This window comes from Hermetia illucens, chromosome 4, assembly GCF_905115235.1.
Source record: "Hermetia illucens chromosome 4, iHerIll2.2.curated.20191125, whole genome shotgun sequence".
In the NCBI taxonomy this organism is placed as follows: Eukaryota; Metazoa; Arthropoda; class Insecta; order Diptera; family Stratiomyidae; genus Hermetia; species Hermetia illucens.
This window is the reverse complement of record NC_051852.1, coordinates 85,064,377-85,641,092: the sequence shown is the minus strand read 5'-3', so window position 1 is coordinate 85,641,092 and position 576,716 is coordinate 85,064,377. Positions and strand designations below refer to the sequence as shown.

Genomic DNA, 576,716 nt, shown 5'->3' with positions numbered 1-576,716 from the left:
AATGTGCAGTCCAAAATCCCGCGCCACGCGCTTAATATGGATAGAGGTAGATTATACATCTTGAATTGTTCTTCCCATAATGTAAATATCTTCAGCATAGGCCAATATTTCGGTGGACTTGACCAGAGAGATAGAGGATCCCCTGGCCTTAGAACGTCTTTGGAGGTGGATGGTCTCGAGAGTTATCCCGCTGCTTTTATCTGACCTCGTACTTTGATCAGGGTCAGCCTAGTCAATCTTATCAATTCGGTAGAGATACCGAGTTTTCTTATGGTCATGTACAGTTTCACCTTGGCTATGGTATCATAAACGGCAAGTGATGGTCATATTGCAACACTTACCGCAGAAAGAAAAACTAATCTATTGTTGATTTTCCCGTCGTGTGGTCAATGATTTTCTGGCGGATTGAGCTACTCAGCCTAGCGAGACAGCGAAGAATATCTTACAGATGAAACTCAGCAACGGGATACCTCTATAATTGCCGCACTGCATGATACTTCCCTCGATTCGATGTACCACACCTTAGCATCAATTGATGAATCACTTGATGTAGTTGGTTGCCTCCATATTTAACCAATTCAGCTGTAATTCTATCGATTCTTGGTGACTTATGATTTTTAAACCGATGAGGATTACACGAACTTTTTCTTCCATGCTTGTTGGTGACAGCATTTGTTCATCATTTTCAATTGGCGGGACCTCCCAACTCACTGATATTTTGGTTGTTGAGCAGTTCATCAAAGTTCTCAACCCATAGTTCCAATATGCCTATACTGTCGGAAATCAGATTATTCCCCTAGTCTCGGCAGAATGAGCATCAAAGCTTCATTCTGCTGACTTGTTGGTAAATTTCCCCGCCTGGTGCGGTTGATCCCTGTACTTTCCTAGTTGCTTTTTGTCTGTGAAATCACTTCTCCACTTGATGAAGTTCGTTATGAGTACATACTGCTTGACTCGACTATTGCTAGTGAGGCTTTCCGCTCTCTAATCTTCGTTTTAGTGTCGAACCGCTTCAGGTATGTTTTAAAAAATACCAGCTAACAACAGATGAATCAAATGGTATCTACTGTTTCTTTTGTTAAAACTTAACAACAAATTGGGAAACCAAAGCGACTATTTTAAAACAGGGAGCATATCTGGAGTGCTTTACTCAGAAGGGGCATTCCAAAAAACTGGTAGCTACAATCTGACAGACCTCGCCGACGGTGGTATCGAAGCTGATGTCGCTCAATGCATTAATAGTACTAAATTCACCTTCATTGTTTTCTCCAAAATCTGGAAATGTAGCTATCTCAACAAAACCATCGAGTTGAGGTAGTTCCACACCAATGTTCTCTTTGTGTTACTATATTGGAACAACACATGGAAAGGTACCACTGTTGTTACTCAAAAGTTCCAACCTTTTATCAACTCATGTCTACGTAATCACTTTGGAACACTTTGGACTAAGACAATATCAAATGAAAAGCTTTGCGGGCGGACGGGCGAAAAATTCGTAGACGTATTGATTAGAGAGCAGAAATGGTAATATTCAGAATGGATGAAAATTCCATTACGAATCAATCTCTCCTTACGATACGAATTACCTACCGCTGTCCAACAGTTCTTCTGAAGAGCTAAGAGAGAGCTCGTAACTTTGCTGATTAAGAACCAAGGGGAGGAACACGAGAGGACTTGCAAATCAATTCTCTCGTACAAAAAGAGCGTTGATCCTATGTTAACAAGTTTCGAGCGAAACAGTTTTTGTAAGCTGAAATAGATACTGTTGCCTACAAATAACCATACGTAAATTTCTTTATTATACCTGTTATCGATTGCAATTTTAAACCCTAGATACTTGAGGTTTTGAACGATTCCGAATTATCAGAAGTGCTCCCATCTGAACCTACATTTGCTGTGAACCTTTTTTCCGCGCAAACAATTATTGGTGCACTCAAGGAAGCTATTGATATCGGCGTATACCGTGAGTATAGCCTCGCTTCCTATCTTCTATTGAAATCTAATGGTATGGGTTTTATGTCATAGCTGGGGTCTGTTCCGGAGGTTTATTCTGCTGCCTGGTAGAAGATGTTGTTTCCCGACTGTGCAGCCTCTTCTATAGCGGCATAATCGTTTATGAGCCTGATTTACTAGATGTAGTTATAATGTATGTTATAGTCGTTGGTCATTCCGGAAACCGGTTTCTGTGTTGCGCGTATCTTTTGCCGCGGTTACACACAGGACAGGGTTACAGTTGCAGGATCAGTTGGCAAAACTATTCTTGATTTTAGCCAAAGAAGAATCGTCGTCGTCTTTCGCCGTCTACAGTTTTCCATTAAGAAAAAACTCCCAGTTAAAGTCAAGGTATCTCAGCTGGTGTTTCCCCAAATTTTGTGCTCCTTCTTAGATGTAATTCGATTCCTCCATGGAAAGTATACTACTTTTTTTCCCCGGGGCAATGCGGTGTGGGAAAAAATACATCGTGTATAATAGTTTACTTTTTTAATAATGGTACGATTTTCACCAAACTTACCACCATTTTAATATATACTATGGCCTGTAATATTGTAGTTCTAGGATAAAGTTAGAAGGAGGCTTTGGAGGAAATTTACAGAATATAGTAATGTATATTGATTAACTTTATTTGAGAAGATATCAGGATGAAGAATATTTGAGCGCCTAGATGGCGTATACAAGCACAACGGCTACATAGTTTCTGAGAATGAATTTTCGGATTAAGTAATTCCTTTCTAACCCCATCAATCCCCCTTTAGAGCTTATGTCAGAACTAAAACTTATTTCATAAAGTACCAACCCAGACCATCGGGATATTTTTATATAAATTGATTTGTAAGTCGAAACATGAAAACTATAAAGATAACGCAGTGCTATTAGTGAATTTAAATCGCAATCCGCTCAGTTATTAACACTTCTCACCGTAACTTGTGGCATTATATATATGGATGCACTTTTCAGCACGAAATCGGAGTTAAATTTAGAATGCTCATATATACAGTAGAATCCGTTTATTACGACTTCGTTTACAAGGTGCAACCACGACGTAAATGCAAACTCAAGTTAAATTCCATATAAACGTACTATGAAAACGTATTCGCATAGTACGACTCCGGTTTAAGCGCCCAACTGCTTTTAGCGAGCTATTTTTTTAATAATCGTCCGGTTAGAACGACGAACATCGTTCGTTTGTTAACTTTTACGTATGCACAAACAATACCTTGCCACCCGCATTTCGGTTTGCACCCTCTAAACCACGTAAATTAGGTGTGCCCCATTCTCTATCGGCGATGGAGAAAAATAAAGATAAGATAGAACCCTTGTTTAATGCTAATATTTTAAAAGTTAAACGTGTAAAGACATTCACTAAAGAACAAGTAGATCAAGCACTATTACAGTCGTCTAAGCTTCAGGGTAACCGGGGAATACCCAGAAATTGACCCCTGCTTCAAGAAAAAGCTAACTTTTTTGAATATCCCTAAATTCAATTGCTCAATGCGTTGGATAACCCATTTAAGGTAAGATACAACAACGTCATCGGTAAGATTGTCGGAGAATCTTTAGCAGTTCAACAGAGTGATGTAAGCGATTGGTTTGAAAAAGTTTGGCCTAATTTACGTGCGTAATTTAGGGATGAAGAAATTTTTAATGCGAATGAGTCTTGGGTTGTTTTATAAATTAACCTCAGACAAGCCGTTGAAATTTAAAGGCGAAACATGCACGGGAGGAAGTTACCAAAAGCAAGAGTAACTGTGATGGTGGCAGCCAACATGAGTGGTACAGGTAAAAAAAGCTTCTTGTAATCGAGAAATTTCAACATCCTAGATGTTTTAAAAATGTACGCCAGTTACCAGTGGATTATGAGAGTAACCACAAGGCCTGCATAACCGCCGACGTTTTCATCAAATGGGTAGCTGCTTGGGATCGCGAATTAACGAATAAAAAAACACTCCGTACTTTTCCTAGCGGCTGTAATATATACCATGACCAGAAACGCAGATAACTTTGACAAGATAGTGATTTTGAAGATGACGAAACCGAGAAGAGTGGTTGGACTCCCTCCGCGTCTGAAGCTTACCTATTGCGCACTATATTAAATAAAAACAAGCTTAATTTATGGGGTCGCTTTGTGCATCGTTCAGTTAAAGCGACCAAATTTGGCCAGTCCCTTCGAAGTCGTTCTGTCCGGATTCTACTCTATGTTGAAAATGATAGTTATTTTTAAAAAAATCTTCATTTAAGTTAATAAAGTGGTCTACAGGAATAATTTCCAACAAGACCGAAAATAAGTCACAGGATCCGTTTTCTTTCAAAGCACTTGGCAAAGAATTGATGGTAAATGGAGAAAGTAAATAAACTCTGACTCTTTCCTAAATTCTATTCGCGGCGGTCAGTATTGAAAACCTGCAGCGTTGAACTAGAAACCAATAGCATAAAATAAATATTTCCGGACAACTTTTAAGCAATTAAAATCGTTTATTTCACAGATAATTGAGCACTGTGCAATGGTCCTACTGAATTTGAATGACTGGAATGCTCTTATGTTCCTCGATAAACGCTTAGCATCATTAGAACTTCCAATAGCATTTGCAGCAACATTCCTTGAAATGGAGAAGCTAAAAACAAGCAAGAAAATGCCGCGCGATGCATGGGATATTGTTTTAGCAATGTTTAGCACGTCACAACAAAAACGAGGTGGGGGTAATTCCAGGAATTCACCGAGTTTAGTCGTCTCATCAAGTTTATATCCGTTTTTGAAGAAAATTCGAGAACCAAAAGTTTTCTCGCTTGCCATTTCATTGTTGGCAAAAATTCACAATATATTAAAAGACGATCCAAATTTAGATCTGAATGGTGACTACGTTAATTTATGGCCGGCCAATATCAGCAAGTAAGTAACAGCAAAGTGGAAATAAGTAACGAAGATATAATGATTCTGAATTGAAGCTTCGAAATTGTTAATTGATTCTTTACGACCCATCTATAATAATAACTATAACATTTGTATTAAGTTTACCTTCTCGAGGTTTCATCCCGGAAAGAAGTGTTAAATTTTTCGGAAATATTAACATATATTTCAGTATGCAGCTCTGCCCTTCGTTAGTGCGACTTCTTCTGAAAGGCAACAAATGGTTCCTGACATGTCGTATTTATCGCATAAGATGCATTTTGCCGAACAAGGGATTGTCTCCAATTGTTTATACTTAATTTTGATCAAGGACTTTCCAAACATGTAGTCTTTTTGTTCTAAAATCTCATATTCTGTCCTATACATTTTTCACGACACTATTAAAAGATTCTGTGTTTTTTTAAAGCGTATTAATGAGGTTTCTAGATACGGTGGACATGTTTTCTTATTCTCACATCATTGGCAATAATTTCGTCCCATATATATTTTCGACTTCTTTAGAAACGATTCATTGTAATGCAAGCAAGTCCTGATGATTATTTTCCACCGTTATTTTCGGACAAGCCGATTATCTTTACTTTCTTATTGTATAAATCATATCTGTGAAGCTCAATATTGCAATATTTTTTTATTTCCAGTCCCGTTGGATATAACATTCGTCCAGTAGCAGAAACGCTAAACTGGCTACTTACCCAAGCTTTGCAATTCTATCCACAGAACACAAACTGGCTTAAAATCAAAGGAGATCTTGAACTCGGTAAGTAACCCTTGAAGACAACCTTATGTCTTCAATAATTTCTAATTTTATCCTTAATATTTTACCCCAAATTTAGCAATTGGCAATAACGAAACAGCAATGAAATGTTATGTTAACGCCTTAGTAACAGGAACTGAGTATTTTTCTCTGCCTTTGCAACGTCCAATAATTGATGATTATATTATTCGTAAAATGATAAAATGTTCATCAAATTTGGATTGCTATATGCAAGCAGCAGTATTGTGTCAGGTAATAAATTATCAACTTCTGTGCGCTAGATGGCGTCAATTGAAAAATATTTGTGCTTATATTTTTAGTTCCTGGATGATATTGACTACGGCCTGGCGTTCAAAAACATATCAGAAAAATCGACTAGCTTCTCTGATGCAATGGATGCATACTACGGTTGTATCTGGGATCCCACATTACTTGAATTCATAGTGCATTTGCACAACAAAAAAGGAGAACATAATCGGAAGTTGGAGGCGGTAAGCTTTGATTAAAATAGTTATAATAATGTAAAAGTGAGAAGTTAGGGTACGTAAGATTTCTGGACATCAATCCACTGATATTTTTTCTTCCCATGCGCGATCGATATTTTATTTTTGAAAAATTATGTAAATGTGAATAAACTAAACGAATTTCTTATACAAGTATGCATTCTAACATCACTGATTTTGTGAAAATTACGTTTTTTTTCTGGATATCACAATAGGAAGTAAAATTCAGGCTATTTGGTTTATTTGTTGTCAAATTAGTTTTGTATCCCAATTGACCAAATTCGATCATGCATTGCTTCTGCTCATCGCGCTGATTTTAAAATCTTAAATTGCTTTGAGGTTCTTTTCTTATTCAGTTTTATGGTAGTGTTCAACAGCTAATACAACCACGTTAACCGTAGGTTCAATTATCATTTGGATGTTCTTCAAAGACAGTATCATCTCACTATTTGGCATCCTTCACTTATTGGCTGTGGATAGTTTGTATTTTTCTATTTCTCTAACAAATGCTAATTCAGTTAGAAGAGAATTTATCTGTGAAAAATATTCTTTAGACGACTCGTCTAGGTCCGATCTGCCGGACATAGGTTTGGCTCGGATGAGTTCGATAGACTCTCAAATCACCAAATAGACTATTAATCCATTGGTGTTTCGGTTAGCCTTTGGGTCGTTTCGCATCGACTTGGATGTTCAGAACAATTCGACTCTTCAGAGCGTGATGTAGTAAACCCAGTGCACAAGCTCCCCTGACACTAAATGTTGTCGCAGTGCATATCAGATGAGCTTCTTTATCACCAGGACAAGCTCCTTTCTTACTGTGTTTCTCCGTGGTTAACTGAACAATGTATTTTGTTTTGATAGTTTCACTGTTCTCGATGCGAATGCTACTGTCAAAAATGCGCTCAAAAAAATATTCCTAGAGTGCAATCAATTCATGTGAAATGAAACATTTTGACCGTCTATAACTTTGTTAATAGAAGTTGGATTGCCTTGAAACTTTTCAGAATTATATCTAATGTTATCATTTATACTGTTGCCAAATTGTACACTTCTAACATGAACTAAAGTGGGGGGGGGGGGGGGGGGGGAGTTCTCGAGTAAATTATAATTATATATATATTAATTATAATTCTTGTTTTTAATTTATTTTAAAATACATATGGATCTTGTCATCTATTTTTCTATTTCAGATATCTGTTATGAGCAACCTAGAGTTGAATGCAAACAATAACGAAGAAATTAAGCGTGAAGCTGCTTCAATCCGAAAACTAAAATTTCTTAAAGCGCTAGCTAACCAATACTTGATGTAAATAAGTATAAGAATGTGATTCTAGTTCTAATCAAAAATAAAATTTTATATCAATCGAAAATTAAACAAACGTTGCCCAAAAGACTACCTACCATTTAGATACTAACGCAATAGCTTAACTGGGAAGCTCACTTTTTTATTAAGGTTTTGTGTAAAACAAAACCTTATTAAAATCGATTCACAGTCTGTCCGTCACACGCACTTTTCTCCAAAATGGCTAAGCTGATCCGAGTGAAATTTGGTGGACAAATGGGACTATGAAATCCCACGCATACAGCGAGTGACATAAATTTAGGTGGAGTTTAAAGGGGAGCTCCCCATAGATGCAAAGGGGGCATTTAAACAAAATTTCACCGGATATAGTCGTGTAGGATATCAAATGAAAGGTCTCGATTAGAACTTCCCAAAACTGACATTAGTTTTGGCCTGAATTGCAAAGTGCGTGATTAAGGAGTTAAAATGTACGCATTTAAAGTTAGACAGGACTCATTTTCGGAAATCCCAACCCAGAAATTAGGAAAGTGCACTTAGATGAAATCTAGGTCTTAAAATATGTCCCATTCCGATATCTCCTCAAATAAATTTACTAATAGTATATTACCAACTTTCAGAAATTGACTAAAAATTCATCCTAGGACTTCAAAATTTCGCACCAGCATAGAGGACAATATTTCGTATGCATGTGCCAAATTTAATTTCAAAATAATATTAAATTTTAATGCGTGAAGCAAATTCATTACTCAGCATTAGAATTGATCCCAGATATTTAATGCGTTCAGTTCTGGGCAGGTTATTGAAACTGACAGCACTGAGCAATTTAAATATCTCGAATCAATGCTGTCAGCCAATGGAGAACTGCGTTATACTCCTCACATAGGGAAACAGAAAATCTTTTATACCTGAAGCGTCAAGCTTCCGGTATCCCGACTTGTATAATTATGATATTTGCCAGATAAAAAGTGACTTGTATCAAATTTTATGTTAACATTTAACCTATAAACGACCCCATTCTAGTTAAAAAACCAAAAAATTAAATTCCATCATTGTATCGTCTCGAAGATGTTTATTCGTGCGTTCTTGTTGTGACTAATGGTTGAAGTTAGGATAAAAATCAGATCCTTGCAAAATTGTGCACCGTGTAATGCCCATTGTAATATGATATAGAAGTTGCCATTAGCTAAACTCATCCCACGTTAAGTTCCTTGCGACATTTCATTATGCGCATCGTAAATGGGGCCTTACATTATGTTTCTTATACGCATGCCAATGTGACCTTAGTACCTTTCTGTCACAGTTTTTATACTATAATTATTTTCCTTCCGACAACACTAGTGAGAGGTTAAAAGTTTAATTTGACTATACAGTGTGCCACTTTAGATTTACTGTTGAAGAGCAACAACATATATCTTTGGTAAACGCAACTGTTATTACTAGTAGTTGGTGAACACAGTTAACGTCACATTACAATTACTTAAAGTTGTATGAACATCGTATAAATAAATCATCTTTTTGGGGGACCAAATGAAATGATCGAAATTTTGAACATTTGGTTAAAAGGCCTAATTAAAATTTTAATTTTAAATTGTTTTAACATTTTATAGGTTTCTGTTTCTTCTACACATGTGAATAATTGGAAAATATAGTTTTTTGTGTCAGATCCATCGATAAAATATAACAAATTCACAACTTTTGGATGTCTCGCAAAAGATGCCATGTAATACCCTGTAATTCAGTAATTTCATTTTATTAAAAAAAAAGAAAAAATTTCAACACCTGAAATTAGTAAATAATTAGTTTATCATATTTAAAAAAAAAGATTAAGTATAATATAAACTCGATTACTTTTACGTGTGGTGGCCGAAAGTGATTACTTTTTTCACGGACCCATTCTGAGAAACTACTCAACCGGAAAATCAGGAGGCTGCCACTTTATGCTGCCTAGGCTCCGAAATACCCTACATAACAATATCTGGTAAAATAATAATAATAGTATATTATCATAATTTCTAGTAATTGGTTGGAAAACCCCCTTAAATCCATCCTAGCATCTCGAATTTTGCAGCAATGTAGGCCTGACATAAAGCATGATCCTGCCAAGCTTGGTAGAAATCGCACTATTACTAACAAAGTTATAATAGGTCAAATTTGTCGCTTCTGTGCTAATCCGAGACTTTGAATGTCAGTATCACGTGAAAGTGGGTATTCTCACATAATATATGCATACATTACGTGCCAGATTCTAATGGGACAAATGTCCATTCAAATATTTTTATATAAGAAATACACAAAACCTTTCATTCCTGAAGAGTCCAGCTTCCGGTTTCCCGACTTGTTTAAGGTTTTATTTGTAAGAAAACCTACTACTAAAGTCAATTCAATGGCTGTCTTTCACACGCACTTTTCCCCGAAACGGCTACAAGTTACATCCTCTACGTTGAGTTTAAGCGGGGGCGGAGAAAGGGTCCTCATACACGAAAAGTGGGTTGGCAACACTTTTTTCACCGTAAATTAGCATAATAATGGCCGTTCACTGTAATCCCTTTAGGCAGGTAATGAACTCGTAAAATTCCGTTGCTATCTCAGAAAATGGTGCCAATAAGCTTCACTCGAGTGATACGAACATTCATTGTACTCAACGGGCATTAATTTTTTCTAAGCCCCAATGTTCATTTAAAATCTTTCCACTTCATTGTTCTCCTGCTATCTACCACAATTTAAATATGCAGGCCACTACTAATTTTGCGACTCTCGGAACTTTGCCTTCAGCGTCGATGGGTGGCACGGCAGAATGGCAGGCTTCAACTTTCCAATTGGGAAAGATAGAATTGATTCTGAGGAATCGATTCGGAATTATTTACTAAGAGTCAATTATTTCCACTTTGATCCATGGTAGTCTAAGAAAGAATGCATTCATTCGACTTCAAGTTCTTTGGAATGCAAAGAGGAATCAAATTTACAAACTTCGAATACTTTACAACCATATGTATACAATATTTTCAGTAGACCGTTGTTCATAGAATTTTGCTATGCCTTTCAAATTTTTCAGCACATTTCTTTTTGACAAATGTTTGTCCTTTTTCGTACAAGTGATTGATGTCACTATTGAAAGTGGAAGTGAAGTGAATTCAATTTATTAAAAGTAATAGTATCAATTAAAGTAAAAGAAAAAAGTTTCCTGGAAAAGAGTCACATATATATATACTAACCATCCAGTAAACCATGTGCTCGGAGCAGGTTTCTTAGTCAGCCAAAAGATGAAACCTGAAGTTAGCGGCTTTAAAAACATAAGCAAAACGGCTATGCACTCTGTGCTTGCGAGGTAAATTTAGAAATATAAACCTCATTAACGTTCATGCCCCTACAGAGGAGACTGCAGAGTCGGAGAAGGATACCTTCTACGAGGCAGTAGAGTGAACCCTCGAAGCCTGTCTCAGATGTGATATCAAAATCATACTTGAGGATTTTAACAGCCAAGTAGCCCGTATTCAGGCGGTACGTTGGCTCCCATAGCTTACATTAAAATAAAAATGATAACGGTCTGTGGATTATTCAATTAGCAGTCTCACACGATTGGAAGTACATGGTTTACGCGGAAAGCGGCCCACAGTTAAACGTGGGCCTCTCCAGATGGGACCACTTTGAACCAAATTGACCATGTGCTGATCGAACGCCGCCACCTCTCAGCCTTAATAAATGTCAGAACATATAGGGGGGCCAATATAGGCTCGGATCACTATCTCGTTGGCATGGTACTCCGAGCTCGAATAACAATACCACCCAGAATCCCCTACTGACAATCAGGTGAGAGTGAATATTCAAATCAATCACAACACAGCCCCCGTAACACCTATAAGGGGGAAATGGATGCCGCAATAACCGCAGCTAACAGATGTCCTGGAGATGAAGCATGAACAAATGATCTTCACAATCACCTGAAGAACGCTACTATAAATACGACCGCAAACATACTTGGTCCCCGTCTTCAGAAAAGTCGGAACGGCTGGTTTGACGATGAATGTTAGCTAACAACGGAACGGAAGAATGCTGCATACATACAAATACGGGCACTATCAAGTATAGAAGAAACGACTTAAATATCAGTCGCCAGGAACCGATGAAATTACAGCCGAATTGGTTAAATATGGAGGCGATCAACTACACCAAACGGTTCATTAACGTATGCTCAAGGTATGGGACAGCGAATCAACACCTAATGACTGGCAACGAGGCATTATCTGTCCCATATATAAAAAGGGAGATATCACGCAGTGCAGCAATTATAGAGGTATCACGTTGCTGAGTACCATCCTATAAGATATAGAGATAGATCAGATTTTCTCTCTGCTGCAAGCGATGGAAAAACTTGGAATATGGACATCAGTTGCACCATCTTTTCATCGACTTTAAAGCCGCCTATGATAGCATAGCCAGGGTAAAACTGTACACGGCCATGAGAGAATTCAGTATCCAGACAAAATTAAATAAGGCCGACCCTGACCAATGCACGAGGCCAGATAAAAGCAGCAGGATCACTCTCGAAACCATTTGACATCAATAACGGTCTAAGACAAGAAAATGCCCTATCATGCCTCCTCTTTAACCTAGCACTGGAAAAGGTGATCCGTGATGCTGAGGTAAATGCAAGGGTATAATTCTCTTTAAATTCACCCAACTACTGGCTTATGCTGACGATACCAACATCATGGGAAGAACGGCCCAAGACGTACAAACTACCTTCATCCAGATCGAACAGGGGGCGAGCAATCTTGGGCTGGGCAGCAAAGAACACAAGACAAAATATATGGTGGCAACGTCAGCACAAAAAATCAACCAACCAACAAAATCAAACCGCATTGGTCAGATGGGAAGAATAAATATAGGAGGCTACAACTTCGAAACCGTTGATAATTTCTCTTATCTAGGGTCGAAAATCACAACCGATAACAGCTACGATGACGAAATCCGCGCACGGTTGTTGGCAGCCAACAGGGCCTACTTCAGCTTATAAAAATTCTGCTCCGTCTCACCATAGGGTCAAAGCTCTTACTGTATAAGCAATGATCTTGCCAGTCTTCATGGATTCCTCGGATATTTGGGTTCTTAGCAAGAAAAATTGCGAACTCTTGGCCGCGTTCGAGAGAAGAATTCTACGAAGAATTTTTGACCCCCTACATGAGGATAGACGATTCCGTAGCCTATATAACGACGAAATCTATGATATGAGCGATATCATGACCGTCAGGTTGTGGATAAAATCCGGCTCAATATGGAGGGGGTCACTTAATCTGTATGGATGAGGATGATCCAGCCCGGAAAGTTTATGAAGGCAATATCTATGGTAGAAAAAGAAGACGAGGCAGACCCTGCCTGAAATGGAACGACGGTGTAAGCCAAGACACCTGGCAGCTTTTAGGGATATTGAATTGGTGGATCTCGGCACAAATCCGGGATGTCTGGAGTTTCCTTATTAAGGCAGGCCTAGACCGGATACCGGTTGTTGCGCCGTTCATGATGATTAAAGTAATGATATCGGAGCAATTGATTTCATTGGTTCCGTTTATATGAAAATAATTCCACAGAAAACCATTAAGTCCAGAAAAAATCAAAAACTGGAAAGCAGTAGAATATCGACAATTCCTTTTGTACACCGAGATATATGTTTTAACAGATAAAGCTCATGATATATATACTATGTACTCCCCCTTTTGCATTACGCGCATCGAATATTATCATGCTCTAGAAATTTCAATGCAAATATTTCCACAACTCAAAATCCTAGAATCCGTCGTTGAAAATTTCCCGACATCATCGGTTACATTTTAACTAGTTTTACTGGTTACAGGTTTGAAAATGAAATGCAACGTTTAAAAAAGCCACCCAAAATTCTACAACAACTGTTCAATAAAAGAAGTTTCGCGATCTTCTTCGGCCAATTAAGCCTTCTGGATTTATTATTTTTTCAAATAAAATTTTAAACTACACATCCATAATAATTACTGCTGCATTCCTGTATGCTCATTCAAATAACGAATTTCCAGCAAGTGGAAAGTGGAAAGAAATTTGTGATCGGGAAAACATTTAATAATTCGAAAGATTTTATCACGGATCCCCTTCCATCAAAATCGCCTTTGGGAATTTGTATTGAAAACACATGAATCAGAAGAAATTTTTAATATAGGGAGCATATGTTCCAAGTCGGAGGAAAATCATTATTCATACCAATTTTACAATTAATTAAAATTAAAATTGTCAATTGCAAATACATTATGTCATATATGAACCCAGTAGGTAATATAATCAACTCAACATCAAATTATTAAACAAAATTGAAGCTGAATAAATTTCTCCCAAATTATGAACTAACAGTAATTGCCGATTTTATGTTATTGGAAAAACCTGATATTGTAGAAATGTCAGAAAAAAACACGCCATAATTCTGAAAAAACTTTGGCGAAAAACATATTCCCGAAGAACTACGAAAGTACAACGCCGTTTTGTGGGAAAGCATTCACTAGTCGGCAGCAAGTATTGATTCAAATTTTCCTTTTTCTCCAGTTACTAAATTTAATCATATTTTTCATTCACGTCCAATGAAGACGTCATGAAATATATCGACCAAAAATTTCCCGAAATAAATGGTATGCCTTTGATTTAATCATTAGGGGCAGTTTTGCCAGGAGGCTCAAAGAGCAAATGCTGCTCTAATAAAAAAATTATTAGTACTAGAAAAGAAGAAGAAAATTCTCAGTTTCCGATCAAAACGAAAGAGCAACTGGAAAATTTAGGAAAAAAGATAACTGTCGAAAATCTCTATATATATGTAAAAGCTAAATACTATTAAAATGTACCTGTGTTTTCTAAAAATTATACTTATTTCTTCAGATAAAATTTATCATCTGGCATGGCCGCGAGAAAAACTACACACACTCACACGCACACCGATTTTGATTAATTCAGTCCAAGCATTTTCTGATAGAACTGCGACTTTTCCAGGAAACATGCAAAATCAGAACAGAAAAAGTCTGCGTATACTTATCGAAGCGAATTCCCCGAAATATGATTTTTATTTGTGATTAAAAAGTCCGTGTTAAGTTTATATTGTGGAATAAGTGGTTTTATTGCAATGGCAAATAAAGGAAAAGAAATTTCCGTCAACAGGCTATTAACAACTTCAAACCAACAAATGAATTCCATTCAAAAAACCGTTCTGTCCGTCCATCAATGTTGTCCTAGAGACAAAGGCATAGTGTTCTAACAATTGTGAAAAGAACTCGAACAGTTGAAATCAAGCAAACATTCAATAAGCAGATTCGTCCGGATACCATTAGAAAAATATTTAAGAAGCCTTGGACGAGTTGTGCGGCGAAACGTTTAATTTCGCCGATTGATCGAAAAAAGCGCCTTGTCTTTACTAAACAGTACGTAAGTGAGCCCAAATTGTTTTGGAAAGTTGTTTTGTTTTCATATGAAAGCCAATTTTGCATTTTCGAAATAAAAGGGTGAAAAATAGTATTAAGTAAATAAGGGACAACATTCCAAAAAGAAAATTTACTTCCTACAGGGGAACGCGGTGGTGGTGAAATCATGATTTGGGGTGTATGTCGGCGTGGGTAACCTTGGGTTTATTGAGTCAACCGAGGTACTTGGCTTTGGAATGACGATGTTGAAATTAAAGTCCATGAAAAGAAACGCCTATACCACAAATTTCTCGACGATAAAACACTGGCCAATTTGCAAATTTATAAGACTGCCAACCGAGATGCAAAGAAAGCAGTCGCTGTCACCCAAGCTTACCATTTAAAAAATCTTTACGATAAAAACTGGACACTTGGGATGGCGAGAGAAATCTGTATCGACTTGCCAAAAGCCGAAACGAACGCACACAGGATATCGAACACTTCTGTTGCGTTAATAACAAGAACGGTACTTTGCTTACCAACCGTCGCGCCGCAACGGATAGATGGTGAGAATAATTCGAGCAGGTTTTAACTGAAGAATTTGCTCATCCTCCACTTCCACAATCATTTCCGACATTTGAAGAAGTTCCACCTATCAGCGCAACTGACATCGAGGAGGTAATAAAACGAATGAAATCAGGGAAAGCCACAGGATCTGACGACATCGCATCTGAGCTTTGGAAAGCGAAGAGCTGGGACTCAACACTGTGGCTCAGTGAATTCTTTAATCGGGTTATTCAGGAAGGAACAACACCATCTGACTGACAAGAAAGTACCACAGTTCCAATATGGAAAAAGAAAGGTAGCCCAGCAGAATGTTCAAATTACCGTCCGATCCGGTTACTTTCCCATACCATGAAGATTTTTGAACGCATTCTTGACAACCGTATTCTTGAAATCGTTGAATAACCGTGAATCAAGCTGGATTTATCGAAAACTGCAGAGCTACTGACGCAATAAACGCTGCACGGTTATTCATGGAGAAACACCGTGAAAAACACCGTGAGAAACATCGCCCTCTTTACATTGCCTTTCTGGATCTAGAGAAAGTGTTTGACCATGTACCACACGAACTCATCTGGTATGCTGTACGACAACACTTAGTGCCAGAAGCACTCGTGCGCTGGGTTCAATTGCTTTACCACGATCCGAAAAGTAAAGTTCGAAGTATGGCGGGTGTATAAAAACCGCTTCGTGTCTCTGTTGGTTTTCATCAAGGAAGCGCCCTCTCACCACTCCTCTTTGTTCTTGTTATGGACACGGTCACATCAGACATCCAACGTCCAGCGCCCTATACACTGCTTTATGCAGATGATGTTTTCCTAGCATTTAATAGCAAAAATGATCTCGAGAAACTTGTCCAAAAATGGAATGATCGCCTCATGCAACACGGTCTTAGATTGAATTTAGACAAAACTGCATTTTTGACGACCGATCCGAAATGAGGATATCCGCGGTCGTTATGGAGTTGCATCGATCGTAGAAAAATTGCGAGAAAGTCGTCTTCGATGGTATGGTCACGCAATTCGCGGTAACGAGAATTTCTGCCTGCAGTTAGTGTTTTAAGTAAATATTAATTGTATTCAACGCAATCTGGAAGTACCAGTTTATTGAAAGCTCGTGTACGCCGACTCGAAGTGTATGTGTTATGCGGAAGTTTGCTACGACACCGAAGACTATGTCACAACAATCAAAAGTGCATTTCTTCGTGCCAAAGTAAGATTTAATAAACGGGCGTTTATAGAGCGTGAATCTCTAAGAAATGCTCTTTAGTATTTTTGAGTTTTACTTTGTTAATTTCCTTTGTTTTAGATTTTGATAATGAATTTAAAAAATATATAAATGAAGAAATGTTTCTTTTGTGTAATATCAAACCTAGTCTCAATAAGTATTTCCTTAGAACCATTTCTCCATTCCCTTGAATATACACATTCAGATGTAAAATATTTACCATCAGATATAAATACAATAATAAACGACTTTTCCCCAAGTGCCCGGCTAGCTCAGTCGGTAGAGCATGAGACTCTTAATCTCAGGGTCGTGGGTTCGAGCCCCACGTTGGGCGAATATACTTTTTCCAGATATTTCGTAAAATTATAAGTAAACCAACATTTCGCGATGAATCCCCGCGACCTGTGTTCCTCACTCTATTTTTTTTCCTCAATTTGTCATATATAAATGGATATACACTGTCAACACTAAGTTATCTTTTTGCCACAAGTTGCCTGGTTATTGTCATATGAATTTATCATAAACACATTTCGGACATAATTTGTATCTATGCTTAGTATTCCTTTTTAAACAGAAGTATTTGTATGTAAAACTGTTAAAAGGAAAAGTTGCCAGTTTAACTATAGATTTTATTTATTTAAAAATGGCAAACACGTGTTTCGTCCGACACAATATGTGTCCTTCTTCATTGCTGGTTTGTAATCTAAATCTAAAATTTGTATGCATGAATTTTTGACAGAATACAGGACTAACTTGTCGTAAATATATGTAATCAGAAGGGACTATAACATGGAGATAGATGGCTGTTCACTTGTAACACATGCAAAAAATTTCCAGAAATTATGCGGGCAAAATGTTTTTTTTTGCTTGAAATAAAGTCTACATCTTAATATAATGAGTAAGAAAAAGGAATCAGCAGAGTAAGAAACGAAGAGCTGGAAATTTTTTTCAATGAATTATGGCGGTGCGAAATTTTCTGACGATTGACACCAAATTTGGTGGACAGGTAGGAACTGCGAACGCTCACGCATACGTCGAATTCAAGTAAGGGGGTGTACATTTTTTTCTACAATTGTAGCCATGTGGGGTACCAAATGAAAAGTTGGATACCCTACAATACTTTCCGAAGCCAGTCTTAGGTTTGATGTTTGTTGGAAAGGTGGAGAGTGCGGGGAGCCAAACGTGATCATTTCTTTAACGGGCCTCCTACAGCCCCGAAAAATCTGAAAAACAAGACGGAATACCGGATGCTGGCGCTTCAGGTATAAAGGTTTTGTTTTCATCTTATAACATATATACAAATCCAACATAATCCTTCATATTTTTTCAAACTACAAGCCATACGTACATATTACAACCATAGATATTATCCTCACCCTAAACAAACAAACTGCATATTTCCGAAAACTGTACACATATATGCACGTATATAAATTGATCGTACCCGTATTTTCGATTTACTTCGTGCACAAAAGCATACATATGTACATATGTAGATTAAACGGGCGTTGGCTGACATAGGTGTCCCCGGATACTTAGTGAATTTGGTGGAAAACTACCTCTCAGAGAGGACTCTCTGGTACGGGACGGATGAGGGCCCCAAAGAGTACATTGTCACAGCCGGGGTACCACAGGGATCGGTACTTGGTCCCCTGTTGTGGAATATCATGTATAATGGGGTGCTTGCTCTTCCCGTCCCAGAGGGACTACGATTGTCGGCTTTGCTGATGACCTAGCTGTGGTTGTTGCAGCAAAACACCCAGAAGATGTGGAGGTTTACGCAACGGAACAGTGAGAGCGGTAAAGTCCTGGCTAGAAAAGGCCGGGCTGACCTTGGCGGACGCGAAAACGGAAGCGGTCTTAATAACGAAACGCAGGAAAAATAACACTGTAAAAGTGGAGGTCGGTGGACATACGGTCGTATCAAAGCCGGCTATCAAATATCTGGAGGTAATAATTGACACCAAATTGAGTTTTAGGGAGCACCTAGAGTATGCATGCCAAAAGGCAGCCAGTGCCACCACGGCACTTGCAAAAATGTTGCCAAATATTGGTGGGCCGAAACATTGCCGGAGGTTGGTGCTAGCCGGAGTGGTGCGCTCCATCCTGCTCTACTCGTCGCCTGTGTGGGCAGAGGCGCTTGCAAACTCTCAGAGACGGAAGCAGGTGAACTCGGTTTACCGGCGGATGGCTTTGAGGGTTTGCAGTGCTTTTAGAACCACATCAGATGAGGCAGTATTGGTGGTGGCAGGCATGATCCCGGTTGACATTCTGGCCAAAGAAATGAGTGCCCTGTACAATGCAAGACATATGAAGGGGCATGCACAGCGTAGAAATGCGGCAAGGTCAGAGTCGCTTGATCTCTGGCAACGCAGATGGGACGAGTCTGCGAAAGGTCGGTGGACGCACAGGCTCATTCCCAACATTAGGGTGTGGCTTGAGCGAAAACATGGGGATACCAACTACCACATTACCCAGTTCCTGACGGGACACGGTGGTTGCTACAGGCAGTATCTGCACCACTTTGGGTTGGAACCGAACTGTCCCAGATGCGATGGCATACCGGAGGATCCAGAGCATGTGATGTTTCACTGCCCACGATTTGCGATGGAGAGAAGGAGCTTAAACCAGGTACTGGGCAGGAGCGGGACCCCGGAGAGCTTGGTTACTGAGATGCTGGAGTCCGAGGAGAAGTGGCTTGCGGTTGGCTCCGCAATCATCCAAATGCAGGAGTTGCAGAAGGAACAAAGAAGGAGGAAAGCTGCAAATAGGAGAGGGATGAGTGCCTAAGAGCAAACCTACCCCGCGAAGTAATACCTCAATGGTGGTCCCGCGGGACTGGGGCTGGAGAGACCGGGGGTGGTTTTTAGCGGGTGTGAAGCCCACACGCGCCCGCTGTTGTTCCGCCGTTCGGGCGGCGAACGTGTCTTTCTAAGATTTTCCACCTCCGTGTACGCACAAAAAAAAAAAAAATGTATATATGTAGTACGTATATTAAATACGGGTTTAATGTACAAATATAACTATCTGAATTAGACACTAGCCGCAAACTATATATGTTTTTTTTTTTTTTTTAATGGATGGAGGTGGAAATCTTAGAAAGACGCTGCTGCGCCAGGTTGCAGCAGTGTGTGGGATTCACACCCACTAAAACCACCTTCACTCTTCCGCCGCTCCCCGCGGGACCACCGTGAAGTATTACTTCGCGGGGGAGGCTCTGGTTCGCTATACCAGCTCGTCCATGTCACGTCTCCGTCGCGCCGCCTTCCGAGCTCGATCCAACTCCAGGAGTTTTGTCTGCACCACGGCTACTGCCTCATTTACCGCCATCCAGTTTTCCTCCGACTTCAACATCTCTTCCACCAGGTTGGAGGGCTCGATGTCCGCCCCTAGGATGCTGTTCAACCTCCTTTTCTGCTGCAGAAATCTGGGACAATGGAACATAACGTGCTCCGGGCCCTCGGGTGTAGCACCGCATTCAGGACAGTTGGGAGACTCGTCCAACTCGAAGCGATGCAAGTCCTTCCTATAGCCACTGTGTCCCGTAAGGAACTGTCAGGTGGTAATTCAATTCTCCGTGCTTTCGGTTGACCCATTTCTCGATACACGGGATCAATGTATGGGTCCACCTGCCCTTGTCGGAGTTATCCCACCGTTGTTGCCACTTGCCACACAACTCTCTCCTGATGGCTTTTCGGAAATCCGCATTCACCTCGGCTGGATTTGCCTTCCGTTTTTCGTAGAGCCAGTGTGCCTCGCTCGCTAGAAGATCTATAGGGATCATTCCTGCGATAACACACAGTGCCTCCGTCGACGCCGTCCTAAATGCGCTGCACACCCTTAGCGCAATTGGCCGGTATGCCGAACATATCTTCCTCCGGTTGACAGCGTGGTTCAACGCTCCCGCCCAGACAGGGGCCGCGTATAGCAGGATCGACCTCACCACTCCCACGATGAGTAGCCTGCGACTATACTTCGGCCTTCCCACGTTAGGCATCCTTCTTGCAAGGGATGAACTGGCATTTGCTGCCTTCTCTCGCGCATAATCCAAGTGTCCCTTGAAACTCAGCTTGGCATCGATCATCACCCCCAGGTATTTGACAACCGATTTTGAGACGACCTCACGATTACCAACCTGGATGGTAACCGTGCTGTTCTTCCTACTGTTGGTAATGAGGACCGCCTCCGTCTTTTCGTCCGCCAGATCCAGCTTGACCATTCGTAACCATGACTTGATGGTATGAATGGCTTCATTTGCATAAAGCTCCACGTCCTCGGGATGCTTTGCAATTGCAACTACCGCCAAGTCGTCCGCAAAACCAATCAGCGTTGTCTCCTCCGGCACGCGAAGGCCAAGCACTCCGTCGTACATTATGTTCCACAGCAGCGGTCCCAATACAGAACCTTGAGGCACACCTGCTGTCACAATGTACTCCTTCGGCCCGTCGTCCGTCTCGTACCAGAGAAGTCTGTCCGAAAAGTAACTCTCGATGAGCCGAGCCAAGTAGCTAGGAACACCCAGTTTGGCCAAAGCGCCCTTAATCCAGCCCCAGTTGGCTGAGTTAAAAGCATTTTTGACGTCCAGCGTCACCAGAGCACAGCATTTGTCCATGGCCATTGCGTTTCGAGCCAATTCCACGACCTTTGCTACTGCATCGACCGTAGAACGGGCTCGCCGAAACCCATATTGCCGCTCTGAAAGACCACCCGCAAGCTCGATGAACGGGAGCAGCCTGTTGTATATCACCCTCTCCAACATCTTCCCCATGGTGTCTAAGAGACAAATAGGGCGATATGAAGAGGGCACGCCGGGTGGTTTTCGGGGCTTCGGTAGCAAGACCAGCTTCTGCCTCTTCCACTGGGCGGGAAACATTCCTTCCGCCATGCACGATTCGAATGTGCTTGCGAACCACCTTGGTCTGGCCTTGACCACCACCTTCAGAGCCTTGTTCGGAATTCCGTCCAATCCCGGAGCCTTGCTGTCCCCAATACGTCTGCAGATTTCCCAAAGTTCCTCTTCGGTAATATCAGGGATCGAGAAGACGTCCTGCTGAGCTGCCAGTTGGGGTTCTCTTTCGTCCTGCTTCTGCTGCGGGAAAAGAGTTGTAATTATTTGCAACAAGAGCCGTGGGCATGTCACCTGAGGTGATTTTCGCCCGCGGATCTTCTTCATTACAACTTGGTAGGCTGTACCCCATGGATTCGTATTAGCCTCCATGCAGAGCTTCTGGTAGCATTCCCGCTTGCTTCTCCGAATGGCCTTCTTAAGGTTGCTTCGCAGATCCCTGTATTCCTCCTCGGAGGAAGATGGCCTGGTGGTCACTGTGGGTGTAGTGCTCACTCACTTGCCAAGCCATCTCCCTCACCAGTGAAGTGCTAACAAATGTCAGGTCAACAATCGAACCCGACCCTCTTCCTCGAAAGGTGGGCACGCATCCAACGTTGGCCAGCACGATGTCCAGCTCCGCAAATGACTCCAACAGAATCTGACCTCTGGTGTTCGTCAATCGGCTTCCCCACACCAGGGCCCACGCGTTGAAATCGCCCGCAATGATTTTAGGGCTGCGATCTCTAGCGTCCAACACCAGACTGTCTAACATCTCCTCATATTGTGCTAAGGTTGCACTAGGAGGAGCGTAGCAGCTGTAAATATGGACACCGTTGACCTTTGCCCTTATAAAACCGGCTGCCGAGGGGGCCATGACTTCCTGAATGGCCTGTCTTCCGCACGCCCAGATTGCTGCGTTGCCAGACGCATCCACCGCCCAAGTCGCCGTAGTTTCTGTACGGCTCGCAAATAACCGCGACATCGACATTCGACTTTCGAATGGTTTGCGAGAGCAGGTCCTGAGCTGCCTCACAGTGATTGAGATTGATTTGTATCAATCCCAGCTCCCTCCTATATACCGGACATTTGCTGCTTCCCGCAATATGCCGGCCGTCGACGCCCTCTTTCCCACTACATAACATACACCGTGGATCTCCGGTGCAATCTTTGATGAGTTGGCCCTCTTCCCCACACTTCCTGCAACTCCTCGACCTATCATGCTGGCTAGTGCATGCCGCCGCAAAATGGCCGAAATCGAGGCATCTGAAGCATCTCTTTAGAGATATTTGCTCCCTGAGCCTGCACACGACCCAACCTATTCTTTCCCTTGTGACCTTACCAATTGATGCTTGGGAATTCTTTTCTTCGAGTGCCTTGATATAAGACAATTTAATGCCTCTTATCAAAGCTCGAATATTTTGGTGGATATTCCGCCTCTCCTTGATGAACTCGCACAGTTCATTTATTCGTTCCCCGAGTGTAACGAACGCCATTCCGGTATGTTCCCGTTTGCTTTCGCGCCTTGCGCCACAAGGAATGATCTCGATTAAGGGACTATTCGTATTTCTTTCAGAGTCCCGCGACGAATCTCGACTACCAAAAAGAACCATTGTTCTCGGTGGTGATCTCCCAAGCTTCGAACTCCTCCTAAAAGGATCCGGTGTGGACCTAATTTCCATTAGATGCCACAGTAGCCAAGTTTCTCACTACTGAGGCACTGCGGTCGTTGGATATCGACGGCCGGGAGCCCGCTTGCTCACTCCCAAAAACCGCCGGCACTGGGTTTCCGAAGCCCTGCACCGTAAAAAAACTACTTTTCTCCTCTTCCATATTTGGTTTAATTTCTGGGTGTCCTTCCCATAGCCAATTTTTATCCACAGGTGGGCGTTTACTTCCCACCTACCCGGCCTGCGCATGAGCATGCCCATACACGCACACCTCCGGATGCGTGCATGTGCATGCCCATGACACATTCGCCGAGCATTCCCTTATCCGCACGAAGGGACGCGCCTGATGGGAGATTTGGCAACTCCACACAGGAAACTATATCTGTGTGCTAATGACATATACTATAGACTTACGTACACACATGTCGGTTTGGAGTAACTGATATTCGTATACAAATGACTGAAAAACTAAAACAAAATAGTTCTTTGCGACCCCATTCATACGAACTCACTTCGGTGTGGTATTGATGAATTGATGTGATGATGACGTCATGCACGTTTTAGATGGACGAAATTCACGAAAAATGACAGTTTCACCCCCTATAACTTTGTTAATAATAGTTGGATTTTCTTTAAACCAAGTTGTGCATTATGTTATCCCTTATCCCCACGAACATAAAGGGGGCTGCCGGGTAAATTTCTAAAATGTGGAAATATGCTATTATTAACTCTATTTGTGCAGATATCGGAACCGGATATATTTTGGGGCCTAGATTTCGTAGAGTTGCACTACTGCGATTTTTTTTTCAGATTTTTGGGTTGGATAAGTTCTGAGAATGAGACCTGTTACACTTTTTGGGGGTCATATTTTGAGCCACCCCTCTCCTACATTTCACCCGATATCAAATATGGAACCAGTTTAGAAAAGTACTAATTGAGCCCTTTTATTTGTGACCCTTGACATGGTCACATTTTATAAAAAAAAATTTTGCACCCACCATTCACATGTATGGAGAGCCCCCTTCAACTTAACACAAAATGGCTCCACTTGCCGTATGTAAAAGGAACAACAGATCACAAGCACTCACGAATTTTCGTGACAATCGGTCCAGCCGTTTCCGAACAAATCGGGTGTGACAGACAGACAGACAGATATCGGCTCGATTCTAATAAGGTTTTGTTTCACACAAAACCTAACAAAAAGGGGCTGTCGGAATGTTCTTTGATGCATTCCAAGATTATTTTAGCTACTACTATGTTTGTGAAGGCAGGGAGTACGCAGATACTCTTCCAAATGTCACACTCAAAACGGATATCCTTCTTTGGAATGTTAACGATCATCCCCTTCATTGTGTACGAGTGGAAGAAGCAGATCTGCAGTAACTGCAAGTGCAGCGATAAATGAATCTCCGAGGAGACCGTCAAGCTCAGTGGCTTTATTTCCTTTGAGATAATTGGTTGCCGAAATGATTTCTCATCTGTTTGGAGAAGCAGTCCGTATCCGCATGTTATGGGGACTAACCATTTCATCTACCAGAGGAAGAACCTCACCGGATGTGATACGGTTAAGAACCGCGTTGAAGTGTTGTTACCATGTATTCAGTTGCTCGTCACCGCAGACCGTTAGCGTTGCGCCATACAAGGTACTCGCCTGGAAATAATAGTCTTTATCGTTAGACGTTAGCCCGAAGTGCGAAGCATTATCAAAAGACACGGCGTAATCGATACAGCAACTAAATAGATTTCTTTCGTCTTTAGTTGCCTATTGGTTATCCACAAATCCACCCAATGCATGCCAAAAACTGCACTATTGGAATTCGTTGGAACTTGACCACATTTGAAATGACCTTCACCGTCACAACCGACCGTACATGACAATGTTTCTGCGTGTCTAGAATTTGAACTACAAATATTTCATTGGAAATGACACAATTCCAGTACATCCTCTGCACTTTATTCTTCACCCGACTAATATCATTGCCAGTGTGAGTCAGCCTAGCAATGTCCTGTGCCGACGTTCCAGGTAAATTTTTCATGGTGGATCTCTTCGGCCACTCAAACTAATAAAACCAACTTATGACTGTCCAACCTGACAACCGCAACTGCAACGGCTGCACACAAGTGGCTGCAATTGCAGTAGCGACATATCAACTCACAGTCAAGATGCAATCTCATTATTGATTTGTGATAGAATCATCTCGGTCTTCGTCCCAATCCTCAATGGAGGTTTCAGCCAGGCGGTGAAGAGTGCTTCAGTGAATATTAAAACTGATCACAGTGCGGCTTGATATTGATGCCGCCGCTTCTGCCCTAATCGGCTCTTAGATTACCAGTTTCCAAGTAGTATACAGTCACGTGCAGCAAGCGAAGCCATGTTTCTGGTCATAGTGGCGATTTGAGCCCCGCCCCGCCCCGCGATCAGCGGTTTCACTCCATTACGGGGGCCAACCCAATCAACAACTCAGACGAATCCCGCCGGTTATCCGTACCGGACATTAGATTTTATCTTCTCATTTTTGAGTAAGGGAATAGGGGATAATGCAAACCACAAATAAATAGATTTACAGCGCTGGCACACTAATTAGTACACTTTCGTTAATATTTAATATGCTGAATTTTTTGCAAATGTAGCATATTCTAATATTTTTTTTGTTATGTAGTATAGAAGACACATATTTAAGCATGTAAACCATTCAAACATTTTTCATTTTCGGCTTTCATTTGTTTAATAAAAAATAATAGCGGCATGGGTTCATTTTTGCCTGGCATTTTAATTAGCGCAACCTGTTGTTTGTGAAAATTTTGCCGAATGTGAAAGCTTTAAAAGTGTTTTGTTTTTATTAAAAGTTAGAAAAACATAATTTGAAGCCGTTGGGACGAAAGGAGAGTTCTGCGGAGGATGAACAGCGAATGATATGGAACGTCTCTCGGTCCATAAGGTTGTCGCGCAAAAAAGTTAAACATGCGATTAAACACATCCAGAAAATTAAAAGTTTCGCCAATTCAAGATGTTGTTGGCCAAGAAACACCACAGAAAGCGAATATTCTCCAATTTTTCGACAATCATTGTATGACCCTCTCGCTACTTCCACGCAAATAAGAGCTGTAATGCCAGTTATGATGTAAATCATCAAAAGTTACACATGATAACGGAAAAAAAACGGCTAGCCTTCGTCAGGAGTCATATTGACAATTCTCTTTCCTTTTGGGATTCAGTGATTTGCAGTGACGAACCAAAGTTCAACTTATGCGATCTTGATAACAGAACTTATGTGCGACATCCTCCCAATACGGTGTTGGATCCTTGGTGGCGCTAGTGTTATGATATGGAGCTGTTTCAGCAAACATGGAGCCGGGCTTATTGTCAAAATCAAGAGGAAACTTAAAGGTTTAACCTACCGAAATTTGCTGTCAGCGCACATTCTACTATTCCTGGAAAACCTCCCGTTGTCAGTTTATTCAAAGGCAATTTTTCAGCAAGGTAACGCGCCATATCATAAATCGCGATTTGTACAGCAAGGGTTCAAGGATTCATTTCAACTATGGACTGTCCTGCGTAAAGCCCAGGTTTAAATCTAACAGTAAATTTATGGGCAATAATTGAGCGGTGAGTTATGACACTGAAATCAACCACTGTGCAACAATTTTGGGCCGTCGTCGAGTAGCGGTGAAAGCATATTCCGACAAATGTATGCAAAAAACTTGTGGTCTCCATATAACGATCATGTTTTGTGGTAAATTCACAAAAATCATATCCAATCAAATATCAAGTAAACAATTTAATTTTCATTTCCATGATTTTTTAAAGTTTATTAACTATTTGTCTCTTTTTTTTCAGGTACGTTGATAGCTTGATGCAGCTTTTTCTACCTTTATTTTTAATAAGAATATTTCCAAGCGTATACTTCCGAATTAAAAGCAATTTGCTTTTCCAAAATAAAGTTAGAATATTAATAAAACAAGTCGGAATACCGGAAGCTCGTGCTTCGGGTATAAAGGTTTTGTGTTCATCTTATCTAAGCAATTTCAACGCACATTTTTCTACCCGTATACAGCTACAAAACTACGAGACATACGTACATATTACAGCCGTAGATGTTACGCTCACCCTAAACAAACAAACTGCCTATTTTCGAATACTGTACACATATATGCATAAATTGATCGTACCCATATTTCCGATTTACTTTTTATATCTATCTGAATTAGGCTCTACCCACCAAGTTCGTTAGCACGCATATACTATATACCTACATACACACATGTCTCGTTGGAATAATTGATACTCATATACAAATGATTAAAGAACTAAAACAAAATAATTCTTTGCGACCCCATTCATAAGAACTCATTTCGTTGTGGTATTGACGAATTGATATGTGATGATGACGTCATCAGGTTTTAGAGTGCACGAAATTCACAAAAAATTGTAAAGTTTCACCCCCTATAACTTTGTTAATAATAATTGGATTTTCTTCAAACTTGACCGAATTGTGCATTATATCCTTTATTATACCCATGCCAAATTTTGTACTTCTGTTATGAACATAAGGGGGGTGCCGGGTAAATTTCTAAAATGTGGAAATATACTATTATTAACTTTATTTGTGCAGATATCGGAACCGGATATATTTTGAGGCCTAGATTTCGTAGAGATGTACTATTGAGATTTTTTTCTGATTTTTCGGTTGGATAGGTTCTGAGAACGAGACCTGTTACACTTTTTGGGGGTCATATTTTGAGCCCTCACTCTCCTATGTTTCACCCAATATCAAATATTGAACCAGTTTCGAAAAGTACTAATGGAGACCTTTCATTTGATACCCCACATGGCCACATTTTATGAAAAAAAATTTTGCACCATCCTTTTACATGTATGGGGAGCCCCCCTTAAACTTAACACAAGATGGCGCCAGTCGCTACATGTAAAGGGAACGGCAGATCACATACTCCTACCAATTTTCGTGACAATCGGTTCAGCCGTTTCCGAATAAATCGGCTGTGACAGACAGACAGACAGACAGACAGACAGACAGAGAGAATGAGAAAATGAGGTTTATCCAAATAAACCTCAATCATTGCAGGGTCGCTCAGGATTTACTTGAGCAGGCCACGTTCGAATCTGAGATGGAACTCGCCATCATAAGCGAACCGTATAGACACCGTCACGGTGGCATATGGGTCAAAGATTCGACTGGGGGAGCGGCGATATGGGCTTGCGGTCGACAGGCCATACAATGTACTGCAAGTCAAGCAGGCAGTGGCTTCGTGTGGGCGAAAATAAGTGGTGTATATGTATACAGCTGCTACGCCCCGCCAAGTTTGACACTGTCTGAATTCGAGCAAATGCTTGATAATCTTGTTCTCGACGCGAGGGGACGTAGTCCAAAGGTGATTGCTGGTGATTTCAATGCTTAGGCCCTAGAGTGGGGTAGTAGGGAATCAAATGCTAGGGGGCGCAGTTTATTAGAAGCTTTTGCGCAGATGGACATAGTTTTGGCCAACGAAGGTGCTGTAAACACCTTCCAGAAAGGGGGGTCAGGCTCGGTTGTAGACCTGACCTTTGTCAGCCCTTCGCTGGCGCGTGGTATGTCCTGGTGCGTCAGTGAACGCTATACCCACAGCGATCACCAGGCAATCTTCTTTGAGACATGTGTCGAGCCACAGGCCAAAGAGCTATCATGCCCGAAACCGAGAAAGATTTCAGGCTGGTCTGCAAAATCTTTGGATGAGGAGACCTTCATAGAGGTGTGGTTAGATCAGCCTGATAAAGCAGGCACCTCTACGGAAAGAGCCGTCCATCTGGCTCAATGCATTGCCAAAGCGTGTGACGCGTCCATGCCTAGAAGGTGTTCATTCCCCAGTAGAAGACCAAACTACTGGTGGAATGATGAACTGACCGGCCTTCGATCAGCCTGCCACCGAGCCAGAAGAGTGGCTCAGAGGGCGGTAGGTAGAGTCGAACAGGGACAAAAGGAGCGCGCCTATAAGGCAGCCCGCAAAAACCTCAAGCTCGCCATCCAGCGAAGCAAGAGGGAGTGCTTTAAGGAGCTCTGCTCAGAAGCGAACATAAACCCGTGGGGGAATGCCTACAGAATCGTGATGGGACGATTCAGAGGCCGTTCATCTCCGCAGATCACGTGCCCCACCCTCTTGCTAAAAATCATCCAGGGGTTATTCCCCCAGCAAGAGGAGAGCACCGACACATTCCAACCACCTCTGAATGTGGCGGCAATTCCGCCAGTCACCAGAGACGAGCTGTTGGATATCTGCGGTAGAATTGGAGACAACAAAGCGCCGGGCCTGGACGGAGTACCGAATAAGGCCCTTAAGCTTGCCGTGAAATCCAGACCGGACATGTTCGCTGAGTTGTTCGAAGCGTGCATGTCCGAGGGGATATTTCCAGTGGCATGGAAGCGGCAGAAGTTGGTACTTCTGCCTAAACCAGGTAAACCTCCAGGTGAACCATCGTCATATCGACCCATATGTCTCCTGGACACGGTGGGGAAAATGTTAGAGCGGGTAATCTACAATAGATTATTCCCGGTTGTTGAGAGCCAAAGCGGCCTTTCGGATCGGCAGTATGGGTTCCGTAAAGCCAGATCAACCATTGATGCCATCAAATTGGTTACTGGCTTGGCCGAAGATGCAATTCACGGAAAGGGTAGTACCAGCAAATATTGCGTGGTAGTAACCCTGGATGTGAAAAATGCATTCAATTCGGCCAATTGGAATCTAATACGGAAATCTTTAGCGAAGGTTGGTATTCCCGCCTATCTCGCTGCTATCGTCGATAGTTATTTAACTGAAAGGAGGCTCTGGTATGACACCGATGACGGACCCCAGGAGTACGTTGTTTCCGCGGGTGTCCCGCAGGGCTCCGTATTGGGCCCACTACTGTAGAACATCATGTACAACGATGTATTTAATCTTCCCCTTCCGGGGGAAGCCACAGTGGTGGGTTACGCTGACGACATAGCGCTGGTTGTTGTCGCAAAGCATCTCGAAGATGCTGAGTTATACTCAAGTGAGGCAATCGATGCTGTTAAAAGTTGGCTAAAGAGCTCTGGTCTGACACTTGCGGAGGAAAAAACGGAAGCGGTCCTCATCACTAAGCGCCGGAAGAGAGATTACGCCTGTATTAGAATCGGGAATCATATCGTCACTTCCAAGCTGACCATCAAATACTTGGGAGTGGTGATAGACAGGAAGCTTAGCTATAAGCAACATGTGCGGTATGTTTGCGACAAATCATCCACTGCAAGTATGGCCCTGGCAAGGATGATGCCGAACATTGGAGGGCCACGGCATACCTCTAGGTTGCTTATAGCCAGGGTGGTGACCTCGATCATGCTCTATGCAACCCCAGTTTGGAGGGAGGCGTTGTGGATGTCAGGGAACGCTACCAAACTGAGTTCAGTCTACAGGAGGACAGCCCTGAGGGTATGCTCTGCCTTCAGGACTGTCTCAGATGATGCAGCATTCGTCATCTCTGGAATGATGCCGATTGACATCTTGGCAGATGAGATGGCGAACATATACAATGCAAAGCCAACCTCTTCCTCATCGCGGACGAGGAAGACTGAAAGGGAGAGATCCATAAATAGATGGCAAGAGCGGTGGGAACGCTCGGGAAAGGGCCGGTGGACGCACAGGCTCATTCCTGCCATCAAGGAGTGGTTGGAGAGACGACACGGTGAGATTAATTATAATCTCACCCAGTTTCTCACGGGGCACGGAGGATATCTCCAATACCTTCACAGGTTTAAATTGGAGACCTCACCCGATTGTCCAAATTGCAATGGAGTCCCAGAGGACCCAGAGCATGTATTCTTCCACTGTCCGAGATTTGTGGAAGAAAGGAGGAATCTAGAGGAGACTCTAGGGGAGGTGCTGGTACCAGAAAATCTGGTGCCGAAAATGCTAGCATATCAAGAGAATTGGGATGCGGTAAACTCCATGATCGCATCTATCCAAAATAAACTGCGAAAAGCAGAGGAGAGGAGGAAAACGCGGTCACGTGCGCCGCGTATAGAAGAAAGGTGACAAAGCTAGAGTAAGCTGACTCCGCCCCGTGATGTAATACCTTATGGTGGTTCCGCGGGGCAGGGAGGGAGTCGGGGGTGGTTTTAGTGGGTAAAAATCCCACACGCTGGTGTGTCCAGACCAGTGTCTTTTTGAAGATTTCCACCTCCTCAACAAAAAAAAAAAAAAAAAAAAAAAGACAGACAGACAGACAAACAGACAGACAGACAGACAGACAGACAGACAGACAGATTCCCGACTCTGTGTTAGAGTCGGGAATCATATCATCACTTCCAAGCCGGCCATCAAATACTTGGGGGTGGTGATAGACAGGAAGCTCAGCTATAAGCAACACGTACAGTATGTTTGTGATAAATCATCCACTGCCAGTATGGCCCTGGCCAGGATGATGCCGAACGTGGGAGGGCCACGGCATACCTCTAGGTTGCTTATAGCCAGAGTGGTGACCTCAATCATGCTCTATGCGACCCCAGTTTGGAGCGAGGCGTTGCGAATGTCAGTTAACACTAGCAAACTGAATACAGTCTACAGGAGGACAGCTCTGAGGGTATGCTCTGCCTTCAGGACTGTCTCAGATGATGCAGCATTCGTCATCTCTGGAATGATGCCCATTGACATCTTGGCAGATGAAATGGCGAATATATACCATGCGAAGCCAATCTCTCCCTTATTGCAGACGAAGAAAGCTGAGAGGGAGAGATCCATAAATAGATGGCAAGAGCGGTGGGAACGCTCGGGAAAGGGTCGGTGGACTCACAGGCTCATTCCTGCCATCAAGGAGTGGTTGGAGAGACGACACGGTGAGGTTAATTATAATCTCACCCAGTTTCTCACGGGACATGGAGGATATCTCCAATACCTTCACAGGTTTAAATTGGAGACCTCACCCGACTGTCCAAATTGCGATGGAGTCCCAGAGGACCCAGAGCATGTATTCTTCCACTGTCCGAGATTTGTGGAAGAAAGGAGGAACCTAGAGGAGACTCTAGGAGAGGTGCTGGTACCAGAAAATCTGGTACCGAAAATGCTAGCACATCAAGAGAATTGGGATGCGGTCAACTCCATGATCGCATCAATTCAAGATAAATTGCGAAAGGAAGAGGAAAGGAGAAAAACGCGGTCACGTGCGCCGCGTATAGAAGAAATGGGATTAAGCTAGAGTGAGCTGACTCCGCCCCGTGATGTAATACCTTATGGTGGTTCCGCGGGGCAGGGAGGGAGTCGGGGGTGGTTTTAGTGGGTAAAAATCCCACACGCTGGTGTGTCCAGACCAGTGTCTTTTGAAGATTTCCACCTCCTCAAAAAAAAAAAAAAAAAAAAAAAGACAGACAGACAGACAAACAGACAGACAGACAGACAGACAGACAGACGGACAGACATCGAATCGATTCTAATAAGGTTTTGTTTCACACAAAACCTTAAAAATGTGCAAATTTTCAACAAAATCAATAAATATTTGCTATATGTATTTATTCTGTTTTGTACATCTTTAGACGCACGTACCAGGGTGTGTTAATTAGCCTGCCACCCCTGTATTATAACCATGTAAATGAGACCCCCTTATTGTTTTATTATAACTGCACAAATAAAGCATATTAATTGCTCCAAAAGTAACTTTGGACAGTTGAGAGTGGAATTTCTAGCAATCAAATTCTTTACGCTTGAACGATTGGCTGGGAGAAAAAGTTAAGAAATGGAGTTGGCATGACCACCGAAGTTGGTTAAACGGTTTCGCGATTCGATTGTCACCAACTGACGGATTTATGAAAATTTCGTGCTAACTGATCCCAGTTACCCTTTAGTCTAATTGACGAATGTTATTAGCTAAATATGAAGTAATTTCAATGCTGAAACTCTTTCGCATCAATGTTTTCTCTAGACTAGTATGCGGTCGACGGCGAAACGGTAAAGTTTCTCTAACACGCGTCTGGAATATACCACCGAATGAAGAACTACATTGTCATGTGGGCCAAATACCCACTACATCAGCCAGGCCAACGTCAACGAAACAATCGGAAAATCCTGTGAAGGGCACAAGACATGTTTGCTACGCTATACTACTCACCTCACAGCAAGCATACAAACTTAGGAACCTAGTCTATAAAGGATAGAGTAAATTAGATTACATATCCTTTTGAATCCACTCTCCGTTATTATAGTAGAATATCCTTTCGATTCAATTATAATGTAAATTGTTTATTCATGAAAAAAATGAAAATAAAAGAATTTCTTATGAACTAGTATACATCAGAATGAAATGAAAAAAACACCCGAATTTCTTATTAACTCAAGAAGGAATAACACGAAAAATGTGAATTTCATTGCATTGAATTCTTTTCAATCAAACGTGATGAAATAAAATTTTGAAAAATAATACCGAATGAATAACAAAGAAATAAATCGATTTATAAACACTAACCCTGCATTGAACTCTAAGCAGCTTTCTTTTCTCAAATTGGATTGGATTGGAAAATAAAGTAATAAAGTCATTTTAGACTACAAATACTACTTCAAGAAGTTTTTCTTTATTTCAAATTAATGGTATGTATGTATGCAAAATTACAGGAAACAAATACATGTAGTTGTATTTTTTTTCATTCTTTTCTGTTATTACCTCTATTGCTCTACGTATGTATGTCGGATTTGATTTCAAGTGAAATGCATCATAGTAGGTTTCAGTAGTAGAAGTTTATGTGTGTGAGAAATAGAAAGATAATCACTATTGCAACGCAAACAACATCTAATCTACACAAATTAGAATTATTTTTTATTTATTTATTTTAATTTTCTCATCTGTTCTCTTATTTCAGTGCAGCACGAATTATGCAGAATGCTGCTCTCTCAATATGTGATCTCATTTAACAGTTTTGTACATTATCATACAATTCGCACACGTCAAAAATATATATATTATATAACCACCCATCTGTTTTTACAAGTATTAGACTTAAAAGCTGATAATATATAATTAGAATTAATTATATATAATATTTTAAAAGGATATATCTTTCGCATTATGGTCAAAACTAAACGACTTTAATAAAGATGTTTAAAAAGACTTTATTTCATCTAACCCTTAACCGAGTGGTTACTCGGTGACTCCGCTGTTCGGTTTGAAGAAATCGCTAATATGTTTAACATATTTTTTGAAATTGACAAAACGCACGCATATTCTTCGATGCCGATCAAATGCAGTAAGAATATGCTTCCTCCACAGTAGAGCAAACAAGATTTAATATTTTGAGAACTCGCATAAAAACAAGCATACCTAAAATTGTCAACATTTCCACGTGCAACAGAAAATTAGCGAGTTCCAAAATCCGACCAGTAGCCCTCCGAAGCTGAGCCGTCGATAAGAACTCTACTTGGGACCGCGAACTATCTGTGCAGTATGTAAATAAAACCCTATCTGATCTGTATTTTATCATTGCATTGTCAAATCGGAATTTCGTTTCATTTTCACGTTTAAATTAGAATAGAATCTCTAAAATAAAATTTTGTACTGACCAGAGACCGTTATCAAATTCGGAAAAACGTCAAGGAGTTTTATTTACAACTTTTTGTTTTGATTTTATACAATTCTTTCTTCTTTTGCTTTATCTAACGTATAATTAACACTTATATAAAAAAGAAGTAATAAAATGACATCATTTTGACTGTAATGCTGATTCCAAATATCACGCGTATATGATAAATTGGGACATAGAAAAAACGGATGATGTGCTTTATGCAGCTATGAGCTGTAAAGGGGAAACAAAAAATTACCTTCAGAAAAACTCTATTTCATGAAAATACTTGTTACGAATCAGACTAATGTTTTAGACTTAGTAAATTCAACCAAAACCTCACCAACCAGGAATCATTAAATAAATTGTCTATTTTGATGAAAGCAACAAACATTATTTTGAAATTTCACTTACCGACTTTACAGTTGCCTTTATAAAGTCTTTTTTATCTGTTAGATCAAAATCTGGATATTTTGCGTAGACTTGCTTACAAACTGTTTTCATTGTAATCTCTTCTAAATTGGCCTCATCAAGAATTTCTTTCACATATACCTTAATTTCTTCATCCTGGAGGCAGAAAATAAAATAACAGTTATTTATTAAATAAGGGGTTTAGAATATAAGTAAATGAATATTGCGACTTACCGTTGGTGGCATATTTTTCGACCTTTTCGATAAGGGTTCATCTTCCGATTCATCTTTATCATTTTCATCTGCTGATGAATTAGCTTTCCTGGGCCTACCGGGTTTTTTGCCACGAGCCGCTGGACGACAGAAAAAAGAAATGATATGACAACAGAAAGCAACAATGATTCATTGGAAAGTACCTTTTGCGGGTGTACCTCTTGCTTTATTATTTGCTTTCGCTGGCGTCCTAGATTTCTTCTTTTTCATATCCTGCATTAAAAAGCATTAAACTATTTTTCTTCTAATGCGTAACTTTCATCATACCTCACTATTATCACTTTCAAGATCTGACTCCTCTTCTTCTGATTCAGTTTCGTTCCTCCTTCTTCCCCTCTTATTTCTCGCTTGCGGGCGTGCAGCAGGTCTTCCGCGCTTCTTCTTCGGTTCCTAAATTTAACGATATTTTAATTGGAGCTTTGTCCACAGCAAATACATTAAGCGTCTTACGTCACTATCTTCATCAAACGACGCGGATTCTTCTTCCGACTCTGAATCTCTTCGTCGGCCTCTTCTACCGGCTGGCCTACCCCTTCCTCGACCTGCACCTGACGCTCGTTTGCGTGCACCATCAGAATCCGATCCACCGGCAGACGGATTGTACTGTATTAAACAATGAAACAAATTCAAAAATGATAGAATAGTACTCTACGATATTTTTTCATAATGGCATTACATCCGATCCACTGTCCGAATCATTCTTTCTTCTTCGTCGTTTGGCTGGTTGGAATTTGCGACCAGCACTTTCATCTGAACTTGAATAATCCACGTATGCAGAAAGATCTATGAAAATCAAACGAAATTATGTTTCTCTATGCACTTGGATTTAAATGTATTGAACCTCTATTACTTTTACCAGCTGTTGATCGCCTCGGACGACCCGAACTTTTTGTAGTACGTTCTGGAACACGTTTTCGTTTACGTTTGTCCTCCTCACTAGAAATTGCTTCTTCGGCAGCATCCTCTTCCTCCTGCTCCTCTTCAACTTCTTCCTCCTCTTCTTCCTCTTTCTCAGGCTCGCCTTCGGGACAAAGTAGGAATTCCATTACTCTGCTGGATACTTCATCCTTCGATCCTAGAAAAAGACATACAATCTATAGTTCAAATTTGTATGATGATCAAACAAGTCTTACCTGTATTTTCTAAATCAAGGATATCGCAAACGCCTTGTAATAATTTGATATCAAACTTATCTATCGCTTCCATTTTGGATTTATATTGATCTGATGTTTTATTGAAGTTAAATCCGGTAAACTTCCTTAAATTCTTCTTAGCCACATTTGCTTTTCCCGGAACGTCGTATAGGATCTACAAAATTTGAGGAGATGCAATAGATGCCCAGTCAAAAAGTCCAATCTTACCGTGTGTAATGTTTGAAGGCCTTCAACTTTTGTTTTAGTGATATTATCATTGATTTTCGCGATTTCACCTAAAGGCATCGGTGCCTTTAAATCCTCTTCGTCTTCTTCTTCCTTTTTCTCGTTTCCATCATCAGCATCATCCTCCATTTTCTCGTCCGCTGTTCCATTCTTCTCTTTATCTTCCGTTTTTTCTGCAGATTTCTTTTCTACTTTTGCATCAACTTTACTGTCGCCTTGACCATCAGTTTTGCTTTCACCATCCTGACTTTTATTCTCCGATTCAGATTTCTTAACTTCTTTGGGGTCGTCTTTTTTATCTTCTGATTTTTCTATTAAATCAACACAAAATTTAAAATAATATAAGTAAGAATATTTAACAAATTATTAAATAATATTTAATCTAATAAACGATCGAAAACGTGTGCTATCCAAGAAAATTATTATCAAAGAAATCCAAGATCGATCCATGAACCATGAGTAGACATATAAAGCCGCCTTTTTACTCAATATGTAACCTGCTTTTTTCGTCTTTTGAACAACACTTCCGTGGGTATTTGGCACGTATGCCGATGATATTCTCATTTGTTTTTGTCTCAGCCCAAGTACCCCGATGACATGACACAGGCATGAGTTGATGAAAGCTGGAAGCGTTACTTTCCATATGCTACTCTCATATAGATGCACAAAGTGAACCTCGGCGGGAGCAACTTCAACTAGATGTTGGTTGACATTTGAAGATTTTAGGCAAAAGAGCGAAGGCGGATTAAAGCAGATTGTCTCGTCCAAATCCCAACGCACTCCGCTAAGGACTGTGACTCGTAGAGAGAACAAGTAGATGTTGACAACGTAATCGAGGTGTTTGAAGAAAGATAACCCCTCGACGTCACTGATGAAGACAAAAAAATATATGGATGATAAAACGAAATCTCAGAATTTCGTGTGAAATTCAAGTTCTTTTGAGATTTTGCCTCGATGCAAATTCTGCGCTGTTAGGTTTCGTCCTGTTGTTCGGTTTTCCTGATTAGCGCAATGATAGAATTCGTTTTATTGGGGTGCATGCTACGTTGCATTTCTAGTACTTTGACACGATAACACAGTAAAACGTTTTTAGGAACTAAAATGATGAATTCTATCATAAATACATTTGCAAAAAGCGTGAAATTATGGTGCTGAATTTTCAAAGAAGAACTGTTCAGTGTAAAGCCAAATAACATAGTCCACATAGGAGCGAATATGCACAGGAATGCAACTGACTCATGAGCTGACGGTATCAACAAACTGAATTGTTTACTCTACAGTGAGTAGTATCGTGACAAGATTTCAACATCAGGATATTCAAATACATCTATTATCTGGGTTTGGGGTACAAGGTCAGTGGGATTTTGACTGACCGGTAACGAGCATGTAATAAAATTGGCCATATCACAATCAGCAATAAGTTTAGGTTTTGTCTTCTGAATGTGCATAACAAACGAGGAGCTAAGAGGGGCCATTATATAATGATCGCTTACCTTCGTTCGACGCCGGCCCCCAAATTCGATATTAGCCGCCCGCGATCCTGTCGCCCAGGAGTGGTGTTCTGAAGTGATACTCTGTACTTACTATAGTTTGCTGACCGTGATGCAATAGAGGAATGCTCCAAAAGCCTTATTGAAGCGATCAGACACGAGTCTGTACGGGGACTGATCTGAAGTGGCATAAGGTGACGAAACCTCCAGGGGTATACTGGTATCATGGGAACCGGGATAGTGCCTGAATTCATATGTGTCAAAATTCCTGTCTCATGTGCGATCAGCTCGGTTATAATGGTTGGTAACCTAGTGGGAATTTCATGCGGGTTGTGGTTTCGTTCAAGCGAACAGAGACCTTCGGATATGGAACGTGGTGTTGCTTATCAACACGGGTGCCGGGTCTTGCATCAAGCATGAATAAACTGAGTCATGCATTTAGTATAGACTGCTACCGTTGTGCTTTTCCCAGCGGGGCTCTGATTCTGATCACAAAATCAATCGGCGTCTTAAGAAGACCATGGGACCGGATTAAGTCAACTCGACATGTACTCACGTTAAACCGCAGACGTAACTGTCGTCCAGGAGTGGAAAAACTTTCTTATTGCGCAAGCGGCACAACCTTTAAAACAGCAGAAGTGCTTTTGTCTCTGGTGCGAGTGAGTTGTCGGCCGCGTACCAAAAGGATATTGCAAGACCTGGTAGACTGCAGACTGTAGAGGTGAAGGCGACGAACTGGAGCAATGATTTCTCATTCTGAATAATGAGTGGCTGAGGAGGTATGCACTATGATTCTGAATAACATCTCTTGAAGTTCCATCTCTCTAGGATAACATGACAAACTATCGTAACATGTGGAAAGGAAATAAGGAAAATTATCACTGCCATCAATGCACTCCAACGGAGTAAAGCTGTCTATTTTGATAATTTACCTGCAGACCTACCATATGTTAATCATCGATGCTCCTGCAGTCTCTGCAAAATTGTCATTTCCACTCATTTGTACATGTTGGAAATTTGAAATGTTTCCCAATCAATAGAAGAAGGCGATGATTGTTAGGCTTCCGAAAGAAGGTAACCGCTTTGAGTGCGACGACAGGAGGGATACTATATTTGCCTTATCGTATTCAAATCCTGTCAACACCTTGAAAATTTGATCGACAGACAGCAGGTTGGTGTCCAATCTGAAACCTCCTGTACCGACCTCATTAATACCCTCCTTTCCTTATCATTGGCGGACAAAGGGCAGTACAGGTCCCAATTCGAGAACGTGGATTGGTACCCACGCTGGAGCATAGGACCTAGGAAACGTCTGTTGAACGAACACCACCAGCTCTACTACCAAACCCTAATTCCACCTCCACACGATGATCGCTGGAAGCTGCAGACGTATAAAGATGAAGGCTACTCTCCCCCCCTGAAAATGGGACAAATTATACCAAATGATCCTCCAGGCCCGAGGTTGGATAGAGCAGACAAGGAAGGAAGGAAAACAACTTGTTACAAAGCCAGAAAAGGAGCCTCGGACTGAATCGATATTACAACGACGAACCCGGCGACGAAAATGAACTCCCTACCAGCTAGCCGATATCCTGCCCAAATATAAGGTTGATGTGGTTTCCTGGAGAAGAGGAACTGCAACAAATATTACAGTGACCATTCAGTAAATCATGTGCTCGGAATAGGTTTCTTAATCATCTAAAAAATGAAACCGGCTTTTATCGACTTTAAAACCATAAGCGAAAGGGTATGCACTATTTATTTGTATAAAAAATGTACAAAAAGGTTAGTACTACATCTTTTCATGGAGGAACTTTTGAGCAATGGGATGAGAAAAGCACCGACATGCTAATCAGCGCAGCCTTATTTAAAAACTATTTTTGGAAACTTATACAAAAACTGAAGACAATGTTGGTTGTTCATCGAAGAAGAATCGTAACGTATTGAAATATAAATCGTAGCTTAAAATACGTGGACTGCGTCCTAAAATGACTACTAAATTCATTGAGAGTGTAATTAGATACTCGAAGAATCCTTTTGTACCTGTAACTAAAATTAAAAGGAAACCGGAAAAGGAGGCAAACATAGAAACTATTGGTAGGCATTTGTGGGAACACGATTTAGTAGCTTATAATCCAAGAAGGGAGCCCATTACTAACAAAAAGGCATATGAGCCTAAGGCGCGAATGGCGCCTCAGTACTTAAGCTACCCCTTAAGCTTAAGTACTGAGGAAGAGAGTAAGTAGCTCTCGAAATACGTATTTACTAACTATTAAAATATATTGTAATAGGAGAAAGCTACCAAGCAATATTATTTTTTAGATGAAACTACAAGCACCGGAAAGAAACTATTTTAAATCAAAGCAATTCTAATAAGGTTTTGATTCACACAAAATCTTAAAAAGGGCTCTTCTAATAGAAGTAAAGGGCAAAAGAGCGTCAAATATGACTTCAGCATCTTATTTGCATGGCTTATGTAGTAAATTCGCGCGAAATTGATAACTTTGAAACAAATAGCCGAATTCTCCCGAAACTTTAATAGTATTGTGCGCGATACTGTCCTCTATTCTGCCGCAAAACCTAGGATTAACTTAAGGGGGTCATCCCGTGTGAAGGCTGTTTTTTTTTTTGGCTTTTTTAAAGAATTTTTTTTGTGAAGAACTGGATAAAGATACAAATACGAATTTTTCACCATAGATTTATTAATATCTTGGGCGTGCATAGTAACTTTTCTAGCCCGATCGCATAGTTCGTTATTGAAATACAGAGCAATTTATACATCCCTCTCCAAAAATAGGTGTTTTTCTGCTACCACGCTAGCGGGCGCTGCGATCATCTTAAAGAAAAAAAGTAAACGGCATTTTACCGTGTGGGCTAAACTACAGTTCGCAAACTAGGATTATTAAAAAATTTTAAAAGCTAAATTTTTGCTGCCTTGTTAAACTTTTTTTTGTGAATTTTGATGTTTTTTTATGGCTTCTTCAATGAATAACAAAAAAAACTACTGAATGCATCGCAATTATCCTAGTTTGCGGACCGTAGAAATATATTTTGAATAAGTCTTGAAAATTTCAAAGAATTTCGTTTGATAGATTTTGAGCTATGGTGGCAGCCGATTCTCAACATGCAATTTCGGGAAAAACGCATTTGAAAAGTAGAATGCGATTTTTAAGCATAAAACCTTAATTGACCATTAATCTGCTATGCCTAGTCCATAAACCTTAGGTTTCTTCAAGAAACACATGTACAGGCTTGACTTCAATCCTTGTCCTTTAAGCGAAATCATTCGAACATCATTCGGATCGATAAATGCGCGTTTTTTTACGGCGGTCGACATAAATCTGACATGTGACTTATCACGTGTTTAACACTATGATTTCCGAACGACTACGAATATCAAAAAATCACTTTGCCCATATATTCTACACTATATCTAAATACAATTGATGCCAAAAAAAATTCGATTCCGCGGATCCGACACACGGGACGAATCCCTTAAGGGGTTTTCCGATTAACTTCTAAAAGTTGGTAGTACACTATTAAGTTTATTTGAGCAGACATCGGAATGGGACATATTTCGACGCCTTGATTTCATATAAGCGCATGATCCTAGATTTTTCCAGATTTTTGGGATGAGTACCCTACAAAATGAGTACTTTCACTTTAAATGTTCACATCTTGGCTCCTTACTCGCGCATTTTGCAATTTACGTCAACACTGAAAGCTGGTTGTCAAATTACTATTCAAGGAGGAGCCCCCTTTTAAACTCCATCTAAATTTATATCACTCACTGTATCCGTGGGATTTCATAGTTTTCATATGTCCACGAAATTAGGAATGGAATTAGATGACTTGCTGTCTCCAGATCTGAACCCTTAATTGGAGTCATCGGGTCAAAATATTTATATTTAACTTATGAGCACGCTCATCTAAGTAACCTCATTACATCACGTGCTGCGGTCGTTGCCGAACGTAGGACGGTTACTCTTTGCTAGGAGCAGAACTACAAATGACTTGGGGTACAAATGGACCTACGACACCAGTTACATATATTTAATTTGAATTTATAAATTTTTTTTTTTCATTAATTTGACACAAAAACATCACGAAATCCACAATTTGATCACGAAAAACATATCAAATGCTCGATGTTTTACTAATTTAAAAAAAAAATCGAAAGATTTTTATTTTCAACGAGGTTCAAAATGTTTCAAATATATTTGTAAGAATATTTTAAGGAGCTCGCTTTGTCTTAACTAATATTAAGGAGATACAATTCTGTTTTATTTATCTTCAGAGCCTAATTAAACTTAATAAGGTCTTCGCTTTTGTTTTTTCGTTATTTTTTATATTTTTCAACTATCTAAACACTTAAAAAAGATACTCAAAATCGAAGACTGCAAGTAATAAATAAATACGTGATTATGGGTTTATGATAAAGTTAACAAAATTGTGATTTGTATTTAAAAAAGGGATTATTTTTTTAAAATACACCGACTTTTCCCTACAATTTTTATATATACTACTACTTATTTGCTTGCTCATTTTGGACCCACGATAGCAATTACGTAGCTAACAATAAACAATTTATGGTGCGATGTGAAGGAGATAGTTGCTAATGTTAATCCAACGAATAATAATCACTTTTGGGTAGCCGTAGAGCAAGCGTGGGAATTAATACGTAAGGGCAGATGAATCCCTTGAAGACTCTAACTTGATCATAAAGGAACTGAAAGAAATAACTTGTCTATGAAAGTCAAACAAGTGTAGTATGTCCAACTGCAACGACATAGCACTTTTGCTTTTGCTTTTTGTTTGAATTGTGAGAATCTTGCTGATAAGCAAAAGTAAAGGTGGCCCTGCTTTGCCATCGACGTACAGTGCTCTCAGTATGATATGTTAGACACAAGGGGGAAGCTATTTGATAAGTTCATCACGGTAGGACTAGCATGTACGATGCAAGTTATGCGAGATCTGTAGCAAAAACAATTGAAGTTGCCGAAGCTACCGGACGAACGTGAACAGCTATCATTGTCGACGAATGTTGGTCTTCGTAAGGCTGAATGTAAGAAACGAATTCAATTGGGTGGTGGACCAACACGATTGAAGCGTTAGAAAATGGTTTTCACATTGCTGGGTGTCCGACTGTGGACATTGAGGATTCAGAAAATTGAGAGAAAAAAGAAAGACACATTGAAATCGACTGTTAATGGTATTGTGGATGATAAACCTAAGGATTGAATCCTTAGTCGAACCTTTAAAAGATATCACCACCACCTATAAATTCAAAAATCATGTTTAGCTGGAATCCTTCCGCGACGAGCACGGTAATTCCCAATTTATCATGCTAGCCCAGGCTCGTACCCAATCAAGCTTTATAATTGAATCGAATGTAGATGTCAAGCCGAAGTATTTTAAGGTATGTTCCTGCTAATTAGCCCATAACACTATTATTCTAAATTTCGGCTTTGGCTCTTCCACAATAACAAGTTGTCATGTCTTTAGCAAATTTCGTTGCAGATAGTTTCATTTCTTAATAATATTCAGATATTTTATGCCCACAGGACTCTCTAAATCTTGCAATTTTATGATATTGGTGGGGAAACGATTTTGATATCTTTTAGAATTTACATTAATTATATTTTTGTATTTAATATTTGTTGCAATGACATATCCTCCAAAAAACCAAGTAAATTTTGCCTATTGATCGCAAGGCACTGTGTAAACCTTCGTGTCGTAGTAAACAAATGACACGAAATTAATTAAACAACACAAATAAACTAAAAGTCTGTACTCCGCCTTGGAAAGGTTTGGAGGGCGGTTCACCCAGCCTACCTATGGAAATGTCGGAGACTTCACTTTCCCTTGGACATTACTACACTAAAACCATATTGTTCAGGGTTCCGTATGAACAACCCAAGGGTGACGTTCGCCGGCGGCTGTATTCGAACCGCCGACCTACTGCACGCCAGTAACACTTCATACATGATGCGTTAGCCGATTGCACTAGAGATGCCGGCCTCCCGCGTCTCGCTCTCAACCAACACACTGACAGTGCGAGCTGTCGGACATTCAAGCAAACTCGGAAGCGCACATTGCACGAATCTGCACCGGCCCAACTAGTCCACCGAAAACTTACCATCTTTAGATTTCTCCTCAGCAGGCACCGCCGTCGCCGCCGGATTCAAATCTTTATCACCATCAGCTTCTTCGACCTGTTTGTCATCGGCGCTCGAGGCTGCAGCGCCCTCCTGACTTTCTTTTGCCACCGCCGCCGTTGTCGCCGCATCCGTCTCACATTTATCTTTCGCCTAAAACGAAGAAAAAAAACAAAACATGTTCATGTTAATGTCCAATTCCTCTCGACAGGCATATTATGAAACGACACGCTAGTGCCAGGCTAATCCCGGCAAGACGATAAAATTTCAAAATGTTATTGGAAACACTTGACAGTCGTCAACACCTTTCCGAGCATTTACTTGCGCGCACGATAAAATTTACCGCGAAATTTCTTCAAACAACACTCATACGGACGCCATGTTTACGTGACGCGCTTAACTTCTCCACAGTTTTCACATGACTTTCCGCAATTTGCACACAGTTGATGATTATTTTCCAAATCAGTGGGGAATCTACTTACAATTGGATTAGGTGGTACGATTTTACTTACCATATCTTCAGTAGATTTCTCCTTTTCACCGTCGGACGACATGTTTGTGAAAATTATTAGTTGAGTTACGCGCGGGTTGCCAACGTTATACTTGTTGTTTATATTGAGGGTGGGATGTTTTGTTATGATGTTTTTGCAAGCCAGATTTTGGGAAATTAGTCGTTATCAAATGTGTAAAAGGTTTATGCATGGGATGGAAAGGGCGGGAAACTGTTTAAATATGTAATTTTTGTTTGAAAATGTCGGAGACCAAAATAGCTCTAAACAATTGAAAAAACCAAAAATATGCAGGTTATGTTGGTATATAAATGAAATCTGAACAAACTGAATCACTTTGAAGACAATCCATTCTTATATCTTCTTAGATTTTCGTATGTAAAAAACGAGAATTTCGAAGCAGTTTAACAAGTAATTGTTTGGACTAAATTCATGTCAAAACTAATCAGAGTATCATCAGGATAGATTAAATCTAATATAGATGAAGTGTTGAAACTATCATATTTTTTTAAAAAATATGTTTCAGAACAATATGTGAAACTCGTTCGTTCTGTTCGCTTTGCAATCATTAGAACAAAGCTAAAAAGCCAATATAAATGTATTCGAAATAAAATAAAAATAATCCAGTTTTGTCGGTATGCATTTGTTTAGTTATTTATTCATATAATTGACTATTAACAACTAAATATAAATTTTTAGTTAGTTAACGACAAGTACATAATCGTGTCATTTCTACTTCCACATGAGAACATTAAAAATTTCCCTCAAATGGTGTTTGATGTCAGCCAATTGCGCGCGTTATTTGTTGACATTTGTGTACTGACCCGGCGTTACGGCACTCGATTGAAATTTGTTAATTATTTATTTATTGTTAAAATTGGTGTACCATGGGAATTCTAGGATTATCGAAATTGATTGCCGATATTGCACCATTTGCAATTAAAGAAGGAGATATTAAAAATTTCTTTGGTTGGTGTTGAATCTTTGGACATTTGAATCACATTCACGTAAAATGTTTTTTTTTTTTAATTTTAGGTAGGAAAGTAGCTATCGACGCTTCTATGTGCTTGTACCAGTTCCTGATAGCAGTGCGAAGTGATGGTAAGTACTCCTCATGAATTTAATAAAAAAAATAGTGTTATGTATAAAAGTGCGCAGTCTTATAAATTCTGTGCCCTCGTAAGAATCAACTACTGATGACCCTGAAACGGTTTCAATCGTTTGAAATGATATCTATAAAGTCAGGAGCTTGTTCCCAATGGATGCATTCAAGCCAGTACGTTAAAAAATGCCGTGAAGCCAATCAGACTCCTCTTGATGTCGGTCACATCAAATCAAATGAGACGTCGGGATGGGGGTGTATCGGGATGCTTAAATATATTCTCTTTTACTTTGTGACGCAGTAGTACTACAGTTTCCTCTCGAAGCGAACCGCTTCCGGTAGCTCGACTTTTTTTATCTTGGTATTGAAATAGTTGGATGGCCAGATTCGGATATAACCTTGTGGATGTGTCGAATTCGTTGCTACAGTTAGCAGGAACAACACGATTTAGACATGAAATATTCGACGTCCCAGTTTTTCTGTCCATTAATTAGATAGAGAGCGACAAACTACCCATTGCACTGACAAGTTTTCAGTCCTAGCTTGAAGGAGACAATCTCCAAATCCAGAGCCATTTGGCTAAGGTTGGTGCCTTCGTGATAAGAGTAAGCAGATGCCACCGCCACAGTCAGGGTGTTGAGAAAGTCATCAATTGAACTCTTCTACTTTTTCTGATAGATTCTGAGGATGGCGCGGAGAACGCCACCGGATAAAGTAGAAGACTTCGCTTTGATCTTCAAATTCCGTCAAGATATTACCTCAAAACTCATATGTTGCTCTGGTTACAGCTGTTAGCTTCTGCAGAATGCCCTTCCATAGAAAATCCTTACAGATTCTGTTGAAAGCTTTCTCGAAATCAATGACAAACATGTAAAGCGGTGATGTTCTCTTCTTTGCCGATTACACTTCTGAATATCGTTGACATCTTGGCAATCATCCACTTCCAGGGAATGGTCTTAATCTAACTTAAATGGGAGTTACAGCTGTGCGGAAATGGTAGTGATTCAAAAGGACAATTTCACACAAAGGTCGATCAGCGTGGTGGCTTTAATTCACTTGAGTGCAATGATGACCGAAATGAGTTCACTTTCTGTTCAAGGGCCAGCCCATATTTACATGCACATTTACCAAGCCACTCCTTTCGTGGGATAGAAATTTTCCGCTAAGAAAGCGCTGCTTCTTTCGGTCAGTACAATGGAAAATTCGCTTTTGTCTCATCTCCTTAAGTTTATCGATCCGCTTATACGTTTATTGAAGTAAGCCAGATCTTATCGTTTCCTTTTGGAATGTGGCCGGCAATTTGCCTTGTGTGTGTGTATGTATAAGCTGGGGGAGAGGCACGGCTTCTGGACAATCAAACTCTAGTGGTCCATTGTACTCGATTTCCTCGTCTAACGGAATATCCCAAATTCGTTTATGTATCGCAGGAGTGGATCTGATTCTACCCGCTGCAGTTTGAGCACCAAAAAGCTGGTGCGAAAGATGATGTTCTGTGGATCCCGCTTCCTCATTACAGGATGGGTACGTATCATCCCCCTCATGTTCATTATTTCCCCGTAGATCTGATCGAATTAGTCTATGAGCCGCTCTCAATGCTGTGGTTTCAATAAACCCTTTTCTTTTTTTTCTTTTTCTTCAGCCGTTGTCCCTATCAAATGCCTGATCTGGATGGAATCTCGAGTTTTTAAATCCCCATACAGCGTATCAAATCACCGTTGTTTTGGCCGGCCTTTTGGTCGTTTACCATCGACTTCGATGTTCAGACCAATCTTGGCAAGTGAATTCTCTTTAGCGCGAATTACCAACCATCGAAGATCCCTTTCTCGCAGTTTTTCCACGATCGGTGCAACTCCATATCGATCGCGGATCTCCCTATTTCGAATGTGGTCAAAATGTGCCACGTCACTAGTCCAACGCAACATCCTCGTTTCCATTACCGCAAGACGCCGTTCATTGCCTCCTATGGTCGGCCAACACTCACAACCATAGAGAGCGACAGGATGAACGACATTGCGGTAAATTTTAGATTTGAGGCGTTCGTTAATACGTTGATCACAAAGGACACCAGTTGTGGAACGCCACTTCAACCAGGTTGTGTTTAATGCGTGAAGCAACTTCATAGCACAGTTCGCATTGGCTGATAGCGTTGACTCGAGGTTTTTAAATCGTTCAGTTCTGGCCAGGTCACTGCCGCTGACAGTGATTGTTTCCGTTTCATGGGGAGCGGTCGTCAAAAATTCAGTTTTATTCCGATTCAATCTGAGACCGTGTTGCATGAGGCGATCATTCCATTTTTGGACAAGTTGCTCGAGATCTTTTTTACTATTAGATGCTAGGAAAACATCTGCATAAAGCAGTGTATAAGGCGCTGGACGTTGGATGTCTGGTGTGACGGTGTCCATAACAAGAACAAGAGGAGTGGAGAGAGGCCGCTTCCTTGATGAACACCAACTGAGACACGAAGCCGTTTGGATACACCGGCCACACTTCGAACTTTATTTTTTGTATTGTACTTGAGCAATTGAACCCCGTGCACAAGTTCTTTTGGAACTAGGTGTTGTCGTAGAGCATATCAGATGAGTTCATGTGGCACACGGTTAAACACCCTCTCCAGATCCAGAAATGCAATGTAAAGAGGGCGATGCTTCACAGTGTTCCTCTATAACGGTGTTTCTTTATGAGTAACAGCGCAGCGTGTATTGCGTCAGCAGTTCCACAGTTCTTGACAAATCCGGCTTGATTCACAGTTATTTCAACGATTTCGCGAATACGGTTGTCAAGAATACATTCAAAAATCTTCATGGTATGGGATAGCTACCGGATCGGTCGGTAATTCGAACATCCTACTGGACTACCTTTCTGGAGGATTCTTAGTTGGAATCTGCTCGAAGTATTCTCCATCGCGGCTCGACGGTTAGTAAGCAAAGTACCATTCTTGTTATTAACGCAACAGAAGTGTTCGATATCCTGTGTGCGTTCGTTTCGGCTTTTGACAAGTTAATACAGATCTCTCTCGCCATCCCGAATGTCCAGTTTATTGTAAAGAATTTTGTAATGATCCGCTTTCTTTGTTGGTATTCTTATAAATTTGCCAATTGGCCAGTATTTTATCGTCGAGAAACTTGTGGTAGAGGCGTTTCTTTTCACGGACTTCATTTCAATATCGTCATTCCAAAGTTAAGCATCTCGGTTGATGGCTTGGTGATCCCGAGGGTAGCAGAGGCCGCTTTGTGGATCGTGTCCTTCATTTGATTCCAAGATTCTTCCACATTCGTAATGGTTGGTAATCGCGAAAGTGAGATCATTTCTTCTTTCTTCGCACGAAATCGCCACCATTTAATGCGCGGCGAGCTAGTGCATTTCTCACGCTATTTTATCGGTGGCTTAATTCGCAGGACGGCTGTTTTGGCTCTGTTTTATGAGACGAAGATGCTTATCGTTTCTTACCAGGGCAGAGGCAAATCGCTAGACGCTGCCTCATCTCTGCCCTGGGAGCAGCGTGACCGAAACGGCTCACAGATGTTAAGTGCTCTTTTAATAATTCGCAGAACACGATATGACTGAATTATATTGAGAGTAAATCCGCCTATACTGCGGGGTCCTAAGTCCATGTCTATTTGATGTCGGACCGTACCAAATGGGGAGCAACTTACTCTCTCTTTTTTTTGGTTCACGGGCCCCTCGTTTAGGGCTTAGCGCCGAAGCTTGCCCAGGGCAAAGGTGAGGAAGTGTCTGACTATTTGCCTCTAGCCTGGTAAAAAACCGTCTTCACCTAACATTTTTCAAGTTTCATATAAAAGTATTTGTTTCCGTTTGTGTGGTGAGGTGATGGTATTAATTCACGTGGTTGCATTTGCTATAAAAATTCACCTAAGTGCCAGAAAAAGAAGGCGGTGATCAGAATAACATCACAATGCTACTTTATCAGTTTCCACTCGCAACTTGTTTCCTAGTTACATGGATTCACGCATACACACACGTGCAAATTTGCTACAGAAATATGACACAATACAAGTCGGAGGGTTCACTTTTTGTCCCGCTTTTACTTTTGAGTATCATCCCCTGTGTATGGTCTTCTTCCATAACGCTTTACGCTAATTCATCTATAAACTTGATAACTCAGCCTTTTTTGTAAGAAAAACTAGAATTTCCATTGTACGGTATTTTTTTTTTGAGCAATTCTCGTACCAAAAGTAAAATGAAAATATGCCTTCACATATTTTGATCGCCAATATCTTCCCTGTCAGAAAATATTTTTGATTGGACATGACGGTGACATATAACAAGTGTCTCTCATGATACATTATAACTATAAGAAGTCCATTGCCGTGAATGAGAGACAAGAAATCGCCAAATTATTCTATCAACATTCAATTTGCAGTGTGGACTTGAATTGTTAACATATGTATTGAGAAATTTTTGAAAATTGTCAGGGGGTACCACTAAAAGCTTTTCATTTCACTTGATTTTTAGGGGCTCAATTAACAACAGTTGACGGTGAAACTACTTCTCATCTTATGGGTATATTTTACCGAACAATCCGTCTTTTGGAGAACGGCATCAAACCAGTTTACGTTTTCGATGGCAAACCACCAGATCTCAAATCTGGCGAGTTGGCAAAACGTGCTGAACGCCGTGATGAAGCCAAAAAGGCGCTTGAAAAAGCAACCGAAGCTGGTGACGAGGCTGAAATGGAGAAGTTTAATAGACGATTGGTCCGTGTTACCAAGGAACATGCAGCGGAAGCTAAAGAATTATTGAAATTGATGGGAGTTCCTTTTATAGAATCACCCTGCGAAGCTGAAGCACAATGTGCAGCCATGGTTAAATCAGGAAAGGTTTATGCCACTGCGACAGAGGATATGGATGCATTGACGTTTGGATCAAGCATTATGCTCCGACATTTGACTTTTAGTGAAGCGAGGAAGATGCCAGTGAAGGAGTATTTTTACGAAAAGGTGTTGAAGGGATTTGAGTTGAATGAGAAAGAGGTAAGTGTAAATTTTGTTTGAGGAAAATTCCAAGCATTCAAAAGGTATTATACCTATAGCATTCCCCTAGCACGCTTTTTAGAACGTTTTATGCCTGACCCGCTGGCAGACTTTTCTCTTAAATAACGAGATGGTGCTTCTTTGTTGAAAAAGATGGTCTTCAGCTATCTTTGACTCACATGTGAGAAAAATTGACAATTGCATTCGAAATGCTTGGTCATCTCCTTTTTTCTGGCATTGCTATTCCCATCAGCATGATTTTTTTAAAGTGATACTTTAGCAGTTAGGTTGAGACAATTCTGGGTAGAACATTCCTCGTGCTCAAAGGTGTAAAGAAAATAAGATTTTATTACTTTTTTTTAATTACTTTTTAGAAGTATCCTAAATCGAAATTTGGTTGCACAAAAATGCACCAGGAAGGCTTCTCGTTTGAACTTTTTAATTTTAAATTAAAAATGAAAATATGAACTGGTGTAGCTCTGTCAACAATTCTGTAATTTTTACCACATAGTCTTTTCTCCAACTCCTACCAAAAAAGCTTTACTGAATTCAAATCAGATGATCGCTTTGGGCTTTTTTTAAGAGTGAGGCTTTCCAATCCTCATCCAGCGTTTCAATCTATCGTTGTTTGTACCGCCTTTTTGGCCGCTTACCGTTGACTTCGATGGCCAGACCAATATTGGCAAATGAATTCTCGTTAGCACAAAATACGTGCGCATCCGGAGCGCACTCTCATAATACCATTGAAGACGCCTGTCTCGCAATTTTTCCACGATCGGTACAATCCCATATCGATCGCGGATATCCTTATTTCGTATGTGATCAACTGCTGTTACGCTACTAGTTCAACGCAACATCTTCGTCTCCGTTACCGCGAGACGCTGTTCATTGTCTTTCATAGTCTGTCAACACTCAAAAGCATAGAATACGGCTGGGCGGACTACACTGCGGTAAAGAACATCAGTTGTGGAACCTCACTTCATTCAGGTTACGCTAATGCGTGAAGGAATTTAATAACGCAATTCTGCATTGATTGATAGCATTGTCCCGAAATATTTAAATTGCTCAGTACTGGGTAGGTCACTACCACTGGCAGTGATAGTGCCTGTTTCATAGGTCGACAAAAAATCAGTTTCAATTCAGATTCAGTGTGAGATCGTCTTGCATGAGTTGATCATTCCATTTTTGGACAAATTGCTCGAGATCATTTTGCTATTAGACGCTAGGAAAATGTTATTTGCATAAAGCAGGGAATAGGGCGCTGGATGTGGGATGTCTGCCCCGTGTGACAGTGTCCGTAACAAGAACAACGTGGAAGGGCGAGTAAGCACTTCCTTGATGAATACCAACAGAGACACGAAGGGGTTTTGATACACCCGCCACAATTCGAACTTTACATTTCGGATCGTGATAGAGAAATTTAATCCAGCGCACAGCACTAGATGTCTTAGAGCATACGAGATGAGTTCGTGTGGTATATGGTCAAATGCTTTCTCTAGAGATAGATCTGCAAGAGTAATCACGCAAAGTGTATTGCTTTAATCCGCATTTTTTGATAACTCCGGTTTGATTCACGGTTATAGGAACGAGTTCGCGAATACGGATGTCAAGAATGCGTGTAAAAATCATGATGGTATGGCACAGCAACCGGGTCGGACGCTAATTTGAACATACTGCTAGGTTACCTTATTGCAACTGTGGTGCTTTCTTGCCAGTCAAGGTACCATTCTTGTCATTAACGCAACAGAAATGTTCGATACCCTGTGTGCGTTGGTGTTGATTTTTGACAAGTTGAAACGGATCTCTCTATTCACCTCGAGTGTCCATTTTATCGTAGAGCCATTGGCATTATTGTAAATTTGTCAATTGATCAGCGTTTTAAGGTCGAGAAAACTGTGGTAGAGGCTTTTCTTTTCACGGACCTTCAGTTGAGCATTATCGTCCTAAAGCTAAGCATATCGGTTGATGAACCGCTTACTTGGTTTGGTGACCCCAAGGTATATATAGGCCGCTTTGTGGATTGTGTTTTTAACTTGATTCCACGATTCTTCCACATTCGTTATGGTTGGTAATCCCGTAAATGAACCATCAGTGAAATCAATGCGCGGCGGGCTAGGGCGTTCCTCACGTTGTTTTCTCCGCGGCTTGATTCTCATAGGGAACGACTTTACAGTCAGTGGCGGTGGTAAAATGTCGGCGCCTTGCGTTTTACTGTTCTCACTATAAAATGTAGGAAGATGAGACAATCGTTTGATGAATCATGTATTCACAAATATCCCATGGCACCTGTTGCTGTCTGTCTTTTAACCCACTTGACCATTGAGGCCGCTGGCAATGATTATATAATCATCAGCAGGCATCTAATTGGTCTTCACATCGAGAAGTGGCCAGAATCTCTCAACATCAAGTCGAGTGCATACGCGGTGAAGAAGTGAATAGTGCGATCAGCTAATATAATTGTGAATTTCATCAGCCGGTCATCAGATCGTTCGACTTCTTTAATAGCATCACGGAAACCCTCAGAGATGTCTGAGTGAAATTATGCGGTGTTTCCAACGATTAATTAATTGAAATAATAAAAACTTGTTGTTTCTTTTTCGATTTAGCACAGTGGAGTAACTCCAACCATAGTTTATTTATCGATTTGTTTGATCTCAGCATTTTAATTTTGTTTTACTGAGGATAGCACAAAGTACGTTGACTAAAACCATCCTCCTTTATCAAGGGCAGAATTCAATGAAGAGAGTAATAACGCTGTCTTAGAGATTACCGTACGTATTTGAAACCATTGAACAACACAAAATTTAACTTGCCTTGCTCTTAAGGAATTCGAATTAGTAGTCTCTGTTCATTTTTGTTACGACACTGTATAATGTTAGGTGGGAATATATCTTGGTTACCAGATTCTTTCATAATGACTGGCAGTGACGGATTTGTTGAATCCAAAATATTAGATTTCATTCATTTCACGCCTTTCTTGCAAACCATGCAGTGTGAGTTTTAAGAGGTATATTGCCTTAAATAACTGATGAATATAGATGGATATAATATTTTTAAGACAAGCTTTTATTTATATGTATTTAATATTTGCGGTTGGAGATAAATCGTACACTAGGTCTATATATCTACATAAGTTTGATGACGCTTTGCCACTATGCGTCCATATGTTTGCCAATCAGTAGAGTAAGGAGTTAAACTGTTTTTGGGATTTGTCGAAAATAATACTTTATTAAATTGGTTTATGCTTTGTCTGGCAATCTGTCACACGGGCTCTGCTTGGAAACTGTTATATCTACTGATATGAAACTTGATGGAGCTGCGAATCTCCAAGTTGAATTTAAGGGAGTCTCATATTTGCGCCCTGCAGTATAGATGCACTTAACTAAATTCATCCTTATAATTTCTATGAAGTTTACATTCGGATTTATGGCTGGTCATTCCAACATTGCGATATTTTCCATTTACAATTTTCACAATTCACAATGGTGCATTCTTACGAAATCTAGGCCTTAAAATACATCCCATTCCAATATCTGCTTGAATAAAGTTAATAATAGGATATTACCATATTTTGGAAGTCTAGCTATTACTAACAAAATTATAGAAGATCAGAATTGTGTATTTTAAGTGAATTTATAAAGTGAATAGGAAATTTCTCAAACCAAAAAATTATCACTGACCGATATAATTATTTCACACGCTGTACACTACGAGCTATATACAAATAAAATCGTCATTAACCCAAATACCCTTTCATAAGAAATACAGAAAATTTTCCATATCTGGGATGGCGAGTTTTTAATTTCCAGTAAAATCAGGGTAATAATCTCGGACGAGCGCAATGCTGACCATATTGCCTCCTATTTATTAAGTGTGTGAATTTATTTATACATAAGACTCAATTTTTTGTTTATTTATTTTTTTTTTGTGTAAACATAAAAAAACAATCGGTTCACTGTCTGTCTGTCTGTCGCTCCGTCTACGCATTTTTCTCGGAGACGGTTATAGCGATTGGCACCAAATTTGGTGGGAAGGTGGGAACTGTGAACGCTCACGTGGATAGTGAATTACATCCTTTTACATCGAATCTAAGGTGGAGGAGGGGGGCCTATACATCAAAGGGGAGAAGGGGTGTACATTTTTTTTTATCAAATATAGCCATGTGGGGTATCAAATTAAAGGTCTTGAGTAGGACTTTTCGAACCCGGCCCTAGTTTTGACATCTGTTGGAAAGGTGGGGAGTGTGGGGGTTAAAAGTGACAGTTTCTTTAACGGACCCATTCTCAAAAACTACCTAACCGAAAAATGTAAAAAAAAATTAAGAGGCTGCCACTATATGGTGCCTAGGTTCCAAAAGACCCTTCATACCGATACCTGTTCAGGTAAAGTTAATAATAGTACATTACTATTAGTTTTAGTAATTGGCAGGAAAACCCCCCTTAGGTTCATCCTAAAATCACGAAATTTTGCGGCAATATAGGCTACAGCATAGAGCATGATCCTACCAAATCGCACTATTCCTAACAAAGTTATAATAGGTCAAAACTGTCACTTCTGTGCAAATTCAAGACTTTGAATGTCAATATCACTGGAATGTGGATATTTTCACAAAAATATATGCATATATTACGTGTACATACTAATGGGACAAATGCACACTCAAATCTCTTTACAAAAGAAATACACAAAACCTTTCGCACCTGAAGCGTCTAGCTTCCGGTTTTCCGACTTGTTTTTCTTCAAACTGTCGCATGCTCTTGTATCGGCTTTAACAATAAAATTTGATCAAAGTCATGCTCCCTTTCCTCGCACCAACGCATCAAAATGTTTATAGCTGATACAGCATCATTACAGTTTAGGTGAAAGTTTTTTCCTCCCCGGTCTCCTGGATCAGGTCTTCATCGGTTCCAATAACTTCTTTCATTACTTCTTCGTCTGCGAAATCAGCATTGTATCATTCATTGACGTATACATTTAATTGATTCTGGTGCCATTTTGACGTCGTTGGAAATTTCAAGAGCAGCATCGAAAACGTAAAAATTCATTGCTGAATGAAAAAAATCACTACTAGCGACGTAGACGGTTTTGAGTTTTAATTTCTAAAAATTTTTTGCTAGAAATACCGCGGATACGCATCATTATCATCAACGGCGCAATAACCGGTATCCGGTCTAGGCCTGCCTTAATAAGGAACTCCAGACATCCCGGTTTTGCGCCGAGGTCCACCAATTCAATATCCCTAAAAGCTGTCTGGCGTTCTGACCTACGCCATCGTTCCATCTTAGGCAGGGTCTGCCTCGTCTTCTTTTTCTACCATAATTATTGCCCTTATAGACTTTCCGGGTGGGATCATCCTCATCCATACGGATTAAGTGACCCGCCCACCGTAACCTATTGAGCCGGATTTTATCCACAACCGGACGGTCATGGTATCGCTCATAGATTTCGTCATTGTGTAGGCTACGGAATCGTCCATTCTCATGTAGGGGGCCAGAAATTCTTCGGAGGATTCTTCTCTCGAACGCGGCCAAGAGTTCGCAATTTTTCTTGCTAAGAACCCAAGTTTCCGAGGAATATATGAGGACTGGCAAGATCATAGTCTTGTACAGTAAGAGCTTTGACCCTATGGTGAGACGTTTCGAGCGGAACAGTCTTTGTAGCTGAAATAAGCTCTGTTGTCTGACAACAACCGTGCGCGGATTTCATCATCGTAGCTGTTATCGGTTGTGATTTTCGACCCTAGATAGGAGAAATTGTCAACGGTCTCAAAGTTGTATTCTCCTATCCTTATTCTTCTTCGTGTTTGAACAGTGCGGTTTGATGTTGTTGGTTGATTCGTCCTCGGTGCTGACGTTGCCACCATATATTTTGTCTTGCCTTCATTGATGTGCAGCCCAAGATCTCGCACCGCCTGCTCGATCTGGATGAAGGCAGTTTGTACGTCTCGGGTGGTTCTTCCCATGATGTCGATATCGTCAGCATAGGCCAGTAGTTGGGTGGACTTGAAGAGGATCGTACCTCTTACATTTACCTCAGCATCACGGATCACTTTCTCGAGGGCCAGGTTAAAGAGAACGCATGATAGGGCATCCCCTTGTCGTAGACCGTTTTTGATGTCGAATATTCTTGAGAGTGATCCTTCTGCTTTAATCTAGCCTCGCGCATTGGTCAGGGTCAGCCTAGTCAGTCTTATTAATTTCGTCGGGATACCGAATTCTCTCATGGCCGCGTACAGTTTACCCTGGCTATGCTATCATAGGCGGCCTTAAAGTCGATGAAAAGATGGTGTAACTGTTGTTCATATTCCAACAGTTTTTCCATCGCTTGCCGCAGAGAGAAAATCTGATCTGTTGCTGATTTGCCTGGAGTGAAGCCTCTTTGGTATTGGCCAATGATGTTGCTGCACTGTCTGATATCTCCCTTTTTGTGTATGAGAGAGATAATGCCTCGTAATGCCAGTCGTCAGTCATTCATTCGCTCTCCCACACCTTGAGCATCGGTTGAAGAACTGCTTGGTGTAATTGGTCGCCTCCATATTTAACAAATTCGACTGTAATTCCATCGGCTCCTGGCGACTTATGAGTTTTTAGCCGATGAATTGCACGGACTGTTTCTCCTAGTATGTGTCCGTCGTCTTCAGTTGGCGGGACCTCCAACTCGCCGATGTTCTGGTTGTTCAGTAGCTCATCAAAGTACTCAACCCATCGCTCTAATATGCCCATTCTGTCGGAAATCAGATTTCCCTCTTTGTCTCGGCAGGATGAACATCGAGGTGTATAAGGCTTCATCCTGCTGACTTGTTGGTAAAACTTGGTGCGGTTGCTCCCTGTACGTTTCTAGTTCACAGAGTTGTTGGTTCTCCCAGGCTTCCTTTTTTCGTCTGTGAAGTCGCTTCTCCGCTCGACGGAGTTCGTGATAAGTCTCCGCGCGTGCCCGCGTTCTTTGAGAATGCAACATTACTCGGTATGCGGCATTCTTCCGTTCCGTTGCTAGCTTACATTCATCGTCAAACCAGCCGTTCCGACTCTTTTTGCGGCTGGGGCCAAGTATGCTTGTGGCCGTATCCATGATAACGTTCTTCAGGTGATTGTGAAGATCATTTGTTGATGCTTCATTTCCAGGTCCTCTGTTGACTGCGGTTATTGCGGCATCGATTTCCCTCTTATAGGTGTCGCGGAGGGTTGTGTTGTGGATGGCTTCAGTGTTCACTCTCACCTGATTGCCAGAGGGGATTCTAGGTGGTATTGTTATTCGAGCTCGGAGCACCATGCCAACGAGATAGTGATCCGAGTCTATATTGGCCCCCCTATATGTTCTGACATTCATCAAGGCTGAGAGGTGGCGGCGTTCGATCAACACGTGGTCAATTTGGTTGAAAGTGGTCCCATCTGGAGAGGCCCACGTATGTTTGTGGACCGCTTTCCGCGAAAACCAGATACTTCCAACAACCATTTCATGTGATCCTGCTAATTTATCATTTGTTTTTTCGTGTAAGCTATGGGAGCCAACGTATCGCCTGAATACGGACTCCTTCCCTACTTGGCTGTTAAAATCCCCAAGTATGATTTTGATATCATATCTGGGACAGGCTTCGAGGGTTCGTTCTACTGCCTCGTAGAAGGTATCCTTCTCCGACTCTGCAGTCTCCTCTGTAGGGGCGTGAACGTTTATGAGGCTTACATTTCTAAACTTGCCTCGCAAGCGCAGAGTGCATAGCCGTTCGCTTGTGTTTTCAAAGCCGATAACAGCAGGTTTCATTTGTTAGCTGACTAAGAAACCCACTCCGAGCACATGGTTTACTAGATGACCGCTATAATATATGGTGTAGTGGCTCTTCTCCAGGAAACCGGTCCCTGTCCGAGGCTCCTGTTGTGGCTTCGTAACAAGTTGTTTTCCGTGCAGGGTTGTCAGTCCTACCCAACCCCCAACCTGGAGGACCAGTTGGTACCATTTGTCCCGTTTTTAGGTACGGAAGACTCGCCTTCATCCTTCTCCGTCTGCAGCTTTTCGTTAAGAAAGAGCTCCCAGCGGTCACCACGTGGAGGTGGAGATAGGGTTTGGTAGTAGAGCTGTTGGTGTTGGTTCAGCAGGCATTTCCCAGGTTTTATGCTCCATCGTGGGTACCAATCCACGGTTCGCCCTGGGACCTATACTACCCTTTGACCACCATTGGATACGCATTGATTATAAAAATTCGTTGTTGGATTCTTCGCTATTTTTTGAAAACAGTCGGTTAACAGGCCAAATATATTTCCAAGATTTTATTACTGTGGTAGGTTTTACTTGTTGCCAGACAAATGGAGCATTGATAATTGCATCTTCGATACTGAAGTTTCTCAAAAGTGATGAAATGTCGATATTAGGTTGACTGACAATATCCATAAGGAAACGTTTTTTATACTGTGTCTTAAGAGTTTTAATAACGTTTTTATCGATAGGCTGAATCAAAGCGGTGGTATTTTTCGGCAGATACATTACCTCGATATATCCATCACGTGTTCCAATTTTCAATCCATTCATATCAGAATGCCCTGGAGCATTATCTAACAAGAGAAGAACTTTCATTGACAACTTTTTTTTCTTCAGCTCTTTGACCCGTGGGACGAAGTTGTTTTTGTACCAGTCCAGGAAAATTTCTTTTGGTACACAAGCATGGCGTTGATTCATGTAATTGGCAGCGTCTCAAATTTTACATTTTTAAAGGTGCGGGCTTTTTGGGTTTACCCATAATAAGCAACTTTAATTTATGAGTCCCAGATGCATTCGCGCTATGAGTCCCTTCTTTTCTACCATTTTTTTTCGTCTTGCCTAACGATTTTGTTGGGACTTGCCGCCAGTTTAGATCGGTTTCGTCGACGTTGTATAGTTGTTCAGGTGTTAGATCTAATTGGCTGCTGTTTCGTGCTTAAATGTTGAATGAAATCAGATATCTCTGACTGATCTGCGCTCAACTTCTCTCCACTCGTGTGTAAAAATTGTATTCCATACAGCTTTTTAAAGTTCTTGAACCAGCAATCACTTGCACGAAAGTCCTTTTTTTCTGTCATACACTGATAAAAAATTAAGCCTTGTTTTTCAAAACGTCATCTGAAATCGGACCGTGACTGCTTCTTTGTTGTTTCAACCAGATGTAAAGGGAATCTTTAACCTCAGGGAACTCCCTTGTTTTCAGGGGTTTTCTGTTCATGGCTTCTTCCACAGTCTTCACTAAATTTTTCAATTTTATTCTTATCTTTTAAAATGTTATAAACTGTTGCTCTTCCGATATCATAGCATTTTGAAATTGTAGTCTCGTTCCTCTTAATGATGTCCCATTTATCTTTTACGGTGTGTTTACGTTTCGAACTTGTGCTTGCCAGTTCACACCAAATATACCCTGTTTACAAAAAACACCCGAATAGCGCGGCGAGAATTACGATTAGGTGTACGGAGGGAAATTCATGCACAAACCAGCTCCGGGACAATGTACGTTATGGACACAGAACTGTTTACAGAACAATCCGAACCGGCGCGCGAGTGGCGGGAGAATGGAGGAGATTCACGCAGCGAAAAAACTCCAGAACGTATGTAAAGAATTTGGCAGTGATCTTCAAGGGAGGGTGCGTCGGACCACCAAGCGTGTCGGATTATTGAGAGTTTAATATACTTTGCACCCTTAAATATTTCCAAGTATTTTCTTATCAGATAAATCAAAAACTGAATTCCATATAATTATGAAAATATGTGCGTTTGAGATTTTCAACTATTTTTTAAATTTTCTATCAGTTTGCCCCGACTGTCTTCGAACGTGTGCAGGTTCCGTGTGATGATGATTGAATAAGAGAAAACCTAAATTCAATATAAAAAAATCACAACAAATAACTGTGTGGATGCCTTATGTTCCCTGAAAGAGACATATTATACATCAGATAATGGCAAGCAAGAACTGTCCATCTACTGGAATTCTATTCGATTGGGAGCTAACTTCTAAATACGTTTTGCGAATAAATACAATGCGGGGTTTGCTAGTGATCAATCCCATCGCCCAAATAATAATTTGTATCGTGTACTATATCATTAGAATCATCTATCAATACGGGAGGGTAACCCAATGAACTTCTTCAAATCTGCATTATGTGAACAATCCTAGTTTCTTAGTTCTAAAATCAAATAAAATTGTTACATTTAAACTGTATATGGAAAGCGTAAATTATATTAATTTTTGTTCCAGTTTATCGATCTCTGCATTTTACTTGGCTGCGATTATTGTGATAGTATCAAAGGCATTGGTCCAAAACGAGCAGTCGAATTAATCAATCAATATCGAAATATTGAAACGATCATTGACAACATTGACAAATCAAAGTATCCGATTCCCGAAGACTGGAACTACCAAGTTGCCAGAGAGCTGTTCGTATCGCCTGAAATCACGGACCCAAACGAAATTGAGGTAAGAATTTATTGTCAATATTCTTATTTAATCATTATACTGTCCTTTTTTCTTTTTAATATATTTTTACCAGTTAAAGTGGGTAGAACCCGACGAGGAAGGAATTGTCAAATATTTATGTGGTGACCGACAATTCAATGAGGAACGTATACGCAATGGTGTTAAAAAAATAATGAAATCAAGATCAACGTCGACACAAGGAAGGCTGGATTCTTTCTTCAAGGTCTGTGTCCTTTCTCCTGTTTTTCATTCCACATATTGTTCATGCCAACTTCTCATTGCAGGTACTTTCAACAACACCTAAACGCAAGCCAGAAGATGATAAGAAGAATGTAAATAAGAAAATCAAATTGAATAATTCATCGGCTAAGAAGGGTCGAAAGCCCAAGTAAAAACTATTAATTACATCATACCTAAGAAACATCTCATATTTAAGTTTGCAATGGAAGGATAGCTTGAAATTCAGTTAATTTGGAAAATTCCATTAATTTTAACTATCGCTCAGTGAATGTATTTGCTCTTGACTTGTTTTTTGCATTTGTCTCATTTGAAAAGTGGCATATTGTCATTGATTTTGCTTTTCTCATAAGCTTTTCGTAGGTTATGTGACTTTTTTAAATAAAATCGGCGTAACACCTAAAGTTTTCTTTATCTGGTGTTCTGTAATATAAAAGTGAAGTTCTTTTGGTGGAACAACCACCAATTCATTGTCAAAGTAGTTTGTTTATCGTTGTGTCAGTTGTATTTGGATGGGTATACAAAAAGATTATTCACGGCGACTTAATTATCGTCTTTTGGTAAGTGCTACTGAAAAGCGCTTTTGCTCTTAATCAATTCGTATGCAGTTGTTCGAGCTCCTCCTTCAAAATTAAACCAAGACCGATTTTCCGAACATTGGCGAAGCTATTGAGCTTTCTAACGGTAATGGAGATTTTATAGGGGCACATATGGAACTCAACATGTTCCGCCATCAACAATCGACGTTACCTATATATATAATTCGATTTCTTTGCTGATCTCTAAGTGTGTACACCAACCATGACTATGTGGCACCATTGTTGGTTCCTGCTCTTCTCTTGTGTGCCATGTGTTTCTAGGGGCAGTCGTCGTTAACTTTGGAATAGTAGTTTGCATTGCATTTCATAGCCAACAATGGACCTATGGCCTTTCCTTAAAGCGTGGCATTTAGCAGGCGACGTCTCCTGATGAGTTCAACGCAGTCTGTCCTGCTCTACGCCACAGAGGTATGGGCTGGCGCCCTTAACAAGGAGGTATATCGTAAACGTCTCGCGCAAGTACAGAGACGAGGAGCTTTGCGGGTGGCGTCTGCGTACCGCACTGTCCCTGAACCGGCCGTGATGGTGATCGCGGGAGTAATCCCCGTTGCCCTTCTTGCTAAGGAGCGTCAGGCCATATACAAGCGCAAAGGAGATAAGCCAAGGGAGGTGGTTGCTCGCGAAGAACGGTAACGCGTTCTAGACGAGTGGCAGCTGTCGTGGCAAAATGGAACTAGAGGCAGATGGACTGCGCGGCTCATCGGCAACTTAGGTGCGTGGCTGAATCGGAAGCATTGTGAGACTGACTATTTCCTTACCCAATTTTTAAGTGGGCATGGAAGTTTTCAGTCTTACCTGCACAAGGGCACCGGGAAACGCTGTATCGCATTGGCTTGCCGGCTGTGATGCAGTAGGCGAATGCTCCAAGGCTTAATTAGGGCGATCAGACCCGAGTCTGCACGGGGACTCATCTGAAGTGGCTCCGGCTACGAAACCTTACCAGGGTATACTGGTACCATGGAAACTGGGGTAGCCCCTGGACTCATATACTTCGGGAGAATTCCTGTCGTATATGAGTAGAGCTCGGTTGTTTGCGGTTGGCCCCTAGTGGGAGCTTCATGGAGGTTGTTGGTGACGCCCAAGCGAGAAGAGACCTTCGGGCCTCGACGTGGGGTTGCGTTTCAACACGGGTGCCGTACTCCTTAGTTCGGTAGAGATTTAGGTAGGTCTTGCATCCACCAGTATGAATGCTAAGCCATGCAATTACATAGACTGGTACCATTGTTGCTTGTCACAGCGGGTCTCTGATTGTGGTCCCAAAATCAATCCGTGTCTTAAAAAGACCATAGGATTAACTTTCCACGACAGGTACCTACGTTAAAACCCCAAGGACTTATCTTACCTGCACAAGATTGGAAAGGCGCGTTATCCGGATTGTGTGTTTTGCAATGGAGCTGTGGACGACGCCCACCACACTTTTTTTTCTTCTGGAAGGTGGGATGGGGTTCGTCAGCAGCTCTATTTAAACACAGGGGATTTCTCTCCAGACAACATTGTCGAAGAGATGCTGAGGACTGTTGACAGGTGGAACTGTGTTGCCCATTACGTTCGGGCCCTTCTCGTTGATAAGAAGATAGAACTCGACCGGTGGAGGAGTCGGATGGCAGGGGGTTCCTTGAACTGACAGTTCTCTCCCTCCTCTCCTCTCCCGTTGGTGAAAGGAATTCCCTGATTTGAAGGTTCTGCAAGGCGGGAGAGTTCGGGGACTAGCCCGAAGTAATGTGACAAACGGTTCCAGGCTAGCTTTCTGACGATGGGGAGGTGTTTAGTTGGTAGTCCGACGACGTACCAAATCGGGAGTCCAACACTGTGTGCGTAAATGCATTCACCTAATATAATAATAATCATTGGCGCAACAATCCATATTGGATCAGGGCCTTGAAGTGTGTTAGAGCACTTCATTCAAGACCGGAACGGTACACTAGGAGGCAATGTGGTCAGCATTGCGCTCGCCCGAGATTATTACCCTGATTTGACTCAGGTACTCATTCACAGCTGAGTCGACTGGTATCCGACGTCAAATCACGATGCAAATTCCACTGCCACCAGTGAGATTTGAACCGCGATGCATTCACCTACCCTACCCCAAAAAAAAAAGCGGGGCCTTTGTTTCTACGGGTAGCAGTAGTCCAAGTGTTCGAAGAAAGATATGATCCGTTGAAATCCTCCGGAACACCAAGGGCAACAAGAAGAAATAGCATCGACGACAGAATGCAACCTTATTGAACCTCGCTTTGTACCTCAAGTTCTTCAGAAATTTTACCTCGACACAGTATGTGACATTTTAAGTCGCCATATGTATATCGCTCTGATACAAAGGCTATCAGTTACTCCGAGAAGCCTCCCTGCATAGATTATTCCAGATACGCTGGAAACCCTTCTTGAAGTCGATAAAGAACAAGAAACTGGAAATCTCAATTCCTTACATTGATCCCAAGGGTAGCCAAGGCAATAGAATTCAGAGCAGAAACCAGCCTGTCCTCTGTCGATCCCGTTCCTGGATAATTTTAGCCTTTATCTTTGTAACGGCAGAGGGCATGAAAATACCCCAACAATTGGCGCACTCAAAACGAATACCCCCACTTTCTGGAAAAGGTCTTAAATTCTCAGGATTTACCGATAAGGGGAGGTAGCAACCCTGCAGGAGCAACAAAGGTATGTTTTTCAATATGCTCTTTGAGCTGGCAATAGTTAGCATTTGCTATAATAGTGCCTCCTATTTCGAACCGAAAAAAAATCGTAATTATTCTTCTAAATGGACGTTAGTGATATTCAGTGTTATCTTTTTTTTTAAAAAACAGTTTCGAATTTAGTACCTTTTGAAGTTCATCAGTACTTATTCTTATTTTTCAGCACCTTTGTAGGTTAAATAGGCATAAGATAACCCACTAAGTTGGACATGACCTGGAATAGTACAACAGTAAAGTGTATTGAACACTGATATTGGAGGAAGATGTCGCGATATGCACGGGTGGATAGGTTCACTTTTAAAACATACGCAGAGTATTATGGATAAGGAAGTTTCATAGTCGCTCGGCGAGGTCAAAGCCGTTTATTTCCGAAAATAATCGAGAAAACAGCTTGCCTTCGCGAAAGAGCGCGTTAGACAAATCTTAAGTTAGGTTTAAAAGAAAGCAGTATCACTGTGAATAAGCTAGTACAGAGCTTAGAACTCGCGTCATACATGGTGGTGGGAATCAGTTAAATTGCACTTCAAAGCGACCAGCGTGAATAGATTGATATTTATTGACTAGAACATGAAAAGCAAATATACTTTAATGGGTTGAGCTGATCAACCGTTTGTATTCCAGCAGGACAACAACCCCAAGTACACTTCCTTCTCGGCACGATATGAACCAAGTTTGTAATGTCCCACACCGACACTATGTACAGTATATGCCTCCCACATGGTAGGCCAGGGCCGATATGGTTCAATACTTTTCCAATATGACGTATGGTTGTTTTACATCTGGAACTGCATTTTTATATAACAATTAATATTGTTGTATTCGGTTATGTTGATTTTATTTGTCTTCCTTATATGATCTGTATTACCTGGAAATTAATACTTTGGTCTTTTCATTGTATCGTCTCATACGTGCTTGGATGATCGTTCTACAGCCTCCTCTTTCCAACAACAATTTTTCGCAGGGTAGTGTGCCTCCGTTAGCACCCTTCTTAGATATATAAATTGATCAACGATTTTGATGCTCTGCATATTTATCCAGATAGGGAGAGCACGATGATCCGTTAGACGATGAATCTTAGTTTTGTCGGATTGTTTATCTTTAATTCTACGTGGCTCTCTTTCCTAACCCATTTGGCCAACGCCTATGACCCAGTGAGAGAGCAAACACTTGTCACATGGCGTATTGTGGTGATTGGAGGTGTCAACACGTGACATTTTGCGCCATCATATGTCGCTCTGATAATAGCTATTAGATTCTCCGGAATACCCTCTCGCGTAGAGCACGCCAGATATACTCCCTGGTCACTCTATCGAAGATATAAACTCCACATACTGTTCCAGAATGATCCGTAGGCTGTTAATGTGGTGAATGCAAGAGAATCCTGGTGCGGGAATCAGGTAACTGCAGGTGCAGTGAAAGATAACTCCGCGGGAGACCGTGAAACCCGTTTTGAGTGAATTGATGGTCGAAATGATTTGTCTTCTGCTTGGAGGGACAGTCCGTCTCCGCATACTAAGGTGACTAGCCATTTAATACTCAAGAGGGGGAACTCCACCGGATTTGATACGGCTGAGAACCGTGGTGAAGCGTTCTTTCTACTCTTCAGTTGCTCGTAATCGTGGATGAGGAGTTGACTGTTAACGTCCTGCACAGGACTATCGAAAGATTTGCGACCACATGCAGAGTTTTTCGTGATGCAGTATACACTTCTGAAATCATTGCATTCTCCCACATCTTCTGATTCCCTCTTCTTCTTTTTCTTCAGCCTTTGCCCCGTTCACAAGCAGGGTCGGCTCGTCGAGATCGGTTTCGCCATTTGGCTCTATCGAATGCCTGATCTGAGTGCAATCTCGAGGCTTTTAAATCCTCATCCAGCGTATCAAGCCACCGTTGTTTAGGCCTGTCTTTTGGTCGTTTGCCATCGATTTCGATGTTCAGACCAATCTTGGAAAGTGAATTCTCGTTACCACGAATTGTGTGACCGTACCATCGAAGACGCCTCTCTCGCAACTTTTCCACGATCGCAGATATCCTCATTTCGGATGTGATCAAAACATGTCACGCCACTAGCCTAACGTTTTATAGTTGGCCAACACTCAGAACAATAGAGAGCGACAGGACGGACAACATTGCGGTAAATTTTAGATTTGAGACATTCGTTGATACGTCCATCACAAAGAACACCAGTTGTGGAACACGACTTCATCCAGGTTGCGTTAATGGGTGAAGCAATTTCATAATGCAGTTTTCCATTGGCGCACTAACAATTTTTTTTTTCACGGTGCACATTATGATGAACTCCTCGGAATTTTGCTCGGTATCGGAATTCGAACGTATCATGCCCGTCATCGCTTGCCAATATCAATAGAGCATTGAACTCCTTCCGTTCATCGACCCGCTTCCACGGTTCTGCAGGCAGCCAAATCTTAAGCCACCCGCTCGGTACAGGTTCGACGACCTGTGTAGCACCCGAGAAAAGAGCATTTTTAAGGGCGGCCCAATGCTCATCGACGGCAGGTTACTCAATGTATCTACTGTTCGATTAGCGAGATAGCTTCCTACTGTTAAGTGATAACTGAATCATACAAACTGCTGACATTGAACTCGGGAAGTCGCAGCTCTCCAACTAAGTGAGAAGTGGCGGGCGCAACACACAAGTGAACGTAAGCGGATATGAAATGGTGACCCCTTTCGTGGCGAATGTCAACGCTTTTCATCTTACCCACATCCTAAATCTACAGTTAATCGCGAAATGGTTGATCTTTTCGCTCGTACGGAGTCGACTAGTTGAAATCCCCTCCTTAATAGGTCAAGAGAGCAGGCCTTATGGTAGCTGTCAGAAACAATCCAATAACGGATTCGCGTGTGCTGCCATTTGGGTTTCCAGAGTACAAGAGGGCATTGTCATAAATGTGGCAAGAGGGAGAGCAGTAATCTCCATAGTCCCACGTTTTACTTCTTTTAGGGCCAGGATTTCCAGCTTACATCGTTGGAATTTTGGATCGGTTTGGAGAAAGCAAATATTCTGAGGACCGTCGCTATCGTTGTTTTCAATAGCTAAAATTTCAGTGTGAGTTGGGTCCCTATCCGAGGCGTTATTAACGTTTCGGTTGGAATACCGTTTCAAAATTTTGGTGTTTTTGCTAACCCACAAATTTCTATCCCTTTTAGTCGTTTCTTATGCGACAATTAGGGAAGACTTTGATAGTATTCTTAAGCCCCAACTCTTATCACTCTTAAGTAAACTCTTCCAGAAAGACGTATAAGCGATATTTTAAAACAAAATCGGTAATCACTTTTTCAAATTTTGGTTGATGAAGAAAAATACCCCTGCTTGTCGAAAAACGACACTTCCTGTCTTGGAATACAGTTGAATTGTACAATAAATTCTCTGGACTATCGCAACGGAAGATCATGGTCCAGGTCTCACTGGTAGAGACATTCGCATCGCGACCGAATGTCGGATACCAGCCGAATCAACAGTAAATGAGTACCTAATTAAATCAGGGTAATAATCACGGGCGAGCCCTACACGTTACCCCCTACAGTATACTGTAGCCCTATATTGTACCGTTGTGGCCTGGGATGAAGTGCTCTAACACGCTTCAAGGTCTAGATCCAATTTAATGGTTATGCCAACGATTATTATTATTATAAATCTACTTAGAAAATTGAAATTCTGTTGCTATTTTTCCCACTGACCGTATTTTCTTTTTATTCCAGGTTCTCAAACTTTGAGATAATCCATAAATTTAAAAAGAAAATAATCCAAGAGAATTCTGAAATCCGTCACTCTCCTTTTTGGTGGATGACGGTGTGATAAGGTAGAATGCAGTATCGTGGAGTTATCCCAATTGAGCTAGGCGTCCATCCCTATTTTTTCTCACTTTTCCCGATCGCAGGTTTTTTTTTTTTTAAAAAAAAGGCATAGTTTCGCAATATTCTATAGCTTCACATTACGATGGTTCCAAATTTTAAAAACACCTTTAATAAAAAACACAATTTACAATTGTTGGGCCTTTTTAAAGCGAAATACCAAACGCACCCAGGTTCGTTACTCATCTTGACATTTCTTATCTGGCACTACGCACGCTCACTGTCAGCTTGTGCGCTGAATTGTGTATGATAGATGAGCTTGTGAGCAGTAGGCATTTTCGGTGAATTTTTTTCTTTCAATCACGTCGCCATATTATAACTCGTGTCGTAGATTCGTAGCTTTCACTTTGTTGTAAGTGTAAAATGGGCGATTATTCCTCAGTGGCTCCACCTCAATCGCAACAGAACTTTAGTCAATCATCTGCATTCGCAGCGGCGCTCCAACGAGCAAAACAGGTAAAGTAAAATTTCCGCACCGCCGACATCTCGCCTCCATTGCCGCGAAAATTTTCCGCCGAAGGAAATCAATCAATTTTCGCTCATTCTTCATCATTTGTTTAGATTGCTGCTAAAATACATCCAGGAAGTCAACAAACGACAGGTACCAAGCGCCCTATGGAAGACGACTCCGGTCCAGACGCAAAGAAATTCAGTAGCCCAGACTCAACTTCGTCAGGTGGAGGCGTTCCACCCGCAAATATGTCTCAGGCAATGGCCCAAGCGGCGGCTGTAGCTGCCAGAATTGCAGCAACGGCGGGTAATACAGTCGAAGAGCAGATTCGATACCCGGACAATATGATCGGAATGATGATGGCGCGCGGCGTCAACGATAAGGTGTCGCAGATTCAGGCGGAGACGGGTTGCAAAGTGCAGATGTCGAACGAATCAGGTCTGTATGCTCAGCGTTATCCTTTTTTTATAAATTTCTCCTTGAGCAAATTGTTTCGGGAATGTCTTAAAAAATATAATAGACCGGATGTGTATCTTGCGCGGTTCTCGGGAAGCAGTCACGAAGGCTCGGGAGATGGTGCAGCAAATGGCCAACCAGAGCGGCGGGGGATCGGTGGATGTGCTGTCAACGGTGACTATTCCACCACCAGGAGCGAATGGCTACCCTCCGTACCAGGAAATCATGGTGCCCGGACCGAAAGTAGGACTTGTGATCGGGAAAGGTGGCGAGACGATAAAGATGTTGCAGGAGAAGACGGGAGCTAAGATGGTGATAATTCAGGACGGACCGAACCAGGAATTAATTGTAAGTTGAATTGCAATGCTAAAGTTTCCTTCACAACATTCAATTAGATACTACAGTAAGCAGAGCATAATTATTTGAATGCCATTTTCTGCCTTGTTAAATTTCAATTCTTTTCCATTTTCTCCTTGCACCAACAGAAACCGCTCCGGATATCTGGTGACCCGCAAAAAGTCGAACATGCTAAGAGTCTTGTGTTTGAACTAATTCAGGACAAAGAGCAGTTCCGCGGTGGCGGGGCATCGGGCGGCGAACAGGCAGAAGTGTTCGTCCCAAAAATAGCGGTCGGGGTCGTTATTGGCAAGGGCGGCGATATGATTAAGAAGATCCAAGGAGAAACGGGTTGCAAGTTGCAATTTATCCAGGGCAAAAACGACGGCCCGGGAGATCGGCGATGCATCATTCAGGGCACGCGACAACAGGTCGACGAAGCGAAGCGTATGATTGAAGAGTTAATTGATAGTGTAATGGTAACATATTGTATTGGTTTAGAAAATTCTATTATTCACTTTTCTATTCACAGAGAAATAATCCCGGGCAGAGGCAACAAAATCAACAAGGCGGTGGCCCAATGGACAATGGCAATTCTGCCTACGGTTATGGTTACGGCGTAAATCATACACAGCAACCTCAGCGGGAAGAGGTTACATTTGCAGTGCCAGCGTCAAAGTGTGGTGTGAGTATGGCCGTTTTAAGATTTAGATGTGTTTCTTGTTCTCCTTATCAGATATGTTTAATTCTCCTGTTATGCTGTTTTTGGTCATTACCATTCCTACTTTTGTTCTATCACCACAGATTGTTATTGGTCGAGGCGGCGAAACTATTAAACTTATCAACCAGCAATCCGGAGCTTACTGCGAAATGGATCGTAGCGCTGTGAATCCACCGTCCGAGAAAATGTTCAAAGCTAAAGGCACTCCGGAACAGATCGAGCATGCACGACAAATGATCTCAGAGAAAATCAACGTTGACATCACGATTCTTACCCGGAAACCCATCGGAAACGCTCCGAATCATGGCGGTCCAGGCGGCGGTCAAGGGGGCTACGGTAACATGCAGAACGATCCATCTGCGCAGCAATATCAGCAGCAATGGGGCTACGCTCAGGGCTGGGATCAAAGCCAACAACAACAGTCTGTTCAGATGAATTCGTCTGCAGGACAACCAGATTATTCACAGCAATGGATTGAGTATTACAAGTGAGTTTAAAACTATATAATGTCTTGCGTAGATGGTACGATTCGAATGCATTTACTCATTTAGGTCGATGGGAATGCATCGTGAAGCGGAAATGATCGAGCAGCAATTGAAAGCAAAACAAGCCGGACAACCAGGGGCAATGCCAGGTGAGTGCTCACAATTGTTCCTTTATTTTGTGGAAATCTTGTGACGAAGACGATTATGTTTTCGGCAAAATTTCAAAGCTATATTTACTAGTCTCTACTTTCGTAGAGTGAACGTTTGATTATATAAAGATATATAAATGTTGAAAATTTAAAAAAACAGCATGGTAGCCTTGTTAAAACCATGCTGAAAGCATTTATGCAGTTTTATGTAGATGAGCTCCAAAGAGCGGTGCGAGTATTATTTGGGCTTTGCATTAGTCTACGAAAAGTTTCCATCTTTTTGTAAACACAATTAATGCATTGTACACGTTGAACAGAATTGATTTTCTTTAAAATAGACTGAACTGGGAAAATATATTGGGGGATAAATTTGTGGAGATCGGCCTAACGATATGAGGAATATTCCTCTAATTTGACAAGTATCAATAACATTGCTCTGATATATCTTGATCTTTCAATTGTATATTCAAACCAAAGTTTCACAGTATCAGAAAGCCTATCTCGTCTGGTTTCTAGAGCAATAGACTCCCCGTGTTATATATATATATATATCCGTTGAAAAAAAAAATTCGGAACGCTCATTTAGTAATTATAATGGTTTAAGAATTGAATTCCCACAAAGCGTGACGTGATCGAGCGAGCAATTTGAACTTTATCTTATTATATCCGTTAAGGCATTTCCATACCAGTTTGGAATTCACTTGGTTGGACCTAAGAGTCTTTTTAGCTGCTTGGCTGTCGGTTAGAACACCAATGTCCTGCCCCCTACAGCTCTTTTCAAGGTTGAATAAGGTGCATCTATCTATGACGCATATTTCCGTCTGGATAATACTAGTGTGTTTACTCATTGGTTCAAAGCAAGGAGTCTGTATACGGGACGAATCTAGTGACGAAAAGACGCAGAATATCATTGTGTTTCTTGGGGTACGGATGAGGTAGCTAGCTGGCCCGTGACTATTGTGGTAAATGTATTGGTGTGTCGAGGCCACCTAGATGGTTTTCTTGTGTGTGTTTGACGATCCCATCTGGTAGGCCCTAAACAGCTTTACAGTGCCATATGCTCGCAACCACATGGCCGCATCCCGGGCCACTGCATCACATATATGGCACTAATATCAGACCTTATGCGCGAAATTTTTCTCGCGGGTTTTCCCTAGACGGTCGGACATGCGTAGTTTTTCCATCATAAAATTTCGAACTCTGGGAGTTGAGTTTCATGTATAGCCTTTTTAGTTCAAAATATGTATGTGGTTTTTTTAAGTAGGGTAGGTGAATACGTTTATGCACAGAATGTTGGATTCCCGCAACATCACGCTGTCGGAACACCAACTAAACACGTTACTTCGGGGTAGCCCTCCCGGATTTGGGAGCCTTCATGTCAGGGAATTTCTTTCACCAACGGGAGGGGAGGGGAGGGGAGGAAGGGAGTTGTCAGTTTAGGGAACCCCTTACCGTCCGATTCCTGCGCCGGTCGAGTTCAATCTTCTTCGCAATAAGAAGAGCCCGAACATACTGCGCAATACGATTCCAGCTGCCAGCGCTCTTCAGCATCTCTCCCACAATGTTGTCTGGAGAGAGCTCTCCTGTGTTTGCATAAAGCTGTTGACGAAAGCCGTTCCACCTCTCGCAAGAGAAAAGGGTTTGCTCAGCGTCGTCCGGGTCAGTTCATAGCAGAACACACAATCAGGAGATCGCGCCTTCCCAATCCTGTGCAGGTAAAACTGAAAACCTCCATGCCCACTTAGGAGTTGGATAAGGAAGTAATCAATCTCACCGTGCGTTCTGTTCAACCACGGGTCTAATTTGTCGATGAGCCGCGCAGTCCATCTGCCCTTGGCTCATTTTGCCAAGAAAGTTGCCACTCGGTGAGGGTGTGTTGATGTTCTTCACGGGCTACCACCTCTCTTAAGTTTTCGCCCTTATGGCGATAGATAGTTATGCGCTCCTTGGCAAGGAGGGCAACGGTACTCCAGCTGCAGCCCTCTCCGCTGCTGCTTTGATTTGCTCGAAGAAGCTCATCTTCGAGTCGAGCATTAAACCAAGGTATTTAACCGCTGGTTTTGACTCTATAGTCAACTCGCCGATCTTCATGAGACGCAGGGTCGGGATTCTCCTTCTGGCCAAGATGACTACTTCGGTTTTTTCCAGCGCAAGGCTGAAACCGTGAGCAGTCATCCATCCGCTTACCCGTCGCATCAATATGCCAAGTCTGCTTTGCGCCTGTTCAATAGTGCATCCGGCAAAAACTGCCGTAGCGTCGTTTGCATAACCGACCAGGCGCGACCCTTCAGGAATATCGAGTCTCAGCAGACTATCATAAGAAGTGTTCCAGGGGTCCGGCCCTGTGGTACTCTCGACGTGATTTCCATCCTCCTTTGGCCCTCTAGCGTCTCATAGAGCAGGAAGCGGTCTTTCAGAGAATCCCTCAATATTCGTAAGAGATAGCTTGGCACGTGAAATGAGTTTTCTAGTGTGCCTAGCATATCTGCCCATCTTACGGAATTGAAGGCATTTCTGACATAAAACGTTATGAGGAATACTATCCGTCGAGATCGTGTGTGCCTCAACTTGATAAACCGCATCTATGACCTCCATAACAGCATCCACTGTAGATCTCCCTGTTCTGAACCCGAACTGCCTTGCGAATAATTCCCCGGCAGCGTAAATCTATTCAGCGAGTCTACTCCTGATGAACTTCTCGAGCACTTTTCCGGCCGTGTCAAGCATACACAGCGGTCGGTATGCAGACGGGAGCTCCGGGTCTCCTTAACCTTTACTGATCAATGCGAGTCTGACCACTTTCCAGCCACAAGGAAAAATGTCCTCCTTCAAGCAAGCCTTGAACACTTTAAGCAACAATTCTGGCCGTTGGCGGAACACCAGTTTGTAAATTTCCGCCGGGATAGCATCAGGGCCTGGCGTCTTCTTATTCTTCGTAGTAAGAATCGTTTTTTCGAGCTCTCTTATTGTAAAAAGGGGGCAATCCTCGATGCTTTCCGCGCTATTTACATCAACCCGTACTGGGTGTCTGTCCATCTGGTCGGTACTTAGTATGCAGCCCTCCAGCGCGGCCCTGCCTGCTCCAAGAGCTTCGATGAACTTCCCGATGTTCACCCTCGCGACATTCCACAGACAGGGAGAGCGTCGCATTGGTGCTCGCCGGCAAGTACCGTCAACCACTTTGAGCGCGATGTACTGGTGATCACTTGCCGAGAAGGCTTTTAGGACTTTCTACCCGTCCGCTGATGATACCAGGGATTCCGACGCAAAAGTGATGTCAGGAATGCTTCCTTCACAGCCTGGGCGCCGAAACGTTGGCGTGGAACTACGAGTCCGGTTCTCGTCGCCGTTTCCAGAATCCGTTTCCCTCTGGAGTCTGACTGAGGCATGCCCCATTCAAGAGCTCTGGCATTAAAATCACTTACCAGGATTCGTCCCTCCGTGCCCAAAACCGCGTCCTCCAGAGCATCAAGCCGGCGCCGAAAGTTCGGCATCCTCTCGTCCGGCGTGAGGTAAACGCTAAAAACATCCCTAAACACCGGATCTAGACAAACTCGTTCCCCCGCTTTCGGCAAGAACACGAAGTCGAACGTCGTCCCGAACCCAGATGGCAGCGGTGCTCGGCAAGTCGAGATGAGGACGGGCCCTTATTTCGGTATTGCTCGCTTATCCGCACGAAATATGTATGTGCTTGGATTAATGGCCCCGGCACCCGCTCCTTCTGCTGTGAAGGATGCGTCAGTGTACCAGGTAGTCACTTGCTGATTTAAGTTGTAGCTTACTGTTTCGTTTATCGAAATGAAAAAGCTCGTTTTTATGTTATCCCTTCTTATCAGTAATTGGGGATATTATCTAGAAGGAATATCAATCTTCCTTCGATTTAGGCATACATACATTTTGGAAGTGACATTTTTGATCGACACTCAGAACCATATTATTTTGCTTAGAATTCGAAGTAGTTTTTCGGAGAAACTGCTGAGGATAGCTTAATCAATGAAAATGGGAAATCGTTGTAAGGAGAATGAAGAGGGACTTTTGAAAGATATTAATAATTGAAGGAGAACACTTTTTGCAGTCGTCAAACTAAAGAGTGAGAGAAGCTTGACTTTTGTTAAGGGACGTGCCGTCGGAAAGTCGAGTGCGAAGCTGAAGCACATTTCGGGAACCGAAAATGATGGTGCGTAGATATGGTTAACGCACCATGTCCTACTTAGAAATTTATGGCAAATAGATTTTGTGTTCACCACGATTCGAAAAGTAAAGTTGGAAGTGTGGCGGTCATATCAAAACTGCTTCGGGTCTATTCTGCTGTTCATCAAGGAAGGAAAGTTCCATCTCATCACTTCTCTTCGTTCTTGTTATGGACATTGTTACCCGGGACAAACAAGGATCAGCACCCTATACACGGTTTTATGCAGATGATCTTTTCCTGGCATCTCATTGCAAAGCTAATCTCGAACAATTTGTTCAAAAATGGAATGATCGCCTCATGAACATGGTCTCAACAGAACTTTTGGCGATCGATTCTAATGAAACAGGCACTATTATTGTTGGTGACAATGAACTGTCGAGAACTGAGAGATTTAAGTATCGCGGATCAATGCTATCAGCCATTGCTGAAGTGCATTCTGAAGTTACTTCACGCATTAGCGTAAACATATCAACGAAGTCCCAAATTGAAAATTTACCGCAGTGTGGTCTGCCCTGTCGCCCTCTACGGACTTTGGACCAGTGGCGTAACATTTCGTGATCACGTTCGAAATGAGGATATGCGCGGTCGATATGGGGAATAGAAATATTATGATAGACGTTTTCGATGGTAACGTAACTCGCGTTAACGAGAATTCACTTGCCAAGGTTAGTCTTAACATCGAATTCAATGGGAAAGACCAGGCCGAAGCAACGTTTGCTTGATATGCTAAATTGTGATTTGAAAGTCGCGACTGCATCTGAATCAGGCCTTTGGCAAAGCAAAATGACGCAACCGGTCAAGATCAGCCGGATCAGACTGAACAAGAGTAGAAAGATTATATATGTATAACAAAAGAGTTTTCGTAAATACGAGATATTTGGGCAGTAAGTCTTCTTTTGTCGAATTTTCATTTTCCAAACAGTTTTTCTTAAAGTTGTCTGCCTTTTTATGGCTCCGAAGGCATAAACGGATTCAGGGTGCCAAAGCTTAATCTAAGACGGATAAGGTGTAGAATAATAATTAAAACCGATTCAATGTTTGTTCGCCTGTCCATTGAACGGAGGGTATTACTTGGAAAAAGGACGGTCCAGTCTGTAGTTATGAATATCTTTCGATAATAATTTATATATTTTCGAGGAATTTGTGTTTTTGAGTCCAACTGATTCAATTTTGAGTCTTGGGACACGGATTATAAATCAAAATTCTTTATTTTCACAGGAGCAGCAACGAATGGAGCATCGGCACCGCATGCACAACAAATGGCCGGAGCCCATATGCAGCAGGCTCAGGGCGGACAATCGCAAGACTATAGTGCCCAATGGGCTGAATATTACAGAAGTATAGGCAAAAATGAGGAAGCAGAGGCAATAGAAAAACAAATTCAAGCTCAAAAGGTATGTTCAATCGCTACAAGGAGTATACTGACGATAGTGTAATAAATGATTTTTAAATATGTCCCGCTAGGCTGCAACAGGTTCCAATCCACAAGGGCAGCCACAAAGCGCAGCAGCACCACAACCTCCTCAGCCGGGTTATCCTCAGCCAACTATGCAACCGGCTGCTGCCTACGCACAATATTCACAATATTATGCAGCGGCAGCAGCCGCTGGTCAAGGAGGCTACCCACAAGCTTATGGAGCTTATGGTGCTTATCCAGGTGCAGCGCCTCAACAGGCTCCACAACCTCCTCAACCAGCACCGGGTGGACCTGGAGGCAACCAGCAGCAATCGCAACAACAGCAAAATGATAAGAACTGGTAAGATAGTGTAAAAAACTGTAAGATTTTCATTTCGCTTCATATACATATATTGAAAAAAACATGACAAAAATAACCAATTTTGTGAAAACTTTCTACCTTTTCTAAATATGAATTTCCAAAATATGCCCTAATTATATTCATTTCATTCTTCCCTAAAAGTGTATTGCGTTAGATTTTTGTTGGATTATTTTCTTAACGCTTGAATTTCATTATTTATTTTATTGTAAAAAATGCAAAAACAAACAAGAAATGATTCTTTACAGAAGTCGTATTTTCAATCCAAGGTGTGGTTGATGTGGAGAGAGAAATTATATGTAGCATAGCGTCCTTACAACTGCAACTGGGAGTTGTTTACATACAATAATTATGAGAAAATGAAACAGAAAGAAAGAAAGAGTAAAAGCAAAACAAAACATATTTCTTTCCGTACAAAATTGCTATATATACATATATTTATAGAAGTACGTATATATACTAAATGCAGCGTAATTAGTATAAGTTTTAGTCAATAGTGATAAACGATAGTTTATAATATTAATGGTATAAAAGTAATATGAATAGTTATGTTCCAATTCAATATCTAACACATTATAAAAACCACATTTACACATTCTATCCGAATCATCAAAAACAAATTTGTTCTTCATCTTTAATTTCGTTTTCTTTTTGTTTGTCAATGGAAAATGCAAATGTGACAACGTGTATGCTCTGTTGTCAGTCTTATATTGAACACTTGTTTTTTGATTTTAATTTTTGTTCGTTACTTTTGAAAATTCTTCGGAATTCGAACGGATCCGTTCTGTTCGTTTTAATCGATTGTATTGACTATTTTAGTAAATGTTGAGAAAAACGGGTTTTTGCTATACTTACCATGGTATGTTCAAAGTCTTGTAGAGTAGTGTGTTGATGTGACAGGGCCAATAATTGACAGGTATTATCAAATTGAGCTCAGTCAGATGAAGAACTGAGATGAAGGTGTGTTTGGAAAGTAAACATGCGAACTTGACTTCTTGATTGATTCTTCACTCGATTCAGTGCTCACTCTTCAGTTTTTTGTTTTTGTTTAATTTTGTAATGACGGATCTCAGAATCTTATCGTATTAAGTCGAACATTTAGGCGAAATATATGTGTGACAAAATAATAACATTCCTCTCATTTACCATTCATTCATGTGTCGAATTTCTCTTCCATATATACTTATGCAAGAGTTAAATCTGATATTGATAAAAACCTTCTTCCATAATGATCTTTTCATTGCCTGGGAAAAATCATGTTTAAGCTAACGTAATTCGAAATTCTGTTGCTTCTGGTAGCATATAGCAAATACCTAATTGAAGAAGTCAAAAAAGCGCGTTCAAATTTGCTTCAAGTAGTGCACAAAAATTCGCATTTTTACTTTCATTGTTGTTTTGTAAATTACTTTGATGAGAAATTAAATTGTTAGCACTCTAAGAGATTCTGATCTAAATCATTTATTTATGAATCATGAATATTTACTAAATGCTTGCATTCAAATATTATATGAAATTTGATCACTAAACTCAATATACTGGTAAATTTTTCATTTCAAACAATATTTCTAGAAGCCAATTTGAGAGAGCGTAAATATGGTGGACGGTGTGTCTAGAGCACTGCGATGGCTTCACATATTCAAATTGATATCATTTGAGAGATGAAGTGCATCGGAGGGCACTGTAGTGTTCGCTTGGCTTATCCTCTGCAAGGTACATTTATTACATATATTTTTTTTTAAAACGAGTTAAAATATTTGTGCATTTTTAAACTATTGAGTTAGCATTCATAAATCCAGAGCCTTTTACTTAACTTCATAAAAACTTGTAATTAATTTACTACAATAATAGTGTGTAACTTGTGGATAGAAAGTTTAATGGCGTATTATCACAGCATTTTGATGCCCCTCCTTGATTATTGCATCGTCTTAAAAGAAGAAAAATTGAAATATTTTCTAGGCATGGTTGTATTTTCATTGAGTTTGTCTAACCAGGTTAAAATTCAACGTAAATTGATTTCACAAACTTATTTTCACAACCTTTATACGTACACACGTGGATCAAGTTATATACGTGTTGTACTCATGGGACAGCATTACTTTGGCAAGTTTTTCTGATTTCATGCTACACTTGCGTCGGTATACGGCGTCTTAATTGTTGAACTTTTGAATTTTGGGTGATTGATATATTTTTAAATTATACATGAAGTGGAATTGTCATATATTTGCAAACTTCCAAGGAAGCTTGAAAGCATATTCAGAATCAGAGTTAAGTCTCAAATCGAATATTTTCCGCTTGACCGTAGCATTTATAGATCTGAATATGGAAGAAAAGCAGTGAAACAACTCTCTTTGCCGAAGATTTCAGTTAGGGTATTGCATCTTTCTTTGTGTTTGTCATGAGAGATGGATGGATGGAGAATGAGAAATTTTGTAGTTTTCTGGTATGCCATCGCGCCTACTTTATCATAATATTTCTGATGTGTTTTTCGGAGTGAAGTCATCTCGTTTTGGAACCACTTTTCCGAACTGCTGCAACTTGGGTATTTGAAAGTATGATCTGTAAGGCGTCATCGACAAAAAGTTTGAGTATCTAGCCAAAAATGATGCATGCCATTTCAATTGCGACAAGGACGAGATCTCTTACATTCTTGCACAATATTGTTCGATGCAATTCAGTCACATAAATTCCTTCGAAGGAAATAGAAACTGAAACATAGCGTGAAGCGAAGTTTGATGTTTGGAAACATTCGTGTGAATTTCAAGAATACCATAATGCTGCTAATATATTTGTTTTTTGTTACCTTCATTGAATAATTGAGAAATTTTCTACTGTAGAAGTTCGGTCGAGTGTTCATTGTAAACTTGTCAAAAATTTGGCAACGTCAATTCCACTGTTATCTATGTTGTTTTGCCCGATTGGTTATAATTAGAAAAAGACGAATCTTTCCATTATTGCCGAAAGTATTTTTTATTTTCAAATATGAATATTTTGAAGATTAGTTGATTCAGTCGTCTCTATGTCACTCGTAAATAGCTGAGGTTTTGAAGTGTGTGTGACCATTTTGAAATACAACCCTACCGGCGAACATTTCTCACACTGTACGTGGTGCGGATGGTAAAATTACCGACGCAAGGCTCGAATTTGTGTGGCAAAAAAACAGAGTTAAATAGGGCGGGATTAATTCAATCAGATGCGTTCTGTACATCCTCCCATAGAAGGATTAGTTGATATGAGTCCATGTGATTGTAAACACATTGCTGCATGTATTATAATGAATCTCTTTTCAAGCCGACTGTTAAATCGGATGGGTAGTTGTGAAAACTGTACATTTTTGCTGCTTAAATAATTGTAACAATATATCGGAGAACTGTGATAATGAATTGCAATTCAAATGATATCAGAACTGTCAACTGCTATACGATACACCATGCATGTAAGGGATGCGCAAAACGCATCTACGCATTTGATTGTGCCAGAAGTTACCTCTTAGCATGGAAAACTTTTTGCCCATTGTTAGTTTCGAGTGTACTCTCCTGTGTATAGTTTTCTTGCTCCGGATCTAATTTACCAATTACGATGAAGTTTTTTCGCTGTTGTCAGCAAAGTGTGCATATTTGCCGACGTTGTAGTTTTATTTTATCAAAATGATATTAAAGGAGATGACAAAAAACTATGGAAAGGATTTTTCGTGAAAATGGGAACTATGTTTTTTGACATCATCATGTGCCTCATTTACTTCTCAAGAAGAAGGAGGCGGTTGAAATGAGAAAAGCAGGGATCAAGCGCAGTTGATTGGATGGACGGCGGAAGAAGTATAACCGTCTTGTCCAAAATTTCTGCCTAGCAGCATTTATTCAGCTGGAAAATTCGGCGGCATCGCCCAGATGATCTCCAATTTCGATTTCGTCGTTTGGAATAGTTTATATTCATTGTACATTTTTTGAAGTAAACAATTCTATATACAATGACTGCTTGAGTATAAACTGACACATTTCTACACACCGAATTAAATATCTCCCAGCGTTTTCATTATATTTTACCTTCAGGTAAAGTTCACATGATTGGTATTGTATTATCTTTCATTCACCTGAAGAAAGTTCACCGGATATATTTTTGAAAGCTAAATATATTTTCATTTCCATCACCTCTCGCATTTCGAGAACATAATTTCGAACTGCACGAAGGAACCAGATAAAACCGATCAAATTGTTGTGAATACTATTTTATCTTAAATGATATTTCAGCACACAACCAACTTGCGAAGTAGCAAATTGTTCAGCTGTCTGATTGCAGGCCAGGCGTTCAATAGCATGGTAAGGTAAATCTAGATCAGTAAAAATACGTTGAGTGTATAATCAAATCTGCAAATATAACAATTTTCAAATAAATAACATGAGTATATGGAATCAAATGCTTATATTATATTCGTTCATATTAAATTGATACTATAAATAGTCAATTAACATAAAAAAACGTGGAGTGCATCCATGAGTTGTTTCAATTTCTGTTTGTACTTATTTATGAGAAATGTAGAAATGATTTGAGTGTAAAATGGAAAATTTAAATGAAACTCTTTTGGATGTTTTAGTGTAAATTATCGATAAACGACAGGATAATCAACTGAAGTATATTATTATATTCATTTATTGATATTTTTATTTTCCCTAATACAAGCCCAATATAACCACTTTCTATATTGTATGACAAAATATTTTATGATAAGTAAACATTTAACTGGAAGAAAAAGAAAACATTGTGAAATGGAAAACAAAGAAATTCTGTTTATCATTCTTTAGCTCCGTGGTCTTGGGAACTTGTATCTGAGACTGTGTGAGACAGAGAGGGGCCTGAACCATAGTTGCGTAGCGATCCATACATCAGTCCTCTTTTTCAAAATGTTGGCGGGCTCATTATCTGCACTAGCACTCATTCACACCCAATTTCTGTTGTGCCGGATTAGAAACTTTTCAAATTCCGTATGTGTTTTTATTATATATATATTATTATTGCAAATTTTATTGAAATATATTTAGCCAATATATATTACTATATATATGTATACCCATACCTTTAAATTACATAAAAATTTGAGAATCAGCAGTAAAATTTCTATGATGACCAATTTAATAGTTTCCTTTTGAAAAAAAATGAATAAAATATGGGAACTTCTAACAATGTCCATTGTTAAAACTTTAATATTTTTAATGAAATATGTTTCTAAATAAAATGCACTAGGTTTCGTCTCCTCCGCACATTCCAGAAACGAAAAAGGTATATTTTCCAATATATTGAAAATATTTACCATATTGATATATTTTTTATTATATTATTTAAATCATTTTAAAATTTTACACATATGGAATTTTATAATGCTAACCTGAAAATTTTATATGTCAAATATCTTGTTAAATATGAAATTTTGTGCGAAATTGAATAGTGCTTTCGCACAGAATGTATGTCCCATTTCCCTTACACTGTTGTTCAGGCTCAAAATAAAAAGAAATCATGTACAGCTCTTTCTTTTGATGGCTCTTCCGGTCTACTTATATTGTAGTTAAGATCTTCGGCATCCCTTGTAAGTTTGGCTTACAAGCTGGATTAGAAATAATAAACGGAAAATAGGATAAATTAGACTCATAGTTGTTTCAATTTTTAGTAAAATTCTTCATTGCTAAACACATTCTCGTGATTTACGTGGTTCTCACGAGTGATTCCAAAGTATCCATTCTCCGCACTCGGGTCCTTGCTAATGAAATTCATGCCTTCCTTATAAGCAAACGGTTCTTCCCGGCGAACTGTTTTATTTGAGTAATATTAAATCGACTTTTTTATCGGTGGGCACAACAAAATATCAGCCTGATTTTTTCCATAAATACAACCTAAATTTCGATAAAAATAAGGGTTGTCTTTCCGCCTGTGTCGTTGCAGTGTCCATCTATTAATTGAAACTTCCATAATTACTTGTATTGAAGGTATTTCTTGTGGGTTTTATACGACTTGTGTCCGGGTAGCTCAGTGGTTAGAGCACTAGGCTGTCATACGGAAGGTCGCGGTTCAAATCTCACTGGTGGCAGTGGAATTTGCATCGTGATTTAACGTCGGATACCAGTCGACTCAGCTGTGAATGAGTACCTGAGTCAAATCAGGGTAATAATCTCGGGCGAGCGCAATGCTGACCACATTGTCTCCTAGTGTACCGTTACGGTCTTGAATGAAGTGCTCTAACACACTTCAAGGCCCTGATCCAATATGGATTGTTGCGCCAACGATTATTATTATTATTTATACGATTTATTTTGAACTTTGAATAATCATAATAGAGAAATTTATAAAATTTGTTCCGAATGCCTCCAATTCATTCGCCTTCGATTTGGGAATGTTATATCTGCTGAATTATTTTCCTGATATTACTGAACTTTCGTATTTTCAAAATATTTGTTTTGTGTATAATCTGCAAATTGGAAGCAGAAGAATGATTGATAAAAATTAACACCTCGTTCAAAAAATTATGTATAGATATGAGGCTTTGAGCAAATATTTGGTTTTGGTTTTTTTTTGACAATTCGAATGGCTCTTAAATATATTCCTTCTAGAACGAATCATTTTCAATGTGTGGACAGTGTAGTCAGATTTCACGAAAAGCTTATGGGCTTTGTTGTTCAGCTCGAACAGTAAGTAAAATGAGGTAAGATGATATTGGTTTTAATAATTATTTTTATTCTAATGTCTTACACATTGACAAGGGCTATTAAGTTGGTCACGTAGAAATTTTTACTGTACTTTGTGCTATGATGAAACATTTTCCATATTATTATATGCCTCACTTAGTAAAAACTATATTTTAAATTATATTTTTTCTTTTTTAAATTGTAACTATATTATTTATTGTCGTAAATGTAATGAAACCAAATATTTGTTATTGCAGGCATTTTTCATAACACATTGTATACCAAAAGAAAATATCAATTATGTTCATTTCAGGAAGGTGGTAGACTCTATTCTCTCCTGTATCTCAAATTACCAATGCATAGTATACTTTCCACCATATTTCCCATACGTTTTCTCATAACATATTCACAGATTTATACGTATATATGATTCAAAATTTGTATTGGGGTTGAGTTAATTTTTTATATATAATTTCTCATGTATTTTTTAGTTGAATGAGTGTCTGAGCTTATGCGAAAATCTATGTCGATATGTCGACGTTCTTGTTCTGTTGTTCTTTTAGCAGGTAATTGAAATCATTCAATTCTGTGTTTTTCCTTTGATTAAATTGCTATAAATTTTATATATACATAACCAAAATATTTTACATGTTATTTTGAAATATGCCTTTGAATATTTCTCCTCTTTCTTCAAAAATCGCATAGTTGATTGCAAACTGTATTATCTAAATGTTAACATTTATTTATGAGAGATTCCAATAAAAGCGTATTTGAGTTTATTCAATCGTCTATTGCCTTATAGTTATCAATATTCCGTTTTAAGATTCATTTTTTATTCCTTTCCTGTAGTAAACGTAAACTTAAATTCCAGAATGAGAGTCAACTGAAGATTTGCTTTGTATTTACCTATATAAAATAACGCATATATTTCCTCTACGGGTGAATATTTTATATAAATATCTTAGCGTGTGCATAGTGAATGAAATTATATAAATTATCTTAACGTAGTATGCCAAAAGTCTGATATTTTATATGGTTACCATGAACTTCAATGTAGGGCATGTAACTCGTCAATCACACCTTCGCGTCATCACGGTCGGTTCCTGGCGGTGTGCTCTCTAGGGGAGCTTTGCACCCATTCTCCACTATTTTGCACCACCTAGTTTTAGGGTAACTAGTTCTCGTCCATCATGGGATAGTACTATTTATTGCACAGTATAACCGGCCGCGGAACGACAGTCTGGGGGAATAACATAATATGGGTTTATGATGTAGGGTTTGTGGGATTCTAAGACCCAACCTTATGCGGCCAGTGAGGCTGATAAAGTTATTGTAATCTGATTCTACCCGGCAATGGCTAATGGAATGTCAAACCAGACCGATGAATATTAAAAACAAAAAAAATTAAATAAAATGTGTCAGTTAGGATATCTAATTTGAATCGTTGCGTGGGGTTTATTCTACAATTATGTTCTAGATTGATTATGGCCACAGGTTTCTCATCAGTAATTTTGATGGGAAATTAATCGTGTACGGTTGCTCCACGGAAAACCAAAACAGTTAAACTTGTAGTGTTAATTCGTGCAAAATAAGGCACGGTTTTATGAATTTCTTTTTGACGACACAGTTGAAATCTATTAAAATCACTGGTACATTAAGGAATGGTATTTGAAGAATATTGTGTAAAATTTTTATGAACAAATATTAAAAAATAAGGCAATGGTAGCAATTACTCGGAAGCGTCTCGGAAAAAAATAGAATTGTAATGTCATTCATAACTGAACTGTGCTGAATCATCTGAAATAAAAAAATTAAAATTCTTTCAATAGATGATCGATTTCCCTATGTAACGCTGGGAGGGCTCATCGAAATTTCAATTTTCCATCGGTTGGGAACACTTTGAAGTGAAAAATGTGATTTTTACAGAAAACAATCGGCTAATTTATTATTGCAAAATGAACTAGACCTAAACCGGATACCGGTTGTTGCGCCGTTGATGGTAATGACGAAAATAAAAAATATTAACAAATTTAAAAAAAAAACTCTCCAGCATTACCTTGCAAACTGTGAATAGAAATAGTGTTCAAAATTGCAAAAGGATCGGTGCTGTAATTTTAGAGTTATCATGGGCGTCGACTTTGGAAACGTGAGTTGTGGGAAAACACTTTGAATTTGGAATGAAATGCCCATAAGCGGTGAATCATCGGTGCTAGATCCATATAGGATGCTTTTATCAGTTATGATATTTAAAGTACCTTTTTGCTTCGGTCTACGATGAATCCTACCTTCTTTAGTTTATTTTCCACTTCCCGGCGCCACTCGGTTTATCGTGCCCATTCGAGGACGCTTGGTCCACTAATGATTCTCATGCCTTGCATAAAGATTAGCAAAGCAAAGAACCTTCATTGAAGACACAGGTTGCTACATAAGCTGCAATGTCAATGATAACAGAGGTTCCACTCAAGATAGGTTTGACGGCATCCAAAACATTCTTGGGAAGAATACTATACGTGTGTTTGAACAAATCCAATGCATTAGCAGCTATAGCTTTTTGACATGCGAACCACGAGTCCGTGTTGAGTTGTGAGGTGCTTGCTTAAACCGCTATATCTTCCTTAGTTTTGCTCCGATTCATCTCAAATTTTCTCACAAAATTTTTCAGAAAATAAAAAAATGTTTCGACTGCGATTTATTGACTTGGAGTGAATTTCTGAATCTGTGAGGCGTCTGTTCCGCCTGCTGGTAGCAAGTTTAAGTTTATCCTCATTAGAAGTAACTTCTAGCCTCCTTATTCTTGAGACGACATCTGTAGAAACCACAAATTTATACGAAGTAGACTTCGTGAATAATTGCATAAATGTAGGGTGACGACAGCAATAATAAATGTCCTACAAGATAATAACAAATTCTGAAAATGTTACGCAAATTAAACACCCAACTACCTACCCTCTTTCGACATTCGTTGAGGTTTTAAAACAATGTTTCTTTATTGCACACTTCTGTGAAAAATGTACCAAAGATTGACTCTTCACGCATATATTAAATCCAATAGAACATACAACATTCCTAGGTATGTTTTTTACCAGCAGTTTTTGCCTATTGAAGGATAAAAAATTTTTTTTGGTGATTTCACATTTTTGGCCGGCAGTGTAGCTCTTTTTAGACATTTTTCCATTAGAATTATCAATTTCTAGTTCCGTTCTATGGCGGTAATTGTGTTAAGGATATTTATTTGTCTGTGTGTACGCCTGGTCGGTTGGGAACAACAAACAGAATCATGTGTCATTTGACGACTAAATTATCTTAGGAAGATAGCTAATTTTCAAATTAATTGTTCCTCAAACTATTTGTGATTTATTTTGATTCAATGATGGAAATTGAAATAGAAGTTGCTAACTTTTTTAAGAAGGGGAACGAGTTGCAAACACGAAAATTGCCAGACACTTGGATGGAAACCTACCTTTAAGTGGCAATAAAAGTTCGACCGACAAGTAGTGTATGATACCTAGGTCTGAAAAAATATATCATCCCAATATCTCAGACAAAATTCATAATAGAATGTAACCAGATTTGGATAAAACTAAAACAGCAACGACATTTAATAGCACTGATCTGTTTGAGTTCAACTTGAAAATGTTAAAAATTTCTCTTATCTAGAATTGTTGTTGTTGTCGATTTTAGTTGTCCCACGACGTCTCACATGCTAGCAGTGAGAGCTAAGTTCTTTGGTCTGGCTCTCGAAGATCGTACGTGGGGACGAGAATTTGCCAGACCCGTCACTCCGTTTTTGGGCACTGGGCTCTGTACGTTTCAATACTTTTTGTGACGAAACTTGTTGCAAGCTTACACACAGACACGGTTTTCAAATGTTTGTTCACCTCAAGTGAGATGAACTTTAACGGTATTTAAGACCAGAGGTCGTTATTTAAAAAAAAATTAGGTTAGAATATGTCTTTAAACCACGCTCCTTAAAACTATTATGGCACAGATAGACCGAAAACTACCCATTTTAATGAGCAATAGTCTGAGACATTGCTCTAAGAAAAGAGTCGGTAGTATATGCGCTGATATTCCACTAATGGCTGTGTCCGAAGAGCTTACAGGACAGCGAACCGGTCTAACCGTAGTTAGCGTTGCATGGCATGACAACTATGATAATAAAATCTCCACATGATAGTTGACAACCAACTTAGCTTATTTTAGCTTACAAGAAATGTTTCGCTCGAAAGTCTTCCGGTTAAAACTTCTGCTGTACAAAACAATTATTTTGTTAGTTTCCGTGTATTGCTCGGAGAATTGAGTTATCAGCAAGAAAAGTTTCTAGTTCTTAGCCGCTAAGAGGTGAATTTTCTAAAGAATTCTTGGCCCCTTACATGAGGATGGATGATTACGTAAGCTATATAATGAAGAAACTTATCGGCGGTATCATGACCGTTTTGTTTGTGGATAAAATGTACAATAGGTGCGCGGGCCGCATAATCCGAATATGTAAGGATGAATCAGTCGTTGATGATTTTTGTGGTAGAAAAAGAACATGAGGCAGAGCCTGCCTTGAATGTACAGGATGGCCAGGACCCTAGGTAGCTATTAGGGATATCGAATTGGTCGATCTCGGGACAAAACCAGGCAGAACATCGCATGCTTGCCGGTGATGATGATTATGATATGCATGATATGCAATAAGGATTCCACATACACACATGACAACATTAACAGACACTGAAAAAAATTTTAATTAGCGTATCCTGAAGAATGACTGAAAGAAAATACCGCTTCTCGTCCAAACATCGAAATTAAGGATTTTTTGGAATAGTTAGTATCTAGTGCTCTTTGGGCGACGCATTCGTTGGCGATCTCGGGAGATCGGGAAAGTGGCGTAACCAGCAATGTAATTGTCATCTACCATCTGCCGCTTTTGCCTTAGGGTCACATCGTGTATTCGTGGCAGGACTATGCGTCGACCATGTTCTTCATTTGAAATAGTATCAGGTGTTGACGAAGGCTTGGAGCTTTCGAGCGACAGTGATGGTCAATTTCCGTGTGTTACTCCCATATAGTAACACAGAAAGGACACTAGCAGGGAACAGTCTCAGCTTGATCTTGGTGTTGATATAACTGCGTTTCCAGATTACAATGCAGTGAAAGCAATTTTACCGCTCTTAATGCATCGTATGACATCCAATTCGGTGAAACCCGTCAGATTGAGAATCTTGGTTTTGTTGATGTTTATCTTCAGTTCAATTCTATTTGCCTCTCTTTACGATTTCAGAGCAATTTGGCCAAGATCCATGACCCGGTGAGAGGGCAAACCCATCATTCCGGTGGTCGAGGAGTTTGAGGAAAGATGACATCGTCCACTGAACTGCTCCACGTCCTCCGAATTATTTTAACTATTACCTTTGCGATGGCAGGGAGCACGCAGATATCCCCCCCAATTGCCAGAATGGGTGCCCTTCTGTGGGATCTTAACAATCATCCTTGTTCTATTCTCTGGGCAAGGTGTCATATTCCCAGCATTTCCATACGAGTAAAAGTAGCAGATCTGCAGACGGGGAGATTATCAAGCCCAGGGGATTTATTCCGTTTGAGTGCTTGAAGGAACAGTCCGTATCCGCATGTTACGGTGAATAACGATTTTATCCACAAGATGTGGACGCTGCTCGTTGAGAACCAAACGAGACAAATACATAGAACTAAGACCGCTGCCAGAATCTGTAAAAAGAAGAAACGGAAATAATAAAATTAACGAGGTCTACAGATTGAACGATAACCTTAAAGAGACTTAATTTAAGATCCCTGACAACTCGATGAAAACAAGTACCAGCGGGATTCTAGTCTAAAATTATATTTCGCAGGGGCATAGCCCACCCCATTGGAGACATGAAGCAGGTAAAAACTTGATGGACCCAATATTTCAATGAGCTACTTTATGTCATAACATATTCTCGACAAGTCAAAGGAGCAAACGCTATACAGCCATCTGTCCCTGCTACCTACACTCGAAGAGGACAAGGAGGCATTTACAACATTTAGGGACAAAGAAGTGCCGGCTGTGGATGGAATATTTGCAGTTTTTAAAAAGAAGGAGTCTGGATGACGGGCGAGTTTCTAACTCCTAAGCATTTTGATTTGACCTATTTATGAAAAGGTAACCAAACTCTACTGCGAGGAATATACAGGGATACCATTGTTGTGTGTATGTAACAAACTGCTGTTAAAAAATAATGGAAAGAAGGAGGATTTCAATGTGGGAAGTCTACGATTGACCAGTGAAGCAGATGTTGCAGGCACGTTGATGCCTATCAAATTTTCGTTGATTACTAACAGGGGTACACATCCATTGAAAACCGCACATAACGCGTTTATCCATTTGAACGTTAATTACAGCTTACGTGAATTTAACCTTAATAATCAGGTCTTGGGCAGCATATAGAAAGCTACATGACAGTCCAGTCTTCTGCGTTTAGCCCTTCAAGGAAGCGCTTTCAATTCAGAGGCCTGGCATCATTGGTGTGCTACGAATTAACCAAAAAAAGGCAAGTCCAAAGCCTGGCATATCGTCTCAGGTCCGGTCGATAACTAGGAATGTCTGAACCCCTAAGGAGTGTGACGCTAGTGCTTAAAGTAATGCAGAATTCTACAGGAAATAGTATGTAGTAATGGTTTTAAGTAATAAAGAAACATCTTTCATTCATATCCAAACTTGGGAGCACAGATATCAAATATGATGTTAAAACTTCCCAGTTAAGCGAAATTGAATTGTAGTAGCAGATTTGACGTCTCTTAAAATGCAAAGCATCTACATGCCAACAAGGGAATTTCCTGCTTGTAGCAATATTTATGTTTCACCTTCCTCCCTAAAATTTCAAGGTAATCATTAGCCTTTCTTTAGAAGCAGATCTCCAATAGAGAAAGGAGTTAGGCAGAACGATTCTTAGATAGGTTCTTCCCCTGAAAATATAACCAAACATTCCTCTTGCTCAAGCAGTATTTTTATTAATAAATATTGACGTCGCAACTTGAAAGACAAACTATTAAAAGTGCCACCTCCCAGTTTAACGCTAAAACTTAAAATAGCAGTAATTGTTATCGTCTAATTATTTGTAGGGATTAGGAAGGAGATAAAAGGATTGGCGATTTGAAGGTGTTTCGTGTTTGAGTGGAGGAAAGCGGCGGTCTGTGTAGAGGACTGCTTCAATTTCCTTGTTGCTTCTATAATATGCGGAATGAGTCCGATCGGGAATTGTCTTCGTTTATCTCAATATGCAGAAACTCTGTTTCTTTCCAAGGAATTCCACGAGCGATGCGTGATGTTTTGAAGTTTTCGAAGAGACTCTAATTGGATATGTACTCCGTTTCATTATAATTTTTGAATACCCTGGTACGGTGTGCATCGCGTAATGGATCCAAGAAATCCCAAGCTGCACCTCGCCCTTCCTCTCCACACAGTTTCGTGAGGCTTGCTCAATTAGTTTTAGTATCAATCCAGTGAAAGACCTGAAAAAAAAGAAAGTCAATAAGCACAAAATTGAAATCAGTTGTTTCACCACCTGAGCTAACAAACCTCCTCGCGGGCTAAAGCGTGGGACATCAAACCACGGGGATATCAGGGTCGGATTCCAGGGTTATTCCTTCCTGTGAGGACAACCTTTACGAAAAGTAACGTCTTATTTGCTTATAACAAGTTGTGCGTTCAGCTGCTGAATGCATCCAAAAAATTCAATTGTGAATTGTATCTCTTTGACGTTTTGCTGATGGGGTTATATTTGCCGGCGATCGGCGGATAAATTTAAGTGTTTAACCCCGTCCTATTGTAGTTTGCGCAGAAAACGTATCTTAGAGTTTCGACGCGGTTGTGAATGCGGCTTTCCGTGAGATTCCGGTAATCTGTATCAAGTGCCTTTAGCGTCACAATGGTAAGTCAGTTTTCAATAGATGGGGTTTGTGGTTGCAATCAAATTTCGATATGTCAATGGGGGAATTATGAGCTGAAGATGTTGGAGGATCAAAATAAATTTCGAAGACAGACATTAACGAAATCCAAACAGTCACTTAACCTCGAAACCAAGTTTGTTTTCAAAACAAACCGGTCAGTGACGTACCCGTACATTCTCACTACCGGTAAGTCAGTCCATTTTCATGAGTTGTCACTTTACATAGTGTAGTGCGGTTCTCCTAACTAACGAAAACATTTCTAGAAAATTAGTACCTTTCTTAACTGAAACGTTTCCTTGGGGACCTAGTGCAACATGGCTTTAGATGTTCTGGGTTATATCTATGCTGCTACAGTTGCAGCAGGCGGAGTTATGGGTTATGTAAAGGCCGGTGAGTATGGAATGGAGAATGGAAGCTCTGAAGACAATTGTTAGTAGAATTTCGCTATCTCATGCTTATCGTCATTTAATCAGGGTCAATTCCGTCACTGGGCGCTGGCTTGGCTTTTGGTGCTATCCTGGGCGTCGGAGCTCATTTCAATTCGCAGAACCCTCCGAAGCCATTACTACAGTTTGGAACGTCCTTAGTATTGGCTGGGATCATGGGCTCGCGTTGGTCAAAGTCTGGCAAGATGATGCCAGCGGGACTTATCTGCGTGCTTTCCTGCGCTGCTCTTATCAGAAATGTTTTCGTTTACAATAAGTACTTACCAATACCCGGCAGGCAGTAGATTAAGCAAGATTGGTTGTTGTTTTTATACGAATAAATCGTTGGGGTCTAGAAATGCGTATCTAATGATTTTTATTGATTGATAGTGGAATCAGTGTTGAGGTGAAGTATTTTGCGAAGACTTTAAGGCGGAGATATTCTCATGCAAAATTTATTGTGGTGCTACATGGCCGCCCGCACGTCTCAGGCGCGCACGAGCGGCTATGCTTTTCAAGAGTGATAGTCGGCGGTGAAATGATAGCATGGCCCAGGTTGTCATAATTTTCCTACAGATTAATGAAGAAAATTATGCTTGCTTAATTATATTATGTAAAAAAGATTCGTCAACATGAATGTAAATAGCGTTATCGTTTCTTTTGAGAATTTTTTCGAAACATTGATGAGCAGAGTAATGCCGTATATCATTTACGGTTGTTGTAAGTTTATAGAATGTTATGTCGCATTTACGATGCGCATAATGACGTCTCACATCGTAAGATACTTAGCGTAAGACGCTGTCACGTACTATTTTAGGTACCATTTAGGATTGGCGTAAGAACAGAGTGGCAGTATTTCGTTGATCCCTAATTCGTGACTGGTAGTGAAAAATATAGATGGGGAAGGACATCGAATTTGCCTATCTACTATACTTGTCTGCATACTTTACGGGGACGCGGCGAAAGAGAATGATGAAACAGTATTGCAATAGAAATATTCTATTTTAAAAGTACTTTTTCAATTATCCTTTACAGAGGATTCGGGGTGTAATAGAAACTGCATTTGGTATTTTATTTGTTCGGTGAAGAGTCTATTGGCGCCTTTTTGCTGCGATCGTTGAACATTTCTGAGAATACAGTTCGCTCCCACAACTTTATAAAAAAATATATGAAAAACCACAAGGTCAACGTTATGATGAACATTGTCTCAAAAAATGTGTATGATGAACTTGAAACAGGAGGTAGATAAAGATAAATTTGTGCAAACGTTAATTCGTTATAAGATTCCAGTAAATGAATTCAGAAATTCATCTAAAACACAGCTCAACGTATCGTTCATTCATTCATGAAACAATTTGAATTGCTGATTGAGTATGCGCATCGTAAATTAACCCGAAGATACTTAACGTCAGACGGTATCACGTAATACTTTACATATATATAACATTTACAGGCTGATGTAACAGCGTTACAAGAGATGCGATGGACAGGGACCGGTTTCCTGGAGAAGAGCCGCTACATCATATATTATAGCGGCCATCCAGTAAACCATGAGCTCGGAGTAGGTTTCTTAGTCAGCCAAAAAATAAAACCTGCTGTTATCGGCTTTGAAAACTTTGAACATATAAGCGTTTGCGAGGCAAGTTTAGAAATATAAGCCTCGTAAACGTTCACCCCCCTACAGAGGAGACTGCAGAGTCGGAGAAGGATACCTTCTACGAGGCAGTTGAGCGGACCCTCGAAGCCTGTCCCAAGTATGATATTAAAATCATACTTCGAGATTTCAACAGTCAAGTAGGGACGGAGCCCGTATTCAGGCGATACGTCGGCTCCCATAGCTTACATAGGGATACCAATGATAACGGATTGCACATTATCCAGTTAGCAGTATCACACGAAATGGTTGTTGGAAGTACCTGGTTTGCGCCGAAAGCGATTCACAAACATAAGTGGGCTTCTCCAGACGGGACCACTTTTATCCAAATTGACCACGTGCTGATTGAACGCCGCCACCTCTCAGCCTTGATAAATGTCATATATATATATATATAGGGCGGCCAATGTAGACTCGGACCACTATCTCGTTGGCATGGTGTTCCGACTTCGAATTACAACACCACCTACAATCCCCTCTGACAATCAGGTGAGAGTGAATACTGAACTGACACCTATAAGAGGCAAATGAATGCCGCAATAACCGCGGTCAACAGAAGTCCTGGAGATGAAGCATCAACAAATGATCTTCACAACCACCTGAAGAACGTTATTGATACGGCCACAAAGATACTTGGCCCCAGCCGCAAAAAAAGTCTGGAACGGCTGGTTTGACGATGAATGTAAGCTAGCAATGGAACGGAAGAATGCTGCATACCGGGTAATGTTGCATTCTCAAAAAACGCGCAGAGACTTATCAACAACTTCGTCGAGCGGAGAAGCGACTTCACAGACGGAAAAAGGAAGCCTGAGAGAACCAACAAGTCTGTGAACTAGAAAAGTACAGGGAGCAACCGCACCAGGCGCGGAAGTTTTACCAACAAGTCAGCAGGATGAAGCCTTATACACCACGATGCTCATCCTGCCGAGACAAAGAGGGAAATCTGATTTCCGACAGAATGAGCATATTGGAGCGATGGGTTGAATACTTTGATGAGCTAGTGAACAACCAGAACATCGGCGAGTTGGAGGTCCTGCCTGGCGACGGACAAATACTGCCACCACCAAGTATAGGAGAAACAGTCCGTGCAATTCATCGGTTTAAAAATCATAAGTCGCCAGGAGCCGATGGAATTACAGCCGAATTAGTTAAATATGGAGGCAACCAGTTACACCAAGTGGTTTATCAACTTGTGCTCAAGGTATGGGACAGCAAATCAATCCCTGGCGATTGGCAACGAGGCATTATCTGTCTCATATATAAAAAGGGAGATATCACACAGTGCAGCAATTATAGAGGTATCACTTTGTGAGTACTATCTATAAGATATTCTGCTCTATCTTGCTGGGCCGGATCAGTAATACAATTGTCGCCCCTCCTTAATGTGTGACCTATCCATTTCCGCTTTCTGGTCACATTGCGTACGGGAAGCAGGCCTGTGCGCCGATCAAGTTCTTCGGTATAGTGTCAGGCCAGTGTATTCTGTTGATACGTCGCAGTCAGGTGTTGGCGAAGGTTTGGTACCTTCGAGTAATAATGTGGGTTACTTTCCATGTACTACTCCCGTATAGCAACACAGAAAAAACGCTAGCACAGAACAGTCTCCTCTTGACCTTGGTGTTGAGATAACTGCAGATTTTAGACAAGGCAACGAAAGCGTACCTAGCGCTGTTAATGTGTCGCTCAACATCCAGTTCGATGCCTCCATTGGCAGAAACCACGCTTCTTAGATATATAAATTGATCAACGCTTTTGATGCTCTGTCCTTTAACTTGTGCTCAAGGTGTGGGACAGCGAATCAATATCTGACGACTGGCAAAGAGGCATTATCTATCTCATTCAAAAAAAGGGAGATATCACAGTGCAGCAATTATAGAGGTATCACGTTGCTGAGTACCATCTATAAGATATTCTCCTCTATCTTGCTAGGCCGGATAGCCCTATATGCCCAGAACATCATAGGCCGATACCAAAGAGGCTTCATTCCAGGCAAATCAGCAACAGATCAGATTTTCTCTCTGCGGTAAGCGATAGAAAAACTGTTGGAATATGAAAATCAGTTGCACCATCTATTCATCAACTTTAAAGCCGCCTATGATAGCATAGCCAGGGTAAAACTGTACACGGCCATGAGAGAATTCGGTATCCCGACGAAATTGATAAGACTGACGAATGTGCGAGGCCAGATGAAAGCAGCAGGATCACACTCAAGACCATTCGGTATCAACAACGGTCTACGACAAGGGTTCTCTTCAACCTGGCCCTCGAGAAAGTGATCCGTAATGCCGAGGTAAATGCAAGAGGTACGATCCTCTTTAAGTCCACCAAACTACTGGCCTATGCTGACGATATCGACATCATGGGAAGAATCACCCGCGATGTATAAACTGCCTTCATCCAGATCGAGCAGGTGGCGCGAGATCTTGGGCTGCATATCAATGAAGGCAAGACCAAATATATGGTGGCAACGTCAGCACCGGAAACCAACCAACCAACAACATCAAACCGCACTGGTCAAACAGAAAGAATAAGGATAGGAGAATACAACTTTGAGACCGTTGATAATTTCTCCTATCTAGGGTCGAAAATTACAACCGATATCAGCTATGATGATGGAATCCGCGCATGGTTGTTGTCAGCCAACAGAGCCTATTTCAGCTTACAAAAGCTGTTCCGCCCGAAACGTCTCACCATAGGGTCAAAGCTCTTACTATACAAGACAATGAGCTTGCCGGTCCTCATGTATTGCTCGGAGACTTGGGTTCTTAGCAAGAAAAATTGCGAACTCTTGGCTGCGATCGAGAGAAGAATCTTCCGAAGAATTTTTGGCTCCCTACATGAGGATGGACGATTCCGTAGCCTACACAATGACGAAATCTATGAATCCCGCCCGGAAAGTCTATAAGGGCAATACCTATGGTAGAAAAAGAAGACGAGGCAGACCCTGCCTAAGATGGAGCGATGGCGTAGGTTAGGACGCCAGACAGTTTTTAAGGATATCGAATTGGTGGACCTCAGCGCACAACCGGGATGTCTGGAGTTCCTTATTAAGGCAGTCCTAGACCGGATACTGGTTGTTGCGCCGTTGTTGATGATGATGATAACATTTACGATAACGAAGAAATCTACGAGGATAAAATCCGGCTCAATAGGTTGTGGTGGGCGGGTCACTTCATCTGTTTGGATCAGGATCTACAAGGGCAATATCTATGGTAGAAAGGCAGACCCTGAGATGGAGCGATGGCGTAGGCCAGGACACCAGGCAGCCTTTAGGGATATCGAGTTGGTGGCATAGTGCCGCATTTACGATGGGGATAATGAAATATCGCTTACTGTAAGACACTTAACGTAAGATGTCATCACGTAAAGTTTTGCATATATAATTTACGATTGTCAGAATATAGACAGTTAGTGTTTCTTTGGTTCAAGTCATAATTTATGAAAAGTAGTGAAACATAGAGACAGGAAACGATCGAGCAGGCGGCGCGAGATCTTGGGCTGCACATTATTGAAGCCAAGACAAAATATATGGTGGCAACGTTAGCACCAAGAACCAACCAACTATCAACATCAAACCGCACTGGTCAAACAGGAAGAATAAAGATAGGAGACTATAATTTTGGGACCCTGTCTAGGGTGGAAAATCACAACAGCTAAGATGATGAAATCTGCACACGGTTGTTGTCAGCCAACAGACCCTATTTCAGCTTACAAAAACTGTTCCGCTCGAAACGTCTCACCATAGAGTCAAAGCTCTTATTGTACAAGACGATGATCTTGCCAGCCCTCATGTATTGCTCGGAGACTTGGGTTCTTAGCAAGAAAAATTGCGACCTCTTGACTGCGTTCGAGAGAAGAATCCTCCGAAGAATTTTTGGCTCCCTACATGAGGATGGACGATTCCGCAGTCTACATAACGACGAAGGGCAATATCTATGGTAGAAAGGCAGACCCTGAGATGGAGCGATGGCGACACAATGAGCTTGCCGGTCCTCATGTATTGCTCGAAGACTTGGGTTCTTAGCAAGAAAAATTGCGAACTCTTGGCTGCGATCAAGAGAAGAATCCTCCGAAGAATTTTTGGCTCCCTACATGAGGATGGACGATTCCGTAGCCTACACAATGACGAAATCTATGAGCGATACCATGACTGTCCGGTTGTGGATAAAATCAGGCTCAATAGGTTACGGTGGGCGGGTCACTTAATCCGTATGGATGAGCATGATCCCGCCCGGAAAGTCTATAAGGGCAATATTTATGGTAGAAAAAGAAGACGAGGCAGACCTTGCCAGAGATAGAGCGATGGCGTAGGTCAGGACGCCATACAGCTTTTAGGGATATCGAATTGGTGGACCTCGGCGCAAAACCGGAATGTCTGGAGTTCCTTATTCAGACAGGCCTAGATTGGATACCGGTTGTTGCGCCGTTGATGTTGATGATGAGGGAGAATATAATGACTCGACAGGCTGAGTACCTTGGTTTTGCTGGTATTAACCTTGAGTTTAACTCTACTTGCCTCTCTTTCAAATCCAGAGCCATTTGTCAAGGTCTGTGAGCTGATGAGGGAGCAAACAAATGTCATCAGCGTGATCGAGGTGTTTGAGGAAAGATGTTGTAGTCCATTGCATTCCTCCACGTCCTCCGGACGCTGCTATGCTCCTTCTGCGTAGGGCACACCAGATACACTTCCTGCTCAAACTATCGAAAGCTCTCTCGAAATTGATTAAGAGTAAGTGAAGTGATGATCTAAACTCCGCGCTCTGTTCCAAAATGATTAGTAGAGTGTTGATGTGGGCAATGCAGGAGTTTGCGGAGCGGAAACTAGAATAATCTCTGTTGATCAAGCTTTCGAGATGCTTGGAGGAACAGTCCGTATCCGAATGTTACGGTGGCTAGCTATTTCAGCCATCCAGGAACCGCACCGGATGTGATGCAGTTAAGAACCATGGTGAAATGTTCTTTTCAGTTGCTCGACATCATAGATGGCCACGTGGCCGCTAAAGTTCTTCTCTTTTAGGAAACCTGCGCTGAACTGCGTAATTAATCGTAGAAAGCATCCTTCTACACTATATCGGAAGTCTCCATTGCTGCATAGTATTATACAATTGTGATGCCTTTTAACCCGGATCGGAATCTCGTAGTATAGAAATCTGTTAGAAACCAGCTCTCAAGTCAAGAGAGCGCGCCTTGGGGTAACCGTCAGAATCAGCCCGACAGCAGATTCGCGGCATCCTTAAGCCCAAACTCATAGGGCCACATGCAGAATGATTATAATAAATGGTTTGTCAAAAAATATTTTCTTACGGTATTTTATTACAAAATATTTTCCATTTTTACATATTTGTAGACTTGATTTTTTAAAATTTCACCATATAATATAGAATGTGAAACAATAAAAAATGAAATATCGCTAGACATTATTTCATACTCTACATATATTTCTACCAGTATCTTTCATTTTATTTAGAATATATCTCCATTCTATTGAGAATATACTTAATAGTTTCTCATTTCACTTTCGTGCATTCTTGCATTACTTTCTGAACAATTGCAGATAAATTTACACATGTTAGTATTTTTTGTTTCACATAAAACTCTCTGACATGAATAATACTGCACTAGGGTCAATCAATTTGATTTTGTTCGTAAACGGTTGTCATCATAATGTTTGGTTGGTATTGGTATGTAGTATAAAAATAATTTATGAATATGCACTATCTAAAAGAGTATTTTTATGATACAGTTGTTTATTCGTAGATTTTGATCGTTCTCATTCCAAGTCTTATATGCGTTTTTTTTACAAGTTTTTTGGAATATCTGCAATTATCCTTTTTGTCTATCGCTATGCAATTCACAATAGTTATTGCAGTTTGTATATAGATAATAATAGTACTCCTACATTTTAGTTTTCCTTCGTACTTAATTAGAACATATATGGTATATATAGCGTAAACTTTTCTAATTTTTCAATAATTTTAGCACACGATTGGAGATTTCCTTATATTAATAGTTCCCATAAATCTGATTTGAGTTTTCATTTTACATACTTTGTTGATTTTTTATATTTCCTAATGCATTCTCAATGCAATTTTTGTTTATATCCCTTGTTTGAACCAAAAAAATATAGGATTCATCGTGAAGAAAAAATTATCACATATGCACGTATACATAATAAAATTATGTATGTATTAAAAATTCTAAAATAATTAATTTCACCTATATATTTGCAGTCAACGTAACTCAAATTTAGTCCTAAACTAGAATATCGTTAAACTATTCATTTACTCAGTTATTAATAGTAGTATTCTAGCTATTATTTTTAAAATAATGGCAATATCTCGTTGGTTTCCGCAGACGTCGCTTCTTATTTCTTTTTCCCGCTGAAAGTAGTAAAAAAAGTTGGCGTTAGTAAAATTGAGGCTTGAAAGGATGCGTTCACAACACTTTTTTTGGGGAGCGTATTTTGTTTGGTGATGATCGGACAATTGGTATGGCGTTAATAAAAAGTTGTTAGGCGCTGAGCGAAAATTACAAATGTTCGAATGTTGGTTTTAGACCTTGATGATAGATACGAGTATATTGATATTGGCGTAGTAAAATGTCGCGTAACGTTTCAGCTTTGTTCATTTACTTGCGTTGAAAGCGTTTGCGTTAGCCAGAATCTGAATGTGGGTAAGTGGTAGGTAGTGAAGTCAATAAAGTACAGAGGTCAAGTGTTTGAAAGTAGGAGTCCAAAGGTAGTATTTTGTTAAAGATTTGATAAGCAGATTGGAAGGCAAAAGTTGGCATCTTGAAATAATAATAAATTCAAGTTTCCTTCGAGGAACATTATTGACAAAAATATGCAGCAAAAGTAAAATCGTCTAGAACTATTAGCAAACTTGCTCTTCTTATGTTAAAATCAATTTTGTTTTTGTTGTGCGCATAGAGTTAAGCTTCCTGGGAATACATTGATACTTTCATGCAGAGGTCTGCTAGGCAACAATTCAAACAGTTTTCAGGTTTTTTTTTCTTCTAAATTTTTGCACTTAATTTTCCAAGAGTATAATAAAGGAGACAAGTGAGTATTTGCATGATTTGTTCAGGTTAAGCATATACGAGTATGTAGGGAAATATGGACCTACGAAAATCCAAAAAATATTTTGCATTCAAAAAAATGATTGAAGATCTTTGCGCTGTTAGTTTAAATTGTATAAAAGAAGAGAGATGCAAAGATAGAACGATAGAAAAGATTTGGTTTACCGAAAGAATTATTAAAATTTGAAATTTATTTACAATATTATATGATGCAATGACTTAAGGGATGGATAGTTTTATTTTCCCTATTTTTAAAAGATCAGACAATGAATTTATTGATCAGAAGTCGAACCCTAATCATTCACTATCCATCGAGAGAGGTAGAAATAATAATCACATTATGTTGGCATTGTACGATAAAAAGATAGTAGTGTAGTGGATCAATGTTTCATACAAAAAATATTTATTTAATTAATCTTAACCTTTCGCAAAGTTGCCGTGACATCATAAGTTAAGATACTCTGCGTTATTATTGAAAATGAAGAAGTTTCCATTGACTTCGCAGCGAGCGAAAATAAACTTTTAATTAATAGAAAATTCAACGGACAAAGAGAAAAGTTCGAATTCCCAAGTTCGAATTATCAAGTTGTGTGCGTGTATTTTCTGAATCTTTCAAGAATATTGTGTGAAAATTTGAGATGAATCGGAGCAAAAATAAGGAAGATATAGCGGTTTAAGCAACCATGACTCATACATGACTCAGCGCATGACAAAATACCTCCCTTTGGAAAACCTCACTAGAGCTCTTGAGTGGAACCTCTGTCATCGTTGATATTGTAGCTTATATGGAGCAGGAAGCTAAAAAACGAACTAAAGAAGGCACGGTTCGTCGTAGGAGCAAACACATTGATAACAACATTCTTTATGGATCTGGCATCAATGATAAATGATCGCTTGTGAACATTTTATTTCAAATTTTTTAGTCCTCAAAGTTTAATTGTTTTTCCCATAATTCACGTTTTCAAAGTCGGTACCCCTCATAACTCCACAATTACTGTTCCAATCCTTTTCAAATTTTGAACACTATTTCTGCATATAATTTACGAGGTAATGCTGCAGAGTTTTTTTTTTTCAAATTCGTTGATATTTTTTATTTTGCAATAACAATTTAGCCAAACTTTTTTTCGTAAAAATCGCGTTTTTCACTTCAAAGTGTTCCCAAAAGGGGAAATTTGAAATTTCGAAAACTCCCCCGAGAATTACCTAGTATCTAATGAAAGAACTTTGATTTTTCGATTCCAAATAATGCAGTACCGAGTTATGAGGGGTACCGCAATTCTACTTTTTTCCGTAACGCTGCCGAATAATTGCTGCCATTGCCTTATTTTTAAATATTTCTTTATGAAAATTTTACACAATATTCTTTGAATGTCATATATAAATATATCTTGATGGCTTTAATAAATAGATTCGAAAATTCACATGTGCTTTTTTTCGCACGAATTAACGTGTCATGGACAACAAAGATTTTCATGTGTTAATTAAACCTTCTTTTTTAATGATCGTGCCTTCGGAATGAAATTCAAACATCCCGGTTTTGCGCTAAAGTCCATCAATTTGGGATCTCTAAAAGCTGCCTGTTGCCCTGACCAACGCTGTCGCCCTGACCAACGCTGTCGCCCCATCTGAGAAAGGGTTTTCCACGTCTTTTTTCCTACCATAGGTTTTGCCATCATAGACTTTCAAGGCTAGATCATCTTCACTCATACGGGTTAAGTGCTCCGCTCATCGCAGTCTGTTGAGCTTGGTTTTGTCCATTGTCAAACGATCGTGGTATCAATCATAAATTCCGTGGGTATAGAGGCCATGGAATTGTCCAAACGCCTGTAGGGACGAAAAATTCTTTAGGGATTTCTTCTCTCGAATGTGTTTAAGAGTCCGCACTTTTTCCTGGTTTCCGAGTAATATATGAGAACTGGCAAGATGAGATGTTTCAAGCGGAACAGTTTTCTTTAAGCTGAAGTTTTTGTCTTCAATGTTTTCAGTTGACTAGTGCTATTTGATGTTGTGGTTGCCTTTGGTGCTGACGTTGCCATCATATATTTCGTGTTGTTTTCAAGCCGCCCAAGATCTCGCACCGCCTGCTCGCTATGCATGAAAGCAGTTATCGCCAGCATAGGCTGGCAGTTAAGTAGACTTGAAGGAGATGGCAATTACATCAACATCACGGCTCAATTTTTCCAAGCCAGGTTAAGAAGAATGGATGATAGAACATCCCTTTGTACAGTTTTACCTATTTGCGATGTTGCAGTTAAAAATCCCACTAACTCTGAAAAATTCCTTGTTTTATTCGTCATTGGAGATGCAAGACTTTTCTAAAAACAATCTTTTGTAGGTCTCGCAGAATGTAGACAGTAGTGGAATCAACTTAGCAAGTTGGTATTTCTTCGAGGTATTTCCTGTGGCTAAAATTTCAGGATATCTGATGTTACGTTTTTAGAAGCTTTTCATGCATTCAGACGTCAACTGATTTTCACAAGATTTGTACTTTTTGATATCACGATTAGTTGCGTATTAGATCGATAGATTATTTTGCGTTTTTAATGTACTCTCTAATAGATGTGATTTTATTCGGGCGTATGATAATAGATTCCTTTTTCTCCTGCTCCCCTTTAAATTTTTGGGTACTATATGTGTAGCTCTTTGCTTTTTACTTGACTTATTTGGTTATATGGATGGTCATATTTTTTAAACTTATGTGCTTCAAGGAATATTCCACATTGCGTTTAAGGTTTAGCTCTGGCAATTTGCGGCTATTGAGAAGTAAGTTTTGCCAGAATCAAGGTTGCTATTTCGTACCATTCTCATTGTATGTTCGATTTCGCTTAGAACTGGAATATCGAATTCACAAAATAGAACAGGCACAATATTTGTCGTTTTCCCAAGTAGTTGCAAAGAATAGTATGAGGATAGCATGTAATAAGTATGTAGATGAAAATAGTTTGAGATACGCAATAACATACTGTAATAGGGTATAGGCATGTATGTATGGACGTAGGAAATCCCTGTTATATTTGATGAAGAAGGACAGCATTACAAAAGGTAGATATACCTTGACTTTCCAATCGGTATATTAACAGGCGAAAGTGTCCCTAGAAAGGTCATACATTAGGAAAGAGCTGCGCTTCCTTTATAAGTTTTGCGATGGCATTTATGAAGTTATTTTCTCAGGCTTCTTGTTCTAATTTTCCTGACAGTGCCAGACCTGATAAAATCAAATTTTATATTTCTATTGCTGCGTACAGCTCACTGCTTGCACTGCATTAAGTATGGTGATAATAAAACACAGTTTCATGGAAAATTAAATGAAGGGAAACAAACAACTAGAACTTTTTTGGATGCCCTATGAACCACAGAGGAATAAAAAGAAACGTGCTAAATAAAAGTCTTGAAAGTTTCCAAACTAATTTCAGACTTTTTCAAGTTAACTTCAGAATTTTTTATTTCCAAACTAGATTCTTAATTTCCAATTCATTTTTGATTTCATATTCAGAATTTTTTAAATATTTTATTACATATAAGTTTTATATAAACTTTTCAGAATCCTTTGAAAGAATTGAGAACGGCCTTACTTTAATGAATCCCCTTTCAACCGAAACGATCCTCCCCCTAAAAGTTGCTGGAAAAGTTAATCTAAAGATTAATCTAACAATTAAGTCACTTTTAGGAGGAAGTAGGAACTCATTTTTTTATTCTAGGTTTTGAATCTAGACGTGAGGAAAAAAAACGACAAAATTTTAGGGGAATCATTTTTCCTCAGATCGAATCATAACAATTAACTCAATTCATGTTTTCAAAGAATCACTCAGTGGTAAAAAGTTCATATAAAGCTTTATAATAAAATATTTAAAAATTCTGAAATTGGCTGGTTAAACTATGAAATCGCTTTGGAAAGTTCTGAAATTAGTTTAAAAAATTCTGAATTTGATTGGGGAAATTTTAAATTTGTCTTGCAAATTCACAAGGGTAGATAATATTTGCTACTATTGGTTGAAGTTCAAAACGGTGCAAACTTAGTGTGCATTGGTATTAATTTTTACCGCTTTCACAAACCAATAGTCAAACTGTGTATGGTGTTGTCGTTTTAGGAAATTTCTCCTCCTTGAACTTCTTAGAAATCAGATTAAAGTATTCACAAAAGAAAAACCAATTCATTGCATCCATAGAAGATTTTCAAGTGAAAATATAAAGTACAATGATACACCCATTTTACATTTTCCCCATAAGAGAAAGTATACAGATAGAGAACCAATTACGAAACACAATTTGAAGCTTGAGGAAGAAGTAGTTTGTGCACAAATGAGTGGAAAGTGAAATATATCACATTCATACATATTTTGAACTTTGTCTTACCCAGTGCTAACCAACAATTGTGTCAAATTTTCATAAAATTCTACTTTTCTACATCATTGAGTGTTTTCAACGAAACGTAATTCTCAATGATTAATCAAGCGTACAGAATGCCTGGTGGGGCATTCTTGCTATTTGCTCCAAGGAAATTCCATGAATATACTACAAGCGGTGCACTAGTTGGCGTCGTTTTATAGTATTCTGCTAAATTATCGAAATTATAAGGATTTCGTGTTGTCGTCTTCAGTTTCTTCAAGTACGAATTGAAAAACAGTTCTTCAGGTGTGGGCGTACCAAATTTTTGTTTGCTCAAGTTGTATTTTGATGTCGTGGTGATACTGGTAGTAGGTCTGAACGTTGTACTAGTCAATTTCGTTGTTGGTATGTTGTTGAAATTGCTATTCACTGTATTTGTGTTCATCTGAGTGTTACTTCTATTATTATTGTTGTTTGAATATGATAAACTAATTGATGGGATCATTGTTGAACCAATTGATGATTGTTGGGATCTATTGTTAATATGTTGTGTCTGTGGTTGTGGCTTATTGGTATTGGTAGTAAATTTTGAAAAACCAAAATAGAAAGGATTAATACTAGTTGGAGGTTTTGCTGTTGTTGTAGTTATAGCTGTTGTTGCTGTGGTAGTTGTTGTGTAACGAGGTTTTTTGCTATCTAGAGAATTTTCTGGTTTAGGAGGATCTGAAGGGATATCCGTTGCCATGGGGAAACTATTTAAGTATTCATCAAAAGACCTATCAGACGTTGATGACGATGGTGTCTGTTGTGTAGTTGATCTATAATAGATCCGCTTTTTATACTTTAGTGGTGCAGCTGTTGATGGCGGCGCTACTATTGTCGTATCTTCAATATCATCATATTCATCGCTGTTGGTATAAATATATCGCTTTTAGTATATAAGCTTCTTTTAATAACTTAGATACTAATATTTCGAACAGCTTAACTCAAATTAACGCACTCTGGAAAAATTCGAAAAAATAATTGACTTACTTGAAAACCGGACGATACAGATTCGAGAAACCTCCATCTTGTGTGTAGTTTGGAATGGCGTTCTGTTGTTGCGGTTGGGCTACACATCGACCATCTAAGCAATGCTGTGGGTGAATAAAGTTTATTAGAAATGTATTATTAATAGGGAGAGAAATATGTTGTTTCTCCTGTAAAAAAATTGGAGTTAGTCATAGAAATATGTATCGGCAACTATCTTCTTGTGGTTTAGAACAATTGGGACCAACAAAACTTACCAATCCATTACCACAAGAAGAACCTTCAGCGGCCGGCCTATATGCTACGCAATATCCTGTTAGCGAATCGAAACAGAATAGCTGTGCACACACTCGATCATCTTTAAAGCATGCATATGTTCCTCGATCTCGTCGACATTGTGCATCTAATGAAAGTAGTGTTCCTGGCATTGCTCTTCCTAGCGCTTCATCTTCATGTGGGGCATTATGGAGGCAGCTGGCGGTATCACCACTAAAAAAACGAATAGTGTAAATTGCGAAGTAATCAATTAAACTAATGTTTGGAATTATAATGTCGAACATAAAAGAATAAGTGGTTCAAAACATAGCTTCAAGGAGTAAAATAAGTAAGTTCGCTGAATTCGAGCAATAGCCATGAGAGATATTGGTCAGTTTGGTATAAAATCCATAAGGTTTTCGTAACTTCTACATGATTGCCAGTGAACGTATGTAAGCAAATAACATAAGATATATTACTGCCTTGTTTTAGTTTATATTGATATCGAGAAAAATACCAATCAGCAAATTTTGCATCGTTTTCCATCCTGCTCTTGGATAAGTTACTGCATTGCGATATGCAAGTTGTTTTAACTAACTCAAAGAAAACGGAATCATCTCCATGATTATATCATTCTTTTTTTATCATTTTTCCAAAAACGATTGAAGTATGCCGGGGTAGATAGGTTTCTTTCTAAATGTAACCTATCTATAAATAGTTAATATCCTTAATCGCTCGCGTAGAACTGGATAGTCTTTTTTTCATTGCGTGTCGGAGAAAAGGACGCATACCAATAGACCAAAAATAATATGAAAGCAACTAATGACCATGGAGTAAATAATTTTTTCCTTATTGTGGAAGAATTTAAAAAGTTTAACTCAAATGATAGCCGTTAGATAGTGGCCCCTTAATATTGTATTGGTTCTCCTCAATATATACTTACTTTAAAAAATGATGAAAACTTTGTACCGTACAAGGTGACCATCTAAAACCTCGTTCAGTATGTCTTAAATCTGACATAATGTAACCATCTTCCCATCGACATTTTTCAGCACCAGGACCTCCTAAATAACTTGGTGGCGGTGACCCATCATGAACAGCGCCCAATCTATCAAAAATATGTTTTAAAGTTGAATCAAACAATGTCAATCAAACATTAGTTAAACTTACAAGTGTCCAACTTCGTGAGCAGCAACAATAATTCCACTGAATCCACCAGTATCTTCGATAATTGCAACACTGTTAACCTTTTCTAATCGCTTATTTACAACACAAGCACCACCAACGTATGCAAATCCTGCAGGTTTGGTTTTAGGGAAGAGTAGAGTCTTAGAATTTTCTTTTTCTTGCAGTGGATAAAATTTTAGCTATTATGATGGGGAGAGCGTGTCAATGATTTACAATAGACAAATGGAGGTGAGATAACCGCTTCCATGATGTTAGAACTAAAAGTGAAAATACCTGTGAACCCATGAACGTTAGTAGAACTCACCTTGCACATTGAGTTTTGAATATCCTTTTGACAGACTTGAAAGGAAAAAGGCATATCAAAACGAAAACTCAACAGAGAGATGAAACAGAGAACAAAATGAATTACACACATTAGCACAGTGAAAGTATTCAAGCTTGAGCTTGGAATATCATTTAATCGCTTTGAACAAAAGCAACATTGCCAATTTGCAAGTTCTTCACTTTTCCTGTATGCACATTTGAAGGAGGACAGGAATTAGAGTCAAGTAGATTTCGATAGTGAGAAAATTCTGATAAAATTACACACAAAGCAGTATGAAAGTAGATTGTGAGAAGAGACGAAACGCATACATTTTCTTGAAATTTTCGAAATTTATGCAGATTAGAACAAGAAAAGGTGCTGACAATTTCAGAATTAGAATGCCCCTTCAAAGAAGGGGCCAGTTTGGGGAAAAAGATATCAAGTACTAAATTTCGTTATCATGAGAGACATTTCACAGAAACATTTTCTACTTTTCCATGCTTCCTGCGCTGGGTATGATTTACCTGCTGTACCACGTTTACATTCACCATATTGCTGTAGTCGTCTGCACATATCTAATCTGTAATATGATGACATGAAAGGTATGTTTTACTCCAATTTCTAATGAGAATGATGATTGGAATGTTGTTGATTGTAATGCTAAATACAAAAGTATTGGCTGAAATGAAATTATGTATAACCAAGTAATCAACTCTAGGGGCCGACTTTAGTAGAAGAAAAACTACATTTGTAAGGGCGGGTCGTTGACATCATGACGGAATTTCCATTTTTGGTTAGTTTTCCTGTTAGATTTACTTACTTATGAGTGCGTATGTATAATATTATAGTTTACATGACTTCGAGAGTATAGAAGAATCCTTGCAAGAATAGGAGATAAACAAATTTACAATTAATCAGAACTTTTTATCGCTTAAGGGGGTCATCCCGTGTGAAGACCGTTTTTTTTCGCTTTTTTTAGAAATGTTTTGTGACCAATTGGATAAAGATACAAATACGAATTTTTCATTATATATTTATTATTATCTTGAGGATGCGTAATATTTTTTTCAGTCCGACAGCATTGTTCGTTATTAAAATACAGAACAATTTATACACCCATCTCCAAAAAAAGGTGTTGCTGCAATGCTAGAGGGCGCTGCGATCATCTTAAAGAAAAAAAGTTAACCGCATTTTAACGTCCGCAATCTAGGATTATTAAAAAATATTAAAAGCTAAATTTGTGGTGCCTTGTTAAACTTTTTTTTGTGAATTTTGGTGTTTTTTTAAGGCTTCTTAATTAATGAAAAAAAGCTACCGAATGAATCGCAATTACTCTAGTTTGCGGACTGTACAAATATTGATTATTATTGATTATTATTAATTTCGTTGGATAGATTTTGAGCTATGGTGGCAGCAGATTTTCAATATGCAGTTTCGAGAAAAACGCATTTAAAAAGTTGAATGTGATTTTTAGCCATAAAATCTTAACTGAACATTAATCTGTTACACCGAGCTCATAAACCTTAGGTTTCTTCAAGAAACATATGAACAGCCTTGACTTCAATTTTTGTCCTTTGAGTGAAGTCATTAGAACGCCATTCGGACCGATAAATACGCGCTTTATTACGGCAATCGACATAAATCTGGCATGTGACTTATTACGTGTTTAATACTATAATTTCCGAACGGCTTCGAATATCAAAAAATCACTTTGCCTATATATCCTACACTATATCTAGATATAATTGATGACCCCCTTAAGGACTGTTAAGATTGTATTGTACGCAGAATATTCGATTTGCAAAGAGAATAAGATACAATAACGAATTTGCCATAATCATCAAAGACCGATATTCCGTTTAGGCCTCCCCCTCCAAACATCATGGTTTTGGGCCGAGATCCACCGATTTTGAATTTGTGGAAATGGTAAAATATCACAGTTCATGAAGGCCTAACGAATTCGTTGGTACCGATACAGGCATTAAGGGGCAATCTTGCTTTACGAGGACGGAAAAAATTGATTACACATAAAGATATAGAGTCTAATAGTCAATATTTGCGTAGATACAAAGTAAAAAGCAAACGAGTTACGGTGCGACTGAATAGCTAGCCTATCGCACGCTCGCCTTCTTTTAAGTGTCTAGCTGGAATTCTTTATTTGAAAAGGTAACGGACGTTCAACATAATAGATAAAGTTTGTGCTAGATGCCATTTGAGACTTCCTAAAATAGGCTCCTCCCTTAAATGGAATAACATGACATCGTAACAAAAATACAGAGACAAAAGTAGGAAATGTTGGGAAGACGTGGTCGAGAAAGTTTTACGAATTAAAACTACCGGATAAAAAAATTACTAGGACTGCTCCCTAAATGAGATATAGCACGTAAACGGTTGTTGCTTTCCGGAAATCTGCATAAATTCCTTCCAGGATTTCCCAAGAAGCCTGCACTCATCATATACTCCTCACATTCCTTCACTACTATTCAGCTTCCCTTTTGTCGCCCATTCTAGCATAGTGGATTCTATTACATGGCATAGCCAGTAATGGAATGCCACGTGATTTTTTCCATCCTTCGAATCAGCACGCCTACATGTACTTGGCCCATATGGTTACGTTAGTTCATCGTTAAGAGTGTGGGATGACGCGAGGAACGCAGGTGTTATCAGAGATATGAAAATATTTGCGGGCCATGAACTGCTCTTATATGAGAAAAAACATTGCCGGGGAATCTCACTTGATCACTTAACTTGATGTTGGTGTTGAGGAGTTTGCATTTTAAAATTTTGGGCAAAACAGCGAGGTCTTGAGAAATATAGAGTTCGGCGCCAGCGTTGGCAGAAGCAACGCTATCAAAATCGACGCTACCAAAATGGACACATTCAATGCTTTGGCCAATAGTGCAAATAGGAAGAGCGCAATGACCTGTCACACTGAGAACCTTGATTTTGTTGGTATTTATGTTCAGTTCGATTCTACCTCTTACCTTCTTCAAATCTAAACCATTTTAGCCAAGCTCCATGACTCATTGAGAGAGCAGTCGAGGGTTTACTACGTACACTGCTATACAATGATCCAAAGTCTGTTAACATGTCTGTAGGGAAGAATCCAAAGCGGAAAGCAGCCTTTTTTGTGTCGATCAAACTTTCGACGTGCAGGGGAATAACATTATTGGAAAGGCAAAGGCCAAAAAATAGCTCTGATGCTAGAGAAGAAATATTTACTATTTTCATTTAATTTGAAAGCTTAAAATATTGCATGAGTTGGACATGGAGAAAACTTAGAAGGATCTATTCAAATGCATAATGTGGTATCCGAGGTCGTTGAGTGTTAGGCTTTCAATCGCGTACTTCGGGTTCGAATCTTAATGGTCAAGAAGGTTCACGTCGGGTTTCTATAGGCTTATTATTAGCATAGCATTAAGTTTGATAAAATCTATGATCCATAAAGAAATGATCAAAATTGCACAAATATGTATGCATATTTGCTGGAAAATTGTATACCTTCTGCGACAAGAAAAAATAAATGGAAAGCAATCTATTGCAACATCAAGAGTAACATAAGTGATGAATGGAATCCTCCTTTTTCTTGCCTGTTACTTCTTATATAGAAGAAGAAAAACGAAGAACTTTTGACAACCTCTTCTAAAAGTGGGAATATTCCACGTTTGTGATTCAATTTTGGTTGATATTTTTAGCCTGAAATCCGTCCCCATTGTCTCATGAGTCTAGATTTTGCTTCTTTAAACTCTTGAGATACATTGAATCGCGCCAATTCATAAGGCATAAGTGGACAAGTTTGACATACGAGAAAATTTAGAACCATCAGAACGAAGGACCAGCCGAAGGTTTGGTGCATTATGAGTTGGGTTCAGAGGGACGTATTGTCAATAAAGGCTACTATTGAACCGTTTTGAAGTGTTTGCTCGAAAAATCGATCAAAGAAGGATTTGTAGATTTTCCGTTAAGATATACACAATTGGGAGTGGTGGGTGTGCTGAAAGACTATTGTCATTGTGTTTTTACTTGGACTTGAAAACCTTTGAAAATGAGGGAGTTATATCGTTATGTGTGCATAGTCTATGAAAATCAAAAATGTTTGTAAGTGGCATGTGGAATTTTCATTCCTCCAAAATGAGATTCACGATGAAGAAAGCAGCGTAAGATCCAGAGTCAGTTGGATATATCACACCTGAAGATCAGTAATGTGACTGATCTTTGCATTTTGGTATCCCCGATTTAAGGAAGCATTATTCATAGAATTTCAATATTGGAGGGTTATCGTGAATGTTGATTAAAAACCCCAAACAGCAACGAGTTCTCTTTTTCTGACCAAGCTATGGGAGAGACGATGTGTTCCGAGTTGTTTTCATAAATTGATTAGCATGTCCTCGGTTAAGCTTATCTTCTGGAATGAATTTACAAAAGAGTTTGGGAAGAAAGGAGAATGTGTAAACTGACAACAGATGCAGTCTGGAATAATGGTCAGATTATATTGAAATCAGGATGTACAAGATCAGATCAGAGCATTATCGTAATAAAAGGCAACCACAGTCCTTCAAGTGGATATGGGTATAACTATCCTGATTTTTTTCATGTAGGTCACCAAGTTGCTGAGCCGCCCGCTTTACGAAAACTGTTATCTTCTTTCTATGGAGACAGGAGAGGCAAGCTGTAAGATATTGTCCGTCTAGTTGGCGTTCCCTTTTGGAAGCTCCTTGTAAATTTCTGACCGTCTGTTATGCAGTATATACTTTAAATCGCACAACACACAAGCTCTTATTTGATTATTTTGACTCGACATGTTCTACAAATCGAGTCTGTAGGATACTATAATTTTCTGGATTTATTATATAGTATAATATTTATAGCTAAAAATTGCATCTGCTAGATCCGGCTAGTTATCTGGTGCAGATATTTCCTTTTGAGCAAACTGTAGAATTGGTTATGAAACCACGCATGCAGCGAGTTATATAATCCCATGTGGAACCTACGAGGGGTGTCTATATATGCAGAACGGGGGTGTACCACTTTTTTTCACCAAATATAGTCACCCTACATGCCAAACGAAAGGTCTCGATTAGTACTTTCTGATGCCAATTCTGTGTCTGGATGGCTGAAATGGTTAGAGCGCTGGGCTGTCGTAGCGGAAGTTCGTAGTTCAAATCTCAGAGGTAGAGGTAGAGGGATTTGTCATTGTGACTGGATGTTGGATACCAGTTGACTCAGCTGTGAATGAGTACCTGAGTCAAATCAGGGTAATAATCTCGGGCAAGCGCAATGCTGACCACATTGCCACTTTCAGTGTACTGCAGTCTACCGTCCCGGTCTTGAATCACTTCCACACTTTCACTGCCACACTTCAGTCGTGTGGCACTAACGCAAATGCCAATTCTGACAACGACCGTTTCTTTCACGGAGTTTCAAGCAAAATATCAGAAGTTTTGTATTATCCTTATATGGAGGTTCTGAGGTGAACCGAAATATCACGAACAGTGAATAGACATTTTCATCGTTTATCTAGAATTTTTTTTGTTGCTGCAGTCATTGTAGTAAACAGATCAGATATTTTTCTGGCGCCGCTTTGAATTGTTTGAACACCTACACGGGAGATACCATTGATTTAATTTTTTTTCATGATGCTCTAATAAATGATAGAGCAAACCGGAAGTTCTACTTAACATAAAGCATGTATTGTAAAGTCTCTTATCAAGTCATGTTCGATGGATTTCTCACGTAAGCCACGTAGTAAAGACAATATAATCCCAGCAAAATAAATTTTTGATATTATTCTATACTCTCAGAAGTCAGTCAATTTCAACATTTCTAATCAACGGCACTGATATTCTGGCAAAGCGCAAAAAATATTGTTAATGCCAATTTAAAACCAAGCAGTAAAAATTATCTAAGTAATCTATAACTGAATTATATGAAATTTTTAAGCATTTACAATATGAATATCTACTAAATATGAATATGTATAAATATCTAATAATGGAAACTAATTTACAAAAACTAGGAAGGATCAATCACTGAATTATGTTACAATAATATTTCTTTTATTATTTTTACCAGCTGTGCCTTTTGTGCAACGGCCACCTTTACGTCTTCGACACATATCGTATCTGCGAAATATTATTTTTATAGAGAAGGTATCGAAACAAAAAAGAAAAATGAAGTGAAGGAATAAATACATAAAATATTTAAAAATAGCAGATAAAATAATAGTTTATTATAATTACTAAAACATTATTGGATAAGAACTGAAGGAGAAGGCGAAGATAAAGTAAAATGAAGGAATCCGTTGGTTGAGGTTCAGTTAGATAAAACACTCAAATTGATAAAGTGAGTGATCTTCTGTTATGACATTTGAAGTCATGATTTTCTTTCATCCATTTCTCCTCGAAATATCAATAAGGAAACAAGCGCAGTACATCAAACGTTAGATTCAATAACATTCAATTCATGTATTGTACACATATTATTTTTATTACTATCATAATACTCACTTTGTGATTGCAACTGCTATATCATACACTGGTAGCCGTCTTTCGCGAAACAGATATTTACCCATATCTGTTAGAGCTGCAGCCGAATCGATTGCATCTCGTCCGACACGATTTCGTTCTAGATATGGTGTTGCATCTCTTCCCTTTAAAAAATGAGATTAAAACATTAAAACTTAAAATAAATGTATTATTCACTTAACAGCTATTATAAAGCTGGTGAAATGTGCAATATTTTATAGTCGCTTCTAGATAAGATCACCATGAATTGCCGCAACGGTTTAAGTGTAAAGTCACGAATTTGTTACATCAGAGGCAGAAGATTCAGATTTCAAATTATTTTCAAGATTTTGATTATGTGAACAGGTACTTTCATACGACGTTTAAACTTAACGACGAAAATATATAAAAACTACATTTCTGGTACACGATGTCTCAATAAGTTTATCAATGTATCAACCTAGTTAGCAATTCCAGAAAGGTTTTGGCTTGTATCAGAATCAATTTATCGACCGTTGAACCTTCCACACATTAGTATTATGATAGCCAATTTCATATGAAAGGAGTAGACTTAGCTTCTGAACTAGAACTATGGTTATCCATAAGTTTAGCATTTTTGCATGTTGAAACAGTTCGTCATTATAAAAGTAATGTTGAATGCAAATAATGATCCCAGCGAGAATTTGTTTCACATACGCAACATCTAATTTTCTTGAAAAAATCTTATATCCACATATGAATCTTTTTACCTTACATGAGCAACTATTTTCCTGTTGATTTGCATATGCTTTGCTGCAAGGCAACTATATTAATTCTTCTAAAATAATTTCACAAAGCGCCAAACTATGAACTATGTCGCAGTACCTGAATGATGTGAATTTGTGTAATGTATGGTTTATGACCTCAAGAAAAGTTGTGTAATGAGAATATTAGATTGCCTAACTAGCAAATTACGTATTGGACTTCACTTGATTGATAGCTAACCAATTAAATTAAATTCCCTTCATTAAATTCTCGTTTAAGTTGTTATCGAATCACATTTATACTCCTCTACTGGTAAAGAACATCGATGCCATCCGCAATGCCATAGTATCTTTTGCATCACTTTATAATTTTACATTTGCAAAATATTGTGACAGTGATTGATTTATGCGGAAAATTTCTCAAATATATATATGTTTTATTTATGTTTTGTAAAAAATATGTAGTTTGATGTATGAAAACATATGGAAGAAACTTTTGTTAATTTTATTGTTTCTAGGAAATTATTATTCATTTTAATGATCTTCAGGGGCAATTGAAGAAGATGCCATATCAATATGTACATATAGTATATTATTGCCAGAAGCCTGGTTTAAAATGTTAGAAAAATTAATCAATAATTTAATAAATTAAAGATTTCCATAACGAAGCAGGCCTTAGGTTTGCCATCGGTTGTAAAGTGGGGGAGTGAGGCATTAAAAAGCATAAATTTGAAATGAGATTGGAGGCGAAACTACCCAAGCGAAAAGTCTGGAAAGAATTATAATGGTTTCCTTATGACAAATTTAGACTTCAAGATACACCCAATTGCGATATCTATTCAAACTGCCGAAATAACTTCTAAGGTGCTTTACAGAAAAATAATCCTGTAACAAAAGACGCTTTGCCTGTTTCATTAGTACAATATGCAGGTTTTAGTGTTAATGTTTCGAAATGTCGGGGAGAAAAAAAGTTCCCAAATAACATTTTCTGTTATAATAGCTTTTGAATTAATATTTTATAAATATTTTTTTAAATATGAAATAATTGTGCGGAATTTAGTAACTTGGTGGCATGACGCTCTGTAGCCTGGATTATATTTTGCGGAAACGCAAGGCGTGATATTTTAATTGAGTGGGAGGGCTATTACTAACAAAGTTACAGTAGATCAAATTTGCCTATTTCATGTGAATTTACTGTACCTCAAGACAGTATAGAACACCAGTGTCACATTAAAATTAGAGTGTGGCCTATTTACTATGTAAAAATGAAATTTTTCTATAATGAAATATTCAGGCATTTAGAATACACAAAATCATTCATAATTGAAACGCCGAGCTTCCGCTTCCAAATTTGTCTTCAGTTACGAATGACAACATTATGTTTTCCAATATTTTAATAAAGCGCATTAGTTAGTTAGTTAGTTTTTAACCTTATTAAAATCGGTATACCGTCTGTCTGTCTGTCTGTCTGTCCGTCTGTCTGTCTGTATGTCTGTCTGTCCGTCACACGCATTTTTCTCGGAGACGGTTATAGCGATTGACACCAAATTTGGTAGAAAGGTGGGAACTGTGAACGCTCACACATGCAGTGAGTTACATCCTTTTACGTTGAATTTAAGGGGGGTCCCCATACATGCAAAAGGGGGGTGTAAAATTTTTTTTCATCAAATATAGTCATGTGGGGTATCAAATAAAAGGTCTCGATTAGTACTTTTCGAAGCCGGTCTTAGTTTTGACATTTCTAGGAAACGTGGGGAGTGCGAGGGGTTGAAAGTGATCATTTCTTTAAGGGGGCCATTCTCAGAAAGTACCAAACCGAAAAATCTGAAAAAAATCAGGAGGCTGTCACTATATGGTGCCTTCTCTCCGAAATACCTTTCATACCGATATCTGTTCAAAGAAAGTTAATAATAGTATATTACTATAATTTTTTGTAATTGGCTGGAAATCCCCCTTAAATTCATCCTAGCGGCACGAAATTCTGCAGTGATGTAGGCTATAATGTAGAGCATGATCATACTAAGTTTGATGGAAATCGCACTATTACTAACAAATTTATAATACGTCGAAGTTGTTGCTTCTTTGAAAATTGAAGACTATCAATGTCAACATCACCCGAAAGTGGACATATGCATATATTACGTGCTACGTATTAAGAAATACACAAAACCTTTCGTACCTGAAGCGTCCAGCTTCCGGTTTCCCGACTTGTTCTTGGCTTTTTTTTTAGGAATTTTTTGTGAAAGCCCGGTTGAAGATACAAATACGAATTTTTTTCAACAGATTTATTAATATCTTTGACGTTCATAGTAATTTTTCCAGCCCGATCGCATAGTTCGTTATTAAAATACAGAGCAATTTATACACCCATCTCAAAAAAAGGTGTTTTTCTGCTGCCATGCTAAAGCGCATTTGAACGTACAGACTTAACTGTCGTCCGTAAACTAGGATTATTAAAAAATATTATATTAAAAACTAAATTTTTGGTGCCCTGTTAAATCTTTTTTTGTGGATTTTGGTGTTTTTTCACGGCTTCTTCAATGAATAAAAAAAAACTACTAAATGAATCGCAATTATCCTAGTTTGCGGACCGTAGAAATATGTTCTGAATAAGTCGTGAAAATTTCAAAGAATTTCGTTTGGTAGATTTTGGGCTATGGTTGCAGCCGATTTTCAATATGCAGTTTCGGGAAAAACGCAGTTAAAAAGTACAATGTGATTTTTAGCCATAAAACCTTAACTGACCACTAATCTGCTATACCTAGTCCTTAAACCTTAGTTTCTTCAAGAAACACATGTATAGCCTTGGCTTCAATTCTTGTCCTTTTAGCGAGGCCATTCGAACCGATAAATACGAGCTTCATTACGGCGATCAACATAAATCTGGCATGTGACTTATCACGTGTTTAACACAACAATGTCCGAACGGCTCTGAGTATCAAAAAATCACTTTGCCCATATATTCTACACTATGTCTGGCTACAATTGATTCCAAAAAAAACAAGTCGGGAAACCGGAAGCTAAACGCTTCAGGTACGAAAGGTTTTGTGTATTTCTTAGTACGTAGCACGTAATATATCCATATATTATGTGATAGTATCCACTTTCGGGTGATATTGACATTCATAGTCTTCAATTTTCAAAGAAGCAACAAATTTGAGGTATTATAACTTTGTTAGTAATAGTGGGACTTCCACCAAATTTGGTAAGATCATGCTCTATATTATAGCCTATATCACTGCAAAATTTCATGGTACTAGGATGAACTTAAGGGGGGTTTTTAGCCAATTACAAAAAATTGTATTAATATACTATTATTAACTTTATTTAAGCAGATATCGGCATGGAAGGTATTTCGGAGCCCAGGCACCATATAGTGGCAACCTCCTGATTTTTTTCAGATTTTTCGGTTTGGTAGTTTCTGAGAATGGCCCCCTTAAAGAAGTGATCACTTTCAACCCCCCGCGCTCCCCACCCTTCCAACGAATGTCAAAACTAAGATCGGCTTTGAAAAGTACTAATCGAGACCTTTAATTTGATACCCCACATGACTATATTTAATGAAAAAAAATTTTACACCCTCCTTTTGCATGTATGGGGACCCCCCCTTAAATTCGACGTAAAAGGAAGTAATTAACTGTATGCGTGAGCGTTCACAGTTCCCACCTGTCTACCAAATTTGGTGTCAATCACTATAACCGTCTCCGAGAAAAATGCGTGTGACGGACAGACAGACAGACAGACAGACAGACAGACAGACAGACGGACAGACAGACAGACAGACAGACAGACAGACAGTAAACCGATTTTAATAAGGTTTTGTGTTTACACAAAACCTTAAAAATCGATTCCTCGGATCCGACACACGGGATGAACTCTTTAATGTCAATCGAGCTGTTAAAGTGTTCTTTGATGCGTTCTTGGAATATTTTAGCTGCAAACAGGACAGTTATTGTCGCTTTGTATATCACACTTGGGATACCGTGTGGTTCATGGAAATATTTATCATTTGAAGGAGTTTATGAAGACCTCCTGTATATCAATTTTAATTTACCAGCCATTTTGTAACATTTTTTAGTGGGAATGTCTGGTCACTTGCGGTCACTTGTTTCTAAAGCCCCCTTGTTATTCATTGATTATACCATCTGGGAGTGGTTTTAGTTGCTTTTTTATCGACACATACATAATAAAGTAGGATCTACACAACAATGAAATTACTCTGTGATTATTGTACCATGTTTTTGCATCAAGTGTCAAGTGGATATTGTTTCTTGAACCCATCTTTTACTAGCTAAATTCCGCGATTTTTTTGGCATTTAGCAGCGCAGGTCCATCTGAACTTCATCCATGGGTGACGATAATTTCTTCTACTCGGTTATATCCGGAATGATTGCCACCTTGGAGATCAGATGTCAGTAAATTAAGGTTCAAAAGGTTTTAACATTATAGCAGATTATGTTTTCACTTTTATTCTTATAGAGTTTAGTTTTAGATTTGTAATCTTCTCTTAGATGTTTTATTGCTGTATATGGTCGGTTCATGTCTGTTGATGTTTTTGTCGATTTTTTCAATGCATGGTAGTTGCCCGCTTTTCGAATTTTCTTTGCAAATTTTGTAAGGAATGTGGCCACATCTGGGGTTTTTTATTCGAATTTGTCATCCAATGTATTTTTTGTAAATTTCGACTTTCTTGTTTATTGCCCTGATGTATTCTTGGCCATCTGGTCATTTCAACGGCCTGCAGTCCTGTTGTTTGAGCACCACTTTTAATCGAGTCCACAGTTATTCCACTGTTTCCTGTGGGTCTCTTTCAGAATAGTTTTCGAGGCAATTGCGGGATAGCCCTAATCTAGACGCTCCCGCTGTTGAGTTGTTTTCAGATTGCCAACGTAGAGTTCCTTTCTGAGTCTGATGGAATACCAGTGGTACGTCACTCTAATGATGAATGATAGGATTCTAATGAATTGGCGTTGGTTATTGCTAGCGAGATCGAGGCGAGCATTTTAAACATTGATAACTCTACGAATATTGCCTCAGCCTTGTGAAGCCGTTTCACATCTTATAAAAGAGGTCCAGATTGAAAATAGTGAAACAACTGAGGTAAGCGCAGCTCCTACATCATAAACGGAGGCCCTTCTTCAATCATGGCCGTTCTCCCAATTGACAAGTATTAGGTTGTTGGATATGAAATGTCCGTTTTGGCAGTCAAACGAAGTTAGTTGCGATTTTGGTGTATCAAACCACCACCAGTTGGCGCTGTTGGTGTTGAATATTGAAGTATAAATACTCCTAGATTTAATCAAGGAGTCATTTCAGTTTTGACCATCGTTGGGATAACAGGGAATAGAAAGGAAAAAAAGGATGGAAAAGAGCCAAGAACGTATACTTTTTCTGTATGAGTTTAAACTCGGTCATAAAGCGGCGGAGGCGACGAAGAACATTAACAGCGCATTTGGAGCTGATACGGTAACCGAACGAACCACACGGCGGTGGTTCGAAAAATTCTGGTCGGGCGACGTAAACCTTCAAAGTGAGCCACGTGGACATCCAGGACCATCGACTGACAACGACGACTGCGTTTGCTAGCCGAATCCGACACACGTCAATCTGTGGGAGACATTGCAACTGGGCGTACACTATTCGACAGATTCCCGGCACTTGCAACAACTTGGAAAGGTGAAAAAACTCGACAAATGGGTTTCGCATGCCCTTACGGAGCAAAACATGGCCTTTCGAAAGGAAATTTGCAGTTCTTTACTCTCCTACAACAGAAGCGATCCCTTTTTGCACAGAATAGTGACATGTAATGAAAAGTGGATATTATACGACAATCGTCGCCGATCAGTACAATGGCTAGATGCTGATGAGCCATCGAAGCATATGCCGAAACCGAGCCTCCATCCGAAGAAGGTAATGGTGAGTGTTTAGTCGTCTAGAGCTGGAGTTACACTATTCTTTCTTGGCACCTGGAGAAACGATAAATGCACAGAATTTATCAACACCCGACAGTTGGACTTCTACGAAACTGTCATCAATGCTCTTGAATCTCGCTGGGACAAGTGTTTTGAATTGATTGGCACCTATTTTGATTAAATAAATAAATTTTTGTAAGCTTTACAGTCGTTTCAAATTTTAGTACAAAAACGGTCATTTCATTTGCAACAACCTAATATTTCTATTTTCATCAGGGAGCCAAAATAGGGCTAATTCATGTAATGTCTCAACGAAGTGAGTGTAAATAAAAGAGTTATCTCTGTTTTTGATTAAAAGTTGTATTTTTTTTTAAGTTTCCAAAAACAAAAATTTCTTCCAGGACTAGTTGCTTTATTTTTAAGTGCGAAAGAAAAGATAGCCAATCCTCAAAATATGTTGTTTGCTAAAAGAAAAATACTTTTTTAACCAAAAAGAAAAACCTTTCATTTATTTTATTTACAGAATAAAACCTGCGCTTCAACTATTGTCGCCTCGAATGATATGTCGTTTCGCTGACATTGAATCTATATAATTCCAGAAGATTGAGAAAAAGTAGTATACAATCTTTTACGTACACTACTTGTTCATATTTTGTCATAATCGAGTTGCAATTGACTAGAAAGTGGAATGACTTTACTGGACTACGGTGTGAAAATAACCTAATTTTGCAGCAAATCCTCCAGAGGTATTTAGTTCACTTAATGAGAATAAAAACAGAATAAAAAATCCGTGGCTATGATGCGTAGCGGGGTTGAATTTACAATTAATCATACAAACATACACAAATAGAAATATAATATTCCAAACATTTAAACGTATATATGATTTGGGAAGTTTTCATCTCTTTCAACAGCGACAAGGCGTTGCTAGTATTCATCCGGTGAACGTCAGCATCTATAAGTAGTATGTCTGTAGTTTGCTGAAGAGTCAATTCCTGATTTAATGGTAGCTCACTTATGCCCAGTTATACAATCGCTAATGGTTCCTTCGCCTCCGTGCATTGGAATTGCGCAGTTTTTCATAAGTTCCAAAGATATTTTAATCTTTTGGCTGCATAGTTGTTAAAGTGTTATGAATACCGTGACATAATATTATCCTGTACTTTAAAGGAACTTAATGCATTCTATCAGTTCTCTCTTTGAGGTATCATGAGTGATGGAGATGGCCGGAGCTTCAAGGGCTTAGGCAATAAGCGTCGCTCGTTGGCTTAAGGGTCTAGAGACAATTTTGAAGGTAGAGAACATGCAGAATCTTTGTGCAGGAAGAGCTTATCAAGGTATATTCGCTTTAAATGCCTCATAATGGCCGCACATGACTGCCGCCTCACCTAGCTCTTTGGAATTCTTTCGTGGGGTTATAGGAAATATATTGTCAACAAATGGTTGTATTTTAACACACCTCCTAAGGTTGGTACGCTCATCAGGAAGTATTGGAGTTCCCAAAAAAATCGCTCGAATTTCTCCAGATGATCGTTAATATTTGAAAGCAATGTGGAGAGAGATCCGAATGGAATTTACTTGAGTTGTAACTATTTCGGCTAGTGCCGCTATATCGCATTTACTGCCCTTCATACGCAACATCGTTTTAAAAAATTCTCTATTCATTTCTGCAAAGAAAGCTTATAGGATGTTACAAGCTCCTAGTATTATAATACTGTTGAAATTTTATTTTCAATTGTAGTGATTAGGCTGACATTAAAGTCTGTATCAAACTCTAATAGAACAGAAATAAGGATACACTTTCGTATTTTTAAAATATTATCTGAGCACAGATATGGAAATGGAGCCCCTATCTTTGATTTCTAGGGATATGTAAGTATTTTCATAATGCAGAAAAATAGCATCAATTTACTGAAGATAACGGCTACATAACAAATGGTTCATTGCAAATTTTGATTAAGAATGTTAGGTAACCAAAAGAATGACCCCAGATTCGATGTTTTGTTAAAATGTTCGAGAAAGATAATAGCATTTCGTTTAGCTTAAGGGTAAGATTGACTGTGATGAAAATTTATTTCGTTTTCTCGAATTTCAAACATATTCTCATTTGTTTTCGTTTCAGACAACATCCAAAAAACAGTTGCAGGATATGTTGCTGAAATTTCTACATGACAACATGCGACCCTTCTCTTTCAATGATATCCATGAGAGGTGCGCGAAATCTGAAAGCAGGAGTGCAGTTCAGAAGTAAGTCTACAATAAATCGACACTTGTCCATATATTATAATTGTAGGGTTTCCCCAATGTGCACCGGTATGTAAAAGAGGAAGTAGCTTTTGGAGAGAGATATGCTAAGAACATTTGTGCAAACGAGTATTTAGATCCTGTTCTTGTAATATTTTTTTTCTAAATAGAAATTCTATGTTTTTATAATCATGGGAAATTGGTATGATATAATATAAAATAAGTTGAAAATTATATTCTAGGGCTATAGATTCATTGGTATCACGTGAAAAAGTAATCGAAAAGCAAATTGGTAAACAGAAGATATATTTTCTTAACCAGGGTGTCGATAATGATGATCAAGAGGCACGTCTCCTATTATTATTGAAATATCCAAACATGACTAACATTTCTGTTCGCAGGTTGCCGAAATTTCACAACTTGAGCAAAAGGTGGATAATCTTCAGAAGTCTTTGAAAGAGAAAGAGGAACGTATTAAAAAGTATGAAATTGAATTAAAACAGCTTTCTTCAAAACCATCACAAATTGATTTGGAAATTCAACAAGACGATCTTAAAATTAAAGTTCTTACCCTTACCGAGAAATTGGATCTGAGGAGGGCATCACAAGGGAATATATCTGTATGTTTTGTCAGCACTTGGAAACTAGAAATTTACGTTGTCTTTATTAAATTTTCAGGAGAGTGACCACGATATCAAGAACATACAAGATAAATATTCGAAAATGCTTGCAGAATTCCGTAAAAGAAAACGTATTTGTAATAATATGATTGATTCTATATTAGAGGGATATCCAAAAACGAAAAAACAACTTCTGGAAGATATCGGTGTGGAAACAGATGAAATGGTCAATTTTTCATTGAATGTCTAATTTCAAAAAAGCTCAAAACCTGCATTGATTTTGTGATCGAAATATATATGGATAATTGAAACTGATTTTTCTACTACGTGGTAGGAGGAGAAGCCGAGAATGTGTAAAACTTTAATGAACTGGCTATTCAGCGTTTCGTTCAATTGATATTTAACGGATTAATTTTATTGTGCTAATCTAACTGACTTATGTGTAGTCAGATTTTTAGTCAAGAAAATAGATAAAATGGTTGCTAGGTAAAAATTATCCCTCTTATTTGTATTAACGGTAATCATACTGAGATATCCCTTGCATGTCGTGGACATAAAGAATCGGAATATATGTATAATTTTAATACTGATTAGATAATTCAGTTGAGTAGGCTATTTAGATATTTATAGAAACCTTGAAAGCACCAAATCATGAATCAAAGGCTGCTGCTAGTGAATACAAGTAGATAAAGCTGATAAACTTTTCACCCTCCTCCATGTATACCACTGTTTATATTAATGACTTTCACGCAGTACCATAGAGAGAAAATCTTGGCGCAGGTAGTGCTGTCAACTCTTTATTTCATTAAAATTTTTATTCCGGGCCTCCAAAAAAAAACCCGGCTCAAATAGAATCACCCCTTCCCTCTCTTTTCGGACCTGATTCATGTCCCTTCCCCTATAGCCTGTAATTTTCATTACCATTTGAAATGATCAATATAATCTGATCTGATGTGAAATATGTTAGTTTAATATTAACCCTTTCGGTTACGTTCAATTTTAGTTATATAAATTGATTCAAATAGCATTGGAAGTTCCGATTGTGTGAAGGATAGCTTTGAATGCATGTTCATTTGAATATTTTGAACGTTAAAATGGATGGTGCTTCTAAACAACAGGGCCTAAAGATAACTATTATATATATAATGTATTTCAGATCACTATGTTATGGAATTAGAGTTATACCTTTTATCACTAGGTAGAGGTAGAGGGTTAAATCAATCTAGCTGAAGACATATTATTTATGAACTAACAATGTCGCGACATCTTGAACCAGTTGTCTCTGTGAATTGGTAAAGTGGAATTCGTGATCAAAGCTTACAGGTGAGTACATTATTAAAGATGCGAATGATGATGTCTGTTATACTGATACTCATCAGAAATGATGCGAACTTCTTTTTGAAGATAGATGTTATGTAAGAAATTAAATTGAAAATTGCGGTCATCGTGCGATCGTATAAAATCTGCAAAATTTAATATGCTGGCATTTTATTTAATATAATGATACATCATTTTATCTTCGTTACTTCGGTTTTCAAGTATGTGAAGATGTATTGCAGTTTCATGTTTAATTAACCTCGTTTCTTTGCATAAGATGGTGCGAATACGAAGTGGATAAGAGGTTGGCGCCAGAAATGGGAATGATGAATGTTAAATTGAAAATGCAGTTTATGTATTCCGGGTATTTTATCCGATATCTTGAATGACTAATTTCTTAAATGACAGAGAATCTAATCATATTTCGTGACTATAAATCGTTTCTTATGAAGAGGAATATAAATTTAGTAAAATATGTGGAAAATTAAGGCATCGATTATTAAAATATTGAAACATATCCACCCTTTAATAGTTTAATGAAATACCATATATTGTATCACAGGAATGTTTGGTATCTGAGGATGACGCTAGATGAAACCTGTCTAATTTTGTTTTAAAAGTTCCGCACCTTTATGAAACCGTTTTGAGTATAATATGTTGGTGTTTTAATATCTTTTTGTTATGCTTTGATTTCTTTCATTTGTAAATTGATTGAATGGGTGTTCAAAGTATGTGTATTTAAAATCAGTCCAGTCGAACAAAGGGAAGGACAGCCATCGATTTTTCATAGATATTGATGTTCATTCATAACGTGATTGGTTTGAGATGGCTTGGCAAGAATAATTGATAAAAGAATACAGCTTGCGGTGGAATTTCGGTGGATGATTCCATAGCTTACACAAACACGAAATCTATGAACGGTAGCACGACTCTCTAGTTGTGGATAGAATTCAGCTCACTAGGTTGCGGTGGGCGGGTCAGTTAGTCTGTTGTAGTCAAAAAACTCTTGCCTTACGGTTGGCCCCATAATTAAGGCCAGTCGTCGTTTATTTCTGAGGTAGTGGGGACCAGGAAAAGGAGAATATGGGCCGAGAACAATTGTTGTGGTCGATAACAAATACAAAGTTTTCGTTCACAATTTTGCGATAGTCCGATAGAGTGGGTTAAACTGGGAACTAACTTGATGACCTTTCTATCTGGGACCAATATTTAATGGGTGTTATTACCGTAAATGCAAGTTGAAAATTTATTATAATGACTTACAGGGCAGGATCATCAAGGACCTTGCTTATGTGGGGGCATGATATTTGAGATCCGATTCATATCTCTAATCACGCCGAGCAAATAGCGCGTCCAACGGACACGCTAACAATTAAGACTGTGTGCGCGGTACCCGTTGTACGCGCCGACAACTGGAAAAGCGCGAACGATCATGAGGTCGTAAAGAAGGGCAACTCGGCCTAGTTTAGCAGACGCTCGCAAGTAGGACTCTTTTCCAGGGTTTTGCCGACCATTAAAAAAAAATAATAATTGTATTATACAACAAATAAATGGTTGATAAAGTGAATAGTTACCATTTTTTTTTTTTTGTGCGTACACTGAGGTGGAAAATCTTAGAAAGACACGTTCGCCGCCGGAACGGCGGAACAACAGCGGGCGCGTGTGGGATTCACACCCACTAAAAACCACCCCCGGTCTCTCCAGCCCCAACCCCGCGGGACCACCATTGAGGTATTACTTCGCGGGGTAGGTTTGCTCTTAGGCACTCATCCTTCTCCTATTTGCAGCTTTCCTCCTTCTTTGTTCTTTCAGCAACTCCTCCTGCATTTGGATGATTGCGGAGCTAACCGCAAGCCACTTCTCCTCGGACTCCAGCATCTCAGTAACCAAGCTCTCCGGGGTCCCGCTCCTGCCCAGCACCTGGTTTAAGCTCCTTCTCTCCATCGCAAATCGTGGGCAGTGAAACATCACATGCTCTGGATCCTCCGGTATGCCATCGCATCTGGGACAGTTCGGAAAATCATCCAACCCAAAACGGTGCAGATACTGCCTGTAGCAACCACCGTGTCCCGTGAGGAACTGGGTAATGTGGCAGTTGGTATCCTCATGTTTTCGCTCAAGCCACACCCTAATGTTGGGAATGAGCCTGTGCGTCCACCGACCTTTCGCAGACTCGCCCCATCTGCGTTGCCAGAGATCAAGCGACTCTGACCTTGCCGCATTTCAACCGGGATCATGCCTGCCACCACCAATACTGCCTCATCTGATGTGGTTCTAAAAGCACTGCAAACCCTCAAAGCCATCCGCCGGTAAACCGAGTTCACCTGCTTCCGTCTCTGAGAGTTTGCAAGCGCCTCTGCCCACACAGGCGACGAGTAGAGCAGGATGGAGCGCACCACTCCGGCTAGCACCAACCTCCGGCAATGTTTCGGCCCACCAATATTTGGCAACATTTTTGCAAGTGCCGTGGTGGCGCTGGCTGCCTTTTGGCATGCATACTCTAGGTGGTCCCTAAAACTCAATTTGGTATGAATTATCACCGCTAGGTATTTGATAGCCGGCTTTGATACGACCGTATGTCCACCGACCTCCACGCAGGAAAAATAATACTGTATATTTTTCCTGCGTTTTGTTATCAAAACCGCTTCCGTTTTCGCGTCCGCCAAGGTCAGCCCGGCCTTTTCTAGCCAGGACTTTACCGCTCTCACTGTTTCCGTTGCGTAAATCTCTACATCTTCTGGGTGTTTTGCTGCAACAACCACAGCTAGGTCATCAGCAAAGCCGACAATCGTAGTCCCCTCTGGGACGGGAAGAGCAAGCACCCCATTATACATGATATTCCACAACAGGGGACCAAGTACCGATCCCTGTGGTACCCCGGCTGTGACAATGTACTCTTTGGGGCCCTCATCCGTCCCGTACCAGAGAGTCCTCTCTGAGAGGTAGTTTTCCACCAAATTCGCTAAGTATCCGGGGACACCTATGTCAGCCAACGCCCGTTTAATTCTATTCCAGTTGGCCGAGTTGAATGCGTTTTTGACATCCAACGCCACCACGGCACAGCAGCCGCCAGAAATCAGTGCACCTTTTGCCAGGTTTACCACCATGCCAATTGCGTCCACCGTAGAATGGGCGCGTCGGAAACCAAACTGGCGTTCCGACAAACCATTGCTGGCTTCGACGATGGGCAGGAGTCTGTTGTAGATGACTCTCTCCATCATCTTCCCCATTGTATCCAACAGGCAGATAGGACGATACGACCCTGGGTTTCCAGGTTGCTTGCCAGGCTTCGGAAGCAGCACCAACTTTTGCTTTTTCCACTGGGCAGGGAATATTCCTTCTTTTAGGCACGCCTCGAAGGTGTTGGCGAAAAGGTCGGGCCTAGTCTTCACTGCCAGTTTCAAAGCTCGGTTGGAGATGCCATCCAAACCTAGGGCCTTGTTATCACCGAACCTACCACATATTTCCCGCAGCTCCTCCACAGTTACAGGCGGTATTATGCCGTCATTTGGCTGGACAAAAACTTGCCTTCCCCTCTTTTCGTGGTGAGGGAACAGAGTGGTAACAATCTGTTTCAGGAGGCGCGGACAGGTCACCTGGGGTGATTTCCGCAGCCTTTTCATCACCACTCTGTAAGCCTCGCTCCAAGGGTTTATGTCGGCATAGTCGCATAGCTGTTTGAAGCAGTTCTTTTTGCTCCTCCGAATGGCTTCTTTTAGGCGGCCACGCAATTGCTTGTGTGCCTCCTCTCGACCGTCGCCACAGGGGTTTCCCCTGAGCCTCTGGCAAAGCCTCCTTGCCCGAAAACATGCGGCTCGCAAACTTGCGATTTCATTGTTCCACCAGTAGTTGGGTTGCCTACTGGGGAGCAATCGCTTTCTGGGCATAGTAGCATCGCATGCTTCCGTCACCCATCGAGTGATCTGGGTGGCTTTCTCTCCAGCCGTACCATTCAGGGATATGTCGGATTTGAACACCGCGGAAAACGTGTCCCCCTCGAACGCTTTCACTGTCCAGCCAAGCATACCACCCGGCATTTTGCGAAAACTCTTTTTCGAGCTCGATCCGCCCTTGATCTCTATGCAGATTGTCTGGTGGTCGCTGTGAGTATAGTCCTCACTGACATGCCAAGCGATTCTACTGGCTAAAGTGGCACTCACGTATGTCAGGTCCACTATAGACCCCAGGCCCCTTCCCCGGAAAGTGTACGAACACCCAACATTCGCCAGTACCACGTCCAGCTCCGCGAATGCTTTGAGGAGAACACGTCCCCTCACATTAGTTATCCAGCTGCCCCATTCAAGAGCCCACGCATTAAAATCGCCTCCTATTATGATCGGCCAACGTCCTCTTGCATCCAAAACAAGAGCAGCAAGCATCCGCTCATACTCGACGAGTGTAGCGCTGGGTGGAGCATAGCAGCTATAGATGTGGATGCCCTTTACCTTCGCTCTGATGAAGCCCTCCTCCGGGTGCTCCATTCTTTCCTGGAAGGCTTGTTCTCCACAAGTCCACAGCGCTGCTTGGCCCGTTTGGTCTTTGACCCAAACGCTACCACCGCGGTTTCGGTATGGTTCACTTAGTATGGCCACATCGACGTTTTTCTCGCGGATGGTTTGCGCGAGTAGATCCTGCGCCGCCTCGCAGTGGTTGAGGTTGATTTGTATTAACCTCATCTGCGATTTGTGCTAAGGGCTCTCCTGTATTCCGGGCACCTGCTGCTGCCTGCAATGTGCCGATGGCCCACACCCTCCTTTCCTTTGCACAGTAGACAATTTAGGTCAGCTCCGCAGTCCTTGCTGATGTGGCCTTCCACTCCGCATCTCCTGCATTGCTTTGACCTATCATTTGGGTTAGTGCATGACTTCGCAATGTGACCAAAGCCAAGGCATCTAAAGCACCGTTTTAACGCCACCTGTTCCCTAAGGCGACACATTACCATAGTTACCATCTAAAATATACATTTAAAATATACCTGATAATTAGCTATTGTCTTAGAATAAAAAAATTTAAAATATATAAGATGAAAAATTGAGACTACGGTTTCGTCGTGAGTAAAGGTAAGTCACCAGACGCTGACTCTGGCTCTGCCCTGACAACAGCCTGGCCGTAGTAGTTCAAGGGTGTTGTTTGCTCGTTTATATTAATTCTCAAATACGCAATGGGTGCGAATTATATTCAACATAAGAAACCGCATACACAACACATAAAACCTTAAAAATAATAAGAAGGAAGAGACTGGGTATGCCTAACACGCTTCAAAAGAATGAACAGAAGACATCCGTATGTATAAAGTAATACCTCTGTCAAAAATAGCTTCATTGCTTTACTCGCTTATGAAATGAGTGCCAATTATTGTAAATTCTATCCTGTTTTGTAGAGCTTTCTGTCTTTTTCGAATCGTTTGACTTCAAAGTTTTGTCATTTTTGTATTTGAGGTTTTATGCTCTCTATGAAGTTCTTTTTAGGATATCCTGGAAGGATGGCTTTTGTGGTTGAACGATAAAATGTTTCCTCGCGAGTTTCATGAATGTATTTTTCTAGGTTTTTTTATAATCTTCCAAACAGATAAATATTGAATTTAGAATTTCCACTTGTGATTTTTGCATCAGTCATTCCCCTTTAATTATTTAATGGAATTATGTTTCAATTCCACTATCAGTATACTTAATGCTTTGGAAGGGACAAGCCAACAGTAGTGAGACAGACAAGCACAAGATAATTTCTTTCTTGCGCAAATCAACGAAATAATCTTTTCCGGATTAGGTCGTTACTCGTGATGAAAATTAATAATACTTTTTGGGGAGAATCAAGAATAAAAAGGTTATATTATCATTACCTTGAGACTCGCACATTATTAACTATTCTTAATGACTCTTGCATGTGTATAAAGTGCTTAATCGTTTGAGCCTATGCAATTCAAGTTCATCGAGTTTTCATAGCCACAATACATAAGAGAATTCTAAAAAAGCTAACACCGTGAAATTTCTCTAAGACGAATTCTCACTTGCCTGTTCGAGTTTCGGAGAAAGTAAACAACGCCTTTATTAATAATAAAAAAATGTAATTTTATAAGAAAATCTCTCAGCTTTTAAGATAACCTATTATTTTTGTTTGACCGGCTTGTTTCTGTTCTGTCTTTTAGGAAAAAACAAGTTCGGTATTCATCCGGTACATTCGCCACAAATTTTCTCCTCGCAAATTAACGATCGATTGATTCTTCTCCATCGGGCACTTTTATTGTGGCGTTATTATCATCACCGTTATTTTCATCGTCGTCCTCGTCTTCTAGAATTGGATGTTCATCAAGAATATCAGCTATCAGGCATCGTCGTCAATCTTGACAGAGCCCAGTAACAAAGTTAGTAGAGTGCGAAATTTCTTCTGCTTCATTCAATTATAAATAGTCATTGTTATCCCACTCGAATGTCTCGTAACTTTTAATACATTTTTTGTCTGAATGAGTTAATTGCAAAGAGACTTTCTCCCACTTTTTTTTATCCATGGACCCCTTTTTTGGCTAACACTCAGAGTTCAAAAAACACTGACGACTATGGTTTCTACGGACTGGCTCTGAAGATTCGAGCCGGTTGGACTCTGCCTCCCTGCTCCCATAACAACAGTCACGGTCTTAGGAGTTTGTGGCATCAAAACGGCGCACCAAAGCGCTAATTGGGCTCCGCGGAGCGGCCACTGATACCTACCTACCTACCCCATGGTTTCGTCCAACTCATCAGAGCTGCCCCATCTTTGCTGCTCCCAAGATAGAGGTAAGAATCTGATGAGTTGCCTCTGCTTTGATTGAAATCGTAGTCGAATGTGTCCTTTAAAACAATTTCTAATTATGGTAGGCGTGACATCTTGAGTACGGGCTAAAACCTTTTTGATTCTTCAAAAGCTCCAGAACTTCCTTTGGACTACGTTTCTGGTAATGCATTTTGAATGATTTCCATGTCCCTTGGATTAACTTTACCCATCACATTCTTGTTCCCTCCTATCAACCAACTTATAGATATATCCCCTGTCATCCATCATAATGGGTTTGCCCTAGAATTGACGGATAGGTAATCTATTTTTTGGAAGAAATGAGATTTGTTGCTTCTCTGCATTATTGAAATATTCTGCAACAAAGCATTTCTTTATTATGCTTCTGTTCGAAACATTTATCACTTTTTAGCATTGAAGTTTTTGTTTGGTTAGCATTTGTGAAAAGCAATTTTTCATTTATATTTTCAGCAGTTGAATTATAGCGCTATTTGAAGAAAGACCTTTAAGCCTGTCGTCCATCCCTTCTTGATTGCTGCACTTTCTCCGGGTACATTTTTTGTAGTTCTCATGTCTATGAGCTGTCTTAAATGTGGCTAACCATTACGGCTTTGTAAGCAGGACAAGTCAAGCTTTTTGCCAAATCTAGGACCTAGTCCTCCGATACTCGTCGGCCTATGGTCGGCCTTCCTCTCACTAAACTGAATCATTTGAAAACAGCTTTATCAACTCTGTGTTATATGCATGCTCCACTCCCTTTAACACTTTCACTAGAACTAGCATTTCCAGAATTCCTGCCTTATCTGCCCAAAATAAGAGATAAAGTATGTACTAAGAGATTTTGAAACGGCAGACTTGCCAGTTTTGGTCCTTTTTGTACAAATTTGTAGGCATATTGGATAAAATCATTCTAGAGACACTTTATATCCATTAGTTTGTGAATATATGTGCACCTACAAAGATTTGTGATTTGCAAAGTGGAATTCGATTTCAACTTAAAGGAGTTGTAATCTGGTTTGCATTTAGAGTTTTCGATTATCCCCATGTAAATAAACTTGTAATCAGAACGTCTAGATTCTACACCTGGCGACGCATGTAAAAATGTTGGATGAAATGTCTGATTAAGGTTTTTATTGTCTAGTTGAAACAAAACTATATTAAATCATTTTTAGAATTGAGAGAGTTCTAGTTCAATTCCGGACAGTCTCTTCCTAATTATTATGGTCCGTTTTTAAGTGGTTGCTGACTCAAATTCCAAAGCAAATTAATTCTGATTTGACCAGCTTTGGTTTAATCCAGAAAGCATTTCTCCTGAATATAATTTACCCTTGTGAGTTGCTTTTGCACTGGCCGAAATGGTCAGCCTTTATTTTTCAAAAATGGTGCTTATTGTCAATGTTCTCCGGACAAACCGAGATAATATTTCCTTGCAAAATTATATAAAGAATAATTTCCTAATTTCATCCATTGTTCTTCCCTGCCATGTAATTCATATGCTGTCAAGCCCAAATAAAGGTGGAGAGTTTGTACTTAGTACTATCCTTAGTAAAATAAAAGTAAAATGCTGGGATCAGGGGAAGAGACAAATAAAGTACTTTTACTTTACTTTACTCTGCTAAATCCTGCCTCATTTTCTTTTGATGGCAGGTCTCGCGAGAGGCCGACTAAGAAAACGAATTCAATGTCCTTATAAAAAAAAATATCGCGTTGAATAAAAATCCCAAGACTGTCCAATTTGATATCAGAACTACATTTCTGAGGATTTCCATTGAAAAAGTTAATGACTTGATGACCGATTAATGAAGTTCACTATTATCTCAGCTGACGATTGATTAATTATTTCACCACATCCGTATCATAGACAGGTCGACGGCGTGCTGAGAAAAATATCTTCTGACAACTATTCGACATAAAGACTGTAATGCGCCTGCTGACGATTACAACGTCAATGCAGGTGATTTTAATGGCCACGAGGCAAAGGCAAGAGAACACGTAAAGGGAGTGGCGAGCTTATTATCGATTTTGCAGATACTCATGATCCTGTACTGGCCAACACATGGTTTATTAAACGATTATCTCGTCTTTCGGCTATATTCTCAAAAAACGTCACTGACTGCCTGCCCTGTGACTAATCCTACCCTGTGAAACCTTAGCACCTTGAAATTGGATTTTGATTGCCACCGGTGCTGCGAATTAATGGAATGACCATGGAAGGCATAAGTTTTTCGTCGATAAAATGCTGGCCAATTGGTAAATCGCTATTACCGGTGCGACCCATTAAAAAGATCTTTATGATAAATATGATGCAAAAAATATCTGTATCGACAAGCCGACGGCAACGCACAAAGGATATCGAACATTTTCGTTTTGTTAATAACAAGAATGGTACTTTGCATACTGACCGAATAGTTGCCACAAATTGCGGCATTATTTTGTGCAGAACAATGGTTCGTTCATTTGAATGAATATCTCCCATATTCAAACAGTTTACCTTGGATTTCCACCTGTCATCAGGACAGGTTGTGAATAAAAGGAACAATGCAGGTTGTCAATGATTTCAAGACTTTCAACAGAACGGGTTCATGGAATAAATCGGGACCCTGTAGGAACTTTGGGTGAAGCTGGTAAAATTCCAAAAGAATTGGAAATAACATGTTTAAACTCCATAAGCGCCGGTGTTGGTATCATTTTTCAGGAAAAATTAACTATTTTCGCTAATGTCAATTCTATCATCGCTTATAATTATAATCTCAATTGAGAAATTTGTGTTTGCTTTTGGGGATTCTTCGAAAAAGATTGAAAATTAGAAAAGTATTCATTTGAAGGCTATGAGATTTTTGTATGAGCCACACGCAGTACGGGTTCTCTAATATATTAAATTTCAATTAATTTGTCCTTTCATACCATCGAGCACCTAAAAACATATCATCATCATTATACTTAAATATATTATCATACTTAGATAATGAACGTTGAATAATCGCCGTTAGGAAGCTCTGGTAGAAGTTTATTTTAATTTATATATATCTAATTTATTTGCACATTTTCATTTCAAATTTTTTTATCACTAATTTGTATGCAGTTTTCCTTAACTTTCATTGTCGTTCAAGACCGCTGAATGATATTCTATTTAATGCTTCCGTTTTGAAAGGTGTGCCAAAATGTGGAACGAATTGTATAAATTATCCTCATTGTCAAATGAACAACGTAAAATTAACAGGTAATAGGAAAAAACCCCTACAATTGTTGCACTTGCACTTCATTGCGTTGTTCAATTTTATAGAACGAATCTTATTAGCCGCTCAGTCATTGTTGCTAGTTGGCTTGAATTTGAATTAGTCATCCTGTTATTATTGGCAATATGTGTATTGCAATTATTTTGATGTAAGATATTGTTGATAGCAGTCATACTGAAGTCATGACAAATGGCTAGTAGCAATCGTGACATTCTCTTCTATTCTTTTAGGTATAATCGTGTAACACTTCCGTGTGATACTAAGCACCTTTATGATTGTAGGTGAGAAACGGGTCACCATAGAAATTTCATGAAATATTTAGGAAATTATAACATATGATTGTTATGTCTATTAGAATGTATACATTTCTTCAAAATTTGCAGTTAGTGCGAATTCAATCTATAAAATTTCCGGAGTTTTCGTACAAGTAGTCTGGGGTATCTAATGAAAGATCACGATTAGTACTTCCCGAAGTAGGTCATCATCATCATCATCAACGGCGCAACAACCGGTATCCGGTTTAGGCCTGCCTCCACCAATTCGATATCCCTAAAAGCTGTCTGGCGTCCTGGCCTACGCCATCGCTTCATCTCAGGCAGAGTCGTCTTCTTTTTCTACTATAGATATTGCCCTTATAGACTTTCCGGGCTTGATCTTCTTGATACTTACGGATTAATATTATATTATATTATACGCGGCAGCATAACTTCCTTTTTTCAAAACTCAATAAAAACTATTGTATGCATCGGAAAATATTTATTTATTTTTTATAATGTGGGTACATGTCTAAAGTTTTTATTTACATTGTTTTGAAGATCAAATCTGTTAGGTGACGTCCTTCATTCTCCATACATTGCGTAAACCGATTTCTGGCGTTTGTCATGACTCTTGTTAGCATAGCAGGTGTTATGTTGGCAATTTCTTCTTGGATGTTGGTCTTCAAATCTTGTAGGGTTCTTGAACGGTTCACATAAACACGGGATTTCAAAAAACCCCATAGAAAAAAATCACAAGGGGACAGATCGGGAGAGCGTGCCGGCCATTCCAAATCGCCTCTAATTGAGATAAGGGGCTCTGGAAAGTGTTCCCTCAAAACAGCCATCGATGCTCTTGAAGTGTGTGCTGTTGCACCGTCTTGTTGGAACCAAGTGTCCTCCAAATTCAAATTTTCTAGCCGTGGGAAAAAAAATTCTGTAGCATGTTTACATACCGGTCCGAATTCACTGTCACTGTAACATCATTTTCCTCAACAAACCAGGGACCAATAATTCCAGCTGAGGAAATTGCACACCACACTGTGACTTTGCGTGAATGCAAAGGCTTCTGATGCAATTCTCGAGGGTTGGTGTCAGCCCAGTAGCGCATGTTTTGTTTGTTAACCGACCCACACAAATGAAAATGGGCTTCATCGATAAAAAAAACAAAAGCACCCCCTGGAACGACATCAAGAAGAAGCTCACACGCGTTCATCCGAGAATTGAAGTCACGTTCTGAAAGTTCCTGCACTATGGCCATCTTATAGGGATGAAAATGAAAATCATCACGAAGAATTCTTCTCACAGAACGATCGGATAGTCCAAGGGCAGATGGTGTTTGCGGGCAGAACGCCGTGGCGATCGCAACATTGACGCTCACACTGCTTCAATGTTCCCAGGTGATCTAACGGGCCCAGGGACTCCAGTTCTCCCTTTTGTCGCACTTGCAGTTTGTCTGAATGTAGTGACCCATGTAACAATTGATTTGCGGTCTGGGACGGGAGCCAACGGGGCTAAATTAAAGCGATTCCGAAATGCACCGAACATCCGCTTGAAAAGTAAACCTCAACGGCAAAGGCACGTTCCTCACTATTCTAACGCATGATGGCCACTGAACTGTGTCGGGACAAAACTTTACAGTATCCCCTCTTGAACGAGAGCACTAGCGCTCCGCTATGACATCAACTAACTGAGTGGCGCGCATTTTAAAAAAGGAAGTTATGCTGTATATGAAATTGAAGAATGGTGTTTCAAAATTCCTCCGTTGACCCATGGCAAAGATCTGAAAATTTGCAAAATGTCTAAATTTAATTGATAGCTCGGATCGCGCGTTTACTAACGTCTGTGTGCTTCTTCGATATACATATGTATATTTATAAGCAGGAGGACAAAAAATTGCAATTATTTGATCATGTATGCTTGAAAGGCTTTGCTCCAGGCAAATTAGCAACAGATCAGATTTTCTCTCTGTAGCAAATGATGGAAAAACTGTTGGAATATGGCTACTATCTACTATGTACTATGACTAGGTATTACGTTGCTGAGCACCATCTATAAGATATTCTCCGCTATTTTAGTAGAACATCATTGGCCCATACCAAAGAGGCCTCATTCCAGGTAAATAGCAGCAATAAATCAGCGATGGAAAAACTGCTGGAATATGGGCGTCAGTTGCACCATATTTTCACCGATTTCAGGGCCGCCTATGATAGCATAGCCAGGGTAAAACTGTACACGGCCACGATAGAAATTGGCAAAATTGACTAGGCTGACCCTGACAATGTGCGAGACCAGATAAAAGCAGCAGAATTAATCTCGAGACAATTCGACATCAAGAACGGTCTAAGAAAAGAGGATGCTCTTTAACCTGGCCCTTCCTCCTATGTCCTATGTCAGCTATGCTGACGATATTGAGATTATGGGAAGAACAACCTACAACTGCCTTCATCCAGATCGAGCAGATGGCGTTTGGCGCAAGATCGAGACGAAGTATTACGTTGTTCCACATGTTGCGATTAGTTGCGATTTTTCTGTATCAAACCACCACCAGTTGAGTTTGTTGGTGTCGGATAATGAAGTATAAATACTCCTACATTTGATCAAGGAGTAATTTCAGTTTTGACCACCGTTGTGATAACAGTGAATAAAAAGGAAAAAAGGATTGATAAGAGCCAAGAACGTATGCTTTTTCTGCATGAGTTCAAATTCGGTCATAAAGCAGCGCAGGCGACCAGGAACATTAACAGCGCATTTGGAGCTGATACGGTAAGCGAACGAAACACACGGCGGTGGTGAGCTGCGTTTGCTAGTCGAATCCGACACACGCCAGTCTGTGAGAGACATTGCAGAGAAACTGGGCGTACACTATTCAACAGTTTTCCGGCACTTGTAACAACTTGGAAAGGTGAATAGCTCGACAAATAGGTTCCGCATGCCCTTACGGAGCCAAATATGGCGCTTCGAATGGAATTTTGCAGTTCTTAACTCTGCCGCAACAGAAGCCACCCCATTTTGCACAAAATAGCGACATTTGATGATATTATACGAGTATCGTCGCCGATCAACGCAATGGCTAAATGCTGATGAACCACCGAAGCATACACCGAAACCGAACCTCCATCCGAAGAAGGTAATGGTGACTGTTTGGTGGTCTACAGCTGGAGTTATCCACTATTTTTTTTGGCACCTGGAGAAACGATAACTGCACAGAAATACTGTGTTCAATTCGAGGAAATGCACCAAAAATTGAGTAGTCAACGGCCGAGACTGGTCAACAGAGATGGTGTGATACTCCTTCACGACAATGCACGACCTCATGTATCCAGAACAACGGTTCAAAAGTTGAACGAATTGCAATATGAGACTCTGCCTCGTCCACCATATTCACCGGACCTTTCGCCAATCCACTACCACTTTTTTAAGCATTTGGATCATTTTTTGGGCGAAAAATAATTTTCGAATGAAGAGACCATCAAAATTGCCTTCGACAAGTTTATCAACACCCGAAAATTGGACTATGAAATTGGCATACATGCCCTTGTATCTCGCTGGAAGAAGTTTTTTGAATCGATTGGCACCTATTTAATTAACCTTAACCTATTTAATTAAATAAATTTTTGTAAGCTTTACAGTCGATTCAAATTTTAGTACCAAATCGGCCATTTCATGTGCAACAACCGAATACATGAACAAAGAAACGACACATCGAAGAACAATAAAGATAGGAGACTACAACCTTGAGATCGTTGATAATCTCTCCTATCTCGAAAATCACAGTCGATAACAGCTATGATGATGAAATCCGCGCACGATTGTTGGCTGCCAACAGAGCCTAATGCTAGATAATTCGGAATTCGATAGATTCGGAATCATTCATTACACTAAGCAGATACCCGAGCATAACTTAAGAATATTTGCGAACATAACCATTACCACTAGATGAGTGGGCTATTACATGTGCATGCGTTAATCTAGGTTGAACAGTAGCTCGATGTTTCCATAAACACCGGTTTATTAAAAATTTCCATATATCAGTTCTAAATGAAAAAGTGAGAACTCCCAAGAGTTCTTGACACAACTTAATTTTTCTCCTCCATGACAATATAAAATAATGATTTTCAATCCCGGACTCCACTATTCAAATCATTCTATCAAAATAACTATTAGGTAATTCATTAAACAATGAAAATCATGCTTTCCAGCTGTGAAAAGCCAATCTTTGTGTTTGAAATGGTTCCGTTCACGTGAAGAAAAAAGTGCGACAAGGCGTTCATGAAAACTGACCCGCAAAAAAGGCAAGTAAGGTAGTCTAATGGACACAGGTAACAAAGAATGTATTATTGCTGCACTCGTTGTTGCTATTTTGCTACTGTTTTCTAAAGATTATTACATTTTACAATTATAATTGCTACCTTAACAATTGAGCGGTGTTTTTACACGACATGTCATGCTCATATACATATTACATATTATAAAGATCGTGTAACTTGATGTTATCCATTGCATGAGCCGTCAGACCGTATGTAGTAAACTAGCTCTTCATTCATGTTGCATAAGCCAGTCTAATTTTGAACAGAAAGGGAAACTGAATTAAGCCTTGCAGTTGAAAAGTGCTCTGTTTGCTGTTTGTACGCGTTGAAAAGGAAAGTTTTGATGCAACCAATTAGCTCCGAAATCGTAATTTGTTACGTTTTACATGAGCAAAATTGTATGTTTACGTACTTAATTCAAAATTTATTGTGCTATGTAAATAAATGTAAATTTGATGCTGGTTAATCTTGATTTGTATCAAATTCATTTTGTGCCTAGCGATGCACAAGCGAATGCGGATATTAACGCATCATTTGACGCATAAATAGCAACTATTTGCATTCAGAATTTAAAATTGAAAATACAAAAGTTGTGCAGTGGTAACGTTATATCATGCGATTTAGATTTATTTACTGGTAATAGGATAATTGCATAAAATGAAGATTTCGAAGTTGGGATGTAAAAGTTTACATACTAGAAATGGAATGTTCAACTTGTACTAGTTTTGTGAGTTTAAAAGCTTAAAAGGGAATGGCAGATCCGTTGTGATATTTGTGCGAAGAAAAATGTTTAAGTAGGAAATATCTTGAAATTTTGATAAGGATTTGGTATTTAAAAAAGAAATTGCTCCAGTAATGCTTTGTGCACTCTTTTCTCATGACATTAGGCATGGATGACAGGTTAGGCTTGTGTGAAATTAGCGAAGAGGCTAGAAGAACAATGTTCCAGAAGGGCAAAAGATAGTCACATTGAATTTAAAGTTTGGAGACGACGGAAGACCCACTGAGTTGTCCTGGTGTAATTCAACTTTGAAACTTTGGTCGTCCTAATTATCAACATACGAATGACGCGAATGATAAACCTAAACAATATAAGAGGCAGGAAGACAAACACAAACACGATTGACCTTATCTTTTAATTTTCTATGGCATTAATTTACGAGTATAGAGAAGATTCTCACAATTTTATGTGTATAATTTCTTGGTAGATATCTTTCTGGTATTTACATTTTCTAACCTCCTCAATATGTAAGTCCAAACAACTTCAGTCGCTCCTCAAACCAAATAAACGATTTATTGCAACCAATAAATTATATTCTATGAAATTGGATGTAGTGGCGTTCTACAATTTTCTGATCGACGTATAAACGAACGTCTCAAATCTAAAATTTACCGCAATGTCCGTCCGCCCGTCCTGTAGCTCTCTATAATTCTGAGTGTTGATCGACCATAAAAGATAATGAATGGCGTCTTGCGGTAATGGAAACGAAGATGTTTCATTCATTAATGAAGGTATACCTGTTATTTGCGGGAGAAATTGGAGTAGTAATCTCGCATGATGAGATGACGAATGTATCCAAATAGGTTTGGAAACTATTTCGTCACAATGGTTCTGGGGAAAAGATTATTCCACATCATTTAGATTTTCGGAAAAAGCAGTATAATAGAACTTGCTATCGAGAAAGAAGGCATTTTTGAAAAAAATATAGTTTTTCGGAAGGTTTGAGCCATAAAACAAACCCCTTTTGACTTTATTTTCGGCAACTTAGAAGTTCTTACTTAAGAGTTGAACTTCGGGTTTTGTTTGGAGGAGGTTTCTTTAGATACGATTATGATAGGATCCGCACCATAATGCATGAAGATTTTAGCACGTGCAAATAATGCCAAAAATTTACAATCCTACAGGGTGATTTAATTAGTCACATAAATGACTAAGAGTTTAAATCAGCCCATGGAGGCACGGTTTTGAATGAAGTGACATAGGCCCTTTCAAACGAGCGCTTGTTTCGACTCTTTTATGGGAACATATCTAACTAAAATCATTCGATTCTAGAAAGTTTGAAAAAGCACGACTATTATTAACACAGTTATAGCAGATGAATTTATGGCAATTCAAGGCGTGTATGACGTCATGTTCCGATAAAGTGAACTCATATGAACGGTGGAATCGTATATATCAACCAATATTTTGAATTTTTAGCTATGTACGAATGAAAAAATGTGTATAGGAAATTTCTCGCACAATATGAACACAAACCCTTTATATAACCGAAGCGTCTAGTCTTATATGGTTTATCTTATGTTGATGCAAATTATTCATGAAGAGGAACTAGCTATTGGATTAGGTTCTTACTCGATTATATATTTCTTTCAGTTTCATTACCATCACAGTCGATGGTATGCATGCAGTTGAATTATAGCAGCAGGAAAAGCACAAAGGCAAACATAAACATTCATTCCTGGTCATGAGATCAAGAGGTTGATGCTCATGTACTTCGGCTATCACACCGTCGAATAATTCTTAATTGGGACCCCACATTTCTCGTGCACATACAAAGAAGTTCCCTTAAATTGGCTATTCTCCATACTTTAATAGAACTGCAACAATTTGCAAATAAATTTCATGTGAAACTGACGGATTGATAGATCGAAGGATAGACAAATGAAAGGTTCAAAAATTATTTGAAAGGCTGAACCAATGAATCTTTCGTGACAGAAGGAACTAAAGAACAGAATGAACCTCTTCCTGGGACCCTGAATGATAGAGGTTACCGATAGGTTCCGAAATATTGTATTTGATCTATACTATTACTACTACAAAGTGCTTAGCGTATGGATATCATTAAAGTGGCCATTCCACGTGTTCGGATCTGATAAATCGATTTTTTTTTCGATCAATTGTATTCAGATATAGTGTAGAATATTTGGGCAAATTGATTTTTCTGTATTTTGAGCCGTTCGGAAATGACGGTGTTAAACAGGTAAAATGTCATATGTCAGGTTTATGTCGATTGTCGTAATGAAGCGTGAATTTACCGATTCGAACCACATTTGAATGACTTCGTTAAAAAACGTGAATCGAATCCAAGGCTTTACATGTCTTTTTTTGTAATAAATCTAAGGTTTATGGACCAGGTGTAGCAGATTAATGGTTAGTTATAATTTTATTGTTAATAATCGCATTTTAATTTTTAAATGCGTTTTTCTCGAAAATGTATGTTGGGAATCGGGTGCCACCATAGTTCAAAATCTACCCAACCAAATTTCCCGACTTAATCCACGGTTCGCAAGCTAAGATAATTCCGATTCGCAGAGCCGTTTTTCAAGTTTTTTTACACATTAAATTGAATTAATTAAAATTGGTTCAATGCCTGTCTGTTTGTCTGTCTGTCTGCCTGTCACACGCACTTTTGACGATTGACAGAAAATTTGGTGAGAAGGCGGGAACTGTGAATGACCATACATGCATAAAGGTATATTTTTTTACGTTGAGTTTAAGGGGGAGGGAGGTTCTCATACATGAAAAAGGGTGGTGCAAATTTTTTTCCACTGAATATAGTTATGTTGGGTATCACATGAAAGGTCCCGATTAGTGCTTTTTGAAGCCAGTATCAGTTTTGATATTTGCTGGAAAGGCGGGATGATCCTCTTAAGTATGCTACAAAGTTATTATACATTATAGTATATATGTATCTATATTGTGTAGCAGCGATTGGTAAGTTGGTAATATCTTGAAGGCTAAATGCTTCAGATTTGAACGGTTTTGTGATTTTCTTGTGTAAGAAATTTTGCATTCACGACGGCGTACTGCTTCACACACAAGTTTCTCGTGGATTATTAAGCCTGGTGGCCTTAGAAGCTGCCTTCAGAAGTTTGCAATTGAACAGATAGAGAAAATGTTTTGGGAGAAGTTGTCTTTTTGTTTATTATCCTAATTTATACGTTTGCCAATATTTTTTGAATCGGCTTTACCATCAATTAAAATGCTAAAATTAAGATGAAATGTTCCCACATTTAAGTATAAACTTCTTCCAACAACTCTTAAATTTCGTGATTTTATAAAGGCGGGATTTTCCGTTCAGCTTAAATTACCCCGTATGCGCAAGTAATTGACAATTTTAGTATAAAATAATTTTACTTGAGTGAATGAATACTTCCATTGTTGGTAAAACGATTCCAACAACGAGAGATCCTTGAGGTCCTAGAAATTTTGAAGCACCCCCATAATTTTAAGAAGGATGCGGATCTCATTATTGATCGTACCTGACTACTGGGTTTTAAAGGCGGTAAAATTCCTATCATCAGGCAATAGGGAAGTGACTAGGAATAAGTAACTTATTTTTGTAATCGGGATAAGATTTAAATTTATAATGCATTTATGATACACTTAGTGTCGATAATATATCATCTTAAAGCCTGAACATTTAGCTTTGGACTCTAAGCATAAGAAAAGTTATTTCGTTTTGTGTATGGTATGTTATAATGTTTACGTTTTCTGTAGATCCAATTATGTATTTGAATAGAAAAGAGCCCCCTTACCGGTTGGTATCCTTCCAGATACTCTGATTTTTAGCATTATGTGATATAGCAGGCTGGAAATATAGAGTCACTGAGAGTTTAGCAACTAACTATGTTTCCATCTAATCTTTCACGCAAACTTTCTTCGACTGAACACTCGAGATTTTTATCGTTGGCGAAAAAGTTTGTTCATGAAGTCCATTGTAGATTTAGTTGTTCTCCATAATGATACTTGAACAAATCCTTCAGATTATTGACATAGGTCCTTCAGATCACAGACGTAGGCATCAAACAAGTATGCCCGTTTCTTGAATTCTGTTCAATATAACTGAATTGGACCGAGAGGATGGATTCAAATAAACTCAGTTAATTGGAGGTTTTACAATATGTTGTCATTGTGCCGCTTTCGCACACACATGACAGTAAGACAGAATCGTTCACAATGTATGCGCAAAAAGCCAAGTTTAAATGAATTAGGATTTATACAAGCAACGAGTATCTTAATAGAAAATGTAAATCAATTCAATTCAAGAGCAACAATATTGCTACAACTGGCAATATCAACGTAGACAAGTCGGGAAGCCGGAAGCGGGACGCCTCAGGTATGGAAAATTTTGTATATTTCTCTTGTAAGAACATTTGACTGGACATTTGTCTCACGAGTACCCAGCACGTAATATATGCATATATTAAATGTAAGTGAGAATATCCACCTTCGTTTGATACTGACATTCAAAGTCTTGAATTTTATTAGTGATTTTCACCAAACTTGGTAGGATTATCGTCATCATCAACGGCGCAACAACCGGTATTCAGTCTAGGCCTGCCTTAATAAGGAATTCCAGACATACCGGTTTTGCGCCGAGGTCCACCAGTTCGATATCCCTGAAAACTGTCTGGCGTCCTGACTTACACCATCACTCCATCATAGGCAGGGTCTGCCTCGTCTTCTTTTTCTACCATAGATATTGCCCTTATAAGCTTTCCGAGCTGGATCATCCACAACCTGACGGTCATGGTATTGCTCACAGATTTCGTCGTTATGTATATAGGCTACGTAATCGTTCATCTTCAAGTAGGCGGCCAAAAATTGTTGGGAGGATTCTTCTCTCGAACGCGGCCAAGAGTTCGCAATTTTTCTTGATAAGAACCCAAGTCTCCGAGGAATACATGAGGGCTGGCAAGGTCATCGTCTTGTACAATAAGAGCTTTGACCCTATGGTGAGACGTTTCGAGTGGAACAGTTTTTGTAAGCTGAAATAGGCTCTGTTGGCTGTTAACAACCGCGTCAACAACCGCTGTTCGCGGTTGTGATTTTCGACCCTAGATAGGAGAAATTATCAACGGTCTCAAAGATGTAGTCTCTTATCTTTATTCTTCTCGTTTGACCAGTCCGGTTTGATGTTGTTGGCTTTCGGTGCTGACGTTACTACCATACATTTTGTCGATCTGGATGAAGGCAGTTTGTACGCCTCGGGTCGTTCCTCCTATGATGTCGACATCGTCAGTAGTTGGGTGTACTTAAAGAGGATCGTATCACTCGCAATTACCGTAGCATCACAGATCACTTTCTCCAGAGCCAGGTTAAAGAGAACGCATGATAGGGCATCCCCTAGTCGTAGAGCGTTGTTGATGTCGAATGGTCTCGAGAATGATCGTGCTGCTTTTATTTGGCCTCGCACATTGGTCAGAGTCAGCTTAGTCAGTCTTATCAATTTTATCGAGATACCGAACTCTCTCATTGCCGTGTACAATTTTACCCTGGCTATGCTATCATAGGCGGCTTTAAAGTTGATGAAAAGATAGTGCAACTTATGTCCATATTCCAACAGTATTTCCATCGTTTGCCGCAGCGGTCCGTTGCTGGTTTACCTGGAGCGAAACCTCTTTGAATGGGTCAATGATGTTCTGAACGTATGGAGCTATCTGACATAGCAAGATAGCAAGGAATATCTTATAGATAGTACTCAGCAACGTGATATTCCTATAATTGCTGCACTGTGTGATATCTCCCTTTTTATCTATGAGTCAGATAACGTCTCATTGCCAGTCGTCAGGCATTGATTCACTGTCCCACAGCTTGAGTATCAGTCGATGAACCACCAATTTGGCTGCAATTCCATCGGCTCCTGATGATTTATGGTTTTTAAGCCGATGAATTGCACGGGCTGTTTTTTCTATGTATGGTGGTGGCAGCATTTATCCGTCGGCTTCAGTTGGCGGGACCTCCAACTCGCCGATGTTTTGGTTGTTCAATAATTCATTAAAGTACTCAACCCACCGCTCTAATATGCCCATCCTGTCGGAAATCAGATTTCCCTCTTTGTCTCGGCAGGATGAGCATCGAGGTGTATAAGGCTTCATCCTGCTGACTTGTTGGTAAAACTTCCGCGCCTGGTGCCGTTGCTCCCTGTACTTTTCTAGTTGACAGACTTGGTGGTTCTCCCACACTTCCTTTTTCCGTTTGTGAAGTTGCTTCTCCGCTGGACGGAGTTTGTGATAAATCTCTGCGCGTGCCCGCGTTCTTTAAGAATGGAACATTACTCGGTATGCGGCATTTTTCCGTTCCGTTGCTAGCTTACATTCATCGTCAAACCAGCCGTTCCGACTCCTTTTGCGGCTGGGGCCAAGTATGTTTGTGGCCGTGTCCATGATAACGTTCTTCAGGTGATTGTGAAGATCTTTTGTCGATGCTTCATCTCCTGTTGCGGCATCCATTTCCCTCTTATATGTGTTGTGGATGGCTCCAGTGTTCACTCGCACCTGATTGTCAGAGGGGATTCTAGGTGGTATTGTTATTCGAGCTCGGAGCACCATGCCAACGAGATAGTGATCCGAGTCTATATTGGCCCCCTTATATGTTCTGACATTCATGAAGGCTGAGAGGTGGCGGCGTTCGATCAACACGTGGTCAATTTGGTTGAAAGTGGTCCCGTCTGGAGAGGCCCACGTATGTTTGTGGACCGCTTTCCGCGCAAACTAGGTACTTCCAACAACCATTTCGTGTGACCCTGCTAATTGAATAATCCGCAGTCCGTTATCATTTGTTTTTTCGTGTAAGCTATGGGAGCCAACGTATCGCCTGAATACGGGCTCCTTCCCTACTTGGCTGTTAAAATCCCCAAGTATGATTTTAATATCATATCTGGGACAGGCTTCGAAGGTTCGTTCTACTGCCTCGTAGAAGGTATCCTTCCTCGACTCTGCAGTCTCCTCTGTAGGGGCATGAACGTGAATGAGGCTTATATTTCTGAACTTGCCTCGCAAGCGTAGAGTGCATAGCCGTTCGTTTATGTTTTCAAAGCCGATAACAGCATTTTTCATTTTTTTGCTGACTAAGAAACCTACTCCGAGCACATGGTTTACTGGATGACCGCTATATTATATGGTGTAGCGACTCTTCTCCAGGAAACCGGTCCGTGTCCAACGCTTCTCCTGCAATGCTGTTACGTCAGCCCTATATTGGGATAGGGTATCGGCTAGCTGCTTGGCAGCTCCATCTCTGTACAGCGAGAGCACATTCCATGAGAAAATGCGCAAATCGTTATTGCGTTCGTCGTTGTGTTATTCGTCCAGTCCGAGACTCCTGTTGTGGCTTCGTAACAAGTTATTTTCCGTGTAGGGTTGTCAGCCTCATCCAACTCCAACCTAGAGGACCAGTTGGTACAATTTGTTCCGTTTTTAGGCGCGGGAGACTCGCCTTCGTCCTTCAAGTGAAATTGACATTCAAAGTCTTGAATTTGTAAAGAAGCGACAACTTTGAGTTATTATAACTTTGGATCATGCTCTATGTTATTGCCTACATTGCTGCATGGTTCTAACTTAAGGGGGCTTTTGCAGTCATTTACAAAAAATTATAGTAACATACTATTATTAACTTTATTTGAACAGATATCGGTGCGGAGGGTATTTCGGAGTCTGGGCAGCTTCCTGATTTTTTTCAGATTTTTCCTTTGGTTAGTTTCCCCCGACGTAGAATGATATTACTCACTGTATGCGTGAGAGTTCACAGTTCCCAACTTTCCAATAAATTTGGTGTCAATCGCTGTAACCGTTTCCGAAAAAAATGAGCGTGACAGACAGACTCGAAACACAGCCGACGATTATTTTTATCGCGAGTCGTCAGCTCTGTCCTTTTATACGTAGCACCATTGTGGGCGTCGACGATAAAATTCGGAAAACATCGCAGACAACTTCAAGCTGTATATCGGCTAAGCGCTCTTCGAACATTTTGCGCCTACCGAACAACACCTTATGAGGCAGCATGCGTGATTGCAGGGATGATACCTGTGGATATTTTAGCCGATGTGGCAAGCCGTTTGTACGAGAATCAGGAAGCGAGCGTAAACAAGCAAATTGAGCCGATGACGTCATTGGCTGCATGACAAGCAGCACGGGACCAGGCGAAAAATGGCCGGTATGCACACAGGCTTATCCCAAATATAAGGATGTGTAATATGCAGAACCACGGTGAGACGAGATACGATCTAACTCAATTCTTAACAGGACACGGTGGGTACAGGAATTACTTCTATATATGACCAGTCTCGGTGAATCGCCCGATTGTCTTTCATGTGAAGCTCCTACCGAAGATGCAGAACACGTTTTCTTCGCCTGCCCAAGATTCAAAAGCTCAAGGAGGACATTGAAACAGAGCCAAATACAAGGGTGGAAATTCTGGTAACCTACATGGTGCAATCCAATACAGCATGGGACGCGGTAGTTGCAAGGGTGAAACGCATCCACCAGCAGCTAAAAGAAGCAGAAGCGTAGTGGAGGCATAGAAGGGAAGCTACTGCAAGTAACGCCACGGAAAGGGGTAGCAGCTCATTTAGAGGGAACAACTAAAAACTAAACAGCCCCGCGAAGCAATACCAGAACGGTGGTCCCGCGGGGAGAGTTTGGAGGAAATATGGGAGGTTTTAGTCGGTGGGAGTCCGGCATGCGTGTCCAAGATTCCTGATTCGTATCTGTGACGGATTTCCTCCAGACAAAACAAAAAAGACGGACAGACCGACAGACAGTAAAACTCATTTTAATAAGGTTTTATTGTACACCTTACCTTACGTTAAAATTGGATTGAAGGTATTTATGTGTGATGGCACTTGGTAAATTAGAAGGAAACGAAACTTTGATTGTTTCACTCCTATGTCAAGACAACCTTGCAGTACAGTAGTGAAACATTAGTCAGTAAGACGGTCATTATACATAAAATAAGATCATTTGCCAAAATTGCTTAGGCATTTTAGGCGGCATACTTCGGTCAAGGGGAATGATAAATCAGGAGATATGAGAAGGCTCAAAAGTAGAACCGATAGCGGTTAAAATTGGAAGATGCTTCTGGCGTTGGATTGGGTACACTCTACATACAGACTCAATATGGAACAGAGCGAGGGAGATCGTAAATTGGAAACCGGAGGGCAACAGAAATGTGGGTAGGCATTGAATTCCATGAAAAAGAATGTGGTTGAAATAAATATAGTAAATTTTGAAATATTGCGAGGATTGCAGTTGAATGCGCTAAGTAAGCTTTACATGACAAGAGAGTCTCACATATGGTATGAATGTAAGAGGTGCATTAATCAACACAAGAATAAACATTAGCAAATAAAAGGGCTTTCCAATTATTTGGATTATCAGGACATGACCAGCTAGCAATTGTTATCTCAACAATTAGCGGTACCAATTTGGTACCAATTTAATGGCTTTATTCAACAACTCCGTCTTAGTAGCGACTCCAGAAATTTTAAAATTCATATAGGACAAATGTATTCATGGCTTCATAAGTTAAGTAAGGGTAAACTTGCAGCGGATTTCATGAACATTTTTTAAAGATTCGGAGAACCGTAGAGAAAGAAACTGAAAGACCCGAATATTTATGATTCAATGCTATTAACTTCGAATTCAGATATATATGAATTAGCAAATCGTATGCATGCATAAAACATTTGATTTTTATTACGAAGCCAAAGAGATCAAATACTTACTCTTGAGATAATGATACCAGCTATACTTATTCGTATCCTCGGCCCTTTCAGCAACCTGTACCTGAGATCAACTCCATTCCAAAATGAAACAAAGTATCTTTTCACCTGTAAAAGAAGCATTGACATCATAAATCTTCCAGCGCAAAGAACATCATTTACTACTTCTAGTCGTCATAAATCAGTTTTAAAATGTACTTCATATAAGGTCCCTACATATGATAGCTAATGAAAAATGAAAAGAGATGTGGACATTTTTCATAGAGGTAACCACAACACTGCGAGCATAATGGTTTTCATATAAGCTGAGATAGGCTGCAGTCTTTTCAATTTTAACATCTACATTATGCGCTCTGGTATCTGTACAAGAAAATTTTTCATTGAAATAGGAAGAAAGCCCACCTGAAGATTATCACCGCCATGAAGTCTGTAGCCATCATAATCAACTATCACCAATATTTCCGGGTAGATGATATACGGGGCTTCACGTTTTGACCTCCTCTCCTTCCTCTTCAATGGTGTTGTGCCCTTGTCATCGTCTTGATCGTAGTCGTCGGTCAATGACGACGTGAGTTGCTCCTCTTCTTGTTGTGTCGCGGTCGCTGATCTTCGCTCGCGATAACGCTTCTCCAAACGATCTGGTTCCATGAATGCTATTCAGGGAAGGAATATTAATTCATTATTATAATACCAAAACTAATTAATATTATAGACGTGAAGTTTTGATGAATGAAGTTGAAAAATAACTCGATGAACTGATGGGGAATTGAGTCGGGAAGGTTGGAAACTAATGCTATGTATATGAACTGAGGTCGCTGACATTTCATTCTTGGCACTTGTAGATAGGAAGGGTATCTTAAGATTTCGGCAGAACAAAAGTTTATCATTGTCGATTAATTTTCTGTTCGTTGATATGCCAATTTGTGTGGGTTAAAATTGATTGATTGAATCAAATTGATTGTCGCGAAATTTGGTGGCAAAAAGAGAAATATGTAGCGACATACTCGTAGTAGCAAACTGAATTTGAAATAATAAAAAAAAACTTGTTTCTTTTTCGTCGGTGTAGACATTTATTCTTGCAAATTCCGATATTTCGGTAACCACTTGTTCCCTTCATCAGTGCTAACAAGTCTCCAAAATATCGGTATTTGCAAGAATAAATATCTACACCAGCGAAAAAAAAAACAACACGTTTTTTTATTATTTCAAATAGTTAATCGTTGGAAACACCGCATAATTACACTCGGGTAAATTGAATGATTTTGCTTTATCCCTAAAATCGTGTTTACATATATGTGGATATACATGGAAGAGAAGGATGCTCATTTTTAAGGTTTTATGTCAAATAAAACCTTATTAAAATCGACTCAATGCCTGTTTGTCTGTCTGCCACACCCGATTTACTCGGAAATGGTTAAACCAATTAGCACGAAATTTGAAAAGGTGTGGTCTTTTAACCCGTTTACATATAACAAGTGGCGCCATTATGTGTTGAGTTTGAGGGTGGGCTGTCCAGACATGCGAGGGGGTGTAAATTTTGTTTTTTACAGAATATGGTCGTGTGGAGTATCAAATGAAAGGGTTCAATTAGTACTTTTCGAAACTGATTTTATTTCTGGTACTCGGGGAAACATAGGGGAGTGAGGGCACAACATGTGTGCCCAAAAATTGAAACAGGTTCTCAGAACCTTCCAATCGAAAAATCTGAAAAAAATTCACAATGATGCATCTATACGAAATCTAAGCCTTCCATTCCTTATCTGCTCAAATAATAGTAGCATGTTGCAATATTTTAGAAATTTGCCTGGGACCCACCTTCATACAAGAAGTACAACTTTGGAAAATTTGAATAACATTCAACTACAATTAACAAACTTATAGAAGATCAAAGTTTAGCGTTTTACGTGAATTTATTGCATTCCGATACGTATATGACATCATCAACATATAAAATGAGGTTATATGAACGGTGGTGTCGATGAGGACATTTTAGTTTTCCTCTTTTAGCTGTTTTTAGATATTTGTATATCAGTATGAATTAATTACTCGAGACAGATATATGTATGCATATGTATGCGCCAATTAAGTTTGCGTTAACAACAATTAAATTTTACCAGGTGGTACTCCAGGTTTGGGGTTGTGTAGGACTGACAACCCTACATGGAAAACTGGATTTACGAAGCCACGGAAGGAGCCTCGGACAGGATGGATTCTAAAACGACAAACGGAATAACGATTTGCGATTTTCTTCATTGAACTTGCGCTCCCTGCACAGACTGAATGCTGCTGAGCAGCTAGCCGATACCCTGTCCCAATATAAGGCTAATGTAACAGCGTTGCAAGAGATGCGCTGGACCGGAACTGGTTTCCTGGAGAAGAGCCCCTACAGCAAATATTATAGCGGCCATCCAGTAAACCATGTGCTCGGATTAGGTTTCTTAGCCAGCCAAAAAATGAAACCTGCTGTTATCGGCTTTGAAAATATAAGTGAAAGGCTATGCCCTCTGCTCTTGCGAGGCAAATTTAGAAATATACGCCTCATAAACGTTCATCTCCTTACAGAGGAGACTGCAAAGTCGGAGAAGGATATCTTCTACGATATAGTTGCAGAGCGAAGCCTGTCCCAAGTACGATATCGAAATCATACTTGGAGATTTCAGTAGTCAAGTAGAGACGCAGCCCGTATTCAGACAACACGACGGATCCCATGGTTAACGTAGCAATACCTATGATAACGGACTGCGGATTATTGTGTTAGCGGAATCGCAGGAAATGGTTGTTGGAAGTTCCTGGTTTGCGCGGAAAGTGGTCCATAAACGTGGGGCTCTCCAGACGGGACCACTTTCAACGCCGTCACCTCTCGACCTTGATGAATGTAAGCACATATAGGGGGCCAATATAGACTCAGATCACTATCTCGTTGGCATGGTGTTCCGGGTTCGAATTACAATACCACGCAGAATCCCCTCTGACAATCAGGTGAGAGTGAATACTGAAGCCATTCACAACATAGCCCTCCGCAATACTTATAAGGGCGAAATGGATGCTGCAATAACCGCAATCAATAGAGATCCTGGAGATGAAGCATCAACAAATGATCTTCACAATCACTTGCAGAACGTTATCATTGATACGGCTACAAATATAGTTGACCCCAGTCGCAAGAAAAGTCGGAACGGCTGGTTCGACGATGAATGTAAGCTGCCAACCGAATGGAAGAATGCTGCATACCAAGTAATGTTGCGTTCTCAAAGAACACGGGCACGCACAGAGTCTTATCACGAACTTCTTCGAGCGGAGAAGCGACTTCACAGACGGAAAAAGGAAGTCTGTGAGAACCAACAAGTCTAAGAACTCGAAAAGTACAGAGAGCAACCGTACCAGGCGCGGAAGTTTTACCAATAAGTCAGCAGGATGAAGCCCTATACACCTTGATGCTCATCCTGCCGAGACAAAGAGGTATATTGGAGTGATGGGTTGAGTGCTTTGATGAATATTGGCGAGTTGGAGGTCCCGCCAACTGAAGACGACGGACAAATGCTGCCCCTGGCATAGAAGAAACAGTCCATCCAATCCCCCAGCTTAAAAACCATAAGTCGCCAGGAGCCGATGGATTTACAGCCGAATTGGTAAAATATGGAGGCGAGGCCTGTGACAACATCGCCAGGGTAAAATTGTACACGGCTATGAGAGAATCCGGTATCCCGAAGAAATTGATACCAAATGTGCGAGGCCAGATAAAAGCAGAAAGATCACTCTGGAGACCATTCAAAATCAACAAGACAAGGGGATGTCCTATCGTGCGCCCTCTTTACTCTGGCGAAAGTGATTCATGATGCAGATGTAAATACGAGCAGCACCATCATCTTCAAGTTTACTTACGGGGAGAACAACCCGAGATGTACAGTCTACCTACGTTCAGATCGAGTAGGCGGCGCGAGATCTTTGGCTGCACATTAATGAGGGAAAGACGAAGTCCATGGTGGCAACGTCAGCGCCAAAGATCAAAGAACGAACAACAGCGAGTCGCACTGGTCAAGCGAGAAACAATGAAGATAGGAGATTATAAGTTTGAGAGAGAGAAGCATCCTCCGAAGAATTTTTGGCCCCTTACATGATGATGATTCCGTTGTCTATATAACGAAGAAATCTATGAGTGATATCACGGCCGTCTGGTTGTGGATAAAATCCCGCTCAACAGGTTGTAGGTCACCTAATCCGAATGGATGAGGGTAATCAAGCCTGGTAGAAAAAGAAGACGAGGCAGACCCTGCCTGAGATGCAGTAACGGCTTAAATCAGGACGCCAGATAGCTTTTAGGGATATCGAATGGGTGGACCTTGACGCAAAACCAGGGTATCTGGAGTTCCCTAGACCGGATACCACTTGTTGAGCCGTTGATGATCATAAACGTGTAGTATTTTTCAAAGCAGTCTTCAATATGTATTTTTCAAAGCAGTCTTCAATATGTAAAAGTATATGAAACCCTGGTTTTCGAGAATATGTGTCGCCAAAATAATTAGTTTAGTATCTTCTGCCTTTAACTTTCCTATCTGAACATACAGAACAATCGTTACTCTTTACATTTTCACAATGCCACAATATATGCAATTTGACGTATCTTTATCTGAGGAAAATGGTCTTACTGGTTCTAAGAATGCTCCATCACAAAAATCACCTACAAGTCCTTCCGCTAATTTTCGGACACAATTGATAGATTCGGTGCAATAAACAGGTTCATTAGGCCCAACAAACTTAGATACCAATCGAAAAATTGGTTTTTGATTGAGGCTGGCTTCTGTGCGTAACATCTTTCCAGGCAGTAAGTTCATTTATACCACTATCATCATTTTCCTCATTTTCTTCTACTTTTCAATTGCTGGAAGTTTCTAATTGCACAACGCGTCGCTTCACTAGGACTATGTCACTATCAGGATCACTATTATAAATATTTGCGAAACAAAGGTTATCACTGTCTATATCAAAGTGAGTGTTCAAAAAGCCAAAATAAAATTCGACATTCCTGCAGAGGTGTTCATGGACAAGATAGCTATGATGTTTTTCACAAACTGATGCCCCAGGATAAGGTATTCTACCATTAAGAAAATAGCAGCCGACACTGTAGGTGTTTAATTCCTAGGCATTAAAGTCAAAACTTACACGGGGTATTAACATGCTGGGATGAGTCCTGTGAAGAGATTGGGGAGACTCGTGAAGGGGAAGTTCATATTGTCTATGAGGTGCTATTTACTGTTTTCGCGGTTTATGGGTAACTAGGGATTCATGAATGTATGACATGCAAAACGCAGGTGGCTTATCAATGCATGTTAGCATATCATAACATATATGTGTGCTTCAGTTTTCCGAACAGGATCAACATTTTAAAGTTTATTCAGAGGATTTTTTTGCCTTAAGGGGAATTTTCCTTCTTATATGACGGTTTTTAGAAATCGATTTTTTTCTTTTTTGCAACCATATTAAAGACCAAATTTCGAAACATTTACAAGTATTTGTTGTAACTTGAAGGACACGAGCCACGTTGATTTGCATACAAAACGAAAACTTCAAACGCGTTTCTCTCAAAACCACATTTTTTCAATTGGTGGTACACATTTGTGGTTCTGGTCCAAACCAAGATTATAAATTTTTGTTAATGATTTCTTATTAGTATTCTTGATTTTTTAATGAGAAATTAACCTGAAGATTCGCAGTTGTAAGCCATTTTGATAGTTAGTAAGGTAAAATTATAATAATCGAACGAGCGGTAAGTGTACAGAATAAAAACAAGCTTGAAGTTTTGGTTTTATATTACTACGAATGTGCTGTCCAGCAGTAATCCACGTTTTCTAAGAGGACCCCACTTTTACCGTTACATGCAAAATAGATGATTATCAAAATCGTCATTTCAAAATTTTGTATCATAATTCAAGACCCCAATAATATCATATAAAAATATTGAAAAGATTTATTTATACATTTATTTTCATTGACTAAAAAAATTCTAAAGAAAGGTTAAAATATCGAGCGTCACATATTGAAACCCCTTTAAAAGAATCAAATATTTGGCAAGTGCCGCCCTTATGGGCCTGAGGAGGGTCACTGGGCCTTGAAATAGAAGTAGAAGGTGAAGGAAACTTTTAAAGTTTACGGATACCGGCAGTTGTTTTCATGGTGAGCACATAAAACGTAATTAGGCACCTTATCCCACAGAAATGAGCAATGCAATGATAAAACCATAAAAAAAGTCTTGAATGTAATGTTGACCACGTTTTTAAATTTGGAGAGTAACACAACAATTATTTGTTTTGATTATTTCTCTTGAACAGAATGTTAATAAGATTGAGAATGAAGGCAAAATGAAGCTCTAACATTTATATTTTATGAATTCTACTAAATGAATGAAAAACGTCTCATTACAATCGATCAAATAGACGCGGAGCTACCACGGAGGTGTTCGATGATCGATCGGATCTTCATAATGGATTTGACTTTTGCTTACCAGAACTCTTGCGAGCTCTGTATGTTGGATTGCGTTTTTCAATCCACAGAAGCATTGCTGGTTGTTGTAGTGGTTTTAAAGAGCCCTCATACACATCGGTATGAATACCGATCCTGAAACAAGTGCAACGTATGGAGTGAAAGGCTAGTTTTCCAAGTACCCATGCACAACCATTACTTAGCCATAAGTTCTGTGACTCCAAATTGAGGTGCCCAAGTTGCAGACGATCATCTTTAATTTGATCTGGAGACTACCAAAATACTAAGATCCAGATTTACGAACCCCAATCTTCCGCTGCAATGAAATCAGCCACATTTTTGGCCTTCCTTCGCTTTACGGGCGGCAGCCGAGGACTGCTAAAAATACTAGTCGTTGACATTTAGGAAACGGATACCCGAAAGAGTCTGAAACATGTTGACCAATACATTGCGTTAAACCCGCGGACCGTTCCCTCCTTCCCTCCTCTTCCTCGGTCCGAGAGCTAGATTATCAACCTCACTGTATTGTTCGATAGTATGCAAGATGAATTGTTCATTAAAAGACCATGCGTTTTTCACTATGTTTCACAGTTTATCTGGGTTAGTGTAATGTCACTTTTATGACGCTTTTATCATAATATTCTGCAGTTTATCGTGCTATTGTTCATATTCTATTCCTCCTTTCACGCCATTTTTTTTCTAGGAACGAATACTACTACATACTCTATATGATTGTGGTGTAATCAGTTTTCACATTCTACATTTTCCGATTCCCATCGTGTTCCATTTCATTGATAGAACTAGGTAGATTGCATATCGGACCAAGCTATCTTTTATAATTGGTATATTATCAATGTGATACTTTCAAAGTCATAAAATTTTCTCGGATTACTTTAGTATTATAACATGAGGAAAATATACCTTTTTCAAGAATTTACTTTTGTTTAATTATCGTAAATATAAGTATTTTTACTGTCAATGTTTGGCACTCCTAACTTTTTGTTTGATAACTTTATGTGAATGTGAATTAATGTGAATAACACATCACTAAACTGGTGAACTTCTACTTTAATAAGGATGCTTTATGCATGTACAGGTAAAGCATATATTCAGAAAATGTTATTAATATTTATGAAATGTCAACCAGGTGGATTCGTGCATGATCAATTAACTTTAATCAATTTTACAACTGCTTACTACTGCTCAACATTTACTTGAATTCTAATTGAAAATTTGTTGAAAGAGGGTAATTCCACATGCACCTACATCTCTACAAATGTATTCTCGATTAAATGATGGCAATTCAATGTTTTTACATTCCGATTGATATTAATTACAAAATCCAGACATAAATTGAAATATGATTACGCATATTAGCTTTTTAGACCTAAGGCGTAGCATTCCTTTCCTTGAATGTCTGGTTTGAATTGAATAGTTTATGTTGAAAAACTGCAAATTTCAGTTTTTATACAATTTTCTTCAGGATTACTTCCTGATACTTAGTTTCATATTATGAAAATTTCTCTAAGTGTAATCAGACATTCAATATAGGTTATTCAATAATTTAATGTGTTTTTGATGAAATTGATATGAATAAAGAGAACCAGATTTTTCAAGTATGACTCGTTTGATTTAAGTTCCTGATACTGTACTTTGCTAACGATAATATGCGAATTAAATTCCGCCACATACCTTGGTGGTAATATGCACATGGGCTTAAGAATAAAAATAGAAGGAAGGGTTCAATTGTTGAAAGTTATGGAGTTTTAGTCCGTTTCCTGATTGTTTTTTTATAACTAAGGTACCCTCACTTAATGGTAGAATATTTCCGCTTCGGTATTTGATACTCCTATTGCCCGGGCGAATCATCCAATATCAACCATCGGAGTACATTTATGAGCATTCATTCTGCAGAAGAATGTTTTCCTAAAACGTTATTGTTAAAATGCTACTGAGATCCACCGGTATTTTTGATAGAGTTTTCATAAAAATCGGTTAAATACGGGGAAGTGACTTTGAGTCGATAATCTCCAGGAGCAGCATTGAAAATTGGTAGTGAGGATGAACGTAATATATCATAGTTCCCATATTATGACTCAGTGCACGCGTGCGACATTAGGAAGAACATTTTCCATTAAAGTTGTCAAAAGTTCTCGGAAATAGAAAAACTTCTATTCTGAAAAAAATATGAAAAAAATTTGCAAATCGACCTAACTTTTTGTTCGTCTAATCGAACCTACCTACCTACCTACCTACCTTATTATATTATTATTATAATTAGATACTTATTGCCACTGTTATTGGAGAGATGTACTGAATGGGCATATCAATACAGCGAATTATTGAGAACTATGCGCTACGCTTTACGCTCATCAATTTAGGCAAGATAGCTATTGGAGGTCGTCACATACTTGATACGACTCGTAGGTGTATCGAGTTCACTCTCACTTATATTCTTTTTATGGTTTTGTGTAAAACAAAACCTTACTGAAATCGGTTTACTGTCTGTCTGTCTGTTTATCTGTCCATCACACGCATTTTTCTCGGAGACGGCGGTAGCAATTGGCACCAAACTTGGTGGAAAGGTGGAAATTGTGAATGCTCACGAATACAGCGATCTACATCATTCTACGTCGAATTCAAGGAGGGTCCCTTATATACACAAGTGGGGTGTACATTTTTTATTCATCAAATATAGTCATGTGGGGTATCAAATGAAAAGTCTCGATTAGTACTTTCCGAAGCTGGTCTTAGTTTTGACATTTGTTGGAAAGGTGGGGAGTGCGGGGAGCCGAAATTCATAATTGTTTTAACGGACCATTCTCAGGAAGTACCTACCTGAAAAATCTGAAAAAAAATCAAGAGGCTGCGACCACATGGTGCCTAGACTCCGAAATACCCTCCATACCGATATATTTTCAAATAAAGTAATAATAGTATGTTACTATAATTTTTAGTAATTGACTGCAAAAGCTCCCTTAAGTTCATAAAATTTTGAAGGTTGCAAGTTGGGTGGATCTGTATATAGTTTCTGAGCGAGTTGCTTATGAGAAGCTCAATGCAGTGTAGCAGAGCTTCTACTAATTGTTGGGGTTAGCAAAAAATATCATCTGATGCCGGGTCTACATGTTTGCCAAACCTTAACAAGCCATCGCAAATCTAAACGTGTGGATAGAGGATTTGACTTGGTTTGTGTAATTTTGCAAATGTTTACTGCCGATCCGATCGAGTGCAAAGGTGTGGATGGCGATGTTTTCTCCGACAAATGTTTGTGGAGGTGTGGAGTTTGCGGCAGGTGTGAAACATATGTAGCCGGCATAACGGTGTCATCTTTTCATTAGCTTGATGTATCTGGGCAAACTTGCCTATGTTTAAGTTGTGAAAAATCTAGTGTATATTGGTGCACTGACGATATAGATTTCGAATTTGCTTCTGCCATATACTCTATAAGTAGTATCCATATGAGCATTGGGCAACATTTAGAAGTAGTTTTGGTGGCGCAAATAAAGTTGTCGTCTACATTTCACAACACCTACATAACGCGGGCAAATGTAAGGATCTGAATTTTCAAATGAAATGGTACACATATTGAAAACGTATATGGTAGTAAAGATCGTGAGCTACAACATAGTGAGCGTCCTGAAGGTGTTCTAGATATGGAAATAGAAGATGAATTGATTTTGGTATTCGAGCAACTCATAAAAATTCTGAATGGTCGAAAATGTTTATTTTTCCTTCTTTGTGTTCAAGGACTCCAGCGAAAAAAGTCTACATTGGACAAATGGAGCAGTTTAGAGTTAGTAGCAAATATACTGAGGAAGGGACTAAGTTTACCCCGAAGTACATCTATATACAACTATGTATATACCCTTTATACTTTTGTTTTGTCTGAAGTCCAACTTTGGATGAAGATAAATTGTTATGGACATAATTGTAGAACATCAACAGATCATCTTTGATTTTCACTAATACTCACAATCGTTCCTTGGGCTCAATATAGAAGACATGGTTTTGAAAATTGAATGAATAGATTATTCCTCTTGACTCTAAAAGGACATTCCCGTTCAGTTTCGTTGCTATGCAGATATCATCTGTTTGTTCTCTCGTCGGTTCAATCGCACTTTTCTATTTGCATTAATTGCAAGAGCAATGAATATTTCGAACAATATTCCGATAACATTCTTTTAGCTGAAGGTAGTCCAGCGTTAGATCCGTCTCTACTATTTTCCCCAACATCTTGAAAAAACATCATTATTATATTTAGATTTCTTCATGCCATTGTTCTTTTTATGCTACGTGTGGGATTGATTCTTGAAAGTCCTAAGTCCTTGTCAACACTTGCCTCCTGAATAAGGTACCAGTCCTCTGGTAAAGTTTCGGAGCCAGTCTAGCCAGTTCAATTAAGAAGCATAATGGTTTCCACAACTTATGTGTTCATGCGAGGCGCCTCTGAAAGATGACGACTATTCTAAGTAAGAGTGTCATTGAGGAAGGCCTTGATATTCGACTAATATAGACTTTATTATTATTATTTTGTTAAGGGAAAGTCGCACCGCGTCCTTGAAGAACTATTGTGCCCCTTTTACTGGTTATAGTGTACCTATTGATCATAGTATCTCAATAATATAGACTTACATAGACAAACATTTTTTTCAATCTTTGATTTTGTTATTCAATATAGTTGCCTTCGAAGGCGATACAACGATTATAGTGGTCATACATTTTTATAGTACGAGTTGCCTTTAGCCTCAAAATAGGCATCGGTTTCGGCGATTACCTCTTCATCGGCACTAAATTTCGTTCCAGCAAGCGTTCTATTGAGGTCTGAAAACAGGAGAAAGTCGCTGGTGGCCAGATCTGGAGAATACGATGGATGCGGAAGCAAAGCCTAATTCATGCAATTTCCCATCGTTTTCATTGATTTGTGACACGGTGCATTGTCTGGATGAAACAGAACTTCCTTTCTTCAAATGGGGCTGTTTTTCTGCAATTTCATCCTTTATACACTCCAATAACGCTATGTAATAGTCGCTGTTGATGATTTGTTCACAAACTTTCTCGGGACGATCTTTTTCTAAGAAATCGAATGTTTTTGACACGGTAAGGGATTTGACTTTCCGGGACCTGAATGTACCTTCAAAATTGTTTGACTGATCCAGTTGAAATGGCTACCATATAGGTAAGATCCCTAATTGTCTATCGATGATGTTGAGCATAAATTACTTGATTTTCTGGAAGTGCTGTTGATCTGTCCAGGCGGTCCCAAACCATCAACGTCTTCTGAAACATTCAGATCGTTTTTGCGGCTGAAATTTCATTGCCGAAATTTAATGCTCTACAAAACCAGATGTTGTAAAAATCAACATAAAGATAAAACAAGCTGGGGTCTCAACGGTCTCAACTTCCGTTCATAGTTTCTACCTTCTCACCAAATTTCGTGTCAATCGGTATAGCCGTTTCTGAGAAAAGTGCGTGTGACAGACAGACAGACAGACATTGAACCGATTTTAATAAGGTTTTGTTTTGCTTGAAATTATGCCATCCGCAGCATTCCTACCACTTCATAAGTTACACAACCCCACTGCGTCTCGTTAAAGTCGTTTCAATAGCGTGTGCCGTAAAGATATCATAGTAAGGGTATCGAATATGTCAGCTTTGAATAAGATTTAGTTGTACACAAAAGCGTAGTGTAGATTTCTATAATTATTCGAGTGGCGCACAGTGCATCAAACACATCTAGGGATAAGTGATAATCACTTGCCATATTTTCAATTTATGTGTTCCCTCAAAAAGAAGGTATGCATATGTATTTATATGAATCAGAAAAGTATTATAGTATATTTTGTAATAATTGAATTTGAATTGAAATATCTTACCAAAATCACTAAATTGATCGTTAGCATCAACGGTTCTCTTATATATCACATGATGAACACCATCGTCCGGGCTAAGGTTTTTTGGGAGCGGTTTGATAACCAGTTCATGGCCTATGCTACCTTCCTGAAATCACACAATAATAGAAAAATTGGTTAATAATTATTTTGATATCATATTTCATGTGATAGAAAGTTCACAGTTTATAGCAATAAAGCAATCAATGATTTGCGGTCTAACCGCAATTAGTTAATTAATAGTTCTAATTTGTTGAATACTATAGTTTCAGATTCGTGATTTGCTATTGCATATATTCCATCTAATATTATTGATGGAATGAAATTAAACAACTAATTTTAAACAAGTATTTACATAATTTTCTTGAGAAATTAAGGATATTCGAATAATTCTCTTTTTATGTTTGATTGGATGAGCACTACATACAACTGAACCGGACCAAGGACCAAACTTCCATTCTAACATGTGCACTATAGAAGGGCTTTATCATATTCTAATAAATATTCAAACATACTACACACATAAATGAGTTGTAATATTTAGGTTATATTAGAAATATACATGCATATAACACCCTTTTCATCGGAAGCATCGAGTTGGCGTTTTCTCACTTCTTATGATTTTCAATGATGATACTTGCAAGTCAAATAATATAGACTTGTGAAACAAACAATTATTTGAATAAGAATAACTTTTTCGTACATGCCTTTTCCATGATTTATTCAGTGTTTATATCGACAAATGCAAAAATGGTTAAACATGGTTAGATAACTGAGTAAAGAATTCGTATTAGGAATAGCTAGATTGGCAATAAAGAAACGAGTTTAACAGCACAGAAAAAATATAAACTAAGAGGCGAAGATGGATAACGGTTTCATATCCGGGCAGACGCAGCTCATCAGAAGCTACCTCACCTCCCTCCTGGGTTTGTAAGTATTAAACGTTATTTTATATAATTCGCAAAATACAGTGTGAATGCGAATTGTTTTGAACGTAAATCCATATTTCAGACTAAAGCTTCGCCAATCCTAATCCACTTGATTTCAGATTGTTCGGAACATGAGAAAATTCGTCTTTATCGATCTTGAACCAAATCGAGATAAGTTGATCTCGTTCCAGTCCCCGGTAGTTGGTGGTTGCGTTGATTTTACTGTTCTGTCCTATTCTTAGGTTGCAAAGATAACGAAATGAGTGAAACGCAGAATCAAAGTTGGTAGCACACGGTAATCGAATAAAACATTGACAGTAAACAGTTTAAACATCAAAACACTTCTATTTATCAAGCGTAATCAGATACTTGCATTTTCTGAATTCTGCTCATCACCCGAAATGATCATGAATTAAATAAACTCGTTTAAGGCCAACAAAAAAATGACTGTTAGTAATGAACTTCGTACATGACTTTCGTATTCAGTGGAATACGATTTTATATTTTATAAATGTGTATTGAAAAAAACCTGCATTTATCGCGCATGTCCACAAGCCAATACTTTGTGCTGCTTCTAGTTTTTTTTGCATTAAACACTTGTAAAGGCTGTACTAAAGTTAATTTTCTGTTACACCGCCTGAGTAATTACTATTTTAGAGGTCTTAACCATAACTTTATATCCGTTAGCTTTTATGTACCATTCACTCTTATGAAGCATAATTAAATGTTAAATTATTATCAAATTGTTAACTTCTTTTCCCGTTGAATGGTTGACTATATCATTTTTAATCCACAATGCTTAAATCCAGTTAGTAATGGGACATATTCGTTTGTACTTGACCTTCGGATATGAACGAAAAATATTTTATTAGGGTTATTTCGCTACGCATAAGTAGAAAAAATGTGCGGTAAATGCTTCAGGTGCGGAAAGAATGTTATTAATTGAAGTGTGAAATAAACTTTGGCGTTCATGGTCATATTTTACAAATAAATAATTTCTTATTAAACTTGACTAAATTTAGTTGTAAGTAGTTAGTTCATGGATTACAGATGAAACGTGGAACTTCCAATATAGAATGTCCTTTGAAAAAGAGAATACGAGGTATGGTCGTTGTCCAGCCAAGCATGAATTATATAAAATACCATCGTGGTTAATAAATACCACTATATGTATATTCCAAAACTAACTCCAAAATGATTACCGTAAATATATAATTTTTTTTTAGAATGAACCTTTAATGATAAAGAATTGCAAGAAGTAAGTTCCAGGTAAAGATCGAAGAATAAAACTTTGAAACTGTTCAAAATTCCTCTTATCTAGGGTCATCGGGATAACAACTATGACGACGAAATCGAGGTAAGGTTCCTGGCAACTAATCAAGCCCATTTCAGGTTACAAAAACCGTTCAGTTCAAAACACAAGACAATTATTTTACCTTCCTTAGGTTCCTATCAAATAATTAAATTGCGAACTCTTAGCCGTATTCTAAACAAGAATCCAAAGAAGAATTTTTGGCTGTCTATACTAGGATGGACGATTTCGTAGCCTAAATAATGATGAAATTGATAAGTGATACAACGGTTGTGGATAAAATCCGACTGTTGTGTCGGGTGGGTCACTTAATCTGTATGGAGGAGGATGACCCAGAAATTTTATAAGGACAATATCTATGGTAGAAAAAGAAGATGTGTAGAAAGACCCTGCCGCAAATGATGCGCTGGCATAGGCTAGGGCTCCAGACAGCTTTTAGGAATATCGAATTGGTGGACTTCTGCCCAAAACGGAAATGTATGGAGTTCCTAGACCAATTTCAATTTCTAAGGTTTTGTGTGAAACAAGTCTGTTATATCTTTTACATATAGTAAGTGGCGTCATTTTATGGTTAAGGGGGGTTTTCTGTACATCTGAATGGAGGGTGCACATTTTTTTGCACATGCCCATGTGGGGTACCAAATGAAAGGACTCAATTAGTACTTCTTGAAACTGGTCCCATATTTCATATCGGGTGAAATTTAGGGGTGTGAGGACTCAAAATATGACCCTCAAAAAGTGTAACAAGCCTCGTTCTTAGAACCTATCCATCCGAAAAATTTGGAAAAAAAATCACAGTAAAATTTAGGCTTTAAAATATATCCCGCTCCGATATCTGCAGAGATAAAGTTAATTATCATATATAAGCATAATTTAGAAAAGCTGGAAAGCCCCCTTAATTTATGCTAAAACTACAAAATTTGGAATTTGCATAAGGGATAACATAGGACATAACTATAAGTTTGAAGGAAATCCAACTATCATTAACAAAGTTATAGAAGGTGAAATTTTTACATTTTGTGTGAATGAATATATCAATTCGTCAATATCACAACAAAGTGAGTTCACTTGAACGGGAGGTTGCAGGGAAACATTTCGTGCTAGTTTTTTAATGATTTATTTATCAATATCAATTACTCCAAACAGCCATATGTATAATATATGAAGCTTTGGGGTAGTGTAGCGGTATTCAGTATACGTACTTTATATGTACATATGTATAATTTTATACACGAAGTAAATCGAAAATAGGTGTACGATCAATTTATATATATGTGTATAGAATACAGTATTTGGTACTAATCAATGTTTATTTGTTTAGGGTGAGCATAATATATACGTCTGTAATATGTACGTAATTCTAGCCATATACGAATGGGAAAATGTACGTACAAAGTTCTTCACATAAGATGAATACAAAACGTTTATAGCCGAAGCGCCAGCTTCCGGTATTCCGGAATGACGTGGAATGAAGTATCGATCAGGAATCATCTTCTCATTTAAACGCTGCAGTCGCCACAGTGTCTCTAATCGCCAGTGGGTTTAGCGACAATGTAAAATGCTGAAGACCAACAATTGTCTGAAGGTCTGCAGGTTCTTTGAATCCTTTTCGGCAACTGCGAGCTTCTGTAGTGGAAGTGGTCGCGCCTTAGAAAAGATAGGGAAGCCAATAGTGTTGATGTGGTGCTGAATAGCATGTTCAGCGGGCTCAGAGAGACTACGTTCGGTTGTGATGTGGCGGAATTTTTGAAGAGGTGCGTGAATATGTGCATCGGTAACGTCTTCAAAAACGATGGAAAGAGTGCTAGGTGAGCAGAATGAGATTCTACCTGATGATGTAAGGGATGTTTTGGGGTCAATGAGGGACCTCTTATGTAAATCTGTTGACAAAACGTAGATGGGAATGCTGATGTTCGCGATAATGAAGCGCTTAGAAAACGCCGGATGAAGTCTGGAAGAACTAAGACTTCAGCGCTTGTAAGGACTAGGTAGTTGCACCGGCTCACGCAGTCACAAATTGTGAGGCACGCGGTATGCATTTCGAGTAGCCGCCACCAGAGCTCTCAGCAAATCTAGCTTTTTGGTGAAAAATTGCAGGAGTTGGTATATTTAGTGGCTTTTTCCTACCATGGTACCAGCAAGCTTCGGTACTTGCCGCAGATCCTGACCTAATACTTGATCACTCTCTTTGGGACGCAGATCTAGACCGCTATCTAGTCCTATTTTCTTAACGCAGAACACCGACGGCCAACTTAGAAACAGTGATTGTTTACGCTGCCAAAGTCTATTGCAGCAGTCCCGCATGGCTTAAAGTGTCACAAGATACCTCGCCAACCACGGGTCATGTGTGGACCTCATGGATTTTGTCAGTAATGGCGGCTTACGTGTCTAGAGACTCCAAATCCGCACATGCCAGGATGCCTGCGTGCTCTCCGGAAGCCTGCGCAGCCACGAAAAATGCACCTGTCAGTGACGACTTTGTCACGGCTAAACTGCAAATGTCACACAGCAGTTGGTTTGCGAACGGTCCCCTAGAGTTAGTTATGTCAGTAAGTGGTTAAGTTTGGAAGTTTCACTTATTGATTAGCGCTTTATGCGCAGCTCTTTCAGTCTTTTGTAGGAGCAGATTTCGAGAACGAGGCCGACCAGCGCGTGATTGAAGCGGGTGGCGCCCATCATGACGCCGGCAAAAGCAAATTGGGCTTCGAGCTGATGGCTTCCTATGCCAAAATTTTAGCACCTGTGCCGCCAATTATTAAAAATTATGCTAATATACTATTATTGACTTTATTTGAACAGATATCGGGTTGGAGAATATTTCGGCGCCTAGGCGGCTTCTTGATTACTTTCAGATTTTTCGGTTGGGTGGTTTCGGAGAATGGGTCCGTGAAAGAAATGATTACTTTCGACCCCCCGCACTCCTCATCTTTCCAACGAATGAAAGTACTAACAGAGACCTATCTTTTTATTACATTTTATTTACAACCCCCTTTTGGATGTATGGGAACTCCCCCTTAAATTCGATGCAGAATCATGTAACTCACTGTATATGTGAGGGTTCAAAGTTCCCACCTATCCACCAAATTTGGCGTGAATCATTACAACCGTTTCCAAGAAAAATTAGCGTGACAGACAGGCAGACAGACAGTAAACTGATTTTAATAACGCTCTGTTTTACACAAAACCTTAAAATTGGATTGAAGATATTTATTTGTGATGACATTTAAAAAGGACCGAAAAAGTGCTTGAAATGCCGGCTTTGTCAACGTTCCTCGGATTTTCAGCTGTTCTTAGACGCCCGATGGGGTGGTCAGCTTAGATTGGGGGCTGGAGTAAAGTTCAAAGGCACCAAAGGCGATAATTTTGCAGTTGTTGCGCAAAACAACGGTTTCGTGTCGGATGCTGATGCTGCATATGCAAAAGCACTTGCACTGAATATTGATCCTGGATAGGCTTGACGTGCATTAACTATTGTAGTCGTTTCTAGAGATGTTGATTTGCATATGTTGAGATTACCGAAAAGTGAATCTGTGGGATCAGCTTCAGTAGAAATTGCGATCGAAACAGCTGTTGTAGCAGCAGTAGTTGTGGAAGGGTGAAGTCCTATCATTGGTAGAAGTTCAAATGGTCACCGCTGCTCTTGTTGAAGCTTCGGGTCGAGTTAAGCCAAATATCACTGTTCCAGATAACGTGAATATTTCCGTATAATACAGGATCGGAAAGTTTACTCTTCATTGATTGAATCAATCTTAACGATGAACCAACATATCCGGAGTAGGCTGCACTTAGAAGAATATAGAGGAGTATTGTTTTCAGTTGATTTTTACCATGAATTCGTGCACTTGCGTTCTCATAAAGTGCAAATTTTCACAATTTTCATAAAAGGAAGGAAGGATAAAAATTGCCTTATAATTTTTAAAAATAAGAACGAAATTGTTCGACTTTTGTACAATTATAACTGAAGAAGTACGTTAAACTGGACTCCATGAATTTGCTTTTCCTGTCTTTTCTCCATGACTTTTCCTCCACTAACTTCCTCTGACTCTATTTCTCCACTGGCTTCGAAAAACAGTTTTTGCTGTCAAAAATGGTTTCTTGATATTAAGGTCAACGCGGTTCCCAATTACGTACTCCACCACAATACTAATTGAGACGTTTGATTTGATACTTCAGATCATTATATTGAGTGAAGAAAAATTACATTGCATGTAACAATTGGAGGAATCTTTTGAATTTTTATCTATGGAGAAATGGGAAAGTGTACATTGAAAGTTCCTCGAATAACGAAAATGCAAAACCTTTAATAAGTCTTAAGCTTCTAGTTTCCAGACGATTTATAAGGGGGACGAGGGGCATAAATGCGAAAGATCCGTAAATTTTTTTTCTAGAATATCGTCATGTAGGGTCATCAAATCAATTAGTACCATTTGAAGTTAATTTTATTTCCGATACTAGGGGAGTGACAGCTCAAATTGTACACCCCAAAAAGTGAAACAGAAGCCTATCCAACCGGAAAATTTGAAAAGATATTAGGATGTCTATGACAAAACCCGAGGTTCATGAAATAACCCATTTCCATATCTGACCAAATAAAGTTCATAATGGCATATTAAGATATTTTAGAAATTGATCTGATCCCCCTTTAAGTTCATCTTAGAAGGCCGATAGCGATAATATGAGGCATAATTCTAGAAAGTGTGAAGGAATTCTAACTATTATTAATTACTATTAAGTTATAGATAGTCAAAATTTTCCATTCCATTGTTTGATGAAGAACCAGCCGGTATAAATTGACCTATTTCCTAGAAAAGATTTGCTTATTACAGTTTCATAGGTTTGAGTGTCCATCATATTCATTGTACTATTTTTAACGCTAAAGTGTTTTTGTGTTCATTTTTGGGCTTGTTGTAACTACACGACAGGCCGAACCCACAAATTCACGCACGTACAAAGAAATCACCACCGAAGCGGACGCTTTTAAGCGCAGACCGAAATCACTTCCCAGAACTTCGCCCAGAGAGCGGACAACCAACGATGATCCGCACCTAAAACGCCTGAACGCCGTCTCTTGAAGCGGGCATACTATTTATTGATTTTTTTTTTTTTTAAATAAATAAATTTAACTAAAACAAATTAAAATTCAAACAATAAAATTCAACAAATTACAATAATGATTCGCTGCTGCGGCGGCGCTGGCTTCAACGGCTGCGGTGTTGATGGTGAAGGCGGCGGCGGCGTTTATACTGGAGACGGCGAGCGTGGCTGCGGCGGCGTCTCTGGTGACTGCTACGAAAACGATGGTGGTTGCAGCAGCGATGGTGGCGGAGTCTTCGGCTTCTGCCTGATAGCGGTGATAGTCAATTGGTTGCCAAATAATCGTTGGTTTTCTAGGTTGCTGCTGCCAATGTTGAAAGGTGGTCGCGCTCGTTGAACTTCTGATGCGGCAATAATGCTGGTGTCAGCTACGTTTGAGATGGTGATGGCTGCGGCGGCAACGATGGTGGCTGCGGCAGTGATGCTGACGTCTGGTGCTGCGGTGCTGGTGACTGGGGCTGCGGTGCTGATGTTTGGTTAACTTGATAAAACGCGCTCGAGATCAGAGGAACAGAACGAGTCATCTGAGGTATCGGCTGCACAGGTTGCTCAGTAGTTATGTTTACAGGTGAGGGTCCAGCCTCTCTTTCTTCACTTTGGATACTGATAGTACTAGGGCTTTGTGCTCTTCGGGGTCACCAATTTAACTTTAATAGTCCAATTCTTTGCAAACCACAATTTTTAGGTACACCGGAACATAGAGTAGGTTTTTACAATCAATACTCGATAGATTTAACAATTAGACTTTATTAATTAATTTATTTAAAGAATGAAGAAAGAGTGAAGTGACTATTTACTCATTAGAGGCAGAAGAGAATTGTCTCGCTTCATGTGTTTCTTTTCTGCCCCTAACTCATGGCACACTTTTCTCGCTAGTCTTCCACTCCCGTGGTGAGTTCTACAAAGTGGATAGTTCCGCGCCATCTATTTGTTCGCATTCGCAACATTCGAAATAAATTTCGCAACATTCGAAATAAATTTCGAATGCTGCGAATCCTGCCGCGCCACATGGTAGATCATTAAAGTAAAAGTTAGGAAACGTTGAGCCCACATCAAAGATGTTCTCATTGAAGATACTTTTATAGTTCAATTTCGTCTGGTTTTTATAATATTGAGCTAAAGAAAGATTAATTTTCAATTATTATTATGAAAATCTGTAAAATGCATTACACAACAAAATCGATTGCATGAAAATAATTTGCCGTGAAATCATGACCAGTTAAACTTATATGCGTATATTATGTTAATATAGGAAACAGTTCATTGATTTATTATTTATCAAAACTGTTTGTTATAGTGCATACTATTTGTTTTGGTTCAAACCCCTAAGAAATAGGTTATGAGTACTATATCCATTAAATGAGTACTAAGCTCTGTGCTTGATATATGATATCAATAAAATAATTCATTCAGTTTGAAAATGTATAAACCTTCTGTTAATATTACTTTCGAAATTGTTTCTTTTTCTTGTGTTGATTGTATTTTTAAACTTTGGATACAACTTCAATTAGAGTTAACAAAAGATAACAATTATTATGAGCTGTGCAGTATCGACGCTTTAGTGGTTTTTTAAGGTTTTGTAGAAAAGCAATCTTATTAAAAGCTGTTTATTAAAGGAAATATGAAGTCAGACCCATATAGTGAAAGGCCTGATTTTCTACTGACTACATTGTCTCCCACTGTATCGTTACAGCTTTGAGTGAAGTGGTCGTACACACTTCCAGGCTGAGATCTAAATTGCATTGTTACGCATTCGATTATTATTATTAAGGGAGGTCCTCATACAAGCGAAATGGGAGCGAATTTTTTTTCTAATGAAGCTGCGTGTTCGTGTGTACTTTAGGAAACTCATAATTGATAACTAGGATAGTGAGGGGTTAAAATGAACAACTTTGAAGTGAGATTCATTCTTAGAAACTACCCAACTGGAAAATCCGGAAACATTCGTACAAATGCCTCTATATAAATTTAAATTTCGGAATACATCTCATAAAATCAATAATAGTATATTACTATATTGAGTGATATAATCATAGTGATTCACCCTAGGAATAACATTGTTTGGCATAAAAGAGGAAAATTTGAAGCGAATCGTGCTAGCATTAGCAAAGTTGCAGTAAGTCGAATTGTCTATTTTGTGTGAATTTACTCGACTACAAGACAGCATAGAATACCAGTATCGCACTAACGTCGATAGTCTAATATATTAAATATATATACTAGGTATTACGCTGCTGGATATCATCTATAAGATATTCTCCGCTATCTTAGTAGTACGCCCAGGACATCGTTGGCCCTTACCAAACAGGCTTCACTCCAGGCAAATTAGCAATTAATCAAACTTTCTCGTTGCGTCAAGCGATAGAAAAACTGTTGGAATATCGATATCAGTTGCACCACCTTTTCATCCACTTTAAGGCCGCCTTTGATAGCATAGCCAGGGTAAAACTGTACACGGCCATGAGAAAATTCAGTATCCCTACGAAATTAAAAAGGGTGACTAGGCTGACCCTAACCCCTGTGCGACGCCACATAAAAGCAATAAGATCACTTTCGAGACTATTCGACGTCAACAACGGTCTAAAACAAGGGGATGTTCTATTGTGCATCCTCTTTAGCTTGGTGCTAGAAAAAAATAATCCATGAAGCTGAGGTAAATGTGAGGGACATCATCCTCTTGAAGTCCCCTCAACAATTGATCTATGCTGATGATATCGACATCATGGGAAGAACTACCTGAGACGTACAAACTGCCTTCATCCAGATCGAGCAAGCGATGCGTGATCTTGGACTGTATATCAATGAAGGCAAGGCGAAATATATGGTGGCCACGTCAGCACCAAAAATCAACCAACCAACAACATCAAATCGCACTGATGAAACGAGAAGAATAAAGATAGGAGATTGCAACTTTGAAGTCGAAAATCTCAACCGATAACAGCTACGATGATGAAATCTGCGCACGGTTGTTGGCAAGCAACAGAGCCTACTTCAGCTTGCAAAAACTGTCCCGCTTGAAACGTTTCACCATAAGATCAAAGCTCTTACCGCACAAGGCAATGATCTTGATCAGTCCTCATTTTTCGCTCGGAGACTAAGGTTCTTACAAGAAAAATTGAGAAGTTTTGGCCGCGTTTGAGAGAAGAATCCTCCGAAGAATTTTTGGACGATTCCGTAGCTTACATAACGACGAAATTTATGGGCGATACTATGTACTAGGTTGTGGATATAATCCGGCTGGAATGGTTGCAGTGGGCGGGTCACTTAATCCGTATGGATGAGAGTCCATAAGGGTAATATCTATGATAGAAAAAGACGAGGCAGACTCTGCTTGAGATGAAACGATGGCGTAGGCCAGGACACCAGAGAGCTTTTAGGGATATCGAATTGGTGAATCTCGGCGCAAAACCGGGATGTCTGAAGTTCTATTCACACGCATGCCAAAGCTTAAAAAAACCTTCGCAAACGCAAAACTTGCGGATAGAGTGTTTAACTTGGTCTCTGCAGGTTTGAAAGTGCTTTCAGCGGATCCGATTGAGTATCGGTTTTTTTGGCAGCTTATGTTGGAATCCCTTACTATTATTATTAGTACTGATTCTTTTAACCAAGCACTGGCCAGGTAGATACAATCAAGGCTTGAAACCCTTGTTGACTCTAGGGATGGCATTGAATCCATTCTGGTACTATTATCCTGATTTATTGTATTTTCGGTACTCTATATAGTTATATACGCAAAAAAATTTAATATTCCTTTCTCGTGTTTATGAGATGTCTTCCAAAAGTTGCAACAAGTGTTGTTTTTCAAGTTTTTTTTTTGCAAAACAAAACCTTATTATTAAATCGGTTCAATGTCTGTCTGTCTGTCTGTCACTGTCTGTCACTCGAACTTTTCTCAGAAACGGCCGTACCGATTGACACGAAATTTAGATATGTTTCTATGTTGAGATTAAGGGGGGGCTCCTCACACATGCAATGGGGGGTGTAAAATTTTTTTTTTCGCTGTATGTAATCATCTTAGATATAATGGATAATATAAATGGATTCCAATGTCGGTTTTATTTTTGACATTTTTTGGAAATTCGGGGGGTGGGAGGGGTCGAAAGTGATAATTTCTTTAACGGACCCACTGTCAAAACTATCCAACCCAAATATCTGGAAAAAATCGTGAAGCTGCCTCTATAAGTCCAGGGCTGAGAATACTCTCCATACCGACATTTGCTCAAATTTTAGCTAATAATAGTATATTACCATATTTTTGGGGAAATTGGATAAAGACCTCTTTAAGTGTATCCTAGAGTTTTTGACAATGTAGATTTAAGTATGAAGCATGGTATCCCCAAGTTTAAAATCAAACTAGTATTAACAAAGTTACAAAAGCTCAAAGTTGACTTTACCGTTTAAATTTACTGCAACTAAATATCAATATCACACTAAAATGAGTAGTTTGACATGGTAAATGCATACACATAACAGGCCACGTACAAATGGGATAGTTCTACACTCAAATATACTCGATATTTTGGCCAACGGTATTAACTTTTTATCTGACCGCTGCCGTAACGTTGTTTCCATATCTTTTCGCAACGTTTACTTCAAATTATATTGTATTTTTCAATTGTGCAGATACTTGATCCATGGACAATCGTACGAGAAATTGTTATTTCTTCTTAAATGTTTGGCTATTAGGGTTATACAGTGAGTAAATAATACATTGTGTGTATGGTTTATTCATTTCACTTTACCATATTGTACTTGTAAAACGGTGCTGAGAACAATTGTTGGTTGGTAATAAGATGCCAAGCAAACATCCGTCTAAAATGGAAATTACAGTGCGGTTTCCCAAGTTTCAAGGTTGAAGGCATTTTTCGTTGCGAAGAAAAACGAATTATATTTAACTGTTAACTAATTCAGCTGTTGCTCGTATTGTAATGCACAACTGTACTAAAGTCGTTGGGAACTTAAGAGATTTAATTGGGATGAGAAATTTTATGGGTGGGCCTGGAAGTTGGAAAATTAAAACTTTTCTGTAAAAAACAATCTAAATTCCCTGGAAATTATCTATCTGGAAATTATGGATGTCTAACTTTGCAAGTATATGTAACAATATGATTAACAACATAGACACAAATATATTAAAACTCTTGAAGTGCAGGTTGGAATTCTGTTTTATATAAACCTCTATGATGGGCTTGGAAATCGTGAGGACAATGAACTTGTACCACCATCTCATAAAGATCATAATGAATATAAATTACTTTATAAGCAGCAAAAAAGATACGAATCTACAAACAAAGTAATTCTAATTAATGTAATTTAAAACGCTGAATCAGTGCAACTTAAATGGCTGTCAGCTGGGGAAAATTAAATGGTAAACATTTTTACTTGGTACTGACGAGATAACTAAATTTACATCATTCATGTCTAATGTTCGAAATGCTTGAAATTTTCTCGTTTTTACTCTTGATAATTGCGAAAAGCAACATTGTGATTTTACGCTAAAAAGCAAAAAAAGCACCTTCATAAACGTTATTTTGCCATAACTGGTGGAAAAAGAGTAAATTAAAATTACCTCATTGTTATTCGCTAATCTTCACTCTTGGTACACATACATCTCTATATCAAATATATATTGTTGTTCCTATTGTATTTTTATTTTTTTATTTTACTTCAAATTCAGAAAATGAATTTCTATACATTTCTCTAAGAAATCATATATCGTATTATTATGAGAAAGTGAACAAAACTATCACGGTGGCACATGGTAATACAAAAATGTAAATGGTTATTATTGAATAGTTCACTTTGGATTAAATCATCCTTCTATTTCTGTAAATATGTAGATACGTTTGTATCTATATAACTAAGTTATTCGAGAAAATGTGCCCACATCAAGGTTGATCATGCTTTTTAAGTGAATTACAAGGAGATGAAGTAAGGTAAGGAATAATACAGTATATAGCATTAGAAGACTTCGAGTTCTTTAAAGATTCTGGAGGGAAGCACGCGCGAATTTTCTCGGAAAATAATTCCCGGCATTCCCATTCCAAGTAGATCGCTTTAAATGCCCGTTTTTAAGAGTATACTCTCATGTTCTTTAACAAATTTTAAGGAGCTTTTTTTTCATGCAACGATATTTTTGTACATTATATCCTTTTCGCACAAGAAAATATACATATTGAAACATACAAACAACTTTTTAGTTCTAAAAAAATATTTTTTGCTCTTGGCAGATTGGGGGGGAATTGACGGAGAAGGAAGAAATATGCTGATAAAAAAAAATTGTTGACGTGCTTAGCAACAGCACAGCTGTACTACGGAATTTCTTTCCGAAAACGCTAATCTCCGGCCAGGGTTCTTGTTTAAGTTTTTGCATGCAAAACAAAACCTTATTAAAATGGGATCAATGTCTATCTGTCTGTCACACGCACTTTTCTCAGAAACAGCTATACCGATTGACCCGAAATGGTGAGAAGGAGGGAACTGTGAGCGCCCAGACATGTAGTAAGTTATACCTTTCTACGTTGAGTTTAAGGGGGGTCTTCATATATGCAAAACAGGGCTGTACATTTTTTCCACCGAATATAGTCATGTTGGGTATCAAATAAAAGGTTTCGATTACTAATTTTCGTAGTCACTCTTAGTTTTGATATTTACTGGAAAGGCAGAGAGTGCGGAGGAAAGTGATGATTAAAAAGAGTAGTTTGATATGCTAAATATGGTTCTGCATATTATATAAATATATAAATAAAAATATACTTGCATAGGAAACAAATAAAGCCTTTCATAACTGAAGCGTCTGACTTCCGGTTTACTGACTTGTTTTAATGTGCCTCCGTTTCCTTTAAGTTGCGAAACTTATTGGATGTTCTTAATTGTTGTAAATTAATATGTATATGTAATTGCATTAGGCTATGTGATTAAGTATATAGGAACACTTGAGTAGAAATCGAAAATTGAAATCGCGAAAATCTTACAGTTTTCGAAAAAAACTTGAAATAATTTACAAAGTGAAAAATGGAATTTCTAAAGTAAAAATATTACGAGAAGTCGGGATTCCTGAAGGGATAATCAGAGGATGGGTGGCGGAAGTCAAAATTGAGAAGCTTCGTAGACAGTTTAGATGAGCAAAAAAAAGAAACCTAGATCTGGTAAAAATACGGACGTTGAAAAGTGTCTTTATACTTGGTTTTTACGAAAAAGAAGTGTTGTTAGATCGTATCCTCAAAATACAGACTGAACAATTGTATCGCATCCTAAATTTGGATGATGGTTTTACTGCGAGTGATGGTTGGCTTTGAACATGCCAAAAGCGCCATGGTATTCGAGATATCGCAATATCAGTCGTTCCAGTAATGTCGAGGACTCAGGTGAGTTTGTTCAAATTTTAATGTAATTTTAATGTAATAATTACCAATCATTACACTGATAATCAGATATAGAATTGTGACGAAACTGGATTGTTTTACCACCACCATTGCCGTCCAACCCATTGGCCTTAATAACAGCTCCAAACAAAGCTACTTTCAAAAGTAACAAACAGCGGGTAACACTTTAATTTTGTGTAAATAAATCGGGATTTTTTCCCGAAAATTGCCAGTTCTTTGCATTGGGCAAAGCACAAATTGACATTGTTTTCAAGATATCAGCGAATACTCTTTGTCCGAAATTTATAAAAATTAACAACTATTCTCATTTAGTCTTTAAGCGTATTTAGCGTTTAAGTCCCATTACAGGAGGGAGGTGCTGTTATCACTATCTTCTGAAGATGATGTTTATTTTTTTTTTTTTTAAATTACATTAAAGGATATAATTTATAAAACTAGTTTGGCCTGGAATAGCATCTCCAAAGATACTATAAATAACTGTTCGAATTGTCTAGCGCCAGAGGAAAAACCCGCAGAAGAATCAGAGCCTCTCACTAGTGAAACTACATTAAAAATACTAACTAGAGATATAAACCCAGAGAATTTGAAATTTGTTGGAGAAATCATTGGAGAGTCCGATGTCAGGGAGAACAACCTTTACTGCTGGGCTGACGTAGATAACAACGAACCAGCTTTTCAGACATTAACCGATGCAGCTATCGTAGAAACTATTTTACATCCTAGCGTAAAAGAAACTTTCGCGGAAAATGAAGAAGATGAATAAATTGGCAAGAGCGACTGTGACCCTCCACCCTTCGAATGAACAAGCTTTACAAGCAACTGACGCGTTGATGGCCTGGTTGGAAGTGCAGTGAGACATCGACCCAATAAAGATAGTTCAAATTTTGGCAATTAAAAAGCCAATTCTAAAAAAGAGCACCAATGGAAAAAAGGCAATTAAAAATTAGTAATATATTAAAATAAACATTTTAGCTTATTGAATTTTAATCTCCTTCATTACAAAGATTTATTTTTCATCAAAACTTTTATGCAATGTTCATTTTTAATGTTTTGTGTGAAACAAAACCTTATTAGAATCCGCATGTCTGTCTGCCTGCCTGTCACACCCGATTTAGTCGGAAACGGCTGAAACGATTGCCACTAGAATTGGTGAGAGCATGTGGTTTGTTATTTATAATATATATTAATGAAGCTAATAATAATATATTACCATATTTTAGAAATTTAGCCGAAAACCTCCCTTAAGGTCATGCTAGAACTACAGAATGATTCAGGGCAGAGGCAACTCTTCAGAGGCTGTCGAAACCCTCAATCATTTTTGGTTTTTTGATTTTTAAATCCTTGGGTACTATGCCCCAAACGTGAACTAAAAAACGTGGGAGTACGTTGCTCCCCATTTAGTTCGGTCCACCGTCATGTGTATGTGGACTTAGGACTCCGGTTATCCTAAACAACTATGCAGCTTTAGTCTAGCTTAAACTAAAACAACTGGCGGTTCAGTTCAATATAATACCTTGTCGTGTTTTTGCGATGATATAAGGAAGCGTTTTTCCACCTGTTGCCACTTTCGGTCACGCTGCTCTCAGGGCAGAGGTGAGGCAGCGTCTGAAGAGTAGCCTCTGCTCTGAACGAAACCGTCAGTCATTTTTGGTTTTTTGATTTTTATATATCAATATTAATTATTCAAGGCAGACATATGTATGCATTTATACGTATAGGATATTGAAGCTTTTTGGTAGTGCTTAATTCAGATAGATACATTTGCATATTGAACCAGCGGTATACAATTTACGTACTTTATATGTATATGTGTATATTTTTATCCACGAAGTATGATAAATCGCAAATATGTGTACGATCAATTTGTATACTTGAATATGTAAGTATAGCATTCGGTAACAGTCAATGTTTGTTTGTTTAGGGTGAGCAAAATATCTGCATTTTTTACCTATGTTTATTTATTGCACCTATGAGTAACTATCATTAACTGAAGCAGAAAACAGTAGTCCGAAGCTCGATTTAAGCAAGCTCCGTTCCTACAGCATGAAGACTGCGGGGCTTTAGATAAATCGCTTATTATATTCATGATCATCATAACCATCTAACCATAAATCTCATACAGATTCGAGGTGGTATCGTATATTATATTTGATATTTATCGTTCATTAGTTGAAACTTGTATGGCTACTTTTGTGGTTAAGCCGTATACTGTTAGCGCTGAGGCAGCTATAAGATTTACGAAGCATTTCTATGTAGTCATAAGGACCAAATTGTTATTGCTTATTTATGTATAGTTCAGTGTGACACAAAAGAGAAAGGTATTGCTTAAAATCCCAGAGCTTAACTTTGTTTTTTTCTCTTATCGTTTATAATAAATTATATTTTAAATTCAAAAAATTAGAAATTTGCAGCTCTAGCTGCCTTTTGTGTTAAAACTTCTAACCCCGACATTTTAACTTGATTAAATATTCTGTTATTTATTAAGTATTTCGTTTTCCAGCATGGATGGATGTTTTTGTTTTTAATGTATCATCGCCGTCGTAATTGAGGCTCTACAGTCCATTTTGGGTCTTGAGCCTTTCCTGGATATTCCTCTTGGCCTTCTGCAGTCTGTTCTCTCTATAGAAAAGCCTCAGATTCTTCAAATATTTCAAATAACTTGTTGTTGTACTTGATTCTTGTGGGAGCGGATTACAGGAAACCACATTAGAGGGTTTATTTTCACACAGTTTTTGAGATTTTTTAGTAGGAAAAATTAACTGGAATTCGATCAAATTTAGACATTATATTAGTCATATTCCAAACAATTTTTCAGAAAAATTTAAGCCAAAAATAAAAAAGTTATGTGACATTATTTCGATGAAGGTCGTAACTAGAGTTCTGTAACTCCAGCACGTTTACCAACTCCATCCATCTACTTATCTAAACTCAAAAAGCTTTTCATTTTACATTATTAACATTCGAATGGGAAGATATTTCTCAACCATAATTGCAAACAAAATGTAGTTACACCAAATTTAAATGAGCTCATACAAGGTATTGACGCCAAGTAATTCTAAATACGCTACTTATATAGTGATCCAAGATTACCTAAGGACAGAAAGCGACTACCACCTTGGTGATTGAGTCTGAGCCTAATCCCGATAATCGCTCGGTTCTACCCCCATAAAGTCTAAAGAAACACGAATATCGCTTTGAAATTTTTTCAGCATATTCTGGGATAACGTCAATGGTTTATTCAATACAAAAGTGGATTTTGAAGACCTCGTAATGTAGTTTCCCGCTTAATAAACAAGTCGGAATACCAGAAGCTCGCGCTTCGGGTATAAAGGTTTTGTGTTCATTTTATGTAAGAAATTTCAACGCACATTTTTCTATCCATATATAGCTACAAATCAAACATAATCCTTCATATTTTTCCAAACTACGAGACATACGTATATATTACAGCCATAGATATTACGCGCACCCTAAACAAACAAACTGCCTATTTCCGAATACTGTACATATATATGCACGTATATAAATTGATCGTACCCATATTTCCGATTTACTTCTTATATCTATTTGAATTAGGCACTACCTGCAAAGTTCATTAGCACGCATATACTATATACACACATGTCTGGTTGGAGTAATTGATATTCACATACAAAGGACTAAAAAACTAAAACAAAATAATTCTTTGCGATCCCATTCATAAGAACTTATTTCGTTGTGGTATTGACGAATTGACATGTGATGATGACGTCATGCAGGTTGTAGAGTGCACGAAATTCACAAAAAAATGTGAAGTTTCACCCCCTATAACTTTGTTAATAATAGTTGGATTTTTTTCAAACTTGACCAGCTTGTGCATTAGGCTCTTCTTTATACACACGCCAAATTTTGTAATTTTGGAATGAATATAAGGGCGGTGCCGGGTGTATTTCTAAAATGTGGAAATATACTATTATTAACTTTATTTGTGCAGATATCGAAACCGGATATATTTTGAGGCCTAGATTTCGTAGAGATGCACTACTGTGATTTTTTTCAGATTTTTCGGTTGGATAGGTTCTGAGAACGAGACCTGTTACACTTTTTGATGGTCATATTTGGAGCCCTCACTCCCCTATATTTCACCCAATATCATATATTGAACCAGTTTCGAAAAGTACTAATTGAGACCTTTCATTTGATACCCCACATGACTACATTCTGTGAAAAAAAATTTTGCAGCCTCCTTTCACATGTATGGGGAGCCCCCCCTTAAACTTAACACAAAATGGCGCCAGTTGCTGCATGTAAAGGGAACGGCAGATCACATACTCCTACCAATTTTCGCGACAATCGGTCTAGCCGTTTCCGAATAATTCGGCTGTGACAGACAGACAGACAGACAGACAGACAGACAGACAGACAGACAGACAGCGATTAATCGTTGACTGGAGCGGAAGTGTACTGCGAACGCTCGCAAATCAAGAAGGAAAAAAAAGGCAAAGGAACTCAGTGAAAATTGTGAATTAAACTGCCCGAAGGTGAAAAGTGCGGGAGTAGTTAAAGGTGAAGTGAGATCGGTGGCGTTTCTTACGTGAAACTTATTTAAATAAGTTTTATCTTCCCTTTGTTCTCTTCTCCGCTGAACCGGTCATTTGAATTGCCGTTTATGAAATATATCGGCGGGTGTTAGCTGGTAATGTCCAGTAACTAATATTGAACAAGGACATACGGCGTCGAGGACAGACTAGTGGGAGCGCGCGTGCTCGCGGACCGGGCGGCCTTGGTTCAATCACGTAAGGGAGATCTTTTTTTTTTCTATTTTTTCTTTTTATATTCAAAAAATAATAAAAAGAAAGAAAAAAAAAATTGTTTTCAATTTAACCGAACCAACACGGCGGAGCGCTTAATGGTTGATGTTTGCTGATCGAAGTGGGAACAGGTTGGAGTTTGGCTCTTCCCCTTTATTTATTTCTCTCGCTGAATGCTGAACTGGACATTCAAGGCGCTCGTACTGAATGCGAGTAGAAAGTGCAATTATTGTCTGGACTAATCCACATAAAGTGTAATTTTGAGGCAAGAATGTGTAGCTTGCTGACAGCACGCTTGCTTCGCGTTACTCGTGATCTGGGGTCGATTCTCGTTTCGAGCGCGGGAGGTTTTGCTTTTATATATTATACTATAACAAATAAATTTTTAAATTTCCAATTAAGCGGTTGGTGAGTGAAGCCCGAGTTCCATCCCCACTTAAAGCGGACAAGTTTTTATAAACTACACTATTATAATTTCACTTTTTTTTGAGTTAAATTACTGTAAGCAGTGGAGGAAGCGGAGGACTCCGGTGGGCTTCCCACTAGCAAAATGGCTAGTGGGGAGTCTCCACTGTTACCTTCTAGCGCGAGTGATCCCTTCAAGCGGAGCGCAAAATTAGTGAGATCACCAGCAGCGAATTCGACGGAAAAGCGCATGTTGGGCCCTAAGAGTAGCAGCAGTGTAGTTACTGCTGAAGCCGAGGGTGACGCATTTACGAAGCTGGGATCGATGATTAATAATCTAATGGAGTACGTTAACCAACGCAATAATGTACACCACGCGATAAAGGATCAGGTGCGTTCTATTAGGGCCACATACTTTAAGGTCAAAGAGGACATGAAAGCACGGGCAGAAGCAACAGTGCCGATAAGCCAACAAAAAGCGATGGTTGCCGTAGCAACCCAAACCACGCAGAAGACATCTCTTCCTAAAAAGCTCTTCCAAAGTGAAAAGGATATCTCGGAAATTCGGAACAAACGATTAAGAGACCCAAATGAAGAAGTGCTATCTCCCCAACGAACAGCAAAAAGGAAAAAGGAGAAACAGATGCCGGTGCAACCTGGGAATGACGGAAGATTATCTGGGCATACGGAAAAGGCCACTAACAGCGCCGAAGACACGTGGACTAAGGTAGGACCTAAGAAGAAGCTGCAAAAAAGAGCCAGGCCGGACGCGCTGATAATAACAAAAACCAGCGAGTTGACGTACGCGGAAATCCTACGCAAGGTTAAAGCAGATGCCTCCTTGACGGATCTGAGTGCAAATGTCACGCGGATAAGACGAACACAGAAAGGCGACCTGTTGTTCGAACTTAAAACCGGTGATGACGGAGGCGAAAACCTACGGAAGAAAATTGAAGCATCACTAGGTGAGGCTGCGGCGGTCAAAATGAGTAAGGATTCGGTGGTGATCGAATGCAAGGATTTGGATGAAGTCACCACAAAATCTGAGATCTGCGAGGCCTTGCAAACCCAATTGGGATTACAAACATTGAGCGAGTCTGATGTGCTACGACTTAGAAAAGCGTACGGTGACACGCAGATAGCGTCGATAAGTCTTCCTATTGAAGCAGCGAAAAAGGCGATTGCAGTGGGCAAGGTACGTATTGGATGGGTGGTCTGTCGGTTACGGGAACAGAGTCCAGTACATAAATGCTATAAGTGCTGGCAGGTTGGTCATATAGCGAAAGCTTGCACTAGCTCCCAAGACAGATCAAATCTGTGCCGCAAATGTGGAGAACAAGGCCATTTGGCAAAGGACTGCAACGGAATGCCCAAGTGCGTATTCTGTGTGGAAGCAAAAAGTAATGACAGCGCCCACATTGCAGGAAGCAGTAAATGCCCAGTGTTCAGAAAGGCGTGCATAAATAAAGCCAAATGAAGTTTATGCAACTCAATCTGAATCACTGTCGAGCGGCCCAAGACCTACTTTCCCAAAGCGTATTCGAGAACAACGTCGACGTTGCGATTGTATCTGAACAATACGAAAATCTGCATAGCGGAGTATGGATAGCAGACAAAACCAGTAAGGCGGCGATATGGAGCTGCGGAAGCCAAGCTATAGTAGATGCGAAAAGACATCCAGAAGACGGGTTCACCCGTGCCAAGATTGGAGGGATATATATCTATAGCTGCTACGCAGCACCGAGCCTCACAATAGAGGAATTCACGTCATTGCTGGAGAAACTATCCTTCAATGCAAGTCGCTACAACCCCAAAGTAATAGCCGGCGACTTCAACGCATGGGCAGAAGAATGGGGTAGCAGAGAAACCAACGCAAGAGGACGAATATTGCTGGAGACATTCTCGCGCTTGAACGTGGTACTTGCCAACTCTGGGGGAGCCAACACATTCCGAAGGGGAGAAATGCAATCGGTGGTAGACCTCACCTTCGTCAGTGATACCTTAATCAGAGACTTGGAGTGGCGTGTCAGCGAGGAGTACACACACAGCGATCATCAGGCTATCATCTTTCAAACCTCGCAAAGGAAGAATTTGAAGCCATTAACACGAATAACGATGAGCTGGGTAACTAAGAAATTCGACGCAGAAATGTTCAAGGAGGTACTTCTGGAAGATACATCGCTATCGGGAAGCGCACAAAACAAAGTTTCACAGGTCGTGGAAAAATTGCAGCGGGCATGCGATGCCGCTATGCCTCGACGTAGCACTTTCCGAAGACGAAATCCTAATTTTTGGTGGAATTCCGAAATTGAGGAATGCCGGAAAAAGTGTCTCAAAGCTAGGAGACGCTCCCAGCGCAGAAGAAACCGACCTGAGTTCGAGGAGCTACACGTGCAATATAAAGATGCGAGGAAAAAATTGCAAGTAGCTATCGCAAGGAGCAAATCCGAACATTTCAAGCGGATGTGTACTGAAGCTGATTCTGACCCATGGGGTGGCGCATATAGGTCAGTGATGTCATCACTAAAAGGCGAGCGCTCCCCACCGATTACTTGCCCAGAGTTGTTGCAGAATATAGTGAACACTCTATTCCCAGTGGATCTGAATGGTACAAGTTTGCCTGCAGTACAGTTAAATCCCGACGAAGTTCCGATAGTGGAAAATGAGGAGGTTCTAGACGCAGCAAAAAGATTGATTGAAAAAAAGACTCCAGGACCGGATGGAATCCCTAGCATTGCCCTGAAGGTAGCCGCCAGGACAGCACCAGGTATGTTTGCCCAAGTTTTCACGGCATGCCTTAGGGAAGGAGAATTCCCCGAGCAATGGAAGGTACAGAAGCTAATACTCATTCCGAAGGCAGGTAAACCATTGGGTGACCCCTCCTCATATAGGCCGATATGTCTGGTCAATACCATTGGCAAACTTTTTGAACGAGTAATATATAACAGACTGCTCGCTGTTGCGGAAAAGGAAGGAGGCCTTTCCGACAAACAACTCGGATTTCGTAAGGCAAAATCAACTGTCGACGCAATCAGCATGCTGACTGGCTTGGCTCAGGCTGCAATAGAAGAAGGAAAATGCTGTGCAGTAATAACCCTCGACGTAAAAAATGCGTTCAATAGTGCAAAATGGAATAAAATCATCGAGGCACTCGAAAAGATACAAGCCCCGAAGTACATTGTACGCATTGTGGTCGAGTTTCTCCTTGGGAGAAGACTTTACTGCGACTCGGACGATGGGCTAAAAATATTCCCGACAACTTGCGGAGTGCCACAGGGTTCTGTCCTGGGTCCCTTGCTGTGGCTAGTTATGTACGATGGAGTGTTGACGCTACGCCTACCGGACAACGTGACAACTATTGGCTTCGCCGATGATATCGGAATAACGGTGGTCGCAAAGCACCAAGACGAGATCGAGATCTATGCAAATGAAGCGATATGGGAGATCAATTTCTGGTTGAGAAATTCTGGCCTTTCACTTGCCGAGCATAAAACAGAAGTAGTTCTCATTAGCAAGAGAAGAAAGAACACAACTGTGAAAATCAAAGTTGGCGGAAAAACAATTTACTCCCAACCATCGCTCAAATACTTGGGAGTAATTATTGACAGAAGACTCAACTTCAAAAGACACATTGAGTACGCCGCAACTAAAGCGTCTTCCATCGCTACAACGATCTCGAGGATACTACCGAACATTGGTGGGCCAAGACAAAGTCGACGTCTTCTGCTCTCCAGGGTAGTCAGCTCCGTGCTACTCTACGCAGCTCCAGTTTGGGCAACTGCTCTGAATAACAAAGTGAACTGCCGAAAATTGGGAATGGCATATCGATTAAGTGCACTCCGGGTATGCAGTGCATATCGGACAACATCAGGAGAAGCGGCATATGTACTAGCAGGGATGCTCCCCATAGACATCTTGGCGAAGGAAAGTCGGCGACTCTACGACAAAACGTATGCAGCTGGAGAGTCTAGCGCATTTCGACGGCAGCTGGCACGGTGGGAATCTATCGAACGGTGGCAACAGCGATGGGACGAGTCCCAAACTGGTCGTTGGACATACCGCATCATTCCGGATATTCGGAGATGGTTTGAACGAAACCATGGGGAACTAAGCCACGAGTTAACACAATTCTTGAGTGGACATGGAGGTTATCGTGCCTATTTACATCGATTTGGTCACGACGAATCACCATGCTGCCCAAGATGTGGTAACGTGGCTGAGAATGCGGAGCATGTCATATTTGATTGCCCCAGGTTCACCGCGCACCGAGCAAGAATGGAAGCGGTCGCAGACAGGCGTTTAACACCCGAAAACATTGTGGAGTTTATGCTCGAGTCAACGGATGCCTGGAACCAGGTAGTAAGGGAACTGCAAGCTATTCACCAACAGCTTAGGCAGGAAGAACTACGACGAAAAGAAGGAAGGGAGAGAACCATAATGAGCCGCAGTTAAAAGCTGATCCAGCCCCGCGATGCAATACTTGATAGGAGTTCCGTGGGGAGAGTGGAATGAGAAGGAGGTGGTTTTAGTGAGTAGAAGTCTCACATAACTGCGTGGCAGGAGCCAGCAGTAGGTTTTGAACCTTTCCACCTTCCAACGCCGAAAAAAAAAAAAAAAAAAAAAGACAGACAGACAGACAGACAGACAGACGGACAGACAGACATCGAATCGATTCTAATAAGGTTTTGTTTCACACAAAACCTTAAAAAGGGGGACCTGGGTAATTTTCTGCGTAATTTTGACTTGTGTTATTGAATGGATGATACTTAGGGTTGCAGGGAGTCAAATAATATTTTGTGCAAATATTACTTCGCTTCGTTTCGATCAACAGTTGATGAATATTTGGTATGTGTGAGTGAAATGCTTCCTCAATTTCAGCACTGTAACTTTCCTTTTTGATGGATAAGGCATTATCGTCCACGAGCTTAAAAATGGCTTTTAAGTTTCGTGATTCCCCTTAATGTTCCCTGATTTAATGTTTCAGTAGGAGTGTTATCGACGTTTACTCTATTTCCTCTAACGTTCGAGGGTTAGTGTTTCTTCGACCAGATTTATTTTCCGCTCAAATGGTTGTGCTGGAGCCTTTTGAAATTGGATGTCCATCGTTCGTCCCCTTTGGTTTTTTTTTCGATTTCGACTACTAGCTGCACCTCAGGTTTTTCATTATTTTCTTGTTTTGTGTTGTTATTTACGAAGTTGGCACCATTCTTCTTCAATTGGTCATCAAAATGGTCATAATTGTTTTGTCTTAACATTTTCTTTGTTGCTCGGGGATTTACATAATTCTCTCGCCTCGTTGTTTAGCCTTATGTATTATCTGAACTGCCTTTCAGATAATTTTCGCAAAGATACTTGTCGCTAGAAATAGTTGGTTAGTGCAATTTTTGCCATTTGCGGGTGGTTACCGGGAGGTGAGGTTGTCTCTGATGACCAAGGCGAAGTGTTTAATTCTAAATTTAGATGACTTGCCTGTTGATTTTTGTGGTAAGTGTTAAGATAGAACACACTTCGCAAATATATTATAAAATGGGGGCGAAGGTTTTATCTTGGATGCTTTTTGCTTAGTGCCTATTTGCCAATCAAGTAAAGGTTGCATTACTCGTGAGCTTTTTAATTTTTAGGGAACCTTATCTGGAGAGTGTACAGATGTTTACGGTGCCCAAAAGTTTGAAGGTGTGTGGCATTTCCCTTTCATGTGAACTTCCTTAGGTGCAGATAATTTCGGTTCAAACGAAAATTTATTCAAATGAATTCATTGTCTGTCTGTCACATGCGTTTTTTTCAAAAACGTTTTTGCCTATTAACGCGAAATTCGGTGGGAATGTTGGAGTTCTGAACACTTACCCATGCAGTCAGTAACATCATTTTACATTGAGTTTAAGGGGGGGAGGGGTTTCCAAATCCACACAAAGGATTTTTTCACTGAATATGGCCATTGAGGGTAATGTAAAATGTCTCGATTAGTACTCTTTTTGTTGTGTCAATAGTTATAAAGGGGGTAGTGCTGGGTTTCCATTCCAAGTGATCATTTCATTCGCGGACGGATTCTCAGAAACCTCAGAAGAAAATCCTGAATCTACTCCTATACGGTACCTATGACTGAAAATATCCTGTGATATCTGTTTAAATAAGGCTAATAATAGTATATTACCATATTTTTATAAATTGATTGGAAACCCACCTTAAGTTCATTCTTGAATCATAAACTTTTGTATTAATATAGGCTATGATATAAATCAGGATAAGCATGATGAGACAAAGTTATAGCATCTCTGCAGTAACACAAACAATGATAAAAGCATGATATTACTAAGTACCGTGGAAACCTCGTTATTATTAGCAATGTTATAATAGGTTCAAATTGCCTATTCTGTGCAAATTTACTTGAATCTAAAATTTTGAATGTCAGGTTTTATTTACATTCTCGTCAAATATTTAAGATATACACAAAACCGTTAATAGCCTTAGCGTCCAGCTTCATTTGTATCGAATGAGTGCAAAGTGAGTTGTGGGAGTTGCCATGAGTTCTCGATTATGCCTGAAGTATCTTGAATATCTAAATCGTTTCTTTTAACTAGCTTATATTTATATCTTCCAAAATGTCCAAAAATGGAATGACGCATGCAGCACGATCTCAGATCGAATCTGAATAAAACTGAGTTTCTGACAACCGATCCCCATGAAACTGGCACAATCTCTGTCAATGGCAGTGGCCTGCCCAAAACTAAGCGATTTAAATATCTCGGGTTAATGCTATCAGCCAATAGAGAGCTACGTTATGAAATTGATGAAGTGGCGTTTCACAACTGGTGTTGTTTGTAATCCACGTATCAACGAACGTCTCAAATCTAAAATTTACCGTCGCTCTTTATGGTTCTGAGTGTTAGCCTACTATAAAAAGCAATGGGCGTCTTGTGGTAATGGACACGAAGATGACGCGCTGGGATAGTGGTGTGACACGTTTTGACCACATCCGAAATGAGGATATCCGTGAGCGGTATGGGGTTGCACCGATCGTGGAAAAATTGCGAGAGGGGCCTCTTCGATGATTCACTTGCCAAGATTGGTCTGAAGATCGAAGTCGATGGTAAACAACCAAAAGGCTGGCTGAAAAAACGGTGTCTTGATAGGCTGGACGATGATTTAAAAGCCTCGAGATTGCACCCAGATCAGGTATTTGATAGGGCCAAATAGCGAGGTCGATCGTGACGAGCCGACCCCGCTTGTAAACGTGACAAAGGCTGAAGAAAAAAAAAAGAAGTAGAAGTAACTTAATTCTTCAAACCACGTGCTTGACGTTCGAAACTCTGGTTGCATTATCTTGATCATATTGTTTACATTAGGTAATATCATTTACATATCCGTGACTAATTTTGATCGCGTTTATCGCACAATACTTTAATTGTACAGTCATAGCCTTAATATTTTGAGCTAGCCCATTGGGGTTTTATCGTGGAATCTGAGCTTTTCCTTCTAAAGTATTTGTTGAAGATCGTTGAGACTAACATAGGACAAGGAAGCAAAATAATAGGGATGGTAGACAAAAATATAATGACAGCTACTGAAAAACGGGGATATAATATGAAATTGCCAATTAGCTATATATTGAATGAAAGCCTATTGGAATTTGATAGCAGTGCACACAAAAACATTACTGCAAGAGGACATGCTTATTTGACAGAAAAAATTTTGCAGAATTTCTGGAATTATTGTAATTTTCTACATTTAAAACATTAATAATGACCGTTTGTTTTGTTTAAAACAAAACCTTATTAAAATCAGTTTACTGTCTGCCTGTCCGTCACACGTATTTTTTTCGGAGACGGTTGTAGCGATTCACACCACATTTGGTGGAAAGGTGGGAACTGTGAATACTCACGCTTACCGTGAGTTACATAATTCTACATCGAATTTAAGGGGTTCCCATACATGCAAGAGGGGTGTTCATTTTTTTTCATCGAATATAGTTAGTACTTTCCAAAGCATTAGTTTTGACATTTGTTTGAAAGGTGGGGAGCGCAAGGGGTCGAAAGTGATCATTTCTTTAACGGACCCATTCTCGGAAAGTACCCAACCGAAAAATCTGAAAAAATCAAGAGGCTGCCAGTATATGGTGCCTAGGCTCCAAAATTCAATCCCGCGATTGGATTTTGTAATTTACACCTCTGCGAATTTCCGAAAAGCCAATGATTTTGGGGAGCTTTTCCAACTAACCTCCGTGTCTCAAGTTAATTGCAGAGACAATCCGTGAGATATGAAAGGTTCAATTAGGGATTCTTGTCAGTTCGATGGGGATTCTTTGCAGCTTTATGCCTGGGTAGAAGAATTTTTCCTCTCTTCAAGATAAACAACTTATAAGTTGCTACTTATGAAATCTGGTGTCAAACAAAATCGTCTATCCGTCTGCTTGTTTGTCAGTCACACCCGATTTACTCGGAAAATGCAGAAGCAATGATCACGAAATTCAAGGCGAACGTGTGGTCTGTGAATCACTTTACATACAATGAGTGGCATCATTTGGCACTGGGTTTAAGGAACCATCCGAAATACATCCGAAAGAGGGGAGTAACATTTTTTTTTCACAGAGTACGGTCATGCGGGGTATCAAATGGAAAGGCTCGATTAGTATTCTAACCGATCTTATTTCTGATACTGGGTGAAACGTAGGGGAGTGAGGATTCAAAATGTGGAACAGGTCTCGTTCTAAGAACCTACCCAAACGTAAAATCTGAAAATATTCGAAGAAGCATCTACACGATTCCATACGAAAATTTACCCGAAAGTTCATCCGTTCAGCGCAGACATTTTGTACAGTTAAGGGTAATAATATGTATAATGTATGATTTTGGAAAGATTGAAAAAATTCAACAATTATTAACACGGTCAAAATTGTGTTCCATGTGAATTTATCACACTTTAAGGTATGCATGACGTCATCATCCTAGAAAATGAACTCATGTAAACTGTGGAGTTGGAGTTTGAAAATAAATATATCAAGCAGTGTTTATGCTATGCAAGCATGAAAAAACGTTCACACAAGATGAACACGAAGCCTTTATACCCCGATGTTTTTGCAGAGGTTGCAGAGGTATTCAATGTCTGTAATATGTCAATTTCATGCGCTTTCGGTAGTAGTACAGTGTGTCTCTTTGAAGAAATCAACTTTTTTTCTTTGCATATTCTAAAAGGATAGCACATTGAAAACGCGCTGCCAAAAGCTAACATTAACATTCAAAATGTTTCTAAAGTTATAGGGCAAAGAGCGGATTAGAATCGCAGGTCAAACTTACAGGGCATTGTGTAAAAATATACACTACTAGAAACTATTAATTTGACACAACTTACGAAAAATACTTTTGGAACATCTCATCAGTAAGCCCTATTATGAAAAATCCTTTAACGCGTTTCATTCTACTACATTTATCTTTATGGAGCTTGGGATATCCACATAATCTATTCTTTTGTACCTTTATTCGTCTTTTTCTTCAGCCTTTGTCCCGTTCATAAGCGGGGTCTGCTCGTCCTGATCGGTTTCGCCATTTATCTCTATCAAATGCCTGATCTGGATGCAATCTCCAGGCTTTTCAATCCCTATCCATCACCATTGACTTCAATGTTCAGACCAATCTTGGCAAGTGAACCTTATTTCGGATGTGATCAGAACGTGTCACACCACTAGCCCAACGCAACATCTTCGTTTTCACTACCGGAAGAGGCCGTTCATTGTCTTTTATAATTGGCCAACACTCAGAATCATAGAGGGCGACTGGCGGACGACATTACGGTAAATTTTCGATTTGAGACGTTCGTTGATACGTCAATCACGAAGAACACCAGCTGTGGAACGCTACTTCATCCAGGTTGCGTTAATGCGAGAAGCAATTTCGTAACGCAGTTCTCCATTGGCTGATAGCGTTGACTTGAGGTATTTAAATCGCTCAGTAATTGTGTCTGTTTCATGGGGATCGGTCTTCAAAAATTCAGTTTTGTTTAGACTCCATCTGAGACAGTGTTGCATGAGGCGATCATTCCATTTTGGGACAAGTTGCTCAAGATGATTTTTGCTATTAGATGCTAGGTAAACATCTTCTGCATAAAGCAGTGTATAGGGCGCTGGACGTTCGATGTCCCGTGTGATAGTGTCCATAACAAGAACAAAGAGGAGTGGTGAGAGGATTATTTTTCAAACATTTCATTTTCAATGAGACTGCTTCACTTTCAGTGTTAATATTGTGTAAGTGATAAGTCTCAAGTAGCAGCACAAGCATAAAAGGTAGTATTGACATCTACGATGAGTTCGGGTTTGAATTTGGTAGATTGGGATGCTCATGGTAAACTAAATAGATCATCGCATAGTGACTCAACCAAATGCTTTTATAAAATCATTAACCCGAACAAAATGGACCTCGATTGAGTCGTCTTTGCTTCACGATTGCGATTGTGGATAATTTAGGATAGTTCAGGCTTTATAGGATAGGATCTGCACTCCATGTGCAGTGTTTTTGCTTCCTTAAGAATAGTGATCATTTTAGCCGTTTTCGGGGCGGAACCGATAGTGCAATAGTCCAATTAAAACTTCGGCCTTGCTTGTGATTTGACTTGGATACTTATTTATTCACAAATATCTAATTTTCGACTTACGATACACACCCCTTTGTCACCAGTGCAATTTCAACTGCGACATTTTTTCGCTGCGAAACTACTAAGCTGGGAAAATAAAAAGTATTTCCGGAAATTCAATCGAAAAAAAATTAAAGATGTAGTAGTAAAAAGATGAGGACCTACTCGTATATGCATACTTATTCCAGACTCAAGTGATATTGCCGATACCGAGCAAACGAGGTAAATGCAATGTAAAATAAGCCAGGATGATAATCATGATGCCCCAAAAAATGATAAGAAAACTAGCTATTATTACGGAAGTAAATGGTTTAATGTTAGAGATGGCTTTATCTTTTTACGCGCGAGAAAGTCGAGTGGTACGAATTTCAGTTTTTTTTATTCAAAGCAACTTTAACATATCTCACATGATAAAGAGAAACTTTTCTCTTTAAAAATTATGTTTTCACGGGCTGCAAATGTGAATCTCCAGATACTCTATAAACTGAAATTTTCGACGTGATACATTATTATCCGTCAATTCATCATTCACATGTTTTAACTAACACGTATGGTTAATGGCACTTAAGCGTTAACATTGACCTCAAATAGTTGATTTCCTCGCACTTTCATTTTCGAAGAAGATAGATATGTAATGCGTTTACATTTCTTGTTGGGTATGGTCCATTGCTTTAGTTTCCATTACTCATGCATATACTGTAGATGAACTAAGATAGTTTCTCGAAATCTTATCCGTAAAGTTCGGACCTAAATTACCTCGCGTCATCAGTAGCGCTTGGGTGGCACTATCCTACTAAGTAATAATACCGGTCCGCATTAAGTAATTGAAATATTGCTTTGTTGTACTTCTTTCATGCCTGGATAACTATCATGCACGTATGAGTTCTCTCTAGTTATTTTCATTCATGGCCACATTTTTTTTTTAAATTCCGATCATACGCGCTACACAAGTTCAAACTTTGCAATGAGGGGTTTCTTTGGCGGCAGGTGGACATTTTCCATACTGCGTACTTTTATTGAATTTTTAGCATTTCCATTGATTTAGTGGTAGGTTTGGTATTACTTGACTCAGGCGTACAAACGTATTTTGAACAATTTTAGAAAGATAATTTAACTGAAGTGAGGTGATGAATCAAAGATGCGGTCGCCATATCGGAAGAAAGTTTGCAAACTTAATTCTTTTAATTCTTTTCTTTTCGTGGTACTGACGATTTCAATCGTTGGAATGTGAATCATCGCAGACATGCATCGGTCTACTTGCATCGTTCATGCATGACATGGCATGTCATGGCTCTGAAGACATAGATTATCCTCATCCTACGAGGTGGGGCATGACGCATTGACCACCTCTACCCCTCATTGTTGCCGGTTTCTGGCATTATACGTCAGCTCTCCCCGACTTTTATAAAACCTGTACTTTTCTATGTAACTCAAGGGCGGCCTAGTTTTTATTCATTCTGAGATAGTGGGTTTTATTGTATGGCATACCTCGCGATCGAGTATCGTCCTTTTTCGATATGTGACCTATTCATTTTTATTTTCACGGATATCTGGTCCGTACGTCGATGAAATTCTTCATTTGATACTGTCTTAGGTATGTGGCGCAGAGAGAGTTTGGAGTTTCGGCTAATGGTGGTGGCCGCTTTCTATAAACTTCTCCATATAGCAGTAGAGAGGGAGTATTGGCTTGGAACACGCTTGGAACGTCACTTTCAGGCTGAAATAGCTGTATTTCCATATTTCAGGTAAGATAGCGAAACGTGTGACATTAGTTTCGGTGCTGTCATCAGCAAATGGATACTTGACCTGCGCCCTTAATGTTCTGCCTATTAATGTAAATAGAAATAGGGCGATGATCAGTCAAATTGGGAACTTAGATCTTACTGGGCTTTATCTTCAGTTTGTTTCCTTCGTCGAGTCCAGAGTCATTTGTCCAAAGCCTATGATTCGGCGAGAGAGCAAACAGATGAGATTAGCGTAATCGAGAGATTTGGGGAGAGGGGGCATGGTCCAGTGAAGCCCACCCCGTCATCTAGTCAAGTAGTATGAAGAACACCATCGATAACGAGAAAGAAGTATCAGTAACGAGATACAACTCTGCCGAAATTAAAATTTTTTAAAGGTATTATCTTCATACAGCACGCTACATTTTGAGCCGTCACTCTGATAATAGCCTTTATCTCGAATGTTCCTTCTAAGTGAAGTACTTGAAATACATCCCCTGTTGGCGTTGTCGAAAACTTCTCGAAATCGATGAAAAGTAGGTGGAGCCCTGATCTAAACTTGGTGCACTGGTCCACAGTGGTGATCCGAAGAATGTCAATGTGGTCGATATTCGAGGTTTTGGAGCAGAAACCAGCCCAGTCCCTTCAACCAAGTTTTTGAGGAATTTCTTACAAGGTGGTGTTTGCGAAATATAGGGTAGGGAACTGTTCTTGAGGATCTTAACGATCATTTAATTCCAACCTACTGGGAAATATTTCAGACTGCATGAGTGGCAAGGAGCAGTTTTTCGGGGAGACCGCTAAAGCATTGACGGCAAAGATCATTTTCCAGAGGTGGAATTTCCACGATCCTGGATGAGGACCATCGGAAGGCTAACCGCGACTTACAAACTCTGCCGTGATGTGGTATACGGTAGCAATATCATTGTTATATGCAGCAGCTTCTACTTCCCTCATCAACGCAATGGTGAAATTTTTTGTGCCGCGGTGTATGCTATGCTGTGTAACTCCTGTTTTACTTTGGCAACAGAGTTCAAGCGTGTTCCGGCCACCATTGGTCGCCTTCATGTTTTCAAAGTCATCCAGGTACTGTAATGTTCTTTTGGTGCACGGCCGACAATTTCATTCTCACCAAACAAAAGTTACTTTTGATGGTGGCCCAGCTCATATAAATATTCTTGTGCGGGTTGTTGAGATTTTGCATCTTTTGCGTAGTAAGAAAGATTTCCTACTGCTGGATCGCGGAAACCGCCCGTATTAAACTTATGGAATCAACGCTCTGTAACATTATGAACAGACGAAGCTGCTGTAATCAAAAGAAGGTGAGCCTTTATATTATATATATGGTACTAATTTTTGGATTTAACATTGAAGTATTTTGAGCCCAAGTATTATATAGACGTCAAGGTTACGAGTTTTTTAAAGGTATTTGGTGATGCATGCTGCTTCTTCTGCATGTCCATCAGTCATGTTTACAGGTATCTTTGGGCTCTATTTATCGCTAAGTACATTATTGGATAAAATGTTTGACAATGAAAAACTGTTACCTTAGTTTTGCAAAGTAAGAAAGCTGTGGACTAGTGCTTCTAGCTAACTCAGACTATGAACTTTTTGGTGCCTGAATTTGGTCATTGTAAGTATGTAGGCTGCATTTTACGGATTCGTGGTGCCTCTGAATGAAGTTTCAAGGTTCCTACGAATTTTCTTTCGAGCCTATTATTTTCTTTCAACTTTTATTCTATTTTATTTCATAAGTGAAAAGGTTTCCTATTAGAGGAAGTTTATCTTCTCCTAATGAGCCGCGTGCAGTCGCTATATATTTTTTTTAAGGAACTCCTTCCTTGGCTAATTGATATCCAGATATGTATATGTGTTTCAGTTATCTTTTATCTGCTTTAAATTCGGAAATGGTTGAGTCGCCGGCGTTATGGAGCACGGATAGTGTGAACTTTTGGATGTGAATCTACGCATTTAATCTTGGCAAACTTGGCAACTGAGATTTGTCTGTTTTTTTATATGGCAACCCTGTCGGCTGAACCAAAACCAAGTGGCCGAGGAGAACCTTCGTAGTGGTGGCACCGGGCGACGTTGTATTCACTTTGGCTTGTCGGCCGTGATGCAGTAGGCGAATGCTCCAAAGGCCTAATAAAGGCGATCAGACCCGAGTCTGCACGGGGATTCGTCTAAAGTGGCAATTAGTCACGAAACGTTATCAGGGGTATACTGGTACCATGGAAACCGGGATAGCCCCGGGACTCTCATACTTCGGGTGAACTTCCGTTGTATGTGAGTACAGCTCGGTTGTTTGCTAGTGGTGGTTGTGGTTATGCTCAAGTGCTCTTGCATCCACCAGTATGAATGCTAAGCCATGCAATTGGTATAGACTGGTACCGTTGTCGCTTGTCACAGCGGGGCTCTGATTGTGGTCACAAAATCAATCCGTGTCTTAAGAAGACCGTAGCATTAAGTCTCCACGACAGGTACCTACGTAAAATACTCAAGGACTCACTGTCACACAAGGAGAGAAATCTTAGATTTCCTATATACAAAGAAGAATAGAACATTTCGCTTTGTGGCAAAACGCTCGACGTCATTTGAATTATTTGCACCGTTAAACTCGCCTTTATTAGTTTATTTTAAATAAGAGATGCAGTTATGGAAAATAAATTAATTTCGGGAATTGAATTTTAAAGTAAAATATAACCCTTGCAAGTTTGCTGCAAATCTAACTTTTAGCAAGTAGTTCAAAATCATGTTTCTAATGTGAAACTATTACAACTCATTATAAAGTGTCGCAAAATAGAAATATCATGTCAAAGTCCTTCTTTTTCGTTACTAACAGCGAGATAAGTCATATCTCCAAGTGGACAGATTGGTATACGAAGCAACATATTTTTCTCGTATTTTTATTAGGTTTTTGCACACGAAATGGCCGAATTGGTATTAAAATTTAAAACGACTGAAAAGCTTACAAAAATTTATTTAATTAATCAAAATAGTTGCCAGTCGATTCAGATACAAGAGCATGTATGTCAGTTTTGTAGAAGTCCAATTTTCAGGGGTTCATTAACACGTCGAAGGCAATTTTGACGACCTCGTCATTCCTCAATTGTTATTTCGCTAAAGAATGATCCAAATGCTTAAAAAAGTGGTAGTCGGTTGGAAAAAGGTCCGGTGAATATGGTAGATGAGGCAGAGTCTCATAGTGCAATTCGTTCAACTTTTGAACCTTTGTTCTGCACAGACGACAGACGGCAGACGAGTTGGGCACAGTATTTCTGGGCATTTATCGTTTCTCCAGGTGCCAAGAAAGAATATTGGATAACTCCAGCTGTAGACCACCAAACGTCACCATTACCTTCTCCGGATGGAGGCTGATTGCTGATTGTCGTATAATATCTACTTTTTATCACATGTCACTATTCTGTGCAAAAAGGGATCGCTTCTGTTGCGGCAGAGTAAAGAACTGCAGATTTCTATTCGAAGCGTCATGTTTTGCTCCGTAAGGTCTTGCGGAACCCATTTGCCGTGCTTTTTCATCTTTCCAAGTTGTTGCAAGTGCCGGGAAACTGTCGAATAGTGTACGCCCAGTTTCTCTGCAATGTCTCTCATAGACTGATGTGTGTCGGATTCGACTAGCAAACGCAGCTCGTCGTTATCAGTCGATGGTCCTGGATGGCCACATGGTTCACTTTGAAGGTTTACGTAGCCTGATCGGAATTTTTTCGAACCACCGCCGTGTGGTTCGTTCGCTTACCGCATCAGCTCCAAATACGCTGTTAATGTTCCTAGTCGTCTCCGCTGCTTTATGACCGAGTTTGAACTCATACGGAAAAAGTATACGTTTTTGGCTCATTTCCATCCTTTTTTTCTTTTTATTCACTGTTATCACAACGATGGTCAAAACTGAAATGACTCCTTGATTAAATGTAGGAGTATTTATACTTCATTATCCGGCACCAACAGCGCCAACTGGTGGTGGTTTGATACAGCAAAATCGTAACTAACTTCACTTGATTGCCAAATCGGGCATTTCATATGCAACAACCTAATAGTTACATGGTTGTAGAAAGTTTTTTGTTTACGTGAAACACAGATCTAAAAGTTTGAACAATCTATTTATCTAATGTGACAATTTAAGAAGATTAGATCTGCAAATGTGTTTGCATTTTATTTTTTTAAGAAGCACTCTAACTCGTGAATTGCAACTAAAGGATTGAATATGCTAGCAAGAGTATTCTAAGACGATTTATCGATGAACGAACATTAAAAATAATATCCTACTGTGATAGCTTTAACAGTGACTTAAGTTACCAAAGGTGTGACCTTCAGAAAAAATATAAAATTCACTATCTATGCAGCAAGTGGTCTTTTGGTGTTCAAAATAAAGTATTATATGTAATGAGGTGTTCTTGTTGTCCGTTCACTTCGTATCTTCTAGTTAAAATCTATATTAATTACCTTATTCAAGTCCTCATAACTGAAGTGATTTACGAGAATTTGAGCTCATTCTTCAGGGTATATACATACAACGCCGCGTCTTTTATGTTAATTCATACAATAACGTTCATTTCTCAATGATAATTGTTTTCAATTAAAGCGTCATCTTATTAGCATAATTTTGCAGAAATAAGCAAGATTGTGTAATGATATCTACTTCGGGATGCTTGTGGAGAATAGTGAGCAATGTTGGGTACATATGTAATTATATATTAACATTCTTGTCGGTTTTGAAGATTTAAAAATGTTTTTAATTTATAGTTGTTATCTATTTCAGGAGAGTTCACTAAAGCAGTTGAAAACAAGGTCGTTTTATGTCGGTTTCGTATACTTTGTGTTTATTATTTAGTATATTTAGGTGCTCTATCACAATGAGAAGCTATGTAGTTACTTAATCATTAGCTGTTATGAAGAAGTGGAAGAGCGCAGACCCAACTCCTATTCCGGTTATCGTTCTCTATCAGTTTTTGATATTGGAAGTTTTATTTATTGAATTTATGTGATATAGATATTCACCGAGACCATTAATATCTTGAAATTTAAGAAGTTTAAAAAATTGCATCTCTAAGTGCGGAAATATAATTAAAGGACATGAATTTGATTTGAATTTATTGCAACTATAGATCAAGTTTATAATATCCAAGGATCGATATTTGATATCTGACCAAACGAATGGAAATGACTTCATCATTTACAGGCGACTCCACTATTTAAAGCACGCATTTCAAACTTCAGGTTACATCATGAAAGTTGAAGAACCAAATAGCAAAATAGCTTTTAAATTGAAATTTCTCGCAAATAAAAACAGGGGCTATTTTGCAATTTCAACTCGCTGTTTTAATCTTATTCTTCTTTTACTTTTTACCATAATACTAATTCGAAAATTTGTCATATATAAATTAGATATATATACGAATTATTTATAAAGGAATTACTGCCTTTTTGGTGTTGACCATTTAATTGGGTGTAATGCGTCAACCACATCTATACGTCATCGTTCACGGTCCGCCGAAATGCGCTCCAACTCCCCGCAAGACTTACTGAGATACCCACACTTTTCTATTGTTTTGCCCGAGTACACTCGCCAGCCATCTTGGGAGAGTGGGTTCCACTGCATGGCTTAGCTGGTAATGAGATGGTCGCCATTTCTTAATGTGTAATCTATACACTGCCACGTACGACCACCAAACCAGCCTGCTCTTTGCCGATCAAGCTTTCCAGATGTTCTTCTATGAGTTTCAGCATGATTTTGGCTTTTATCTTTTCCATGCCAGAGACCATATCCTTTCAATTGTCACACTAGAAACAGGTGCCTTATTTTGGAATCTTCATAGTCATTCTTCTTTCACTCTCTGGGAAAGGTCTCCGATTCCCAGGATTTTCGTACCAGTAGAAGGAGCAGACCTGCAGAAACTGTAGGTGCAACGGTGAATAGCCCTGCTCAGAGACCGTCAGCCCAGCGGCCTTCGCCCTGGTAGAGTTGAGGTCATTCACAGGAGCATCGAAAGATTTGCGACCACATTCAAGTTGTTTCGTGATGCAGTAAAAATTTCTGGGATTTACGATATCGGAGTTCGAGCGCATCACGCCCAACATCATCAGCAATGTTCAATAGAGTTTTCAATGGTTTCCGTTTAGCGATCCGCTCCTGCGATTCCACAGTCGGTCAGATCTTAGAACCGACGACCTGCGTATTAACCGAGAAAAGACCATTTTTGATGACAGCCCAATGCTCATTGATATTTTCTGTCTCCCACTATGTGGTGACAGTTGGACCATGCAAGCGAATGAAGTTGAATTTTGGGGTCATAGCTTTCATACTCTGCGAGAATAGCTGAACGTAAGCAATCGTCAGATTTCGATTCTTTTCGAGTTTGATTTCAACGCCTCCCTTGTTACACTCATCTAGAGGACAGCTCCTAAATCTACTGCTTATTGTAAAGCGGTCAATCTGATTGCTCGCACGGTGTCGGTTAGTTGACACCTAGTTGACATTATGGTAAGCAATGTGTAGGAACAACGTGCAACCGATGATGGGGCGATGGAAGCTGTTGAAATCCGCAAACCTCTCACCATTATTGTCACAGTCTCCAAAACTCTGTTTTCCCATCAGTAAAGTGTGGTCTTAGATCACCTGTCATGATCACAATGTCACCTTTAGGAAGCTCCTCCTAAAATGCGTGTAATTGCTGGTAGACAGCATGAATCGGGGTCTTGCCGTCAGAGTCTTGTCTGAAATCGCCTCCCAGGTAAAGATTGCACGCCTTGGAGTGCTTCAATCCGACCTCGGATTCACATCTGCCACCATTGGCTTTCCAGAGTACAAAAGCATATTGCCATAAACGTGGCAAGAGGGGGAGAAGTTCCTCCTAGAGTCACATTATCTTACTTCGTTTAAGTCCAGAATGTCTAACTTATATAGATAAGCAAAGACTTTAAATGTGCTCTTAAACCCCCAACTCACAGGTTATAGAGTTATGAAATTCGATCAGGGAATGTCACCTCAGAAACGATTTACATGTAATAGTTGTGCAGACTTTGTGTTTAGTTGTATGCGTATGCGATAAATTTTAAAATTTTCAATTGAATTTATTTTTTGCGGGATATAATCATGAGGGGAAAGGGTTCAATTGGCAGCGATTATATACTCGTCGATTCAAAAGCTAGACATAACTATCTTTGAAAGCCATTTATATATCTATTTAACAAAAGGTTGAAATGATAAATGGGAACCTCTTCGATCCTCCTATGCTTGAACTCGGTCAAACTCACTATCATTATCATTAACGGTGTAAAAACCGACGTCTGGTGTAGGTCTGTCTGAACGAGGACCTCTAAACATCTCGGTTTTAATCCGAGGTCTCCCCAATTAGATATTCCTAACAGCCGTCTGATGTCCTGATCTACGTCGTCGTCTATCTAAGGCAGGATCACGTAATTCGCGCTAACGATATTACCAGCATTGGTATCGAAGTCGATGGTAAGCGACTTAAATGTATGATTACCGTTCACCCCTTGGTGGGGTATAGCGCTTAATCACACTTATGTACCATTGTCCGTGGTTATCTCAAATGCCCTTCAGAGAGGGGAGAGTAGATCCCACTGCATGGTCTGCAATAAAATTGTCGTTCCTCCTTAATGTGTGACCTATTCACTGCCAATTCCGTCTTCAAATTACAGTGCATACGAGTGCCAGGCCTGTGCACCGACCAAGTTCTCCACTTGAAATAGTGTCAGGCCAGCGGACTCCGATGATACGACGAAGGCAGGTGTGACAAAAGCTTGGAGCTTTTGAGTAACAATGGAGTTCACTTTCCATGTGCTGCTCCCATGTAGCAACACAGAAAGAACACTAGCACAAACGACCAAAAAGCCGGCCGAAACAATGGTGGCTTGATACGCTGGATTTTATTAACAGACAAACGGTCATGATATTGCACATGAAATGGTACTTTGCTATTCGAAATAAAATTAGAAGAAGTAGATAAACGTAGGAGCCTTCAAAGTTTTGCGCGAAGTATTAATGTTAGCAATACTACGTTTAAGGTGTGGAAAAAAACCAAGTAAAACCTAAATACACAATTGATAAAAAACTAAAACAAAATAATTCTTTGGGACCCCATTCATTAGAACTCATTTGGTTGTGGTATTGACGAATTGATATGTGATGATGACGTCATGCAGGTTGAAGAGTGCATGAAATTCACAAAAAATGGTAAAAGTTTTACCTCCTATAACTTTGTTAATAATGGTTGGATTTACTTCAAACTTGACTAGCTTGTGCATTATATTCTTCGTTATACGCATGCTATATAATTTTGTACTTCTGGGGTGAACATATGGGGGGGGGGGGGGTTGCCGGGTAAATTTCTAAAATGTGGAAATATACTATTATTAACTTTATTTGTGCAGATATCGGAACCGGATATATTTTGAGGCCTAGATTTTGTGATTTTTTTCAGATTTTTCGGTTGGATAGGTTCTGAGAACGAGACCTGTTACACTTTTTGGGGGTCATATTTTCAGCTCTCACTCCCCTATGTTTCACCCAATCAAATATGGACCAGTTTCGAAAAGTACTAATTGAGACCTTTCACTTGATACCCCACATGGCTACATTCTATGAAAAAAAAATTTGGACCCTCCATTCACATGTATGAGGAGCCCCCTCTTAAACATAACACAAGATGGCGCCACTTACTGCATGTAACACTAGATTACATACTCTCACCAATTTTCGTTACAATCGGTCTAGCCATTTCCGAATAAATCGGGTGTGACAGACAGACAGACAGACAGACAGACGGACAGACAGACACCGTTTCGATTCTAATAAGGTTTTGTTTCACACAAAACTTTGAAAAAGGTACGGAATTCATGAAATTACCATTTTTGGAGAAAAATGGTCTGTGGGTTGTCTTGCCACCAAATTTCGTTTTGTTACAAAATGTTCTGTCATTGCTGGAGAAAATAAATTAACTCCCGAAGGTTTTATACTATAACATGCAAATTGTTTCTTTAGGTTGGAACAGGATGTGAGTGGATGTAAGTAGTCCAAGAGGAGATTGACCGTAACCCTGGGTAGCAACGCAAATGGATACTATAAGTTTTCTCTTTTTGTGATGAATAGACAATGGTAGCCACGAACCTTTAAAGACTTGAACTTGGTCCCCTTATTTATCTCAAAATCTGCAACGATGAATACTGCACTATTTACGACTGTTCTGATGAAGTGTTTGTATCTGAGGTTTCTGAACATTTGAAGTTTCTACCGCTAAAACTCTTTTCAGTGAAAAGAAAAAGAAGAGTCTTCCTTGCTGACTACGATTTTCTCTATTTAAACAAATAACGTATTTCTGAAGAACTGAGGAAGAGAACAACTGATTTACGAAATACTGTATTTGAAGATCCTTCCATTTCACTTCACTGAAAAGACACGAATTATAACGCACTGTCACCTCCAAAGGAGAACGATTTGAAGAAAGGGGGAGTATGTGCAATTTTCTACCAGCTAATGTAGTATCTGAATTGAATCTTCGATCTAACTTATGCATCAGGGCGTTTATGAAGAGATTAACACCGTCAGGTTATTTAAATTGTCGGATAAGTATAGAAAAACAACAGAAGATGATGTTGTCGAAATCGACGCTGCTTTGAATTCTACAAAATACCTTAACAAAGTCGATGGAGAAGCGATTACAATAGAAGTATAAAAGCGGGAGTTATTTAGAGAGAATGGAGGAAATTGAGGAATTTTGGAAACGGTGAAAGATATGGATATTCAGAAAATCAGAAATATAATAAAAAGGTCAAGTCTGTATCCCACTGAGGTAGCGACTTTTCCTGGATATTCACATATACGTACATAGGTTTCCTTATTTGGATTTACAACGAGTGCATACCCCTTTAGCGGTGTCAATAAGCCTCAGAGTGTCTTTACTTTCTCCGCTTTGAATGAGAATTTTAGCAATATTGGGAGTTTCCGATAGGGTTGTGCTTATTTTTTGCTCTCAATCATTCTAATGTTCTAACCTGTTAAGTCTTTTGCCGGTGAAAGTAAATTCGGTGTTGGATTGATCCAGGATTTTCTGTCAGGCAGGGCTTTAATTCTCGGATTCCGTCGCTATTGACAGATTGAGGTACCCAACGGAACGATGGGGTACAAATAGGATCTTCTAATCGAGAAAAAGGGGTTTCCTATCAGAATTTCGTTCAATTTGAAGCTGAAATTTGGTCGCCAAAATAAATTCATATCGAGTCGAAAACCTAAGGTCGAGGCTTCACTTATGAGAGGTTTGGTGTATTTTTAGACAAAAGTATTTGAATGCACAGCTCGTAATGTACAGGCATTTATAATATCAGATTATTCACTGCGAAATTGATATTCATTGTGTAGGGTTGCACTAAATTAACACAAAATGGACAAATTCGCTTTGTCTTTCACTTTGTCATTAATAGTAATAGCCTAAAATAAACAAATTGTATCAACTGGTCCTCCAGGTTGGGGGTTGGGTAGGGCACTACACGGAAAACCAAAGTTACGGAGCCAGGAAAGGGATCTCGAGCTAAACGTATTTCACAACGACGGACCCGGCAACGAAAACTATACAAAAAAGGACCTGCTAAACAATTAGCCACTATCTTGTTTCAATATAAGGCTGGTGTAATATCATTACAAGAGATGCATTGGACAGGGACCGGTGTCCGTAGAGGAGAAGTGCCACATATATTATAGTGGCCAGTTAGTAAATCATCTGCTCGGAGTAGACTTCTAAGTAAAAATAGGAGAAAATAGCTTTCATCGAAAATCATAACCGATAACAGCTAAATCCCCACACAGTTGTTGATAGCCAATAGAGCCTATTTCAGCTAACAAACGTTGCTCCGTACCAAACGTCTCACAATAGGGTCAAAGCTCTCACTGTACAAGACAATAATCTTGGCAGTCTTCATGTATTCTTTAGAGACGTGGGTTCTTAGCAAGAAAAATTGAGAACTCTAGGCGTTCGAGAGAAGAATCGTTGGAAGAATTGTTGACCCCTACATGAGGATGGACGATTCCGTAGCCTATATAACGATGAAATTACCATGATTGCTCGTGGATAAAATCCGGCTCAATACGTTGCGATGGCCGGGTCAGTTATTCCTTACGGGTGAGGATCATCCAGCCTGCAAAGTAAATAATGGTAGTATGGTAGAAAAAGAAGATGTGGTAGACGCTATCGAAGATAAAGCGCTAGTGTAGACCAGGAAGCCAGACAGCTTTCAAGGATATCGAACTAGTGAATCTCGGCGCAAGCCAGGATATGTGGAGTTCTTTGCTAATGACAAAACTACACCGGATACCGGTTGTTGCGTGCGTGAATGATGCTTTATATTATAGCCTACACTACTGCAAAACTTTTCTTCTAGGATGGGGTTTTCAGTCGGTTTCTAAAAAATATAGTAATATAATATTGTTAGCTTTATTTGGACACATATTAGTATGGAGGTAGTTTTGAGGTTTGGATATCGTTCCGGGGCATATTTATTAATGCAAGTTGATGGGCTGGGTAATTTCCGAGAATGAGTCCTTGGTCGTGATCACTTATTAGTCCCTTTACTCCCCACCTTTATAATTAGGGTCGGTTCACAGTTCCAACCTTGTCATCAAATTTCGTGTCAAAAAACAGGCAAGTTGATTAATTTTTAATTATGTGGAAAACGAGGGTGGTTACTATGGTATTGAAAAAGAGCATCTGCTTTGAGTGCAGCTCTTGAAAAAATAGATTTGTATTTTTTAAAGGTTGCTACCTGTCTGTCAGACGCACTTTTCTCAGAAACGGCTGTGCCGATTAATTCCAAATTTGACGGGAAAGTAGGAACCGTGAACGTCGCATTCATGCAGTAAGTTGCATTGTTCTATGTAGAACTTAAGAGGGGGTCTCCATACATACAAAAGGGGGGGTGTAAATTTTTTTTCCACCAAATATGGCTGTGTGGAGTATCAAATGAAAGGTCTCGATTAGTGCTGGTCTCGAAATGAGGGAGGGCGGCACCTTGAAAGTGGTAATTTCTTTCATGAATCCCTTTTTAAAAATAAACTCAACTGCTCGGAAATTTGTTTATATAAATTTAATGATAGTATTTTAATATAATTTTTAGTAATTGATAGTGAAATCCTTCTTGAGTTCATCCTAGTAACATAGTTTTTAATATAAGGCATGATACTACCAAGTTTGGTGGACATCGCGTTACACAGGTCAAACTTGTCGCTTCAGTGCAATTTTTAAGACTTCGAGTGCCAGTATCACGCTAAGGTTAATATTCTGCTTAATATATGCGTATACATTACGTGCTAGGTACAAATGGGGCAAATGTTCACTCTAAAATTTTTGAATTTCATCTGAAAGTACTATCTAAATATTAACATCGTTTTAAAGAAACTTTCTTCGCGTTTTATGTAGTATGGTAAGAAATCTCCGATATATTGAAACGTTACTGGAGAACATTTGTGTGACCTTGCAATGAAGAAAGTATGTGAAATGGAAAGCAAGAATTTCATGAATGTTAAAGACGTGTAACGCTAAAAGGATACAGCAAGTAGCTGTGGCTAGTCTGATGTGCAAAGAAAGTTCTCAGAGATATATATTCACAAAACCTAAAGAGATAGACGAAGGTTTTATTTATTGAATTTCGTGATCGAATAGCATCCATTTTCGGTTATTTGAAATTATCGAAGGAAAATGAATCGTCTATGAATTGTTTCCAAATTTTAGTGAATAACGGATTGATATCTGCACTAAATGTTAAGTGATCGCTATTAAATCAAATAAATCGTTATCCACTAGGGCATCGCTTCCCAACAAATTGCTTGCCTCTTTGTTAGCCAGTTAGGGAACATTGGTCGGCTTTTCTAATACAATGGTCCCTCTTACATCATTAGCTCAGTATTATGTCTCTTGAATTCGGTGTATTTACACATACGCCAGTGCCTCACAATCCAGGATAAAATCCAAGTTGATATAAAAAAATAAAATAAAATAAATTAGTTGATCGAGCGTGGAATGCAGCTAATTGTCAGCGATCGAAGAAGCGAAAATCTACGACGATGTATTTTGGCCTAAAATAATTGAAATACACCTTTGCAAATTAGAATCTTACTGCAAACTAGGAGTAGGGTGAGGAAGCTGTCCACCCGTAGTTGAAGTTCTGGACACACTAAAGCAGACTTTCTGTCGTATCTAGTCGGTTACTTTTAATTTGGTAAAAGTCACTCCACTAGCGGAGTTTTTTCCAGATCACTCAACAAATTCCAATAGAGCATCTACACAGTACAGTTTTCGGTGGCGGAAGCGAGAAAATATTAGGGTTACCCGCCCAGGATGCTGAGTGGACCATTGTCGAAGGCTCCCGCCATTCCTTCACGCCTCGCATGAATTTGTGTATGTTCCCGAAGAGGAGGTTCGACGAGCCACAAGCAGCTCGATGAACTGGAGCGGTACTGGTCTGGTCTGGGTGCGGAATTTCTAGCTAATGGATTTCCGACGTCTGTACAGCATTGACCCCAAACTAATAAAGTTTTAGTAATACATTTTATTTATTTTACAACTTGTATTTACAATTATTATTTAAGTTTTTGATAAAATACAATTGAAGTCGACCACTCCGGTCGATGGTTAGCAACTGACTATTTACATTTAACTATTTTTTTACAGTCTTTCGAATCAGATGCCAAGGCCTAGTACGCCACGACAACATTCGAAATAAATTTCGAAATTTATTTCGAATGTTGCTACCTCGCCGCGCTACAAAGTTTTTGGGGACAGTCACGGAAGGGTGGCATATCACCTCATCATTGCGTTTATCTGCGTCACTATCTCAATGCATATTCATATACGGAGAGGCATTTTCCAAGGGATTCGTTGAATACCTTTTGGTTTTGTATGGCATGAGATCGTGATATCTGGATGAAAGCTGGAATAGACAAATGTCGATTTCAAGCCATCCGCACAGGTCATGCCGGACATTGCGTTGGTGACCTCCACATTTAAGGTATGACTGAGACAGATCTCTACAAATATCTAGCAGTTCTGCAAGGAATCCATGTTTGAGTTGGTGATTTGAAGGATGCTCTGCTGTCCAAATTCCTGCGAAGTCTAAAGCTGGTACTGAAACAGCATCTCTCGGGGAAAAGGTAGGGGCGTGGTTGACATGGCGGCGCAATATCACCGCCAAGTCGACTTGCGGCGCGCTTATTTTTACAGCAAAAAAACAGGCAAGTCCCTTGCATGCGGCCGTTTGTAAGCAGACTGTGGGCTGACTCCAGTTAGCTTGAAGGCTTGATCTTTCAACCCTCTGAGTGGGGAAGACCAAGAACGGATCTATGAATGGAAGTCAAAAGCAATGCAATGCAAGTTATAACTGGGGTGCTGTTAGTTGACAAGACGGGTCGCTCTGCGTATATTATTGATGTTGCTATCCCCCATAAAGGCAACATTGAGTGGAAATACGTGGAGAATAAGGTGAACTATGAGCCACTGGCTCGGGAAATCAAGGAAATTGGGTGTCTCGAGCGGGTGGTTGTAGTTCCCATAATATTGTCAGCTACTGGTATTGTACCTAAATCCTTCACGGCTTCCCTTGATGTCCTGGGACTTTCGCACAGTCTGGTTCAAACCATACAGAAATACACCATGCTGAAACAAAATGACATCATAAAAATAGATTCCAGAAGGGAACGCTTATGACTACCTAAGGAAGTAGAACTTGAATAATATTGATTGAACAAAAAAGTGTGATCAGCGTGCAGAGGAACACTGCCTAATGAAATCAACAGCAGCAAAGTAAAGAGTAACCTGGCGCGGTACCAAGTAAGAAACCGCCGTAGCTGTTTCTTGAATCCCTAAAACTTGTTAATTAATATACAACATAATATTTTCTTCAATATCTGTGCTTACACAATAGTTGGAGATAATGAAAACTGAACTTCTGATTTTGGTAGTCATTAAATTGAAACATTCCGCTAGAATCATCGAAAAAATAATATAATGGCACTTAAGTGACAATAATCTAAATTCAATTTTTCCATTCCTACGATACCGATAGTGAAACACTATTGTAAAATTAAGTATTTATTAAAATTGATGACTATTCGAGTGTTCTTAAGTAATAATCATCGCCTTCGGTCACCATCTCGATAATAACTGAAACGAAGCCAAGTTATACGCACGGCGGATCTGGAACTCCTTTGTTCGTCAAGAGCTACGATTCGGTTTCCAAATTCCAGAAAATTGAATGTGGAAGCTTATGAACCGCAGAGGACTTTCCTTCAACCTGGGTTCCTTTACCAGATCGAAAGTGAAAGTATTCACTCAATTCGTCACATACTTCTCCTTGAGACAAATTTGCCGCGACGTTCCCCGAATAAAAGGAATAATGCCGCAGCCAAGAACTGGTCTATATAATTGTCAATACGACAATACATAGCATAAAAATAAAACGAAATAGATAGCAGGTGGGGTATTTATGGATTTAGGATGGTACTAAATCAGAAAGAAAGTGTCAAAAAAAGGTCTAAGAACTAATTTCGAAAAAAATAAAAACTGTTGAAAAGAAGTAATTTTTCATAATTGTAGGTGCAGTAAGAAAGTAGACATGGAGGATTTCAATATATGTACAATGACATGTCCTCAAAATACCTTGATTTTGCTGGGAAAAATGGCCTTGCAATATGGAAAGAATCTTTTAAAACGGTGAACGTGCGGTTATTTGAATTCTAACATCAGAATTACACTATACTTCACCACTTGTGCTATGGAACATACCAGGCAAGAGTGAGCTATAGTCCTCTATTTATACCTCTAGGATTTAGTTTCGGAATTTAGGTTCTTAATCAAGTACAATGTTGATCTGTTCATTCATTCATTTCATTGTTCATTCTGTTCATTTCTTCAAAGTTTAATACCCCTTTAGAACTAAATTTCACATTTTTATTTATTTCATTACAAAGCAGGAGTATGGGTCATCAACCTTATCATTCACACTTCGTAGTATGCGAACCTCCATTATGCAACACTATTTGCAATTTTCATGAGATAATCTTTAAATCTATGTTACAACTGGTAGATGTACTCGCTCTTTTTATTGAAGAAAGCATGTCTGCATTATTACGAATGCCGGATCACTAATTGAAATGTGTAGCGCTTGACAGTACTGCTGCAGCTCAGTTTACGTGGAGTGCATAGTATGCAACACGTCATTACGAAATTGTTCTGAATAACTAACAACCCATTAAACAATACACAAAGTTGTAATAGCTTTTGTAATAATTACATTTTTTATTATGTCTGGCTAGGGGAAAAGCCAGTAATTTTGGATGATTCCGGAGATGTTGTTATGTAAGAGGTTAATATCTCAGTTGGTGCAATATGTTGTTCACGTATGGTGAGTATGATGCCTTCTTTACAGCATTTTCACTTCCGTATGAAATTGGTCTGACCTTTAGTCTGTTCGAAAAGTGCATTGTTTCTGCGTTTTCGTTATGAAACCCACTAGCAAAAACTAGCAAATTTTATTTTTATGTGATTATATATGTTACATATCTCCGAATATATTACTTCTGAAGAATTTCAAGAATAATCTTTTTTAAATGTAAACACAGCCTCATGCTGTCAATATTTCTGTTCCTAATAACCAATCATACAATTCCGACTTCCAGTAGTTATTTTCATGGGGACTTACTGATAATAAATATGTAAGTATATGTCGTGATTGCATACTGTTAGGGAGAAATTTTCATTTGAGACCATCTCATGCAAAATCAATGTGCAATGGAGGAAGGAAACTTGTTCAAATGAAAGGGAAAGGCTTAAATAATCATACTGAAAAATTGCAGACAGTACTTATGCGGATATTCGAGTACATTGCGGAAGATAAAAGGTGACTACTATCTAGTAGAATCTGAAAATAGAAAGTTCAAGTGCTTCTCGGATTCATTACCGCTGCTGCTGTTGTATATCTAAAGTGCTGGAGAGTGGATCAATTTAAATACCAAATAAATGATTGAGATAGTTTCTATTTAATCGGCAGTTATAATTATGCGGCAAATGGACATTTTCCAGATAAATTTGGCTAAACTCCAATAAATTATTTATGGATATATTTTTAGTTTTGAGAGTTCATAGGTTTTTAATTAATTTTTTTGTGGAGAAACCATTTTACTATACATAAGGTTTTTTCTACACCTGCATATTGCATTGCATCAATGATAAGACATTTACTAAACTTTTTTGGAAATAAATGGTAACCATTCACCTTCAACCCATAGATACTTGTGTTATTATATTGAAAATATTTCACACTTCCGCTTCAGGCCACCGTACCAAAGATAACAATTTGTTGGAAAGAAAAATTGGACGAGGGAAGAAATGGAAAATCACTGTATAAATCGGATTATGTGAAGAGCATCTTGAAATACACAAATAATAGGCAAAATATTTTATTCGATGATTTTGGATTTTGTCCTTGAGCTTAAAAGTTATGTTCACGCGAATACAGAAGATCAAAGACGTTTCCTGAAGATTGGAATCCAATGTCAGGGTTTCCAATTTCTTTAATAGCCGAATGAGAATAATTTTTTCAACTTCCCAGATACAGACTGATTAGATATGGTTTATCAATTTGTACATAACTTTATTTATGCAAGTACTTCAAAAATCAATTGAACAGGTGAAGTTCTGAACGATACTATCAAAGCGGATTATCTATTGAATGACAGTTTATACACTAAAGGAAGGCCTAATTACCAACTATCAGGGAAGGGAAAATATATATGATTGGATGGTTGCAAGTAAGTAATTTATAAATATTTCAGCCATTATATAGAACAATAATAACTGAATTTCACTTTTTTTACCTTTTTATTATTGCAACTTGGCTTGACAGGTAACATCAACTTTTATATTGCTTTCAAGCACTCTATTAAAGTTTTCAATTAAAAAAAAAAGAATTTGGGTCCATCAAATCAATATATTATTTCGATGGATTCCTCAAGGCGACTACGTCATCGGAGGCTGTATGTTAATTAAAGCATTCTATAATTTTTGTTGTTTTGTGTGTTATATAATTAAATTCGCTGTAAGATTTGCTGTTTATGCTCTGGTTTAATATTAACTTACTTACTCACGATTTGCTTCCGACATTTAAGTGAAGATTAGCAAGCTTACCTGTAAAAGAAAGAAATTATTATTTAGTTGCTACGTTGACATTTTATAAAGAAGAACTATAATGTATGTACAGTTACGAGATAGTCCACCGCTATCTTTAAAATAAACAAGGGGGGTAACTATTCGGAGTGATTAAGCTTTTATTAATTCAATAATTTGCCTAAGACTAAAGACTTAGATCAATTTTATCTTATATTTATAGTTGAACAAAGGCGCAAAATGCTGAGTTTGCAAAGTTGCATCTTTTGTAACTCGATATCGCTCAATTTTCGTTTGAGTCATGTCTTTGTTTATACTGAAGTGTGGCTTATCTCTAATAGATAAATTCTAGCTTCTGTTAGAATGAGAATGTTTACATTATTTCGTTTGAGTTATGTCTTTGAAGATAAGATATTGATGACTTATACGTATTATGGGTATGTGGTGTTTGTATATAGTGGAGTGACGCATGTTACAGGACATGTAACCGTACATATAGTTAAAAAAGATCACGAACCCTGTTCCCGCCCAAACGGACCCTGGGGTTACCAACTTAAGGATGGACTGAAGGCAACATCTAAAGGCCTGCATCATAGCGATGATGCGTTTCAACGGAAAGTGTGTGGAACCATGTGAAAATGTATTGCTACATCCCCAATTATTGCAGTTCTTTGCTACAGAGACGCAAAAAGAAGACAGTGCGAATTAACACTAGACCTCCCAGACCAGACTGTTACCGCGCAGGAATCTTTGGACTATAGCATAGGTTGCCAGGATGACCAATTTTTGCATCTCCATGTACAGCCCGCCCTTTAGATCGAACGTTTTTAGCGCTCTATGTAAATTTTACGAGACTAACTCCACCACTGAAATTACGACTGGAACTATTTTGATTTTTTGTAGTTCAAGTCTGTTTCATCTCGTCCACCTAGGGGCGCAGTTCCGGATTTTTTCTTGCTGCTTTTCAACAGTGTTCTGGCCCAAAGTTGCGGCAACATCGATTATGAAGCACGTTCGTTCTTCCATGAGAAGCAGAACTAGATCCGGTCTATTGTGATTAGCATTGCAATCGCTGGCAATAGTGTGATGACACAGTAGTTTGGCCTAATTATTTTCAAAGATTCTCTATGGAAAATGCCTCTAATAAGGATGATAATTGGCCACTAAGCTACACTTCGATGCTAAACCTTGATAGAGATTTTTCGGGAGTTACGACAATTGGTGTACTCGGTACTGGCCAACATCCTGTATGCAGATGTTATGTCATGGTTTCCTCTCCACAGTTGCATAACCTACAACTGGAGTTGGTGATTAAGGTGCCATGAAGGACCCTGAAGTGAAGTGAGGGGTGCTTCCGTCTCTTAAAATAGTATATCGTTACTCAAACATTTGTTGGGGGATTCCATTCTCTGCTTCTCAAGTTGTATGGAGACAATTTATTATCTGCCATAATGGGAGCCTGATGAAATTGGTTAGAGGATTGTGTCTGAAAGAAAAATCCACGAAGAGAATGCACTTGATTGCAATTTTAAATTAAGTACCTGATAACGTGGGATATTGATCCCTAATTTTTTGGCAGCTCTATTATGCATGTTGTTGTTTCCAAGGACTACCTTTACCCGTCTATTGACAGATTCTAAATCGGTATTACTCCACTTTATCACACCGAATGCATATAGAAGAATGGGAATGCCAAGGGTTTGGTGATGTATTTCCGAAAAGTACTGACGTAACGAGGCCAATCTCTTTTCTCAACTTCCAATCTACGTTCTACTTTCTCAGCACATACCACGGTAATTCGCTCAAAGATATTGATTGTTGAGACGAATAACCGTGGCAGCTACAATGTAGATCAATTTGTGGACCTTTGTCGCAGTAATCTCGCTTCCCAAACGATCAGCCGAAATGATGATGTTAGTTGCTGAAGTTGCCGAAGTAAACTTTAGTTTTGGGATCCATGGCCTGTCTGGGAGAAGCGCAGCATATTCTGCGGATGTGACCTGGAGTGCAATCAAGGCGTTATTGTAAATTGGGTTGACATCCTCTTACTATGCTTTTCCTGACTGTTGGGTTCTGGGTCCCTTACAGATGGAGTATTCGAGTTGCTCATTTGTTCAGTCCGGTTTACGATTCCATATCGAGTTCAAAAGAAACTTCGGGCAAATTTGTTGCTTAGTTGAAAAGGCAACTTGAATATTTTCACTCGGTATTGATTGATGAAGTTCTGTACCGGAACATGACTTGCGGAAATCACGTTATGAACGCGTTAAGGAGTCGGTGTTTATATCTTGCTGGATTCCGGTTCATGTGTATAACCCGATCTTCGGGTTTGTTCGTACAAACCATCCGATGCATAGGGCTTCCGTCCCTGGTGGCTGACGGCATAACCGCCAAAACATCGAAGGGCGAAGAGCCGCTCAGATGTTGTTGGGCGACTTTCAACCGTCTTGGGTACTGACTTCGTGCTCTGGGGTACTAGCAATAAAATTTTAAGAAATTTCCCCGATTTTATTCCCACATGTAATAAAGAACCAGTCAGCCCTGTAATAGAGCTCCAATGTTGCAATGCTCCATGCTTACCTCCAAGGGTGGGGAAGGTATTTAGAAATTAGCCGCTGAAATACCGTGTAACGTCACTGCAATCTTTCCCATAGGCGCGTCGTTTTCTTCACACCGTATTTTTGATTTTTTAGGGAGGTTTACTTCGCGGTTTGGGAAGACAAACCCAAATGGAAACATTCTGTTTGTCTGCGGCTATTTATTTACAAGATTAGCCAACGATATTCGTAACTAACTCGGTGGATCATGTCATTGTCCTCAACACATTACATCGGCTTGATCGCAGCTATGCTTTTGCAAATCATGTTGGGATTAACGTGGTTCGTATATGTGTGTATATATACATTCAATTTCAGTATTTTATTTTCGTTTCAACAATAATAATAATATGATTGTCATTATTCATTGTCATTATTCATTCAACCTGGAATAATGCAAAGCGGCTTCCAGTGGGACTTTTCCTTCCTCCTTCTCTATATACAGATTTATTTATTATGGGTCAGATACTGGTGAACGTATGATTAGGATGTGGAAATGGCAGTGTTTGGGTCATATATCGAAAATGGGTTATTTCATGCAATGAAACCCCCTAGCCCTGGGTGGCGAACGAATAAGTCGTCCAAGAATTACCTGGTGCGGAAAAGTGGAGGGTGATTGTATGTTTATCGGAAAATCGGGGAGAGAGTTGAATGCATTGCCAGGAACCGGCGGGGATGGTGTAGGCGTGGTTGATGAGTTATTCCCAATAAAATGATTCATGAAACCCATAAATAAATATATATCGTGAGTGTGGTTATAGCTTAGCCAGGTTCTAGGGAAACGGTGATAATTTTCTCTCTACGCATCGGAATGAGTAATAGCCAATGCATTTGATACATTTTGTCATATTGTCGAAGTTGTTAGAAATATCAAACAGTGTAAATATATGCTATATATAATATATATATCGTATTAATATATGTTAATTGGGTAAATATAATAGTTAATAATGAATAGCGACTGGTGTCAAACAAGGAAAAAAAAACGAACGATTTGAGCGAGAAACTTTATTTCCACAATATTTTCTAATCATCATCAAATTGAAAAATTTAGGTTGAAAATGCTGAAACTTGGAAATATATAAAAAAAAAAATACGTTGCATTTTAATTTCAGAAGTATTGATGGAGTCGCTTTTGAATTTTTGACAGTGTTAAATTAGTAAACTTGTGGACCTTACTCATGGGATTTGTAGCATTAGCGAAAAGCAGTTTTTCACGGATTGTTTTCCATTCTAGCCTTAGTTTTTCGATAGGGGAAGGAAGTAACCCCAACATCCAGTTTAGTGCCATCGTCAGCAGAATCCAGCTTATACTAGCTGATTAATGCTTTGGTTTTGTTGATGGCCCGCTGAGAGAGCAAACAGATGGCACTAGCGTAGAACTGAGGTGCTTGATTCGGATACCATAGTTCATTAATTCGTTGTCCATTTCCTCCGAGCAAGGCAGCATGAAGAACGTTGATAACAAGAAGAAATAATGTCGGTGAGAAGATGCAACCCTGGCGAGCTTCGCCTTGGACCCCATATTACATTGACATTTTGTATGGCAGCAGCAGTTATGAATTTCGCTCTGATAATAGCTATTAGCTTTCCCAGAATGCGAGATGGTGAGGTGAAGATTTAAACTTAGCGCACTGTTCCGAAATGATCTGAAGGATGTTGATGAGGTTAATGAAGGAAAATCCGTAGAGGAAACCAGCCTGTTCTCTGTTGATTACGCTTTTGAGAAGTTCTTGGATTACTTTTCTTTGGGACGGCAGGGAGCATACAGATACCCCTTCAAATGTCACCCCTTTGTTCCACTTTCTGGGAAAGGTCTCAGATTTCCAGGATTTCCATATGAGCGGAAGTAGCAAAACTGCAGGAACTGTAGGTGTAGTAGTAGTAAACAACCCTGCTGGGAAATCGTCAAGCCATTTGACGTAGATGTTTTGGTTTTATCTCTTCAGCTGCTTGTTGTAGCTCGTCGACCGTTAATGTTCTTCACAGGACCATCGAAAGATTTGCGACCCCATGGAAATTCTTTCGTGATGCGATGGGGACTGCGATATCCGAGTTTGAGCACGTCATGCTCGTCATCATTCAATCAATCAGGAATCAATAGGTCTTTGAATCCCTTCCGCTCATTGATCGTTGTCGTCGTCAGTTGAAAACCAACTGACCTTATGGCAAGCTTGGTGCTCGAACAATATGCCACCAATGATGAGGTGGTGGAAGCTGCAGTAACCTACGAACCCCCCACCATTATGGTTACGGTCGCCAAGACCGTGTTTCTCCATAACATTTCCAAGCAAAGTGTTGTCAGCGCCTACCTTGGTATTTAGATTACTCATCACGATCACAATATCACCTTTGGGAAGGCTCCCCTAAAGTGCGCGTAATTACCCATGGAAAGCATCCTTCTTCACTATATCGGAAATATCTGTTGGTACATAACGCTGTACAATTTTGATGCTCGTTAACCTAGGGCGGAATTTTGCAGTCATAATCCCGCCAGAAATTTGCAACTTGCTAGCCTACAAATTTCCATCCCCTTTAGTTGTTTTTACGACAATGAATGGCCTCATAAAACAAAACTTTGTGTTTTAAACCGTATTTTACTGTTTTAGTTATTTTAAATATTCTTTCGTCTTTCTACCGTAGTCCCAAAAAATGCGTAGCCGGGTAACTGGTTGCTTTTTCAAATTTTAATGGCGTCTATGTACATGGATCCTTCGTTGCTTTCCGTTGCGTTTTCAAATGATGTGATGATGGATTTGGAATAGCTTCAAGCACAGAAAATGAGGTAGTTTTTACTGCTTTAATAGGGCATAAACAACGAAACTTTTGAGTTTGCCTTAACTTGCAGTCAACAAACTTTAATCTCGGCCAATAAGTAACCTCTTCATCATTTAAAATTGGGTTTATTTATACCTGTACGTAAAGAACTTAGCCTTGTGAAGAACAGAATTTTTGGCTTGCCACTTTCGTAGGTGGTGGTGCCTCAACAATATTTATATGTTTGGAACAGTGAGGTTACCGCCTAGAGATGGAGTGGATATGGGTATGGATATGGTATGGAGTGGAGTGAATACAATTTATTCAATTTTCTTGGCGTTTTGGGTGAGTTCAAACTGTCATGTATTGTTTTCATAAAATTAACGACATTTACAATGGCCAAATTGTCTAAAGTCTACATTACACTATTCGCTGATTTCGAGAACGCTTTTAACAGCATCAATAGGGAATGTATTTCGGGTGGTCGGTGCGGAAGAAGAAATTCGTAGCTGCTACCAGGGCGACATATGCAGTATAAAATGTCATATAATGCATTGAAGTAAAGTTTCAGAGGAATTTCAAGTTGAAAGTGGAGTCCGCGGGGTCCGTGGGTTTCATCATCAATACTTTCCCCTTTCGTTATTGGTGAAGTCCTTCATCCTAATTTCGGGGGTGGAAGTGGAAGGGTTCTATGGGTGATGTTATGTTTTCTTAAATCTGAATTGCACTGATGACATCTGTTTGCTCTCTCGGCGAAAATACTCTGGATTTGAAGAAAGAGTCAAATAGGTCCAAATTGAAGGTAAACACCAAAAAAATCAAGGTCCTCAATCTGACGGGTCATCACACTCTTCCTATCTAGGCAGTGTTGTGCTAAATCCGCTATTTTGTCCAAAATCTGGAAATACAACTATTTCAACCCCAATATGTGTGCATAACCCAAGCCAACCGCAACTGAAGAACTTCTTCAGAATATAGAGCAAATACTCGTAAATGTGTCAATGAGAAGGTGGAAGTAGCATTAGATAAGTGACACACTGAGAAAAGATGGGAACTATATCGTGTGTTAAGCCTTGTTGTGAAACTCAAACTCCAAAAAGATCAACAAATTAGTTGTCTTGAAGCTAAACGGTACAGAACCATGGAAGAAGAAGTGATACATTGACCGTCCTGAATCCGAGTTTGCTGTTATATCTGAAATTCAGATATGTAGATACCTCAACACTAATAGTTAAGCTGTACCTTACTAACATTTTATGCTATTATATGGGAATAGCACATTGAAAATGTTATTAGATAGCTCCAAGCTTTTGCTAGTTCTCCGCGTCGGTTTATTGAGGTATTTCAAACTGAGAAAATAACAAAAGATGAATTTAGTCCCTGTATAGGTCAGATGGCCGTAGGCGTATTGATAAGAAAGCGAAAGTGGCAGCGGATAGGTTACACAATATGGAAGATTGATAACTCTATTGGATGCTATAGCAGGAATTTCAGGATGACTGAAAATTGGGTCTCCCTAAGATTTATATGCTGTGCAACAGTGAAGCTATAGTGTAAACTTCTTGGAAGTGTTCGGTGAGCTGAACCACACTTATAGTAATAGTTGGGGTGCGATACCCCACATAGGAATTTATGCCATATATCTACTCTTCATCACTAAAAACCAGTCAACCAACAATATCAAACTGCACTGATCAAATGGGAAGAATAAAGATAGGAGACTATAAATTTGAGACCGTTGATATCTATCTATCTATCTATCTATCTAGGGTCAAAAATCACAACCGCCGCGTTCGAGAGAAGAATCCTCCGAAGAATTTTTGGCCCCTACATGAAATCCATGAGCGATACCATGACTGTCAGGTTGTGGATAAAATCCGGCTCAATAAGCTACGTCGGGCGGGCCACTTAATCCGTATGGATGAGGATGATCCAGCCCGAAAAGTCTATAAAGACAATATCTATGATAGAAAAAGAAGACGAGGCAGACTCTGCTTGAGATGGAACGATCATGAAGGTCAGGACTGCAGATAGCTTTTGAGGATATTGAATTGGTGGACATCGGCGCAAAATCGGGATATCTGGAGTTCCTTATTAAGGCAGGCCTAGACCAGATACCGGTTCCTGTGCCGTTGACGATGATGATCTATTCTTTATAGTCTCAAGTGTCAATTTTCTTCGGCAAGATTCGAACTGCTCGCTATGTTTCGAACCTGGAGTGCTTTAAAGAAGGAGAAGTAATTGTTTTATATTGCTTCAACGGCGTTAATAAATTTTCTGTTTCCGGTATTTGAAACCATTTATTATTTTATTGGTCCGTTTTGTAACCAGTGAATATTGGTTAAAATTAAAAGTTACAGACTAGGCGAGTTGTGTAGGGTAGGGTTATAAAGACTTCAAGGGAATATTTTCATTTCTGTTATTTGTCGGCTTTAAAATTGGTTTGACCGCTCAGGCAATATCTGGTTCCGGATGATTGATAGTGCTAAGAAGAGATGTACAACGAACCTTAGTAAATGCGGTTGCATCGAAGTCGCTTGCAGAACCAAGGGAGTTGAAAAATCCTCCGAACTGGTTAGGGATGATGGAATATCTAGGTTTATAGTAAATTAAAGTTATAGTTAAATCAATGCTCATTGCTACTGATTTTATATGTTTGCCGTCGATAAGGATAAGTCATTCGTACGTGTGATTGCATTACAGTGAATTAATTTTTTCACATAATTTTATCTTGTATTTTGCCGGGAGCTTCCACATTATTTTCTTGGAAGTTTTGTGTGATGAACTTGTGCACGCGGCAATTTTAGTAACATCATCATCTATCATTTAAGTGATGTGATGGCTTTGCGAAAGTTTAGTAGTACAGACGCAGCTGCAAGATTAACTCCTGGTAACAATTCATATGATACATTACACTAGAACCAAACAAAAGACTGAAGCGAGAAACTTCCTTTTAGTTTGACATTAAATATTGATTGGCTTAATTAGTCATCAGGAAGCATTCTCAAGAGGAGGAATCTAGGTCTAGGTCTACATACACCGGATAGATATTGTTTCACAAATGATGATTATCAATACCTTGCAAATACAGTATCAAAGGTGATATCTGTCCATCTGAGCAAATAAAGATAATATAAGCAAACTAATGTCTATTAAGAAAGCTATTTCAACCATAACTGTCTTTCCTACATTCAACCACAAATCAAAAGACTTACTGAGATAAGGTCACATTTCCTCTTGCATGCAGAAATATTGGACTATGAGTCTTAATAAAATGTTGACCTTAACAAGTGACCACGACTGTTGATTGCATTATGTGTGTAATTACCAAGATTTAGCGATGTTACTTCTGGAAACTATTGCTGCATACATTGTCGTTTCTATATAATAGTATAGATATTCAAATCGTGTGAATGATGAACCACCGACATTTTCCCGCTATCAAGTTTCCAAGAAGTTATGTGATCGGTTGAATGATGGAAGAAATAGCAAATATACTTGTACACTTAAGTGACAATGTAGACTCGTGAAAGTTTAATGAAATAAACTGCGAGTGGATACAAACTCTTGTTATTAGTAATGAAATAGCAAAGCTGTAAATTCATTGATTTTGGTACAGTCTTAACCCGGATGATGCAATATTTTGCTTCTTCTATGGATAATCAGCAAAGTCTCAGACTAGAAGAAATAAAAACAAACTCAGAGAAATCCGAACTTAAATACAACTACGAACTTTGAATGAAAAATGGACTGGGACACCAACAGACATAATTTGAAAATCTCCTAAATATTCCTCCTGACTTAATAGTCATTTCTATTTGGAATGAAACTATTTGGAAGCACATCATCGAATCTATAATTGATGATCATGCAGAGTGCTGATTGATGTTCCTGGTAATCTATGTGTCTCACGTAGCAGAATCAGTATTAAAGCCGATGAAAAATTGCGGATGTTATGGTCGAAACGGGTTAAATGCTTAAGAAATTGAAAGTGCCCGGCAGAAGTCTTTCGTCCATTATTGCGGCGCATCTTCTTGCTGATTTCTGTAAATATCAAGGCTAGATTTGTACTAAAACAGTTGCCTTACAAGTTAATAAGATTTCTTGACGCTTCGCATTCGTAATGTTATGGTAAACTTTACTGAATGCAGAAATATATCCAATAAACAAGTACCACACGTAGTATTCACATATAATTGGTCTAAGCTTGGCGTCTTTATTATGCAATCTGTATAATGTCTCAAGAAGAGCCGTCGCACTGAAGATGATGGCAATGTAGAGAAAAAGATGCGGTAGTTCGTGTTGTACAATGACGATATTTGAGGATTAGGTAAAGAAGTGAATCTGCTTATGGGGACGATAGTAGTTTGATTCAATCAATTAGCATTTAACATTAACCCCTCGGGGGGATTCGTCCAAGAGTGTTCGCTATAAGTTTCTTGAGTACCCAGTTTGCTTTTGGCATTTATCCAGTGGTCTTTTGCTATTTGTAACTGCTATGAGAGATAATAATGTTTCTTGATTTCATGCTGGGTAGGTAGGTCAGAGTGGTAAATGTTGAAAAATAGGAAGGCCTATTGAATGCACTGGCTTATGAACTTTAATCGTGGCTAGATGAGTGTACGTCTTGCGAGCAATTAATATTTGATGTTCGACAGATTACGGGGAAGCATTGCGTTTAGATCGTTAACGCAATTTTGCGTAGTCTGTGTTGAAATTCGACATAGTTTAGGGATACCCTATTAGGAAATATAAGCTTTGGTATTTGTGAAATTTATTATAGTGGCTGAAATGTGTTTTATTTATTACTTTAGTTCTTATTTAATCTTTTGAGGTATCTCTAGATGATTGATGACGGGTTAATTTTCAAAGATCAATATTGGTTTAAATTATGTGTTCATAAGATATGCACCTCAAGGACTTTTGAAGAGAATTTTCGAACCATATAGTGGTGAAAATTTCGTGACGCTCACCATTTTGCCAGTCGACTTTTAGGAAATTCATTCAGCTATTCAGGTTTACTTATTCTATTGCGCAACATTTTAGAGTAGTTAATTTAAGTTTTATTCAAAAACATTGCCTTTGTCATTTATTCAAGTAAAGTCATCGTAACCATTCAAAAATATCGGGTTTTTAAGATTTTCTGTGAAACAAAACCTTATTAGAATCTAGACGGTGTCTGTCTGTCCGCCTGTCTGTCTGTCTGTCACACCCGATTTATTCGGAAACGGCTGGGCCGATTGTCACGAAAATTAGTAAGAGTGTGTGATCTGCTGTTCCCTTTACATGCAGCAAGTAATGCCATTTGGTGTTAAGTTTAGGGGGGCTCCCCACATGTGAATGGAGGATGCACAATTTATTTTCATGGAATGTGGCTATGTATGTCAAAATACATCCGGTTCCGATATCTGCACAAATAAAACTAATAATAGTATACTATCACAACATAGGAATTTAGCCAGTAACTCCCCTTATGTCCACCCCAGAAATACAAAGTTTGGCATAAGTGTAAGGAATAACATAACGCACAAATTTGAAGAAAATCTAGCTATTATTAACAAAGTTATAAGGGGTGAAGCTTTGTCATTTTTTGTGAATTTCGAGCATTCTACAATGTGTGTGATGTCATCACCGCATATCAATTCGTGAATACGACAACCAAGTAAGTTCATAGAAATGGGGCCGCAAAGAATGATTTTGTTTTAGTTTTTTAGTCATTTGTGTATGAATATCGATTACTCCAAACAGACATGTGTGTATGTAGGTATATAATATATGCGTTCTCATGCAGTTTGCGGGTAGTGTCTAATCCAGATAGATATATTTGTACATTAAATCAACCGTATTTAATATAAGTACTATATATGTACTTATGTATGCTTTTGTGCACGAAGTAAATCAGAAATAAGGGTACGAGTTTATATACATGCATATAAATGTAAAGTATTCTGAAATAGGCAGCTTGCTTGTTTAATGAGTTGTAGTTATATACGGATAGAAAAATGTTCGTTGAAGTTTCTTACATAACCTTTATACCCGAAGTTTGAGCTTCTGGTATTCCGACTTGTTTTTGTATAGTATGTACGCCCCCTATCACTTTTTTTGTGGAATATCGGGCATCCTTGTTTTTGGTTGTTTTCCCTTTAAATTCATTGTCTGTCTATCTGTCTTTTTCCAAAACGACGACAACGTTTCAACCGAAATTTCGTGAACATATAGGAAATATGAAATTCCACGCATACAGCGAGTGGCATAAATTTAGATGGAGTTTAAAGGAGGGCTGCCCGTACATGCAAATCATACAAAGACGACTATAACCATCTATCGCGGCTGGAATTCGAGCTCAGGGCAATGAGTTTGAGAAGCTGGCACTTTACCTCCTCAACCATCACGTTGGTTTCTTTTTATATGCAAGCAGGTGCAATATTTTTTTCGAGGCTGTCCTATCGATTAGATAAACAGAGCAACATCAGAAAAGTTGGTCGAACACGATAAAAATCCATTCATAACCTTTAAGAAATGCACTGTAACCAACAATCCCTTCCTATTATCTAAACAATGCTGTAAACTTTGGCCTAAACGAGAAGTATGATTAGATCTTTCAGTTATCTACTAACTTATTTCGATGCTTATAGTCTCGGCAAAAATTTTCTAGTGGACCGCTAAATCAATTATAGGCGGGCACAGCGATAGCCATCACCAACTAACTCATCGCTCTAGATAACTCAGTTGAGTATGCCCGTTTCGTTCTAAAAATATCTCTATTATAAAGCACAGGTTCCGATGATCGGTAATCAAGTTTAGATGCAAAATAACTCGAATCGTATATCGGTGTTAAAGAAGGTTAAACAGTATAGGTGTAGTCGTTTTAGGTCCGTGTCGGAATCTAAGTTTGTTTATTGAAAATTATTCTTATATATGACGACGAAATCCGCGCATTGTTTTTGGTAACCAACAAAGCCTCTTTCGGCTTATAAAAGCTGTTCTGCTCGAAACGGGTTAAAACTATTACTGCGCAAGGCAATGACCTTGCCAGTCTTAATGTATTTCCGGAGGCTCGGGTTCTTAACAATAAAATTTGGAACTGTTAGCCGTGTTCGAAAGAGGAGTATCCGAAGAATTTTGGCCGCCCATAGGAGGAAGACAACTGTCTGGTTATTGATGAAATCTGGCTAAATAATTTGTGGTGGATGGGTAACTTATGGGTGCGGATGATCCGTATGGATGAGGATGACCTTGCCCGGCCTCAGATGGAGTGCATATCCACGGGACATTGGGTTTTCTCCTTGTGTCCAATAACATAATTAAAAGAGGACAAAGACGGCCACAGATGCGTATCAGGGCAGAGGCCACTCATCAGATGGTGCCCCATCTTTGCCATGGGAGCAGCCTGACCGAAGTGGTTCCCAAATGTTATACCGCCTTTTTTATAATTCGCAAAGTACAGCACAGGTCCGAATTATATCGAATGTAAATTCACCTACACTTCAGACCAAAGCTTGATCGGGGCTGGAAAATTTTTGTTTGGGGACCTCGATGTTGATGTTCGGGTTATTGATACTCTGGAATATATTTGGAAAATATTGGATGGTTACTTTGTCTTTGTGTTGGCTTGTCAAATGCCGACAACTGTGCACACAAGATATCAAACATTTCTGTTGCACTAATGATATGAGCGGCACATTGTTTTTCGACAGCTCAAATAGCAGAAATAGTTCTCAAAACACTGCTGAGGCTTGGAACAATTCCATCCGCCAGCCAAACAGAAGTTGCAGAGGCAATTAAAAGAATATAATCGAAGAAAGTACAAAAGTTGCAGCTCAACACTTCGGCGAAGTGAGCTTTTTAATTGTGTTGTTGAGGAGGGTAAAACATTATCTGGCAAGAAGGCACAGCCGTTCCAATATGAAAAAGGGAAACCATTCCGGTAGAATGTTCAAATTTCCGTCCGTTTTTAGTTGTATGCCACATACCTTTTAGGCACAATGTTTAACGGAAGAGGGACTCGGGAGCAGGGTTAAATTGCTATATCACCGCCTGAAGAACAAAGTTCCAAGTGTGGCAGGTATATCAAAAGCGCTCCGTGTTTTTGTCGGTGTTTATTAAGGGAATGACTTCGCACTATATTTCTTCGTTTTTATTATATTCACTGTCTCTCGTGGCACGTCTCGCGTCCCACGTCCTAAACATTGCAGCATCAAAGCTGATTTCTAGTTACTCGTATAAAAGTGGAATGGTCATCTCACTGGTTTGAGATTGAATCTGAATAGAATTAAGTTTTTGACAAATAACCCCCCTAAAACATTCATTATCATTGCCAGTGGCAGCGAGGCAGCGTCGTCTTTTATGGTTCTGTGTGCTGGCCGACTACCAGAGAGAGTGGAATCCAAATTGAAATTGGGGTAATAACTCGCTAGTTTAGATGGGCCTGAACATGGAAGGCCAATCGAAGCAGCGATGCTGATGGCTAAAGAACTTCTCAATTTTACTTGGGCCAAACTTATGATTGAAAGAAATTGCGATCTCGACCTCGCTGCAGAATGGAACAAAGTCTAAAAAAGAAGAAGGAAAAGGTGTAAGTCGACAAGGATTCTGCGATGTCGAAGGGAGTTTGATTGAGAGGACATATTTCCTCAGTGTGCCCAGTGAATCTGCAAAGGACATTTGGCAGTTATCTAGTACAACTAATGATATGATATCCTTATAGTGTGTATTGAAAAAGAGTTGTCATTAGAGATAATCCCTAGATTTTAAAATGGAATTCAAATTAGACATAGTGTGAAAACCGATGTCATATATAAAAGAAATAGTAGAAATTTTAAGTTAGTGTCTTATGGATTGTGAGCCGTTATCGCAATAGAAGCAAATAATTTTAAATCGCCGTCGTATCATAAATAAGGGGTGTTGAATAACAGACTATAGGTGTAATAGGAACGGAATATATAGCAATTAAAAAAAGTTAGAACAAAGGTATTTAGAAGATCGGAGGCGGTAGGAGGTATTGAAACGGAACTCTTACAAATTTTCAAAGTGGTAAGTGTCGATTCATTGAAAGTATAGTTAGTATGTACTTCGTACGGCAGTTATCCGTAAAATTGGATAAGTAATACGATTGTGTGATGGTGCATAGTTAGTCATTGATATAGCTTTTAGAGAGCAGATTTAGCAGAGAGGTGCAATGAAAGCTATTAGCGTTTTCTATTAAGAAATTGAATTATTTATAAAGAAATTTGTGGGAAATGTAGATGTTAGCAGAATATTTTGAAGGTTCTCTTTACCTTCAAGTATCTGGGCAAGTTAGCACTTGTGGGCAAGAAAACTAATTCGACTGAGCAGAGAAGCACTCAATGAAAGTATTCGGGCAATAAGTTATGAGATGGCTGAATGTAACTAGCAGTGAATATAACAAGATAATAAAGAAAATGCTCGATCAGTAAAATTTGACCTCTTGAATGGTTTCCAAATGTTGGGGGAATATATTTTGAAGGATTGTAGTCTGGATTCCGAAAACATTCTCAAACATTGATTTGGACGCGATTAGGGCGAAAGTTTCTCAAAATTGGATTTTCGTCCAAGTTGATGATGGATAACTTATTTTGGACTTCTATATCATTTTCATTGTCTATTTATGCAGAGAATAAGAACAAGTGCAAGATTTCATTTACATTTGACATGACATGACAGTAGATGGCTTAAACCGTCATTCATGTTTATGTTTTTGACTTTGTGTTTGTCCTGCTGGGAAAGGCTTACCACGAGTACAATAATGACTGATGAAGCAGAGGCACAACTATGGCTGGCATGAAGGATAAAATACTTCAGGAAAAGAAAGATGATTTTCTCTTTGCAAAGAAATCAACAGAAGGCTTACATACATGGTACATGTAACATGCGAAAATTGTATTTTCTAAGTGACCAATTGCAACCTAAGGTATTAAAAATCTGAGTATCATATCAATGTTGAAAATTTGACATAATAAAAATAGTACAAGAAAGTTCTGGTCACGCATACATTAAAAAGTTTTCAAAAAACCATAAAACTTTTCATACAAGAAACGTCGAGTTTTGAAAACCGTCAAAAAAAGTATAACGCGATTGAAACTAGCAGTTCGTTCGTTGGTTTAGATCCTAGTAGGGAAGAGAGTCAACAGAAATTGATAAGGTTTAAAAAAGAGATCAAAAACAAACTTCAAGATCAACAATGAATTAAAACGCTTGGTCTGGATGATTCTAAGGACTAAGAACTGAGTTGCCGTAGCGAAAAATCCCAGCTCCATCCTTATCCAGTGGTAAAAGTTAGTATAAAAATTTTAGTAAAACATTGAAAAGTCTAAATTTGAAATGGACAATTCTGAAATGGATCTGAAAAATTATGAAGTTTGGGAAGTTCTGAAATTAGTCTGGAAAATTCTGAATTTGGTTTACAAAACCTAAAAACAAAACAAATGTGGGAAAGCAGCCAGAGAGATGTCCGTCAATTGTCATTGGAAACCTGAAATTGAATAACGGACATAATTGGGAATAATGAAGTTACTGCAGATATACCGAGTTTAGGTCAAGTATTTGGTTTTGTGCTAATTTTATAAAAATCTAGACCTAGGTGTTTTTCGTTTTCAGATGGTATCGAGACGGTGTTATATACCGTCAAAATTAACTTAAATGGAAAGAAAATATTATTTAGTTGCAACCCAATAAATTTGCATTCAATTGCCAAATTTTTAAATACTTTATTTTCACCAGATTAAACATTAATTTGAATTTAGATTTGCCGGCGGAATCAGCTATTAAGTTAATTACCGCGGGCAAGGTAAGAGTAGGTTGGGTCGTGTGCAGGCTCAGGGAACAAATCTCTCTAAAGAGATGCTTCAGATGCCTCGATTTCGGCCATTTTGCGGCGGCATGCACTAGCCAGCATGATAGGTCGAGGAGTTGCAGAAAGTGTGGGGAAGAGGGCCACCTCATCAAAGATTGCACCGGAGATCCACGGTGTATGTTATGTAGTGGGAAAGAGGGCGTGGACGGCCGGCATATTGCGGGAAGCAGCAGATGTCCGGTATATAGGAGGGAGCTGAACCGCACAGGAAAATGAGATTGATACAAATCAATCTCAATCACTGTGAGGCAGCTCAGGACCTGCTCTCGCAAACCATTCGAGAGTCGAATGTCGATGTCGCGGTTATTTGCGAGCCATACAGAAACTACGGCGGTGCGACTTGGGCGGTGGATGCGTCTGGCAACCCCGCAATCTGGGCGTGCGGAAGACAGGCCATTCAGGAAGTCATGGCCCCCCCGGCAGCCGGTTTTATAAGGACGAAGGTCAACGGTGTCCATATTTACAGCTGCTACGCTCCTCCTAGTGCAACCTTAGCACAATATGAGGAGATGTTAGACAGTCTGGTGTTGGATGCTAGAGACCGCAGCCCTAAAATCATTGCGGGCGATTTCAACGCGTGGGCCCTGGAGTGGGGAAGCCGATCGACGAACACCAGAGGTCAAATTCTGTTGGAGTCATTTGCGGAGCTGGACATCGTGCTGGCCAACGTTGGATGCATGCCCACCTTTCGAGGAAGAGAGTCGGGTTCGATCGTTGACCTGACATTTGTTAGCACTTTACTGGTGAGGGGGATGGCTTGGCAAGTGAGTGAGCACTACACCCACAGTGACCACCAGGCCATCTTCCTCCACATTGGGAACCGGGAAAGCAGTCAACGACGCTCTGGAGGTGGAAAGGCTAAGGCGGTTGGCTGGTCCATCGGAGGTTTCGACGAGGAGACATTCCTGGCCGCATTGGAGGGAGCCCATGATCCGGATGGAACAGCGGTGGAAAGGGTCACACAGCTGTCTCAGCGTGTAACCGAAGCATGTGACGCTACGATGCCACGACGACGTTTGCACCACGGCAAGAGGCCAAAGTACTGGTGGAACACGGAGATCGCTGCCTTGAGATCCTCTTGTCTCCGAGCGAGGAGACTTTCCCACAGGACAAGAGGAAGGCCGGAGCACCAGGAGCGTGAGGAGGAATACAGGGATATGCGAAGCAACCTTAAGAAGGCCATTCGGAGAAGCAAGCGGGAATGCAACCAGAAGCTCTGCATGGAGGCTAATACGAATCCGTGGGGTACAGCCTACCAAGTTGTAATGAAGAAGATCCGCGGGCGAAAATCACCTCAGGTGACATGCCCACGGCTCTTGTTGCAAATAATTGCAACTCTTTTCCCGCAGCAGGAGCAGGACGAAAGAGAACCCCAACTGGCAGCTCAGCAGGACGTCTTCTCGATCCCTGATGTTACCGAAGAGGAACTTTGGGAAATCTGCAGACGTATTGGGGACAGCAAGGCTCTGGGATTGGACGGAATTCCGAACAGGGCTCTGAAGGTGGCAGTCAAGGCCAGACCAAGGTGGTTCGCAAGCACATTCGAATCGTGCATGGCGGAAGGAGTGTTTCCCGCCCAGTGGAAGAGGCAGAAACTGGTCTTGCTACCGAAGCCTCGAAAACCACCCGGCGTGCCCTCTTCATATCACCCTATTTGTCTCTTAGACACCATGGGGAAGATGTTGGAGAGGGTGATATACAACAGGCTGCTCCCGTTCATCGAGCTTGCGGGTGGTCTTTCAGAGCGGCAATATAGGTTTCGGCGAGCCCGTTCTACGGTCGATGCAGTAGCAAAGGTCGTGGAATTGGCTCGAAATGCGATGGCCATGGGCAAATGCTGTGCTCTGGTGACGCTGGACGTCAAAAATGCTTTTAACTCAGCCAACTGGGGCTGGATTAAGGGCGTTTTGGCCAAACTGGGTGTTCCTAGCTACTTGGCTCGGCTCATCGAGAGTTACTTTTCGGATAGACTTTTCTGGTACGAGACGGACGACGGGCCGAAGGAGTACATTGTGACAGCAGGTGTGCCTCAAGGTTCTGTATTGGGACCGCTGCTGTGGAACATAATGTACGACGGAGTGCTTGGCCTTCGCGTGCCGGAGGAGACAACGCTGATTGGTTTTGCGGACGACTTGGCGGTAATTGAAATTGCAAAGCATCCCGAGGACGTGGAGCTTTATGCAAATGAAGCCATTCATACCATCAAGTCATGGTTACGAATGGCCAAGCTGGACCTGGCGGACGAAAAGACGGAGGCGGTCCTCATTACCAACCGTAGGAAGAACAACACGGTTACCATCCGGGTTGGTAATCGTGAGGTCGTCTCAAAATCGGTTGTCAAATACGTGGGGATGATGATCGATGCCAAGCTGAGTTTCAAGGGACACTTGGATTATGCGCGAGAAAAGGCAGCAAATGCCAGCTCATCCCTTGCAAGGATGATGCCTAACGTGGGAGGGCCGAAGTATAGTCGCAGGCTACTCATCGCGGGAGTGGTGAGGTCGATCCCGCAATGATTTTAGGGAGCGTTGAACCACGCGGTCAACCGGAGGAAGATATGTTCGGCATACCGGCCAATTGCGCTAAGGGTGTGCAGCGCATTTAGGACGGCGTCGACGGAGGCAGTGTGTGTTATCGCAGGAATGATCCCTATAGATCTTCTAGCGAGCGAGGCACACTGGCTCTACGAAAAACGGAAGGCAAATCCAGCCGAGGTGAATGCGGGTTTCCGAAAAGCCATCAGGAGAGAGTTGTGTGGCAACTGGCAACTACGATGGGATAACTCCGACAAGGGCAGGTGGACCCATACATTGATCCCGTGCATCGAGAAATGGGTCAACCGAAAGCACGGAGAATTGAATTACCACCTGACACAGTTCCTTACGGGACACGGTGGCTATAGGAAGTACTTGCATCGCTTCGAGTTGGACGAGTCTCCCAACTGTCCTGAATGCGGTGCTACACTCGAGGACCCGGAGCACGTTATGTTCTATTGTCCCAGATTTCTACAGCAGAAAAGGAGGTTGAACAGCATCTTAGGGGCGGACATCGAGCCCTCCAACCTGGTGGAAGAGATGTTGAAGTCGGAGGAAAACTGGATGGCGGTAAATGAGGCAGTAGCCGTGGTGCAGACAAAACTCGTGGAGTTGGATCGAGCTCGGAAGGCGGCGCGACGGAGACGTGACATGGACGAGTTGGTATAGCGAACCAGAGCCTCCTCCGCGAAGTAGTACTTCACGGTGGTCCCGCGGGGAGGGGCGGAAGAGTGGGGGTGGTTTTAGTGGGTGTGAATCTCACACACTGCTGCAACCTGGCGCAGCAGCGTCTTTCTAAGATTTCCACCTCGATCCATAAAAAAAAAAAAAAACAAGATTTAGTGATGTGGAACAAACCTACAAATTTGTATAATGTTTAAAATCTATGTATAGTATCACCATAACTACTCCCTTAACTTTTACTTTATTAATTTGCATTTCTAATATATGAGACTATTTCATTTTATTATTCGCTGCAGTCTAATTTCTGTGTACGTGATCAATTATAATTTTTCATCAATCAGTGCACGATAATCAGTCACTTAACCTGATTTGATGCAAGTATTTTCAATGTCACATGTATGAATAGTGGAAACACTTAGTACTTTTCGAAAAAGGCGTAGAGGGTTACGATAAAAATGATAGAATATTGCATGCCTTGTATTTCTAGACACACTTGCATATTTCTAAGCAAGTGCAAATGACTTGGTAGTTTCTAGCTGAATTATAGACAGTTTCGAAGTTTCAAATCTGTAATCTGGCTCCTAGAAGACAAAAATGTCTCGCAATAATCAGCAACCATATTTTAATGTCAACGTAATCATTTTATTATCATTAATTTACCTATCGATTAAGTGTCAAGTTCCATCAAATTAGATTCCCTGACAAGCGTCAATAAGGTTTAGACGTTCTTTTTTTCTCCATCCATCTATACTGTATAAATTGTTTCCTGAATTATGCAAAAAATTATCTTTTTGAAAAATGCAAACAATAGCAATCACTCAGGTAGACAAAACGTCGGATCGTGATGATCATTGTTGTGCATATAAAGTAAAATGTCATGCATATAAAAGTCCCAGTGGACATTTTTAAAGACGTGATTCTAATAAAATTCCAATTTGAATGCAATTGAGGGGAGATAAATAAATTAAGACGACAATTGTTAAAAGTCATGGTGAGTACTTTGATATTCGAATCACATAAACAACAGGGAAAATTTATACAGAGACACTTTCTACAGAGTTTGAAGATAAATCTGTTTTCGGTGGAAATTTGAAAACGGTTAACTATGCAAGAAGTATCGGCGATATTTGATGAGGAAACTTGGAGTTGTTAGGCTCGAAAGCATTAATTATGATGCATTGAATGTACGCACTTTGTACACATTGAATGTGGGGTTATTCATATGAACCGCTAAATATATTTGAAAACTAAATTATAATAGAATTAAGTTTGATATGAAAGAGAAAAGACTACTTCATTTCAAGTTTGATTTATTTCTCCTTCTGTCACTGTTTCCTTCAATTTTTTTTTTCAGTAATAATGCATGAACAGGGGGTTTTTATACATCTGAGAAGGTTTGTAAACTTTTTTAACGTCTTCCTTTTAAGTCATTAGAGTTATCTTTGAACCAACTTGGGAAAGCGGAAGCTGTACGCTTCAGAAATGGAAGGTTTTGGGTAGTTCTTATACAAAAATATCTGAGCGGATAATTGTTCCATTTGTCCATAGCACGTAATAGGTACATTATATCAGAATAAACTATGTAATGACTCAGAGAAAGTCGACAGTTGATATGGAATCTTGCATTTTAACAAATTTGAGGGAAAGAAGGACAACTGTTTAATCGCGATTGAAGAAAGGAATGAATAACGCCATTTTTCCAATAACTTCTAGCTATACACGCTTAAAGGGAATTAGTCGGCACCTAATAAAGAGAGAGCCGCCGCTTGATAGTTACAAAGGCTATTTAGTATTTTCAGGATGGTTAAGTTTGTGATGATCCAGTTACAAGGTTTGTTTTGAGAACGAAAATTTAATTTGAAGAGAGATACAATGGCTCCAAGTATTATACGATGCGATTACAGTATTCCCTAGTAATGAAAGAGGCGCTAAAGTACAGGCTTACGTGAGACAGGATTTACTATCGCAAACTAATTATTGCCAGTTTAACCAAAATTTGTCATTTGTAATTTTCTGAAAACGGTTGCACATATTCAGAGAAATATCCTGGAAATATAAAAGCAATATATATACCGCAAACAGCACGATTTTGAGTGAGGCTTACACAGAAAGAGTGCCTATGCAGGCGGAGCAGGGTGTAAAATTTATGGAATATGAAATGAAAGGTCTTAGTAAGTACTAATAGATCATCGTCTTGATATGTTAAAGTTGAAGTCAAAGAAGTAAGTAAAGAAGTATAATATTTAAAGGGAGAGAGGACACATTCTCATCAACTACCCAATTGAAAGACTATTTACTAAAAAGGAACCCATTCCGATACCTGGTCGCATAATCGTATATTTTCAGAATTTATTGGAGTCAAATCGTAGGGATATGATAAAGCTGATAATATAGGGTGCAATGTTGGCAGGTTTGGTGTAAATTTTATTGTTATTAACAAAGTTATAATAGGTCCAATTTGTCTTCAACGCGTCAATTTGCTGCACCCTAAGATATCATAGAATATCAATTTCCTATATATATAATCCGTCTAGAAATGAATAATGGGATAATCATTAACCTAAAGTTCTTCGTATAAGAAAACTACGAACTCTTCCATACGTGCAGCATCTAGTTTCTGTTTTTCGAGTTATTTTCTTATTTTTAATGTTTAAGCCTTTACTTGAGCTCTTTTTAAATGGAGTTCATTTGCGAGATTCGCTTGTCCTTAATTATAGTACAATCTCGTTAAGTCGGGTCGACAACCGAAATTTGAGCAAATAAAACAGTGAAAGACAAATTGAGGTAAAACTAAATTAAAATAGTAACCTGATAGTTGCGCCGAATATGGAAAAAATGGTGCAGTGCAATCTTTGGCTATGCGCATTCCCGTCAAACAAACTATACCTCACGCTTTGAGGACAGTGCGAACTATTGTTCTACAGTTCACAATGATTCTGCGCTTGAATAAAGTAGTAACGAGTTTTGTGTAAAACAAAATTTTGTTAAAATCGATTTACTGCCTGTTTGTCTGTCACACGCACGTTTCTCAGGTTGCACCGATTGATATAAAATTTGGTGGGGAGGTGGAAACTGTGAATGGCCACCCATGCCGTGATATGAAACTTCAGGGGGATCTCTATACATGCAATTTTTTTCCTCCAAACATAATCATGTAAGGTATCAAATGCAAGGTCTCGATCAGCATTTTTCAACGCTGCCTTCGGTTTTAAGATTTAACGCAAAAATAGAGAGGTCAGGGTTTGAAAAATGGTCATTTCCTACCACCCAAACAAAAAATCTGAATCAGAATCTGCCTAGCCTCGGAAATACTCTCCATTCCGATATCTGTTCGAATGAAGTTAATAATAGTGTATTACTATAATTTCAGTAATTAACTGTTATTCAAGGATGACCCACTCGCTGGCCATTCTAAGCCATAGTAGGTTCAATCGCATGGCATAATCCGCTACGGAATGTATGATCTATTCAACGCCACTCATACCCGAATATCCTGATGGCACGAACGTTTGGGTAACAATGGTTGTCATCTCCCATGTACTAATCTTATATAGTACCACTGAGAGAAAATTGGTTGGGAAAAGCCCTGTCGATGTTGGGGTAGTTGAGTTTTCAGATTTTAGAAAAAACAGTGAAAGCGTATTTAACTATGTTAACTCATCAATTGATATTAGGTTTGGTAACACTTTCGGCAGAAACGACGCTAGCTATGTTAGATATGCAGAATAAATAGGAAGAATGGCTTCACTCGTCAGACTGACAATTTGGTTTTGTTTCCATTTATTAATCTTTAGTCCAATTCTTCTTGTCTCCTTTTCCAAATTCTGTGGGGAAGTAAGCGGATGCTAACAGCATTATTGGGGTATCTGAGTCAAGGCTGCATTAAGAACGTTATCGTTAGTAAGAAGAAAAAGTATCAGTGACAAGATGTAACCTTGTCGAGCATATGGCGGGAATACTTCGAGTAGATTTTAATGGAAGAATTTGCTTAGCAGAAGTAATGTATAAGCAAACTCGCACACACACTGCCGACATTTGGAGCAGATAGCCACAGATGTTGAAAAGCTAATCAAACGAATGGAAGCGGGAAAAGTAACCGAGCTTGACGATATCGCAGCTAAACGCTGGAAGCCTAGACCCAGTGCACTGACTCATTGAGTTTTTCAATCGTATTATTGAGACTGGCAAAAAAGCATGGCCGTTCCAATATGAAACAAGTCGAGAAACCGGAAGCTAGACGTTTCAGTTATGAAAGGTTTTGTGTATTTCTTTTATAAAGGGATTTGCATGTGCATTTCTCCCATTAGTAGGTAGCAACGTAATATATGCATATATTATGTGAAAGTATCCACTTTCAAGTGATATTGACATTCATAGTCTCGAAGTTGCAGAGAAGCGACAGCTTTGATCTAGTATAACTTTGTTAGTAATAGTGCGATTTTCACCAAATTTGGTAGGATCATGTTCTATGCTATAGCCTACATTGTTGCAAAATTCAAGGGTGAACTTAAGGGAGTTTTCCTGTCAATTACTAAAAATTATGGTAATGTACCATTATCAACTTTATTTGAAAAGGTATGGAGGATATTTCGGAGCCTAGGTACAATATAGTGGCAGCCTCCTGATTTTTTCAGATTTTTCGGTTGGGTAGTTTCTGAGAATGGATTCTTTAAAAACATGTTCACTTTCAACCCCCCGCACTCCCCACCTTTCCAACAAATGTCAAAACTAAGACCGGCTTCCGAAAGTACTAACCGAAACGTTTAATTTGATACCCCACGTGACTATATTTGATGAAAAAAATTTACCGCATTGGAAGAGTTATTGAGAGAATTGGATCCAGTTTTTGCAATGCCTTTAATCTTCAGATGCTCATATATTTGTTTGATAGAAAATAAGAAGTCATCCTCAAATGTAGAAAAAACTGGTACGAACCAGAACAATGTGCAGTAGGTTATACTAAGGTTATCTTCACTGACGGCTAAAAAAGAGAAGAGGAGTCTACCTTTCAAATGTGAATGAGAAATAGGCTTTTTTTGGGACAATATGCAACGGTTTTTCAGGATATGTATGCGATCTGCGTGACCGACGAGTTGTTGAAGAGTAGGCGCATCCCGATCTGCAGTGATAGTCAAACTGCTTTGAGGGCAGTTAATAGTTCTTTGATGAATTGAAAAATTATTCAAGAATGTAGAAATTAATGGAATTTTATTTCTGGATTTAATACGTTCTCTGGGTAGCTTGTCATTTTCGTGTTGAGGAAACTGAGATTTCAGATGCCTGAGCAAAAGAAGGTTCCACTTCTTCCATGCCCGCCCCAAACTGACAACTGGAGTGTCAGTTACATTGACTGCTATCAGAAACATGTAACAAGCTTAATGACAGGTGGCAGAACATTAACGCTGCTAAGTACACCACAAGTTTCCTGTCGGCACCAAACAAACATACTGCAAAGCAGGAAGCGGAATCCACGGAACATTTTCTACGCCGTTCTAGCAGGTAGCATTATATCCACTTGCGGAAATCCTGCGATACATAAATAAATTCGGAATATTATGGACACTAGGGTCTGTGCGTTCAGAGGTTTTGGTTTTCCTCTACCTCATACGCACGGGTGTTTGGCTTGATACTTGGCTTGTAATAACACGTGCTCGCAACATGTGCCGACACCAATACCATCAAGGATATGCAGCCAATTGAATTAGAACAGTGAACATGTGCGACGTTTTTCTTTCACCACACGAATTCAATCAATAGGCCGGGACACCAATCTCCTGTATGTTGTCTTCTTCGCTTTCATTATCATTCGGTGTCTGTCCCTTTTCACAGTTTGGGTAGTGAGTTACACATAGTGTAGATACATACATTATCTTTTGAACGCGCCTAGCGGTAATAGAAAGTATTGACATGCGGTTGCACTCATCGATGATCTAGTTCTAAAAAATTTGTTCTGGCGGGAACTTACTTGCTAAGAAATAAAAATTTTGTTTGGGAACGAGTTGTCCTGTGGGAGTATTTTGAGGCCTGAAACCATATAGAGACAGCTTCATATTTTTTTTTCCAGATTTTTCGGTTGGGTTGTTTTTGAGAATAGTTCCGTTAAAGAAATCACCACTTTTGACCCCTCCCCCCACACTAATGCACACTCCTCGCTTTTTCAACAAATGGCAAAACTAAGATTGGATTCGCAAAGAACTAATCGGGACTTTTCATTTGATACCAGATAGATAGATAGATATTCGGTGAAAAAATTTCACACCTCACTTTTGCAATGTATGAGGACCCCCCCCCCCCATAATGCGCATGCATGAGCTCTGAATAACCCTCTGTTTTTAGGTGAAATTCCAGTCTTGTTTTCGATGTAATTAAAGAAATATGGTGGGATGTCGTTTCACATTTAAATGTCTTTCTAGGTGCTAAAGGTACGCGTTAGTTAAAATTATGGGGAAAAATGACATTAAAGTAGTGCGAAAAGTAAGATAGTAGCTTTCTTCAATTTAAGTACATGCAAATTAGTATGAAGTTCCAAGAAACTTAATGCTAGAAAGTATCTGCCACAACCACAACAAATCGTTGTTTCAAGGTAATCTTATTAACCCCTAGACATGCGTTCTTTCATTTTAACCTACTTATCAAATTATAACTAGTTTGGTAAAATGTGCGGAATTCTACTAGAATTTGAAGTTCAAGTTTTCCTGCTACTCAACTGCCCTAGCAACTTTTTCAATCAAGGGTGCTGAACCGCTTTTTCGATATATTTTAAACCAGGCCCCCATACTTGTTAACTTTTTTCTCTTTAATGGCAATGAAACAAGTTATTTGACTTATTCTAGAAGAAAAAATGTTTATAGTACTTAATTTAAAGTCGAGTCGATGTCATTTAAATCGTAACAAATCGAATCGGACACATCAAATTATACAGAGTCATTAGAAATTAATCTGTTTGCAATACTCCAATAGAATCCGAAAATATTTAATTTGAATTGATACTGAACGACCATGATATGATTTATTGCTAGAATGTGTCTATAATCACCTTCAAGAACAGCAACCTTAGGCCACAATACTTGCCTCGAAGATATAAATATATAACATATTTGGGCCGCAAAAGCATGATCAAAGTAATCTGAAGAATATGCACTATATTCTAAAAAGCGCGTCGAGATTAAGAAGGCAAACGAGGGAGAGAAGCAGCAATATACGTGTGTATCTAAGTATCTAAGTATAACATCAACTTAAAGACTTAAGAGACAAACACCTGCCTTGACAAGTTGGACATGTATTCTTAATTCTCACGTATGTCGGTCAAGGTGAAATAGTAATGTATCTGGTGGGTATGTTTGATAATCTGGTGCTTGACAAAGTGTTCAGGCTGGTTTGCAGAGTGCCATTCTTTGCCATCCGTCTGTTCATTCATTCAGTTATTTCATACAAATCTAGACACAAGGCGGTTGCGAAAACAATAACGAGATAGTTTCTCATAAAAGAGTTTGAAAATAAGTTGTCTTTATTCAATGTAACCGTTTTGTTTTCTGCAAACAAGTATATTGAAGGTGTAATACACCCGTGTCAGATATTTATAGGGCAGATTGGGTTAGGGTAAATCATTTTGTTATGCAATCGCAGTTTTTTCGTTTGAAAATTAATGTCATTTTAAAATACAACCATTGAAATGTGTAGGATTGGATTCTGTATCTAGCTTTAAGTAAAATTGCTCGTGTAATTTATATGGAATCGGTTTTGCGTTGAATTATCAAGTGCTTTATCAGCATTGTCGTATATTTATTTAGAGTTACTTGGAGGGCCAGAGAGACGGAAATGAAAGCACTCCCATCTAATATATTTCAATGCCTCGCGGTACTATCAATGACAATTATTTCATATATCGTCCACACAAGGCTAAAAAGATGAATCTGTATAACTGTAGTTTTGAGAAAAAACATGGAACAAACAATTTTGAAGGTCTGTGAAAAGTCAAATATTTGTGGCAGTGGCGTAGCTTCCCAACCAACAGATAAAACAAATGATGTTTAAGCAAAGGATTGGAGAGATCCATCGCCCGTCAATTCATGCATAAAATGAAAAAGATCATTATAGCTGCTACAGATGAATGCTTCTTAAACTGCTATTTTAAAAATCATTTACATAATTGAGTTCGTTTCATCCACTTATAGTTATTATTTTAATTTTGATTTGGTGTTGCATATTTTGGAATGCGTTCATACATATGTATATGAATACTGGCACTTTTATCTCTATTTCGTGGCGCTCCGTTTCAATTTAATTTGTTACATATTTCTTAATTTCAAACTTCTATGCAAAGATGGTTGGATAATACGAAGCGTCTGCAATAAATATGTTCGTCGTTTAGATGAAATAGGTTTTTCGGTTTTCCATGGCGAAAAATGAGTGCTTAAGGGGGTCGTCTAACATGTCACATAAAAAATCGAATATTTTGCTTTTCCGTAAATCACATCTAAAAGATCTATAGAAGAGGTAGGAGCATTTGTACGGGCGCGCGTATATACCAATTTAAACGGGTTTTTCTTAAAACAGGACTTTTTTAAACGGTTGCCATGATATCTTAAAAACTACTTGATTGATTCTGCTAAAATTTGTACAATATCTTTAGTACATATATAACTACAAATTGAACTCGAATAAATAAGATTTTTTTGTCAACTATATAGGCCTCAAAAACAGTGCAAAAAGTTGATTTTTTTTCTACAGGGTACACAAAAATAATTTTTGGGGATTGTAACTTCATTTCTGTTCCCTGTAGAGCCTCATATCTCACGATTCAAATTCCGTTTAGGTTTTTAATCTCAGATAATTAGAACTACCCGAATCGTGGGGCAATGGCGCACCTCTTTTTAAGGTTTTGAGTAAAGAATAGGCCTATTTATCGTCCCACATTGGTTTAATGTAAACATTTTCAAAATTGTTTTTGAATCATTACTGCCTTTAACAGTTCTTATCTTTGGGGAAGAATATAAATATTCTGCAAAATGTAATAGTGTTATGCTACACCGAGACTTTCACTTACTCCTGTCAGCTGGGTTCGAAGAATGGCTAATTTAGAATGGTATAGAGAGCCATGATTGTGATATATACATATTACACTTGATGATACGGTGTACGTATTGGAGCAATACCGACTCTTCGGCTACAAAATCACGTTTAATTATTATTTCGAATTAGCTTCAGATTTTAGGGGTTCAAATGTAATATCTTCATCAACGAAAAATTACTCTTTGAGATGTTGTGACATTTGCTGTTCAACTAGAAGTTAGGAGATATAGCATCAATATATTATCAATCTAAAGACCAAAATGGATATAATATTGATCGCGCACATGTTTAACACTGAAAAGGAATCGGGAAATAGGGATTTTGACTTGTTACCCATTGCTGCTAGCAGTTTAAAAAAGCGGAGGCTTTAGATATACAAAGTTTTGTAGCTTTTATTTGTATGCAGCTACGGATTTTATAGTGCACTATTCTTCAAGACTTAGTTAAATGACGAACTCGATATGGAGAGTATTGTATCGGAAGTAGCTCACTTGCATAAGTATTTGCCTTCATCAGAAAGTTAAGTGTTATTTAATAAGGATATACATGGTAGGAGTTCATGGTTGAAGCAGATCCAAACAAGTCAGAATCCGAAAGTTCGGTACTTTAAGTAAGAATTTTTTTGTGGATTTTTTCTATCAGAGCATCTGAGTGCGCGATGGTTCCATTTCTACAAAGTTTGTAGGGTATATGCTTCAAGTCAGTTATTCACTTTAATTGATACTGGCATTCATACATACATACATATGACGTCTGGGAGTGCAGTAAATTAACGGAAAATAAACAACTTTTAGCTACCATAATTTTTTAATAATAATAGGATTCCGAATAAACTTTGTACTTTCAGCATGAATTTAGGACAATTTTCCGTAAATATCCAAAATAACTTTACTTTGGGCATATAACGGTATGGAGGGTACTTGCGGTCTAGATGGCATCCCTTTTGCAAACAAAACCTTAAAAAATTAAGAGCTCTGTATGATACGCAAGCTAGCTCGAGTTTTCTTGAGGTGGCATGGAAAGGTATAAAGTTTCCCAAATTCAGGTTGTAACGAAAATTTCAGTCAAAATAGATTCAGCGTTCAATTGTTGTTAACTTAGCTGGATGGCCTTGTCTGTTTGGGAAATATAGAACCGCTGTGAATATTTTTTGTTAATTATCGAGTTGAGAAGGAAGTAGATGCAGGATCAAATGAAGTGGCTTGGAAATCAATTTAACCATGATAATACATGTCTAGGTGTATTTTCATTGGAAGCATATGCAATTTATTCAATTATTGATGGGAAATTGGAAAGCTAGAATGTGGTTTTTAGATCGGTAAATGTCATCTCAATATTTTTCGGAACCCTAAAGGTACATCAGCAGGGCTCGACAGGCGAAGAAAATATGCTGGAAAAATTTATAGTACTAAAGTGTATGCATTTTTAAGGTGTATATTTATATTCAAATCAAAGGCCCATCTTGCAAAACCTACCAACAGATTTGAAAAATCTCTATCATGGTCTCGTATAGTATCTAATCAAACGTTACAACGGATAACTTTCCTTTTTTATTTACAGGAAACCCATCAGCACCAAGCGGACAACCACGATCACTTCATTCCATGTTACCAACATGAAACACGCACGAAAGATAAAACGGAGTAGCTTCACCAGATTGCACAGGCAGCAATCGACATCAACCTCACCAAAAACCTATTAGGATCAAGTAAAATACTCGTATACTAGCTAAAATCTCAGTTTCCCAGAGAAAAGGACCAGAAAACTTCAGATGAAATGTGTGGTGTTTATAAAATCGCTTGCATAGAATGTCCGAAAGTGTATATCGGGCAAACGGAAAGGTTGGTAATCACAAGATTTAGAGAGCATATGAAAGAAGCAGAAGTGGCTTTTATGTACTCCCGAAAATTCAAACGATTGCTATGGTGGCTGAACATTTGGTGGAATGGCTATAAAATAAGCATCAGAGATCTGCAAGTATTGAAACAGGATATGAAAAATTTGATGACAAGACGCTTACGAAAGCCTATACATTAGAAAAGAGCCGGTGGGCACTAGATTAAATTCAGACCTAAGTATTTGCCATTCCCCATTATTTGAAAAATTCATTAAGCTCGTCTTCTTTCAGGATATAGAAATAGCACTGATGAAGGGAACAAGTGATTCCCGTAGCATCGGTTTATGCAAATAAAATAAATATAAAGCAAAAACCGTCTGCATATTTCAAATAGTTTAATCGCGAGAAATACCGCAGGATCACACTTAGATACTCGGAAGTTTGGTAAAAATCCTAATAATTCTACTTCAAAGCAGACTTGGTTTACGGCAGGAAACGAAGACTGACTTCTGTAATGCTGCAGTTCGCGTTAGAAAAAACAGGAAAATATTGGTTTTAACTTCTGAAATATGCCAACCGGTTCGCCTTACTAAAACACGTCGATAGTTCGAAAATATGATGATAATTTAGCAGGTATCTCGCCTAAAGTCGTATAAAAGCGTTTTGTGTCCTATTCACTACCTAGACATTTGGAAGAGGATATGCGTCCCTTTCTGTTTGCGGCATCAGAAGACGTTGGTGAAGTATTGGGTCTGTTGCACTGGATGAGAGTTTTTTTTGCAAATTCGGCTTAAGGGGGAGGGATTTTATGTTCCCCAGTGGATTAATCTCTGCCTATTCGGTTAACAAAACCTTAATTGAACGTTTAAGTAAAGCGGTGATAATTAAAATGAAAAATTCGAATCTTTTCCCTTCAACTTTAAAAGTATATTTTTCTGCAAATATGCAAATTTCGGCTTTCTCAAATCAAACTCCCTCTTTCGTGATGTTCCCTACTTCAGGTATGAATAATCAGTTTGGAATCGTTTAACCATATATTTAATTGTAAAGACAAAGTCAGCTGAGCTATAAACAGTTTCTCCGCATATAAATCCCCGGGCCTAGATGACATAATCCCAGTCATGCTCCAGAAAGAGTAATAAAGGTTTGCGTCGTGGCTTGTAGAGATATACCGGATACATACCGTACCTTCTGGAAACCCCTACACGTGGTTTTCGTACCAAAAGCGGGCATTCGCAGCCATAAACCCGCAAAAAACTTTCGAACAAAGAGCCTCAACTATTTCGTGCTGAAGATTCTGGAGCGCGTTCTAGACATTCACTAAGGAGGAACGTTGAGAGGCCGCCTTTTCCAAGTCACAGCACACTTTTTTCAGAGGCAAATTTACACTAGGTACTTACACTAGGTAGTTAGTACGGTTGAGCGGCCGCTACACTACAATCAATATACCCTAGTTGTCTTCCTGGATATAGATGGAGCATTTAACAGAGCTAGTATCGAAACCGTCAAGGAATCTCTAACCAGCATAGGAGCTGTAGGATGTATTACCCAATGAATAGTGCCACGCTAAGATCCAGGATAATCGAATTTGATCCTCAATGCAGCCGTTTGACCAGAGCTGTGGGCAACGAAGCGCCCCAGTGTAGCATCATCTTTCCGTTGCTCAGTTTTTGTAGTGATAGTTGAAATTCTGAGGATATTGAACAGTAAGAGTGAAGGTGGTGGCGTGTACCGACGACTTGGTGATATTGGTGTCAGGGAGCTTTCCATCCATTATGAGTAAAATCATGCAGGTTGCGTTGGGAAAGGAGTGGGTGTGGGCTCCAAGATGCGGACTGTTATTTATCATCTAGATGATACCTCCCACTGCTAAATGAACGAAGATAAGTTCTTTCCTCCTATGTAAAGTATCTGGGTGTAATCCTTGATCCTAAGTTAAATTGGAGACTGAACATAGAACTAAGGGCTAGGAAGGCTATATGGTATTTTACGCCGAGAATGGTTCCCCAAATGTACGTAGCCGTGATTCAGCCCATCCTAATGTACAGACCTGAGCAAGAAGTTCAACCGAGGTTAATGGGATCTATAGGACCCTATGTGTAGGTGTTATCGGGGCGCTGCGGTCCTGCCCAGCAAATGCTCTCAATGTACTACCACACTTCCTACCCCTGGAAGTCCACATTAAATGCGTGGTAGCTTGCTGTGCTGTTAGACTGCAGGAGTTGGAAACCCTCCAGCCATAGTAAAATCCTAGACGAAGCGCCTAGGCAACTCCGTGCATTTCTACCAGATTCGAGCATAGGCTTCGCGACTGTATTAAAGCGTATCATAGCCATTCTGACCGGCAATAGGTGGTCATTAAGGCAGTGGCAGGATAGTGCAGGTACACGCTGGGCAGCCTGGGTACCAAACTCAACGTCGTTCACCTTCGGGTTCGCAGTGATAATAACATAGGGAGGAATGCGCTGCTGATGGACTCGACAGTCCCTCGGAGGGTACCGTCTTTGTCCCATTGGCGACTGTCAGGGGCGGAATTTACTTACATTACTTAATAGATACTGTCTTTAGATGATCAAGGCTCACCATTTGCGCAAAATCGTGAAGCTACCGTAAGATACCGGATTGCAAGAATTATTAGGTCAGACGCGTGTAAATGCGTATAGGATTATGATGGTCTGCACGGACCACTGGTCTATAAAGGACCATATCGCCAGACTTGGATACCCTACATACCAATTGCAAAGCTACTGAGAGAAAAGAGAACCCCCAGGCACTTCGTTTTCCCGGCTGTATTCAGCCCCCCCTTCTCTTCCCACAGCAGTCATGGTCTTAGGCGTTTGTGGAATCAAAACGGTGCTAATTAGGGTCCTTGGAGCATCCAATCCCAAAGACGGTGAAGTGGATAGTAGTTATAAATGCGACCACTCATTTTTTTATGGTAGTCATTTTAATTCAATATTATTTCGGTTACAATTTGCTGGCGAGGACGACCTATTGACGAATATCACGATTAAAAAAGTGAAGCGATGACGGCTTTACGGTTTCTTACCAGGGCAGAGGCAAATCGTCAGACGCTGCCTCACCAGATTAAAGCCATTTTTGGGAAAATTGGCTCTGGCAGATAGGTGGTTTAACACACAGAGGGACGATAAAGTGATTTTTATAAGGTTTTGCCTTACATAGAATTTTAAAAAACAAGTTATTGATTGGAAGATTCCATGAATTCAGATTAGAGAAAAAATCCTTCATTAATGGTTGATGACCTGGCACTGTTCAACCGAAAAAAACGGAAATATGGAAAAGAGTTGATTTTAAAATAATATCGGATCGACATATGAGATAACGCCTTGCCGTCTTGGTGTTACTTCAGAACCGTAAAGGACGGATTCTGGTTCAAACTTCACAGAACGTCACGGTAACAGAGGAGGTTACAATAACAAGTTGTAGTAAGGTCCCAGCGGCATCAGTTAAGTTGTGATATCTAAGCCGAGGCTACACTTACAATGAAAAATTATACAAGAGGATATTTAAATACAAGATGCCTGATCCACTGTAAACCCAGCAAAGCAGTACCAATATCAGAATTATACAATAATTTAAATCGACACAAACCTCCCCTATCTGCAGTCAACCTCTTGTCTCAAATACTTGTTACTGTTGAATATTACATGAATCCGTGTATGTTGAATGTCTCTCTAGCAAACTAACTAAATTGCAGTTATCAAAATTACCAACAACAAGAAAGCATGATACAACTAATAAGGCGCTCGTGCAAGCCTTTGTATTGTTATTGATCATTATTGATTGGTAACTTACCATTACAAGATCTCCAGATTCGACTTGCCGTCGCATTAAAATCGCAGCCATATTTTTTTCGTCTTGAAACACTTCACCAACATGTTCAGGATTTTCTGTCTCCTGTGAAAAGAAAACAATAAAAGATAATTTGAAATTTGTAAATTTGATCTAGCGATTGGATTCAAATTAAACAACATTAAAATGCATGACAGCGTGAAAAGATACATAGAAATTTAAATTGATATTGAATAAAAATCGTCTGAAATCAATGTCGGTATAAATGGGGCAAACGGTTGATTTACGAATATCATTTGTGGTAGAGAACTATTTCAATGAAATTTTGAATTAACTCTAACTCTTATTGGATATTATACTTTAAATACTGATTATAGCTGGTTGCTGCAATAACTGTATATTATAAAAAAATAAAAATACAACTATACATACTATTGATCAATCTTTAAGCGACTATTGAGATTTATTATTTTGTTGAATTTCAAAGAACAAATCTTAAATTAATCTTTAATCTTTCATTAAAATTAAGCATGAAGTAGGGAAGGAAGGGAGTTGCAAGTATATAGTGTGAAGAAAAATGTGTGGACTGAAAAACAACATAGTTTTCAGTCGAAATATAGAAGAAGGGGGTGCTCATGGCGTTGTGCATCATGAATTTTGGCTGGAATATTAGTCAGTAAGCAAGAATTATTAGCTGGGCGTCATGAGAATTGAAGAGAATGAAGCAATTCATCAATATTGGGAAAACAACTTAGGGACTTTGGACCAGGATAACGCACAGCCCCACATTTCAATAATTTTTAAAGACTTTGACTAAACATGCCATCGAATTCTCCTGTTTGGGCTCCCTGTGATTCCTTTTGTCGGCTACCGACATACGACGTACCTAAAATATTTGGAGGATTTAATCGATTTCTCACATAAGGGCGTTGTTGTCAATTTGTTTTAGTTTTTTTAGGAGACAATATTTGTTTCGATAATTTTGGATTGCAAATTTTTAAAATGTCATCTAGAATCACTTTCCAGTAATTCTACTATATTAGGACTTTTTTTTTTAAATTATCAATAAAGTAATAGGAGCGACGGGCGAAGTGTACATATTTTAGAGCCAAACTCAAATTAACTATATTCATAATTTTACTTTCAAATGCACCTTCAATAAAATTTTTCAATTCTATTTCCGTTTAAATAAATTTATTGTAACCCATTTCTTTTTTAAGCATAAACTGCACCTTGACCTGATATGCATTTTAAAAAAATTAAGAAAATTAATTCTCCATAACAGCGATATACAAATTGAAAACCAAGCTTAAGTCAAGTCCTCGTGGATTATCGATTATAGAACAGGTTCCTCTGAATAGATTAAAATATCGCCAAATTTCAAGAATATAACTATTGCTCATTCGATATTTTTAACTTACATTCTAAATAATAGGGTACTTAATCCTAGTTTATTATTAAAATTTACTAACTGCATTATCCTTAAATTTAACTTAATCTATACAATACAAATATAAATTACAAACACAAATACAGTATAAATTAACTCAATTAACAAATTAATTATTATCAATAAGATTTATTTACATTTTATGTATAACCGCGGTTGCTGGCATTCGTCTTTCGATCTCGCTGCTTACCATTTCCAAAGCATTAAATAATTCAAGAAACTAAAGTAGAGTATCGTTTAAAAATGAAATGTAAATGGTAAAGAAGAAACTGTATGGATTCTCTATGCTTCAAAAAGGAGTTATACATATGTCAGTTCGTCGTTTCAGTGTCTTTGCTCCAAAAGCTTTCTTCATCCATGGATTTAAAAATATGAGGGATTTATTGTAAGGCGGGCTATTTGTTTAAATGACAACAATTATTTATATGATTAATTTAAACGGAATTTCTGAGATCCAAAGTGGTTGAAAAACCATCACGGAAACGGAAACTATACAGACTCAAACTACTTCGTCTCTCCAGTTATCTTTCATATGCCTGAATAATGAAATATGAGGGTAATGCCATTGAATCCCATGGGTCACAAATCGCCAAAATTGGATTCTACTGCGAAAAAAATGGTTGGTATTTTGGTTGAACAGTATTTTTCACCAAGAATTCGGTTGCTATCGCCATGAATGTTGCCATCATCACATATTGATCATATTGTGTTATTCATACAAAGTATGGATTACAAAAAATAAGATGTAGAAAAGAAAGGGCAAAAGGACGCATTTAAGCAAATTCTTTTCATTTTGGAAAAATGTGTTGTTTCCCTATACAAGATTTTTTTATATCGAAGAGTACAAAATTTATTGTGTTTTGCTATTAAATCTATTGAAGGGGACCTTCACGTATCTTTTAACTATTTTTTAAGAACCTCTTTTCCATAGAAAGGTTTATCTATTAATTTATTTATTTAATTTAACGGACAACAAACAGAAAAAACTCCAATTGATTATTGTCCTCAGGAGGAGGAGAAACTAAAAAACTTATCTTACGTTTGATACCACTTAAAGTTGAGAAGTTCAAAGGACCAAGCTGTTCTATGTTTTAATTTCGTCAAAGTCTAGGAATCGGGGAATGAAAATAGATTTCGAGCTCTGCGAAGGGTACGTTGAAAATGTCTGTGCTACGTGTGTTATAAGACGCAGGACGGCAGGTGATGTTGTCAGCGGCGGAGCAATCCATCAGACCGGAGGAAAGTTTAAAAAATGCACATAGATCCAGATAGGATCTACACTGTTTTTGGAGGGGAAGGTTCAGAAAGCGGAGGCGGGAGGGGTAATCCACACGAGGGAAGCTTTTCTTAAAGAAGAGGGAACAGGTGAATTTACGTTGCACATTTTCAAGGGCAAGATAATCACAGTTACGGGAGGGAGACCAGATCACAGAACAATACTCGAGGGTGTTCCTTACGAGGGAATTGAAGACAGCTAAGGAGGGTTGGATGGAGTCAAAATCAGAGGAGGAGCGAAGAATAAAGCCTGACAATTTTGCAGCTCGATTGATGACATCGAGGCAATGGGTGCCAAAGCGGAGCTTATTGTCGAAAGTAATTCCGAGGGCTTGAGTGGAATTTATGCAGGATAAGGAATGCCTGTTAAGAGAGTAGGAGAAAGAAGTCGGTGAGGATTTTAGGGAGTAGCATATAGAGTGACACTTTCTGACGTTTAGCGCTAAGCCATTAGTCGACGATTTAGCGGAAAACAGCTTAAGGTCGTCTGCATAGAGCAAACAGGGACAAGTAAGGAGGGGAGGAAGGTCGTTAATAAAAGATAAAAATAACAAGGGACCCAGAATTCCCCTATGAGTCGCCAGAGGAGGAAAACAAGGGGGAAGTACAGCGATTAAAAGAGACGCGGCAGGATCGGTTGGAAAGGTAAGAGGCAAGTCATAAAATAAGTGATATGGGAAAGTTTAGAGACGAGAGTTTGGATAGAAGTATCTTGTGATTTACAGTGTCGAAGGCTTTAGCGAAGTCAGTGTAAATGGTATGTACTTCTTGCCGTGAATTTAGACATTTGGCGGCAAAGTTGGTAAAGTCAAGCAGGTTCGAGGTAGTGGACCTACGTTTAACGAAGCCATTTTGCTCTTTCACTATGTGCTGATCAAAGTGGGCGGACAACCAGTTACTGACATATTTTTCCAGGATTTTGGAACAGGAGGAGAGGAGGTAAATGGGACGTTAATTCTCCGCAAGCGTACGATCGCCACTTTTGTGTATGGGGATGATGAGAGCCTCTCTCCACAAGCCGGGAAAATGATTTTGTTGAAAATAAGAGATAGAAGAAGGGAGATGGACTTACCACTTTTGAGCAAAAAGAGGTTTGGAAGACCATTATTTATAACTAAACCCCCTATATGGCCGTAATAACTGGTAAACACCATATCTTAGCTCTGCAAACTTTGAAAAAAAAATCGAAGTGGAGGAGAAGGTGGACACTATAGTCCACACTAGAATCAAGAATTTTGCATCAAATTGTGGCATTGGCAGTTTTGTCGGTAAGAACACAATTAAATATGAAGGGAAATTCATAATTTTGGCTCGAGCTATAACTACTTGTGTGTATATCAATCCTTCAAAATTTGAGCCAAATCGGATGATTAAATTTTTCACAATCATGTCAACCAGTTCAAAAAACCTAGTATCGACAAAAACGCAATTAAAAGTTCGTAATATGCGCGTGCTTTCAAAATTTTGTTTTACATAAAACCTTAAAAATTAAATGCAATCATATACAAACACAACGGTTTTTTTTTAGCAGAAAAAGTATGCTTTGACTTGTTAGCATTTGAATTTATCACTATTTCAAATCCGGTTGTATAATAAATAAAAAAATAAAGTGTAAGTAAATGATTTTCACTATCGGCTGACTTCCTAAAGTGTTGAAAAATATATCATTTGAATTTTTTTAGGGAAAAAGTACCTTTTAATAATGCAAAATAAAAGATGTGAAATTCGTGTTAGTGAGCGACAAACTATTGTTCAATTTTGGAAAAATGGCAACAGTTTACGACAAATTCCTAAAGATATTGGTCGTCAATATTCATCTGTGAAGAAAGTTATACATAATTTCAAAGGGACGTGTGGTTGCGTTTCTAAACTTCGCACTGGCCGCCCTCTAATCCTACCAGATAGAAAAAAATGTGATACCATCAGCTAGATGGAAGTAAAAACAACTCTTATCTAAAATATGTGAAGATACTGCCGACAATTTTTTTTAAAAAAATATGTCCTGACACCATACGCAAAATTTTGAACAAAAATAGAAGAAAAGAAAAAAGCCGGGTTTCTAGGGGATCTATGGGATCATTTGAAGAAGTCATTTCTATTCACAGATAATAGACTAAAAACATTAAGCTTTGCAAAGGAACGTGTAAATGAACCTATCGAGTTCTGGAAAAGAGTTATTTTCTGCCGTGAAAGTAAATTTTGTATATCAAGGCTAGGAAGCTCGTTTATAGGAAAGCCTGTACAGCCTATGAAAAACAAAACAGTGACATATAGTAGTGGAGATGTGATCACTTGGGGGTGTATGGGTAGTCATGGTGTCGGAAAGCTTGAATTTATACAAAATACAATGGCTAAATGAGTGCGAGAATGTTAGGGCTTGATGACACCTTTTTGATTCAGCATGACCAAGACCCTAGTCATACAGCAGGGATCGTACGAGATTGCTGTACCACGCTCCCAGGCAACTCCGAACACCGGCACAATCATCACACCTCATTCCCATAGATCATCTACGGGATCATTTGGAAAAAAAAGGTCAGCAAACGATTTCATGCAAGTTGGTGTTGAAAAACGTTTTGAATGAAGATTCCAGCAAAAATTAAACAAATGATGGGCTCTTTAAAAAAAATTAGTGGGTGAACGCAGACTGCTAAATATACAGTGCTGGGCAAAAAAATCCGATCAGTACGAAAATCTGCTTTTTGAGAAAAAATATCGAGCTGATACTGCACTAAAAATAGTTGTTTGGAGAGAAAATCCTTTGTAAAATTTTTCAGGAGGAACTTTTATTCAAAATTAGTCTCTTTTATGAAAAATAGGTAAATTAGGTTTATGTTTCATATCAATCACAAAACTCGTCGTATCAAAAGAATTTTTTTTCTTTTACTTAATAACTAAACAATAAACTCATAAACGTTTAATTGGTATTTCGTTGCACCTCCTTTTGCCTTAATTACGGCTCAAATCCTAGCTGACATTGATGAAATAACATTGTCCAGAATCTGCAGGTCAATCTCATCATTCTACGTCCTTAAGAGGATTAAATCAAGCTCATGTTGGCTTTTCGGCTGTTGTTAGATGCTTTTCTCTTCATTAGTCCCCACAAGTTTCCCATGGGCTTTAAATCCGGGTTGTTCCCGGGCCAAGTTAGCTGCTTTACTGAGTTTTCAGCCAGAAAGTTGCGCACTTCCAAAGCAAAAAAGGCCAAATTGGAAAGCCTTCAATACTTCTTAAAAAACAGCTAGAGAAAATGAAAAAAATTATTACTTACAATGTGGGACCTGTGATAGGCTGCAGAATCGTCTTGAAAGTTGACCTCACTTGAATACTGATACTGGTTTTTAATTCAAGGTATCAGATGCTTCTCCAAGATTCGCTTATGGACTGCACCATTGACTCTTCTATAAATTAATGAAAGTCCTTTCACACCATAAAACGAAAAGTAGCCCCAGATCATCCTGCTCACCGGCTGGCGCACTGTGGTCTGAACACATTTCCCACTGTATCGCTCACCTGATATTCTCCATACGTGGTGGATCCAATCCGACCCAAAAATATTAAATTGGGGTTCATGGAAGAATATTACGAAATTATTAGTTTGCCACTGTTCCAGGGTCCAATTTCCATGGTCCTTTACCCATAAATATTGCTTGCATTGCTTCCGCATTCTTCCATTTAAAAAAGTCCTCTTTGCGGAACGTCGGCCATAAAATCCGCCCTCTCTGAGCCCTCGACGAGCCATTGATGCATCAATTTCTGTCTCAATTGCATCTTTGAGCTCTTTTTTAATGTCCGATGAGCTTTTAAACCGATCCCGCAGGCAGAATCACCGCACCAATCTGTCTTGGGCTGATGTAGTCTTTCTCGGCCGTCCAGAACCTCGCTTCCGAACAGTAGACTCAGTGCCCCGGAATTTTTTTCAAAAATCAGCTACAGAGGACTGTCTAAAGCCACAGCGACCGCTATTTGTTGTGTACTATATTTTTTATGAAATAACGGAAATATTTCCCCTTTGTCGATATCTCTCATTCTAACTGTTTTTGTTGTTTTTTGTAATTAACGCACTTCAAAAACTTACCACTGCGAGAAACTACAATCTAACGGTGCAAATATTTTCTTCACATCTGTATTTATTCAACAAAAAAAAAACTGCTTGTCAATTAAAATTAAAATAACGGACTTAGGCGAGATTAAGCAGGGCACATTTAACTGACCGGATTTTTTGCCCAGTACTGTATGTTCTTTCTACAGGAATATACTATATGAAAAAAGTGTCTTTAGAAAATCGGTTTTTTGAAAAAAAAATACCAGACCCTTAGATCAAAGTCAAACAAATAGAACGAGAGATACTGCATTTTCATCCGCGACTGCGCACAACCATTGCTGGTTATGCAACTCCATTGCTGGTTATGCAATGCAGTGGAATTCACCATCGCAAAATGGCTGAGAAATGGGTTCCTCAAAACACATGTTCGGAACAGTAAAGAATGAGTGCAAGCAGCTCGGAAAGTCCTGGAGGGAGTTGAATTACGTTTCTAAAACCACCTACTGGTGCTTGCGAAGTCCACCTAAACCCTATAAGAACTAAGGAGCACAGCACCCTAGTTATACATCACAATTTCACGCTTGAGCCCAGAAGGAGCTCTGCCTGCCATATTGGCATATTTACAGTCACCACATTGGTGTGGGTTCGTGGCAAGACCCACTTCAGATGAATCCTCGCAGACGGTAACTGCATAGTTGATAAAAATTTTCTCATTATGTTAGCTTTCAAATGACATATAATGAATGATGGGCTTAATTATGGTAAATTTAAATTTTCCATTGTTTGCATTAAAATTATCATATTTAAGTGAATTTGCTTAATATCAAGACCGTGCGTGCTTGGATTTAACGCGTAATATTCCTAAACCTTCCAAGATTAAACCCATAAATTTTAGATGTTATTTGAAAGCTAACATAATGAGGCAACTTACAACTTTGCAGGCTTATAAGTTTAAATTACCGTTACAATAATGCATATTGAAATTTAGATAATAAATCGATTTTGAAATTTCTTTAAAATTTAATCAGTTATACCTTCGAAGTGATAATATCCATGGATAAGAAATTTTATGTGTTTTGGTGTCAAATTTTGGATTAAATGGTTGAGGGAGTAGAAAATTGTAATTTTTTCGGGAAAGACCAGCTTTGCGACACTATTCATTAAAAACGCTATAACTCTGTAACGGTAAAAAATAGAGTGATCATTCCCTGGACCAACTTTCCCCAAAACAAGTGGTACTTCGACCATTACAATTTCTACCATCGTGAACGGGCCACTCAGTATAATACTCCACTTAGGAGTTGGTCATGGCTTTGTACTTTAAATTAGATAGAACCTCCGCTTCTATGTAGTTCTACGAATGATCACACACAAACCGTTCGTTTTGCCTTGCTTAAAACCTTTACAAACAAGTTGGGAAACCGGAAGCTTGACGCTTCAGGTATAAAAGGTTTTGTGTTTCCCTATGTGAGGAGCATAACGTAGTTCTCCATTGGCTTATAGCATTGACCCGAGATATTGAAATCGTTCAGTTCTGGGCAGGTTACTGCCATTGCCAGAACTGAGCGATTTAAGTAACCCGAAGGGGAGGTTACTGCCATTGCCAGAACTCAGCGATTTAAAAATCTCGAGTCAACGCTATCAGCCAATGGAGAACTGTGTAATGAAATTGTTTCACGCATTAATGCAACCTGGATGAAGTGGCATTCCCCAACTGGTGTTCTTTGTGATCGACGTATCAGCGCACGTCCCAAATCTAAAATTTACTGCAATGTCGTCCGTCTGCCACTCTCTATAGTTCTGAGTGTTGGCCGACTATAAAGGGTAATGAACGTCGTCTTGCGGTAATGGGGACGAAGATGTTGCATTGCACTGGTGGCGTGACACGTTTTGATTACGTCTAAAATGAGGATATCCGCGATCGATATGGGTTTGCATCGATTGTGGAAAAACTGCAAGAGAGGCGTTTTCGATGGTGTGGTCACGTAATTCACGCTAACGAGAATTCAACAACCAGTATTGATCAGAACATCGAAAGCAATGGTAAGCAAAAAAAACCGGCCAAAACAATGGTGGCTTGATACGCTGGATGGGGATTTAAAGGTCTCGCGACTACATCCTGATCAGGCATTTGATAAAATAAAATGACGAAACCGATCATCACGAGCCGACCCCGCTTGTGAACTGAAGGCTGAAGAAAAAGAGAAAGATGTGAGGAGCGACGAGTGCACGACAGCTCCGTGTAATATAGCTAAAAATTCCATTCCATTCCTCTATTTTCTACAAAGCGATTTAAATAAATCATCTGATGGAAACCCCTGTGTTGATAATGGTCACCCTCATACGCTTCACGCTCTGAGTTTAATATTATTAGCGAATGAAAACAATTTAACCAGCATCAAATATAAAAAAGGGCTAGGGAGAATTAGATTCTTCTTGAATGGAATTTTAATATTTCACTGGAATTTCAATTATTCTCGTTAATTATGACGTCAGCATCTTATTTGTATGGCTTAGGATGCTGTTAATTAGCACGAAATTGATAAGTTTGAACTGCTATAACTTTCCCACTAATAGTTGGATTTTCATGAAGCTTGGCATGTGTATGCTGTATGGCTGTCCTCTATGTCGGTGCAAAATTTAGTACACTTAGGATGAACTTAAGGGGAGTTTTTTAGTCTATTTCTAAAAGTTGATAATATACTATTAGTAAATTTTTTGAGCAGATACCGGAATAGGACATCTCTCGAAGATTAGATTTCACATAAGTGTTTTACACAAAACCTTAAAAACGGCTGCAGATAAATAGATTCTTCGTAAATGTGACTTTAATATTCCACGCGAATGTCAATTATTGCCGGTAATTATAACGTCAGCATCTGATTTGCATGGCTTTGGAAGCAGTAAACTCGCGCGAAATTGCTAAGTTTGAACTGCTATAACTTTGGCGTTAATTGGCTGATTTCCATGACATTTAGCAGATATACACGAAATATTGTCGCCTATGTTGGTACAAAATTCAGAGGTCCTACGATGAATTTAAGGGGGCTTTTTCAGTAAATTTCTAAAAAGTAGTAATATACTGTTAGTAAGTTTATTTGAGCAGATATCGAGATGGGACATATTTTGAGGCCTACATTTCATCTAGGCGCACCACCTTGATTTTTTTCGGATTTTTAGGTTGGGTAGTTTCCGAAAATGGGTCCTGTCTCACTTCAAGTGCGTACAATTTGACTCCTTACTCACGCACTTTGCAATTTATGCCAAAACTAATGCCAGTTTCGGAAAGTACAAATCGAGACCTTTCATTTAATACCTTACACAACTATATCCGGGGAAAAAAAATTTTCAATCCCCCCTTTGCATGTATGGGGAGCCCCCCTTTAAACTCCACCTAAATTTATGCCACTCGCTGTATGCGTGGGATTTCATAGTTCCCATCTGTCCACCAAATTTCGTTCGGATCGGTTTAGCCATTTTGCAGAAAAATGCGTGTGACAGACAGACAGACATTGAATCGATTTTAATAAGGTTTTGTTTTACACAAAACCTTAAAAAGTGGAAAATGTATCTTAAGAAATTATTTACCTTAAATATGTTCGTAATGGTTATACTTCAAGGGGTGACGATAGTCATTAGTTTATTTTCTTGGAAAATAATTATCTTCAATCTATTGTTCCGAGTTGTGTCAGGAGACCTAGGTATCCATATATTTAATGGAAAGAGATGAATTGTTGAAATATTAAAAATGCGCTTACAAAACATTGGGATAACTTGGAAAACAACCATTTAAAAACGTGTTGTACAAGTGGGGTTCCCTTAATCAGTAAATACGTGTTAATTTCAAGTAGCTTTTCTTGTGAACACCCTCTTGCCTTAACTTATACCATAACGGGTTCTCCTACTACGTTAATGGCCTATGTAACTACTAATAAGCGATAAAACAGAACTACCATTGTACTGAGAAAATTAGCTGGATTAGTATGTGGCTCGTGTCAAATGTGACAGCGAAATCCAACTTTCAAGGTCCCTGAAAGAAGGTGAAGTTCTCACCTGATGGAAATCAATGGATCGCCCGCCCGATTGAGTCGACGCAATTGATCACTTGCAAGCCCGGAGTGACCACCTCGACCAGCAGTTTATGAGCTTTTGTTTTGCCCGCGTGTTTCCATTGTCCAATTACAACTTCTTTTCAACAAATGTCTCGGATTGCATTAAATTACGAGTTGATCGGAAATCAATGAAGTCTTTATTTACATTGTGTGCTTTTGGTGTCATGATCAAATACATGGAGTCATTACTCTATGATAATGATATAGCGATTACTCATGTCTGCACTTGTAACATGCACATACATATGACGCCTCCCTTATTGTTTATTAAATATTTAATGCAAAATACATGGCCTGGGTAATTTATGCATGTGTCTCTTGCAAAAGGTATGTATTAATTTGAAGTAAGTTCGGGTTTGGCTTTGTGTGGGCGAAAGTGACTTTAGAGGTCGCCATCCGTCCGAAGAAAAAACATTATTGATGAGCTTTTCGTGATGATATAATCGGTTTTTGATAAGATTTATTTATCGTGAATAAGTATGTACTTGGGTGGTTTTGTGTTCAAGATCATTCGTATGATATGTGACGATATTGCATTATAATTAGGAAGCTTAGAAGTTATGTAAGATTCGACTTGGCTAACGATAATAAATATTCAATGCCAAAGTTATGCAAATCTTAATAGACACCGTCAATTTTTTATTTGGGAGCTCATATCCGTTTGCGGTTTTTCGTATTATTATTGGAGTTGCAGAGTTTTAGTTTGTATGCATCTGCAGAACTTTGATGCTCCACGTGCTACAAACACTTAGCGAGGCATTGTTTATTTCCACAGAAAATGGAGCATAAAGTAAACGTCTTCCTAGGCTAATTATCAATACAGCCAATATTTGATAATCATTGTACGGAATTTTGGCCTTTTTATGGTTTTGTAAGAAGTAAAGGAAGGACAAAAGAAAAGAGTAAAAGAAGCAACTGATCTCAACCATAACTACCTTCGGAATTGTAATGAAACCCCGGAATTTGTGTCGAGCACAACAAACTTGGCGCTTCAAGCTTCATGCTTCATGTTTACATGAGAAGTTCATTCGAGGCAGTACTATATCAAGAATGACCTGTATAGGGGACTTGCTTGATGACGATGGGTCATAATCAACGGTCGTTAGAGTGATAAAAAGCCATTTGATGAATGTACAGCGTCATTCACAACGAAAATCATTCATCTTCCCATATGGTCACAAAAGCGATTCGGAAGAGAAGTGAAAAATTTTAGCATTTCCCAATTGCATTATGAGACGTAAAATCAGTGCAACTTGATTAAAGTGGCGCCCAATAATTAGCGTTCTTTATTATTAACGCGTCAATAAATATCTCAAATTCAAAATACATTGCCGTATCGTCCGTCTTGTCAAGCTCTATGGTTCGGAGTGCTGAGCGTTTACTTAAGACAATAAACGCCGCCTTGCGGTAATACATACGCAGATGTTGCGTGTGGTCAGTGGCATATAACGCTACAACAACGCTCGGAATAAGGGCGCGCAGTCGTGGAAAAAGTGGAAAGTATGATCACCTAATTCGAGAACTCATTAGTTAGATTGGTCTAAGCATCGAAGTCGACAGGAACTGAACAAAATATTGGCCGAAACTATTATAGCCGGACCAAGCTAATGATTGAGAAAAATGGTGAATTCGATTTAGACGAGCCGACTGAAGCAAAATATACATAAATGATCAACACGATCCGCCCCTCTTTTTGTACGAAACAAAGGCTAAAGGAGAATAATACGGAATACGGAATAAGGAGAATAATAGACGAATATGAAAAGTAGGGCATTAGTGTAGTGGTTGGTAGGTATTTGGCTATGAACACTGAGTTGTTCATCCATTCCTGATTGAACTTGACATGCTTGTGTGATTTAATATCATAGAATATCGAATAATCGGTTTAGATGAAATGATGTTAACCATTGAACCCCTTAGGGGGGAAAATTGAGAATTTCAGCCGCTCCCCGGTCTGTAGTCTCTGAAGATGTCATAATATAATTTAATGTACTAAGCATATAATACCTTACGAATAATGATTAATCTGCTTAGACATTAGACCGACAACTCATCACTTGTGGCATAATATATTACTTCGGAGAATTCGTACCTAATGACATTATCATTGGGCGATAATGTCATTAGGTACGAATTCTCGGAAAGAATAATAAAACATACTCGTTCATGTTTCACAGGGGTAAAACAGAAGGGCACATCCTATAGGGGAAACGAAGGAGAACGGCCAAAGGCTTAATGACTTCGCTAAATCTAAATTCCACGTGATTTCCTTATTAAAACATAAACAAAATAATATGGGAATTTTGCCATGGGCAAATATTCATCAAATTCAACCATTCATTTTCAAGTTGCCACTTAAACCAGGGGAATGTCGTCAAGGTCGCCCCTTAGCGTTAATTTATATATCTAACTACTATTGCCATCTGTGCGTGGCAATATTTATAGTCAATCAAAAAAGTATCCTTTCTAATTCCAAGCACGAAGTTGCTTTTAGTGACATTTTATGAAGGCACTGATCAGGAAGCGATGGAAAAAATATTATTTTAAATGCATAAAAAGTGGAAAAAACGATGAAAACATGGCACTTTCAAGGTAAGCATATCAATACGTTGTGTAGTTACCACGTAATAAAACCCAAACATAAATTCTGGTATATATGAAGTGTTGTAATTTTGGCATTGCCCGATAGGTCTATGACGCATGTCGTTAGGTTCGGACCTTTTTCGTAGTTTTTCGTAAACCCATTTTTCCTTTAATTTTGAGTTCGATTGCCTATGCAAGCTGCTCCACCTGCTGCAAAGAAAACAAGCAGAGGACGGCGCTCAATGAAAAGCACAATTTGGACTTCACCAGAAATCCTCGAGGAACTGCGTGAGAAGAAGGTATCTGTTTTAACGTCAAAAAAGCGGCAGGCAGTAAAACTCCAGCAACGTAAGGTCGTCCACCCAAAAAAAGCCCTTCTCTGATGAAGACGATGAAGAAGAAGTTTGCATTGAATCGCAACAATTACGATGCATGCATCGAGTGCAAGAGAGATATTCACTTGGCTGGTTTTTTGGCTTTTTTTCAGAAATTTTTTGTGAAGAACTGGAGAAAGATGCAAATACGAATTTTTCACCATATATTTATTAATATCTTGAGCGAGTACAGTAATTTTTCCAGCCCGATGATCGTTATTGAAATACAGAGCAATTTATACACCCATCTCCAAAAAAGGTGTTTTTCTGCTGCCACGCTAGAGAGCGCTGCGATCATCGTAGGGAAAAAAGTAAACGGCATTTTAACATACAGACTTAACTACAGTCCGCAAACTAGGATTATTAAAAAATATTAAAAACTTAATTTTTGGTACTGTGTTAAACTTTTTTTTTGAATTCTGCCGTTTTTTACGGCTTTTTCAATGAATAAAAACAACTACTAAATGAATCGCAATTATCCTAGTTTGCGGACCATAGAAATATGTTCTGAATAATAATAATCGTTGGCGCAACAATCCATATTGGATCAGGGCCTTGAAGTGTGTTAGAGCACTTCATTCAAGACCGTAACGGTACACTAGGAGGCAATGTGGTCAGCATTGCGCTCGCCCGAGATTATTACCCTGATTTGACTCAGGTACTCATTCACAGCTGAGTCGATTGGTGTCCGACGTCAAATCACGATGCAAATTCCACTGCCACCAGTGAGATTTGAACCGCGACCTTCCGTATGACAGCCTAGCGCTCTAACCACTGAGCTATCCGGACACATGTTCTGAATAAGTGGTGAAAATGTCAAAGAATTTCGTTGGATAGGTTTTGGGCTATGAGGGCAGCCGATTTTCAACATGCGGTTTCGAGAAAAACGCATTTAAAAAGTAGAATGCGATTTTTAGCCATAATACCTGAACTGACCATTAATCTCCTATATCTAGTCCTTAAACCTTAGGTTTCTTGAAGAAATATATGACGGCCTTGGCTTCAATTCTTGTCGTTTTTGTGAAGTCATTCGAACGTCATTCGGACCGATAAATACGAGCTTTATTACGGCGATCAAATAATAAAAAATAATAAAATAATAAATTTGGCATGTGACTTATCACGTGTTTAACACTATAATTTCCGAATGACTCCGAATATCAAAAAATTACTTTGCCCATATATTCTGCACTATATCTTGATACAATTGAGGCAAAAAAAAAATTCGATTCCGCGGATACGACACATGGGATGATCCCCTTAATAAATAAACCCTACCACACCTACAATATGATTGCTCTTATTTTTTAAGTCACATTAGGTATAATTTCTTACCGATTTTCAAAAGAGATCTAAATTAGACAACTTGGCCCAACCCTGACTAAAATTTTTTTAACACCTTCCATTTTTTATGTTTTCTATTTATTAATCTACAATTAGCGGAAAAATTTTCTACTTGTTTCAATCTTTCCAAAAATATACATAAGTCCAAAAGAGGTCCGACCCTAATGACATTCCCCCACCTCTTTTAAAATATGGTATTGATGTGAAATAGCAGAAGATAACTCAAAAATATACAACATTGTAGCACATGTCGATAGTTGAAAGAGGAATACCAAACTGCGATCATTAAGAAAACAAGTCGGGAAACCGGAAGCTTGACGCTTCAGGTATAAAAGGTTTTGTGTATAACGTAGTTCTCCATTGGTTTATAGAATTGACCCGAGATATTGAAATCGCTCAGTTCTGGGTAGGTTACTGCCATTGCCAGAACTGGGCGATTTAAATATCTCGAAGGGCAGGTTACTGCCATTGCCAGAACTCAGCGATTTAAATATCTCGAGTCAATGCTATCAGCCAATGAAGAACTGCGTAATGAAATTGTTTCACGCGTTAATGCAATCTGGATGAAGTCGCATTCCCCAACTGGTGTTCTTTGTGATCGGCGTATCAGCGCACGTCCCAAATCTAAAATTTACTGCAATGTCGTCCGTCTGCCGCTCTCTATAGTTCTGAGTGTTGGCCGACTATAAAGGGTAATGAACGTCGTCTTGCGGTAATGGGGACGAAGATGTTGCATTGCACTGGTGGCGTGACACGTTTTGATTACGTCTAAAATGAGAATATCCGCGATCGATATGGGTTTGCACCGATTGTGGAAAAACTGCAAGAGAGGCGTTTTCGATGGTGTGGTCACGTAATTCACGCTAACGAGAATTCAACAATCAGTATCGGTGAGAACATCGAAAGCAATGGTAAGCAACCGAAAAGCCGGCCAAAACAATGGTGGCTTGATACGCTGGATAGGGATTTAAAGGTCTTACATCCTGATCAGGCATTTGATAAAATAAAATGAGGAAACCGATCACCAGGAGCCGACCCCGCTTGTGAACTGAAGGCTGAAGAAAAAGAGAAAGATGTGAGGAGCGACGAGTGCACGACAGCTCCGTGTAATATAGCTAAAAATTCCATTCCATTTCTCTATTTTCTACAAAGCGATTTAAATAAATCATCTGATGGAAAGACCTGTGTTGATAATGGTCACCCTCATACGCTTCACGCTCTGAGTTTAATATTATTAGCGAATGAAAACAATTTAACCAGCATCAAATATAAAAAAGGGCTAGGGAGAATTAGATTCTTCTTGAATGGAATTTTAATATTTCACTGGAATTTCACTTATTCTCGTTAATTATGACGTCAGCATCTTATTTGTTTGGCTTAGGATGCTGTTGATTAGCACGAAATTGATAAGTTTGAACTGCTATAACTTTCCCACAAATAGTTGGATTTTCATGAAACTTGGCATGTGTATGCTGTATGGCTGTCCTCTATGTCGGTGCAAAATTTAGTACACTTAGGATGAACTTAAGGGGAGTTTTTTAGTCTATTTCTAAAAGTTGGTAATATACTATTAGTAAATTTTTTGAGCAGATACCGGAATGGGACATCTCTCGAAGATTAGATTTCACATAAGTGTTTTACACAAAACCTTAAAAAGGGCTGCAGATAAATAGATTCTTCATAAATGTGACTTTAATATTCCACGCGAATGTCAATTATTGCCGGTAATTATGACGTCAGCATCTGATTTGCATGGCTTTGGAAGCGATAAATTCGCGCGAAATTGTTAAGTTTGAACTGCTATAACTTTGACGTTAATTGCCAGATTTTCACGAAATTTGGCACGTGTATATGAAATATTGTCCTCTATGCTGGTACAAAATTCGTCAAAAGTCTTAGGATGAATTTAAGGGGTTTTTTCAGTAAATTTCTAAAAAGTAGTAATATACTATTAGTAAGTTTATTTGAGCAGATATCGGGATGGGACATATTTTGAGGCCTACATTTCATCTAGGCGCACCACCTTGATTTTTTTCGTATTTTAAGGTTGGGTAGTTTCCGAAAATGAGTCCTGTCTCACTTCAAATGCGTACATTTCGCCTCCTTACTCACGCACTTTGCAATTTATGCCAAAACTAATATCAGTTTCGGAAAGTACAAATCGAGACCTTTCATTTGACACCCTACAGAACTATATTCGGTAAAAAAATGTTTGAATCCCTCCTTTATATGTATGGGGAGCCCCCCTTTAAACTCCACCTAAATGTATGCCACTCGCTGTATGCGTGAGATCTCATAGCTCCCATCTGTCCACCAAATTTCGTTCGGATTGGTTTAGCCCTTTTGGAGAAAAATGCGTGTGACAGACAGACAGACAGACATTGAATCGATTTTAATAAGGTTTTGTTTTACACAAAACCTTAAAAAGGAAACTTGCCGATTAGTAGTTGAAACGCGAACACGAGGCAGAGGAGTATCCGAGATCCTAAAGGAGGGTAAAATAGAATTTATCAGTCACATTCATAAACTCATTGGAAACATGGACAACCCAACAAATATCTTAAGACTGTTGAATAAGCATTAGTGTATAACATGTCGGGAAACCAGAACCTGGACTCTTCAGGTATGGAGGGCTGTGTATTTCTTTGCCTTCTTCCTTTCTGTACCTAGCTCGTGATGTTTAAGCATATTTGTACATTACGTTAGGCTATTCACTTAGCATTATATTGACATTCAAAGTCTTAGATTGCACTAAATTTGCATAAAAGTGAAAATTTTGACTTATTATAACTTTGTTAGTAATAGTGCAATTTCCATCAAACTTGGTAGTACCATGCGTTGTTAACCTTATTTGAGAAGACATCGATATGGACGGCATTTCGGAGCACCACATAACGACTGCTTCGTGATTTTTTTCCAGATTTCTCGGGTGAGTATCTTCTGGGAATGGGCCCGCAAAAGAAATGATCGTCCTAAAACTCAACGTCGAACGATGTTCCCATATGCCCCCCGGGCAGACCGACAGTAAATCGATTTCACTAAAGTTTTGGTTTGCACAAAACGTTAAAAAGGGAATATGGTGATGCAGCACACATTATAGAGGAACTTATTTTTTGTGTGCTGCTGTAAAGTATTGGCAAACATCATTGCACAATGATTGATTGCTAATAACGTAAGTGGACCGATTATCTTCGACGGAATGTACTGGCAAAATCCTGAGGATATGGAATCGACGAGCATCGACTATTCGTTAATTTCTGTGACGCGTGTAATAGTATTGATTGTAACGTATTTTGCAAAATAACTAAACTAAGAATCCGAACAAAACTAGTTCAAATGGTAAAAGCTGCAATGGAAAACAATAAAAAAGATTAAAAATCCAAAATGAACACAAAGCTTCAAAATTGAGTCAGAACTCAAATAAGGGATGGTCTTATCCCAATGCTATTCAACTTGATACTCGAATACGTGGTCAGGAAAGTGAACTCAGTTAACACTACACCAATCGTACGCTGTTCGACGATTTCATGAGAGATAGTAAGCATTTTTTTTCAGAGTCAATGTGTCAAAATACTAAACACATCACGCAAATTCAAAAGGCTAACCTATTCATTTAGAATATGCCGTTGGGCTATTTCGAGCGGGCAGACCTACCTACTAAGTGATCTCTCTGTCAATGGGTGTCACGAAATGTAGCGTAGAATCGCGGCTGTTCATAAAGCACTTAATGCGGCCATCCCCATTATGAATTCTATAAGTCCACAGGAAAAATCAACTAGGCATCTACAAAATCCCAACATGTATGTTCTGTCCTGTATGTTCAACGCAAATGTCTGAAAATCAAATCGGCACATTTGAGTGAAAGGTTCTCCGGAAATTTTATGAAATCAAGTCGGGAAAGCGGAAGCTGGACGCTTCCATTATGAAAGGTTTTGTGTATTTCTTGTAAAAATATTTATATGTCCTATTAGTATATAGCATGTATCCATTTTCGCGTGATACTGACATTCAGTTTCGAATTTGCACAGGAGCAACAACTTTGACCTATTATAACTTTGTTAGTAATAGTACGTTTTCCATCAAACCTGGTAAGATCATGCTTTATATTATAGCCAACATTTCGTAATTCTAAGATGAACTTAAGGGGGGTTTTACAGTCAATTACTAAAAATTATAGTAGCATACTATTATTAATTTTATTTGAAGAGATATCGGTATGGGGCTATTTCGGAGCCAAGGCCCCATATAGCGGCAGCCTTTTGATTTTTTCCCGATTTTTCGGTTGAGTAGTTTCTGAGAATGAGTTCGTGAAAGAAATGATCAGTTTCGATCCCTGCACCTCACCTTTCCAACAAGTATCGAAACTAAGATCTACTTCGTTACTAAGTACTAACTGAGACCTTTCATTCGGTAGCCCACAATACTATGTATGCGTGAGTGTTCACAGTTCTCACCTTTCCACCAAATTTGGTGCTAATCGCTATAACCGTTTCCGAGAAAGATGCGTGTGATAGACAGGCAGACAGTAAACCGATTTTATTAAGGTTTTGTTTTACACAGAACCTTAAAAAGAATATAAGTGAGAGTGAATTCGATGCACCTATCAGTCGTATTAAGTATGTAATGACCTCCAACAGCTATTTTGCCTAAATTTCTTAAATGGGCCGCCCATGTAGGGCAAAGTCTGAAAATGGAACTCCGACATGCGTTTTTAGAAGCAAAACTCAAAGAAAATGACATAGGAAAACCTACTACAAAGATCAGAGGACTATTTTCGCCAAGACAAGAGGTTGGGTCCCATATATTTTCATGGGGGGCACGTCGTTCGACCGAAGCAGCTGGAGAGGTTCAATATGTTTTGCAACTTTATCGGAGCAACATACGAGTATGCTGTCCGGAGCGACCTCGTTTTATTTATTTTTTATTCATTCGGAGGAAGGTTTCCGATTACAATACTTCAAAGTGTATTTAGGATCTGCTCCCCTGGAAAAAATTACAAATTTATGATACACAAAACTCTAAAGTAGAGCCGCATATTTATTCAAGTGATTTGTGTGCGATTTGTTTTTCCTAAATTGAATCAGCATTTTCATTAGCTACAATAGGGTAAGTAATTTATTACTCGTATGTTCAAGGTTGGTTACTCCAAAGTTATTACGAAGTTATTATTGTGGGTGAGCTTAAAACGTTTGTTGGGAGAAAGTGCGGACCAGATACCACTCGGTTTCAAACCATGTTTTTGTCAATGCTAATATCATTAAGGTTAGTAAGTTCTATCATGATTGCATATGCTTTTTGATAAGCTTCTCACATCGTTGCTCTCCTTAAGTAAAGATTCCAAAACTTTGAATGCTAGCATTGAGGAAGACGACAAATAGTCACCGAAAAATGCATATTTTTTCAATAAAGGCTTCGTATTGTTTATTTTATTTCTTATCGAAAATTGAGTTTTAACAGCACCAAGTTTTGTTCTGACTTAAAAGGCCTAAAACATGAAGATGGCTCTGCTCTCATGCTATTTAATTTAGCGTAGTAGATTGTCAGGAGAATCCATGTAACTTCCAATAGAACACTACTCATGAAGGTGGTGGCATACGCGGATGGTGTTAACATTATAGCCACCGAGAAGATCATGAGAGCGTTGGTTCTCAGATTTGGAAGCTGAAGAGCGCGATCGTTGAATTGAGATATTTAGCGGCGGTGTATCGTGTAGGCCAATGCCCGAATCACCATCTAAAGGACAATTGTATTTATATGCCTTTTTTGCCTACATAAAAATCACTATCTGACTATTTTTTGTGGAACAGTTCTGAAGAAATAATGTGTATCAAACTCTGAGTGTTAGAAGCTGAATGCTGAGTTAATGGTGGACAAAAGATTCGAGCCTTGCCAAGACTTTTTCTTTCGGAAACTAGTGGGTTGGAATCGGATGTTTGGAGGCCATGCTCTTCAAAGTCATGCAACAAGTTGGCCCGTAAGGAATTATTTCACCGAATTGGCGAATTTTTGGTTCTTTCTGAAAGTTCTAGAGTTGTCCCTCTGGAAACTATATAGTAATTTTTAGACTACAGGTGAAAAGATAAAATCAATACGGGAATTCTTTAATAGGGAAGGAAAATATATTTTGGGTATCTAAATGTTACATTTGAATACTGGTATAGTAGCGATTGGAATGTGGTAGAAAGCATAAAATATAATACTAGTTTGATTTCAATATTTATAAACGTAAATTTTATTGGCAGGGGAGGAGCAAACATGAATGTTTCACGTGCATTGCCAAAAACATAAAACTAAAAAGTTATTTTCCTATTTGAATATTAAGTCAATAGAAATGTTTGTATTTTTCAAGATTGTATTTTCCAAACACATTTCAGGCCTCGATTATACTTTGAAGGAGATAGACAAGGAATTCATACTCGTTTGTTGAGTTTGGCATGAACCAAATTGAAGATGCCACGATGCCAATTGGCAAAAAGCCCACAAACAGCAACGTAATTATATACATATATGATACATGCTTTATATGTACACATTTTTGATCTTGTGGCATATCACCATATCCAATTTGATAATCAAATATAGTATTTAAAAACCCTATTATACTACTAATATCAAGGAACATGACGGAAGCCAAACACGCAGGTTTGAATGACTTGGCTCCTGGTTATCAAAGGGAATTGATTATAGATAAGACACGTTTTAGACTCTCGAAATGACTTTGGAACTAAAATAGAACTGGATAATTCCAATTATAAGCACGACTCTCCTTGATAATCAAATAAGATTGTGGAAAATATAGACGACTCGGGGATATCTTTTCCTTTGTATAAGTGACAAGTGATGCTGATGATAATTTATAGCCCCAAACTTTCATCATTAATTGATGAATCGATGATAAATATCATTAATTTTTGTCGTCTCCATATTTTGTAGGTTCTGTTGAAATACCAATGATTTGTTATTTTTCGATTTAGATATTGTACGAACAGTTTCTTCAATGGTTAGTTGTGATACTTGCGTCGCATGGACTTCAGTTGGTGAGATTTTGAGCTTAGCAGGTTGACTATTGAGCAATTCATCGAAGTATCTACCTTTTGTTCTAATATGGAAATTCAATCTTTAATATGCTCATTGGCAGCTTGTAAATCAAGTCAATCATTCCGGTCGCTTTTCCTCCTATACTTACTATTACTGTATCCAATGTGGTTCCGTTTTTGTTTCTCAGTTTTTCTTAGGATGGCGTGTATATATCAATTTTAGACCGACACTGAGTTGCTTGCTTTTCGAGGTTAGTGAAGCTCGAAAATCTGCGCCAACAAAATAATGATCCCAATTAGTATTAGTCTGTTACACTCTGTTAAGTTCAACAAACGGGTCTTTCACAACGGCTCCAGAAAATGCCTGTGCCGTGAACTTTTGAAGATGAATTCCTTCAGTACCTGTCATCTTTTACTAAATTGGTGTCAAAGTCGAAGTTTCAGTCATACTCATCATTTGTTATCGATTGATTGGCTGAATTGAAATACCACAACATCCACCTTATCAATTAGAATTGGTCCTCTCTCCATATAAATGCTTACTGAGGACTTGTTATCATAAAAAAATCCGTTCCAAAATAATTTATAATAAGATAAATCTTTGCCGGGATTATTAAATTTTTCGGAAACGTCCAATTATCATCATCACATCTCTGGTAATAGATAACGGTGGTGACACCTTGAAATAAAAAAAAAGCGAACAGAGCTGTAAGCTAAATGCAGTGTGCATAAATGATAATTGTGTCCCTTATGTATTGTTATCGCCTTTGCAGGAGAATTTAGAAAGAAGACCAATTTGTTCGTTGTTGTCTCAGCTTTTGAGATATTTTTTTATTATATTTATACGGGCGTATAGGATAAGTCGACCTAGATCTGTTAAGGGCGTGTAGTATCCATAATTTCTGACTGATTTCGCTATAAAACACCCTAACCCAAACTTAACCGTTTTCGGGATATTCAAGTTTTATTTTTTTTTATAAAAAATTTCTCGGCTATTGAATTAGATATTTTGATCAAATTATCCAGTGCACAAAGCAGTGTGGGCATATTCGTGTTCGTATATACGAATACGAATACGTTCGTACGATGATTTTCTATGAATACGAATACGAACGAATGCATTCGCACTCGAAAAGGTGAATATCTCGGTATTCACACAAGTGAATACAAACGTATTCGTATTTACGAGTACGAAAACGAATTCTGTTGGATTAATATTTCCAAGTGCGAATACGATTTTTTTGTATTGAATTAGTGATCTGATCATGTTGTCCGGCGGCGTCAGACTTAATCTCCAATAAGAAAATTAAAAGGCGGTGTAGACATCCCCAGACAGACAGTCTGTATCAGACAACAGGCAAAACAGATGTCTGTGTATAAAGCAAACAGATGGTTGAGCAATTGACTCACAGAATACGTGCATATAAATAATTGCCACTTGCGAAATACGCATATATAAATATTTAAGTTTCTAAGTGGAGAATAGTGCAGCTCGTAGTGCACGCATATATTTGTGCGTATCTCAGTTCGCAATTTCGGCTTGCAATTGACAAGCTGTGTTCCCAAATTACAAACAACCAACCAAATATTCCATTATCTATGTGCGTACCGTGAGGAATTGTTTTGCAATTGGTACAACAACTATATGTATATCTACATATCTGCAAGCATGTCGGTTACAAGCCGAAATGGCGGACTCCCAAAGTTATGCCTTATATTATCCCTTATACCAATACTTGCACTTTTAGGATGAAACTAAAGGGGGGTTTTGGGTAAATTTCTAAAATGTAGAAATATACTATTATTAACTTTATTTGAATAGATATCGGAATGGGATGTATTCTGAGGCCTAGATTTCGTATAGATACACCATTGTGATATTTTTCAGATTTTTCGGTTGGATGCGTTCTGAGGACTGAGAACTTTACTTCAGAAAACTTTTTACCTTTTGTCGCATTTTAATATGGATAGTTTTGCTGAGCAAGGAGTTTGTTTGAAATGTTGTGTTCTAACGAAATTTTGCGTGCTAACACAGTGAAAATGTTACAAAAAGCGTTTGGGGAGTCTGCTCTGTCAAGAGGTGCCGTATATTGCATTGGTATGGGATTTGATTCGTTCTGAATGTTCATCCACGTGAAATACAAACAAGCCTAGTGAAGTTGGCGTTTCATATAGAACCATTCAGCACAGGAATGGGATGGCTCGTCAATTTTATGCAAAAACAACATCGAAAAGCGATTGCCGAGCACATTATTTTTAAAGCAAATAATGACTCGATCTGGTGATTAGATGTGAGTTTAAAAGTTTGTTATGGAGACAAGACAACAATCGTTCGAATTCGAGTTCGTTTTTGAAGCGCCAAACGTGCCCAAATCGAAAAAACTCCGCCGAAGCCGTTAAAAAATAGAGATTCCAATAATTGCTTTCTCTGATTACCAAGGAATGGTATTTACCATCGGGCCAGACAATCAATGAAGAATATTACTTATCCGTTTTGAAGCATTTGAGGAATGCCGTACGTCGTCAACGGCCGGAATTGTGAGCCGACTATTCGGGGGTTTCGAACGATGATAAAACGCATTATTCAGAATTATGCTTGAATTTTTAACCAAACACAAGTAAAAATTACAACTTAGGGGCAGAAATTTCAGTCCATAAAGGACATCAAGCAGGATGCGACGAGAGAACTAAATGCCGTCTATTTAATGCTGTCAAACGTGCGGTGGTTCAGATGGATCCTCTTTTGAAGAACGAAGGTAAAATAAATTAAATTTGCCTGAAAATGAAGTCGTTTTTGCTTTATTTTTAAATGCCTGTACTTTCTGGACATAGGGTATACGAATTTAATAAGTAAGACTACTCACTTTAATGTAACATCTGCCTTGGTGTATAGTAAATTTAAACGAAAAGGGTAGCTTTGACTTGTTGTAACTTTCTTAATAATAATAGGAGGAGAATTTTCTGAGAATAAATAATGTCTCACTTCAGATTCGTCTTCTTTCACCCTTCACTCCCATACTGCGCGACCAATATCAAATTTAACAACTAATCGAAGTATTTCAGTTACTTCCTTGCGGCTATATTTTGGTGAAAAAAATTTACATCATCTTTTCGCTTGTATGGAAACACTCTTTTAAACTCCATGCGAAATCATGCGTATGTGGGATTTCACAGCCAGCACCAAATTTCGTGTCAATGGATTCCGTCGAAAAAAGCATACAGACAGACATTAAACCGATTTGAATAAGGTTTCGTTTTTTTCCAAACGCATAAACATTAGGCGAAAGGAAACGTAAAGTGGCAATGTTTTCTTCTAATTCTTAAACAAGTCGGAATACCGGAAGCTCGCGCTTCGGATATAAAGGTTTTGTGTTCATCTTATGTAAGAAATTTCAACGCATATTTTTCTATCCGTATATAGCTACAAATCCAACATACTCCTTCATATTTTTCGAAACTACGAGACATACGTACATATTACAGCCATAGATATTACGCTCACCCTAAACAAACAAACTGCCTATTTCCGAATACTGTACACATATAGGCACATATATAAATTGATCGTACCCATATTTTCGATTTACTTCTTATATCTATTTGAATTAGGCACTACCCGTAAAGTTCATTAGCACGCATATATTATATACCTACATACACACATGTCTGGTTGGCAAATAACTAAAAAAACTAAAAGAAAATAATTCTCTGGGACCCAATTCATAAGAACTCATTTCGTTGTGGTATTGAATTGATATGTGATGATGACGTCATGCAGGTTGTAGAGTGCACGAAATTCACAAAAAATTGTAAAGTTTCACCTCCTATAACTTTGTTAACAATAATTGGATTTTCTTCAAACTTGACCAAATTGTGCATTATGGTCTTCATTATACGTATGCCAAATTTTGTACTTCTGGGATGAACATAGGGGGGGTGCCGGATAAATTTCTAAAATGTGGAAATATACTATTATTAACTTTATTTATGCAGATGTCGGAACCGGATATATTTTGAGGCCTAGATTTCGTAGAGATGCACCACTGTGATTTTTTTCAGATTTTTCGGTTGGATAGGTTCTGAGAACGAGACCTGTTACACTTTTTGGGGGTCATACTTTGAGCGCTCACTCTTCGATGTTTCACCCAATATCAAATATTGTACCAGTTTCGAAAAGTACTAATTTAGACCTTTCATTTGATACCCCACATGGCTACATTCTGTGAAAAAAAAATGTGCACCCTCCATTCACATGTATGGGGAACCCCCCCTTAAACTTAACACAAGATGGCGCCACTTACTGCATGTAAAGGGATCACCAGATAACATACTCTCACCAATTTTCGTAACAATCGGTCCAGCCGTTTCCGAATAAATCGGGTGTGACAGACAGACAGACAGACAGACAGACAGACAGACAGACAGACAGACGGACAGACGGACAGACAGACACCGTCTCGATTCTAATAAGGTTTTGTTTCACACAAAACCTTAAAAAAATGAAATGAGGGAATGCATTTTGAGAGAAACTTCAGCAATTATTGTATTGATATGCTATAGTTCTCTACTATACCAGAATCTATCGACCCCAAAAAATTGCAATTCGTTCAAAACTTTTATATGATTTTGTAACTTTCAGATGCAACAGAAAGATAATTTACACGTTATGAAATACTGTTTTCAAAAGAAAGCTTCCGTCATTTGCATATAATAGTAAACATTGGGCTCTTGCAACTGATGTTATCAGATTGGAATTTTGATGGAACTTGAATTTATTTTACACATTTTTGCGGAAATTGTGCTTTTGCTTCAAATAAAACCCGATAGCCCGGTTGTTTGCACGAAATATCATTAATGCACATTGTGTTTTTCATAATTGAAATTCCTGGTTTTTATGCCTTTAAATTTGAAGTTTTAGTTTTTTTGTATTAGAGTGAAAGTAATAATTCTCCCTCATACTTAATTTTAAATTATGCTATATGCTAATGAAATGAAATGGAATAAGGGTAGATTAGAAAGAAAGTGAAAAGCATAGGAACGTATACGTTATATTACTCTTAGGCAACCACATTTGAAGGGTGCTTTCTACAGTTTGAGGCAATCAACAATAGTATTCAACTCCCTACATGGAACGCTTGGCTGCATTTTTATGTATATACATAGATGAACAGATTCTTTGATAATTCATATTATGTAACTTACGTTTTCCTTAGAAGTGGCATCGGTTACTAAACCTTTGACGTGGCTATTCATCAAAAATTTTAGTGATTTATAAGAGACACCAGCAAGTACTGAGGAAACCATCTGGTTGACAGTGACAGTTGACAGTGCAATGGAGAGAATAAAAGATGCATTAAAAAGACTTGAGATGAAACCTCTGTTTAAGTGTGTCATCGGAAATGTTTTAAGCTGCAGTTGTTGGGGACAACTGTATTTCAAGGTTTTGTGTAAAACAAAATTAGGAAGCAGCCATTTTACAGTGCCTAGCTTCCGAAATGCCACCATACCGTATAGTGTGCTAATCCTAAATAAACAAACGTTGCCCATTCAAATTGATCTAACAAAACTTCACGCATTTCCACTTTACTAGGCGCGCAAAAGCGTATATATATGTGCTTATAGTAAATACCACTGGTGCTAATGTACACACATGTCTACCCTACATTCACATACACATATCTGCTTCGAATAATTGACACTGATATGCAAATAACTAAACAAACCAGGAAACCGGAATCTAGGCGCTTCAGGTATGCAAGGTTTTGTGTATTTCTACTATAAAGACATTTGAATTGTCCATTTGTCCCATTAGTACGTGAGCAGATATTGGAATGGGATGTATTTTGAAGCCTAGATTTCGTATCGATGCGCAATGATTTTTCGATTTGAAGGATTCTGAGAGCGAAACCTGCTATATTTTTCGGGGCACTTTCTGAACCTTCACTCTCCTATGCTTCACCCCATATCAGAAATAAGATCAGTTTCGAGTAGTACTAATTGAGCCCATTCATTTAATATCACAGATGACCACATTCTCTAAAAAATGTAAACCCCCACCCCCTCTTGCATGTATGAGCTGTTGTACATAATGCCCTTAAAAAAACACAATAGCAAGCAAGCAATTCTGATTTTAAATATTTAGACACAAAATTAAAAGAGGGAATTTTTAAAGGTTTACATATCGTTTCTGTTGGTTTACATATACTTGAAGCACAATTTTGACCAACTCGTCTATGAACTGCATTAAATTTTACTCCTTTATTGGTTATGGTATGCTTCTTGCGAAATGGAGATGTTAAGATCCCAGAATCTACTTTAGAAAGTTTCTATTTGCTAAATTTTGACATAAGAAAATGTTGTTATTTTACTTGCATCACTACTTCGGTGTCCAAAATGAAGGCGTCGGCTGCAGCTTTTCACAATGGGTTAAACCCCATATCGCCCGTCGGTGTCGTCATTTTGTTGTTCATTACCAGGATTACCAGGATTTTCGCGAAGTATGCAGTTAGTTCTTTCCCAGCGGCATAGCACTCAAGACGTTGGAGTGGATCTCAGATTCCCAGCATTTCCAAACAGTGGAAGTAAAAACATTGAAGTAACTGCAGGGGTTGCAAAGAAAAGTTCCGGCGGCTTTATTTCGATTAAGTGCGTTCATGGTAACCGAAATTTTGCCTCTGCTTGGAAGGGCAGTCCAGCTTTATATGAATTCACCAACCGTCACAGGAATGAGAATCGTGGTAAAGTGTAGATCAACGCACTTTTAACTTCGGCGATTTTTTTTTCTGTCTACACAGTAGGAGGGTTTTCCATTGCTGGATGATATTTGAACTACGAAAATGGCCTGTTTTAATTTTCCGAGGGTTTATTTGTGAATTCTGCGGTAGAAGTACGCAGAGGAAGATGAGCGACCGTAAAATGATGCCCTTTTAGAGGGGAATGTCAACACACCTAAAGGTACTGTGTTGTGATCAATTTGAGTAGTGATTGGGGTCGGCCAATCGGAACTCAACCTCATGGCAGGCTAGGCTCATGCAAATTGTAGAAATTTACAAACCTCGCGCCATTCCTACTACAAGCAACAAAATCAAATCTCTCTTTCATGTGTCAAAATCCAACTTACAGTTCATGGTTCATTCATTTATTCATTCCTACAGTTGTTAGTAAACATTTGTCATAGGATTTGCATCAATTGCCACTAGGCTTTCCAGAGTACAAAATATAGTGGCGTAAGAGAGCGAAGAGTATTCTCCAGTGAAATTAGTTTTCATTAAAGGCCTTGTAATATTTCTGAAGTTTGTATGTTGCTTACCCACAAATTTCTATACTTTTCAGTCCCTTTTACGACCCTTAGAGAATATTTTCAACGTATTCGTTAATTCCAGTCATGGAGTCCTGTTTAAGATTATAATCCAGTAATTAAAGCTTTCAACCTCCGAATTCCTTCAGTCAAGACCGATTGACATGGGGTGGGGGTACAACCTGGCATAAGAAACAAAAGTTATATAGCGCTGATGGGGGTGCAACACCCTTTCAATTTATATGTGAAAACCAGCTTTTGTTTTTATTGATTTTTATATCAAAAATTCAGGTAATAACATTATTTTGGTCATAGCTCCGTTGTTATTTATTCCACTGACTTCCATCATGTCTTATTTTAAAGGCCTTTTCAAGCACTTTAATAGAGTTTTAGATTAATGTCCACTAAAATTTGTTGATTTTGCGTTATTTGATCTTGAAAGTATTAATTAGTTTTTAGACATTACGAAGTTGCGTTTGATGAGCCTGTTCATATTGTATCTATAAAAAAATATTCATTCATTTTTCATTTTTTTGTTATTTAATATGCCATGTTTTTGCTTAACATCATTTCTACATGAAATGCATGGTTTTGAAGTCATTTGTCAAAAATCATGCATTTTTTTTTATGAAAAAACGACATCTTTGAACATGAATAATTCGAAAATTACTATTTATACGAAAAGTTTTCACTAAACGCTTTTTATTTAGAATCGACTATTTAATCGACTTGGGCCCCCTCCGGGGGGAAGCGCACATTGGTGCTATATAACTTTTGATTCTTATGCCACCCTACACCTCCACCCCAAATTTTATGTCAGTCGGTCCTTACTGAAAGAATTCGGAGGTCGCATCCGATTTTCGGCTTCAATGAATGGACTGTTAGTAAACAGACAATGCAAGTTTCTGTCATATTTATTAGTTTTCTTACTGCAAATAAACAATTAGTCAAATGTTGACCTCCCTTTTCAGAAGTAAGACTGACATTCTATGAATTCTTTCGTTACTGCTTTTATTCTTTTACAAAATGTATTTTGAAACATTTTAAATACAAAGCCTAATGCATTTGTCATCATTGCAGTCTTTTTTTTCTGGATTTATGGACTTACAATGAATTTCAAGGATATTCCTGTGTTGTCTCAAGTTTAACATGCTTATCTACGTAACTTTTTCTTATTTGACCTTTTTCTGTAGACCTCTAATTTTCCAGTTTCAATATAACCTGTATATTTTCTGTCAAGTTCACTCTACTCCTAGATTCACGTTGATAATTGTTTAGGACTAGACAAGTTTTTCATGTTTGTTTAAACAGGACGTTGACCGCAATATTTTTCGAATTAAATCAATTCTGGACTACTACTGTTTTATCTCTTAATGGTTGGCATTCGTTTCTCCTTTCTAAGACATCACCCTTCACACGGAATCATATTTAGTATATATATCAGCCCTACATTAAGCGACGGAAAAGATGTTGTCAACTTCATGCTTTGTCTTAAACATTGTATGTCTAATACATAAAATTTGAACCTGGGCCTTGAAGTGTGTCAGAGTGCTTCATTACTAGGATGGAACGGTGCACTAAGAAACAATGTCAAGCGTTTGCTCGGGACTATTGCTCCTCATTTATAGCTGAGCCAATTTATGTAGTTTCCTCCTTACTGATGCTTCTAGGATTTTTAAATAATAGAAAACCGGCAGCTTTTTCTTTCTTCAAAAAATAGTTTTTTTTTCGGAAATACAGAGAGCTCCTTACTTCCTTGTTCAATGCCCAGTCATACATTAGTACTTCTACTAGATTTTGTGGCACTTGATTCTAACCTTTTGTAGGAACTTTGGGTGAAAATCAAACCAACTGACGAATAGTGAAAGGTGAAAAAATTAAAGAGAAGGGGAGAGATTACATTAAAGTATTTAGTGCCCGGGCTGATCTCCCTTTTTGTTCCGTTTGGAAAAATATCATTCCCTCTTAAAGGTTTTATCTAAAAAACAACAAATTAAAGCCGTTTCGCTGCTTATTTTTTTCTTCTGTCTGCCACACATATTTTTGTATTTATTAACATGAAATTTTGTGAAACTATAGAATTGCATAGTTAGATTCTATGTATTAATGAAGAATGATGAAATATCTTGGTTTATGTCCTTAAAAACGGCAAAGTTTCAAATGAAAGATCTGGTTCTTGATTTTTGTCCGTAAAAACAGATTTTAGGCTGCATATTAATTGCAGAGTAGGGTAGCCAGGTGATCCCCCATCCCATCCCATGCTTATATTTGCAAGTTATAATATCGGCCAGGACCAGTGTTTTCAGAAGTGTAAAAATTATTGCATCCAAAAATGTGACAAAATGGTACTAAATAGTACTTCTACTTGAGAGTTTTTAGGATCAAGAAAACAGGAATCACATCGTTCTTAGTTTTCTACAATTTCTTCCGAAAATCATTCTTTGAGCAGATGTACCGCATATGGTTTTGGATTTCGAGCAAATGCTTAAAATATTCAACCAACTTAAGGTTTACCGATTGGGCGGGCATAAAAAGTCGACGTGGGACATTATACAATAACTATTCTCGTGTCGAGAAGGAAGCGTACTTGGGGTTGCTGCCATACTGGAAGCCAAAAGTTCTTTCTATGCCTAAGGTGCTGATTTGTAACAAATTAAAACACAGTATATTAGACTATACTTCCTTTCCATTTTCTGGTCAATAAATACCAACCTACTCACTGGTGATTTAATTGATTTCCGGCACCATGCTTAACGGTTGCAAGTATGTCGCGAATTTGAAGCTCTTTTTTGGATTACCTACAAAGCCCAAACAGGCTGTATTTACTTTTACCAGACTCCAAAACTGAATATTAAAAAATAGGGACAAACGGTTTCGTCCAGAGAGGCAACTCATCAGTGTGGCAACAGATGGAAAACGCTCGTTTATATATTCGCAAAAATATGCCAAGGGTGCGAATTATATCCAAGTGAAACTGCCGATAGCTTGAGCCTAAGCTAGGCGTAACGTTACCAGTTCAACTTTTCGGGTCTAACTTCGTTTGGGTTTTTGTTAAAGAGTACCCTTTTAACTATAAAAAGTTTTGAAAAATGAAAAAAGTACTGAACTACTGATGAACCTCGAAAGGTACAAAATTTAGTACCTTTGGTACTAAAAAGTTAGCACTAGCCACTAGCCTTCTTCTATACTTCGGAAACTGATTACATCCTGCACAGATTGTTACTTCAAGTGTCTAGCTTCCGCCTCCGACTTTAGTTTTTAGCGGCTTTGCAAAGTTTTGTGTAAAGCTAAACCTGGTTGAAATGGGGATACATTCTCTTTACCTATCTTTTTGCAAGTTTATTCACCACAACTAATCACGTCACGAAATTGGAAAATACTGTAATTGCCACTCAAATGTGAATGGACATGCGTTTGCGAATGGCAGGATTTAGAAATATGATAAATTTGTAATATGATAGTTATGCAGACTTGAAAGAGTAATACGTGTCATTTTTAGAAACTCTCATTCTTGCTTGATAAATATACATAAGCTTAATATCGACTTAAGCAAAACACAAACTGTATATTTAATGCAAAGATTGCGACTATTATTGATATTGATTTTAAATGTTATATAAAATTTTCTATTTCCAAAATAGGCACGATATTATATCGAGAAATCGTATCCAGTAGCATTCCTGATTATAGACGGTTATTCCTGAAAATTTTGCTGTATGTATTATATAAGAAAGACACATCCCTGAAGTGAACAGCTTGTGGTTCTAGCTCGTTTAATAATTTCCAATTGTTTACAATATTTGTTATTTCCTCTTATTTAATCTACATTAAAGGAATTCTTTTTTAGCCTGACGAAAACAGCAGATTTATTATTCTTGGCTCCAACTATGATCATTCACAACTGTATAAATAAGCAATTGTCGCCACTTTGCAAAATATCACCACAATGGCTAATAAATAAACATTTCAGCTACTTGCCACACATTGAATAATGAGATTTGATAACAGAGGAAATTATGATATTCCAAAGATATAAATTAGTCATTAGCCTACAATTAAAATTCTAATTAAGTTCAAGCGTGACTTGTCCATGAAGCTTACTTGCACGCCGGCCTTTTTTACGCCAGCGACTTGGAGTAATGTAACTGCACGATATGATTCAATTGCCGTTTTTTGCTAAGAGAGTTATTTTTGTTAAAAAATTGGTATAAATATATACCAGCGTTTGTAAGATGAAAGAGCCCGTAGTTGAGTTTCCACTTCTCAAAGTCACATTTCTGTTACGTAAAATTAAATTGAATTATCAACAGTAAACCGAAGGACACTTCTCACTAATCTTCATTGTCTATAATTATCTCAGCAGTGAAAGTGCTCAAGCTAAGTAAATCAACAAAGACATTCACTTCAAGATATAGTTCCAATGACTATTATTTATAACAATAAAAGTCTAAACAAAGTCACGACATGTTAGTATCAAAATTGTATGGCGGAATTCGAACTGACTAGAATGCACGTTAGCGGGGTTTACATGTATGGTCGTAGTAGCAAAGTTTACCTATGTACGTGGATAAGATTGGCGGAAGTGAAGTAATAGCAAACCTTACAGAGAAATGCCCTGAAATTGAAAGTGAAAATGATTGGAAGACCAGGTCCATATTGCAACAAACAAGATGCACGTCTCCAAACGTGTTTGCTTATGGATATACTATACGTTTGTATGTATATTTGTTTTACAAATCGTATAGGTATATTCACTTGGGTACGCCATTGCCGTTAGTCGGTAATGAACTCTACTTTTATTGTGGAGTGTTGGGTGCACGAATGTCCGTATGTGGTGTCTGCAATTATAACCTGTCACAGTAATTAGCTGGTTGTCATAAATTTTGGCCAATTCCGGGTATGGGGAATTTTATTGACGACCTTCAGGGGATATAGCTTGAAGATGGCTTTGTTGTTGATATTGACTTTTTAGGAGAAATTTTGAGTTTTTACAATTGAATTTATTGATTGATGAGAAGGAAGAGTAGTGAGGATATTCCGAAAAGAAAGTGTTCCTTAAGAAAGCTTGTACACGTTTTCAGCAGAATTTAACTAGGAAGTCAACTGCTATTTTAAGGGATGTGACGAAGCTTTAAGTGAATAATTCAGCGACTGCACTGCGCTGTAGATCTTAGAATAGTTTGAATGAGAGGAAACGATTTTATTTCGGCTTAAAAAACATGAGTGGGTGAGTTGATTACGAACACACCTTCAAAATGTGTGTTTAGCCAGATATTGGTGAATTTCTGAAGAAAATATTTCGAAATAAAGTGTGAACAGAAAAATATTTTCGGGTTATTGGGTACTTTCCCAAAAGATAAATGTAGAAATAATATAGGATATAAATACCGTGGAGCGTTATTAAAGTATTCTTGGAAGTATTATATTTCAAAATGCCAAGATATCCTCCACAAAACCACAAAAAAATGGAAAAACTGGAAATTTTTCATTTTTTCGAAATAGAAGTAGCTTAGATCATAGAAAATCGAGGTAAAAAATAAATAAGTTAGGTGACAGTAATAAGGTCTCTGAAATTTTCATTTCACATAAATTGTTCATTCGAACTTTTCCGGAAGCAGCAATTTTTATCTCAAATATCCTTTTTTTCGTGAAAATGCGACAGTAGCCAGTAGCAGTAGCCTCACGACTTTTTTGTTTTTTTCTTGTGAAGCTACCTTTGTACTGATGAAGACAGTAAGTTGCTCCCAAAATATATATATAGGAGGATCTATAATCGCTTTTTCCAATTGCAATAGCAATTCGCATTCGAAAACAACCAGAAAGATCAAAATTAGTTTTCCCAGTGTTTGGGACTCTACAACCAATATCGCATCGAATAGAATGAAAAATGGTGGTAGAAAGATGGTGATCTCCAAAAGGACTAAAATGAAACTGATAAAATTCTTCTTTTTCTTCAGCCTTTGTTCCGTTCACAAGCTGGTTCGGCTCTCCGTGATCGGTTTCGCCATTTGGCTCTATCGAATCCATGATCTGGGTGCAATCTCGAAGCTTTTAAATCCCCATCCAGCGTATCAAGCCATCATTGTTTCGGCCTGCCTTTTGGTTGTTTACATCGACTTCGATATTCAGATCAATCCTGGCAAGTGAATTCTCGTTAGCACGAATTGCGTCTCCATTATCGCAAAACGCCGTTCATTGTCTTTTACAGTTGGCCAACACTCACAACCATAGAGGGCGACAGGACGGATAACATTGCGGCAAATTTTAGATTTGAGACGTTCTTTGAGCCAGCCATTGGTAAATGGTGGACTCAGAACTATTGGAATACAGTAGATTCACGTGAAATACAACATTTTGACCTTCTATAACTTTGTTAGTAAAAATTGGATTGCCTTCAAACTTTCCAGGATTGTGTCTTATATTATCACTGATGCTAAATTTCATACTTCTAGCATAAACTTAAAGGAGGTTTCCGGTTTATTTCTAAAATGTACTGATATGCTTTTACTAGCTTTATTTGTGTGGATATCGTAATAGAATGTATTTTGAGACCTAGATTTTGTGGAGTTTAAGCCCAACAAAATATAGTGCTACTCACTGCGCGTGTAGGGGTTTACAGACCACATATTCTCACAAATTGTATGACGATAGTTAGTAAGGTTTTGTTTCACACAAAACCTTAAAAAAAGGTGAGACATTTTTGTAATGATATGGAGTCCGTTGGAGGTACTGGATCTCTTTATTTTTTTTAAACCAAACAATGAGCAGTGATCAATACATGAAAATTGTGGAGGGTGTTTTCCTGCCTTACATTAATATGGAGGCGGGTGCATCATGCGGTCCGTCGAAAAAATGCTTGAAAAATAACTCCAGTTCAATTCTTCCTAAAATTATTAATGTAGGCAGGATTGCCTTTAAACTTTCCAGTACTATGCCTTATGTTATCACAAAAACTCACGTCAATTTTCTCATAAAAAAGCTAAACTTTTTTATTAATGCTAGGACAATGTAGATGCCATTATTCGTAAGGATATTATGAAATAGCGAAATTTATTTTAAAATCAATTAGTTGTTTAGTTACCATATTTTCTATTATTTTCATTACTAAATTATGGTGCAAAATTTTTGGCATAGTATTTTTATCAATTTACTCCACAAACAACGGTAAGTTTTGGGTATATAATGCCAGTTAATGGTAATAAAAGTGCGATTTAATGTTTTCTTTGCTTGAAATGTACTGATAAAAAATAAATAAAGGAACTATATCGAAGGATCTAAATTATATCCACAGTGTTTAATTTACCGAGAACAATGGTTTATTATATAGCCAGTTGAAAAGCCAAAAGCAATTACCAGTAGAGAGAAAAATCGTATTAAAAGAGGAGTCAGAAAAGTGAAGTAGGGGTACGAGTAACAAGAACCACAATACAAGAAAATTTATAGGGAAAAACCGATAAATGAATAGTTAATAGAATTGCAACTTAAGATAAAAAGAGAAGATAATAGTGGTGTCGAAAGGAAAAACACTCTTTTTCAAATCAGAAGAAGACGGACGGAAAGTTATAGTTTATCATCAAATTATTAAAAAATGATGATATGAATGAAAATTTCATTAAACTGAAATAACAGGAAAATAGGGACACCAAGAACCCCATATTTCAGATAAATACTACTAGAATTTATGTTTCCAAGTTTACTTGATTGAATGGGAATGTTTGATTAAATGAAAATGTTGGTGGTACCAAGGCTAGCTAGAAACTAAAACTTGGATTCAGCTAAAAATATCTAGAAATCAATCTCAGATATTGTTTGTGATGAAAAATATTTTAAAAATACAGAAAAAAATAGCAACCACTCAAAAAGCATCAAAAAATTAATGGCTGAAAATCATGAAAATCTCAAAAAAAAAAATACATTTTCAGTCTCTGATAGATCCACTAACCAAACTTAAACAAACAATAATGGAATATGCAAATAGAAAAGGAAATATTTTTTCTTAAATTTTTAATAAATTTTAATTCAAAGTCGGAAATTTTCGCAACACCATAATTTATTGAAAAACCCTTTATTTCGTATTCTATTATATCTACCCTTTTTGTCCCCTTTTTGTTTATGACTTTATGATATTAAGATCTATACGCATCTGGTCAGGAAATACTTTTTATATTTTTATTATTTCAGCCAAAAATTATTGAACCGATATCGGAATGGAATGTATTTTAAGATCTAGATTTTGAACAGGTGCACCATCGTGATTTGCCTCAAACAAAACCTTACTAAAATCGATTCGTTGCCTATTTGTCTGTCGCAACTGATTTACTCTAAAACGGCTGAACCTTTTGCCATGTAATTTGTTTAGAACTTGTGATATTAACGCAAAAGAGTGACGCAGTTATTTTTTAAAAAAGTGTTGATATGGCGATGAGTTTTTCATATTTTCCAGTTGGATCGTTTATGAGAATAACTTTGCCGATAATCTAACTAAAGACGATGTCGATTGACCCTAGATAGGAGAAATTATCAACGGTCTCAAAGTTGTAGTCTCCTATGTTTATTCTTTTCGTTTGATCAGTATTATTTTATACATAACCGTAAACAGGAAAGAAAATTTGTTTTACAATATATATTTAACGGACCCCTCTATTTCAAAATTGGATATTTACGAAGAAAATTCCTTTGTATGTCTTTATGAATAAATGTAAATAAAAAATATTTTTTTTTACGCTTAGTTCCTCTTGACCGCTGTAGAGGGCGCTTATCTAAAGGTCCATTTTAAATGGTGCGACACTTCGCTGATTGTATCAAACATATACATTTAAAAATTAAAAAAAAAAGGTTCTATTCATTAGACTCGAAGGTAGGTAATAAACGATTGAAAATCCCATTTTTAATAGTTTTACTATTATATAAAAATGGATGTAGGTATACTCTGTGTAGTTGATAGACTCCGATACCGTTCAACCGGCTGCTATGAAAATTGGTATGTACATGAATGTATTTTGTAATGGCAATATACGTTTCCATAAGCCGCACTGGATAGCGCTGCAACAGATTACTATTACACCATTCATCCGATAGCCGATAGTTCACTAAGTGTGTACACAACCCGCTCATGGCAGGCTCGATCAAGATTGAGTATCGATCTCAATAAAGCAGCATTCAATTACAATCAAGATTGCGATTACAAAATGCGTCAAAATGTCGTTATTGATCTAATGTAAGAAGACTAAACCCAGGAGAAGCAGATCAAGCACGGAATGTCATTAAGTATTCGTGGAATAGGACTAGGAAGTCCTTTTGGCTCATGGATTGGTGTGTCGATGTAGCCTAGATGGTTTTCATGTGTGTATTTTCAAATACCATGTGACAGCCATAATCAGCTTGCAATGCCACATATTCGCAACCACGTGGTCGAACACCAATGCAATGATTTTTTCCATCATAAAATTTCAAATAATATGTCGGGAAATGAATCTCCTGTGTGCAGTCTTCTTGATCTACTGGCTATATTTTGTTTACTTTTGACGCTGTCGCCACGGTTCTCAGCTGTGAATGAGTACCTGAATTAAATCGGGGAAATAATCTCGGGCGAGCGTAGAGTTGACCATATTACTTCCTATAGTCCACTGTGATCCTGTAGTATACCATTACGGTTTTGAATGAAGTGCTCTGACACACCTGAAGGCCCTGATTCAATTGGATTGTTGTGCCAACGATTATTATTAACCACATTGAAAGTGAAAAGATAAGAGTGTCATCACATTGGTTTACTTCTACCAGCATCTGAAGGAAATCCGCGGTTTTTGCAACTGTACACAGACAGAACAAGGTCAGCTCACCTTAGCTACTAAATAGTGTTATATATATTTTTCTAGGAAACTAATAAAGTCACTCTTTTTGTGGCATTTCTTCGCGTAGAAAAAGGAGGAGTTTTTAAATTTTCGGAGGTTTATTGACTTGTTTTCATTTCAAGGAGTTTATTTTTTTTTCAATTAAGAAAGTCGATTGAGTAGACTTCGAGAATTAGCGGGTTTATTCTGCAGGAAAATAGTCAACCCAAGGTTTTTATGGTGTTGTGTAAAATTGGAGCTGGAAATTGGTCATTTGTTTCACGGACCCATTCCCGGATCCCACCCAACCAAAAAATCGGAAAAAAGTCACCAAGCTGCTGCTATACGTTGCCTAAGCTTTGAAATAGCCTCAATACCGATGTCTGTTCAAATTAAGTTAATTCTAGTATATTACTATAATTTTAAGTAGTCAAATGCGAAACCCCCTTAAGTTCATCCTAGGGGTGGATATAGTTTCAAACATTTTCTACTGTCATCTATGTTATTCTTGAAAAACGCAGGATTTGGCCTGGGAATAACTAAATCAAGCAACTATTGACATCTAAGCGGAATCTCGCGGTGTTTCTAACGATTAAATTATTTGACATAACTAAGACTTTAATTTCCGCTAGTAATATTTATTAATCTTACAAATACCAATACTTCGAGAACCACTTATTTCTTTCATCATTGCCACAAGTCTGGTCAGGCAGATTAAGCGAATAAGTGGTTCCCGAAATATCGATTTTTGCAAGGTTAATAAATACAATATTACTAGCGAAAAGAAAAGGCAAGTATTAGTTATTGCTTTATTTTATTCTCCTAAGGAAATTGCCGTAGTCAGATATTTAGATTTTTTTTTGCATGGACTTTCCATTCCATTCCATTACTGAATGCTAGCTTGTTAGTTGTCCTTTCCTTCTTGTATGTATCCACATTAGAAAACAAAAATAAAGTATGTTTGGGTTAAAAAGAGTAGTTGTCCACGTCTCAAACAAAAATCATCTTTTTCATTTATTATGATAATTGCTTTTCTTAGAATTGACAAGTTTTCTTTAATTATTAAGACAACTTTCGCAATTATCCGCCTGCAAATGATTCACGATTCAAATTAATTAGCGAGACTTGGGAATATCCCAAGCATTTCAGATAGTGAAAAAATCATATTGCATAAACAAAGACACTACGTTCATAATTAACTCGAACGTTTTTCATTATGAATTCGAAATTACGATAAAACTTTTACATCTTCGCCAAGTATGAATATGGAATGAACCTTGGCATTACGTTGAACAATAGAAACATTTTAAGATTTCCAGAGCGTTTGCAATTTCGCCGGCTCGTTTGGTCAGTTTAAAGAAGAATTAGATATGCATACTCAAGAAATGGTTGGCGAGGCTAGACAGAGCTGTTTCTTCTTCGGTTGGTTATTGTTTGGTAATGTGGGGGCCTTCTTTTGTCAAGGTGGAAGACACCGAGCGTGCAGGTACCCAACACGGAAACCGGTCAATTGCCGGATACCAGACAATCTTTTCCGGCGGCGCTGCGCTACCATATCAAATACCTAAATCGGTTGCTATTTGAATGATGAGAGGTTGGTTAATGCGGTAGCAATGGCAACAGCTGGTTGTCTTCAATGACCAAAGAAATATGCATATGTGTTTTGGGATGGGAGCATGTTGAAAGTGAAAACTTTTTGGTGTTAATTCCCTTGTAGAAGTGAAAATATTTGGGATTATCTTTTAATACAATAGTTTGTGATTGCGTATCTGTTGTTAAAACTAGGGCGAATAATACACTGGTAGGCAAAAAAGAGATCATGTTGAGGCTATATAAGAGTTATATTCATTGTCAATTTTGGGAACAAGTTAAATGGCATTGGGTTTACCACGACTGGGGGTTATGATGCTTTATTATTTATATAATTGGCGAGAATCCTTTAAGTTTTCTTCTTAATTTGATATTTAAATTAATAATTTTTAATTTCAGGGGTCCATGTCTGTGGAAGACGTTAAATTAGATAAGATTCCTATAATTGCAGTTTTATCTTAAAATCTTAGCCTATATTTATTCGAATAAAGGTACATAATAACACTATATTACCACATCGTGAAACTTAAATAAAAATTGAAATCATTTTACTTAGTCGCTTGATTCAGGTTTTTGGAAGGAATAAATGGTCTCCGAAATATGTATTTATGACAATAAATATCGCCAAATGAAGAAAACAAGTATTGATGTATTTGGTGCTGAGAGTGTTTATCTGTCGTAATCATTTCGCCCTGATTTAGGAAATTATAAAAGATAACACTGACCGCATAGCACCAAGCAATCAATGGGTGCGAACCGGGGTTTGGAAAATATTGGGGTATTTCAAACGGGGTAATCACTGAGTCGATCATCGCTGATTGTTATCGAATCAGCTTTGGGTGAAGCCTTTAATTCCTGGTTGTCAATGATGGACTTTGTTTTTCAGCACTTCACTTTTAAAACGCAATAATCACTTTACTTTTAAAACTGTTGGAATTCGTGCAAAAAATTATTATTGGGAAAACTATTATTATAGACAAATAGAGCGAATCGGAAGTGGAACATAATACTCATATATATAGGTAACTTTCCAACAAATTTAATAAAACAATTATTATCAACATTTAAATGAAGGAAAACCCCAATTTATTTCTTTACAATCTAATATGATTTGACTTTTACCAACCAGGAAACACTCGAGCATTTGAGGTTAGTCTGAATGGTGCTTGTATATCTGTATGTAGTTTAAACTATGTTATTGGTCTAGAGATGAATAAAGTGGAATCTAATCTACATCTTCTCAGCTTATAATTATCCCTATCCTGCAATCAAAAGCAACTTTGCGCTCAGAATGAGGTATTTTCAAGAAGTCAATGTGGCACAATTTTTTCAAATCCCATGACGGATTGTAAGCACCCAATATTCAGAGAAGCTTTTGGTTGATGAAACTCAACTTATGGAGAAGAAAATTCAAAGTTTGCCGAATTATCCACGGTTTGTAAGATATGAAAAGTAACGTTTTAGAAGTCTTGGGGCGAATTTTAGCTTTTAAGAGAACCAAATCTTAATTAATGAATCCTAGATAGCTTGTGTTTTGCTTAAAAGATATGCTATTTTGGGCCTAGCTTGAGGTAAAATCAAACAAGAGTTTAAAAGCTTCAGGAAGTATGGAATTGTGTTTTAAATAGAAGAAGAGGAAGGACAGAATGCTTTTTAATTTGAATATTTAGTGAAGAGTGATATTAATTTAATGGTGGTCGGATCAAGTTTTGTCTAATGTTAAGCGATGACTAGGAACATCTTCATGCAAAGTTTTCAGCCATAGATTTGAGCAACATAGGATCAATTTTTAATAGGTCAATTGAATGATTCTTTCGATTTTTACTCCGTGGCTTAGTTTTTATGGTAGTCCCTAAAGATAAGATATCAATTAAATTTTATCCTCTTTATCTATTACGAGACTTGGTGATAATATTTGATTTTTGGTTGGTTATAAAAGGTTTTATGATTTTTCATGTAGCAATTTTTGGGTATAGAAGTGTTCCACTTTGTGAACAGATTAGAATCATTTAAGGCAAATTCATACGAAAGCAATGCTCTGACCTTGACTTCTTCGAATCTTGTGCCCTATATTATTATTCATATTGTTCCAAATTAATGCCTCTAACATGAGCTTAAACGAGTGGGGACATTGGGATTTCAATCAATTTCGAGAATGTAATAATATATCACTATTAACTTTAACTATTAAGCCACCGAAATGAGATGTATTTTGAGGGTTATATTTCATATTGATGTGATATTTTGGTCAAGTCGCTTTGGCTCCAAAAGTAATAGATGGATAATTATGAAATTCAGGGGTATATTTTTTTTACCGAATTACCAAGAATCTGAACCAACACTTGAGTGAATCATATTTTTAAGGAAGCTTTTTTTACGTAATTAGTGGAAAAAAATGCTGATAATCAAAATATTTTTTTTATAATTTAATTATTTTGAATTGTATTGGGGTTCATATTTTTAGAAAATAAGCTGGTAATGTAAAATTACAAGCTTTTTGGTTTCAGATAAATTTAAAGTGGCTACACCTCCTGTAGTTAGAGAACACGAGTTACGATCTTCAGCAGAATATTGTCGAATAACTCTTTTGTTTTAAGCTTAAGCTTTCCGAAAAAAATCTCTAAAGCTGTTCGGAATATGACTAATATAATTTGACACATTTGACTGAATTCTGAATAATTTTTCCCACCAAAAATCCCAAAAAGTATGTTAAAAAAGGCCTTATAATGTGTTTCCCCCTTAATCCGCAAACCTAACTGGGCTCTCATTTTGAGCCCAAACTCCTCTATGTTTCTTTCAATATTAAAAACAAGACTAGTTATAGATTGAGCCCTCTCATTTGATACCTCACACGGCCATATTCTGTGAAAACAGTCAAAAGAATGTAGCTTTGAAGAAAATAAAAGCATGTACAATGGCTGAAAAAGCGGCAATTATTAGGACTGTAGAAATCGGAGAGTCACAGGTCTGCATAGTCAAATGATTTGACGTGTTTGAAATAAATAGGCAGTACTTAAAAAAGTATGCACGTTTTCGTGCTAGCACATTCAACTATCTCCACGATTTGGAAAAATCGTGATAAAATAGAGGGTCTATATAAGAAAAGTTATACACCAGTAAAAGTAAAAAGTGGGGAAACTGGAGACTGGATACTTCAGGTATGAAAGGTTTTGTGTATTTCTTATATAAAAATATTTGAGTGGAAATTTACTTCATTTGTACCTAGCACGTAATGTATATAAATATATTATGTCAAAATATTCACTTCAACGTGATACTGATATTCAAAGTCATAGGATTTACACTAAAGCGGCGAGTTTGGCCTACTATAACTTGGCTAATTATAATGCGATTTCCTACCAATCTTGGTAGGATCGTCTTTATAGTCTATACTACTGCAAAATTTCATGATTCTAGGACAAACTTAAGAGGGATTTTATAGTAATAAATTATTTTATAGTAATAAATGATTAGCTTGATTTGAACAGGTATCGGTAAGGGACGGGCCTAGGCACCCTATAGTGGCAACTTCATGGTTTTTTTCAGATTTCTCGGGTGATTCAAAGAATCAGTCCATGAAGAAAGTTATCACTTTTCAGCCCCCTTCTCAATTTTCGTATTAAATGTCATAACTGCACCCAGCATTGAAGAGTACTAATTTGATACTCCACATGACCATATTTGGTGAAAAAAAATATTTTGGCAAATATAGAGACAACCCTCTCGCCTTTAAGTGTCATTTGGAATGATGCAACTCACTGTATACGTGGGCAATCACGGTTTCCATTTTTCCACCCAATTTGATGTCAATCGCTATAACCGTTTCTGAGAAAACTACATGTTAAAGACAGACAGACAGATGGACAGAAAAATAACAAACGGATTTAATTAAGGTTCTGTTTTACACAAAACATTCAGCATGTCTTTCCTCCAACAATTTCGATCATTAAAACTTCTGAAGTTTAATCATCATCATTTTTAAGCTTTCACACCTCGAATTTCCTAAGTGGGTTAGTTTTTAATTTGAAAGACCCGCGAGCTGTTTGAAATTCGGCCTATGTAGACGCTTTTTACCATGCAGAGTCACAGTTTGCAACTCGATATGATCTCACGTCGAGGATACTGGATGACCATCTTTCGATTATGAAAATATAGTCTATCTTGTTGAACGTAATACCATCTGAGACGCCCATATGCTTTTGTGAATGCGCTTGTGTGGGAAGCATTTTGTTTTATAACCAAATTTTCGGCTACTAAATCAATAACGCGTTGGCTGTTTTCATTCGATATGTCATGGAGATAGTACCCTCCGACCTTTCTTCGATGTGTTTTGTCTTCTCCTACCTAACCTTGGTGTTGAAATCCCTGAGCAATATCTCAACGTCATCCGGGGGCTATGAATCGTATAGTCTTTCCAGGCTATCGTACAATTGCTCTTTGGTTTCGTCGTCATTTTCATCAGTTGGGGCGTGTATGTTGACAAGCGATATATTAAAAAACCTTGATTTGATGCAAAGGACACACAATCTTTCGTCAATGGATTTGAAGTAGATAGAATTGCTTTGAAGTTTTTGTCTTCAATGAAAGCGACTCCATTTTCCTGAATTCCAGTTGTCAATCCCAATCGGATCTAGCTTAGACGATGCTTTATTTGAGTGGTTCAAAATTTGAAAAAGTGGCAATTTTCCTATCAGCGGTCGTGTATTATAGCAATAGCAAACAATTATACCAGAAAATTTGGATTGTATGTATGTTTCTTGTTCACTGCATTGTGGAGTATCGGGGGGGTCCACACAGTCTCCTTGTTATCATTATTGTTTTCATTTCTATTTTCAGTGAGGCTTCGTTATCATCAATGTCGTTAAAGTTATAACTTTCCAGCAGCGAAATAAGCACAAAGGCAAACACCAACACCCATGATATCCATGGAATTTGAACCCAGGACAAACGCGATTGGCAGGCGTGCGTTTTACCTTCTGAATGATCCGTTAAATTACCTTTGGGATAGAAGATTTTAAATGCACAGTTTATGGATGCAATGACTTAGAATAAGGAACAAAATTGATAAAATAAGGGATGAGACATGTAACTGTTGGATCACCCCAGTGAGCCAAATTTAAAAAAGGAGGCAATGATAAAGAAATTAATAAAATAAATGATTCCAGTTTATTTTTAGAATTAAACCAAATAAGAACCACGAAATTCAATATAGTCTTTTCTAGGTAAACTTTCTAATGAAAGATTAACTGTCTTTGTAGCAGTAAATACAATTGGATCGGAAAAATTAAAATTTGTGGTTGACAAGGCTAAACGGCCTTGAGTTTTTAAAAATGTTAGGTCTCCACGTGTTGAATATGAAGTTCATCTAGGAGCCTGGGTGACATCAGTATTAGTTGACAAGATTGATATATTGGCAGTTCTTCAACCGATGGATTAGGACTTAACAAAACCACAGGAAACATGTTTCAGAAAATAGGAAATTATGAACTTCCAAAACAAAGCACCAAAGGAGGCAAAAAATTAAGTATTCTTAGAACTATTTTCTTGATTTTTGAATCAGATGGTATATGTTAGCGCACGTTAACCAATCGAATTTAATTTAAATGCAGCAGAAAAGTTTTTTGATCAAAATAATTTACTACACATTGTGGAGAGGCGTCGAAATGATTGAAATGAGGAATTAGCACTTTGGCTGCATTAGAAGATAAGTAAATTGGAAACACTGTCCAGGTACTGATAAAATAACTGAAATAGTGAAGGAGCTAAGGCGATATCTTTGTTTTCTTAAATACAAAATAATGACGAAGCCGAAATGATTCACACTTTTAATTTGCATCCACCTTTAAAGTATATTTTCAGTGATTAAAACGATTCAAATGTTTTTCTTAACATATTCAATGAGAATTTAGAAGAGGTTGAACCAGTTTTCACTTTTCGTAATTCGATAAAATTCATTAAGAGGTACTTTTTTGGAAGGTATTTTGAGACCTTGGTAGATGTACAACGGCAGGTGAGTGATTTTTCCAAATTTGCCGGGTGAGTAGTTTCTGAGAATGGGCCTTTTGCTTTATAGCTGCACTTTTCACTACTTTGCAATAGATTTGATTTTCCGATTTGTCGGTTTGGTAGCTTCCCAAAAATGAGCCCTGCGTTACTTTAAGTTTGAACTCACTCCCCTATATGGAAACTGATTTTTAATGATTATATTCGGAGAAAAAATGGCACTCCCGCTCTTCGCTTGATACACAAATAGCACCTTTAACTATATGCGTGAGATGTCATAGCATATGTCTTCTAAATTTTATCTCAATACGTAGAGCGGCTTCTCAGAAAAGTGCATGTGACAGACAGATACTTTAATAAGATTTCGTTTTTATAGAAAACCATAAAAATGAAGATGGTTTCTAAGCAATACAAAATTTTTAATTATGATTTTTGTTTGAAGAGTATTTAATTTTACATTAGTTTTTTGATATCGTTACATCTATATACGTGGAGTTAACCAAGTTAGGTATGTCACTGTTAATGATGGTATTTTGTTTTAAGGTGCTATGTGAAACAAGACTTCGTTTAAATGGGTTCAATGTCTGTCTGTACGTCTATCTGTTTGTCTGCCTCTTACACCCGATTTACTCGGAAACGTCTGAACCGATTGCCACGAACGTTGGTACATATGTCATTGACAAATTGTTGGAGTTTTTAATTGTCATATATTTTGAATTGGAGTTATATGCGAATATGAAATCAAGCAGCCTTCAAAAACTTATTTTCTTCAATGAGTCATATTTTCAAGACATACATTTCATTTCTATAACAGTTATTTTCATTAAAGTCAAAACATGTTACTCCGCGAAAAAGAAGAAAGTCTCTTAAGAAAGTCACTGACAAATACTGAGGGCGATCAGATCTTAAATGCACTTGGTTTCCGGTGATGAGATTGATGAGAAATTGTTGGAGAGAAGCAGGAGCAGTAGTTAATCGAAACAGTAGCTGAACTAACTTAATTGTAACCAGGTAGTTAAGTTTGGGATATAATTTGAATGAATTTTTATTAAATAGAGAAGGTAACAATAAAAACGACTAATAATAGTTGGCATCCTGAAGAGGCCTATAAGTTACTAGGTGGGATTCGAAGCGAATTACTACATTTGTAGGTAGAATATTTCTGTTGTTATTTATATTCTTTAACTTTGGTTTTTTATTACCCTACAAAAACATAATATCTTTCCCCATTTGGGATTGTTTCCTTTTAAATCCAAAACTGGTTCCTTTAATTTTTGGGTAAAATTTTACTGAAAGTGAAAGTCTGATTTTCACTTATACTATATGTATATATACACTAAGTATATAAATGTTTTTGTACTAATTATGGTTTATTGCAGGACTTGAAAGAATTGAGAGAGCTCATTAAAATGAAAATACCCGGAACAGGAAGTTTAAGGAGATGCGATGTTCTCTTTCTGGGTTTGCATTAAATTTTCAATTGTATCTCTACATGAAGATAGCGATGCTTACAAATTGAATCATGTATTTAATTATTTTTACTTTTCGTTGTAAAATTAGTTACGGTTGAAAATGTGTATATTCCCTTTGTTTTCTAGGAGACTTGCCATCAATTTGATAGCTCACTTAAACAATAGCGAAAGGTAGCACACCTAACTCAGTTGAAATGGTCTTACTTCGGTTATGACAATGGGCCAGAAAACTTTGTGAATATTCACAAATCTGGATTCCACAAATAAGATGACTTCATAACTGCAAATTTTGACGCCATTCTATGGGTTCATAGTTATTCTGCAAAATTTTTGAAAGTGGTCATTGAAACTCCTTGCCTATTCATCATGGTTTGGGAGAGGCTAAGCACAATATTATATTCGCAAATGCATACATATACAAGTTGGTGCTAAAGCAAAGTGATGATATTCGTTTCCTCTCATATTTGTATGTTAATTCAAAGCGACTGCGTCGAGAGATGTTCCGGAAAAGGTGCCAAACAGACATTATGGCCAGTCATGATGCCGGAAGGCAAGCAAACACAGGCGTTGTTGAAATTGAAAGTTATTTACTTAAGTAATTTTTGGAGTGGTGCTCTCTCAGCGGACTGTAGGCTGACCAGAAATGAAGTTGATTGCATGTTGTAATTGAACAAACAAGGCATTCATCTTGTTGCATTGCTTATGTTATTTCTGTTATTAAGGTGTATTCTGTACGTATATCGCTCGTTGTGGATTGACGATGGTTGGTGTCGATAATCATGCGGCACAAGATGCTGATTGCACTCTCTTAACTATATTCAATGATAGTTTTATTTTTGAAGTGCATATAATTCAGATTGTGTTTTACTAAAAGTAGGTTTCGAGGAAGTAGAAAATACTCTTTCAATGGTAGTTTTCGATTTGGATCTAATAGGCAGGAATCTAATAGGAATAATATAATTCAATTGTCAACTCATTAGAAGCATTGTTTTATTTTCAGTATTTCTTCATTGAACAAACGCATAGTTTAATGCGCTATTCGCTTATCACTAGTAGGTGACCACTGAATTATGATATTTATGTTCAATAGTTTACGAAATATTTTGAGGAATAGAAAACCGTTTGATTACAAAAAGGAAAATATTGAAGTATGCGTTTGAAAATGTTATAGCCGAGTTAGATAAGCATCAGTTTCTGGGCGTGTATTTTGGTATCGAATTTTTGTTGTGTCATGGAGTTTATTATGTTCGTTCCGCTCTTATCGATTTATCACTAGCACGGCATTAAGTATAATGATATTAAAACTGAAGCACGAAGAAGAAATACCTGAAAGGCGAGACTGTATATTTATTATTTATTTATTTAATTAAAGATAATATACAGAAAAGTAAATTTCTAGTTAAATATTGTCCTCAGAGAGCAAGGAAGTATGCTACATAAGGGACTTTATTTGTTGGTATAGTCTGTTTTTCTATAAATTTCATAAGATTTGTAGGGAACTTCTTTTGAGGTTTGGTGGAAAATAAAACCTTAATAAAATCGGTCCATTGTCTGTTTATTTTTTCGTATCTGTCTATCTGTCCGTTTTCATATGTACTTTATTTCAGAAACAGTTATACCTATTGACAAGAAGATATAAAGATGAAACTATGAACCCCCACACATGTAGTGAATTACATTTTTTAACGTTGAGTTTAAGGAAGAGTCTTTATATACGCAAAAGTGGGGTATAATTTTTTTTATCGAATATAGCCATGTGGGGTGTCAAACGCCTCGATTAGTAATTTCCGAAGTAATTGTCAGTTTTGACATTTGTTATAAACAAGTCGGGAAACCAGAAGCTTGACGCAGTTCTCCATTGGCTGATAGCATTGATTCGAGATATTTAAATCGCTCAGTTCTGGCAATAGCAGTAACCTGCCCAGAACTAGGCGATTTAAATATCTCGAGTCAATGCTATCAGCTAATGGAGAACTGCGTGATGTAATTGCTTCACGCATTAACGCAACCTAAATGAAGCGGCATTTCACAACTGGTGTTTTTTGTGATCGAAGTATCAGCGCACGTCTCAAATCTAAAATCTACTGCAATGTCGTTCGTCTGCCGCTCTCTATAGTTCTGAGTGTTGCCCGACTATAAAAGACAATGATAGGCGTCTTGGGGTAGTGGAGACGAAGATGTTGCGTTGGACTAGTGGCGTGACACGTTTTGATCATATCAGAAATGAGGATATCCGCGATCGATATGGGGTTGCACCGATCATGGAAAACTGCAAGTGGGGCGTTTTCGGTGGTATGGTCACGTAATTCACGCTAACGAGAATTCACTTACCAATATTGGTGTGAACATCGAAGTCAATGGTAAGCAACCAAAAAAGCCGGCCGAAACAACGGTGGTTTGATACGCTGAATGGGGATATAAAGGCCACGCGATTACATCCTGATCAGACATTTGATAAAATAAAATGACGAAACCGATCACGACGAACCGACCCCGCTTGTGAAAGGGACGAAGGCTGAAGAAATAGAAGAATATGTGAGGAGCGACGAGTGCACGACAGCCCCGTGTCATATAGCTAAAAATTCCCTTGCCCTCTATTTTTTTGAAAATTATTTAAGGGTCTTATTATTCTGGTCTAGAAATTTGAAAAAAGTCGTTTCTTTTTTTCATATCTTCAAAGTTTAACTATCTGAAAATATGTATTTAAGAGGATTTTAGAAAATTCAAATTATTTTCGAAGTTAGAGCTATTTTACTGACGCGGCATGCAAACGACAAACGGATTGACCGCTCAGAGATATGGGCATCTAACGCATCAAAGGAGGCTAGAACTGTTCGATTGGAAGAGAGAAATGCGGAAAATTCTTATTTCGAAGTCGAGGAAGGTCCAATGTATGCAGCAGGAATGGCAGATTAAATAAATGTAAGTTTAAAATATCACTTCATCACTTAGACTGCGAGAAATTTAACGTGGAACTTTAAACACGTTTTTCTCGAAACTGTCTTTTTTAAACCGAAACCCATGATAACTCAAGTTCTACCGATTTACTTGAAATTTGTTGTGAATTGTTGTGTTCTTATCACCGAATTTGAATATTTACTTTTTTTAAAAAAATTCGGAAAACTCAAAAAAAGTGGTACAAAAAATCATTTTTTTTTCAAAAAGTCGCCGTTTTGAGAAAACATTTTTTTTTTAATTTTTTTAATTAGTACGGTAGTCACATTATTCTAGATTAATCATCTTGTTTTTTTTTTCAAATTGCTAGAACGGTTGGAATTGTGGGTATGAGCGCGTGCCAATTTTTTGAGATCCTTCACTTCATCACCTACTATCTTCATGAATTTTGAACTTTTTCTCTTTTTTTTTTCTATGAATTCTTGAAATATTAACAAATATTCTATAAAAAACGGATAGTAAAAATATTGATTGCTTTTTTACAGCGTTTCAGATATTGCCTTAAATTTGTGCCTCTAGACCAAAATACCCCCTTAAAGACAGAAAGCCCTGTATTGATAATAGTCAACCTCATACGCTTCACACTGAGTTTAATATTATTAGCAAATGCCAAGAATGCTACGTTGGACTAGTGGCGTCACACGTTTAGATCACATCCGAAATGATGATATCCGCGATCGTTATGGGGTTGCACCGATCATGGAAAAGTTGCGAGAGAGGCGTCTTCGATGGTATGGTCACGCAATTCATGCCAACGAGAATACACTTGCCAAGATTGGTCTGAAAATCGAAGTCGATGGTAAACGACCAAAAGGCAGACCTAAACAACGGTGGCTTGATACGCTAGATGGGGATTTGAAAGCCTCGAGGTTGCACCCAGATCAGGCATTCGATAGAACCAAATGGCGAAACCGATCACGACGAGCCGACCCCGCTTGTGAACGGGACAAAGGCTGAAGAAAAAGAAGAAGAGCAAATGCCAAGAATTTAACCTACATCAGATACAAAAAAGGGCTGGGGAGAAATAGATTCTTCTTACATGGAATTTTAATATTTCACTCGAATGTCAATTATTTTCGTTAATTATGACATCAGCATCTTATTAGTATGGGTTAGGATGCTGTTAATTAACACGAAATTGATAAGTTTGAACTGCTATAACTTTGACACTAATAGTTGGATTTTCATGAAACTTGGCACGAGACTGTCCTCTGTGTCGGTGCTAGGTTGATCTTAAGTGTAAAAGTTGGTAATATACTATAAGTATTCGGTGAAAAAAATTTTTGAATCCCCCCTTTGCATGTAAGGGGAGCCCCGCTTTAACCTCCACCTAAATTTATGCTACTCACTGTATGCGTCACAGTCCCCATCAGCCCACCAAATTTCGTTCGGATCGGTTTAGCCGTTTTGGAGAAAAGTGCGTGTAACAGACAGACATACAGCCAGACAGTGAATCGATTTTAATAAAAAACCTTAAAAATGAAGTAGGTTGTGAGGTGTGGACACTTATTTCATGAAGCCATTCTCAGAAGTAGTTCAAGTGATAAATCGGAAAAACTTGTGCTTTATGCCTTTAAACGACCTCTCTCTTTTTAAAATACTGTCCATGTCGATGTCACCCTGTAAATTGACTGTTGAGCCCAGCCCATTAAGATTCCGTGGTAAGTGCGACAGCTAGAGGAGTATTTGGGTGATTTCTGCTGTCGTGAAGATATAAACTAAAATCATCCGCATCATTGAACATCTTGACAGAGTGAAGGTTGGTTTTTATAGTCTTTCTCTATGTGGACCACATTACCCCTTCTGGTCACTATCGAGCAGTGTGGAGAATTTCAAATGCTTTTCATCGATATCAAAAGTTTTTCGACAACTTGAAAAGGAAGGGTGTTCAGAGAAACTAGTTGTTATCATAACAATATGTGATAGCGCAAAATGTTACTCGTTGAATCGAGGTACAATCTCAGTGAAATTCGGAGTTGAAAGCGGTGTTTGCTAGGGTTGCATTTTGTCATTGATATTTTTCCTTCTCGTTATCGATGACGTCCTTCTTTAAACACCTTGATAATATTAATTACATCCTGGTCTCTTAGTTAGTGCTTAGCCCTAGCTAACTCTGGTTTTATAAAAGCAATGTCGGACTAAAAATAAGCCCCAACAAAACCAAGGCTCATAGTCTAAAGCGTTGAATAATTTGCATTTCTACAAAAATTCCATTGCGAATTATGTCATGAAATGATGAGTAGGTTGCCACCTAGTTCGTGGCGCACAATAGTGGAGACGAAGTACAAGCGTCTTGAAAAATCGCGGGGTGAATTGAAGCACATTGTCGGGGATCGACAAGTACTGCGTAGGTGTGGTTGACGTGCTACGCCGTACATAGTGGTTTATTAAATAGACTTACAAAAGCAATAATTTCGACTTTCGTGGGATGCTTTGCTTTATCTTCCTTAACTGTGCATGATTCGCGGTTAGCCAAAAAGGCGACTCATGTGTGAAAACAACTCGATATTTTCCGGGATCTATATTTGTTTTAACAAAAGGTGATAAGTATAGGTACATCCTTTAGCCTGATATGAAAGTATGCCAGTTACTGTATGCGTGGAAACTTGCAGTTACCGTAAAACATAAAGATGTACAGATATGCAATACAAGGTAGCTGCCATAGAGGTGAGAAACGCATTTGATCTAGACAACTCATGGCGTTGATCATTCCAAAGGTCTTGATGATGCCAAGTTACATATGCTGATCGAAACCAATAAATACTAACAAGATTTAGCTGGAGTGAAGTTTCTACACAAGAATTTATTCTCTCGTTAGACTTAGCCAGAAAATATAATGTAAAGCAAAAGAAAAACTAGGTAAACCCAATGCTTTACAGAAATTTCACTGGAAAATGGGGTAGCATATTAAATATCGGGAGAAATTCAGGCAGACAGAAAGCTATCATTGTGAATACGTAGCCTCTCCAAAGGACGAATAAGAGATACATCATCGATTTTATACCATCTGCCTGAAGTATTCAGTATCATTTGGGGTTCTTGTCGATTCCAATTCGTCTGATGGTATCACAATGTGTTTCCAAGTTTTCCTTAATTAGATGTTTATTTTAAATTCCATTGCGTTGGAGTGCTTTTCTTGACGCTTTCCAATTGATTCAAATCACCGCCTTTATTGCTGCTTCATTGAAGCTATTGACCGCTGCTGATATATTTTGTTCGTTAAGTAGTGAAACATGTATGTTACGACATATGTATGTTCACTGAGCATTTTCCAAACAAGTTACAGTTACTACATTCCAAATGAAGCCTTGCTTGCTTTTGTTCATTGGCTTAGTGTTGTCTGATCTTTTAAGTCATCGGGTAATGGTCTAGGGATAATTGAAGATTAGAGTCGATTACGACGTGTGTTTTGATTTATTTATTATTAATGACGAAATTTATCAAATCTGAATAATTCAATAGATATACATATGTTCAACGCTGTTTACTATGATGTTCCCCAGAAATGATTCTCATTAAACAATTTCTGTTTTGGGGCTGTAGTGCTTTTTTTAATTTTGATATTCACAAATTATAGACTTTTCTTCAATTATTTCGGAATACTCTCGAAATTCGAGAATCGGTGCACTGCTGTACCTTATAGGAAGAAAATTATCAAAGTTCAATTGTAAATGTTTGTACGCAAACATGGAAGGTTTTTTCGACTTCTTTATTGTATTTCTATTGTTCCTCATGACATACAATCTTATAACATATACATATGTACATTTGATGATATGGCTGATTTTCAGGCAAATTTCCTGTGATGTCTATGGATAGATTTCATTTCATTTATCATAATGTATATTGTTATAATTTTTAATTTTCTGTGTCTAATTAATGCTTGATTAATTAAGTTCTACTTACAAGTCGATGAGATGAAGAAAAAATAATTTTCCCAACTTACCTGAAAAAGAAAAATAAATAAGTCTAATTTATACTATAAAAGTTTAGAGATATACGTGTACGTATTATATAATATATTTAACGCCCAAATGTGATTATTACAAAAATATCAAGGAGTCTTATTTGGAGGCAGAGACACATACGTACGTCTTATGAGATTTTTTGTTCCGTATGGTGAAACAAGCCAGAAATAACAGTCGATAAAAGTCTCTTAGTTTATGAACGCTTTGATGCAAATTAAATAAATTGATGTCCAATCAATCAGAGTTTACCCTGCCATTGCTGAGTTTTGACTATATTTCTTTGAATAAATAGAAATAGCCCTCATGTATTTCTCGACTTCCTTTGCATGGGTATGTATGCCATTGAACTTATGTGTAAACCACGCCATAGATGCTGGTTATTTTAAATGCGTTTCAAGTCCTTCCAGAGTTTTTCCAGAAGTTTGCACTCTTTCCCTTCACATGTTTTAATACAAAGATGGCTATATTTAACGGAAGAAAATTTTACATATACAGGATCCCCTAAGTTCAGTATAGAATACTATAATTCGCAGCATGTCTGTAAGGGTTCACAGTTCCAACCTTTCCATAAGATTTCATGATAACAGGTGTCACTGTTTTTGACTGTTTGTATGTTTTTTAATAAGATTTTATTTTCCCCAAAACCTTAAAAAATAATAAGATTGGGTAGTGAGTTTTTTTTTCTAAGAGTTTTTTTGCAACTTCATCTAACAATTTGGCATGAATTAATAACTAACAAGCAGAAGTATGATCTCCGTTATGATCTCCGTTATTTATGTCTGCCAGGAGCTTTGTTGATTCAGTTTGAAATTTCAAAATCCTTCATGGAATCTTGCTGACGTGTTAATTGTCTTCTCCATTTGGTTGATGAAGAACTGTGTCCAGGAAAAGTTGATACCTGATTAGAGAAGCGTACTTTAGTGGAAAATATTTGCCTGCTTTGCCTAATATGATCCAGGCTCTTGCCCTTCTATAGAGGTTGTTTATAATTGTTGCGGTGCTAGTCACCTCAAAATACTTAGCTGGAGTAAGAAAGTCGGGATCAGCCTGAACTAGTTTGATTACCTTTCTTTTCTGCCGAAGTGATATGCTCCCTAGAAGCTATTTATAGTCCATGCGACAATCCAATTGAATCTGGGCTTCATTCAAGACACAACAAAATTTGCAACGGAGTGGTTAAATGAAGAGCTGCAGATCGACTTGTGGCTGGCCGCCAACTTGGCTATACACAATAGGCGGTTGTAGCACGCGATCAGTCTCAACATTGGGACATTAGTTGATGCTTTGAAGAAGAAGGGATAAATAGGACGAAATAGAATTTGTATTACGCATTTCTGATATATACCCCAATGCACATTTAAAATTCTAAATCTAGATTTAAGGAACACCAATGAAAAATTTTGGATTCCAATTGGTTGTATTTTTTGCATGGTTTGCGTAAGATAGATTCAAGTGCAGTTTATACCATTAATCAACATATATAGTACGAGTAAAACAACCTGTTCTTTAACAGTAAGCATTTTTGAAATGGATGATGTATGATGATGGCGTCCGCTTCATTTTTAAATCGAATGTTCATTATTCGGCAATCTAACCGCCCTATTTATGCGGCTGGACAAACGTCATTCATTTCAACCGTGTCTCGCGGCTAGCCGTGGCAATCAACCCCGTATGGCGGTTCGCCGCCGAACTGTACATATGAACCCTTAAAGTTAATTAGTTCCAAAGACGGTTTTTAAATCGATTGATGCCCACCTCACCTTCACCTCCACGTGGTGATCGCTGGGAATTCTTAATGAAAAATTGCAAGCGGAGAAGAATGAAGACGAGTCTTCCGCGATCCACAAACATGGGCCTCTCCAGAGAAGACCACTTTCAACCAAATTGACCACGTGTTGATCGAACCCCGCCACCTCTCAGTCTTGATGAATATCAGAGCATATAGGATGCTAATATAGACGCTGATCATTATCTCGTTGGCATAGTGCTGCGAGCTCGAATAACAACACCACCCAGAATCCTCTCTGACAATCAGGTGAAAGTTAAATACGGCCACAAACACACTTGGCCACAGCCACAAGAAAAGTCGGAACGGCTGGTTCGACGATGAATGTAAACTAGCAACGGAATGGAAGAATGCTGCATATCGAGCAATGCTGCACTCTCAAAGAACGCAGGCACGCGCAGAGGCTTATCATGAACTCCCTCGAGCGGAAGCGGCTTCACAGATGGAAAAAGGAAGTCTGAAAGAATCAAAAATTCTGTAAACTCGAGAAGCATAGAGAGCAATCACACCAGGCGCGGAAGTTTTACTTACAAGTCAGCAAGATGAAGCCTTATACTTTTCGATGCTGCCGAGGCAAAGAGGGAAACCTGATTTCCAACAGAATGGACATATTGGAGCCATGGGTTGAGTATTTTGATGAACTGCTCAACAACCAGAATATCCGCGAGTTGGAGGTCCCGCGAACTGAAGATGATGGACAAATGTTGCCACCACCAAGCATGGAAGGACTGCTTCTTCTGCAATTCATCGACTTAAAAATTATAAGTCGTCAACAACCGATGGAATTACAGCCTGAATTAGTGAGGGAACCAAATACACCAAGCATTTCGTCAACTAATGTTCAAAGTGTGGGATAACCAATCAATGCCTGACGACTGACAACGGGGCATTTTCTGTCCCATACATAAAAAGGGAGATATGATACAGGGCAGCAATTATAGAGGTATCACGTTGCTGAGTACTATCTATTAGATATTCTCTCTATCTTACTAGGCCGGATAGCTTCGTACGCCCAGAACATAATCGGCCCATACTAAAAAGGCTTCACTGGAGACAAATTAGAAACAGATCAGATTTCTTCTCTGCGGTAAGTGACGGAAAAACTGCTGGAATATGGTATCAGCTGCATCATCTTTTCATCGACTTTAAGCTCACCTATGATAACATAGTCATGCTTTGTTTTTAATCTGTACAAGACTGTGATTTTGCCAGTCCTCATGTATTCTCTGGAGGTTTGGGTTCTTAGTAAGAAAAACTGCGAACTCTTGGCTGCGTTCGAGAGAAGAATCCTCCGAAGAATTTGTGGCTCCCAAAATGAGAATGCATGATTCCTCAACCTCTATAACGATGCAATCTATGAGCTATACCATGACCGTCTGGTTTTGGATAAAATCCGGCTGAACAGGTTGCAATGGGCCGATCATCTAATCCGTATGGGTGAGGATGATCCTACCCGGAAAGTGTATAAAGACCATATCTATGGTAGTAAAAGATGACGGGGCAGATCCTGACACAGATGGAACGATGGTGTAGATCAGGACACCAGATATCTTTCAGGGATATCGAACTGGTGGACTTCGGTGCAAAACCGGGATGAATGAAGTTCCTTACTAAGGCAGGCCTAGACCGGGTACCGGTTGTTGCACCGTTGCTGATGCTGATAATTTAAAGATTGGACATTTTCAAGAAGTTATTCGTAAACCTAGGTTGTCCAATAGGTTCACCACCACCAATGGCTTATATGAATAGTTTTGAGAACCCAGATGTTAGAATTACACAGTACAGGTATTTCTTGCTGGTGATTTAGATTTTCTTCGCTAAAATTTCACTTTGGGGCGAAGTTTGCGGTGACGAGAATTGGCAAAACTTTAATGCACAATGCCGTGAGGTTTGGCCATTGTGATTTCGTTCATACAAAAAGGGCCCATTAATTTTGTTCCATTGGATTGTGGACATTCAATTCAAAGCCTGGTTTCCACAAAAGTAAATATTCTTGGAGTAATAGACTGTTAATTTGTTAATGTAGTTTTAAGAAAAACGGTATCTGGGCAAGACTGAAACGCCGTCGAAAAGCAAAATTCAGTGCATATAAAGACGAAGAGCGGAGTTGCCGTTATATTTCGGAGAGAATTGACAGAAGTAAGTTAGCTGTCGGTAATTACTACATTAGTTACTAAAGCATAAGATAGGCAAATCCTTCATGAAACCCTCAATTCGTCACTTTCGCTTGCTAAAATCAAAGACAAAACACAGGTAAAGGCTTAAAAAACTATCGTACTTCGAGTGATACGAAATTCTGAGCACCTTGTTGGTACCAACTGCATCGTGCATGGCGGGAGACCTTCAATTTGCAAAGACTACATTACATGGGAAGCTCAATGGGGAAGAATTATATTTTCCGATGAGAAAGTGTTTAATTTGTATAGACCGGATGGATACAACTACTGTAGAATGATGTAAGGAAGGAAGAGTCCTTTCTCAGAAGGCGCTATAGTGCAGGACGCGGCGTAATGGTATTGGGATGGTGGGCTGCATACAGTTTCGTACCAGAAATTTTTAATGAAACTTTTCCTTGAATCTAAGAATCGGTTGGTGACCAACTTCGGATATTCTATCAAGCAACCCACCAATATACAAACAATGCAAGGAGCACTAAGGAGCGAAAATATACATTTACTGCAAAAGCCACCTTATTCAGCAGATTTAAAAATTATAGAAAATGTTTGGGACTCCTTAGCCCACACTGTTTCTGAAGGTTGCAGGCAATTTAACACAACCCAAATTTCTTTATGTTATTCTTTGCGAATTTATGGAGACTAGACTGTTTAATAACTGAAAATGTAAAATTATTAAATAATATGTACCATAATCTATAAAATAAAAATCCTTCAACTTCATTTTACTAAGTAAAGATTCATTTCGCTACAATCAAGCGGAAAAAAAATTGAGGAACATTTTTTTGGCTGAGCGAAATTAACATGGTAAAAGCTTACGGCATCCTGCTTTAAAGTTAATACAGTTTTGGTGGTGATTTCTTAACATATTGAGGATGTAATATACGAATTTGAATTTCAAAACAGACCTCACAATTAGAGGAAAGCTGTATTATGTTTACAAAAAATAGTGTCCGCAATGAGCAAAGTTGCGACTTCGTTTCCTAGCATGTTTTTGTCAAGGTTTTATTTCGGTTCTATTATGTTTGCGTTTTCCACACTCCGGATGCAATCAGTAAAGTGATTTCTTTTTGTGTTGTTCAATCGGAAATTTCTGTGTCTATTTTTTCTATCTTGTCTAACTTGTAGAATTCCGTTGGTCATATAGGACACTGTTTTAGGTTATTATAGTTAGTTTACAGATTCTGTGATTTCTAATATAATCCAATCTATATTGTTCTTTGTCGTGTTCGCTGTGGTGTAGAATCCGTCAGCCAGCCCCTTATAAGTGTTGATTTCGTAGTTTTTAAACTTCTCAATGCTTTCCTAACATTTTTTAGTTGAAACTAGCTGCGTAATGCAGTCCTCGTTACAATATAAGTTGATAAATTCCGAAGAATAATAGTAGAATAAGCTCTTGATGGTACATGGAATATTCTTGGATGGATGGCTGATTCAATTCAGTTTATTATGTTTTGGTGGCTTTTAGATGGAATAGTATTTTTCATCTCTTTCAGAGCCTGCTATGGTAGCCTAGCTACGAGAGAATTGAATATGAAGTGATTAAATTGATTTGGTACTAATCATAACCAACGCGTGATGCTAAATCTAAAGAATGATGATAACTGTTGGCAACGATTACAACGCATCAAAAAACTAATCTGAGATCTAGTGGTGAGCATGAGGCATAAAATTCTGAGGATATGGTGTCATCTGGAGGAACGAAAGTTTGTCAAACAGAGTCTTCACAGGAGGCGAGGAGGCGTACTATTTAATTGCAAATATCAAGATACAACTTTAAAGTTAAACCAATCTCCTACCTAACTTCAAAAGTTACAGTCGCTAACAAAATACACGAACGTCCATCAAAATCTTTCCGCTCAAATGTCCTTCCATTGTATGAACGTTTTTATTATATAAGACCTTACTTTTGCCTGCTGCGTTGCTTCAATATAAATCTGCCGTACGCCAGGACACTACGAATTTGTAAGGATGATGGAATTGGACTACATTGACATAAGACCAAATCTTCTTGGACCTTCGCTAGCAGTAAGCCAACATCGGACATGGGTTGTAGCCCGCTGATGATGATGAATTTTTCAACGGGAAAATAATTTTACAAGTTTATTAGTAACGTCAGGATCCTTCAGAGTTGATCGTTTATTTATAAATTGTTCCGCCCAAGTAATCGTACGTGGAACATGAATATGGGGAATTTCGTTCAAGCATTCGGAAAAATATAAGAAAATAATATTTTGTATAATTGGGAAAAGTTCATTTTAATTCATCCATAAATGTAGCCTAGCCGTAGTCGATGCTCAAAGAGAGTCAATGGCCTTGTGATGTAGCGATGCTTTTTACTCATTGGTTTTTGAGTGGAAACTAATAAAAATATATGATTTCGAATCTTTAATAGGAAAAAATATGCTTTGGCATGATTTTGTATACAACAAAACATTATTAAGTTTGAGTCAAGATTTATGAGTTGAGCTGCTTGTCGCTCACAATTTAAGTACTATCAAAGGACCTCCCTTCCCTTCAAGAAGTACTTTCCAGTGAAAGTGTCCAGAAGAAATAACTTTTGAAGAAAAATCTTTTGACTTTTAAACGAAAAATCTAAGCTTCAACATATGTACTACTAATTCCAGGAACTTGACATGTTCACAAACTTTCCTAAGTAACATTTTCGGAATTCATTTTATCGGTTGTATAAGGTAAATAGCGATGCATGTCGCTCAAAAATGTATTGTCAATGTGATATAACTTTAATTTGAAACTTGAAGGGGAAACAGTATCGGGATGAGGGTGAGAACGTGCTAATTTGCACAATTATTTACATATTTATATTCGATTATTGTTATTATGGTTATTATATAGGAAACGGACTTCACGTCCTGTCGTATCTGAAAAAATCCTGTTTAATATACATGTATGTTATCAGTGGGGAAGAGGGTGTTGCCATAAATATCAGCTGTTTGCTCTAGAATCCCCATTGAAATTTGAGCTTGGTGTAAACTTCAGGTAATCTTATTTGAGCAGTGGGGTAAGAGCCTTCTTCAGAACTTTAATAAGCGAGCGTTATTAATTTCTCTGACGTTCTGCAGACATTTACCGACCAGTGACTTCCTATTGTAACACCATTATTATAAATGGATAAATGTTGAATGGGTGTATCCTGTAAAATGTCCCTAGAGTGTATCATGCCTCAGCTACTATATAGGTACACTTATTTTTCTCGAGTGGGATCTTACTATTGAAATCGACACGATAATCTATGTTAAGTGACTTAAAAGAAATGTTAACAAAGATGAGAGAGAAATTAAATTATCGGGTATTTGATACATTTTTTTGGTATCTAACTCCTCATTGGGCTTTTTGTTTTAGAGAAAGACTAATATTATATCTGTAACATGTTCAATATCTTTAAGAACTAAGAAAGGAGACGAGCAAGCGAATAAGCTGGGAAAGGCCCCAGTAATAACTGCAAAAAAATGAGAAAAAAGTGGGAGTATATGGTTGGGGAAAAAGCAATGTCGTATTTATGATCGAAATTTGACGCTTTACTTAACATACTTTGAATTATCCAATTTAAGTCAAATATGCGCCGTTTTGTTCGCAAACTTGTTGCCATTTAGAAGCTTCATTATCCCCCCCCCCCCCTTATAAAACCCCCCTCCTTATTTGCAAAAAGCTCAGACAGCCAGTTTTCGCAAGCCTCTTTTGAGGTCAACTTAGTAGCACCAAGAGCGTTTTGCATGGCCCGGAAGAGATGGTCATCACTTGGTGCCAGATCCGGATTGCACGGTGGGTGCGATAGAATATCCCATCGGAGCTCCCGTAGCTTCTGGCGGGTCATCAAAGATGTGTGAGGCCGAGCGTTGGCCTGGTGGAACACAACACCGTTATTATTGACCAATTCTGGCCGCTTCTGGTCAATCGCCTGCTTCAAACGGTCCAGTTGCTCACAGTAGGGGACCGAATTGAGGGTCTGGCCAGAGTTGAACAGCTCATAGCGGATGATTTCCTTCCAATCCCACCAAATACACAGTAAAAGCTTCCTGGTCGTCAACCCGAGCTTTCCGATGGTTTGGGTCAGCTCGCCTCGCTTCGACCATGATCTTGTTCGCTTGAGGTTGTCGTACGTGATCCACTTTTCATTACCAGTCACCATCCGCTTCAAAAATGGGTCGAATTCGTTCCGTTTCAGCAGTGCATCGCAGGCGTTAATTCGGTCCAGGGGAATTTTTTGCGTCAACTCGTGTGGCACCCAAACATGCAGCTTTTTTTGGAATCGAGTCTTCTGGAAATGGTTCCAAACGGTTTTATGGTCTATACCCAGTTCCTGGTCAATCGAGCGAATGCTCACATGCCGTTCCACTTGGATGATTTCGACGATTTTATCGGTTTCTACGACGATTGGCTTACCAGTATGGGGTGTATCTTCGAGATCCACTACACCAGAACGAAATCGATCGCACCAACGCTATGCTGTGCGAATCGTTACAGTATTGGACCGATCAACTTCACAAATTTTTTTGGCCGCCTTCTATAAAGCGATTACCTATGATGTTTCTCAAATAAATTGTCAATAGGATTTATTACATATTTTTTACCTTCCCCGTTTTATACTTCTAGGGTAGGCGTGGCTGATCATCCCATGCGACAAGGACAAAACCCACCTCTGTCAGCTTTTCCTGCAGATATAGCGGATGTTGCTACCAGCTACCCAATACCACTGACGTGAACCCCTTTTTGGGAAAATATGGCCATAAGGAAATGTGAAGGATAGAATTCCTTCAAATACGACTGCAGGTAGATGGAATACTTACCATTAAAGAAGCCGGAAAGTCACTAAGAACTACAGAAACTTGAAAATGCACACAAAACTAACAACCAAATTATTAGCAAGTTCAGCTAACAGAATCAATGTTCCAAGAAAAGAACTTATGCGCTATTAACTAAAAGAATAAGTGAGAAACAAGAAGCTCCACCCTTCAGGTATGAATGGTTTTGTTTAATTTTTATGTAAAAATATTTGGATAGACGATGGTTCCATTTATATATACCTCGTAGTGTATATGAGTTGAATATACCCGCTATTCTTTTCGATGTTTTATTGACATTTTAGCTCTTAGGAAGTAGTAATTTGACGCGAAAGAGGCAGATTCAACCTACTATAACTTTGTTGATAATGGTAGAATTTCCACCAAACTTTCCAGTATACCGCTTTTATTGAAACCTAAATTTATGCAAAACTTTACGGATCTAAGATGAATTTAACTTCAAATCCGCAACAAATTTTTAAAATATAATAATACTGTTATTAACTTTATTTGAACAGATATCGTAACAAAGGGCATTTCAGAGCCTAGATACTATGTGCTTGGATCAGCCTAATTTTTTCCGATTTTTCAACTGGATAGTTTCTGAGAACGGATCCTTAAAATAATTTACCATTTTCGGCTGCCGCACTCATCCCCTTTGCAACCAATATTAAAATTAATATCTGCTTTTGATCCAACACATAGCAATGTTTAGTGAAAAGTTTAGATCCTTCTTTTAGGTGGGTGGGACCCCCATCAGTTCAACATATAGCTATGTGTAAGCGTTAACAATTCTAATCTTTCTATCAAATTTCGTGTCAATAAGCGAAATAGCGCGTGCGACAGATAAACGGTGAAACAGTGAATCTTGAAAAGAATCAACTAAGCTTAGGCAATGGAAACGAAAAGAACCTACAAACTTCAAGGTCAAATGAAAGAAGGAAATCTATTTATAATTAAACAAGTCGGGAAACCGCAAGTTAGGCGCTTCAGGTATGAACGGTTTTGTGCATTTCTTTATGAAAAAATTTGAGTGGAAATTTCTCTCATTAGCACTTAATATATGCATATATTATGGGAGAATATCTACTTTCGCGTGATACTGACATTCAAAGTCCTGAATTTTCATAGAAGTGATAACTTTGAGCTATTATCGCTTTGTTAATAATAGTGCGATTTCCACCAGGCTTGGTAGGATCATGCTCTATGTTATAGCCTACATCGCAGCAAAGGAGGGTTTGTAGTCAATTACTAAAAATTATAATACTACTACATACTATTATTTACTTTATTTGAACATATATCAGTATGGAGGGTATTTCGGAACCTAGCCACTATATAATGGCAGCCTCTTTATTTCTTTTCAGATTTTCCGGGTCGGCAGTTTCTGGGAATGGGTCCGTTAAAGAAACGATCACTTTCGACCCCACGCACTCCCCGCCTGTTCATTAAATGTCAAAACTAAGACCGGCTTTGGAAAGTACTAACCCAGACCTTTCATTTAATACTCCACATGACTATGGCTATATATATCCCCCCTTAAATTCTACGTACAATGTTATAACGTGTGCGTGAGCACTCACAGCTGCCACCTTTCCACCAAATGTGGTGTCAATCGCTGTAAGAGTTTCCGAGACAAATGCGTGTGACAGATGGACAGACCGATTTTGATATGTTTTTTCTTTACACAAAGAAATTGTTTTTCTTCTGGTGACCAATGTTGGATAATGAATATGTGCCCTGGTATCGAGTTGATAATGGTATATTCGCACATTATGCAAATAATTTACGTATTTCAGACATGGATCTGGGAAAATAATTATTTTCTCATGTTATGAATAGGATGATATTCTGAAATCTAAAAAAGGATTCCCCATAATTAAAATTTTCTCCTAATTTCTGGTCTTTGACTTGTTTTCATTGCAGATGAAGTTTAAAAATTGGGGCCATCCGATGTTATCGATCATCCCACTAGGTTACGTAATTTGTTGGATTATTGTATGATAGGGAGTGATATCACTATGCAAAATAATTCAGATGCTTAAGAGGGAAACCACATTTTTGTTATTTTTGCTTATGTTTGTTATTGTATATATCGGTACTTAACTATCCTCACTCCGGTTTGTTATTTACATAACATGTTAGTCCCAAGCCTAGATTTATCTCCTTTAGGAGGTTTTGGGGTAACGTTTTTTATATTATTCTCAGTAAAACAAAAATAATATGCTGATATCAGGTAAAGAGAAAACACCAACTAACACTATCAGCGGCAGTGACCTGCCGTTTTAAATATTTTGGATTAATACTACAGCCAATTGTGAATTTCGTTATGAAATTGTTTTACGCATTAGTGCAACCTGGATGAAGTGGTGTTCCGCAGCTAGTATCACCTTCTATGGCTATGAGTGCTGGCTCACTATAAAAGTCAATGAATGGAGTCTCGAGGTAATAGAGACGAACATATTGCGTTTGACCAATAGCGTAACACGTCATGACCACATCCGAAATGAGGATATCCGTGATCTATATGAGGTTACCCCGACGTAGAGAAATTACGAGAGAGACGTCGCCGATGGTATGGTTATGTAATTCGCGCCAACGAGAATTCACTTGTCAAGATTGGTTTGAACATCGAAGTCAATGGTAAGCAATCAAAAGGGCGGCCGAAACAACGATGGCTTGATACGCTGAATGGTGATTTGATAGTCGGTAATATTAGAAGGTGCTTTTCTATGTGACCGGCAACTTTTCAACTTTTTTTATAATTTTTGCAATAAAAATAAAATCTTTTCATAACTTAGTAATGAGCTATAATCCAAATTTTTATTTAATGAATTTGATAGTGGTTTGAATTTTTTTTTTAATTTGTATTCTCTCTTGTCCAAACGACGATTATAACTTTACCTTACTAAACATAAAGTGACGAAGATAATTGATAATTGAATTGAAATTGCAGGATTAAAGTAAGAAGCTGTTGAAAAAACATACATAAACGTAGTTCGATGGAAAACAATTGATACGTAAAATATTGTGTAAAAATTTCAGCTCAATTAATTCGATGGAATTTTAGTTGTACTCCCCACCAGTTGAAAAAATGAGGTTTCAAGAAAAACGCGTTTAATGTTTTATTTACTGCAATTTAGTAAATATTTTGACCTTCGGTCTAAAACTTCTACAGTGCTTTTAAAATATATAAAAGAAAAAAATATTTTTTTTACCGTTAGATAGGAAAACCCCTTTAAATTGCGTACTTAAATATACTTGGCTTAGCGTTCTACGAACGCATTTATATTTGTTGTTATTTTATAAGGTTTTGCAAGGTTTTGTGGCCGTACATGTCTGTCCCTTGTATGCAATAAGCTTAAGCGGGTTCCCATACAAACACAAATGGGGTGTACAATTTGTTTTCATCGAATATTGTCTGGTAGGGTAAAGACTCCAATTAGTACTTTTCGAAGCAGGCATCATTTTTGATATTTCATATCAATTGGCGCAAGGGGGCAACTAGAAAGAGGTTCGATACATTTTAAGTTAAGTGTAAATTTAACAGCTTTAATCATGAGTTCTTACGCCAGAGATACACTAAACTTTTCATACCTGAAGTGTTGAGTTTTCGGTTTTCGACTTGTTTTTGTTTACATTTCAGAGAGGAAAATGATTTAATATCCGAAAGCCCCTTCCAAATTGTTTTCTTTCAAAGTTTTCGGGAATTCTTTCTCAAAAAGTAATGAACCGATAATGAAATTTGGAAGTATGGTTCTTTAAAGAATAACGAAAAACATGGCGCCTCTTTTGCATAATTAGTGAAAAGAATTGTTAAAATTGAAATATTTTTCTGGAAAATTGCAAATATTAATTATCATTGTTTCCACCTGCCTTGAACTTGATAGTTGGTAATATGAAATTAAAACTTTTTGATAGTTAGATAAAAATTGAGGTCCTTACTCGTCCTGCAATTGGAAAATTCTAGTTATGACTTTCAGCAGACTAATGTCGCGTAACTTTGTTATGTTTGGCTTCAATTTTTCAAAAAAAAAAATCATATAGTGTCGAAATTTGATGGGATTCAATTGTTTCCATAAAAAAAAAACGTAAAAATTCTTGAAAATAAGCGTTCTGATAAATAAGTAAATCGATATCAATTTTTTTTTTTACAGGAGTTGTTTAAATCGTTAAGTTTACAAATATTTATTGTCATTATCGCTGTGTGCTTCATTAAAAGACAAGAGTAGTCAGTCTACTTGAAAAATAATCATAAAAGTAATAATAATGCGACTATTATGATTTTAATTTCGATTAATAGACAACTTAAATGTGTAATCATCACTGCCTACGCAAGAAACCTGTGCTCAAAGCCAAAACGAGGAGAATTCAATTCAGTTCATTGTCATCCAATTGAAATACTTATGTATGTATGCATGTACAAAAGGAAAATGCAGTTTTTCAATGATCTTCTGCATATTCATTGTTGATAGTTTATCGCTAGCTTAAAGTATTATATAATTTATTTTGTTTTAAGACAATACGTAAGGTTTTTGCGTGGGGTAATTGTATTTTGCATTGACCCAATCATAAAGACAATTCTTTTAACTGTGGTTTTACATATTTCTGATTGGGTCAAACCGCAGTATTGACTGTGTAAAGTTGAAGTTTGGGCTATATTACCACTGATCCAGATAGTTATGTAAAATACTGAGTTGGTGAATATCGCTGTAAGATTCGGGGTTTCTCGCCTATATTCTCAGATTTTTTTCTTGAATAATATGTGAGATATTAGGGGTTTAAAAGCTTTTTACTTATAAAGTTTTTTACTTATAAAATGTCCAAACGTCTTAATTTCGGCCTTTGGAGCCAATACCTCAGGAACAGTTTCATAATGCCTGTACATTGCATTTAGAATAAAGCAAAGCACTTATGTGTGAATACACATAAAGTAAAATACTTTACCATTTTACGTACCACATTCTACATATTTATAACTTTACATATCTGCCGACGAAATTATTGTTACAAGTACACTCCGCTTGATGACAAAACATGCCATGCAAACGGAAAACGTTTCCTTAAATCAACAACGTTATTATAATTACTTAGTCTTGAAAGAAAAATGTAATTAAATTTGAAATGTTTGCTGTTGGATGTTGCAAGCGGAAATTGTTAATGTTCCATGGAATATGAGAAATTTTTGAGAACTTGAAGCGTAAACCTTTCCTTAAGTTTGTACACTGAGTTGGGTATGACAATGTAATTTTTGTTTTTCATTAATGGAAATAGCTAAAATTTTAGTATTCTATACTTGAACAATGTATAAAATACAGATATTTAGAATCCTATGTGAAATATGTATGAATTTATCAAATTTCCTTTTCGTTACTTCGCTGACTAGAATATAATGAACTCCATTTGAATATTTTCATCACTTATATGATAATGCTTTGTGATATTCGTATCGTGTGTCCGTTTTGATTGCTTTAATACAATGAATGCAAATTAGGCAAATTCCCAGAATAATTTGAATTTAAATTTCTAAATATAACTACAAGGTGTTAAGTTGAATATTACATATAAAGTTTATATAAAAAATTAAGTGCATTTTCGGGAGATGTAGGAACAATGTGTCATGCGGAAGTTTTTTTGGTATGCATAATATGATTTATTTGTCAGCATTTTTAAAATATGCTAAACATCTCAGCATGCGGTAGATGATTCTTTGTTACAAAAATGTAGATGAAATAAATTAACATTGTATGAGAGAAGGGTAAATATTTAGTTGGGTTTGATCGTCGATAAAAATATCCGACATTCTTCATTTACGTCTTTCAGTAAATCCAAATTAAACCAGAATGGGACTATTTACAAAAGGAACTGAATGGTCTTTGCTTTCCAGGGATGAGGGGTAAAACCCTTCAACTCTCAGAAGAAGTGAAATATCTGGGAGTAATTCTAGACAAGAAGTTTCGTTGGAACAAACATGTAGAGGTGAAGATAAAACGAGCTCCGACAGTTTATGGGCTGCGTAGGCGGACCTTTACCTGGACATGGGGACTTAAGCCTCATGTTGTAATGTGGATATATGTTGCGATCATCACTTATGTATTCGCAGTGTGGTGAGTTAAGGTGAAACAAAAGAGTTTTCGCTGTAAACTAACCACAATGCAAAGAACTGTGTGGCTGGGTGTCATCGCGGCCATGAGCACGACATTCGGCGCAGCTCTGAATACATTACTCAATTTGCAGCCTTTGGATTTGTTTATTCAGAGTACTGAAATGGGAGAAGCTCATATACCAATTCGATTGGATCTATGGGGAAATAATGGACATGGGGCACAGAGCATTGGAATAGTTATTGGGGGAACTGAATCCATTTTTCGCAATACCTTCTGATTCTCGGATCTACATACATCTGTTTGGTAGAAGATATGAAGTTATCTTGAAACGAAGAGAAAAGTGGGGCGAACCAGAAGAATGCATGTAAGGATATATTAACATCTTCTACACCGATCGCTCAAAAGCAGAACAGGGCTCTGGAGCAGGAGTCTACCTCCCGAGTAAAAACGGGAAGTGGGCTTTTCCCTTTGGACAATATATAACGGTCTTTCAGGCTGAAGTGTGTGCTATCCTAACGGCGACAACCTAGATGATTGACGAGCGGCTGAAGGGTGGGCGCATAGTAATCTTAAGCGATAGTCACGCTGATTTAAGGGCGTTCAGCAGTCCTCTGATCACCTCAAAAATCGTTCAGGAATGTAGAAATCGATAGAACTCTGTTTCTAGATTTAATACGGGCTGGCCACCTGGCCACTGTGGTATAGAGAAATGAAATCTCGAATGCTTCAGCAAAAGAGGGTTCAGTTTCCCCCAAGCCCGGACCTGAACCAACAATTTGGGTGTAGCATTAGCTAATGCTGCTATCAAAAACTGGGAATAAGCTTCCATAATGACAGGTGGCTGAGCCTTGATGCTGCTAAACACATCAAACTTTTTCTGTCAGAACCAAACAAACATACTGCAAAGTTTATCCTGCTGAATAGCAGGAAAGCACAACTGCAGTTAATTTTGGAAGGAAAAACGGAGTAGCTGCAAAGCTCCAAATACAATTCGGAAGAAAGAAACTAGAAGCGCCTCAGTGTGCCAACATAACATTCTTCATCTTGTTCTTCGCCACTTGATGGATTCCACGTTTTCAACCAAATCGCAATCACTAGTTAGGTGTAGTTGGGTGCTGCACGAATTCGAGCTAAGAGATCTTAAGGGGGTCATCTCGTGTGAAGGTCGTTTTTTTCACTTCTTTTTGGAAATTTTTTTGTGACGAACTGGATAAAGGTACAAATACGAATTTTTCACCATATATTTATTGATGTCTTGAGCATGCGCAGTAATTTCAGCACGTTATTGAAATACAGAGCAACTTATTCATCCATCTTCAAAAAAGGTGTTTTTCTGCTGCCACGCTAGAGGGCGCGGTGATCATCTTAAAGAAAAAATGTGAATGGCATTTTAACGTACAGACTTAAGGGGGTCATCCCGTGTGTCGGGTTGGAGAAATCGATTTTTTTTTGCATGAATTGTATCTATATATAGTGGAGAATATGTGGGCAAAGGGATTTTCCGATATTCTAAGTCCTTGAGAAATTACAGGGTTAAACAGGTAAGGAGTTTGCAGCCGCGGCTAGAATACTCGATGAGAGAGAGCATCGGATCTTTTTTTACCTGTTAGTTTTTTACCTGAGCCTTATAAATTCGAACACAGGTATAAATATAAAAAGATGGAAAACCAATCAATTGTCTAAACTTATTTGTTGTTTGGAATAAAAAGGATAATCCAGTCTAGAGTGACCACTAAAAGGCGTTCAAGTTATACTCAGTTATATTTTGTTGTAAGTATTGTGCTGTTTGTGTGTTCAGTGATTTTTTTAAATGGATCGTACGAAGGGAGATCGCTTTAACGTTCAACGTCATGCTCGCACTAAAAAACGAGTATTTCATGGGAATCAATACTTATCAGAGAACAAAAAGTTCTTCGCATCAACATCAGCAATGAAACTTTTAGCAAGCATGAACATGGATGTTCCAATTGCGACAAGTTTTGTATATTGTATATTGGATTTTGCTGGAGTTTCCTTCGGTATTTCTGCGAATTTCTGCAAATAATAAAATATAGGTAGTAGTAAAAAAGGAATGCGTATGACATGTCGAGAAAAGAATGGGAACGCGGCTTAGAAATGCAAGGAAGAATCACAAAGGCATTGGTGGAAAGGGGACTGGAAAACTTACTGATACGGTTATTAACGACCTCACTACATTTTTTGGGCTAGCTATTCGCCGACACGCAAATTCGATAGAAGGAGTGAAGCAAGAAATTTGGGCAACTTTCTTCCATAAATGTTCTACAGACGAAAATCCTCAGCATCAAAATTGTCCAGCAGGCGAGGACAGTTGGTGCAAATGGCGCAAAGCGGAAGCTAAAGGAGAACTGGATAGTTTCCACCACGAGCAGGCACCTTTGACAGAAGAAGTTCAAACAGTCATCAAACCAATCTACAAAGATTTGTTACGAGATGATCTCTTGAACAGATGTTTAGGAGCAGAGACCCAGGATAACAATGAGTCACTAAATGCATTGATCTGGACTTTCGCTCTTAAACACCTTCATTCTGGGGCCAAGGTCGTAGAAATAGCCACTTTTCTGACTGTAATTATATTCAATGAAGGATTCAATGGTATGCTCAAAATCCTAGTGACAATGGGATGTCAAGTTGGTCACATATGTCAGGTTTATGTCGACCGCCGTAATGAAGCGCGAATTTGGCGGTCCGAACGACGGTCGACTGACCTCGCTAAAAGAGCCATAATTGAAACCGGAGAGCAACAATCGGCCTTACAAGACTTTTTTGAAGAAACGGAGGGTACTCTCTATAGACCAGGTATAGCAGATTAACGATGAGTTAAAATTTTACTATTGGTAATCACATTTAAATTTTCAAATGCGTTTTTCTCGAAACTGCATCTTGAAAATCGGCTGCCACCATAGCTCAAAATCTATCCAACCAAATTCTTGGAAATTTTCACGACTTCTTTAATACATATTTCTACGGTCCGCAAACTAGGATAATTGCAATCGGACAGGTAGTTTTTTTTTTATTCATAAAAAAAGCCGTAAAAAAACACCAAAATTCAAAAAATTAACTTTAAAAGCCCACCAAAAATTTGCCTTTTAATATTTTCTAATTATCCTAGTTTGCGGACCGTGGAATATTGTCCACATTAAAATGCCACTTAGTTTTTTTTCCTCAGATGAACACAGCGCCCTCCAGCGTGGCAGCAGAAAAACACCTTTTTTTGGAGATGGGTGCATAAATTGACATGTATTCCAAAAACTAGCTAAGATATCAAGCTGAAAAATTTATCACATATACTAGAGATACTAATAAATATATGGTGAAAAAATCACTTTTCTATCTTTATCTAGTCCTTCAAAATCATTTTTCAAAAAAAGGCAAAAAAAACGGCCTTCACACGGGATGACCCCCTTAACCACTGTCTGCAAACTAGGATGATTAAAAAAGCTAAATTTTCGATTCAATTACAGACCATCAATATCAAACGCAAACGATGTTTTAAGAATACAACAAGAAACACGGTGAAATCATTTTGCTCCATGATAATTTTGACCTTGTTTTTCGAAATTGATCGAGGAATAGTTGTACTAAACTTGCCATTAGAATATTATGCGTTACATTTTTAGACGTATCATAGCCTAATGAACTATGGCAAAGTCAAGTTTCTTTGGATAATTGACTTAAATTTTCTCCTTCTAGTTGCTTCAGTTGAACGACTTTTGACGTTGTTTCCAAAAATCATCCTTAATAACGGCGCAACAACCGGTATCCGGTCTAGGCCTACCTTAATAAGGAACTCCAAACATCCCGATGTCCACCAATTCGATATCCCTAAAAGCTATCTGACGTCCTGACCTTCGCCATCGCTCAATCTCACTCAGGGTGTGCCTTGTCGTCTTTTTCTACCATAGATATTGCCCTTATTGACTTTCCGGGCTGGATCATCCTCATCCATACGGATTAAGTGACCCGCCCACCGTAACTTATTGAGCCGGATTTTATCCACAACCGGACGGTCATGATATCGCTCATAGACTTCGTTATTGTGTAGACTACGGAATAGTCCATCCTCATGTAGAGGGTCAAAAATTCTTCGGAGGATTCTTCTCTCGAACGCGGCCAAGAGTTCGCAATTTTTCTTGCTAAGAACCCAGATTTCCGAGGAATACATGAGGACGGGCAAGACCATAGTCCTATGGTCCCTATGGTGAGAAGTTTCGAGCGAGACAGTTTTTGTAAGCTGAAATAGGCTCTGTTGGCTGCCAACAACCGTGCGCTGATTTCATCATCGTAGCTGGTATCCGTTGTGATTTTCGACCCTAGATAGGAAAAATTATCAACGGTCACAAAGTTGTAGTCTTTTATCTTTGTTCTTCCCGTTTGACCAGTGGGGTTTGATGTTGTTGGTTGGTTGGTTTTTGGTGCTAACGTTGCCACCATATACTTTGTCTTGCCCTCATTGATGTGCAGCCCAAGATCTCGCGCAATTCCGAAAATGCTGTCGATTATAACATACCTCTTGTAAGATTTCGAAAATAAAACGAAAGGGTTTAAACCTTTTCTTTAATGTAAGTAATAAGAATTGAATCCATAAATGTTCACTCGAATACTAAGGCCATAAATTCTACTAGAAATTCACTTTCGAAGTTTGTGGGTTCAACCAATACAAAATCTTAATTTGAAGGAAAAGATATAGAAGGAGCAAATATGAATGAATTAAACCATAATTTCCTAAAAGACATGATCAAAACTACGTTCACTGCTACAATTAGAAAGATAATACATGGCAGGTTTTATATTTAATTGTACGGGTGCCAAGACCTGGTTCCGCACAGCCCATGGACGCTTGAAGATAAAAAACTTAACTTTATAATTATTCCTGTCTAATTTTCTTGGTGGTGAATGTTCTAGGGTACATGACTGCTCCAAGGGAATGCTTGGGTTAGTGTCAGAATGAAAATGAGATTCTACTAAAATATTCCTAAAGTATGCATTTGGTAAGCTAGTCAACTCTACATGTCCTTGTCAATTCTTTCGCAATTTTTCGCACGCACCGCCTCTGTTGAGAAGAAAATTGCACACAGCTTGGAGTCGCTGTTGAATAAATGAATATGTGAACTATGCGAGTATAGAAGAAGTCCTGCCATTTTTACCATATGTAAGAAAGTCAATTGAAACTCGATCCTCATTGGATCCATGCGGTATGAAGAAAAGCGACTACCCATGATACAAACGTCACCGAAGAGTTTCCAGAATTTATTTAAAAAATTTAAAGTACAAAATTATTCATTAAAGTGGATGTTGTCTCGTTCAAAGTCTTTCCCACTATGATAGCGCTTCACACAATTCTTAAAATATTTTGTGTTCTCGGTGATTGGTATGTGCATTAAAGCGTCTTCGATTTTTACCTTATCCCCCTTTTATCGGTTGCTGAAACGCGTTTCGTGTAGTTAACTTTCGACTCAATTAAACAAACAGAGCGCCAAATCAGATGAATTCGGTGGTTCCTGGAAGGTATTCGTTAGGTGTTTTTTAAAGAATTCGCGGATAATTAAGCCATTGCGCAATGATGCGTTATTGTGGAGTAATAACTTCGGACAAATACCTCATTACGTTCAAAAATACTCCTTGTTCACTGTCTCAACTTCTGGTTAAAATTCAGACTGCACAATAACGTTATAATCTATGTAAACTATGAGCATTGCCTTCTTTTCTGATTGAAGACTACGCGGTTTCTCGACCTCGGGTCACACGTAGGTCGCCACTGCATGATGTCTGAATTACGTGTCGTACTTATCAGCCCACGTCTAGCCTTCAGTAATGAATCGTATGACGATTGTTGCGTCGGGTTCAGCCATAGCCATAGTGACCACCAGATAGATGTCTTCGTAATAGCCTTGTGTCCTGAAACAAACACGAGCTCGTCGGTCCTAGCCTACACGATTGTAATGAATAGGATGCATGTGTAAAAATTGACAACCCGTGGCTACTGAAAATTATTAAAACTGTTTTTCTGCAGTAAGAGAAAAGTCGACCACGGCCAACAGTTGATACGGCCACTTGTCGATCCCCCAGTTTACCGAGGTGGAACTACAAGAGATTTGCAGAAGGCATTGGGATTAAAAAAAACTCGGGGATTAGACGCGATTCCAAACAAAGGCCTCATGTTGGCTGCTAAGATCGGGCCAAAGTGGTTCATAAGCACATTCGAATAGTATTTGATGGAAGAAGTCTTTTCCGCACAGTGGAATTGTGATAGCAATAAAGACGGGTTGCTTCTATTTTGCTACGAGACTGTAAGCCGTCTTCCCCCTTTTCATTTTTAAAATTTGGGTGCAAAGCTCGAAACTCTCCCGAAGCTCTCCATTTGAGCCGGATCTATATCAAGTGGATGCAGACTAAGATTCCTTAATCTTTAAACAAAAAAGGGATAGCAATGGCCATGGATTTGTAGCAGACCGAGGAAGTAAGACTATTCGTGTATTTAAATCATGTTCACGAATGAGCTTGGTGGGCGGAAAACGGAAACGGTTCTAATCACCAATCGTAAGAAAGACAATAGTGTCAAAATACGAATCGGTACTCATCAAGCCGTTTGGAAATTGATCAATAAATACCTCGGAATACTTCGAATATATAAGGGAGCTCATAGTTCATCTGCAGCATGGTAGATATCTAATATTCAAGGGGAAAATATATTTGCCGATTGCTCATTGCAGGGAACAATAGATACCACTGTGTGTGGCTGATAAGCAATCAAAAGGCCGGCCGAAACAACGGTAGCTTCATAGGCTGGATGGAGATTTGAAACGCGATTGCATCCCGAATCAGGCTTTTGATAAAACTAAATAGCGTAACTGATCACGACTAGCCGACTCTGGAGGTCGAGGCCAAGGTTGAAGAAAAAGAAGAAGACATTGACAAACTGCAATTGAAGAAACTTCTCAAGAGCTTAATTAGAAGTGCGTCCCACTTGTCACATGGCCTGTTTAAATTATGCGGTTGCGCAGACGACACCAACACTTGTAAACGAAGATACCCATAACGCATCTGTTCACCTGCGAAAGCCAGGGTTGGTCTGTGTAGAAGATCCGGGCAAGGTTCAAAATTATGTGTAAAAACTGGGGCTAGAGTGAAAATTGCGTGAGTCTGTTATTTTCCCCTTTTTAATTGATATTTCTTCCTTAGGCCTCGTCTAGTTGGGCTTGTCCTAGAAATATGAAATTGCAGTGGAATAAGACACTGTATATGCCACGACTTTGTTGGATGGCTCAAGTGGTTAGAACGCTGGGCTTTCGCAGCGAAAGGCTATGTTTCAAATCTCACTGGTGGCAGAGGGATTTGTTATCGTAACAGGATGCCGGGAACCAGTCGACTCAGGTGTGAATGAGTACCTGAGCCAAATCAGGATAATAATCTCGGTCGAGCACAATGCTGACCACATTGCCTCCTACAGTGTACTGTAGTGTACCGTTACCGTCTTGAATGAAGTGTTCTAACAAACTTCAAGGCCCTGATCCGATATGGATTGTTGCGCCACCGATTATTATATGCCACCATGGGATCTTAAGGCTTCATAAATTGCCAGTAACATACTAAATAGAACAGTTGTGTACCTAAAAATGGTTACATAAAAGAAATCACCAAACTTTTCATGCCTGAGGCAGCCAGCTTCCGAGTTCCAAGCTATTTGTGCTGGATATTTTATTGGTGCCTTACCTGCATGAATTGCTGAATAGCTTTGAAACTTTTAATGAATTTAATAAATTATGTGAATATTGCATGAATGTTGAATGTTGCAGGGAATGCCTCTACAAAAAATAACGAAAGCTTTTGAAGGCCCTTGGGTTATTCACTGCCGTATCTGACTTTATTTACTTTATACTATTTGATACACATGCCTAATCTGGCTCAATCTTTGCAGTTCGTCCAAGATAATTTTTCAGCTCTGCTTCTTTCATTTCTCATAATCGAAATTTGTTTAGTTTTTATCCAGCTTCTTTCTATAGCATTTTCCTGCAATTTGATTTTGCTAGCACCAATCGTTTCTTTCAATGAATGTCGAAAAGTGTTAAATTATGCAAAAAGATTTCCAATGCATGGAACCTGAAATTCAACTACGAATTTCTGCCGGCCAAATTAAATGTCCATTTATACAATTTATTTGCTTTCACTTCATCGGAACTCGGAGGTAAATTTGATATGTGTATAAATGGTCAACATTATCTACGTCTAGTTTGCATATCAAATGGGTGATTGCTATCGTTGTCATTGCTGCGCTAAAACAAACAAAGCTTATTTTCGTACATGAAGCTGCATACACCAAAGGAGGAAAAGAAATTTTTATTGGTGATCTTGAAATGCAAAGCCAATCTTTCAATTTCAAGGTGGGCTGGATGACCAAATTTATATGAAAAAAATTTCAATGTTAACTCGATCTTTGTTATCGCAACTAACCTTGACATGATACTGAAACAATAAAATTTATATTTTTCAAGATCAATTGCTTAGTAATGAATTGGTGGTATGATGGGCGCCATAGATTCTTATCAAAATCTCAATCAGATGGAACTTCACTACCAGGTTTTATTGTTTATATTGGTTAATGTTAAGATGGTGGACGACTTGGGAATAATTTATTTCCGTTTCAATAAGTGTTTGCAGTTAATTGTAAAACCCATTTAGTTACTCATATAGTTAAAAATAATCAATAAATTGGCTGCGTTTTTCCAGTCAATTTTTTATCATATTTCTCAAAGGTATTGCTGTTAATGAAAATATTTCCGAAATGGATAACATTATTCCTCAACAGTTTGGGTTACGTAAAAAACATGGTATGGAACAAATTTACTGATTCGTCTCCGAAAATAGGGCCGCTTTAAGGGGGGAAAACACATTAGGCGGTTTTCAGAATCGATTTTTTTATTGTATAAATCGTTAGCTTTACTATCTCAAAATACGCTGCAGAAGCTTCAAGTTGAAATTCGTGCACCTTTAGATTTCTTGAGCGTAGATTCGAGTGATTATTGAGCTCAGAATCGATCGTCCAGGAGGTAGTCTCTTTATGACCAACTTTGAAACATTGAGGTTCATATTCTTTAAAAATAAGTGAATAATGTACAATTAGAAGTTTTCTGGTTTCAGATAAAAATCGGAGTGGCATACGTTCCGCAATTGGAGAACTTTCAGCGGTCTGATGTCGCTTAAGTTATTTACTTTTGACTTAAAGTTTTCAAAAAATTCCCAACCCCGAAATTTACCGAGAATTCAGTAATCCTCCGTAGCCAACTCAACCCATAGAGAACTCTGGATTCCTCTATGTTGACCACATTAATAGCTTTTGGGCCATTATAAAGCAGTGTGGGTTTTGAACACCACGCCACCTACTCTTGGTCTATTTCGAGGTTTTGCACCGTGTGAGCAGGAAGCGTATCTATAATGCTCCAAGCAGGAGCAGCATTCCGGAGAAATGATCAGCTACTATCATAGTAGCATATGGGGAAGCAACATGTCGCGTGCTATATCAAGGTGAAATCTCTGGGAAATTCGAATTCCCAAGCGGGGTCCGACAAGGACTTTTCCTTTCATGCTGCCTCATCCGGAAGACGTGGGGGGCCACCTTTCGTCAGCATGTGTAACTTCCAGTTAGTTTTCGCCCCTATCCTTCGGTTCACCCTTACTGCCGTTGATGCTTGCTCAGCCTATGCATCTTCCATTTGTTTCCGAAATCTCTTCCTAGGGGAATTACTAATCGACCATGTGTAGCACTCACATTTCTCTTCCTTTGCATGTTTGAGGTACGGAGAAGGCATAGCCTCTGAGCACTCAGTACTCCTTCCGTTATTACCATCTTGACCAAATTTTGCCAAAAAGTACCTTTCCATGTACGTTACCATTCGAAAGCTAAGCAAACCTGTCTCTAATCAAACCTTCCCATAGTGATACAAATTGGTACCTAATACAATCAGATGCTATTCGTTGTTTTATTCACTGAAAGCTTCTCCCTAACACACGTCTATCTTCAATTAAGTTGGCGTCTTCAGCCAACCTTCTTGCATGTACTCGGATGAACGCGGGATAATCGATGATAGTTATTTAATTTAACGGACAACAAACAGAGAAAACTCCAATTAATTGCCCTCAGGAGGAGGAGAAAGCAAAAAACTTATCCTACGTTTAAAACTACTTAAAGTAGAGATGTCCAAAGGACCAAGCTGTTCTGCGTTGAAATTTCGCCGAAACCTAGGAATGGGGAAATGAAAGTAGACTTCGAGCTCTGCTAGGGGCACGTTGGAAATGTCTGCGCGACATGTGTTATAAAACGCAGGACGGCAGGGGATGTCGTCAGCGGCGAAGCAATCCATTAGAATCCTCCAGCCCCGAGGAAAGTTTAAAAAGTGTGAATAGATCCATCCAGATGGATCTACGCTGTTGTAGGAAGGGAAGGTTCAGAAAGCGGAGGCGAGAGGGGTAGTCCACATGAGGGAAGCTTTTCTTAAAGAAGAGGGAACGGATGAATTTACGTTGTACATTTGCAAGGGCAAGACAATCATCACAGTTACGGGAGGGAGACCAGATCACAGAGCAATACTCGAGGGTATTTCTCATGAGGGAATTGAAGAGAGCTAAGAAGGGTTGGATAGAGTCAAAATCAGAGGACGAGCGAAGTATAAAGCCTGACAATTTTGCAGCACGATTGGCAAGGCAATGGGTGTCAAAGCGGAGCTTATTGTCAAAAGTGACTCCGTCTTGAGTGGAATGCTAGCAGGATATGGAATACCCGTTAAGAGAGTAGGAGAAAGAAGTGGAGATTTTAGGGAGTAGCAAATATAGTGACACTTTCTGACGTTTAGCGCTAAACCATTAGTCGAGCACCAACCAACCAGAGTGTCCAGTTTAGATTGAAGGGAAACACAGTCCATAGGCGACGATATAGCGGAAAACAGCATAAGGTCGTCTGCATAGAGTAAGCAGGGACAAGTAAGGAGGGGAGGAAGGTCGTTAATAAAAAATAAAAATAACAAGGTACCCAGAATAGATCCCTGTGGGACGTAAGGGGAGGGGGAGAAGGGGCGGGAGGTACAGCCGTCAAAAGAGACGTGCCAGGATCGGTTGGAAAGGTAAGAGGCAAGCCATAAAACAAGTGGTATGAGAACGTTTAGAGACGGGAGTTTGGATGAAGTATCTTGTGATTTACAGTGTCGAAGGCTTTAGCGAAGTCAGTGTAATTGGCATGCACTTCTTGCTGTGAATTTAGATATTTGGCGAGCAAGTTGGTAAAGTCAAGCAGTGGACCTACGTTTAACGAAGCCGTGTTTCTCTTTCACTATGTGGTGATTTCTCTTTCACTATGTGGTGATCACTGGTGGGCGGACAACCAGTCACTGACATATCTTTCCAGGATTTTGGAACAGGAGGAGAGGAGGGAAATGGGACGGTAATTCTCGGCAAGCGTACGATCGTCACTTTTGTGTATGGGGATGATGAGAGCCTCTTTCCACAAGGTGGGAAAATGATTCTCTTTGAGGCTTTTGTTGAAAATAAGAGATAGGGATAGATATATAATCGATGTACTTTTTGACTCTACCCAATAAGCATTGAGTTGGAAATGAGTTGCACTTTGCAGTGAGCTCATCGTTTACACAAGACTCAGTGAAATGAAAGGTGTTGTCTTATTAAACTGGAAAAATTGGATAAAATGAATGAGACAGACGGGCCCTTCCGATTTTGCATGCTACTTCTGCTTTTCGGTAACTTATACGGAATGCATGTAAGCGAAAGCGATATAAAGGGTGCTGTTATTTCTGTTCTGTTCTGGCACTTTCATCGTTTGACACATGAAACGCTTATGTGGTCTTCGCCATTCAAATTGAAGCTTTCCATCCTTGGTTCTTTCATAACCGGGCAATTGGATCTCGTCCTTGAAACGTGTTAGAGCACAGTACCAGTGGACTAGGAGGCAATGTGGTCAGTATTGGCGTTTGCCCTCGATCATTACCCTGATTTGACTTACAGCTGAGTCGATTGGTATCCGATATCTATGTAGTCGCGGTTGAAATCCTCCTGGTAGCAGGGGGATTGATATTCTTGCACCCTAGCCTAACATCTACACCATTAATAGAGATAAAAACGTCTTAAGGGGTCTCAAAATGTTTTCCACGAAGCGCCAATTTAAGTTTGGGAAATAGGAAAAAGTCGCAAGGAGCCATATCGGGCGAGTATGGTGCTTGTGGGACGACATTGACGTTATTTTTTTCAAACAGTCACATACAAGCGCTGATGTGTGGGCCGGTGCATTGTCGTGATGCAGAAACCACGAATTGTCCTTCCATAATTCTGGCCTCTTTCGGCGAATATTTTCCCGTAAACGCTTCAGAACACTCAAATAATATTGTGCATTTACTGATTGACCTTCGGGAAGAAACTCCGAGTGCAAGACACCTTGACTATCGAAAAAAACAGTTAACATCACTTTAACCTTCGACCGACTTTGGCGTGGTCTCTTGGGTTTCGGCTCATCTGGATAGCGCCACTCCGAAGATTGTTGAGTAGTTTCAACATCATACTCGTACACCCAAGTCTCGTCACCAGTAATGATGTGCTGAATGTCCCTATCATCCATAGAAAGCATCTCTTCAGCCACAGTTTTCCGACGTTGTTTTTGAAGAGAATCCAGCAATTTTGGCACAAGCCGCGCGGTAACCCAACGCATCCCCAAAATATCATGTAAAATGCTGTACGCCGATCCAATCGATATGCCAAGTTCACTAGCTATTTCCCTTACGGTCACTCGACGATTTTCGGATACAATTTTTTTTACTTTTTCGATGTTTTCGTCATTTACCGATGTGGCTGGACGGGAAGCATGGGCCAAGTTCTCAATAGATGTACGGCCCTCTCTAAACGATTTATACCAGCTAAATACCTGCGTACGCGATAGAGCAGATCCACCATAGGTATTTTGCAGCATTTTTAATGCGTCTGGATAAGACATTCCGTTTATAAAACAATTTTTTAAACACACTCTTTGTTCAAGTTTTTTATCCATAATGAAATTCGCAAAAATATTTCGCCGCCTACTTTTTGCTAAGCGATTACAAAGAAATGACGTTGCAGATCACACTAAAAATTGACAACTAAAATCATTGCAGTCTTAGATCTCTTCATAAAAAAAAAATTTAAACATTACGTCAACAACGGTTAATTTAAATGATACAGTCCGGTTCAATTTTGAACAGAAGGTACATATACATATATTCTAAATACTAAAAAAAGCTAAAAAAGGAAAACTAAAACGTCCCGATGGACCCCGCCGATCATATAAGTTCAGTTTCTATGAGGATGACGTCATACAAGAGTGCAACAAATTTATGTGAAATGCGAAACTTTGTTAATAATAGTTGGATTGCCTTCAAACTGATGTCAAATTTTGTACTTCTGGGATGAACTTGAGCGGGACTTTCCCGCAAATTTCTAAAACATGGTAATCTACTTTATTTGAGCAGGTATCGGGACGAGATGTATTTTTAAGCCTGAATTTCATGTAGGATCATTGTGATTTTTTTAGATTTTCAGGTTGAATAAGTTCTGAGTACGAGACCCGTTTAAAAAGTATTCAGAGAGCATTTTCATTTGTACTCCACATTATCATATTCTGTGAAAAAAATTACACCCCCTTTCGCATGTAGGCCGCTCACTGCATCTAAAGGCACACAGACCACATGTTCTCAGCAAATTTCGTGACAATCGGTTTAACCATTTTCGAGTAAATCTGGTGTGACAGATGGACAGGCGGACAGAAAGATACTGAATCGATTTTAATAAGGTTTTGTTTCACACAAAACCTGAAAAATGTGACAAAGACGTAAAATTTTCAAAGAGGCGTAGGTTGTATTCTTTGTGTGACGTGCCAAAACGATAAAGTTCAACTTCATTCATCTCCGAAAACAGAACCAGCATACGAAATAAATCGCAAGCTCGTATTTATAATAAGACTGTGAAGTGATGGCTTATCTGCCGAAAAATGGAAACTAACTATTAAATTAATGGAAAAATTGCCAACTTATTAGGGTTTGGCAATAAGACGCAACTCCAATTCCAACGATCCGGATATCCTCGTTTCGGATGTGATCAAACCATGTGACGCCACTAGTCCAACGGAGCATCTTCGTTTTCATTACCGCAAGACGCCGTTCACTGTCTTTTATAGTCGACATTGCGGTAAAATTTAGATTTGAGACGTTCGTTGATACGTCGATCACAAAGAACACCAGTTGTGAAACGCCACTTCATCCAGGTTGCGTTAATGCGTGAATTAATTTCATAACGTAATTCTCCATTGACTGACAGCGTTGACTCGAGGTATTTAAAACGTGTGCCTGTTTCATGGGGATCGGTCTTCAAAAATTCAGTTTTGTTTGGATTCAATCTGAGACCGTGTTACATGAGGCGATCATTCCATTTTTGGAATTGTTGCTCGAGATCATTTTTGTTAACAGATGCTAGGAAAACATCATCTGCATAAAGCAGTGTGTAGGGCGCTGGACGTTGGATATCCCTTGTGACGGTGTCCATAACAAGAACAAAGAGGAGTGGTAGAGGGCACTACATTGATGAACACCAACAGAGACACGAAGCGGTTTTGATACACCCGCCAAACTTCGAACTTTCATTTTTGGATCGTGGTAGAGCAATTGAATCCAGCGTACGAGTTCTTCTGGCACTAAGTGTTCTCCTGGAGCATACCAGATGAGTTCGTGTGGGACACGGTCAAACGCTTTCTCCAAATCCAGAAATGCAATGTAAAGATGGCGATGATTCTCACGGTGTTTCTCCACGAGTAACGGCACAGCGTACATTGCGTCAGTGGTTCCGCAGTTCTGGAAAAATTTAGCTTGATTCACGGTTATTATGATTCAACCAGTTCGTAAATACGGTTGTCAGGAATGCTTTCAAAAATCTTCATGCTATGGGAAAGTAACCGGATCGGACGATAATTTGTAGATTCTATTCTACTGGACTGCCTTTTTTTTCTATATTGGAAAAGTGGCACTTTCTTGCCAGCCAGATGGTATTTTTCCTTCCTGAATAACCCGATTAAAGAATTCACTGAGCTACAGTGTTGGGTCCCAACTCTTCGCTTTTCAAAGCTCAGATGCGATGTTGTTAGGTCCTGTGGCTTTCCCTGATTCCATTCGTTTTATTGCCGCCTCGACTTTAGTTGCGCTGATAGGTGGAACTGGTCCAAATGTCGGCAATGGTTGTGGAGATTGAGGATGGCAAATTCTTCAGTTGAAATCTGCTCGAAGTATTCTCGCCATCTATCCGTTGCGACTCGACGGTTGGTAAACAAAGTACCGTTCATGTCATTAACGCAACAGAAATGTTCTATATCATGCGTGCGTTCGTTACGGATCTCTCTCGCCATCCCGAGTGCCCAGTTTATTGTAACGGTTTTTGTAATAGTTCGTTCGGGTGACAGTGACTGCTTTCTTTGCTTCCCGGTTGGCATTCTTATAAATTTGCCAATTAGCCAGCGTTTTATCGTCAAGAAATTTGTGGTAGAGGCGTTTCTTTTCACGAACCTTCATTTCAACATCATCATTCCAAAGCCAAGTATCTCGGTTGATGTACCGTTTATCTGGCTTGGTGATCACAATGGTTGCAGAGACCACTTTTTGGATCGTTTCTTTCATTTCGTTCCACGATTCTTCCACATTCGTGATGGTCGATAATCGTGTGAGTGAGATCGTTTCATCTTTCTTCTCACCGAATCGCCACCATTTAATGCGGCGCGGGCCAGTGTGTTCCTCATGCTGTCTTATCAGGTCGACCTGTCTGTGTTACGTACGCGGTGAAGAAGTGAATATTGCAATCAGGTGATATAATGGTGGGCTTCATCAGCCGAACGTCAAATCGTTCGACTTCTTTAATGGCATCACGGAACCCCTCTGAGACACCAACTCATATTGAGTGTGTGGGCTACCAAAACAGAGAAGTTTATAGCCATTTTTATCGCGTTACAGAGTGCAGATATCAATGCGCATTTTCCGAGGGGCTTTTGCGAGTTACTCGGTCTTTCCAGTTAGGGTGCCAACATTTAGCGTGCAGACACCTATTTGTTTTGTTCGTTTTGTTCGGACTATCTCGTTTACGTCCTTACGCCGTCCATGCGTCAAAAACTCTTGTCCATTTCTCAACAGAATCGACGCTCGTCCTGCCGCGTCGATTGAGGTGAACGCCCAAGCATTTCCGATCCGATCATGTTTGTACCGACATTGTATGCATTTTTTTGGTCGGCCTGTCGCGGGATCTGCCACCAGGAGAGATCAGGTAGGTTTCAGCATAGTGGAATAACAAAATTTTTACCGACCGATCAAAATCCACAGCACACTTATTGGCCAGCTGGTGCTGAGACCTGATGCAATTATCGTAAAGCTGAGGCGGCTGGTTAGTTAAAAAGCTATAAGCATGCTCCAGGAGAAGGAGGAAGAGGAAGAACTAATATATGGCAGAATAAACTGTAAACGTTTATTTCTCGAAATCACGTTTTTTGAGTTGACAGACACGATTAAAAGAAACTATTAAGCCGATTACACTGAATTTTTATATGTTGTTGGTGACGTCTGGCTATCGCGTGATCATGTTCATCGGAAATAAATTTTCCGATTTCCAGCCGAATTCCGGGTTAGAAACTCAAAAAACGATTTTCTCTTCAAATGGCTGCCATTTTGTTATTTATCGCGAAAAAAATATCCTAGGCTTTCTTCTCTCAGATGTTGCGGGCTCGAGAAAATACATCCGCCATCAAATTTGGCATTTTTTTAAAAAAAAATCGAAAAATTCGAAAAGCAGCTTGAAAAATTGAGAATATTTTATTGTTGAAATATTAATAAATATCTGTGCCAAACTTCAAAACGATATCTCTTTCCTTCTACGAAAGAAAAGTCGTCGAAAAAAAGTTTTCAAAAAAACAAAAAATCGTAACGAAAAAACTCCCTTAAAATAACTTTTGGGTAGAATGAGATCGTTGACTTGTGTGGAATTCTATTGTAAAATTTAACAAGTCAGAAAGTCAGAAGCTCTCCCATTCAGATACGAAAAGTTTTATGCATTTATTATATAAGGTAATTTCAATGGACATTTGTCGTACTTGTACCTAGCTCGTAATTACGCAGACAGACAGACAGTAAACCGATTTTAATAAGGTTTTGATTTACGCAAAACTTTAAAACAAAAACTTCCGATCAGCCCGATCCTAAATGATATTGAGAAATAATGGACTTGGGGGGCAAATAGTATAGAGAAGAAAAAGCAATTGGTGTATCGATGTATCGTGAACGTTTGCTGAATTTCTGAAGAATTATTGAGGACTGGATTGACGTGCGTTGTGGGTCACAGAGCTGGGATACTTTAGCTGAAAAAGTTGGGGGTCTTTTTGTGGAAAGAGGCCATTCTCTACTCAAATTTGAAGAAGGATGATCACCCTCGAATTAAATGAAATATCTAAGCCTGTTATTAACTAGATCCCGTAAGGTAGTTCCTTGAGATTACGAATGATGGAATGGATTACCGAATTTAATTATTTTTTCAAAACCTGAGACTGATTGGAACCTAATATGAATTTTTCATTAAAATGACTAATATTTTGGCAATTTATTATAAGCTGGCATTTTTATGTCAAAAGAGTCAAAAATATTGACAAACGTTTATTTTTTCAGGTTCAATGTCTGTAAATTCTTTGCTTTTATTTCAAATTTTAACAAGCGCCAGCCATAGCCATTTTATTGGCTCGCCCCTCCCGCTAACTGCAGGAAGACCTCTTCCCCCGGCGCAGGAAATTCGTGCTCCACCGAGACAATATACTTTCATAGTATTAAAATTTTATTTTCATTTCACGTGTGTTAGTCACTTTTCAAGTTTTCTCGAAAGGTTCGAATTGATCTACGTCGGCAACCAATATGTGTAGGAGCAATGATAAGTGCAATGCTGGTCCTTACATCAGCAGAATGCCTAGTGGATTACTGGCCGTAAGTCCTCTTCGAAACTTTTTAAGACACAATGAAGAGAATAGACATGGAGGATAATCCCAGGATTGCAAAATGTTTTGCTGAAGTCTAAAACTTTTTTTGGAAGTCACCAATTACGATTGAAGTATTTTTAGGGTAATTTACTTATTGCACTTCTTCTTTTTCAAAGCCAAGAAAAACAAAACATCGAAGTAATTGCCGGGGAAGCAATGACGTCTCCAAATTCAAGTTCTTCTTTAACGATTCGACGACGCATACGACGAATTTCAGTTTATTATAAGTACAAGAAAGGTGTCCGCGCATTCGATGCAGCCCTTTTGTTTCTTGGCAAGGTCGAGAATGGCAACCAGTGGTTTAAAACTATCAATGTGAGGCGGAGAAGGGTTGAGGACGGAGCTATTTGTGAAGTATTGGGTATTGGAATCGAAAGAGAAGTAGGTTAGGATCGATAAGGAATTCTAACATAAAAGTCTCTTTCTTATTTGAAAGCGCTCTAAGGGGACCTACGATTATGCACTCAGAATTACATATGTATATGTGTACGACGCGTATTGGTGCTACTCAATATTTCATGTCCAACTCTATAATCACCAGTTCTGCTCATGTGCGTAGAAAGTCTTGTTCCAATATTTGGTTGGCATAATTAATACTTGGAATCATATTATTGTTATGGCAATTACAGCGAGGCCTCTGGGATATGCTAAGGAGTTCGCTTTTGATAAGGGAAGCGCAGTGATCTGTGATGGGAAATTAGTTGGCATTGATTCGCTATACTATAATCGATCGAACTATCTATTGCCGGAAGTTTACTTTTCCGTTCGTTTCTTTTGGCAATTTTTGCTCAGTTCAGTAGAGGGCAAGGAATTACAAGCTACCCATGTTTACGTAGATAGTAAGTGTTTTTTTCTACTTTTGATTTTATCAGAGAATATGAGAATTTTGTTTTAATAAAGTGTATCAAGGAGCCTGAGATCCGTTGTTCTAGTTTTTGTATAGAGAACCATTCAGATTAGAACTTGCTTCAGAAAGGATGTGGAAACCAATCACTCTGATAGACATAGGTATATATCATTCGTATATGGAACGGGCAAATGAAATTAACAGAACAAGGCGCTTAATGTGATCCTGTACAATTATAAACCTATTGTTATAAAAGTGTATGCTGAATGCCTATATCAAGAATTTAATCCGGATGTATCTATTTCAATTATATTTAGGCAAGGTGTACGTTTGAAGGCTTTGAGATACGTCTCAGATACCGCAGTTCTTTTAACCCATATTACAAAGAGGTAATCATCAATCTGATATTAAAATATATTTAGAGTAGATTATACCTTCGCTAGCTATCTTACATAGATTGCTCAATGTGCTAATATCTGGTATCAGGTCGACATTTTCCGTTTCCACTTCCTTCGAAGTGACAAACGGTCCTTCCCAATGTTCTGCGGTCCGGCAAACAGCAGGCAAATATCGGGAGAATCGACGTTGAAAAATTTGTCGAAGCTCTCTCAAGAGAGGTGAATCAGCGACAAGACTCATGCGCAGACAGAAGAGCCGCAACTGAATGGCTAGTTTTTTGCTAGTGTTTCGGCTCCCAAAAGGAAATTGCGTTCTGGGAAATTACTCATGTACTGGTGGACTGCTGAGATTGCAATCCTAGGAAGGAACTGCCTTAGACTTCGGCAGATTGCTCAGCGTGCAAGACGAGGTGGCGCTTAGATCCACAAAGTATAAAAGTGGGAAAAAGGAACTAATCCATGAAATCAATAGGCCCAAAGCACGCTGCTGGGAGGAGCCAGTTAACGACATAAACAGAGAGCCATGGGACCTCGGGTACAAGCTCGGTGCCTATCGGTCACCCTGTTCTATGGTAGCTGCGAAGATGGAAGAAGTCGTCCAGGCCCTTTTTCCTATTCACCCTAACCGATCTGCCGCTGTTGATTAAGTAGTGAGTACTAAGGAATGCCCACTCTTACTGCAAAGGAACTGAGGAGGTGGTCCTGTCCATTGAGGAGAAAAAAGCATCAAACCCACCAAGTAGAAACTGGTGTGAATATATAAGCCAAACTTTCTACTCGATGCATTTAATGCATGTTTGACAGTGGTTGTTTTTCCCTCCCGCTGGAAGGTTGCAAGGCTTGTGCTGATAAGCAGCGTATCCTCCGCTCAGTGTGTTGTATACAGCGGGGAAGCTGCTTTAGAAGTTTATCGAGCCACGACTAACTGACAAAATACGTGCTGCGGGAGACAAAAAAATTTGGTTTTAGAACGTAGCGATCCACGATTGACGCTGTTGAGGAGGTGGTCCAAGCGGTAAAACTGGCTGATGCACAGTCACCACTGTCGAATGGTACTCCTTGTGACCCTCAACGTAAGAAACGTTTTGAATTCTGCGAGGCAGTGCGACATGTTTCAGGCACTAGAGAGTCGTTTCCGCACTCCAGGTTACCTCTTGTGGATGTTAAGGTGCTATTTAAAGGACCGCGCTTTTCTCTGCGAGACTCGGAAAGCACAGTGCAGAATGACGGTAGCATCGTGGGTGGCTCAGAGATTTAGAATGCCTTTTACAATACTCTTCTATGAATCGAGATGATGAATAGCATCTGGTCGAATTCGCGAATTATGTTGCAGCACTGGTTACCGCACGCAAGGTTGAGCAAGCTCAGTCCACACTAGGAATGGTGATGTGGCAAGTAAACAGATGGATGGCTGACTTTGGATTCTCCCTATCTCTGGAGAAAACCAAAGTCGTGGGTTCCCAAAGTTCTCTCTATTTAGGTTGGCGGAACCATGGTTTTGTCGAAGCCGACGGTGTAATACCTCGACATCATGATAAATATGAAGATGAGCAGATTCGCAACGATTGCCGGCTGGTGTCCAATGTCATAGGTCCCTTATCCAGCGGGCTTTGCTTGTTAATGAGTCCGGTTCATTCTGTCCTCTTCTAAGGTTCTGGAATATGGGGAGCTCTCGATAGCATGAATAGAGAGCGCACCAGGCAGAACTAATAGTTATTATCAGAGCGACATATAATATCGTGTGCTGCCTAAAAGGTCTTCTAGTTATCGATTACGTTTATCATACGGCCGTGCAAGGCTTGAACAGATCACGCAATCTTTCTTCAAGCACCTTGACTATGCTGATGACATCTGTTTGCGAATCCTGCATTTTGGCCAAGTGGTTCTGGATTTCGGGAAGGAGGAAAGTAGAAGTGGATACATACACCAACAAAAGCAAGGTTCTCAGTCTGATGGGAGATCGCACTCTCCATATCTACCTTAATAGGTAGAGCTTGAAGGAGTTGATCAATTTGAATATCTTGAAACCGTTGTTTCTACAGACGGTTCTATCGAATTTGATGTCGCTGCCTCCGCTGTTTTGTCCAAAATGTGCAGTTACTTCAACACCAGCATAAAATTGAGACTGTTCCGGGTTAATGTTCTTTCTCCGTTGCTATCTGGGGGTAATACATGAAGAGTGGTATTCAAGAGCTGCAAGCTTCCTTCAACACTTGTTTGGGTTGTGTCATCGGGGTACTCTGGCCTGATACAGTTTCCAACAAACAACTTTGTCCGCACATGGGCCAGAATTCCGTGAATGTCTTGTTGAGAAGCTAAAAGTTGCAATGGATAGATCACATAAGGGAGGGCGACAACTCTGGAGCAGTGGAATCGATTATCCGAAGATGGCCGGCGACTGAGTCGCTCTCGAAGCATATGGGTGTAGAGTAGAGAACTGTAAGATTCTTGGGAAATTCTGAACGGGAGAGGTGCGTAGGCATGGGGCGCTATACTTCAATTAGAGGTCAATGGCAAATATTAGGCCCCCAAAAATACATTCTTAGTGAATTAATAGCGTTGATCGAAAAACGTGTGAGTTGCTGGGTGGTCAAGAATTTATTGATCTATATCATTTTGCAACTTCAATTACTTTGCTATTATGTGCAATAATATGAAAAGTGGTCACAGCTGTACTCACAAAGAGAAGTTACGAAAGGGTACGCGAACTTCATGGCTGCCTTTGAACTTTGAGTGAAATAAATGGAGGTATGCTTCTAGATTCCATGAATTCATTTTTCAACGTATGATGGTCCATTGTCCCAACCTTCGCTTTTTGTGTGTATATTTGGACATTTGTTGAGTTGAGGTTTATCATACTGATCGCAATGTTTTATTTCTGACCGTAAGCTGTTTCTTAGATAATGGGATTGAAAGAAAACTTTATTGTAAATAGCAAGACAATGCCAGCACATTTTTATAATACTTTATATTATCTTTTCTGTTTTGTTTATCATTTGTATCCAATTTACAAATCGGTTGTCGTTCAAATTACTATTATATAAGATATTTAGTGGAATGTCATGTTAGATGGGAAAGTACAATGAGAAAATCAACCGGAATGAAATTCACAAAAAAAAAGATTGCGGGGGTGGTGGGTTATGACTGGCATAATCTATAACTTTTTGGGAGGTTAGGAAAAATATTATTTCATCAAGGAACCATAAACCACCTGCGGACCATAAATCAAAAACATCTATAATCATATTTGTGTAGGTGACGCTTGAATACAATTAGCGTTGAAATCTTGGTATAGTTCTAAATTTAATTAATATTGATGTTCAATCCTTGCAGTTACTTGTCAGTGTGGACCCTGCTGGGTGCCAGGAATTTCATTCAGAATATTTTCAATCGCAGCAGTCAAGCATTTTGCTATAGCGGTACAAAGTCTATGTATGGACAGACAAGGCCATACTTTACTCAAAAGACGGTTTGGTTTGGAGATGTAAAGAGTGCAACAAATGCATAATTTAATTTTTTCTGTCCAAATGCGAATAACCACTATTACCTACAATAAATCCTATTATATATTTTTTTTCGAATATCAATGCGAACAATTTTCAAAGTATCTTTCAATCACTCCCTGTACTAAAGTTAACGTACAATAATGCCTTTGTCGACTTCAAGATGAAGGAATATACCAACTTGTATAATCTGCTTTTTGCGTGAATCTAATGAACAATAATTATTGTAATCTTGTTATTAAAAAATCAAAATTGTATCCATTGGAGCAAACATTGATATGAACTTTTACTATCAATCAATCAATTTGTAAAATGAATGGAATTATTGTATTAATAGTGAAATTTTCGACTTCAAATTTGATTTAATGGTGGTATTTGCGGTGCAAGCCAGGTATTTCTCTAATTGTTCACATGTTTGAAGGAGAGAATTGTTTGGTGTGCGAGGTATCTTGTAAATTTGAATTGTATGCAAATCTTTGTGAGGGGTAATCGAATAATGCATGTATAAAGTTAATGGTACTCTCAAGTGAATGGTGGAGCATGTCCAATTCTATTTGCATTTGTGTTTTGAATAAGGCTTGTGAATGAGATTATATTGTTTCTTAGTTTGAATGCTCGCTTCACTTTCAAATCTATGAGATAACTTTAAACTTGTTATATTGGAAAGAAAGGTTACGTATGCATTCAATATTTCTTTTGTTATATTTGATATCATTTTTTTTACATTTTTCATACATTCCTTTTAGTAGAATATTGACATGATGGTGCTTAGACGGTTATCCTAGTGTTAAACGTGTAGGAAATTATCACTAAAAAATTATAGAAGCTATTATATTCTTCATTATTGAACCCTTAAATTAAAAATTTATGATTACATAACGATTTTTCTCTGTGCTATCCATGTGATATCAATTTCTCATTTTTATGGTTTTTGTGAAAAAAAAAACCTAATTAAAATCGATTCAATGTCTGTCTGTTACACCCGGTTTACTCGGCGGCTAAACTAATTGTCACGAAATTTGGTGAGAAGATGTGGTCTATAAATCCCTTTACATACAGCAAGTTGCACTATTTTGCGTTGAGTTTGAGGAGGAGCTGTCCATACATGGAGAAAGGGAGATATACATCTTTTTTCACAGAATATGGTTATTTGGGGTATGAAACGAAACGGCTCAATTAGTACTTTTCGAATCTTGTGATACTCGGTGATACATAAGGGAAGAGGGGCTCGGAATGTGTGTCCCAAAAAGTGAAACAGGTCTCGTTCTCAGAACCTATCTAACCGAAAAATATTACTATATTTTAGAAAATTATCCGAAAACCCCCCTTAATTTCATCCTAGAAGTACAAGACTTGACATTGGTATAAGAGATAAGGCATAACTTTGGAAGTTTCAATGAAACCCAACTATTATAAACAAAGTTATGGACGTTCAAAATTTTGCATTTCACCTAAATTTATTGCACTGTAAGAGGTGTATGACGTCATTATCATATAAAGTTAACTTTTGTGAACCGCAGGGTCGATTTTAGTTTTCATTTCTTGGCTTTTTTAGTTATTTGCAGTGGCAATTACGTGAGGTAGACATGTGAATAACAATAATAATGAAATAAAAATATTAAAGCTTGCGTGTAGTGTCCAAAAAAGGCGAAGTCATTTGTCTATAAGTGGATGCAGCGATAAAAAGAATAAACAGTTTATGACTTTCCAGATGTCAGTTGAGTAGGAAAAGTGACCAAGAGGGACGAAAAATTGGGCGACAGAAGAAATATGTTTTTTTCGACGAAGTGTTTTCTGGGATTTCGCGCCCATACCACGTGCTTGGTGTTCCTCGTCGAGCCAATTTGTCCAGTCAGTGCCCCATTGAACATCTAATCAAGGTGCTTGGGGCTGCGTCTTATCAAAAGTTTTGATCCTTTGCACCTATTTACCGTCAACCTGAATACTTCCAAAATCGTTGAAATTTATGAGGAAGCATTGTTACCGTCTGAAAGACGTTATTATTAATTCATCTAAAAAACGGGGATGAGATCTTTCTGGAGGAAAATGACCGCAAATGTCGCAAGTGGCTCTGCATAGACACGAAATGAGAAATCGTCATTCTGGATTAGCTTGTAAAATCGGCTGTTCCTAATCCGATTAAACATGTCTGGGCCTATATTACATTGAACGGAAGCCTCGAAGAAAACATGTGTTGGTCTTGAAACTGCTTTCTGAAAAATATGCTAAAAAATTTAGTGGAAAGTATGCTTCGGAAACACCAAGTGATTATCGATACTAGTGCAGATTGAACTAGTTAATAATGTTATTGCACACTGTCTTGGAACAGCTTTTATTAATACAGTATAATCCCGATAATTCGTATCATCAAGGAACTGTCGAGTATCAGGATTATCAATTATCGGGAGAGCAAAATAAAGAAAATTAAATCTAGGGGCTCTCAGTTTTGTACGAATTAGTCGGGAATACGAATAATTGATGTATGACTTATCGGAATTCCACTTTATAGGTATAAAAAAAGTTTGTGGAATAATTTTTGTATATATTGTACGTACATGTTATGTGTTAGATCCATAGCAGGAAAAAATGGGGTTGCTGCCCGAAGATATACATAATTACATAACTTCCAAAGGCTGGCTTGCGTGTGTATCAGTGGGGCAATGAGGATATGCCTAACGGCATCCCTGGAGGTCCTTCTGGGATTAACCCCTCTCCATCTGCACATACAGATGCAGGCAAAGAGGACAATATTCAAGATGGCCGGTAGTATGAGTGAGGTGGGGAGCTGCCTAAATCGAAGGAAGATTGATATTCTTTCTAGGCGGTATCCCGAATTACTGATACCGAGGGAAAACATCACAACGAGATTTCGCTTCGATAAGAAGTTTGAAACACGTTGGAGTAAAAAGGCAAACTGGCAGAGCGTGGCTGCGATATACGGCTTAAACCAGCAACTGATTACTTGGTACACTGACGGATCCCTCACAGCAGAGGGAGCGGGTGCCCGTGTCATTGGTCCAAGGAAAAAGTACTTTGAGCCAATGGGCAGGTACACTAGCATATTCCAGGCGGAAATATACGCCATAGACAAATATGCCTCCTTTAATCTGCAAAAGGAACTACAGGGGGCAGAACATAGCTTTTCTCACCGATAGCCAAGCAGGGATCAAGGCACTTAGGTCCAACCAGGTGAACCGTAAACTGGTGTGGGAATGCCTTGAGAGACTGAATACACTCGGCTCGTCCAACAAGGTCTGGATACTTTGGGTTGCAGGCCATGCTCGGTTGGAAGGCAACGAGGCAGCGGATGAACTAGCCAAGGAGGGAGCAGGGACACCTTTAGACGGGCCAGAACCCTTCTGTGGAATCGGAAACGGTTATGAATCTAAGAAATGAAGAGGAACGGTTGAGGGAACTATACTGGGCGGGCGTACCAGGGTTAGAGCAGTCCAGGGTACTTATTGGGGGATACGAACCCATGCGTACAAAGGATTGCTTAAACTTCACTAAAAATAACCTCCGAATCGTAGTGGGAATTCTCACTGGTCATTGTCGGCTGAACTATCTAGGGATATCTACGGACACTGCCTGCAGGTTTTGTGAGGAGGAGGACGAAACCTCAATACGCGTCCTGGGATAGTGTCCGGCACTTCTGCAAAGTAGGTCGAGGCATCTGGGAGAACGCTTAGTACCAGATGCAAACCCGAAAGATCTGGAAGTAGGGAACATACTAAAGTTCCTAACGGTTATAGGCCTGCTCGAGATATTATGATCAATAGGTACACTATAATCAGTAAAAGGAGCACAATAGTTCTTTAAGGACGCGGTGCGAATTTCCCTTAACAGAGTAATAATAATATACCGTACACGTTTGTGCATGACTGACTGTATGTTGGTGGCGTAAGGCACCAGTTGAACGCTGAAGCAGTTAAAAACAGATTCTCGTTTCAATAGATAATTTGCACACCGGGATAAGAATGATCATGACGTCTTTTAAGACCAGCAACCTTTGCAGAGGTGATTACGTTTGTTTGTTTATTACTGACTCCAGCATTTTTTCTTTGATCATATGAAGTAGAACATTGGATAATAATAATCGTTGGCACAACAATCCATATTGGATCAGGGCCTTGAAGTGTGTTAGAGCACTTCATTCAAGACCGTAACGGTACACTAGGAGGCAATGTGGTCAGCATTGCGCTCGCCCGAGATTATTACCCTGATTTGACTCAGGTACTCATTCACAGCTGAGTCGACTGGTATCCGACGTCAAATCACGATACAAATCCCACTGTCGCCAGCGAGATTTGAACCACGACCTTCCGTACGACAGCCTTGTGCTCTAACCACTCAGCTACCCGGACACAGATACAGAACATTGGATACAATACGTTTTATAAAAGTGACTTTGACATCGGCTGCGGTATAATACAGCTGATAGAATGGCTCAAGATCTATTGCGTTTGGCGATGAATGATGAGGTGTTGGGTGTTCTAGATGTCAAGGCGGGCACCCTTTTGGGCACATAATGGGGTAGCATAATCTTGACGAATGCACTAACAGCATTGACAGGTTTGCAGATTTCTTCGACTCACCCTGCTCCGTTATCAGTGGTGCACTATTATAACAGGGGTTGCCGCATGGTCAGGGTCTATCAACATTTTGTATGTGCTTATACACCAACAACTGAATGCTTAAATCATCCTCGAAAGAGAACACCATCTGATACGAAATCCGTCAGGGTTACATTACGTCAGTAATGCTTGTTCTTTTCGTTATTGATAATTTCTTTCATGCTGGGTTGGCAAGAAGATGTTGAAAGGTTCAATGGACTATGTCCTCTTTCCTCAAGTACTTTGACTATGCTGAGATATCTGTTTATTCTATGACTATCATGGGGCTTGCAGCAAGATGAACTGAAGATTAACGCCAATAAGAACATGGTTCTTAGTCTGACAGGTTATTGCATTATTCATGTTTGTATTTGAGCATGGAGAGAGATCTGAACAACTTGCATATCTTGGCGAGTTAAATCCATTTTTGTTGTTTGTCCAAAATTTGAAATGCAAATATTTCAACACCAACATCAGGTTGGTAGTCGTATCTGGAAAATGAAGTATAAGCTCCAAGCTTTCACCCACTCATGTTTGAAACATGCCATCGGAATTCTCTGGCCTGAGACCACTGTGGATTTTTCCACTATTCTAGAATGGCCGATAAGTGTTGTGGAAGCGCATTACCAGGAACGTACAGTGATGTATGTAGATGCAGCCAATGCAATACACCTCACATAGGGGTTCTCTGGTAGGGCCCAGCAGATTATATACTTCATTTGAAAGCCATTCTATTTCATCGTGACAGTGTAGGTCTAATCTATTGCCTATCTATTTACCATTCTCTTCCTCTGAATGCAAATTCAAAGACGGCAGTCGATATTCACCTTGCGATGCAGTTAGATTTCTTCGCAGAAAATCAGTTCTTTCGGATGTGACAGAGCTAGGTAGGAGTGGTTCCGATAGTTGAAATGGTTATGTTATTACGGAGCTGTTGGTACCATTTGGTTTTTAATCCATTAGCGTGTGCATTGATAGTTAGCAACCCCGCTCAAGTATATCCATTTCCCCGTTGTAAACAAGATGGATTTCCAGAAAACACATTAATGGAGGCCAGTATCCTCTCATCAGCAAATAGACCAACATTTCTCGAAAGTGTTACGATCATTGAAATCATAGATGACATGATGAGCTTTAATGCTTGTGGTTTATATGAGATACTTTTAGTTTTGGTGACTATCATCAATCTAATTTCTTTTGAGCTATGGATTTGATTTATTTGCTGTTGGGAAGCTTTTACAATAAAATATCTATGAGACAGAATCGGTTTCCTTGCCATTAGCTGTTATTAAGCGATCTTTAATATACTTTACTGTAAGATATGACAAAACTCTGACGTTTACTAGCATTTAAACAAATGTCTACACTTAATTGTATTTAGTGTAACGATTCGTTTATAATTATTTCTAATATATTCTACCTTCGACTAAAGAAAATAGTTGATATCGTTATTGATATGTAACAGATTAGATATTCCTGTATCTATCACAACTATCCTTATCAAATCATTTCTGAGATATTCTATGGTAAATTAGGAAATATTATCTTTCGGCATATTCAAGATATCATAAGATAGTTGAATTCTAAGATCCACCTTGATACCAGTCGGAAATCCATCAGATTTTAGACATGTGATATTTTGAAGATTTTGGGAAATGGGATGAAGCTCTGGAGGACTGGGCTCGCCTTCCCGAATAAGGCAGCAAAGAGGCGAAGAAGTAAAAATTGACCGATGTTTTGTTTAAACAGAATTAGGATTTGGCGAACCTGGATCGTAACAATTTGCAAAAGTAGTTTTTTGTATAATCTGGTCTTTGATTATTCAACACGGATTTTGAACATCATTAATATTATCTGCATCCGACAACATGAATTATTTTTTTTTTCAATTTGCCGTGTCAAGATTTATTAACGATGCAGATGGTGGCGGTTCATTTCTGTGTGGTGTATAGGGCCGGGATTCGAACCCGGTGTAACAAAGTCAAGAGGCTGGCATTTACTCACTTCGGTAATTGCACCGCCAATATTTCCAAGCAATGACTTAAGTAGTACTTAACATTTATGACAATTCCTTCATGATAGAATGTATTGTGACTCAATAATGTCGTGAACGAATAATATTGAACTAAAATTTAATTTTTCGAACGACGGTTAGGGATCTTATATTGAACGACTTTTTCCTATACGAGTATATTGAGTTCTTTAGATTATACAGTAGCACTACTTACGGTTAAATCTTCTACAAATGGTTCGTTTAAGAAAGTGCTTAACTTACCTGTAAAGAACAAAATTATTTATTAGTATTTTTATAATAGTTCTGACTAAATTTGAAATAAGGTAAGATTATTTTATGGACATATATATTTTAAAAGTGCTTATTTTTCATAAAAGCAAGAAAATCCTAAAATAAGCTGTCTTTTTTCGGTTAATATCCATAATGATAGTGAAACTGGAATCAGAATAAAGCCGAAAGCCGATATGCATCATATCGTGACAGGGCTAGATTTGGGCTTTAATTTCCAACCATACCCACTTTTCTTCGATTATTATGGGGGGGTCTCAAAAGAGAAGTGTGCTGGCTCGCTTAATATAAACGGCAGATATTGTGCCTTTTATGCCCTGCCCTAGATGCTTCCTATTTGGAAGCATATACATAATTCTACGATGCTTGTTATTAAAAATGAAATATTTGGAGCGGCTTAAGCGAGTTCAGACTTCCAATTTTATTCCTAAAAAAAAAGTCTCAATTCGAAGGCAAAGTTGAAATCGCATCTTTTTATTCATATCTTCGACATTTGGATAGGAAGAGGAAATACGAGTATCTTATTCTTAGTTTCTATGTTGTTATGTGGCCATAAATCGATCCTCGTCAAAAATATTTCAGTCATTAGCGTAGCGAGATGATTTTCGTTGAACACTTTTAAAAATCCAATAAAACGTTGCTATTTTTGCGACTGGAGACAGATGCAACAAACGAATATGGGAATGGAGGGGGTCAACGATCGTCCTGAGTAAATAGATAAACGAATAATAATTCTCGATGTTGAGGTGTGCCCAGATAATCGCAAGTAGCATGAGAGAAACTTTCGTAGAGAGCGAATTTGGCAGAACAGAGGAGAACCTCAAGGATGCCCAGCTCTAAAGTCTGATGCAGCCGTTGACTGGATTCGGTACAAAGAATCTCAGAAAGCTCTAACGAAGGCCATAAAGTCGACTGAGAGGCCTGCTCTCCCAAGGCAACCTTAAATTGAAGCGGAGCAGCTAGGTTATTTCCATTTACAAAGCGGGAGGTACACAGAAAGCGCTGGAAAACCGCAAACCATTTGCTTGAAGTGCGCTTCCCAGGCAGCATTGCAAAATCTCATCTCGCGGCCTACAGGTGCATATAGTACTCAATGGAAAGATTAGACTCTGGGACGCAAAGTAACATCACTGGAATGAGCGAAATGGTCATTTAACTCGTTCCATAGATACAAGCTTGCGGGGTTGGATGGCATATTCCTGCCTTCCTAGTAGAGGGACTGGATGCACTGGGTCAACTTATTCGAAATGTATACCGTGCTTATTTAGCACACGTGAAAGTGATATTTTTTCCCAAACGAGTAAAACGCACCAACACAGACGCAAAATGCTTCCAACCGATTAGTGTAACCTCCTTTGTACTAAATGAATAGGAAAGAAGATCGGTTCATAAGGGTTACATACATCCCTAGGTGGCAACTTAACTGTAGGCAACATACCTACCAGAAAAGCAAATCCACGAAGATAGTACGGTAAAAAATTGAGAAGGTAATGTTCGATAAAGAATATGCGCATTCATGGACATCGAAGGTGCCTTCAATTATGTTTCTTTCGCGGTGATTTGCGATGCGCATTCTTCACATGCTAGAAATCAGAAAGATCCAGATGCTGGTCGGCCAGAAGTCCATTGAGGCTGGATGCCTTAGAGGTTGCCCACAGGGAGGGGTTGTTTCTCTTTTGAAATAGTTTATGGTAATGGTGTGGCTGCTTCACGCTACCCACATTATCAGGAGCGGAAATTCGATAGGGAAGAGCTAGGCACTTTCACCAAAACTATTTCATTCTATGTATATAATATATATATAATAAAACCATTTTTTAAGTATGCTTTCATCGTCTGGTGGCCGAGATTGAACTTTGCTAGCAGCGGGAAATTACTGGCGCAGACCCAGAGGTTTGGCTGCCTAAGTATTCCTGCAGCAATGAGTACTACGCTTATAGGTTTGATACTATTCCGCTATACGGTCAAGGGTCCATTTGTAAATTCCTTCGCAAACATCACATGGCTTTGATGCGGGCCGATCATATAGTTTCCAGATTCGTCTTTGTAACGACCATACTCTGTCGCAATCGTCAAATGAGAAGAATGGTCGATGTATGGTCACGAGTCTTCTAGGATTACAGACTTAATAATCTTCACCGACGGGTCAGCCGTGGAAAAATTCAGGCCATTTCAAAATCTCTGGTAATGAGGGAGTTGACTAACAGGCTCAAGGTTCTGGATCCACAATGATGGGTCCAGAGCAAGTTTTTGGCATCGTGCCATCCACTGTCGAGTTCACTATGAGAGGTGAAATTGCGAGTATCCATGTAACAGAATGGAGAAAATTGTACTTCTGCTGGCAACTTTTTATGAAAGAAAGTTTTTATGAAAGTTTCTCAAGAAATGCGAGATATATGTAGATAATGTGAGGAGGAGACAGAGATGGCGCTGCAGTTCGTAAGCAGCTGCGAGGGCTCCTCAGACCGCATAAAGTTTTCTTCTAGACAATGCTCTCAAATTTGCGAAAGCTACAGGTGGGAGGGCATTGGATAGGTAACCTCCGGAAATAGTACAGCAGGCCTAGTAAAATGTCGGAGTGCTTAGAGCTGCTGTTTTCCCACTAAACTATTAAATTGGTGCGCTGGTGACAAGAAATTTGTTTCGCCACTGGATACCGGATACCAGTTGACTCAACTCTGAATGAGTAGCTGAGTTAAATCAGGGTAATAATCACGGGCAAGCCCGATTTTGACCGCATTGCCTCTTACAGTGTATCACGATCCTGTATTATCGTTGAGGTTTGCGCAAGAAACTCGATGGTCTGGTGCCAAAAGCTGCGACATTGGACGTGAACGCGGTAAAAATGGCTACAAACTTCTTTATTTTGGTAGCCCACACAATTAATAAGGTGTTGGCATAGCCATCTCAGAGGGTTTCTATGATGTCATTAAAGAAGTCGAACGATTTGATGCTCGGCTTCACTTCACTTCTTCACCGCGTACGCACCACAGACAGGTCGGCCTGATACCGAGAAAGATGACTTCTGGGAACTTCTCGATGAAAAGACTTGTCACGTACCTGCTGACGATTATATCATCATTGCCGACGACCTTAATGTTCCTGTGGGTGAAAAGGTAGAGGGTAACAGGTGCCATGTGGGGAAGGGGTTCGGAGCGTGCAATGAGGGTTACGAGCGTATAATCGATTTTGCGGACACTCATGACCTTGTATTTATGAATACATTGTTCATCAAACGATTGTGAAACGCAAATCGAATATATTCTGATAAGATGCCAACATTTTACCACTGTTATTAATTGCAGAGCCATTGCCTATGGGATCATCGCACCTCAACATCGGCCATTGATTACCGTCCTGCGAGTTAAACCGCCAATAAAACAGCCTGAGGAACGCACTGGCCCGCCGCGCATTAAATGGTGGCGATTTGGTGAGAAGAAAGAAGAAATGGTCTCATGCACGCGATTACCAGCCATTACGAATATGGAAAAATCGTGAAACCAAATGAAAGACACGATCCACAAAGTGGCCTCTGTAACCCTCGGGGTCACCAAGCCGGGTAAGCGGTACATAAACCGAGATACTTGGCGCCTCTACCACAAATTTCTCGGCGATGAAACGCTTGCCAATTGGCAAATTTATAAGAATACCAACCGAGAAGCAAAGAAAGCACTCGGTGTCACCCGAGCGGGCCATTACAAAAATCGTTACGATAAACTGGACACTCGGGAATGCGAGAACGATCTGTATCGACTTGCTAAAAGCCGTGACGAATGTACACAGGATATCGAACACTTCTGTTGCGTTAATGACAAGAACGGTACTTTGCTTACCAATCGTAGACCCGCAACGGATAGATGGCGAGAATATTTCAACTGAAGAATTTGCCATCCTCCATCTCCACAACCATTGCCGACATTTGGACCAGTTCCACCTATCAGCGCAACTAAAGTCGAGGCGGCAATAAAACGAATGGAATCGGGGAAAGCCACAGGATCTGACGGCATCGTATCTGAGTTCTGGAAAGCCAAGAGCTGGGACCCAACACTGTGGCTCAGTGAATTCCTTAATCGGGTTATTCATGAAAGAAGAATACCATCTAAATGGCAAGAAAGTACCACTGTTCCAATATGGAAAAAGAAAGGTAGTTCAGTAGAATGTTCAAATCACCGACCGATCCGGTTACTTTCCCATATCATGAAGATTTTTGAAAGCATTCTTGACAACCGTATTCGCGAAATCGTTGAAATAACCATGAACCAAGCCAACTTTGTCAAAAACTGCGCAACTACTGACGTAATACACACTGCGCAGTTACTCATGGAGAAACACCATGAGAAGCATCGTCCTCTTTACATTGCATTTCTGGATGATCATAAATCAATCATAAATCATGCAACACGGTCTCAGATTGAATCTAAACAAAACTGAATTTTTGAAGACTGATCCCCATGAAACAGGCGCAATCACTGTCAGAGGCAGTGATCTGCCCCGAGCTGAGCGATTAAAATACCTCGGGTCAATGGTTGGGTTGCACCGATTGTGGAAAAATTACGAGAGAGGCGTCTTGGATGGTCATGCAATTCGTGCTAACGAGAATTCATTTGCCAAGGTCTGAACATCGAAGTCGATGGTAAATTACCAAAAGGCAGGCCAAAACAATAGTGGCTTGATACGCTGGATAGGGATTTAAAAGCCTCGAGATTGCACCCAGATCAGGCATTCGAGGGAGCCAAATGGCAAAACACCAGTGCGGTTCAATGTTGTTGGTTGGTTGATTTTTGGTGGTGACGTTGCCACCATATATTTTGTCTTGCCTTCATTGATGTGTAGCCCAAGATCTCGCGTCGCCTGCTCGATCTGAATGAAGGCAATTTGTAGATCCCGGGTCATTCTTCCTATGATGTCGATATCTTCAGCATTGGCCAGTAGTTGGGTGGACTTAAAGGGGATCATTCCTCTTGCATTTACCTCAGCATCACGGATCACTTTCTCGAGGGCCAGGTTAAAGAGGACGCATGATAGGGCATCCCCTTGTCGTGGACCGTTTTTGCATGGAATGGATTTGGAAAAGTCTGAAGTTCGTTTGGAAAGTTCTGAAATTAGTTTAGAAAATTCTGAAATGGCTGGAAAAATTTTAAATCATGCTGATATAGAAATGTTTATGCTTCCAATTAAACGATACAAAGAAATAGAGATATATGTTGCATAAAACGCTTATAATTCACAAATCCATTGTTCAGCTATGGAGCCGGTATTCTATCTAGAAATGCTTCTGCTACCAATAACCATTCAAAGTGGTACCACATTCGCAATGACCATTATATAATAACTAAGATACATTTTGCACTTTGTCTTTGAAAATCGAGCAAGCACGAATTGTCTCTGCTTGAAAGAAGTGAAACCGCATTGATTTGAGCCGGCATAACATGATATAGCAATCAGTAATTAGGAACTTAAATATGCATTCTTTGTGGTATAATCGCCAACTAGTTTAGCTCATGAGGTAATTCCATTCGATAAGGGAGTTTGATTAACTTTGAGTAATCTTTGGAACAGTGCCTATAATGCGTAATGTGAAAATTTGTAATATCACCAAAAATGCTATGAATTAACCGCTAAAAGCATCCGCAAACATGCATGTATCTTCCGCTTACCAAACATCATCATTAAGTGAGTATCTTGCTACACACCACATTGCGTTATAATGTCTGTAGCATTTTTATGTTGATTTGCGTATTTGTTGGCGGTAGCGGTTGGCGGTGATCGTGATGGTAGCTACAGCGTAAACTGGAGTGAAAGTTTCCGTATACATTCAAATGTCACTTTTAATGGCAGCAAGGCGGCATATATGCAAAAAATCAATTCCACAGATAATATGTACATACATACGTTTAGTTGTTTGATCAATCCAAAAACGAAACCAGAACTATGCGCTTGCCAATAAAGCAAGACGTCTCCCGAGCCATGGGAGACATTGCAAATTCAAACTAGCTGGCCAGCATGACTGGTATCACGAGTTTTATCTTTTATTGCATAACTGACTCGATCGGGCGATCCAATATAGGATTCGTTCCAATAATAAAAAGTTATAAGATATGCACAAATTCAGTGTTATGAATTCGTTTAATACTTTAAATGCTTTAATGGATTTTTATTGCTTTAAGGGCCTGCAATATGATGGTCGGATCATGCAATTAAAGTTAATCATTTGGTTACGCATTAATGATTGAATAAGGTGATGCAGAATCAAAAATCGAGTCACTTCTCCACTTGGTTTTTGTTTTTTTCTTCTAGGGGAAGATCTCCTTAAATTATCATTATTGAGTTAAGCGATAGAAGTTCTGGCATTTCTGAATTAACATTGGCAATCTTTAAACATTGTTAGGCGGAATCCAGTAACATTGAGATTTGCCACGATGCAAAGTTTTGTTGAAAAGAAAGTACTTTTTCCCACGCAAATTACAAAACGTTTCCAAATGTTTTGCGATAATTTTTGATCATGAAAAAGGAAATTTTTGGCCGAAACCGACAGATCAACGATTGATGCCATCAAATTGGTTACTGGCTTACCGAAGATGCAATTCAAGGAAAAATGCATTCAATTCGGCCAAGTGGAATCTAATACGGAAATCCCTCGCGACGCTTGGTATTCCCGCCCATCTCGCTGCTATCGTCGACAGTTATTTAACTGAAAAGAGGCTCTGGTATGACACCGATGATGGACCCCAAGAGTACGTTGTTTCTGCCGGTTTCCCGCAGAGCTCCGTATTGAAACCCGCTACTGTGGAACATTATGTACAACGGGGGAAGCCACGGTGGTGGGTTACGCTGACGACATAGCGCTGACTGTTGTCGTAAGCATCTCGAAGATGGTGAGTTATATTCAGGCGAGGCAATCAGAGCTGTTGAAAATTGACTAGAGAGCTCTGGTTTGACAGTTGCGGAGGAAAAAATGGAAGCGGTCCTCTTCTAAGTGGCGGAAGAGAAATTACGCCTGTAATAGAATCGGAAACCACATTATCACTTTTAAGCCGACCATCAAAAACCTGGGGGCGGTGATAGATACGAAGCTCAGCTATAGGTAACACGTGCAGAATGTTTGGGACAAATCATCCAAAGCAAGTATGGCCCGGAGGATATCGCCAATACCGGCACAGGTTGAATTGAACACTTCATTCGACTGTCCAAATTGCGTTGGAATCCCAGAGAACCCAGAACATGTATTCATTCACTGTCCGAGATTTGCGGAAGAAAGTAGGAATCTAGGAATCTAGGAGAGGTGCTGGTACCAGAAAATCTGATAAACTACGAAACGCAGAGCAGAGGAGAAAAACGCGGCCTCGTACGCCGCGTATAGAAGAAAGGTGACTAGGCTAGAGTGAGCTGATGTCACCGCGTGATGTAATATTTTATGGCGGTTCCACAGGGTAGGGAGAGAGTCGTTGGTGGTGGTCACTAATGGCGACCGATCTCTACGGGAATCGCATTTTAACAGCCGAGGGAAGGTAATTGAAAAATTATATATGATTCTGATGAACATATTTAGCCCCGATGCACTGGTATAAGCTCAGTTCAGTCGATGGGGATTACTGTGCAGACAAACTTAACTTTGATGAACAGTCTATGTCCTTGCGAACTTTTTGATAGCGAACGCAAAGTGTTTAGTTCAGCATAAAAATATCGAAACATGCTTGAAGCCACCGTCTAACCTGACGAGGTTATGCGTTATGAAGTTGCTTCACGCATTAGCCAACCTGGATGAAGTGACGTCTCACAACTTGTGTTTTTTTGTAATCAACGTATCAATGAACGTCCTAAATCTATAATTTACCGCATTGTCGTCCGCCTTGACGCCCTCTATGATTATGAGTGTTGCCCGACTATAAAAGACAACGAATGGCGTCTTGCGGTAATGGAAACAAAGATGTTGCGTTGAACTAGTTGCGTGACGCGTTTTGATCACATCCGAAATGAGAATATCTGCGATCCATATGGATTTGCACGGATTGTGGGAAAATGGCGTGAGAGACGTCTTCGACGGTATGGTCACTTAATTCGCGCTAACGAAAATTCACTTGCCAAGATTGGTCTGAACATCGAAGTCGACAGTAAGCGACCAAAGGACCAGCCAAAACAACACTGGGTTGATGCGCTGGATTGGGATTTGAAAGAATCCTGAACGCATCCAGATCAGGCTTTTGAAGAAGCAAATGAGGAAACCGATCGCGACGAGCCAACCCTGCAAGTAAACTGTTCTGTTCAGGCTAAAGAAATGATGATGATGAAGGGATATTTTGAATTTTAACCTTTATAGGAATGGCAATACATAGATAGAAACGTAAAGAAAAGATAAAACTCATCATGCGCGATGAGTTCAGATTTTTTCCGACTTAATTGAAATATTCAAAATGCTTAAGTAACTGGAGTATGTGTTTTAAATAAATATTTCACGAATTTTAGACATCCTCAGTTAGGTTGTTTTTGCTATTTATGAATTTAATTATACAGGTTTACAATCTTCAGTGTAATATTCCTGATTTTATACGAGTACCACATGTTCACCAAATTATTGTATATGTATTTTCAACTCTATAATTTCTTGGCTCGTACAGTTTATACAAATTTCATTGAACAGGTAACGCAGCTGATTTCTATAACATGGATGGCATCTTTAACACTTTAAAAATGAATAAGTTTGCTGTTTTCATTCAGCCCGAATGTCATCTTGAACAAAGTCGTTTATGGCTTTCTTAACAACGTGAAAACCAAAATATTTGGCCACCGATATTATATCACTGTTATGGCATACATTTGATACTACACGACTAACCATTCTTTTTGCTAAGCTATCATCTAATTTTTCTTTCTACTATTGTCATAAATATAAATATATTTTCTAGCAGACATTCAGCTCTCCACTACTTAGCAGCTTACCCTATATTTCCATAATATTTTTGAATAATTAATAAAAAAAATTAACTTTTGAATTACACTGTTACGCGTACATAAACTTATACTACACCAAGCAGAAAAACTTGTATTTTTGCTCCCGCAATTTTGAAATATAACCAAGTGATCCAACTTCTGGCTTTTTACCTTGCGCTCAAGCATAAATCCTGTTTTTTCCTGAAATCCATTATGGCAAAAAATTACTGAAGCACATGTATATCCACTATTTATATGACACCTTAAATCCATTCAATGATATTTTGAAGTTAGTGTCATTACAATCTCTAATTTTTGCATGATTATCTGTAATTGTTTGAAGCACACTTATGTGTACGTGTTTGTGCAATAAGAGAAGCATTTCAGCATATATATACAATTATTTTAAAGATTTCGCAATTCGTTAAAAACTTGAATAAGATATATTTTCCTCAAGTAGATTTATTTATTATTATTATGTTCTTTAGTAAATTAAATGAGAATTGTGATGAAAGCTTCATTTCTGGTTTCTCTCCATGAAAAGTTTTTCGATAACCACAGAGATGATTAATATAGTGAAAATAAACAATGCAAATTCTAATAAGAAAGGCTAATTTACTTAAAGGTTGGTAATATTGAAGAAGTTGCTGGCTTAAATCTTTTGTTTTGTGTTATTATTCTGACAACCTTTTCAAACAAAAATTGTTTACTATTATTATTTTTGTAAATGTAAGTCAATCAAAACCTTTAGTTTATATGCAAATGATAGTCAACGCTAACCTTAACATTGTTCATAACTTTCACATATAATAAAGTATCCAAGATATATATGGAAAGTATTGCATATAAATTATAAAGTAAAGGGATCAGATATTATATTATATGAATAACTAAGAAATTAAAATAACCACGTGGCAATATATTCTCCTCAGGAAGTCCTGCTTCTACTATAAATTAAAAATCAAGTCATGAAAGCAGCGGCTGGACATTTGTGAATGACTTTTTGTTTTTCTTATGTGAGGAACATTGGATGCACTTTCCACGAATCCAAAAATTTAAAATATTTCTTCATACCCAAGAATTCAGGCTCACAATAATCCGAGTCTATGGTAGCTGTATATACATACGTACACATCATGTTACAATAAAGGCACAAGAGGAACAAAATGCCTAAAACAATCCATTATTTGAGGACTTTATTTTCTCCAATTTTTATTGAATTTTTCACGAAAAAGGAGAACAAATTTTATTTTTTAAATGCCGTATAGTCAGTTTTTTATTCCTCATGTACCGTATTTCGGGGACCAGTTGCTCCCTTCCTCAGAGAGTTTTTGACTGAACTGCTTATGATCCAGCTTATCCTTAAATACCTAAATCCATACCTTAATCACTGCTTCATTTGTATTACCTAATTAACCCAAAAAGCCAACTGTTGTCGCTTAAGACCCATCACCGTTGGAAATGATTCGCGACAGAAACTTCGTTTTAAGTAAACAATTTCACAAGTTGAAATTTTTTTGAAAGATTGAAATTTGCTGCGAACAGCATTGCCTCTGATCGGCAACGTGCCGCTCCATCCTAATCAAGAACTCCTAGACAGATATATTAAAGACATATTGTTGCCTCCCAAAGCCAGCAGTCTTATACAATCAATGGACTACGCCTTAGTCCAGATTGCAGTTCGTTCGCCACACACGAAGCAACCGATATTGCAATTTCATTTCGTTGTGAAATCTCAAAGCGAGCACATCGTCGGGCCTTGAGGCTCATTATGTGAGATATAGGAGAATGTACGTCGTTGTGCCATGAGCTTCGTTACATTGTAGGTTCTCTTTGAGCGTATGTCACCCTGAGGTTGTTTGCGTGTAAATATAACTTTACGAAATAACAATTAAATATAAATTTAAGATATAAATATAAGCTTTATTTATGAACTTAATTTTATATATTTCAGAATCGGAAGTTACTTACCAGCTAACTAAATTTTTCACTTTTCTTGTTACGTTCTTTTACGACTTCGCCATGGTATTAACACAGCATGCTAGTCCCGAGGCCAGGTGAGGGAGGAGGGTTTCAGGTGACGTACTTTGCACTATCCTCAGTAAAGCAAAATTAAAGTTCTTAGATCAGGGAAAGAGATAAATAAAGTATAATAATAATCGTTGGCGCAACAATCCATGTTGGATCAGGGCCTTGAAGTGTGTTAGAGCACTTCATTCAAGACCGTAACGGTACACTAGGAGGCAATGTGGTCAGCATTGCGCTCGCCCGAGATTATTACCCTGATTTAACTCAGGTACTCATTCACAGCTGAGTCGACTGGTATCCGACGTCAAATCACGATACAAATTCCACTGCCACCAGTGAGATTTGAACCGCGACCTTCCGTACGACAGCCTTGCGCTCTAACCACTCAGCTATCCGGACACACAAATAAAGTATACTCGGATTTATTCCACTACGCCAAATCCTTCCTAATCTCTCTTGGACAGGTCCTGCGACAGGCCGACCAAGAAAATGCATACAATATCATTACAAACAACATGATCGGATCGAGTAAAATCCTTCAGAAAAACGCGGCAGGACGGTCCCCGGTCCTGTAGAGAAATGGGCAAGGGTTCTTGGCGCATGGACGGCTTCAAAACGTAAGTTAGTCCGAGCAAACCAAATAGGTGTCAGCACGTTAAATGCTGGCACCCTAAACAGAAAGACCGAGAAAATCGCAAGAGTCCTGTAGTGACCGCGGCTGCGCGACGGGAGCGGAATTTCATTCGGCTCTTTCTTAATTAATTTGCTTAAACAATGCATTTAATAGTGTGCAATTGCCTTAATGTTCGCCGCAGATTGCACATTATTCAATGCATACGAGCGAATTGATCTTGACAGGAGGCGAATGATTTGCCGCATCTGCAGGCGCATGCGCATGTTGCCGCAACATTGCCAAGTGAGAAAGGCTATGTAGCGGGAATAGAAGCGGTGCACGAACAAAGACAGCGAGGATGTTGCTGGGGAGAAGAGTTTTGGCGGCAGGGGATTTGGTTTTTGGTGCTGAGTGAGGACGGAGGAAAAAGAAAGAGGAGCGGTTTTTTTTTGCTTGAGAATCGAGGAAGAGGAAAAATTGAATTTGGAAAGTCTTGGAGAGGAGGAATAGGAAAAATTGAATTTGGAAAGTCTTGGAAAGGAGGAAGAGGAACAAAAGTGAATTTTTAAAGTCTTGGAGAAGAGAAGAGGATCATTAATCCGAAGATGTGAAGGTTTTCGCGAGCGAAAGAAAGGAATTCAATCAAGAAAGCTAACACCATTTCGTGCTAAATCCTAACGCAAGTGATTTTTAAACGAAAATTTCGTGAATAAGTTCAAATCGTTGACAAATCGTTCAATCGTTAACAAATGATAAATGCACAGTGATTTAAAGCAAAAAGTAGAAAAACAATTGAAAAGACAGATAATCGAAATATCAAATGAATGAAGTTAATATTTAGCGGCAGAAGTAAAGTGTCGGAATTCCCGCGCTGTGTATAAACCAACACAAACACATAAAACGTGAAGTACGAAATTAGAGATAGAAAGTGAATTAACGTTAGTTTTTCTCTAAGGACTATATAGTTTTTTTATTATTAATATATTGAATTGTAAAAAAGAAATAGGTACCAGAAGCATCAATCCGAGCTCGGAGTGACATCTGGGTAAGTTGTTTGTTTATTTTCTTTTCTTTTTTTCTTCTTTTTATGATTTTTATTTTATTTCCATTCTTTTTCTGTAAATTTTACATTTTGGTTATTTATTTTTTATTTTATTTTCATTTTTTTTCTTTAAACTTACATTTTGGTTATCTTTATTTTCATTTTTTTTTTTTAGTAATATTTTTTTTTGTAATATGTATTGAATGCTTGAACAAGTACAATAATGTCTGAATAATTTGAAGTAGTTTGAGGACTTCCTCCCCTTAGTTCCTCCTTACTCCCGCAGAATTCCTATTGAAGGGGCATCCTCTAATCGAGTAACTGGCCGGAGGATGTCGAGGAAGGGTGGGAACCTCAGAGGCCGCGCCTCGTACAAGATCTGAGGCGGAAGAGACAGCACTCAAGACGGTGATCCATCGTGGACCTTCCCCTCCTTGATCGCGGCACTCGGGTCCAGAGACATACGGCTCCACGCGCGCGGTCGAGCCGGTTTTTTTTTATTTTCCAATTTAGCTCGCGTTCTGTTTGTCCATCGATAGGCTGTCGCTAAATTCCTTGTAAAATCGAAGTTAAAATCCGGTGCGGACCCACGCATCGGAAAAGGCACGTTGTTTTAAGTAATGAAGCGTGAGGGATCAAAGCGCTTAAAGGACTCCCCCACATTCCCGAGCCTGGCTAGCACAGAGGCGTGCAAGAACGTGTCGACCGAGCACTTTGATGGAGCTTCAATCTTTGTGGGGGGACCTTCACGGTCAATTTAGCCAAATTGCTTAGATTTTTGGGATAGAGGGCAGTCTAGGTTGCTATCGGCCACTAAGGATGATCGACCTGATCTCCTATCCCATTCTTATTCATTACAGTCCTTCGAAAAAGGCGCACTGATGCGCTCTGCAAAAAACACCATGGTCTGGTGCCAAAAAACTGCGATATTGAACGCGAACGCGGTAAAAATGGCTATGAACTTCTCTCTTTTAGTACCCCACACACTCAGTGACAGAGAGTTTCCGTGACGCCTCTAAAATAGTCGAATGATTTTATGACCGGCTGATGAAGCTCACCATTATATCAGCTGATCGCACCTGCAATGTACCTGCTGATGACGATGCGACTTTAATGGTTATGTGGATGGAAAGGCAGACGGTAACGGATGCCATGGAGGAAAGGGGTTTAGAGCGCGCAATGAGGGTAATCGATTTTGCGGATATCCATGACCTTATACTTATGAATACATGGTTCATCAAACGATTGTTTTTCGTCCTGCATTTTATAGTGGGAACAGTAAAACGCAAATCGAATATATGCTCATAAGACGTGGACATTTTACCAGTGCACTGATTGCAAAGCCGTTCCCTATGAAACCATCGCACCTCAACACCGCCCGGTGATTGCCGTCTTGCGAATCATGCCACCGATAAAACAGCGTGAAGAAAGCACTGGTCTGTCGCACATTAAATGGTGGCGATTGGAAAAGAAAGAAGAAATAATCTCAATTTCGGGACTACCAACCATTACGAATTTAGAAGAATTGTGGAACCAAATTGAAGACACGATCCACAAAGCGGCCTCTGTAACCCTCGGGGTCACTAAGCCGGGTAAGCGGTACATCAATCGAGATACTTGGCTTCGGAATGACGATATTGATATGAAGGTCCGTGAAAAAAAGTGCCTCGGCCACAAGTTTCACGAAGATAAAATGTTCGCCAATTGGCAAATTTATTGGAATACCAACCCGGAAGCAAAGAAAGTGATGGCTCTTATCCAAGCAGCCATTACAAAAATCTTTACGATAAACTGGATACTCGGGATGGCGAGAAAGATCTGTATTGACTTGCCAAAGCCGAAACGAACATACACAAAACAACACTGTGACTCAGTGAATTCTTTAATCGGGTTATTCTGGAAGGTAGAACACCATGTAACTGGCAAGAAAGTACTACTATTCCAATATGAAAAAAGAAAGGCAATCTAGGAGAATGTTCAAATTACCGTTCGATCCATGGAGAAAGACCGTGAGAAGCATCGCCTTCTTTACTTGCGCTTCTGGATCTCCAGAAAGCGTTTGACCGTGTGCCACACGAACTCATCTGGTATGCTCTAGGACATTCAATTACTCTACCACAATCCAAAAAGGAAAGTTCAAAGTATGCGTGTGAATTAAAACTGCTTTTTGTCTCTGTTGGTGTTCATTAAGGTAGTGCCCTCTCACCACTCCTCTTTCTTCTTGTTATGGACACCGTCACACGGGACATCCAATGTCCAGGGCCGGGAAGCAGGGTTTATGCAACATCCAATAGCAAAAACGATCTCGATCAACTTGTCCGAAAATGGAATGACGCCTCATGCAACAAGGTTTCAGATTGAATCTGAATTAAACTGAATTTTTGATGACCGATCCCCATGAAACAGGCACTATCACTGTCAATGGGAGGGACCTGCCCAGAACTGAGCGATTTAAATATCTGGGGTTAATTCTTTCAGCCAATGGAAAATTTATTGTAAAATTACTTCACGCATTAGCGCAACCTGGATGATTGGCGTACAAATGAACGTCTCAAATATAAAATTTACCGCAATGTCGTCCGCCCAGATGCCCTCTATGGTTCTGACTGATAATGAACGGCGTCTTGCGATAATGAAGTCGAAGATGTTGCGTGACACACGTTTAGATCACATCCGAAATGAGAATATCCGCGATCGATATGGGCACCGATCGTGGAAAAATTGGGAGAAAGGCATTTTCGATGGTACGGTCGCGTAATTCGTCATAACGAGATTTCACTCACCAAGATTGGTGCGAACATCGAAGTCGATGGTAAGCGACTAAAAGGCCGGCCAAAACGGCCAACGGTGGCTTGCTATGCTGGATCAGATCAGGCAGTTGATAGAACCAAATAGCGAAACTGATCACGAGGATCCGACCCCGCTTGTGAACGGGACAAAGGCTGAAGAGAAAGAAGAACATATAACTTTCACCAATATGATAAGAAGAATTTTGTATCATGATTTGACGTCGGATACCAGTCGACTCAACAGTGAATGAGTACCTGAGCCAAATCAGGGTAATAATCTCGAGCGAGCGCTGACCACTTTCCCTTCTATAGGGTACTGTAATCCTGTAGTGCATTGTTACTGTCTCGAGTGAAGTGCCCTAACACACTTCTAGGCCCTGACTCAACAGGGATTGTTTCGCCAACGATTATAATTATTATAGTCATGGGGATATAAAATAAAAGTTCTCGATTAGTGCTTTGAGAAAACGATATTAATTTTGATATTCGTTGTAAAGGTGAACTGTGCGTGGGTCCGAAAAGGGGCAAGGATCCGTTCTCAAAAACTACTCAACCCAAATATCTGAAAAAATATGGTGGTCCAGGCACATGGTATCTAGGCCTGAAAATAAAGCAACATTACAGGGTCCAGAATACATCGGATTTAAAAATTCCTATTTAAGCAATAAGAAGGCATTTTGAAACAAAGCAATTCGGTTGGAAAATGACTCCTAAACGAAGAATGGTTACATAACGTAAAAGAATAATTCAAATGTATATTGACTCTTAGTATCTCAGACTGTTTACTTTATTCTGGTATGTACATATATAAGTATATTCTATATATGATGTCTTAGGGTACAGTAAATGTGCACATAATTGAAAACTTTTACCTAATAAAGATTTTCGACAAACCGTCCAGTATTATGCCCTATACCAACAGTTATATTTACGTCATTTTGTACTTCTGGGATGAATTAAAGGGTTTTCTTGGGAAATTGATAATGTACTATTATTAACTTTATTGGTTTGCTTTGGATTTTTTGGTTGGCTCTGAGAACGACACTTGTTACACTTTATGTTGAGTACATTTTAGTTCCTAGCTCCCTTATTTCCCAGCTAATATTATATTTAAAGCTAAGCGGTTTAAAAAGCACTGAGCGCTTTTATTTGATACGACATATGATTATATCCAGAGGAAAAGATTTTACGCCCCCTTGTACGGGTATGGGGAGATTTTCCACAGGCTCGACACAACATCGTGTCGTTTGCATCAAATGTGACGATAACAGGTTCAGCGTTTTTCGAGTAAATTGATAAAAAGCCAGAGTTTTTGATAATCACTAAATTAGCAGCAATTGAATCACTTTTAATGCGGTTTCGTTTTACACAAGACCTGAATGGACTGATAATTTAGTGTTATTTTTCATAATACATTCCTATATATACATATATATGAGGAGATTTATGTATGGCTATGTATTCTATTCGTTTTTCTTAGCTTAACAGTTTTTTTTAGTGGTATCCCGTCTTCTGAATTCTTAGTTACTGTATTCGCCTCTTGAATCCACATTCTTGAAATTTCCAATGTGGCTTAAAGTCTCCACGTCAAAAAATTTACCTGAATGCACCAGGAAAGAATCACCTTGTAAAATCTGTTGTCTTTCTGTAATTTTTCTTATACCTTCCATCCTCTACTTAATTTTTAAGTACGGGGGTAATCAACTGTAATGCTATAAGAAGAATCTTAATCTCGCATAAGAACCACAAGAGTAGTTACGAAATTTTTAAGATAATTTGTTTGAATATGTAATCTCTAAGAAAATATACAGTCAACCAATTAAAAAGTTGGAGAGTTATGGCAATACACTTTGAAGTCAAATATCTCGAAAGCCCGATGATATTTTTTAATAAATTCATGAATGAAACAGTACATTATTTATTTATTTTATTAGTATTATTTTTAAAAGCAAAATAGAGATAGAATCCAAAAATTAGCGCTTTGTACAGCAAAAAAAAACTTACTTAAATTTAAAAAAAAGAAAATAAATTTATGTCAACAATTGGATAAATTAGTATTTGGTGTGGTGACCCTACAAGTTTTTCGGTGACTTCCGCAGGAATAGAACTCCAAATATTCTTTACGTGATATTATTAATCCTTTTGGTTCCTTATGCCGCATATTCGTAGCTCCTTTTCGATGTCTGCCCACAAGTGCTCTATCGGGTTTAAACCTGGGCTCTGAGGTGGATGAGGGAGGGTCTTTTTGACATGGTAAAGCAATCATTCCTTAACGACCATGGCTGTGTTTTTTGGGTCGTTGTCATGAACTAACATGATTTCTGATGGGAACTGCAACATCGCTATCGTAGCTGGTATGTGCTTCCTTAGTGTATTAAGGTAGCCCACTTTAGTGACTTTCTCCTGGATTATATATAGGGAACCTGTACCTTTAGATGCCATAGCACACCACACCATGATGCTGCCATCGTCTACTGGTAAAATGTTACCGTCTCGTCTCCTAAGGCAGTGCCTACTCTTCTCCACACCAATTGCGGGCCATCGGAATGGAAACTGTTTTCGAAAACCCCTCTGGCTTATGAACGACTTCTTGAACATATCCAAGTGGTTTTTTAATATTCTCTTGGGAAAGGAGTGGCTTCTTCCTCGGAGTATAGGCGCTGTATTCCTCCCCATCGAGAAAATTTCGGACGGGTTGAGGATGAATTGTCACTACACCTTTGTCCGAATTTTGTGCAATAGATACTGCAGTTTTCTGAGAATAATTCCTTATGTCCCGCAAAATTTGTCTTTTTGCTTGTTCCGACTGGATTTTTACATGTCGGCCACTACCTGTTTCTTGTTAAACGGATCCAGTTTCTTTGAAAAAATGTATGACGTAATACACAGGGGATTTTGGCTTATCTATTATTGAAGTTATTTCCCGGAGCTCAGAGGTGGCGGTGAGGAAGACGGGGCGGCAACCCTGTCGTCCAAAACCAAAACCACGTGGCCGAGGAGAACTCACTTTGGCTTGCCGGCCGTGATCCAGTAAGCGAATGCTCCAAAGGCCTAATTAGGGCGATCAGACTCGAGTCTGCACGGGGACTCATCTGAAGTGGCAATTGGTCACGAAACCTTACCAGAAGTATACTGGTGCCATGGAAACCCGGATAGCCCCTGGACTCTCATACTTCGGGTGAACTCCTGCTGTATGTGAGTACAGCTCGATTGTTTGCAGTTGGCCCCCTAGTAAGAACTTCATGGGGGTTGTGGTGATGCTCAAGCGAGAAGAGACCTTCGGGTCTCGGCGTGGTGTTGCGTTTCAACACGGTTGCCTTACACCTTAGTTCGGTAGGGACTTCCTAAATCATCAACCAGTATGAGTGCTAAGCCATGTATTTGGTATAGACTGGTACCGTTGTTACTTGTCGTAGCGGGGTTATGATTGTGGTCACAAAATCAATCCGTGTCTTAAGAGGACCGTAGGATTAAGTCTCCACGACAGGTACCTACGTAAAACCCTCAAGGACTCACCGCAGCTATTTCCCGTACACTTTTATTATTATTGAAATATTTGATGACTAGCTTGATTACAGAAAATTATGATTCAAGATAACATTACATTATATAACATTGTCAATGAGAATCGTTGAAGAAGTTCTAGCAAACCAAACTGAACTCAAAGAACGAGTGAAGGAAAAAAATCCGATTCCTACCCAACCCTCGAAGTTCAGCGTTGTTGGCAACGGTTAATATTTAGATGGAAGATTGAATTTGCGAAAATTTAATTTTTATTTTTTTCAAGGGTTTTCTATTTTATTCTATTTTACACGAAATACGGATTAGAATTGTAAATAAAGGGGCTATTTCTTGCTTTATTTGAAGACAGATACTATTGCCACGATTGAAATTTCAGTTAAGTGAAGGGGAAATAATCATGCACTAAGCGTTCCATAGTATCCATTGTGAAGTTTTAAGTTTGTATAAGTTTTGTGTTTTTTTTTTGCTTTGTTGCAATGTAAATTAAACCTGTGTAAGTGAAAGAGGTATTTAGGCTTTGGATGCTAACTATCATCTCTCGGAATATAAAAATTAACTTTAAACTTGAAACCACTATTACCTTCAGAGATCAGGTAGTCTCATGTTTTTTCTGTTTCCTTGGTAGTAAATTGATAGGTATTACTATTGAAATTCCAAATTTGTCAGTCTATTGTCAAAAATTTCATTTTGTGAAGCATGGGAGGTCTTCATCTATACAGTTTAGTAAATAACGTCTACCATTGATATTACATTCAGGGAGACCTTTCATTATTTGGGCTTTTTCGCCTTCTTCAGTTGCCCAAGAGAAATAACATTATATCTTTTGATTTTTTTATTCTTTTTCACTTGCTGGTGCCAAAAAATGAAAGTTCGCTTAGTCTAATAAATACAAAAATTTCTGCACGGTTTGAAGTTTTTTCGCGATTGTTAGCAGATATAAAAAAACACGGACTCAGTAATGAAAAAATTATGTGAAAATACTTCATCATGGATACAAATTATTCTGGTACGGTACACTTGAAAGTTGCTATTTGCTTTTCACAAGTGCTAATATCTGAAGTACATAGAATTTATTGATAGGTGTTCATATAAGTGGTTGTTTGCATTTTCGCATAACTAATTTTATGAGTAAATAGACGCATGGAATCTTGTATATTGAACGTATAAGGATTAGAGCCTATGGTTGTGGGAAACTTCCTGATATGGTATAAACCGGTTACTATTGCTACAAACTTTTATTTTTATCGATCAATGATAACAATCAGTTTGTACTTCTCGTTGAGTTACGCGAGTCCCTTTATTATGCCATTAGTTCTAGCTATAATACTTCTTTACGTGTGTCTCTATCCCTCCTCTCTTCTCCCCTCATACCTGATCTAATTATGTGAAAGTTTCCGAGAGCCCGGCATCCCGGAGGAAATCACCGCATTCCATCTCCCCTCTCACCAAAACTGCCAAGGAGTTCCAAACTCTTCTCTCACTATTTGATGATCCTCTCAAAATCTCGTGAAACTGGGGTTTCATTGCAGCTGCAAGGATATTAACTGAAATAACACTAGAAAATAGTGTCAAGAGCAGGCTGCCTTACATTCCAAATGCCTTAATACTGATTATAACAATACCCTCGAAATCTTTGGTTTGGTCTCCAATTATTTTCATGTTAAGCTGGAAAAATTTTCCTATAATGAACAAGGACGTCGCATGCTGTATATTTATAGAATATCTGAAGAGAGTGTAAATAGAACTATCTGATTATAATAGGTACTGTTCTTCCTTATACCTTATCTGAGCGGGATCGAAATATTGAATGATGATGAGGATGCTTTCAGTATTATTTCTCAGCTCTAAGCGTTGCCGTTTGTTTTTATGGAGTTTGATATTTAAGGTAGTAGTACAGTGTGCTGCTTGGAATTTCAACGTTATTTTATCATTTTTTTAACAAGAAAATAATTCATGACTGTTCTGAAATTTTAGTATGATTTTGATAGTAGCTTAAAATATGCAACAAAAGTATTTTATTTGATTTTCCATTAATCGATGTATGTTTTATACAAAGTATACTCCTTGAAAAAAAATGGTCTAACTCGGAGAAGGACACAGCCTTCTGCGGTGGTTCGAAATCACAAAAATAAATTTGCCTATTCTGTAAACTTGTCGAAATAAGTGGAATGCAAATAATTTTTAAAAATCACAAAATGCCGAATTGGGAGAAACAATTTTTTAATATCGTTGCATTTTATTTTCTGATAAATTATTAAAATAAAATATGTAATATTAGAAAATTAAATGTTTTTGAGATTTCACATATCGGCATGAAGAGAATGAGAGAAGAATGAGGGATTGAAATTTCAAATAAATCGGTTAAGTAGTTGTTTGTGAGTGCTTTCTTGAAGTTTTGAAAACGTGGTTTCGAATAAAACATGTTTAAAGTTTTGACAAGAGATTTTTAGTAGCAAAACTTTTTCTTCTAGTTAGGTGACTTTAATAAGAGGATATTATGTAGAAAATCCGATTGAAGTAGCTCCTGACGGCTAACTTTCATTTCTATACCAATTGCCGAAGGCCTCATTCTTTATGCTATAACTTTAGAAACATTTTAAATTTTAAGCTGAGATTTTAATTGTACATTTTCAATATGTTATACTTTCGAAACATGCGAAGAAGAAAAAATCAATTTCATAAAATCGTCGCACCGTACTAACATACTTCCTAAAAAATATTCCTTTTCACAAAAGTTGTAGACTCGGAAAATAGATGCACTTGAGATGACTTGGATGTTCATGGCAATTTTTGCTAGCGTGGCTCGGATAGCATGACCGTACCATGCAAGGTTGTCCTTTTCCAACTTCGCACAATGAATGAGCCACTACTCATTCTAGACGAGACCGTGACGAGCTGTGCTGCCAATCCAGAATAACATCTTCGTATCTTCGTTTAGTGGCCGTTTAATTCTTGAAACTACAGAGGCGACAAGAAAAATGACGTTGGTAAGAAAATGACATTGCTGTAGGGTTGTGTAGTGGAGAAGGGGCATTCTACGACCAATTGCACGCAGTTCCGGGGAGACTTCCTAAAGTTGGCATTGTGATCACGACGAGTGATCCGAATATCAAGGTCGGATCTGACAACACCACGCTTGGACATATGATGGGAAAAAAACGGTCTAGGCGACCTTAACGGCACCATTGCCGGAGGTTTATGAATTCCTGGCATTGTTGGCGTTTTATTCTAGCCTACCATAAGGTCAGTTGGGTTTAAACTGACCAACATCGTAAGAGCAATCGGATTGACCACTTCGCGATCAGCAGTAGACGCTGACATCGGCTTCAAAATTGACCATCACCTGGTGGTCGCTTACGTTCGCTTGTATGTTGCGCCTCCACTCTTATAAATTGGGGAACTACGACCCCTAAGTTCAACATGGACCGCTTGACTTAGCTTACGCCCGACAGTGGGAGAGCTATCTTTCTGATCGGACGGCAGATATACTGAGTTGCCCGCCTGAGAATATCGATGCGCTTTGGACCGCCATCAAAAGTATTCTTTTCTCGGGTGCTACACAGGTCGTCGGTCTCTTCCCGAAAGGCTAACTGCGAAATTGTGGAAGCAGATCGATGAACGGAAGGCGTTGAACGCTCTGTTGTCCACTGCGAGTGATGGTCTGCGTGAGGCGCTAAATTTGCAATACCGAGTGAAATGCCGAGAAATTCAGCGTATTCACGCGAAACAAGAGAGAATTTACTATTACCCTAGTCAGGATAGCGGAAGATGCCGCAGATCGCAATGATTTCAGAAATATTTACCGCATTACGAAAAAGCTTGCATGTGAAGAACGTCAACCGTCAAGCGTCATCCACGATGACGAGCAACTAAAAAATCGAAAGAACATTTCATTATGGTTCTTAACCGCCTCATATCCGGTGAAGTACCTCCTCTTGTGAAGGAAATGACTAGTCACCGTAACTTGCGGATACGGACTGTTCCTCCAAGCAAAAGCGAAATCATTTTGGGCCATCGATGCACTCAAACGGAGTAAAGCCGTTGGGCTTGATGGTTTCCCACAGAGTTATTTACAATTGCACCTGCAATTACTGCAGACCTGGCTGCTTCCACTCGTACGGAAATCTTGGGAGTGCGGGACCTGCCTCAAAGAGTGAAAGAATGGAATCATCGTCAAGATCTCAAAGAAGGAGACGCATTTTGTGTAGGACAATTGGAAGGGTATCTGCGTGCTCCTTGCCGTCGCAAAGATCATAGCTAAAATAATCCTGCAACCCATAAATGAGCATCTCGAAAGCTTGATCGGCAAAGAGCAAACTGGTTCTCGCCCCGGATCCTCCTGCACACCACAACACCCCACGGATCTGCTGTTCATCAATTTCGAGAAAGTTTTCGAAAGCAAACGCGGTGAAAATGGTTATAAACTTCTCTATTTTAGTAGCCAACACAGTCAATATGGTATTGGCATTGCATCTCAGAGGGTTTTCGTGATGCCATTAAAGAGGTCGGACGATTTGATAACCAACTGATGAAGCACACCATTATATCAGCTGATCGCGTACCCACTACCTCTGGCAACCTCTTGATGAAAAGACTGGTAACATGCCCACTGATGACTATATCAACATTACACGCATCCTTAATGGTCATATAAGTCAAAAGGCAGACGGAATGAGGCTGGCGAACTATTAGTCGATTTTGCGGATATCCATGACCTTGTAATCATGTATATGTGTTCATCAAACGATTTTCTCATCTTCCTACATTTTATAGTGGGAATAGCAAAACGCAAATCGACGATTTGCCACCCCCACTGACTGCAAAGCTGTTCCCTATAAGACTATCGAACCTCAACATTAGTCATTGATTGTTGTCTTACGAATTAAGATATTGGCAAAACAGTGTAATGAACGCATTGACCTGCCATTAAATGGTGGCGATTTTATGATTTTTACGACGATAAAACGCTGGCCAATTGATATGTTTATAAGAACGCCAACCGAGAACAAAGCGATCGCTGTCACCCAAACGGTTCATTACACAGGTCTTCACAATAAACTGGACACTCAGGATGGCGAGAGAGATCTATATCGACTTGTCACAAATCCACCCAAGCACATGCAAGATATCGAACACTTCTGTTGCGTTAATGACAAGAACGGTACTTTGCTTACCGACGAGCCGCCATGGATAGATGGCGAGAATATTTCGAGCAAATTTCAACTGCAGAATTTGTTCATCCTCCTTTTCATAGGCATTGCCGACATTTGGAGCAATTCCACCGGTCAGCGCAACTGGTGCTCAGAGGTGGCGGTGAGGAAGATGGGGCGGCAACCCTATCGGTCAAACCAAAACCAAGTGGTCGAGGAGAACCTCCATAGTAGTGGCACCGGGAGACGCTGTAATCACTTTGGTTTGCCGGCCGTGATTCAGTAGGTGAATGCTCCAAAGACCTAATTAGGGCGATCAGACCCGAGTCTGCACGGGGACTCATCTGAAGTGGCAAATTGGTCACGAAACCTTACCAGGAGTATACTGGTACCATGGAAACCGGGAAAGCCCCTGGACTTTCATACTTCGGGTAAACTCCTGTTGTATGTGAGGACAGCTCGGTTATTTGCGGTTGGCCCCCCTAGTGGGAGTTTCATGGTGGTTGTGGTTGTGCTCAAGCGAGAAGAGACCTTTGGGCCTCGACGCGGTGTTGCGTATCAACACGGGTGCCGTACTCCATAGTTCGGTAGAGATTTAGGTAATTCTTGCATCCACCAGTATGAATGCTAAGCCATGCACTTGGTATAGACTGGTACCGTTGTTGCTTGTCTCAGCGGGGCTCTGATTCTGGTCACAAAATCAATCCGTGTCTTAAGAGGACCGTAGGAGTAAGTCTCACGACAGGTGCCTACGTAAAACACCATGGGCTTCACTGTCAGCGCAACTGGTGCTCAGAGGTGGCGGGGAGGAAGGCGGGGCCGGAACCCTGACGGCCAAACCAAAACCAAATGGCCGAGGAGAACCTCCACGTGGTGGCACCAGGAAACGCTGTATAGCATTGGCTTGCCGGCCGTAATGCAGTTGGCGAATGCTCCAAGGCCTAATTAGGGCGATCAGACCCGAGTCTGCACAGGGACTCATCTGAAGTGGCTTCGGCCACGAAACCTTATCAGGGGTATACTGGTAGCATGGAAACCGGGGTAGCCCATCTGACTGACATGAAAGTCCCACAGTTCCAATATGGAAAAAGAAAGGCAGTCCAATAGTCCGGTATTTCGGTTACTTTTTTGGTATGCTCTACGACAATACTACAACACGTGCGCTGAGTTTTACTGCTCTACCACGATCCAGAAAGTAAAGTTCGAAGTGTGGCGGGTGTATCAAAATAGCTTCGTGTCTCTGTTGGAATTCAACAGGGAACCGCCCTCTCACCACTCCACTATCACACGACAAATCCAACGCCCTATACACTGCTTTATGCTGATGATGTTTCCTAGCATTTAATAGCAAAAATGATCTCAAGCAACTTGTCCAAAAATGGAATGATCGCCCCATGCAACACGATTTCAGACTGAATCTGAATAAAATTCAATTTTTGACTACCGATTCCCATGGAACAGGCACAACCATTGTCAGCGGCAGTGGCCTGCGCAGAACTGAGCGATTTAATTATTCTGGTTAATGCTATCAGTCAATTGTGTTATAAAATTGCTTCACGCATTAGCGCAACCTCAACGAAGTAGTGTTCTTTGTGATTGATGTATCAACGAACGTCTTAAATCGAAAATTTATCGCAAGGTTCTGAGTGTTGGCCAAATATACAAGATAATGAACGGCGTCTTGCGGTAATGAAGTCGAAGATGTTGCGTTTGACTAGTAGCGTGAAACGCCTTGATTACATCCGAAATGAGGCTATCCGCGATCGATATGGTTTCACCGATCGTAGAAAAATTGCGAGAGAGGCGTCTTCGATGGTATGGTTACGTAATTCATGCTAATGGGAGTTCACTTGCCAAGATTGGTCTGAACATTGAAGCTAATAGTAAGCGACGAAAAGGCCGACCGAAATAAGGATGGCTTAATACGCTGTATGGGGAGTTTAAAACCTGGCGGTCGCATCCAGATCAGGTTTTGGATAAAACAAAATGGCGATACTGGTCATGACGAGCCAACCCGGCTTGTGAACGAGACAAAGGCTGAAGAGAAAAAAGCTAATGATAGTTCCATTGTATCCATTTTTATTGCTGTGTCGAGGAGACAAATCATTTCCTTTTATCTCTTCTCTTCATTTTACGGGATTGGATATTTCATGATGAAAATCAAGGGTTTTAGGTGTATTGATTTGTTTGCGAAATGTGTAAAATGTTGAATGCCCAGCAAAACAAAAGAGGCAATTAAGCGAATGAAACTGCAGACAGCCATGGAGCGCATTTTTAGGAAATGCATTCACGATATAGTTAAAATCAGCACGTTCACGTCCGACTGAGTAGCTTGTCAAGAACTGTAGCACTTCTGGTGAAATATACGCTGCATCGGCAACGCCTTGCAAAATTCACCATCATCAATTGCAAACGTACATCTAAAAGAGGTGTTTGAAAGCGTGTCACATAAACTTATCTGGTATTCATTTTGACGATTCTGGCATTAGACAGAGGAGCTGAGGTAAACTACTCTACTTCTCTTTGTTGTACCTACCACACTTCGTTCCGTGTTTCTATTGGTCTTCACCAAGGGAATGCCGTCACACTACGCCCCTTCGTTTTCTTTTTTCATTGAATTAGCATGAAGGACATCCAACCGACATATTAAAGGATATCTTAAATTCAAAATCCATCAAAACGTCGTTCTCCCTGTTGCTTTCTATGGCTCCAAATATCAGATCACCAAAGACTACAAATTCCGCCTCGTGAGCGGCAAATAAACTTGTTTAAAATGAAAACTTTCACGGTAGATATGGCGTTGAAGTGTTTTAGTAGGTATGACCATATAATTCGGGTTGACGGAAACATATTTGCTCGATACAAGACTCGATGGCGATTTGAAGACCTCTTAAACTACCCTGGACAAAGCTGTAACATAAAAAAGCGGCAAACTAAATAAATAAAGTCCTAATAATGGCAAACGCAAAACGAGGCTTACTTATTTTAATTAAATAAATTTCTAAAATATTACTTGAAACGCAGATTCTGTGAAAAATCTAAAGGTAGATATTTTCCAGATGGATAAATGTGGTTGAATTGATCATTAGTTTTAATAATAGTCTAATTAGGTTTCCTTCATTTTCATATGTCATAAGGTAAATTGTTCATTATTATTAACATTACACCTTAATAGAGTGTACTCTAGCTCCACAACAGAAAGCTGACCTCTTCATCTACATGTAACACCGTTTAATCTGTGGTATAATTTATTAACCTCTGTACATGCCTGCACTTACGAGTAAATAACGTCTGCTTTTGTAAAAATTGCAAGCACGGTTGTAATTGCAAAAATAGTATCATTTAAGCTGTTTTCATAAGTGAAATAAACACCCTAGAGAAAAAATCTTATACCGGAAGCTAGGTGCTTCAGGCGTTACTAGTCCCAACGTTCCCTTATGCAAGAAATGTTAGGTATGAAGGAAATCTGAAATGCGGTATTATAATATTATATTTTCTGATCTGTCATTATCTCCTAAACAACATCATACTTTCGTTTTAAGTGGTCTTTTGTAATTTTGGCTATAATGGTAAGATTTTCATTGGTTGTTCTGAACGATAATCCTGATGAAAAGCTAAAATTCTTGGAATAGGTTCATCCACATTTCCTCAAAATTAAAATATTTCAAAATATTATGAAATTCTTTCCACTGTGTAAAGAGCGACTCTAAGCCATTGAGGTGGAGTTAAAGCCTAATATAACACCCCTCAGAATAATGTTGACCGAAGCTTGTGAACCTTATTATCACATTCTGCTTTGTTTTTCGATTAAAAATATTTCTTCCAGGAAGTTTTTACATATCCAATAAAAAGTATGGTTACCTTTTATTGCTGTTACAAATCAAGATTAGTTTGCGGTGAACGAATCATTGCGTCAAAAGAAACAACTAACATCTGTTATATCAACCATATTCCATTCAATTCCATCATACCGAAAAGTCCATCAATTAACCCTAATGGCACGAATGTATTTTAGAATTGATTCCAAGGACATTTCTGTGGTTGTATCTAAATTAAAATCGATCGATTTCATCTTAAAACATAAAGAAGTCCAACCGTAGTATACAGTATCTAGTAATAATCACGCATCGCGCAGTTGCGTAACTGCCAGCTATGAAATAAAGAAGCTAAGTGCCGACTATGTTCCAGCTTCAAGGTGAGTAGCATATTTTCATTAAATGGCGGAAAAAATCTTTACCCGGCAGCACAATCACAAATACTCTGGAACTATGAAGCCCCGCAAAGTGGTCAATGTATATTTCTTCGTTTGTGGTCATTACGATCGCTAATAATATGTTGTTTCCGTTGTTTCATTAATTGGAATGAAACAGTTTTTAGGTCTCTTGGAGAATGTATTGGGACATACAAAAAATTATCTATTTGGATGGATAAATTGAATTTTTGAACAGAAATTGACTTGGATTTTCTGAAAATCACTGATAGCTAGTATGACAGTAATATTTCTAGCGTACACCTGAACGTAAAGCTTTGAAGACTGTTATAGTTGATTCTAATCTGCAAGCACTAGTATTAACTGTCCACCATCCTCTGCAGAGGGTGTATGTTCTCAATGAAATTGCAGTTATTCTTCAGGAAGTAGTATCCGTCAAACATTTACCCTTATTTCATTTGCAAGATGTTTTGTATTAATTTTATGATAATGAGAAGAAGACTGATCCAGTTTATTTTCTGGTTTTAAATAAAATTTTCAATGTGCCTCCGTACTTGCAAACTGTTTTCCAGTATTGGATATCTTTCAGTGTTTTTGAATTTAAAGAATGCAAATTAGTTTTTTACTCTGCTTTTAATTTTAGTGTTTGGTTCATTTGATGAAGGCTGCAGTGTGGGACGGATGGTCATAAATAAAATGAAACAGTTCCTTGCAGTATCATCGAATTACCGAATAACCACCAACCAACTAACGGCCAAAACATCCATTAAATCAAAATCAAATCAAGACAGGATAAAATCCAAACTAATGGCAAGTTGTTAGAATAATGTGCTATCATCTTTGAAAAATTTGACATTTTGGTTTAGGTCATGTAAAACGTATTGTCGAGTTGCTCGCTTAAGTTTTTTATTTTTGTTATCTGATTGGAAGAAAACCTGACTGAAAAGTACCTTTCAAGATAGAATATTTTTACGCAAATATACTGCATTTTCTAGCAGAAAGTTTAATCTGAAATTCAAGTAATAGAAAATCCATTGCATACACACACTTAACCTTTCAAATTGCTCTCGTTTTATGTAATTCGAGTCCACTTCGTCACAAAACAATGAAATTATTTTTGCGTTTCTTGTCTACTTCGTGGCCTTTTTTGGAATTTCGCAACATTACCGCAAACCTTGCTGAACTACACGGTACCGGTGAAAAGGTATCTACAACAAATGTCGTGCCGCATTGTGTGGGTTCAGGAGTTAGTACTGAAACATTTTGTATCTGTACGAGAGTGTAACAATCTCTGAAAACGTAGCATGCTGATCTTTTATTTAGATTCTCGTTTTTCTCTGCACTTTTGGTATACATATGTATATACATAGGTTAGTATGTATGGGAAATGCAAAGAAACGAAATATAAGCGAAATTTCCAAGTAAGCCCGTCTGAATGTTGGGGCGTGTTGTGTAACGCGATTTGGTCATTAGCTTCATGATACGGATACAATTGCACTTTCAAGGTAAATTGCAAGATTATGAGTTTCAGATGGAAAATTTCTCCTCTTGGAGAATGGTAGTAAGTCTATTGGGAACGAGATTTTTGTGTCTATCACACTGCGTTACTTCTAGGACCTTGGCGGATTGTAAGCGAACCTGGTTTCTTTTATATCTAAGACCTCTAGCCCAAAAAACATGTCGGCAATATGGCTGTATTGGGCACGAATTTTAAACCGAATGCCAATGTTATTTTTTATGAAGTTTTTACATAACTCAAATCTTTTTCCAGTTTGCTTCTCAATCTCACATCGACTTCAAAATTGAATGAAATGTAACAAGTTTTTTTACCGTAGATTGAATGTGTGGGGAATGGCAGAAGTTACAAAAGTGGTAAGGTGATTTGAAGGTACACAAATGGAAAGGAAAAGGCAGGTTGCGGGTGTTACTTGGGGAGACTGGAAATAAACTTCTACAACTTCTTGTGTAATTGGAAGTTATTTACCAAGCCATTTCTTAAGTCGGAACGACTCCATGATCCGAAAACAAGGAAATCGGCTACCGGATGAATTGAAGTTAAGAGAGAGAGAGGTTTTCTGCATCTTCTTCATGCTCTACATTTGGTGAGATTCGCTTAGTATGGTGTACTATCAGCTACTAAGCCCCATATTCACCAACATCGACCGCAATTGTTAAAATTGAAGCAGGTCTTGAATCAAAAGCGAATACATTACAAGCAGCGGACGAAAAATTGGGTTGATTTAAGGATAGCGTTCAACAATCAAGCCGTTTCCAATGTGAGATCCGCATGAAGACAAACGAAATGAGAAAAGGGAGCAGCCAGCGACAATAAACAATACTTTGAGTGAATTATCTATAACTAACCAAACTAAAAATCCATTTCATTGAATATATATGATTTTTCATTTGCGCCCTTAATAAAATTGTGGGCAAGGGTGGTTGTTTATCTTATCTTTTGGATAATTGTCTAAGATGGAATGAAAAGTGAAAATGGCCCAGGTTCCATTTTTCGTTTTCTCACAAGATCTGTTGTAAAGGATGATATTCAAGAGCAACGGAGATGTTCATATGCGGAGCATCCTGATATTGTTTCTATTCCATTGAACGTTTTTCGTAAGAAATGCAAAAGAAAGTAATACATTTTTGCATTATCTTATACACGCTTTCATAAAAATAATAAAAAATAAAATAAAATTACTATCAACAATTAATTATAACTTTATGAAAACAATGCTTTAAAACAAAGGTAGTCTAGTTGCGCTGTAAATCTCCAGTTTGGAGGGTCTCAAATCAAAAAATCAAAAAGATTTGCAGTCAGTAAGTAGCTGGTATTCGTCCCTACTTCAACCAAATTTTTTATTCAAAAAGGAACAACATGGCGGACGGTTAAAGAACAAATTTGCAAAAACAGCATTTTTTTTACACATCTGATTGCCTAGAAGCTGTCAAATTTTATATTTTAACCTGGATGTAGGGACAACACTTTAACACTTTCGAAAAGTACAAAATAAATGAAAACAGAAAGATTTTTAAAAGGACTCCTTAAATATTGAAACCACATCTGAAACAAACGGATTCCTTTTTTTTTTATTTGGTCTTTGGCCAAATTTATACCAGCTTCTCTTTTGAGGATATCAATATTTATTTTTCGTGTGAGAATAGACCCAATGTTTATCGCTACTTGCAGCGGCATTAATGTCATTTATTTGCATCATACTGCATACGTTTCAGAATTAAATTTTCACAGGCAAGACAAGGGCCCGAAAGACCGAAAAATTTGAAAAATACATGTTGGTCCATACACTTGTTATCAAGGCACTGCCCGTTACGATATCTGGTCAAATAAAGTTATTATTTATTTATTATTTTATTTTATATTATTATATTTTGAAAACTTGCTGCGAGTTCCCTTAAGTTCGTTCTAGATCCGCAAGATTTTGCATCATACTGGAAAGTTTGGTGAAAATCCTACTACTATTTACATAGTTATAGTAGGTTTGCCTTCTTCTTGTCAAATCTCTATTCTCTAAAAATTAAATGACAGTACCACATCGAACTGAATATCGGGTATATTCAACGTATATTTGGAATCATCATGTACCTGAGTATTTTTACACAAAATATCCTTTGCGACTTATTTAGCTAATAGTGCTTGAAGTGATCATATTTCATCAGCTACTTCGGTTACCCCAGTAGCTCTTTTTATGAAAGTGGGAATAAAAAGTATAAAATTTAAATAACCCATTATTTCTTATAGTTTATTTCTTGTTATGAGTGTATTTGAATAAAAAATAAACTATTAGTTTAGGCAAAGGCATATCACATAATTTGAACATATCTGCTTATATGCATTGACTATTATCGAGTTACTCGCTTAACTCTTTCGTTTTCACTTTCAAAGGAAAAGTTAACACTGTTTTGTAGGGCATGTGTATTGAACAAATGACCAATGAAGGTAACTATTGTCAACCATGAGGGAAAACTAAACAACAACACGTTTGTCAGCACTTAACTGCAGGCCTAGCATGTTCAATACATATACTACATTTTTTTTCATTCAGACAAAACCTTCTAAACATCGGTTCACTGTCTGTCTGATACAGGCAGAAACGGTGGCATGTATTGGCACGAAATTTGGTGGGAAGCTTGGAACATGGGGTAAATTACATTATTCCATGTTGAACTTAAGGGGTCCCTATACACGTAGAAGTGGGGTCCCAAATATTCTTCACTGAATATAGCCACGTGGAGTATCATATGAAAGGTGGTACGATTGGTACTTTCCGAATTAGATATTAGTTTTGAAATTGGTATCAAAGGGGAGTAGTTCGGGAGCCCGAAAGCGCTTAATTACTTCAAGGAGGCATTCCCAGAAACTACCCACCGGAAAAGTTTGAAAAATATTATGGTGGTCCATGCACATGGTATCTAGACTTCCAAATGCCCTTCGTTTCGATATCTGTGCAAATAAAATAAATATTCATATATTATTATACATTATACATTTACTGCAATATAGTTGCCAAAGGGTATAGGTCTTAAGGCGAAAATGTCGATCGGTGCATTCAATAGAGCATAACATATGGGAAACCCCTGCTGAACTAACACCAGCAGCTCTACTACTAAACTCTATCTCCATTTGCACATACTAATTGCTGGGAGTTCTCCCTTGCTGAGCACTTCATAGGAAGAAGGATTAAAGCAAGTGTTCTGCGCCTAAAAACGGGGCAAATTGTACCAAATGGTCCTTCAAGCTGGGAATTGAGTACGACTGACAATTCTACACGGAAAACCGAAGTTTCCGATCCACGAAAGATGCCTCGGACTGCATTGACTATACAACGATGAACTCGACAACGAAAGTGGACTAATGATTTGCGCATTTTCTTCTGGAACATGCGCTCCCTGTTCAGATCGAATGCTTTACAGCAGCTAGCCGATTCCTTATCCCGGGCTAATGGAACAGCGTTGAAAGAGGTACGCTGGACAGGGGACGGTTTTCTTGAGAAGAGCCATTACATCATTAATTGTAGTGGCCATCTAGTAAGCCATGTGCTCGGAGTAAATTTTTTAGCCAGCTAAAAAATGAAACCTGCTGTTATCGTTTTGAAAGCATAGCGCTGCGCTTATGACAGGCAAATTTCGAAACATAAACTTCAATAACGTTCACGTCCCTACAGAGGAGACTGCAAAGGCATCCTTCTCCGAAATTAGAATTAACCCTCGAGCCTATCCCAGGTGCAATATCCCAATCATACTTGGAGATTTTAATTGTCAAGTAGAGACATAGCCCGTATATAAGGGATACGTTGGTTCCCCTAGCCTATGTACACAAAAGTACCAATGACAACAGACTGTGGATACAACATGCAATGTCGCACGAAATTATTGCTGGAAGTACCTGGTTTGCACGGGAAATGGTGCAGAAATATACGTGGGCCTCTCTAGACGGGACCACATTCAACCAAATTTACCACGTGCTAATCGAATGCCGTCACCTCTCAGCCTTGATGAAAGTCAGAACATATAGAGGGGCAATAAAGGCTCAGACTACTATCTCGTTAGCATGATGCTCTAGGCTCGAATAACAATATTGCCTGGGCTCCCTTCAGACAATCAGGTGAGAGTAAACACTCAAGCCATCCACAATGCAGCCCTCTGCGAAACTTACAAAGGGGAAATTGATGCAGTAATAACCGTAGCTAACAGAAGTGCTAGTGATGAAGCATCGACAAATGATCCTCCCAACCACCTGACGAACGTTATTATTGGTACGATCACAAATAGATTTGGCTCCAGTGGCAAAAAGTCGGAACACCTGGTTCGACGATGAATTTAAGTTAGCAACAGAACGGAAGAATGCTACACGCCATGCAATGCAGCACTCTCAAAGTAAGCAGGTACGCGTGGAGACCTATCACGAACTTCGTTGAGCGGAGAAGCAATTTTACAGACATATAATAGAAGCCTGGGTCAACAAGTCTGTGAACGCGAGGAGTACATGTAGCAATCGCACCAGGTGCGGAAGTTTTAGCAACAAGTCAGTAGGATGAAGCCTTATTCATCCTACCAAGACAAATTGATTTCCGACCGCATGGGCATATTGTAGTACTTTAAGTTAGTTGAGTTAGAAGTCCCGCCATCTATGGAAGGGAAAGAAGTCGTGGCAGATCCTGCTTCAGATGGAGATGGCGTAGACCAGGATCCCAGAGAGCTTTTAGGGATACCGAATTGGTGGACGTTGCTCAAAACCGGGATGTCTGGAGTGCCTTATTAAGGCAGGCCTAGACCGGATATTGGTTGTTGCGCCGTTGATGACGATGAACAGTCATACTAGAGAGTATGGTGGAAATCCTACTGTTATCAATAAAGTTATAATACGTTAAAGTTGCCTCTTTCGGGTCAAGCTACCATTTTCTAAGAAATAAAATGTCAGTTTCGCATCGAATTGAATACCGGGTATATAAATAGGATCAACCAAACTTTTCATACATGAAGCTCCGGTTTCCGGTTTTCTACTTATTACAATGTCAATGTTTAGCACTTAATTTAGGAAACAAGCAGAAACAAATCCGAAACCGGAAGCTCGGTGCTTTAGATATGAAAGGTTTTGTTGATTTTTTATGTGAGAATAGAAAGCAAACCGTTGTTACGAAACAAAAAAACGAGGAGAAGATTTCCCAACAGCGGAACCCGTAAAGAAAAATGACAAATAGCTTTCTAATTTTTTCATGGAACGTGCATTTCCTATAGAAAATAGAAGCTACTAAGTCGACATCCTGTCCCATTGTAAGGCTGATGCCCCAGAGTTACAAAATATGTGCCGGACAGGAAGGGACATTTTAACGAAGACACTCTACCATACATTATAACGCGCATCAAATGGTGCAAGTAGGTTTCTTAGACAGCCAGAAAATGAAACGTGCAGTTAGCTGCTTTGATAGCATAAGCGCTTGCGAAGCAAATTTCGAAATTTTATCTGTATTAATCTGCACACCTCTAAAGTGGAGACAGTAAAGTCGTAGAAGGATACCTAGGTATGAGACCAAAGAGATTTTAACAGCCAGTCATCGTCCCCATGCCCGCATTCTAGCGATACATCGACTCCCATAGCTTGCATAGAATTGAAAACGACAACAGACTGTGGATTATTCAGCTGGCACGGAAAGAGATCCAAAAACAAATGTAGGTCTCTCTCGTTGGGACCATTTTTAAGTAAATTGACGACCATTTTTAACCAATATAGACTCGGATCACTATCTCGTTAGCATGGTTCCCCATCAGAGGTAACAACTGATAATCAAGGGAGAGTAAACACCGAAGCTAGTCATAACAAAGTTCTTCGTAACACTTATATCGACAAATGATCCAACCTGAATAGCATTATCATTGGTAAAGGCACAAACATATTTGGCCCCAGCCGTAAAAAAAAAAATCTCGGAACGGCTGGTTTGGCGATAATTGCAAGCAACAAGTTTGTGAACTCGAGAAGTACAGGAAGTAAGTACACCAGGCGAGGAAGTTTTATAACAAAGTCAATAAAAAAATCGGTAAGTTGAAGGACAAATGTTGCCACCGGCATGTATGAAATAAAGGCTTCGTGCAATTCATCGGTTTAAGGGGGTCATCCCGTGTGTCGGATCCGAAGAATCGAATTTTTTTTTTGTCATCAATTCTATCTAAATATAGTGTAGAATATATGGGGGGCAAGGTGATTTGTTGATATGTGGAGTCGTTCGGAAATTACAGGTAAAATGTCACATGCCTGGTTTATGCCGATCTCCGTAATAAAGGGCGGATTTATCGGTCACAATGACGTTCAAATGACTGCTAAAATCATAAGAATTGAAACCAAGGCCTTATATGTGTTTCTTCAAGAAACCTATCGTTTATGAACTAGGTATGGCAGATTAATCGTCAGTTAAAATTGTATAGTTACAAATCGCATACTACTTTTTACTTTACCTACTTACTTTCTCGAAACAGCAAGTTGAAAATCTGCTGCCACCATAGCTCAGAATCTATCTAACGAAATTCTTTGAAATTTTCATGACTTATTCAGAACATATTTATACGATCCGCAAACTAGGATAATTGCGATTCCTTCAGTATTTTTTTCTTATTCATTAAAGAAGTCTTGATAAAACACTAAATTTGAAAAAAAAAGTTTAACAAGGCAACAAAAATTTAACTTTTTTTTTAATAATCTTAATTTGCGCACGGTAAAATGCCGCTTACATTTTTTTCTTTAAGATGCTCAGAACGCCCTCTAGTGTCGCAGCAGAAAAATATTTTGTTTGGAGATGTATATATATAAATTGCTCTATATTTCAATAATGGACTATGCTATCGGGCTGCGAAAGTTACTACACATGTTCAAGATACTAATAAATATATGATGAAAAAATCGCATTGAGCATTATCTGTCCATACATAAACACGGAAAGCGCAAGCTCGCTCCGGGTCTGCGGAAAGTATTTGGATAATAGATAAGCGGATGAACAGTAAACCGGTTTCGTTTTCTACAAAGATAGTAGGCAGTACAACACTTCTGGAGGTATAACGTTGGTAAAACCTGACCGAAAAAATGATAGCATAACTCCGGCTTGAGGCAACGTACTTTGTACAATCCTCAGTTAAAACATGAATAAAATGCTGAGATGAGGGAAAGAGATAAATAAAGTACGGTTGGAGTTACTCCAATAAGTTTTGATCCTATCTGATCTCTCTTGGTGACAGGTCTTGCGACAGGCTAACCAAGAGATCGCATTACATGAAAAATGATCGTGAAGAAGAAAAAACATTTGTGATTACCATCTATAAGATGCTATCTTGCTAAGCCGGATTGCCCCTACGTCCAGGACGGCTTTCGAAAACAATGCACTAAAGAAGGGAATAGGTAATAGAAACGGAACAGGCATTTTTCCCAAAATGTCAGGGCTTTAATTTAAAGTCAAAGGTATACTTCGAATTGAACCAAAAAAATCTACCCGCTTTATTTTATACTCTTGAAAAGGACATGACTTAAAAGATTTGTGGTTATTGCGTTCAATTCAAAAGAAGGAAACCAGAGAATCTTTGCTCATATTGATTTCGTGATTTATAAAACTTTTTCCACATCGATTATCATGTCTTTAAAGATTAAAAATAGTGTTATGACCATGCGTGTTTAGCCAAGGATAAATTCAAAATTGTGCATGACTGACTTATTGTATCTTACAGGAAATAGTACAAACTCTAGTCCACCGTACCACTTAATTGCTGTGCAATTTTTCCTCTTTCATTCAGATGAAGTTATTTGTGGAGAGTAAAAATTTGGTATCTGCATCTTAGTTTCAACTATAGAAAATCTCAAGAAGTTGAACATTACCTAACCTCGAGTCAAGCTTTAGGTAACGGAATAATAATGTATGATATATGGTAATTTCTTGGGAAGCAAAAGTATATTTTGATGGTATAAAATCAGATCTTCAAAGCGTTAGCTTCAGACTTTGCGTGAATGGTATCTTAGTAGGTTGATAATGGCTGATGCTGTAATAGCAGTTCATTAGATAGTCGTTTTTCAGCGGATATGCAAATTAAAGGAAGCTATAATAGTATCAAAATTAGAAATTATGTCACAATGCTCTAATAATAATTATATCATATTTGGTTGTAAACAATGCGGTTAAACTGAACTTACATCATAAACTTCCTCATACTGCACGCCCTGCGTAGCATTTGGCTCACTCCTGACGGTCCACATGCGTAGTGACTTGGGCCCATCTTTGAATAATCCTTCCGCCGGTTTCAAGGTTAAGTTTAACACATCACCAAACGCACTGAACGAAACATTATGCTCTTTGATCTGACTTAGATCTAGATTTTTCAATTTTTCACTGAAATTTTTATCACTTAAACTATTTTCACCGTGTTGCGTTAGGCTCAACTTTAATTCACTATAATATGGTGATTTACTTAAATCCTTCTTCACATGATGCGATTCTTTCGTGTTGACATCGTCTAAAGTGTTGATGCTTCGTTTATGGACCGAATGCAATACGCCATGATGGTTGAGTTGTACAAGTTGATAGTCGGGCACAGAATTGTGATCTTCAACATGAAATACTGATTTGAGTTCGTCGACGGTCATCTGATTGTGAACCTGAAAATAGAATTAATGGATTTTGATGTTAGCGATTAAATCGATTTATGATTCAAATGCTTATATTATCGCTCCCTTGACTTAAATTATTTTCAGGCTTTAGAATTAAATATTTATTTATTAATACGTGCGTATTATACAGAGTGTCCCGTTTATGAGGTCACAAATCTTAATGGTGGATTGTACCACTTGTTTAAGGAAAATGTGTCTCCGGAATGCGCCCTCTTCCTTTTACCGTTACATAGTTATAATGTTTTTCGTGAATAGTGTCAAAAAGCCTTCCCAAAAAATCACGATTTTCCACTCCCCCAATAATTTAATCACAGATTTGATACCGTTTTCGGAAACTACATTAAATTTCTTCTAAATGGATATTTTTCAATTCCAAAGGTCATCATCATATATAATATGATATAATAGTTCAAACTTTTAAGAAATTCCAAAATCGGTTCTTTATTTAAATTTCAATATTCATTATTGTAACGGTACTTTAAACTTACAAACCTGTCAAGTTGATAAAAGTTGCTTCATTATGTTAACTTTTAATTGACATGTAAAAATGATTGGGTTAATTATGGAAAATTTAGGAATATTACGCACGAGTAGGACTCAAAAGTAACATTGGGAACGGTGAATTAGAGAAAAAAATGTGCCAAAGACCGAACCGAAAGAGTGATTACACTCCCGAAATGTGGTGGGTACATTCTTTCGATTATTTTTATTACTGAAAGAGGACTGGTTCGAATCAAAATTTCAAATTTCCATAGAAGAAGAACAAAAATTGTTTGGAATGATTTTCTATATTGTTTTTGCAATTTGGCATATAACACAAACGGTAGCCGTGTAATTTACTTATTTCTACCAATGTAAACTGACCATCTATGTATACTGAATAATATGTACTATTTAGATTTTGGAGATGCTTAAATTTGATTTAGATTTTCGCCGTTAAAAAGTGATTTTAAAATTCGGAAAAAGTACAATTACTTGGAAGCTATATTCTACCGACTCAATCAAAGAAGAAAAGTGTTCAGTGTCATCAGAAACCCGAGGAAAATTAATTTGTCATTTAAGTATTAGAAATTATATATAAAAGTGAAGAAAAAAAACTTATTAAACTTTTCTTTCCTTTTAATTCAATTGTTTTTGAGTATATAATCATGTGTTATGGGGTTTTCTATGTTTTAGCTTGAAAAAAAAAACAGCACGCAAAAGGTGATGAAAGGTCTCATAGCTTTTTGCATTTTATTTTTAATAAACCAAACACAATGGTTATACAGTTTATCTTTGGACAATTTTAAGTCAATTGGTTAAGTTAAGAGAAACAATGTTTATAATTGCAGCCCTTCCTCGCTTATATGGAGGGACCTTTGAACTCTCCCCAAAATATTGCTTTCAACTGCATGCATTGGGTTTCATGGTCTCCAAACGTCCACCAAATTTCATTCCGATTTTAACTGCTTTTACACAAAAGCTTATAACCTTGTCTGAGGAGAATATACCACGGAAGTTCTGTACAAGGATATTTACAGTTAGATTAAAACACACTTTCAAAACGATTTGAAAAACCCGTTTACTAGAAAATCAACTGAAACATTTCATGGTGCAAATTTTACAGGCACCTCGTCTATTGTGGAAATTAAATTAAATGAAGGACACCATTTTGGAAGACTTTCATTTCATCATTTATCGCTCCACATATTCCATTTTGTCGATAAAAATTCTTTTTCTGCATAGAAATGGAGCAAGAAAACAAAGCAATTGTTTTTAAATAATAGTGTAGATAATTGATGGAACGTGGTATACACCGTCATTGGTTGTATATATTGTTTTTCCAAATAGTTGGTATGGACTTTAACTAAAAAAGGCTTGATGAACATTTTTCCTAAAATGTTACCATTGTGTAAAAATCATTATAAACAAATAATTGAATATACTTTTTTGAATTACAACATGAAGAGATTTCTAAATGCAATGTTAAGTGGCTACCTGCAGTTTCATAACACTGTAAAACCTTATTAATTGCGTACCCCTAAATCAAACAAATTCCTTTGTATTTCAATGAGTTACATTCATTTGAAAACTGAAATTTGGAGCGAAAAACCCGTAAATGTAGAAAAGTGAAATCTGATTTTTCATCAAGTATCAACGCTTGAAAAGGTGCTGTTTAAAGGAATATATATCAACACATAGAACTCTGCTTCTCATTGCACAATAGTTACCCTTCCATGACAGTGCAGAATTTCCGTATCCCGGTCCGGCATCACTAACAGCGCAAAACAAATAGCTTTAAGGTGAAGTTTTACCAAAATTGAAATAGAAATAGAAGAATAGAAAAACAAAGATAGTCTAGAAGGAGTGTTTGAATTCTCGTCCGATCCATTTGCTGTCCCATACAAAGAACATTTTTGAACACATTCTTAACATTGTTCAAATAACCGTAAAACAAGCTGGATTTCTCAAAAACAGAGGAAGTACTGAATACACGGTGCGCTCTTACTCATGGAGAAACACAGTGAGAGGCTTCGCCTACTCTACATTGCATTTCTAGATCTAGAGAAGGCGTTTGACCGTATGCTACACATGCCCATCTGGTTAGCTTTGCGACAATATCTACTGCCGGCGAAATTCGTGGGCTACCGGTATTTATTCCCACCACTCTTCTCTATTTTTGTTATGCACACTCTCATACGTATGTTTAGCCCCTTGCACACTGCTCCATATAGATGATCTTTGTAGCGTTTCATAACAAAGTTTGTCTAGAGCAATTAGTTTAAACACGGTATCAGAATGAATCTGAATAAATAAGAAGTGGAACAAGTTCTATCAGTGACGGTGGCAGGGTCCTGCCAAGAACCGAACAATTTAAATATTTTGAATCAAGGCTATCACGAACTGGTAAACTGCGTTTTGGAATTGTTTCACGCATTTGCGCAAATTGCATGAAATGGCGTTTCACCCCTAGCGTTCTCTGTGAAATATGCATCTACGACCACCTCATGTTCAAAATTCACCGCTTCTTTTCCTCTTTGGTTCTGAATGTTCGTCGACTATAGAAGATAATGAAGGGCGCCTCGTGATAATGAAAAATAAGATGTTACTCTGGGCTAGTGGTATGTCACATTGTGATCGAAAAATGAGGGCATCCGTAATCGATGTAGGGCTGCATCGATTGTGGAAAAATTGCTTGTAAGGCGTCTTCGATGATATTGTTCTGTAACTAGCGCTAACAAGAACTCACTTACCAAAATTGGTGCAAACATCGAAGCCAATCGAAAACGAGCAAAAAGCAAATGTTGGCCCTGTCGATTCAATCCACATCAAGCCTATGACTGAACAAAGTGGCGCAATCGACCAGGATGAGCCAAATCCGCATCTGAACGAGACAAGAAGGAGAAGTGCCTTTTCTGTGAACATTTTTTCGAAATATAGCATGTAGGGTATCAGATGAAAGCTCTCATCTTTCGAAGTAGGACTTACTTTTGAGAAAAGGTTGAGGAGAGGGAACTGAGAGAGTAGACCATTTATTTCAGAAGAAAAATGGAAAATTTAAAAAAAAATTGCGATGCTGTTTGCATAATAGAGCTAGGCCTCAAAATACTGCCCATCCTGTCTTATGTTTTGGAAATTTATTATTATCTCCTGGCCCATTTAAATTCATTCTAGAATCATAAAATTGTAAATCCGGAAAGTGCAGGGAATAACCGCACCTGCCGTGGAAGTTTTGCCAGACCACCTGCACCAATGGGTTTATCAACTTGCGGCCAAGAAACAATAAGTTAGGCATTATTTGCACCATTCAGTGCGGTGCAACAATGGTAGAGGCATCACATTGTTGGAGAGTTCCATACGTTCAGAACATCATGTGGCAATCGATGGAGAAACTATTGGAATATGGACATTAGTTGCGCCACCTTTTAATTGACATTAAAACTGCTTATGACAGCCAGGGTAAAATTGTACAGGACCATGAGAGAATTCGCATTCCCACGAAATTGATGAGATTGACAAGCTGACGGACTGATCCTGATCAGTATGAAAGGCCAGATAAAAGCAGAACGCTTTCCTCTCGAGACCTTTCATCACCAACAATGGTCTAAGATAATTTGTTGCACTCTTAATCTGGCATTGGAAAAAGTGATCCTTCATGCTGATATCAACGCCAGAGGCACTATGCTCTACAAGTCCATTTAACTACTGACCTATGTTGAACTTATTTGTAATTATAAAAACTGTTCCACTCTAAAGGTTTCACCATAGGGTTAAAGTTCTTACTGTAGAAAGTCTTCTTCTTTTTCTTCAGCCCTTGTCCCGTTCACAAGCGGGGTCGGCCTGTCGTGATCGGCTTCACCATTTGGCTCTATCGAATGCCTAATCTGGGTGCAATCTCGAGGCTTTCAAATCCCCATCTGTATAAAGTACTAACCAATAATCATGTATTCCTAGAAGATTCGGGTTCTTAGCAAGGGAAATTGGGAACTCATAAAAGCGTTCAAAAAAAAATCTTTTGAAGAATTCTCGGCCCCCTACAAGGGAATAGACGATTTTGCAGCCTATATAATGAAGAAATTTATGAGCGACACCATGACCGTTTGACTGCGAATAAAATGTAACTGAATAGGCTCCGAAATTCTGTGGAGACAATATCTGGCAGAGGTGGAGCGATCGAGTAGCTTTTAGGGATATCATATAGGTGGACTTGATGCAAAATCGCAATATTTGGAGTTCCTTGCATGATGATGATGGAGATGATAGTTTGCCAAAAGTATATCTTAATACATGATCCCCACGAAACCTTGTACACTTTAGAAGAGGCACTTGGTCTTTTTGGCGCATACCTCAGATGTTTGTGGGAGGCGCATTGTTTCCATTGCATGGCTTATACACAAATATGTCTGTCAAATTTTTTATGCGCTCGAAAGAATTTTTTATAGAGCGTCTCCTGACAAATTGCCTTTCTGTAGCTGATGCTGATTGGACTGAGCTTACGATAAAACTTAGAATTCAATTCAATGTTTGTCACTTTAAGGAGACCAAACATTTTGCCGGTTTGTGGATCACCACAAATCACCACATTTCTGGTATCCCATTTTTAATGCAAGCAAAATATGACTCCAATCTTCATCTTCATCAACCACGCAACAAGCGGTATCCGGTCTAGGCCTGCCTTAATAAGGAACTCCAGACATCCCGGTTTTTGCAGAGGTCTACCAATTTGATATCCCTAAAAGCTGTATGGCGTCTTGGCCTAGGCCATCGCTCCATCTCAGGCAGGATCTATCTTGTCTTCCTTTTACCATAGATATTGCCTTTATAGATTTTCCGGGGTGGATCATCCTCATCCGTACTTAATAAGTGACCCGTCCTCCGTAACCTATTGAAGCGGATTTTATCCACAACCAGACCGTCATGGTATCGTTCAGAGATTTCGTCGTTGTATAGGCTGCGGTCCCCAATCCTAATGTAATCTTTTGCCCCTCTCCAACCCTATGTTAAAATACATCGTAAATAATGTAGGTTTTCGAAATCTTTTCCTACTTGATTAAATTAGCAGCTAAGGTTACTCGCAGATTAAGAACCTTTCAAATTGGAATATCCATGTTCGTTAATAAAAAATGTTGGGTCAAAAATAATTTAAGTTATAAAATATAAAGAATATATTTATTTATTTATGTCAGTGCGACGGAAACTGTACGTGAAGCTAGAAAGAGAGGCTGTGTATTCAAGTTTCTTGATACAAAAGGTTAGAAGAAGGAAAGCAATAATTGAATAGATTTGATGAAGTCAGTCAGTTCTAAAAAATTCGAGGTTCTTGACATAAGGAAATACAAAAGCTTTTCAAACCCGAAGCAACCATTGTAAATTACTCCTATGTTAGTTTTTCAGCTTCCAGTTATATTTTTTACTTTCTTACTTTTTTTACTTTATTTACTTTTGAAGAGTCACCTTTGCAAAGCTATTTTAAGCTAAAGGAAAGCAAAGAGGTAACTTCGGATTGTGTAATCTCGTATGACTGAATATTCTGTAGCCTCTTGAAAGTGTCGGAAGTTATATACTCGTCATCCTCCTACATTTCAAGATGATAATGCTCGAGTTTATACAAATAGTGAGAGCTTGTTGCTCAACGAATTCATGTTTTGCCATGTCCCTTTTACTCGGTGCGTGTAAGCCTAGTGGGGAACTTTCAGGGAATTATTCACGTACACAAGAACCACAAGTAGTATCACAAGTCTCTCTTTTTCAAGAACAAAAATTTCATTTATCTTAAATTACAGCGGAAAAACCAAGCAAATCAAAGGTGGTCCTATAGTTATGAAACGACCAAATAAAATGAAAAGTTGGTTTTGGATAATTTGCAAGTATAATTACCCCTTTAAACTCTACAGTGCGATTTGTTCAGTGTACAGTGCTACTAAACCAGAGATTGGACTCTTTAGACTACTTTCAACCAGTTACAAAGTAAATGTCATTTGTCAATCAACCTTTGTACCTCATTGCAGCTTAGGAAATCCAAAGCTTAATTCTAATCGTGATAGCTGATGGTTAAACGGTCATTGCACAACCGTTGGTCTTGCAAAAATTATCCACTAGAACTGATAAACAGCATAATATGATTTATAACCTTGTATTGGTCAATCAATTCTATTCTCATCGACAATTCTAGTTAGTGATTGAGTTAGTGGTTTTGAAAATGAATGCTTATTTGATAGGAGCGTTATGGCTTAGTCGTGAAGGTGAATGCTTAATTGCGCCTTTAGTTGCACTTTCGTAATTAATCAGATCATAAGTCGGTGGCCATTAATTTCAACCTAAATTCAAAACTATTCTTACAAAATATGTTGTGCTAACTGATCGAATATGCAAAAATGTTTTATGTAAATTATGTTAGTTGGCGACAATAATGTTGGCCAGCGAGTCAGGTCTGAAATAAAATCATGAAATATTGAGACAAATTGAAAAAATCGTAATTATGGTGTGTAAACTTTAAATTACTATGAATTGTTCATATGTATTTCACTTTTTGTCGTTAAATTGAATTGCAATGGTAGGATTTAACAAAAGCTTGGAGCGAACGTTATACAGTTTTTTTTTGCTTTCGCCTGTATTTATTGTATCGTTAAAAGAATCATGCGCCTCTAACATTCAATTGAAATAGTATCTCTAACCCGAGTTTTCTAATTATGTTAAGGAAAATTAAAAAAACAAGAAGAATATCGATGAAAATAAAGATGGCAGGGGTTTTCTTATTTGATGGAGACCTTTTGTTAGAAATTATTATACCATTGAAAAATTATGTGGGCGCGTCTTCCTGTTTTCACTTCAGTTGAACTCCTCCAAATCTAAGGATTCAATGTCATAAAAATGAAGACGTTGGGAATGAAAACTTGGATAGCAGAATAAATAACTTGAATCATCAAGAGCTTATTGTCAAAGTGGACCTAGGACATATTGCTCCAGGATTGATGAAAAGAGAAGTGCAAAAACAAGTTTCTTTACTTTCATCACCTCCATCAGATATAAAACTACGTTAAAAACAATCTTTAATATATATGAACATATATGTACACATGGTGAGCTTCATTGTACAGCCCATCTGATTGAAGCATGTCACTAATCCATTAAATTCTACTGAATCGCTCAATTTTTCAAAAGCATGTTAATTTTCAAGTTTATAATTTCAGAAAATTGGTAACAGTATTTTCCGGAAAAATCAAAATATGTTAAAGTTAATTCTTTCGGGTTGAAACAAATCACTGAAAGGCTTTCTAACACAAAATGGCTTAAGGAATGAAAGTTGGTTATTTTCTTATTTATGGAATTAAGCGAGACTAATAACAATCCTAGGATGTTTTAGAATTATATCATCCCGAAATTCAGTTTTCGCATAATAAAGTTAACAGAACTTTGGCTATTTTGGTATTCCTTTCGACCTCCGTATGTCCCTTCTATATCAATTTTCATGAAACCAGGTAACAAAATCTATTTTTTATTTTATTTTGGTCACTCTTTTCTCGGCTGCTACGCAGGCGTCGGCCACGTCCCCAAAAGGCGTCATGAAATCTGGCTGACTGCGGAGTCGTGTAAGCGGATGATCCCAAAGGTTGAAGGCTCTATTGATCGCTGCGAGTGATTGCGGCGTGATGCATTCGAACTCCGGTATCGAGCCATGTCTCAAGAAGTTGAGCGTAGTGTATGCCGTGACAAAAGAGAATTGGCTATTACGCTGGTCGCGGTCGACTTCTCATCCACGATTAAGAACGCTTCACCATAGTTCTTAACCGTATTACATCCGGTGAGGTTATTTATCGCTGCAGCTGTAGGAAATGCAGATCTGCTGCTTCCACTCGACTTGAGAATCCAAGATCTTTCTCAGAGAGTGAAAGAAGGGGATGATCGCTAAGATTCCAAAAAAGGACACCCGGCTTGAGTGTGACAATTGAAGGGATATCTGCCTGCTCCTCGCCGTTGCCAAAATAATAGCTAAAATAATGCCGGAATGCATCGACGAACATCTCGAAAGCGTAATCGACAGAGAGCAGGCTGGTTTCTGTTAAGGATGCTCCTGCATCGATCACACCAACACCTTACGAATTATTTTGGAACAGTCTGCGGTGTTAGATCTTCGCTTCACCTGCTCTTCATCTATTTCGAGAAAGTTTTCGATAGCGTGAACAGCGAATGTATCTGGAGTGTTCTACTTAGAAGGAGGAGGGGGGGGGGGACCTGAAGCGCATTTCAGGTCACCGCGAGCGATGATGCGTAGGAGTGATTGACACGCTATACTCCGCCAAGGGATGAAAGGTATCAATGTATATAGTCATAAATACATTTTGATCAAAATGTCTAGAATTCTGCACTTGATAAGTGTTTTTATTTATCCATCCAGAACCTTAATTATAATAAAATTTAATAAAAATAAGGCCCAATATAATCAAATGAAAACAAAGCCAAAACTGTTAAAATTTCCCTTGATTTCTAGTAAATTTCCAAAGTGTACACGGTGGAATACAGGAGCTTGTTGAATTGAAAGTTAAATCAAATAAAAAGTAAAACAAATATCGAGTTGATTTTTGCCACAGTCAAGTGAAAAGTTTAAAGTTTATTTATATTTTATTTAGCCTACATAGTTTCACAGATGACATAAGGCACTTCAGAATCATGTGGACATAACTGTGACATCGAAAGTATCTTTTCGTTTAATGCAAAACAGCACGGATCAATTATCTCAACCCGTGATAGTTCACACCAAATTGAAAAACCTTTTGAACGCAGGGACTGCTTATAAACTTGTCTGAGGTTAATCAGGTTTGAAAAGCACATGCTCGCATCGTAACCAGAAAGATAACAAGTTGGGATACCGGAAGCTGGGCACGGTTTTATATTCGTACATAGCAAAAAAATGCAGAATATTCCTTCATTAATTGCTAAAATCAAGACATACATATATCCATACATATCAAAGATATCAATATTATGCTAATCCTAAATAAACAAACATTGCCCATCCAAATTGATCTAACGCATCGTCACGCTTTTCCACTTTACTCCGTGCAGAAAATGACGCATGTACGTATTTAAAGTAAATACCACTGGTACTAACGTACGCACATGTCCATCTTATTGGACGCTACCCGCAAACGTTATTAGCACATACATACGCAGATACATATCAGTCTCGAGTAATTCCTACTAACATACAAAAAACTAAAAAAAGCTAAACACGGAAAACTAAAATATTTCCATGGACACCACCGCTCATATAAGACAACTTTTCATGACGATGCTGTCATCAAACACTTCTATTTGGGCCCATACACTATCAAACAAGTTGGACAACGCAACGATATGGCAATGTATGGGCATGTTCCCGAAGCGGAAACAGGACATGAATCAAAGAGAAAAGCTCCTCCTTTTCTAGTCCCGTTGAAAGATTCCGGCGGTCATCATTCCTTCAAACCCCATGGCCCCTCAAAGTAAAGCTATATTCATGTCAAAATGTTAACATGCTTCAAAGGAGAGTATGAAGGGATATGCTGGGTGAGAGGTCCTCTCTCTCAAACCCCATTGAAAAATCGTGACGTCCGGGGGAAGAGGGTAAAGGGGATATCTAGGAAGAAGAAAAAAGTTCCGCCTATTCACTGCCGCTAAAAGTTACGCGCTCCGAATTTTTCATAAATAAGCTTGTCGAGTTATCGTTGTCACGATGCCCAAGGGGGCTTCGGGGGAGCCCCTTGTCTCTTTGTCTTTTCTGGAATTCTTTTTAACTAGACTCATGCGATAGCAATAGATAAAATAGCGCTTAATGACGTGCTACTCGTACAACTCCCAACTTGTAAATAATGTTTGGATGAAATTTTACTAAGTGTATGGGAAATGCAATCGACCTTGCGTAATTTATTTGATTGTGGTTGGGCCCTATTTGAGTGCAATGAATTCACGTGAATTGGAAAAGTTCGTCTCTCCATAACTTTGCTAATAATAATTCAATTTCATTCAAACTGCGCAAGGTCATGCCTTATATCATCCTTTATACCAATGCAGTTTGAACTTAAGGAGGGGGGGGGGGGGGTGTCGCGTAAATTTATGAAATATCATAATATTCAATTATTACCTTCATTTTAGAATGCGATGTATTCTGAGGTCTAAATTTCGTGTTTCGGTTGGATAGGTTCTCAGAATGAAACCTGCTTCACTTTTTGAGGCAAACATTTTGAGCTCTCACTCTCCTATGTTTTACGCAATATCAGAAATAAGTTCAGTTTCGACAAGTACTAATCGAAGTCTTCCATTTGATACCCCACACTATATTTGGGGAAAAAAAGTAAAATCCTCTTTCGCATGTATGAGGAGCCTGCAAGACTAATTTCTTTTCCGCGACTTATAGCTTCGTCTCAACACCACACGAAAACCTGTCGTATGGCTAAAATCAAAAACATATGTACGAGTAAATGCGTCAATTGTGGAGCTGATTATCTAGCAAACTATAGAGGCTGCCGTATTGCGACGAATCAACGAAAATGAAAACTAGCTGAAAGACTGGAAGCTAAGCTCTTCAGATATGAAAGGTTTTCCATATTTTTTATATAAGCATATTTAAGTGGGTATTTATCTTTATTATTTTAGGTATTTCGTTTGCCAAACCATTCACTTTAGTATCAGTATCATACTAAAGTGAATGGTTCATTCGAAGTCTTAGAATGCAAGAAATTTGCACAAAAATAACAACTTTGACCTATTATAACTCTGTTAGCAATAGTGCGATTTTCACCAAATTTGGCAGAATTATGCTCTATAGTATAGCCTATATTACTGCGTACTGATAATTCTAGGCTGGTTTCCCAGCCAATTTCTAGAAAATATACTTAAAATAAATAATATATTATATTATATTAGCTTTATTTAAATAGGTATCGGTGTGGAGAATATTTTGGGGATTAGATATCATGCGCATGGAACACCATATTTCTTTTCAGGTATTTGAGCTGTATAGTTCCTAAGAACTGGTCCTTGGAATAAATGACCTTTTTTCGAACCCCCGCACCCCTTCTTTTTGCAACCAATGTCAAAACTAAGATTGGTTTTGGAAAGCATTAAGCGAAATTTTTCACGTAACTATAATCAGTGAAAAAAAAATCACCCCGCTTTTGCTCGTATGCCAACGTGCAGCTATTTTACTCACTCCACGCAGTGAGATTCAAAGGTTCCACTTTCCCACCAATTTTCGTCTTAATAGACAGATTGACAGACAGATAGACAGTAAACTGATTTTAAAACATAAAACAGAGTAATCTGCACCAAACCAAATGAAGTGGTCTCACTAAACAGAGGCAAGTGTCAAATTGGCCATTTAACAAAACCAGTAATCAGTGCCTACGAACTACGCCCAAATCGTAATCCCAAATAATTGACACCTCGAAGAAAAAGGAAACTTCTTTCGAGGATATGCAGCTATACTAAGATGGAAAAATAATGAACATCATCCAGAGGATAAAATAGGCTACCACGAGTTACAATTATGAACTGCTGCCATTCATACTAACAATAAAGAGCTTAAATTTGCAACTATATATTGTCCACCAAGGTACACCCCCACCCAGTATGGTGTGAAAACTGGTATTCAGACATGAGAACAATTTCAGCAGGTGTTTTTCAAAAGGGTATCCTTGGGCAGACACTCTACTTTTTGTTTACCAGAGATACCCCGCAAGATAAAATCAACATGCTGTTTAGGATAAGTGGGATCCTAAGTCCACAACCACATGATGGTGGACTGGATCAAATGGGGAGCAGCTTAGTTCCACGTTTTTTGGTCCACGGATCCCTAGGTTGGAGCATGGCACCCAAAGATTTAAAAACCAAAAAATCAAAAATTACTGACGGTTTTGTCCAGGGCAGAGGCAACTCTTCAGACGCTGCCTCACCTCTGCCCTGACCGAAAGTGACAACAGGTGGAAAAACGCTCCCTTATATCATTGCAAAAAAACGACAAGGTTGCGACTTATATTGAACTGAACCACCAGTTGTTCGCCCCATTTGGTCCGGTACACCATCATGTGGATGTGGACTTAGGATCCCGCTTACCTTAAACAACTACGCAGCTTTAGTCTAGCTTAGACTAAAACAACTGGCAGTTCAGTTGGGAGGGGGGGATGTCTTTTCAAAGATTTTATTCTCCCTTATGAAAAAAAGAAACAACCAGTGCGGTGAAATAAAAATCCAACCAAATCGTATTCATTACACATATTCACAGAGGTTATCGGAATTTAATGTTATATCACACATTTCGGTCTAATCAAAAACCCAAAATTTACCATGGAAGCGAAGGTGAAATATCCGTCATCAAACTCACGAAATTCAGTAGAGCCTGGCAAAATACTATACAAAACACAATGATCCATTTTCTGTGTAGTGTTTCAGTCAACTCACTCTTTTCAGAAAAAAATTAAAATCCGTGATTGCGTTCAGACTGAAAATAAAACAATATACCTTCATAGGTTTTAATCTATTCACTGACGAAGTCTTCAATTTGAATGAAAATTTCTCAATTTTGTTACTCTTACAAACCTGTACTGTATGAAGTAGTCAAAAGGAAGGTCCAGATCAAAACTTTTAGAGTACAATCATGAGGTCAGTCCTCTATTAAGAACGCCGTCAAGAGATATCGATGTTTGCGTATTGCTAGTGCATAAATTCCTACCCCTGTTTGACGCTTTTACGACAAGCAAATTAACAAATTACACAAAATATTGAAATTGAGCCGAGTGATTAAAGAACTTCTTGAAAAAGAAACTAAGAAGATAAGAAAATATCCCCGACAAAGGTGTAATCTCTTTTAATATATGTACGTATGTGCCCGCCAATACCTCTCTTCATTGGGTACTCATCATATTCAATTATATCTAATTAACTTAGCTTCAAATTTATGCAGTGAAATAATTCCACTGAATTCATTAAAACTCTAGTATTCATTGTAAAAAAGTATTATCTGTGAAGTAGTCGTGCTTGCAAACATATTAAACCGTTTTCAAAATCACAGCTAAAAAAAGCTGCCCACAAACTCACTTGGAACTCACTAAAAAGTGAAAACGTAAAGAAAAAGCAACACGTGCTTCTTTGTTTTTTTTTCGTTATTTTTTGGCTAATTCACTATAATCCGTCATGTATTTTCAGTTTGCAAACAATCCAATTTCATAAATAGATTCACCGTTAATAGATGATTGTAGGATTTGATTTGGATCATCATCTAAACCATTACTCATAGACTGCAAAGTTGAGAGCGTTAAGTTGAGAAGGTACCGCGTTACCGCTTTGGACTACTGTTGATTATCGTGTAGATACAAATGATGATCCAAAGATGAAATATCACGTTTTGAAGATCAATTATGTTCATTTAAGGGATACCTTCAAGGCGAGAAGATTTCATGGTATTTTGATTGCCTACTTGTAAGGGTCGATGGTAATTATCTGCTCCAAGAGGGCTGAATATTAGAAACAATACAATCCAGATCTCAAATATCAAGTTCAGGGCATTCATTATGTAAACGAAACATCAGTAGATATGGATTTATATTTTTCAATGTTTGGATGACTACGATTGGCGTATCACCTTAACATTATTCGCTCCGCATTTATAAGTAATAGATCTGATTTTCATTTTGCCCTTTCACATGGGCAAAACGATGAACTTCACAAAGAATTCCGGCAGCAATTGTATAATGGAGTACGATGAAAGTTCAAAGACAATCACCACCACACCGTAGGTATTCCACGCTCCATTGTTGAATGAAAGTAAAATTTATAACCAATTAAAGACACTCTTCTACAGCCAAGAGTGTTTGTTGCTAGTACCATGTTGTCGCGGTTGTTTCATTTCTTTGCTTCCTATTGTAAAAGAGTTCATGGTTGGTATTGATATGCACTCATCGTACATACAGGGCCTAAGCAGAGCAGACAGAGTAGTGACATTGAAAAACACGAGTAACTAAATAAAATTCAAATCAGGTGATGGCTAAGTTTTGGTATTATCATCATAGTGAAATTTGGGTTTCGAATGCTATTTGGGTGTGATTTCCAGAGATGAGGAAACGTGTTTAACTTTATTTGTATAAGTGAACGCTTGAATATTATAGAGGGCTGTCGGTCGGGTTGATTACAGTAGAATAAATCAAACTAATAATTCGCTTTCTCTGTTAAATCAATTCTAAAAGCAAAACTCAATTGCCAGCCATTATGTCTGAGTATTCTGCAAATATGCGAATATTTAATCAACCAGTTCTCACAACGGCTGAAATGGAGCCGCGCTGTTTTTCCAGCACTTAAAATACGCCGAAAGATTTCGGTCAGTAACTTTAAAAAAAATATGTGTGTTAAAGAATGTCTTGCGTTCTTTTTTATGCTACTCTGCTAATATTATCTTTATTTTTCTAGTTGGTAATTCCAAATACACGATATCATTTGCTGTTCTAACATCAGCAAACCTCGAGGCAGTTTTTATTATGATAAATCCGTTTTGTTTTAGTTATTAGTTGAACATTAAGACGAGATTAATATTCTTCTGAATAAGCAACTGAACTTTTGCAAATAGTAAACAAATTGATAGCAAATGATAAAGCTAATACGAATAGTTGTAATTCTACGATTTTACTAGACTATCGCACCCGGGGTTCAACTGGAATCATGAATCAAAACACCCACGATCCATAACGACACTCCTTTAGCAACTTAACGGTTCCGTAAACTTGACGGAAATGCATTAGATTCCATTATTTGCTTTGATATCTTCAACATTTGAATGTATGTATTTCGGGGATTAAGATAAAACAAAAGTTGCTGATTTCATTAGAAGAATAAGAAGCCGATCATTTTGTAAAAATTCAAATAACTGTTATGGGGACAATGTCCGTTCCATTAGATACTCACCCGTGAAAACTGAGGTCTACATTTAGATACTTGGATCGTATTAATTTCTAGGTAGTAAAATGTATGTTATTTCACAATTTGCAAATAGAAGGTATAGTAGTGGAAAACCGGTGGACTGACTGCCGAAATGAAATCATGACGGAGTAAAAAGAGTAAAACATTGAAGGTAAAACTGAAATGCTCACTGCTCACCTTTTTTGGGGGAGTAGGGTAGGTGAATGCATTTACGCTCACAGTGTTGGACTCCCAGTTCGGTACGTCGTCGGACTACCAACTAAACACCTCCCCATCGTGAGAGAGCTAGCCTGGAACCGTTTGTTACATTACTTCGGGCTAGTCCCCGAACTCTCCCGCCTTGCGGAGCCTTCAAATCAGTTGCTCCCCTCAAATGTGAACATCTGGAAGGAATATGCTTCATGGCTACTTCGCCCCATTGCAATTTGACGAGTAAGTCCCTGAATTGACGACATAGATGAGATCAAGCTATTTAAACGTACAAGTGCAAAAAATGAAAAAGAACATTCTTGAAAGAAAATCAGAAAGAACAGGAAAATGAAATCCTAGCACAGTTGAAAGGCTACGGGCAGAATGGGTCCCGTTGCTAACAGATCCGATGAGAACAGCGGTCAGGTCAGGACTATCTACATACATATGTGGACATGGTTTCAACTATTGCAAATGAGTACTTATCTCAATTCAGCAAAATATAACGACAATTATTAAATCAGAATACAAATTGTGTCAACGAACTCTTCAATTCGTCGTAGGATCTGAAGTTCACGTCTCTGTACAAATCCTCTAAATTTTGCATCTTCCAGACACCTTCGCAGCTGAAATAGGCCCAAATGCGTATCATAAAATAAAGACACCTATATTATTGCCTATTTTTACAACTGATTTTAATTCTTCTGCCTCCCTAATAACAAAGATTAGACCAAAAGGCCAAGTAATCAAAAGAATAGCAGGTCGATGTTTCACTCCATGTACACAATTTATATATTCCTAGCTTTGAAGTATGAATGATATTAACTAGCTTAAATGTAAACAACCACAAGTGAAAAACACCAAAGCTAAACTCAAACATTCTGCTACAAAACTTGATCGAATTCAGCCAGTAGGACCCCAAAATTAGCAAAAATAGTGGAAGAATAAGTGAATGCTCTTCCCCCAACTCGCAAGGCTTCAATTAAAGACAACGAATTACCACTGAAGGAAACGCGGGAGCCGTTCACTCAGCAAGAGCTGTATAGAGCGGCAAGCACTGGTAAACAAGTCGGGAGACCTTGTGCTTCGCGTATATAAAGATTTATGAGTGAGCATTTGTTCCATTTGTACGTAGCTCGTAATCTTTATGCATTCAATTTGTCCGACCACCCAGTTTAGTATGACACTGAGGTTTAAAGTCTTAAAGTGAACATTTTGACAACTAATAGCTTTGTTAGTGATAGTGCGATTTCCACCAAACTTAGCAATATCATGCTCTATAGTGTTACCTTTATTACTACAAAAGTTGATGATTCAAGGAATCAATTTCTAAAAAACATGAATGAGATAATACACTCTTATCAGCTTTATATAAACAGGTATCGGTATGGACAGTATTTTGAGGCCTAGATACCATGTGCATGAACCACCATATTGTGCATCTCTTCCTTGCAACCTATGTCAAGACTAATGTCGCTTTCGGAAACTACTAATCGAGATCTTTCTTTTGATATCTCACACGCCTATACTCGGCGAAAAGAAATTTTTACACCCCCTTTTGCATGTAACCCTTTCTGTTAGAATAGGTGTGGCAGACAGACAAACAGACAGTAAACCGATTTTATTGAGAGTTTGTATTACACAAAACCTTAAAAAATCAAAGCCCAAGGATTGATAAAAGCTAGTAGGAAGTGATAATAGTTGCCTTATCATCCGCACACAAATTTTGCAGCTTATGTACAATGTATGCTTGTTAGAAAGTACATTCTCTAGATGTCGGAAAAGAGGAAAACTCACTGCCAAATGCAAGCGAAAAAAAATCGCCCGCTAAGCCATTCGCACTGCTTTGTTCGTTGAATATGAAAGCTCCAAGGACGACTTTGTAGGAAACCCCTGCTAAACGGTGCCAATTACTTTGAAGGATTTTGGTTAGCATACTCCGTCGTAATATACCAGTGATGGATAGTTTCGAGATTTCAAAAGTTGTGATTTCGGCAAGAACTGTAGACAAAAAAGAGCGAAGATGTGAAATTGTGAAATGAATTGGACGAAGATGATTCGCAAACACAAGAACAACTCGCAGAGCAATCGAACGTAAGTTAGCAAGCTGTTTCCAAGTGTTTATGAAAGATAGCGAAAATTCAAAAATTCGCATATGGGTACCACATCATTTGAACAAGAGAGAGATGGAGAAACGAAAAAGCACGTGTGAAATTTTGTACGCACGACACAGAAGAAAGTCGTTTTTACTGGCAATGAAAAGTTCATTTTTTTGCAGGATCCCAAGCAGAGAGTCATGCGTAGATAAAATCGCACTATCCACATCGATCGTAAGACCGAATCTCTTTGGCATGGAGACAATGCACTATGTTCAAAGGGACCAGGAGGGGGTGGTCTATTATGACCTGTTAAAGCTTAGCGTAATGGATTACTAGCGGCTATCAACAACAACTGAATGCTATGAACTGTTCGCTGTTTGAGATACGAAAAGAATACCAAAAGAGCGAAGACCAGGTAATTTTGCTGCATTACAATGCCCCATCACATAGGACAAAATCGGTTTGTAACAAGTTGGAAGCACTCAGCTGAGAAGTTCTACCCTATGAGGTTTATTGACTAAATTTGACTCCTTTCGATTAACACTTGTTTGTGACGATCACGCACTCGTTGAGCAATGCTTTGGTTTATCATATGATGTCATAATTGCTGATTCTTAAAACAGGTTCAGAGCACCTTAGTATCCAATGAATATAACAAAGAGTTTCTTAAAAAGCACGCAATGAATAAGAATCATAGATAAAAATTTAACCAGGCGATGATTCCATGGCTAATATGAGGAGTATGGCTTACAACAAGCATATGCCATTAGAGGTAAGTTTTCAAATTTAGATATATACAAAGATAGCAAAGAAAGCCGGCTAAGCTGCCCTTAGCAGACTGATGGCTAATGGCAATATAGTCGAATACTCCTTATTGCCATGACAACACATTTCATTGGATGTGAGATATGACTAGCCAAGAGAAATGATGGTCTCAGTTCGACGAACGGCAGCACTAACATTATCCTTAGCATATCAAGATATTTCAGAGCGATCGCATTCATAATCATTGTAAACATTCCTATTAATCAACTGGCTTTAGATCGGAAAAGACGATGGATAGTAACACACAACGAAACAATTCCTGCTTACCTAAACATTTTCAGCCACGACACTATACAACAATGGCAAGAGCGATGACAAAGCGTATCCATGCCTCGAAAATTCTACAAATTAATTACCCTCACTTTGATACCCTAAAGTTGATGTGTTTGGCAGGATCCGGAAAAGCAACACACTTTTGAAGCGGATATGCTTCCCAAGAACTGCGCAAATGACAGTCAAACTGAATTTCGAAGGTTGATCGTTTCGCTTCGTAAAGTTGATTGACAAAAGGTAACTCCATTTCCTTGTCATTATCGTATTTAAATGTTGCGCAACATAATATTCGTTATAAAATAAATGCAAATACGCACTACAAACTGCGAATAAATTTTGCTTACTCATCCCTTAGGTAAGCAAAAGGTATTTTCCACGAAATATAAAGTTTGTTGTAATCCAAAGAGTTCGCCCAAAGATAGAATCTATCATCTTATGAACTTTGTATAACTTGATTTGTGCGTATGTTAGTAATAAAAGATAAAGCTGAATCGTAAAGGTATTTAATAAATCTGGATACAAAATGGAGGAGAATAAAAATACAAAGAAGAACAAAGAAACTAATAGAAATTCTAAAAAATTCAATATAAATATACGAGAGTTGAATAACTCGCAACTAATTGTTATTGCGGCGTGACCTAACAAATAGCGCTCGTTTGTATGTACCATATGCACCTCCCCTATTCCTACATTAACGGTTTTATTTCGTGATTTCGGTTTTGAATAGTGGAAGAGGGGATTTATTATATTTATACCCACAGATTAAGAGCTTATAATGTCGCTTTCGGTAATGTTGCTCCGCAGGGTAGAGGCGCTGAGGCAGCGTCTGATGAGATCGCCTCTGCCCTGCGATCGAAACCGCATAGCCAATATTATAATTTTTAAGATATAGGGTAGGGCTCCTTGGTTCTGTTAAGCAAACTTAAGGAAAACTCCTCCCTCAAAAGTTACCATTGTCGTATTTTTCTTTTTCACCTGCGTTGATCAGTGATCAGTGCGTTTTGTCGTATTTTTCCAATCCTATGCTGTTATTCCAATAATGGGAGCGTAGCCACCAAATAAAATTTTAAACTGTTTACAGACAAAGGAAAGCCACTAGGTCATTTTCTTAATTCAAAACCAGAATAATATAAATGAGCGATGAAGAAAATAGTATGGGCAGTAGAGATAATATACAGAATGGTGACTTGAGCAAACCTTTTCTATTATATAACAAGTCGGAATACCGGAAGCTCGCGCTTCGGGTATAAAGGTTTTGTGTTATGTAAGAGACGCACATTTCTCTGTCCGTATATAGCTACAAATCCAACATAATCCTTCATATTTTTCCAAACTACGAGACATACGTACATATTAGAGCCATAGATATCATGCTCACCCTAAACAAACAAACTGCCTATTACCTGCTGTACACATATATGCACATATCTAAATTTATCGTACCCATATTTCCGATTTACGTCTTATATCTATCTGAATTAGGCACTAGCGCAAAGTTCATTAGCACGCATATATTATATGCCTACATATACACATGTCTGGTTGACAAATAACTAAAAAACTAAAACAAAATAATTGTCTGCGACCCAATTCATAAAAATTCATTTCGTTGTGGTATTGACGAATTGATATGTGATGATGACGTCATGCGGGTTGTAGAGTGCACGAAATTCACAAAAAATTGTAAAGTTTCACCCCCAATAACTTTGTTAATAATAGTTTGATTTTCTTCAAACTTGACCAAACTGTGCATTATATTCTTCGTTACACTCATGCCAAATTTTGTATTTCTGGGATGAACATAAGGGGGGGTGCCGGGTCAATTTCTAAAATGTGGAAATATACTATTATTAACTTTATTTGTGCAGATATCGGAACCGGATATATTTTGAGGCCTAGATTTCGTAGAGATGCACCACTGTGATTTTTTCCAGATTTTTCGGTTGGATAGGTTCTGAGAACGAGACCTGTTACACTTTTTGTGGGTCATATTTTCAACCCTGACTCCCCTATGTTTCATCTAATATCAAATATTGAACCAGATTCGAAAAGTACTAATTGAGACCTTTCATTTGATACCCTACTTGGCTACATTCTGTGAAAAAAAAATTTGCACCCTCCATTCACATGTACGGAGAGCCCCCCCTTAAACTTAACGCAAGATGGCGCCACTTACTGCATGTAAAGGGATCACCAGATTACATACTCTCACCAATTTTCGTGACAATCGGTCTAGCCGTTTCCGAATAAATCGGGTGTGACAGACAGACAGACAGACAGACAGACAGACAGACAGACAGACAGACGGACAGACGGACAGACAGACACCGTCACCATTCTAATAAGGTTTTGTTTCACACAAAACCTTAAAAAGGTGTTCAACTCTTCAATAGTGTTCAATGCGGTAGTGGGTGAAGTAATGGCTAAAGTCATCGAACACCGTGAAACACCACCTTCGCTAAAAGTTCCTGAAATTCCGCATGGGGCACTAATTTTTTTTTAAGGTTTTGTATATAACAAAACCTTACTAAAATCGGGGACTGTAGCAGCGACTGTAGGAACTGCTCATGCATACAGTGGGTTTTTAGTTTTAGTTTAGTTAGCTGGGGGGAGCCGCAGCTCCGAGCACTCAGGCCATTGTTACTATACAGTGGGTTACATTCTTTTACGTCGAATTTAAGGTAAAATTTGAAATGAAAGGTCTTGGTTAGTACTTTCCGAAGCTGGTCTTAGTTTTGACATTTTTTGGAAAGGCGGGGAATTCGGGGGTCGAAAGTGATCATTTATTTAACAGGGCCATTCTCAGAAACTGCCCAACCGAAAAATCTGAAAGAAAGTCAAGAGGCTGCCACTATATGGTGGCTGGGTTCTGAAATACTTTCCATACCGATAGCCCTTCAAATAAAGTTAATAATAGTATATTACGATAATTTTCGGTAATTGGATGCAAAACCCTTCTTAAGTTCACTCTAACACCACCACCGCAGCAATACAGGCTATAATATAGATCTTGATCCTATCCTAAGTTTGGCGAAAATCGCACTATAACGAGCAAAGTTGCAATTGGTCAAACTTGTCACTTCTTTGGAAATTCAAGATTTTGAATGTCAATATCACCCGAAAGTGACTATTCTCACATAATAATAATAATATATTCACATACAAATGTCTTTATAAAGGAAATACACAAAACCTTTCATGCCTGAACCGTCCAGCTTCCGGTTTCCTGACTGTTGTTACTTTTTGTAAAGTTGTTGGAATTATGAGTATTACCGAAATTCCTCCAAAATTGGACGTCTTAAGTAAACAGTTGTGATAGCGAAAGTTAAGTACAGTTCCCTGACTGGATGTTTTTAATTCTTTATAATTTAAAAATAAAATTAAGTTTGTAACGAATTTGTATTAAATTATATTTTACACAAAAGCCTGAGAAAGAATTGTATTTTAAACTGCCAAAGCTAAGGAATTCAGTGAAAATTTGGCGACTATTGAAAGGCGGTATCTAATAAGATTATGCGTTGCTCTGATAAGCTATTTTCGGAAAAAAATCAGTACACAGTAATTGAAGCAATGAGAGCGGGGAAATGTGTAAGCTCCAAATATATGAAATAGCTCCCTAAGATACTCCATATGTGCATGTTGCTTATTCAAGAACTAAATAGTAGTTCTAACTTCCATAATGGGTGATAAAAGACCTAAACTAGGCCTTTGGAATATGAGCGAGTAGGACAATAGAAAATTAGTTGGTTGCCACTTGACTAACATATGGAATCAAATTAAGATCAAAATAATCAGCAACAAATTAATTCGTAGCCTTTAGGCAGTACAAATTGAAGGCACCATTGTTTATTGCTTTCAGATCTAGGTATCACTATTGTTTGCTCAAGAACTGCTGCAAATTGGTGAGCTTATATCCTCTGGGTCAGGAGTTAATAGGCTACACCTCAGGAGACCTACGGTAAAAGAAGGATCGGATATGGATGAGATCCGCCGGGGGTTTCCATTCATCGATCGACCACATTAGTCACTTGTTTTCCGCCTTTTGGATCTAAGTTCAGGTATTATTGTTTCTCTGAAAATTGACAGTGTCTGGAGCATAAAGACTAGGTCAATCAACCCAGCATAGCCTCGGGTGGTCGATCTGGAAAGAATATATATGGGGCTGTGAATTGGGGCTCAAGAAAACACGCAAAGTCCTTCCTGCTTGTCGTAACAGGCGACTAAAAGGGATAGAAATTTGTGAGCTAGTAACTTGCACATTTTGAAACTCTATTGCTACCGAAACGTCAACATTTTTGTTTAGTCACCGAATAAATCGAATATGGCATTTTTAGAAAGTATAGGGCATAGTACTACCAAGTTTGGTGCAAATCGCGCTGTTGTTGACAAAGTTATAATAGGTCGAAATTGGAAATTTATTCCAATCTAAGACTGAATGTCAGTAAAAGACTAAAATAACATGATAAACGCATAAAAATTACAAGCTAGGTTCAAATGGGACAAATGTACTCTGAAACATTCCAGCATAGGAAATACACGAAGTCTTTCACACCCGAAGCGTCCAGCTTCAAGTATTTTCATGTAGAACATGTTAACAAATAAAATGCACTCAGATTTATTAAAATCGATTGAGTAATTCCTGAGACAGCCGGCTGACTAGCCGGCAGTTGAAAAAGCGTTATTTCGAGAACTTTTAATGCTTTATTTTTTCACACTCAGTATTGAAATATGAAACACCACGCATGCAGTAAATCGCTGCCTTCACAGTTCCAACCCTCTTACCAAATTTTATTCTAATTGGTGTATCCGTTTCCCAGAGAAAGTGTAACACAAAATTTTAAAAATAAAATTGAAATATTTCGCTCATGTGTACAGGCATTCAGATGAATTCGAGCAGCTTCATTTGATTCTCCAATGAACAATCACAGGACATCGAGGACACGAAAGAAGAAGAATATCATGCGACAATGGTTTATGCTAGCAATGCCTGTAATTAATACCATGGTAGTCAACATGATTTCCAATGTCCGATAGCGTAAAGGAAAGACAACCCCAAACTATATAAAATCTGTAGCCGGAAGTGACATTACGACCGCTGCAAAATACACAAATAGTAAACGTAGTTTCACATTCTTCTAATCACCAAAACTGTGCACCATCGGCAGTTTCCAAAAGTCTTCTTTATCTGCACCAAAAGATGTTATTCTCTACAGTATAGAAAGCTTTTGTACACCAAAATTGATTTTACCACTGATGCCATTTACTTTTATGTGCAATGTCGCTCTTCATTCAAGCTTGTCTCGAATACACGGAGGAGTGAAATAAACAACGTTCAATATTATGCAATACAAGGATCTAGTTTTCCACAAATTCATATCTACAATCTATAGAGAAAGCCCAAAATTTCTAAATTCTAAATTTTTTCCTTGGAGCATAAGCCCGATTTCAGTAGCCTGGCCATGCTATATGGTACTCGCATATTGGAATTTAATTTTTTCAGTAACTCAACAATGATGTAGAATTTTATCAAAACTTTTCCCATTGCAAATCGCAATTAATTTGCAAAGCATGCAATCACGACTTTATTTCATTAAATACAATGCAAGGTCATCAAATTGTGAACTATAGCCTCCGCGATAAACTCTCGAAAGTGTTAACCGGGAGTTTGCTTTAATCAAGAGTTCTTGTCTCGTGTCAAGATAATTCAAATCTGGGAACCATGAGGCAACTCTTGAAGGTTAATGTTAATCCAGCCTTATCCAAAAATCTGTTTATTATGTGAAGTTATTTTGTTACCTCTAATATTTGAGTGTGTATTTCTCGAGATTATTCATTTGGAAGAAGATTGCACAGACAAACCTTTAAGGTATGTTCAAAATATGTTTCCAGAGATGTTTAAATAAAAATTTTAATCACTGTCTGAGAGAAGTAAGAAATACAAGGTGCGTTGAAGATAAAGTTCTTTTAGAGGAAACCTATAATATTATGGCGGTAAATTTTTTCAGTAAATTTGATTAAAATTTTAATATTCTCCACTCCAGGGGCAGTAATTCTAGAATTTGATGATCATAATGTAAAACTTCGTGTGAATGTACCCTAACATGTTATAAAGTCTATAGTAGTCGGCAAACTAAACATACTCATTAGTAGTGAAAATTAGTTTGAGGTCAAATTTGTTAATGATTCAAACTAAAGTGTCATGAAGGGCACTCATTGTCATCACTTCAGCAACTACTAACTTTCTTCACACGTTTCCACGGCGAGTACTAAGTCAACATAAATGTCCGCAATGCGTAACAATTATGATAGATAACAGGTTAACTGACATATGTTGAACGTGTTTTGCATTTAAACTTCTGAACGTATTGGAACGTTCACAGATATATAATGGAAATCTGTTATTAGTAGGTACTCTTCTTTACGAAATCACCGGCACTCAGAGCAATTGAAAACTTCAATTGTACTTTTCAGCTGTGAAAATATTTTTCCAAATAATATCAACATTCTATTGCATAAGCGGTGGGTTTTGGGGATTGAATTTACATTTTTGGTTGATAATTAACATAAATTACACATTTATCGATATGCAAGTTATGAAATCCAAGGGAATATAGTTGGGCTAATGAAATTTTAAAGTTTATCTAAACACACCCGGTGAGCCTACTTATGGAAATTTTCTTAAGTAATCAAATTGAATTTGAATAATTGATTAAAATGTGTATATCTGTATATGCAATCTGGAAATTTCGAAATCATAGTTTGGAGCTGTTAGACTATTTAATGCTATGCAAGCTTGAAATTTCTTTATTCCAAAAGTGTAGCGATCAGAAACTATAGTGTGACCCTACAATAAAGGGCATGATTTGCCAATTGAATTCGAAATTGAGGTAAATTGATTGGTAACGTTTTCAAGGACGGCCTGATTTCCCAGCTTAGAAAGCCTATCCATTTAAAGCAGATTTTACGGGGGATGTGTTGCACATATTTTTGTATAAAAGGGTCACCAAACGGGGCAAAGGCTAGAGACAACATCTCATCCATGATAAATGTTTACATATTTTTAGGACTTCATTCTTAAAAATAATCACTACTATCTTAGCAATTAAGACTTTTCTTTTTTTGTGCATTGTACAGAAAATTACCTTAAGAGATGTTATCCTATGTGGTTTTTAATTCATTCATTCATTGTTCATACTTATCAAAATCATGTTCTATTACTTAAGAAACCACATGACAATTTTTAAGCCGTAAAATATAAGTGCGACATGTTATTTTCAAAATATGTTGGTCCCAGGTAAAAAAAGGGGATTTGAGGTCATTTAGTAGTAATATTGTATTATTAGTACAATACAATTTTTGAAATTGGGGAACGAACGAAAATGGGTCTCGCTCACTGGTAAGATGGAGGGACATTCGTTCATGTGGTGTCAAAAGTTGCGACACAAAACGTGACTGCGGCAAGAGCGGTTATAAACTCTACTTTGGTAGTACTCTTTGGCCATCTCGGAGACTTTCGACGATTCCATGATCATCTAATGGAATTTACTACCTTTTCCGCTTATCGAACGAATTTTTCCAGTACAGATAGCTCGACTCGATGACGAAAAAAATTCGACTTGTAACGTACATGGTGACGAGTATATCATCATTGTCAGTAGTTCCAAAGCACCTGTTAATGACTACATAATTTTTGCAGGTAACTATATTCCCATAAAACCCCACCGTATTCTCACTGTGACTTGCATAAGGGGCAAACCGCGTAGGAGAGATGGCGGGAATACTTCGGTCAAATACCAAAGGAGGAATTTGCTCATCAACCGCTTCCACCTATCTGGGTCCTCAAAATAACTAACCATACAAATGAAATTAATTAAAAGCATTGTGCAGATTTTTTGTGCATCCTTGCGAAATGGGTACGTGATATCGTTCAAATTACTTTTAATCACAAGTGATGGTATCGCTGACACGATACATGCTGCGTGGCGATTCATCGAGAAATATCACCCTCATCTTGTATGCATTGCGAGATCTTCTGGCACCAGAAGAATTTGTTCGTTCCATTAGACCCAAATAGCAAGTTTCACTGGAACCGCCTCAGGTCTCCGTCAGTGTTAATGAATGAAGTGGCATTCTGCACCTCCTATTTGTTTTTGCTATGAACACTGTCATGTGGAACATCTAATATTCTTCTCCCTATACACTGCTCTACGAAGATAATGTTTTCATAAGACCTCATAAGGAAGATGATCTCAGTTTTTCAAATTTGAAATGAGCACTTCTAAGCACTTCGTTCGATACATTAAGGAACGCTTCAAATCAAACGCTTATGGAACCTTCCTTTCCTTCTTCAGCCGTTATCACAGATCGGCTCCGGAATTCACTTGGTCATATGCTTGATTTCAATTGCGTCGAGAAGAGCGACAAGTTTCATCCCAGTCCCATGTCAGGCCGTCAGTTGTTTCTACGGCCATTGAATGCAGCGGCAGAGGCGAATTCACAATGGCGCTCAGGTTCGCGCCTTTCGCAATTAAGCCGCCACACTTTCAAATCTAGCATATAAAGCCATCGGTTTTGGTTGTTTCCCATCAACTTTGATGTTCAGTCGAAAATTTCTTTCCGATCGATGCAGCCCCATATGGATCGCTTCAAATGTCAATATGGGGTGTTATGTCATTTCGGCGAGGTGTCGTTCATTGGCTTTTATAGTCGCCCTCAGAACCATAGCATTAATCCGAGCTATTTAAACCACTCAGCTCTCGGCATATGGAATCACTGTTGCAGTTCATATGGTATAAGAAGGTACTAGCCCAAAATTTTGGGAAAGAAGGAAATCAATTTAAATCAAATGTTCGCCTAGAAGTTATGAAATCATTGCGTTTAGGTTTTAAAAGAATTCACTTACGAGTTCGAGAACCTTAGCGGAGCTAAAGATCGAGAACAATAAAGGATTTAAAAGAAAAGTGTAAACAAGCGAACCCTGGCCACTTGCCGTGTGCTCATATTTATATTTTTGGAGTTTTTTCTTTTGGAATTTAGTTTTTAGTCCGAAGAATTCTGTTCGGTGGCTGTCCCACTTAAGGTTTTCTAGAAAACATGGAACCATTGTATCTGTAGATCGGAAACCCACACGTGTGAGAGGAATGACAGATGCAGAGAAGCAGTGTAAAATTTTCTTTTTACCGGATGTACCTATGATGATATTAAATCAAGGCTCTCAGCTAGTACTTTGCGAAATTGGTGGTAGTTTTGACATTGTTTGTGGGGGGGGGGGGGGTTAGAAAGAGGTCAAGTATTTTAAAGAGTCATTCCCCGACCGAAAAGCTTGAAAAAATCTACGCCTCAAAATACCTTCCACACCGTTATCAACAAAACCTTTCATACCTAATGCACCGAGCTTCCGATTTGTTTCAATTCGTTGTTTTCAGGGTTACAGTGTTTCGTCTCTGAAACATCGAACGATCCTTCAATCATAATGCTGGGTCCACACACTTGATACTTGCTGCAAATTGCAAACCGCAACAATAGTTAATTTGATTTTGGGGACCAAACATCGTCCTTCACATGTTTGCAAGTGCGCCAGAGTTTTCTGTGCAGGCAAGCAAATTCCCTTTGATTTGTTCCAAAAAACTGACCTTCGATCGGATCGACTGCAAGTGCTTGCAAGCCTGCACAAACCAAGCCAAGCGTTTGTAATTAGGAAGGCTTCTTGAGGTTTGCAAAGCCTCTGGAATTACACTCAAGGTCCTTGGGAAACGACCCATCCCAATGATAGGTTTACACGCTACTCTACCATAATTTGAATACTTGTCCATCCCACCAAAGTCAACCGCGAAGAATGTCAAATTTCCTGGATTTTTGAGTGAATTTAACTACTTACAGTCTTGTGACTTGTAAGAGTAAATGTTTGTCCAATCGCTTTACTCACTCCCCAATATGTGATATTTGGGATCATAAAGAATATATCCCAACTGTCGATCAAAGTGTACATACAATTTTTTTAATACGTTTTCTTTATGCAAACTAAAAGCGCATTAATAATAGCAAAGTGAATACTACTTTTCACCTCATTTCTGCACCGTTTTAAACTTATTTTACCGCATTTGGCAGAATACTAGCACAAATTATGTTCCCTTTAAAACCTAGGGCAGATTCAGATCACTGCAAAACAGACAGAGCTGTGGCCAGGATAATCAGGGTCGAGATATTGACTCCTCTGCAAAGTAAAAGTTGTACAGTTTTGTCACCTGTGGCGCAGCGATATGTAATTTTGGTTCAAGTAAGGTTGTGAACTAACACCAAGAGTAACTATTTGTTGTCAATGATATAACTTTGTGTGCGGTTTGTTAATTATTGAATTTTTTTATGGTGTCCTCGGTCTCAAATCGATTTAAACTCGTCAGACTATCAATTCCAAAATCTGGCTATGTACTGCGGTTCTGTTGGAAAGTTTACTTCTAAATTGATGCCCCCAAGAAAATACATCAAATATATACTGGAAAACTCTAGAATGGCAAATAAGTATAATGACGGTGCTATCTACAATTGTTCCCAGCATTTTCATTGTTTTCAGGTGAAAACGAAAAGTATTCCATTTATAATAAGCCTTTAAATACAAGATGCTTCCAAGTGGAGACGAGTAGAAAGTGTTCGAAAATTCGACATAATTTGAGTACAATGCAAATGTTCTAATTTTAGATTTGATCATTTCGAAGTATAATAAAAATACAAACCTACCTCCCAGTGAAATTTCTCATCTCAGCAGTGTAACCGACTTGGAGATAACTGTCTTTTAACGAGAATTCTCGAATTTTTCTTTTCGAAACAATAGAATGAATTTAAAATATTTGACAAGAAAACATTATGATGAGACGCGCAAATGAACCTTATTAAAAGCAATGTTCATGACACTAAACCTCATAATTATGCAGTACTTACCGCCGAAAGTGAAACTACTCAATCTCTAGGAGGTTAAATTGCAAACTATAATCATGCGAAGCGACTCAACGGCAAACAATTTATAGTTATTACGTAGCGTTAAAATATTCGACATTATTAACATTTCTTTTGGTAATAATATTCTACTCCATGAAAAACGTGAAACAAAAAAAAGCATTGCATAATGCCTATTCAGTACATTGGGATTAGATGAAAGGTGGAGCAGATTGGGCGAGATTAAGTCAAGATTAATTACGCGATAAAGATTCATTGGAAAGTTATGAGGAAGGAAATATCATATTAGAGATAATGAACGAATTGTCATGAAGACGTGTTATATGAATTGTAAACGTATTTCATATAATTGGTGGATGTCGTGACTTGCATAGCATCGAAGGCAATAAGATAGAAAGGGATTGATAATGAAAAAATTGGGTGATGTTTAAAAAGACCCATAGCTGATAGCAGCACTTCGGGTCCAGAAAATCAACTAGTTGTGATCGGCAAATAGTCACTATTTGATTTGAAACATGCCCTGCGTGATTTACATAACATAGAAATGCTCCTATGACAATATGCGAGGGGGTCCATACGATCTGGCTGACTCCTGAAACTTAAGTGGGAATTAACGATTGTAGGGATATCTGAGTGTAATTACACGGTAACTTAAAAACTTAAAAAACTTAAAACTTGCTTTTTCTATTCGCTTGTGTTAGTTTATTGGTCTTGCAATTCCGATATTTCAGGAACCACTTGTTGCCTTCATCCGTGCTAGCAAGTCTTAGCTTTACTATACAAAATAATGATCTTGCCAGTCCTTATGTATTTCACGAAGACCTGGTTTCTTAGCAAGAAAAGTTCTTACCGAAAAAAAAAAAAACTCTAGACCGCGTTCGAGAGAAGAATCCTGCGAATAACTTTTAGGCCCCTAGATGAGGGTGGACGGTTCTGTAGACTATATATCGACAAAATCTATGAGCAATATCATGACCGATTGTGGATAAAATCAGGCTCAACAGGCTGCAGTGGGCGGGTCGCTTAATCCGTATGGATGAGGATGATCCAGCCCGGAAATTCTATAAGGGCAATATCAGAAAAGGCAGACCCTGCCTGAGATGAAACAATGACGTAGGCCAGGACACCAGACAGCTTTTATGGATGTCCAATTGGTGGACCTCGGCGCCAAACCGGGATGTCTGGAGTTCCTTATTAAGGCAGTCCTAGACCGGATACCGGTTGTTGCACTGTTGATGATGAAAATGCCCTAATTGCTTCTTTTCGAATTACAGGCAGTAAAGCTAGGAAAGATGCAGGACGCTGCCCTCAAATCTTTCGTTACAAGAGCAATGGGTTCAGCTGTACACACTTTTTGATATTTAATCAGTGAAAGCGGCTAGGATTCAGATAATTGTTGTTAGAAGCAACCATGATGAGATAATTCTAAGACTCTCTCAGAAAGCTGGATGGTACTTTCGCGAGCTCCATCATTCGGAAGATCAAGTGACAGAAATGGGTGAGAACGGATTAGCGAAAAAGCACCTGTCAGAGATGCGAAAATATGGTATAGAACATCTAGAGCATTTTTCTAGCGTGTTTTGCTATGTACTTTTTGCCTCTCATCACCAAAATGCCTTAAGAGATTAGGCCTCTATAGAAATTTCAAAAAATCCATCTTTTGTTTGAATGCCCTAAAAATTTAAGAACGACATACTCACCGAGTTAAATTGAGGCAAATGTCTAAATATTTTTATTTTGAATTTTGGTCCAACCCCCTTAGTACCGAAAACTTCACACAGGTTTTCTCAAAGCTACATTTTTTAAATTGGTCGGACCCATACCTAGAACAAATCTTGCAAATGGCTTCAAATTTTAACTGTATAACTGCAATTATATTCTCCGTGAAAATACTTAAAATTTTTGCAACATATTGCATAGTTTTCTTTTTATAAATAATTTTCGAACGATTGTTGTCGAAAATTTTGAATTTTTTTTAAAGCTCGCCGTTATGCAAAAATAGACATATCGGAAAATCCTATTTCTAGCTATATACGAATAGAATTGAAATATTTTCTCAGTTTGCGGTAAATGAAAAATTGAAAAAATTGAAAAATCAAATCGACAAGTTGCGAGACCCTAAGAAAGCGTCATCGAAAAAAGCTGTGTAGCGGGCATTTTTTTGCATTACTTTTAAAAAAATCATTTATATAAAATATCATATGTACAATTTAGGCCCTTTATCAAAATTTTAATTTACTTCTTTGTCCCGTTGAAAATAATTCCAAAACATGGCCACTACTGTGGCCTAACCCGTTAAGGAGTTTAATATAAACGCGTATAACAGGGTAATATTTTAAAACTTTATAAAAAACTATAAGAGCCAGGTAGAATTTTACATGGTTTCTTAAAATTATAATTTCAGGAGAGTGGAACATACCTAACAAATAGCATTTAATTACAATTTTGCGTAACTTTCTTTACTAAAGCAGATAAATATTTTGTTCGCTCCTCTTCCTGATTTGTTACTTTGAATCTAGTTAAGAGTCGATGCTTACAGTATCAAGTAAATTATTGGTAACCTTAGATTCAGTTAAAACCAAATTTGCTAAAGAAAAAACTACGAAAATCCAAGAAGTTTTATTCAGAATTATTGTACTTAAATCAACATATAACGCAGAGCTAAATCAAATATTGGTTTCTGTGGTTTTGGAAAATTAATATCATTCGCATTGATATATCGTTTCAAGTACATAATTTATTTGATTGTTCAATTAATGTGTATTTGTCTTTGTCAAAATTCATAAATGAATTAATTTAGTTTGTTGACTTCTATGCCTGGATAAATGTTAATTCAGTCAACAGTTGAGTAATTGAATTCGCAAATACACTTATCATGACCTAAGATTAGTATTTATTTAGTGAGCAGTACGAAACTAAGGAAGTGTGAACCATTCTTATGTTCCAAAAAATACGGCTTTTTGTGCCCATTCAAATGATGTCTTAGATTATTAACTTTTGAGCGAGTTGTTGAAATGAATATTATTAACTTTTATATTTTAGTAACATTTCCTCTTTAATAATGTAATGAATCCAACAGGTTTATTTTTATCGCGCTAGAAGGATACAGAATAGTTGCAGACAATGAAAATCGAAAAGAAATACAGTCAAAATCAATTCTACCTTCCTTTGAACTTTACAACAGATGGTAGATGAATGGACTGTTGAATACCTTTATAGTTGTAACAGTAATGGATACCGTCTGCATACCTTCTCCCTGGCAAAGAAGAAAGGACTAGGGAAAGTCTACAAAATTATAACAAGGCAATAAAGGAAACTTAAGCTTAGGACTAAGTTTTGAGAGACATACACCATCCTCCCTTATAAATCTAAAATGAAGTTTAGTGCGAGAGATTTGCTTTGCTCTTAATTGTAATAATTAATTTTGTTTGTGCACATTGCAGAGCAGATCAATGCTATTAACCATTGACCCAAATAGTAGTGACTTTTCAATTTGCAGCTATCTAGAGGTCTTGTTTCCATCAGCAGTTCGGAATTCTATTGGTTTCGTTGATGATCTGAATCAGATTTATTCCAATCCAACGAAAGGAAACAGCTGTCTTTTCAAAACTTTTCCTATTTACAGATGCTACTCTCGCCTTTTCTCATTACTGGCGGAAATCACTTCTATGGCGCAATCTAACAAAACTCTCAAAGACTGTGTTTGGAAAAAACTGCGTGTTTGAAATTATCAGTATTTATTTATTTATTTCAACCAAGTTCAAACAGACAGGAAAACCCGCGTCATATTGCGTGATGTCACAACTTGACCCAAGTAATTTTAGTAGCCCAGCAACTGGCAGTAACTCCTAAAAATATAAAACTATCAAAATTAATTTCCCGCGTGAAACGCCAAGGTGGACGAAATATTGTTCCGTGTCTTATTGCACAGACAAATCCAGTTTCTTTAGAGTTAAGTATAGATTATGTGTATCATTTCAATGTGAGTTAACATTTTTTAAACTTTAACTCCAATCTTAATTGATAATATACGATTGCGTTAGAATTTTGTGTTACTCTTATTCAAATTCAAATCAAGTCACAAGAGAAGAGATACAGCTGAATATTCTACGTGCCCAAGGTTCGAACCCCGCTCAGTGGAAATCCATTTTGTTTGCGGCCAGTGAATTTTTCAGAAACGTTCGTTTTATTATCGTTCAGATAAAAATGTTAGAATTTGCTACATAGCTTTGGATTGTCCATCATTCACGCATCAATTTCCCACTTTCCTGTTAAAAACTGATTAATTACTTGAATAGTAAAAAGTAACAAACACTGAACCGGATGCCTTCACGTAGATAAGACTCAAGCTGCTCGCTCTGAGGTCACCGCGTTTTCTTTTCCGCCTTGTGAGAATTCAATTTTTAAACCATTATAATTAACAAATAAGCGTTCTAAACTGGTTTTTCTTTTAACGGATATGGTAATTTTGCATGCCAAATTACTATTTCGGCGTAAGAAACATATACTCATTTTCTAACGCGGGGAGTCTATTCTTGTATTTCCAGAAAGTACTTACCGATAAAATTCAGTGAAATGGCACACTGTTCTAATATCCCCTACTGAAGTTAATACCAACGAATTTTAACCTCAAAGTCGATTGGCCGAGACATTTTATCGAAATCAGGTGCTGACTGAGGTCATTGATTAGGTTCGCATTAAACTTTTATAATAATAATCGTTCGCGCAACAATCCATGTTGGATCAGGGCCTTGAAGTGTGTTAGAGCACTTCATTCAGTACCGTAACGGTACACTACACTACACTGTAGGAGGCAATTTAGTCAGCATTGCGCTCGCCCGAGATTATTACCCTGATTTGCCCCAGGTAATGATTCACAGCTGAGTCGGCTGGCATCCGACGTCAAATCACGATACAAATCTCACTGCCACCAGTGAGGTTTGAACCGTAACATTTCGTACGACAGCCTTGTACTCTTAAACTTTTCGTACCTTATAAAAGGTTCATGCTTGGATGTTTATTTTGCTCTTGTGGCATTTAATCGGGTAGTCTTTTCGAGAGAATCTTGAGTTTTCCGTAAGCCTTCCATGCAACTTGCTCAAGGAAATCTTGAGCTTTCCGTAAGTCTTCAGTGCAACTCACTCGAAGAAATCTCGAGCTTTCCGCAAGACTTCAATACAACTCCATTTGTCAAAACTTTTCTTCAGGAGTAAGCTTGGTAGCGATAAATATGGTTCCGCTCGGACCACGCTTCTAGATTTCGCGAACCCTTTAATAAAGTCTAAAAACTTATTGCTTTGGGTTAAAACCGCAGAAGGAAATCAATCATAAAACTTTAATTGATTTTAGAATGTAAATAACTTTATTACATAAACAATGAAAGACGAACTAAAAACTTTGTGTATACTCTCTTAAAATTGACATATCACTAAATTCATTTTTCAAATTCAATTATTTTTTCAAATCACGGCCTGCTCCGTCACAGAGAACACCGATGGTGGCCACTGTCAATCGAATTAACAACACATCACTGCGCCACATCACTCCACCCCCAGATGAAACCTAGTCTATCAAGCTATTTAGCTGGTAGGACATTTTTTTGAATGAATGGTGCAATGGTGAATCGAAATTAGTTCCCTTCATTGCATGTTTCACTAGCAGCAAAGTCCCAAAGGGGTATTTTCAATTCAGATTATATTTGAATCGATGGGCGTCAAGTACTCAGTAGTAAAAAAAATTGTAATTTTTTCGTCAAATTTCAAGAACATTTTACCTATTCCAAAAATGAACTTTATAGAATAGGATCTAAATAATAGCTTTCCTTCCACAATTACGATGTACCAACTCTTTTCTCTTTCTGGTCCTAATTACGAGTTCGAATGATGGATTTCAGTCAATAGTGATGTGTTTAGATTTGTGGAACCAGTTAAGGTATTTACATATGCAAATATATGATTACCATATACCCCTAAATGGGGCATATTGTGGCAACCACACTTACGTGCCATCGTTAATTGTTTGTTGAAATGTAGTCCAGCAGTCTCCAAGACTTCAGGATTTACCGCATCATCAAACTCTTTCCTGCTGTCGGCAGACACGAAGCTCCCGAGATATACAAATTGATTAACACCTTCGATGTCCTGCCCATCAATTAAAATAGTACACTATCTGCGCTGTAATCAATCAATCAATGCCCTGCTTTTGAAAACAAAGGATAATCACATCAAACACAGGTCCTAGCTCTCTAGGTAGTAACTATGATTCTACATGCACCAGTTGTATATCTATATATTTTTTTAAAGAACGTAACGTTGGATACAATGCGAGGAAAATTGACGGGAAAAGATAAAATAAAACCCTTATTGACGGCGAATTACAAGTATTTTCGTAAGCAAAATTGAAATCTGGACAGAGCTAAAAAAACACAATAATGACATAAAAAGCTCAACAAAATTTCTCGTTAATACTCCGTTTGGAGACTTTTAGCATCATGCACTGTCTTTACATTTCGTGGCATGAATTCAACCAAACGCTGACATATGGGTGGATTCTTTTTTCATTACTCTAATAGATGTTCAACAAGTATTTTTTTTCGCAAAGGGGCCCTCATGAAGCCTGTCGTCGACTTAATCCCGCAAGTTCTCAATAATATTATAGTCCGAGGATTGAGGAGAGGTTTCGAGTAGCTTCGGACAATTGAACATTACCACATGCGTGTTTTTCACGATTATGTTTCCATTCATTGACTTTGTATATCTTGAATGTTTGACAAATTCCCATCTATATTCCCTTACACAAATACCATATAATCGGAATGGCATGCATTGTGATTACTGTCAGATTGTGCAGTTGCATAGGTTTTGCGAGCGAAATCTATTGCACTTTATGGTACCTAAATTTCGGGTCCCGGTTCCCTTATCCCCCAGGTGAAATGAAAAAGTTATTTAGCTAGTTCTGAAAAGTACTAATTGAACCTTTTCTTTTGATTCCACACACGACCACCTTCGGATAAAAAACCTTAAACTAAATATAAAATCATCCTTTTCGTTATATGTACATGGACTCACAGATCACACATTCTCATCAATAGATTCAGCAGTTTCAGAGCCAATAAGGGGTGACAGACAAGCATACAGACATAATGGCAGGCAGACGAACATCGAACCGAAACTAATAGAACTAAATCAAACTAAACTAAAACAAAAAGAAAATAATATATCGAAGGAAGAAAAAATGTTTATATGGATAAAATCCGTAAGAACGTGAACGTCTAGTTCAAAAGTGGCATATAAAGCTTTTTTAACAGATTCAACTATTTCCAACAATAAAGCATATGCAACTCTTGTAATATCTTTGTTATCACATTTAATTGCATTATATTATCACTTTTCAGCTGACCATTTCATAATTTTTCTTTTCTGGTTACTATTTGAACTATTTTCTGAAAAATCGCATACACATGTGTGGGATGGTATTTACAGTACACAGTCTATATCAACCGTAATAAAAGTGAAATTTCTGACATTGACATCAATGAATAAATTTGGTTTTTAATATATACAATACATATGGTATGTATGTATTTGTTCGTAATAATATAACGGAATTCTCTCCACTCATAGATGAATGCAATTTTAAGTGGAATCGACTCACGGGTATACGTCGCATAACAAAGATGAAATCCAAATAAATATTTGCCATAATATATTACATTTTATCTGAAGTTTGGTAGAATTAAAACAAATATGTGGAATGGGCCTTTTTGAGAATCGTTTCTCTTGAATAGTCAAGGGTGCAGATTCATAACATTTTAGGTAATTTATTCTAACGCCCGTTTTGGATATCACATTTGCCGGTTAAGTTGCTTTACTGTTATACTATGAAGAACATTGATGAAATGCTCAGTTATTCAGATATGCAGATAACAGTGTTGATTAAGAACACAGTAGTTCATTTCTAGTATTTGTACGGTTAATCTTCCGCTGAATATCTGAAATCAAGTCAGGTGTATGTAAGCAGCTTTGTAACGTCAACTTCTTTATGTTCATTTTAGCTAGTCTAATTAAGTCGGTAGAGCATTTAAAAACCATGAAATAATTTATTTAACTGTCAGAAAGGTGCGGCTAAGCTATGAGATGACATCCGTAATTCATCTGGCACTAATTGAGTTTGCAACGGTTTAGTAGTTTCCTGACTCCGATGTATGATATATGAAGATACCTAATATTGGTTCACTAGTTCAACGCCACAAAATTGAATTGATTTTTGACGGCATGTGAGATTGTGGACTGATAACTCCACTCCATCAAGACAACTCTGTCTGCAGTAAATAATCCTTTCTGCATTCGACAAGGGCACTCCCAAACCCGGCCGATTAAACTTTGGCAAAATAAAGACTTTTTATTTTAATTTAATTTAATTTATGCTGTTCTTAATAAAAATTTAATTTTATTTTATGTTACGTTGTGCATTTTTTAGTTAATTTAGACTATCGGAGATGAACTGTAGTGGCATTAAGGATTCTAAGGCCTGCGTAGCGGGAATAGTGCGACATATCTTTCTGAGCAGAAATCGGTATACCTTGCTGAACAGAAAACAGTATATCATTCTGTTTCAATATACAATTTGAAATTCATTTAGATTTATTCTTCCAACAGACAAGCAGTGGTTTAGCATATACATATAACAACGGAGCAGAGGCTAAACCTATAACTTGACACGAAAGTGACACGGTTGATCAAGAGTATTGACCGGAATAGGGATAGAAGTCCTACAAGGTAATGCCTTGTCTGTGCTGCTCGATAACTAGGATCTTTTACGGCCGACCCATCAAAAACCGTACCAAATCGAAAATATTCCGCGCGATTGCCAGCTCTTTCGCCCTCTATGGATCCAAGTACCACTAAAAGCAATAACCACCGATACATGTTAACTGAAATGAAGATGTTGCATTGGTTCAGTGAGGTAAGTCGCTATGATCATTCCTGAAGTAAGAGCATTCGCGTATTATTCCACTGATACAACTCAACATCGTTATCTCCATTACCGCGAGGCCGCGTTTGTTGTTTTTAGTAGTCGACCAGTACTGAGCGTCATACAGGGCAATAGGACAAACGGAAGATTTTGGGTTCGAGACATTGGTTGATGCGTCTATGTGAAACAATTTCATAGCGCACTGCACAATCGGCGGCGAGTAAGTGTGCTTGAATCGCTAAGTTCAATGATAGTGCTTGTTTTATAAGGGCTGGTTGCGTTACATGAGGCAATCTTTTTTCTTTTGGATAACTGCCTCAAGGTTAGCTTTGTTGAGAGACGATAAGGAAGCATCATCTGCATAGAGTAAGGCAAGAACAACGAGAATTAGCAAATCTGCGCTTACAATACCGTAAAGAAATGAACTGGATTGGAAATACCTTGCACACATTGAACTTTACTCTTCGAATCACAGTGAAGTAATTTACTCCAGGGTGTTTCTTCTTGTATAACCGGGCACGGCGTATTGCGAGAAGACTGAAACCAAACGGAACAAAATTTAAAAGAAAAGTTTTGAAAGATTAGGAAGGTTTTAGGAAAACATACAAATGAACGGCCGTTGAATTTCCTATATTATTAAGATACTGATAAGGCATTATCTGTTTCATGCATAAAAAGGGAGATTTCACACACTGCAGCAATTATAGAGGTATCATGTTGCTGAGTACCATCTATAAGATATTCTCCGCTATCTTGCTAGGCTGGATAGCCCCATACGCCCAGAACATCACTGTCCCATACCAAAGAGGCTTCACTCCAGGCGAATCAGCAACAGATCAGATTTTCTCTCTGCGGCACGCGATGGAAAAACTGTTGGAATATGGACAACAGTTGCACCATCTATTCATCGACTTTAAAGCCGCCTATGATAGCATAGCCAGGGTAAAACTGTACACGGCCATGAGAGAATTGGGTATCCCGACGAAATTAATAAGACTGACTACGCTGACCCTGACCAATGTGCGAGGCCAGATAAAAGCAGCAGGATTACTCTCAAGACCATTCGACATCAACAATGGTCTACGACAAGGGGATGCCCTATCATGCGTCCTCTTTAACCTGGCCCTCGAGAAAGTGATTCGTGATGCTGAGGTAAATGCAAGAGGTACAATCCTCTTTAACTCCACCCAACTACTGGCCTATGCTGGCGATATCGACATCATGGGAAGAACCACCTGAGACGTACAAACTGCTTTCATCCAGATCGAGCAGGCGGCGATTAAGGCGAGATCTTGGGCTGCACATCAATGAAGGCAAGACAAAATATATGGTGGCAACGTCAGCACCGAAAACCAACCAACCAACAACATCAAACCGCACTGGTCAAACGGGAAGAATAAAAATAAGAGGATAGAACTTTGAGACCGTTGACAATTTCTCCTATCTAGGGTCAAAAATCGCAACCGATAACAGCTACGATGATGAAATCCGCGCACGGTTGTTGTCAGCCTACAAAAACTGTTCCGCTCGAAACGTCTCACCATAGGGTCAAAGCTATTACTGTACAAGACAATGACTTTGCCAGTCCTCATGTATTCCTCGGAAACCTCAGGCAAGCAAGAAAAATTGCTGACTCTTGGCCACGTTCGAGAGAAGAATCCTCTGAAGAATTTTTGGCCTCCCTACATGAGGATAGGCGATTCCGTAGCCTACACAATCACGAAATCTATGAGCGATATCATGACCGTCCGTGGATAAAATCCGGCTCAATAGGTTACGGTGGGCGGATCACTTGTGGATGAGGACGATCCAGCCCGGAAAGTTTATAAGGGCAATATCTATGGTAGAAAAAGAAGACGAGGCAGACCTTGCCTAAGATGGAGCGATGGCGTAGGCTAGGACGCCAGACAGCTTTTAGGGATATAGAATTGGTGGACTTCGGCCCAAAACCGGGACGTCTGGAGTTCCTTATTAAGGCAGGCCTAGACCGGAAACCGGTTGTTGCGCCGTTGATGATGATGATGATTAAGATACTACTTTTCACAAAAATGAAAATATATAGTCAAAGTGGAAACTGCAAGTATTGAAGCTACAAATATCACATAAAAAATAAATAGCTTTTAAAATATCCTTATGAAGACAAGTCGGGCGAAAAAAAACGCAAATTAAAAACGAGTTCTGGTTAACAAATTTGAGCGAAGAAGCACTCACTGGGCAGATAATGTTAAACTGTGATAATGCGGGTCCCACTCTCAATTACAACGCGAAAATAACGTTGTTATGGCTTAAACTACAAAGATAGAAATCTACAGTAAAAAGGGATCAAAGTCTTATATCAGGGAGGAATGAAAGGAGGGAACTTATCCGAATTAAGCCGCAAAGTCCAGAGACCAATATTAGCTTCGTGGTTTCGATATTTGCACAAAATGGTAAGTTCAATTTCGACTGCTGAATTTTGGACCGCATGAAGATCAACAATGAAGTTGGAATGCCCTAATGGTTAGAATGCCAATCTATCACAAAGGAAGTTCGCGGTTCCAGCCCCACACTGCCATCTAAAATTTCATTACCGTATCTAACAACTGCAAAGCTTGCAAACTTACTTTCCAGTTGTTAGATTCATTCGTAACGTAATTCCAGACGTTCCTTCATATATTTCCAAACTCCAAACCATACATGTGTATTCACATATTGAAGACATCATTATTATGATAATTCTAAAAAATATTTTCCATTATCGCTTACGGGTGCGTAAATTGGAAATTGGAAACTTTGACCTATTATAACTTTGTTAGTAACAACAGGAATAGTAGGACTTCCTTGAACTGTAATTATGCACTGAATTATTTTTTATGCCCATAACAAAAATCAGTTGCACCATATTTTCATCAACTACCAGGCCGCCTATGATACCGTAGTCACTGTAAAACTATACACGGACACAAGAGAATTCAGTATCCTGATTAATAAGACCAACCGTGACCGATTTCCGAGGACAGACAAAAGCAGCAAATCACTATCAAATCACTCCACCCTCAAGAACGGAGTAAGACGGGATTCCCTATCATGCATCCCCTTTAACCCGGCCCTAGTAATCGGTAATGTTACAACTACTGGCCTACGTTGACGATATTGACATTGGTTTCATCAAAATCGACAAGGCTTCGTAAGATCGTGGACTGCACATTAAAGAAAGCATGACGAAGTACATAGTAGCGACGCCTGCATCAAAAACAAAAGAACTAACAATATCAAATAGCACTGCGAGGTGGGAACAGCAAACATAAGAGAATATGCCCATCCTCATGTAGGTATTCCTCGGGAACTAGGATGCTTAGTGAGAAAAAGTGCAAACTGTGCGTTCGAGGGAAAAATCCTCTCAAGTATTTTTGACCCCCTGAATGGACGATTCCGTAGCCTACATAACGATGAAATTTGCGAGTGGATAAAATCCGACCGCGTTTGGCGGATCCCCTAATCCGTATGGGTGAGGATAATCGAGCCCGGAAACTGTATAAAGGCATCTATGGTAGAAAAAGAATACGAGGCAGACACTGCGTAAGATGGAGCGATGGTGAGGGCAAGGACAGATTTTAAGGATATCAAATTGACAGTCCTCGGCGCAAAACCGGAATGGTTGGGGTTCCTTACTAAGCATATCTACACTGGATACTGGTTGTTGCCCCATTGATGATGATGATGATAATGATGGGTTTGAATAATCTTCATAATTTTATTTGAAATTGGGCAATGTAGATATTTCAATATTGGCATTGTGGTAACTTCTATTAACCTGCAAGCTACAAGTCTGGTAGTTTTTTATTTGCGACATCGCATCAACATTTAGGAGTTGGTTGGATTGCTGAAAAATGATTGATTGATATTAAAATAAATATTTCTGAAATCGGTTTCAAGAGAAACTTTCATTAGTTGGAAATATTGCCAGAAAGAAGCGTCACTGGTAATTGCATGTCCCAATGGACAAAATTTAATTTTACAAGTCAAGAATAAGGACCTACTCTATCTTCTGTAAGGCCAGTTATAATAACGCATAGTTATACACTACCACATATAAATTCATCTTCGCATATACAGTATGAATCGAAAATCGAATATAAATATATTCAATTGATTGCGTCTAAATTAACGTCATTGATGACTTTTAAATTAAAACCTTAGAAATACTACATACCTCTGGCAGTGCTAGGCAAGTACAAAACAAGCTGCATGATGCTAAATATATTGCAAACACTCTCATCTTGTAAAATATCCAAAATCTGTAAAGAAAGCAAGGAAAACGTCATTATTCGAGTCGATAATGAAAAATTATATGCGTAAATGAAAGAAAATTAAGAAACTTACAATTACGTATAAACGTCAAAAACTTTCATTTTCTTTACGATTGTGAAAATGTATCTAGGTTACTGTACGCTCTTGCACAAATAGCTTTTACACTAAGTAATTTCAAGTGTAAAAAATGTACTATATTGCATCAAGTGCATGTAAAATTTGTAATTTGCTTAAATATAAAATGCATAATTTCATAGCCATTCATATCTCAAAGATTTGCTTCACTTGCATCTACTTCAAATTGTTCAGTAGATTATTCTGTTCCTGCTAATGGTGACGGAGGAAAAAAGTTGGCCGCATGTAAATTACTTTCTAACATAAATTTAGAAATGCAATAAAATAACTAACGTCCGTAACATATATTGCAAAAAAAACTTAAAAACAAAAACAAACTTTAAGTAAATTGAAATGACCACTTCACCGATTTTACGTAATCCTTAAGAGAAATATTTCGAAGCCTTGCCGGGCTGGTGACTATAATAATTATTTTTTTATCGTACGACCTGTATCTTGCATTTAGATTTATGTTAGAGTTTCCAAACGGTTTGACGGCGTTTATTTTGAATGGCGAAGTGATTTTTGTAAATCTGTTTTGTTTTGTAAATCTGTGTTAATATTGGGACAAGGAAAATCCGAACTACTATACACCGGGTTATTGCTTTATGTTTAGTTTGTCTCTCTTATTGTAAAGATCGATATTCATTCTTAATTTTAGTTGTAATCTCACGCGATGAATGCAGAAGTAAAATTGACGTATAAAGCCGTTTTTGAGCCAGAAAAACTAGCCATTAAAAGAGGTTGACGACTACTGATTTTCAGATAAATTTTACGAAAATAGATACCAACATCGTCATTACTATTACCGCAGGCGTAAAATATTCATAATATTCAGTCAGATATTGTGTCACATCTAGATCTGACTGCATGCACAGATACCGAAGCTGCTTAGCGTAGCAAATACTCAGTGAAATAGTAAAAGTATTCCAAGAGATTGTTGCGCTAATGACTCTCCAGCACTTGTAACAATATTTTCACCTGTGGTGATTTTTTCGATTAAAACAATATTGGTAAAGGCCGCCGGACAAGAATGGCTTAATTCATTCTTATTTAATTTGGGTGAGGTTGAGTGAGTACCTCGATGTTGAATAGGATTATGTATCTATGAAAGTAATGTTATGAGAGTAGAAAGAAATCGAAAGTAATACATTGTGCGGCGGGTAAAATTGGAATAAAGTAATCTGGATATTTATTATTAAATCCTAAATTTATTTTGATTTCATACATAGAAAATCAATTCGGTCCTTATTGAATTAAAAATTCCTCCACTGCAAAATATTTTCAGTTAATGATGCAAGAAAAATTTCAATTATTAATTATATTATTTTTCTGATATTTGACATTGAGATTATTAAAGTGGTTTGCTCGCATAATGGAGATGGGTTGGTATCATGCGATAAAATGGTACTATTAACCCGGAAGCTGAAATGCAGATCACAAACAGCTTTGCAGAAAGAAAAAAAAAACAATAAGGAAAGTTTGCATTATACTTATCGAAAAATTGGCGGTAGGATCCATTAAGATCTACAGGAATGCATAAGCTGCTGGTTAATAAAAATAGGTGAAGGATTAAGGATTATTACAGTTTGTTCTTGTGTAGAAAGTCGAAAATTTTATTATATAAATTTATTCCAATTAGTCTTCACAAAACAGTAAAGGAATTGCGATGAAATATGTCAAGTAGCTGAATGAAGTAAAAAATTCTGCAGGCAGCACAAAAAAGTTGAAAACCAAGGTAATACTGAAATGATAAACATAATGGGTTGAAATCTAGGTTAAAATAACCATCGAATAGGAAACTTAGATAAGGCGAATGCGGGTATCTTCAATTACGATGCCAGCAAGTCATTGAATAGAAAACTTTGGTATATAAATTGTAGCGGAAGATATACGCAAGGGCAAGCCAAGATCCGCCAGAAAGGATAACTCCAGCACATAGAAGATAGCTTAAATGGGAATTTCAAGACGTTTGAGATTCTCGGCGAGATGAAACAAAGGCAGGATTGCAGCACAGCTCCTTTGTGTAATGATGCGGCAGGCAATCTTTTGGGGCAACATGGACCCGATCCACGTTCTACTAAACACTATGATAAAATGTTCACGCATCAAAGTACCGCAGACGCTTCCACGGTCTGTCCCACCACTCACGCTAGAACAAATCATGGGTGCAATAAGGATTGGACCCAATAACGCACGATGAAAATCATGCTCATACGTTACTGATCACAATTTAACCGGAGTATCTATAACGAAAGAAGGGAACAAAAATATAATATGTCCCCTTTATTAAAGATTTGTCTAAAACACAACTTTTTTAAAATCGGTTCACTACCGGTTTTTTCATCATTGGGAGTTGGAAATGTTCAAAACCTATTACTGGCTCCTGCAGTTATGTGAGACTCTTATTCACTAAAACCACCTCCTCCTTTTTCCACTCTCTGCTGGGACTGGATCGGTACGTAACAGCGACATATTATGGTTCTGTCCCCTTTCCATTTCCATTGCAAACCTTGCTGTCTACGTTATTGATGAATAGTTTTCAGCTCCTTTTCAACTTGGTTCCAAGCTTCCGTTGACTCCAGCATGGACTTAACAATATTTTCGGGTGTTGAGCGTCTGTCTATGACCGCCTCCAATGTAGTTGGGAGAACGGTAAATGTGGACGATTACATTACCACATCTTAGAAAATATGATAACTCGTCGTCACCAACTCGATGTAGATAAGCATGATAACCTCTATGTCAAATTAACGTAAGAACTTCATTGGGTCATTCCCCGTGGCTTCTTCTAATCCATCTTTCAATGACGTCTAATGCGGTTTAAATTTTTGGGTTGAGGGGGGTCCCCAAATACAAAGTAATAATTAACCAAATTTGTCGCTTTTGAACAAATTTACTACAATCAAAGACTTTGAATGTCAGTATCACATTAAAGTCAGTAGCCTAACACAATACATACATATACAATACGGGCTAGGTATAGATGGGACAAATGTCCGCGTAAATATTATTATATAAGAAATTCGCAAAACCTTTCATATCTGAAGCGTTTAGCTTTCGATTTTCCGATTTGTTAAACCTAACAAGTTCTGCAAGAAAATCGTCACACTCTTTGATACTTGTATAATTCAAACAGACTTAGGAATGTATAGATTATTTCATCCTGCTCAAAATATTCCCGGAACGCCACCTTTCTTTATTTCCTTGCATGTCAAAACTGACGCTCATTACCCCGCGGTTGAATTTGAAGCGGAGCTCCCTCGTTCAAAACCCAAAACCAAGCGTAAATCCACTAAGTTAAACTTCCACAAAGCCAATTTTGACGGTCTGAACTCAGCTTTAGCGTCTTTCAACTGGGTACATATATTAAGCAACTCATCGTGTGATCAAGCTCTAAACACCTTTTACAATATCCTCTCCGATCGCCTCCCCTGTTATCTCCCTTCTTCCCCTCCCTGCCTACGTTGGTACCCAACTTGGATAACAACGGAAATTCTTATTAAGATTCGTTTGAAACATACACTGCGGAAGAAGTGCCGGGCTTCTAAGAATGACGCCGAGCCTGCTCACTTTAAGGCTATACGCTCTACTGTGAAGTCAATGATCACAAGAGCGCGTAAAAGGTACTTATTGAGCGTCGAAGGCGCCCTTGCCCGCGATAACTTAAAACCCTTTTGGTCTCACATTCGCAATTCTCGTAATCCAACTCAATCTCTCCCTTCTTCTATCAGCTTCACTGACTCCACTGCCAACTCCCCATAACGATCCTGCGACCTTCTCTGCACCTACTTCTCTTCAGTGCTTTCTCCCTTGAGCCCTCCACCATCTACACTTCTCATAACTGCAGGCTCCTCCGAATTTCTAGCCATTCCTCTCCTTACGCCTCTTTCCTTGGTTGAGTTCCTCATTGGTAATCTTGACTCCAATGTCGGAACTGGCCCCACTGGGCTTCCTAATCTCTTCCTCCTTAACTGTAGAAAACACATTTCCCTCTCTCTGAGTATAATCTACAACAAAAGTCTTGCTGTGAACTACCGCCCTTGTTTTCTCGCCTCTTGCTCCAAAATCCTAGAAAGATCCGTCAATGACTGCTTGATCGCGCACTTCGGTCACCTCATTGTCAAAGAGCAGCATGGTTTCGTAAAACATAGATCAACGGCTTCAAACCTTCTAGCCTTTACCAACTTTGTTGCTAAATTCTTGAACTCACGATAGGAGGTACATGCTATTTATACCGATTTCTCCCAAGCCTTTGATCCCATTAACCACAACATTCTCCTCTCTAAACTTTCATTACTAGACTTCCCTCCTCGTCGCCTCGTCTCATAACACACGTAGTGCGGACATTTTTGATGGACCCTTCGCGGAGCTCCAGATTTACTTCCACTCTCCGATCCCCAGGCTTTGCCGGCCCTACAGCCTACAGTCCTTTGACTCTATTTCCCTCTCCAGCTTTAAGCATAAAATAAGCCATTCACTTACTCCTCCTCTGAGGACAATATGTAATAAGGAATTTGTTTTCTGTGTATTATCCTCATTAAACAAATAAATAAATAACTAAATCAAACCGTACTGGTCGCACGGTTGTTGTCAGCCAACAAAACCTATTACAGCTTACAAAAACTGTTTCGCTCGAAACATCTCACTAGAGGGTCAAAGCTCTTACTGTACAAGACAATGATCTTGCCAGTCCCCATGTATTCCTCGGAAACTTGGATTCTTAGCAAGAAAAATTGCGAACTCTTGGTCGCATTCGAGAGAAGAATCCCCCGGAGAATTTTTGGCCCCCAACATGAGGATGGGCAATTCCGTAGCCTACATAACGACGAAATCAATGAGCGATACCATGACTGTCAAAATCCGGCTCAATAGGTTATGGTGGGCGGAAAGTCTATAAGGACAATATCTAAAAAGAAGACGAGGCAGACACTGCTTGAGATGGAGTGATGGCGTAAGTCAGGACACGAGACAGCTTTTAGGGATAACGAATTGGTGGGCCTCGGCGCAAAACCGCAGGCCTAGACCGGATACCGGTTGTTGCGCCGTTGATGATGATGATATTAAAAACAAGTTGGAAACCGGAAGCTCGCAGCTCCAGGTGTGAAAGGTTTTGCTGAAGTAAGAATAATTGCGTACATGATGGTACCATTTTTATATAGATAGTGGCCTATTTGCATTGAAAGAAATCTGAAAGAGGAAAAATTGACCTACTATAACTTTCACAATTGTAGTAGGATTTCCACCAAACTTTCCAATATGATGCTTTGTATAAAAACCTATTTTTAAGAATCTTGGATGAAAATTTTTTCGAAATATACCATTATTAACTTTATGTGAACAGGTTTTGTAACGGATAGTATTTTGGGGCCTAGATACCACGTGCACGGGCACCAATATTTTTTTCAGATTTTTCGGTTGAGTAGTTTCTAAGAATGGAACCTTAAAGAAATTGATCCCTTTCGCACCCCGGTACTCCTTTCATTTGCAACCAATAAGGAAACTAATATCTAACGAATTGTACTTAATTGAGACCTTTCAATTGATACTCCATATTCTGCTTACAGTGAAAAAAAGATTGTTCCACTCTTTTATGATGCGCAACATGCTATGGCCACATTTGAAATGGGGACATTCGTTACATTTATGACGACAACGTTACGATGGTGGCATTTTCTATAGTTTGGTCATGAAATCTGCACTAAGAATATCTCGCTAACGAAAATGGATCTGAACTTCCATGTCAATGGGGAATGACTCAAATGCCAACCGAAACAACGGCGACAAACTCGCTTTAGACCAGCCAACTCCGCTGCTGATCAGGACTGTCCAAGAAGAATAAAGCAACTTATTTCAAATAGAACTAATCATGACCCTCTTACATAGATACATATATTGAGCCCAATTCCTTTCTTTTTGCAAACTGCCACCTTAACCAACTTTCGCTATTTACTACCCGCATAAATGTCTGTTGTGAAAACGCACCCCCCAATATTTGACAATTGGTACAATCGTTTCAGAATAAATTATGTGGGGCAACTAGGCAAATATACGGACAGTATCTGTTTCAATAAGGTTCTGTTGTACTAAAACCACTGAAACAAAGCACATATCAACATAATTATATAGCATGATTCTACAAGTTTTGGAGGCATACTTATATTTCCGGCATTAGCAAATATCTCTATCATTAACATATGATGAACTGTCAATGTCTGGTTTATTACACGCCAATGCACGAAAATTGTTAGTTCTCTACCATGCGCGTCCCAGAATTTCTTCAGAGTTTTAGACTGCACACCTTGATAGTCAAATTAACTGCTTCGTCTATGTGCGAGGATTTTTTTAAAGGTCAGACAACATTTTTATTTATAAATAAGAAGCAAAAAAAAAATCTTAACCTTAATTGGCACCTGAATGAGTATGAATAAGGATCAAAAAGAAAGCATGTCGTATCTAGCCGTTTCGTTGTATATATATATACTTCGTACCTGGATGAAAGCACCAGCGGTCTATTTTTGCAAATGGACCAAAACGGTGATAGAATGTTCTTCCTCGCTTGAAAGGAAGCAATCACAATACCTAGTAATTAGGTATAAAATGTACCCTACTTAATGAAAATGAGGAGAAGTTTAAGGTCCGGTTTCGATAATTAGCTAACCGGGTCGGGGTTGATCCGTGTAAACCCCGATTCGGTTAGCCAGCGTCGAAATTGCTAATCGTGTACCAACTCCAAGTCTACACGCCACGATGATTAAGAGCATGTTGTAGATTCTTAGCCGGGATCCAATAGGTTCTCACCTTTATACTAATTAGTGAGTGTAACAGTTATTCAATGTTTAATGTAATGTGAAGAATGGAGCTGTACTAGAATGTCAACAATTATGCTTGAACATAATAAATCGTACTAAAAATCATAAATTGTACTAATATCATGGCATTGCTCAATCGCTACATCAATGGTTAGCTTGCTTTGGCTCAGACTTCATATAATATTTAATATAGATATACAATATACAGCACTTCCGTGGCTACATGAAATATTGTATGCTGAAAACAAACAATTTCAATTGAATTGTTTTGGTTACTGCATCTTATTATTGTTTCAAAGTATACGTTATTGGATATACGATTTTGTGAAAGTAAATCTAGGATACAACGTAGGTATGAAGTTGCTCGCTTAAATCTTTTGTTTTAATTCTATTCCAAATAAGCTCTATATTGTGCACCCATGTAATTTGAAGGTTTACTTTTGTATACATTGTCATTAAAATATCCTAGGTCAAGATTAATCGACGTTCTCAACAGTGTTTGCCAACCTGATTTTGGGAGAGGGAAAATTTGATTAAATGAATTTTTCTTGCTCAATTAATACGAAACTATATTTAAAGGGCAGAAAGTTATATTATTGAAAAAATATATCTTCACTGAATGTGCAAATGTTGAAATATAACAAAGAATCTAAGTAATTTCGGTGAAAAGAAGTATCAATGCACAAAAGAATGGAAGTAAATTTATCAAGCTATGGAGAAAACAAAAAATTTTATAGTTTTGAAATAATTTGATCTGCAACGGAGTTCCGGATAATATCAATCATCAACAAAATCGAAAACAGAGATTTTTAAAGCCTTATTAGTGCCATTTTATTACTGCAATTAAGTATCATTTCACACTGGCTCTCTTCTCTCTAAGAGCTCCTGCAAGTGGTGTAAAGGAAATTAAAATTAATTGATCGCCTATCTCCTTTCAAAAATATTGCATACCAGGAATGAGGTTACTTCTCCGGAAATCCATCCAAGCCAACTTAACGAGTATACTAATGCTCAATAAGGAAGTAATTAAAGTATCACTAATACCTAACTTACTCCCGTGTTTCCTTGTGAATTAATTACTGCAGTGTTAATACAATCAAGCCTATCAGATTGAACTGTTTGAAATGAATTAAACCACCTTTTAGTGTATCTGAACATCAAAGCGCTAATCATTATCTATTTCCATCTCTTCTTTCAACCATATGGCCTTTCTGTAGATTACAGTCATAGTAAAGAAAACGTTGCCTTAGGAAATCCATAATTAACATTTTACATGTGAGATGTTTTACATCACCGTAATATTAGATAGTAAACAAATTGCCAAATAATTGATCGCTAAGAGCATCCATGGAAGTTAACCCGTAAGTTCGTAATCGTTACTAATCGCTTAAAACCGCCCCAAAACATTGAATTCGTGAGGTAGATAACAGTGACAGGTGGAGAAAGTCTCCATAGACCGAATTTTAAATGATGTAATAGAATTTTTCATGGTGATGACCAAATAATAAAAGTATAAAAATCAATGAAGAAATTGAAACATGATTCTTAGGTTTTTTGCCCCTTTGAATTATTAGATGTTATGGTAGCAAAGCGCAAAAAATTATATGTTGCGTGAATCTAAGATTGTAATCAAGTTCAATATATCTGCAAATTTGACTTGATCATTTAGTCATTCTCATAGCTTGGACGACTGGAGATTTTTCAGACAGTTGTAATGACTTAAGGCTTTTGAATTGCATAATAAATAAATTAAATTGCAGATTATTTTCGAATTCATTTGAAGACATTTCTTCAGAATTTATTAATCTGGTATTATACTATTCTTGATTTAAAAGTAGCAAATCGTTCTTGAACTGCTGGAGAAATTTTGAAAGCATTTAAATTGTAACCTGTTTTTAAATCTCGGTTTATTTATTTTTTTTAATGTTCCAGAGATAAGAGGTATTATTTATACATTTACTACATTAATTTTGCGTCTTTGTTTCATAACATCATCTGAAGTGTCTCCATTGAATTGCATGCCAAAACTCATGATCGAATCGCTATCAGTCACTACAGTCATTCATATTATTGATTGATTAAGAACCTGTTCTACGTGCAGACTTCAGAATTTTTCGTTTAAAAAGACAGACTAAAGGGTGCTTAAATAAATGAAAAGAATTATCCTACTAGTACTGGAACCTGAAATATAAAATATGATATTACGCGAGGTTTAAATGCAATGGACGCAAAGCTAAAATGGAAAAACAAAAAAATACAAGCTGCAGCACGTGCGTACAGCGAGAGAAAATTATTAAAAAAATCAAAACTAAAGATAAATTCAAAAATCATATTAAAGATAATCATGACTAATTGTAAATTATAATGCTGCAAATTTAAAGAAAATAAACATAACGAAAAGAGGAAAAAAAAGTCACACTCCCAAGAGTTCTAAGGGTCACTTAGTATTCCGCTTCTTCTGGAATTGAATGATAAAAAATAGACAAATCCACGGACAACAAACGGAAGCAAACTAAATACTGTAAAGATTTCATAAGCTTTGGATACAATCCCTTTGTTGAAATCAAAAATATCCAGCTGATTCCGTAAATATATATGCGTACAGCAAAGACATGAAAAGCGATAAATTTAAAAAGGTGATATTTGTTTCCAACATCCAAGTATTAAAGAATCGTTAGACCGCTTTACGTAGTTGTTATTTGGATTCAGCAGAAACCTTTCAACTAGTGCAAATGTGTAGTACCGCAAACCTATAGGATAACCGACTATTTCTCGTTATCACTCGAATACAGATATTTCCCATCCTTTCGAACAAAACGCATAAACGTGTATGAAGCCACGATAAGTAAGAGGAGAAAAAGTAAAAATAGAATATCTTCTCAAGGGTTGACCCCAAAGATCGGTAACTTTGCCTTCTTCCCTGGTTCTTCGCTGCAGCTCCAGTCTTTCTACGACATTTAAGTCAATTTCGTCTTTATGATATTCTCTACAAGCTGTGGCACTGCCAGACAAATGTGATTACTCACATTCGTTTGGTAAATCAGCATTTGAACAATTTTTCTAACTTCAAAAAATCCACGAGACGTGCATCGAGGAATATCCACAAACTGACGCAACATTATTTTACTGAAAATTTTCAAAGACCGGATCTTTAAACAAAAATACTGAGTGCAACCTATTTGATGAATCCTTTTCGATTTAGAATTCTTTATATCGAATGTTCACGCAGAAAATTATCAAAAATTCTTTTCAAAAAAACTGTACAAATCGCACTTTGTTTTTGTTTTGCTATTTGTGATTGCTTTCTGTAGCCAAATCCAAGGATGAAAGCTTCAGGTATAAAGACTTTGTATTCATCTTATGTGAGAAACTTCTTATGCTAAGAAGACAAAATATTTCTCCATATTTTGCCAAACTCCAAGATTCACATATGTATCATACATGCATATCAAAGACATGAATATTGTGCTCATCCTAACTAAACAAAAATTGCCTATTACCACGTGCCCATACATACATATATATGTACGCACCTAAATTGATTTGACACAACTTCATGTATTTCCTCTTTACTCCGTGCACAAAAGCATACATATATGTATGTAAATTAAAAACCGCTGGTACTAACGTACCCACACGTCTATCATATTGGTTACTAGCTACAAGCGTCATTAGCACATACATATCTCTGCCTCGAGTAATTGACTTTGATATGCAAATAACTAAAAAAAACCAAATAGCGTCCCCATGGACCCTGCCGTTCATACAAATTCAGCTTTCATGACGATGACGTCATATACGTTTTAGAGAGCAATAAATTTTCACGAATTCCATAACTTTGTCAGCAATAGATGCCTGTAAACTTCAACAAATAATTTTCTGTATTATTGACACCTACTATTAAGATGAACTTATGGAGAGTTTCCCATTAATTTCTAAAACATGAAAATATAGTATTATTAACTTTTTTTGTGCAATTATCGAGGTGGGATGCATTTTATTGTGTCTTTTTTCAGATTATTTGGCTGGATAGTTTCTGAGAAAGTGACCCGATAACAGAAATAAGATCAGTTTCAAGAAGTACCGACCGAGCCCTTTCATTTGATACCATACCATAAAACATGCCCATATCTATGAAAAAAAATGTACTCCCCCTTTCGCATGAATGGAAATCCACCAAACTCAACACAAAATTGTGCCGCTCGCTATATTTAAAGGGATTCACAGTCTATAACTTCTCACCAAATTTCGTGGAAATTGGTTCCCTCATTTCCGTGTAAATCGGTTGTGATAGATAGGCAGATTTTGAATCGATTTTAATAAGGTATTGTTTCGTGTCCGGATAGCTGAGTGGTTAGAGCACAAGGCTGTCGTACGGAAGGTCGCGGTTCAAATCTCATTGGTGACAGTGGAATTTGTATCGCGATTTGACGTCGGATACCAGTCGACTCAGCTGTGAATGAGTACCTGAGTCAAACCAGGGTAATAATCTCGGGCGAGCGCAATGCTGACCACATTGTCTCCTACAGTGTACTGTAGTGTACCGTTACGGTCTTGAATGAAACACACACTTCAAGGCCTAGATCCAATATGGATTGTTGCGCCAACGATTATTATTATTATTATTGTTTCGCACAGAACCTTAAAACCTGTTTCTTTTACACTTCTCAAAAACTTTCTTTTCGCGCCGGTCTCTTCCTTTTCCTTTCTATCGGTTATTCCCAAAGACAAAAAGGAAAACTCCAAAACTTCTTTTCGCCACGATCGCCATAAATTGTATTTTCCCGTGCCGAACGTACGCTTTAGGGTTTCGGGGAGTTAAAGGGTAAAAGAGCTCTGTGAAAAAAATTTGCAAACAATAAAACGATGGTATATAAATTAAAATCCAGGGTAAACTAGGAATATGAAAGAAGGATAATAGGCACTAGCTAGAAGAGAAAGAAGACATTATGCACAGAAACAAATGGATCCTCACCTCAGCTCGTTGCTGGATAAAAGGGAACGAAATGCGTTGCATGCTGCGATACCGTGGGCACTGCAGCATCCATACGTATTGACGGTTACTAAATCCTGTAGAAGTGATAAACCCACAGCAGCAAAAGAGCTGGATCAATGCTGCTGGGGAAAGGGTGACGTATTTTAACTCTAGAAGGGAAAATTTGGTGAATTGATGCACATTGTGACAAAGTGAACCTAAGTGTAACTGCAGGAACTGAAGGAACAGGTATTTTTGATAACGTATTACGAGAAAATTTACTGGTGATTGCCAGTCAGCTTATGTACGCCAAGGACTATAATGGCGGGTTAAGAGGTGCGACGGGAGGAGGATAAGCAATCTACAATATTCTTTGCAGCGCTGCGTATGGCGGATAAAATGACTAATCATCATAGTATGCAGATTGAAATCGCTTCTTCGAGAACAAATGAAATCATATTTACCATCAATGCCCTAACGCCATTGAATTGGGCGGTCTCCCTGTGAAACTTTTCCTTTTCCTACTACTGTGCCGAGCTTGGAATTGAAGAAAGTTCGTGATTCATGTAGAGGGAGGATTATATTCCAAATGTCACTATAACTTATACTATGTGAGAATTGAGAGTATTTAACAATTTCGAAAGAAGTAAACTTTTTACTAAACTTATTTCCCAAAAGCTCTTACTGGTGTAAACAATCTGAGGTTTAATTGCCTTCGTTCATTCACTACGTATTATCCAACAAAAGCACGTCCATTTCTCATCACTCCCCATGCATAACATTACGATTAAATAAAAATTTACCTGAAAATCACCTCAGCAATTTGGGTATTTTATAAAAAAATATAGAGAAAAATGATGACGATTTTTACTATTTCGGTGCTGCCCATATGGGCTAAGCGAAATAGCTCGAAAATATTTACTTAAATGGCGGGAAGTTCCTATCTATCAGGCTATCATTGTATGGTGGTATCATGTTAAATGAAGGTAATATGTTCAAAAGGAGAACTTAATTTTGCACCAATCCAGCTAGAAATATAAAGAAGAAATATTGTATCGCATACAAAGACGTCTTTCACAGTCAGCATAGATCTTCGATAAATTCTTGGATTCAAGTGAATTTTTTAAACCACTTAACTCTGCTCGCTTAACTTTTTTTTTAAGACCATCACTTTTTAATGTACCAGTACTTAAAAAAATCATGTGCGACTTGAGAATCCATGCTATCTGCCTGAATTAGTGAGCAACGACTTGAGAAGAAATGGGGCAACCGCATCTGTCGGACGGAATAGAATAGAAGATATTTTAACACCGGACCCTTAACCAAGGACTCCGTTGCTATCTTCGTTGCAGTAAGAGCAATCGTTAACTTTATTCGGAAAAGCAAATTCGAGGTTCCTCCCACACAATCCACTTTCGTTAGTTCAATCAACAGCCGAACTACAACCAGAACATTTTAGAAAATAATAAGGTCCCAAGGCAGGTTATTGAACAAAGCCGAGGATAATTCGCCAAGTAATGATGGATGCTTATTCTTGAACGTGACTCTCGGAACAGACTCGAATGGTGCGACCCGTCCATTTCAATGAAATGGCATATATCTCCGCCTGGAATATGGTCGTCCATTTTCCGAGGGGTCGGGCTAGTTCTATAATCGGATTCCCCGAGAACACCCCTGCGTCCGATCTGCCCTCCATGAATGATCCGTCGGTGAAGATTATTAAGTCAGTAATTTGAAAGGACTCATGGCCATTTGTTGACTATTTTTCTCTTTCGGTGATTACGGTCGTGTATGTCTTTTCAAAAACGAATCTGGAAACCATATGATCAGTCGGCATGAGAGCTACCGGATGTTTGTCAAAGAATTTCCAGATAAACGCATGGCCGTTTGATTGGCCGCCTTTCCACACTCCAATGGTATCGACTCTATATGCGTCATTGGTTGCTTTCCATTTTACCTCCAAGCGAACGGGGTTAAAATTTAGGATAGCTTCAAGTGCCGCAGTCCGGGTTGTACTCACTGCTTCAGTAATACTTACGCAACTAAGCCTCTGAATCTGCTTTATCAGCTTCTTGCTGTTAGCAAAGTTCAGTCTCGGTCACCAGACGATGCATGCATACATCAAAATGGGATTTATTATGGATATATATCCGTATATCCGTTTTGGTGAAAGTCCCCACGTCTTACCTATCGCATTCCTACAGCACCAAAGCAGTCTGTAGGATTTCTGATATTGTTCCTGAATATGGTGGTTCCACGTGGTGTGTGTGAACATAACTAGTCTAGTCTTCCTAGTGTTCACCGTGAGTTCATTGTGGAGGCACCAACTGTGGATTTCATGTAGAGTTGCATTCGAGCGGTCACATACTGTGTCCGCAAACTTGCCGGTAATTATTACGGTTAGGTCATCGCAAATGCTTGTGCAAAGACTTTGTTGTCCTCCAGGAGCCACAGCAAGGTATCCATTACCAAGAGCCATAACAGTGGAAAGAAAACACCTCCCTGTGGGCAGCCCCAGAGACATCCTCCTTCAATAGACTTCTGACCCACCGATATATAGATTTTCTCTACTCTAGCATGTGAAGGATCCAACTGATTAGCAGCAGTTCGATTCCATGCAGTCTCGCCGAATCACAAATTGCCGTGAATTATTGGATTGAAGGCGCCTTCGACGTCCATGAATGCGCCTACGGCGTACTCTTTTTCAAACGTGGCCTTTTCAATGTTTGCCGTAAGTTCATGGAGTGCTGTCTCCGTGGATTGGCCTTTGTGGTAGGCGTGTTGCCTATGGTGAGGTGGCCACTTAGGAATGTGTGTATCCCTTATGAACCGATCTACTAGTCTTTCTAGTCCTTTTAGCACAAAGGACGTTAGACTGATCGGTGCGTCTGTGAGGCGCGTTTCCCTGGTTTGCAAATGAATAAAACCTTCACATAACGCCAGTTAATTGGAATATAAGCGTGTGCTAGGCATGCGCGATATATATTCCGAATATGTAGACCAAGGGCATCCATTCCCTCTATTACTAGCGCAGGAATAATGTCATCCGGACCTACAGACTTGTATCTATGGAACGAGTTAAACGCCTATTTTACTCGTTCCAGTGATACTACTTTGCGTGTCAGATTCCAGTCTCTCGGTTGAGGGCTATATGCACTTGCTAGCCCCGAGATTAGATTTTGGATGCTGCTTGGGAAGTACACTTTAATCAGATGGTTTGCCGTTCCTTCATCGCTTTCTGTGTACCTCCCGTCCTGTAAACATAAATAACCCAATTTCTGGCTACGTTTTTTAACTAGAATCCGTTTCCGCTTTGAGGTTGTCTCAAGAAAGTTAGCGTCTCCATGATGATCGTTTAGCTGATCTTATGCTCTTCTTTAGAGCTTTCTGTGCCTCTTTCTAGCGACTCCAGTTAGCGCCTGAATCACACTTGAGGAGCATCCTTGTCGTTCTCCTCTGTTTTGCCAAATCCGAGTTCCACCATGACGTTTTACCCTTCTTTGGCATCGAAAGCTTCTCTCTTTCTAGTTGTAATCATTTGGGTTGTCTTCTCAATTCCAGTAATGGATTTGATGCGCTTCCCAGGGATCGCGACTCGGGCTCTCAATTCAATTTTATACATCACCCAATCTGTCTTCCGCGGATTCCCAAAATGGAATGGGTGGAGGTGGATCCATGTTCATTACGAAATCAATACGTCTGTGATCCGAGAGTGTGATATCGTTTGATACTCTCTGCTCAACGACCAGAGCCGCGATGTCAGGAGATGCCACCGTTACTTCTGTTACATTCAATACTTTTCCCTTCATGGCGCAATTTCTCCAGTGACACAGATCATAGAACCGCATCATTCACTTTCTTATTCGTGTTACTATAACATACATTACGCTGAGGTTTAAGAATACATATTCCTTGCTTATCGTAAAAGGTGACTAATCAAAGTAGAAATTTGTAAGCAACCTGCAAATTTCGAATCTTCTATGCTGCCGAAACGTCAATAGAGACTGCCCTCCGGGATACGATCTTTTTCTATGGATAACGGTTAAGAATTTCTTTCTGGAATGTTCACACGTTTCTCAGTAAAGGTATCGAGGACGTAGATCGCTTACTTCAGCACAAGTGAAAATTCCGGTGATATAAGATAAAATTCTGAGCCTTATAGAAATGAAACGGTGCGACTCTGGACTCTGGAAAGCCTACTGATAGCAGACTTAATGTTTTTGTGAAATATGAAGTCCGTGGAAGTATGGAATATGAATGCACGATAATAGAGGCGCTAGAGGATGTGTTTGTGTGCTCTGAAAAGCCTACTAGTCGCATACGCTAGTCCGATGTCGGACAAAATTTTGGTTGGTGAATTTCGTTCCAAGTTAAGGACCATCACAAACGTGCAGTATAGGCACCAACGGACATTTCCGATATAGAGGAAAAAATAATTTTTATGAGCAACTGCATAAAGTTCAGGAGCGGAAAAAAAATTGTTTGATTTGATCATGATGATCATGATCAATTTGTGAAGGAAAAATCCTGAAGAAGGGATTAACCGGTCCACGAAATATGTATTTGCTGAATAGCCAAAGAAGGAAGAACACTCTTTGATTTCATTCAGTTGACTGCAGTAAAAAACAATTATTCCGATATCACCACTTCACAAATAAAACAGCATACGGCATATGGATGTATGAAAATCAAAAGTTCAGTAAAATCAGGCCTTACTGTATATATCCGGAGAGATGGCTCTCTAATCAATATATGTTTCGTCTATCAACTTCAATGTCTGCTAACATTTTGATAATTATAGTCATGAGTCCATACCAGCCACCTTTAAACAATAACATCAATTCATACGTATAATTGTACAGTGTTAACCATGTTAACCAGCGCTCTCAAAAATAAAATTATCCATCTCTTCTGGTGCATACTTTCACGCCATCAGTAAAAGTGCCAGAAAATGGTTACTAAAAGCTTGAATGCAAGCCTGTTGCATATGAATGTAAGACAAGAATCTATGCAGTGTATATATGTACATAAAGACCATTCAACAACTCAGTCTGAAATTGGAAATCGAAAAATTAGGGAAGTCCACCTTTGAAATTCAATTTGCGGTTAAACTCGTGTGGAAAGCTAGATGATTACAGTTTATGTGCTAACAGAAACAATATAAAGGTTTTGATGAGATGATGTTAACTGCAGTAAACCTCATGGAGTCCATTTGGGCAGTTCAATCTTCTTAAAATTAAATGGAAGATATTTGATGTTTTTAGCTTATAAATTTCATTTGATACTTAATGAAACTAAAAGCATGCATAAAGCAACCTAAAAAAACATAACTCGTGGGTGAATAGTAAAGGCAAAATTATTGACCGACGAATTGTTAATGAACTAAGTAAATTCTAGTGATTCGTGTTTATCGGAAATGAAAAGGAGAGTTCCAATAATGACATTTAACATTTAAGATCATCGTAAGAAACTGAAATTTCATTTAATTTCGATACCCACAAAATACGGCCCTATAACAGAACTCGGAATTTCAAGAATAGTATCAGTGCCTCCTACTGCATATGCTCAAGCAAACTCAAAAAAAAAAAACAAGTCGGGCAACCGGAAGTTCGGCGCTTCAAGTATGAAAGGTGTTGTTGATCTTTCATGTTATAATATTCAGATACATGATGGTTTCATTTATACATTGCTCGTAATGTATATATATTGGACGTACCCGATATTCAATTCAATGTGGTACCGAAATTTTATCTCTTGGGGAATAAACATTTGACGAGAAAGTGGCAACTTTAATAATAGTAAAGTTCCCACCAAACTTTGCAGTAGGCTGCTCCATACTACAACCTATATTAATTTAGTTTTACTAATCTAGAATGAACTTAAAGAGGGTTCGCAGTAAATTTTAAAAATAGATTAATATATTATACTTATAGACAATACTTTATTCTATCACTTTATTCTATTCTATCAACTTCTCTTAAATGACTCCCTGCTTCGTAATCGACTTCGAAACTAAAACTTGATTTGGAAAGTGCTAATCGAGCTCTTTCATTTGATGACTACATGACATGACTTCATGACATGACTACATTCGATGAAAAAAGATTTTACATTCCTCATTCGCATATATGGGGACCCTCTTTAAGTTCAACATAAAACGATGTAACATACTTAGGAGTTCAAAGTTCCCACCTTACCACCAAATTTATGTCAATCGGTACAGCATTTCTGAGAAAAATTTCTTTTAAACAAAACCTTAGAAACTGACTGTAGTGGAAGAGATTTGGGGACAAGTCTATTTGATATAAGACCTATTAAAGGCAAAATTGGTAAGTGAGTCCCTTTTTTAAAATATAGTCGCACCTACACTGCACAATTTCTTTTGAAACTTTGTCATAGAGTATATTTTAGGTTCAATGGCTACGTCAATAAATTAAATTGCACACATTTGAAGTACAAGTTATAATCGATACCGCTTGCATCCGGTGAAAGTATTATTTGATATATATTCAAAAATGGTGTTGGTCAGAACTTTACAGTCAACGGTGAGCGCTACAAATATATGCTTGCTAACTTGTTTGTTCCCCAATTAAAAGGCATTAATGTTGATGGTACGGTATCAGTAGGACGGCACCATATACCACAAAGTGAGTAATACAATTAATTTACTGGAGGAAAAATTTGATGAACAAATAATTCCAGGAAATGCACCATTCATGTGATTTAACCAATTCAGACTATTCTCTCTGCAAGTTGATTACCGCGAAAAGTGTGTGAAAATTAAACCTCCATATATGTAGGGGACAGGCTTGGGGTAGTAAGAATGTTGCATTTATCTCCTTTCAATAGTGTTCCAACCCAATCTTGCCTTCGGCAGTAAAAGGTTATATTTAATTTTTGGTGATCACCATTAACGATTCCTGCAGCGATTTTATCTGAGATATTGATTTATTTCTATTACAATTATTAAATATTTGAATTATTGCTTGTACATGTATTGTCTTAAACATTTTAGGGAAACATAAGCAAATACGGAATGCAAAGACGTCAAAATGAGAGAAGACACTTGGCTAATAAAAAGATGAGCTCTCAGGTACCATCTCTTATTATTAAATCAAGTTTGAAAATGATTCCTGGTACTAACCTTAATTTAGATATTCCTGGTTTCTTTTTGCACGTCAACAATCAATTGGCCAAGGCGCAATTCTTTAAAAATTTGATTAAGGTGTAGCATGAAAATCTGCGTTGCTATATCCATAGTGGAAATGACATATATAGTACATATGTAGGTAGAGAAATATAATATGTATATTGCCAGCTACAAATCTGAGATGCCTAGATGTTTCCCGGCCGTTCAAACCCTACTGACTCACCTCTCCGTTTCCAAACAAGCCTGTGATGGACATTGACGGATTTTTTTTAAACAAATGTACGAAATCTAAAGGACATAATTAGACTAATACTCCGGTATATTTTCAAGTAAATTATTTCGTACTATCTAAACAAATTTTCTCCTAACAACAAAATTAAAAAAAATCTCCACATTCAGACGATAGGAGTTACCATTCACGAGAGTTCTTTACTTTACAGATTTTAAATAATAAAAATGTGTCTACCTATTGCCGTTAAATATGATCTGAAGTATATTACTATTACTTCGAATTTAAGTTACCGTTTTTTGTGTGTATTTTTCAAAATATATCAACGCCTAAAATTAATTTTCCCTGGTTTATGAGATTAAATTTTCAATTTGTTTATCCTCAGTAAGGTTTTGTATAGAATGATATCTTATTAAAGTAGATTCAATGGTTGTCTGTCCGTCTGCCTATCTGCTTACCTATAACACTGCTAACCCTATTGTCACAAAATTTGATGAGCACGTACGATGAGTGGCATAATCTTATGTTAAGTTTAAGGGAGGTTTTTCATACATGTGAAAGGAGGATGTAAAATTTATTTTTATCAGAATATGATCATTTAGGTTGAAAGAAAGAAGAAGAAAGAAATGACTCATTTAGTACTTTTTAAAACTTTCCATATCAGTATCATTAGAGCGCTGACATCTCGATCTGGTTGACCTGGGTCCGTGGATAACTTATCATTTGCACAGTATTAAGTAAAATGAAAACATATTTTCACTGTGTGGATACCCTATACTCCAAAGGAGTGAACAGAAGATAAACACAAATATGCAAATATATAAAACAAGTCGCGAAACCGGAAGCAGGACGTTTCAGAAATGAAATGTTTATAAAAACATTTGAGTATCTAGCACGTAATATATGCATATATTATGGCCGAATTTTCACTTTCGCATGATATTGACAGAACCAAGTGTTTTGACCTATTACAACTTGGTTAATAATGGGGCAATTTCGACCAAACTTGGTAAGATTATGTTCTATATGCTGCTTCATGATTCTAGGATGAACTTAAGGGAGATTTCACGGTGAATTACCAAAAATTATAATAGTATACCATTATTAACTTTATTTGAACAAATATCGGTATGGAGAACACTTTGGAGCCTAGGCCTAGGCAGCTTCTTTTCAAATTTTTTGATTGGGTAGTTCCTGAGAATAAACTAAGACCGGCTTCGGTCTAAGTACTAATCCAGACCTTTCATTTGATACCCGATATGACTATATATTGGATGGAAAAAATTAAACCCACATTTTAGTGTATAATATTTGACCCTTTGCGGTGCAAAGCAGAAGTGTTGAAAAAATCCCACCTTTTGCAAAACTCAAAAATGAAGTATGCAAGTTCTCGGAAGCATTATTTAATCATTGTTATTTGAGTGAATCAACCATTGATATGTTAGGAAAAAGTGTAGGATTTTTGTTCTCATATATGTTTATGTTGTGTTTGTGTGCTTTAAAGTTCTACAAAATATAACGCATCTATTTAGCTTTCATGCACAACTTTTCCTATTCTAACTATTCATGGGTAATACTACAATTGCAGAGATTACCATTTTGCAATATGACGTAATTACCCAACAGTCTCGTGAGTAATTCTGTTCGTTGCACTTAATTAAACTAAAGTACCGTCTGCGAAATTCATTCCATGTTGCTCTCTGTTATTCCAGGTTGGTATTTTCCCCTACTTTTCAGACTCAACGCAAATTTTTCATCTTATTTTGCGCGGAGCAAACCATTGAGCAAACAAAGCATACGTAAGGTATCTTGCAAAATTCTTGATTTCTTTATTTTCCCCTATTTCAGTCTACTTTTTTCAAGAGTAATTGTTTTGGAATTACATTATTTACATTATTACCGAGCTTATTAACGAACCGCTCTAACACCTGACGGAATACGTACGAGTATGTGCACTCGCAAGAAGTTTAAAGCAAAAGAAAAATGCTAATGGCAATCTACCTGGTAAGGTACTGCACGTTCCATTTGCTCTGAATCGAATCATGAATGTGGTTTACCTAACTGCAGCTTTGAAAGGTGAACAATAAAACTAATTAGATTGGGCTAGTATTTTCGATATGAAATTGGTTAGAATAATTATGAAATGTAGTTTACGTATGAAAGCATTGTAGCGTGGCTGGTTTAATTACAAGGTCAATTACAAGTACACTTACGAAAACTTAAGATTTCACACGAAAATGAGGTGAGCTTCGATTATAATTGGAAATATTTAGCAGGGTTAACTTTAACGATTATCACTATGCCCATAAAGTGCTAGAGATAATGTATCTCATTGCAAGCAAGACCATTCCAAAAAGAGAACGTAATTATAATCTGAATTTATTATTCTAACAAAATGTTTATCCATTTTATTTATTATAAGCCGCGACTTAAGCAGATTGATTTATAATTAATTACAACAAATTTAGAATTCTGAGAAAGGCATCACCAATTTAACAATGATTCGAATTTCAGATTAGAATTATAAGATTCATCTAAATAGAATATTTTAGCAGATTATCTGGAACCTGATATGATGATATCATTAGATTCACTTTTTTATTTCCACAATATGCCAATTTTGTTTGTTTTTTTTTGCTTTCCTAATTTGCTAAGATATGGAACTATCATGAAACCTCGGTCGCAGAGGTTAACAAATTATTGACCCTCCATATCACGTTTTGGTTTGTTACCTTTGGTCAACTTCAGATCATTTTCACCTCCAACAAAAAACTTTAAAAATGAACACAATAATATAATCAATTTATTTACAATAATTCTTCTTTTGTCGTTTGGGAGAACTGCATCAGCATACATACATATAAATATATGCATCTAGCTTCAATCTCGAATGTATTAACATACGCTAATAACTTTTAGTCCATGCCTGAATTTTAAACATCGAAATATTGACAATTAGAGCAAGTTAAACTTTATCTTGATATCGAGCTTAACACCATAAAGGATGCATTTTTTAAAGCTTGTGTATTGTTTGGCTTTTGACGTGGCCAGAAAATAATAATATAATGGAAAAAAATGCGTGGAATAATTATAGTATTCGGCACTCAATATATGCTGTCTTTATCTCGACGCCTCTTTGAAATATCGTTTTATAAAACATCTTCTGGTCACTAACTCAGGGCTGAGAACCGGTCTCTTATTTACATATGTATTGAATTGTGAGATGAGATCTTCTTTCGTGTCAAATTATCCCAAACGAAACTTTTTTTATTTGTTGAAAGTTTGTGAAACAACTGATAAACAAAAGCAGTTAAACATTGTGAAATTGACTCGCAACCATTGAACTGGGTGAATATTCTTCCATATCAACGAACATTTGAAGGACGAAGGTTTTGTGTGTATTTTTTCGGCAGTAAGATACTTGTCGATCTTAAAGCTATAAAATTTTATTGCTATTTAAATTTTTCTTTCAGTAAACACTTTCCAGAAGAGATTCTTCTTGGCAAATGTACAATTTAATCCTAAGTGATTGAGATTATTAGGCAAATATTACTGAAACCATACATTCAGGGTCAAACCGAGAACATGTCGACTGTCAATGTTTATTTTAACCATGCACTCATTTACGCAAATACTGGAAATTGCTGCAATTCATACAAATAGTGGCTTTTCAGTAAGTAGTAATCCATAAGCTTACATACCAGGACAACCCCATCGTCTATTGGGGGTATGAGAGGTCATTCCCATTACATTTTTAAGATTTTGTGCTAAGCAAGGCTTATGAGAATCAATATACCTCTTACTTAGAATTAATTTTATCTATCAATCCACATCCAACAACCGCAGAAAATAGCATGCCCTTCCAATGACCGCATGGTATATCGAAAGAAGGATTTGAATTAGTACTAAAACGTAACTAAATTTTGAGTGTACTTGTAAAGTGGAGAATTGGTGGGGCAAAGAGGAATATGTTAAGCTATAGAACTTTCACAGATATTATCCAATGTGAAAAAAATTATAATGACGCATCTAAAAAAAAATATGCCTTAAAAGAGATGCGCGGATCTTTTTAGCTACATACTTAAATGAAGTTACCTATAATATATTACTGTATTTAGGAAATTTACCGAAAATATCTTCTTTAGGCTCCTAGGAGTATAAAATATTCTTATTCTTAGCAACATAAGACGCAATACTAAAAAGTTTGGTATAAATGCTGTTATTATTTACTAAATTATAAGAGATTAAAATTGTGATTTTCCTATAAACTAAGACATCGCATGTGGGGAATGTCAGGTGCTGTTGACTCGTGTAGATGGTTCTTAAAAAATTATGTTCCTATCAATATTCATTTTTATTGGAATGTATACGCGATTCCAAACATTTTACTCCGCGACGATGGCGTTCAGAAACTTCAGCGGCAAATGGATAATATATTCTAAACAGTACACCCTACTATTCAACATTCAGCCTAAGTTTTACTTCAACGGTAAGTTTTCATTGAGAGTCATAACTTGGAGTTATGAAAATTTGTATGTATATAGTATAGGTATGTTGAGGTAATTTTCTCAAGCACTGAAAAAATGACCTTTTTAGCTTATGAATCAACTTGCAGAATATCCTAATGTTGAAGAGCGATTCAGAAAGTAAGTGTGCCTTACCGAAATGAACACTGTCACATGGTGTCTATAAAAACTTTTTGTGTCCGGTAGGAATGTCATCCCCACGAGAAGGAATCAGAGCAAGAATACTGTATCCAGAAGATTCAACCCTCAGCGTATTTATCAAAATTTTATAGGCATAAAAATCATTGCGGATCTTCCGCCGCGACGGTAATTGTGGGAGAAAAATTCAGCGCATGTCTGGTGTTAGTGCCGTGTATGTGGCGCAATACATTGATGTGCGCCCATGTGGCTGCAGGCATGTGAGATAGAGAAACACAAAGAAGAAAACCATCTAAATGATATTCCATGCCTCTTTACCGCTGGCTCCTCCGGTATACGGTCTTCTCGAATCAGAGATAACTCGCATATATTGTGGGTGAATACAGATGTAATTTGCTTGAATTCATCTCCGGTGGAAAAGTTCAAGAAATGAAGCGAAGTATATGTTAAGAGGAAAATGAATTTAAACTTTCAGATTTTTCTACTTAACTTTTGAAATCAATTTGTGCATCGACAGTTGGGTGGAAATCGGTAGCGTAGTATATATATATAGTGCAAATGCTAACACTAGTTCATAACTACTCATATTTGAACATTGAGTAGTGAGTCTTCATCGACAGATGGCAGACTGTGCCAGTTGGAGAGCAACTGGGTCCCACGAACCACTCGATTGTGGGCAAGACGATTCCTTTTATAAAAAAAATCAAAACGCAACTACAGTAGGTAGAAACAAATGTTAATGGACTTTTATTTTAGCCTGTACAATACTATTCCCATTTATGGTCAAACAATTTCTCATTAAAAAAAAAATCTAGCAACTGTAACTTTGTTAATAAAAATAGTAGAATGACCGAAAAGTCCAATATCTAAATAAAATGCTGAATGCGAACCTCAGTTAAAAAATTACCTAGAGGAATGTTACGGAAGAATATAGCACTAAGGATTGCATGAGCAGTCGTTATATGGAATTCCAGTCAATAGCCAATGAGCTAAAACGGAATATGATGCGACCCCATTATGAGCTAGTTTCCCGAATCAACTCATTGTCGCCGATTCATAGGCTTGTAGAAGAATTTGTTTTTGTGTTTTCCTTTTTTGATAAACCCCTGAAGGCACTGTCGACGTACAACAAATAGTATGAATAAAAATATTAGCCCAACATCGAAAATAGTGAAAACAGCCCAATTTTTTTTTTATAATTTCCAACGTCAGACTCATTTAAACGTGATAGCCGTGTTCGGACTATCATAATCTACGACACCTTTACTCGTACTGTAAAAACTGACCAATCTTCGAGTTGACGATCATCCTCATCTCAAAATTAAGAGGCACGATTTCTTTATAATTATGTATAAATTATAAAGAAATCGTGCACCACTGCGTCATGCAAATAGTGCCTTAAGGTAACTGTGAAAATTTTCCTCACAAATAATATTCTGATAAAGAATAATATTCTGATAAAGAAGGAGATTGTTCCCAGACATGTCAATATATTATATGATTATCTTGAAAATCGCGGACAATCACTGCTGAATAAACTAGCGTCTTGCCATCTTGCGTGGAGTTAGAGTTTCTCCAGCGGGTAGTGTTGCGTTTTTCTAAACTTTTGTTGCTCTAATAGAATCGTATGTACAGCAGAAAATTTTCCTAAATTTAATTCACTAACATCTGTTTAGACAGTTAATAGGCGATGGAAAAATACAAAGGACTGAGTATCATTTGGGGAGGTTGTCGGAAAGTCTCAAATCATTCTTGCACTTTTCGCCCTTCAGCACAACTTGTTATATTAACACATTAGAAACAGCTATTTTCTCAAGCCAAGTATATTTTCTTAGTTCTAATCAATTAAACGAGGAAATTAGCCGTAATTTCTATCAGGGTGGAATTAACAAACGTAAATCCAGTTCATCTATATTAAAGAAGTAGCAAATTTAATGTGGTATTATTTGCTACCACATGAGTAGTGTGTTGTCTGGAATACTATTTACCTATGTTTCCCATTTCATATTCCGCCCCCACATTGCTGCGCAAATATGCATATGCATATTCTTCGATCAATAGTTTCAAATATACGAACATACCAAACCCAGACGCTAGAAATATTGCATATCAGTTAGCCTCTCTTTTTATGTTCATTAATCAATCAAATGTCTTGAAAATCTGAATGAATTCGTTCACCGCTATCAGCTAATATATCAAAGCTAACAGTAGAAGCAGCATATTTTCAAACCAGTTCTCTTCACCAAGTTCCTGGTAATTTCAAGGTCTATTTCCGGATCGCTTCATAACTACAATGGAAGCAATAAATACTCATTAACAGATTCGTCAACATTATGTTACAACTGAAAAAGTTTGCACTCGAATTATTTTGTTCAGATTATAAACATAGATTGCATTCAATATTCATGCTAGTTTTCATATGAAATCAATGGACAATTTCCACTTTCCCTGTCATAAAATAAAGGGGTTAACAGACCATGTATGCGAGAAGTTGCATTTTTAGGAAATCACACTAATTAGGTATGGCTTTTACAATAAAATTTTTATCTGATAGTTTCATAACTACCTCAATTATCTCTTTCAGATCACAAATTTGCTTGAAGTCTCCACAGACAGGCACAATCTATGTGTTACAAACACTTAAAGCTTCAATAAATTTGTGCTACATATTTGTATCATTCTACATATAATAGATATATAGTGTATGTTTATGGTATTCGCACCCGCGTCGTCCATATCTAGGATAAATCATATTGTTTGTAATCAAAAGCTTCAAAAGCGTTACAAAATCAAACTGCGGTTGAATAATGTATATTAATATCCACTGGTCCAGTCACTATGGCATAATAGATGCCTGTTTCCTTTTCCGTTTTATTAAAGAGGAACAATAGGAGGTAATATTCAGATCGAAGTTGTTACCATTTTGTCCTCAAAATAGTCTCCCGCACTTGCTAATTTAGTGTTCCAAATTGGCATCACACACTTGGCACACTTTTTACATAACCTGCCATTATCGACGTCTACGACACGTTACAAACTCATTATTACCTTGATTACAACAGAAATGATTTCTTTACAATGCATTCAACCACTTAAGCTTTGCAAGAATGCGGTTTTGCACGCTTAGTTCTACTACGCCCGGATAAATGCAATGCACAATGCCGTGAAGCACATCGCAATAATATTAAAGATTTATTTGAAAATCTAATGATTACATGCGCTTTGTTTGTTACGAATATTAGAATATATGTTTGCAGGTATATCTAGATTTGTGTGCGGGGAAAAACGGTAAGAGGAAAATTATTTAATGAAGACGAGTTGTGGTCGCTATTGCAGCACTTTCTGTTTCGTTTGAAACTCGCCGTTAGCGGTTAATGCAGTTGCACATACGGAATCGGAAGAGGCTGTGTATCATGAAATTGGTCATGGGAAACAGAAATATCAGATGCGCGCAGTTATAAAAGAGGAATTCCTGTTTTGCGCTCCCATGAAGCGGATGTATATGACAGATGGGTGTCAGGGAAACGAATAATTCCTGCTCCTTACGAATGACGATTCATGTAGGTACCTATTGGGTTGGGGAAAAGGTAATATCGTATTTGTGATCGAATTTTAACGCTTTATTTAACATATTAGAATTATCCGATTTAAGTCAAATATGCGCCGTTTTGTTAGCAAACTTGTTGCTATTTAGAAGGCAACTTCATTATCCCCCTCTTACAAAACCCCCCTCCTTATTTTCAAAAAACTCAGACAACCAGTTTTCGCAAGCGTCTTTTGAGGCGATCTTAGTAGCACCAAGAGCGTTTTGCATGGACCTGAAGAGATGGTAATCACTTGGTGCCAGGTCCGGACTATACGGTGGATGCGATAGGATATCCCATCCGAGCTTCCGTAGCTTCTGGTGGGTCATCAAAGATTTGTGAGGCCCAGCGTTGTCTTAGTGGAACAGAACACCATTCCTATTGACCAATCCTGGCCGCTTCTAGTCAATCGCCTGCTTCAAACGGTCGAGTTGGTCACAGTAGAGGACCGAATTGAGGGTCTAGCCATAGTTGAGCAGCCGATAGTGGATGACTCTCTTCCAATCGCACCAAACACACCGCGAAACGTTCCTGGCCGTCAATCCTGGCTTGGCGATGGTTTGGGCCGGCTCGCCACGCTTCGACCACGATCTTTTCGCTTGAGATTTTCGTTCTTGATCCACTTTTCATCACCAGTCACCATCCGCTTCAAAAATGGGTCGAATTCGTTCCATTTCAGCAGTGCATCGCAGGCGCTAATTCGGTCCAGGAGATTTTTTTCCGTCAACTCCAGCTTTTTTGGAATCCACTCTTCTGCAAATGATTCCAAACGGCTTTATGATCCTAACCCAGTTCCTGGCCAATACAGCGAATGCTCACATGCCGGTCTACTTGAATGATTTCGACGATTTTATCGGTTTCTACGACGATTGGTTTACCAGTATGGGGTGTATCTTCGATATCCACTATACCAGAACGAAATCGATCGAAGCAACGCTGTGCTATGCGAATCGTTACAGTATTGGACCCATAAACTTCACAAATTTTTTTGGCCGACTTCGTTGCATTTTTACCTCTGAGGTAGTAAAAATGTAAAATATGACAAATTTCTTCCTTGGTGGACTCTATCTTTGACGCGCTATAACTTGAGACTGAAACGTACGATCATAAAACTGTCAAAGAGACACCTGTAGCTCAGATTGTAGTATGTATGACCCGATGCGATAAGTACAACACAAAATATGTTTAAGAGTGGCCATCTATTGGCAAAATACGACATTACTTTTTCCCCAACCTAATATATATGATTTCTCTGAGTAGTATTCTGAATTCTATGCAAATACTTTCAAAGTTATAAACCTCTTTGATATATTTTAGGCTTTTTACCGTTTAGAGTTCGAGCATGTGTCAGGAACCAGCTTCACAGACCAGCACTAGGGCCCAAGCCAACCTTATGTATATTTATGTAAAGTCAAGGTTGTAATTCTACTAAGAAATGCATGGTTGTCTTAACGATTGTACTGTAAATCCAAACTGAACCCAGCAAATAGTCATTGATGACACAAAAGCTGTAGACTGGAAATATAAAGCATGAGATATCGGATATTAAATGCGGCTGCCTACAAACTAAATTACATATTGACCCTACTTCATTAACTCGAAGGATCAATTGTTCAATTATTTCGATGAAGTAAACTTCCTTCAGGGGCATATTGATTAGCAAAAAAATGTCCTTCGGCGATCTTTTCCTGTGATGCAAAAACCCAGCCAGTGTTGTCGTTGAATCATACAATGAAAAATATTGACAGATAGGCAGGAATAGTTCTTCATTGATTGAAATCAGTACGGAAACAAATCAGATTGGCCGATATTCCGCGTATATTAGGATTTATGTACAAGTTTTGATTATTTTTAAAATGATTCATTTCAACCACTGTTTACTGTTAATTGATAAAACGGGTTCACACTATCATTTATAGCAAGATTGCAAAACTAAAAATGTGGACTCCTAATCCGCAATACCATATTGAGAAATTTCTCTGCGATACTACTAATTACAGAATACTTCTAGCCTAGTACCTTCGATCTTCTGCTTCACAGGATGCATGCATTCGTCAGGTAAGTTACTACTGGAGACGGGACGTGTATTTAAGAGTATAATATGCAATCCAGACAACAGGCGACGATAGTGGACATGAAACAATAAGTCAGAGACAAAAAAAATTGTGGGCAAACAACTTTTTTTTTCACTCCGATAACACATAGCTGCATAATACCACCCGAATCGCCGAATCCACTTTTTTAGCTCTCTGCGATTTCGTTCGTGAAGGCATTTCAACAGCCAGGGCAACCAGAACCAAACACCGAGTGTAAGGTTTTTTCGAGAATTGGCTTAAGTGCATTGTAGTAGGTGTGAATTACTTTGAAGGGGACAATATCGATTTTGATGGACAATCTTGCAATAAGAATTTTTTACATTATCAGATATTAAAAAAATTAAAATTCAATAAAATTTGGACATTATATTAGTCATATTCCGAACAGCTTTTGAGGTTTTTTTTTTTAATTTACGCCAACAATAAAAAAGTTAAATGTCAATATTTCGCTGTGTGACGTCTAGCGACTCCAATACTCCTCAATGTGGATAAAAATAATCAAAATCCAAAATTTTGCAGCTGTTGGGAAAAAAATTCACTTTTGAGTACTTTTTTATAAAAGCTTCCTTAGAAATACGATATTGTCAAAAATGTTAGTTCATATTCTTGGTAATATTATAAAGAATCATATCTCCAAGTATTGATAATGGTTGGTTAATTACCTTTTGAGTTGGGATTGCGACAAATTTGAAAAAAAACCTTAAAATTTTGAAAAAAAGGCGTTTGAAAAAAAATTGTTTCCAATGAGATGGCGTTTTCTATTCGTAATTACAAACAAAGTACAGTTGCAAAACAAGTGGGAAACCAGAAGCTAAATGCTTCATATATAAAGAGCTTGGTGTACTGCTAATATCATTATATTTGAGTGGGCATTTGTCCCATTTATAACTAGCTCGTAATATTTAGTTTACCAGAATATTAAATTTAGTATGATATTGCCTTTCACTTCTGTTAGTAATAGAATGATTTCCACCAAACTTGGTAGTATCGTGCTCTATGGCATTAACTAGTGCAAACCGGGGCCATTCATTCGCGCAGCATATTCGAGGAAAAAAAATGTTCACCTGCCTTTTGTATGTATAGAAAGCCCCCCCCCCCCCAAACTCACCGTGGAACTATTTTACTCACTGCAGGTGATGGAATTTCCAGGTTCAACTTTTTTACCAAATTTGGTGTCAACAGCAGTAACTGTTTCTGAAATAAAAGGTGTGACAGACAGACAGACAGTAAACCGATTTTAATGCGGTGTTGCTTAACACAAAACTTGAAAAACCAAATGTACCTCCTGGGTGCTCGATACTAACCCTGTATCCGATAATCACTCGATTGCATCCGCATAAAATCTAAAGGAATACGAATTTCGCTTTGAGATTTCTGCAGTGTATTCTGAGATAGCTGTGTTAACGATTTGTGCAATAAAAACAAGTAGGGAAACCGGAAGCTGGACGCTTCAGGTAAGAAAGCTCTTGTGTATTTATTTTATAGAAACATATAAACATAACAAATGTAAACTTGTCCTATCAGAACTTCACGTAATATATGCATATATTATGTGAGAATATCCAGTTTCGCGTGATACTGACGTTTAAAGTCTTGAATTTGCATAGAAACGACAACTCTTACCCTTTATAACTTCCTTAGTAACAGTGCGATTTCCACAAAACTTGCTAGCATTATGCTCTATGCGATAGCCTATATTGCAGTATTAACTTAAAGTTTCTGCAGTCAATTACTAGAAATTATAGTAATATTCTATTATCAACTTTATTTGAGGAGACATCGGCATGGAGGGTATTTCCGAGCTAAGGCATTATATAGTGGCAGCTTCTTGATTTTTCCCAGATTTTTGGTTTTGCTAGTTTGCTAGGTCCGTAAAAGAGAAGATCACTTTTGTGCCCCGCGCTACCCCCTTTTCCAAAAAATGTGAATCCCAAGATCGACTTCGGAAAGTACTAACCGAGAAGAACTTTGATTTGATGCCGCACATGACTATATTGGTTGAAAAAAAATGTACACCCCATTTTGCATGTATGGGGACCCCTCCTCCTCAAATTCAACGTGTAATAATGTAACTCACTGTATACTTGAGCGTTCGCAGTTCCCACCTTTCCACCAAATTTGGTGTCAATCGCGGTAAGCATTTCAGGAGAAAAATGCGTGTGACAGATAGACATTAAAGCAATTTTAATAACCTTAAAAGCTATTCTGAATTACTCTTAAGGAGATTCTTCCCTTAAATTGCGATTATATAATAAAATCAATAGAAAAAATAAGTTATTGAGCGAAGTTCCTAAAATGTGCCCCGAATTTATTTAAGATTTTAAACTTATTTATCTTTTAGTTGGATATCACTCTCTCATTGTAACGTCGAAGTTAGTGAAAACCAAACTTACGTCCAGACGGAAATGCAAAATAACAATCTCCCTACGTGATCGTGGTTAAGACAATAATGATTTTTTGACCAATACGGCAAAAAATTAGCTTGCTAGAGATGGTAGTCTTTACGAGAATGTTTGTTATTATATTTATTAAGGTGTTAAGAACATTTAGCATTATTATTCTTTTTCATTCTACTATTCTTCTATCGTGGAGTCGGTGGTGACAAGGAAAAACTAGGTGAGTCGTTTACTTTAGTTAATATGAGTTCTGCACCTTAAATATAATAATTCCGCAGCCCAATTTCGAATTATACAGAGTCCAGTAGGGAAGGTAGAATTATAGTACTGTGGAAAACCTAGAACTAATTATAAATAAACCTAATAATGACTGAAATGGTTTATGTTTGTACATCAAACACCGTACTGACCACGGAGGACCGCCTGATTTAGGTTCACTCCAAAGAGTGAAATTACGTATTGTGGTACATTACACAACACGGCAACAAACCAATAAATAAAAGTTTTTGCGAAATCCAAATCAATACAATACAATTTATAAATGTGTGGTATTACCATGCTTCTACAGATCAGTGTACTTCCAGGTTGACCGCTGACATGAAGGAGTGGTTGAAGTAGAATCATGGGGAGGTCAAATACAATGTCACCTTTTTTCCCATGCGGCATGGAAGATATCACGAGTACTTCTACCGGCTCCCGGAGGACCCGACGAACATATTCTTCCACTGTATAAGATTTATGGACGAGTGGAGAAACTTAGAGCAACTCTGGGTGAAATGTTGGTATCGGAAAATTTGGTGCAAAAGAAGCAAGGATATCAGTGTGATTGGATTGCGGACCTATATTACGGAGATTGAGAATATAGAAAGAGACCAATGAAACATACACAAATACTGAGCAAAGTTAAAAGAAAGAAAAAGAAAGGAGAAAAAGGATTAGAAGATGAAAAAAGGAAATTCGCTGCCAAGCTCATTAACGTCAATCATTTTCTTCGAACTACGGGCCGGAGGTGTCAACATTCAATAAAGCTGTGACTAGTACTCTTTTTACTTTCTCATTGGAATATAGTAAAGAGGAATCGCAAATTATCAATGACTCTTTATACTTCTCTCTATCTGCATATGCAATCATTCTCTGTAACTTAATCTTAAAGCTTAAATCTTTTTCGCAAATAATCCCGAAATCAACATCAGCACCTAACGGCTCTCCCTGGTTTGGAAGATTGTGCTACCGAGCGATAACAAATATTTTGATTGCATTAACAAAATATCACAAAAGTCTCATGGAAACTCTGGCATTCTGAATGCTTATTTATTTGCATACAACTAACACTAATGCCCATGATTCTTCATTTGTGACCATGTCATTGACCACTGACCCAAAACACCGTTTCATTACATAACTTCCGCATTCAGACGACAACGCATAATTTGCGAATAAATTTTAACAAGTAAATTTCAAGTAAATAACCCTTCAGTCAATCTAATTTAAAATGTGCAAAATTCCTACATTGAGTATGTGCTTACAACGAACTAAACTCCTACTTCAAAACGGTTAGAAAAAAACCTGACATATCCGAAAGATCTATGTGACTGAGCAACTACACTTACCTTAATAACTAGTTCATTAGAATGCTAATTCAGTCCAGCTGCTAGGCAAGCCAACTAAGATACACTTAAATCTCAATCCAGTCAAGGTGAATGCGTCACAGGCAACCACTTTCCGTCCAAAAATGTAAAATTCTTCCGTTTACTATTCTTTATTTTTATGCAGAATTTCGAATATTTAGCTGAAGCGCCATGATTAAACATGATGGCTATGACCATGAAAAACAACATTAAAAGTTTCCAATAATTCTTCAACATAATCTCAAGCGCCCCAAGTCATTATGATAGAGTGCATGATATACATTATTTTTTTTCTAAAGATACTTTGATTTACTTTTAAGATGATTTAGAGTAAAATTAGATAGTTCATTGTCGGTGCGAGGTCCACTACTTAGTTTTTTCTCAATACATATATAATTTTCCTTCTCTTGGTAGCAGTTCGGTATCTTATGAACATACTTAAGGTCAATAAGACTCTTGTGGAAAGTAGATATACATATTTTTGCAGCAGAGAAAAATAAATCAATTTTATTGACATGAAGAATAAGAAAATCGCACTTCGAAACGCATTTCAGCGTGAGAAACTAACACTTGATATTTTTTTAAAGGAATTTTCAAAGAAATTATTGTAAAATGAGTTTGTAAATACCTTCAAGGTGTATACACTTATTAAAATTGACCTTTTGAGAAACTACTATACAAAGCGCCAAGTTGATTTTCGTGAGATATGCTTAAAAGCCCATAATTTGTGCTTACGTTCAGAGAAAAAAGAATTATAAAAGACTCGTTTATTCGTTCATTGTTTGAATCACTCATTCATTGTGATTAACGTTTTACGAAAAGCCATTTCATTTCATTTTGATTGAGTTGCCACAAGAGGTGAACGGGTACTTAATGCATCACAGGCTATGAGCAAGGCTGGAGTCCCTCACAATAATAGATTCGAACTAGTCATGCGATGCATAAATCCCACTGCTGACCAATATGCGATACCTTTTAATCAATTTTAAAATTTTCAAAAGTATACATATTTATCTAAGCACAAACTAAATGTTAAGAAAAAAGATAACGTTTCTGAGATGATTACTGGATTCTATAAAAGAATTTTAACAGTGAGGCACTGTTGCTATATTAACAACCCCATAATCATTTAATCTCTCAATACAATTTCAACATAGTTGACAACATTTTCCATATGAACAAATAAATTTGCGTTCACAAGCGGATAGAGAATATATACCTTAGTATAATAACTTTCAGCAAAAGTACCATCTGCAATCAAAATTTACAAGATACATGCTTATTGTTTTTGATAATTCCTAAATTCATCAACAACTTTTTCAGCATATTGGCAGGGAATGAGCATAAAGTTTGTTTTTTAAAATTTCTTATATCATACGTTGCTGGCATGCAATTTTGAGCAAGAAATTCAATGACAAATTTTGTCAATATACATTTTAATAGAATTATATATACATATACAAGCCAACATGAAATTATAAATTATTCAACATCCGAAAGAACAATCTAAACGCGGAAGCATGTTACGTAATTTAAGCCAGGGCCTGCAATGACATTGTGTCGCTCAGCTTTTTAATTTTCGCTGACAACATGCATACTTGAGGCGTACATTGGCGGCTCAATCAAGTCAACGAATTTTTGCATAGAAGTCGTAGGTCAGACAAAACAAGTCCATCGTGGCTAGTTCTATATATGTATATAGTCATTTAATATTCCAAATTTCCTCTTTTCGCTTTCGGTCTCTATTTTTGCAAATTAAACTATTCGCAACACTTTCGCGTATATAAAGCTAAATTACACGCTTACTTACAAACATAAGCAGGAATCTAATGGAAGTAGATATATGCAACTATGGTATTTTATCATATGGTAAATATCCGAAAGGTGTGGTGCTGTTGATTGGAAATAATCGTGCGGCCAATAAACCGTACTTTATAAATATTTAAATGTATTGTTAGTAAGGCACTTGGTGCCACTCTGCATGCTCTCCGCGAAGGAGTCGTGATATACGATTGTGACGATAGCTATTTTCAAACAAAAAGTTCAATTAGATAGTACATTGCAGATATACATATGCCAAAAAATGAAAGTAACAGACGCCATTAAACTTTCTTATAGCTCAAAGAGATTGAAGAGCACGAGATAGTTGATAGCCAATTGCGGGCAATGGTCTCCGTTTATCCAATACCGACGCGTCATTTGGAAATTTTGGTCACAAAGTATAGCATGATGCATAAAAACTTCAATGTATCTTCTAAATTTTGATAAGTACAATGAATAAGGATATTTTACCTAATCCGTGGTCAGTACACTCAATATAAGATCATACATTCACAGTTGTAAGCTGGTTCGATTTTTGAGTACTTCCCGACTTTGCGCCACTTGCAGCGATGTGGTAGGTTTATTAAGTCTGATTATAGAAATATTTTACCTCTTAATTTCCATAGAAAAATATTCAACCTGATCGAGTATTTTATAGATCAAACTTCATTAAGGCGGTGTGAATGTCAGCCATATTTGGGGAAACCATGTCAAAACTGCTAGTGCGAAGATGAACTAACCAAGACTTGGGGAAATGTACCTCATTACAGTAAAATCATTTCAGCTGATGCCACAATCTATTTCTTTACTGCCTGTTTTCCCCAAGCAGGCTAATCCGACATAAAAAAAATGTCTATTAGCAACTGTTCGATACAGAGACTTGTAACGTGATTGTTGGTGAGTACTCCAGTGTCGCTAGTGACCTCCGTGGTCACGTTTGTAAAAAACAGATGACGGCTAGTGCCACGGCCGACGTTAAAGTTTTCGGTGCACGTAATGAGGGCAGTGAACGACCTTATATTCATCAATAAATAATTTACTAAGAAGTCGTGTCATCTTCCAGCATACCATAGTGACAATGATAAGACTCAGATCGACTATATTCTAATCAGGCCACGAAACTTTTTCCCCTAACGGCAGGACTTGTTGATATGATAAAATAATATTGCATGTAGAAAGGAGAAAATGGTATTGGCAATCAAAAAGAATTAATAACTGCACCGATAAAGTTTTGCTACGAAAACGTCTTCAACAATATGGAGAAAGATTTAGCTAAAAGGGTTAGTAAATTATTAAAGCTATATTTATAGTTATCAGATTCAATGGATTAACTGGGGTAGAGTCTAACATACACCACTGATTAAGACCATAGCCCAGTTTTGTCAATTCAAAAATTACACTTGGTTTTACTAACACGAATTCGCCATTTTGTAGCCCACTTTTCAATCCGCCCGGGTGGATTTGTAGGTTTTTTGATGCAATCTGAACATTAGAGCGGTATCCATAGTATCACCTCTATATATGACATGGGAGATCCGAAGTATAAAAGAGGTAGAGGGTCGGTTCAAGCTATCGAAAATGGCGGAACTAACAAGCAGAAATTAGAATTTGATAAACTAATAGAATTCAGACTCCAAGTTGCATCTATGGATAGCAGTTGAAACCTGTATCTTTACAAATCAACCAGTATAGAATCGTATTGCGACAAAAATAACACAGAAAATGTCAATCAAAAGTTCTAGGTTTCTCCGCTGAACAAAGCTATCAATGGGCCACTTAAGTATATACATATACAAGAAAAACAAGGTGCGATTTAAGGGATTCATTTCGTGGCTTTTGGCTTTTTTTTGAAATTTTTGGGGAAAACTGGAGAAAGATACAAATATGAATTTTTCACCATAGATTTATCACTACCTTGAGCGTGCATAATAATTTTTCCAGCCCGATCATATAGTTTGTTATTGAAATACAGAGCAATTTACACACCCACCTTAAAAAAAGGGGTGCGATCATCTTAAAGAAAAAAGTAAACGGCATTTTAACGTAACGTAACAACTAAATTTTTGGTGCCGCGTTAAACTTTTTTTTTTGAATTTTGGTATTTTTTTACAGCTTCTGAATACTACTGAATTAATCGCAATTATCCTAGTTCGCGGACCGTAGAAATATTTTCTGTATAAGTCGTGAAAATTTCAAAGAATTTCGTTGGATAAATTTTGAGCTATGGTGGCAGCCGATTTTCAACATACAGTTTCGAGAAAAACGCATTTAAAAAGTAGAATGCGATTTTTAGCCAGAAAACCTTAACTGACCATTAATCTGCTATACCTAGTCCATAAACCATAGGTTTCTTCAAGAAACACATGTACGGCCTTGGCTTCAATTGTTGTCTTTTCAGCGAAGTCATTCGAACGTCTTTCGGACCGATAAATTCGAACTTTATTAAGGCGATCGACATAAATCTGGCATGTGACTTATCATGTGTTTAACACAGTAATTTGCGAACGACTCCGAATATAAAAAAAACGCTTTGCCCATATATTCTACACTATATATAGATATAATTGATGCCAAAAAAAAAAATTGATTCCACGGATCCGACACACAGGATGACCCCCTTAATGCCGAATGTTGTAAAGGAAACATAATAGACATATTCAATCTTGTAACTTATTTGCTCTGTAAAGAACTCTTTCGGTTATAGCTAATTCCATATGATTCACACTAGGAGTTGAATATTATTAACAAATATGCGTGTTCACCACAAAGAGAGACAAAACAGGTGTCATATAATTGTAGTAAAGGGTGAAAGGGTTGGGGAGAAGTAAATACTTCATATATGGGACTTTAATATTTCACTCGAATATCAATTATTCTCGTCAATTATGACGTCAAAATCTTATTTGCATGACAGATGTAGCAAATCGTACGAAACTGGTAAGTTTGATCTGCTATAACGTTCATACTAATGGCCGATGGCCACGGCATTGGCATGTGTATGGGAAATACTGTCCACTATGCTGGTGTTAAATTTGGAATTCCTACGAAGAACTTTAGTTGGGGTTTTCAGCCCCGTGCTGTTGGTAATACACTATTAGTAAGTTTCTTTGAGCAGATATGGAAATGGGAAATGGCGCATATTTTAATGCCTACATTTTATATAAGTTCACTTTCCTGATCTTTGGATTGAGTAGTTTTCGCAAATGAGTCCTGCCTCACTTTAAGTGTGCACATTTAGAGTTTTTGCTCGTGCACTTTACAATTCACATCAAAACTAATATCAGATTCGAAAGTCCTAATCGAGACTTTTCATTTGATACTCCACATGCCTATATTCGATGAAAAAGATTGTTTCCATGTATGGGGAGCCCCCCTTTAAACTCCACGTAAATTGATGTCACTCGCTGTATGTCTGAGATTTCATAGTTCGCATATACTCGTATTCATTAGTTCGCATATACGCGTATTTCGTTCGGATCGGTTTACTCGTTTAGGAGAAAAATGTACGTGACCGACAAACAGACAGATAGTGAATTTTCATATGGTTTTGTTTTACATAAAACCTTAAAAACAAAAAAAGAAGAAGTTAATGGCACCCACAAAGCTTCCTAAACAATAAGCAGTTAAGAACTTAGCTAGTACAATGCTACTTATGAAGTAACTAACAGGATATGATATGCTATTTAGTTTAGATATTGTATCTCTATTCACGATAGTGCGAATTGTTGAAACTCTACAGTATATAATTCGAAAAGTTCCACTCGTCGCGGTTTTATTGCAATACAGCCTCACTACTATACTTTTCCTGCGAAACAAGTTCTCTGAACAAACAGACAGTTCGCTATAGGAATTACTTTGGAGACTATAATTGTGATTTTGTTCCTTGAATAGTTTGGTGAAAATACACTTGAAAACACAGCCAAAAAGCCGTCCCGATGGCTACGATATGTTGAAGACAACTTCTTTTTTACAAAGAACTGTGGTCCCCATAAACTATACAGATTTATGAACCATCTAAATTCTATAAACTCATGGAGTCAATTTGACATGGAAATAGAAAGAAATAACCGCCAATATCTCTGAGGCAAGGGTTTCTGTCATATGTAGGGATCTGCACGCAATAACCAATTGTAAAAAAAAATAAAGAAGATGCTAATGCTAACTGCAGAGGTTTCCCAGTCTACGCTCCTATTAAGCAAACACCAGAAATAACTAATTCAATGCATAACATGGTAAGGCGTGAGCTATGCTAACGTTTTGAAATCTGCACCTTAAAGCCAAACATTTACATTGACTCAAACAATCAACCGGCTTATGGTATCGATGCAAAATTTTACTCATCATCCAGTATCAACTGGAAATACAAAACAATTGTTTAATTCATATTCGAATCTCATCTTACTATCAAAAATAATTTTCGAATTGCTAAATATTGCTTCTACGATACTAAGCATCGGGAAGGGTAGGCCCATAGCGGTACTGGAATGTTTATCAGACACCGCATTAAGCAGTCCCCCTGGAAGATTACTGCAAAAAATACTTCCAAGCAACTTCAGCCCAATTTCCGAAATGAACCAGGAAAATAACAATGTTGTGATCTACTCCAAAACTTAAATTGATTTTTCAATCATTGGAAGAATTTTTCAACACTTTGGGGAATAGATTTGTTATTGAGAGGGGGTTTTACCCCGAAGCTGATTAGACGCCGTCTTACTGATCGGGATATTGACGAAAAATCGTGGACCTGATTGACTTTCGTGTTACTAAAAACTTGAGGAGTAGGTTGATAACAAACGAGCCATGTTATGAGATATTTTTAGACTACTCGCCCGACATTATGAAACTTGTGTGCGAATCTATAGTAAAGAATAAAACAATAAAGGTTAAAAACCAACAAGGTTTCAGAAATTATAAAAAAAAACTATAACTTTTAAAAGTCACACCATATCTAACGGAAAGCAAAATGATTCCTCAGTGCCCGTTTGGCTTTTGGGAGAAACATTCCACAATTCATTTGGAATTCAAGGCGAAACACAAAAGCTTTACGTCTCACGATTACAACAAGAAGGTGGAGTTCCTCAATTCATTATCTCTAGGCCAATACTCTACCTCTTCTATACTCCGGAACTGAAACCGTGGATACCACCCCGATCCTTAAATTGTATTAAAAAGCTTACAAATCCACCCTGGCTTACAAAATGACGAATTTGCGTGAGCAAAACCAAGTGTTGTCACGTCATTTTTGAATCGACAAAACTGCGCTGGTCTCAATCAATGGTGCAATGCTAGAATGGTGTAACGTATCTCAGTATGAACCTGGATAAATACCTAACATGGAGGAAATATATCAAGACAAAAGTACTGCAAATGAGAGTGTTTTAAATAAAAGCTCAAAACCTGGACCCGAGTACAAACGCCTGATCAACAAAGTAGACAATTAAACTCTGGGTTTCAGCGTGCATATCCAACATGGTGTTGTTACAGAAAGCCCAGTCCAGGATACCACGTATCATTACCGGTGCACTTTGGTATGTGAAAAATCTAAACGTTCACTGAGACGTCGAAATTGCGACAGTATGAGAGAACTCATTACCGGTCCCGAAGTACAAGAGAATGCTAGCTTTGTAGATACACCACCACCAAATTTACTTTTCTTTAGAGCACCCATGGACATCATATGCAGGATATCAGTATCACATTAAAATGAATAGTTTGGCACACCCAGTGCACATATGACACGAGCCATATTCAAATGGAATTATAGTCCAACCAAACATTTTTATATAATAAATCTACAAAACTTTTCATACCGAGCGTCGAGCTTCCGGTTTTTACCTCGTCTTTTTTTCAAGTGTAAGGGAGAGAGAGAGAAAACAAGGAGATTTTGGTGACCTAATGACCCACACAGTGGCTTAATTTGTTTCTACCTTAACCAGTTAAAAATAAAAAAAAGAGTGCAAAAGAGTCGTTACACGAATAACGACGGCAAAGCCTTATATTTTAGAAGCATAACTAATGACATTCTCCGGATAGCTGAGTGCTTAGAGCACAAGGCTGTCGTATGGAAGGTCGCGTTTCAAATCTCACTGGTGACAGTGGGATTTGTATTGTAACGTTGGATACTAATCGACTCAGCTGTGAATGAGTACCTGAGTGAAATCACGGTAATAATCTCGGGCGAGCGCAATGCTGACCACATTGCATCCTATACGGTTCTATAATCCGGTAGTGTACCTTTACATTCTTAAATGAAGTTCTCTAACACACTTCAAGGCCCTGGTCCAATTGGATTGTTGCGCCAATTATTATTATTATTATTATTATTAACTAATGCCAATGATAATTAACTGATGACAGTCTACAGTTACTTACAAACTATCTAATTACCAAACTAATTTCAGAAAAAAACACAGTATATTTTTTATAATATTTGTAGGACCTCTTGATCACAGCATTGATCAATATTTGAATATTTGAAATGTTTTCTAAGTCACGTTTCCTAACAGGAGATTTTTCCGAATCAGGATATTGAACCAGGTGGGATAATTTCCAAGATGTGGAATCAACTTTTGAACGAATATCAAGAGGTCTGTCATTGTGGGCGATACCATATAAAAAGTCCTCACAATTTGGCGGAATATCAACCGCAAAATTAGTAAAATGTGATTCCATTTGTTAAGCATTGAAACAACTAGATCACCATCATCATTCCGAGTTCAATGGATAAAAGTAGGTGTCCGTCTTCCGCGAATATGAAAATGTCGTAACGAACAAGGTGGGAGTACGAGCTGATTGGTATTGATTAATGAAGCCCAGTAAAAGCTCATGAATGAAGAACAGTTTCGTGAAACCTTTTGCCCATCATTTTCAATAACCTCCGTATATCCTGGATCTAAAAGTATAGAATTGAGACGGGAGTCATAGCAATTGACTGTTAAAATGCTGCAAAGGTTTTAATTTGTGTGAATTTCATAGCACCCCAAAAAGTACAAAAAAAAATCTTTTACTTTCAGGAAGGTGGTGGCACTCAACTTTTTCTATGAGGTTTTGAATCTTATATTCTTTCTGCGTTAATTCAATTCAATGTTTTCATCAAAATATTTTAAATTGTTTTGTAAAATATGAACTTCAAAATTCTACATTCTATTCGCTATACCATATTGTCGGATTCTATACTTCTGTTGGCTTCGATCAAAAAACCTACTAGACACGATTCAGTTCTTGTAGAAAGTTGCCGATTCACCAAACTAAAATCAGTTTGCAAAATTTTCCGGTTTGAATAGAACGAAAAGGACCACTGTCTGACAGAATACAATGTTCAGTACAATAAATGAAGAAAGACGTTAATTGATTCTGTTTATGACAGAAAATGAAGACGATGGTTCATAAAATAGTCATCATTATGTAAGTCTAAATGATATGAATTACATGTGTATAATCAAATAAATACTACTATTAATTCACTTTAGTGACTAATCTATCCAACTTATAAGAGCAACATAACGAGATCTCAAAAACTTCATTGAATCAGTAATAACAATGCGGAAGTCTACAGAAGCAGATTACCCCGAAAAGAGCCTTGAAGTGTTTACCAATCAACTACCCTCCAAGATGCATTATCTATGGAACAAAATTTGCATTTTTCACTAGTATGGGTAATGGAATGTTAGACTGGTGAACGCAGTGGATAACAAAAAGGTATAATTGATATTTGATGAAAGCATGTATACTATGTATAAACCCACAAAATACATTTTTATAATACTGTTTGCTACTTGCGACATATTTTTCCAATATAAATGAAGGAGGGTGCTTACTTAAACAGAGAAAGGGTGGTACTTTTCTCCAAACCGTCGTCGAATGGAAGCAAAGTGTTCTGTCAATGCCTTTAAAGTGGATTCATCACTAAGCAAGAGCTAAGTAAGTCGAGAAACCCGATGCACCTGGTATATAAGGTTTTGTGTTCCCCTATGTGAGGAACGATGAGTGCATGACAGTTCAGTGCGTACGCAGTTAACCACTCAATTGCACTCTATTTTTTAAAGGGCCATGTAGGCAAATTATTTGATCTGAGAAGCATAACAGTCAACTTCATACACTTTACACTAGGAGTTCAACATTATTAGCAAATGCGAAGTTCACATACAGTAGATATAAACAAATCGGGAAACCAGAAGGTGGACGCTCAAGGCATTTGAGTGAACATTTATCCCATTGTGTTGCACCTGGCATATGTCCAAACATTCACCTTCGCCGGAAACTAACATACGAAGTCTTAGAATTTGCACTGAAGCGACAATTTTGACAATGTATTTGTTAGTAACAGTGTGAACTGCAGGGGGATTCGCAGTCAATTACTTAAAATTATAGTAATATGCTAATATTAACTTTATTTGAACAGATATCGGCATGGTAGGTGGCTTGGTGATTTTTTTGTCAGACTTTTCTGTTGGGTACCTAACTTGAACTTTTGGATTTCGACGAAACTTGCTAGTGTTTTCGGAGATACTGCCTTCTATACTGCTGCAATTTAATATTGATAGACCAGTAGCTTCCTCCAAACTACAGTTTTATTTTATTATGTATATATGTATTTCGGGAGCAACTTACTCCCTTCATCAGTACAAAGCTAATCAATTTAATATTCTTAGGATGAATGTAAGGCAGTTTTCCAGTCAATTCAAACAAGTTGGTAATATACTATTATTAACCTTATTTGAGTAGATATCGCAATGGGACATATTTTGAGGCCTCATTTTAACTTCTTTCTCGTGCATATTACAATTTGCGTAATTCTAATACATATCAGTTTCAGAGAGTACTAATCCACTAATACTAATACTTTCCACTCCCTGATCTATGGGACGCCAGAGGGCCAGAGGGGGATGGAAATCACGTCGGGAGTAGCACAGGGATCCATGCTAAGGCCGGACCTCTGGAACGCTTCCTACGATAGTCTGCTGAGACTCGATATGCCCGAAGAGTCGCGCCTGGTCGGTTATGCAGACGAGGTTGCGGCACTTGTTGCCGGACGCACTGTTGAACAGGCACAAAGCAGACTTGGCATATTGATGCGACAGGTAAGCGGATGGATCACTGCTCACGGTTTCAACCTTGCGCTGGAACAAACCGAAGTATTCATCCTGACCAGAAAGAGAATCCCGACCCTGCGTACCATATCGACCGGCGAGTTGACTATAGAGTCAAAACCAGCGGTTAAATACCTTGGTTTAATGCTTGACTCAAAGATGAGCTTTTTCGAGCAAATCAAAGCAACAGCGGACAGAGCTGCAGCTGGAGTCGCGGCCTTGAGTCGGCTAATGGCGAATGTCGGGGGACCTATATCAACTAGGAGACGTCTCCCTATGGGAGCAACGCAGTCGGTTCTTCTCTATGGTGCGAAGGTATGGGCTGATGCCCTTGACAAGGAGGTACATCGTAAAGGCCTGGCTCAAGTGCAGAGGCGATGAGCTATAGGAGTGGCGTCTGCTTATCGCACCGTCTCCGAACCGGCTGTGATGGTGATCGCGGGAGTGATCCCCGTTGCCCTCCTTGCCAAGGAGCGCAAAGCTACCTATCGCCTTAAGGGCGAAAACTTAACAGGAGTGGCTGCCGTGAGGAATGTTAACGAGTGGCAACTTTCCTGGCAAAATAAGCCAAGGGACAGATGGACTGCACGGCTCATCGACAAATTAGACCCGTGGTTGAACAGAGCGCACAGTGAGATTAATTACTTCCTTACCCAACTTTGAAGTAGGCATGGAGGTTTTCAGTCTTACCTGCACAAGATTAGGAAGGCGCGATCTCCTGATTGTGTGCTCTGCAATGGAGTGGCGGACGACGCTGAACACACCTTTTTCTCTTGCGAGAGGCGGAATGGCTTTCGTCAGCAGCTTTATGCAGACACAGAGGAGCTCTCTCCAGACAACATTGTCAGAGAGATGCTGAAGAGCGCTGGCAGCTGGAATGGTATTGCGCATTATGTTCGGGCTCTTCTTATTGCGAAGATTGAACTCGACCGGCGGAGGTATCGGACGGTAAGGGTATCCCTGAACTAACAGCAACTCCCTTCCTCCCTTCCCCTCCCGATTGGTGAAAGGAATTCCCTGACGTGAAGGCTCCCAAAGCCGTGAGAGCGGGAGGGCTAGCCCGAAGTAATATGTCAAACGGTTCCAGGCTAGTTCTCTGATGACAGGGAGGTGTTTAGTTAGTAGTCCGCCAGCGTGCTATTACGGAAGGCCAACACTCTGTGCGTAAACGCATTCACCTTCCCTACTACCAAAAAAAAAAAATACTTTCATCCTATATAATTGCATTCGGTAAAAAGAAATTTACATCCTCCCTTTACATAAATGGGAAGGTCCCATGTGGCCACCAAATTTCGTTTGGATAGGCAGAGCCGTTTCGGAGAAAAGTGCGTGTGACAGACATTTTAAAATTAACCGTGATGTGATACTTTGAAATTACTTTTCATTTAAATTCTACCTTTTTCAAGTCAGTTGCAGTGAATGTTTTGTATTGCTTTGCGGACCTTTTTCATCGTCTCTGATGATCGACGTTTCAATGTTCAAAGAGACTTTCTTAAAAGTATTTTTTTCGATTTAGCAGTCACTATATGTTTAGATACGGTTAAATGCAATTCAGTCGGTGAAGTTTTATTGTATTGTGTATGATGTGAGAACCGGAACGTTACCGAACTATAATATAATAATAAGTAATGTTGCCCTACCTATACAAAACCGATCGGTTTTGTGACCAAGTTGGGAATTACTTATAATGAAAACAGCGCCTTTGGGGGAAGCTAGAAAAAACATTCTGAACCCAGTTCCCGATTGAGAGAAATGATAAACTTAACCAACAGAAGCCAACCCCACTAAAAAATGAGAGAAGTTGCTAAAATCGTAATATTTGCAGCTACATAGGCTTATTTGAAAGAAAAAGAATTTGAGAAAGGTTTCAAATTAATGAAAAGTGATTATGGGATGCATAAGCGAAATTTCAAAAGGGCAGGTATGCCGTTTCAATTATTCGGTACATAATGATCATTTTCTTATATCTTAATCAACCATCAAAAGAATCTTGAAATGAATGAGCACCTTTTTCATTACATAATAAAATCGCATTCATTCTTTTGTTTTTAAGTCAGTACTAACAATCCTATCAAAAAAATATTTAGACGAAAACAATACAACGAACACCTTTCAAAATTTATCGTGTCCAATAAACTAAAAACGAACTTAACAACAATAGGTACAAAATATTTGATAGAGAAAAATACATTGCATAACTCTGAATCATTTATCTAAATAACAAGTTCGGTATCTTTATATGAATTTATAACAAGATTGTCATTTGGATTCATTTTAAGTGCGATCTAATTTAAAAACTCGAATTTCGTGTTTTGAATCATGGACAATCAGTGTTTTTCTTATTATTTAACATTTTTTTGAATAAAAAAGAAAGAAATACTTTCACAAACTGGATAAACTCCAGCATGAGTTGCTCCGATAAAGAATAAAAAATTCTTTATCTTCACACAATAAAGCTGCCAGTGAAGCAAGATAATAGAAGAAAGCTTTAGAAACGGTCTGCAGCAATGAAGTTACATTTATTAGAAACGATTTATATTATTCAATCAAGTTTCAAGAACTGCTACTAAAAATACCAATCATCAGTTCTCGTTTTATTTCTCATAAGCGCGAACGGAAGGGTTATATTTAATAACATTTACTTTCAGTCTTTATTGTATTTTATGCAAGGCTAGAAAGCCATTGATCTTTTAAAGGCGTCAGATGTTGTTAGTTCAGCGACTTTTACAAAAGCCAAATATTAATTATACATTGCAAAATAGATCGCACATTTATTATAATTATACATTGTCTTAAAATGAGAAGGTGAATGATGTATTTCTGTTTAAGCCTTTGATTAGCAACATAACCTTCATACAAATATTAATATCTATATAAAATTTTAAACCTGTCAGTAAGGTGTAAGACATTTATTTAATTGGCACTCTAATTACAGGCATGTATTGAATTATATCTTTGAGTTCATTGTACCTTATTAATAAATTTTGTAGAGAGTGACAAACTAAGTTGAACATTTCAATGACATCGTGAATTGCTGTTGTATAAAGCAACGGCAATATATTAAGCCTTTAGAAAAAAAGTCGCATGGACAAAGCACTCGCTTTTGATGTTTTTGTATCAATCCCAGCATAACCAGTAACGAAATTTAAAGCAGCAAGCATCATAAGTCAATACATAAAGCTCTAAGCCTTTGTCAATATATGTCTCCGTCGTGTCATCGAGGTATTCTCATTTTATAGGAACGAAGAACTTTGACGGCATGTTGATTAGTCACACTTTAAATAAGGACGACAACTTGCCGCTGGCTACGCTATGCAATGGAATTCACTATCCCGGTCACTATCCCCGGTCGACGAGTTAGTCGCCCCAAAAATACATGGCACACAAGTCCTGGAGAAGCTGAAGTACAATTCAGCAATTCCTGAATAACCCCGTGTAGGCTTGGCGGAGCAATATGTCCCAATCGAGGCTGAATGATAACCCTATATACTTAGATACCCATCTCAGTAAAGTATCAAAGTGCTTGGTTGACCTACCATGAACCATTGGGGGGCCTTGCATCAATTTCTTCACTATTGTAATATTCTAGTTAATGGTATACACTTTTTGTCTAGATACTACATCGAATTGACTTAAATTATTCAAGATAGGAAGGATTCTGATAGGATCTGGTATACATTCATTTCCCAGGAAATATGAATGAATCTTTCAGTAACGGGGTCTTTTTAATATCACCAAAGTACAATTTCAGGTTAGGAATGTTGCTAAAGACTACCACATTATTTTCATGAAAGCTCAAGGAATCCCCCAAAAAGCAACTATTTCAAAAATCTTAACGGTACTTCTCTTTGTTGCAACATTTATTAGAAAATTTTAATCAGTTGCTGATGCAATTATAAATACTTACAGTCATTGGTAGAAGAAAATAAACTATGGTTGGTATTGTATATTGCGCTTTTTTCATTGTATTGAACTAAACCTTATTAAATTAGTTTATTGTCTTTCTATCCGACTATCGTTCAATTTATTCGTAAACAGTAATATATACATACACGAAATTGCAATAAAATTGGAACTGTGAACACCTTTGCACGCAGACATTAACTTAGGATGATGTGTAAGGGTGGCGGAAGTCGATGGACATTTTGGAATCGAAACACCCAACATAATGATATTTGTTGAAATAAAGTTAAGGAAAGTAGATTACAATACATTGAAAATTTATTGAAATCATGCTAGGTAGAAATTCTACTATTATTAGCAAAATTCTTATAGGTCAAAACCCCTTTGTTCGTATGAATTTTCCATATTGTAAATAGTGTTAAATACGAGCTCCGTACGATGGTTCCATTTTCCATGGCTCATCCATTTTTACCTGAGAAATGCATAAAACCTTTCATATCCTATGCTGCAGTTTCCGAATTTGTTTTCCTTTTGTTATCGCTTTAAGGAGTTAGGGCACTGTAGCTGCCTAATAAATAAACATATTCTGGGATTTTTTTCAGCGAGACAATGAAATAAATTAAAATTCGGATAAAGGTTGTTAATTATACATATGATAAAATATATAATATAAATATAAATCATTTCCTTTGAAAGTAATGGAAAAGAAAGTGGCGGCTACACAACTTTTCTTCGACGAAGCTTGCTTTGCCGAAGGTCATTTACAACTTTTAATTTACTGCAAACGAAGATTTTTTTCAATTTTACATATACATAGCTAGAAAAGGACATTTTCAGTGAAAATTATTCGAAAATGATAAAACAAAACATGGAATGTATCGCGATTCTAACTACTTCCATGCACAATACAGTTAAAATTTCAAGACAATCGGTCGAAATTGATTCGAATTATTAGTTTGGCCAACTTGAAAAATGTAGTTTTTACAAAAACGCGTTTTAAATTTTCAATATGTTTGCATCTGAGCGGGGTTACGCCAAAATTCAAAATAGAAGTATTTAAATATTTTTCCCAACGTAATGCTTTGAGTATCCAATTTTTAAGGTATTGAGGCACTTTTTCAGCAAAAAAAAGATCGATATGCTGAAGTTTCTCCCCTAAGCTAACTCCTTAATTATTTAGTTAGCTATTGAATTGATGTTTAGCGGAAACTATTTAACATCGTTGAATTTTGTTAGGAGTTTTTACGGTCCCTGATGAACTGAATATATGAAGGCAAATTCATACACCACTGCACTAGTAATGAAGAAGGAAAAATACCCATTTAGTTAAATATTCATAAAAGAATTAAAAGTATATAAGCTTTTGAAACTAATTCTTTGAGTATACTATAATAAGAGATTGTAAACCTATAATGATAATTATTATCACTGACATTGAATGATTAAATTTCGTGTGCGTCCACTTCACACTTGGCAAACTATGCATGCTTTTGGAGATTTATTGATAATAATAAATAAAACGATAAATGATATAAAGTTTATTTTTCCTGGGAACTTCTAGAAAGCAACATATTATATTGCATCGCAAGTAATGAAGTGATCAACCTAGTTTCCATTGATAAATCAGATGAAAGAAGTCACATATTTACACAGCTAATAAGAAATGTAAAGAAGCGTGTTATCAAAATGAAATGTACGCCAATTTTACGAAACATTTTGTATTCGAATAAAGATTCCATTCATCAATATAAGCCCATACGCCGGCTTGAAAATTTCATATAGAAATAAATATTATATATGAATATTTAAAAGTGGCTACTTTTCAAATTTTATTGACTTTGGCATATATATATATCAAGTCATTGTTCTCATTAAAAAAGGGGTAGAGCCATTTAAGCGGGGGCCATTTTTAAGGGTTTCACTCTAAAAGTAAAATCTTATTAAAATTGGTTTGCAGTCCGTATTAGGCTCTTTATACCGATATCTGTCCACATAAAGTTTGTTACAGTGCATTGCTATATTTCCTAGAAGTTGACCTAAAACCCCTGTAAAATCCTTCTTAATCTCGTTATTATTAGCAACATTATAATGGATTAAGGCTGTTCTTCTCGAGTAAATTTACTGAAAACCAAGGCAGAGAATGTCAATAACACACTATAGTGAGTAGTTTAACATATTGAAGACATATGTATATTGAACCATATATATTTGGAACCCATGTACACCTAAATATTCATGTAGATGATGAGGGATCGGGATTGACAGCATCAAATAAACTACAAGTCGAAAACCGTAAACTCGGCGCTTCACGTATGAATTATACTTCATTTGAATTGATATTCCGTGTTTTCGGTTGCATTAAATTTACACAGAGAGAGTCACATATTTGAGCTACTAAAATTTTTTCAATAATATGTAGTAAGATTTTCACCAAACTTCTTAGTATCAATCTTTTTATCATAGTCTAAAATTTGATGATTCCAGAATGAACTTAAGGGTTTTCCAGAATTTTTATTAAATGTTTATCTGGTTTCTTTTCTGCAGCTTCGACGTAAAAATGAGTATTCATTGAAGTGAGAATTGTCGAGGGACTTGTGATTTTCTATGCCTTAAATTGTCAGAAGACGCACTTTTAGTGCGGATTTTGTACACTAAAATTGCGTTGAATGACTATATGCGGTTATACCGAATGCGATGAGTGAGTGACAATATGATTTTGTAATCAGAGAAGAGGAAATCTGTAGTAAAGTTGATAAGCAAATACTTTCAACTATAACAATAACTGAAAACCATTGAAGATTCAATACTTCAATCACATATATTTGCCAAAGTACCAGAGTTTGAAATATTTTGCATAGAGTAAATTGCTTCATTTACATATAAAGGGACAAGAGCGACACCATATATATTTAAGAAATATATGTGTGATATGTGAGATATGAAAAGACAAAAAATTACTAGTTTCAAAAAGTTATAAGTTATAGTATAATAATAATAATCGTTGGCGCAACAATCCATATTGGATCAGGGCCTTGAAGTCGAACACACTTCATTCAAAACCGCACGGTACAATACAGTACACTGCAGGAGGAAATGTGGTCAGTATTGCGCTCGCCCATGATTATTACCCTGATTTGACTACTCATTCTAATCGCATATACGCCTCTTAAAAATTTCTCAACTTCATTCAGTTTCCGGTCTATGCCTCCCTTAATAAAGAACTCTAGACATCCGGTATCGTACCGAGGTCCACCAATTCGATATCCCTAAAAGCGTCCTAACCTACACCATCGCTCCATCTTAGGCAGGGTCTGCCTTATCTTCTTTTTCTACCATAGATATTCCCCCTATAGACTTTTCAGGCTAGATCATCTCCATCCATACCGATGAAGTGACCCGCCCGGCGCAACTTATTGTGCCGGATTTTATCCACAACCTGACGGTCATGGTATCACTCAGAGATTTCATCGTTATGTAGACTACGGAATCGTCCATCCGCATGTAGGGGGCCAAAAATTCTTCGGAGGATTCCTCTCTCGAACGCGGCCAAGAGTTCGCAATTTTTCTTGATAAGAACCCAAGTCTCCGAGTGATACATGAGGACTGGCAAGATCATTGTCTTGTACAGTAAGAGCTTTGAACCTATGGTGAAACGTTTTTGTAAGCTGAAATAGGGTCTGTTGGCCGCCAACAACCGTGCGCGAATTTCATCATCGTAGCTATTATCGGTTGTGATTTTCGACCCTAGATAGGAGAAATTATCAACGGTCTCAAAGTTGTAGTCTCCTATCTTTATTCTACCCGTTTGACCAGTACGGTGTGATGTTGTTGGTTGGTTGGTTTTCGGTGGTGACGGGTACTTGAAAAGAAGAATGAGGAAACCAAACGAATTTCTTAATCCGAAATTCACTGCTAGAGTACCGTTTCTAGCTGATGAATGATAGAAGGTAGTCCAACAAAGTAAAGGTTAGCAGCAAAATGGAAGCAATCATAGTTAGGCTGAATAAAATTAACGTTTAACATAAAAGCCGTGGTATTCCCTTATTTTTTGAACCATAATTTTACTTTTAATTTGAAAATTACACAATAGTCAATGTTCTTCCTTATTTGCGGCTCTGAACTAAACTTGCGGATAAATTCTGTATTTTCGTACACTACTAATATTTACTCATATATACTCTTCCATCCGATTTTATTACCACAATTCATTTAACTTGTTATTTACATATGGTTTGTTTAATGTATATACTTGTATTTTAGTATAACTCTCATCACCATAGTATACTGAAAACTACATCGCAGGTAAATATTATAAGCATATGTTGATTAAATTACTGCTATCGACAATCAATTGCATCTGAATAATGTGTGAAACAATATAATGAAGTAATAACTGTAATTGTATTCAAAGTACGGAAGTTGCGATGACTTTCTGGAGAAAGTTTCCAATAAAATGATGAATTTATTAGCAAAACATTCAAAGAAAAATAACGTAACTTTAACGATAGCACGCTTGCAGCCGGAGAGTTTCCACCCACATCCGTATTGATATTAGCTGGTGTTATGTACGCACATATCACATACAAAACACACTTGGAGAATTATTAAAGGGGCTGGCTAAATACCCACAACATAGAGGATAAAGTGTTTTTAATTAATTGAAGAACAAACCAGAAATAGGAAATTAGTTGTTTCAGGTATGGAAGATTTCGCGGTTTTCTGGTGAATGAAATAAATAAAATAATATTATAGTTTTCGATATTTCAGAGCTTAAAGCCAATCCTTTTATTTTCTGATGGGTTAGGGCGCAATAAATTCTATCTTGCGATACAACTTTGTTTTCATGCCTAAAACTGTGCTTCTTAAAAAAAATTAAAATCGAAAATGGTACAAAATCTTTATTATTTTTGCTTGAACCGATAGTGCAGTTATTGTCACAATTAAAATCCTTGCTCTTTCTGCATTTCCAAATTTCATATTGTGACAAGGAAGTTATTCATAAAGCGGCTCGATTGAATAACCACAGAAGGTAGTCATTTTTTTTACATTTTTTCTGTTGGATTGAAGGAACGAGAGTTGGTACATTTTGGTTCTTTACTTCCTTAGACCTATTCAAGTTTTCTACAGAGCGCAAAACCATGCACTTCAATGCATTTTTTTTTTTCTGTTAGATGCCTTCAGATAACCATAAAACTGAAATAAAATATGCATAGAAGTACTATAAAAGCGAATGCTGACTATCGAAGACAATGAACGGCGCTTCTTCGACTGTATGGACATTAAACTTGGGCCTCAATAGGTTACGGTGGGCGGGTCACTTAATCCGTATGGATGAGGATGATCCAGCCCGGAAAGTCTATAAGGGCAATATCTATGGTAGAAAAAGAAGACGAGGCAGACCCTGCTTAAGATGGAGCGATGGCGTAGGTCAGTACGCCAGACAGCTTTTAGGAATATCGAATTGGTGGTCCTAGGCGCAAAACCGGGATGTCTGGAGTTCCTTATTAAGGCAGGCCTAGATCGGATACCAGTTGTTGCGCCGTTGATGGTGATGATAAAAGTCAATGGAAAACAACCAAAATGGCCGATTCGGTTGCTGTCTAATATCATGCAGATTTTCGGAGGCATTCTTGACAACAGTATCCTCAATCGCGACATTGTTCAAATAATCTAATATAATAATCAAGCGCTGTTTTTTAAAAGCTGCGAAATGACTGATGCAATACACGATGCCCAGTTACTTCTGGAGAAACACTGTCAGAAGCATCGCCCTCTTTACATTTCTATTCTGGATCTAGAGGAGGCGTTTGACCGTGTGCCGCACAAATTTATTTGGTATGCTGCGGCACCTCCTAGTGTCAGAGAACTCGTGGAAAAATTGCGAGAGAGGCGTTCTCTTGTCAAGAATGGTCTTAATATCGAATTCGATGGGAAGCGACCGAAAATTCAGTCGAAACAACGTTGGCTTGATACGCTAAATGTTTTGAGAGCCTCTCGACTTCATTATCAGATTTATAAACAAAAAAAAGCGTAATTGATTGAGATGAGCTGACCCTGCATAGAAAAGAACAAAAGCTAAAGAAGAAGAATACATTTTATTTTTTTGCTTTTATCACGTCAAGCCCGAAACCGTTTACGCTCAACATTCTTTTAAACGCTTCGTGTGACCAACTACCATCCTTTTAAAAAAATGATGGGTTTCTTCATGTTTCAGCGCCGCTAAATGAACTGTTTTTGTAAGTTCATGAGGAATTCAAATATCAATGTTATTTAAGTGTCCAAAATTTATTTAACTGCAAGAAAACTATCAGCGCGGTGTTTTTTAAATTCCTTTTTGGCCTGGACGTTTTCTTGGAGTATTGCCACTATAAAGCTCACATAGTTTTTCTCAAACTTCGCTCGCATTATTCGTTTTACGGATGTAAAAGAGTAAAATATGGTGAAAGTGCACACCTTGCTGTTGCATTTTCAGTTTGCTTGGAGATCTCTAAAACTTGACCAAATCGCTCAACTTTTCTAAAGAATGAAGCTTAAACCCTCAGCTATCAAACAACGTATGTCAAACATATATGTATCTTAAAACCCCTAGGCTGTCAAAACTGTACCAACAATGTGCAATAGTTGGAAGAAAACTACAATCGCTTTTCACTCAATCCAATATAATCTGACTTTGATGTACTTGATTTCAAATTATTTTTAAATAAACCTCAAAAAGCTCTTGTGACCATGATCTGTTAGTTATATTGAATGAATGAGTAGTATAATTTCCTTTTGATCTCGACAATTTTCATTTCTATTCATATTTAAGCAAAGAGAAATCAAAACACCCCAACCCTTATGCTCAAAGGGCTTCAAGTAAGACTCGCATCCTAAACCTGGGCTCTGTATGAGCCAGAGCTTATAGTCTATCAGCTTCAGTCCAAAAAGTCTTTTGAGTTCGATGTTTCTGGCAACAATTTCTGATAATTATAACGGTCTAAATTTATGGCATACTTTAAGACCAAGAGGTCAAAGATACAGTGTGAAAATGAGGAAGCTATTCAAACAAAGCAAGTTTTTCAAAGAAAACCGAAATTAATTTACTCCTGTCACTTTAAACGGCACTTTGCACAAGCAAGGATTTTGGATCGAAAAGTGCTGACCCACTTGCAGTCAATGAGAAATATTCAATTCAGATGCTCGTAATCTAACAAAGACTTTGCATAAATTTCGTTCACTAAAGAAAATAACTGTTGTTGAGAGTGATTTTTTAATCTACCGCCAAGGTCAAAAATGTTATGAGTAGAACTAATTTTCTCAGACAGCTCAAACGCAGGAGCTAATTTATCTTGCGCTCTGAAATTATTCACGATGAACTTTGTGAAAAATAAGCAACTAGATGTTTTTATGTGTGTGTGAAGAGACGTATATAGATTTTGCACCTTCCTCTCTCATATATATGATAAAACTACAATATCTTCAAAATTACAACCATTTTATTGTTGAGAAAACAACGTGTTTTCGCTCTTTTTTCGGTTTTAACATCTATTAGATACACGCTAACCAACTATGCATGTCTGTGAATACACCACACAAAATTTGCAAGATTGATGTCGAATTTTTCTTTCTTTCGAAAGATAACCAAGTATTTCTTAACATTTTCTTTTCATATTTGCCGCAACTGAGAATTGTATTTGCATTTCAAATCAAACAGGGGCCAAACGGCCGAGAGACCTTTAGAGCTTCTTCAATGATTGACTTAATTTACGTTTTATTTACATGAACTAAGATTAAACACGTACAATATGTTTAATGATTTTGAGGTAGAGTGTAGAATTCTGTATTACATTGTCGCATTCATCAATGCATGAATTCATGTCGTCCACCTTTAGATTGTAGTTGACCTGAAAAACTCAAGCGAGTCTGTCGAAAATTTCTCATGTAAAGGTTTTGTTACCTATCTGTATACATATACTGAGTGGGATAAAGCAAATTGGATTTTTCTGATAAAATTTAAAAAAAATTAACAAATAAAGTGGAACTAGAGGATAAAATTCCCTTGCTTGAAATCCGTCTCTATATTTCAATCAGGAATGAATTTTCTTCATGGACGTAATTGGGAAATTCTCCTGAATATAATAATAATTCATTCAAGAAAGTTTTGATGTACTGTCAAAATATTTTATTTAGGGTTTGTCTAAGTTTAGCAATCATTCTCAAAAAATATACATTTGACATTATTTTTATAAATAAACCTGACCATTTTTAACTTGATCGCTTTAATTCCCAGAAATCATTATAAGGTTTAGGAAAATTATAAGCTTTTATCACTTTTAACGAAACAGTAAAAACCAACCTTCGTTCTAAAAAACTCGGCAACATAAAATAATATTATAAGTGGGCTACCTTATTTTGCTACTAGCCCTGAACTAGTAAAAGCAAGCAACATAAGTAAAGAAATGTAGGCACTTTGTCGTTAAAACATCTTGAGGAAAGTAGATATAGACAGATATATCATGCTTCCTTTATGGGCATTTCTGATTCGAGCATGGGAACCACGATTATCTATCACAAAAGTCAGATGCATATGATTTTCAAGTTGGAAATGCTCCGAGGAAGGGGGGACCTTGGGAATATTAATATTAGGCATAATGAAAATTGTTTTGTTTACTTTTTAATGTGAAAATAGTCAGAATACCTGAAGTTCAGTTTTGTGTTCACCTTATGTAAGTAACTCTCTATATACATTTTTCCAGTCGTACATTGCCAAGAGCGCAAAATATTCCTTCATATATTCCTAAACTCTAAAATATACATATGTAAAAGCATATTAAAGACAACTATTGTGCTCATACTAAACAACAATTGATCTAACGCATCTACGCTCCGTGCACAAAAGCATACATATATGTAGGTAAATTAAATAACGCTGGCACTACTACACACATGTCCATTTTATTGAACGCTACTCGCAAACTTCATTAGCACATAAATATACATCCACATTCCTGTCTCCAGTAATTGATACTGATATCCAAATAGCTAAAAAGCCTAGGAAGCAAAACTAAAGTTCCCATAGACCCCGCCTTTCATTTGAGTTGACTTTATATGATGATGACGTCATACACGCCTCAGAGTGCAATAAATTCACGTAAAATGCAAAATGCTGACCTCCTATAACTTTGTTATTAATTGTTGAATTGTCTTCAAACTTTTCAGATATATGCTCCATAATATCGCCAATGCTGATGCCAAATTTTGTACTTCAAGAAAGAACTTGATGGGGGTTTCGAATAAATTTCTAAAATATGGTAATATATAATGACATTATTAACTTCATTTCTGCAGATTTCAGAATGGGATGTATTTTGAGGCCCATGTTTCATATAGATGCATTACTGTTATTTCAGATTTTTCAATTAGATAGGTTCCGAGAATGAATTCTGTTTTATTTTTTGGGTCACACGTTTTGAGTCCTCACCCACCTTCACCCACTATCAGAAGTAAAATCAGTTTCGAAAAGTACTAATCAAGTCCTTTCATCTGATTCCCCGCAAGATGATGTCCAGTCAACAAAATGTTACACCCCCTTTTGCGTATATGGGGGCACACTATTCAAACTCAACACAAAATGGCGCCACTTGCTATATGGAAAGCAATTCACAGCCCACACCTTCTCTTCAAACTTTGTGAAAAATGGTTCAGCCGTTTTCGAGTAAATCATGTGTCGCAGACAGGCAGACATTGAATCGGTTTTTATAAGGTGTTGTTTTCCACAAAACCTTGTAGGGAATCTTTTATTTCCAAAAACGGGCAAACAATCGGAATACATTTCATAATGTTGGCAAAACCTTCGGATTTGACAATCTCGACGATGGCAATATGATAAAATCGTTGGAGTCCCACGGGGAGAACATTTTAATTGGAAGCAATAGTGCTGTTTCTTGAGGCGACCCTAAAACGAAAGTGACAGGAAGCCTGCTTTAGGAGGTTTCAAAAAAGCGCTTTAACTCCATTTTTTAGCAAGGAAAAAAATGAATTGAACTCAGCAATTTTTTTTGGGGTTTTTAACATTAAAATTTCCGAAAAAAAAATTGTTTTTAGTTAAAATATCTCATGACATTTAGTTGTCATGGGAATTTGTTCAGCACCATCTCGCTGGAGTTTTACAATGGCGTGTAAAATGCAGCTCTTTTGTGAAACGAAAAAAATTGAGCTTTTAAAGTTTACAGAAAAGATTTATCTTTGACAATAGAAACCTTTATTAGAATTACAAACTTTGCAGGGAGAAATAAGCAATCGAATTATATAACTATGAAAACCTTTATAGTGAACTTTTAATGTAATAATTGTCAATTCGATTTCTGATCAAACCTCTGTTTCTTTATTTGTTTACTTTAAGAGGTAAGATTATAATGTTTCACTTGAATAAAGTATTTTTCAATACAGCAGCGATTAGCTGTCGAATAAAAAAAAAATTATAATTTATAAATTTTGTTTCCCAGCCAACAATATGGAGAAAGTAATAATAATAAAGAGAAATAATAACATTTCCTTGTTTAATCAATTAATATAACGAATATTACCACGCATATATTTAAAGAAAATGAATTTATGTTTTTGGGAAAAATACTCCCCCTTGAATAACGCAAAAGTTCCACTGAATATAATGTAAAAAAGCAATTAGTTAAATGGATCTGGAGTTATTCCCATATGCATGCGCGTCCAACAATTGATATGAATTAAAAAAAGGTCTCGCCCTCATAAGGGATGAATTTACGCTATTAAACGAGAACTTGATCTATGCAAAGAAATACTTCGAAAAAAAGAAAGATGTATTCATGTTGGAATAACCTCTTAACATCTTAAGAAACAAGTCGGGAAACCGGAAGCTAGACACTTCAGGTATGAAAGGTTTTGTGTATTTCTTTTATAAATAGATTTTTGTGTGCATTTGTCCCATTAGTATGTAGCACGTAATATATGCATATTTTCAAGTGATATTGACATTCATAGCCGTGATCTACGGTGATACGTGATTTTAGAGTGAACTTAAGCGGGGTTTTCTTGTCAATTACTAAAAATGATAGTAATGCACTATTAACTTTCCTTGAACAGGTATCGGTATAAAAGTTATTTCGGATCCTAGGCAGCCCCCTGATTTTTTCAGATTTTTCGGTAGGGTAGTTTCTGAGAATGGATTCGTTAAAGAAATGATCACTTTTTAATTTAAGTGAGCATTATAATATCGAAATATATATAGGTGCGATTCACCCTTTAATATGGCATGGTATTGGCTGAAATCCCTCTTTCCTACTAGTTTCCATGACGTACTTCTACGGCGACTCATTCGTTGGCCATCTTAGGATAGTAGATTTCATCGTTTGGCGTAGACAGCAATGGAATTGTCGCCATTCGTCAGTGTGTGACCTATCCACTGTCAGTCCCACCTTCGCATCAACACATCCACGAGTAACTGGTTTGTGCACTGACGAAGTTCCTCATTCGAAAGTATATCAACGAAGACTTGAAATTTTTGCCTAACAATGGTAGTCATTTTCCATGTGCGACTCCCATATGGTAACATAGAAAGAGCATTAGTACAAAACAGTCTGATTTTGCTGTTGGTGTTGCGATAAGTGCATGTAAAGCGTTGCGACAAAGTAGCGAAACGGATCCAGTGCTTCGGCAAAAACGACGTTTGCAAAGTATGTCAATTAATTAACGCATTCAATATTCTCCCTAATGATGCAAAGAGGAAGAGTTCAATGACCCTTCACACTTTGAACCTTCAATCTGACTCTACTTCCCTCCTCCTCCAAATCCAGAACTATTTGGTCAAGGTCCATGATACCGAACGAGAACAAAAAGACATAATCGGAGTACTTGAAAGAAGTGATGTTATTGCCATAAAGCGGGCTGCTTTTTGTTCATCAAGCCTTCAAAGTGTTATTTAATGAGTTTCGAAAGATTATTCTAGTTATTACCTTCATAGTAATGGGGAGCCCGGAATTAAATCCCCAATTGTCGCACACAAGACGGGTGCCCCTTTTTTGCGAATCTTAACGAACATCGCTTTCTTCCATTCTCCGAAAAAGTTCTCGAATTGTCATAATATCCAAGCAGTTTAGCAAAACACATACGTATATTTTTTAAGAATTGCGCCGCATCCACTTGATATCGGACCGCATCCACTTGTTATCGGACCAGACCAAATAAGGAGCAACTTACTTGCTCTTCTTTGGTCCACGTGACAGAAGCGGACCGCAGATGTTAAATGCTCACTTATATAATTCGCAGAACCCGACATGACTGTGGATTATATTGAGCGTAAATCCGCCCATACTACTAAAACCACATATAGCATAAGAAACAAATATTAGACCCTAATAAATACCTTTTGAATTCCTTGAATTATGAACTCGCTGGTACAATAGTGTGCAACTATTCAAATTTCACTCAACATTTGAAACTCTTAACAAAGCTCAAAGCCTAAAAAAAAATACAGTAACAAGAATCAAGTTACTTTAATCTGTCCTGACCAGCAAGAAGATTACACATATTTTGATTAATAGTTAGTGTTAATCACTAAGGAGCACTTTCCGGAAATGTGAAAATTAGTCTTGAACTTTACTGACAGTAATTTCCTCGAAAAGAGGCAGCTTCTGGAAAAGACTATAAGGCTAAGTTATTATACTACCTAACAATACAGGTCTGCAAAAAACAAATGTAACAATAATAACAAAAATGTTGCGAAATTCTTTTCAACATCCGGTGAATTCACCACACTGCAGCAGAAGAACATGCATGGAATTTGCTGGTTTGTTTCAATTAATTTCAGACAATTTGGTCGAAATTTACTTCCACAAGGGCACTGAAACATAAAATTGGCTTGAAGTATTCTACGATCTCAAATAAGTCAATTATTCATAGAAGGGAGCAGAACACTACAAGAGTTTCTGGGGTCGTATATAATTTCTATTATACTATAACTTATTCTATTAATAATGGTAAAATTTCAACCAAGATCTTCAGAACTTCAGAACAGAAGCTGAAAATAATCATAAAATAATTATAATTATATATAAAATTAAGCCTAAGTATGTTTAAGTAATATAATGGACCACTTTCCCCAAAAATATGATGATTATGCTATTTTTAATTAATCTTTTAAATACATTTTCCTTTTTATGAGCAAGAAAATTAAATAGATTGCCTTCTTTAATTTTTCCTATGAACGTGTCATATGAGTTGTAGTTTCACCAACAAATCAATAATCAAAGTTGCAGAAAAATTATTTTACAAACAAATATTAATATCTATATACTATATACCTTTAAATCAGCTACTACAATTAATTACTATCCTAAGCCTGCATTTATAGTTATTCCAAAGATTCGATAGTTGCTCCGCCTCACTTCAATCCACTTAATCCCAATTAAAATTGGCCGTTCGGAAAAAAATTCTACACTCTTTCACTATAATTTTCAAAGTATGCACGTGTTTATCCAATTTCTAGAGATTTGTCTGCAGATGATATGCACTTTTCATTATATTTCCTTGTAGAGCTATCTTAATCCCATTTCTATCTCATAATCATATTGATAATGTGGCTCTTGGTGAAATGAGAAAACGGCAGTGTTAATCACGTCACCACTAACAACATATTTTATGGATACACATAAATCACACAAAATCGATTTTATCGATACGTTCACGTTCACTGGTCGTTGAAATTGTTACACTTTTGATTACAGCATCAAAACGTAACGACCGATCTGATCACAAACCAAGATACACGGAGAAAAGATAGTTCCGATAGTGCTGCATATACTAACATAAGGTGTCCGCAAGCGCGCGAAATTCAAATTTAATTAGATCGATACAGTTCTTATAGTACATACATGTGGGAAAAGCAACGCGAGTCGCCAATAATTGTATTATTCACTGATCATGATAGTTTTTCTTCTGGTTTTTCCATGCATAGTAAATTGTTATTATTTACTTATGTCTCTTCCGCGATTTTGTTTTAGCTCACTCAACTTATTGCAGAAAATACACGCTCACTTTTATTTTCGTAGTATGCATCGGATAACCATAAGAGTTTGTATGCTCGGAATCGCGTACGAGGCTGATCGTGAGTAGTATTATTATATTACAAATTCACTTTCTCTTACGAACACAACAAAAGCAGTATCGTTGACTTATAGGTGCAATGGACAATACTTCTTGTTTCATATATTTCCCATTAAATGTTAGAATTAAAAGTGGATTGGCCGAAAATGCACAAATCGGGTCAGGTATTTGAATCGGATCAAAAATTTGATCAGCCAATTTCAATGGAACAGATGAGGCACATAAATATACTTAGAAACATTCAAGTGTGCTTAGATGAGATTCTCGTTATCAGCAAAGGGGCACGATAATGAGTGTCAATATATTTATAATACTTATTAGCTTGTGAAGTTCAAAAATATGCGATAATTCCAGTCACATTAACAACAAAATCACGAGCGAATCGATCACACACACGCTACAAAACGGAACATTCAGTCCAGTATTACAAAATCTCAGATACCCACGATGTGAAACGAGAAAAAAGTAAAAGTAATGCAAGTCGCCAGATTGGATTTCCGCACGGTTGTGCTTTTCCAGCAGAAATAAACACCAAATAAGAAAATTTAACTAAACACACGGATTATTTTTACAAATATCGGAAACGGATAGCAGTAGACACTAAAATGTAATTTCTTAAAATAAATTTTTCCGCTAAAATGCCGAGCGAATAAGTGAAAAGGTTTCACTATCTATCTTTGAACTTCTTGATGACTGTGGCCGTCGACTTAAACTGGTCGGCACACACTAAAACTGAAAACGAAATCTTTGAAATCGCAAGTTATAATAATTCCTTCTTCTTGTATCTTGTATCTACCAAAACCCAAACCAAACAGCACAAAAGAGCTATGAGTTGCGGGCTTGTGACGACAACCACGACGACGGCGGCGACGGTCGTGGCCTAGCTTAAATTCAAGCTCGTTGCTTGCTTAAGATACTCAATATGAAAAGTAACGAAATGAAACCGAAAGGTGAGCCGCCAGGTGAGCTGAAAAAGTTTTAAGACATCACTGGATGCAGAAGTGAGCGTGGAGTAGCGCTGTATCTAAGCTAACGCACTGAGTATGCTAACTTAGCTCACTATCGCTTTTTTCAGACATCATAGCTTTTTTCCATGCTAACCAGTAATAGTAGCAGCACCAGTAACAAGCGCATAATTTACCATTCGTGAATTTAACCCATCAGCGGTCACTCATGGGCAGCGCTTCTATTAACATGAAATGGTTTAGCTTTAGGTTAAAGAATGAAGCCCGAATAGCTAGATATCTGATGAGTTTTGGTATTATCTTAAGTCGTGTATCACGGAAGTAACCTATATTGAATTTCCTAGTAGATCATGGGGTTATTATTTCATAAAGATATAACGACGCGCAATTACTGCTATGATGTAACCAACAGATACACTTATTTTTAACCGTTTAAAGAAAAATAATATTAATATCCCAAACCAAAAAATATTGAAAAATTTGCTGTATTTCAAGGTGGTTAGCGAGCATTCTGCCAATACGATTTTCTGAAATAAGTCAGTAAACTTCAATAAAGGTTGCAATAAATATTTTCATGAGAAGACCGGCAAATGCCGTGACTTTATTCGATTTGGGGACATTTATGACCAAGGTAGATTTTTGTGAGAATAGTGTGGATCTGCATATTATGGCGATAAGAGTTCCACCTCTTGAAAAGCATCTTATGATTTTTTTTCTTCTAATTTCTTTTTTTCTTTTAATTTCCTAAAATGTCTCATTAACTACTCAAAAATGATGCCCTGTATTTTTGAAAAGAATTTTTTTTTAAATGGTCAAAAAGTACATTTTGTCAGTAAAGTCTTTGGTGTCGATTTGCAGGTACAACAGAAGCGAATTTCGCCAGTTAACTTTAAAGTTTACTTTATTTTTAATATTGGTTTATGGATTATCGGTATTTATTTATCTTTTAAAGTCAGTCACTAGATGTCTTTAGTTCTTGGATATTCATCCCGAAATAAGAAATGGTACCAAATGTCCATTAGAAAACGCAAGATAGGTCTTTTATATTATATATATACACTATATATTATAACAAGTCGGAAAACGGCAAGCTCGCGCTTCGGGTATAAAGGTTTTGTGTTCATCTTATGTAAGAAATTAATAACATTTTTCTATCCGTATGTAGCTATAAATCCAACATATTCCTTCATATTTTTCCAAACTACGAGACATATTACAGCCATAGACATACCTTAAACAAACAAACTACCTATTTCTGAATACTGTATACATATGTAAACGTATATAAATTGATCGTACCCATATTTCCGATTTACTTCTATCTATCTGAATTAGGCACTATCCGCAAACTCCATTAGCAGGCATATACTATATACCTACATACACACATCTCTGGTTGGAGTAATTACAATTCACATACAAATGACTAAAAAACCAAAACAAACAGACCCCATTCATAAGAACTCATTTCGTTGTGGTATTGACGAATTGATATGTGATGATGACGTCATGCAGCTTGTAGAGTGCACGAAATACACAAAAACTGGTGAGTTTTACCCCGTATTTTCCTCAAACTTGACCAAATTGTGTTCTAAAATGTGGAAATATACTACTATAAAATTTATTTGTGTGTGTGATTTTTTTCAGATAATTCGGTTGGCTAGGTTCTGAGAACGAGACCTATTACACTTTTTGGGGGTCATATTTTGAGCCCTCACTCCCCAACGTTTCACTCAATATCAAATATTGAACCAATTTCGAAAAGTACTAACTGAGACCTTTCATTCGATACCCCACATGGCTTAATTCTGTGAAAAAAAATTGCATCCTCCATTCACATGTATGAGGAGCCCCCTTAAACTTAACACAAAATGGCGGCACTTACTACATGTAAAGGGAACACCAGATTACATACTCTTAACAATTTTCATGACAATCGGTCTAGCCGTCTCCGAATAAATCGGGTGCGACAGACAGACAGATAGACGGACAGACAGACACCGACTCGATTCTAATAAGAGTTTGTTTCATACAAAACCTTAAAAATGAGCGGAGCTATACGTAGAAACTGCAACTCAATTGAAAATATGAAAAAACCAATTTGAGCCATGCTTTTTTCTAAAATTTCTACAAACAAGAAGCCCCAACATCATCTATTCCCCAGCTTGGCATAAAAAGCAATCAAAGAAGATCAAAGTAATCACGGACCTGGTCCAGCAATGGTACTGGGAACCCCCACCCAGACAACGAATAACATCGTTTTACATTAAATTTAAGATTACATGCAAAAGAGGGATGTAAGCTTTTCTCACCGACAGTATTTGGTGTGGATATCAATTGAAAGAATGGTTAAAGTATTCATACTTGAAAACATATCGTTCTATAACATGCCAGTGGTTTCTCAAAGATAACATTACTTCACCAGGATAGTCTCCTAGAAAAGATAATTATTTGACTACACCGGACTGCAAAACTCAGCAGCAGCTTATATATACTGGCGCCACTATTATTGTGTGGATATTATTTTTATTTATTATTTGTGTCCGAATAGCTGAGTGGTCAATACACAGGGCTGCCGTGCGGAAGCTCACGGTTCAAATCCCATTGGTGGCAGTGGATTTGACGTCGGATACCAGTCGACTCAGCTGTGAATAAGTCAAATCAGGGTAATGATCTCTGGCGAGCGCAATGTTGAATACATTACCTCCTATAGGGTAATCCTATAGCGTACCGTTACGTTCTTGAATGAAGTGGTCTAACACACTTCAAGGCCTTAACCAATTAGATTGTTGTGCCAACGATTATTATTATTATTTAGAAGAAAAAATTGAAATCTCAAAAAATATATCCTTATCTGTCTGTCTGTCTGTCGATCAAGCTTTCGACGTGTTCCTTGATGCGTTCTAGGATTATTTTAGCTATTATCTTTTCGATGGAAGCGAGCTTACAGGAACCCTTGTTATTGTCCAAATAGGAAGACAGACAGACTGAGAAGCTTAGTTTTGTTTATGTTTATCTTCAGTCTGGGACCAGATCCTTCTCCAAATTCAAAATCATTCGACCAAGGCCAATGATGAATGGCTGAGGTTATTCCTCCATAGTCGAGGTATGTCATAGTTCATTGAACTCTTCCAATCAAGGCAGCATGAAACGAAAAAATGCAACCTTGGTGGACTCCACCTCGTAAGCTTTTCCTTATTGTTTTGCATATGGAAAATGGGCCTCGTAGTATTATAATATATTATAGTTTAGTAAAATAGTTTTCTGGCTATCTCAATCCACTACGAAGTTATGATTACTTTAGTATTTTTCTAGGGATAGTGGACCTTACCACAAAAAGGTGTGTGTTCTTAAATTTTGGCAAACTTCTTTGTGTTTTTGTCACCATTCCGACAAAATAGAACACCAAAAACTGGATGTTTCAAATGTGAAAGGTGTGGTGTATTTTTATGTAGAGAACCTGGAGTGTATGACAGTAGTTTCGCTTGCGCATAGTTAAAAATTCCTTTCGTGCAAAATTTACATCTCTTTTGCATGTAACTGTAACGTGACCAACTTAGGCTTAACTCGAAATTTCAAGCGTGGACCGAACATTTTTCCTCAATTAAAAAACACTGAAAGCAAAAGTCAGTGCCTCTGTAACGTAATGAGCAGAAAATGAAAATGAAAATGCTTCCATACATAAAAATGAATATACACTTTTTAAATAAGCATGGGAGAAACAGCAAAAGTGTTAATTCATTATGGAAAACAATGAGAATGCTAGAAAAATGACGTTAATCTAACCTAAAATTTCAATGAGATAATTTTTAATTAGTTGTTAAAGGCACCACTGGTGTATCCCCCTTTTAGTAGTAGGTTTTATAAAAATTATCATATCAATGGTATTTTCTTCCATAAATTCTAACAGGCGTAGCGGTCTTGCAAACTGTAATATGTTCGACTGCATATTGTCTGATAAAAATCAATTAGTTATCGGACCGAAGGAATGGGAAAATTACTAAATAAATTATGAAGAAAGCAAGATTCTCTAGACAAGAAAATTTAATCTGCAAACATTCTTTCAAAATTTAATTGGCGATGGAGGAAAAAAGTCTCAAGACAACAGTTAGCTTATAGCTAAATAAAACAAGATTTTGTTTTACACAAAACCTTAAAAAAAGGATCGGTTCAGCTGAAAGCAATAAGAAATAAAGTACTTATGTTAGGTATATTAGTTACGATAGTAGATAGTGGCGTGAAGTAAACTCCGGTGAGTTTTGATGTTTCGATGAATTTATAACAATTAGATATACATATAAGGCACATTCTTAACACCGAGTACTACCTAAAATGAATAAAATTTTGAAAGTTTCTCCAGATTACCACTACTGGCGAAAACGATTTAAAAAGCTCCAGCTCCATATTCCATATTCCAAACTTGAAAATTATGACATTAGGACTTTCAACGTATGCGACCCAGTCAACCCTTTATTTTGTCTGACAAGACTTACAATACATGGGAAATTGACAGAGAAGGAGCGTTTAGAAGTCGGTTGGAGAAGGAAAATTTTGAACTTAATTATATGACAGAACAGTTATGAACGGTACATCAAAAGTGATTTCTTTTATGTTTATTACTGCCTCTTAAGAAAGAGATATTGTACAAGAACTTTATTAAAAATCGATTCACAATTTGTATATTTATTCGAAAAATTATTAGAATGCGGAAGAGCCTAAGGCCACAAAAAGGAAATCAGGGATAAAAATATGCTAGGCATATCTTTTTCTCTTCTCTTTCAAGTGTATAATCCGACAAAAGATGGTAATTCCACCTAAAATCTGAGTCTCAAATGCAACTAATTTTAAGGTTCACCCAAATGATAATGTAGTATTTGGTCGAATTAAGAATATTCACTTCAAGGCCCCCTTAATTTTATTTCATATAATATTCGTTGGCGCGACAATCCAATTAGATCAGGATCTTGAAGGGTGTTAAAGCACGCCATTCAAAATCGTAACGGTACATTACTGTTACCTGACTAAACTGGTATGCGACATCCAGTTACGATACAAATATTTTACGCTATCAAAAGTGCTTGGCAATATGAATCATGATATAAAATGTAATACTGGAAAAATTCTTGTAAATCTTAATTAAATAACGAACGAAAAACAATCAAGGGATTAGGTCATTGTAGAAATATTTGTTAAACTCAATCTTTTACTGAGAATGCCCTAACACCTTAAGAATGACATACCTAAAGAATTAAGGGATTAAGGGTTAAACACTAGCTTTTACTGTTATTGAAGGGGGTTATTCTCTTTCAACGAATTTTTCGTAAGGAGCTGAAAAAAGATACCAATGCGAAAATTTCACCATATATTTATTAATATCCTAAGCATATGTAACACTTTCTTGATACAGATATCATCGTTCATTCTGGAAGTACACGGCAACAAATACACCCATCTCCAAAAAATGCGTTTTTCGGGTGCCACGCTGGAGAGCGCTTTGTTCCTCTTGGAGAAAAAAATTAAGCAGAATTTTAACGTGTGAAGGGTTTGCAAACTAGGATTATTAAAAAATATTGAAAGGTAAATTTTTGCTGCTTTTTAAACTTTTTTTGTAAATTTTGGTGTGTTTTTCGGCTGCGTCAATATATAAAAAAATTGCTCTATGAATTCCAATTATCCTAGTTTGAAAGGAAGTACAAAGGATTTTTACAATATATTGCATAGTTCTTTTATAAATAATTTTCGAACGAAAATTTAGATTTATTGTCTGAATCGATAATCGATATCGAAAAAATACTGATTCAATTAAAATTATAATCGTGGTTCGGATGATAGAAGCAAGTATACAGAATAATAAAATGTTTGTTTTTTTTTTCTTTTCAGACTACTGCAAACAGTGATATGCTTTCCACTAATCACTTACCTAGGAGGAGTCTCTTTTGACGACAAAAAACAAAGAATTAATTTTTTTATCATAATTCGAGACCACAGTAATAACATATAAAAACAAGTCGGGAAACCGGAAGCTTGACGCTTCAGGTATAAAAGGTTTTGTGTTTCCCTATGTGAGGAGCATAACGTAGTTCTCCATTGGCTGATGGCATTGGCCCCAGGTATATAAATCGCTCAGATCGGGGCAGGTTGCTGCCATTCCCAAAACTGAGCGATTTAAATATCTCAAGGGGCTGGTTACTGCCATTCCCAGAACTGAGCGATTTAATTATCTCGAGGGGCAGGTTACTGCCATTGCCAGAACTCAACTATTTAAAAATCTATAGTCAATGCTATCAACCAATGGAGAACTGCGTTATGAAATTGCTTCACGCGTTAACGCTACCTGGATGAGGTAGCATTCCACAACTGGTGTTCTTTGTGATCGACGTATCAGCGCACGTCCAAAATCTGAAATTTACTGCAATGTCATCCGTCTGCCGCTCTCTATAGTTCTGAGTGTTGACCGACTATAAAAGACAATGAACTGCGTCTTGAGGTAATGGGAACGAACATGTTGCATCGCACCGGTGGGGTGACACGTTTCGATCACGTCTGAAATGAGGCGTTTTCGATGGTCTGTTCACGTAATTCACGCTAACGAGAATTTACTTACCAATATTGGTCTGAACATCGAAGTCAATGCTAAGCAACCAAAAAGCCGGCCGAAACAACGGTGGCTTGACACGCTGGATGGGGATTTAAAGGCCCCGCAATTACATTCTGATCAGACAATTGATAAAATAAAATGACGAAAACGATCACGACGAGACGACCCCGCTTGTGAACGGAACAAAGGCTGAAGAAAAAGAAAAAGATGTGAGGAGCGACGAGCGCGCAACAGCCCCGTGTCACATAGCTGAAAATTCCATTGCCCTCTACTTTTTAAAAAGAGTTTTAAATAAATCATTTGATGGAAACCCCTGTATTGATAATGGTCAACCTCATACGCTCCACACTCTGAGTTTAATATTATTAGCAAATGCCAAGAATTTAACCAACATCAAATATAAACAAGTCGGGAAACCGGAAGCTAGACGCTTCAGGTATGAAAGGTTTTGTGTATTTCTTTTATAAAGAGATTTGGGTGTGCATTTGTCCCATTAGCATGTAGCACGTAAAATATGCATATATTATGTGAAAATAGCCACTTTCAAGTGATATTGACATTCATAGTCTCGAATTTGCAGAGAAGCGACAGCTTTGACTTAGTATTACTTTGTTAGTAATTGTGCGATTTTCACCAAATTTGGCAGAATCATGCTATATACTATAGCCTATATTGTTGCAAAATTTGGTGATTCTAGGGTGAACATAAGGGGGGTTTACCTGTCAATTACTAAAAATTATAGTAATGTACTATTATTAACTTTATTTGAACAGGTATCGGTATGGAGGGTATTTCGGAGCCTAGGCACCATATAGTGACAGCCCCCTGATTTTTTTCAGATTTTTCGGTTGAGTAGTTTCTGAGAATGGGTTCGTTAAAAAAATGACCACTTTCAACCCCCCGCACCCCCCACCTTTTCAACAAATGTCAAAACTAAGACTGGCTTCGAAAAGTAATAATCGAGACCTTTAATTTGATACCCCACATGACTATATTTGATGAAAAAAAAATTTACACCCTCCCTTTGCATGTATGGGGACCCCCCCTTAAATTGGACGTAAAAGGATGTAACTCACTATATGCATGAGCGTTCATAGTTCCCACCTTTCTACCAAATTTGGTGCCAATCGCTACAACCGTCTCCGAGAAAAATGCGTGTGACGGACAGACAGACAGACGGTCTGGATGCTGTTCCCAATAGAGCCCTTAAACTCGCTGTTAAGACCAGACCCGACTGGTTTATCAGCGTGTTTGAGACATGCATGATAGAAGGAATTTTCCCCGATCGGTGGACAAGGATGGACTATCGGAGCGACAATTTGGATTTCGTCAAGCCCACTCAACGATCGACGCCGTAGACGTTGTTTTGAAGCTGGCTCGAGACGCGATGTCGTCTAAAAAATGCTGTGCCGTAGTGACGCTGGACATCAAAAATGCGTTCAATTCCGCAAGCTGGGAGTGGATAAAAAGTTCACTGGCTAAAACGGGTGTCCCTAGTTACTTGACTAAGCTCCTCAACAGTTACCTTTCGGAGAGGACACTGTGGTACGACACGGATGAGGGATCCAAGCAGTACACCGTCACCGCAGGAGTACCACAGGGCTCAGTGTTGGGTCCTCTCCTGTGGAACGTCATGTACAATGGGGTCCTTGTCCTTCCCGTGCCAAATGAGGCCACGATAATTGGTTTCGCAGATGATCTCGCTGTGGTTGTCGTCGCGAAAGAACCTGAAGACATCGAAATGTACGCTAACGAAACCATTAGCGCCATAAAAGCGTGGCTGGAGATGGTTCAGCTTGACCTCGCGGAACAAAAGACGGAGGCGGTCTTGATTACCAATCGTAGGAAGAGGAATACGATTAATATTCGCGTTGGTGGTCACGTCATCACTTCGAAGCCGGTTATCAAATACCTGGGGGTGATGATTGACGCTAAGATCAATTTCAGGGGACATCTGGACTATGCCTGTGAGAAAGCGGCAAATACAGCGTATCATTAGCGCGGATGATGCCTAACATTGGAGGCCCAAGGTACAGTCGCAGATTACTTGTAGCCGGAGTGGTTCGCTCCACACTATTATACGCGGCACCAGTTTGGGAGGAAGCATTAGCGTGTGAGAGTAATCGTAGGAGAGTAAATATGACTTACCGTTTAGTGGCGCTAAGGGTGTACAGCGCCTTCAGAACAATATCAGGCGAGGCAGCGTGTGTTATTGCGGGAATGATCCCGATAGACATTCTGGCAAGTGAGACACGCTGCCTGTACGAGACAAGGAAAATGAATCCTCTTGAAAAGGATGCAGAATGCCGAAAGGCGGCAAGGCGAGAGTCGCTGGAAAAGTGGCAGAAACGGTGGGATGACTCGCAGAGGGGTCGCTGGACCCACACTTTGATTCCCCGTATTGAAGAGTGGATCCGGCGACGACACGGTGAGATTAACTACCATCTGACGCAATTCCTGTCAGGACATGGCGGTTACAGGAGGTACCTGCACCAATTCAGGCTGGATGATTCTCCCTTGTGTCCTGAATGTGGTTGCACACCTGAGGACCCGGAGCATGTTATGTTCCACTGTCCACGATTTCTCTCAGAAAGGAGGAGTCTGGAAGACTCCCTGAAAACCACTCTAAGCCCGCAGAATATCGTCGGGGAAATGTTGAAATCGGAGGGAAACTGGTGTGCGGTGAACACCGCCATCAAACGAATACAAGAAGAACTGGCAAGAGCGGAGCGCGCAAGGAGGACGCGAAGAACGGAAGGCGTGGTCGCGTAAAGCGCAGTCCACCCCGCGAAGTAATGCTTTGCGGCGGTCCCGCGGGGAAGGAAAAAGGAGAAAGTGGGGGTGGTTTTAGTGGGTGAGAATCCCACACGCTGCTGCAACCTGGCGCGGCAGTGTCTTTCTAAGATTTCCACCTCCATCCATAAAAAAAAAAAAAAAAAAAAAAGACAGACAGACAGACAGACGGACAGACAGACAGACAGTAAACCGATTTTAATAAGGTTTTGTTTTACAAACAAAACCTTAAAAAGGCTTAGGGAGAATTAGATTGTTCTTGAATGGAATTTTAATATTTCACTCGAGTTTCAATTCTTCTCGTTAATTATGACGTCGGCATCTTATTTGTATGGCTTAGGATGCTGTTAATTAGCACGAAATTGATAAGGTTGAACTTCTATAACTTTGACACTAATAGTTGGATTTTCATGGAACTTGGCATATGCATGCACGAGACTGTCTTCTATGCCGGTACCTAGGATGAACTTAAGGGGAGTTTTTTAGTCAATTTCTAAAAGTTGATAATATACTATAATATTAGTAAGTTTATTTGAGCAGATACCGGAATGGGACATCTCTCGAAGATTAGATTTCACATAAGTGTTTTACACAAAACCTTAAAAAGGACTACGGAGAAGTAGATTCTTCATAAATGCGACTTTATTATTTCACACGAATGTCAATTATTCCTGGTAATTATGACGTCAGCATCTGATTTGCATGGCTTTGGAAGCGGGAAGTTCGCGCGAAATTGCTAAGTTTGAACTGCTACAACTTTGGCGTTAATTGCCAGATATACGATATTATCCTCTATGCTGGTACAAAATTCGGAAGTCCTAGGATGTATTTAAGGGGGCTTTTTCAGTAAATTTCTAAAATGTAGTAATATACTATTAGTAAGTTTATTTGAACAGATATCGGAATGGGATATATTTTGGGGCCTAGATTTCATCTAGGCGCACCACCCTGATTTTTTTCGAATTTTAAGGTTGGGTAGTTTCCGAAAATGAGTCCTGCCTCACTTCAAGTGCGTACATTTTGAGTTGTTACTCACGCACTTTGCAATTTATGCCAAAACTAATGTCAGTTTCGGAAAGTACAAATCAAGACCTTTCATTTGATACCCTACACAACTATATGCGGTGAAGAAATTTTTGAATCCCCCCTTTGCATGTGTGGGGAACCCCCCTTTAAACCTCACCTAAATTTATGCCACTCGCTGTATGCGTGGGATTTCATAGTTCCCATCTGTCCATCAAATTTCATTCGGATCGGTTTAGCCGTTTTGTAGAAAAACGCGTGTGACAGACAGACAGACAGACAGACATTGAATCGATTTTAATAAGGTTTTGTTTTACAGAAAACCTTAAAAATGAAAAGGTTACATTTTTTTCCCACAAAAAATTCTAAACAAGCAGGAAGCTGGGAGCTCAGCGTTTCAGGAATAAAATCGTTAAGAAATGAAAGTACATTTGACTGCAGAACTATCCCATTTATCAATAATTCGTAGTGTATATGTTTAACATGTCACTACTCACTTTAGTGTGACATTGATATTTAGTATTTTGGGTTTCAGTGAATTTACCCGGAAAAGACAACTTTGAGCTACTGTAACTTTATCAGTAGTAGTAAAATTTTGATTGATTGGGAACATCATGCTTCAAACTACCGTCCACATCACTGCAAATTTTTATAACTCTAGGATAAACTCAAGGGAGATTTCTAATCATTTTCCCCCAAAAATGGCAAATTGTTATTACTATTATATTATTAACTTAAGCCTTCGTTTTGGTAGTATCTAAGAATAGGTCCATTAAAGAAATAATCACTTTCGACCTCCCATACTCCCCCCTTTCCAACAAATGTGAAAAACTAAGAGTAGCTCCGAAAAGTACTAATCAAGACTTTTCATTTCATACCCAACAGGATCATATTCGGCGAAAAAAGTTTGCATTTATGAAAACCTCATTTTAAAATCAACATGAAAAGATATAACTTACGGCATTTATGGCATATATGGCCGTTGACAGTTCCCATCTTCTTACCAAATTTCTTGTCAATCGGTTTCTGAGGAAAGTGCGTGTGCAAGACAGACATTAATAATAGTTGGAGGGTTGGGTCAGTGCTCTAGAGCGTGTTAGGGCATTTCATTCAATGCCGCATTGCACTTGCCCGAAATTATTACACTGATTTGACAGCTGAGTCGACCGGTATAAGATATTACAAATGCCTCTGCCAGCAATGGGGTTTGAACGTTCCACTACGATAATTTTACAAAGAACATTATCGCTATTCTCTCTTTGTTATTGGTGACAGCCACTCTCGCTGTTTTTCAATTTTCCTCGCAACACTTTCCTCTTTAAGGAACCACCACATTTTGTCACCTGTTTTCCAAGATGGTGTACTTCCAAGAGAGTCTGCACTGATTCTACTCTAGAATTCATGAAAGTATCATCCGGTTTTTCAAGAGAGCCCACATGACCGACTGACCCCTTTTAAGCACTCTACACCGCCTCGATGTTCAGTTCCTTACAGTATGTTCTGAACTTTCCATTTGACAAGAAGATAAGAAGGGGAAGGCAGGAATCCTTATATTTCTTGAAGTTTGTACTAAATTGAAGCATTTTAATATTATTTGCAAAAGTCATTAACCTTACTTTTTATAAGAAAGCATTTCAGTAAACAATTATCAAAGATCAATAGAAGCATAGCCTTGATAATAAATACGTAATCAGCAACTACTTCGGTGGACAATTTGAAACACTGTGGGATTTTGAAATATTCGAACACTAAATCATAACACTGTAATTCTGCTTATCCAAGAAACGAAAATGCTATATTTTCATCGGAGGAGAAAGTCTTCCTTATATTAAACTGCACACTGAAGCCGTTTGTCTTGGACTTGGAGCAGTAATTAAAATATGTGCGACTTGCCTAAGATTCCTCAAGATTTTGTTAATAGAATTTTATACTCTAATAGAAAATGCAGACGAGGAAATAGTTGATTAATTTTATGAACCCGAGAAAGGACATGTGACCTGTGGTTGAGCCTGTGTGAAGTTTTTATATAAACATGTCCAAGAACATTAGTTGACCATACCCATTGGAAAAAGGCGACTTTTTTTTCACGGTGTGAAACTTTTAAATGGGTTGCTGTCGAGTTCCATCAAATTAAATGCCAGAAAACGTAATAATAGATCCATCCCGGACCCTTTTCAAAAAAGTGCCGAGCTTGAGAGGTTTCGATCGTTGCATATAGGCTAACAAGGTTCATCGCGAACTCAAAAAAAAAATAATAATACAAAGGTGAAGACCAAATCGAAACGATACTTCCTTCACGACCGAACAAATAAATGGACTGAAATGTGAGTCCATCAAAGATAAGGGGTATTCAGTTTTGCTATATTAGAGCATCAAAACGATAAAAACACCCAACTGTCAAATGGCATGTTCACGTAGGATACGCAAGTTTGCACCGAGAAATGGTAGGGACGGTGTCAATAAGTGCTTAATAATCGTTGACGCAACATTCCATATTGGACCAAGGCCTTCAAGTGTGTTAGAACACTTCATTCAAGACCGTAACGGTACACTACAGTACACTGTAGGAGGCAATGTGGTGAGCATTGCGCTCGCCCGAGATTATTACCCTGATTTGACTCAGGTACTCATTCACAGCTGAGTCGACTGATATCTAAAACACAGTCACGATAAAACACCCCGCTGCATCAGTAAGATTTGAACCGCGACCTTTCCCTACGACATCCCAGTGCTCTAACTGCGTAAGCCACTTGATCTGGACACAGATGTGTAGGTGCTTACCATCCTATAAAGCTAGTAAAAAGAAAAATGCCTCTTCACCGGAAAACAGAGTCGCCGTAAATACTTTGGAAGTTCAGCAACTACAAAAGCCCAAAAATTCGGAAGCCTAACCAACAATGCAAAGATGAGCAGGAAAAGTCAAAATTACAAAAGAACGATCATGCCAGCACCAGAAGGTCATACTTTTTCTTGACAAGATTGCCAAGCATATGGAGACGGGTATTGTTGATAAGCGATGATCTCGTTAAATTCCAGACGATTGTCAACGAATAAAATAAAAAACGTTTAAAAAATCGTCAGATGGGGAAACATACAGTTTCCAAAAGTAACCGATCTCAGGACGAGGTCAAGTTAGGCTGAAAACAAAGCAGAGTTTACCAGGGCTCGGATTTGAAGCAATCGCCGTAGGCAGCAAAACAGCAACGGTGGGCGACATTTAAACATGCTGCGAAACGCTACACCGATGTGAAAATAAAGCACGTATGAGTGGCACTGACCAATGGCAATTCCGCTAGCGACAATTAGGCGGCAAAAGTATAAACCAATAGTGAGACCAGACCGTCGGAGCTAATTATCAAGCATCTCCTGGAGGAACATGAGGGACAAATTGCCAGTTTCGATTTTACCCAGGAGGTTCCGGTCTATCACAATCGTCAATGATAGTTCGTGTATCACTAAGATCAGAAATACCTAGGAGGGCATGAAGCTCAAGATAATCCCACATAACGAAATTGTTAAATCGCCGGATGCCTGTACTCCAAAACCACAAGGTCCCCATGAACTACTGTGTGGTAATCAAAGAGGAGGAACCTCAGACGAACATCCAACCTTTCCTCCTCTTCACGAAAAAAGTGCTTCGGGACACTGTAAAAAGTGAACTAAAAAATGCGGTTTGTAATCAGGAAAGCTCCTTGACAGTCGCATTCACAAGCTTTTAGGAAAGATAAAGATCAGCGTGCTGACGGGGACCCATAGTCAATAAATCTCCAGCACTCGAAGTTGTCCTCCTGGCCTTCGTCAGGGAGGAAAACATAGACAACATGCATATATAGGAGCTCCTTGTTGGGGGAATTCACATCGTCAAAGGGCTCCAGGACAAATATTATACTATAGACTGTCAGCCCTAGCTTTTTTGTGAACATCGAAAACATCATCAGCCAGATGAAAATCGAAAGATGAGTGCTTCAAGTGGGAAAATTTTTGATGTATTCATCTTTAGCAATCTACATTCTTTGGGGACCTTAGAGAGATTTCTAGCTGCAGGGTGGGATAGCTGCTTTCCTTCGTGAATGCTTCGGGCTGGCTCTGAAGATCCATGCCGCCTGGACTTTGCCTCCCTGCTCTCATAACAGCAGTCACGGTCTTAGGAGTTTGTGGCATCAAAACGGCACACCACAGTGCTAATTGGACTCCTCGGAGCAGGCATTGATATCTACCTACCTACCTACCTCACCCATGATGATAAGCAACTAAAAAGGTGAGAGGGGCACCTCGTATAATATCTAACTTACACGTCTTTTAGAGGATATGGCAAGCAACCGCAACATGCGGAAACGGATTGCTCCTTTAAACAGAAGTGGAATTAAAAGTTCTTACTTCCATTCCCTTGTAAGTCCTGGGAAGCTGAGGCTGTTCCGAGCCAATGTTTCTCGGTGACCTTCATTGTTACGCAGAAGTTCACATCTGCATCGGATCATCGATGAATGACCTGAGATAATAGCCAAAGAAGAACTTCATTCTCGCACTGGCCAGATGCTGACGGAGTTGTTGATCAGAAGGCGCAAAGCAAGTCGCATAGAATGACATGGCGTAGGACAATGCAAGCCTCTCGGAAAATTGTTGGGTGAGTTGAACAAAATTGCCAGGAACCGCCAATGATGGCGCATGTGTGTAGTTGACCTGCTATGGGGATAGGGGTTATGGCAACCATACATGGCCGCAACAAATATAAGGAGATTTTCTGAAAAAATATTTCCAGCTATATCGAAAATATAGAGGAGATTTAAAATCCTCCCGTTAGCTATCCGAATGGGTTTAAATTATTATATTCTGTTGCATGTACTATTATGAAGAGTTTGAGCATTTAAACTAACTGTACTACTCTAGAGCTACAACACTCAGTAGGCCGGAATAAAGTGCAATAAAAATATAATAATTATAGGAACTTTTATAAGAACTTTGGGCTACACAAATAAAGCTTTCGAACTTGGATGAGAGATATAATAAAAAATGCACAATAAAATAAGCGAAATAGTGAACAGTTTTAGAACCGTTATTTTAGAACTTGAATTTGAGTGACTTGGTAAGGACAATGATTTATTATTATTGTATACTTCTAAAATATTTAATGGCTTTATATTCAGCCTGGCTGGCAGCTATTCATATGTGAATTCATCTAAATTTAACCACGTTTTCTGAAATATTCATTACTCCATTAGTTCATAAATAGATACTGGAAAGAAATCAAAAGTGAATTCCTATTCGAGCATGTGCCATCAATTGTGAAGCATCGATTTAAAAACGTGCTTTGACTATCGAATATGATATAAGAACAATATAATTGAAGAGACTGAAATTTTTTAAAAATAAAATAGTTGGACACGAAGATATGGTAGAATTTCATTATCGAAATTTTGTAGGTAGAGTGTCACTATGCATGCTAGGAAGGAAAGAAAAGGAGAGAAGCAAATCCTTTAAGTCTTTTGAAGAAATGTTCTGCCAAAAGCGATCTTCAACAAAATTTTAAAAGTAATTAATTGACAAATGACTTCCCGTTGCTATCGACGAACTCAGGCAAATAAATTCGCTAACGTTGACGCTGAGCGGGAGGAGGGGATGATAGCTAAAGTTCTGAAGAAGGATACCCGTTTTGAATACGGCCAATGGAGAGGTATTTGCAAGCCTTCTGCTGTTACAAAGATGACAGGTAAAATAATCCTGAAACATATTCAGAAACACCTCGAAAGCTTAATCGGCAAGGAGCAGCCTGATTTCCATATTGGGTTTCCTGTACCGACAACAATAGCACCTTTGGTTTTTGAAAAACTTTCTGGCGGCATCATTTTGTAGTGTACCTGAAATACTCTACATATGAGAATATTCCAGAGAAATCAGTAACTTTTATCAGGGAAATATGAAGGCACAGAATATCATGTGCTATATTGAAATAAAATCTTAGAGGAATTTGAAATCCAAAGCGAAGTTCACTAGGGTTAGATCCTGTCACTGCCACTTTTTCTTCTCGTTATTAATGACGGTTTTAATGCCTTCACCGGAATAATGAACGATGTCATCTTTCCTTGAATAACTTAGCTACGAGTGTGATATCTGTTTGCTCTTGCACGTAAGGATTCATCTTGGCCAAATGGTTTTCGATTTGGAGAAGACGCAGCCCGAGTCAGACTCAAAAATAAATACCAACAAAACCAAAGTGCCCAGTTTGGCTAGTCATCGTAACTCTCCTATCTATGTTAATGGGCTTCTGCCACTTTGTTTCGCCTTCAAATCCGAAATCCAAAAATGCAATATTAACACCAACATTAAGTTGAGGCTATTCCGAGATAGTGTTTTCCCTACATGAGAGTATCACATGGAAAATCGCCCTCATCACTTCAGCCACTATTCCATGCAAACCCCTAGCTTTCATCAACTGATATTAGCGTCGGACATTCTGACCTAAGCATTCAATTACTATAAAAACAATGATTAAAAAATGCATCCACATATACTAAGTGGTCCAATGGCTACATCGAGCCTACATTCTTAGATTTCCGAAAGAAATGCATGGTATGAGATGTTGCACTGACCGAATAAACACCGAAGTTTTTGCAAATATACACAAGCTGGAAAACGTTTGCGTGCTCAGGTATAATGTTATATATAAATACGTATACTGGAAATCTACTAGAAACCTCTTATGCACATTCCGGGCTGGGTCATCCTTATCCATACGGATTAAATTACCCGCCTACTGGAACCTACTGATCCTAATTTTATTCAGATCCAGAAGGTTGTAGTATTGCTCATAAATTTCGTTGAATAGGCTTCGGAAGCGTCTACCCTTCTAAAGTTTCGGAGGATTTTTCCTCAAATGCCACTAACCGTTGGTAATTTTTCTTGCTAAGAATCTAGCTCTCCGAGGAATGAATGACGACTAGCAGAATAATTATCTTCTACAGTAAGGGCTTAGACCTTATGGTGAGACGTTTCGAGCGGAACAGTTTTTGAAGTTCAAATAGGCCAACATCCATGCACAGTTTTCGTCATCATAACTGTTATCGATGTTGATTTTCGACGAAATTATCAACGGTTTCAAAATTGTATCCTCCAATCATTATTGTTCCCATTTAGCCAGTGCGATTTGATGTTGTTCTTTCTTTCGCTTTTGAAGCTAACGTTGCCATCATGTATATCACCTTGCCTTCATTAACGTGCTCGATCTGGATAAAGGTAGTTTCAAAATTTCGAAACCTCTGTGTTGATATCGTCAGCATAAACCAGTAGTTAGATGGACTTCAAGAGGATCAGTATCACAGATGACTTCTACGAAGGTCAAGGTTGCATAATGGAGCATCCCATTTTCTTCGACCGTTCTTGATGGTAAAAAATATCGAGAGTAATCCCGTTGCTTTTATCTAGTCCTACATATTGGTTCAGCGTCAACTTAGTCGGTCTTATTAGAAGATAGTTGATAAACGCTTTGTTTAGTTGGCCGCCTCCTAATTTAACCAGTTCAGCTTTAATTCCATCGGCTCCTTGCATGTTATGATTCTTAACCCGATGAATTGCACGGACTCTTCCTTCCATGTTCGCTCGGGACAGCATTTGTTCGTCATGTTCAGTTGGCGGGAGCTCCAACTAGCCGATATTCTAGTTGTTGAACAGTTCATCAAAATATTCATTGCTACGATATACCCAGACGTACGAAAACTAGATTTTGATCTTTGTCTTGGCAGGATGCGCAGTGAGATGTTTATGCTTCATCTTGTTGACTTGTTAGTAAAACTTCCTCGTCGAACCAGTCATTCCAACCTTTTTGCGACTGGGGTCGTACCAATGATAACGTTCTTCATGTATTTGTAAAGATGAATTATAGATGCTTCAGTTCTAGGACCTGGGGTTGGTTGTTGTTTAGGATCTGCGGGATCCTAAGTCCACATCCACGTGATGGTGGACCGGACTAAATGAGGAGCAACTTACTCTTCCGTTTTTTAGTCCATGGATCCCTAGTTTGGAGCGTAGCACCCCAAGCATTAAAAATCGAAAAAATCAAAAATTGACTGACGGTTTCGTCCATGGCAGAGGCAACTCATCAGACGCTGCCTCACCTCTGCCCTGGAAGCAGCGGCTAGCCTTAGTCGCCAGTCGTTGTAAGGCTAGCCTTAGTCTAGCTTAGACTACAACGGCTGGCGTTTTAAGTCCAATATAATTCGCCACCTTGCCGTGTTTTTGCTAACCTTAGTCTAGCTTAGACTACAACGACTGGCGTTTTAAGTCCAATATAATTCGCAACCTTGTCATGTTTTTGCGATGATAAAAGGGAGCGTCTTTCCACCTGTTGGCACTTTCGGTCACGATGCTCCCAGGGCAGAGGTAAGGCAGTGTCTCATGAGTTGCCTCTGCCCTGGATGAAACCGTCAGTCAATTTTTGACCTGGGGTTGGGTTGTTGCGGCATCCATTCCCTCCGTATTAAGAAGGAGTTTGGATTCAGTGTTAACTCTTAGTGATTTTCAAAGGGATTCGAGGTGATGGTTTTATTCGAGACCGGAACAAAATTCCGTGTTCCGAGCGTATATTGGCACCCTTCTAAATTCTAACATTTATCAAGGCTGAGAGATGGCGGCTAGAAGTGGTCCCGTCTAGAGGGTCACACGTTTGTCTACGGATCTCTTCTCACACAAACAAAGTACTTTCAAGAACCAGTGCTTGCGATATTGCTAACTGAATAATCCACAGTCTTTTGCCATTGGTAAATTTATGCAAGCAATGGGAGCCGATATATCCCCTCAATATTGATTCCATTCCCACTCGGTTGTTTAAAACTCCAAATATGATTTTGATACCTCTGGCAGGTTTCGAGGATTCGTTCACTGATTCGATGAAGGTATCCTTCTCTGGCTGTGCAATCTCGTCTATAGGCGCATGTGACATATATTTCAACATTTTTCTTGAAAGTGCACATTACTTAGTCGTTGACTTATGTCTTCATAGCGGACGACTGCAGCTTAGATTCCAAGCACATGGTTTACTGGATGATCACTATAGTAACATATATGATATGGTGGTTCTTCAACTTTCTTATTATCTTCATAAGATTACCCTTATCTTGAGAAAACACTGGAAGGTTAAGAATTTCATTTTCGCAATCTGTTTTCAAGGTATAAAGCTATGTTGATAATTAACTTTTAACTCCAAATTCAATGTTGTTTCCGCGCCGAAATTTCCTCTTACCCAAATAGTCTTCTATCCGACCAATCAACATGCGTTTTCATCAATAAGGCCGGCTATACACATGAAATTTGTTCTGCATCTTTTTGCATCATTATGAATTTGATTTACAGCGATTTAGTAGAATTATATTTGATTATGAACTACTTTAATCAACTGTGTACTGAATTTTCAGAGGACTATTTCCGCCCATTGAGAAAATCGAATAGTTATTTATTTAATTCATTTAATAACCGATGTCAAGAGATTGAGTTCGCTTTTGTAAGATTTTCTTGCACTTACGCTTCTTCTATATTTTACACCTCTCTAAAATTACAAAAAGTAAACCCAGAACGGTGGAATCTTCCTGCTTCTAATCCATTGTTAAAATTGAAGCATTTGTGTGCAATTAGACTGCACAATTTCAACTGACAGTTCAAACTGTCAGTTGAAACTGAAAGTGTGTGGCGGGGTCAAAAGTTGATTAACTCACCTCTGCCTTTATTTACCAATGGATATTAGATCACACCAAAAGAATTAATTTCATTCAATATGGCCAAACCATTTTACTCTATCATTTATAGGTTATTTTCCAACATTTCTACAGCACTATTTTAAAATTGGGAAGACGAACCAAAATAAAATCCAAATAAATTATGCGTAAATCATACGTTCTAAGCAGTGCATCCATAGACCGATTGTCATTGTTGATGTGCATTCAACAGAATGTATAAAAACATTTCTGATCAACTGTTTTCGTTTTTCAAAATAAATGAAGAATGTGTGTAATTGTTTACCAGAATCGTACACCTCCTTCGCCACAGATGCATTAGCGGTAAATGAACTTTGGGTAGGTTGCGTTGACTACATTACTATGCGTAGGAGTTTATTTCCATTGTACACCGATACGCGTCGTCTTTTTATTAAGATAAGTAACAAAAACTGTTGAATTCTGTATACACCAATGTGAAGAATAAAAACTAGTTACACTTTGAATTTAATTAGTCGCATTAGTAGGCACAGTATATGTTTAATATGTATAATGAAAGGGTAAATATAAGGAAATTTGATCTTTTACTTCTCAATACCTGAACTTCCGAATCAAAGGTGCAGAATTTGCAAATTTTTCTATGTAATAGTTTTTGCAATCGACCGAAAAAGTGTATCTTCTTTTATCACAGTCCACACCATTCAAAATAATAATAAATTATAAATGATTACCACATCATCATTTCGGCACATTCAATTTTCAACAAGTTATTTCGTTGCTGTCTCCTTTCATATGATTTTATGTGCAAATCACACATCATATTCAATATTTTATAGAAAAGTGATGAATTCGAGGTTTTATCTCTATTCTCAACAAGATTGATTGCCTAAGAAACCTGTCTGGAATTCAATGCGTTACATGTTCGCCGTTCTTCATTATATCACACTAATAAAATTCCTTCGAAATCTTGTACATATATCTTTAAGAAACTGTCCAGTTAGTTTAGATGGTACCTACCTAACTCGCAAAAATATAAATTCACTTACGCCCTAAGGATAAAAATATGGCGCAACAGCACTTTATCTCTAAGCAATATGTTTGCACTCCCACGCATATACTATCCCCCGGTCGTTAACGAAAACAAAAGACTTAAGTCAGTAACCCGATATTTATCCCATGCAGTTTTTATGTCAAAGATAAAAGCACATGATATAAAACTTCTTACGACTTTTACGAAATATCCCGTTTAAGTAATACAAAATTAGCGAGAAAAATCTTTACAAAACGAACCGGACACTGGTCGCGCGATGCTTTGCTGTGCACTATTGCTTCCACTTGTCAGTTTCAAATTAACGTTAGCACTAAGTAGTGGTGCTCCCCTGTCATGCGTCTTATATTAATTCAAACTGCACGTTTAAGCAAAAAACAACATTTTATTAATAAATTAAAGGTTCATACGCGTAGAAGGTGCCTACTTGCAAGAGCGACAGGTGAGATTCTCAAGTGCAAATAACATCCAGATTCTCGAACTTGAATCTATTCATTGTGCTGCTACTAAAAACTGATGAGTAAAAATTTAGAGTTTTACATATCTACATACTTGTGGTATTGGGATGTACATCTGACTACCACAGAACAGGTGAAAATTAAAGACATCTCAAGGGGCTCGTACTTAGAATTATTTAAGAGCGTATTCTAATTGTTCGCGGGAAATTTAGTGGCAATGATCTAATGGCAGTGGAACTTAGAACGTACTAATAACGAGCGAATGCACGTTACTCCTATAAATATGTCACAAAAAATAAAATCAAGGCCTTAAAAATGAAAGATGAAAAAAATTGAACAATTGTTTTATTATAAATATTATTGATTCCAAATTATCGTAAACTTTCCTAATGCTGGGCTTTATTTCCAAAATGATGATTTTGCCCATAATCATATTTCAGAGTTATCATAATCTCTTATAATGCCGGATTGCACCTACTACTGGTACTAAATAGGAAGCGGGATCCACGGAACATTTTCTATGTGAGTGTTCTGCCTATGGACGCATCAGACATATGATTTTTGGTGCTGATGTGCTCCAGTTGCAGCGGGTATCATCAAATTCACTAACGGTAATCCTGCGATTCATAAAAGAATTCGGAATGTTTCGTTACAGAAGGGAACCGGATACAATGGTCCATTAGGATCTGAGTACTCAGAGGCTTCGCCTCTCCCCCACATCGCATACACACACAACGCAAGCTGTTAAACTCAAATGATCCCACCTTGTGGAAAACAAGTCGGGAAACCAGAAGTTGGGTCCATGCATATATTATGTCAGACTATTCACTTTCAATCTTAAATTGCTGTAAATTTGCACAGCAGCGGCAAGTTTAACCTGGTATCACTTTGTTGTTCATCATTAACATTATTTGAGTAGATAGAGAGTATTTCGAAACCTATACGCCATTTTAGGGACAGTGTCCCGTTAAAACCCTACTAGGGTTTTCATGTCCCACGTCTCAAGAGACAATAAAAATGCCGCTCTAGTGACCCTAGGCTCTTTTATAAGGATTTTCGCCTGCCGGAAAGAGTCCAAATTTCTCCACTCGACTGCGTGAATCCTTGCAATTTCACCCTTCAGAGTAGACTTGACAGTCGATGGCCGGATTCCAAAAGCTGGTTCTGGCCCCATGATAGTAGATCCAGACCCTCAGCGAGCCAGTCTGATAGCCTCCTCATTACCAGCGAGTTAGAGTGCCCCGGCAACGACATCAGGAATATTTCGTGCAGGCGGCCAAGTTTCAGCAGCACCTGATGATAACTCCACAGCAACTGGCTTGATATGTCGTTGCTTTTTACTGCTGATAATGCCGCCCGACTGTCGGAACAGATTCCATTTTAGTCGCAGACATTCTTCTTCTGCCAATGAAATGGCACATATCGCCGCCTGGAATATAGTCGTCAATTTTCCCGAGCGATCGGGCCAGTTCTATAATCGAATTCTCCGAGAACACCCTGCACCGGATCCGCCCTCCATAAATGACCCGTCGGTGAAGACTATTAAGTCTGTAATTTGAAAAGACTCATGGCCATTTGTCGACAATTCTTCTCTTTTGGTGATTACGGCAGTGTATGTCTTTTCAAAGACGAATCTGGAAACCTCTCATGCCGATTGATCATAAATCGGCATGAGAGCTACCAGATAGACGCATGACCATGTGATTGGCCGCCTTTCCATGCCCCAATGGTATCGAGTCTATATGCATCATTGGTTGCTTTCCGTTTCACTTCCAAGTGAACAGGGTTTAAATTTAGGATAGCTTCAAGTGCCGCAGTCGGCGTAGTACTCATTGCTCCAGTAATACTTAGGCAACCAAGTCTCCGAATCTGCGTTAGCAGCTTCCCGCTATTAACAAAGTTCAGTCTCGGCCACCAGACGATGCATGTATGCATCAAAACGGGTTTTATCGTGGATGTATACATCCAGTGTATCTGTTTTGATGAAAGTTCCCAGATCTTACCTATCGCATTCCTACAGCACCAGAGCAATCTGGTGGTCCTAGTGAACATAACTAGTCCAGTCTTCGTAGCGTTCACCGTGAGTCCATTTTGGAGGCACCAACTGTGGATTTCACGCAGGGTTTCATTCAAGCGGTTACATGCTGTGTCTGCAAACTTGCTGGTAATTATTACGGCTAGATCGTCCGCAAATGCTTGCGCGAAGACTTTCTCTCCTCCAGGTTCCACAGTAGGGTATCCATTACCAAGAGCCATAACAGTGGAGAGAGAACCCCTCCCTGTGAGCAGCCCCTAAGACTTGCTTCAATAGACTTCTGGCCGACCGATATGTGGATTTTTTCCACACTAGCATGTGAAGGGTCCAACTCATTAGCAGCGGTTCGATTCCATGCTGTCTTGCCGCATCACCGTGAATGAGGAATAATTGAAGGCACCTTCGATGTCCATGAATGCGCCTAAGGCGTATTTTTTTCGGGCAGCGCCTTTTCAATTTCAATTTTAGTTGTTAATTAAAGATAGCAACAGCAATAATGTAGCAGAGTGACCCTTCATCTCAACTAACAAAACCTTAAAGCACGGTCATCATTCACTGATTATAATATATGCCGCAAACAAGCTCGTATGAACAGTTACGCTGGCCGTTCTCCACCCCAACTTTCATAATCGATTTTCTAAAATAATGGGTAGCTAAAGAGATGAAATACTGCCAAAAATTTACCGTGTATTGACCTCGGCTTCCATTCATCAATTCATTCCAAGTACGACTTCACTTAGAGAATTGAAAGAAACTTGGCTGCTCCTTACTATCAAAATAATCGTATGGCAAGTCGACCTCATAGCGCACGCAATTATAATTACGCCCCTTCATCCGATGTGACGGGGCAAATTCACCTACCCCACTGCAAAATTCGGGTGACGCATTTATGATTTGGATAAAAATTTCAAATCGGCCTTCATCCACGGCAATATTCTGAATGCTTTTGCCAATGAAAGCATATTGAGCACATTTAAAGTACTTATATTATTGAAACTGATAGACCAGTAGCTTCCTCCAAACTGCGACTTTTATTTTTAAGTGTAGATATATATCATGCTTTCCCAGGAGATTTCCAAACCAGCTTCACACATCGCAGTTAGTTGGATAGCAAAACATCTTTCGAATCATTAACTCAAGTATGGGTTCCTCGTCATAGCTTCGATATCAATGCAATGTTTGGCGTCCGGGTCGTGTTCATATTTCGTGGATGGTTTGAAATCCACATTTATGTAAGCCAAATACTATCCGAACACTATGTCGGAGCTTTTGAATTATATGTATTTCTCACGGGGCATCCACAGAGTCTCAGATTTCATAATCATTACACTTAATGCTGTGCAATTGATAAGCCTGCAGCAACAGACTGTACAAATACGAACATAAAAATCCAAGACGACCAGGGTTCGGACCCCAGACCACCCCATCGATCCGCACCTTCATTCTCTCAACTATATGCAACATATAACACTTCTAAGGTGGTCATCAGTACCAGCATATGACTTGATGTCAGCCAAATACATTAAACGTGCCATTTTGCAATTGACACATTAGCCATATTTGATTGCAACACCATGCCCTTTAGCACCATTCAATAGCGTTAAAAGGGGTTCAGAGCCATCTAAAATGAAAAAAAAATCAATGAATGTCCTTGGAAAATGCCTCTCCAAATATGTATCAGCTCTGGGGTGCTGTTGTCCTGAGATTACAGAGAGGGAATTATTCTTAGTATTATAAATCTCCAAGAGGACATTGATTCTTCTCCTAATAATGGATGTTATGAATTTATAGAAGTTTGGCAAGCAAATAATCGATCTTGCATGTGCGGAGTCCCGCACCGTGTTCTTTTAGGGAGAATAACGGCTACTAACCTCATCTATGTCTGTCAATTTAAACTGATAAATTCCTTGTACCAGAAATTCTGCAGCCAGTACTGGATGACACCAAGCTATTCATGGATCGTCGAAATTCATCTTTAGTAACTTCGTAAAACTCATATCCAGAATAGCCGCATGATGGAAGTCTCCGGGATAACCCACTCAGCATGCTGAGCGGTTCACCCTAATACAAAATAAGATGTTTTTGTGACGTCAATAAAAATTCTACCCTAGAATGGGACTTCCATTTAAATTTTACTCTTTCTGTTGAACATTTACGGTTACGATTACGAAGGTAATAACCTCAGTAATTAGAAAGAGCTGATGAAACCTGATGATAGTATAGGAGACAAAAATACTCCGGCTCTGGACTGTATGCCAAATCAAGTGAAGTCAAGACTGAAAACATTCGCTGAGTTATTCCAATATGGAATTCTCTACAGACAATATGTATTCCCAGCGATCTCGTTGCTATTATCGACAGCTACTTACATGCAAGATGGTTTTACGACACGATAAAATACATCTCTATATTGAAATCAAGGGGGCTTATATAGTTGAGATATTCCATCAATTATGCAAAGGAACTTCGTTTAAGGATCAAAGTAAATGTGATCATCATCAACATCAACAGCGCAACAGTGTATCCAGTCTAGGCCTGCCTTAATAAGCAACTCCAAATATTCTTCGGAAAATTCTTCTCTAAGACTTCGCTAAGACAATTTTTCTTGCTAAGAATCACAATACCCCCATTTGAAGCGACAGAACTTTTAAGAGGAGGTGCCCGCCTCGATTTTTCAACGGGCTTTGAGAGAGAAGATCTCTCCCTTCCTCACTCCGTCCTTCCTTTCCACCTGGAGGAATGGATTCAAAATTAAACTTTACTATTTTGACATATAAATAGCCCTAATTTAGTGGGCCTTAACTTTTTAAGGTATCGTGGCCCTCACAATATTTGAAGAAGATTCGCTTCCTCTTGCATACCCCAGTCCATCCTTTCTCCATAAAGTGGTAAGGTTGAAAACTTCACCATACGACATAGAAAAACCCACTTTGAGAGACCATAATTTTTCAAAGGGGTGGCCGCCACGAACTTTCATCAGGATTTAAGGGAGGACCGCCGCTTCCTACTTGCATAAACCTCACCGAAGTAGAACTTGATACTCTGCAGCCATATCTAGTAGCGAATTACAGCAACATATATAGCATATAAAAATTTTCCATTAAAAATATATATATGTACCAATTTTCATGTAAATCAGTTGAACGGTTTCGGAGTCTATCGATCACAACGAATATAGACCAATCCAGCCTCAGTTTATCAAAGATGATTGCACCGAATGACCAAATTTTGTGGTCCACACATGCAGTGAATTACATCGTTCTATATGGAAGTTAAGGGGGATATCCATGCATACAACCCGTGATCCGCTCCCCGTCTGAGCGTAGTTTCTCATTGGTCTATTTTGAAGCTCTCGACTATGAACGGTTCCAGTTTTGCTGCATTTTTTGTAGTCCTGGAATGAAAAGATGACAAAGTCGAAAGCGCGGTTAGCCAAATAAAATAATTTTTTAATACCTTTCGTATATCAAATTTACACCTTTCTTGCAGTTTAAAACCTATTTATGACAAAAAACGAGAATCAGAGTGAAAATCAACTCTGATTCCCTTAAAGAAAATGGATGGGATGGGATTCTTAGAGGCTATTTACGTGTCATAATTAACTATAAAACATGCTCAGAGAAAATCACGATTTAGAGAAAGTAGGCAAGCAAATGCAATCAGAATTTGGAGAATTTCACAAATGGTTACATGCATCTGCAAAATCATTACATCTTGCACAATAAAACACCCAAATCAAAAGCTTAATAATGGTATTTTAATTTGTGCTTCAAGACATAAAACAAACCCTGGGATACCAACCCATTTCGCAATCGCAAGCTTATCGACCACTGGTCAAATCTTACACGAATGTAGCAAGTTAGTAATTACTTTACCTGTCCGTCTATTTGTCTACCTGAAGGCAGACAGGCAGTTGTATACGAATATCCATATTACTCATCATTACAAGTGTTTACTATCACTGAAAGAAACCTATAGATGCGCAAAAGCATTTTCGGAAATAATTTATTGAATGAACTCAACATCTAATATTTCAGAACGTGAATTGTGCTTTTCAGAAGAAATGTTATGAATATGTTTATTAGCCACGTGCTTTAAAAAAAGTATGAAATACTTTCGATTTCTTTACCCTTCAGAACACTGCCTGGAACTTTACACGAAAACTGTCCGCCAAAAATTAGTATTCCACGAAAAGTTGTTGACTTACATAAAAAAAACGAGAAAGACCATAAACGGAAAAGTAATCATGAATGTTAGTTTTAAACAAATAACTTCGGGAGTAACATTTTTACCAATTTATCTGAATTATGTCATGCTCTTGACTTGCTACACGAGCAATACCTTGGGAGAATAATTACATATTCTGCCAGACAGGCCTGACGAAAGGGGGCGGGTGGAAAGCGGGAATTCCCCACGGACCTGGAGTTTTCACGAAGGCTCGGAGTAGTAATTCCAATGAAGAATGGGAATAACAGATGAGCGCCCAAAATTGTCACCAGGAAGGCTTATAATTTTCGACCTGACCTCATTTTCCCCATAATTTTCACCCCGTCACGGATTTCTTCTCCAGAAACTTGCTGCAAAGCATCATTGATTCTGGGAGTTCTGTGCGATATATCGAATTGCCAAACTACTTATAGTCGAATTCAATCAGTTGAAAACAATTTTTGATCTAAATTTATGATCTTATCCTCATCCATTAATCAGCTCTCGCATGGCTCGCACACCATTACCAATCTGGAACTAAACGTCGACTTCTTTTCGCTTTAAGTTCGTTTCATCAAATAAAGAGAGCAATAAATTATCCGCCGTTCTATCAATTCCATCCAGCATGAAACGTTTCTTAAAAAATTTGAAAAACGGTACAAGTAACATACTGGACTTCGAGGGCTTCACACATAAATCAATAGTTGTATGTGCTGTAAATGATGTAATTTTATGTATTGCGATCCTAAGTTCCAACGAAAGTATCAGAGGACAGACCAAGCGGTGCCGTAAAACTGCTTTGATGTTAGCTTCCACGCGAAAACCTGAATTTGATGAATTTTGATGAAGATAGAAGAAATCCCTACAAGCCATGATTTATTTGATATATGCAAATCAACTGGTTGACGAAAAGAAAAAGATGTATTTAGATTCCTCTTTTAAATGGTACAATATAATTTAACCAATTATACAGGGTGTCCGGTTCACGATGGTAGAAATTTTAGTGGTCATTTGTTTGAGGGAAATTGGAATGTGTTGAATAGTGTCCAAAAGGAAGACCTTCCCAAAAAAATTACAGTTTTCCGCTCCTTCAATCATATAATTCCATATTTTCAATTGCAGAGGTCATCATCACTTCGAAGGTATAACTGTTCAATAATAATAACAATAATTGACGCAACAGTCCATATGGGATCAACGCCTGGAAGTGTGTTAGAGCACTTCATTTAAGACCGTAGCGGTACCCTACAGTACACTGTAGGAGGCAATGTGATCAGAATTGCGCTCGCCCGAGATTATTATCCTGATTTGACTCAGGTGCTCATTCTCAGGTGAGTCGACTGGTATCCGACATCCAGTCACGATAACCAATCCCTCTCTGACGAGAGCCATGCGAACATAACTGTTCAAACTGTAAAGCAATTTCAAAATCAGTTTTTTCGTCTAAATTTCAATATATATTATTGTAACGATACTTTAAACTTACAAACCTTCAGAGTTGATGAAAGTTGCCCCGTTATGTTAGCTTTCAAATGACATATAAAAATGATGGGCTTAATTATTGAAAATTTAGGAATATTACGTATTAAATCGGGGAAAACCAATTTTCCGCAAATTAGTGGTGCTATCCACCATTAAAGTTTCTACCATCGTGGACGGGATACCCTGTATAGGCAGAGCAGTGATTCTTTGCAAATCTGTCATGTTACTTACGTAACATACTGGTCTGGAATACTTAGTGCTTTTCTCAGTAAAATAAAAATAAAAGGCTGAAATTAAGCAAAAAGGTAAATCAAGTTTAGTTCGAGTCAATCCATTATGCAAAATACTGCCTGATTTTTCTCTCTCGTGAAAGACCGAGAGAGACCAAGAGAAAACGCATTGAATGTCGTTACAAAATTATCATTCCATTCAAAAAGCCTCGAAAAAATACTAGAGCGCCCACTTTAGTTGACGCGTCCGGCCGAGTCCCGGTCCCGCCAACAAACAAGCAAAAATTCTTAATGCGCAAGCGACATCAGGACATAATCAAATTAGTCCCCGCCACACAAATGCAAAAACAACAATTTTTTGTTTCCTAGAATGGACCAACATAAACTTATAACTAACTTCGGGACTACCTTAACAGTTAAACTTTATCTAAGATATAACATAAAGCTCAACCTAACTTATTGCTAAAAAGGTTATGTGCAAAAACATATACATGTCATTTTGGAGGAAAAGTCGAGAAAAACCTCCACTCGTTGAGCATATATAAAAACAGGGAGGGATTGGGAGGGAAAAGGGGGTGGGATAGGATGGGTGACATGCGGGAGAGGGATGGGAATTAACAGCTGGGAGGGGCGCTAGTGATGGATAGGTTTAAAAAATTGGGAGTCGGAGAAGTTGCCTGTGTAGAAGACTACTCTACCTAGGGGATCGAACAGACGGTTCTGCGACTGGAGGGATAAGAGAATCTGGGGGAACAGATGAGTCCGAAGAAGGTTATCTTCAACGATTTCGATCTGCATGGCTTTGGTGACAAGAGGATTGGGATGGGATTGACACTTGACCAGGAAGTTGAGGGCATGACGGGCAAGGAAGGCATCGATGCGTGGGGTTTGACAGGACTCGTAGAGGATCTGGTTAGAAATGTACTTGGAGCGGTCTTCGTTTTTAAAGATGTTGGCGCAGTGGCGAAAGATCCCGCGTTCCTTGAGGCGGAGTCGCTCCATTTGGGATGGGGAGCAATCAGACCAGAAAATAAAGCCGAAAGTGAGGAGTGGGCGGATCAGCTGCTTGTAACAAAACAGCTTGACCCTTTTTGACGTCGGGATATTGTATTTAAGGATAGGATACACGGACCTGAAGGAACCAGTTGCACGGCCTAGTGCCTTCGTTATATGGGGTACGTGAGAGAGGCGGGAATTCATTGTCACTCCGAGGTAGGTGACTTCTTTAGCGGTCGGAATGGGCACGTCGTGGATTGTGAGTGACAAAGATCTAGTGTCACTCCACATTTTCGGTGTCATTCTTATGTTTCCATGGAAGACGATGGTCTTACACTTATCGCGATTTAAGGAGAGTTTCCAACGGGTGAAATAATGGTAGAGTTCGTCTAATTAAGCATTCAGACGCGCTTCACCACAGGAGATGTTTTTGGTGGCCGTATATATGATTAAGTCATCCGTGTATTGGAGGATCCGGATGGGACACGGGTGTGCAGTTGGTTTGGGGATGTCCGCGGTGAACAGAGGGAAAAGGGTTGCAGACAGAACTGAACCCTGAGGAATGCCGGCGGTGCAGGTACAGGACGAGGACAGGTGCTACTGGATGTTGATTGAGGATTTCCGCCCATCTAGAAAGCTGAGAATTAGCTTACATAGGTGCGGATGGAAATTGAGGATTTCGGAAAGCTTGTAAGTGAGTCCGTATTGCCATACGGAGTCGAAAGCTTTCCTTAGGTCAAGGAGACAGGCTGCGGTGGGTGTCCTTCGATTGTTACCTAGGAGTATATCAGTCTTGAGGAAAAGCAGTGCATGCTCAACCGAATGTTTAGTTCGGTTGACGAATTGGAACTCTGGTAGAGTTTTATTGGAAGTACAGTGCTCGTCTATGAGGGATTTCATGACCCGCTCGAAAATTTTGGTGGAGCAAGATAGGATGAAGATAGGCCTGTAGCTATCAGGATTAAGTGGATTAGGGTTCTTCTTTGGGATGGGGGGGGGGGGGAACTATGTGATCACTTTTCCAATCGGTGGGGAAGTGAGCGTTGAGGAGGCAGTGGTTAATGATAGAGGAAAGTGTGGTGGAAATGGTGGGCGCGCACTTTTTCAACACTATGGAAAGGATTTTGTCGAGACCCATTGATTTTTTGTTCTTGGAGGCTGCAATCACAGCTTCCACAGAACTTGAACTGACAAAACGAATGCCCCGCCAAACAAATTCGCGTCTACACGCTAAATATTAGTCCGCTCACCAGTAACACGAAAGACGTGTAAGACCCCTTCGGGAGAAACGCATCCGTAGTTGTGTTCTGCAAAAAGCTCGATGTAGCAGTAACGATTCATTATGTTACGTTCTACGCGCCACAGGCAAGTTAGTCCAATGCCGAGAAAGATCACTTCTGACAATTTATTAACACAACGCCCGGTAAAGTGTGATCATCTTGTTCATCTTGACAAAAAGCAGATGGAAGCAGGCATCATAGGAACACACAATGACTATTGAGAGTGGGTTGTCGACTTTATTGACACTCGCGATTTTGTGCCTGTCAATACATGGTTCATCGAACGGTTGTCCTATCTTCCTAAATTTTATAGTTGGAACAGTAAGTCGCAAACAAACTTTATTTTCATAAGACACACCGGTCTTCACACCGTTACTGACAACAAAGTGGTTCTTTACGAGACAATTGTACCTCAGCTTGGACTGTTGATTGACTTCCTGGAAAACAAACAACCATTAAAACAACGTGAAGAACTCACTGGCCGCCGCGACGTAAATGGTGGCTAGTTTACGAGAAAAGAAATAATCTCACTTAGGGAGTTAACTCCACTTATTGCGTAAAAAATTAGATGATTTTCACACTTTTTTTGTAAGAAAATTACGAAACTTTTTGGCACGATCATTATTTCATCCTTAAGTGCATACATGGAAAAACTTTCAATAATTTTTTTACTGTAAAATATACAGTTGTTCTGGATAAAATCCGGATAAATAGGTTACGGTGGGCAGGTCACTTAATCCGTATGGATGAGGATGATCCCACCCGGAGAGTCTATAAGGGCAATATCTATGGTAGAAAAAGAAGACGAGGCAGACCCTGCCTGAGATGGAGCGATGGTGCAGGTCAGGACGCCGGACAGCTGTTAGGATATCGATTTGGTGGACCCACCAGGATGTCTGGAGTTCCTTATTAGGGCAGGCCTAGACCAGATACCGGTTATTGCGCCGTTGATGATGATGATACAGTTGTTTTCAGTGTTGATTCTGAGTGCCAAAGGTACTAAATGTAGTACTTTTCGAAGTTCGTCCGTGCCTCAGCGCTTTTTCCCATTTTTTGTATTTTTTTAGTTAAGTAGGTACTCTCCAGCACTTTTCGGCAATAGCCGAAACGCTGCCTGTCGCCCCTTTTTGAAATTGGCTAAAATTTCTATACAGTCGTAAAGACAAAGCAGCGGTTTCGATAAATACGGTCCACCACATCAGAAAAGGTACTCAACAAAGTGGAACAGCCCCTTGTGATAGTTTGAAAACTACGCGGCCTCATTCGAAATTCACAGAAAAGTCAGTTCAAACGCGTTATTATATTGAAGGAAAATTGCACGACATTTCCCTTATAGACTTTCCGGCCATTTATACTGATTAAGTGACCCACCCACCACAAATTATTGAGTCATGGTATCGTTCATAGATTTCGTCGTTATATAGGCTACGGACTCGTCTATCCTCATGTTAGATCATAGTTTTGCACAGTAAGAGCTTTGACCCTATGGTGAGACCCTTCGAGCGGAACAGTTTTAGTAAACTGAAATAGGCTCTCTTGGCAGCCAAAAACCGTGCACAGATATCGACCCTAGATAAGAGAAATTATTAACGGTCTCAAAGTTGCAGTCTCGTACCTTTATTATTCTCTCGTGCGATGCACTATTGTTGGTTGACTGATTTTTGGTCGAGAATATCTTATAGCAACGTGATATCTCTTAGCAACGTGATACCATTATAATTGCTGTACTCCGTGGTATCTCCCTTTCTATGTATAGGACAGACAATACCTCGTGCCAGTCGTCACCTTGAGTATCAGTTGATAAACTACTTGGTGTAATTAGTCGCCTTCATATTGAATCAATTCGGCTGTAATTCCATCGGATCCTAGCGACTTATGATTTTTAAGCCGATGAATTGCACGGACTTTTCTTCTATACTTGGCGGGGCATTAAGTGTCCTAATCTTTAGTTGGCGGGACTCCAAAAATCAGATTTCCTCTTTGTCTCGGCAGGATGAGCATCGATGTGTGTAAGGATTCATCCTGCTGACTTGTGGTAAAACTTCCGAGCCTGGTGCGGTTGTTCCCTGTACTTTTCTAGTTCACAGACCTGTTAGTTCTTCCAGGCTTCGTTTTCCGGCTGTGAAGTCGCTTCTCCACTCGACAGAGTTCGTGATAAGTCTTCGCGCGTGCCCGCCTCCTTTGAGAATAGAACATTACTCAGTATGCAGCATTCTTCCGTTCCGTTGTAAGCTTACATTCATCGTCAAACCAACCGTTCCGACTCTTTTTGCGGCTGCGGCCAAGTATATTTGTGGCCGTATTTATGATAACGTTCTTCAGGTGATTGTGAAGATCATTTGTTGATGCTTCATTTACAGCATCTCTGTTGTCTGCGGTTATTGCGGCATCAATTTCCCTCTTATAGGTGTTGCGGAGGGCTTTGTTGTGGGTGGCCTCCGTGTTAACTCTCACCTGAATGTCAGAGGGAATTTTGGGTGGTTTTGTTATTCGAACTCGGAGTACCATGCCAACTAGATAGTAATCCGGGTCTATATTGGTCCCCCCTATATGTTCTGACATTCATCAAGACGGAGAGGTGGCGGCGTTCGATCAACACGTGGTCAATTTGGTTGAAAGTGGTCCCATCTGGAGAGGCCCACGTTTGTTTGTGGACCGCTTTCCGCGCAAACCAGGTATTTCCAACAACCATTTCGTGTAAACGTTAATGAGGCTTATATTTCTAAATTTGCCTTGCAAGCGCAGAGTGCATAGCCGTTTGCTTATATTTTCAAAGCCGCAGCAGGTTTAATTTTTTGGCTGTCTAAGAAACCAACTACGAACACATGATTTACTGGATGGCCACTATAATATATGGTATAGTGGCTTTTTTCCAAGAATTCGTTCCACAACGCATCTCCTGCAACGTTGTTACATCAGCGTTATATTGGGACAGAGTATCGACTAGCTGAGCAGCATTCGGTCTGTACAGGGAGCGGACATTCCATAAGAAAATGCGTAAATCGTTATTCCGTTTTCATTTTCAGGTTCGTAGTTATCTCCATGGTTCGACTTTTCACTAAAAAAACTAATACCGACTTCGGAAAATACTAATCGAGACCATCCATTTAACACCCCACATGACTATATTCAGTGTAAAAAATTTTATACGAATACAGCATCTTATAAGATTGGTTATAGAATGCTAGTCCATTGCTTGCAGAACATAAGACAGAAGTAGCGCTTATAACCAAGTGGAGAAAGTCCACGTCCACGAAGATCAAAATTGAAACACAAACAATACATTCCAGGTTTACGCTCAAGTACTTAGGCGTAATGATTGACCAGAATTGGAATTTCAAATCACAGGAACGAACATCATCATAAATACGACCACAAACATACTTGGCCCCAGCCGCAAAAAAAGTCGCAACGGCTCGCTCGACGATGAATGTAAGCTAACAACGGAACGGAAGATTGCCGCATACCGAGTAATGTTTCATTTTCAACGGATGCGGGCACCCACCGATACTTATCATGAATTCCGACGAGCGGAAAAACGAAGCCTGGGAGAGCCAAAAGATCTGTGAACTTAAAAAGTACAGGGAGCAACCCCACCAGACGAGCAAGCTTTACATACAAGTCAGCAGGATGAGCAGCTTCATACACCTGGATGTTCATTCTGCCACCACCAAGCATAGAAGAAACAGTCCGTGCAATTCATTGGACTAAAAATCATAAGTCGCCAGGAGACCAAAAGGTTCATCAACTTATGCTCGCTGGCAACAAGGCAGTGCGGAAATTATAGAGATATTACGTTGCTGAGTACCATCTATAAGATATTCTCCGTTATCTTACTAGGTCGCCCCATGGAAAAACTGTTGGAGTATGGAAATTAGTTTCACTATCTTTTCATCCATTTTAAGACCGTCTATGACACCATAACCAGGGTAAAACTATACAGGGCCATGAGAGAATTCGGTATCCCGAACAAATTGATAAGACTGATTAGGACGACCATTACCAATGTGCAAAGCCAGATAAAGCAGCAGAATGACTCTCGAGACCATTCGACATCAAAAACGGTGCACAACAAGGGAATGCTCTACCAAGAAAAATTGCTCTTGGCCGCGTTTAACAGAAGAATCCTTCGAAGAATTTTTGACCCTACATAAAGACGAAATTTATGAGCGATACCGTGATCCGGCTCAATAGGTTGCCGTGGGGGCGTCACTTAATGCATATGGATGAGAATGATTCAGCCCGGAAAGTGTATAAGGGCAATATCTATAGTAGAAAAAGAAGACAAGGCAGACCCTATCTGAGATGAAGCGATGTCGAGGGCCAGGACGCCAGGCAGCTTTCAGAGATATCGAATTGGTGGACCTCAGCGCATGGACCTACTATTTTTGATGAACAAGGTGCATTTAATGATATTCGAGGGATCTTGGAATGGGTTTATTGGAGCAGTTTGATATTGAAATTGTTTTTTGCGCCCCACAACTGAATTCCGTAAGCCCAGATGAGTTTAATTCAGTAACTTGTTGTCTGGTAATATAAGTAGAAGTTCAGTTCATTAGCCAGTAGAAACTTTTTGCTTTTAGTTTCACATCTGTTCCCCGCAAAACCATAAAAATGATCCCTTGTGAAGATTGCATTATAATATTGAATAATAAATAAACGGTTTCTAATTTTGTTACGCAGGAATCCTATTGACGTCATGCCCACTACTTTAATTGATGCGATGAGGGGTATTTATGCACATTATTTACATATATATATTTGCAGCATATTTTCTTCTTGTTCATGCCAGTTAGTAGAAATTGGACAGAATATCAAATACAGACTTAAAAATTTATGACAAAGTTGCATAATTCACAAGAAACAGCAAATCATAAGTCAAAATATGTTTTAGGCATTCAAATTTATTTCCTCGCAAATGCGAAAATATGCATTTAGCTATGTATCAACCGAAGTTGGCCTTATCATTAAATAATGTTTTTATATATATCTCTATCTATAATTAACTATTTTGATTAAAACAAAATTAACATTTCCATCCTACTATCTTGTATTTTATTATGAACATTTCGAAATAACTTTCTCTAAAGGGAGTGCAAAACCCGTTTGACAATGGAGAAAAGTTTATTCAAATGGAACTAAATCTGAAAAGGAGGAAGTAAGAAAACCAATCTAATGAATATCTGAAGCTGCAGAAGTTAAATCAGTTCTTAGATTCCTTCTTCAATTTTTACACAAATACACTATCTATATATACATTCCACTTTTCCTAGGACTTCCCAAGAGGCATACATAGTAAGATATGAATGTCACCCTCCCTTAAAATATGACAAGTTCCAATGCCAGTTCCGCTTTCTATCAACAAGTTCATTGGCACCTATCAGTCTATTTGGAAGCCCGTAAACCCAGAGGCTTTACCCGGCATGAATATGTTGATTACAGAGTTGTAGCCTCTTCTATTTGGAGGAAAACTTCGTGACCGTATGTTACATATTCAGCCATTTTCAGCCATGAAAAGGTGGAACTTGATGGTATGCGGTTGAGAACCGTAGTGAAGTACTCCTTTTAAGTTACTCATTTTTAGCCAAATCATCTAAAAATGTACCATCTTCTTCGAATTCTCTCATTTTGTCGTCCGGTCAGAAAAATCGCCACCGAACGATAGCCAGAGCAGACAAAAGGACCGTATTCAGCTCGGGATACAATACACAAATGAAAGGAAGCGTTATCAAATGATGACCTCCGTCCAGGAAGATGTCGGCGGCTACTTTGTTGTACACTTCTAGAAGTAAACTCCTAAATCTACTACCGATTGCGATGTGGTCGATCGGATTAAATATATTTAACAATACGTTGTTAGCGTTCGTAATTAATTAATTAACTCCGGCGGTTGTGAAATTAAGAGAGACGAATGGCTTCAGTCTGAATGTCTGTAGGCCACCAAAGCTTTTCATGGGGTACGTGAGGAAAGTGCAGGAACTTTGAAGTTTTGCAAATTACTAGAAGCTATCAGAGCACCTGGCAGCTTGGTATAAAATTCACTCCTAAAAATGAGAAGGAGAAATTTGAGGTCCGGCGGGAGCGGTCTGACTGGGTAGCTGAAAATAATGGACAGCACGGGGTCGAAACTGCTAATCGTGGGGCGGTTCGAAGATTAGGTGCCATGATGACCAGAGCTATAGCTCCGCCTGCTGTAGTTGTTTCGCCACAATCTGTGGCAACCACTTCAGCAGATTCGCGTAGGCAGCGGGTAAAGTGGACCTAGGAAATAAACCCCTTTATCATTCGCTCCTATTATGAAATAACGGCGGGGGCAGGTGCAGCATCTTACCGCCCCTTGTTGCACAAGAGATTCGTCGAGCGTTTCCCGCAATACGCGCGTAACTGTGAGGCGGGTTGCACACCAACACCGTTTTATTACTCGCAGCGGCACAATCCCGACGACCATAATCAAGAAGCCTGTTCAACTTGAGCTAATCGCGCTGCAGGGAACAGTTGCAATAATCACCCAAGAAATTCGTTTTAACCGGCCGCCTGAAGTCTACGCTGGGGTTCTTAACGAATTCCAAAAAGCCTATTTACAATTTTCTAAAATGGATCTTGCATCCTTGCGAAGACCAGGTATTTCCAGGTTTTACATATTTCCAGCAACTCCCAGAATTCTATTTCAAATTAGTGGTGAGATTGAGTCTGAACTCTGTATTGATATATTACTCCTGCAACTACAGTCATTTGTGCATTATGGTGCAGTTGGGGCTGCTATACAGTCAGAACATCCGCAGTCGCGGTTTTGGTTTGAATGACCGACGAGACCTGCCACGAGAAATTCGTTTGGAAAGTTAGTTGAACTCATTAACGCAGAACTGGCAATGCCAGCAGACGAGCGAAAAGTAATGTGCAGATTGTTTACCCGAACTGCGCCATCCCCAGTAAGACAGCTGTAGATGAAATTCTGGACACACTAAAGCAGAAATTTCCTGCCGCATACAGTCTGTTTCCACAATACAAGGAAAGTCACTCGAGATGTGTTCAGAATGCCATGTAGTTGAGAAACCAACAGAGTTCAAGCACTCGACGAATCCAAAAAGGACGCCCAGACTGCGCAGTTTTCGGTAAAAGAAGGATTTTGATAGCGTCCTGCGCACCTGGATAATCGATGTCCTACATCTGCCGCACATTGATCCCCAACTAATTTGACGACAGTCATGGAAAGGTCGCATACCATACTACGCCGTTATTTTTATAGCAAAGAGCATGCAGGTCCCTTACGTGCGGCTGTTTGTAAGGCTTGTGAGCTTGCTCCACTTAACTTGAAGCATCGATCTTTCAATCCTCTGAGTGGGCTGAAGTCAGATCAGGAGGATTTATGCGGTGGCGTGGTCACCACCTGAGCTTATAAAAAGCTCAGAATGAAAGAGCGGGTGGAGAACGACCAGCTCAGAATGTGTAGTTCGGCGTTACAGACGTCGGACCCTCCCATTTCTCGCGGCACTGTTATGGCGCCGGCGCAATACTCGGAGGAGGATATTGCTGAATGCATGGTCTTTCGTCAAAACCTTGCATATAAGCATGGACTGATCACTAGAACATACCTGGTTTAGCGATATTAGCCGCAGGTATTACCGATAGTACTTCTTGCAGCATGTATTGGGACCGGCAAGCACACAAAAAGCCTGAGTGGCTGCTAGTTGACAACTATGAACCACACTCGGAAAATCAAGGAAATTATGCCTCCCGAGAGTGGGTGAAGTTCCCATAATATTCGCACCTTCACTTATACCATTTGCAAACCTGCTCAATGCTACATCAATTGTTTTTTGCCTCACATTGACGGGTTGTTACCTAAAACTTGCCTTTTCGTTTTGCTAGTAATATTTATTGACCTTCCAAATACCGATATTTCGGGAACCACTTGTTCTCTTGATCAGTCCTGCAAGTATTGTAAATATTACTAGCGAAACGAAAAGACAAGTCTTAATTATTTCCAATAATTTAATCTCTAGAAACACCGCGAGATTTCTCATCAGGATTTTGTCCAAACGACGTTTATGTCCACGTCTCGCTCGTTGAACAGTAAGATGTTGAGAGGCAATTTCAAATCGCCTTTCTTTATTTATTTGGTTATACTCATGAGGCACCATGTTCCCAGTTTTTCGGTAAATCGTATCGAATAAAGTTGGTCGAGCATTTTTACATAATCGTAGTTCATTTTTTCTGCAAATTCACAACTTGCACAACGACCGTCCTCCTCAAAAAATGGTTTGTGATGATCTTCGTCAAATTTGGGGGGTCGTCCGGTCCGGGGTGTGTAAACCATTTCCGTGCTGAGCACTCGTCTATGACGCTATTTCCGTAGATGCTGCAAATATCTAAAGCAGCTGCAACTGCTTTTCGGCCTCAATTGAAGGGGGAAAGCAGTAGATGTTGAAGGTTCTGGTTTTTGTCCCCTGAATTTACACAAAACAAGCAAACAGTTTTGTAGATGAGGAAAGGTTCTTTCGAATGACTTTAAACTTTTCGCCAAACAACAAAACGAATTGTTTTAAAACAAAAGAAAACACAAAACGCTGAGAACATATTGACCAATCCAATACTTTGCCAGTTAGTAGAAACCCGGCTGATTTTATGGCGGGCTTTGCACTTAAATAGTGTGCCGATAATGATATGTAAGCTGCAAAAGTCACAAAGAATACAGTTACTCACATTCTCAAAAGTATTATTATCAAAGGGCACCCTTAAATTCAGACCAAAAATCTCTCTGAGTTGCTCATCTCCTCCGTATTGGAAGTCTTCGTTTCAACGTAGCTTTAAACCATTGAAGCGCTCCTCTTTCAATTTCAATTTCCGGGTTATGAGAGTGCGCCTTGTGGACTCACACTCACTTCAGCAGCCTACCGGCGGTATACAATGATACAGTCCCGGGAGCGGGCGAGGAGTGCTCTTTGCTTAACCTCGCAACATCCAGCATGTACCGGTTAAATTTAAACAAGCGATCAACTGACGGAGCCTCACTATCGTAATCGGAGCTTGCTCTCTCATTAGAGAAGTCAAAGTCAATCGTCGCCAAAAACAAAAGGTCATAGCCAGGAAATCAACCCACATGGCAGCCAAATTGCTATCACACAAAACACAATCAACACGGAATACCTTTAGTGAGGTCTCAATCCTTAGACCTCATAAGATTTTGTATATTTCCTATGTAAGAGTATTTGAGTGCACAGCCCGTAATATGTGTATATGCATTTATCATGTCAGGCTATTCACGTTAGTGTAATATTGATATTCAACATCTAGGGATGCAGTAAATTTAAACAAAATAGATAAGTTTCACCCAATATAATCTTTCCAAACTTGCTAATATGAAGATTTTTCGGGAATGATCGCTTTCTAGCTTCCATACTCGCGACCCCCTTCACAACTAATGACAAAACTAATAAGCGCTGGGAGACTTTTCATTTGATACTGCACTCATTAAATCGCCCTTAAACTCAACGTAAAATGGTGTTACTCACTATAGTACATGCATAGGGGCTCACAATCTCAACATTCCCACCAAATTTCCATGGCCACAGGTGCAACCTTTTCTGAGGAACGTGTATCAAAGGGGCAAACAAATCGACAAACAGTAAAGCTCAATTACCAAATTTTATGACTCCGAAATTGTTGGTGCTGGCATGAGCATTGAAAACACTATTATTAACTTATGTCAGACGGACAAATGTCTGTGTCTGTTTCAGACAACAGACAGACAAAAGGTTGTGTCCGTGTCATCTGTGACAAACGTCCGTGATTGTGTCAGGCAAATGTATTTGTCTTTTTCAGACATTAGACAGACAAATGTCTGTATTTGTGTCAGACAAATGTCTGCCTCAACCAAATGTCTGTTTCACACAGAGTGTGTTTCTAACAGATAAATACCCGGGTCTGCCTCAGACTTCAGATGTCTGCGTCTGAACCAAACGGGTGGTTCCGTCTGAATTGGACAATTCACTCACACAGAACATATATAAATATTTATGTTTCTAAACATACACGCATATCCACAAATTATATATTTGTGCGCATCTCAATTTGCCATTTCATACAGTTCGCTCTGAGTTCTCGAAGCGAACAAACGAGCGAAAGCCTTTCAAGGCCTGTGGAGTGAAAAAACCTAAGGAAGTATCGCTCCACACCAATAATAATTGGACACTGTTTCGACCAAAAGGAAAAATAAAAAAGAAATTTTTTTTCTAATTTCAGATCTGGGTCCAACACCAAAGACGTACTAGCCACAGTTCCTAAGAATCCTGAAAGAAAAAGGGTTGGAAGCAACCCTAAAGAATACGAGGGTCGACAGAACCATCATATTTGTTCACAATATCGAGGATCATGCCGCGATCTTCGCTCTCATAAAAGAGAGGGGGCTACATGCCACAATGAGCACCCCACCAGCTATAAGGACACAGTTCTTGGTCATCCGCTGTCTCCCCAGAGAGGCAGACCCGGCTGACATAATGCAGGCGCTCAAAGAGGAGCACCCACACTTGAAAGTAAACAGCGTGTCGAATCTTGTCACGCCAGCACATAGTCAAAACCCGACACTTCTTTGAAGTCGACATCGGGGCTGTTCATGGCTACCTTCAAGCCCTCTCATAAGCTGAATGAAGCCTTCAAGGTAAAATATATACTCCAACAAGAAAATCAAGCCAATTCAGGACGTGCAGTGCTGCAACTGCCAGAACTTTCAGGCATAGGAAACCCTTGCTTCAGCCCAAACCAATGAGTAGCGAAAATTGGCTGCCATTTAACTCATTATGAATTTATGGAGTTAAATATTATCACATTTAACTCCCCGTCCCTGGTCTCATACGCCCGCATAAGAGTTGGTAGACTCTCTGAAAGCGGACGTCTACTATGTTTCAAAGACAAGATTACAAAGCAAAAAAGACTATAATTTGAAGAAGTTGTCATCAAAAACCTTCAAATCTGTTCCGCTACAGCGGCTACTAGTACCACTAACAACAATAGACACATTCTAATAGCTGTCTACGTCAAAGATAACTCTCCAAGACTTAGATTTCTTGAGCAATCTCCAATTAAAATCCAAGCACCACATTTTTGGTGTCGACTTCAACCCTCCTGGGCCGATTTGGAAAAAAATCGAAATAGGGTTACCCTTGAAAAATAGATTTATAACCGAGGTCCATTAAACCAACTAGAGATGGCCTTACCTGATTGACCCACAAGGCCTCAAAATCAATCCACACTTGACTACTTCCTCCTGCCTGCAGAAGCCAGACAGGCTTTAACGTGCAAAACTTTAGTAGGCATGTCCAACCACTTTGCAGTGAAGCTTAAGCTATCCTTCTCCTCGCAATTCCAAAAGCAAGCACCAAACAAAATTAGATCCTTCGCCCACACTAACTGAGATAAGTTCAGGTCAGAATTAGCACCAAAGCTACGCCTGAAAAAATACGCAATCACCCAAAATGTAACGGACGCTTGTCTTCTCATCTAGTCTCCGACCCGGTAAGGTAGCTAATCCAATTGAGAAATATTTGTCAGATCTTTGCGTATATTACTAAACCGGGGATATAAAAATTAATGAGGCTAAAACACAAGTCATCAATCTTCAGAGTCAAGATATTTGGGATCTAGATCTATCCATAGAAAAGCTAGACGCTCAAAACTTCACATTCCGAATACAATAGTGAACAGTTTACAAAAAAATAAAATACTTGGGAATACTATTCCATCAACATTTAACCCTCACCTTAATCTCGCTGTCAGCAAAGCACGCAGTGCAGTAAGTAGTATCCACTCTATTCTTCGTAAAAGAATAGGACTAAGCACCAAAACTAAGCTATCTCTGTATAAAGTCCTCATAACACCCATACTATGTTGCCGATGTCCTACCTGGATCACTAGCTCTACCAAAGCTATGAAGAAAGGTAAGCCCTTCGAGGGCAGAATCTTGAGACACTATACCGCCTTGTCGTACAATTGGAGAGCCGAGAAGTGGGCCACATGTTAAACTACACTTTTGTCTACAAACATAAAGGCTAGTCAAATTAACATACCGCACGCCAAAGCCTCTTCCTCTGGCAACAAGAATAACAAAGTTGCAAGATTACCTTTATATAGTTCTTCAACAAAAGTTATGGATTCGGTTTAACAAAGTCTATAGCATTGGATCAGTAAAGGTAAATAGTATCTTTTTCAATGAGAGATCCTCAAGACTGCCTCCTGATATCAAAATTGTTGGGGGTAAACATGCTGGGAGAATTCTGTTGCCAGAACCTAGTAATGACCATCCAATAATACTAACATAGATTAATTGCAAGAGAAGAAACGTTACAGTTGCCTCCACTCACTCACCTTCTTTTTCTTCTACGCCGACGCATAAACGAAGAAATCAAGTGGTCTTGAACTCTTAATTGATTGTAAATGAGAACATTCAACATATTTGTTAGGAGAGTAACCAAAGCATTCCTAGAGGCGAGAAGCTGTTAGATTTTATCACTTTAGCTGATCTCAGGAGTGCAAACGCAGCGTGCGCGGTGCCAAGAGGAAGTAAAGTAATTGTTAAAGTTGATTAGAGGCGCGTGGATGACCACCATTACTTCGGATCCAGTCTGACTATTGCAAACGAACTCAATGTGATACAATGACTTTCCGTCGCAGAAAAATAGATTGGACAAAGATCAATCAACTTTTTGGCAACAAGCTCCCTAGGCGACTAAGACTCCTTTGGTGACGAAAAATCAATTGGGAACTCTAAATCGTACACTTTTACACTGCTTTAAAGAGATCTGTCCTATTACCGAAGCAAACGTGGTGAAACGATTTCCTAGGAGAACTGAGGATTTCACAATTCAGGAAATCAACCAAATGACTTCTGATTCGTGTTTGTAAAAGCAAAAAGAATGAGGACTACTTAAACGTCAAGAACTCACAGCGCGAATTTAGCAGACTTGTTAATCGCTCGAAGCGAAACAGCACACTGTGAGGTATTAGAAGGCGAAAGAGGAACTTCAAGGGTTTGCGAAGATATACCCTTAAAAGGACTGGCTTAGCCAAGTTGGACTCTCTTTGAAATGAAATAGAACTTTCACGCACTCCAGAGCTGAGGCTGTACAGATTCTCTTCGAAGTACACCATCCGGAAGAACAAGTGACAGAAGTGCGAGGGAGAGAATTGGCCGTTGCTAGAAAATATTCAACACGAAAGTATTGCAAGTGGAATTGGAACATTATGAGAGTTGTGTCCTAATCACTCCTTAGTGGAGGATATTACATTCGTTTGAACACAGTTTCATTATCATCACACTTAATACGGTGCAAGTGATAAGCTCGATGCAGTGAAACTAGCACAAGACGAACACAGATGTCTATGACAACTGGGATTTGAACCCAGAGCAACGAGATTAAGTGGCTACCGTTATACCCGCGCAACATCGTGCCGTCAAACTCTCCCTTGAACACTTCAAAAAGCTGGCATGGATGTCATCTATCCAGCGACCTGATGGGCTGCGTGCCTACTTCTTCGGAGAAGGTTAAAATGTACACCATAAGCCTGGGAAAGACGATTATTCAAACCCAAAGAGGCTAAGATCGCTCCCACTAAATTAAAACCAACAAGCTTGTCAGTGAATAAGGTAAATGACTTTGCTCTTCATTCTTTGTTTTTAAAAAAGAGAATGCAACTCTGAAAGGAAAGTACGCAATGGGGGTGTTCACGGGCATTAAAGAGGACTTTGAATGTGCGCCTTTCCAAAAACTTTGTAATATCGCTAGAGAGCATGGTGTCGATGAAACTTTAATTAAGTGGACCTATGCTATGCTACCGCATGTGAGATCTCTGTGTATTGAAGTGGGTGTGGACCAGTACCTGACATATAAGCAACGAAAGACTGCCATGAAGAAAATATGCTATCACCATTTCTCTAAAGTATGTTGATCGCGTCACTACGAGAACTGCAAAATTTGCGATTGCACGCCAAGTTTTCACTCTAAACTTACCTCACTCCAAAAAACTGTGTATCTGGATTTTACCGATGCTGTAAGTCCATGAGTATCACCTCCGGTGCAGCGCTGGATGCATTTCTCAATTTCTAGCCCTTGGCTATATCTATTCGAAGCACTGAAATGAGAGCAACTCATGAACTATTTCATTTAATCCAAGGGGGCAGAGTGATTGGGGAAACTGAATCCATTTTTTGTAATGCCTTCCGATTCTCGGATCACCATACATCTATTTGATAGAGAATATGAAGTTATCCTCAAATGTAGGGAAAACGAAGACGAACCAGATTCAAAATTCATGGCCGAAAATACTGAGCTCTTCGATTCTGATGGCTCAAAAACAGAACCGGGTTCTGGAGCAGAATTCTATCTTTGTATAGAAACAAGAAGTAGACTTTCCTCTGGGACAAAAAATTGTATGTATCGGTAATATGCAGCGATAGTCAAGCTGCACTGAGTCCCCTTTGCCACCTCGAACTTCGTTCAGTAATACAAAAGCAGATTGAATGCTATAACAAACAAACAAACAAACATACTTCAAAGCTTATCCAGTCGGAAAGCAAGAACACGTTTCATGGGCATTCTGACTGGCCAGAATTCACTAGCTTCATAATAGGGATTCTATAGGATGGTAGGTATCCATCCTGTACTGAGGAAGCAGATTTCACGGAACATTTTCTATGAGAGTGCCCCGCCTATGGCAGCATCATGCATCAGATTTTGGGTGCTGATCTGCTCCAATTGCAACATGTAGCATCAATCCAGTATCTGCGATACATAGACCAATCTAGAGGAAGAGCCGAGAATAATGCAACACAATGGTCTGAGTGCTCGGAGGCATTGCGTTTCCCCCACTTCATACCCACACTTGCTTAAACGAATGAAGGATTACGCGGTTAAGTCAAGACGGATAAATCCACTGCACCAAGAAACCTTAGGTTCAAATTAGACCATACCGCACATATGGTTTTCGCTGTATTTAAGGTTTTCAGCATATAATCCGAAGTTAAAATTGTACTAGTTCATTTTCCTGTCGCTAAATTAAGACTTTCAAAACATACTTATTCAAAACTGACAGGAAATCAACAGCAAATCATATCCACTGTATGATTTTACTTAAAAAAAATTTCTTCAAACATGCGACTACTTACATAATGGCTTCATGAAAGAGACTTTATCGTAATGATGGGATTAACACTTTCAAATTAATGATTTAGCTATACCTACCATATCGCTACCATAACAAATGCTTAATATATTCACAGCTGATACTGGTCAATTCATATTTAATAATCAAGTTTTCCCTTTATATAAGAGTTGAGAAAACCTGCCAGACGTTAGCCATTTATCGCTTATTGAAATCAAAAATTATAAAGACCCGCGACTGAATGTGATTAAAATCTTATTCTTGGAATTGTTACGTACCTATCACTAAGTGATCTCCTATATCTTTGTAACTATGCATATATCTTTCTATGACAAATTAAGTACCTCCACGCAAGAAACTGACGTTCCAGAATGGCGGCATGTGGTCTAACAAATACACAAAATTCCAGTTTGAGAAAGATTTTAGTCGCATTTAGATAATTATATTACTGAAGATGTTCATCCTAATACTCTTCAAGATTTCATTCATTGTAAATGAGATATTTTTTTTATAATGAGGACTAGAAGCACAATTCTAGCATGGGTAAATGTTAATTAGGTATTACAAATTTTTTGACAGGTTCACATATCTTTTCCCAAGGGGATTTGTTACAATGTAAACACGTGTAGATCATTAAATGAGAAAGACAAGATTTGACGAGCTCATGTCAAATTAATTTGCATATACTTATAGCAAATTATTGCAAAGGGGTATAACCAAATGATTCCGAATATTTTTTATATTTCCTGCATGCAAATTCCCAAAAGATGGGATGAAATTAATGCTTCTATAAATCTCTTTAGGTAAAATGTGCCCAAGATTGTCACTTACATACATACACACAATTTTAACTCACATATCTGTTAAAAACATATACATATGTTAAAATGTTTGAATAAGATGACACTTAAATAGGGAAAAGGGCGTCCACCACGATTCCTCGAACTGCAGATGCTCACAAAATTGAAGGAACAAGTGGTAATTTATTGCTTTGCATCATACATCATAAAATCTAGTTGCTACATATGTATATAACTTGCGCCTTCGATTTTGTTGCATAAGATCACAGTTTTTGGAGAAAGGGGGTTTCTAGTGTAATGAATTTTTCGTGATAGTCGTGTGGTATGTGTGTGAAATGAAATGCTAGCCCAAATAAACAGATTTGCTTCTAAATTAATGAAAGTTTACTGAAGTACTGAAGATTTTAAAAAATTTTACTCTTTAGCTCACTAATTTGGTCTCTTTTCTTATACCCGCGGCGTTCGTAACCACGCCTTCGTGACTCCTTTCGCAGTTTATCCTGCGCTGCTGCGATAATGGAGCTGACCGTGTTCCAATCGTGTGATAGAAGGTTAAGTATACCATTGCACATGATGCTCCACATTAGTGGCCCCAGTACAGAGCCCTGTAGGTCACCCGCGAGGACAACGTACTTCTTGGATCCATGATCGGTGTCATATCAGAGCGTTAATTAAGTAGCTATCGACAATACCAGCGCAATAAGTGGGAACACCAATCGCCGCCACAGGCTTGCGTATAAGGTTCTAATTGGCTGAATCGATTACATTCCTCACGCCCAGGATTACCAACACGCAATATTTGCAGGTACAACCCCATCCGTAAATTGCATTTTCGGCCAATCCAGTAACCATTTTGGTGGCATCAGTGGTTGATCTGATTTGACGAAATCCACACTGCTGATCTGGAAGGCCTCGTTGACTCTCGACAACCGGGAGTAATCCATTGTAAATTACCTGCTCCAAATTTTACCCATGGTGTCTAGAAGACTTTTAGACCTATAGGAGGATGGTTTACTTGAAGGTTTACCACAGTGTCTAGAAAACATTTAGGCCTATAGGAGGATGGTACACCTGGAGGTTTACCAGCATTAGTAGGCAGTACTAGCTTTTGACGCTTCCATGATGCATCAAAGATCCCCCCGGACATACACGCCTCAAACGGAGCTTTATTGTTACCTATTCTGTCGCAGCCGGCGTCAAATTCAAGGGTCACTTAAATGTGTCAGCACCCCATCCTTGTTGGGAAAACAACCCATGGATGATTTTTAACAAGATGGTGGGGCATGTAATCTACGGAAGTAACCGGGCTCTTTACGATTTTATAAGCGCTATCCCAGGGTTTTATATCCACCTGCGAACAGAGCTCCTTTAAACATTCTCCCGCTGGATGGCAAACTTGCCATTCCTGCGGGCTTCCTTATATGCATGCTCCTTTTATCTACCTACCGCTCTCTGAGCCGTTCGTCTCGCTCAGTTCGTCTGCCCAGTTCACTATTCCACCAGTAATTGGGTCTTTTAGTGGGAAATGACTAGCTCCTAGCCATCGATACGTCAGGTGCTTTAGCGATGTATTGTGCTACATATCGCACATCTATCTGTGCGGGTGTCTGCTTTGCCAGACCCGGCATGCCACACCTCATGAACATTTGTTCATCCATTGATTTTACGAACCATGCTGGTGTTCTTTTCGATTTTGGGTTTTAGCGTACATTTTTGCTAACCGTTCCTAGTTCAAAAGTGATTGCCTAGTGGATGATGTACGTGAAGTCTTCGCTAACGTGCCAGACCACACTCGAAGTCACCGGCTATCAACTTTGGAATTCATAAACAAGATGGTATAAAAGGTCTCCAACTCAAACAAGCACCAGTAATTTCTGTGCGACTCTGATTGACTGATTAACCTCATTTAGTTATTGCAATCATCGCCTTCCTATTTTCTGAAAATTTACTACTTGGGGCAATATGTTGGTTATCCCGTCCCTCCTTTTTTCATAAAAATGCAATTGGGGTTTTTCGGACCGATCGGTGCCGCTAATGCATTCCTTTGAGAAGTGTCCAAACACCAGGCATTTGAACCACCTCTTTAGAGAGATCTCTTAAACCGCAAACAACCCTTCCACTTCGAACTTTCCCAATGGTCAACAACTTCTGTGCTTTCTCCAGTAGTAGTCGCATTTTGGCCGTTTGAGTGGCGCCATAAGCTTTTCTTAGACCCATGATGAATTTTCCTTTAAATTCCTCCAACTTGAATTGGCAAATTTTACTGATATTTTCCCCTAGACCTGTTAGATCGGGATAAATTTTGCCCTTTTTGTGGCATATTTGCCTACGATAGGTTTCCTTTGCTGAGGGCAACAATTGCTTCTGGGAAAATTCGCACATTGGTTTCTGGTTTTTCTTTATAATTATGACTTTCATCCAACCAACCCGCTTTTTTCTTCGTTGGGTTTTTTCTTCGCTGGTCGAAGTTCTGTCTTTAGACTATTATTTTCCCCTTTCTGAACTAATAAATCCGTTTGTTAGACTGATCAAAATGTTTTTTTTTCCTTTTTGGCACCTGTTGATTCGCCAGAGTTTGCCCTTGTTTGTCTCGCACTTTTGACTTGACCGTAGGTCGATGACATTGCACTTTGCTGGCACTTGGTTTGCCTATGATACTGTCCGGACAAGAGTTTTCGGTTTTCCGAAGGTCTTCTTTCTTCCTCCTGCGACCTTTTATAAAGCAACCCCATGAGCCCTCCATGATCTTCATGGCTTGGTGCAATGGTAATAGGTTTCTGTTCTCGGTGTGTGCCGAAATCGCCTTTTTTTGGCCAGCTATCTTCTTTCTATCTTAGTTATTTGTGGTCTTGTTAGAGTTGTGCTTCGTTTGAGCACATCCTCTACCAAATCTAAAACACTTGTGGCATTAGAGGACGTGGTGGCCAAGTGAGGCACTAGCGTCAAGGGATATCGATGGTTGGGCGTCCACCTGCTCATCCTCTGCGGCAAGCAATAGAGAAATTGTTGGAATGTGGTCATCAGTTGTACCATTTTTTCATCCACTTCAAGACCGCCTATTATCATAGCCTAGGTAAAACTATACACGGCCATGGTAGAATTCGGTATCCCGACCAAATTGATAAAACTGACTTGTCTGGCCCTGACATGTGCGAGACAGATAAAAGGATCACTCTCGAGACCATTCAACATCAAGAAAAATTGCCAACTCTGGCTGCGTTCTAGAGAAGAATCCTATGAAAAATGTTTGGCCTCCTACGCGGGCATGGATGATTCCTTACCCTATATAACGATGAAATTTATGAGCGATACCAGGACCGTCTGGTTGCCGATAAAAATCTGCGCAATATATATTGCCGGGAGCGGGTCACCGTATGGATGAGGATGATCCAGAAGACGTGGCAGACCCTGCCTCAGAGGGAGCGATGGCATAGGCCAGGACGTCACACAGCTTGTATGGATATCGAATTGGTGGAACCAGTTCCTTACTAAGTCAGGCTAGACTGGATACCGGTTTTTGCGCCGTCGGTGATGATCACAAATTGCATGAAGGTAAAATCTCAGAGAAAATTCAAATCCAAAGCGGACTTCGCTAGGGGCACCATTTTGTCAACGATACCTTTTTTTCGTTATAGGTGACGTTCTTCATACTACCTTGGCTTGATGATGTAGAGACATTTCATGAACTTCTCTCTCATTGGTCCATAAACATTAGCTAAATGATTCTGGATATGCAGAAGGATGCAAATATATTCAGACTGAAGATAAATACCAACAAAACTAAGGTTGTCACTCTAGCTGCTCATTGCCCTTTTCCCCGAACTTGATGTTGCTCCCCGTATTAACAACGTTACTTTCGCTGTTTTATCCAAAATTTGGTTACGCAATTGACTCAACACAAATATCAAATTGGGAATGCTCGGTGCAAATTTTTTGTCTGTAAACTAATACTTTTATGTGGAAATAGTACATGGAAAATGGCGCCAATGTTACTCAATTCAGGTCTGCATCATAACCTCGCCTGGGGAACTAATGTCTGTTTCCTGTTTACTCCTTAGCCGAGTATAGGGCATCCACACAGTCAAACTGTGTTTCAGTATCATCATAGTTAAAGCTGTGCAAGTGATAAGCCTACAAGGCGAACATAGCTAGCCATGTCGACTAGTATTCGAACGCAGAGCAGCGAGGTTGAGAGGCTGATGATCTACCCCTCAACCATCGCGTCGTCAAAAGAAAATAATGAAGAAATTCGTCAGCCTGAGGACCAGATACCCTTGGATGTGTTAGAAGGCGAAAGTGATCCACTATCACACACTGGCATACATTGAGAAAGGACGAAAACTTCATTATGGACCATACCATGCAATCGAAGCCACTCTCCCGGACGGCCGCGAAAATACTGTGGTGGTGGTCTAAGGGTAGCACAGATCCCAGGGCGAAACGTGGATTGGTACCCACAATGGAGCATAAAACCTGGGAAACGCCAACTGAACCAACAGCTCTACTACCAAACCCTACCTCTACCTCCACGTGGTAATCGCTAGGAGCTCTTTCTCAACGAAAAGCTGCAGACGGAGAAAGATGAAGGCGAGTCTCCAACGCCTAAAAACGGGACAATTTGCACCAAATGGTCCTCAACTGGCTGACAACCCTACACGGAAAACAAACCGTTACAAAGCCACTGAAGGAGCCTCGTACAGGATGGGCTTTACAATGACGAACCCGGCAATGGAAACGGAATAAGGATTCACGCATTTTTCAGGGAACGTGAGATTTCCTGGAGAAGAGTCACTATACCATATATTATAGTGGCCATCCAGTAAACCATGTGCTCGGAGTAGGTTTCTTAGTCAGCCAAAAAATGAAACCTGCTATTATCGGCTTTGAAAATATAAGCCAAAGGCTGTGCACTCGGCGTTTGCGGGGCAAATTTAGAAATATAAACTTCATAAACGTTCACGACCCTACAGAGGAGAGGAGACTGCAGAGTCGAAGAAGGATACCTTCTACGAGGCAGTTGAGCGGACCCTCGAATCCTGTCCCAAGTTTGATATCAAAATCATACTTGGAGACAAGTCAAGTGGGGACGGAGCCCGTATTCAGGCAATACGTTGGCTCCCATGACTTATATAGGGTTGTTGGAAGTCCCTGATTTGCGCAGAAAGCGGTCAGCAAACATACGTGTGCCTCTCCAGATGGGACCACTTGTAACCAAATTGACCACGTGCTGATTGAACGCCGCCACCTCTCAGCCTTAATGAACGTTAGAACATATAAGGGCATCAATATAGATTCGGATCTCGTTGGCATAGGACTCCGAATTACAACACTATCTACAATTCCCTCGGACAATCAGATAAGAATGAATACTGACGCCATTCACAACACAGCCTACTGTAACACCTATAAGGGGGAAATGGATGCCGCAATAACCGCAGTCAACAGATGGAGACGAAGCATCAACAAATGATCTTCACAATCACCTGATGAGCATTATCATCGATACCTCCAAAAACTTACTTGGCCCCAGCCGCAAGAAAAGTCGAAACGGTTGATTTTACCATGAATGTAAGTTAGCAACAGAACGGACGTATACCGCATACTGAGTAATGTTGCATTCTCAAAAAACGCGGACACGCACAGAGACTTATCATGAACTTCGTCGAGCGCAAAAGTGACTTCGCGGACGGAAAAAGGAAGTCTGGAAGAATCGACAAGACTGTAGACTCGAAAAGTACAGTCGTCAGGCATTGATTCGCTGTCTCACACCTTGAGTATCAGTTGAAAAATCACTTCATTGTTGGTCCCTTCCATATTTAACCAATTCGGCTGTAATTCCATCGCCTCCTGGCGACTTATAGTTTTTAAGCCGGTGCATTGCACGGACTGATTCTTCTATGCTTGGTGGTGTCAGTATTTGTCCATCGTCTTCAGCTGGCGGGACCTCCAACTCACCGATATTCCGGTTGTTAAGCAGTTCCCCAAAATACTCAACCTATCGCTCCAATATGCCCGTTCTGTTGGAAATCAGATTTCCCTCTTTGCCAAGGCAGGATGCTGACTTGTTGGTAAAACTTGCGTGGCTGGTGCGGTTGCAACGAGGCATTATCTGTCTCATACATAAAAAGGAAGATATCACACAGTGCAGTAATTGTAGAGGTATCACGTTGCTGAGTACCATCTATAAGATATTCTCCTCTATCTTGCTAGGCCGGATATTCCCATACGCCCCGAACATCATTGGCCCATACCAAAGTGGCTTCACTCTTGGCAAATCAGCAACAGATCAGATTTTCTCTGTGCGGCAAGCGATGGAAAAACTGTTGAAATATGGACATCAGTTGCACCATATTTTCATTGACTTTAAAGCCACCTATGATAGCATAGCCAGCGTAAAGCTGTACACCGCCATGGGAGAATTCGGTATCCCGAGAAAATAATATAATATTATATAATATATGATAATAATAAGACTGACTAGGCTGATCCTAACCAATGTGTGAGGCCAGATAAAATCAGCAGGATCACTCTCAAAACCATTCAACATCAACAACGGTCTAAGAAAAGGGGATGTCCTATCATGCGTCCCTTTCAACCTGGCCCTGGAGGGTGATCCCCGATGCAGACGTAAATGCGAGAGACACTATCTTCTTCAAGTCCACCCAACTGCTGGGCTACGCTGACGACATCGACATTATGGAAAGAACAACCCGAGATGTACAGTCTACCTTCACCCAGATCGAGCAGGGGGACGAGATCTCGGGTTGCACATTAATAAAGGCAAGACGAAATATATGGTGGCAACGTCAGCGCCGAAAACCAACCAACCAATAACATCAAACCACACTGGTCAAACGGGAAGAATAAAGATAGGAGACTACAACTTTGAGACCGTTGATAATTTCTCCTATCTAAGGTCGAAAATCACAACCGATAACAGCTACGATGATGAAATCCGCGCACGGTTGCTGTCAGCCAACAGAACCTATTTCAGCTTACAAAGACTGTTCCGCTCGAAACGTCTCACCATAGGGTCAAAGCTCTTACTCTACAAGACAATGATCTTCCCAGGCTTCATGTATTCCTCGGAGACTTGGGTTCTTATCAAAAAGAATTGCGAACTCTTGGCCGCGTTCGAGCGAAGAAACCTTCGAAGAATTTTTTCCCCCGTACGTGAGGATGGTCGATTCCGTAGACAACATAGTGACGAAATCTATGAGCGATACCATGACCGTCAGGTTGTAGATAAAATCCGGCGCAAAAGGCTACGGTGGGCGGGTCACTTAATCCGTATGAATGATGATGATCCAGTCCGCAAAGCCTATAAGGGCAATATCTATGGTAGAAAAAGAAAACGAGGCAAAACCTGTCTGAGATGGACCGATGGCGTAGTTCAGGACACCAGACAGATTTTAGGGATTTCGAATTGGTAAACTGTATTATTATTGATAACGTTATAAATAGTGGGTCAAATTACCCTATTTCTTGGGTATATACTATACGGCACCATGAGACAGCGTAAAATGCCAGTATCACATTAAAGTGAATAGTTTGACATGTTAAAGTCATTTACACTGTGCCAACATGTGATACTTTTGTCAAAGAGAGTCCTATAAACAATAAAGTTTCTTCTCTTCTGTCATACAGTTTGGTTAGGATGAATACAATGTTGGAAATCTTTATATACGATAGATATAGAAATTTCCAACCGCAGTTACCGTAATCAGGTCAGAGACTGATAATAATAATAATAATCGTTGGCGCAACAATCCATGCTGGATCAGGGCCTTGAAGTGTGTTAGAGCACTTCATTCAAGACCGTAACGGTACACTAGGAGGCAATGTGGTCAGCATTGCCCTCAGAGACTGATATAAGCATAAAATTTCAAATATATAAAGCGCAGTTCATAAATAGAATATGAACACATAATGAAAGTTATAATTAGTATTCGTATTAACGGCCCATCATCGAGCACCACTGCTCCTTGACTATATTATTCTCAACAGAAGCAAACGCGAGACAGCAATGAATCCATATAGGTGTCATCAAAAATTGAAGAAAATATTTTTCAAATAGAAACTATTATTTTACTTAATATATGGCACCGTAGGTACCAAAACAATGTGAACTTCCATGTTAAGTAGGCTTGTAACTCGTGCAGAAATTTTTCCAGCGGAAATTTTAATTTATCCTTGAGAAAAAGAATAGTAAATCCTGGAAGTCAAAAATCATAAATTAAAATCGTTAGCATAATTCATCATTATACAAAATTTTCGCATATTCTTCTACCAATGTTGCACGTCATTCACTCATTCAAAGAGATATCATGTTACGAACAATAAGAATAATTCTTATTTTACCTAAATTCTGCTGTAATTTTAACAGTGTTTCACAATACCACGAAGACCTTGCTATGCAAACAATAAAATTATTGTTAAATAGTACTTGACTCCGTGCACTGCATCATCCGGCATCCACTTTGCTGCCGAACAATATTTCATTCAAATACCAAATAACTTGAGGTCAGTATCTCGTAAACGACAATTGTTGGAAGTTTCCTAGGTTGCAATTTCGAGTATTTAAATCTTTGCCGTTTTGCAAACGAATTCACAAATTCTATCAATGGACCAAATTGCGAAATGTTAAAATGAATGGTCTTGCGACCTCAAGTGGGACGAGTAATGGCAGAACATGTGAAGGGCTCGTAAAAGTAGGAGTTTGTGAATGACTGTGGCACCCACGAGTAACATTCTTATTCCAGATTTATTGCTAGGTACAGCTTTCAATAGGACATTCAAATTAACTCAAAATCACTGCCACCGCTTGTGCGCATACTATATATCTTGATCACCTAAACGCGGATATGAAACACTCATTCGAATTCTCTTTCGAGAATTTCAACCGTTTATTTTCCGCTCAGATGAACTTGACGAAGTTTTGGATAATTTTGTATATTTTCTGATTTAAATGAAGATAGTTAATTTCAGTTTACACATTGAACATTACAACGCCCAAAACATATCTAGATATGGCGAATATTTATTTTTATGTATATGCTGGATGATGTTTCAAAAGTACCGGACGGCGATTCCTCATGAAATTCGAAAGGTTACGAAAGGTTTTGTGTATTTCTTAATACGTAGCTCGTAATCTATCCATATATTGGGTTGGGGAAAAAGAAATGTCGCATTTTGTCAATAGATGGCGACACTTAAACATATCTTGTGTTGTACTTATCGCATCGGGAAGACGTCCATCTGTGCTACAAGTGTCTCTTTGACAGTGTTGTGACCGTACGTTTCAGTGCCAAGTTATAGCGCGTCAAATTTGGAGTCCATCAAGCAAGAAATTCGTCGTATTTTACGTTTATACTACCTGAGAGGTAAAAATGCAACGATCGATTTCGTTCTGGTGCAGTGGATGCCGAAGATACACCCCGTACTAGTAGGCCAATCATCGTGAAAACCGTTAAAATCGTCGAAATCGTCCAAGTAGACCGGCATGTGAGCACCCGCTCGATTGGCCAGGAACTGAGTATAGACCATAAAACCGTTTGGACCCATTTGCAGAAGGTTGAATTCCAAAACAAGCTGGATGTTTGGGTGCGACAAGAGATGATGCAAAAAATTTCTTGGATCGAATCAACGCCTGCGACGCACTGCTGAAACGGAACGAATTCGAGCCATTTTCGAAGCGGATGGCGATTGGTGATGAAAAATGAATCATCGATAATCTTAAGCGAAAAAGATCATGGTCGAAGCGCGGCGAGCCGGCCCAAACCATCGCCAAGCCCGGATTGAGGACCAGGCAGGGTTTGCTGTGTTTTTGATGGGATTGGAAGGGAATCATCCACTATGAGCTGCACAACTATGGCCAGACTCTCAATCCGGTCCTCTACTGTGAGCAATTCGACCGTTTGGATCAGGCGATTGACCAGAAACCTCCAGAATTGGTCAATAAGATTGGTGTTGTGTTCCACCAGGACAACGCTCGGCCTCACACATTTTTAATGACCCTCCAGAAGCTACGGGAGCTCGGCTGGGATGTTCTGTCGCCACCACCATATAGTCCGGCCCCGGGGGGACAATGAAGTTGCCTTCTAAATGGCAAGAAGTTTCCGAACAAAACCGCGCATATTTAACTTAAATCGGATAATTCTAAGTATGTCAAATTTGGAGACACTTGTAGCACAGATGGACGTCTTCCCGATGCGATAAGTACAACACAAGATATGTTTAAGTGTCGCCATCTATTGACAAAATACGACATTTCTTTTTCCCCAACCCAATATTATGTGAGAGTATCCACTTTCGGGTGATATTGACATTCATAGTCTTCAATTTTCAAAGAAGCAACAACTTTGACGTATTATACCTTTGTTAATAATAGTGCGATTTCCACCAAAGTTGGTAAGATCACGCTCTACACTATAGCCTGCAAAATTTCGTGGTTCTAGGATGAACCTAAGGGGGGTTCCCAGCCAATTATGAAAAAATACAGTAATTTACTATTATTAACTTTATTTGAAGAGATATCGGTATGGAAGGTATTTCGGAGCCCAAGCACCGCATAGTGGCAGCCTCTTGATTTTTTTCCGATTTTTCGGTTTGGTAGTTTCTGAGAATGGCCCCCTTAAAGAGATGATCACTTTCAACCGCCCGCACTCTCCATCTTTCCAATAAATGTCAAAACTGAGACCGGTTTCGAAAAGTACTAACCAAGACCTTTAATTTGATACCGCACATGACTATATTTGATGAAAAACAATTTTACACCCCCATTCTCGTTCTCAAAACCTATCCAACCGGAATATCTGAAAAAAATGACAATGGTGCATCCATACGAAATCTAGACCTCAAAATACATCCACTTCCGATATCTGCACAATTAAAGTTAATAATAGTATATAACCATATCTTAGAAATTTACCAGAAGACCCCCCATAAATTCATCGTAGATATATAAAATTCGGTACAGCGCATAGTTTTGGCAAAAATTCAACCATTATGAACAAAGTCACATAACTCCAAAATTATGGCACTCTAAGACGTGTATGACGCCATCATCATATAACGCGGAGTTTGGAAATAGCTATGTATATCAAGGAATATTTTGAAATAGATGTATGTGCGAATGGTGCATACCAAATTTCTCAGATGATAAGATGAACACAAAACTTTTATACCCGAAGCGTCCAACTTTCGGTATTCCGACTTGTTTCAGGTTATTATTAATTAATTATCGGTTTACCGCCTGTCTGTCTGCCTGTGTGCCTATCACAAATTTTTCTCAGAAATGTTTGCACTGCTTGACACAAAATTTGGTGGGAAGGTGGTAACTGTGAACGCTCACACATAGAATAAGCTACATTATTCTACGTGGAACTTGAGGTGGGGCTCCATGCATGCAAAAGGAGGGCTTACATTTTTTTTTAACCAAATATAGGCACCTTGAGTATGAAATGAAAGGTCTCGATTAGTAGTTTCCAACGCTGGCTTCAGTTCTGACATTTAATGCAAAAGGAGGGATGCGGGCTGAAAATTCTTCATTTGTTTTACGGATCCATTCTCAGAACCCACCCAACCAAAAAATCTGAAAAAAGGAACGAAGCTGCCACTATGTGATGCCTAGGCTCCTACATACCAGTGTCTGTTTGAATATAGTTAATAATAATATAATTGTTAGCAATTGACTGTAAAGCCCCTCTTAATTTCTTCCTAGAACCATGAAATTTTGCAGTAGGTTATGATATATATGATAGCATGACCCTACCAAGTTTGGTGGAAATCGCACTCAACACTCAACACTCAATATGTTCGGTCCCGAAACAAACAACAGCTAGAGCATGCACCTAATAACACGATGATCTATTCGCTATGTTGGAAAATTTCGTTGTGAAAATAACGACAACGTTTAAAGCTTAGGTACGAACTATCAAGGAACATACATTTTCCCCGTTCAATATTGACTTACACTATGGTGTCCGGATAGCTGAGTGGTTAGAGCACGAAGCTGTCGTACGAAAGGTTTCGGCTCAAATTTCATTGGTGGCAGTGGAATTTGTATCCTAATTTGACATCGGATACCAGTCGACCCAGCTGCGAATGAGTACCTGAGTCAAATCAGGATAATAATCTCGGACGATTGCGCTGACCATATTGCCTCCTATAGGGTACTGTAATCCTTAGTGTACCGTTACGGTCTTAAATGAAGTGTTCTAACACACTTCAATAACGATTATTATTATTATTGCTCAAATCTAAAGGGATTTTAGGGAAAAGCGACCAATTGTTAGGTTTTTCCAAAAATAAATAAAATTAATCATTTTAACTTTACGGGTAAATGTAGGAATAGGAATTAGGAAATTAAAAACAGAAAACTGGGAAAGCTAAGGGGTGTTAGAACAAGAGCAAACGAAGGAATATTTCATGTCAATAAATGCATTCTCCCGTCAGATTTTGCCTTGGCAAGGCAAAGGAAATGTTGCGTAGGTAGCAAAGCTGCGGATACTGCAAAATTCTAGACAAAACTATTAAGTAATTATTTTCATTTTAGATACCACAGGCATTTCTAAAAAAATCGTCGCTTTCACACCAGTGAAATCATAATAACTCAAAAACAACAACAGCTGGAGAATTAAAATCAGTGAAATTAGAACAAGTTTTGTACAAGTAATAGCCTTCCAAATTCAAAAATTGTGTTTTTTCCCTCAAAATTTTGCTGTCTAATCTTTCTCGAATTTTGACATACTTAATACATTATTTTCTTACAAGAAAAAAGTGACAAAATTTTGTTAACATCATTTTATCCTCAGTACTCAATACCATCAAATACCGGAAATCAAAGACATAAAATAGGTAAAAACCTTTGTTAACCTTTAGATAAATTATGTGCATTATATAACCGTTATGAAAGGTTTTTTGTTCATTTTGTTTCATCACAAGACGCCATTAACACATATTATTGACTTTAAATTACTAGGAGTTGGTAAAACAATTGAAAAAGATAATTTTCTGCGAAAAAGCTCACCAATAGCTTCAGAACAAATATTTTATCTACGGATGAATGCCTTTTTTACCAAAGGAGGGACTTTAATTACTACAATAGTTGCCGGTGGAAATAATTTCGGCCATCAATGCACTCAAACGGAGTAAAGCCGCTTTGCTCGACGGTCTTCCCGCAGAATTATTCATCGTGATATCTGCAGTTGTTCCAGATCTGCTACTTCATCTGATAAGAAAATCCTGGCAATCTGAGACCTTTCCCAAAGTGTGCAAGATGGGGATAATCGTTAAACTTTCGAAAAAAGGCACCCATTTCGAATGTGACAATTGGAGAGTTATCTGCGTGCCCTCTGCCATCGAATAATAATAGCTAAAACAATCTTCGAACGCATCAAAGAGCACCATGAAAGCTTGATCAACAGGGAGCAGCCTGATTTCCACTTCGGAACCCCTGCACTCACCACGTTCCGTTGGGTCATTTTTGAAGAGTGAGCGGTCTTTAGGTCTTCGCTTCTTCTTCTTCGACGGCGTCAGCAGGTAGTGTATTTGGGCTGCTATACGTAGGGGGGAGGGCAATTCCAAAGAAACTGATAGTTATTATCAGGGTGACATATGATAGCGCAAAATGTCACGTTCTGCACCAAGGTAAAATTTCAGAGGAATTAAAGTCGAAAGCGGAGTCGATCAAGGATGCATCATGTCACCCATATTACCTCTTCTTGTTTGCAGTGACGTTCTCCATGTTCCGTTGTCCAGAGAGCAAGCCATGAACCTTAGCCAAATAGCTTTAGATTTGGAAAGAGGCCCAAGCAGAGTTGAACTAAAGATGAACACCGTCAAAACTGAGGTTTCAGTCAAAAGCAGTTAGGAATCTTCCTTATCATAAACCTTAAAAATTTCAAATCAAAATTCTAAATGGTTTTGACACTAAAGCCTTCAAAACGTCCGTGCCTCAGCTAATAACAATCTGTTCAGTAAAAACAAAAGTCAAGCGACGACGGTTTTACGGTTTCTTATCAGGGCAGAGGCAAATCGTCAGACGCTGCCTCACCTCTGCCCTGGGAGCAGCGTGACCGTAGCGGCTCGCAGATGTTGAATGCTCCTTTATATAAATCGTAGAACACGACATGCCTACGAATTATATTGAGCGCAAATCCGCCTTATTGACCAGAGCTTGGCCAGAGCAGAAATATTCGTTTTGAGAATGAAGAGGGTCCTAAGTATCTGTTCAGTTCTGATATGATTTGGTCAATTAATTGTTCAATATATAGATATATGTATGCATACATTTAGTATACGGTTATATACCGTCTTATGAGGAAACTGAAAGAATATAGCATTGAGGTAGAAACGCGGAATAGTCCACCTCCTTCTCCATCCATTTTCCCAGAGGGAGGTCCACATGGTATTACGGAATGGATGGATCAGTATTTGTCTGTAATTCGTGATGGTGATCCTCTCCCTCTCTTTCTTTCTTCAAAAATGCTCCTGCCGTAGTGCTCCATAGATATTCTTCATTGGTTCTTGCACTGCTTTCCACAACTTGATCGAACTCAACATATTCTCAACAATGTTTTCTACCGACAAGTGGGTATTGGCTACCGCTTCCACTTCGGTTCTGAATGATGCAAAAGCTGGGCCACAGTAGATCTACTATATGCAGTACCCATACTAAAATGACCCCACTTGCGCATGGGCTTGCAGAAGCTTATCTGTACACATCAGAGACGCTATACAAGGAAAAGGCATCATCTTCGTCAAATCGTATTGGTAAGAGACAAATCGGTGAGCTTTTGCTATTCTGGTACTACGGCGTGCTCACCCATATAGCAAAAAGTCGTTTCACGTATTCACTTATACATAAGCAAAAACTTGCCGATCTCAAAAATACATTGGCAAGTCCGGGCGGTATGTCAAACACAGCTGATCGCTTTTTCGTTACATCTCGCTCATGCTCAAGGGCAAAACAATTTAAAATCTGATTTCCCCCCTTGAGGGGCAAGGGGGAGTGTGGTAGCTGTCTAGTATCTAACTGTTAGCTGGGCAATGGAAGAATACATCCCACGTATACTCCATTACGTATCCGCATTTCAGATTTGAGACGTTCGTTGATACTTCGATCACAATGGACAAAAGTTGTGGGATCGCACTTCATTCACGTTGCGCTAATGCGTGAAGCAATTTCAAAACACAGTTCTCCATTGGTTGATAGTACTGACCCGAGATATTTACATCGCTCAGTTCTTGGCTGGTCGCTGCCACCGATAGTGATAGCGCCTGTTTCATGCGAATTGGCTGTCAAAAATTCAGTTTTATCCAGATTCAATCTGAGACCGTGTTGCATGAGGCGATCATTCCGTTTCTGGAAAAGTTGCTCGAGATCTTTTCTTTTATGAGACGGCAGGAAAACATCATCTCTATAAAGAAATGTTTAGGGTGCAAGACGTTGGATGTCCCTTGTAGCAGTGTTAATAACAAAAACAAAGAGGAGTGATAAGAGGGCAACAGAGATATGAAGCGGTTTTGATAGACCCGCCACATTTCGAACTTTACTTTTCAAATCGTGGTAGAGCAATTTAACCCAGCGCACGAGTTCTTCTGGTACTAGGTGTTGTCGTAGAGCATATCAGATGAGTACATGTGGCACACGGTCAAACGCTTTCTATATATCTAGAAATGCAATTCAAAGAGGGCGATGCTTCTCACCGTGATTAACCACGCAGTGTGCATTTTATCAGTAGTTCAGCAGTTTTTGACAAAGCTTGTTTCACGGTTATTTGAACGACTTCGCGAATATGCTGATCAAGAATGCGTTCAAAAATTTGCATGGGGACAGTAACCGGATCGGACGGTAATTTGAACACTGCTGGACTCCCTTTCTTGTTTCACATTGGAACTGTCGTATTTTCTCGCCAGTCAGATGGTGTTCTACCTTCCTGAGTAACCCAATTGAAGAAATCACCGAGCCATAGTGATAGGTTCCAATCCTTCGCTTTTCAAAACTCAGGTGCTTTCTTCAATTTCATTCGTCTTATTGCTTCCTAGACTTCAGGGGCGTTGGCAGGTGGAACTGCTCCATATGTCGGCAAGTGGAGGAAGAACAAATTCTTCGGTTGAAATCCGCTCGAAACATTCTCGGCATCTATCTGCCGTGGCTATCGGTCGGTGACTAAATTACCGTTCTTACCATTAACCCAACAGAAGTGTTCAGTGTCCTGTGTGCCTTGGTGATGGCTTTTCACAAATCGATACAATACGATGTTGAGGTGCAATGGTTTCATCGCAACGGCTTTGTTTTCAGCGCTGGTGATAAAACGTCGGCTTCTAATGAGAATGTAGCCGGTTTGTGTTTTACTATACCCACTATAAAATGTAGGACAAGAGGACAATCGTAGGCTGAACCAGTATAAGGTCATAGGTGACCAAAACATCGCGGGACCAGTCACGAAAAAGATGAGGTGGTATTTAGCATAGTGGAATATATCCAACTATACTTTATTTATTTCTTTCCTTGATCTTACCATTTTCTTCTAGTTTTACGGAGGATAGTACAAAAAACGTTCCCTGAAAACCTCCTTCTTTACCTGGGCTTCGGATCACCAAGCTATGTAAATAACATGGCGGATTTACTATATTTCATTATAAGTCGCTTTGGCACCTTCCATATCTGCATGTTTCCGCCGACTGGGGCACTAAACTGGATGTTGCCAGAAGTATGACCAGTCCTAGATCCCTTTTCGCTGCCTTGTCTAAAATCTGGAAATGCATTTATCTCAATTCCGCCATGTTATTTATGTACGACACTTTTTCCAAGCCCAGATAAAGGAGGAGATTTTGAGGCAACGTACTTTGTACTATCCTCAGTAAAACAAAGAGATCAGGGAAAGAGACCAATACAGTATGGTTGGGGTTATTCCACTATTCTAAAACTTACCTGATCTCTCTTGGTGGCAGTTGCCACAACAGGCCGACCAAGAGAATGCATCCAATGTCACAATGATCGTGTTGAGTCATAAGCCTCGGAAAAATCCTATTGCGTTCACCTCAGTCGACATAGTAAGACGGGCTCCGATCCTGTCAAAACATGGGCAAGGGAGCATAAGTAAGCTAACACAAGCAAATCAAATGCGTGTTTGCACGCTAAATATTGAAACCCTTGCTGGAAAGACTGAGGAACTCGCAAGAACACTTCGAAAAGGTTCATTGATATTTGCACTCAACAAGAAGCCCCACTGTCTGGTGCCAAAAGCTGCGACATAGAATGCGACCGTGGTAAAAATGACTATAGACTTCTCTATTTCGGTAGCCCACACACTCAATAAAGTGTTTATATTAGCATCTCTGAGGGTTTCCGTTTCCGATTTGATGACCGGTTAATGAAGCCCACTTTTGATATAATGCCGGCCGATTGCATTTCTTCATCGTATACACATAATAGGTCGGCCCGATACTGAAAAAATGCCTTCTGGCAACTTCGCTATGCAAAGACCTGTAACATGCCCGCTGATGATGGTCATGTGGGCGAAACGGAAGACAGCAACAGATGCCATGGGGGAAAAGTGTTTGGAGCGCGCAATGCGGGTGCGTGCGTATAGTAAATTTTGCGGACACTCATGACCTTGTACTTGAGATTACACAGCGTCACCAACTGCCACCGATAAAACAGCGTGAAGAACACTCTGGCCCGCCACGCATTAAATGGTGGCGGTGAGAAATGATCTCACTTACGCGATTACCAACCATTACGAATGTAGAAGGATCGTGGAGCCAATTTAAAAACACGATTTACAAAAGCCTATGCAACCCTCGGAATTGCCAAGCCAGGTGGTAAGCGGTACATCAACCGAGATACTTGGCTTTGAAATGACGATGTTCAAATGAATGTCCGTGAAAAGAAACGCCTCTACCACAAGATTCTCGACAATAAAACGCTGGAAAATTTATAAGAAGAACGGTAATTTGCTTACCGACCCAAGAGCCGCGACAGATAGCTGGCGAGAATATTTCGAGCAAATTTTTATGGAAGAATTTGTTCATCCTGTCAGCACCACTGAAGTCGAAGAAACGATAAAACGGTTGAAATTGGGGAAAACAACAGGACCTGACGAGCTCTGGAGAGCGTAGAACTAAGGGAATTATTCAATCGGATTACTGAGAATGCTAGAACACCATCGGACTTGGAAGAAAGTACCACAGTTTCTATATGGAAAACCATCCGATCCGTTTGCTGTCTCATACTATGAAGATTTTTGAACGCATTCTTCTTAATCGTATTCGCGAAATCATTGAAATAACCGTGAATCCAGCCGAATTTGTCAAGAACCGCGGAACTACTGACGTAGTAGACACTGCACGGTTACTTATGGAGAAACACCGCAAAAAGCATTGTCCTCTTTACATTGCCTTTCTCGAACTGGAGAAAGCGATAACACCAAGAATGAAATCCAAAATGTTCTAAGTGTAGCGAGTGTATCAAAACCGCCTTGTCTTTCTGCCGATGTTTATCAAAGAAGTGACTCCTCCCCAGGCCTCTTTGCTGTTATTATGGACACTGTCACACGGGATATCTAACGTCCAACGGCCCATACACTGCTTTATGCAGATGACGTTTCCTGGCGTCTAATCGCCAAGGTGATCTTGAGCAACTTTTCCAAAAATGGAATGATCACCTCATGTAGAACGGTCTCAGATTGAATTTGATTACAACAGAATTTCTGACGATCAATGAAACAGCCATCACTGTCATTGGCAGTGACCAGCTGATAATTGAGAGATTTAAATATCTCGGATGAATGCCATCAGCCAATGGGGAACTGCGTTATGAAATTGTTTTACGCAAAACCGCAACTTGGATAAAGTGGGGTTTCACAACTGGTGTTCTTTGTGGTCGACGGACGCCTCGAATCTTAAATTTTCTGCAGTGTCATCCGCCCAGTCGCCCTCCATGGTTCTGAGCCTTGATTATATCCGAAATGAGGATACCCGCGTTCAATATGGAGTTGAACAGAACGTGGAAAAATTGCGAGAAAGGCGTCTTCGATAATTCACTTGTCAAGATTGGTCTAAACATCGAAGTCGATGGTAAACAACCAATAAACCAGCCGAAACAACAGTGGCTTGATACGTTGGATGGGGATTTGAAAGTCTGGCAACTGTATTCAGTTCAGGCCTGTGTCAGAACAAAATGCCGCAACCAATCACGACGAGTCGATTGCCCTTGTGAACGGGAAAGGAGTTAAAGAACAAAAAGAAGATCAAGTTAAAAATGTTCCGTTCTGGTGTTCTTTCCATGCTGCTACATGGGGTGGCCCTGTCCATTAAATATAAATTGCTTTGTTATTTTACGCAATTCAGAGTATATTTTTCATATTTTTGGTTCACATTTACAAGTCTGTAACTGTCACTAACTACGTAATTTGGATGAAAAAATTCGAGAAAAGTAGGGTCAAACACCAACAATTTGGGGGAGAAATACACACTTTTTGCATTCGGAAAGCTATTACTTCTACGCAGCTTACTCTATTTTCACAGGTAAACTTATGTATTTTACAGTGAAGTCCTAGCTACGATGGGATGTTAATTCCAATGCTCTAGCTGCACATTTTTTGAGTTATTATAATTTTAGTAGTGTAAAAGCGGCCATTTTTTTAGAAGCAAAAGCCTGTGGCGGCGAAAGGGGTAAGAAATCGAAAAAATTTGTTGAATATTTTTTGCTATTTCATGAGCAATCGCTAAGAAATTGTAAGGTAGATTTGAACCTCTATATGAATTTAATTATTTATTCAATTTTATTTATTTAATATTTACTATGCTTCAGTGTGACTGATAGTAAGGATCACAGGCCAACACCGTAACCTGGTACACGGCTAGCACAAATCCTACCTCCTACCTCCACGCAGTGACCACTAGGTGTTTTACCAGCAAAACAGCAGGGGAGTGAAGGCTAGCTTTCCGGCTTTAAACGGAAAAACTAGCCAGTCCGGCCCTCATGGTACGCGGTAAAGCAAAGCGCTGATATCGCCTTCTCGGAAAATATCAACGTATCTTCGAACCCAGAATACAGCAACGACTTCAGCAACGTAAAATGGACTACTCTTTTCGAAAGGAGAAATCCCCCGTAATATCACTGGCATCCTTGCACTACAAGAAACGGAATGGCTAGGGAGCGAAGTAAACACACAATCTTTACCATCGGGAAAGAGCGAAAAAGCAGGGAATTCAGGGTCGCCTTTGTCATAAACAACACATTTAGGTAACTGGTAATTAATTTCATACCGATCAATGAACGAATCTACTTAATCCGCTTAGATGAAGATTCTCAATGTGTGGTATATAAACTGCCATGCACCAACGGAGGACAATGCTGATATCATTAAAGACGAATCCTACATTCGACTGGACAGAATATTTGATGGATTGTCCTACAAAGACATCAAAATATTATTGACCGACTTCAATGATAAAATTGGCAAAGAACTGTTCTGAGTCATAATGGGAGGGCAAAGCCGGGATAACGAAACAAACGATAATGGCCAAAGACTAAATTTAAATATCTGAAGACTTCGCCAGCAGCAAAAATTTAATCCTAAACTCCCCTTGCTTCACTCATATGAACACACATAAAATGACATCACCAGACGAGCAATTCAAACATATGAACGTGAGGACTCTACGAGGTGTTAACTGTGACTCGGCTGGAGGGAAATACCGTTCTCGAATAGTGAAAAGCACCCCGAAAGGGATGGGCTTCTAAAATCAATGTGGAAAAGTAGAAAGACGACTCGATGGCTTACATGTCCACAATCAAGGCATATTTCGACGCATTACCTCATGCTGGTCCTGAAGAAAATAGTGACGAAATGTAGCGGAAAATGACCTTGGGCATGCAGAACGGAACGAATGGTTCAATGATGCCCACGTGAAAGCGATTAACAAGAAAAACGAAGCTTACCGATTACTAATCGAAAGACAAACCCGAGTCAGAGAGGGCAAGTATCACAACGTTACGCGACACGCTAAATAGACCTGCAAACGAGAACAGCGAGAGTTCAATAATAATAAAATTTTAACATTTGACGACAGCTTGAAGAAGAACGACCTGCGAGTAGCATTTAGCATAATAAATCAGATGAGGATATGTTTTAAACCTCGAACCAATCTCTACAGAGATCAGAATGGCAATATCAACGGCGAAACAACTCAAATAAAAGCAAGATCGATAACTCTTGAACCCAACGGCGAGACATTTTACACCCTTTTGTCATTCATGCATGGCCCAAACGGAGAACCCAGCCCACATCCCTGAATTTGGACAAAGTAGAGACATCATCATCATCATCAACGGCGCAACAACCGGTATCCAGTCTAGGCCCACCAATTCGATATCCCTAAAAGCTGTCTGGCGTCCTGACCCACGCCATCGCTCCATCTTAGGCAGGGTCTGCCTCGTCTTCTTTTTCTACCATACATATTGCCCTTATAGACTTTCCGGGTGTGATCATCCTCATCCATACGGATTAAGTGACCCGCTCACCGTAACCTATTCAGCCGGATTTTATCCACAACCGGACGGTCATGGTATCGCTCATAGATTTCGTCATTGTGTAGGCTACGGAATCGTCCATCCTCATGTAGGGGGCCGAAAATTCTTCGGAGGATTCTTCTCTCGAACGCGGCCAAGAGTTCGCAATTCTTCTTGATAAGAACCCAAGTTTCCGAGGAATACATGAGGACTGGCAAGATCATCGTCTTGTACAGTAAGAGCTTTGACCCTATGGTGAGACGTTTCGAGCAGAACAGTCTTTGTAAGCTGAAATAAGCTCTGTTGGCTGACAACAACCGTGCGCGGATTTCATCATCGTAGTTGTTATCGGTTGTGATTTTCGACCCTAGATAGGAAAAATTGTCAATGGTCTCAAAGTTGTATTCTCCTATCCTTATTCTTCTTCGTGTTTGTGTTTGACCAGTGCGGTTTGATGTTGTTGGTTGATTTGTCTTCGGTGCTGACGTTGCCACCATATACACCAAAGTAGAGACAGCTTTGTTTAAATCATAAGGCCCCCGAGATCGATGGCATCACAGCCGAGCTCTCAAAGGAAGAGTTCACCAGTCGAATATACAAGCCAATGAGCAGACTCTGGACAACCGACCTGACGATTGGAGGAAAAATGAAATTCGTCCAGTGTATAAAAACGTTATCGTTTGATTTTGCGTAAATTAAAGTATATAAAATAATAATCGAGCTAAAACTCTGTCTGGTATCCACAACATTGCACTGACGAACATAATTTCGAACAGGTAGACCAATTCGTCTACCAAGGAGCCCTACTCTCGAAGGACAGAAACAGAAAATATGAAATCCACAGGTGAATTACTACTGCTCATAAACCATTTTATGCGGTCCTCCTCAAAATGAGATTGAGAAAAGTATGCAGATGCAATAAACTACGCATTTACAAAATATTAATTCATCCCGTGATGCTGTATGCATGCCAGACATAGACCTTCACGCAAATATAGGAAGAGCATATAAAGCATATAAGACTTTTCTACCAAAGAAATCGATTTCGAGACAAAAGTCCACCGAAAGATTTTCGGAGCCGTAAAAAAAGGAGATGCCTGTCGAATCAGATAGAATCATGAATTGTATGAATTATTTGACGACTCACAAGCACCGACACTAGTTGAAATCCGGAAATTGCAATGGACTATCACATCGGACGAATACACGAGGGAAGGATCCCGAAACGAGTGCTGAAAGGCAGAACCGATGGTAGTCGACCAAAAAGGAAATCCAAGTAAACATTGGAAGGACTCAATAAACGCAGATTGCAGATTAATTCTAAGATTTTCTAACCGGAGCACGTGATCTTTGCGTCCAGATAATTGGAGCCGATACACCCGGGAGACCAAGGCTCGATTTGGACTGTAGTGCCATCGAAGACGCAAATGCTTCGGTGTCGCCTAAAACAGTGTATTTAATCAAACTGTTTCTTCTTTAAAAAAATCACTACACTTAAAATGAAAAAGGAATGAAAACAGGCAAATAAATTTAAATATCTGAAACGAAACAAAACCGATTCCAGATTCTTTAAATTTGTGTGACTAAATAAATAATAAATAAATAAATAAAAGACTGAACCGAGAAACTCTCAAAAAGTGTTAATCATAATCATATATCATAATCATATATAAAATTTACATAATTTACAAACTTAAGATTTGATATGAATAAGGATTCGCTGAATATTTCCATTTTACCTTATATTTTATTTATAACATAATTTCATTTTATGTTTCAGGATTGACAAGTTCTAAACCTCTACAAAAGACTTAAGCGAGCAGCGCGCAATTACTTGCAACGGAAACGTTTATATCGTATATAACATTTATTAATTTCTATAATTTTACGATAATTTACCTCCACCTTTCATTAGTAAAGAAATAGTGTTTTCCATTAAGTATCGCGATCATTGCAATCCGCCGCTTCTCATTGAACTTCGACATTGCGTCGTCTTCCGATATTTCATCGTTTATTGCACCACAATTGTCTTCCCTATATAAATTTACTAAATAATGTTCTGCGACACCTTCGCAACTGAGCATAGTAAAAACGGCATTCACCTCTAGCCTCAGAGCTCTCTGGTATACCTGCTAGAACAGCAGGTGGAAGCATTACATTCAAATAATTACACGAGCATTAGTTCTAAGGTGAAGAGTATTCAAAGTATCGCATTCGACGAGGACATTATTACGTCATCTGATTTTTTTTAATTTGCGGCTTCTAAACGATTCGCCCGACCGCAAAGATAATAGATTCTGGAGAATGTTGGTTGGATCATCGTGGGATGATTGTTTATGCTGCAGTCATTATAGCTACCATAATATCACCATTAAGAACTAATCGTAGTGCACCAGATATTAAGCTCTTCTTTCTGAACGAGATTTTTATGATGATGCAGGTTTTCTGCTAAACATAGTCTGCTTCTTTCGGCGTAATGACTCCCAAAGGGCAAAAAAGCAAGATTAAGTTGAGAGCGTCGCCTTTTTATTGTGTATATATTTTTCATTATTTATATACCAGAATAAATGGAAACAGACCCTCCCGATTTTTTTTTTCGTGAAGAAAACGAATAACTTCTCCGAATGTTGTCATGTCATTTGGCCACCAGCCACGTATTTTAAAGAGCTTAATGAAATAAGCGTGACAGTTATTCAGCTTAAAAAGAAATTAATCTAATCAATTATTTTAGCCCTTTTATTGCTTCCCGTGCTGTACAACACAGTGAGCTATCGTTTAAAACTCTTTATTGGACAATAAAACTCAAAAGATAGCCTAAACCGGGCTGAATAATTGGTTTGCATGGAGCCGATTAACGATATTCAAAAGGCTCCATGACTAAGGAAAGGAAGAAATTCATCCGCCAAGGAGAGGCTTTAAAGATTTCGAAAGTTGCGAGAGGGTAATGACGGGAACCTACTGCAGAATAATTCCGATCATCGCATATTTCGTGAAAATCACTTGGAATATCACATTCCCATAGGCTTTTTCATAAAGGTGTGGATCTACCATTGATATTATAATGGCATTTATGTAAGTTAAATAAATATAATCAGGTGAGAATTAACACTGAAGTCATCCACAACACAGCCCTCAATAACACCTATAAGAGGGAAATGCTGCATACTGAGTAATGTTCCATTCTCAAAGAATGCGGGCACGCGCGAAGACTTATCATGACCTCCGTCGAGCGAAGAAGCGACTTCACAGACGGAAAAAGGAAGCCTGGGAGAATCAACAGGTCTGCGAACTCGAAAAGTGCACGGAGCAGCCGCACCAGGCGCGCAAGTTTTACCAACAAGCCAGCAGGATGAAGCCTTACACACCTTGATGTTCATCCTGTCGAGATAAAGCGGGAAATCTGATTTCCAACAGAATGGGCATATTGAACCGATAGGTTGAGTACTTTCATGAACCCCTGAACAACCAGAACATCGGCGAGTTGGTGGTCCTGCCAACTGAAGACGACGGACAAATACTACCACCACCAAGTATAGAAGAAACAGTCCGTGCAATCTATCGACTTAAAAATCATAAGTCGCCAGGAGCCGATGAATTAAAGCCGAATTGGTTAAATATGGAGGCGACCAATTACACCAAGTAGTTCATCAACTTGTGCTCAAGTGGTGGGACAGCGAATCAATGCCTGACGATTGGCAAAGAGGCATTATCTATCTCATATATAAAAAGGGAGATATCAAACAGTGCAGCAATTATAGAGGTATCACGTTGCTCAGTACCATCTATAAGATATTCTCCTCTATCTTGCTAGGTCAGATAAACCCATATGCTCAGAACATCAATGGCCCATACCAAATAGGCTTCACTCCAGGCAAATCAGCAACAGATCAGATTTTCTCTCTCCGGCAAGCGATGGAAAAACTGTTGGAATATGGACAACTTTAAAGCCGCCTATGATAGCATAGCCAGGGTAAAACTGTACACGGCCATGAGAGAATTCGATATCCCGACGAAATTAATAAGACTGACTAGGCTGACCCTGACCAATATGCGTGGCCATATAAAAACAGCGAGATCACTCTCAAGCCCATTCGACATCAACAACGGTCTTCGACAAGGAGATGCCCTATCATGCGTCCTCTTTAACCTAGCCCTGGAGAAAGTGACCCGTGATGTTAAGGTAAATGCAAGAGGTACGATCCTCTTTAAGTCCACCCAACTACCTCGCCTATGCTGACGATATCGACATCATGGGAAGAACCACCCGAGACGTACAAACTTAAGGCATTCATCCAGATCGAGCAGGCGGTGCGAGATCTTGGGCTACACATCAATGAAGCCAAGACAAAATATATGGTGGTAACGTCAGCACCAAAAACTAACCAACCAACAACGTTAAATCGCACTGGTCAAACAAAAAGAATAAAGAGAGGAGAATACAACTTTGAGACCGTAGATCATTTCTCCTATCTAGGGTCGAAAATCACAACCGAAATCCGCGCACGGTTATTGTCAGCCAACAGAGTCTATTTCAGCTTACAAAGATTGTTCCGCTCGAAATGTTTCTCCGTAGCGTTAAAGCTCTTACTGTACAAGACTATGATCTTGCCAGTCCTCATGTATTCCTCGGAAACTTGGGTTTTTAGCAAGAAAAATTGCGAACTCTTGGCCGCGTTCGAGAGAAGAATCCTCCGAAGAATTTTCGGCCCCCTACATGAGGATGGACAATTCCGTTGCCTACACAATGACAAAATCTATGAGCGATATCATGACCGTCCAGTTGTGGATAAAATCCGGCTGAATAGGTTACGGTGGGCGGGTCACTTAATCCGTATCGATGAGAATGATCCCACCCGGAAAGTCTATAAGGGCAATATCTATGGTAGAAAAAAACCCTGCCTAAGATGGAGCGATGGCGTAGGTCACCACGCCAGACAGCTTTTAGAGATATCGAATTATTGGACCTCGGCGCAAAACCGGGATGTCTCGAGTTATGGCAGGCCTAGACCGGATATCGGTTGTTGCGCCGTTGAATATAGATACACCCGTAGAAACCAAGGCGAGCATTAAAACTATTTTACTACTGGAATCAAACCCCAAAAGTTGGAAGTAGAGGTCTATATGGTAAACAGATTAATAATAGTAGATCGTTATTGAGAGTTTTGGTAAACAATCGGTTGTGTGAGTGTTTTGACAATCAATATCAAAGTGGGCTTGGTATAAATGATAGAAATTATGATCCCAGCATTCCGGCAAAAGAGGAAACAATAATGGTGCAAATCCCCCTTCAGAACGGTGAGGAATGCAAATTGCGATTCACCCCTAGAAACTGAACAAGCAACTGTGCCAAAGAAAGGGGCGGGCTATAATCAGCCGCTATGATAAGAAACCACTGATATTTGAGGCAACAAGCACCTTGCTAAGCTTGTTATCCACCCATTAAATCAAAGTGTTGCCTGTTTTCCCAAAAAGGTGACTGAAAAACACATCAATTCGTAAAATCCAACAAATTTCGATATTCCCTAATGCTGCGGTGGTATTATCCTTATCGCCTCGTATAAAGACGTACTTTATTATTGCTGATTTGGGTATTGAAAAGCGTGAAGATTGATTGATGATTGATTGGAATCTGTTGTCGACTTATGATTAAGATATCGAGGATCCCCCGAAATTGTCCCCTTTTTCCAGTTTAAACTAGAATTTCAAGGGATATGAGTTTGACATGTTGGGCCTGAGCGAAATAGCACCCACACCCTTCAGGAATGGGGCTGAAAATTATTGAAAATACAACCTAAAAAATCGAACATTGAAAGATGGTATCCACGGTAACTGCAAGTCAGTAGAGCTGCTGAAATATCTAAAGAGCGAATATCCTCAACTACCTCAAGAGCTGCCGAAATATGAGAAAAATAAAACTCACGCCGAACCGGATTAGAGCTTCTACTTCAAGAACTGAAACATCAGAGAAACGAGACGAAATTTCACCTCAAGAGTTGCCGAAACACCTCAACAACATGGTATATGAATTTCAGATCTTCGAACAAAAGCGTCTACTTTCAGAGGTGCTGCAATTCCCCAAGAGCAAGACATATAACGTGAAGCTAAACGCTCACGACAGGCTCAATCAAGATTAGGAATCGATCCCAAAAAAGTAGCATTAAATTATAATAAAGGCTACGATCACAAAAGGCATCAAAATAGCCTCACTAATCTAATGACTACATTATGCTTGTATTATCGCTTTGAAGTTTCAGTAAGAAATGCGTGGTATGTATTGTCCCATTGGCAAGGTCAACTTTCACCACTGACTAAGTCACCAGTTTTTTAGAATATTTGGAAAGACAATACTTACCATCAAATGGCATCGTTTGAAGTAACGAATATTGCAATTACCATATTTTACAATGTTGGTCAATCCAAACGATGCCATTTCAAAGTAAGCATTATCTTTCCACAATCACATTCAAAGTGAAAAGACAAGGGTATCATTGGACTGGTACAGTTCTTCGAGTACCTGAGTATCGCAATTTTTGCAAATATACACGGGCAAAACTAAATCTTTCGGGTTCAGCTAGTAACTTTATAATCAAATTTATTAAACGACCTCGAAAAGTGGGCCTTATTCGAATCATTAGAATAAGTCAGGAAGGGGATCAATACGAACGGAGTACAACCATGCGCCGTACGAACCTACAATGGGAAGGAATGGGCCAAGTCCAAATATCTGGAATGGTATTCGCTAAAAAGTTAAGGAACGACAGCTAACGGTAAAACGAAGCAGACTAGGATGACAAAATGCCGAACTAATTCTGCCAGCAAAGAGTGCACATCATTGCTAGGATATTAGTCTCTGGGCGCGGTCGGTGAACCGAGACAGAGGGAAATTGGAAGCTAAACCCGTCAGGTATGAAAAGTTTTGTGTATTAATTATATAAGCTTACAAGAACCCTTGTCACATCTCTACCTAGTTCGTAATGTTTATGCATTTAGTTTATCAGATAATCCCCTTGAATATGATCCTGACATACAAACTCTTCGAATGCAATAAATTTGCACAAAAATTACAACTTTGAACTAGTGTAACTCTATTAATAATAGTGCGCTTTCCACCAAACCTGGTAGGAGCGCTCTCTATAATAAAGTATTTTATACTACGAAACTTGATGATTCTAGGGTAAACTAAAGGGGGGAGGGGTTCCTAGTCAATTTCTAAGAAGCCTACTTACAATAAATATGTAATATACTATTATTTACTTTATTTAAACAGGTACCTTTATAGAGAGGTATAGAGAGAGAGAGTATTTTGAAGCCTAGATACCATACATATGGACCACCATATTTTTTTCAGATATTTGGGTTCAGTAGTTCCTGAGAGCAGCCTCTTCAAGTAACTGACCCTTTTCGAACCCTCGCACCCTCCCTCCCTTCTCCCTTTGCAAGAAATGTTAAAACTAATATCCATGTCGAAAAGTAATCAGGGCCTTTCATTCGAAACCCCCCTTTTGCATTATGGAGACCCCCCCCTTAAATTCACAGTGGAACTATATACTATACTCACGGCATGCAATTGGATCCGTAGGTCCTTCTACCAAATTTCGTGTCAATAAGGGTAACGGTTTCTAAGGTAATAGGTGTGACAGACAAATGGACAGTAAACCGATTTTAATAAGGTTTTGTTTTACACGAAAGATCTAATTTCATTATCTGGACAATTAAAGTTAAAATTATGTACATTGCTATAGCAACAATATCGAGCATAATAGTGCAAAGTGTAATGGAAACCTTACTATTATTAACAAAATTATCGTCATAATTTTATGTCGTCTATCCCTCTATTCATCTTTTTTTAAGAAGTGACAATTTTCTAAAGGCGCTGACGTGGATACGCTCGTGTATGGGATTTTTACCCATAAAGCCAACCCCGACACATCCTACCCGGTGAAACTACCGTAAGATATTATATCATAGGGAGAAATTACGTCACTCTAGCTTTTCTCCTGCCTCTATTCACAGCGCTAATAACCGCGGCTTCCAAGTCTACTCCGTCTTTTACAGTTTGCTCTGAGTAGTGCCTGATACGCTAGCATACTTCGCCGACTGTATGTCTGGTGTCAGCAACTCTTGCAAAATTTCGTTCTTCTTCTGCGAATCTTTGAGAGTGGAAGAACACATAATCTGGATCTTCTTGTACTCCGTCGCAGTTTAGACAATCACTTTGACGTGTCCTGTAAATCTGTATAGCGGGTATATCCGCCATGTTCCATGAGAAACTGGGTGCGATTATAGTTTATCTTCCCATGATGTCTATGCTTTGATGGTAGCGATCAGCCTGTGTGTGGACCGACTATTTGCCAAGCGCTTCCGACAATCTTGCAACCTATTTATAAATCTCTCCCTTTCGGCGTTAAAGACGATAAAGGAGAGAGAGTCTTCACATTGTATATGTCCGCCATCTTATCTGCCAAGAAATGAATTAAAATCATTCCTGAAATGGCGAACGCCTCATCATCTGAGACAGTCCTAAAAATAGAACACTCCCTTAGGGCTGTCCTTCTGTAGGCTGCAGGTTAAATGAGAAATGCAGTGCATTTCCCCAAACTGGGGCCGCATAGAGCAAGATCGAGCTTACCACCCCGACTATAAGCAGCTTCCTATTATCCCGATCTTGTATAAGGGACTGTAATAGCTGTCACCGTGCGCCTTATGGCTTGTTTCACATTGTGTCTATCCTCGATAAACTCCGAGAACTTAACTACTTTTCTCCAGGCTGAGTGAAAGGTAATTCCTCCGGACCTGGGCTCTGCTCTCTGTGAGTCCCAGCCGGATTATTCCTTTTCTACAGTCGTTCGCCCTTAGCATTTATTGACTTTCCCTGTGCTTTATCTTTCGCAGTCTTTGGAAAAGATCTTAGAGCTGACAAGATTCTTCTTCCCTTGTTTCTGAAGTACGCCCTGCTGCCAGTGGATGTTGTTACCATTTCGTGCAACGATCTTCTTTCAGCTCATCTTCTTCGATTTTGTTATTTGTTTTGTCGATAAGTTTCTTGAAACCTTTTTCTAAAACATTAAACCAGTTGCAGCATTAGGTCCCACGGTGGCCAAGTTATGCTCCACCGAGACAAAATGTTCGTTTGCTCACCCCCAATAGCAGCCACTGCACCGTGATTTTACTCCACTCGTCATCCATGGTGGTCTTATATTCGAAGCATTCTTCCCATAGCCGCTTTTGTCCATCTGTTCGTCTGTCCGCCTCATACACTCAAAAGGAGGATGCGCAATTTTTCTCACTGCATATAACCATGTGCGTATGTAATATCTCATTGTGGTATCTGAATATGACATCTAGTCCTTAAAATATTCTTTTTTTCGATATCTACTCAAATAAAGTTAATTATCTTATAATATATTACTTTATTTTGGCGGCCAAAGGGTAGTATAGGTTCCAGGGCGAAACGTGGATTGTTGCCCACGATGGAGCATAAAACTTAGGAAATGCCTGCTGAATCAACACCAACAGCTCTACTACCAAACCCTATCTCCAACTCCACGTGGTGACCGCTGGGAGCTCTTTCTTAACGAAAAGCTGCAGACGGAGAAGGATGAAGGCGAGTCTTCCGCGCCTAAAAACGGGACAAACTGTACGAACTGGTCCTCCAGGTAGGGCGGACAACCGACACGGAAACCCGATGTTACGAAGCGACGAAAGGAGCCTCGGACAGGATGGACTTTACAACGACGAACCCGGCAACGACAACGGATTAACGATTTGCACATTTTCTCATGGAACGTGCGCTCCCTGTACAGTGATAAAGCTAATGAGCAGCCAGCCGATACCCTGTCCCAATATTGGGCTGATATAACAGCGTTACAAGAGATGCGATGAACAGGGACCGGTTTCCTGGAGAAAAACCGCTACACCATATATTATAGCGGTCATCTGGTAAACCATGTGCTCGGAGTAGGTTTCTTAGTCAGCCAAAAAATGAAATCTGCTGTCATCGGCTTTGAAAACATAAGCGAACGGCTATGCACTCTGCGTTTGCGAGGCAAGTTTAGAAATATAAGCCTCATTAACATTCACACCCATACAGAGGAGACTTCAGAGTCGGAGATGGATACCTTCTACGAGGCAGTAGAACGAACCCTTGAAGCCTGTCCCAGATATGATATTAAAATCATACTTGGGGATTTTAACAGCTAAGTAGGGAAGAAGCCCGTATTCAGGCGATACGTTGGCTCCCATAGCTTACACGAAAAAACAAATGATAACGGACTGCGGATTATTCAATTAGCAGGGTCACATGAAATGGTTGTTGGAAGTACCTGGTTTGCACGGAAAGCGGTCCACAAACATACGTGGACCTCTCCAGACGGAACCAAATTAACCACGTGTTGATCGAACGCCGCCACCTCTCAGCATTGATGGATGTCAGATCATAAAGGGGACCTATATAGACTCGGATAACTATCTCGTTGGCATGGTGCTCCGAGCTCGAATAACAATACCACCTAGAATCCCCGCTGACAATCAGGTGAGAGTGAACACTGAAGCCATCCACACCACAGTCCTCCGTGACACCTATAAGAGGGAAATGAATGCCGCAATAATCGCAGTCAACAGAGGACTTGGAGATGAAGCATCAACAAATGATCTTCACATTCACCTCAAGAACGTTATCATGGATACGGCTACAAACATACAAGGAGTCGGAACGGCTGGTTTGACGACGAATGTAAGCTGGCAACGGAACGGAAGAATGCCGCATACCGAGTAATGTTGCATTCTCAAAGAACGCGGACACGCGCAGAGACTTATCACGAACCCCGTCGAGCGGAGAAGCGACTTCACCGACAGAAAAAGGAAGCCTGGGATAACCAACAAGTCTGTGAACTAGACAAATACAGGGAGCAACCGCACCAGGCGCGGAAGTTTTACCAACAAGTCAGTAGGATGAAGCCTTATACACCTCGATGCTCATCCTGCTGAGACAAAGAGGGAAATCTGATTTCCGACAGAATGGACATTTTGGAGCGATGGGTTGAGTACTTTCATGAGCCACTGAACCACCAGAACATCGGCGAGTTGGAGGTCCCGCCAGCTGAAGACGGCGGACAAATATTGCCACCACCAAGTTTAGGAGAAACAATCCGTGCAATTCATCGGCTTAAAAATCATAAGTCGCCAGGAGCCGATGATATCAACTAACTGAGTGCGCATTTTAAAAAAGGAAGTTATGCTGCCGCACCCTGTACAAGACAATTATCTTGCCAGTCCTCATGTATTCCTCGGAGACTTGGGTTCTTATCAAGAAGAATTGCGAACTCTTGGCCTCGTTCGAGAGAAGAATCCTCCGAAGAATTTTTGGCCCCCTACATGAGGATGGACGATTCCGTAGCCTACACAATAACGAAATCTATGAGCGATATCATGACCGCCCGGTTGTGGATAAAATCCGGCTCAATAGGTTACGGTGGGCGGGTCACTTAATCTGTATGGATGAGAATGATCCCACCAGGAAAGTCTATAAGGGCAATATCTGTGGTAGAAAAAGAAGACGAGGCAGACCCTGCTTAAGATGGAGCGAAGGCGTAGGTCAGGACGCCAGACAGCTTTTAGGGATATCGAATTGGTGGACCTCGGCGCAAAACCGGGATGGAGTTCCTTATTAAGGCAGGCCTAGACCGGATACCGGTTGTTGTGCCGTTGATGATGATGATGATGATGATGATCATTTTGAACATTTGCTGGAAATCACCTTAAGTTCATCCTAGAACCATAACACATATAATAATAATATACTATAGGTCATAATATGAAAGACAATACCAGAAAGTTTGGTCGAAATCATATTATTATTAACATAATTGTAATAGGCGAAAGTTGCCTCTTTCGGGTGAAATTATACCTCTCCTAAGCCATAAAATGCCATCATCACATTGACGTGAAAAGTCGGACATACCTAATCCATATACACGGCGAGCACAAATGAATGATTCCTCCATTAAAAATCCACAAAAGCTTTCATATCTGAAACATGAACTTTCGAATTCCGAATTATTTAAAATTGTTTTTTGGAGGAAGTGTTTCAATTAAGCTAAGATGTAAACTGTAAAAAGATTTCTCACAGTATTGTATAATTGATCAAATATTTATTTATAAAATCCCTAAAGTCGTATGATTATTTAAAGCCCAAGAATATTTGGTGGAGGTTAGTGTTTCCAAAACCTACTTTACCATTAATGGTTGATGCTATATTGATCTGTTATTTCTAAATCTCACTTTTTCTGCGCAAAAACAAAATCTTCAAATTCAAATAATCTCTTATGCCCGGTGACAGATCCTACCTTTATTTTCACAGTATTCATTGTGTTGTATATTTTATTAACATTTGGATTTTATGAACAGATCCACATATCGTAAATTGTTGGGACTGCCCAATAGGTTTTAGACTTTTAGGAAATTCCCAAGGCACTTGAATTATTAATATTTTCTTTCTTGAGGATCCTTTGGTACTAATGTCGAAACTAATATTTGCTTTTTGAGTGAATGGGGACCCTTGCGTAGGGGGTTAAGTTCAACGTGCAGCAATGCAATTCACCCCATTTGTGGGTATTTATAGTTCCCACCATTCAACGTGGCATTTCGTGTCAATTGGTACAGTATTTGTGGGAAAATTGCGAGCGACAGACAGACAGACAATGAACCGATTTCAATAAGGTTTCATTTTCAACAGGAGAAACAGACCAAACTTGTAATTTGAGATTGCAAACGTCGCTATGAAAAGGAGAGGGCTACCTTTTATATCATACTTCATTGGTGGCTGCATACTACGGACCAACAGACCTAGGATAGGTCAGGAAAGAATGTAGGACCGTTGATACCCGATGTTAGATATGTTAGTTCCCTCATAAAAGCAGAAGCTTATCGTGTACGGCAAATGTTTTCAACCAGAAACTATATTCATCAATCGTGTAATTACCTTCAGAATAACTAAAGATTATAGTCCCTAAGTTACCACACTGGAAGGAAGCATAAATGTCTATATGCGTCAAGAAACACATACCAGGGCAAGGATAGAAACAATCTGTCTTCCGAAAGCCGTGGCACAAAGCTATGCAGAACATTCAGAAGCAAAATGGGGGTCAAAAGGAAATTATTCTCGATCGAGGTGAATGAATAGCAACTGCCGGCAATCGATAATATTGGCAATTGGTAATATCCCAAGGGCAAATCGAAGAATGATATTTTTGGGGATACATCTAGTGGAAACCTTAACATAATTCCACAAGGAATCGCCTATATAATGAGGCTGAAAAAAAAGTGGAGGAGCTGAACGCTTTCGACCTAGATCTCCTAAGGTTCACACCGAACAGTGAGTTGCATACGAAAACAATACCAGAAGATGATACTCTGGCAAGTGAAGAAGATTTAAAACTTTAATGGAGCGAAGAGGCAGGCTTAAGTTATCGCAAGTTACCCAAAAGCGGAATCTGCAGTAATTGAAAGACTATTTTCCAGAAAAGACGTTGCAGTAGTGCTGATTCAACAAATCTTATACAAGTCCACAGGTAATTTGAGGTGCCTCTTGCAAAAAACCAAAAGCTTAATACAAGCTTCTAGTTTTATTTTATATTATAGAAATCAATTGAAAATATATACATATGTTTTTCGGGATTTCTGACTAAATATTCGACAGCGATTCAAGCTTCATTCGAACCTGGCGCTACTTTCTAGGAGACGACTTTTAGATCTTCGGTAGCAAGTAAAAAACTGGGACAGTATTGCAGGAAGAAAATACTAGTGATTGTGATGTGAATGTGCCCAACTACATTCGGTGAAGCAAATGCGCGAACCGTAGATTTGAGTATCTTCTCGAATTTGCGGCGGACCTACCAGGCACCCGAGGAGAGCACGGCCGGCCATGAGACCGGTTAGAAAGAGCGGGACTACTTCACACTAAATAATCGTATGATGTAGGCCATCCCTGCTCGTGATGACAGATATAAAAAGTTTTAAATTAATAATGTCTTCAATTCTTGTCAAAGCATTTAAAATAGTTTTTTTCTAATAATTGAAATTCTTCAAAAGATTTTTAATGATGTTATTTGAATAATTTATAAAGTAAACATAAATGTTACAAGTGGTGACTCTCACTTGCTCATCACAGACAAGGGAATGCAATTCTCTTTTCAGAACTTGGAAAGCAGCGATTATGGCGCGCGACGAACCGTCATGCCTTTCATTCAGCCAAACCTCTCCGTACAGCCGTCCGCAAAGAGTTAACTGGCCTCTGAGTTAATGTACGGAAAGAAACTTCGACTCCCTGGCGACCTAGTCCTCGACAGAAAAGACGGCTTTAGAGAGACCGGATTGCTGCGTCCATTACAAGAACCCGTTTTCTGATTAAAGCCACCTCTGACATCTCATCACACACAACCGGCGATCCACACCCCTGGGGAACTCTAAGTTTGTACCCACGTTCTCGTGAGAACTGATGCCCTGCCGAAGCCGCTGCAGCCGCCATACGAGGACCTCTAGAGAATCCTCGAGTGTGGGGAGTAATCGTTCAGTCTGAACGTCGGTGGTAAGAGGACCTCCTTGAACATGCTGAAGCTTTTCTTCCAGGGAGCAGACAGCACTGGAATGAAGCAAGAGCGCCAAGTTTGTTTTGACGTCAGTCAGTCGACCGCAGCCGAGTAGTCTCGCCAACGGGTTCTCTTGGCGAAAACTCTAAGTTTTAGCAGGGGGTGGAGTGCAATAGCAGAGCGA

General features: G+C 38.6%; 8 protein-coding genes and 1 non-coding gene across 20 annotated transcripts in view; 7 read left to right on the top strand and 2 right to left on the bottom strand.

Annotated features, from left to right (window-relative positions):
* The window catches only part of LOC119655997 (integrator complex subunit 8), a 12,734-nt gene extending 5,210 nt beyond the window's left edge, over positions 1-7,524 (top strand). The window contains exons 10-14 of the mRNA XM_038062236.1: positions 4,482-4,885; positions 5,542-5,660; positions 5,737-5,909; positions 5,978-6,148; positions 7,351-7,524. Of these exons, the coding sequence (XP_037918164.1) occupies positions 4,482-4,885; positions 5,542-5,660; positions 5,737-5,909; positions 5,978-6,148; positions 7,351-7,470 (987 nt within the window). The 3' untranslated portion in view covers positions 7,471-7,524. The remainder of the gene's footprint in view (positions 1-4,481; positions 4,886-5,541; positions 5,661-5,736; positions 5,910-5,977; positions 6,149-7,350) is intronic.
* Positions 7,525-16,918: 9,394 nt separating this feature from the next.
* Positions 16,919-16,991, top strand: Trnak-cuu. The gene has a single exon. It is a non-coding gene; the product is annotated as a tRNA-Lys (tRNA).
* A 16,696-nt stretch (positions 16,992-33,687) lies between these two features.
* LOC119653925 (protein DEK) lies at positions 33,688-45,053 on the bottom strand. Of its 2 annotated transcripts, none has more exons than XM_038059084.1 (12): positions 44,928-45,053; positions 44,397-44,568; positions 36,750-37,078; positions 36,522-36,696; positions 36,230-36,463; positions 36,065-36,171; positions 35,839-35,991; positions 35,656-35,778; positions 35,532-35,601; positions 35,350-35,468; positions 35,119-35,271; positions 33,688-34,938 (listed from the first exon to the last, which is right to left on the bottom strand). In XM_038059084.1, the coding sequence occupies exons 1-12, from the start codon at positions 44,967-44,969 to the stop codon at positions 34,924-34,926; spliced, it is 1,692 nt and encodes a 563-aa protein (XP_037915012.1). In that variant the 5' UTR covers positions 44,970-45,053; the 3' UTR covers positions 33,688-34,923. The 2 variants fall into 2 exon arrangements, with proteins under 2 accessions (XP_037915012.1, XP_037915013.1); XM_038059085.1 differs by having other exon boundaries at positions 36,239-36,463.
* A 652-nt stretch (positions 45,054-45,705) lies between these two features.
* On the top strand, positions 45,706-62,087 carry LOC119653926 (flap endonuclease 1). The gene is made up of 6 exons (XM_038059087.1): positions 45,706-45,893; positions 45,960-46,025; positions 50,500-51,017; positions 61,228-61,446; positions 61,520-61,669; positions 61,731-62,087. The coding sequence occupies exons 1-6, from the start codon at positions 45,812-45,814 to the stop codon at positions 61,836-61,838; spliced, it is 1,143 nt and encodes a 380-aa protein (XP_037915015.1). The 5' UTR covers positions 45,706-45,811; the 3' UTR covers positions 61,839-62,087.
* Positions 62,088-69,080: 6,993 nt separating this feature from the next.
* LOC119655866 (far upstream element-binding protein 1) lies at positions 69,081-83,044 on the top strand. Of its 6 annotated transcripts, none has more exons than XM_038061991.1 (10): positions 69,081-69,304; positions 69,410-69,737; positions 69,820-70,103; positions 70,241-70,570; positions 70,624-70,776; positions 70,896-71,299; positions 71,364-71,446; positions 76,857-77,032; positions 77,103-77,395; positions 78,983-83,044. In XM_038061991.1, coding segments are annotated over exons 1-10 (2,145 nt in total). In that variant the 5' UTR covers positions 69,081-69,211; the 3' UTR covers positions 78,984-83,044. The 6 variants fall into 6 exon arrangements, with proteins under 6 accessions (XP_037917919.1, XP_037917918.1, XP_037917920.1 ...); XM_038061990.1 differs by having other exon boundaries at positions 77,646-80,341; XM_038061989.1 differs by having other exon boundaries at positions 69,082-69,304; positions 77,662-80,341.
* An 8,775-nt stretch (positions 83,045-91,819) lies between these two features.
* Positions 91,820-124,603, top strand: LOC119653544 (homologous-pairing protein 2 homolog). Of its 2 annotated transcripts, XM_038058230.1 has the most exons (6): positions 91,820-91,997; positions 121,956-122,178; positions 123,555-123,679; positions 123,919-124,021; positions 124,078-124,296; positions 124,355-124,603. In XM_038058230.1, exons 3-6 carry the CDS (start codon positions 123,582-123,584, stop codon positions 124,544-124,546), a joined length of 612 nt encoding a protein of 203 aa, XP_037914158.1. In that variant the 5' UTR covers positions 91,820-91,997; positions 121,956-122,178; positions 123,555-123,581; the 3' UTR covers positions 124,547-124,603. The 2 variants fall into 2 exon arrangements, with proteins under 2 accessions (XP_037914158.1, XP_037914156.1); XM_038058228.1 differs by lacking the exon at positions 121,956-122,178 and having other exon boundaries at positions 91,822-91,997.
* Positions 92,201-92,806, top strand: LOC119653545 (transmembrane protein 14 homolog). The gene is made up of 2 exons (XM_038058231.1): positions 92,201-92,406; positions 92,490-92,806. Exons 1-2 carry the CDS (start codon positions 92,331-92,333, stop codon positions 92,744-92,746), a joined length of 333 nt encoding a protein of 110 aa, XP_037914159.1. The 5' UTR covers positions 92,201-92,330; the 3' UTR covers positions 92,747-92,806.
* LOC119653542 (A disintegrin and metalloproteinase with thrombospondin motifs 1) lies at positions 99,389-514,090 on the bottom strand. 5 transcript variants are annotated; one of them, XM_038058225.1, is made up of 15 exons: positions 513,751-514,090; positions 428,983-429,067; positions 385,585-386,046; positions 247,663-247,764; positions 163,034-163,157; positions 151,083-151,333; positions 150,684-150,788; positions 114,781-114,923; positions 114,344-114,396; positions 107,953-108,079; positions 107,726-107,890; positions 106,785-107,016; positions 106,531-106,634; positions 105,526-106,406; positions 99,389-100,475 (listed from the first exon to the last, which is right to left on the bottom strand). In XM_038058225.1, exons 2-14 carry the CDS (start codon positions 429,046-429,048, stop codon positions 105,620-105,622), a joined length of 2,721 nt encoding a protein of 906 aa, XP_037914153.1. In that variant the 5' UTR covers positions 429,049-429,067; positions 513,751-514,090; the 3' UTR covers positions 99,389-100,475; positions 105,526-105,619. The 5 variants fall into 5 exon arrangements, with proteins under 5 accessions (XP_037914153.1, XP_037914150.1, XP_037914154.1 ...); XM_038058222.1 differs by lacking the exon at positions 114,344-114,396 and adding an exon at positions 108,799-108,854; XM_038058226.1 differs by lacking the exon at positions 114,344-114,396 and adding an exon at positions 108,799-108,854 and having other exon boundaries at positions 106,117-106,406.
* On the top strand, positions 335,571-336,874 carry LOC119653543 (granzyme A-like). Its single transcript, XM_038058227.1, has 5 exons — positions 335,571-335,747; positions 335,807-335,904; positions 336,074-336,338; positions 336,394-336,508; positions 336,587-336,874. Exons 1-5 carry the CDS (start codon positions 335,601-335,603, stop codon positions 336,850-336,852), a joined length of 891 nt encoding a protein of 296 aa, XP_037914155.1. The 5' UTR covers positions 335,571-335,600; the 3' UTR covers positions 336,853-336,874.
* Positions 514,091-576,716: the final 62,626 nt, after the last annotated feature.

Coding starts and splice junctions, on each gene's coding strand:
- LOC119653925 (XM_038059084.1), bottom strand. CDS start 44,969: ATGTCGTCCGACGGTGAAAAGGAGAAATCTACTGAAGATATG. Junction 44,569..44,927: donor AGAAATCTACTGAAGATATG/GTAAGTAAAATC, acceptor TCTTCGTTTTAG/GCGAAAGATAAATGTGAGAC. Junction 35,469..35,531: donor AAGAGGTACACCCGCAAAAG/GTACTTTCCAAT, acceptor TCTGTCGTCCAG/CGGCTCGTGGCAAAAAACCC.
- LOC119653926 (XM_038059087.1), top strand. CDS start 45,812: ATGGGAATTCTAGGATTATCGAAATTGATTGCCGATATTGCACCATTT. Junction 51,018..61,227: donor TTGAGTTGAATGAGAAAGAG/GTAAGTGTAAAT, acceptor TTTTTGTTCCAG/TTTATCGATCTCTGCATTTT. Junction 61,447..61,519: donor CGGACCCAAACGAAATTGAG/GTAAGAATTTAT, acceptor TATTTTTACCAG/TTAAAGTGGGTAGAACCCGA.
- LOC119655866 (XM_038061988.1), top strand. CDS start 69,212: ATGGGCGATTATTCCTCAGTGGCTCCACCTCAATCGCAACAGAACTTT. Junction 69,738..69,819: donor GCAGATGTCGAACGAATCAG/GTCTGTATGCTC, acceptor AAAATATAATAG/ACCGGATGTGTATCTTGCGC. Junction 70,571..70,623: donor AGTTAATTGATAGTGTAATG/GTAACATATTGT, acceptor TTCTATTCACAG/AGAAATAATCCCGGGCAGAG.
- LOC119653544 (XM_038058228.1), top strand. Junction 124,022..124,077: donor TCGATAATGATGATCAAGAG/GCACGTCTCCTA, acceptor TTCTGTTCGCAG/GTTGCCGAAATTTCACAACT. Junction 124,297..124,354: donor CATCACAAGGGAATATATCT/GTATGTTTTGTC, acceptor TTAAATTTTCAG/GAGAGTGACCACGATATCAA.
- LOC119653545 (XM_038058231.1), top strand. CDS start 92,331: ATGGCTTTAGATGTTCTGGGTTATATCTATGCTGCTACAGTTGCAGCA. Junction 92,407..92,489: donor TATGGGTTATGTAAAGGCCG/GTGAGTATGGAA, acceptor TCATTTAATCAG/GGTCAATTCCGTCACTGGGC.
- LOC119653543 (XM_038058227.1), top strand. CDS start 335,601: ATGTCTGTAAATTCTTTGCTTTTATTTCAAATTTTAACAAGCGCCAGC. Junction 335,905..336,073: donor TGCCTAGTGGATTACTGGCC/GTAAGTCCTCTT, acceptor TCTTTTTCAAAG/CCAAGAAAAACAAAACATCG. Junction 336,339..336,393: donor GTATTGGAATCGAAAGAGAA/GTAGGTTAGGAT, acceptor CTTATTTGAAAG/CGCTCTAAGGGGACCTACGA.
- LOC119653542 (XM_038058222.1), bottom strand. CDS start 429,048: ATGAGAGTGTTTGCAATATATTTAGCATCATGCAGCTTGTTTTGTACT. Junction 163,158..247,662: donor AATCTGGAGATCTTGTAATG/GTAAGTTACCAA, acceptor GTGTGATTTCAG/GAAGGTAGCATAGGCCATGA. Junction 108,080..108,798: donor ATGTAAACGTGGTACAGCAG/GTAAATCATACC, acceptor CCAAACCTGCAG/GATTTGCATACGTTGGTGGT.